General features: G+C 43.8%; 8 protein-coding genes across 13 annotated transcripts; 5 read left to right on the top strand and 3 right to left on the bottom strand.

Annotated features, from left to right (window-relative positions):
* Nucleotides 1-40,007: 40,007 nt before the first annotated feature.
* On the top strand, nucleotides 40,008-56,760 carry LOC141083529 (gastrotropin-like). Its single transcript, XM_073567850.1, has 5 exons — nucleotides 40,008-40,137; nucleotides 50,833-51,199; nucleotides 53,834-54,006; nucleotides 54,559-54,648; nucleotides 56,652-56,760. Exons 2-5 carry the CDS (start codon nucleotides 51,133-51,135, stop codon nucleotides 56,703-56,705), a joined length of 384 nt encoding a protein of 127 aa, XP_073423951.1. The 5' UTR covers nucleotides 40,008-40,137; nucleotides 50,833-51,132; the 3' UTR covers nucleotides 56,706-56,760.
* Nucleotides 56,761-81,715: 24,955 nt separating this feature from the next.
* LOC141083528 (gastrotropin-like) lies at nucleotides 81,716-86,729 on the top strand. The gene is made up of 4 exons (XM_073567849.1): nucleotides 81,716-81,873; nucleotides 82,725-82,897; nucleotides 84,841-84,930; nucleotides 86,614-86,729. The coding sequence occupies exons 1-4, from the start codon at nucleotides 81,807-81,809 to the stop codon at nucleotides 86,665-86,667; spliced, it is 384 nt and encodes a 127-aa protein (XP_073423950.1). The 5' UTR covers nucleotides 81,716-81,806; the 3' UTR covers nucleotides 86,668-86,729.
* A 3,566-nt stretch (nucleotides 86,730-90,295) lies between these two features.
* On the top strand, nucleotides 90,296-95,677 carry LOC141083527 (gastrotropin-like). Its single transcript, XM_073567848.1, has 4 exons — nucleotides 90,296-90,580; nucleotides 91,937-92,109; nucleotides 92,961-93,050; nucleotides 95,558-95,677. The coding sequence occupies exons 1-4, from the start codon at nucleotides 90,514-90,516 to the stop codon at nucleotides 95,609-95,611; spliced, it is 384 nt and encodes a 127-aa protein (XP_073423949.1). The 5' UTR covers nucleotides 90,296-90,513; the 3' UTR covers nucleotides 95,612-95,677.
* Nucleotides 95,678-109,437: 13,760 nt separating this feature from the next.
* Nucleotides 109,438-223,000, bottom strand: ANKS1B (ankyrin repeat and sterile alpha motif domain containing 1B). Of its 4 annotated transcripts, none has more exons than XM_073567845.1 (9): nucleotides 222,549-223,000; nucleotides 170,185-170,327; nucleotides 152,746-152,877; nucleotides 137,668-137,748; nucleotides 136,610-136,681; nucleotides 123,430-123,516; nucleotides 115,181-115,318; nucleotides 112,547-112,714; nucleotides 109,438-110,293 (listed from the first exon to the last, which is right to left on the bottom strand). In XM_073567845.1, exons 2-9 carry the CDS (start codon nucleotides 170,269-170,271, stop codon nucleotides 110,186-110,188), a joined length of 873 nt encoding a protein of 290 aa, XP_073423946.1. In that variant the 5' UTR covers nucleotides 170,272-170,327; nucleotides 222,549-223,000; the 3' UTR covers nucleotides 109,438-110,185. The 4 variants fall into 4 exon arrangements, with proteins under 4 accessions (XP_073423946.1, XP_073423945.1, XP_073423948.1 ...); XM_073567844.1 differs by having other exon boundaries at nucleotides 152,746-152,895; nucleotides 222,549-222,999; XM_073567847.1 differs by lacking the exon at nucleotides 137,668-137,748 and having other exon boundaries at nucleotides 222,549-222,998.
* Nucleotides 223,001-264,828: 41,828 nt separating this feature from the next.
* Nucleotides 264,829-351,189, bottom strand: BLTP3B (bridge-like lipid transfer protein family member 3B). Its single transcript, XM_073567843.1, has 21 exons — nucleotides 350,920-351,189; nucleotides 326,967-327,129; nucleotides 325,987-326,025; nucleotides 324,926-325,017; nucleotides 316,456-316,645; nucleotides 314,386-314,526; nucleotides 311,013-311,189; nucleotides 310,708-310,888; nucleotides 307,954-308,037; nucleotides 303,515-303,697; nucleotides 301,879-301,991; nucleotides 296,975-297,116; nucleotides 296,007-296,200; nucleotides 292,792-294,164; nucleotides 291,046-291,212; nucleotides 289,649-289,791; nucleotides 286,259-286,409; nucleotides 276,976-277,232; nucleotides 273,095-273,203; nucleotides 272,421-272,629; nucleotides 264,829-265,725 (listed from the first exon to the last, which is right to left on the bottom strand). Exons 1-21 carry the CDS (start codon nucleotides 350,961-350,963, stop codon nucleotides 265,603-265,605), a joined length of 4,275 nt encoding a protein of 1,424 aa, XP_073423944.1. The 5' UTR covers nucleotides 350,964-351,189; the 3' UTR covers nucleotides 264,829-265,602.
* A 14,270-nt stretch (nucleotides 351,190-365,459) lies between these two features.
* CKAP4 (cytoskeleton associated protein 4) lies at nucleotides 365,460-376,168 on the top strand. Its single transcript, XM_073567838.1, has 2 exons — nucleotides 365,460-366,049; nucleotides 373,586-376,168. Exons 1-2 carry the CDS (start codon nucleotides 365,693-365,695, stop codon nucleotides 374,906-374,908), a joined length of 1,680 nt encoding a protein of 559 aa, XP_073423939.1. The 5' UTR covers nucleotides 365,460-365,692; the 3' UTR covers nucleotides 374,909-376,168.
* Nucleotides 376,169-382,524: 6,356 nt separating this feature from the next.
* IKBIP (IKBKB interacting protein) lies at nucleotides 382,525-404,669 on the bottom strand. 3 transcript variants are annotated; one of them, XM_073567840.1, is made up of 4 exons: nucleotides 403,957-404,669; nucleotides 397,280-397,397; nucleotides 391,388-391,438; nucleotides 382,525-383,366 (listed from the first exon to the last, which is right to left on the bottom strand). In XM_073567840.1, the coding sequence occupies exons 1-4, from the start codon at nucleotides 404,154-404,156 to the stop codon at nucleotides 382,623-382,625; spliced, it is 1,113 nt and encodes a 370-aa protein (XP_073423941.1). In that variant the 5' UTR covers nucleotides 404,157-404,669; the 3' UTR covers nucleotides 382,525-382,622. The 3 variants fall into 3 exon arrangements, with proteins under 3 accessions (XP_073423941.1, XP_073423943.1, XP_073423940.1); XM_073567842.1 differs by lacking the exon at nucleotides 391,388-391,438; XM_073567839.1 differs by lacking the exon at nucleotides 382,525-383,366 and having other exon boundaries at nucleotides 387,026-391,438.
* A 143-nt stretch (nucleotides 404,670-404,812) lies between these two features.
* Nucleotides 404,813-570,322, top strand: POLR3B (RNA polymerase III subunit B). Its single transcript, XM_073567837.1, has 28 exons — nucleotides 404,813-405,026; nucleotides 409,476-409,508; nucleotides 410,114-410,170; nucleotides 412,613-412,677; nucleotides 414,015-414,090; nucleotides 414,295-414,395; nucleotides 414,742-414,833; nucleotides 415,465-415,582; nucleotides 418,574-418,682; nucleotides 435,490-435,612; nucleotides 437,263-437,382; nucleotides 444,483-444,617; nucleotides 449,706-449,867; nucleotides 451,023-451,223; nucleotides 451,351-451,513; nucleotides 453,402-453,555; nucleotides 480,810-480,884; nucleotides 482,586-482,684; nucleotides 484,592-484,719; nucleotides 506,225-506,434; nucleotides 510,964-511,122; nucleotides 517,240-517,357; nucleotides 518,484-518,626; nucleotides 552,956-553,059; nucleotides 562,761-562,927; nucleotides 563,300-563,413; nucleotides 567,325-567,498; nucleotides 569,882-570,322. The coding sequence occupies exons 1-28, from the start codon at nucleotides 404,955-404,957 to the stop codon at nucleotides 570,009-570,011; spliced, it is 3,402 nt and encodes a 1,133-aa protein (XP_073423938.1). The 5' UTR covers nucleotides 404,813-404,954; the 3' UTR covers nucleotides 570,012-570,322.
* The last annotated feature ends 6,394 nt before the right edge of the window (nucleotides 570,323-576,716 follow it).

Raw genomic sequence — 576,716 nt, 5'->3', positions numbered from 1 at the left:
GCGTCAGGCTACAAGTCTGCAGTCACTCTATGTGATCCTCACATCGCGCACTGCGAGGACTCTTCCGCTTCCCGACTACCTCTAGGTGATTTAGATATATGCAGTCACATGCCGACTAGACGTGTGCAAGTGTGTTGAGCAAGGCCGGCGGACACGTCTTGTCGTGATGTGGCCGGGAGTATGCAAATATGACCACCCACTTCGGCACTGGAAAATCTTAGCAGTGAGGATTCACATTGAGTGACAGCAGACTTGTACCCTAAGATGGGACAACTCCTTTAATGCCATGTGTAATACATTGGTTGTTATAAAAATATCCATGGTGGTCTGAAATATAAAAAAAAACATATATTCACCTATCGGACCTTGCACTATTGCCCTTATCCTCCATCGGTCTCTGATTCCTCTTTCCACAGTCACCGCTGCAGCCACTTATTAGTCACGTGGCTTACAACTCAAGAGAAGGGAGATCATATCTTCCTTCCAGGATTACACGTGGCACGTGATGTTTCCACTGCGACTACTGATTGGCTGCAGCGGTCACTTGGCGCCTCTTCCCCACTGGAAGAGAAAGTAGGTGGGAACACGTGCTGCAGTGTAGGGATGTGGACCGTCTTACCCTGTTTCTTCCCCTGTAGACAACAACTGCGCTGTGTGAATAGTGTCGTGCGGTTTTACATGTAACAGTGATGTGCGCCTTATAGAATGTGTTGCGGTATAGTGCGGCATATAAGTGATGGGTACTGTGAGTAGTGTATAGCGCAGAGTAAGCATAAGGTTAGCATAAGTACGGGTAGGAACTAGTGTTAGGAAAAGAAGGCACTTTCTGATAGTGTGTGGTTAGAGAAGTGCAGTGTCAAGGCCAAGTTCAGGAACAGGGGGCTGCTAGGGGCAACATGGGCTAGTTGTTCGAGGCAGTGGGACTCACAACCCGAGTGGTCATTCCTGTCAAGTCCGATGCCTAAAGTCTGGTGTAGGGGCTGCCGGACGCATTGTGTTCTCCGATGTACAGGAGAAGATGGACAGAGACCCGCATAGACAGAAGGTGATGGCCCTGGGTGCACAGCCAAGGTGGACGAGAAATCCCTGAGGCTGACAGAGTCAGTGGCTTTGGGGATAGTCCAAGACGAACGAGTGTCATGGCTGAAGAGATACTGTACTAAGGAAGGAAGAAAAGTGAAATGCTGTGCTCTATCCCACAGGTCATCACCTGATGAACTTGAACTGAATAGTGATGAGCGAGCGTGCTCAGATAAGCCGAGCATGCTCGTGTCTTAATCGTGCATTTTAGTTGTGCTTGAATAAAATGCTCGATTTGCCGCATGCTCGATTTGCCGCAGCTCCATATCTCGCGGTTGTTCGATAGTTGCAACACATGCTTGGATTTCCTGTTGGATAGGCAATCCCTGCATGGGTTGCAGCTATCGGACAGCCTCGATACATATAGCCGCGTCAACATGAGCATTTTTTTCGAGCACGCCAAAAATACTCGAGTAAGACACGAGCATGCACGGCTTATCTGAGCACGCTCGCTCATCACTACAACTGACCTGTAAATGTTTACCTGTTGGAAACAAAAATTGATCACTTCACTCTCACTTTCTTCAAACGAAACTGACATCCAGAGGAGGAGGGAGAGCGGCAGGTCGGACTTGCTCCGGATATCAGTTTCCTCCGAAGAAGGTGAGAGTGAAGCGGTCCATTAGCGTCATGTAACAATGTCACGGGAGACCCTGCTACAACATCGCTGGATCGGCCGCCGGTACCGTTCGTGAATTTAGGCTACTTTTATTTTACACAAAGGAATACAGTAATTGAAAAGTTGTTGCCCTACTAGTGGACAACCCCTTTAATTTTTTTTATATATTAGTAATTTAGGACATTATAAAATAAAAAATAAAAAAGTCATCCTTTTTTGAGACCCATGACTTTTATATTTCTCAATTGAGGACATTTTTTTTTTGCGTGCCGAGCTTACTTTTTTATTGATACCATTTTGGAATACATATGTTTTAATCCCTTATTATTGCATTTTTGGACGGAGATTTCGGCGATTAAAAAAATGCCAATTTTTGGCTTTCGATTTTTAACTTCTTCCATTTACCGTATGGGCTAATTATTTTTTTTTAGATCTGATTAGTGTTGGTAATACCAAGTATGTTAATTTTTTATTATTAGTTTTTTTTTACATTTTACTACTCTGTGAGCGCATTTATTAGGCTTGTTGTATTTTTGATGATTACTTTTTTATTATTGAACAGCCACAGTGCTGTTGGTCAGTCCAAAAGGTTAATAAACCTGAACCGTTAATATTTAGGAAATTCAAACTGAGTTTTGTGGTTCTTAAAATATCTGTGTGTGTGCAGAATTATTGGGCAAATATTAGGGTGCAGGATTATTATACAACCAAATGAAAAATGTAAATTTTTCTTTCTCAATTTTTTATTTTCATCTTTTAAAGTGAGTATAATAACCAAACATCTCAATGTACAAAATTACATTTTTGACATTTTCGCAAAAATATCTGTGACAATATAGCTGCCCTTCTTTTCAATACCAGTCATAAGCTCCATCCACGGAGTCTGTCAGTTTCTTAATCTGTTGACGATCAACTTTTTGGCCCGCACCAACCGCGGCCTCCCAGACACTGATCCGAGAGGGGACTGTTCTCCTTCACCGTAAATCTCCCATATAAGAAGGGCCCACAAGTTCTCAGTAGGGTTTAGGTCAGGTGAAGAAGATTCCTTCATCTTTATGGCCTTTCCTGGCTCTGATTAGTGGAGGCTTCAATACTGTGATGGAACATTGTCCTGCAGAGAAATTAAGGTTTTCTTCAAAGATGCAGATTTTTTCCTCTACCGTTGCTTGAAGAAAGTGTCTTCTAAAAATTGACAGTAGGTTTGGGAGTTGATTTTAAGTCCATCGTTAACCTGAAAATGTCCATCTATCCCATCTTTTGTAATACCAGCCCATAACCAGGGCTGGACTGGCCATGTGGCAATTCTGGCAAATGCCAGAAGGGCCGGTCTAGTCGTGCTCCGCTTGGCTGCTATGTTGTTAACAGAATCGGTGTTCTCAAGACACCCATACTGTTAAGAGTTGTGACGGAGCACAAAGTAGGTGACTCCATGACTTACCCCAGCAGGCCACAGGTATCATTAGCAATATTGGTCTTGTAGTAAATCTTGTTTTCCTCTATCCAGGGTAATATTAGTAAGGCTAGTTTCACATTAGCATTTACGGCCACAGAGTCGGGCTGCACACGGCCGCCGCTAAGCCCCGCCCCCTGCAGCACCTCCGCCGGTAGCTCCGCCTACGGGCGCATGACGCTGCATGCGTCCTGCATCCCCTATCTTTAGCACTGGGGATGCAGGCCGAGCACAGGTATGCATTTGGCGGCGCATGCGTCCTTTTGACGGTGTGCCGACCAGCGGCAAACGCCACCTGTAGCAATTTGGTACGCTCGGCGCACCGTCAAAAGGACGCATGCGCCGCCAAACGCATACCTGCGCTCGGCCTGCGTCTCCAGTGCTAAAGATAGGGGACGCAGGACGCATGCAGCGTTATGCGCCCGTAAGCGGAGCTACCGGTGGAGGCGCGACAGGGGGCGGGGCTTAGCGGCCGCCGTGCGCAGCGCGACGCTGCGGCCGTAAACGCTAATGTGAAACTAGCCTAATATATCCCATCTGGTGCTTGGGGACGGGGACAGCATGGGCCTGTGTGATTTCAAATGCCAGGGCTGAACTTCCGCCCCAGTCCGTACCTGCCCATAACAGTAACCTGCCTCCATCTTGCTGGTGTCTGAGTGGAAGTGGAGGTTGTGCCCGATACTGAAACAGCCATGGGCCCATCCGTCTGGTCTGTCAATAGTCACTCTTATCTGGCTGCATTCCCACATGACTGCAGGGGCTCAGTGGAATTACAAGGCAGAGGATGAGTAATAAGTCGACAACGTCGCTGGGTCACCATCACCACCTCGAAAGGGAGGGTTAACCTGGGTAAAATTTGGATAACCTTCCTCAGCACGCTACGACATCAGGCACCGTGATCTGATACGGTCTGTATTAGCAGGAGGCAGCATTTCAACAATATGGTGGACGACTACCTGTCTACATGTCTTCCCGTACTGAGTTATGGGTCTGCCCCATTTAGCTTCTGGGTCTCCAAATTGGAGACATGTCCTGAGCTTGCCCTTTATGCCTTGGAGGTGCTGGCCTGCTCGGAATATGTGCTTAGCACGGCACGGGGGTGTGATCACAGACAGGAGCATCCGCCTGTCCACAGCTAACGTGGACAAGCTCACGTCCCACAGGACTTGTCCGTACCTTTGGCTGAAGTATACCAGCCGCTCCCAGCCATTGTTATACTCCATCGCAGTTTGTTCATTCTATCTTCCATTTCTAATGTTTTGGGGCCTCCCCAAATTGAAATAATCATTTAAAAAAAACAGGCTGTTTTGCAGAATACCCGCACAAAGGCTGTTTTGATGAGCACACCTACGCAGAGGTTAATACTTTCCGCAAACAGAAGTAACGTTACGTCCAAATTATATATTCTTACCGCCAATGCATACAAATTAAAAAACTGACCGTCACATCCAAACATGAATTAGGTGTGAACAGGGGCTACCTAGAGTCGCCAACTCATATACAATCAAACAAATAAGGCAGCACTCTGTAGCGCTATAGCATACAAACATGAAATATGAAAAATGAATTGCATCACTGCACTAGAAATACCATCAATGGACAATGATGGGTTGTTGTCACAGGTATAACAATAGCAAAAAAAAAAAAGATTTTCTGGGTCTCGGGATGTTCTGATTTTTTTGGGTTATGTCCTATTATTCACAAAGAAAGTGTACCAACACATTCAATAAATACTTCTATCTCTCATATTACATAGTCTATGGAACAAATAGAAGCAAATTGTCAGCGAGAAAACGCCATAGCAAAAATTTGTGTTATTACATTTCTTCCACCAGATGGCGATCAATGGATGAGTAAATTGTGATCTCCTTAGACTTTGCATTTATCATTGTAATAGACATCTCCTGGGCTCTTCATGCTTTCGCTCTGCTTTAGTGCAGAAAGAAAGTGACTGTACCAGATACGTTTTTTTGCTTTCCCATTGCATTCATTATTCGCTAGAGTCTGACACAGTGGCCCCTTGGTAGCAAGAATACCCCAGTAACAGCGATAATGCTCCAGTAATGGCCGTGTAAGACGAGGGCAGGACTGTAGTCACAGTCGAGGACACCGAGGCTCTGGTGTCCTGACCTCCTCCAACAGGAATATCTTCAGCATCTACCGGTGTACCTGTTCTGGTTGCTGGTCCACGGACAGGGATTGCACTGCGGTGCGACCCAGCTCGTGCACACTTGATTCCAGTGCTCAGGGTGGAAATAATGGACACAGATACCGGTTCTGATGCACATTCAACGCTTTTACTTTCTTCTTGAACAGTCCCGGGCACATCAGTAACATTACAGTCCAAACAGCATTCCTCCTGCTCTTTCCCTTTCTTACTTTCTTCACCCTCACATACATTCCGGGGTAGTAGCGCCCTTGGCGGTACCGCAGCTTCACTACTGTAAGACCTCAGTACATAGGGGATCCTGCTCATCCGTTTCGCCCCGAACTTGCCAGCTTCAGCCCTATTGAGGATTTGCCACATCATGAACATTCTGTGCCCTGCACAACTTTTGGACCACATTTTCTTCTCCGTTCCTGCTGCTGACGTGAACTGTAGCTTCCCCGGGTGCTCCGGTCTTAACCAGCACCCATATTGCTTTGCCCGTGCTTCTTCACTTAAACAACTGCTTAGCTGCTATGTTGTCCTGGGCTTAGAGCCCTTGTGGACCGGTTGGGCGTGCTTGCCCTTCTGCCTAATTCCTACAACCTACACTAGCTTAACCCATAGCAGCTCCTCCTACAGTTAACCCTAAGCAAACTTCCTACAGCTATACCTAACAAGGCCCACTAGTATGCCCCCATCTTGTGGTCTGTTCCAGAACTATACTTACCCATTCTATGAACTCTATACTACAAGTGCCCTCCTCTAATGTTCCCAAAGGAAGCACTATCTTACCCTAATCTGTACAGAAATACAATACAATAGTCATAATAAAGCATAATATCTTACACTATGTACAATATGGTAACACATAACGTGGCAATACCAATCAGACATTCGGTAATACACAGCCGTGTAGCAGTACTGAAGCATAACAGTGTACTTACATTAAAGCTCTTAAAGGGGAGAAGGCAATAAAGGGATGTTCTATCCTGATCCCCTACAGCCGCAGGGCCTGAGTAACAGCCACAGTGCCTCAGTAACAGCCATAGTGCTCCAGTAATGGCTGCAGGGCCCCAGTAACAGCCACAGGGCTCCAGTAACAGCCATAGTGCCCTAGTAACAGCCATAGAGCCCCAGTAACAGCCATAGTGCCCCAGTAACAGCCATAGTGCCCCAGTAACAGCCATAGTGCCCCAGTAACAGCCATAGTGCTCCAGTAACGGCTGCAGGGCCCCAGTAACAGTCACAGTGCCCAGTAATGGCTGCAGGGTCCCAGTAACAGCCACAGGGCCCCAGTAACAGCCACAGTGCCCCAGTAACAACCACAATGCGCCAGTAACAGTCACAGTGCCCAGTAATGGCCGCAGGGTTCCAGTAACAGCCACAATACCCCAGTAACAGCCACAGTGCCCCAGTAACAGCCACAATACCCCAGTAACAGCCACAATACCCCAGTAACAGCCACAATACCCCAGTAACAGCCACAATACCCCAGTAACAGCCACAGTGCCCCAGTAACAGCCACAGTGCCCCAGTAACAGCCACAATACCCCAGTAACAGCCACAATACCCCAGTAACAGCCACAGTGCCCCAGTAACAGCCACAATACCCCAGTAACAGCCACAATACCCCAGTAACAGCCATAGTGCCCCAGTAACAGCCATAGTGCCCCAGTAACAGCCATAGTGCCCCAGTAACAGCCATAGTGCTCCAGTAACGGCTGCAGGGCCCCAGTAACAGTCACAGTGCCCAGTAATGGCCGCAGGGTCCCAGTAACAGCCACAGGGCCCCAGTAACAGCCACAGTGCCCCAGTAACAACCACAATGCGCCAGTAACAGTCACAGTGCCCAGTAATGGCCGCAGGGTTCCAGTAACAGCCACAGTGCCTCAGTAACAGCCACAATACCCCAGTAACAGCCACAGTGCCCCAGTAACAGCCACAATACCCCAGTAACAGCCACAATACCCCAGTAACAGCCACAATACCCCAGTAACAGCCACAGTGCCCCAGTATCAGCCACAATACCCCAGTAACAGCCACAATACCCCAGTAACAGCCACAATACCCCAGTAACAGCCACAGTGCCCCAGTAACAGCCACAATACCACCGTAACACCCACAGTGCTTTATTAACAGCCACAGTGCCTGAGTAGCAGCCACAGTTCCCCAGTAACAGCCACCATGCACCAGTAATAAACACAGTGCTCCAATAGCAGCAACAGTGACTCAGTAACAATGACAGTACGCCACTAGTGGGTCTCCCTCCCAGGGCCGTGGGGTACTCGGTACCGGGCCGGTATCAGTGGGATGTGTCACAGTGGCGGTGACCTGGACCGTGGCCCTGGGTTCCCAAGTAATAGGAAGATGTGAATGTTATTAAATGAATAGTTTGTGACGCCACCTGTGGTGTTCGGCAAGGGAGGTGTTAAGCCGACGCTGCAGACAGATCCTCCGGGACAGATGGTGTGGTGCAGCAAGGATGGTATAGCCCTCCACAGGCAGGGCTGTTGTCCCAGGGCAGTGTAGATGTGGATACACACTGAGATGGTGTAATGTTTGGCGCAAGGGATGTAATAGTGCCAGGCGGACGGACGCAGGAAGGAATGGAGGACACCAGGGCATGTAGTTCCAAAGCTTTACTCACAGTCTGTAGTGCCCACTTCTGTGCCGTGTCCTCCGGGTCAGGGACTCAGTCAATCTCCAGGCAAGATGGAATGCTCCCTTCCACACTCCGCCAATTTATGTGCCTTTTCTGAACGTCTCCTCTATAGCGCCTTAAGTGTGAAGATCTCCTAGTACTGAGTTACACTGGAGTTCCTCCTGACAGATGTTCCCAAGAACTCTACTTGTACGGCAGACAGCTGTAGCCTGCTTCGGGGACTCTCTACTCCTAAGTCCCGGCTCTCTATCCGTGTTGCTGTTGTGCCCTCAAGTCTTAGATGGGAGTAGTGCATTTACAGCCCACTACTCCACCGGTGTCTGCTGCAGAACCATTAGTGTCCATAAAACCTTGGGGACCGGGCCCCGGCCTTGCGCTTAGAACTTCTAGGCTGCGTTCTTCCTCTAACCCACGTCCTCTGTGTTCCCTTTTACTCCTACGTTCCACACTTGTCTTTTCCCTTCTATGGAAGCTCAGGCTTCAGTTCAATGTCCTTCTCCTTCTTTCCTTTCCTTTCCCGTGCCAGCTGGCTCAGGTCACTGAGGCAGCTGCAGCACTCCTTCCTCCATCCCTTCTTCCAGGGATCCCCACTCCTCCTGAGTGGCCTCCTCTCTCACTGACCTCCTGTCAGACTGACCTGTAATCCTAAACCATCCCTCTCAATATATATATTCTGAACTCCACCCACCTCCCAGCACGTCTAGTGTTCCAAGCAGGGAACGACCAAAGGTGCTCTGCTTCTCTCTAAGGCTACTTTCACACATCAGGTTTTCGGCGTCAGGCGCGATCCGGCGTCGTGCCGGAATGCCGGATCCGGCAAATGTTTTGTAAAACCTGATGTGCCGGATCCGGTTTTCTGCCGGATCCGTCTTGTTCTTGACAGACAAAACCGGATCCGTCTCATCCGGTTCATCCGTTTTTCTATCCGTTTTTCGACGGATTACGCCGGATCCGGTTTTTAAAATTGACCCTTGTGGCCTTCCGAACGGGATTGGCTACTGGAAAACTATATATAGCGTGTTCCTACAGCCCTTCTTTGACAGGTTGTAGAGAAGAAAGTGCAGGTTGGAGAGAAGAGCAAGTTACTGGCGAAGATGGATGTTGTCATTGGAAATATTACCACTAGAAGTTCTGTGACGGTTTCAGTAATGAGGGACAATTTTGCACTATACTTTATGTCACCTCAAGGCAGAGTACACTGGCAGGATGACAGAGTGTGAAAGATTTGTGCCCTAACCAAACTTGTGTACCTTCTGGACCAACAGTATATACCTTTGCCAACCAAAGTTGGCTATCTTGTCATGGTCTCACTATTTTTAGCTTTAGGCCACAGGTGTGTACCTGGTTGTGTTTTATGCAAAGTATTTCACCTTTTAACAAAAGTTGTGTACATTGTTAGGAAATCACCAACAATAAACACAACTTTTTAGGTGAAATACTTTGCTTCAAACACAACCAGGAACACAACTGTGGCAAAAAGCTAAAATTTACCCACAGTTCTATACCTGGTTTTGAATACCTTTTTACCTTTGAAATACCCTGTATTTAACCTTTTTTTTAAACATAGTTCGCCGCAGAAAGAAATGACAGACAACCAGTGTAAACAATAATTTAACTTTTATTTAAATTTTTTTTTTTTTTTTGTAAAATGTTTTTAAAGTGCAAAAAACTTTTTTAATAAAGGTTTTAAACCCAATGGGCATTTTTATTAAAAAACACACATTACAAATCTGTGTAGTGTGGGGTGGAAATACTGCTGGAGGGGCTGCGGGACACTTCGACACTGGGTGTGTGGAGAGAGGACTGGGATCGTGGTGGGGAAGGAACAGTTAGAGGTGAAGGTGTGGAAAAAGCTACAGAATGGGTGGACATGTGGGAGGCAGAAGAGGTGGTGGGCGGTGGAGTGGAGGGTTGGGCAGGGACTGTAGGAGCAGATGATGTTGATGGAAAGTTGTATGGGGAAGGAGTTTGGTACGGGGAAGGAGTTTGGTACGGGGAAGGAGTTTGGTACGGGGCAGGTTGCTGGAAGTGGGGAGATGTCTGGTACTGGGGAGGTTGCTGGTACTGGTGAGGTTGCTGGTATGTAATAGGAGGGGGAGGATGGAAAGTGGCTGGAGGGGGTGCAGATGTAATAGGAGGGGGAGGATGGAAAGTGGCTGGAGGGGGTGCAGATGTAATAGGAGGGGGAGGATGGAAAGTGGCTGGAGGGGGTGCAGGTGGAGGAACTACAGTGGTGGGAGGTGGAGGTTGGGAGGTAACCTGCTGTAGAGCACCGTGGCACGAATGCATTACATGCATCTGCTGGGTAGGAGATAGTGTTGCCATGCGCTCCACAACAGACCTGAAAAAGGTGTGGTTTGGCAAAGATCTTGCTTCTGAATGCATGGTTTGCAGAAGTGTCTTCACCTCCAGAATGCTGGAGTTGATCTGCTGAAAGCCTGCGGAGATTTGCTCTGACAAGACTTTGAGACAGTTCTGGAAAGATGCATTCAGATGCAAGAACTCTTGCGCATAACTCTTTTCCTGACCCCTCTGCCGCTGCCGCCCAGTACCCGCAGGTGTACTAGAGGTGGCAGGGGCAGAAGGGTGGGGTAAAGGGAAAGCGATCTCCTCACCAGCAGCTTCATGTAATGTAGGCGGCCACGATGCTCCTGTGCTGGTGGATGGGACAGATGGGTCGAATGTGTGGGAAGGCTGGGAAGGTGCAGATGTACCGGGGCGGTCGAAGTGTCCCTCGGTGCCGGTCTCCTCAGGGATCGCCTCAGAAGGGTCCAATCGTGCAGGCTCCCGAGTGCTGCTCACCGTGCTGTGGAATAAAGAGAAAAAAAAACAATTAAAATACTGACATGGTATGGCCCTGGCTGAAAAAAAAAAGTTACATCTAACATTTTTTTTCACATGTGGTGTGTAATATTTACCTTCTGGTGAGCATTGTTTCCCGGAGGAACGACAGGGCTCGTGCGTACTTGTACTTGCTCCTGCGTCCTCCAGATCCACTCGGGGCCCGCATCTCTTTATTGAACTCCTTCTTGAAATGATCCCTCACAGACCGCCACCGATTCACAATTCTGTTCCCTGAAACGAGAAAGGAGTGGTTAGTATACAACATCAGTGTTTCCCAAACTCCAGTCCTCATGGTCCCCAGGGGTCGTTTTCAGGATTTCCATAGTAAATAGAAATCCTGAACACATGATCCGTGGGGACCACGAGGACTGGAGTTCGGGAAACACTGGTTTACATCAAGCAACCGGTACTGTATATACTTACGCTCTGTAATCTGGGCCCGAGCTTCGAGGTCCTCCCAGCGGCCCACAAGGAGCGAACAGATTTCCTCCCAGAGTCGTCGGGTAACGATAAGGTCAGCGTGGCGGCGGTCAGCCATATTCCAGAGCGGCTCCCTTTCTCTGACGAGATCGATGAGGTGGTCCACATCGAGTCCTCCATCCTCACCGTCAGAGTCGGGAGCACGCTGTGAAGGCTGTTAAAGAAAAAGACAAAAATAACATAATTAGCCTCCACAAAAGAAATGAAATAAAAAGTGCAAAAAAACAAAGCAAAAATATTTATACTTACACGCTGGTGACCGCCGCGTTGCTGTCGCCGACGACCCTGGGAGGCACTGCGAGGACCTCTTGGCCGAGCACCAGATTGGGAAGACTAGAGAAGAAAACAAAAAATGTTATGTCTTTGGATGTAGGCATTTGTTTGCTGTGTGTGGTCTGCAGAACATTGTTTTCTATGTGTTGTGTGTAGTGTGATGTTGTGTTTCTGCGTTTGATGCAAAAACTTACCAATTGTGAGCCCACTCCAGGTGTCTGTCCACCCCTTCCTTCTTCTTCTGGGAGCTCCTCTTCATCTTGTGATTCCTGTTTTGAAATAAAAGGCAATGAATAGACATATATTACAGAGATGATGGATTTTGGAAATAAAAACTTACCGTCAAACGCTGACGATGCGAGGGAGGGCTCCCAGAAGAAGATGTGCTGTCCTGTTGATGGCCAGACTCCATGGCTGTGGGTATTGCTGCTGCTGTTGCTGCTGCCAGTGATGCCATTTCTGCTGCTGCTGCTGCTGCATCTCTTTGGCGGCTGTTGAATAAAGAGAAACAAAGGGCCAATGAATATCTTGATATTCCATGGCCCTAGTTTGGAGGAATGGGGGATTTGATAATTACCGTCTCTCATCTGCTGCTGGACTCCCCTCCTCAGCATGCTCCATTTGCTGCTCCATTTGGGGTGGTGGTGGTGCTGATGGTGCTGCAGTGGTCTCCTGCCTTCTCCTGCTGCGCTTGGTTGCTTTCTTGGGTGGCATGTTGGGTGTGGCTGTGGGTCCCACTGTCTTGCTTTTATATATGTCTTGTGGGCAGAGCTACTGAGCATGCTCAGACCAAAAAAACCGGATCCGGCCACCGGATCCGGCTTTCGCCGGATCAGGCGCATTGCGGCGCTCATAGGCTTTCATTGTGTGAAAAAGCCGGACCCGCCGGATCCGGCGGGTCCGGCTTTTTCGCCGGAGACAAAAAACGTTACAGTAGCCGTTTTTTCCAGACGCCGGATCGCGACACATTGCCGGATCCGGCGAAAACCGGATGAAACGCATGGCCATCCGGCGCGATCCGGCGCAAATGCAAGTCAATGGGGGGGAAACCGGATCCGGCATTGCATTTCGCCGGATCCGGTTTCTGTCAAAAGCGCCGGATCACGCCTGACGGCGAAAACCTGATGTGTGAAAGAGGCCTAAGCAAAGAGCCGCAATGTGGTTGTGCTGAACTACTCTATTGTGTGGGGTGCGAGTGTAGGAGCATGGTCAGGAGCCTCCAACTTACCTGGATGGTGGGGCACCACACCTTAGGAGATGGTGCAGTACCTCTGTGGCGACTGAGCCTCAGGGGCGCCACACTAGCAGTAACAGTGACTCAGTAACAATGACAGTACGCCACTAGCAGCTACACTGACTTAATAACAGTGCCTCAGTAACAGCCACAGTGCCCCAGTAGGCCTGTTTCACACATCAGTTTTTCACCATCATTCAAAATCCGCCGTTTTGAAAAAAAAAACGGATCCGCCATTTTTCTTTGCGGATCCGTTTTTTCCCCCATTGACTTTCATTATCAGCGGATTTTGACTGATGGCCGTCCGTAGCATCCGCATGTTTGCGGATCCGCCAATATTTTGGCGTCCGCTGACCTGACCGAACGGAGCATGTAACGTTTTTTCTCCCTCTGGATCCGCTATTCTGTGTTTTAACTCGCAATTCTGTCTGGCTGCTGGATGAAAATCTCTCTCTCTCCCCTTACCCTCCAGCGAAATCCCCCACATCACGGCTGCTGCTCCCGTATGTCCATCGCAGCTATTCATCTCACGGCCCCGAGGCTCCCGCGAGATCACGGCCCCGAGGCTCCCGCGAGATTACGGCCGCTCCCGGAGAACACTACATCACCGGTATTTTTTTTTTTCATTTTTTCCCAGGCGCGGTTCCTTTAAATTTTCACCATCGGCGGATCCGTACATCCGCCGATCCTCTGCCACACGTTTCTGTCAGTCCGCCTGCGGATCCGTTTTCCGCTATTTTGGCGGATTTGGACTGACAGAAAAAACTGAAGTGTGAAACAGGCTGTAACATCCCCTGGGCCCCAGTAACAGCCCCAGTAGCAATCGCAGTGAGATTATGGATTCTTTACTGCTATTTCTAGAGACGTTCTTTTGGGCTTCACAAGTACGAGATCTTATGGACGGCTTTATATGCATATGATCTCCACACAGCGTAGCGCTCTATGTACGCTGCTGGTCTACAGACTAATATAGATAAGCACAAATATTGATGATGGACCCCAATTACTGTACCCCCAGCATTAGGCAATAACTTTAGTTTTAAACACCAGAATTCCTGGTATGATAACGTTTAATGCATGTGAGTAAAATAAAATCTCTTTTCTTCCATTATTTCACTTCCTATTGACACAAGCTCAGCTGCGATATCGTAATAAAAAGAATCCAGAAACCTGGCTGTGTCCTTTATCCCAGGGATGAATGAGGGGCAGCTCGGGGGGCTTCAGAGTCATTTACTAGCTTTTAGCCTCCATTGCGATTTGCGTTTCAGAGGCTATGTGTTCAGTCTACTAATGAAACACGCTGATATGGTTTAAAGGGGTCCTTAGTTTTGGACCTCCATTTTCATATACAGTAATTTTGAGTTATTCGAGGGGGGGTCTCAGGGACAGGCTACAGAGAGCATCCGAGACCGCTAACGTTAGTGATTGTCGTCAACTCTGCAGCCCTATAATTAAAGACTGACGTGGAACTGTTGGGACCTCAATAGGTTGTCTGTGGATAAGGTATTGATGACCTAACCAATATCAGAAAGGTTGGAGTATGACGCCAGAATTTACCAGGTTCCATGGCCAAAGTGATTGTGATCGGGCTGCAATACCCAAGAACGGCCACTACACAGCGTAAGGCGCTGTGGTTTTCCAGATCTGTACACTGTGTAGTTGCAGCAGCCAAGGATTTAGCAACAGTTGATTGGCGGGGATCAGACCCCAATAATTTGACATTGCTAACCTGTAAGAATCTTTATTTAGATTCTTAGTCGTGGAGGAGCCGTTTAATTTTTATAAATTTTTTTGCAGTTATTCTGCCATTTTCTTTGCATTTCAGCATACACAAGTTGATATTAGTGTTAAAGGGTAATGAATGCCCTAATTAAAGTTGATGTCACCACCAAAACGCAAATAAAACCGCTTATACGTTCATATAAGGGATTTTACCCCCTATAATAATTACCGTATACATTATTCCTGTTGTACAGCTTTCATTAACTTTATTTTATATTTAAAAAAAATAATAATTTTCTTACATGTTTAAATTAGGAGTCCTCGGTGCACTGTTTCGCCTCCTTTGATTACCATCCTCCGCACCTCTCTTTATGTTCTTTTGAGCGCTGCCTGATTTAAATCCCTAGATTGCACACACTGACACTGCAGGAGCCGAGCGCACTCTGATCCCTCTCTCCTGTCTGCAGCAGCCGCTCACAGCACACAGGATCATACAGTAGCTGGCGGCTGATGCTGACCAGAGAAAAGTTTGAGAGTGTGCCCACACTGACACTGCAGGAGCTGAGCGCACACACAGCATGAGTACAGGCTTGCTCCGGTCCCTCTCTCCTGTCTGCTGCAGCCGCTCGCAGCAAACAGGATCAGATAGCAGCGGGCGACTGATGCTGAAAGGAGAAAAGGATGAGAGTGATCACACACTAATCCTAGTACCTACATACATACACGGTGTAATATGCCTATATCCTGCTGCAACACCTGGGATCAGAGATTACTCCTATCCGGGGCAATGCTAGTGATTCTTACAAACTTTAATTGGAACTCATGCCCAGAACTCAAACTAGGCCACTTTTCCATTCATACACTGGGGACGGAAAGTATTCAGACCCCTTTAAATTTTTCACTCTTTGTTTCATTGCAGCCATTTGGTAAATTCTAAAAAGTTCAGACCAAATGAGAATCATGAGGTCAAAGGAACTGGCCAAGGAGCTCAGAGACAGAATTGTGGCAAGGCACAGATCTGCCAAAGGTTAAAAAGAATTTCTGGCGTGCTCAATCCTGCAGTGTCAGTGTGTGCAGGGCTGGGGATTTTTATAGGGTTTATAGGGACTGTGGGAGCGGAAAGTATTCAGACCCCTTTACATTTTTCACTCTTTGTTTCATTGCAGCCATTTGGTAAATTCAAAAAAGTTCATTTTTTTCTCATTACTGTACACTCTGCACCCCATCTTGACTGAAAAAAAACAGAAATGTAGAAATTTTTGCAAATTTATTAAAAAAGAAAAACTGAAATATCACATGGTCATAAGTATTCAGACCCTTTGCTCAGACACTCATGTGTAAGTCACATGCTGTCCATTTCCGTGTGATCCTCCTTGAGATGATTCTACTCCTTCATTGGAGTCCAGCTGTGTTTAATTAAACTGATAGGACTTGATTTGTAATGACACACACCTGTCTATATAAGACCTCACAGTGCATGTCAGACCAAATGAGACATTCATAGAAGTCAATGAAAATTGATCATTTTTTTTATATATTCATGGCCCTCTCCATTAAAGTGGATGGGAGGAATGGAAAAGGAGGAATGTCTTATATTTCATCCACGGTCAGAACATGATGTGTGGCCACTACTGGCCCAACCTTAGGTGCAGAAGTTCTCAAAAGCCAATTGAAAAGAAGCTCCAAATGTCTAGATTAGTGCTGGTCCATTTATATATATTGTGATAGTCCAAGTCCAGGTATGTCTGCTCGCATGTCTTTAACCATTTCATATATGAGCAGAGTGATCATGATATCTCCTGGGTATTGTGTACTCTGCATAAATCAGCACCCCTATTTGCACCGATATATCATCATGATGGCACCTGTCCATGGGCATCTCATTGAAATTCAGTGTATTTCTTTACCATTTTTTCGTATGTGTCCTCGCTATGATTAATTGGCTTCTTTTGCAGCTATATTAGGTAATCTCGTGCCGTACATTTGCGCTCTTGCATCTGATTGCATTATTTTTAGTACAATTTGCAGTTGTTTTTTTTACATATGCTTTTTCTTAGAAGTGTAAATACAAGATCTACGGTCCAAAAGTGGTCTGTGACCAGTGGTAAGAGGTGGTTAGTACTAGACCCATGTGGACCCCCTTCCTTATACAACTGGTGTAGTAAGCATAGAGGTCGCAGGGATCTTGGTTATATATATCACATACCGTGTAGCTGGACATTAATAAGGGTTCTTTGGTGACAGATCAGGGCTGTTCTCTCCATTACATATTTTGCCAATTTTTTCCATGCAGACCCAACCTCAAAGCATGGTACAGACCAACAAACATACCACCTAATATTCATATTCCCATTTGATGGCCAAATTTAGGCCCGATTCCCTGTAAACATTCCATAAAAGCATCCTGGTAGTTCCTACTTTTTGCATAAGTCCCCACCTCCACACATTGTGATCCGCTACCCAGGCAATTCGGCACAGGCATACATAAAAAGTCATGGAGCCACATAGACCCCATGTCCATATTGTGCCCTCGATCCCACAAAAAAATGGTGCCCTTGCCGACTACGATGCCCGTTTCATAGTCCCCATAGAGTATGATGCCCCCAAAAAGTGAGTCCCCTCCAAATTTGCTCCCATCTTACCCCTCACTCACACATTATTACAACCCCACAGTAACAGTAAGCTCTATCAGTATCATGCACCCCCATTTCCTCCCACAGTATAATGCTTCCACAGTTCCCCCACATGATGGTCTCACAGCTCCTCCTACAGGATGATGGCCCCACACCCTCGCCCCCACAAACACAGTATGATGACCACACAGCTCCCCACACAGTATAATGGACCCCAGAATGCCCCACACACAGTATGATGTCCCCCACATCCCCTATACAGTATAATGCCACTCACAGTTCTGTTATGGCCCACAGACCGCCATATATTATGATGGCCTGCACAGCCCCCTGTACAGTACAGTGGCACCTTCAGATCCCTCACACAATATGATGGCCCCCTCAGTCCCACACACAGTGTGATGCCCCCCCCCTACACAGTATGATGGCCCTACTGCCTACCACACAGTATGATTGACCCCACAACCCCCAACACAGTATAATGGCTCTCACAGCCCCCCACATAGTATGATGCCCCACAGTATCCTTCATTTTGTTTAACAAAATATAAAAAATATACTCACCTAACCCATTCCCCCGCTGCGCCGGTCTGTGTTGTGTGGAGACCGAGGATTTGCAATACAGGTGTGATGTAGTGAGATCATTGTGCCCACTGTGCTGAGTATTAGAGTTCAGACAAACAGGTTGAATGATAGAATAGAAAGAGAGAAAATGGAGCGGCGATGCCACTCGGCAAAGGGTCCCACGTTGTCTGCCGTTATGGTAAGTACACCCCTGGTTGAAGCTTATGCATCCGAAGAATTACCACATTAACATTGCATGCAGAGTGCCCCCAAATAGTGCCAACAGGACTACCTTTATAAATTGTAGCGCCATCTCACTGCTCACCATAAAAAGTGGCAGCATAGAGCAATTTTGCCAGCAAAGAATCCTCATCCCCTCGTGTCGGCTGTCAACAGTTTTTGCAGTATAATTACCTGCCATATCTGCAGTTTTGGAGATCTGTACTTCAAAAGCAGACTGCACTCTCCCATAAAGTGTACCGACTCTAAAAACATAGTGGCGAATGGACTTATGCTCAGTGCACTTTTCTATGTTTTGTTATCCTTTCCTTTTAGTTACTGCATTCTGAGTGTGTTGTGTGTTTGTGGCAAATGCAGAGTCTTCCCAACTCTGAATCGGCCCAGGTAGAGAGGAATTACGTATGTCAATGACGATTGTGAACCCAGGGAAAGAGTGTGAGCCTTGGTTATTTAGGGTATATCTTCCTGCTACTCTGGGTCAGTTGCAGAGAACATGTATATTGAGAGGAGGAACTAGAAAGGAAGATCGCCTCTGCAACTGACTTGCTGATAAGGAGTGGGAAATAAGTTGACCCCTAAAGAGCTAGAGAGGGGCAGATGCTGACGAACAAAAGGCCAGGCTAGGCAAGCTGCAGCCCAGGAGGTTACCTGGTAATCCATTGCAGGAACAAGGTCCTCAGGTGCAAGAGTTTATGTGCAGGGGTCATAGTGAGAAGTCATCGCTACAGAAGACTACTTGTGTGCAACAGAGGCTGAGAGTGGAGTATGGCGTCCATGAGGTAGATGTTGGGAACCTCTAAAGCTAGAGATAGACGCAGAGAGATGAGCCGTGTAGCGGTCCATGTCACATACCCAGAGACAGACCTGATGAGAGGTCTCTTGTCGGTGTCCTCGTGCCTTTGCTGCAAGTTGAGAGAGAGCTGAATGGAAGCAAGACCACCAGAGCAGTTGACTGGTGGCCTAGTAGGGTCTGGATGCAAGCTCTTTGGAACTGCGCCAGAGAGTTTGAGGGTGGTCGCGTGAGTGTAGGTGTGCCATGTATGTATTTGTAAGGTGACTGGGAGTCCTTTAAACCAAAGACTGTAAATATTATGACATCCTAAACAGATTGCGTCCGGAAGGAAGACGTTCATCAGTGTTATGCGGCTCTTGTTGTGGTACCTAGTGGAATGCTCAGATCTACAGAGGGGGGTTGCAAAACCCGGTGAACCTCCACTCCACCTTTTACCCATATGTTAGGGAATACTTGTGATTTATATTTCCAATGTATAGATATGAATAGAGACCTTACTTTTAGCTCTTGGGCCACAGTGCGAAAACAATACCAGGGCCCCATCCTATCATGTACCATATGTTGCCTTCTCACTTGGCAAAGGGGCGCGTTGGAGGCACTTAAAGGGTCCAGCTGTGACGCATACCTCTATACCCCTTGTTATTACACCCCTGTTGATGAGTTCACTGATCAATACAGTTTACCAATAGGACAGAGGTGTCTCTAAATTAATCTCTACTCTTTATTTTCCAAATTCTCCGTAATCCACGGACTAATTTCGACATGGGACGTGATTCATAAATCTTGAGGCACCAGATCTTATCACGTGTGAAGATTTCCCAGCAGATTAAGAAGATCTCACCATTGGGTAATAATCATATTATCAGTGATTTCTATCGCGGCAGAATGATGAAATGGTTATTATCTTATCTCAGCCTCTTACACGGGGTAATCAAATCTTATCTGGATCTGCACAACACACAGGAGGATAACCTTTTGTTTCTGCTCCACCTTTCCTTATTATTTTGTAGTAAGTCCTTTGATAAGATATCCTGATTTTTGATGACTAAAGATTAAGATAAGTTGATGATTAGGAATTTCAAGGACGAACAGAAAAGGCATTGCCCTATATTGGAGACAATCAAGGTGGCCGCCTTTATGAGGGTCACCGTCTGCCTTTCTGTGAGTCCTGAGCAGAAAACCTACCTGTATTTCATTTATTATATCATTAAATCATTGTACTTAACCATATTATCATCCTCAGGTCAATCACTGAGTCTCAGCCATTTCTCCTGGTGTCTATTATTGTCTGCAGCACATATATGGAGGTACCTACTCTTAGTATGCACCTGTTCATTCCTGTTCTCTGTTTGGACGTGGCGGTCACTCTTTGATAGTGGTATTCACAGGCTTTCTGACCGAGCACTCCACCCATCAGCCTATGGATCCTACCTACCCATATAAATGTAGACTTCAGCCCAGGAGAGGAATCACATTAGGTTAGGTTCCGAGCAAAGGTCGCCTTGTCGTGGCTGCTGGGCATGCATGAATTTGCCCAATTATGTGCTATCTTTGTTTTTTCCTATTTTCTAGAGAAGTAATGCAATTCCAATTTTATATATCTCATGTTTGCATGTGGTAGGTATAATAATAATATTAGCAAATGCCTCCAATTAGAAATGTAGTATAGTTCTTATGATTAGCTATGTCACTTACCCCATGTGCAGGGCATTGTAATAGCTTACGAATCCATGGTTACAAGCACACATATAGTGACCGTTAGTTGTTAGTGGTCGTCGTAACCATAGATACCTAAGCTATTGCAATGCCCTCAACATGGGGTAAGTGTCAAAGCTTATTAGAAGAGCTATACTGCATTCTTTATATTATTTCTTTATAATATTGTATGCTATTGCACTTTCTTTTTTTTTCTATAGCATAGGCAATTTTATTGCAGAGGGCTCCGAACTGCCCATAGTGTTAGTGAGGTGGTCTCCCTCCACCGTCAGCTACATAGGAGTGAATAAAAAAAGAAGATTATGTCAGCTCACCCATTACAGAATCCGGAGCACAGAAAACCACCAGTGCCACAGCAAGAGCAATAAATAGTGGAAAAGAGTGAATCCAGCTTCAGAAATCCCATATAAAATGTTGAAAATATATTGAAATAATTTAAAAAAAATAGAACAACAGCATAATAGTCACAGCCCTCTATCGGGGAAGGTACTGGGCAGATGTATTTCAGACTGTCAGGTCTTTAATCATTGCAATCTTCACTACATAGGAGTGATCCACTGTCCTCATGTATCCTGCTGTAGTAGTGTAGTAGAACGGTTCCTAGGTGACAAAGTGTTGCAAAACCGTGCAGCTTCCAGGCCTGAACAAAGTCCTGCGGAACTGTTGAAAAGGAGAAGAGTTGCAGGAGGGACAGAATTAGTCAGTGCCTCGGGTCAGGTGACAGTGACGAAACCAGCCTTCGATATAAAAGGTCAGAGCGGCAAAACTAGAGCAGATTTGGAGCCAAGAGAAGTAACAGATGCTCCCGCTGCAGCTCCAGTAACCGAGACAATAGGCCACAGCCGCAGGTATCAGCAAGGCCCAGATTCAGACGACGATGGTCAAGCACCGAAGACCAGAGCTATGCTGTTGAAGATCCAGACTGCACCCGTCAACGGTCAAGCACCAAAGACCCAAACGACGCCGTTCAAGGCTCCCAACACAGACAACACCGGTCAACAGCCAAAGACCAGTCCCCTTCGTTAAGGACCAAGGGAACACTTGGTGGTGGTAAAAGTATCGATGAGGCCCTGAGGAGACCTGGCCAGAGACCAGATCCTGGGCCAGTGATTGGAGTAGACTGTGAGACGGGCGTGGGCAGTGGGAGGGCTTCACACTGTACGGTAGGGTGACCGGATCTCATATGGGGGGGAAAAAATGTCGGAATCTTGTTCGTCTGGACCCCACAAAACGATTCCCCTTTCCAGATATTGAGAGAGCCAAAATTTGAGCTCGATCAAACGATGTTAACCCGTGCCGCTCGTCGCTCAAAGTTTGAAAAAATCCAAATTGAGGTATTTTAAGATTTAGGTATTTTGCATAGTCTGTTAGACTATAAAGAATGTGACAACAACATTGCAGAAATAGCCCTGACCAAATTCTCGAACCATTTGTGGTATTTGAATGCAGAGTTGGTGGGATTATCGTTTTTTGATCCCACCATTACAGACAATGAAAAGTTGTTAATGGCTAATAAATTGCTCAGTAGCACAGATGAACCATCAGAGCACGCTAACCTACATGAGTTGATAATTTTACATAGTTATCTAATCTATTCTAGAGCTTTTGTTAAAGTAGTTTTTGAAACGTCAGAATATAATGCTCGGCATTTGCTTACAACTTGCAGGACATATTGCTTTTGTTCTTCATCTTTTGTCAGAAGGTCGTTAAAGTCGGTTACTTCCTACCTCTTTTAATTTTTCTTTCCTAACTTTTGGATTTACAACCCTAGCGTGCTCTGATGGTTCATCTGTGCTACTGAGCAATTTATTAGCCATTAACAACTTTTCATTGTCTGTAATGGTGGGATCAAAAAACGATAATCCCACCAACTCTGCATTCAAATACCACAAATGGTTAGAAACTTTGGTCAGGGCTATTTCTGCAATGTTGTTGTCACATTCTTTATAGTCTAACAGACTATGCAAAATATCTAAATATTAAAATACCTCAATTTGGATTTTTTCAAACTTTGAGCGACGAGCGGCACGGGTTAACGTCGTTTGATCGAGCTCAAATTTTGGCTATCTCAATATCTGGAAAGGGGAATCGTTTTGTGGGGTCCAGATGGACAAAATTCCAACATCGATTTTTTACGGTCACCCTACTGTACGGGGTTAGGCTGATGCTAGTGGCCGAGAAAGTTCTGATAGACTTTGCAAGAAAAACATGCAGCTAGTGAGCCGAAGCAGCGGCCCTTGTCCGGGCCCAGAAAGGCGCAGAAGTTCCTAGAGATTGTTCCTGCCAAATACTGTGTTTGCACGCCTAACTAGAAATAGGTTGGACTGCAGACTCTCAGTTTATCCCGAAAGTCTACATAATTGTTTGCCAAAAATTCTGTGATTATTGTTGTTGTGTGATGTGCCTTTTTCCCGCATAATATTGTTAATCAAATAAAGTAAATTGTTGTTCCCATCTGGTGCCTCCGCTGTTGCATTTAGACCACCTGCTTACTGTAGGACCCCATTAGTATGTGTGATCCTCCGGGGGTCCAATTGATCAAGGTGTCCTTGACTTTAGTCTCTGAAGTCGTGCAGCTTCCGAGTTGTCATCTGTAAAGAGCGTTGTGTACAATCAAGAAGAGACCACCTGCAAAAACCACCACGAGCTTTAAGGCTGATTGCTGCATTTACGCCTTCGAGCAGCGACATTAGGGAAAGATTTCATCCGGCTGTTTGTTTGTTTTTTTTTATATAAATTCAATCTCTTTCTCTAAAGTTTCGATAAATCGATTTCAGAGCTGCAGACTCAAGCACGTTCACGATGGGTCTAGTCATTGCCGATCAACGAGAACATAAAGTTTCGATTTCTGAAATGTCACCATAAACACAAATGTACTTTTTTTTAGGGTATGTGAAAATGGAGTCTCATAGAAAACACACTTTTGGGGGGACAGAGGGAGGTTTTCGGTGAGTTTTTTTCATTCCCAAAGGGTTTCCTGAAGTAATTTTCAAGACTTTTTGAAGCTTCCTCAGGAAAACACCGGTGGTTGTGGTGTCTTTGTTGCCATTCTTGCAGTGCTTCCACTGGTGGCATCTTTGCTTTAGACTTTCAGTTTAGAGAGCAGGTGGCTTCCGAGCAGAAATTGCCCGAATCTGTGTCACTTCTTTTAACCGTTCCACAGTTTCTGAGCCTTGAAATACTTATAAGAAGTGACATAAAACAGACCATGTGCACAGCAATTTTTTTTGACTTTGCTTTCTATTGTATTTTTATTTTATTGAGCACTTTTGAGGAACTTTTTCAGGAGGATTCCAGCCGGGTTCCACCTGAAAAAGACGTTGTGTGAACATAACCTTAGAAAATTTTGATAGGACAGTGCCTAGTTTGAAGCAGATTTCTTCAGGTGATGCTTCAAAGAAGTGACTTGCACTTTTTTTCCCACTTGGTAAAAAAGTGTAAAACCTGAAACAGAAATAAAACCCTCATAAGACTGAATGTATGAACAGCAAAGTGAATTTAAAATAGAAAATAAGCATTTTGGAGCAATTTTTCAGGCTTTTTTTTGGAGCGGACCCAATCCTTCAAAAATCTATTATACCTTAGGCCTATATTACATTTTTTTATGAGTTTTTGGAGCAGAAACTAAGCAGAAATTTTAAAATTCCTCTTCAAAAACTTGGCGTTTCTGCTCAGTTTATCAAGCCAATACATACTGTGCCTACATATGTATGCAGATGAATCAAATCATCCAATTTTCTATCTTTTTTTTTATATCAATTTTGCATTTTAATATAGAGATGACCAGGAGAGCAGACTGTCAGTCATACTCATTACATGTCTCACAATGCACAATGATAATGCCCCCTTTTAATTTAAAATAACCTCTGGAGGCAGATTCTCTGTGAGATCTATGTCCGGCCCATAGATCTTAACAGATCATTTACGTATTAAGATGAATGTAGATTTCTCTGGAATAAGACATTGGATTTCCAGATATCAAGATATGACTTTATCCATTTTTCTATCACCTACTTGCCCTATAAATTTTTGTTTTTCCATTGCTGGAGAAGTGTAAGGACTTTTTTTTACATACCGATCTGTGGTTTTTATTGATACCATTTTGGAGTACATAAAAATGTTTGATCATGTTTTATTGCATTTTTTAGATAGGTGCAGACACCAAAAAATGTTCATCCTGGCTTTTTTATTTTTTTCTCTTTATGGATTTTACTGCATTGGTTAATTAATTTTATTTTTAATAGATCAGACTATTACAGACATGGTAATAACAAATATGTTTATTTTTTTCTTCTTTTTTATTTCTAAAATGTAAAAAGGGAGATGATTCAAGCTTGTATGTGTTTTTGATTATTTTTAAAAACTTTTATTTTTTATCTTCATGTTTTAGTCTACCAACTCAACATACCTAAGACTGCTTCATATACTCAAACCCGACATACCTGAGCCTGCTTCATATACTTGAACCTGTCGTACCTGAGCCTGCTTCATATACTCCAACCTGTCGTACCTGAGCCTGCTTCATATACTCCAACCTGTCATACCTGAGCCTGCTTCATATACAGTACTTCAACCTGTCATACCTGAGCCTGCTTCATATACTCCAACCTGTCATACCTGAGCCTGCTTCATATACTTCAACCTGTCATACCTGAGCCTGCTTCATATACTTCAACCTGTCATACCTGAACCTGCTTCATATACTCCAACCTGTCGTACCTGAGCCTGCTTCATATACTCCAACCTGTTGTACCTGAGTCTGCTTCATATAATCCAACCTGTCATACCTGAGCCTGCTTCATATACTCCAACTTGTCGTACCTGAGTCTGCTTCATATAATCCAACCTGTCATACCTGAGCCTGCTTCATATACTCCAACTTGTCGTACCTGAGCCTGCTTCATATACTCCAACCTGTCGTACCTGAGCCCGCTTCATATACTCCAACCTGTCATACCTGAGCCTGCTTCATATACTCCAACCTGTCGTATCAGAGTCTGCTACATATAATCCAACCTGTCATACCTGAGCCTGCTTCATATACTCCAACTTGTCGTACCTGAGTCTGCTTCATATAATCCAACCTGTCATACCTGAGCCTGCTTCATATACTCCAACCTGTCATACCTGAGCCTGCTTCATATACTCCAACCTGTCGTACCTGAGCCTGCTTCATATGCTCCAACCTGTCGTACCTGAGCCTGCTTCATATACTCCAACCTGTCATACCTGAGCCTGCTTCATATACTCCAACCTGTCGTACCTGAGCCTGCTTCATATAATCCAACCTGTCATACCTGAGCCTGCTTCATATAATCCATCCTGTCATACCTGAGCCTGCTTCAAATACTCCAACCTGTCATATCTGAGCCTGCTTCATATACTCCAACCTGTCGTACCTGAGCCTGCTTCATATACTCCAACCTGTCATACCTGAGCCTGCTTCATATACTCCAACTTGTCGTACCTGAGTCTGCTTCATATAATCCAACCTGTCATACCTGAGCCTGCTTCATATATTCCAACCTGTCGTACCTGAGCCTGCTTCATATACTCCAACCTGTCGTACCTGAGCCTGCTTCATATACTCCAACCTGTCATACCTGAGCCTGCTTCCTATACTCCAACCTGTCGTATCTGAGCCTGCTTCATATATTCCAACCTGTCGTACCTGAGCCTGCTTCATATATTCCAACCTGTCATACTTGAGCCTGCTTCATATGCTCCAACCTGTCGTACCTGAGCCTGCTTCATATACTCCAACCTGTCATACCTGAGCCTGCTTCATATATTCCAACCTGTCGTACCTAAGCCTGCTTCATATACTCCAACCTGTTGTACCTGAGCCTGCTTCATATACTCCAACCTGTCGTATCTGAATCTGCTTCATATACTCCAACCTGTCATACCTGAGCCTGCTTCATATACTCCAACCTGTCGTACCTGAGCCTGCTTCATATACTCCAACCTGTCATACCTGAGCCTGCTTCATATACTCCAACCTGTCATACCTGAGCCTGCTTCATATACTCCAACCTGTCGTACCTGAACCTGCTTCATATACTCCAACCTGTCGTACCTGAGCCTGCTTCATATACTCCAACCTGTCGTACCTGAGTCTGCTTCATATACTCCAACCTGTCATACCTGAGTCTGCTTCATATACTCCAACCTGTCGTATCTGAGTCTGCTTCATATACTCCAACCTGTCGTACCTGAGTCTGCTTCATATACTCCAACCTGTCATACCTGAGCCTGCTTCATATACTCCAACCTGTCGTACCTGAGCCTGCTTCATATACTCCAACCTGTCGTATCTGAGTCTGCTTCATATACTCCAATCTGTCGTACCTGATCCTGCTTCATATACTCCAACCTGTCGTACCTGAACCTGCTTCATATACTCCAACCTGTCATACCTGAGTCTGCTTCATATACTCCAACCTGTCATACCTGAGCCTGCTTCATATACTCCAACCTGTCATACCTAAGCCTGCTTCATATACTCCAACCTGTCGTACCTGAGCCTGCTTCATATACCCCAATCAGACACATAGGACACGTGGTTAAACAGTCCCACACTTCTGGCATTTTGTTCATGGGCCAGAAAATCAGGATGAAAACAGCTATAGGTTCCTCCTAGTTAGGCAGGTTCTGGTCCCACCTCTGAGACCTGCGTCTTCCTAATGACACAGCCGCTGTGTCTCAATTTTCACTTCTAAGCAAAGAAGGTAAAAAGCTGTGCACACATCTATATTCTCTCTTTGTGGATTTTCCATTAATGCCTGAGATGGAAATACTTTTTTTAAACTTTAAATAGTATTTTCCTTCAGTACCAGAGAGAGCAGCTGATTCACACCTCTCCCCGGGCTAGAGGAGTCATCTTTGAACCTTGGATGTAAAGATCTCTTATGACACATCTGACTTTTAGGAGGATGAACTCTCATGTCTTACTTTGTCATCCAGTTTCTTCCTTTGAAAAGTAGATAATGAGCAATGCAGAATAAAATAGATTGTCAGTATCAGACTCTGCAGAAGATAGAGCACAAAACGAAGGCACACGTGTAATAGGGTAATAATTATAATAATAATAATAATTTTTATTTATATAGCGCCAACATATTCCGCAGCACTTTACAATTAAGCGGGGACATGTACAGACAATAAATTCAATACAAGTTAAGACAATTCAAACAATGACATTAGGAGTGAGGTCCCTGCTCGCAAGCTTACAATCTACAAGGAAATGGGGGGACACAGTAGGTGAGAAATGCTTGTTAATTCAGGTCTGGCAATTATAATAGGGATTTTCATATAAAGCTGCATGATCCGGTCATCAGCCCGTGTGTTTAAGTGCAATAGACAAGTATCAAGTGCAGTTATGTGCATGAAGGGTGTGGAGACAGATGAATAGTAGGATGCAGATTCAGAATAATATTTGGAAGGAGGGAACAGGGCAAAGTTAGCTTGCTGAGTAGTTGATGTGATAGGCTTCTTTGAAGAGATGGGTTTTCAAAGCGCGCTTGAATAGGTCAGGGCTAGGTATCAGTCTGATCGTCTGGGGAAGTGCATTCCAGAGAGCTGGAGCAGCACGAGAGAAGTCTTGGAGACGGAGGTGCGAGGTTCGGATTACGGGGGATGTTAGTCTTAGGTCATTTGTAGAACGGAGGGCACGTGTAGGGCGATAGACAGAGATGAGAGAGGAGATATAAGGCGGTGCAGAACAGTGGAGAGCTTTATGGGTGAGAGAGATGAGTTTATACTGGACCCTGTAGCGAATAGGTAGCCAGTGTAATGACTGGCATAAGATGGAGGCATCGGTGAAGCGGCTGGACAGAAATATGACCCTGGCTGCCGCATTCAAGATGGATTGGAGAGGAGAAAGTTTGGTAAGAGGGAGACCGATCAGAAGAGAGTTGCAGTAGTCCAGACGAGAATGAATAAGAGCGACAGTAAGAGTCTTAGCAGTTTCAAAGGTGAGAAAAGGTCGGATTCTGGAGATGTTTTTAAGATGCAGGTGACAAGAGCGACTGAGTGATCGGATGTACGGAGTAAAGGAAAGTTCAGTGTCGAATATGACCCCAAGACAGCGGGCATGCTGCTTGGGAGTTATGGTTGAACCCTCCAGGGTTATTTCGATGTTAGGTAGAGTGAGGTTAGTAGAGGGGAGAAACACAAGAAGTTCAGTTTTAGAGAGATTTAGTTTCAGATAGAGGGAGGACATGATGCTAGAGACAGCAGACAGACAATCCTTGGTATTTTGAATTAGGGTAGGGGTGATGTCAGGGGAAGAAGTGTATAATTGGGTGTCATCAGCATAGAGATGATACTGGAACCCAAATCTGCTGATTGTTTGTCCAATAGGGGCAGTGTATAAAGAGAAGAGGAGAGGGCCTAGGACTGAGCCCTGCGGGACCCCGATAGTAAGGGGACGAGAAGAGGAAGAGGAGCCGGAAAAAGATACAGTGAAGGAGCGGTCAGAGAGGTAGGAGGAGAACCAGGAGAGGGCTGTGTCCTTGAGGCCTATAGAGCGGAGCATAGTGAGGAGGAGCTGGTGATCCACAGTGTCAAATGCGGCAGAGAGATCCAGGAGAATCAGCAGGGAGCAATGACCTTTCGATTTAGCTGTTATTAAATCATTAGAGACTTTAGTGAGGGCAGTTTCAGTAGAGTGTAAAGAGCGGAAACCAGATTGTAAGGGGTCGAGAAGAGAGTTATCTGAGAGATAGCGGATTAGACGGGAGTGGACCAGGCGTTCCAGGAGTTTAGAGATGAAGGGAAGGTTAGAGACAGGTCTGTAGTTAGCAGTGCAGTTCTGGTCCAGGGATGGCTTTTTAAGTAAAGGGGTTATGATGGCATGTTTAAATGAGGAGGGAAATATACCTGAAGAAAGAGAGAGGTTAAATATTTTAGTCAGGTGAGTGGTGACCACTGGTGAGAGAGACTGCAGGAGCTGTGAAGGAATAGGGTCACTGTTGCAGGTTGTAGGCCGAGCAGAAGTGAGGAGCTTGGAAACTTCTTCTGAAACAGGCTCAAAGATGTCTAGTGAGCTTGAGGTGCAGCAGAGAAGGGGATCCAGGCACTGAGGAGATAGGGCTGAGATATCCTGATGGATGTGGTTGATTTTTTCTAGGAAATAAGTGGCCAGATCCTCACCGCTGAGGTTGGTGATGGGGGCCTGTACTTTAGGTTTCAGGAGGGAGTTTAAGGTTTCAAAAAGTCGTCTTGGGTTGTTGGATAGTGAGGTGATGAGGGTGGTGAAGTAGGATTGTTTGGCCAGATGAAGGGCAGAGTTATAGGTTTTGAGCATGAACTTATAGTGGATGAAGTCTTCTGCTAAGAGAGATTTTCTCCACTGCCGCTCTGCACACCTCGAGCAGCGCTGAAGAAAGCGTGTTTGCGTTGTGTGCCAGGGCTGCCGTTGTCTGTGTCGGGTCTTTCTGCGTATAGAAGGTGCTGCTTCATCTAGGGCATTCTTCAGTGTATTATTGAAGTGTGACAATGCTATGTCTGGACAGGAGAGGGTGGAGATGGGGGCTAAAGATGTGTGGAGATTGTCCCTAAGCTGTTGGGTATTAATGGTACGTGTATTCCGATAAGTGTGGTAAGTGGGGGTGTCCCGGGTGAGGAGACAATTCTTGACAGAGAAGGAAAGAAGGTTGTGGTCCGAGAGCGGGAGAGGTGAATTAGTAAAGTCGTGCAGCGAGCCGGGGCGGGAGAAAACCAGGTCCAAAGTATTCCCGTCCTCATGTGTAGGAGAATAAGTAAACTGTGAGAGGCCGAATGAAGAAGTTAGAGAAAGAAGATGAGAGGCAGACTGGGAGAGCGGATCATTGATGGGGATGTTAAAGTCTCCCATGATGAGGGTGGGGATGTCACAGGACAGAAAGTGAGTAAGCCAGGTGGTGAAGTGGTCTAGAAACTGGCGGGAGGAGCCTGGAGGGCGATAAACGACCGCCACTCGTAAGGAGAAGGGCTTAAAGAGTCTGATGGCGTGGACTTCAAAGGAAGGAAATGTAAGTGATGGAACCGGGGGGATGACCTGGAAAGCACATTGTGATGAAAGGAGCAAACCAACACCTCCACCCTGTCTGTTCTCAGGTCTGGGGGTATGTGAAAATTTCAGCCCACCAAACGAGAGAGAGGCAGCAGCGGTGGTGTCTGAATGCTGGATCCAGGTTTCTGTAATAGCCAGAAGGTTAAGGGAATTAGAGAGAAAAATCTAATTTTTTAGGGTATATCGATGACGTTATTTCGAGTTTTATGAATTAAAAGCAAATCTTTTTCTCAATTTAAAGGAAAACTGCATTGTGTTACCACTTGTCATAACTGAAGGGGGCGCCACTCGCCTTGATGGACTGTGCACTTTGCGCTTGCACATCTGATCCCACAATTGGCAGTAAACCATTGGAAAAGCAACTGCAGAGGATGCAGCTTAATTAAAAAGGGTTTTCACCAAATTGGAAGATATCCCCCATCACTGGGGATCCGACATCTTGGACCCCCACTAATGCTGAGAAGGCGAGAACGCTCATTCTTTGCTCCATTCATTGTCTATGGTATTGCGGGAGAACGCCAACTGCAATGTTCGAATGGGCAAGCCTCATCCAATTCACGGAAGACAACAGTGCACGATGCAAATTTTTCATTCTTAGATTCGGTCTTAAAAAAAAAATCGCTCATCTGCATTGCCCCATGGAATAACATTGGTCCAAGACTGAAAATAAAATCTAATTGTGTAATACTTCCAGTGTTGTAAATGCGAGATACATAACAAACAAAACAAAAAATGAAAGAGAGCATAGTAGTATGTAATTATCTCAAGGGTTGTTACCGGGGACCCACCACACCCGAGGCGCGTTTCGCATTGAAATGCTTCATCGACCTCCTGGTTGTCCCAATTGCCTGGGACTATACAGTATATAAATCATTACCTACATAAATGAGGACTATACCAATTTATGGTATTCAGACTACATATTAATGTTTACATTTTATCAGGGTATACCCACCTTTTGTTTTCATTTCTTTTTACCTTTGATTTTACAATATCTTTAATAAAATTTATATATTTTTTCTACGTTTACTTTGGCCTTATATAAAGTTTTTCTTTTGGAGTTTCCAAGCCCTTATTGAAATGAATAATTCAATTTGTGTTGCCCCGGGACTGATTCTTACTTGCTAAAAGCAAATAATTCAGGTTTCTCTACTGTGACGGCAAGAAAACCGTGATTAACCAATGCAGAAAGTACACAGGAAAATTGTATTAATTTTTTTTTTTTTTTTTTGCTGAGACTAATATCCTTTTAATTAGTAATCATAAATACTAGGCTCAATTTTGTCATAGAAGTAACACATTTATTTGTGTCCGTGTTTCTTTCCCCAATGCTCATCATCTTTCACAAGTGTCACTTTGATGTGTCAGCGTTGACAAATTTGCGCAATGTTTGCTGACACCTTCGTGGCATGACGTGCCGTGTCACTATGATCAGCTGCTCGTCGCTCTGTCACAGCCTGTTGTTCGGTGGCGGTGTAACGTGTTCACAGGCTGACGTTAGTTAATTTGTCATTTCTCTTTGTTAATTTAATTACTTGCTTATTGACTTAATTGCAAAATGGAATTGTTACTTGTCAGCTGTTATTCAGGAGGATTCCGTTTTTAATGATCTGGGGAATAATTAGGGAAGGGGTCAACATGGAGGATTGGTCAGAATTCAGCCTGGTCAATAGTCCTCCATGTGTATGTTCTCCCAATATTTACATAGGGGCACTTCTGGACATTTTATGGGGCTCTGGGGGCATAATGGCCAACATATCATTTTATGTCTCATCCAAACCACAACCCCCACCCCCACCCGTCCCTACCGAGACATCCCACCACTCCCACAAACTCCACTGGACCGTCTCAGATCACCCACTATTTTTGAATAACCCCTGCCCCTTTTCAGCCCAGATGTCCTATGAAATTTAGGACAGTTGGTGACTATGTGTGGGAGCACTTTGGAGCATTAGATGGCAGACAGGTGAAGAACAGTGGGAATTAAATATTTTATTATATAAACTTTTTGCTATTTCACACCAGATTAAAGGGGTTGTCCAGGACTTTAACATTGATGGTCTGTCCTTAGGATATGTCATCAAATTCTGATCGTTGGGGGTGCGACACCCAGCACATCCGCCGGTCAGCTGTTCCCGATGTTGATGGCGGCCAGAACTGCTTAGTTGCGGAGCTGCACAGCAGAGCTCCATCGACTGTATAGTTGCCGCTGCTAGGTACTACCCATCCGCCCCCTATTAAAATCTATAGGGTTGAATGGGCAGTACCCGGCATCGGCCCGGCTGTTCAGTGCAGCTCCACAACCGAGCAGTTCCGACTATTACTGACACCGGGAACAGCTGATCGGCCGGGGTGTTACCCCCATCGATTAGACATTGATGACCTATCGTAAGATTAGGCCGAAATGTTAATGTCTCGGTCAACCCTTTTAAGTAACTGAAACTTTTTTAAAAGTCACAATCCTTACTCCAATAACGGGCGGAGTAAAAACTGGAGAAACATCTTTACTCAGAAATGTCTTTTTTAAAGATGCATAAAATTTATCAACCATTGTCTAATAGTGGAACAACCAATAGTGAGATGTCCTTTCACTGGAGGGATATGAGATACACCAGGCACACTTATGACCAGATGCCCAACTACCCCTGGCTGTGAATGTCTACATAGTCTTCATATTACACTATTTGTTGAGGAACAGGTGTACAGAACCAAGTTAACATAGTCTCAGTCCAAATCCATGTTACACTCTCTTTAATCCTTTTTTGAAACAACCATTTCTTTTGCTTTAGCTTCCTAATTTCCAAAAGCTATACCTTTTTTGTTTGCAGCAGCAATGCCCCAGAAGAAGCCTAAAGTGTGAAACGTTAAAACATTAATTCACCAGATGTGTATCTGTTGTGTGGACCTCTGTTTTAATTTAATGTGTCTTTTTTGCTTAGTAAAATGGCGGTGCACCCTGAAAAAGAATCTAAGTTCTGTAATATTTTGCCGCTGGAGTCCCTCTTGTCTTATATGTAGGGATTGTGGATGACGGGAAACTTTTAAAGGTTGCAACCTGTTCCTTGTTAAAGAAGTTGTTCAAGATAAGGAAAACATGGCTGACTTCTTCCAGAAATGGCAACTGCATCTGTTATGGATGAGTCACCGAAGGAGGAAAAAACAAAAATAATAGCTAAGTCCAGAAAACCTGAGAAGTTGGCAGCTATCGGATTGCAGACCCCTGAACCTATCCACAACAACTAGCAGTAGCCGTGGGGGGTTCCTACGGTGCCCTAGACCCCTCGATCACAGCCGGAAAACTAAATTAGCCTAAAGACAGAAAGGGGAAATCTACACTGCCCCAGAGCAGACCGCAAAGCAATAGGCAGCCCCCAACATACCGTATAATGACTGTGAAGCAAGATGAAAAACACTAACACAGATAGAAAGATAGGTTGAGCAAATGATGGGGCCCAAGCTAACTAAATAGGACAGGATAGAAAAGCTGCTGTCTGCAATCCGCAAAAACCCTATCCAAAAATGTACCAACAGACTGATAGGAAAAACAGGCCCTGAAGTCGCTAGGCTTCAAAAAGACTATATCAGCACTCAGGTATATTCTGAAGACAGAGCCAGAGATCAACAGATCAGAGACAAAAATAGAATTCAGCTCACCCCCGGCTGGGGATGGCTGAACTCCAAAAAACAAGGCAAACAAAACCAGGACTAAAGTGTACAAAAAGCAGAGCAAAACTTAGCTTTGAGAAGCAGAAATCAGACTGGTCTCCAAGAATCAAGCAGGAAAATCACCAACAAGGCAGCAGGGCGTCGGCTGCCTTATATCCAGTCATCAGTTCCTGTGACCCAGTCATCATCTATCTGCTCAGCTGTTTGGTAATCAGCCTCACTACCGTCCTTCGCCAGAAGTGGGAGTTCATCAGACCTCACTGGTGAAGGGAAAAATGAACTCACAACATGCATCCTTTTTATAGTTCCTGTGTGATATTATAGGTCAGTCCCATTCACTTTAATGTAGCTGAACTGCAGTTCCACACACAACCTGTAGACTGGCGCAGTGTTTTCTAACAAAGCATCCATCTATTTCTAATCCTTGTCAACCCCCTAAAAATGTGCTTTTGCTATGGAATTAATGTAATTATGGTGTATATATTAATGACTTTGACAATGTCGTTTGGGTGTGCACATCTCGATCTTTAAAGGGAGTAATGCTACAACTCACACCAATACATTACTTTCAGGCTCTGCATGGGTGGGACTAATGTTTAGCACCTCCCTCTAATGCAATCTTTAAGGGGCTGTGAGTTTTCGATTGTTCTTATTTGCAGGTTCTAAGAATTTTCATTCCTTGTAGTTGTTACTGTACCTGTCTGAATTCTTACCCTTAAGAAGGAAAGTATACGAGTGATCCGCCTTTTTCTTTGATGTCTCTCATTATTTCTCGCTCTCTGCAAATCTGATTTTTTTTCCTTTGTGAAATGTTGTTTTTCTACTGTGCTCCGCTAAATGTGATTTATATACACAGGTGCCGATTATCATTTTTGGCTTCTAAAGGTTTTGTCACCAAAGTGTAATGTATGCGGCTGTGGCATTGCGCGAAAATGCATTGTGTTTGACATGGTGAAATGTGACAGCTGAGGAATGGTCAACAGGCAGGGAAAGTCCTGAGTATGTCTAGTAAGAGAGAAGAGTGTACCGCATGGGAAGGTACACAGGCAATAGAACTTAGTCGCCTTGGCTCCTCGGAGGAGGGAACAAACAAGTTGGTGAAGTGATTGGGTACTGTGCTGAGTGATCGGCAGTTCAGTGAGACTGACTGATCGGAATCACTTGGGTTGCAAGACCAGAAGCTTAGGGGCAGAAGCCAGGTTAGGACCACAGTTGACCATGCAAGGTGGGCAGTTGTTGACCTATTGGGATTCTAAGTTTGATGGGGCAAGTGGACCCGAGCTGTTTCTTCCATAAAACCGTGTGAGAAAGTGAAGGAAACCTCAATAGAGTATGGTGTATGGGAGCTGTGACCAAGAGAGTACAGCTGGTGTTGCAAGTCAGTCCACCGCATTTCACTTAGTAGGGGAAGAACCTCTAGTGAGAAAGTTCCATAGTTAGTCCTCTTCTACTGTAACCTTACAAAGTAAGCATCTCCATATTGGAAGACTGCAGATAAAGTTCAAGGGTTTTGTTTTTTTTTAATAACTCCGATGTCATGTCGAGTGTCTTGTCAGGGAGAATGTTAGCCCTCTGACCACCTGGAAATATTAGGCCAGTGACCCCATCCTCTCCAATTTTACAAACTTTCCATTTATTAACTACTTATTTGCTACTTAAAAAAAATGAATTAATGAAAATTAAAAGGGTTGTTCCATTACTGTTACATCGATGACCTATACTAAGGATATCAGATCGTTGGGGGTCTGACACCCATCACCCCAATGATCAGCTTGTTCTCACTGCCGGCAGTGGACAGATGTTAGCAATTGCGGAGCTAATAATCACCATTCCGATAGCGGAGTCGTGGCCGCTTATATGACACATATGCCCCTATTCGAATGAAGGATGGATCATCAAAGTAAAAGTAGTGGAACGACCCTCTAAACCAAAACATTGGAAAATATCATGTATACTTGGCTTATGGGATCAGTTGTGGCTCATCACATTTTTTTGACTGCATGCCATACAATTTTCTCCAAAACCGGGTGTCAGAATCAGATAAGAAGCCAGCGGCACTGACATGTTATCTGACTGGTGACCTTGCGATAATTGAGAATTCTGATAATTCTTATTGTATGCAGGTAAGTGTAATTGTCATTCATTACACTACTGCCGAAGTTACCGGAATAAGGGCTGTCGTTACTCCCTGTCATCTAGCGTTGGTTCGTGAACTCATAAAACAAAGTGAATGACCCTTTCATCATCAGCCTTGTGAAGCTATAATCTGACATTACCATCCATGCAGAAATTAATATCAGATAATCATCTTTTATTTTTCTTCTTCCACTGACTTAAAGGGGTTGTCCAGTAATGACCTATAGCTGGTATTTTCATCAATATGAGGTTATTGTTGGTCCGATGTCGGGTCCCTCCAACCCACAAAAAGAAAAAAACCCACATATTATATTATGGCACTCTTTTTCTCACCCTTACAAGGGGTAGGGTTAAGATTAGGGCTAGGCAGGGCCGGACTGGCCATCTGGCAATTCTGGCAAATGCCAGATGGGCTGGTCCAGTCGGGGGCCACATTGTCAGCTATGCTGTTAACAGTATCGGCGTCCTCACGGTGCAGTTGAGACGCAGCATCAGGGGAAAGGAACAACGTGGGCCTATGTGCTTTCAAATGCCAGGGCTGAATTTCACTCCCAGTCCATCCCTGGGGCTAGCACTTCTCTAGGCCTCTCTCAGCTCTCAACCTCTGAAACACACAAGGACGGTAACACCCTGGACCTGGTTTTCGCCCGGCTCTGCTCAATCTCCTACCTAGATAACTCACTGCTTCCCCTCTCTGACCACAACATTCTCTCCTTTACACTCACAAATCCTCGCTCACCCCAGCACCCTCCTACCTACCATTCAGTCAGAAATCTACAAGCCATTAACCCTCATACACTTTCAGACTCCCTACACTCATCATTGTCCCCAATCTCTTCTTTGTCCTGTCCTGATCTGGCTGTACATCACTTCAATGACACTCTTAGAAGCACCCTTGACCAAGTAGCTCCCCTCACCCTCAGAACCTCCAAACACAGAGTGAAACAGCCCTGGCTCACATCACAAACCCGATTTCTCCAGCGATGCTCTAGGTGTGCTGAACGCTTATGGAGGAAAACACGCACACCAGAAGACTTCATACACTTCAAATTTATGTTAAGGACATATAACTCTGCCCTTCACCTCACCAAACAGACCTACTTCACCACCCTGATCTCCTCACTATCCAACAACCCCAAGAAACTTTTTGACACCTTTCACTCCCTCCTCAGGCCAAAAGCACAAGCCCCTATCACAGACATTGGCGCTGATGACCTTGCCTCCCACTTTATAGAGAAAATAGACAATATCCGTCAGGAAATCCGCTCCCAATCACCAAATTCAGTGACTCCCATCCCTCCCTACATTTCCCCTGGCTCACTCTCCACATTCGATCCCATCACAGAAGAAGAAGTCTCCAGGCTCCTCTCCTCTTCTCGTCCGACTACATGCACAACCGACCCCATTCCCTCACATCTCCTCCAGTCTCTCTCTCCAGTCGTCACAACTCACCTAACTACAATCTTTAATCTCTCCCTCTCCTCTGGCATCTTCCCCTCCTCCTTCAAACACTCTATCATTACTCCATTACTAAAGAAACCCACCCTCGACCCATCCTGCACAAACAACTACAGACCAGTCTCCAATCTCCCCTTCATCTCTAAACTCTTGGAGCGCCTGATATACTCCCGCCTTACCCGTTACCTCTCCACTCACTCCCTCCTAGACCCTTCACAGTCCGGTTTCCGCCTCCTACATTCGACAGAAACTGCACTCATCAAAGTGACCAATGACCTTCTGACAGCAAAACGTAATGGTGACCACTCTCTGCTCATTCTTCTCGACCTTTCTGCAGCTTTCGACACTGTTGACCATCCTCTCCTACTCTCTAGGCTCCAGTCACTAGGCATTAAGGACACTGCTCTCTCCTGGTTCTCCTCCTATCTTTCCGACCGCTCCTTCAGTGTTCTGTTTTCTGGCTCCACTTCATCTCCTCTTCCTCTCGCTGTTGGGGTACCTCAGGGCTCAGTCCTTGGCCCCCTTCTCTTCTCTCTCTACATGGCCCCAATTGGACAGACCATCAGCAGATTTGGCTTTCAGTACCATCTTTATGCTGATGACACACAACTGTACACATCATCCCCTGACCTTACCTCCGCTGTACTACAGAACGCCACTGACTGTCTGTCTGCAGTCTCCAACATCATGTCTGCTCTCTATCTGAAACTTAACCTCTCCAAAACTGAACTTCTTCTGCTCCCACCATCTACCAACCTCCCTAAATCTGACATTTCCCTCTCTGTGGGTGGCACCATAATAACACCCCGACAGCAGGCGCGCTGTCTGGGTGTTATGTTTGACTCCGATCTCTCCTTCACCTCCCATATACAATCTCTTGCCCGCTCGTGCCGCTTACACCTAAATAACATCTCTAGAATCCGCCCTTTTCTCACCATGGAAACAACAAAAACTCTCACTGTCACCCTGATCCACTCCCGCCTGGACTACTGTAATGCTCTATTAATTGGCCTCACTCGACTCTCCCCTCTCCACTCTATCCTTAATGCAGCAGCCAGGGTTGTCCATCTGGCTAATCGTTACTCAGACGCATCCGCTCTTCGCCAGTCGTTACACTGGCTGCCAATTCATTACAGGGTACAATTCAAAGTACTTGTTCTCACCCACAAAGCTCTCCACAGTGTGGCACCCCCTTACATCTCCTCCCTCATTTCTGTCTATCGGCCTAACCGACCGCTGCGCTCTGCAAATGACTTTCGACTAACCTCTGCCCTAATCCGTACCTCCCACTCCCGACTCCAAGACTTCTCCCGTGCTGCGCCAATTCTCTGGAATGCTCTACCCCAAGATATTAGGACCATCCACAATTTGCATAGTTTTAGGCGCTCGCTCAAAACACATTTGTTCAGAGCGGCCTATCACATTCAGTAATCAAAGTCATGTTATGTTTGTGTGTAGCCCATTCACTATCTCCATCTAACCCCCACCCCCTGAAGATGGCTGGACCATCATTGTAAATACATCATTGTAAATACAAACCTGTGCTTTGTATCTCCCCCACCTCATTGTAGATTGTAAGCTCTCACGAGCAGGGGCGGCTTATTTCGCTTTAATTATTGTATTGTTAACGTTGTTACTTATGACTGTTGTGTTTGAAACTGTTCAACTGAAAAGCGCTGCGGAATATGTTGGCGCTATATAAATAAAGATTATTATTATTATTATTATTAGCGTTATGGTTAGGACTAGGGTTAAGGTAATACCATTTTTACATTAAAAAGCCCAAAGATGTCATATAAATGTATTATAACAATGTATAACTTTTTTATTTTTCAACATTTTTTATCAAGTAGAAACTTCAGGGTCAGAAGAAAAAGTATAATCTTATACTGTAGTAATGACAATAATGCTTCTTTAGAATGGTTTCTTCTGGATTTACGCTACGGTCTAAAAAAGTAATGTCACGTCATAACTAATTTTCAAAAATATAATTTTATGCTTAAAGGGAATCTATCAGCAGGTTTTTGCTATATAATCTGAGAACAGCATAAAATAGAGCAAAAGAGACTGATTCCAGGGATTTGTCACTTACTTGGCTTACTAAGTGTGTTATAGTTTCAATACAATCAGTGTTTTATCAGCAGGAGATTATCTTTTCCTGGACAAAGTGTCACATGCAAGGTAGTCCAGAAAATCTGTGTAACTGCACTCCCCACTACTGATTAACTGGTTGTTGAAAATGGACACAGGAAGCTGCCAATCAGGGGTGTGGGCGGGGTTATACACAGCTCCGCATTCTGACCACTGCTACATCTACCGCAGAGAAAATATGGATTTTATTAAAACTAAACCAAGCAGCCCAGTAAGTGATACATCCCTGGAAACAGGGTCTTTGCTCCTACATTATGCTGCTCTTTGATTACATTGTAAAACATGCTGACAGGTTCCTTTTAAACATAAAATAAATCATATACTTGTCTATAAGATAATGCACCATGTAGTCAGGATAAGTAGGCAGATAAATCTAGAGGCAGACAAATGTAAAAACTTTATATAATAACTAGCTGAATGGCCCGGCGTTGCCTGGGCCTGGTAACCAACTGTGGTTAGTTACAACAAATTATAATGATTATATTGCACATAAAAACCGTGCATCTAATCCTCTCCTGTGTGATACTGACTGCTGAGCCGTGTATCTAATACTATTCTGTGTGATACTGTGTGCTGAGCCACGTATCTAATCCTCTCCTGTGTGATACTGTCTGCTGAGCCGTGTGTCTAATCTTATCCTGTGTGATACTGTCTGCTGAGCCGTGTATCTAATACTATCCTGTGTGATAGACTGCAGAGCCATGTGTCTAATCCTATCCAGTGTGATACTGACTGCTGAGCTGTGTATCTAATCCTATCCTGTGTGATACTGTCTGCTGAGCCGTGTATCTAATCCTATCCTGTGTGATACTGACTGCTGAGCCGTGTATCTAATCCTCTCCTGTGTGATACTGACTGCTGAGCTGCGTATCTAATCCTCTCCTGTGTGATACTGACTGCTGAGCTGTGTATCTAATCCTATCCTGTGTGATACTGACTGCTGAGCTGTGTATCTAATACTATCCTGTGTGATACTATCTGCTGAGCTACGTATCTAATCCTCTCCTGTGTGATACTGCCTGCTGAGCCGTGTATCTAATCCTATCCAGTGTGATACTGACTGCTGAGCCGTGTATATAAGCCTATCCTGTGTGATACTGTCTGCTGAGCCGTGTATCTAATCCTATTCTGTGTGATACTGTCTGCTGAGCCATGTATCTAATCCTATCCTGTATGATACTGCCTGCTGAGCTGCGTATCTAATCCTATCCTGTGTGATACTGTTTGCTGAGCAGTGTATCTAATCCTGTCCTGTGTGATACTGACTGCTGAGCTGTGTATCTAATACTATCCTATGTGATACTGTCTGCTGAGCTGCGTATCTAATCCTCTCCTGTGTGATACTGACTGCTGAGCTGTGTATCTAATCCTATCCTGTGTGATACTGTCTGCTGAGCCATGTGTCTAATCCTATCCTGTGTGTTACTGACTGCTGAGCTGTGTATCTAATCCTCTCCTGTGTGATACTGACTGCTGAGCCATGTGTCTAATCCTATCCTGTGTGATACTGACTGCTGAGCTGTGTATCTAATCCTATCCTGTGTGATACTGACTGCTGAGCTGTGTATCTAATCCTATCCTGTGTGATACTGACTGCTGAGCCATGTATCTAATCCTCTCCTGTGTGATACTGACAGCTGAGCTGTGTATCTAATCCTATCCTGTGTGATACTGACTGCTGAGCCATGTATCTAATCCTCTCCTGTGTGATACTGACAGCTGAGCTGTGTATCTAATCCTATCTTGTGTGATACTGACTGCTGAGCCATGTATCTAATCCTGTGTGATACTGACAGCTGAGCTGCGTATCTAATCCTCTCCTATGTGATACTGACTGCTGAGCTGTGTATCTATTCCTATCCTGTGTGATACTGACTGCTGAGCTGTGTATCTAATCCTCTCCTGTGTGATACTGACTGCTGAGCCATGTGTCTAATCCTATCCTGTGTGATACTGACTGCTGAGCTGTGTATCTAATCCTATCCTGTGTGATACTGACTGCTGAGCCGTGTATCTAATTCTATCCTGTGTGATACTGACTGCTGAGCCATGTATCTAATCCTCTCCTGTGTGATACTGACAGCTGAGCTGTGTATCTAATCCTATCCTGTGTGATACTGACTGCTGAGCCGTGTATCTAATCCTATCCTGAGTGATACTGACTGCTGAGCCACGTGTCTAATCCTATCCTGTGTGATACTGTGTGCTGAGCTGTGTATCTAATCCTATCCTGTGTGATACTGACTGCTGAGCTGTGTATCTAATCCTATCCTGTGTGATACTGACTGCTGAGCCATGTATCTAATCCTCTCCTGTGTGATACTGACAGCTGAGCTGTGTGTCTAATCCTATCCTGTGTGATACTGACTGCTGAGCCATGTGTCTAATCCTATCCTGCGTGATACTGTGTGCTGAGCTGTGTATCTAATCCTATCCTGTGTGATACTGACTGCTGAGCTGTGTATCTAATCCTATCCTGTGTGATACTGACAGCTGAGCTGTGTATCTAATACTATCCTGTGTGATAGACTGCAGAGCTGTGTATCTAATCCTATCCTGTGTGATACTGACTGCTGAGCCGTGTACCTAATCCTATCCTGTGTGATACTGACTGCTGAGCCATGTATCTAATCCTCTCCTGTGTGATACTGACTGCTGAGCTGTGTATCTAATCCTATCCAGTGTGATACTGACTGCTGAGCCGTGTATCTAATACTATCCTGTGTGATACTTTCTGCTGAGCTGTGTATCTAATCCTATCCTGTGTGATACTGACTGCTGAGCTGCGTATCTATTCCTATCCTGTGTGATACTGTGTGCTGAGCTGTGTATCTAATCCTATCCTGTGTGATACTGTCTGCTGAGCCGTGTATCTAATACTGTCCTGTGTGATACTGACTGCTGAGCTGTGTGTCTAATCCTCTCCTGTGTGATAATGACTGCTAAGCCGTGTATCTAATCCTCTCCTGTGTGATACTGACTGCTGAGCTGTGTGTCTAATCCTCTCCTGTGTGATAATGACTGCTAAGCCGTGTATCTAATCCTCTCCTGTGTGATACTGACTGCTGAGCTGTGTGTCTAATCCTCTCCTGTGTGATAATGACTGCTAAGCCGTGTATCTAATCCTCTCCTGTGTGATACTGACTGCTGAGCTGTGTGTCTAATCCTCTCTTGTGTGATACTGACTGCTGAGCCGTGTATCTAGTCCTATCCTGTGTGATACTGACTGGTGAGCCGTGTGTCTAATCCTCTCCTGTGTGATACTGGGCTCCCCCTGCAGTCTGTGTCAGAGGGTGGTCTGTGTTGGCACGGTAATAAATTGTGTTATTTCCAGCTTTACAGAAGGACGATAACACCATAGAAATGATAAGAATAATAGGCCTCAGTTACCACAACTGTCTACAAAGAAAACTGTTGCTGATAGCAGCCAATCACAGCTCAGCTTTCATCTTTTAAACAGCTCTGGGACAGCGTGGCGAGTTTTGAGTGGCGACTTTTGTGTTTCGACTTTTACGTGGCGAAGTTGGTGTATGTGTGGTGAAATGTGTGCTGAGGGTGGTATATGTGTTGAAGCACGTGGTAGTGTGTGGCGCATTTTGTGTGTGTGTTCATATCCCCGTGTGTGGTCCCATGTCAGGGCCCCACCTTAGCAACTGTATGGTATATACTGTTTGGCGTCATCGCTCTCTTTCTTTAAGTCCCCCTTGTTCACATCTGGCAGCTGTCAATTTGCCTCCAACACTTTTCCTTTCACTTTTTCCCCATTATGTAGATAGGGGCAAAATTGTTTGGTGAATTGGAACGCGCGGGGTTAAAATTTCGCCTCACAACATAGCTTAGGACGCTCTCGGGGTCCAGACGTGTGACTGTGTCAAATTTTGTGGCTGTAACTGCGACGGAGCGGATGCCAATCCCGGACATACATACACATATACAGTACATACACACACACATTGAGCTTTATATATTAGATTATTACACTTGAAAATTAAAAATACTGGGTTTTTTTTCAATTTTTAGCAGGCCTGCAGGGTCTTCGGACGGACTAGTCTCCCATTGAGCACATTTGGGACGTTATTAGTCGGTAATTGCAAAGGGAGCTGCCAACAGCGGATCTTGATGATTTTCGTACCCAAGTGCATTCAGAATGGCAGAACATTCCTCAGACGACCATTAATAATCTCATTGATAGCAGTCAAGGCTGCAAGTGCTGAGATTTCTGGACATATGCCATAGTTAATAAATCAAGACATTTTTTGCATTTTTTAATTATTTGCAGATCAGTAACCTGTCTGTCCAGCCTGTGAGTTCCATAATTCCACATTTTTTCCTTCTTGGTTTTGCAGTTTCAATACTGAGGAATGCGTAATATATATTTCACTTTTTAAATATTTATTTAGATGAGTTATCTACAGAAAGGAAATCTATTTTTTAATCTTTTTTTTTTTCAACTTTACGGTGTTCGCTGTTTTGGCAAAATAATGAAAATAATGTGTTATTTTACAGACTTGTTCAGTTGCAGATGCTCTACTATAATTATAAAAACAAAATTTTTTTATGATATTCCATGATATTGGCCATCTATTACTTTAGCTATGTAAAAACGGTCTTTTACGTCAGATGGTCAATAGGTGGTTCTGTAGCTCCATTTACCAGTTCTTGTTGCATCGAACGTTATCACTAGAGATGAGCGACTTTGCCTTTTTTAGGGTCGAGTCGGGTTTCATGAAACCTGACTTTCTCAAACGTCGAGTCGAACGAAATCGGCCGACTATCTGTTATGGTAATGTACAGCATGTAAGTCATGAAAAGTGTAAGACAGGATAAGATAAAACAGGATAAGACAGTCCATATTCCTACATTCCTCCCCTATTTGAACATGGTCGTACTAGACCATTTTGGAAACTGGAGGACAACACACAGCCCATAAAATTCATATAAAACACAAAAAAATGGTAGTCTCTTGTTTACAGGGTATAGAATGTCTATTACCGGAGCATGCACTGACCCCGGAACAGAAGAACTCAACTTCGTGAGCCCGGAGGCCAACAAAACAACCGCCAAGCTGTCCTTGGGCGCTTACCAAGTTCTCCTTCTGCATAGCACTTTAATCAGGAGGTCCACTCGGTTAAAACTGCAGACTAATATCCATCTGAGTCCATGTTTCCTATAAAACATTGACCCTTAGGCCCACACAACAACAGTTGCCCGACAGTCCATAGGCACAGTCCAGTTTTTCAACCCGGTAGGGACATCAGATTGTCCATTTGTCTCCATGGGTCCTCATGACCGAGATCTCACCAGTTTGAAGACCCTGAGACAGAGTGTCCAAGTTCCTTGTAACCAAAGGCCGTTGGCCAACACGTCAATAGCTCTAGCAGTCCAGGAGCACAGTCCATACAGTCGTGACCCGGCTCGAACATCAGGTTGTCCTTTTCTTCCCCTCCCCCTTTTGTGAACAACAGTCCCATTAAATTGCACAATGCTGCCCTGGTGTAAGGCTTGCAGTCCCTGAGGCAAAGTTAATGGAAAACAAAAGGTAGAGTTCATGGGGAGATGGGGCAGAGTCTATGTGTATAGTCCATAAGGACAGAAATGGACTGTCGTCTTTAGATTTTTTTTTGCAAAATCTAATCTAGGCTTTCTATTGTCAATGCTGACTAAAGGTTTACAAATTGTGGTGAACCCTCGGTATTTGCTCTCATGAAGTCTTCTCTTTATGGTAGACACTGAAACACCAACTTCCTGGAGGGTGTTCTTCACTTGGGTGGATGTTGGTAAGGGTTTTTTCTTCACTATGGAAAGGATTCTGTGATCACCCAACACTTTTGTGGCCATCCAAGCCTTTTTGTGTTCCCATGCTCACCAGTGCGTTTTTTTTGCAGAACGTACCACACTTTTGATTTGACCATTCTAACATTTCTGCTTTCTCTCTGATGGATTTCTTCTTTTCTTTCATTCTAATGATAGTCTGTTTCCCTTCCATTAAGAGAACCTTTGAGCGCATGTGGTGGGTTCACAGCAACAACTTCCAAATGCAAATGTCACACCTGGAATCAGCTCCAGACCTTTTACCTTCCTAATTGATGATATAATGATTCATGAGGGAAAATTCCAAGCAGATCATTAAAGAACTTTTGAGATGATTGTACAATTACCTTTTGTCCCTTGAAAAAGATGCACCTACATATTAAAGAGCTGTAATTCCTAAACCCTTACTCCAATTAGAATGTGAAAACCCTCAAATTAAAGCTGAGAGTCTGCACTAGAAGCCCATATTGATTGTATAACTGTATCTTGAATATGTTTTGGTAAGCACCAAAACTTGTTATTGTTCAAATATTTCTGCTCCTAATTGTATATAAATAAAAGGTTTGAAAATGATTCCAATGGGTGTAATAGCTCATACATCCCGGTAATCCTCCCAATCCTCAGATCAGGATCATGTGTGGCCCTTGCGGTTTACAGTTTAAACATTATTCATTTCTTGCCATTGCCTTCCAAGACTAAGTTGAATGAATAACGTGATTCTTCTTACTTAATATTTCCAAGATGGCTTTGTTCTGAGTGTGTATTTTTCCTATCGATTACTTTTTCATTTATTCAGTCCCCCGCCAAGGTGCAAAAACAATACTTGTATCTCTTGAAATTGATTTATTGACTTTTTTTTATCTTTACCTCCAGTATAAATCTTATTTCTTTTTAGCACGCTATAGCCATCACACCAAGGTTTAATGGATGTCTATTATCAGTAGGATTTTGGCAAGACATAATAGAAAGGCTATTGACATGTAGGAGTGGGTCCGAGCACTTACAAGAGGCAGAGAGATCAAACTTTGCTTGACTTGCTATGGCTGAAAATTCTATGTCTGTATCAAGCGATCCGGCTACATGTTCTTCCCGAAAAGACAATAGACAAAATTATTTGCTTTTCCCACTGGGACCCATTGCCATTCTGGGCCGAGACTGTGTTAGGAGTTGTCTACTGTACATAACCCCTTGATAAAGTTATCTTAACTCCTAGAATTATCACCGGTCCATGTTCTTTACGACATCTTGATCTCTGAACCTCCATAATTGTCACCTGTCCTATGTACTTTCTGACAACTGTGTCTCCGAACCCCCATATTTGTCACCTATCCCATGCCCTTTCTGACAACTTAATCTCTGAATCTCCATAGCTATCACCTATCCCATGACATTCCCAACCAAATAGTCTGAAATCTGCAAATCACTTTATTTAAAAATTAAACTGCTCCAAAATGCCAATCGCTAAGTATTTCCATTCTGTCTTAATCCGTTGTCAAGTGTAATCCGTCTGTAGCAGCAAAGTCATAAGATAGATTTCAGGAGGTGGAGGCAGGTCTATATATCTCTACAGGAAGTAATAGTGGGTCTATATATCTCTACAGGAAGTAATGGTGGGTCTATATATCTCTACAGGAAGTAGGGTTGGGTCTCTATATTTCTACAGGAAGTAGGGGTGGGTCTCTATATTTCTACAGGAAGTAGGGTTGGGTCTCTATATTTCTACAGAAAGTAGGGGTGGGTCTCTATATTTCTACAGAAAGTAGGGGTGGGTCTCTATATCTCTTCAGGAAGTAGGGGTGGGTCTCTATATTTCTACAGGAAGTAGGGGTGGGTCTCTATATCTCTACAGGAAGTAGGGTTGGGTCTCTATATTTCTACAGGAAGTAGGGGTGGGTCTCTATATTTCTACAGGAAGTAGGGTTGGGTCTCTATATTTCTACAGGAAGTAGGGGTGGGTCTCTATATCTCTTCAGGAAGTAGGGGTGGGTCTCTATATTTCTACAGGAAGTAGGGGTGGGTCTCTATATCTCTACAGGAAGTAGGGATGGGTTTCTATATTTCTACAGGAAGTAGGGGTGGGTCTCTATATTTCTGTAGGAAGTAGGGTTGGGTCTCTATATCTCTTGGCTTAACCAAACAACCCACGTTATAATATCCATTACTCACCTGCCTCAAGGTAGTATGGAGCACCTTGCCTCATTTCCTACTCAAATGCCTGAAATTAGGTATAGACCCTACCGGCAGAGGTAGTAATGGGGGGAAATACCAACATGGACCCTCCGTTATGGTGCTAGGCTTGGCTCTTGGTTTTCCACTCCACATTCTTTTTAGGAACTCATTGCTTGCCAATGAAGTATCTCTGTAGAGTGGAGAGTCCTGCAGAAGATCTTCCACTATATGGCAAAAACCAGAGCTTGGTCCCTTCTCTCCAAACCCCCCATAGCATCTACCCGGCCGGTCTCTATGGCACGTGTGCCCTTCTTACATTACTTTTGTTCAGTCCCTGACTCCTTCTTATGTATGAGATTATTTCTTCCATCTGATTATATTTCCATTCCTAATTTCCATATATATTACATCTGTAACACGCGAGTGAAGAAGCGCTGCTAATTTAAGCTTTTCACATTTTTTGTTTTATTTTATAACTATTTTTAAGGAGCTGATCACTATAATTGGGATTTTAATTGTTTACCTACCGAAATGTTCTGTGGTCTAACGGAATTGAGATGCTTTTTTATTCTTTTGGTTAAAGGGAATCTGTCACCCCATTTTTTGAGTATCAGCTGCTGGCACCTCCATCAGGGGCTTATCTACAGCATTCTGTAATGCTGTAGATAAGCCCCCGATGTAATCTGAAAGATAAGAAAAATGAGTTATATTATACTCACCGGTGGGCAGTCCGGTCTTGGTCCGATCGGTGTTGCGGTCCGGCGCCTCCCATCTTCTAACGGTGACGTCCTCTTCTTTGCTGCCTGTCGTGACTCCTGCGCAGGCGCACTGCTCTGTCCTACAGAATGCTGTAGATAAGCCCCTGATGGCGGTTCCGGCACCTGATACTCCAAAAATGGGGTGACAGATTCCCTTTAAATAAGTTTATTTTTGCAATTATTTTTTTGACTACATCATTAACTTCTTAGAAAAGATGAATTTTTTTTGTCATCACTTTCTGGCTGGAATTCCAAAAGTATCCAACATCTCTTTGTATCATGCTTAATGTTACATAGCCACATAATTGGGTTAGATTGCTTTCAGGTTACTACAGTCCTAATTTTCATGGCAGATTTATCAATAATAATAATTTTTATTTCTATATCACCAACATATTCTGCAGCACTTTACAATTTAGAAGGAACTTGTACAAACGAGATAAGACAGTAGAAAGAAACATATATTTCAACAGATACCGAGAAGAGTGAGCTCCCTGCTCGAAAGCTTACAATCTATGAGGAAATAGGGGTAACACAAAAGGTAAAAAGTAAGTGGACTTGTATGGTCCAGCCATCAGTAGAATAAATAGCATTCAAATAACTCTGCAGGAACTGGTCAGCAGCCAGTATCTGTATAAGTACAAGTACAAAGTGCTACTGAGTGCGTTGAGGTGACAATAAGGGATAGTTTGTTAGACCAGCGAGGTAATTGACTAGTTTTAAGAAATGTGTTTTTACAGCACGCTTGAAACTGTGGATACTGGGAATCAACCTGATTGTATGGGGTAGCACATTTCAGAAAGCTGGTGCAGCACAAGAGAAGTCCTGGAAATGAGTGTGGGAGGTTCGGATTATAGAGGATTTTTAGTCTTAGGTCATTAGCGGAATGGAGGGCATGAGTAGGGTGGTAGACGGGAGATGAGGGAGGAGTTGTAGGGTGGTGCAGAACTGTGGAGCACTTTGTGGGTGAGAGTGATTAGTTTATGTTGGATTCTGTAGCGAATGGGTAACCAGTGCAAACACTGGAACATGGTGGCAGCATAATTATAGCGGCTGAACGGAAATATGGTCCGGGCTCCTGCATTCATGACAGATTGTAGAGTGTAGTAAGAGGGAGACTAATTAGTAGAGAGTTGGAATAGTCCAGACGAGAATGAATAAGGGCAACAGTAAGAGTATTTGTAGCGTCAAAGGTAAGAAAAGGTCAAATACTAGCAGTTTCGGACTGGGGTACCAAGGGCCGACCAGTAACATTGACTTTGAGGGGCCCACTTTTCACCTGCATACAAATACTACACTCCCCTCATTCACAAATGTACCTATATCTCTAAATAATAATAAGCTAGGTAGTTTGGTTAATGAATGATGAGATGTTGCTTTTTTCTGTACAGAGTAAATCAAGTGAATTATGCCAAGTACTATCCATATAGTGGGGTTGGGGCCCAGATCTGCACAGGGACCCACCGGGGGATTCCCCTGTTACCCTGTGGGCCAGTCCGAGCCTGAATACTAGAGATGTTTTTGAGGTGTAGGAGACATGAGCGAGTGAATGATGGGATGTGGGGGGTGAAGGAAAGATCTGACTCAAATATAACCCCACAATTTAGGGTTTGTAGGTATGGTTATGTGAACCCCATGGCGATATTCATTTTACATGCATAAACTGCGGGTGTCAGCAGCAGTATAGTCACTTAGGTCAGTCCTGGGCAAAGTGTGGACCTGAAAAACCAAAGTACTGGAAAAGTGGCATCTTGCACCAAGTGGCCGTCTCCTGTCCGGTATCTCAAGTTCACCAGTATCTGCATCCTCTTAATTTGGCCCATTTTTCCATTTACATGCTCCACCACAAGAAATGTAACACCAGTCAAGGGTTGGTTTACATTTCTATTGTAATTGATGCCATTTATGTGCGGTCAATTGCAATGAAATTGTAGGGTGTTCTTGGCTGTACCCCATCCCACCCAAAGTCCTACTCATAAAAATGACAAAAGTCACAACATTTCGAGGTGTCCAAAAATTCTGCAAATTTTTCATAGAGTTTTCCACCAGAACGCTTTGTCATGAATCAGGGCCGTTGAGCCCAGTCTGAACGTTTTTGTTGGCTTTCCACCATTTTTCTCGCTCTAATTCTGATTCATTATTTGCTCTCCTCGTTTCTGTCGCTGCAGAGAAATCACATTGAGGATCATTACAAGAAGAAGGAAATTACCATCGTCTCAGAACACCTGGAGGATTTCAGGGCAGTAAATTCTAGATTTTATCTACAGTTCAACAACACCGGGGCTGGTGAATCACCGCTTGGCATCGCTCAGATTGGGCAAACTTGACCCACCACACCAGTCATCGTAAAGTTAAAGGAGGGAGGAGTGAGGGGTCTTACAGTTTAAAAAGCCTCGATCTTCGCATCTCAGTACCTTCTCTTCTCATCTTCTGTCCTACTCCATTTACTCTCATCTCCCCAAAGAACCATGAGCTTCACAGGAAAGTACGAGGTGGAAAGCCAGGAGAACTATGAGACCTTCATGTCGATCATTGGTAAGGCAAGATGGATGCACCGATATCGTTATAAAAGTCACAGAGTTCTGTAGTGTTGCCTCCTTTATAGTATGGGGAATAATATTCCTTATAATAAACCTCACAGCTGCTGCAGAACCTCTTTTTCAAGAGTATTGTGGAAATCCATGTCTAATTCTGTTTAAAAATTATAGTCTGCAGCAGCTGGGGTGTGTATGATGATGTTCTGCAGCAGCTGAGGTGTGTATGATGATGTTCTGCAGCAGCTGAGGTTTGTATAATGATATTTTGCAGCAGCTGAGGTGTGTATGATGATGTTCTGCAGCAACTGAGATGTGTATGATGATGTTCTGCAGCAGCTGCGGTGTGTATGATGGTGATCTGCAGCAGCTGCGGTGTGTATTATGAGGTTCTGCAGCAGTTGAGGTGTGTATGATGATGTTCTACAGCAGCTGAGGTGTGTATGATGAGGTTCGGCAGCAGCTGAGGTGTGCATGATGATGTTTTGCAGCAGCTGAGGTGAGTATGATGATGTTCTGCAGCAGCTGAGGTATTTATGATGATGTTCTGCAGCAGCTGTGGTGTGTATGATGATGTTTTGCAGCAGCTGAGGTGTGTATGATAATGTTCTGCAGCAGCTGAGGTGTGTATGATGATTCTCTGCAGCAGCTGAGGTATGTATTATGAGGTTCTGCAGCAGCTGAGGTGTGTATAATGATATTCTGCAGCAGCTGAGGTGTGTATGATGATGTTCTGCAGAAACTAAGGTGTGTATGATGATGTTCTGCAGCAGCTGAGGTGTGTATGATTATGTTCTGCAGCAGCTGAGGTGTGTATGATGATGTTCTGCAGCAACTGAGGTGTGTATGATGATGTTGTGCAGCAACCAACTGAGGTGTGTATGATGATGTTCTGCAGCAGCTGAGGTTTGTATAATGATATTTTGCAGCAGCTGAGGTGTGTATGATGATGTTCTGCAGCAACTGAGGTTTGTATGATTATGTTCTGCAGCAGCTGAGGTGTGCATGATGATGTTCTGCAGCAGCTGAGGTGTGTATGATGATGTTCTGCAGCAGCTGAGGTGTGTATGATGATTCTCTGCAGCAGCTGAGGTATTTATGATGATGTTGTGCAGCAACCAACTGAGGTGTGTATGATGATGTTCTGCAGCAGCTGAGGTTTGTATAATGATATTTTGCAGCAGCTGAGGTGTGTATGATGATGTTCTGCAGCAGCTGAGGTGTGTATGATGAGGTTCGGCAGCAGCTGAGGTGTGTATGATGAGGTTCTGCAGCAGCTGAGGTGTGCATGATGATGTTTTGCAGCAGCTGAGGTGAGTATGATGATGTTCTGCAGCAGCTGAGGTATTTATGATGATGTTCTGCAGCAGCTGTGGTGTGTATGATGAGGTTCTGCAGAAACTAAGGTGTGTATTATGAGGTTCTGCAGCAGCTGAGGTGTGTATGATGATGTTCTGCAGCAGTTGAGGTGTGTATGATGATTCTCTGCAGCAGCTGAGGTGTGTATTATGAGGTTCTGCAGCAGCTGAGGTGTGTATTATGAGGTTCTGCAGCAGCTGAGGTGTGTATGATGATGTTCTACAGCAGCTCAGGTGTGCATGATGATGTTCTGCAGCAGCTGAGGTGTGTATGATGATGTTCTGCAGCAGCTGTGGTGTGTATGATGATGTTCTGCAGAAACTAAGGTGTGTATGATGATGTTCTGCAGCAGCTGAGGTGTGTATGATGATGTTCTGCAGCAGCTGAGGTGTGTATGATGATTCTCTGCAGCAGCTGAGGTGTGTATTATGAGGTCCTGCAGCAGCTGAGGTGTGTACTATGAGGTTCTGCAGCAGCTGAGGTGTGTATAATGATGTTCTACAGCATCTGCGGTGTGTATGATGATGTTCTGCAGAAACTAAGGTGTGTATGCTGATGTTCTGCAGCAGCTGAGGTGTGTATGATGATGTTCTGCAGCAGCTGAGGTGTGTATGATGATTCTCTGCAGCAGCTGAGGTGTGTATTATGAGGTTCTGCAGCAGTTGAGGTGTGTATGATGATGTTCTACAGCAGCTCAGGTGTGCATGATGATGTTCTGCAGCAGCTGAGGTGTGTATGATGGTGTTCTGCAGCAGCTAAGGTGTGTATTATGAGGTTTTGCAGCAGCTGAAGTATGCATGATGATGCTCTGCAGCAGCTGAAGTGTGCATGATGATGTTCTTCAGCAGATGAGTTATGTATGATGATGCTCTGCAGCAGCTGAGGTGTGTATGATGATGTTCTTCAACAGGTAAGATGTGTTATATGAGGTTCTGCAGCAGCTGAGATGTAAGCTATGATGTTCTGCAGCATCTGGGACCAAGAACTGTGTAATACACATTGTAGCTGCTGAAGAACCTCTTCTTCAATAGAGGCAGCACAGAGGGCTCCCTGTGAGGCTCACATTTCCACGTAACAGTCCTGGCGTTGAGGATATCCTTGGGCGTAAGAGAAGTCCTCAGAACTCTCTGAAAATGAACTATTTATAATTTTGCCATCTGTGTGTAATGTGAGGGGCTCAGGGGGCGTCTGCGACCAAAAATAAAGACCTCATGAAATGAAGAACATGGAGTCCGTTACTGACGTCATCCAACCTTTACGTTTTTTTCCTCCCCAGGTATCCCAGATGAAACTATCCAGAAAGGAAAAGACTTCAAATTCACCACCGAAGTAGTTCAAAATGGAGATGACTTCACATGGTCCCAAATCTACCCCGGCCACACCATGACCAATAAATTCACTGTAGGAAAAGAGTCTGACATGGAGACCATGAGTGGAAAGAAATTCAAGGTAAGCCTTACGAGGCGCTCTGCCCTACTAAAGCTGCTGATTAATGGCATAATTCTTATCATGCAGTACACGCGAACACCTACAGGTGGCGCCAACTTTGCGCACCCTTAACCCTCATTGCAAAAGTGATTTTTAGCACCAAGTGCATGCATTTAAGTAAAAAAAAATCCCAAAAGGTGGAGAACATCACAAACTCTTATATAGAAACTATGTAGTATTCCAATGATGCACATATATATCCATCCCATTGATTTAAGATGTACTACCACTCCTTGCCTATAGGTGTCAGATTTTATTTTTACAACTTTTAAATTTACTATCTTGCTATATATTAGACCTATAAAATAAAATTTAAAAAAAGCTTTTATTAAAATAGAAAATAACCAGCAGTTTTACATGAAAAAAAAGCAAACTTAAATTTTTTTTTGCATAAATTGCATGCAATTCCTTAAACATCCTAAAGGTGTTGTCATGTTTTATTGCTCACTGCCTATGCTTTGTAGGCTTCTGAGTCTTCATGTTATTCTAAATATATGGAATTATTTTACGCAGGCGACCGTCCAGCGTGAAGGAGGGAAGATAGTTGTGGACTTTGGGAAATATAAGCATTCATCCGAGATTGTCGGAGGAAAACTGGTGGAGGTGAGTGTGAGCGTTATATAGATGTCCCCATTGATATGGATGCAGAGGTGAAAGACAAGAAGTGCTTTCATGGGGACAGAATAACCTTGAGAATTAGTGGTCGATTATGCACAGATCAGCTCCATTCATTCTTAATGGTTCTGCCAGAGATAGCTTAGCTGGTCCCATAAGAATGAATGAAGCGGAGGTACACATCATCAACCACCGCTCAATTCGCATGGGGCTCCAAGCTCTCAGGATCAGTGCGGGTCCTAGCGATCAGACCCTCAACAATCAGGAGGTAACTTCCAAAATTGAGAATAGAATACCCCTTAAAAGTTATTCCCATCATTCAAAATTATCTTCTATCCTCCTAATGATCCCAAGAACTGGGCTCACAAATGCTACATTGGAATGGAGTGCCATCTCTCCCAGGAATAGATCAATTCTCGGGATTGGTGGTGCTCTCAGTGGTCTGACCTCTTGTAATCAGGGAGTAACTTCCCAACTTGAGAATACCCTTTAAAGGCTTATTCCTATCATTAAAACTATCATCTATCATCCCAACGATCCCAAGAACGGGGCTCTCAAATGCTCCAGGGAGAGATCAATTCTCGGAATTGGTGGTGCTCCCAGGGGTCTGTCCCCTAGAAATCAGGAAGTAACATCCAAACTTGAGAATACCCTTTAAAGGATTATTCCCGTCATTAAAATCTATCATCTAGCATTCCAACGATCTCAAGAGCGGGGTTCATAAATGACCCATTGAAAGGAGTGCCATCTCTACCAGGGAAAGACCAAGTCTCAGGATTGTGCTCCCAGTGGTCAGACCTCCAGTAATTGGGAAGTAATTTCCATACTTGAGAATACCCTTTAAAGCATTATTCCCATCATTAAAATCTATTTATCCTACCAACGATCCCAAGAACAGGGCTCCATTGAAATGAGGTGCCATCTCTCCCAGGAAAAGACCAAATCTTGGGATTGGTGGTGCTCCCAGCGGTCAGACCCCTAGTAATCGGGAAGTAACTTCAAAACTTGAGAATACCCTTTAATTGATTATTTCTATCATTAAAAGCTACCATCCCAACTATCCCAAGAGCAGGGCTCTCAAATGCTCCATTGAAATGGCGCACCACCTCTCCATTCATTCCCTGTGGGACTGCTGAAATAAGCCAGGTACTGAACCTGGCTATCTCATAGAGACTGAATGAAGCGGTGGCGTGCACAAGTTGCCACCGCTCCATCCTAGCTGGGTATTTCAGAGAACCAGTCTCAGGGATAAGTTGGGCTTCTTGTGGTTGGTCCTTTACTGGTCCTCAACTTATCACCTATACTTTAGCTAGGTCATAACTTTTAATAATAGGAATAACCCTTTATGTAACAGTTCTTGTTGCATCCAAGATGTATGACCGGATGCAACTCGCACATTTTCTGTGTATACACCAAGCTCATCCAGTTATCCCGCCAAGGTCGATGGTTGGGGTGGCATGCATCTGCAACCCCTTTTTCTACTGCGCTTTCCTATATAGAAAGCCACCCCAAAAAACATACAATGGGACGAAGAACAGCTACATACATTTAGTAGCGACAATGCCTGGCACTTCTGCTCTCTGCAGCACAGTCCTATTCAAATGCATGGGACTGAGCTGCAATACTTCACACAACCACTACAAAGTGTACGGAGCTCTGCAGGTGACCTCTTCAATCAGCAGATCAGTGGGCGTGCTGGACCCTCATCAATCCGAACTTTATGGTAAACCCTTAAGATAGAGGTCATCAATATCAAATTCCAAGAAAACTTAAAAAATAAATTATAAGGTGTAAAATAAGGGGGAAGAGCACCAGCATCTGCTGTGACCTTGTGTAGACCTCAGACTACCATGGACTCCATGGGACAGTGTAGCTAAGCTGGAGTCCTAATAACTTCGGAGTCATTTTCAGGATGTCCTTCGTTAAATTAATGTGTGCATATCTAATATCCATTAGTAATGTTTATCTCTTGCGCTCTTTTTCCATTTCAGATTTCAGAAGCTGGCGGTGTGACTTTCAAGAGGATCAGTAAAAGAATTGCCTAAAGACGAACCCATTTTCTATGTATTACAGAATATAATAAACCTGTTAATGTAGAAAGTGTGTTGCGTTTCCTTATATGTATTTTACAGCCATGTAATCCTGACACCCTGCTAGTAACATTGGTTCTGATGGGACCAATGATTAGCTTTGTGCAAATATTACTTTACCCTCTTTCACAAATTTACCTTTGCTTTTATGTAATAATAATCTGGGTAGTTTATTAAATGAATGATGAAGTGCTGCTTCTGTATGTATATAGTGAATCAAGTGTATGTATAGATGTCATATAAGGAGGTGGGGCCCACCAGGGGATTTTCCTGTTCTCCAGTGGGCCAATCCAAGGCCGTTCCATTCTTCAAGGGAAACTATCATTAGGAAATTAAATATTTTTTCAATTAGTTTTTTTGGTTAATTTATTTATTTTTTTTACTTTTGCTAATGTTTTTTTTCCTATATCATAAGCTGTATAAAAAAATAGAAATATTGCAATTTTCACTCGGGGCCAATGTGGCAATATATGTACCTTAGCAAAAATGAACATACTCTGACCCTATCTTTTGTATTAAATAAAAAAATGGGAGAAGCCAGCGCTGCTTATGATCAGAACGCAATACATAAAGTGCATATGCACATACTGATTTCTAACTGTATTTCAAAATGAGACATTTAGCAAAAAATTGATCAATTATTTGAGTCACCCCGCCATGCCAAAGCATTCTCATATGGGGAAGTCCAACTCTACGTGTTTTATATTCGCTGTGCCATTACGGCCTCCTAAATGTAATAAAAGCAAGACCACATTAAATGCAAACTGTACCTGAAGCGTTTCTGAATCACTCCCATGGCGCCAGAAAGGGCGAGTGCAGATAAAGGTTGACCAGGTCCGGACATAGACATTACAGGTCTAACCTCCACACTGCCTGACCAGCACCACAGATGAAGGGTGATACAGGCCCAGACACAGGTGCACAATCAAACAGAGCCTGGGGCAGGGCAGGGCTGCTGTGTGTGTGTACAGCAGCCTAGATCAATCACAATGAACACAGAAAGGACGGCGAACATAACCCAGCGTGCACGGCAGCAGTGGTGGTCAGCCACAAACCAATAGCAAATGAAAAAGGGGGAGAAGCTAGCGCTGCTTATGGTCAGAACGCAATAAATACATAAAGTGCCTATGCACATACTGATTTCTAACTGTATTTCAAAATGAGACATTTAGCAAAAAATTTATCAATTATTTGAGTCACCCCGCCACGCCAAGGCATTCTCATATGGGGCAGGCCTACTCTATGTTTTTTATATTCGCTGTGCCATTACGGCCTCCTAAATGTATTAAAAGCAAGACGACATTATCTTTTGTACTAAAGCAACAATTGTGACTATGCAAAGGGAGGGAGAGCTGTGACATAGCTTATTGTGATTGGTGGATCTTGCCCGGTATAGATGTGTTACCTGTCACTGTAATCCTGCCTCTGCTGATAAGGAACCTGCTGAAAACTCTTTCTGGAAGTATGAGTATAAAAAGACCAAAATGCAGTGTGAAAATTGCAAGAGTACTAATGTCTTTTTTTTTTTTTTTTTTAGTAAAGATTGTGATATAAAAAAAATTGACAAAAATGTTTAACCAATAGATAATGTTGTGATGTTTGCTTCTCTATAAGTTATTTCGGGGCACCTTCTTTGGATATTATTGTATCTCCCACCAGGGCTGGCCTATGGGTTAAATAATCTCTGGCCATATTATCTTCTGACATAACAGTTGTGGGCAAAACTTGTGATACCGACACAACTTTTGGTTTCCAAGTGTTTTTAGATAACTTTGCAGGAAGTACAGGGATTGGACTGCAGAGAATTGGGGTAAAGTTATTTCCTCTGATGAAGCCCCGTTCTGACTGTTTACGACATCTGGAAAAATAATTGTCCGGAGAAGAAAAGGTGAGCGCTCCCATGAGTCCTGTGTCTGCCATCATCAGTAAAGCCTCCTGAGACCACTCAGACTTTTCATCCATGGAAGGGGTCGCTCATGATTCTCCGTAAGAACGCTGCCATGAATAAAGGGATGTAAACACCTCCTAATGATCCAGGAGCAATTTGGTGATGAACAATGGAGACCGTGTCACAGGGTAAAAGTGATAACTAAGGGGCACGGGGAACAAAACAATGACATTTTGGGTCCATGGCCAAGAAATTCCAAAGATCTTAATCCTATTGAAAATTTGTGGTCTATCGCCAAAAATGTTGATGGGCAACAAAAACGCAGAAACTGTGATAAACTCCTAGTACTGATTAGATACGAATGAGCGGTCATCAATCAGGATTTGGGCCAGAAGCTGATATCCAGGGTGGAGGGTAGAAGTCTTGAAAATTTAGGGCCAACGCTGCAAATATTGAGTTTTTGCCTAAAGTTGATATATTTGTTAACAAAACTTTAAAAACTTATGAAATGTTGATAACTGGATTCCAGTAACCACAGAATAGTCTGGCAAAAAGATCTAAAAACACTGAAGAAGAAAACTTTGAGAAAAACAAAACTTTCGATCTCGAAACTTCTGTCCGCGAAGCTGAAAAATCTATCTGTGATGGCTTCGATCCTGGAACTTGAAGAGTCTCACTAGCCTTTGTGCACAAACCTATGAAAGGCAAGATGTAGCTGCATTCCTTAGTTTATTAATAGGCCAGTTCTATTTGGACAGTGTATGACTGTATTATTTGGTAACTTTATGGCTCACCATAAAGACGAGAGGGATCGCTGTCAGAAATCCTTTTAACCCCTTACTGCACACTATGCAAGTATGAGTTTCCAAACATACTTGACAGTGTAGCCAGTAAGAAGGTCTACGTAGTAATATACCGGGTGAGTCATAAAGGACGGACGTTTTTAAACTAATCATAAAATCGTTAAATATTTATTAAATATAAATGTATTCACAGATTTGGTTACGTATACTAATAGCATTTGACAAATTCAAGTGTAGAAAACAACATCTGCCATGTGGTGGCCATTATCAGTGATGCATTTCCAAAGGCGTTCTTGGAAGTTGGCATCAACACGTTCCAACACAACTCTGTCGATTTGGGCAACTTCCACTCGAATAGCTTCCTTCAGTTCTTGTAATGATCGAGGCTTAAGCTTGTATACACGTGATTTGAGGTGACCCCATAAGTAATAATCGCACATGGACAGGTCTGGGGACCTAGGAGGCCAATTAATATCGCCAAACCTGGAAATGATGCGACCAGGGAAGAGAGGGCGAAGAACGTTCATTGTTGCTCCGGCTGTGTGGGCCGTTGCCCCATCTTGTTGAAACCACACACTAGAGATGGGGATATGTTGCCGTCGTAACTCAGGAACAAAGAAGTTATTTATCATGGCGATATAACGTTGTGAGTTCACGGTAACAGTATTGCCATCATCGCCTTCGAAAAAGTACGGACCGATCACGCCATATTTGCCCATAGCGCACCACACCGTTACCTTAGGGCTGTGCAGCGGTCGTTCATGTAATTCTTTCGGATTTTCATAGGCCCAATAACGGCAGTTCTGCTGATTAACCATGCCATTGACATGGAAATGAGCTTCATCACTCATGAATAAAATAAGGTTGTCGTTTTGCTCAATAATTGCTTCCATATCATGTGCGAACTTCAGTCGCGCTGCGTAATCCCCACGCTCCAACTGTTGCACAATGGCCAATTTATAGGGGTGGAAATGCAGGTCTAAATGCAAAATACGCCTTACTGTACGATTACTGAGGGCAAGTTCTAAAGAATGTTTCCGAGCAGATCGACTCGGACTACGCAGCATGGCTTGCCTGACGCGTTCCACATTTTCAGGGGTACGTGCCGTTCGTGGAGCCCCCGGTGGTCGTTTGTTCATTAGTGTACCTCGTGTACGGAGTGCTTCAACCCAACGTAGGATAGTGTTACGAGCGGGAACAGCTTGATTTCTGTGAATATTGAAATGACGCCGAAACTCACGCTGAACGGCTGTGATACACTCATTATTCTTGACAAAACTGTCGTACGCAAAAACGCGATGTTCTATCGTCCACGGCACCATAGCTTAAACTGAAACTAACCCCACAAACATAACCCCGCCTCCCGCACATCTCTACCTCCACCTGGTGGTGAGTTATAGCCACTTCAAATACATCCGTCCTTTATATTTAACGATTTTATGATTAGTTTAAAAACGTCCGTCCTTTATGACTCACCCGGTATATGTCACTATACATTTACAATTTTTATTTTTATTTATTTTTCCCACATGGCAGCATATAAAAATCACAGTGTTGCTTACAGTTTGCACTGTGCATGAACTGTAGAACTGTAATGTTGCCTGAAGTTTGCAATTTCGGGTCAAAGAAAAAAAATGTCAAACTTTATAAACATCAAATTCCTCTCCTTGACCCACGATAAAATATATATTTTTTAATCCTGCTGCTGAAAGGAGTATTCCCGGATTTGAACTTTGACTTTTTGAATGTTGGGACCCCCGGGATCCTGAGAATGGGGCTTATTTAATTCCAACATTTCCATAAACAATTAATGACGCCAAGGTCGAGCATGCTCACCTCCATGACTGGGCACCCAGTAAATTCGGCCGAGGAGTAAAAAGCATCACGTGTCATAGGAACAAGCACTTCCCTTGTCATCTTTTAGTCCAGGAGAGGCATGTTTGATAATTATAAGGTTTAGGGCCTCATCAAAGAGATGTCGCCTTGTCGCAGCTGATGGGCTCTCATGAATTGGCTAATTTATCTTCATTTTTATAAATATATTCTATATAGCAGTAATGCATTCCAAATATCATATATGCAATGTTTGCATACATCTTAGCACTAGTGCTGCAGTATGCTTTTGTTTGTTTTGTTATACAGTCACAGCAGCTTGCATCTGTTCACACTTGTTTTATTGTGTTCAAAGGTGCTGGTCAGTTTTTTGTAGCCATAGAAATTATGTCTGGTTTAGACTAGCCATATCAAATACCACGTTGACGTATTGGAGGCATGTGCCCTGATCAATCCCCTTTCGCTCAGCTAGCTATGGAATCAATTAAAGTAGTTGAACATATTCTAAAAAAATGTGTACTTACAGTTACCCAATTGGTTTGCTAAAAAATGTCAACCCCCCCAAAAGGGAATTTGCTTTAATTTGTATTCCAGCTATGTGTCACATACAAGAGCAGGTCTTTAACAGATGTGACCTCGGTACGTAACTTTTTCATAGTCAGTGGTAAAGTTGACCGATTGTTATGGTTCCTTGTTAGCACTCCAATACCAGACACCGCCATATGGTATAGATAGGAGGAGGGTTGGACATATTGATGCAAACTGTGCCCAAAAGGTAATGGGACCCACGTCCACCTCCAAAACATGCGGAATGGATGAGATATTGAGCAGCAAAGGGCCCGACATGTTGTCCTTGAACAGGGGTCCTCATCTGTCTGTGGATAGGAGCTGTAGTGCCTCTGATGATAGGTTAGGGCATTGGGATCAAAACCTCATATATTCATATTCTATCCATAAATAAAACTTCTAAGGATACTATAGTAGGTTGTAGGTGTCCCAGTCAAAAAAAGAAATTACGACCCATTAAGCACATTGTTTCCTATAGCCAGGATGTTGGACATTGGAGCAAAAATCCAACAACTTTTGAAGTCACATATGCACATGGTACTCAAGTCATGAACTATGTAGTCTGTAGGCACCCATTGGACAGGACCACCCAGCAGTTGAGTATAATAAAATGTATTTTTCTTCTCTCACAGGTTGGATTGGGGGCAGATATACAGCATTATATAACAGTGGATATCAGGCCTGAAAGCCGGTGGCCGTATCTCATATCAGTCAAACCTGGTGACAGGTTCACTTTAAGTCCTACTTTCCAACTTTCACTGCTGGCCATCTGGGACGTTTGTCACACCTCCTTCAAACCCTGGATCTAATTTGTGTATGTGTGATTAGATACTGGGACTGCGTCTGATGATGGAATATTCTGCTGTCATGCACAAGGGACCTTACGGTACGTCTGCTTTCTGGCTGGTTTTGGGTGGCTTTGGCAGTGTTCTGGAGATTTGCCAACTTTTCCTGAAGTTCAGGAGGTCTCCCCTTTTTCTGGGAGCCTCACAGACTTTTTCAGGAGAAACTGCAAGTATGATTTAGGTATCACTTTGAGAGATGACACCACAACATGGGAATTCGCTTTTAAGAGAAATAATTGTGAGCCAGTGACCAGTGTGATATGCGAGGGTCGCTATGTGTCCCCCAGGTTGCGCACAGAAGCCGTATTAAGGCCGCGGAGTGCATTGCAGTCACAGGCATAGATGTGATTGCAATGGAAAATAAAAGTAAATGTTGGTCTTGGGCCAGGTATTTGCCCATGGCAGATTTAGGAAAACTTGCCATGGGCTTTTATTTTTGAAGTAAACTACAGGATGGTAGTGGGGCGGTCCGCTTCCTCCAGGCCAGGACTTCCAAGAGGCCTATAGCCACAGGTTCCTTGTTAAAACCCTGCAGCAAAGGGTTTGGGTGTGTCAGTCTTCGTTTTGCTACCTTGCATAGCAGGAGGCTCTGCAAAGCTTCAGCATGTGTGTGAAGTAACACTGAGCCAAGTGGAGCCAAAAGGCCTGCCACCCCTCAGCGTACACGGCGGTGCAGTCGCTCACGGCAATCGGTCTTGGTTGCAGACTGTCTTGCTTCCCTGCTGCAATCTTGAGGTTACCTTTGGAGTTCCAGTTGTGAATTTTTCTTTGGACATTAAAAGACATTTGCTTTGAACTTTCCTGAGGTCACTGCCTGTCTTTCACTCTTCACCAACCCCACTGCACTGCATAATATACCACCGTTACTGATCACACAGAAGACCACGTTTCTGCATTTTGGAAACCTGTTCAGGAATATATAAAGTACAGGGCAGGATTTATACAAATTGTGATAGGGTTCTTTTTATATCTCCTGGTGATTTAGGGCAGTGAAGAGATCAATGATAAATAATTAAAGTTACTTCTATAATTGTCCACTTTTCTCCTCTATAGCATAGTGAACCAGAAGCAAATATAAAGAGGCAGATATCTGAATCCAGCCCTGTCTGTGATTCCGTGTCAGTATCCGCTCTGTGTGAGGATCCAGAACCTGTGCAGTCGGAGCAGAGTCCTAATCCGGTCTTGCCTAGTACTCCAAACCAAGTTCGCTTCGATGTACCTCACCCTTGGGGTCAGCAGCTGCAGTACCGGGGACTGCCTAGGAGAAGAAATGATTACGCAGCATCAGTATACAAGTAGAAAGAGCTAACACATAGGACTATTAAAAGAGACAACAATACAGAGGAACATGGGAACCAGTAGGCTAACTGTCCTAGATTTGGGTGGAGTTTAGACAAGAACCACTCTTAAATGGGCCTTCCAGGGTGGACCGGGGGGTGTTACTGGGATGGGTAGGGTGTTCCAGAAGGGTTTTGGGAGGAGATTAAACGTCCCCAGAAATGTTGGCAACAATTCTGTAGGTGATTATTTTTTAAGACTACCATACACCCATTTTTTAAGTGATAATGGGCAATCCCCCTAAGGCTCCAATAGACATTCTGTAACATGCCCCCATTGACCAGGTGGCATTTATAATACCAGTGACTTTCTATATTACAAAGGGGCCTCTAGGGCTCTATAGTCAACAGAGCCGCTGGGTGTAACCCTCTATGTCTACTGCCCTATTGTCTGGGTATGAAGTAATAACGTTTCTCCATTTCTGTTTAGTTAGTTTATCTCAGATATATTACTGTCATGGTTATTATTTTATTTTAGTTGATGATTAACCATCTTTTTTTACATGACCGTCTGAATAATGAGTGATTCATTTTCACTACAGAAACGTTTAATGGCAGCGACTGTAATTATAGAGAACTCGCACAGTTCACCTTCGGCCCATCTACCCGCACTGGGTTGGTCTTGTTTGGATTAGTGTGGATACGTGCACCTGTCTGCTGGCGTATATATCAGCAATGGAAAAATAGAGAAGGAAATATTGATTGGTATATTTCATTAGGATGGTATGGAAGAACAAAGGTCTCTGCTTCCTGGGAGATTAGATATAACTATTGACAATGGGCTGAAAGCCAACGTAGCACAATCTATAGGGGTTTCCCAGTATTATCAGCGAGAGACAAGGTGACCTTGGGCTCACAGCTGTCTAGCTACGGGTCTTCGAAAGGATACTCTCTGCCATAGATCACCCAACCTCATGGCAACTTGTGGCATAGGATTCATTTTGCGTTTTTCGGGGATCCTCATGGCAGTTTCACCTCTTCCTTTCATGGATACCTTTGTCTGTACAACACTTGAATTGGAGATAAAGTGCAGCGGTCAGCAGCAGTCGCTAAACAATGTACAGAGCTGCGCTATTCTGCACCGTTCATTGCTTACATCCGGTCTATGCCAGAACAGATATCACCTGATCACAGGGGATGTCAAGTGTTTGCCGCCCACTTTTTCATATTGAAGTCCTATCCTATGGATAGGTGATAAATATTTAAGTCCTGGACAACCCCTTTAACACCACTCATTGACCTTGTCATACGCCCCTGTAGATAAAATACTTATGCCTGAATTTACATAACTGTGTTGAGTTCATTCCACCTTCTACCTATGGAGAAATCTGGGTCCTGACTCCTGACTGATAAGATCTCTGTTCACACAGCATTTAGTCTTATCGGATTTTGCAAGGTAGAGCTGTTATAAGATATGACTTCCCATGGGAGTAAGGCTCATACTTGCCAACTTTCAAAAATTGTCTTCCTGGAGATGAGGTCCTGCAACCGAAGCTGACCGTACCTCTTTCTATAGGCTACGCCTGTTTCCATGCCCCTTTGCACACCCCATGAATGTGCTTGTGGGTGCTGGGGCTGAGCTTCACAACAATGATTATGGTTAACTGATAACTGCTTTCCAAAATTTACGAGAGGCTTTGGTGGTGCTCGGGAGATACTTAAACTCTTTCTGTAGTTCAGTAGGGTTTCTTTTTGCCCCTTGGACATTCCTGTTAGAGCTGGCAACTGTGATGTAGCTATATGCGGTGCAGAGATGGGTGCGGTGCAGAGATCCAAATCTTTAAGGTGGATTCATCTGAGGATCCACCTCAAAGATTACAATGAGCAGAGGACTGCTTTCCAAAAGTTCCGGGATGTTTTTGTATGCAAATTGCCTCTTCAGAGAGAAAGAGGACTTGAACTCTATAGCGCCACCTGTTGGTTGTAGCGATCCTACATGTCACAATCAACCCTTTAACGAGTCTTGTAATAAGACTTAGGATAAAAGCCAAATCAGAATCTCAATTTGCAGACACGGTGTTTCGGGCTATTGGACCTCGTCAGTGCAAAGTATGAGAACTGATTTAGCTATGTGAGAGGCTCTGGACTGAGGTCTAAGGGGTAAGGTTTCTCCTTGTGGAGCGTGACATACCAGCTCTGGCTTGTCAAGGTATGGAGGCTTATTTGTTGTGTAATGCTCCTCTGGGAAGTGATGTTTTTGTAGCGCTCACAAGATTGTTCAACTCTTTCATTAATCCGGGACAGTTTACTTTTGCCCCTTGGACATTCCGGTAGAGTTGGCAAGTATGATAGGGCTATGGGTGGTGCAGAGATGGCATCCAGTGCCTAAAGTGGTGCAATGATCCCTTTGAGTTATATAAATACACTCATTTTTTTAAATAGTCCATGGAAGGTGTTCGAGATTACTATTAGCGGCAGGAGTTTCACCAAGTTATACCTCTGTTGCCTATATATTGTGAATTCTATGAGAAAAGTGCCTTAAATTTAAGCAAACACTAAACTTAATTATGGCAGCATACAAAAGAGTCCTATGCATCAATTACAGTAGCCAATTGTCTAGGGGATACCGTGACAGAGAGGGGCCAGAAGATTGCAGAGTCTGGTTACATAAACCCCTACTTATTAGATCTGCTTCTCCTTTCTTTTAGCACTGTGGGTCTTCTTTGATTTATTATTGCAAGGGTTAATCAGTTTTGTCTGTCTACTGGGGCTTTCCGTCCGGAATGATCTCAGCTGTTCTGTTGGCCATTCCTCTCAGGTATATATGCTCACCACTTCCTCTGGGGAATTGCTGGTGATAGCTTACAACTTCCTGGTTTAGAATTGAAAAAGTAGTCTGAATTAGTAGCAGTCGGTTGGTGTTGTTCTCAGGAGATATCTGTGTGGACTTGGTATTGTGTGTTTTATCCTAATCCTCTTCCCATTTGGTTTGTCCCTCCTTCCTTGATTTCCACTCAGTTCTTTTGTGAGTGTATTTATATAAGTATAATTTTTTTATACCTGTCTGTTTCCCCTGTCTGTCTGGTTTGTATTATCTTACACACTTCTGTCCCATACCTCCCTGGGTGTGGAAGGAAACAGTTCAGCTTGCATATAGTAGTATAGCAAGGTACAAGACCCCAGCATCTCCACTATCAGGGGTAATCCGGGGAACAGGGACAGCCTAGGGTCCCCCTAGCTTGAGGGACAGGGATGAAGCCCATTGCCTGGGAAATCCTGCTACAGTATCATGATACTAATATGTTCAACGTCAAAGGAGTTGCATTCTTTTAAAAAGGTTGGATAAAAATGTGCCATCCTATTTTCAAGGTTTGTCTTGCTAGATCTTTTCAAATAGGTTCATCTTTATAGGACAAAATCCTTTACCTTGACAAATATTATACGGCTGGCCAGCTAATCCCAATCTATCCACTTTTTATGAAGTTGCTATCTTTCTTTATATTTGAGCATCTTAATTTTGTGTGCAGCTCAGTTAACACAGCACTTAGGACAGGAGACAGGTAAGCTATGCAACATACACAAACAAAAGTGTGTATTTTCAATTGAGCTTCAAAATGTTGTTCTCCTATTTGCCTAATCCATGTTCGCTGCTGCTTTCCCTCAATTATACTGCTCTTCAACACATGCAATGGACTCTATCCACATCAGTCTCCCTGTCTTTCTCTTTCCCATGCACAGCTCAAAAGCTCCACTCACAATCCTAAAACACTCAAAACCTTCCTCTTCCAATATACAATTCAGAAGATGCTTTCACAAATCACTACGCCATCTGCCCACTCTCTTGATTCTCCTCTCAGTTGCAAGAGTCATCGTCCCTAATCCTGTCCCTCCTTGCACTATTGAAGTTAGCTTCTTTATTGCTGCACACAGAAACCCTGATAATATCATTAACATTCGCTGCATGTCTTTTTCCTGTGTCTTGTAATTGTGCCCTCTGGAACTCACAGTCAGCATGTAACAAACTTTTTCTACATCCAAAACTTCTTCATTTCAAACTCTCTTAACCTTTTCAGTCTCAATGAGATGTGGATTCGACAATTAGACACTGCCTAAACTGCAGCTTTGCCAAGGATGCACATCACTCCGTGTAAAAATTAGGTGCCCAGATAGGATACCAATCATTAATCAAACAAAAATAGGATCAGGCACTCTTTCAGATGCTTAGAATATATTTATTATTCAAGAAAAACAATCCCACAAGAAATGTGTAACGTTTCAGTCATAGAACATAGACCTTCATCAGACGAATTGCTGTGTAGTGGATACCTCAGTAAAAGAACTAGATATGGCAGTACTCTCTGCAGCTATGATGTTGTAGCCCTCCACAGGTAGGGCTGTTGTCCCAGGGCAGTATAGATAAAGGGTTAGGAAGAGGGTGCAGTGTTTGGCACAGAGATGTAGCAGTGCAGAGGATGTTGCAGGAAGGAGGCAAGGACACAACAGGGTGCAGTTTCTTTACCTTTACTTGGCAAACGCAGTCCAGGGTCCTGGTTACAGATGGGTTGTGTAGTCTCCTTCCTAGCGCTGGCTTGAGGTACATGCAGTACTATGTTACACTGAAGTTCCTCCTTCTTATCTTCTTTCAGAACTACCTCGTATGGCAGACAGCTGTAGCCTTCTATCTCTCTTGGCTCACCCGTCGCTGTTGTGCCTCCGAGTCTTAGCTGGGAATAGAGCATTTACAGCTTCCTATTCCTCTGATTTCTGTTGCAGGACCTTCAGTATCCGTACAACCGTGGAGGCCAGGCTCCAGATCATGCCCTCTCACTGGGAGGGAGCTCTCTATCCTCAGCTCAACCTCCAGCTTCTTCTCACACGTCTACACTCGTTGCCCTCCTCACACTAACTCTTAATTTCGCTTCCTGGCCCTCAGAGAGCACTCCTCCCCCAATTCCGGTTCAGAGCTCCCTCTGCTGGCCTGGAGTGGGAACTGTGTTGCATCAAAATGATTAACTGTCAGAGAGACCCTTCATTGCTTCCAAGCCTGACATCACCCTCCCTGGAGGAAGGCAATGACACTGTGGCGACCATACTCCTGGGGGCGCCTCATATCAAACGTCTGTAGAGAAAATCAAAGTCAATTTGACTGAAGACTTCATCCATTATAAGTTTATGCTTATACAAACATATAACTCTGCCCTCCATCTTGCCAAAGAAGCCTACTTCACCACCCTCATCACCTTACTGTCTCAAAAATCGAAAATAACCCTTTGACATCTCTACTCAGTCTTAAATTGCAGGCTCCGATCAAAACCTCAGCGCTGACAATCTGACCCATTGTTTCAAAGAAAGAAATTGACCATATTCAATGGGAAATTGTCTCCCAAATCCCCAATGTCATGGATCCTGCTCTCTCCCAAAATTCATCAAGTTCATTTTTCGTCTTTGAATCGGTCATAGCATAAGAAATTGCCCTGCTCCTTGTCTCTTCTCGGGCTACTACCCGCACCATTTACCCTCTTCTCTCACATCTCCTTCAGTCCTTCTCCACTTTTTTCACGGCCCATCTAACCTAAGATATTTACCCTCTCTTTTTCATCTAGAATCTTTCCCTCCACCTACAAACATGCCTTCGTAACCCTTTACTAAAAAAAATCAAGATCTACTAATTACAGATCTGCTAATAACCTCCCTTTCATCTTTAAACTCCTGGAACGCTTGGTCCACTCTCACCTGATCCGCTATCTCTTAGATAACGCTCTTCTTGAACCTTTACAATCCAGTTTCTGCTCATTCCACTCTACAGGAATTGCCCTTACTAAAGAATCTCACGATCCACTCACAAATAAGTATAATGTCCACCACTCTTTGCTAATTCTCCTGGATCTTTCAGCACATTTGATACTGCGGACCACCAGTTCCACCTCACTATGCTCTGCTCTATCGGCCTCAAGAATATTGCTCTATAGGAAGAGGGGGCTATATCTCAGAAACAGAGAGGTGCAAGAAGACAATAAAAACAATGCTGGATTCAGGAAAACTGCAGAATTTGCAAGACATGAAGTTAAAAAATTTGATACTTAAGGGGAATCTGTCACCCCATTTTAGCCCTATCAGCTGCCAGCACTGCCATCAGGGGCTTATCTACAGCAATCTGTAATGCTGTAGATAAGCCCCCGATGTAACCTGAAAGATAAGAAAAACAAGTTATATTATAGTCACCCTGGCGTCCGGTCCGGTCCGATGGGTGTCGCGGTCCGGTCCGGCACCTCCCATCTTCATACAATGCCGTCCTCCTTCTTACTTCTGCCGTGGCTTCGGCGCAGGCGTACTTTCTCTGCCCTGTTGAGGGCAGACTAAAGTACTGCAGTGCGCAAGCGCTGGACCTCTCTAACCTTTCCCGACCCTGCGCACTGCAGTACTTTACTCTTCCCTCAACAGGGCAGAGAACGTACGCCTGTGCCGAAGCCGTGGCAGAAGTAAGAAGGAGGACGGCATCGTATGAAGATGGGAGGCGCCGGATAGGACTGCGACAACCACCGCCCCCACCCCCGCCCCCCGGTGAGTATAATCTAACTTGTTTTTCTTACCTTTCAGGTTACATCGGGGGCTTATATACAGCATTACAGAATGCCGTAGATAAGCCCCTGATGGCGGTGCCGGCAGCTGATAGGGCTAAAATGGGGTGACAGATTCCCTTTAAGGTAAGAAGCAGGTTCCGACAGTCTCTTTCATCACACTGTGCCATCATTTGTAGACTGCACCCCCACTGATGCCATAATTGAAAGATCTGGCACTTCATGCCAAAAATGTTGGATGAAGAAAATGTTTGTAATACATAATAAAGAGAAAAAAAAAATTGCATATTGTTCTATTTGAATTGATGGTTCATATTTCCTGTAGACAGAGGACGCCAGCACTGAGAACAGTTTATCCATCGCTACACTCCTGCTTGATTGCAGGTCACAGACCTTATGAAATCCGGTAAAACTGAAATTTTCAGCAATTAAAAGTCCTATGTCCAGATGTATCTGACTGCAGCGAGTTCATTCCACTTTGGAATAATTAAAGCCCTGAGATATAAATGTTAGATCAGTGTTATCTCTGCTCCTTATCTTATCTGATTTTCTAGCACAAAAGTATAATGTGCACCAAGTTATCACCTATCCACTGGATAGTCTCCCTCCATAAATCACAGGAACGGAGGTGTTAACAGATAAGTGATCACACATAGAACTGACTCAATCTCTGTGGGACTGATAGAGATTACAGAACACAATGCTCAGCTTTTTCCAACAGTCCCCTAGAAACTAAACTGAACAGCAATGAACGTGTACAGTCACCTATATATTAACACTGGGGACCTAGACCACTGTTCTTGTCATAAATAGGGGTCTCACAGGCTGGACCCTCACTAAACATGTGAACGTCCACGGATCGGAAAATAAGGAGGCAGTGTGACGCTCAAAGACCACATGTAGGGAAAAGCCGGCACACTGCTAGTAGAAGAGGTTGTGCTTGAGGAAAGGACAGTTGTCATGTTATACTGTAGGGTCTCAATACCGAAATGACAAGACTAGAAATTCTTGTTGCAAAAGTAGTTTATTGTCATCTGGCACCAAAGAAAAGACAGATGTTTGTCCAACGATTTGAACGACAAGTGGTCTTTCAGCATATGACTGCCAACCAAACGGAGAGTACCCCTACAGATGTCCTCGAGAAAGACCAATTGTTGGTGGAAACGTTGGACAAACGTCTGTCTTTTCTTTGGTGATAGATGACAGTAAACTACTTTTGAGCAAGAATTCCTATACTTGGCATTTTTTGGTGCTGGAGTTTACTCACTTGACCACAGCAGGCCATACACAGCACACAGTACAGACACTGCAATATACAGCCGAGCTGTGTCTCATACTGCTGCCCAGCCAAAGGCCAGATACAGCCAAGAGTGCATGGACAGCGTTGTATCAGGTGCTACACTGAATGAGATAGAGTTTTTGTTGACCGATCCTAAGGATAGACCATCAATTTTAAATCCCCCTAAAAACACTTTGAAATGAAATATTTTCTAGAGGGGAAATAAAAAAGTTTAATTTCTTTCTTTCTTCCTCCCTCTTGCTGACTTCCAATCTTCTTCTGCCCTTCCTTACTTTCTTCCTATTTCCCTGTCATCTCTATCTCTGCATTCAGCGTCGGACTGGAACACCTTGGGCCCACCAGAGAAAATCATTCTTGGGGCCCACTATGTAGCTGCATAGAGTTAAATACCAGACCACCAATTATGCGGTAAAACACGCTAATATCCGGGTATAAGGTTGTACATGTCTTAATTATGTAGCAGGAGTTGGGGTAGCCCCCTCATAGAATATAAAGCAGCCCCCTCACATAGTATAATGCAGCCATCTCATAGAATATAATACTGCCCCCCTCATAGGGAATAATGCACCCCCTCATAGGGTATAATACTGCCCCCCTCATAGGGTATAATACTGCCCCCCTCATAGGGTATAATACTGCCCCCCTCATAGGGTATAATACTGCCCCCCTCATAGGGTATAATGCTGCCCCCTCATAGGGTATAATACTGCCCCCCTCATAGGGTATAATACTGCCCCCCTCATAGGGTATAATGCTGCCCCCCTCATAGGGAATAATGCATCCCCTCATAGGGTATAATGCACCCCCTCATAGGGTATAATACTGCCCCCCTCATAGGGTATAATACTGCCCCCCTCATAGGGTATAATACTGCCCCCCTCATAGGGTATAATACTGCCCCCCTCATAGGGTATAATGCTGCCCCCTCATAGGGTATAATACTGCCCCCCTCATAGGGTTTAATACTGCCCCCCTCATAGGGAATAATGCTGCCCTCCTCATAGGGTATAATGCTGCCTCCTCATAGGGTATAATGCTGCCTCCTCATAGGGTATAATGCTGCCCCCTCATAGGGTATAATACTGCCCCCTCATAGGGTATAATGCTGCCCCCTCATAGGGTATAATGCTGCCCCCCTCATAGGGTATAATGCTGCCCCCTCATAGGGTATAATACTGCCCCCCTCATAGGGTTTAATACTGCCCCCCTCATAGGGAATAATGCTGCCCCCTCATAGGGTATAATGCTGCCCCCCTCATAGGGTATAATGCTGCCCCCTCATAGGGTATAATACTGCCCCCCTCATAGGGTATAATACTGCCCCCTCATAGGGTATAATGCTGCCCCCTCATAGGGTATAATGCTGCCCCCCTCATAGGGTATAATGCTGCCCCCTCATAGGGTATAATACTGCCCCCCTCATAGGGTATAATACTGCCCCCCTCATAGGGTTTAATACTGCCCCCCTCATAGGGAATAATGCTGCCCTCCTCATAGGGTATAATGCTGCCTCCTCATAGGGTATAATGCTGCCTCCTCATAGGGTATAATGCTGCCCCCTCATAGGGTATAATACTGCCCCCTCATAGGGTATAATGCTGCCTCCTCATAGGGTATAATGCTGCCCCCTCATAGGGTATAATACTGCCCCCCTCATAGGGAATAATGCCCCCCTCATAGGGTATAATGCTATATAGATATATAGATATAGAGTTAGATAGATATAGATAGAAAGATAGATGTAGAAATAGATAGATATAGAGATAGATAGTAGATAATGGATAGAAAGTAGATAATGGATAGATATAGATAGAAAGATTCATAGAGATAGATAGAGATAGATAGAGATAGATATAAAGATAGATATAGAAAGAAATATAGATAGATCAATAGGTAGATAGATATAGAGATAGATAGAAAATAGATAATGGATAGATAGATATAGAGATAGATAGCTATAGATAGAAAGATATAGAGATAGATAGATATATAGATAGAGATAGATAATAGATAGAGATATACAGATATAATAATAATAATAATATAGACATATATAGATAGATATATAGATAAATATATATAGATAGATGGCTATAAATAAAAATAGATATAGAGATATATATAGAGATAGATAGATAGATATAGAGATAATAGATATAGAGATAGATAGATATAGAGACAGATAGATATAGAAAGATAGATATAGAGATAGATATAGAGATAATAGCTAGATATAGAGATATGTATAGAGATAGATTGATAGTTAGAAAGATAGAAAGATATAGAGAGAGATATAGAGATAGATAGATAGATAGATGGATAGATAGATATAGATAATAGATAGATATAATAGATAGATATAGAGATAGATGGATAGATCAATAGATAGATAGATAAAGAGAGAGAGATAGAGATAGATAGATAGATAGATAGATAGATAGATAGATAGATAGATAATGAGATATAGAGATAGATATAGAGATATAGTGTTAGATAGAAAGATAGATATAGAGATATATAGATAGAGATAGATAGATATAGAGATAGATATGGATATAGAGATAACAGATAGATATAGAGATAACAGATAGATATAGAGATAGATAGATATAGAGATAATATATAGATAGCTATAGAGAGAGATATAGAGATAGATATAGAGAGAAACAGATATAGAGATAAATATAGAGATAGGTAGATAGATATAGAGATAATAGATAGATATAGAGATAGATAGATATAGATATAAAGATAGAGAGAGAGAGCGGTAGATAAAGAGAGAGATAGATATGGAGAGAGATAGATACAGAGATCGATAAATAGATAGAGAGATAGATATAGATAATAGATAGAGATAGATAGATAAAGATAGATAATAAATATAGAGATAACAGATAGATATAGAGATAGAGTAAGATAGAAAGATATAGAGATAGGTAGATATAGATAATAGAGATAGCTAGATAGACATAATAGATAGATATAGATATAGAGATAGATAGAAAGATAGAGATAGAGATAGATGTAGAGATAGAAAGATAGATATAGAGATAGCGCGATAGATAGATAGAGATAGATATAGATAATAGATAGAGATAAATAGATAGATAGATATAGAGATAGATATAGAGATAGAAAGATAGATAGATATACAGAGAGATAGATATAGAGATAGAGATAGATAGATATAGAGAGATATAGAGAGAAATAGATATAGCGATAATAGATATATATATAGAGATAGATAGATAGATAGATATAGAGAGAGATAGATACAGAGAAAAGATATAGAGATAAATAGATAGAGAAAGATAGATATATAGATATAGAGATAGAAAGATAGATATACAGAGAGATAGATATAGAGATAGATAGAGATATATAGATAGATAGCTATAGAGAGAGATATAGAGATAGATATAGAGAGAAATAGATATAGAGATAGATAGAGATAGATATATAGATATAGATATAAAGATAGATATAGAGATAGATATAGATATAGAGATAGAGCGATAGATAGCGAGAGATATAGATATAGAGATAGATAGATACAGAGAAAAGATATAGAGATAGATAACGGATAGATAAATAGATAGATAGGTATAGAGATAGATAGATATAGATATTAGATAGAGATATATATAGATAAAGATAGATAGATATAGATGGTAGCTAGATAGATAATAAATATAGAGTAAATAGATATAGAGATAGATAGATAGACATAATAGATAGATATAGAGATATATATATAGATAGATATAGAGATAGATGTAGAGATAGAAAGATAGATATAAAGATAGAGCGATAGATAGAGATAGATATAGAAATAGATAGATATAGATAATAGATAGAGATAGATATAGAGATAGATAGATATAGATAATAGATAGAGATAGAAAGATAGATATAAGAGAGCTAGAGAGAGATATATATAGAGATATAGATAGATAGATAGATAGATAGATAGATAGATAGATAGATAGAGACAGAGAGAGTGAGAGAGATATAAAAAACAAAACAAAACACAATACTCACCTCTCCTCCTCGCTCCCACGCTGATCCCGGCTTCAGGGTCAGGAGCTGCCCCCTCTGCCAGACACACAGCGGGTGCGTGATGTAGTGACGTCATCGCGCACTGGCTGTGAGCCAGGAGCAGAGAGGACTGAGGGCGGCGCCGGCCCTGATTTACAGATGCAGAGCGGCTTACTGGGCTGGGGGCGGGGCCTCTGGGGGTGGAGACCTGAAATGATATGCTTCGCAGTGAATATTCATTTCTCTTTAGCAGCGGGGACAGGGACTCCTGCCTCCTGACACCCGCTGCTGCTCCGCTGGCAGGGGCCCCCATAGCAGCTGCATGGTGTGCGACACACCACTGGCTGGGGGCCCCTGGAGCAGCGGGGGCCCTAGGCAACTGCTGGCCCTGTATGCCAGCAGGTGCCAGGGCCCACCAGATGCCAGGGCCCACCGGAGAATCCACCGGTTCTCCGGTGGGCCAGTCCGACGCTGTCTGCATTCCTTCCTCCTTTCTTTTTTATTCCTTCTTTACGCCCTTGTTTCCTCCCTTCTTCTTTTTCCCACATTCCTTCCTTTTTGCTTTCTTCCTTCCTTCCTGCCCTTCTTTCCTCTTTCCTCCTTTAATTTTCCTTTATTCTTTCCTTCTTTTCCTCCTTCCTCCTCTTGTTGCTTTCTCATCTTCCTTCCTGTCTTCTTTCCTTTTTTCTTTCCATGTTTAATTCACTAGCTCTCCCACTCACCTTCCTTCTTCTGTTGTTTTTTCCTTTTCTCCGCCTTCCTTACTGCTTCCCTTTCACCTCCATCCTTCCTTCCTTTCACTTTTCCCTCCCTTCTCTCCTTCCTTCCTCCACCAACTCCTTTCCTTCCTTCCTTTCTTCCTCCTTTCCCTTCCTTCCTTTGCTACTTTCCTTCCTTCTGTCTTTTCTATTCTTTCATTTCCTCTCTCTTTCTTGTATTTCTCCAAATTCCTACTTTACTCTCTTGTTCCCCACCACATGTTCATATCACAGGCTTCAATGTTCCAATGGTTTATTTAAGAAATAAAGATTAATTTGAGAAAGTCATAAGAGACTTCTCGGCTGACTGGCTGAGATGGCTCAGCGACGGGAGCCCTTTACCCTAATCAGCATTTTAAAGGTCAATGGGTATTATATAAGTGCACCCCTTGGTTCACCATTGGTGGCAGTACTGTGAGGTGCGCCCCTTGGTTCACCATTGTTGGCAGTACTGTGAGGTGCGCCCCTTGGTTCACCATTGTTGGCAGTACTGTGAGGTGCGCCCCTCGGTTCACCATTGGTGGCAGTGTAGGAGGAGGAATCCCCGCTGTGTGCCCCAGCCGGAAACAAGGGGACTGTAACCAAGGTTACTAGGGGACTTGCTTACTGGGGACAGTATTAAGAGACGGAACCCAAAGAGTTCCAGAAAGGCTGGGGGAGGAGCTAGTATAAAAGGGGCAGAGGACGCCGACAGACGACGGAGCAGGGGAGAGGAAGCAAGGAAGCTAGAGGGCGCCAGAGAGCCAAAGCGAGAGCTAGAGACCAGAGAGGAAAGCTGCGACTGAAGAGACTGTAGGAGGACTCACCACGGTCAGAAGGGAGATGGCACCGTGCCGTCCAGCAGAGGAACACCGACCGCCGCTCCGTGCCACCCGCAGCTGCCGCCATCTCACTCCAGCCCGTGGCTGCGGCCTGTCCGCCGCCACCTGCGGCTGCCACCTCGCTCCAGCCCGCGGCTGCGGCATGCCCGCTGCCGCCCGCAGCCCCTGCAGCTCAGCTCCAGCCTGCGGCTGTGGCCAGTCCGCCACCTCCCTCGGCAGCCACTACTCGTTCCCGTCTTGATGCTGCGGCCTCCATTGTCCGATCCCCAGGCAACGCCTCCCCACCTCCGCCGGGAGGCCCAATGCAGGGGAACTCTCTGGGGGCCTACTGTGCCTCCACTTTGCCTGGGCGTAGGAACGCCTGAAGCCTCCACCAGATCCTCGTCGGCTGGGCCCAGCGGCTGAAATGCCAAAGCAACATCGAACAGCACCCTGCCAGACGTCAGAGAGGATAAGTGACACGTTTAAGTTAACTTTCAGGACCCGTAGACGGCCATACCGCGGCCCTATAGTGACCGGACTTTGCTGGGTTAGTCATGTTCATATTACCAGTGTACTCTTCTTTGGATCCCTGCGAGAATAACTTCTGTTAACTTGTTTGGTTGCTCGAGATAGCCCCTATAGGTATCTCTATATATATATAAAAGTTATACCTTAAAGTTCATCCCGTCTCCCGTCTCGACACTGCATCACACGTACCTGCGATTACTACATTAGTACTATGAGGCGCGCCCCTTAGTTCACCATTGGTGGCAGTACTATGAGGTGCGCCCCTTAGTCCACCATTAGTGGCAGTACTGTGAGGTGCAACCCTTAGTTCACCATCGGTGGCAGTACTGCGAGGTGAACCCCTTAGTTCACCATTGTTGGCAGTACTGTGAAGTAAACCCCTTCGTTTATCATTGGTGGCAGTACTATGAGGTGCGCCCCTTAGTTCAACATTGGTGGCAGTACTGTGAGGTGCAACCCTTAGTTTACCATTGGTGGCAGTACTGTGAGGTGCGCCCCTAAGTTCACCATTGGAGGAAGTACTGTGAGGTGCACCCCTTAGTTCACCATTGGTGGCAGTACTGTGAAGTGAACCCCTTCGTTTATCATTGGTGGCAGTACTGTGAGGTGCAACCCTTAGTTTACCATTGGTGGCAGTACTGTGAGGTGCACCCCTTAGTTCACCATTGGAGGAAGTACTGTGAGGTGCACCCCTTAGTTCACCATTGGTGGCAATACTGTGAGGTGCACCCTTTAGTTCACCATTGGTGTCAGTACTGTGAGGTGCACCCCTTAGTTCACCACTGGAGGCACTACTGTGAGGTGCACCCTTTAGTTCACCATTGGTGTCAGTACTGTGAGGTGCACCCCTTAGTTCACCATTGGAGGATGTACTGTGAGGTGCAACCCTTAGTTCACCATTGGAAGCAGTACTGTGAGATGCACCCCTTAGTTCACCATTGGTGGCAGTACTGTGAGGAACGCCCCTTAGTTTACCATTGGTGGCAGTAATGTGAGGTGCACCCCTTGGTTCACCATTGGAGGCATTACTGTGAGGTGCACCCCTTGGTTCACCATTGGTGTCAGTACTGTGAGATGCGCCCCTTAGTTCACCATTGGTGTCAGTACTGTGAGATGCGCCCCTTAGTTTACCATTGGTGGCAGTACTGTGAGGTGCACCCCATAGTTCACCATTGGTGGCAGTACTGTGTGGTGCGCCCCTTAGTTCACCAGCCCGGCATCCCACATTCAACTGTATTGGCACAGGATGCCGATACAGTTGAAAACAATAATGGAGGAGGGGAGCTGTCCGCTCCCTCCCCCATCATTCTACCTTGGCATCTGATGTCTCAGCCAGTGGACAGGATGATGTCACTTCATCACACCATGCTGTGTCGGGCAGTGGAGCTTCTGAGGAAAAGCGCTGTGGAGACTGTAGCAGCAGGGGAACGGGGAGAGATAAGTATGTATTTATTTTTTTAAATCAGTGAGTTCGTTGTGGTTGCCATAATACTGTACGGAGGGCCATAGGGAGTGTATTATACTGTATGTATTATACTGTATTAACTATATGGAGGACTATGGAGTGTGCATTACACTATATGGAAGACTATGTGGTGTGCATTATACTGTATGGAAGACTTTAGGGTGTGCATTATACTGTATGGTGGACTTTGGGCTATGCATTATAATGTATGGTGGACTATAGGGTATGCATTATACTGTATGGAGAACTATGGGGTGTGCATTATACTATATGGAGGACTATGGGCTGTGCATTATACTATATGGAGGACTATGAGCTGTGCATTATACTATATGGAGGACTACAGGGTGTGCATTAAATGGTGGGCTATGGGATGTGTATTATACTATATGGAGGACTATGGGTTGTGCATTGTACTATATGGAGGACTATGAGCTGTGCATTATACTATATGGAGGACTACAGGGTGTGCATTACACTATATGGAGGACTATGGGGTGCATTTTACTATATGGAAAACTATGTGGTATGCATAATACTGTATAGAGGACTACGGCGTGTGCATTATACTGTATGGAAGACTAAGGGGTGTGCATTATACTGTATGGTGGACTATGGTGTGTGCATTATACTATATGGATGACTATGGGGTGTGCATTATACTATATGAAGGACTATGGGCTGTGCATTATACTATACGGTGGACTGTGGGCTGTGCAATATACCATATGGAGGACTACAGGATGTGCAAAATACTATATGAAGGAATATGGGGTGCATTATACTATATTGAGGACTATGTGGTGTTGATTATACTGTATAGTGGACTATGGGGTGTGCATTATACTGTATGGAGTCCTATGGGGTGCATTTTACTATATGGAGAACTATGTGGTATGCATAATAATGTATAGAGGACTATGGTGTGTGCAGTATACTGTATGGAAGACTAAGGGGTGTGCATTATACTGTATGGTGGACTATTGGGTGGGCATTATACTATATGGAGGACTATGTGATGTCCATTATACTGTATAGAGGACTATGGGTTATGCATTATGCTGTATGGAAGACTATAAATGCATTTGCCAGTATAAAGAGGCCGAGAAACAAGCGTCGAAGAACTTCAATATTGTAAATCATGCTCATTTAACAGCCTGGACTTAGCGCATGTAAATGCAATGTAAATGTTTTTGTGTGATGGTACAATATGTTAGCATCTGGGACCCCACTTTAAACATTTGCCGAGAGCCCCTCTATGCCTAAAACTGGTCCTGCTGATGAAAGTACGGTACACCATCGCATCCAGTCCCAGCACAGACCATTATAGCAGCCTGTGCTGGGGGTAGTAGTGAGTAGACCTCATTTTATTTCTTTAACATCATCCATGATGATAATTCAAGTTCATACTCATTGTTGTTTTAGGAGTCCAGTGGGCGGTCTCTATCTTTGATTGATAAATCTCTCTATGAAAGCCTTCGTATAGAAATAGGTACATTATGAAATCAGGTGTGTAACTATAGTTGGTGCAGGGGTTGTAGTTCCATCGGAACTCAAAAGGTCCCATATGAGATGATCAATAATATTAAAGACCTGTGATAGTTGGAACCCTTTTGGAGATTTCCACTGGAGCCAACAAGTGTAGACTTACATCACTGTATGAGAGCAAATCTTCAAAGGTTCTATCTCATGCATGCAAACCCATTTTAAGTAAAAGTCCCTGTGATCAGTTGATCATTACAAGTCCCGTCCGGCATCGCTGATCCCCTATGATCTTCTGTTATGAGTGAAGTTGTTGGTAATGCATTTACCCAGCAGTAGTATGGACGAACACGCAGAAACTTGGAAGGGCCAAGTAATCCATCGTGAACTTAGCTTTGAACCTCAAGTGCACTCTTTATACCAATCTGGGTGATTAGGCACCAGCTAAATTTAAGGTGATCTGCTTGAAAACTTGAGTAGAAGTTGGAATTTTTATTATAAATGATGATGAGCTCATACATTTCACAGTACCTTTAGAATTTACAAGGTATATCGACTATATTAGTTATCATCCCAAATCACTTTATCAGTACCTAATCACTGACTACCAGGTCACCAGATAATGAAGCTCAGTTTAGATGTCCATGGTTATAGTTGAGTTGTTTGAACCTGGTTTTCCCCACAGGTCACTAACACTGATTTATCAGTGATTGATCTGCTTGATACACACTACATTACTCAGTTCTTAGATGAAGAAAGATAATTTTGATAGGAACAATGGCTCTATCAGTCTTCTCCAGGTATATAAAGAGGAACTAACAGACACACATTACTCACTGCTGTACTGCTTCCCAGTGTTCAGTGGACCTTTTCAATCTCTCCAAACTCACCATGGCCTTCTCTGGAAAATATGAAGTTGAATCCCAAGAGAACTATGAATCATTCATGAAACTTATCGGTGAGTCTTTTCATTCCATTTTCTGATACAGAAATATTTTTAGAAAAATATATCTGTAAGGCCTCTTTCACACTTCAGTTTTTTACAATCAGTCACAATCCGCCAGGTTTTGAAAAAAACGGATCCGCAATTCTCTTTTGAGGATCCGTTTTTTTCCCCATTGACTTCCATTATTGGCGGATTGTGAAGGATTGCCGTCCGTTGCATCTGTTTTTTTTGCGGATCCGCCAAAAGTTGCTGTCCGTCACCATCCTCAAAGATTTCAAAACGGAGCTTGAAACGTTTTTTTCTGTGGCGGATCCTCCAGACACTCATTTAACCCGAAATTCTTTCTGGGTGCCGGACAAAAAAAAAAGTCTCTCTCTCTCTCTCCTCTTTTCCAGGCCGCGATTCCTTTAAAATTCTTCATTTGTCGGATCCGTCAAAAAAACGGACGGGTGACATCCGTTGCCATCAGTACTAAAACGAATCCGCCATCCGTCCTTTTGGCGGATTTTGACTGATGCAAAAAACTGAAGTGTGAAAGAGGCCTAAGATGATTTAAGGGAAGGTGTTTGAAGAAGTTCAACACGGGGAAAGTGTTTGAACAAGTTCAACACAGGAGGTCTTCTTGGTGAGACAAGACAAAATGGTTGGGCAACCTGCTCTACACGTTTATTGACGCCTCTTTAAACCTTAACAAAAGTTTAGTTTTTCTATTAAGATCACTATTTTTAGGTAAATATTGACAATTTATATTTATTTTTACAACTTATCATCACCCAAAATTTACTTTTCTGGTCCCATTTAGCCAACTCAAATATTGGACAAATACGTTTGCTTTTGTCTAACCAAGTCTTCTTTCTTCCTAGGCATCCCCGAAGCCCAAATTGAAAAGGGAAAAAATTTTAAATATACCACTGAAGTGGTCCAGAATGGAAACGAGTTCACCTGGTCTCAGATCTATCCAGGACACACAACCACCAATAAGTTTGTTGTTGGCCAAGAGTCGGACATGCACACCATGGGCGGCAAGCAGTTTAAGGTAATGAATTGTTCACCAGCTAAACTCAGTTATGTTTTCTCATTGTAGAGTTCTTTTCAGATGATGTTTTGATAATTGTTTTTTTATATGTTTATTTTATGAGAACATAGACAAAACTCTTGGCCAAGCCAAAAAGTTATCGGCACCATACTGAGTATAATATTAGGGTAAGAGCAAGAAGTGTCCAGCAGCTCAACCCCAAGTAGATTCCATGTGTGAAACATGTTGAAACAGTACACCAGTCAATTACTCTTATTAGACCTATTGGGACTGTTAGGATATTTTATGTACATAGCCACTTTAAAGAGGTTGACCAAATAGGATGACCCCATCATAAAATACAGCCACCCAGGGTCTTGGCCGATTTCCATGAATCCATCTTTTTTAAGACTTAACAGGAATATTGCATTGCACTTATTCTAATGAATGGACAACCATGTAACGTATGATCATATGAAGTTTACCAGATCAGAAGTCTACTTATAGACTTGGGCAACTATGAAGCTAGCATAGGTACAGCATTTGTTATGAGGCCCACCAATAAAAGATTCCATTGATACTCAGACATAGGGTGCTGTAAAGGAATCCAAAGTTACAGGTTTTGGCAGGACTGGACAACCATCTGATGTGTACTCGTATAAGGGCTTCCAACTCTCCCCCGACATGTGATGTGACGCATTGAACTTCAATAACTGATCAATGTAATCTTCCAGAAGAGCTATAGCGTTTTCGTATTCCACTGTCCCCATTGAATACACATGCACACTTGGCCACATTGAGTGTACTTGGGTGTAGGAGGGTCACGATAGATTTAGCGGTAGACCATACAAGCATTATACCAACAGCTGTCTCATTAAGTGATGACTATGGAAAAACTTACTGTGCCTTTATTCTATCTTTTCCCATCAAACATCCTGACCACCACCCATGTTGAGTTTGCTAGATATCACTGTGTGCATTACCTTAATATTGTGATATCACTCTCGGCATTACCTTATATTGTGATAACACTGTGTGCATTACCTTATATTCTGATATCACTGTGTGGATTATCCTAGTATTATCCTAATATTGTGATAGCACTGTGTGCATTACCTTATATTGTGATATCACTGTGTGCATTACCTTATATTCTGATATCACTATGTGCATTACCTTATATTGTGTTATCACTTTTTGGATTATCCTAGTATTAACCTAATGTTGTGATATCACTGTATGCATTACCTTATATTGTGTTATCACTGTGTGGATTATCCTAGTATTACCCTAGTATTGTGACATCACTGTGTGCGCATTACCCTATTATTGTGACATCACTATGTGCATTACCTTATATTGTATCACTGTGTGGATTATCCTAGTATTAGCCTAGTATTGTGACATCACTGTGTGCATTACCTTACATTGTGACATTATTGCTTACACTTTTCAAGTTTTGAACTTGCTGTTGAAGATGGTCATGTTGACGGAAGCTACAGAGACCACTGATTTATTGTTACGCACTTTCAATAAAGAGGGTGCTCCATACTTGAAGCCATGGTGAATTTCACCTATATGACATATTTAATGGCTCTTCACTACCTTAACGGTGCCATAAACCTTAGATATCTCAGGAGTTGTTTCATCTTATCTCTCAATATACGTGCACGCTCATTTCCTTTGAGGCTAAATGTGCTTTCAAAGGGGAAAAAGTGATTAAGCTGCTGCCAGACTCCTTCTGCATTGGTTAATCTCCCATGTCAAGGAAAGGATCAGGTGTTACATTTCAACATGCTCAACCCTTCTCTCCTCCACCCTAGAGACAGGGGGTCCGCATACACCTTACATTGTCATCTGGCCTCATCAAAATTGATGGGTTTGTCTAATGTGTATGGGGGGTCTTTAGACCGCGGCACAACTTTGATTATTTCTTTTTTTTAATTTTTTTTTGCCCTTTACAGACAACTGTGAAATGGGAAGGTGATAAGATCGCTGTGGATTTCCCCAACTACCATCACACTTCAGAGATGGTGGGTGGGAAGCTCGTTGAGGTAAGCTTCTTCTAAGTGAAATTTTAATATAGTGAATAAGATATATGAAAAAACAAATCCATGTAATCTAATATCTAGTGCCAAAATCACAATTCATCTTTTCTCCTTACTGTGGTCTTCAAGATCACTGACATACCTCATTTCAATCTTTTACGTTCTTTAGTGTGTGGCCTAACTTTATGCCTCAATTGTGCGTAGATTGTATTGTATCACGATAGACAATTAGGAACTTTCAGAAGTAAGTTATATTGGTGTCAGTGTTGACCCTCAGAACGAGCTGGTCCAAGTCTTGACTTTTAAGGGTCAAATTCTCCATATTAGGTGAATGGAACTTGTGGGTGGGTTCGGATGTGAGCTCTGGGGTCTCATAGAGTGTCCATGTATGTTCTACAACTTCTTGAATTAACGATAGACTCCACGTCTTAGAGGTCACGCTCGTGTGACCAAACGTTCATAGTTTTCCCAACTTTATTAAAATGAAAGATTAAAGTCAAACATTTTTCCAGCTGTGAAATAATGAAATTATGGAAAACGGCAAAAAAAAAAAATTGTAAATTTGTAAAATTTGTAAATTTTTACTAATAAATTTAATTTGAAAAATTTTGATTGAAACTATCTATAATGTAATTCAATTGAAAATGTGTAACTTTAAAGGGGTTGTCCGCTACTAGGACAAACCCTTCTTGAACAAAATAAAATAATAAAATAATACCATAAAATAATAAAAGCTATACTTATCTCCTGTGCCGGCGACGTTCCAGCTGTTTAATTTTTCCGAAGGCGGAGACAAGTGACGACAGCACTGATTGGACGCCGGCGTCACGTGTCACAACATCAGCACCGGAGCCCCGGGAGAATTAGTGCTGATACCGCCGGAACGGCGCCGGCACGGGGGATGAGTATAGGCTTTATTATTTCATCAACGGCAAGTGAGGGGTATGACAAGAAGTTGTACAACTTCTTTAACGCTACTGAGCCCAATGTAAAATCTGTAACAGCCCTCCAACCCCCCTATTATCCGCCATTATAGATGGGATGCCCAAGGTGTCAGATGAGTAAGTCTTTGTTTTCCCATAACCATTAGGGCCGGTGTGAGACTTCTACGTCTGCCCCTCTTAAAGGACACCACTGTTGCAGGTCCATAATCAATACTTGCCAGTGAATAAACTTATTTTACCCATAAACCAAAGTGGAGAAAATATTTTATGTATAGGATACCGGTAATTCCAATAGTGGCTGCATAGGGTCAGAACAGGAGTCACATATAGATTAGTCCTCCAGTGACAGTAACAGAAAGCCTTGATTTATGTGTCTGGAATAGATAAATGATGCTTCGTAATAAACACATGGAACACCATATCCAATTAAATTTATTAGGATAGGGCAACAAATCATTTCAAAGACTGAAATAAAACTTTTGAAAGTTAAGAGTAAAAATCCGTTTCATTTTCTTGGAGAGTAATACCCTTCTATGACCACCGAGTGGCACTGTTGTCACTCTTGCCTAAAGACATGGATATCGTTACTTGCTCTACTATTCTTCTGCAAGTTTAGGGAAGTTAGAATAAAAAAATATATATTTTTTTTTAGAAAAGGTAAAGATCTGATTGTTTTCGCTGTGACTCTACTCTAATCCTCTTTTTCTTGTTCCTCTGATTTATTTTGCACTCTACTCCATTACAGACCTCAGTGAGCGGAGGAATCACCTTCAAGAGGATCAGTAAGAAAGTGGCATAAACGTCAGATTTCCACTTGCTCCTCCTATAGATTTCAAATAATAAAGTTGGTTTGTGTGATAATTTGTCTATTTCCCTCTTTTTTTTCCTGCACAACTAAAAAGAAAAACAGGAACGTAAATGAATTGGAGCATTTTGCTAATATAAACGATTTGCCACAAATCTGTCGAACTCAGCTTGTCTCTACGACAAAGGGACTATATACCTAGTACAAATTTTAAGCGTTCTTCCCATTTTTGAAGGTATCACCGATCCATGGCATAAGTGAACACTTGCTGATCAGGAAGGGGGGTCCAATAGCTGGGACCCCCATGGAACCGAAGTAGAGGGCTTTGCTGCACCCCATCTGAATGATGAGGTAGTAAGTTAAGCGCACAATTGCTCTTTCCATTTTCTATGGGACAATGAATGGCGTAGCGTGGTACGTGTCCGCCATTGCTGCATTCAGATGAGGCTCTGAAGGATCAGTGGAGGTCCTAGCAGTTGGCCACCACGATCAGCAAGTTATCACCCATACCACAGATAGATGATAACGTCTGAAGATGGGAAGAATCCTTTAAGTAAAACTTTTTAAGGCAGTAATGTTATGTTAAAAAGGCAGAAGAAAACTTTTGGTAATACTCTACAATAGGGGTCTATAACCTGTGGCTCTTCAGCTATTTGGAAACTTCAACTGACAATAATTTGTTTTACCCCCATGTATGAACAAAAAATAGAATTCAGTATGCATTGTATTTAAATTACCCAGGAAGAGCCATGTGGGTGGTCTGGGACTCCTGAAGAGTCATGTGGACGGTCTAGGACTCCTGAAGAGTCATGTGAGTGGTCTGGGACTCCTGAAGAGTCATGTGGGCGGTCTAGGACTCCTGAAGAGTCATGTGAGTGGTCTGGGACTCCTGAAGAGTCATGTGGGCGGTCTAGGACTCCTGAAGAGTCATGTGGGCAGTCTGGGACTCCTGAAGAGTCATGTGGGCGGACTGGGACTCCCGAAGAGTCATGTGGGCAGTCTAGGACTCCTGAAGAGTCATGCACTCCTGACCTGATTCATGACAAGCTCATATTACATAAGCGTAGTGAAGTGTGGGTCACAATCACCTGTTTCTTGGACATCATCCAATGGTCATGTTCAACCTTAACAAGTCTATTACTTATCAAATAAATAGAGACAGATAGATAGATAATCGATAGCTAGATAAAAGATAGATAGTAGATAGCTAGATAAAAGATAGATAGATAGATAGATAATGGATGATAGATAATAGATAAATAATAGATAGATAACAGATAGATAATAGATAGATAATCAATAGATAGGTAGATCATACATATATAGATAATCGATAGTTAGATAAAATATAGATAGATAGTAGATAGCTAGATAAAAGATAGATAGATAGATAGATAGATAGATAGATAGATAGATAATGGATGATAGATAATAGATAGATAATAGATAACAGATAGATAGATAGATAGATAGAAAGACAATCAATAGATATGTAGATCATAGATAGATAATAGATAACAGATAGATAGATAGATAGATAATAGATAGACAATCAATAGATAGGTAGATCATACATAGATAGATAGATAGATAGATAGATAATCGATAGGTAGATCATAGATAGATAGATAAAAGATAGATAGATAATCGATAGATAATAGATAGATAGATAGATAGATAGATAGATGATAGATAATCAATAGTTAATAGATAGATATATAGATAGATAGATAGATAGATAGATAGATAGATAATAGATAGATAGATAGATAACAGATGGACAATAGATATAGATGATAGATAATAGATAGATAGATAGATAGATAGATAATAGATAGATGATAGATAATAGATAGATAGATAGATAGATAGATAGATAGATAATAGATAGATAGATAGATAGATAGATGATAGATAGATAGATAGATAATAGATAGATAGATAGATAGATAGATAGATAGATAGATAGATAGATAGATAATAGATAGATAACAGACAGATGTTTTCTTCTTTCTCCACCTGCTTCTTCTTGTCTCGTCACGGCTGGGACAGTCCTAACCCTAATATTAATAACCTTACCGTTTCGCACGTGACATGCATTATGCGGCAGGATGGCTTTCGCATTTTTTGATTAAAAAAACATGTTAACTAAGTACGGTATATTATTTTCTTGCACTAAAATATTTCTTCCTTTACTGCAGGGCATTTATTCATTATGTTTCTGTCCTTGGTTATTTCTATTTAGAGTCTAGTGTGAACATGCGCTTACATTCCGCGTGCGCACCAGTTTAGATCACAGTTCATACCTTTGGGTTTTTTTCTGCTTCTTCTTGTGTCTGAGGTTAATGACAGGTAATAAAAGATCAGACGGCCTGGGCAGAGGTGAGTCTGCCTTTACATTGCAGCTGATCTGCAGATTGAAGAACAAGATTAGAGAATAAAACCTGTATCCTAGATAAGGACATGTATTACGACATGTGCTATAATGGTAATTTCAGAAATCAAATAACATGAGCTCCGGCTCAGGCAGAAGGTATATTTATTTTTTAGCTTTAAGTGTGAATTAATAAATGTCGACATCTGATATGCTCTGGTCATATCTTTATCCATTACTTTCCAGTAATGGTTGAGAGCATGGTGGACAATGGTGGATAATGGTGGACCACTTGGTACATTCCTGTAGGACCACATGTTGGTTGGATTAAGAACAGTGCAGTACTTAGTTCTCTCTGTGGTGGCGCTGTCACCGTTGGAGCAATGAACACTTACTGCTAGGTTCTTCTATGGATTCCACTTTATCCGTAGTTGGGACACCCTGTGAATGGCTGATTTTGAGGCACGTCCTTCTAAACCATGATTCTTTGACTTCAGTCTTTAACTTTTGATACCTTCATAATTGTGACCCACACCACCAGAAGTCAATAGGCACAAAGAACAGGCAAAAATTTATTGTGAACCCTTTGAAAGTGTTCTTCAATTCGATAAGCTGATAATTTTAACAATTACATGATCGAAAAGTTTGGAACCCCCCAGTGATCAGCTCTAGTTGGTGGGGAACACTGGCATCAAAGTCCTTCAAACACATCAGACTAAGGTCAGTGGAACGCTGGTTGTCGGGGTAGATAAAAATTTGCCATATTCGATCCTTTTGTTATGAGAGAGATAAGCCGCTGATGAATGGGGTCTAATAGCGTCTCACTCGTAGAGAGCATAAGAGTGCCTGGCAAAGTTTGGAAGAGTAAAGAGAGATAGCTGCTGGCCAAACGATTGGCCAAACCATCATCCGGTTGACAGCTATCTATTGCTTATTGAGTCATTAAGGGTAACATTTCCCTATGGTGGCTCCGCAGGGAAAGTTAAGTACGGTAATACACAAGATCATTCAAATTAATAGATTGCCTATGTAATTCAGGATAGGATGGGTCCTCCAGAGCAAGAGACGCTCTTTGTAGCCTCTCTCCACTCAGCCAAGATCCCAAGTTTGGGTCCTCAGAAAAATGTAATAAAGTAAATGGGTTTTCTAAAATGAATTTGCTTGCAGAAAATGTATGAAAACTAAAAATGATTTCGGTCTAGTTTGGAAAGATTATAGCCATAGTAATCAACTACACATAAGACAGTAAAATTCCACTACCTCCTTAGCTGATTGTTTTACAACTCTTCGAACTTCACTCTTACCTAGAGGTCAATAACACTCGTTTATCAGATTACACAAGTGGGTGATGTCAGAAGATCCTTGTGAAGGCAGGACCACAGAGTGTTATAAGGAGGAATCTCACACCCTTCAGGACTCACTGTTGGGTCCATTCTAAGGTCTGTACTTGGAGCAGTCACATCACCATGTCTTTCTCTGGAAAATATGAGGTGGAATCCCAGGAGAACTATGATGCCTTCATGAAACTCATTGGTGAGTTATCACAGCTACATTTATTACTTTTAGACTTTTTATTGGGCATTAGTACCTCTACTGGAAAAAGTCTCATAATGGCCTAATTCCAAAGTAGATGTGTAATGTAAGTGTTACGTGAAAACGTGAAACATCTTTTAGATGGCCACCCAAAATTTCATCAAATAGACATAGATAAGCTTCTGTGAAAACCAATATATGAGCTCCTTGTTCTTAAATAGGTTGGTCAATTTTGGTCAAAGCTACTGTCATAGTTTATGACCAATTCAACGGAAAGGTTGATGATGGAACCATCTATGGTGGCCAAATTATCAATCAATGAAACGGAGATCTTCTAACATGTCAAATCATTTCCTTTCAAACGTGTCCTCCATTTTTTTTTTTTTACATTTTTACAAGAAATATATCAAACCCCATACTATAAACAGGGGTTATGAGTATGAGGAATTTAGAATTGATGTCATTAACCCAGACATTTTCTTCTTCGACCTGGAGAGCATAACATTCTCTGCATCACCTCTAGAGACGTTAATCCATCTTATCGATATTTTATTGCGTTAAAGTGGTTTACTTAATGAGGTATCGCACCTTTGGGGACATTTTTTTTTTCACTTACGTTACTTTATTTTTGGCTAAAAAAAAATTTTTGCAATTGGGCTTCAATAGAAATTTTGTACTGTTTGTCTTTTAGAGCCTTTGTGTTGCGTTGTCTATTGCTGGCTGAAGAATGTGTTAACTGAGAATCCCATCAGTGAGCTAATTCTCATGGTCTGACAGCAGAGTTTGTAACGCTTCTATGTCTTTTTTTCTGCCCCCAAAAGTGAACAATCCTAATCAACGAGTACAAAAAATATAGATTCCACTAGATCCCAGTTGTCTAGGAAGTCTTCCTTAGTGGGAGATGTAGGTATTTCCTGACCTGGCTCATAGATAAAGATCTGACTAGACTAATCCACAAGGTCAAATCGAAGGCAGTGTTAGACTGGAGGTCCGAGGGCACACCAGTAGCCCAATTCCAGTGTCCCCCTTTTCAACTACATGCAAATGTGACATTATCCTCAGTCATAAATTTACATAACCATGAACTGGGTAGATTGTTAAATGAATAAGATGCCGCCTCTGTCTGAACATAGTGATTCTAGTATATTGTGCCAAGAACTGCTCATTTAAGAGGGTGGTTGCCTGCTCTTGCACAGCAGCCCACCGGAGGATTCTCCCGTTCTCCTGTGGGCCAGTCCAAGACTGATCAAAGGCTTATATGTGACAGTGATTTGGGGGGCAAATTAACCTTGATATTCACTATTTACAATCAGGATATCAAATGCTATACATATATTTTAATTCTATTTGTAACAGGAATTCCTGATGATCAAATTGAAAAAGGAAGAAATTACAAATACACTGCAGAAATTGTCCAAAATGGAAATGACTATACTTGGTCACAGATCTATCCAGGATTTACACTCACCAATAAATTCACCGTTGGCCAAGAGTCAGATCTAGAGACAATGGCTGGCAAGAAGTTTAAGGTAAGTCAACAATGGTTGGGTTAGAATTAGTTCTTGAAGGACTGATGGAGAATTTGTTTTCAACCTCATAAACCTAGTCATGGGTTGTGTATGGAAAGAGACACATAAAAAAGAAAGAGCAGTCAAATGTATATGGATAAATGGTCTCTAGCTTCTCAAAAATGCCCAAATGTCAAAGTTAACAATCAAAATGGCCTCTAGCTTCTCAAAAATGCCCAAATGTCAAAGTTAACAATCAAAATGTTGAGCTGGCTAAGAATAATTTACCTTTTCATGCATTCGAGGTTGGAGTATGGGCCATACCTACTGAGAAGGAATCACTTCCAGGATTGTCAGCAAAAAGTTGAGGTTCACTTTTCAACTTACTGATTTAACATAAGTATTATTTAATTTATGTTCACAGTATATTCATGCTATATAAAGTAAGGGCATTTTAAAGGTGTTGTCCCAACTAGACAGCCTTCTTGAAGAGTGGGTCTTGTTGAAATCTTCAGAAAGTGAAGCGTTCTTTGTACCCATTCTCGGCTTTGATTCGGGTTTCACGACCCACTCAGATCTTAATACCTTTATGGGGCATCAAAAAAGGTTGTCCAGATAGGCTTATTTATAAAGTTTACACAGGTAGTAAATTCACCCAGAGCATTGTGCCCCATGAGGTCAAAAGGCCCATCTGCCACATAAAGACACCATTATTTCATATGACACATGGTCAGAGGAGGCCCATCTATAAATTTTGCACTAGGACCTAAGAATTTCAAGGTGTATCTATAGTTAGTACCGTATATTTATTGGTCTATTCTTGATGTTGTTTATCAAGTCTGAGAAACTAAAAAGAAAAATTTTCAATTCAGGCAACTGTTCGACAGGAAGGTGGTAAACTGGTTGTGGACTTCCCCAAGTACAGTCACTCATCGGAGATTGTTGATGGGAAATTAGTGGAGGTAAGGCTACAGTAGATTACATTCGATATTGTATCTCTTATCTATCCTCAAACATGATGATGATATCTTATCATGTTTTTCCCGATATGTAATGACTACCAGATGGCTTTTATCACAGCCAATAAATGATATCTGGTTGGGTGCGCAATAAATGATATAACGTCATGACAATATGAATGGGAACATCCACCCTTAGGGATCTTTATGCATTAAGCCAGCAATATGCATGAGATGGCTGTTGGCTAAATGGTGCTTAGGCTGATGGTAGCCATCTCGGCCATTTCTCCCATATACAGGAGCACTCAATGGGCCTAGCGTTCCTGTGTTCTCCAGGAGACATCCATCTAGACCATTTTTCCCATACACAGGAGCACTCACTGAGCCTAGTGTTCCTGTGTTCTCCATGAGACATCCATCTCAACCATCTCTCCCATACACAGGAGCACTCACTGGACCTAGCATTCCTGTATTCTCCATGAAACATCCATCTCTCCCATCTCTCCCATACACAGGAGCACTCACTAGGCCTACCTATCCTGTGTTCTCCATGAGACATCCATCTCTACCATCTTTCGCATACACAGGAGCACTCACTAGGCTTAGCGTTCCTGTGTTCTCCAGGAGACATACATTTTGACCATCTCTCCCATACACAGGAGCACTCACTGGGACTAGCGTTCCTGTGTTCTCCATGAGACATTCATTTCGGCCATCTCTCCCATACACAGGAGTACTCACTGGGCTTAGCGTTCCTGTGTTCTCTATGAAACATCCATCTCGGCCATTTCTCACATACACAGACGCACTCACTGAGCCTAGCGTTCCTGTGTTCTCCATGAGATATCCATATTGACCATCTCTCCCAAACACAGGAGCATCCACTGGGCCTAGCGTTCCTGTGTTCTCCATGAGACATCCATCTCGACCATCTCTCCCATACACAGGACCACTCACTGGGCCTAGCGTTCCTGTGTTCTCCAGGAGACATCCATCTAGACCATTTTTCCCATACACAGGAGCACTCACTGAGCCTAGTGTTCCTGTGTTCTCCATGAGACATCCATCTCAACCATCTCTCCCATACACAGGAGCACTCACTGGACCTAGCATTCCTGTATTCTCCATGAAACATCCATCTCTCCCATCTCTCCCATACACAGGAGCACTCACTAGGCCTACCTATCCTGTGTTCTCCATGAGACATCCATCTCTACCATCTTTCGCATACACAGGAGCACTCACTAGGCTTAGCGTTCCTGTGTTCTCCAGGAGACATACATTTTGACCATCTCTCCCATACACAGGAGCACTCACTGGGACTAGCGTTCCTGTGTTCTCCATGAGACATTCATTTCGGCCATCTCTCCCATACACAGGAGTACTCACTGGGCTTAGCGTTCCTGTGTTCTCTATGAAACATCCATCTCGGCCATTTCTCACATACACAGACGCACTCACTGAGCCTAGCGTTCCTGTGTTCTCCATGAGATATCCATATTGACCATCTCTCCCAAACACAGGAGCATCCACTGGGCCTAGCGTTCCTGTGTTCTCCATGAGACATCCATCTCGACCATCTCTCCCATACACAGGACCACTCACTGGGCCTAGCGTTCCTGTGTTCTCCATGAGACATCCATCTCGGCCATCTCTCCCATACACAGGACCACTCACTGGGCCTAGCATTCCTGTGTTCTCAATGAGACATCCATCTCGGCCATCTCTCCCATACACAGGACTACTCACTGGGCCTAGCGTACCTGTGTTCTCCATGAGACATCCATCTCGGCCATCTGTCCCATACACAGGACCACTCACTGGGCCTAGCGTTCCTGTGTTCTCCGTGAGACATCCATCTCGACCATCTCTTCCACACACAGGAGCACTCACTGGGCCAAGCGTTCCTGTGTTCTCCATGAGACATCTCTGGTGACAGCTTATCTACTGTACAGGGGAGAACAAAAGGATCGCCTGTCCAAAATCGAACATGTTGGGTCCTTAAAGTGGTATTCCCATCTCCAAGATCCTATCCCAATATGCAGTAGTTGTAATAATATTAATAAAAAACTCCAATTAGAAATGTAGCATAGTTCTTCTAATTCGCTATGTCGCTTATCCTGTGTGCAGGGCATTGCAGTAGCTTCGGTATCCATAGTTATGACCACACATACTGTATAGTGACAGATGGTTAGTTAGCTGTTAGTGATTGTCACCATGGATACCTAAGATTCTACAATGCCCTGCACATGGGGTAAGCTACAAAGCAAATCAGAAGAACTATACTACATTTGCTAATATTAATATTATTACTACCCCTATTACATATTGGGATAGGATCTTGGATATGGGAATGCCCCTTTAAGTTACACCGCTAGGAAATTTTCAACTTGAATTCCTGTCCATTCACTCATAGCAAGCAGAGATCTTGAAACTTGTATATAGTATTATTGAAATGTAAAATAGCAGAGCCTTTTAACTTAATTTTTCCTTTTTTTTATCTCTCGTAGACATCAGTTGCTGGAGGTCTTACATTTAAGAGAATTAGCAAGAAGGTGGCATAAAGTGGTGGAGCCCAACATGTCTGCGGAGCCATTTTTTAAAAGCAAATAAACCATTTTGCTAATGAATGACTTCTGTGTTTATTTCACTGCCCATTTCCATGTTTAGGCCTCTTTACAGGGCAGTGGTATAGCTCTGTTAAGCTCTGTTTCCCATAGCAACCAATCACAGCACAGCTTTCACTTTTCCAGGGCTGTTTCAAAAATGAAAGCTGTGCTGTGATTGGTTGCCGTAGACAACAACCATTGTTTTTCTTTTAGTCAGTTTAGAGATAGATGAGGGCCATTGTTCCTAGGGGACGATTACTAGTTTATAAGATGAAGGTGCCATACTGGGATAAATGCAAATAGCTCATATTCAGCCTATATTACATGGAGAAACACACAGGACTCAGATCCAGCCTATATTACTGAGAGAGATACACAGAGCTCACATCCAGCCTATATTACTGGAAGAGACATACAGAGCTCACATCCAGCCTATATTACTAGAGAGACACACATAGCTCATATCTAATATGTATTACTGGGAGAGGCACATAGAATTCACATCCATCCTACATTAACGGAAGAGACACAGAGAATTCATATTCAGTCTATATTACTTGGAGAAACACACAGAGCTCACATTCGACCTATATTACTGTGAGGGATACACAGTGCTCATTTCAAGCCTATATTACTGGGGTAGACGCAAAGAGCTCACATCCAGCCTATTTTACTGGAAGAGACATACAGAGCTCACATCCAGCCTATATTACTGGGGTAGAAGCAAAGAGCTCACATCCAGCCTATATTACTGGGAGAGACATATAGACATCACATCCAGCCTATATTACTGGGATAAATACAAATAACTCATATTCAGCCTATAATACTGGGAGAGACACACAGAGCTCACATTCAAAAAACTATATTACAGGAAGAGACACACATAGCTCACATTCAGCCTATATTACTGGGAAAGACACTCAAAGCTCACATTCAGCCTGGAAGAAATTGTAGGCGCTTACATCCAGTCTATATTAATGGGAAAGACACACAAAATTCACTTTCAGCCTGTATTTCTTGTAGTGACACAGACTTCACATCCAACATGTAATACTGGGAGAGACACACAGCGTTAAAATTCAGCATGTATTTCTGGGAAAAGCACATAGAGCTGAAACCCAACATGTACCACTTAGAGAGACACACAGAGCTCACAATCAATCTATGGTGTATTACTGGGAGAGACACACTGAGCTCACAATCAATCTATGGTGTATTACTGGGAGAGACACGCTGAGCTCACATCCAACATGTATGACTAGAAGAGACACACAGAGCCCCCACTCCACATATATTACTCGGAGAGACATACATAGCTCACATTCAACCTATATTACTGGCAGAGACACAGAGAGTTCAAATCCAGCCTATATTACTGGGAGAGACACACATAGCTCACATCTAGCCTAAATTACAGGGAAAGACACACAAAGCTCACATTCAACCTGTATTACAAGGAGAGACACTCTCACAAAAGCAAAACTCGGAGACTTGCATTGGATAGCAAGATATTTATCAGGGTGTCTGAAAATGAATGGAGATACTTCTTTTCTAATCCTGAACATAGAGAAAGTCTATGGAAGGTACCCATCACCTTGTAACTTTCCATTCCTGACATATGGCCAAGTAGATAATTGCATTTATACAAGATAACATGTATATCAGTGGCAGTAATTGGGTGGGTTCATTACTAGATAAAGAGAAATTTACTAATGTACGTTAGCCAGGTTGCAACAATTCAGAACATCTGCTGCGATCAAAGTCCAAACTCAAGTAATCTTCAAGAACTGCAGGTTTACTACTTTAATAATGGGCTTCATAATATTCAATTTCAGGAATCAAGTTAGAAATTATGGGGGTGGGATTTTTGTTAGTACCTGGAGCACACCACCATTGAGAAGTTCACAAGAGATCATTGCATTGCAGCGAGTGGAAAGTGGGGGTTTCCTTGTATTTGAATTTGGCTTAGAAATGTTGGCCCCAACCAGTCACCCCCCTTTGTCACATTAGAAGAACTAGTGTTATAAATGAATGCCACATGGTAGTTATGGGGGGCTGTTACTGATTATTGATTGGGCCTTAGGATCTTAAACGGATTGTCCACTACTCCTAAAACACCTTCTGAATCCTCATGTTTTCCCCTCCATAAAATAATAACACTTATACTCACCTCTGGTGCCAGGGCCGTTTCAGAGCTTTCAGAATTGGGTCTCCCAGGGCTCACATGACATTGTTATGTCACGTGATCCCTGTGGCCAATCAGCAGTGGCTTCACTCTCCTCTCTTTCAGATGTAATGGACATCAGGAAAACGTGAGAGAGCAGCAGTAGCTCTCCCTTACTCTGGATGTCTTGATTTGTCCAAAGGAGGGGAGAGTAAAAACATCGCTGATGGCCATAGGGATCGCGTGACATAATAATGTCATGTGAGCCCGGGGAGATCCAGTGACGACACCACTAGAATGGCACTGGCACCGGAGGTGAGTGTAAGTGTTATTATTTTACAGGGTTTCAGAGGGGGTTGCCAGAGTAGTGGTCTACCTCTTTAAGTTTATGACTCTTAAAGGAATTGGCCAAAAAAATATTCGTAAAGACACTTAAATTAGTAAGTTATTTATCTTCAGTTACAAGCTTTTGTCTTAAGTCCCAGCAGGTCGTCTTCTAGTTTGTGTCTGACACGGGACCGCGCTTCCTGAGTTGGCCCACGACCAAGGCTATATGCTTAAAAAAACATGACTAACTGCTCATTTCAATAACTAAGTCAATCTTTGTCTCTATCACAGCCAATTTAAAGACAGAAAAGGGGACTGGCTAAACAATTGATATAAGCAGTCAGCCAGTCCCCCGCACATACATCACTAGTGATGTGAACACAAACTGGAAGAAAACCTGAGTGTACCCGAACTGGAGTTTGTCGCTGAAGATCAGGGCACCAATCAGATATGAACTATATTAGTAAGATGAATGATACATGGCTTAGAATAAAAAACAAACTACCACTTACTATAATTATGTAATTTTTACCTGGTGTAAATGCCGCTGTTCTCCTGAATCCGGCAATGTTTTTCTTTTGTTCCTGCACCTCTCTGTTCCTGAGATATGGCCCTCTATTTCCTGTATATAAGTTTACCCTTTTAAGTCAACTGGGTGTGGCTCTCAAAAAGAAGCACACAAAGAAGAGTTGCTGACCACACCCACCTTGTAAACACTGGAGTTATCTGCAAGGAACAGGGCCGGCCCGAGAGATTACGGCGCCCTAGGCGAAACTATTTTGTTGCGCCCCTACTATTCTTGGCAGTAGATGAAAACTTGGGATATAAATTTAGGAGCAAAATAAACCACAACAACAATGATTAATTAACTCTCTCCTAACTCTTTAATCTTCTGAGAAGTTGTATAGGACAAATATATACAAAGTAATCAATAACACAAAACAAAAATGACCAGAGGTAATTAAAATTTTTGTTTCCTTGCCTTTTTTTTTTAAAAGGATGACACTAAGTCACCGAGATTAATTTGTTTAGCAACTTCAGATTCTATCGAAATTGTTGCCAACCCAACCAACCTCTCTTGCGTCATATTTGCCCTTAAATATGTACACTTTTCTTTCCATCCCTAAAACTTTTTGCCTTTTGAAAAGATTTTTTATAATTTTTTCTATTTTTTCTCTGGCACCCCCTTTGGGTCGGCGCCCTAGGCGGCCGCCTAGTTCGCCTATACGTTCGGGCCGACCCTGGCAAGGAAGAGGGGGCCATATCTCAGGAACAGAGAGGCGCAGGCAAAAAAGAAAAACAACGTCGTATTCACGAGAACAGCGGCATTTATATCAGGTGGAAAAAAATGCAATTTTTTTGTGCAAGTGACACGTCCCCTTTAAATTCAATATATTTTAGCTAGAAAGCCCAATTTAATCCTTTGATAAGTCTTCAAAACAATCTAACCCCTTCATGACATGTATGACGTAAACTTACTAATTTTGATGCATGCTCACATGTCGAGAATCGCATCTTTGCCCGCACATGACAGCGATTATGTGTCTTTAATAGCCGTGGGTGGAGTGGAGCCCAAAGCTGTTAACCTGTTAAATCCCGCTGCCAATCTCTGCCAACATCATTTAACACGTGCTGGCACATGACGTGATCGCGGGACTCCTATGGATTGTCCTGACAGCCAGGGGTCTGCTAAAGACCCCTGTACCTGTTATTACGATCCTCTTGTGAAAGCCGGCTTGTGGCTGACATTCATAAGAGATTTTGATTTTATCTATACATAACAGTGTGTAGCTTCAAGTCACCTAAGGGGCAATTAAATCCAGTAAAAAGTGAGGGAAAAAAACACCTCTAAAAAAAATTAAAAAAAATTAAAAAAAACACAAAAGTTCAAATCACCCCCATTAAAAATAAAACAATTAAAAATATTTAAAAAATACACATATTTGGAATCTCTGCATTTTTAAAAGTCCGATCTATCAAAATACATAATTAATCCGATCAGTAAAGGATGTAACAAAAAAAACCCGCCAAATTAATGGGGGTTTTTTTGGCTGCGGCAACATTGGAATAAAATGCAATAAAAGGCGATCAAAACATTGTATCCACAAATGGTATCAATAAAAACATCAACTCAGGGGCAAAAAATACAAACTCACACGGCCCCATATCCTGAAAAAATAGAAACGCTACAGGGCTGGGAAAAGGGTGGCAAATACAACATTTTTTTTGTACAAATTTCTGAATTTTTTTTACAATTTAAATAAAAAAAAAAATATATAAATATATACATATATACATACATGTCTGGTATCTTCATCTTCGTCCTGATCTAGAGAATCATATTACCAGGTCTATATTACAATATAATGAACATGGTAAAAAAATAAAATTAGGAAATTGCACTTTATTTGCGATTTCAACACACTCAGAATATTTTTCCTGCTTTCAAGTGCACTATGTGGTAGAAAGAATAGGGTCATTCAGACGTACAACTCGAAAAAAACAAGGCCTCATACGGCTATGCGAAAAATTTTAAAAATTATGGCTTTTGAAAGAAGGCGAGGAAAAAACAAAAAAGCGGAAAATGGCCATGGCCAGAAGGGGTTAAACTATATTTTATTAACTAACAACCCATTAAACAATGTAAAAGTGGAGCAAACCTGATGAGGTTACAACTTCGCACTTAACAGAAGTCATTCATACTCTGATCCGAAAATGTGTTCCAAAAAATTTCAATTTTTGTGCCAATTTTTCCTTGTGTCTTTTATTTAAAGTTTCATATAAAAACTCAAGCGGTTACAAGTCAAGTTCATTATGTAAATGGAATACGACAGCAGATGTGAACCTCTGGCTCCTCTCAGACTGGCCTTTACTGGAAAGGATCTTTCACATTCCCGGACGGGAACATTACCATCTGTCCACAGCTTAATGAATGTCAGTAAGATGGGCCTTAGTGCGCCACAGCAAAAAGCTGTTATATTGATGACCCTATGATAAATTCGTTATATGTGCCGTCAGTTTTGGCAAAAGGCTACAGTTCTAAAAACAAAACTATTGGAGTGGAAAAAAAAAGGGAAAGTGATTTAGAGTTCTGCAAATCATCGGGCCGATTATGCAAATCACTCTCTGATCAAACTGTGGAGAAGATGGAGAAAAAAAATTCTCCTTCTTCTCCATTGTTTTCAGTCCATGGAAACTGAACTGCACTAAGGGTGGTTTCACATTAGCGTTTTAGGGCGCAGCGATGGCCTGCGCACGGCCGCCGCTAAGCCCCGCCCCTGCCGTGCCTTCTCCGGTAGCTCCGCCTACGGGCGCATGACGCCGCATGTGTCCTGCGTCCCCTATCTTTATGACTGGGGACATAGGCCGTGTGCAGTATGCGTTTGGTGGCGCATGCGTCCTTTTGACGGTGCGCCGAGCACAACCAAATTGCAGCAGGTTGCGTTTGGCGCTGGTCGGCGCACCTTCAAAAGGACGTATGTGCCGCCAAACGCATACCTGCGCACGGCCTGCGTCCCCAGTGATAAAGATAGGGGACGCAGGACACATGCAGCGTCATGCGTCCGTAGGCGGAGCTACCGGAGGCATGGCAGGGGCGGGGCTTAGCAGCAGCCGTGCGCAGGCCGTCGCTGCGCCCTGAAACGCTAATGTGAAACCACCCTAAGATGTCTTCCAATGTTTTCCACGCACTCATTGACTTGATTTTGGCTCTGTCCGAGGAAAAAAAATCAGAAATGTGCACGGCCCCTTAGAATAACATTGGTCCAATGTTTTGCTGGATCGGTAATACGGTTGTCCGAACTAGCCCTGATCATGACCAGTGTTGGGCCATTACAGCCCATAAATTTTTTGTTCATTTTTTTCCAACTATCTCATTTTTCTTTTTTCTGCCGACAATGTTGCATGAGGGTTTACGAGTTGTACTTTTTTTTTACATCATTTTGATATATCATATATTAATTAACTTTTTTTATTTTTGCTATGGGGGAAGGAGTGTGAATGTTTTTAGCATGAACTGCGCAGTATAAATTACAGTCAACTTTATGCTGCAATCACAGTAATACCGAATTGAAAGTTTTTGCTTCTATTTTTATGTACCGTACTTTTTTTCATTAAAAAAAAAAATTTCCAAGACTCCCAACATTTAACTTTTTCCATTGATGTAGCCAAATGAGGCAAGGCAAGGTTTGTATAATATTTGCAAAATACAATTTATTTTCTGATTTCTATTAAAAGCAAAAAATATTGGGGGGGTGGAGGTAATGTGTGAAAAAGTCATTTTGCCATTTTTTTCCTCTTTTTCACGCCATGTTCTATGTAGTTTAACAAAACATTACCCTATTTTTCAAAAAATATGTATTTAGTTTTGTTTTTTTGCTTAAAAAATATTCTATTTCTCTCTATTTATTTATATTCATTCATTGCTCTCCGTGATTAGCAGCGATCACATGCTCATCAGACACAATTCATCACTGCAAGTGAACAATAGGTGCAGTGTCAGACTGGGATGCCAAGGGCCCACCAGTAACCAACTCCAGTGTCCCACTTTTCAGCTTCATGAAAATGTAACCTTATCCTCAATCACAAATTTATATTACAAGGAACTGGGTAGAATGTTAAATTAATAACATGCCGCCTTTATTTGTATATAGTGATTCAAGTATATTGTACGGCTCATATAAGAGGGTGGTGGCTCACTATTTCACAGCGGCCCACCGGAGGATTTTCCTCTTCTCCTTTGGGCCAGTCCAAGCCTGATTTTTATTTTGCTTCTTTTTACGTTTTTTTTGTTAGACTTTTTGGAATTCCATTGCATGATGAAGGAGATGCTATTTTTTTTAAAGCAAGAAAAAAAAACAGCCTTCCCATTGACTCCTATTGTAAAGTATTGAGTATAATCTTAGAGGGAAACACCAAAATTCTACTTACTTAAAACACTTGGTGTCTTTTGAAAGCCAGAGCTCAAAAGCTTGAAAGGGGTTGTCCAGGACTTTATCATTGATGTGTATGTCATCAATGTCTGATCGGTGGGGATGCGTTTGTTTTTTTTAACTCTTTTGCAGAAGACAATGGGGTCGGTGGAATGGGTGAGGTCACAATTATGGCTTAACTAAGATTTATTAAAGGAGTCTGTGTCAACTTTTCAATTAAATTACTTTTTTCTGGGTGTCTGTGCTTTTATACAATTTGACTATGGTGTTAGTAATAGGGGGTCTTATTGATGCCTCTCCATTACTAAACTCAGGGCTTGTTGTCACCTGGTAATACAAAGGTGACATCAACCCCCCCAACTATCACCCCAGGGCAAGTGGGAAGAGCGAGGCTAAGTGCCAGAATTGGCACATCTCAGAGATGCGCCTTTTCTGGGGCGACTGAGAACTGATATTTTTAGCCTGGGGGGTGCAGTATCCATGGCCTCTTCCTAGGCTATTAATATTAGCCCGCAGCTGTCTGCATACCCTTTGCTGGTTATTAATTACAGTGGGACCCTACGTCATTTTTTGGGGAGAGTCCCCCATTTTAATAGACAGTAAATGTTAAGTATACAGCTGTGAGCTGCTATTAATAGCCTGGGAAGCTCCATGGGTATTACCCCCTTTCCAAGCTATAAACATCTGCCCCCCGCTGTCAGCTTTCCCTCTGCTGGTTACAAAAATTGTGCGGGAGCCCACGCCATTTTTTTTTTTCAGAAAAATAATCTTTTATTAATTGAATACATGAACAGTAAGCTGCGCACAAGCTGCACTAATTATATTTGTCACTGACATCTGTATATCTATCTATTCTATTCATATTTAATGTATGTAATCTATGTATTCTATCCTGTTGGCTCCTGCAGTGATTTTCCAGAACACGGCTGCTGAATTGCCGGCTTTCTTCTATCTATGCAAAATATATACATATATACATACAGTGTGTGTGTGTGTCAGTGACACCTATATATCTATGAATTGAATGTGTATATATCTATTCTATTCTGACCTGTCAGTGTGCTTTTACTGTATGTGGTTGCTGAATTGCCGGCTTTTCAAAGGACATTGGTGCATAAAAATCAGCCAGCACTCGTATGGTGCGAGTGCTGTGCGATTTTTTTTCTCGCACCCATAGGATTGCATTGGCGAGTCTTGGCCGAGTCTCGGCGACAATCACAGCATGCCGAATGCGCCCGAGAAAGTCAATGCTGATTTGAGCTGCTCCATAGATTAACACTGGGCTGAGTGCTATGTGATGTTTTCGCGCATATGCAAATAAAGTCTGTGGAGCCTCATTTAAGAGTCTCAAACACGGGACTAGCCAGATCTTCCTCCAGGGAAGGACCCAGCCAAGGGGTGGCTCCTTTCGGAAACCACCATTACCACCATATTAAGTGGCCCTTTAAGTCCTTCCCTGGAGGAAGATCTGGCTAGTCCCGTGTTTGAGACTCTTAAATGAGGCTCCACGGACTTTATTTGCATATTCGTATTTCCCAGGGAGCATTGCACCTAGGATTTCACTGACTGAGCGCCTTTGCCGGCTGCCGCAGCGTTTTCTTTGACTGGTCTCCCTGAGGTCAGTGATTGTTTTGTGATGTTTTCGTGCATAGCACTCAGCCGTATTCTACAGTAGTGTGACTCCGGCCTTATGAACAAAAATTAGTGGAATGTCTTTTTTTTTTTACAAGAAAATCTTAATAAAACCACATGAACAAAATCATAATAGGGGTTGGATAGGCTTAGGACATCCACGGCTTTTCTTTCTCGTCAAGGCAATGGGACAGAACTGCAGTACCACACACAACCTGTGAGTAAGCGTGGCACTGTTTTTGGAAAGAAAATAAAAATTCCCAAGTTTTTTAATCACCTCCTTCATGAAATCGAGTGATCATTGCTGCAATTAAAAATGAGCATCCCAGCAAGGTTTTGGAAAAAAAGTTTAATTTATTGACCAGTTGCAGAACTCTTAGCTCATTAATTGAAATGAAGACAGATATATTAACAACAACCTCCATAACAAAGTGTAGCATTCACCAGATAATAAAAAAAAATGCCCCCCACCTCCCTCCCCGCCCGCCATTATCCCAACCCCCCCCTACCCAAAGCAGAAAATGTCGCGTGTCCCTCTACAGTTGAGTATGTCATTGGCTGTGTAGCAGAAAATGCCTGGTTAGAATATACGTAGGACCCCTAATACAACACTCATACAGCTGATATAGGTACTTAGCACCATGGAAGGGGGGCTTACAAGGAGCCAGCATCAAAATATTGATCATCTCCATGTGGAAAATGATCACACACATTAGATCTAATCATTCTATCACTAATTCCCACAGCTGCATCTCAGCTCGAAAAGATCTCGGGGGTCTCTGATATAAATAGCGCCACCAACGCCAAACTCTTTCAGGGCAAAATTAGGTTGAAATTATGGTTCCCGCTCAGCCAACAGCTGATTAAGCTGATTTCCATCATTGAAACCTCCATAAACCTCCCTGGAGTGATCCTCAGGCATTAAAGCCCCCATAAACCTCCCTGAAGGGATCGGCAGGCATTGAAGCCTCCATAAACCTCCCTGAAGGGATCGGAGGGCATTGAAGCCCCCAAAAACCTCCCTGGAAGGATCGGCAGGCATTGAAGCCCCCATAAACCTCCCTGGAGGGATCGGCAGGCATTGAAGCCTCCATAAACCTCCCTGAAGGGATCGGAGGGCATTGAAGCCCCCATAAACCTCCCTGGAGGGATCGTCAGGCATTGAAGCCTCCATAAACCTCCCTGAAGGGATCGGAGGGCATTGAAGCCCCCATAAACTTCCCTGGAAGGATCGTCAGGCATTGAAGCCTCCATAAACCTCCCTGAAGGGATCGTCAGGCATTGAAGCCCCCATAAACCTCCCTGAAGGGATCGGCAGGCATTGAAGCCTCCATAAACCTCCCTGAAGGGATCGGCAGGCATTGAAGCCCCCAAAAACCTCCCTGGAAGGATCGGCAGGCATTGAAGCCCCCATAAACCTCCCTGAAGGGATCGGCAGGCATTGAAGCCCCCAAAAACCTCCCTGGAAGGATCGGCAGGCATTGAAGCCCCCATAAATCTCCCTGGAGGGATCGTCAGGCATTGAAGCCTCCATAAACCTCCCTGAAGGGATCGGCATGCATTGAAGCCCCCATAAACCTCCCTGAAGGGATCGGCAGGCATTGAAGCCCCCATAAACCTCCCTGAAGGGATCGGCAGGCATTGAAGCCCCCATAAACCTCCCTGGAAGGATCGGCAGGCATTGAAGCCCCATTAACCTCAACAAGGAGGATCATCAGGCACCTATAAGCCTTTCTGAGAGCATTAGTTATGAAATTGAACACTCTTTAAAAAGTAATTCAACTTTTTTTATTATTATTATTATTATAATATGTTTTTATTTTTTATCACATTATTATATGTTATTTTTATTATTATTTTATTATTATTTTTAGTATTTTATGTTATAAGTATTAATATTTTATGTTATTGTTATTATCATTACTATTATTTTATTTATTTTATGCTGTTATTATCACTATAATTACTATTTTATTATATTATTTTATTATTATTATTTAATGTTATTATTATTGTTATTATTTATGGTATTATTATTAATAATAATAAATAATTTTGCCCAGCATGGAGAGTTATGAAACTTTGCAAATCACTTTGCTAAAGAATTTATCTTCACGTATAAGTGGCATATAACCCCCCCCCAGCGTTTCCCCAGTTTCTTTCCCTGCCTTCAGCTGCATTGATATCAGAAAGTACTCATTTGGAGTACAGTTGATGGCAGTGATGGGTCAGTACCTGGGTGTTACCTAGGGCTCATTCACAAGTCTGATTTTGCCACATACGAGAAAAACTGACCAATTATTCTGCTCAGACATCGATCAGAGTTTGGTCCAAGTGTCATCCGTTTTTCTCGTACGTGGAGAAATGGGTCCGATATTTTGACCCATTGACTTGCATTACCAAGTGCGATCCGACCCTCAGATCACAATGGAACATGTCTCAATATTTTCCTTGGACTGCCTTGTCCGAGAATAAATGGAGAAGCGTACAGGCCCATAAAATATCCTAGGTTTGAGAGCCATCCATGAAAACTACGGATAATACTTGGATGCAAAAATCGGATGTGTGAATGAGCATTACCCCTGGGGACAAGCTGTTGCAGGAGACTGATAAGAACAAGGGAGGAAGACACAGGGGCTGACCCATCACTGCCATCATCTGTACTCCAAATGACCACAGACAGGCGCAGAGAGCGAAGAAAAGCAGGGATTTGGAAGCCAATTATGTCTATTTTTTTACAAGAATCAAGACAAATCCCAATAATAAAGAGATATGCAAAGTTTCAGAATTTTCTTTGCTGGCCAAAATTATCATTCAATATTGGATATCAAAGGACCAATACTGTACCTTTCTCACCCCCCAGACTATTTATATGCACTTGTAGCTCTTTCAAAGACAAGTCCAGCAATACCTTTACATGGCCAGTCCGTTCCTCCATTCCTGAGAAACGAGCGTTTGAATTGATATGTAAATGAGGCTGAAGAGCTATGGTAGATCTGAAGCCTCTGTCACCCCAGCTCTATTCCCCACCCAGCGCCGCCTCTTCCTGCTTGACTGACAACTCCTTGGCCTAAACTCACACAGCATAAAGGCTGTCAGTCAAGCAGAAGGAGATGATGCTGGTTGGGGAATAGAGCTGGAGTGACAGAGGCTTCAGATCTACCATAGCTCTTCAGCCTCATTTGCATATCAATTCAAATGCTGATTTCTCAGTAACGGAGCAAATGACATGGCATGTACAGGTATTACTGGAACTGTCTTTGTAAGTGCTACAGGCGGATATGGAGAGGCCTAAAGCAATGTCTTGAGGTGGGCAAGGTGACTATAGTGGGGATTTTTATCTTTAAACCCTTCCTGGACCTAAAAACAAAATGGTGTCCAGCAAATCGAATCACAAAAAAAATCATTTTCTGGTGAATTCAATTTTTATTTTTTTTTTTTTAGAAATTCTAAGTGTGGATTTGATTCAATCATCTGTAAGAAACGGGTTGCATAATGTTAAAAAAAAAAACAATTTAAAGGGGTTGTCCCCTTTAAGAAGATCCTAGCTCCTGGGTGTAGTTTGTTTTAGAAGAAAAACGCTCTTTGACCCTCTGAGATTCCGCTGCAGCTCCACGTTTCTGGTATTGGCTGTGGAGCTGACATTACATCGACAGTATGGCGGCATGTCTGTGAGCTCAGCGGCTCTGAGCGGAGAGTTCAATCCACACGGGCAGAGCCGCTGAGCTCAGTTTGGCTACAGAGAATACCAGGAACCAGAGCAGCGATAGAGACTCGGTGCTGGACCTGGGGAGGGTGAATAAAGTCCTTTTTTTTTTTTTTGCGCCCAGATTTTCTGAAAATGGATACCCCTTTAACTGTTTATTTCTAGCAGCTAGTCCTCCTCTAACAACATGTTGTTCACCATCTCACTCTGCTTTAGTAATCAGATTTTCAAAAAGAAAAATATTTAAAGGGAATCTGTCGGCAGGTTTTTGATATTTATTCTGAGAGCCTGATTTGAGGGATGTATCACTTACTGGGCTGCATGCTATAGCTTCAATACAATCAGTGTTTTATCAGCAGGAGTTTATCACTACAGGACTAGGACTCACATGCAGGCCAGTCAGGCTAATCTGTGTAATCCCGTCCTCAGCACTGATTGGCTGCTTGCTTACAGTGTACACAGGAAGCTGCCAATCAGGGGTGTGGGCGGGGTTCTACACAGCTCAGAAATCTGAGAACTGCTACATGTGCAGCAGAGAAAACAGGGATTCTATCAAAACTGCACCAAGCAGCCCAGTAAGTGACATATTGCTGGAATCAGGGTCACAGTCCCGACATCATGCTACTCTCAAATTACATAGCAAAAACAGACAGATTAACTTTAAGAAAAGACAATGTAATTAATGGGAAAAGGAACCTATTCAGTGTATTTATCATGAGGACACAGTGACATTACTATAGATATTCTTGATTATTTGTCACTTACTGACCTAGATCACCTTGAAGTATTAAAAATTTGGATATCAATTCAAGCCATTGAAAATGACATAATTATGACACCAATGCTGTATTAGTCTGGGAAAAAAAAGCAACCACTCGGTCCACGCGGTATAAACATACATTCACTCGATATTAGTAGCAAACGTGTACAAACACCCAGATATAATAGTAAAACAATGCTCCAACGCGTTTAGTATATATTGATATAATAGCTGTAACAAAAATCATGAAATCCAAGCTCTTTTCGTGTCATTTTACTGACAATTTTATATTCTTTATGGATACAGTAATAGAATTTATATTTTATTTTTTTGTACAATTTTAGTAACAAGGCTTCAACTTCAATAGCCTATAAAATATTATACAAAGCACTCTTTACATTGAAGCAAGCCCAGTTCCTTCAGAAATCTTGGAATACTATTTCTGTAATGAAATCACATAGAATAATCAGATAGAAAGATGCACTTGTGCATATAAAGTACTCAATTTCTTGGCAGCTCTTAAAGTCCCATATTTTCTTATTATTATTATTATTATTGATTTTTTTTTTTTTTTTTGCCATAGGTCAATATATTGTTGTTTTTTTTTTCTTTTCTTTGTTCAATTACGGCTTCGAGAGGTCGTTGATTATATCACTGCCGCGAATCGACTGCATAATGAAAGAATTAGAACTGAAAATTACATGAAAATTTTCTCTTTTTTTTTTCTGATAAGGATTTTATCCGGATTGGAGGTTAAACCAAAAAAAAAAAAGAAGAAAACAACGTAATAGAGATAACAAGAAAAAAAAAAAAACATCCAAAAAAAATAAAGGATTCCTTTTCTTGGCAGTATTGTGTTGTTATAATGAAAAGAACCATCCCTTGCCGTTGTACAGTCCATGTCGACAATTGTTTCTTCTGTGGTAAAGAGGTGACCGAGGCTTGAGTAATGGACTCGTGGAGGAGAGTGTACGAAGGCACACCAAGCAGATCGGATGAGTCGATATTAGAATATTGTGGTTTCGTACTTGGTGCTAATCCCCCTTTTTGTTTCTTGCCCTGGTTCAACGATCCAAGGCAGATTGGCGAGAGTCTTTTGATCAGGCTGATCTATCTGTAGACAGAAAAAGAAAAATGAGGATCGTTTTGATAGCCAACGCTCAAAGAATTCGCTTCCCATCATGGACAAAGAAGTGGACTTCAATCTACAAATTCAAGGAAACTGAGGTCCTTCCTTCCTTCTCTTCTACATGTCCGGTTGGGGCCAAATTGAAGTCAACATATTGGTAAACAATATATTCCAAGTGTATGCAATAGGAAGTCTAAACTTCTTGCTTATATTACCTGAGAACAAAGGATGGGGCATGTTTAAATCCAACATGACCAACATTTTTTTCAGAGAGGGAATGAAAACACCACCATACAAACTCGACACTAAGATGGTCTGGAGAGGAAATTGGTGGATGCCAATGATATAAATCTAATCTGTATTGTTAAGGGCTTTGATATATGTCTCCCAACCAGGGTTCCATGAAATGTTGAGGATCCCTGGAAACAGAGTAGGTCTATTTGGGAAGACAGCAGTTGTAAGAGCTGCTACTTTATGGTTGAGAGCTTTGATATGTGTCTCCCAACCAGAGTTCCTTGAAATGCTGAGGATCCCTGGAACCAGTGTTGGACTGGGGTGCCAAGGGTCCACCAGTAACTTGGACTTTGGGGGGCCCACTTTTCACCTGCATACAAATATTATGCTACCCTCAATCACAAATTTATCTATATCTCTACAGAAATAATAAACTGGGTAGTTTGATTAATGAATGATGAGATGCTGCTTTTTTCTGTACAGAGTGAATCAAGTGAATTATGCCAAACATTGCCCATACAATGGGGTGGGGGACCAGATCTGCACAGGGGCCCACCGGGGGATTCCCCTGTTCCCCTATGGGCCAGTCCGAGCCTACCTGGAACCCTTTTAGGTGTTTCTTGGAAGACATCAGTTGTAAGAGCTAATACTTTATGGGTTGAGGGCTGTGATATGTGTTTCCCAACCATGGTTCCTTGAAATGTTGAGGATTCCTGGAATCTGAGTAGATGTTCCTCAGAAGATAGCAGTAGTAAAAGCTGCTACTTTATGGTTGAGGGCTTTGATATACGTTTCCCAACCAGGTTTCCTTGAAATGTTTCGTATAACTGAAACCTTAGTAGGCGTTCCTCAGAAAGCAGCAGTAGTAAGGGCTGCCACCTTATACTGTATCTGAGGGCTGTGATATGTGTTTCCCAATCAGGGTTCTTTGAAATGTTGAGGATTCCTGGAACCCGGGTAGGTGTTCCTAGGAAGACAGCAGTAGTAAGAGCTGCCACTTTCACAATACGAGAGGCAAAATCATTTTAGGCAGCTGAAAGATGCTTGACATGAGGGCAAGAAATAAATCTTGGTTTCATAAGAGTAATAACTCTTGGTGGTGGTTCTACAATAGTAACATGGTTGGGAGTCAGTTTCTCAGATGAAGAAGTGGAATTTACTCTGTCTAATAAGCAATTGGGGAAAATGCTGATCTGAAAATTATTTTGCAAATTGATTCTGCAACTCAACCACCAAGCAATTTTATTTCCCTTAGTGACACAAGTTTACGGTTACAATCTACGATGCAGCGCACGGGCCTTTTGGGATACAACTGCCCTCATAAGTACAAATGTAAGCTTCTCACCAGCCAACGGCATCTAACTTGGGCTCTAAGTCCATTATGTGGGAGAATGATTATTGCTGATCCACTCTCGTGACTTTTTTCACCACAGCCCTGCTGAAAGTGATAGCAATTTGCTACCGATCAGATTTCGCTGGCCTCCCACAGCTAAACATCCAATTGTTCTCTCTCTGACCATAGGCATTTTTTACGTTACGGTGCAGTAGCCATTTGTCAGTGTGCTCCACTTACTAAAATAAAGACCCTGATATAGACTCATTTCTTAAAGGAAAAGGCACTAACCAAAGTGGACAACGCCCAAGTCAAAAGCCTTGTTCAAAGTGACCATAACACTTAAAGAAATATCTCCAGCCTATACCATAAATATTGTCTATCTTCAGGTCTGACTTCCTAATTTCATACAAAAGCCTTTTTTTTTTGCTATTGGATGAGATAAAAGAAGAGAAGTATGTATTTGTTTTTATTTTTTAACATATCTTATTTTTTTTTTTTAAGTAAACCTACGAGAAGAGGGGAAACCCATAACGTCTGCCATAACAATTATACAAATGAAATATCATCCATGGACAAACATGACCAAACCATAGCAGTACTCACCACAACTCATCTTGGCCTAAAATCATCCCTCATTTTTATGGTTCTTCAAGCACCCGGATACTTACCGTGGCCTTTCGAATGCTGACTCTTGGTTTTGGGATAGGTTTGGTGGGCTTGCTGTCAAAGCTCTCTGGAAGCGTTGAGGAGTGGCCACCTTTTCTGGCCTGTAGTGCGAGCTGATATGCAACTTCAAACGCCTGTCCTAATGTCAAGATGATCTCATATGCTAAATTCTGCAAAAAGGAAAAAGTTATTCATACTGTATTTATACAGTTCAGTGAAAAAGTTTTAGACAGGCATGGAAATAAGAATGGATTAAAAATAGAAGTGTTGGTGGATTATTTTTATCAATTAACAGAATGCAAAGTGAATGAACAAAAGAGAAATCTAAATAAATATTTGGTGTCACCACACTTTGTCTATATCAGTTCTTTTAAATACACTTGATGTATAGTTGAGAAGCTTGACATTGTTTATGGCAACAATTTTTCCATCAAAATGGGTGTATCTTGGGTCCCAGTTCTGAGTTGATGGCACTGCTGGACATCTGCTGCACTATCTGGGTCTTTCATCTGCTGCACCAAGTTTCCTTGGCAGAACACTGTGTCTAGAGTCCTAAAAGTTGGCCATTTCTTGATATTCTCAATGCAGAGAAATACAAGCTTATACTTATCCATAATGCAATATCATCAGGGAGGCGTCTGATTGGCTCTAAATTTATTCTACAGCAGGACAATGTTTCCAAACATCCAGCAAAAAACATTAAGAACTATCTTGAGTGTAAAGAAGCACAAGCAGTCATAGAAGTAATGATACGGCCCCCACAGAACCCTGATCTCAACATCATCCAGTCTGTCTGGGAGTACATGGAGAGACAGAGATTTGCATAGAAGAGATGAAGTTGGTTCTCCAAGATATTTGGAACAACTTCCCTGACGAGTTCCTTCAAAAACTGTGAGCAAGTGTACCTAGAAAAATTTATGAAGGCAAAAGGGAGATCACACCAAATATTGATGTAATTTAGATTTCTCTTTTGTTCATTCACTTTGCATTTTTTTATTTAGAAAATTAAAATAACATTTCTAATATTGAAAGCATTCTTACTTTGCAGGTTTTTTCCACCTAAAATCTTTGCACAGTATATTATATCTACAGCGTGTGAAGTAAATATTGAACACGTCACCAATTTTTCAAGCAAATATATTTTTAAAGGTGCTATTGACATGAAATTCTCACCAGATGTGAGTAACAACCCATCCAATCAACACAAAGAAATCAAAACCACAGATGGACATAAATTAAGTTACGTGTAATAATGAAAAATGACACAGGGAAAAAGTATTGACTACATGAAGAAAGAGGTGTAAAAAGCCATGGAAAGTCATGACACCAGCTGAAATCTATCAGTAATTAGAAAGCAATCCTGCCACATAGTCACAAATAATAATATTAGCTAGTTCCAGTGATGGCCTATAAAAAAAGGTGTCTCATTACCAAGGTGCCACACAAAAAAACATCTCATGATGGGTAAAACCAGTGAGCTTTTCAAGACCTTTACAACCTTATTGTTGCAAAACATCCTGATGCCACTGGTCACAGAAGAATTTCTAAACTACCGAAGATTCCAGTAAGCAGTGTTGGGACCATAATATGGAAGTGGAAAGAATATAATTTCTCCATAAATCGGCCACGAACAGCTGCTCAGTACAAGATTTCAGACAAAGGAGTAAAAAGAATTATCAGAAAAATTGTCTATGAGTCAAGGACCACCTGCAGAGAGCTACAGAAATACCTGGAAGTTCTTTCTGTAGCTAGAGTCAACAATATTTACAGAAGCCTGTGAAATACTGGGAGAATATAGTCTGGTCAGATGGGACCAAAACTGAACTCTTTGCAATCCATACTATACACCATATTTGGAGGCCAAAAGGCACTATATATCCCAACGAAAACACCATACCAACAGTGAAGTTTGGAGGTGGGAACATAATGGTGTGGGGCTGTTTTCAGCATAGAGCACTGGCAAACATCATGTGATTGACAGAAGGATGAATGGACAAATGTACCAAGACATTCTTGATTAAAATCTGCTGCCATCTACCGGGATGATGAAGATGAAACCAGGCTGGACATTTCAGCAAGACAATGATCCCAAACACACAGACAAGGAAACTTTCAGTTGGTTTCAGACAAAGAAAATAATGCTGCTAGAATGGCCGAGCCAATCACCGGACCTTAATCTAATAGAAAATTTATAGAACAAACTAAAGCTCAGAGGTCATAGAATGAGTCCATGGGACCTTCAGGATTTGAAGAGTGTTTGTGTGGAAGAATGGGTCAAAATCACGTCTGAGCAATGCCTGCGACTAGTTTCTTCATACAGGAGGCGTCTTGAATCTGGCATCACCAGCAAAGGCTTCTGTATGAAGTATTAAATAAATGTCAGTAACCGGTTTTGAATACTTTATCCCTGTGTCATTTCTCATTGTTACACATAATTTATGGATATCTATGGTTTGATTTCTTTGGCTGTGTGGATTGGATGGGTTGTTACTGACATCTGATGAAATTGCATGTCCTTTAGAAATAGATTTACGTAGAAAACTGGTGACGTGTTCAATACTTATTTCACCCGCTGTATTTGTATCCGTGCTTTTGAATTATCACATTATTATAAAAAAAAGTAGCTCAGTACTAACCACATCAAAAGCTGTGAAGACGTGACAATAGTGGAGGTTAGATTTCAAGTCTTTTGTGATATATGCGAAGGTAGAAAGGTCTTCCGGATCCTGGGCAGCACATGATATATTGCGAATTTCATGTTCAGCGATAATCCCCTGGGGAATATAAAACAAAATTAATTTCCATATTTCCATACACGCTCCTGAATCCTAATGTAAAACACAGAAAAACATGTGTATACAAGATAAAGATTAATTATGCCGATGTAGGGGGTGTCCCAGGGGTAAACTGAGCTTATTTTAATGCAAATGTCTCCTTTGGTAATGTATGCATGCATCTGCATTGTTGTAATGTTCGACTGGATTGCTTTTGGGCCGTTTGTGGTTCTCCTTTGGGGACAAAAAAATGGGCATTTACTTCATGCCGATCCTGTTGTGTACACCGGGTAAAATGATGGCGGGATGGCCCCTAGTTCATTCAGCAGGGGGCTGATCATGCGCAAAGTATTCTCCACGTTAACAAATTATGATGTCCCAGGTTTTTTGGCATCTTTAAATATCTACCAGACAACATCAGTTCCTCCTAACTGCCCTCATACACCTATACGCTAGCTTTGACGTACATGTGGTTTCAATAAGGAGGGGGGAATAAGCCAATGCCAGACTTACTTTCCTAAAATTAAAGGGATTGGGCATGTTGAATCTAGATATGCCCAACCTTACTTTTTCCCAACATCTGCAGTCAGTTGACAGCCTGGATACCATTATACACATCATTCCTACAGAAATCAGCCAGCTCGGACAACAGTAATCAAATTTTGCTTCCCTCCGTTGGCTCAGGGAGGTCTCAATTCTACTCTCAGGTGGTTCGCTCAACCACAACTTTATGCTCTTTCAAGGATAACATGGTTCTGAACTGGTTTGCGCATTTCTTTTACACCCCTTGTAGGACAGCCTAATCTTTCGGCCAAATCCATCCCTGCTCTCTCCTTAATCTTTCCTCTCTCCTGCTTTGAACTGGCTTCCTTATGAAGACACTATTATATGCTGTCTCTTTAATGGGGTCATTGTAGCTCACCCACCTTCACATCTATGCACCCATAAGGCGTTAAAATTAGTACATTCCTCAACCTTCTTATAAACATGTTTACTTCAATGGGAAGAGGAGCCTGACTCTGCATTTTGAACCCTAGGCTACCCCTATAAATAATAGATCATAGTCTGATTCTGCTGAAATTTGCCCTACTTTGATCTAATGCATGTATGACCAGTCTAAGCTGTGTGACCTAAGTAGGCATCAATCAAGGAAACGCCATAAGTAATAGTACAGAACTGAGAACATTTCATTATACTATAGTTGTTTGAGGTTTTACTGACCAGGGAGCAATCACCGTAAAAAAATCATGTGTTTTTTTTCCAGTATGGAAATATTGCTGATAGGTTGGGTTTAAAAGGGTTCGTCCACTGATCACTGATGAGGGGCAAACTCCCCGAAACACTTGTCTGCAGATCCAGTTTCAGGTTTGGCTTTTTTTCGTAAGTCATATCTATAGGGTTGGTATTGACTTTTACTTCCAATATAGAGGTTCAGTCTTCTTTCTCTCTCAAAAGACTATTTGCATTGGGGATTGTCCAGGAACAGAAAAAAGGATGTGTGTGACGTTGAATCACTTCTCACGACCAAGCCATGAGATGGGATAGTCAAGGAGTCCAAATTCAGAATCATCATAAACAGAAAGGAAAAGGTGTAGTCAGGTAACATTCCGAAGTCAGAATACCAGGAGGATAGCAAAACAGAGCAGAAGAGGTTAAACAGACAGATGGTCAGAACGAGGTCCAAGGTCAGGAAACGAAAGATCTACAAACAGAATGCAAGGCACAGAGAGACAAACCACACAGTAGCTGATTGTACGTCTGGCAGAGGTCTGGGAGAAACAGCTCAGTTACGTAGCATGGTAATCACCTGGGACAATGAACACCTGGAGACAGCCAGAACCTCCCAGTCTGAGACTGGACACCTGAGCTGTCAAAGTACTGACAGCTTCAGTACGCCCCTGTATCAGATTGGACGTCTGAGCTGTCAGTAACTGCATCCCAGACACACTCAGGGGTGGAACCCTGACAATCTGATTTTTCTTTTCATTCCAGAAACATCTCCCATCTTATCCTTTGGTTTTGTCTGGCACTGTATCTCAGCCTCAGTTATAGGGGTTATTAGGTGATGTACAGAGCTGCTCACTTGATAGGCGTGGAAGTGCATGAGTCACAGGTATCGGCAGGTTTTTGGGTCATACGAAGTGAGCGGCTCTAGTCATGGCCATAAAATTCCTTAAAAGGGTAACTAACATTTGCAATATTCTGTATTTAGCTTTTCTAGCCCCTGTTCAGCACTACCGATTGGTTTATGTGTGGGACTTAAAAGTAGCACTCCCATCAAATTTTTTATCCTCTTAATACATTGCACTCATCATATTATACAGCACTGTGCACTTACAATTGCTCACTTTGCCTTTCTACCTAGCTAATTGTTCTCTTTTCCATTAGGTTTATGACATCACATGATTAAAAACTGCCTACCTGAATCCTTCTAAGCTCTATGTAGAAACAGGAGGTCAATTTTCCCTGTATGTGTCATGAGTCACTGCAAAAGTCCCTGACAGGGAGAGGAGGGAGCAGCTGGGTCAGTAGGTGAAGAGGGAAATGATAAGTGCAGGAAAAAAAGAGACTTCCTGTTTCTACATAGAGCAGAGAAAAGAGAAGAATTATTTGGCTAGAAAGGCAAAATGAGCAATTGTAAGTACACAGTGCTGTATAATATGATGACTGCAATATATTAAGAAGAAGATAAAAAGTTCAATCGAAGTGATCTCAAATAGCAGAAGGGCTCTGCTTATAACTGAGCACGTGCAAAGCGGTCTACAGACTCATTGGTTATATTGAGCACTTCTGCCCCTTGGTTAGAGCAATGAGTGGGAATCTTAGAACCAAGATCGCCATGGATCAATAGTACTGAACATGGTCTACAACACAGCAAAAATTATTTAAAAATGTAGTTGTCGTTTAGAAGAAGAATTGCAGTTCCAGACACAACCCAAATACAAGAGTGGTGCTCAAAAATATCTGACGAGAAGTCATCTCAGTATGACCCATCCTACAATTACTGGAAAATGTTTATCGCCTTGGTGTTAGCCATCCATCATCACAATAAGTGCCATTTTGGAAGTCTGAATGTTCTTCTGTTTTCATGCAAAGATTCTATGTCCCATGAGGGAACGCTTCCATGACTCAGAACCTGATTTGGCAGTTTGTGTACAAGCATTTGTATGCCGCCTGCAATCGGCTCTGTATGACTCTCCCTCACCTTGAGGGGCTCAGTGAAGCATTTACGGAATGACAAATTATTTCCTATTCCCTGTATGCACCAGGCTCGTCTGCAGTGCTCTGATGCCTAATGAAGCATATTGGAGATCTGTAGGTATTGTGATAAGGTTTTACCCTCATTATGAATAATAATATTGTAGAGCAGGGTTGATTATCCATTATAAAGAATACCCAGGTGGGTGCCAAGGTACAGTTGTGGCCTTTTCAATATTATTAAAACGATTAATTTATCTCAACGATCCTTTTCCATATTCCCCTTTTAGGGCATATTGATGTAGGTTTCTGTGCCCTCCTCCCCCAGAGCTGGCATGCTATTCAGTTCAATGACCATATGTAATACCACATTTCTCCTATAGTGGTCACTGGAGGCAAAATAAGCAGACAACGGCCTCATATACTCTATTGGAGGCAAGATCTATGCCGATTGACTAACCAATGTGACAACTGATCTTAGATTAGCTCAGAGCCACCATATTGATTGGGACCGCCATTTCACCTTTAAGACTCAACACGCCACGTATAAGTGTAGTTCCCATGCATGAGCACAGCCTTCTCCATTAAAGGGTAACTAACGTTACCAAGTTTTGAGACATTTTTATCTAAGTTTTGGTTTTGAGACCTCCTCTGATCAGTCAAAGAAAGGGGTAGAAGTGCCCATTTATCCTTGAGCTTGACCAAAGTAGTGTATGAGCTCAATAGAAAGTCTTGGTAATGTAAGGAAGGATTCAGCTGGACAGGTCCTAAATGGGAGATATGTGCCACCTAGGTGGTTGGCTTCAGTAATATGGAGCCTGGAAAAGCAGACTCCAGCACCATTAATGCTGAGAAAAAAATTTTAATGGGCAAAGATTTTGGGTCCGGATTTTAGGAACAGCTAGAAGAGTTGGGTGGGACTGGCTACTCCCTTATCGCCCATCGAGGTTTTTCAGACCATTTAAAAGGCATCTGAGCTGTCTCAGATGTAGTCTGTGTGTGGAAGGATGGAAGGTCTTTAATGGTGGTTAACCTAAGTGGGTGAGCCATATTTGCTAGTGCATGATCTGTTCTGTAGAAGTTCACAATTGCACGGAACAGCTGTCGTCCTGATTTTGTATCCAGAAAAAAAACTCTCCTGCCTCTGCTATTTTAAGATGTCCGAATAAAGCATTGGAATTTTAAGACGGTGAGTGCCATCTACTCTCTTTTTTTCATATATGTATGCTGCAAAACTAGGGACTTTTTGTGGATGTGCACCCGGTCTATTTGAGATAGGTGTCTCTCAGTAGTCACGTTTGTGCGGTACTTGTTATCACGGAGTATACAGGGGCTGTGCCGCATTCTATTTTCTTTTGTGTGGACTTTTTTTATGTTATACCTTTGTGCCCGGAAGGGGCTGTTTTGATTTTGATTTTGCTGAAGTTTATGAACACAATAAGCTTTACCGGCTTGAACACGATCGCATTGACTTTGTATACCTGAATCACTGCCACGAAGCAAGTGAATCCTCACAATACATACGTGCTCATGCTGAAGGATGAGATGCATGCTTTTCCCCATTCTTCAAGTTACTAGTGGAGATCTTAAGGGTGTGTGCACACGCTGCGGATTCTGCTGCGGATCCGCAGCGGATTTGGACAGTGCGGATCCGCGGTGTACAGTACCATTATTCCCTATGGGAAATGGAAACCGCTGTGCAGACGCTGCGGAATTTTCCACGCGGATTATCTGCGGTTTCTAATTCTTTCTGCGGATTCCTATCTCCTCCATTGTGATTCCGCAGCGTGTGCACGTACCCTAAAACCTGGACTCTCAAATATCAAAGAGTAAACTGTAGTTACAGCATATCAAAACTACTGAACTTTACTTACAACATATCAAAACTTTTTTTGTAAAAAGTTTAATTATCCTTTAAAGTCTGTGGATGTTATGGAAAAAGTCAAGTCCAAGAGTTCGTGGCCACCTCTTCAGATGGATAGAATCACAGGACTGCCTTGTACCAACCCTAAAATCCAGTTCTGGAAGAGACGACCCTTAAGTTCAGTAAATACATTAAAAAAAAAATCAGTAAATCTATATTTTTTGCTTAGCTGTAACTCTGGGGAAGCTGGGCCCTGTGACACTGATATTGATGCCAATTCAGCATAGTAAGGAGACATAAGGGCACTTAATATTGGGCTGCGTTTCTGGGGGCTTAATAAAGAAAGTATGGCGGCTCTCTCCCAGAAAGAATGCCACTCTCATCAATGAGATGCACCTAGTCTGCAATTTAGTCTCATTAAAGTGATCAAAATCAAGCACATTCCAGTGGCACTCTTTTTTCTTATCTCAAACCACCCCTTTAAATTTGATGTACTTGTGGCGCCCCTGAGGCTCAGTCGCCACAGAGGCACTGCACCTCCTCCTGAGGTGTGGTACCCCACCATCCAGGTAAGGTGGAGACTCCCAACCACACTCCAACACCTGCACCCCCACACCACAAAGTAGTGTTTCAAAGCACCTTTGGCAGCCCCCTGCTAGGAGTATAGCAAAGCACCCATTGGTGGCTCCCTGCTTGGAACACAAAACGTGCTGGGAGGTGGGTGGAGTTAGTATATATTACAAAGAGCGGGAAGAGTTTAGGATTTTCATTCATTTCAGGCAGTCATTCAGTCACTGAGAGTGAGTGAGGATGCAGAAGGACAGAGAGTGAGACAGAGAAGATCCCCGGGAGAGGGATGGATGAAGGAAGTGCTGCAGCAGGCCACAGTGATCTGGGTCTGCTGGCACAGGAAAGAGACATAGAAAGGAAACCTGATTTTTCCATAGAAAGAAAGGATTAGTACGGAACGTGAGGAGTAAGAGAGAACAGAGGACGTGGGTTAGAGAAGAACCCTTCCTAGAAGTTCTAAGCGCAAGGTCGGGGTCCGGTCCCCGAGGTTGTATGGATACTAATGATCCTGCAGCAGACACCGGAGGAGTAGAAGTTAACAATACTTTATTCCCACATCAGACTTGGGAGCACAACAGCATTAGAGAAGTGAGCCGGGACTAGGAAGCAAGAAGTCCCCGAAGCTGGCTACTGCTGTCTGCCGTACAAGGAAAGTTCATAAGAACATTGGACAGGAGGAACTCCAGTGTAACTCAGTACTAGGAGTACTTAATGTAAAGGCGCTATAAGAGGAGACGTTCAGAAAGGCACATGTTGGCGGAGTGATGGAAAGGAGTATTCCATCTGGCCTGGAGGTTGACTGAGTCCCTGACCCAGAGGACACGGCACGGAGGCAGGCACCTGTTTGCACAACAGACTGTGATTAAAGCTTTGGAACTACATGCCCTGGTGTCCTCCACTTATTCCTGCACCAGCACACCCGGCACTGCTACATCTTGGTGCCCGACATTGCCGAACCTACGCCTTCCCTTGGCCTCTACATCTACACTGCCCTGGGACTACAGCTCCACCTGTGGGGAGCTATAACATCTCTGCTGCACCATACCATCAGTCCCAGAGGATCTGCATGCAGCGTCGGCTTAACATCTCCCTTGCCGAACACCACAGGTGGCGTCACAAACTATTCAATTAGTCAACTACATTCCACCATTCAATCCCACTTTTTACATTGGGCGCCCAGGGCCATGGACCGGGTCACCGCTGCTGTGACATTCCCATCTGAGAGACCGGCCCGGTACCGAGTACCCCACAGCCCTGGGTGGGCGACCCATACTTTTCTACAGTACATCAGACAATCTGGTTCATACCGCTTCATGTTAATGTATGTTTTAATTTCATTTGCAGGATTCACATACATTTATTTTAATATGGAGTAGCGTACAAGAAGAAATAAATTACAACAGCCCTTTACTTCCCCCCTGCTAATGTCAGCTATAGGTTCAGATAAATTGAAAGAGAAGGAGAGCAAGAGAATAACTTGAAATATTGATCCCTAATTGGGAATCATTTGTCTGTGAGTCTATGGAAAGAACATGCTTGCTAATCAAAACCTGTGATTACAGCAGCCTCTGCAATGACCTAACCCCTTTACATCACAGCTAATTTACATATCCATTTTTTCCTCCTCTTCTTCCCAGAGCCATAGCTCTTTTACTTTTCTGTCCATATAGACAATATGAGGGCTTGTTTTTTGCAGGACGAGTTGTACTTTTGAATGACGCCATTCATTTTACCACATAGTTTACTGGAAAATGAGAAAAAAAATTACAAGTGTGGTGAAATTGTGAAAAAAACCCAGAAATTCTGACATTGTTTTATTCGGAATTGTTTTTACATTTTGTGGTAAAAATGACCATGCAATATGATTCTCCTCATCAATACAATTTTGGCGATACCCAACATGTCCAGTTTTTTTTTAAATTATTTTAGTGATGGAAATAAAAATCAGAAGTTTGCAAAAAAAAAAAAAATTTGGGGAGAGGATGTGTCGCCATTTTCTGAGACCTTTAACAATTTTCTTTTTTTGGCCGATGGAGAAGTGTCATGGATAATGTTTTGCGGGGCAAGATGATGTTTTTATTAGTACCATTTTGGGATAGATGTGACTTTTTTTAATCATTTGTTACAGCCTTTTTTGTGGAATTGCAGCAGTCAAAAAAAGAGTAATTTTGACGTTCTTGAATTTTGTCCGTTTACGGTGGTTTACCGATTGGGTAAATTTTTTCAATTTGATAGATTGGACTCTTCTGAACACAGCAATATTATTAATATATTTTCAATGGGGAAAAATGGGTCGATTTGAACTTTTAGTTTTTTTTTTTATTTAATATTTTTTAAAAGTTTTTTTTTGTTACTTTTCACTGTTATCGTCGGATCGCTTGCGCACTATACAGCGATGCGACGGCAGAAATCACAGCACCCTTTGAAGACCGGCCACAGGCAGGTGAATTGGAAAGAAGGAAAGAAAAATGAATCTCACCTTATTAGCAGCATCCATAAACTTGACTCCTTTGTAAGAAACTGACAGAATTATAGTCGGGACCTTCTTCATTTGTTCTGTCGATTTCTGAGAATGCAGAAAATTACAGTCAAATTCTGAAGTCAAATAAAACACGACAATGGTATAAGAGTACAGAATGTGCACAGTAGCGTTTTTAACCCCAGCACCAATGTATAGGAGACCTATGGTCTATCAGAAAAGAGGAGAATAACCACCAAAGTGCAGAATAACTGGCCGGATGAATGTTGGAAAAGTCATTTATGCTAAGGGATTAATTGTCTACGCAGCAAGTCAGGTTTGATGTTCGAGTGGTTCAAACATACTAATTGTCTCTTCAGAGAGGAAGAGGACTTAAACTCTAGTCTGACCTATTGGAAGAAGCAATCCTAAAAGTCAATATCAACCCTCTAATGAGACTTGCTGTATAACTTGGAATAAAAGCCAAATCAGAAACTCAATTTGCAGATACGTGTTTTGGGGTGTTTGCCCCTCCTCAGTGAAAAGCATGAGATCTTGAGTAGGTAGTATGAGATGCCTCTGTCTGAGGTTCTAAGGGGTGACGACTCTATTTGTGGAGAGTGATATGGCATGGTTCAGATAATGATGTTTTATCCACCTTTACATATTGGAGATGGCAAGGAAGGGTTCAAATAATCACTTTTGGTATACACTACTGATATAACCCTATGACCGCAGCTGTTTCTGTGATCCAACAGCAAAAAGGCTCAAGAAACATGGAATAAAAAGGAATACTTGAGACCCTTCAGAAAACACATTACACATAGAGAGATCCCAAAATATTGGTTGGAAAGAGATGCAAACAATGCATAGTGCAGCAAATAGAGACAAATCAGGCCTCTCAAGTAGAAGATCACAACCAGACACTCATCCAATCTAATGGTCACTGTCGTTTCAACAAAGCATGTATAAATGCATAGAAGAAACAAATTTAATAACTATCATATCATAAAAATGTGCCTTTCTCCACTTATGAGCCACTTTTTTTCTCCTACCACCACTTATTCTTCAGTCTGAAAAACTGTCAAAAATCCATCTTGCTCAAGACAAGATGAACTGACAGCTTTCTGAGGGATCGGATGCATAATAAAGTCTATGTAGAGGCGAAGAGGGATGAGCTGGTTGAAAAACACAGGGCAGAGAGAGACAGACAGATCGTGCTGCTGTTTTTTTAGAAAGTAAGATACCAGATGAAAAGACATAGAGGCTACCTGGACTCCAAAGACAAAACAACAGTGACATCAAGTAGGAACAAAGGTTCAACAGAAATCTGCATACAAGAGAAAGGAAATACTGTTGCAATGTATTAGCATTATAGAGGCATGAGTCCAGGAGGCCACTAGCTTGCGCATTTCATGCATGAGCTGTGTCCATCTGGGCTTACTCCTGCTACATCCTCTCTTGATTTTTGATTGACAGTGGAGACCAGAAATTATGTCGGGCAGCAGAACCTTTTGTTTGCACTATAAATCAAAAAGTGGGAGCGGCACTGGCACAGAGACGCGGAGAAGAGCCAAATACCACCTGTGGAATGATATGCCCACCACTGCTCTTGCAAGCCTAATTTCCATGAGATTAAAACATGAAGTTTGGCGCAACGAACTCCTGGATAACAACTATATGGGTATCAGAGAAATCCAGGAACCAGGGCACCAGATGTCCTCCCTTTGGTAACTTGATCAGTACAGAAAAATCACAACGTTTTGGCAGCCCAGGACCTTTATTAAGCCATAAAAAAGAGAGATATCTATTGCAAGCGTAACTAAATAAGCACTTGTCACATTCGGACACGGGTAAGTCCGGCGGATAACACAGCAGACAACTACGACGGAATGGAAACGTGGAGAGGAAGACCCTAAATGTAGGGAACAAGGGACTAGACACCTCCTGACAACAACCTGTGCCTGTCCCTAAACTCTCCTAATGCCCTATGTGGGTCCTTCCCCCTACCGTCTTGTGCCCTGTCCCTGATTGTCTCCTCAATGTACACTGGCTAGTGCACTGGCCAGCAAGGACACTAGCATCACCACTGGAGATGGTAAAACATAGGGGAAGAGACAAATATAGGAGGGAAAAAGAAGAAGGGACAGAATACTCAGCTTCAGGCTCTGCTGCCAAGCACCACAGCAGCATAAAAGCAGCACCTGGAATCTGAACTTCAAAACCACCGATACAAGAGAGCTCCCCTCACTCCAGGCTGGTCTTCACAGAATAACGCTATTATCGACAATCAGCGGATGGGTCATATGACTATTTTAAGGAAGGTGGGAATGGTTACCAACCAACATCAGCTGACCATCCTAAAAGAAGCTGCCAGCAAGATACTGTCATTAATTCTTGCTGGACCAAAAGAAGAAAACAGCATTTAAATTATAGTAGAACCAGAGCTGCCTTGAATCCCATAAAGAATCGTGACAGTAGTGTTACAAATGTGATCCCTTCCCTATCCTATCCTACAGTTCCCAGCTACATCCTTACCTCTAGGTTCCCTTTAAATATACTACACAAACTGGGAATCACAAGTTATTTGTGAATTTTTAGAGAAAACACGCTTGCAGATAAAGTCCTGTGATTACAGCAGCATTGACACAAACAACCTTTAGGATTATACTAAGATAGGAGAGGGGATTAGTTATAATATGACCTGCAGAAACAAGAGCCGGGGCCCAGACTACAGCTCCAATATATCTGTAACAAGGCAGACACCGATAACAACATCCTGTTAATGAATCGGGAAGAAGGAGAGGTCGGCGGCACTGTCAGATGAGCTTTCAAAAGAAATGCTACACAAAGGTTTTTTAAATGAGGATGTAAAGGAGCAGAAAAGTTTTCATTTTTATAAGGAACAATGCTTGAAGTCAGCTTCTTATATCATTAGAAATCGCACAATCACATTCACAGGAGCTAAAAACTTCTTTGTGATTTATATAGTGTCTAATGTTCTTCAGAGGTTGTGGTTACAATATATTCCACCACAATGGTGGCCCTCCCCCGAGGGACACAATCTAATTTACCTGACTCAAATATACACACACATATTCTATTTTAATAAGAAACCAATTATCTGAGAATATTTTTGGAATTTGGTGGTAGGGATATGAGTAATATAGAATTTGCACTCTGGGATGTCTCAGCTTTGAGGTCATTATGTCATGTTTGAGGGTCATCAAGTCTTGAGTTCTGCAGGGGCTTTTCAGTACATAAATAATGTAATCAAATTTGCTTTATTTGAGGTTGCATTACTACAAAAAGAAGACACTATTCGGTTCCTGGCTCTTAAAGCACTATTCCTTGTACAAGGCACTTGCGAAAGTCTTATTGGCTCCCAAAACAAATCATGGTAGCTATTATTAATTGTATGTAATCAGAAGATGGTCCATAAATTTCTGGTTCCTCTTCAGCTCCAGAAGTCAGCACATTGGGTGCTGACACCATTCAGCATCCTGACCTAGCCTACTACTTACCAACATCTCCAGTCTCGCTCAGGAAAGTCCCCAACACTCCAAAAAAAACAAAACAATGCAACCTGCAACCTGGGCAGCCGCAAAGGGGTCCAAGAGGTAATGGGGCCACATATTGTACCTTCAAAGCAGGTGGAATTGTGCATTATGATGAGCTATTGTTCTGCAAAGGCGTCCATATATTGTTATCGCACAGGGACCTCTTCTGTATGTGTCCACTCCTGCACCTAACCCACCCAGGACTTCAGAATTGAGACATGTAGATAAGAAGAGCAGACTGTCAGTCGTTACATGTCTCACACTGGAAACTCTCCTTTCATTTACAATAATCTCTGGAGGCAGATTCTCTGTGAGATCTATGTCCAGCCCATAGATCTTAACAGCTCATTTACATATTAAGAAAAATGAGGATTTCTCCGGATTAAGACATCGGATTGCAGATATCAAGGTATCATTTTATTCAACTTTATGATCTACAGGCCTATATAGATGGCGTAGGAGGGTTGATTCTACTGACAGATGCCCTTTAAATGCTCCTCCAAAATAGTTATATCAGTTAGTACCCTTTACATCATAACCATAGTTTTGTTTTTTTTGGACTACCATAAGGGCTCGTTCACACGTTGCGTTGTTGCTCCGGAAAGAAAAGAAATTTGCATTTTACTGTACGAGCAAAGTGAGATTTCTGAAATTTCATGCACACGCTGTTTTATATTTCTTTGCAGCTTTTTTATTTTCAATTCTGCAGCATGTCAACTTTTGCAGCGTTTTTCATACATTCAAATGAACGGTAAAAAATATGCACGCAAAAACAAGTAAAAAATGAGTGGAAAACGTGTCTTTTGTGCTTTTTTTGTGCCAACACTCAGGTTTTTTGCAACAGATGTGCTGGAAATCCTCAGCGTGTGCACATAGCTGCTGGAAATCCTCAGCGTGTGCACATATCATACAGCATTTAGAATCGAACATGGCAATCACTTTAATATTTATTAAGTAACAGTTAAAATTATACTAATATTAATTATATTAATAAAGAATAAAAACTGAAAAAAAAATTCTCCTAGCGGTGCCAAAAGACAAATTGTATTCTGAGTGGAGCTCCATCTTTAATGCGCAAGGACTAATCAAGATCATTTGTCTGAATTAATCTTATGAAAAGAAAAACAGATCTCTCCGGGGTTCTGTATTATGGGATGTCACCTGCTAAAACCTCCGGCGAGCCTTGTTTCTATTCAATCTCAGGCTTTAATAAACCCACCGGATGCTTTTCCCTCAAAGGAGCGAAGCATGAAAGTAATAGTGTATGGCTCTATAATGAAAATCAATGCGTTTATAGCGCTTTGAAAAGAAAAAGGGCCTGTGCTTGAACCCCGTTTGGGAATTGTCATGAGATACATTGATTTTTTCTTAATTTTGCAACAGCGGCCAATTGTCTCCATTTCTCAAAGTCACCGGAGTACTGAGGCTGGTCTTCACTTCAATCTTTTCGTAAGAATGGCGGGTGGCTCTGTATATATTATGTAAGAGAAAGACGTCTGTATAATAGGACAGGAGCTGACTGACTGTTCTTTTGCTTCCCTTTATGTTCAAGAAAAGCAGTAGGTATCTTCGAACTGGATGTCTTGCAACCATTGCATGTCCAACAGGTTCTGACCTATCAAGATACTGCCATGGACCCTATAGAGAGACCAGTGGTGTGCAAACCATAGAAGCAGTGTCCGAAGGAGCCTATGGGGAAAGGGGACCCATTCCAGGTTGCCCATTGGTGAAAACCTTTAGGCTAAATTCACATTCAGGAAACTTAAATTTGCTAACCTAGAGATTAGTTAGTGTAAATGTCTCCATAGGGCACCAATAACTTAAATATCACTGAAAGAAAGAAAAGAAAAATGGGTGCCAAGTATAATAGACCAAATGATCAAAAAAATGCATATAAATATAAAATATAAATATATAAAATACCAATAATTCCAGAGAAACAAAGATTAAAATTGGTGGGTGAGTCTCAGTGGGAACCCCAAGGTAACTGGTACAGAACACAGAATACTTTGTCATATGTAAAATAAAATAGTGCCCATAAATCATAATCAATAGTATGTAGTCATGGACATATATAAAAAGTGTCTGTACAAAAAAAGTCAATAAAAAGTACAAAGTAATTGAAACAAGTGTGAGATAACAAAGGGGCTCACACATCGACACGCGTTTCTCTGTTTATTCATCAGGGGTCAAAATTCACATTCAACTTAAGGGCCAAATGCTCTGCAGGTCTACTGACCCAAACCAAAAGTTTCACATATGCTTATGAGACTACTAGTTCAAGTCAAGAGATCTCTGCTGCTTGTCATGATCCAGGCTGGATCTGACAAGTTAAATGGACAAAGTGAACTTTTTTTCCTTTGACTTGGTGCCAAAGTGGTGTGATTGCCCCCGGTGGCCATTAGAATTATTACACGTGGTGTCGTTCATTCTAAGTTGCCCCGGTGGTGGTGAGCGGTAGTGCACTTTAGTTTCTTTGGTTTAATGTGCACATAATTATAAATCAGGTGTGAGGCTCTATAAAAGAGAGCCAGGTGTGTTCAATCACTGTTGGTGATATTGTGAGTTAGTCATTCTCAAGGAAGCCTGGGTAAAAGGAGCTGAATGAGAGTCCTGGGCAGCCCAGCCAGAGGGGTTGAGTCAGCTATGGAGTCTACATGGAGGGCTGGCATGGCGTGGTGGAGTCGCAGTTTAAGGTGTCAGCAGGAGGTGCTTGCATGGCTTGGTGGAGTGGCGACGATGGTGAGAGTTGCACTCAGCATGCTGGACTTGGTTGCTGAAAACTGGACTCAAGCATGCTGGACTTTTTGGCAGAAGCTGGACTCATCTTTGGGACTCTGTTTACTGGGCAGCTGCAACTGGTGGTGGACTCTGCTCCAAGGCTGCACTATGGTGATGGATCCGGTTATGGTGATGGATCCGGGTGGAGGAGAAGATGCACGCAGGTGGTGGGCTCTGTTGCTAGGAGCGTACGCAACAGAGCAAAGCTAAGTGGTGTTCCCCCTGTATTGTCATTTTCCATTGTGTGTGTTTAGTGCAGTGGTGGGATTAGTTTCCGCACCGACCAATTCCCTAGTGAGGGTTTAGGGTCAGGGCGAGTCAGGGTTTTAAGGTTCCTATGCGTCGCTTGGTGCGGAACCGGCATAGGGAACGTTAGGAGTGCAGGGACTCTGGCTCAGGGGAGTGCAGGAGGTCTCCACGTCCCTATTCCCTATCGCAGGGCCCACCATTGTTAATGTTACCCAGGTTCCCCTTTATTTAAATTCGCCTTACTGGAGGCGGGGTTTCCAGACTATTGTATAAATATGTGTAATACCTAAATTCGCCAGTTGGAGGCGGTGTATCCAGCTGCACGTCTTATTATTTAAATTCGCCCAACCGGAGGTGGTGTATCCAGGGTCACGTGTGTCATATGGGTTCGCCTTGCGGTACTCGCTGCATCCAGACACGTGAATGTGACACTGGTATTTCAGGTCAACAGACCAAAAGTCGGGGCAGTAATTATAATACAGGTGTAAAAATGTGCCGGTATTCCATTTGTGCGAATGGGATCGAGCAAACAATCAGATGATAAATGTACTTTAGCCATGAAAAGATATCATTGTCAACTTTTCTGGAATGTCCGGAACGCTCCAGCGATAAGGTGGATATCTCCAGGACTCCCAGGGAAAGATCTCCAAAAATCTTTTTGAGAAACAGAGCTAACTGATTTCTTGCGTGCGTAAGGCTTTGATGCCTCGTGTTGGGATGGAGCCTCGATATCTACATGGACATCCAAGTAGTGGATACGATACATGTAGGAGGCATAACCTGAAAAGGGGGTTTCTTTGATGCCATCTTCAGCAATTTGGTAGATATGTGAAAAAAGAGTGATGCCCTCAGGTGTGTTAAAGGACTAAGGAGACAATTCAGTTCTGGCATAAAACTGCTTGAAATGTGGCAAAATCTTTATGCAACTCGTAGTTGGTGTTTTTACACCGCAAGTGGCCAGCTCCACCATCGTTTTGAAAAGCGTGCAACGTTCGGCCAGTGCACACACCAAATTCATCATAATTAACGTCTCAAAGTGACACATGGTGTATCTTACTCCAGCGTACACTTCATCAAGACTAGTGTACAAATCGCCAGTTTTGATGTTTCGGGGCTTAAAGGGGATGTCCAGTCTTGAGACTGAAGCCTGTAGTCACTCTATGTGACTGTGGAATTGTGAATTCTCAGCGAATGCTCAGTACGCGCTGTCAGGACTCTCTGGTACCGACATCGTGAACGGCAGTCATGTACCTACAATTTTGCACATTGCATACTTCCGGATACATTACGATTACACGTGTCCGGCATAGCAAAATTCAACGAGCGAGGCCGCGCATGATCATATTTATGCAAATGACTAAATGACTTAGGCTGGTTTCACATTAGCGCTTTTTAAGCGCACGCACGGCCGGGGGTAGCTCCGCCCCCGAGCCGGCTCTCTGCCCGGCGTGCCCGCCCCTTGCTTGTAGCGCCGCCTCCTAGCGGACAGCGGCGCCTGCGATCGGCGCACCCTATCTTTAGCATAGGGTGCGCAGATCGTGCGCAGGCCGTGCGCTAGTTGCGCTTTGACCTGCGCTGCGCACTTTTGACGGTGCGCCGTGCGCGCCAAAATCCGAAAAGTTCGATTTTGGCGCGCACGGCGCTACCCCCGGCCGTGCGTGCGCTTAAAAAGCGCTAATGTGAAACCAGCCTTAGCGCTGCGGAATATGCTAACGCTAGATATAGAAAATAAAAAATAAAGATTATTATTATTATTATTATTATTACTTACGGTTACTTGTCCGTCCACTCCTGACGTTGGAGAATCCTAACAGTAAGCAGTGTGCACGCTGCGAGGATACACAAGTCTGCAGTCACAGAGAGTAACTGAAGACTTGAACCCTAAGCCTGGACAACCCCAACTCCTAAAAGAGGACAGGAGGACAATTTGTATGTTGTTTCGGGGACCTCTGTTCTTTATATACACCCCTGAGAAAGATCAAGGGGAAACCAAGCATATTCTATACCAAATACTTAAGGAGAGATTTATCACAATGAGTTCACCTCTTTTCTAATATTTACTGGAAGGGACCCTTGGTGGCACCGCTTGTTGGGGCACTCTGATTGTAGCTGTCACTGACGGTGGGACCCTTCTGGCTGTTATTATAACAAATCTGGATATTCTGGAGATCGAGGGGTCCTTTGATTTTTTTTTCTATAAGTATAACTACGTGTGATTTTTAAAAACAGTTTAATATTTGTGGCTTTCATCTTCACAGATGACCTCTGATATTTTGTTCTCGCACCTAATCTTTTCGAAAAGAGCAAAAAAAGGTGCGAAACACAACACAGTTGTCAATCCATCAAAATAGAAATCAGGTCATCCGCTACCAAAAATCCTGAGTAATGGCATAGCAACCAAAGAGATTGGAAATTATAAAAATGTATTTATATTTGGAAGGGGAGTACTATGAGCCAAAAAAACATCAATCGCAGCTCCAAGGACCGATAATAAATACTATATCTACGTTACATGCATGAATGAAGAGGCTGTAGCAAGGGCAACTAGGGAATAAGTACAGTTTGCCTTCCTAGCCCCATATCTATAAAACTTAGCCCATGCAGTTGGGCCAGGTGGGCACTCACCTGGAACTGAGCACCTACAGAAAGTGCAACCTCCAAAGCTTCACCGTTGCTCAGTATTTCCCAAAATTTGTCTTAGCCATTTTAATGCGACATTTGTCATTGTGCCACCCCACTTATTTATGTTGTCAATTTATTATAGGGGGTCCGCATATCCTACGTTTTTTTTATGGGTTTTCTGGCCAAATCAAAATATACTGCTCAAAAAAATAAATGGAACACTATTCCATTTGCAACAGGCTGTTTGTGCTCCCTTTATTTCTTTGAGCAGTATACTGTATATTAACCTACATGTGATAAAAAATTACCGATCTAAATAGTTAGTAGATAGCGATCACCATTTAGGATATCCACTAAGTATTTCTTTCAGTAAATTCTTATATTTGTTATTTGATAACCTACAAAAGTTTAAATAACCACTCAAAAGTCAATAGAAAAATACATAATTTTATTGACTATATAAGATGTAAAAAAAAAAAAAAAAATATGTATTTAATTGTATTTTTCAATTAATTACCTGTATTACACATAGTGTAATACTGGCCATGAATGTCGCCCCCTTATCTGATGTTTTTTCATGAAATTTGGTTCTTTGTTGCCCCCTATATATTTTATTTAATTTTTTTTTATATATTTTATATTCAATAAAATGATGTATTTATTTTGGAGTGGTTATTCGACATTTTGTAGGTTATCAAATAAATATATAGTTAAATAGGCTCTAACTAGTAAGTAAGCTGCTGCATCTTGGGTCACAGTTTCCTTGCTTTTCTATCCCGTGCCCAACATGGGACAACTTTTCCTGTGTCAGCATATTATCTGAGTCATGCGTGAAGGGGGCTGGTTGATGACTTATTTGAATAGCTAAGTCAGGCCCCTGCTCTGTGTACACATCATCTATGACACAGAAGGGGGCTGGCTTACCACAAGACCTATGAGTGGCTATTGTGCCATGTTTCCACTGATGGACTTTATTTAACGTAGACTATCAAAATGAGTTAGTTGGGTGTCCAAGCATAAGACTATGAAGTCAAGGTGTTATGGGCTTGATGGAATGCTCCAGTTTTCATCAGAGTTCCCCTTCATTGATCATAATCATCTTCGAAAAATATTGTGAACAGAACTGAGTGTTACTGTCCCATCAATGTTCTCTTTGCCCAGTGCTTCCATCCAAGCAGCTTGGGGTATGCCAACTCTAATGGTGTTATTCTACACTTTTCCCATGCTACAGGACCTGGTGGGAGGCCATAGATGAGACAATTACTGAAGGCCCAAGTCATTGTAGCTAGGTTGTTCTTCACGTAGGACCAACTGACTAAAACTTGATGGCCTCTTGGCACCTTGCCAAAACACAGTTTCTGGGGTACATGAGACAAAAATGTTTCCTAAATGAGTTTCTTGCACACATAAATGTTGTACCTCGCCTAAAAGTCAAAGAACCTTAGGCCAGATCTAACCCAACTGTATTACCGTGGGTCAAAAGTGGATTCCGGAACATCAGACTAACCCATTTTAGAAGGAGAAACAATATGGCCAGTGGTGTAACGTGAAGCTTATGGGCTCCAATGCAAAACCTCCAACAGGGCCCCCAACTATAACTGGTCTTTGGCAGTATTTCTCCTCTCAACGAGCCAAAAGTCTTGTTTGGGGCTATCTAGACTTCAGGACCCACTACACCCATTATACAGGGTGGGCAATTTATATGGATACACCCGGGTGGGTCATTTATATGGATAAACCTAAATTAAATGGGAATGGTTGGTGATATCAACTTCCTGTTTGTGGCACAGTAGTATATGGGAGGGGGAAAACTTTTCAAGATGGGTGGTGACCATGGTGGCCATTTTGAAGTTGGCCATTTTGGATTGCATCTTTATAAATGGCCCACTCAGGTGCATCCATATAAATGGCCCACCCTGTAGTTACACTCCTGAACATAGCCATTAGTGTGCCATGTGATACAACTTCTTGTTGGTGGGGAATTCCTACATGTTCCCTTTATAGTCATCTCAGTGCAAAATAAATCAACTATTTCCCCGGCAACAAAATTCTACAAATGATGAGAAAAATATCAACTGATTTCAGCAGTCAAGGAAAATAAATGCCTCCCTGCAGGTTTATTTTCTATTTGCTTTGTAATGATAATTGTGTTAGTTCAGTTCCAGTAAAAAAAAAAAAAGCAGAAGTGAGAACACAATTCATACGTTTCTAACAAATCCAACAATACTCCAAAAGGTGCAACACGCCATGTATGCAATACAGGATATATTCAGATGGGATCATATTATGCAAAATAGCAAAACAATTTGAGCTGCAGAAAACGCATATGACAGAATTATAGACACCCGGACCATGGATTACGCAAATTTGCATTACATGGACTTTTTGTTATAAATTTTTTATCAATTTTGGCAGTTTTGCCAGGTGGATTGTTTACAAACCCAAGACAATCAAAAGAGAGCACTAAGGCCAAAATTAGGCATCCGTGAAAAAAAAGTACTAGTAGAGACAACAATGTCCTGAGTAGCTGCCGGTCTCCCAATCCAGACTCAAAAGCTTCATACTTACCTATGAGCCTGTTGAGTTTGGGTCTGGAGACATGCGGTCAGTCCGGACAATGCGGTTTATACTCGGCCTAAAGCTATCCCTATCTGGTTGGATGTTTTACCAATGCCGATAATCATCAAATACTCGTTCACGATCATTGACCTATATAAACAGGTCAGTTATCTGCCGCCAAATACCGTACTTGTTTTTCGGCTGATCTCATCTTTTATGCATCAGATGCATATCTTCTTGCATAAGCTTGAGAAGTGTTGTGTAAAATAGGACAACTGTATTAAATGGATTGTCCAGGATTAGAAAAAAAAATTGAACCAAAAATTGGGAATGTAATGTTTTGACCCCTTAGAAGCATCCACCATACATTTACGGCAGAGGTGAGCACTCGAGTGTAACCTATGCGATCAGAGCCAGCTCCTATCGCAGCCGTTGAACCAGTTAGCTGCCTCTGTCAATCGTGACAGCAGTATATAAGCTGTTGGGAAAAGAGATATATTCATGGGCTGTGGATTGTATTGTTATGGCAGCCATGGTTCTACTAAAAGATTCTGTGTGTATCATGTGTATACTCCAATTTATATATACATTTTACAATAGAACATGATATTAAAGTACTGCTGTGTATTGTATAAGCGATGAAGCTATCAGAGGCTAAATCACCCATGGAGAACAAATAAAGAAAGTAAAATATATACATATATATTGTAAGAAAAGAGGAGGTAAGGTCCTGGATGGCAGGTATGTGTTACTAAGATAGTTTTATTTTGACAGGATTTTGGGTCCAGGATTTAGGAATGACCAAATGAACTTGGGTGGGAAAGGTCGCTCTCATACTTCAGTACAGGTCTTAATGGCTTAATAAAATGCACTTGGTCTAGCTCAGGTGGGAGTAGTATGCTGAGGCTGGGGAAACACAGAGATGGTGAATAGTCTCTACTGCAGCCTGAGAGGTTCTTGTAATACCAAGTTGATGAGACCATTTCATTGACTTTCCCTTACCCAGAGAGAGGACTGTTATGTTATTCATTTGTGCTGAAGAGAGGCTGATTTCATTTTGGAGCTATAAAGTTTATGAAAGACAATAAACTTCATTCTGTTTTGACATAAAAACCCTGCGCCTGTGTGCATCCATGCAGTTACCACAGAGCTGAAATCTTCACAATATACATATATATGTTCAAAAACACAGCAACACTTTCCCCAAAAAAATAAACAGTAAAATGTAAATAAATGAACACCTTTGGAATCATTAAGTGTGTAATTGTTCAAAGTAATAAAATATTACAATAGTTATTCCTGAAGGTCAACACCGAAACTAACAACAAAACTTTAAATGGCCTAATTGCTGTTTTTTATGACTTCACCTCTCATAAATAAATGGAATAAAAAAGTTCAGAAAGTCTAGTGGACTCCAAATTGATACCTACCCTCATTTTTGAGCAGGCATCTTGTGTTGACTCTGTTCCTCTCAATTCCTTTATCAGCATTGATCCTAAATACTAAAAAGGAAACAAATTTAGATGGATGATGAAAACGCGCAAAACAACATATAATGGAGTTGTCCGTGTAAGACAGAGTGCGAAGCACTTCAATATATTTCGAAATAAATATGGTGAATGGAATGACGCAACCACTGGAGAAAATCCACTGATTAACAAGACTTAAAAAAAAATGTTTAAATACAACATCTCACATCACGCTGTAATTACAAAATATCGATCATCCCTGCCAGACAGCAAGTCAACTACAGCGCAAACCAAATTGAATTTCAATATTAGTTTCCTTGCTCCATTGAAATTATTTTGCAGGGGGAAAGATATATGGGGGGGGGGAGATTTATCAAATAAAAACGACAAAAAATCAAAACTAGTACAGTTTAAAACAGTGCTGCCATCCATGATGACCAATCAGATTGCAGATGTTATTTTTAATTTTTTTTTTACAGCTAATTATATCGGCGACCTGATTGGTTACTATGGAAAACGGTCCATTTTTCTTCTGCACTAGTTTTTATAAATCTCCCCAATTGTGCAGTCTACAGAACTGACATACCAGTATGTCATAAGTGAAGAGGAAAGACCAGTCACTAAAATTATGTTATCAGCTAACACTAGTGATTATGGCAAAAATGTTTCCATTTATATAAGGTAGATACAGTTTGTGTTACTGTATCATTCATTGCCACAATCCATTTCCTATATTTCAACCCCATTTGTGTCACATATAATATGAAAATAATTAAATTGCTAATTGTAAAATTATATGGTACAGCGATGGGGTCCGCATTTATCCCTTTTTTTGATCAATGTAATTTTTTAAGGAGGAAATTATGTTCAAATGATAACGGATAACATAAAATGATGCCCATCAGCTTTGACAAAACTGCTGTACCTGGGGTCAATCTTAATAAGACATCTTCTGATTTTTTTTTTTCCGTTTTACCTAACACGTAACAAAGTGAAGTAAATATAAGTGCACTATATACCTTTATCATCTCAGACCAGGAACACTGGGGGTGAGCAACGGGTTTTAATATGGGTCCATACTTTCCCCCAAATGGCATGCTCTAAACAAAGAAAAACATACTAGACATTTTCTGAAACTAGACAAACAAAGGAATCCTTTTTTTGATGGATCAAACAAAATTTGTGTAGAAAAATAACAATTACCCTAGAGAATAGGCCTTAAAGCATCTTGCCCCTGTCCATGATTAACATGCATTTCCAATGGTGTACAGTTACTGTTCCATGCTGTGTGACATGACCATTACACAGGCTGACAAATTAAAAATTATAGAATGGCCGCCATTCAGTTGGTTTTTTTTTTTTAATTTTAATCGTAATTAATTTTTTTGTTCTATGTGCATTATCTTTAACAATGAAACTTATAGAGGGGCAGTGCTTTAAAGAATACCATTTTTAAACAAAGGAGTTTTTTTTATTTCTCTGGATATGTATTTTACTTTTTAGTATAATTTTTATACCAATACTGTTGGAATTGACATGTATTTTTGATTTGGACTGAACACCCAATTTCAACAGATTTGACTCTTCCAGAGAAATAAGTTGGTGGTTAGGTTTACCCTTCACAGCAGAGAATCTAAGCAGTGAAAGGTGTTAAAGCAAGAACTTCCCCCCGTATTTTTTTTTTTTCGAAAAATATTCACGCTGTTTTTAAACCCACGTTTTTTTTTTGTATGTCTAGGTGAAAATGGTGATCTTCAGTGCATAATATAAATGTGACGTGGGTAAAATGGTTTTCACGTTGAAACCACATTCCTTTTATTATCATTGCCAGATAAAGCTTGCATAGAAATAAGATGCAAAAAAAAAAATCATGCAAAGTACTGGAATATTAATCAATATAAGAAAAATAAAATTACAGAATTTAAATAGTTTGTGGTTTATTGCGTTCTCTCATTGTGTTTTCTCATTGTGAACCTTCCCGGATCACAGACTAGTAAAATTACTGCAATGACTTAAAGAAATGTGGTCGTCAATCATCATGATGTAGCCCATTTGGGAGATTTTATGAAGGCTGGTGAAGGATAAATGAGATGTAACCCATAGCAGTCAATGGAATTATGGCTGAAACTCAGCTCAAATTGATAACTTCTATGGGTTACAGCATTGAACATCAGTATTCATAAAAGCCCATGCTGTGTTGATGAATACCCATTAGCTTGTGCTCCATTCCAAGAGTGTAAATAATGCAAAGGTTCTCAGTTCAAGCAGGGATGCATTGGCACTAGAGTTGCTGCAAATCCATCGTGGGACCAGGTCCATTGGCAAAGTCAGTAATTTGTGACCACTAGACAAGAACCCTTAGAACCTCCTCCTTATTCCCGATATCCGAGGCTCTTCTTTTGATTAGCCGGTCCTTGTGATGACACATTGGACTTTGCGCTAATCAAAAGAAGAGGTAGTAGGTGGTTCTTAGGGCTTCCATCCCGCGATCAGAGGCTACCGATATGGCTGATGGAGTGGGTCCTACAAATCGATTGATACCAAATCTAACTGACACTGCTTGTGCCTTCCCAGAATGAACCCAATGAGAATGACCCCTCAGGGTGAAGATCTGAAGGAGGTATTATGCATAACAGGGGTTGGGAACAAGGAATCTGTGGAAGCAAAGGAATTGAAGGATCACAAACGGAAGAGGAAAGTGAGGTTGGGTAACCAGAGTCCTGGGCAGGAGAAGTCTAAAGATAAAGTGCCTGAAATCGTATTTACTATGTAATATTTTTGGACAAAAGAGAAAAATTAAACATCATTGATACATAACGATAGGTGTATTTTAGAAAGCTTAACGCTAACATGGGTGTATCAAATAAACCATGCTTGAGCTCAATTTTTTTCTTTCGAAAAGTCAAAAATTCAGAGTTGGTTAATTAGTTAACATATGTATCGGAGCTTTGATTGTCTCATACAGAGCTCCAAAATCCTACGTAGATATAAAGATAAAGAGGACCTTTGAGCAATCCCACCAGTTCTTTTTTAATAATTGTGATTCTTCAAGAAATACAAATTAAAGTTGAGCAAAAAGATTCACTCTTCTCTGTTCCAGTGTCCTGTCTGACCTTCCATGGCTGCCCAACCCGGGTAGTCTTTACTTCCATGTCCGACATTCTCAGCCTGGCCACCTCTGGCGTTTATTAGGCCCTTCAACATCATGACGACATAGCACAAGGCATGTCATGATATTGCTTGAGGTCTAGTACCTAGGTGTCACATGACGTTATGACATTGCAGTGCCTAGTAAATGCCAGAGGCGGCCAAAATATTGTCTCGAGACGCAGATGTAAAGACTGCAAAGTCCGGTTGCTTCAGAGGATTGGACTAGATGCTGAATCATGGCAGCACAAATATTTGTTCTCAACTCCAAGACCTTTTTTTTTAGAAGTTTGAGATGAACTTCTGCTTTTCCTACTAGAATTATGAAGCCAAAATTTTGACCATTCAAAGGAATCTTTCTATACATGCGAGTCAAAAATCAATTTCTAAAAAAGGTCATGGAAACAACCACAGACAAAAGTCTTCAACTATTTCCATACAGTCAATGAATAGAGCTGCAAACATGGAAGACCACCTCACCTCTCCATTCATACCCTGCCTAGATGTGATGGTGGACCACCACCTCATGAGGTAGGAAGGAGATGCAAAGAGACGTTCTCTAGAGATGGTATCCAAAAAATGCATGGTATACTTATTGGATGCATTAAAAATGTCAAAGGTGGTGACAACACTTTCTCTCTTTACGCCTCCTTTATCAAAACTGACTAACATTAAAGAACCTCTAACCAATGACAGTACAGCTTTTATTTTTACAGAACAGTTTAACAAATGAAAAAAGAGCTCAGATTGGTTCCTCTTGATAAATGAGGCCTTAACAATATTTAAAAAAAACGTTCACCCAAATGCTGGGTTCAACCAAGTTGTAAACCGGACTAATAAACTAGTAATCATAACAATAATAATACATCCTAAGTATTTTATGGCTAATCAGTATTGATTCAAAATGGCCGCCTTTTCTGTCTGTAGACAACAATTGATCTCCTATCCATCTTGTAGAATAAATTGGGCCATTTCCGAGCGTCTTCATTCATACCAATTCTTGTGAACAGCCATGATATAATACATATGCATTATTCAGCGTACATAGACATAGATACACATAATTCATATACCAGGTCGATCACCTCTCCCCAAACCGCCTCTCGTTTTCTGTATGTCGACTTTCATTCGTCAGTTCCCTATAATTAGCCGCCTTTATGATAAGGAATAAAATCATCATGTTAAACATTTGCTGTTTTGATTCGTGACAGGGGTCATCAGATAGACCTTTAATCCCAGTGTTATCATTTAGGCGTCTTCTCGAGGTCCTTGATCTCGTACTTGTAGAAATAGTCTACCACATTATCGTAACACAATTATTATTACTTATCACATTTATGGCCCAAAGAAGCAAAGGTGGCATCATAATCAAAGCTGAACGTTCTCCCTACCCTCACACAAGGCAAAATCGCTAACAGGGCCCCAACCTACCATGTATGATACTGGTTTCTTCTTATGTGCCAGAAACATCAGTTGGCTGCACCCTCCCAAAAAATCTTTAAGGGCTTCTCAATCAACCAGTGAAACCCTGCTGTGTACTGCTGAGGGGCATGTAGACCTGAAACAGTTGTCTGTAAATCGATGTCTGGTCTACCTAATATTCCTAGACTCATAAAAACATCAGATATTGACTTACAGGGTAACTACCGCTACTACATGGTACTAGTGAGATAGCAAGGGCTATAGTTAGTGCAAAGAGTGAGATCTCCATATTTCACAGAGAGGAGGGAGGAGAAAAGTTGTGGGATTCTACTCTGCATTCCAGGATCCCACAACCCAGAAGTACAGACCTGAGACATTAAGAATAAAGTTTCTATTTTTCTAGTAGAGAGGTACTTTACATGTTCTTCCCATGGAACATTACTAATGAGACTCTATACTCACATGGATTCCATAAGAAGAACTAGTATTCCCCTTCAAAGCTGGGTCAAGGGCATCTCAATCTGCTCTCCACTGATGAGGGGCAAGTACTCCGAAACAGCTGTCTGTGGATGGGTGTTTGGCTTGGCTTAAACCATAAGGTGGCACACTCATTTCCTTTCCCTCCAGAAGAGCACTTATTTGTAAGTGGAAGAGTCGAATTTTTAGTTCCACTGATGTAAGACTCCAACCTCCTTTAGCAGACCTCTGACCCACCAGGAGATAATTTTCATCCCATAAAATTTGTACCTAAGCATAATCCTACTCAGTACTTTAGGTACATTCTACCCATGGAGGAACGCCAATGCGTGCTCTCATCACCAGTTTGGTACCAGTAAGAAATGGGGTAACCAGACTCATTAAGCCACCTACGCCACCTTTGCAGTTCCCCTACCCTTCAAGAGGTTCTTTGCTTCTTCCAGTAATGAGGTCAGCGATTACCCTCATGTGGGGGGCAACACAACTCACCAACCTCAATGCTGTGCATGGCCTGCAAGGCCAATCATTGTTCCCATGTGAAGGAACGAGGCGCTGCGACAGCGTCGGAGACAGCGTAAGAAGTCAGTTGAGGTACACTTTTTAACTTTAAATGGCTGGAAGCCATTTTGCTTTACCACAATCAATTTTTTTTGCCAAAATTTGTAGTGAATTTCATTCATAATGGATACATTCGCTCGTTCGGCAACCGCAGTGTAAAGAACTATCAAAACATGATTTATTAGTAACTATTAAAATATCAAAAGGGACAAAAAACACAGTAGTCCTACCCGTTTCAAGCACTAAGGCTCGTAATCATAGCACTATTCCCTTTATCATACTTCCCTGGGAAAGAGCCTTAGTGCTCGAACAGGGTAGGCCTAGTGTGTTTATTTTTAGTCTTTCCCTTTTTGATATTTTAAACCCTTTACGACCTATGACATTTAGGTATGTCATAGGTCGCCTCCCTCACTTTGATGCAGGCTCCGGCGCTGAGCTCGCATATTTTCAGGCACATGACAGCTGATCTGTTCAACTGTCAGGTGCCCCTAACAGCCACGGGTGGAATCACGATCCAACCGAGGCTGTTAAAGGGAACCAGTAACAGGGTTTTCTTGTCTTGCAGGTCGAGTTGAGGGCTTATATACAACATTATAGAATGCTGTATATCAAGCCTGAAAGGTGGTGGTCTTATCTCATAATCTCATATCGGCCAAACCTGGTGACAGGTTCCCTTTAACATGCTAGATGCCGCTGACAATCTCTGACAGCGGCATTTAACATGAGCGTGCCAGAAACATGTCAAAAACCACGCTCATCATCACCCCTGTCACATGATTGTGGGGCGCCAATGAGAAGGCATGACAACCAGGGCTCTCCAGAAGACTCCCATGCTTGTCATTGGAGATCTACCTTGAGCGCCATTCCTTGGCCAGTGTTCATAGCAGATGATGATTTTTTCCTACACATAGCAGGGATCCAGCTTTGCTATGTGTAGCACAAGCAATCAGAAGATCACAGCTTCAAGTCTCCAAAGGAGTCTATTGAAGCAAGTAAAAAAAAATGTTTTAAAAAATATAAAAAAAAAAATTAAAAAACATATAAAAGTTCAAATCACCCCATTTTGCCCCACTCATCACTGGGGGGTACGGCAGTTAGACCCTCATTCACAATGGCCTCTGGATCAGTGGGGGTCCCAGCAATTAGACCCTCATTCACACTGGCCTCTGGATAAGTGGGGGTCCAAGCAATTAGACCCTCATTCACACTGGCCTCTGAATCAGTGGGAGTCGCAGCAGTTAGACCCTCATTTACACTGGCCTCTGGATCAGTGGGGGTCCTGGTAGTTAGATCCTCATTCACACTGGCCTCTGGATCAGTGGGGGTCCCAACAGTTAGACCCTCATTCACACTGGCCTCTGGATCAGTGGGGGGCCCAGCCGATAGACCCTCATTCACACTGGCCTCTGGATCAGTGGGGTTCCCAACAGTTAGACCCTCATTCACACTGGCCTCTGGATCAGTGGGGTTCCCAACAGTTAGACCCTCATTCACACTGGCCTCTGGATCAGTGGGGTTCCCAACAGTTAGACCTTCATTCACACTGGCCTCTGGATCAGTGGGGGTCCTGGTAGTTAGATCCTCATTCACACTGGCCTTTGGATCAGTGGGGTTCCCAACAGTTAGTCCCTCATTCACACTGGCCTCTGGATCAGTGGGGGTCCTGGTAGTTAGTCCCTCATTCACACTGGCCTCTGGATCAGTGGGGGTCCTGGTAGTTAGACCCTCATTCACACTGGCCTCTGGATCAGTGGGGTTCCCAACAGTTAGACCCTCATTCACACTGGCCTCTGGATCAGTGGGGTTCCCAACAGTTCGACCCTCATTCACACTGGCCTCTGGATCAGTGGGATTCCCAACAGTTAGACCCTCATTCACACTGGCCTCTGGATCAGTGGGGGTCCTGGTAGTTAGACCCTCATTCACACTGGCCTCTGGATCAGTGGGGGTCCTGGTAGTTAGATCCTCATTCACACTGGCCTCTGGATCAGTGGGGGTCCTGGTAGTTAGATCCTCATTCACACTGGCCTCTGGATCAGTGGGGTTCCCAACAGTTAGACCCTCATTCACACTGGCCTCTGGATCAGTGGGGGTCCTGGTAGTTAGATCCTCATTCACACTGGCCTCTGGATCAGTGGGTGTCCTGGTAGTTAGATCCTCATTCACACTGGCCTCTGGATCAGTGGGGTTCCCAACAGTTAGACCCTCATTCACACTGGCCTCTGGATCGGTGGGAGTCCCAGCAGTTAGACCCTCATTCACACTGGCCTCTGGATCGGTGGGGGTCGCAGTAGTTAGACCCTCAGCAATCAAGAAGTTATCCCCTATCCCCCTTTAAAGGGACAATCATGAGAAAATTGAAAGTAGCTTTGGGAGTGAATGGAGACGAGTTACAAGTAATGTAAAATTGCAGTGGAAATGAAGGGGTTACTTAAGCTAAACCGTTCTGTAAATGTATCCAGAGTCTGATCCATTCATAACCATTAAATGACAGGAAACCAAAACTGAATAGAGCGGCATCACCGCAGCCGGCAGGGTCAGACGGAAACATGAAAGCGAAGAAGGGACCAGGACTCTCAATTTCCGCATGTTACAATCCCCTAATTATCCAAATGGATGGTCACATCGTCCGTCTCTTTCTTGAGAAAGTGCCTCAGAGACATTAAAAAATGAGCGCCATTCATTGGCTCTGAAAGCCGATTTATTTTCCGGAAATGCATGTGCAGCTGCGGAACAGGGCGATCTGTGAGATAATTAGGTCAGGGCTTTATGGAAGCACAAGACGGCGTGTGAACACTGTGCCGACTGAGGATCTTCACCGGTGCAGACAATATTGGGGTTTGTAGTAGATTTTCAGACAGTCTAAGAGACACGAGAACAGTCTCTTTCCTCTGCTGTAGGACCACAAGTTCCATCATGCCCCAGAAAACCTGAGAAATACTGGGGATTGTAGTCAGAAGTCAATTCCTTAGACCATAGACCACATGAAAGTTGAGCTAAACTTTGATGTGATCAGAAATCAGCTGAGAGGTGCTCAGTTAACTCATTCTGCAGCCATCGATCTATCTTACTCTGAAGTCCTATCCGCTGATTTATGACTACATCAACTTTGATGTGGTCTGTGGTCATAAATCAACACAGAGGCGCTCAGAAAAAGGATTTACGAATTTCCAATTGAAATGCAGCCTGTGGAATGAGTTAACTGAGAATCTGTCAGTGAACGCTTTCTCTCGGATTTAAAGCAAAATCAAAATTTATCTCAAACTTGATCTTGTCTATGGTCATAAATCACCACAGAGGAGCTCAGAAAAGACAGATAAATGGGTTACAACATTCCAAATGAATTCCTGGTTGCAGAATGAGTTGACTGAGAATCCATCAGTGAGCTGGCTCTGATAGGGAGTTCGCTAGTCCTTTATCTGTCTTCTTCATAGCTTCTCTGTGCTGATTTATAACCATAGACCACATCAAAGTTGAGCTAAATCTTGATGTGGTCAGAAATCAGCTGAGAGGCACTAAATAATGACAGATAAATGAGTTACAAGCTCCCTATCAGAAGGAGTTCACTGGCAGATTCTCAGTTCTGCAGCCAGGAATTGGAAGTTTGTAAAACATCTATCTGTCTTTTTCTGAGCTCCTCTCAGCTGATTTATGACCATTTAAAAAATTTATCTCAACTTTAATGTGGTTTATGGTCATAAATCAGCACAGAGAAGCTCAGAACAGGCAAACTTCCTATTGAATTCCTTGCAGCAGAATGAGTTAACTGAGAAACTGTCAGTGAACTCTTTCTGATAGGAAGTTTGTAACTCATTCACTTATCATTTTCTGAGCTCATCACAGCTGACTTATGACCACATCAAGGTTTAGCTCAACATTTACATAGGCTATCATCATAAATCAGCACAGAGGAGCTCAGAAAAAGACAGAAAAAGGAGTTACAAACAACCAATTAAATTGTTGGCTGCAGAATGAGTTAACTGAGAAACTGTCAGTGAACTTTTTCTGATAGGAAATTTGTAACTCATTCACCTGTCATTTTCAGAGTGCCTTTCAGCTTATTTATGACTACATCAATGTCTATCTAGTTCATAGAATGTTAGAGTTGGAAGGGACCTCCAGGGTCGTCATGTCCAACCCCCTGCTCAATGCAGGATTCAAGAAATCATCTCAGACACATGTCTGTCCAGCGTCTGTTTGAAGACTACTACCGTTGATGTAGCCTATGATCATAAACAAGCACAGAGAAGCTCAGAAAAAAAGAGAAATAAAGGAGTTACAAACTCCATCTGAATCAGCTCACTGGTGGGCGCTCAGTTAACTCATTCTGCAGCCAGCAATATGCAGGGAAACAATAGAGCCTGATAAAGCCAAAAGGTGCAAAAAAAATTTAATATTTTTTACCTTTAGATTTCTTCCCCTTTTAATATATCTGCTTGCTGTCAGTGAATGGAAACATTCATTTACATCCAGAGGCAAATAAGCATTTGGTGATGATTATTATTTCCTTTTTGTTAAAGTATTAACCCCTCAAAATCTCATCGCTCATTTAATTTAATTAAAAAAAAAATCTAAAATTCCAAAACGAAGCAAAATGTTTGTCTGCAGAAATGCTTGTTATATTCAGGACGGCAGAACTGCCTGGAGACTATATCCGCGCTGCTTGCGGGGAGATTAGAAATACCTGGTATTTTTGGCAATCTATTTTTAAAGTCGCACACGTCATCTTTACTCTGCGTGTCCAAGAGGGTGAAAAATATCTCTGCGGAGTAACCTGCATAGCAAAAAAAGCGAAAATCAGGCCCTTAAAGGGATTCTCCACTTGGCCATTTTTATTTTATAAATGTGTTGAGGACATGATTTCTTGGCACTCTCTAATATATAAGTATTACAGATTCTCCTCCTGAACTTCTTGGCGCAGCCTTCCCTCTAAGACCATTCCCAATATGGCTGCGCACAGAGGAACATGTGACCGGACCTGTGCATCAGCCTCCTCCAATGGAACAACAGCTTTCACCTGTGCAGTATTTCGATTGGAGAGGACAGATCACATGGTCACATGCTCCTCCTTCAGCAGCCGTCTGTGAGGAAGGAGGAGGATGAGAACATGTAATACTTATATATTAGTAAGTGACACTAAATCACGTCCCCCAACACATTTGTTAAAAAATAAACAATCCCTTTAAGAAAACCCTAACCACTTTAAGAGTTTAATAATACCAAGTTATTTTCCTTTATGTTCTGAAACCAATATGGCCACCAAATCACTAACCAGGCGCTACAAGGACACACATAAATCAGCAGAGAGGAGCTCAGAAATAAAGGAGATAAAAGCCACAAACTCCCCATTAGACCATCATAATGAGCTCACTGACAGATTCTCAGATGACTCATTCTTTAGCCAGTAATAGAACCTTTTCTTTTATGTTCTAAAACCAATATGGCCACTAAACCACTTCCAGTTCTCTACAATGACGCATAAATCAGCTGATAGGAGCTCAGAAAAAAGTCACAAACTCCCTATCAGCCCATTAAAGTGAGCTCACTGACAGATTGTCAGATAACTCATTCTTTAGCCAGCAATAGAACCTTTTCCTTTATGTTCTAAGCCCAATATGGCCACCATAATGCCTTGACCAAACCACTACCCGGGCTGTACAAGGGCACATAAATCAGCCGATAGGAGCTAAGAATAAAGTCACAAACTCCCTATTAGCCCATTACAATGAGCTCACTGACAGATCGTCAGATGACTCATTCTTCAGCCAGCAATAGAACCTCTTCCTTTATGTTCTAAACCCAATATGGTCGCATTAAGCCTTGACCAAACCACCAACCAGGCGCTACAATGACACAGCCAACCCAACTAATATTAGCTCTTTCATACAATGCTGTGATCTGGACCCCACAATTAAATCTACAGCCTTTATTACACCTGCAGCATGTTACTGATGAGTGAATCCCTTTAACTTGGGATTACGTAAAGGGGACTTTTTTTATTTTTTACTTAAATGTACGTATTTAAAGCATAAAATCATTTCATGCAATTGGGTTTCATTAAAATTTTTGCACAGTTTTGCTTTTACAAGCTCCTTGTTTCTCTGCACGTTCAACTTCAATGTGGTCTATGGTCAGTGGTCACAAATCAGCTGAGAAAAGCTCAGAAAAAGACAGAAAAAAGCTTCAAACTCCTAATCAGACCATCATGGTGAGCTCACTCACAGATTCTCAGTTAACTCATACTACAGCCAGCAATAGACAGAGCTACACTGAGACTATAGAAGGCAAACGGACGCGTCTCAGGGAACACTTGACGTTTGCCTTCACTAAATCAAAGGTTCTTAAAAATCTTCTCAAGTGTCCTAGATTTACCCAATGCGAGTCTGAGTTGATGAGCGCTCATGTTTTACATATGAATGGGACACCGGATCACTGCCTTTAAAAAAAAAATAGAAAGGAGATTGGTTTCTGGTATTACAGAGAATCTTGAGATTCATTATCTTACGCCATCTACGTGGGCATGTCGGTCACAGGAAGCTGAATAAAATGACACCTTGATGTCTGCGATCCGATGTCTTATTGTAAATGAGCTGTTAAGATCTATGGGCCGGAAATTCTTCTCATCAAGAATCTGCCTCCAGAGCTTACTGTACATGAGAGGGAACGTTACCAGTGTGAGACATGTAATGACTGACGGTCTGCTCTCCTGATCTACATGTCTAATACTGGTAGTGGCCACTTTAATCTAAAATAATCTCTGGAGGCAGATTCTCGAGGAAGATCCGTGTCTGGACCATAGATCTTAACAGCTCATTTACATATTGAGAAAAACGCGTATTTCTCTGGAAAAAGACATTGGATCACAGATATCAAGGTATCATTTTATTCACATACTTATGACCTATATGACCTTATAGATGGCATGGGGGGGGGGCTAACAGATTCCATTTAAATCAGTGCTATAAAACATTATCTATCTCATATCTATCAATTATCTATCTATCTATTTATCTATCTATCTATTATCTATCATCTATCTATTATCTATCTATCATCTATCTATTATCTATTATCTATCTATCTATTATCTATCTATTATCCATCTATTATCTATCTATCTATCATTTATCTATCTACACTGGGTACGGAAAGTATTCAGACCCCTTTAAATTTTTCACTCTTTGTTTCATTGCAGTCATTTGGTAAATTCAAAATAGCCCCAGGTCAGAGAAGAACAAATCTGCCTTCCTGTTTATTTTAGAATCTGTTCCACAAAACGCGTCAGCATATTAACCATGGTACTTAATTAAGGACCACCTTTGATCAACCCCAACCATCTCGTTGAGTGGCACCCACAATACTCACCATATGGTACCAAAAATAATAATCGGCACCCAAAGCTAACATTTATATTGAAAAAGGCAAGGTGTATCCACTTACAGGCTCACTAGTGGATATACTACCTTGGTCCACTCTATTCAATACTAATATGCACCATTAGCAACAAGTATGAATCCAGCCTTAAAAGGAATCTGTGAGAAATTTTTTGCTATGTAATGTGAAAGCAGCTTGATGTAGGGGCAGAGACCCAGATTCCAGCAATGTATCACTTACTGGGCAGTTTGGATAGAATCCTTGTTTTTCCTGCTGCAGATGTAGCAGTGGTCAGAATATAACACTGCCCACACCACTGATTGGCAGCTTTCTATGCACACTGCCAGCAAACTGCCAATCAGTGTGGGGGGGCGGAGTTACACAGATTAGCTGGACTGCTGAGCGCGTGACACCTAGTCAAGCAGTGATAAAACACTGATTGTATGGAAACTACAACACACTGCTTGGAAAGTGACACATCGTTGGAATCAGACTCTCTTGCTCTATATGATGCTGCTCTCAGATTAAATTGAAAAAAAAAAACCTGCAGACAGAGTCTCGCTAAAATATCCCAGAAGATACTGTGATACTCTCAGCACAAAAACTACCAGAAGTAAACATATGTAACCTTAAATTGTAGACCACCAATGGTCCGCAACATGACTTCTAAATATTTTTCTCCTGGGTTCTCACCAGCAGCGACTTGATGGTGTCTGCACCTCTTCATTGGTTGTAGTCCAAACCACTTTAAACCAATTTTATACAATTTTTTTTGGAATCCGTTAATTTATTTTTGCAAATTAGATCTCTCCCGGAAGGAAAGAAAACGACCCCAAATTTTGGAAGTCAATGTCCAACCCTTTGACGATCATGACTACTTTAACCAGGGAAATTAGGCAATCCATGTGCCCATCTATAGACAGCTGTTTCGGGTTATTTGCCCCTCATTAGCACCGAGCAAGGTGGCAGAATGAGATGTCCTCGATGCAGGTTTTGGGGTAAGGACAGGCTGGGCTACTGTATCTAATTCTTTTGCAAGGCTTCTGAGGGTACGTGCACACGCTGCGGATTCCGCTGCGGATTAATCCGCACGGATTTTGCAAAAACCGCAGATAATCCGCAGGTCCAAAGACCTGCGGATTATCTGCGGTTTTGCCTGCGGTTTGGTCCTGCGGATTCACTATCTCCACAATGGTGGAGATAGGAACCCGCAGCGGTTTCCGCAGAAAGAATTGACATGCAATTCTTTCTGCGGATTCAAAACCGCAGCAAATCCGCGCGGATTTTTCCGCAGCGTCGGCACAGCATTTTTTTTCCCATTCATTTGAATGGTACTGTACACCGCAGCTAAAACTGCTGCGGGTCCGCAGCGGCCAAAACCGCTGCGGAAACGCAGCGGAATCCGCAGCGTGTGCACACAGCCTTAAAGGTTCAGACATCGACCAATATGTGACACTGACAAGGTAGTTTTCTTTTTTTCCAGGACAGAGAAAAATTGCGTGTATTCTCACAGATCATTGCGATGATACTTTATACACAGCTGGTCTCTCTTATTAACACCCCATACGCAGTTGACCCCCTTAAAGGGATTTTCCCATTTTGGAAAACCTCCAGTTCTACGACCGTAGTCTGGTTAAAAAAAAAACCAAAAAAAAACACAACTACAACTTTCTTTATTCACCCTCCTTGGGTCCAGGGCTGAGTCTCCGCCACTGCTCTCAACGTCTTGGGTAGTGTGCTGCATTGACGTCATGCTTGTGCCGATCTCAGCGGTTCTCAGCGGCACAAGCCGTCAACACAAGCAGCGCTGTCCATGTGCCGTCAGGGCTGCAGACAATAACGCACACCTGGAGCAGAGACTCTGAGTTTGGCCGGGGGAGGGTGAGTAAAGCAAAGTTTCTTTGGTTTTGTGTAACACAAGTTGCATCTGGAAGAGTGAAAGTGATAAACCCCTTTAAGGTGAGTCAGCCCTACCCAGTATTGTGGGACCAATAGCACATAAAGTAAGCTCAAAAAGAGTCAGTCGTGTTGGTATTTGAGAGAATAGTATTTGCACCTCACAAACAATTAAGTGGCCACCAGTAAGACCCTCCTTACAGTTTGGGAATTACTGATAAACCCTAATGTTGCTCTTTTAAAGTGAATCTGTCAGTAGGTTTTTAGCTACGTTAATGATGTAGGGGATGAGATCCTGATTCCAGCGATGTATCACTTACTAGGCTGTGTCTTGCTGTTTCAGTAAAATCAGTGTTTTATCAACAGGAGATTATCACTACAGGACTAGTGGTCTTGTGCTTCCTAGTCCAACCCAGCCCCCAGCACTGATTAGCAGATTTCTGCCAATATATAGTGTACACAGCCAATCAGTGGTGTGGACGGGGTTAAGCAGGGCTCAGCACTCTGAGCACTGCTGGATCTGCAGCAGAGAAAACAGAGACTTGCTGGGGATGTATCCCAGCAAGTGATACGTCGCAGGAATCAGGGTCTCAGCCCCTACATCATGCTGCTCTCAGATTACATTGCAAAACCCTGGTGACAGATTCACTGCAAAGGATATTATAGTTACACACAATTCCACTTACGAATTAGTGGTTCCGGGAAGGATTCTTTCCTATTTCTAGTAAAATTACAACAAAGAAAGAAATAAACATCATTTATTGATTAAATCTAAATATTAACTAAATAAATGAAACGTTAATGAATTAATTAAAAAGCGTTCAGCGTAAGATCGTTGTTAGACACTCGAAAGAATGTAAAAAATGATGTACTTGTAAGGTTTTGGGCTAAAAAACAAAAACAAAAAGTAAAACTGGAATAAGAGAACCAATGAAAAACTTTACATTTTGATGGTTTTACCTAAAAATCTAAAACTATATATTTCCATTCATGATCGCGACAGATCGGGGGGGGAAAAAAACTCACCATAGGAAATGCACCAGGAATAAAGCATGAACCGAAAAGAATCTTCGAAGGTCAAAACTTACTTAGTGTACGTAGAGCTGCGAAATTAATTTACTATGGTCATTGTGAATTAAACAAAAGTAGATAGAACATTAATTTAGTGTTAAGGTTCCTGCTAAGGAGGAGAGAAATAAAGCAGAAGATGTGACAATACTTACATATGCTTTGTAATCACAGGCTTGGAAGATGAGCTTTTCGGGATGATGCTGCCAGTACTGAAAGGGTATAGAGCCCGTGGCTTCATTGGGGGCTCGCAGGCTGATAGATGGTTGATCTCCCCAATCTCCTGTCTGAAAATCATATTTACTCTAAAAGTAACAAGTTTCAGTTTAGTCCATTATACAATAATTCAATTTTTACACGGAACACCACAGACAGAGGACAGCTGCGGACCCAGACATTTTGAGTCCACGCACGGACCACAGCTCCACGACAAGTTGAGGACCAACAAGCTGTTGAAGACACGTACAGAAAGCTGCATGCAATACATGAAAAATTGTAAAGCTTTATATAAAAACAAAAAGACAGAATATTATTGAAAAATGTGAAAGATTATCATTGATATAGGAAAGGATTCTTTTTAGTAAAAGCAGTAAATCCATTGATGTCAATCATGGGAAGATTATTATCAATATAGGTAAATATGAGAAATGCCAACCCTTAGGGGAAAATTATAAATAGAATAGGAAAGGGTTCTTTATGGTTAAGGTAGTAAATGTTAGGATAATTACTTTTTTTCACCCCGAGTCAAAATTGGGAACAAGGGGAAGATTATTATTAATATAAGAAAGGTACGGTATATTCGTGGTAAAGGAAGTAAATTTGTGGAATGTCAATCATGGGAATATTATTATCGATATAGGAAAGGGTTTTTATGGTAAAAGAAAGCAGTAAATATGAGAAATGTCCACCTGTAGGGGAAAATTATAATAAAAACAGTAAAGGGTTATTTATGGTGAAGGCAGTAGATGTAATCACTTTTTTTTACCCAAAATTGGGAACAGGGGGAAGATTATTATCTATATAAAAAAGGGATATTTGAGGTAAAAGAGGTAAATTTGGGGAATGTCAATCTTGGGAAAAATATTATCGATACAGGAAAGGGTTTTTTATGGTAAAAGCAGTTAATATGAGAAATGTTAACTGTTAGGGGAAAAGTATAATTAAAATAGGAAAGGGTTCTTTATGGTGAAGGCAGTAGATGTAATCACTTTTTTTTACCCCGAGTCAAAATTGGGTACAGGGGAAAGATTATTATCAATATAACAAAGGGATATGTCATGATCCCAGTGCAGGTTTTTGAGCTGCACGTCAGGGGTTAATGTCTGGAGCTCAGTGCAGGTTTTGACCTGCACACCTGGGGTTAATGATTGTGGCCTCTCTATGGTTCTGGGAGAGCTTCTTAAACCCCTGGGAAGCTCCAATCCCTGTCAGTTATACTTTTGCCTTTGGTCGAGTGTGGTGACCTCTATGTGCCTGTTCCTATGCGTTGTTATAGCTTGTTTATATGGTTCTGACCCGGTTCCGTTTCCCGTTGTGAGTTTGCCTGTTGATTCTGTACTGCGCTACCCTCTCTGTGTATGACTCATTGCCTGTGATCTGACTACTCTCTGCTCGCCCCTCTTGTACCTTGCAGCTATCACTGTGTGTGACTCATTGGCTACGTCCTGACTATTCTCCCTGTCTATGACCCTTGGTAACCCTCGCAGTTACCCTGCTAGGAGTTCTCTTGCAGCTCCTAGCTCTCTGGAGTTTAGGCCACGCCCCCAGCAGTCACGTGCTTCAGGTCCTGCTGTTCTGAAGTACGCACCTACTCGGCTGTTGCCCGCTCCACAGGTATCTTTGAGCATGCGCACTGGCTCAGTGAGCAAGTTCAGTGCGGTGTTCCTGACAGGATATCTGTGGTAAAATAATTACATTTGTGGAATATCAATCATGGGAAAGTTATTATGGATATAGGGAAGGCTTTTTTATGGTAAAAGCAGTAAATATGAGAAATGTCAACTGTTAGGGGAAAAGTATAATTAAAATAGTAAAGGGTTACACAGTCACATAGGTTGAAAACAAAAAAAAAAATCTAGGTGCATCAAGTTTAACCTTTTTCCCCCATTGATACATTTTGTCACTAAATTAACTATTACCTACAATATTATTTGTACTGAGGGTTCTTTACGGTAAAGTCAGTAAGTGTTGGGGTAATAATTTTTTTTCACCCCGATGTCCATCACGTATCCATCGGAAGATTATTATCAATATAGGAATGTGATCTTTGCAGTAAAATTAGTAAATCCATGGAATGTCTGTCACGTGTTGATTTGAAGATTGTTATCGATATTGGAAAGGATTTTTTACGGTAAAAGCAGATTACAATTAATATAGGAAAGGGTTCTTTACTGTAAAATAAGTAAATTGCAGTGTAATTACTTTTTTACACCCTGAATCAAAATTGGGGACGGGGGTATAAAGTATTGCCTTCATCTTGAAAAAAAAAAAAAAAAAGGTTACTATTCTATAGTCTATCTCTGAACCAGTTCCTAACTATAAATGGGTATTTTCTCATCTTCTGCATCTCAGTTGTGCACGAAAAGGATTTTTTGCGGTAAAAGCAGTGAATCCGCAGAAGACCTACTCTAAGACTTTTGTTTTGTGTTATCTTCTGCTTTATCCATTTTGTACCTACTTGTCTCCATAGTCGGTACTGTGTCCTATGTACCATCCAGTTCATTGACTATATACTAGCATTTTTCAACCATACAACCCACATTTTGAAGGTTCTTTCCACTTCATACAAAATTTGACCAAACTGGTTTTCACTTATGGGAAGACCTTGTCTTTCTTTAAGAAAGATATCCAAGATTGCAAACAGGTGTTTAAAGGGATTATCCAGGCTGTATGTGACTGTGTTTAAAGGGGTTGTCCAGGCTGTATGTGACTGCAGACTTGTGAATCCTCACATCGTGCAGTGTGCTCGCTGTCAGGATTATCTGGCGCCGGGAGTGGGTCTTGATTTACATACATACAGTCACATGTCGACTAGACGTGTGCTGCCTCACTCAATGCAAGTTGTGATAAAACACTCCGGGATCGCCTTTGCTGGGGTCAAAGGTCACGTGCGTTCCGCATGAAACTCAGGCGCAGAGCTGGGATTCGGGTATAACTGACACTGGGTCAGGTTTATTAATGGTGAAAGCAATGCATAAAGAAATAAAACATAAAACAAATCCTTGCCTGTCCGGCACTAACTAAACAATGGACAACCTAACTACCAACTGGCGGGCTTCTCCCATCCAGCCAAACCACAGTTGCAGTGGGCACTGCTTCCACTCACGTGTGTCTCTCACACAGACAGGCTCTCTGTGTTCCCAGGCTGAGACACTCACACAACCACCTGGCATCCTTTTATATCCACCTCCCATTATTCATTAGTAAGCAGGTGCGATACTGACCAGACTAGGCCACATAGGAAAGGAATCTGGGCGAGATATACCTGCCCTCATCCACTATTCCCACATGATTCTCACATATCCCCCCCCTCTGCTCAGACCACTCCGGTCGAGCAATGACACCCGCCAAACAGTGCACTCAGGACAGGGCATCTGCATTCCCCATCTGTACTCCTGGGCGGTGCTCCACCGTAAAAGTGTAGGCCTGCAGGGCAAGGAACCACCGGGTCACCCGGCTATTCCGTTCCTCGTTCAAGTGCATCCACTTGAGAGGGGCATGGTCAGTGATCAGCCTGAACTTTCGGCCCACCAGGTAATATTTGAGGGCCTCTAGAGCCCACTTAATGGCGAGGCACTCTTTTTCTACGACTGCATACCTTTGCTCGTGTCTATTCAGCTTCCTGCTGAGATAGAGGACTGGGTGTTCCACTCCGTCCCTCACTTGTGAGAGTACGGCCCCGATACCGGTATCCGAGGCATCCGTTTGTACCACAAACTCGCTGCGGAAGTCCGGAGTCACCAGTACGGGCTGAGAGCAAAGTGCCCGTTTTAGGCTATGGAAGGCTTCTTCAGCCGCTAAACTCCATTTAATCATGACGGAGTCTTTCCCTTTGGTAAGATCCGTCAGGGGGGTAGCGATGGCTGCAAAATTGGGTACGAACCGGCGATAATAGCCGGCGATCCCCAGGAAGGCTTGCACCTGCTTCTTGTTGACAGGTTGTGGCCAGTCCTGAACCGCCTGAATCTTATCAACCTGGGGTTTAACAACACCCCTCCCAATTACATACCCCAAATACCGGGCTTCTTCTAGCCCGATATGACATTTCTTGGGGTTCGCGGTTAGACCTGCCTCCCAGAGGTCGTCAATCACAGCTTGTACTTTCTGGAGATGACTCTCCCAGTCCAAGCTGTAAATGACAATGTCATCCAAATAGGCCGAAGCGTACTGCCTATGTGGCCTCAGGACTCGATCCATCAGTCTCTGGAAGGTCGCCGGTGCTCCGTGCAGTCCAAACGGCATATACACATACTGAAATAGACCTTCCGGCGTAGCAAATGCTGTCTTTTCTCTGGCAGCCCCCGCCAAAGGGATCTGCCAATACCCCTTTGTTAGGTCTAGGGTCGTAATATAACGGGCTTTTCCTAACCGATCTAGGCATAGGATAGGCATCAAATTTTGAGACCGCATTCAGTTTCCTGAAGTCATTGCAGAACCGGATGGTGCCGTCCGGTTTAGGAATTAACACAATCGGGCTGGACCAAGCACTGTGCGATTCCTCAATGACACCTAACTCTAACATTGCCTTCACTTCTCCGGAAACGGCTTCACGGCGTGCTTCCGGAATTCTGTAGGGTTTCACGTGAACAGTGACACCAGGTTCCGTTACGATGTCATGTTTCATTAGCATAGTCTGCCCGGGTTTTTCTGAGAAAAACTTTTGGTTGTGAAGTAGAAACTGCCTGACCTCAGTCTTTTGCCGCTCCGAGAGAGTCTCTGCAACCCGTACCTCCGGTACGGTATGCGAGCAGACGGGCCGGGCCAGCTCCGCTGACAAGGCAGACCGATCCTTCCAGGGCTTTATCAGATTTACATGATAAATCTGTTCAGGTTTCCGTTTACCTGCCTGGTATACTTTGTAGTTTACTTCACCAACTCTTTCCTTAATCTCAAAGGGGCCCTGCCACTTTGCCAGGAATTTACTGTCCACCGTGGGGACCAGGATCAACACCCTATCTCCGGGTGCAAACGTACGGATCTTGGCGCCCCTATCATAGATTCTTTTTTGGGCTCCTTGAGCCTGTACCATGTGTTCTTTGACGATAGGCATAACAGCCGCAATACGGTCCTGCATTTGTGTGACGTGATCTATCACTGTTTTAAACGGAGTGACCTGACCCTCCCAGGTTTCTTTTGCAACATCTAACAGTCCGCGAGGACGTCGGGCGTACAATAACTTGAAAGGCGAGAACCCCGTGGAAGACTGGGGCACTTCCCTGATGGCAAAAAGCAAATACGGAAGTAAATAGTCCCAGTTCTTCCCATCCTTGTCTATCGCCTATCTCAGCATCTGCTTCAGAGTTTTATTGAACCGTTCGACCAACCCGTCTGTTTGAGGGTGATACACGGATGTGCGTAACGGTTCGATTTGTAACAATCGGCAGAGCTCCTTCATTACCCTGGACATAAAGGGGGTCCCCTGGTCGGTGAGTATCTGTTTTGGTATACCGACCCGACTAAACACATGCACCAGTTCCTTGGCAATCGTCTTGGTGGCCGTGTTACGCAAAGGGATGGCCTCCGGGTAACGAGTGGCGTAATCCAAGATGACCAGGATATGTTGGTGTCCGCGTGCAGACCATGGAAGGGGCCCAACTAAATCCATCCCAATCCTCTCAAACGGGACTTCAATAATAGGTAGGGGTACCAAAGGGCTACAGAACCGGGGCTTAGGTGCAGAGGCTTGGCAGTCAGGACAAGACTCACAATATACACGAACATCGTGATGCATGCCTGGCCAAACAAAATAGTGTAATATCCTTTCGGTGGTTTTCTGGACACCCAGGTGACCTCCCATCACATGTCCGTGGGCCAGGTCCAGCACCTGCCGCCAGTAGGGTTTTGGCAAGACTAATAGTTGCACCGTGTCTTCCCCCTTTTTCTCTATCTGATAGAGTAAATCATTCTCCAGAACCATGTAAGGATATGCCAGCCTAGAGCCAGGTTCTACGGGTACCCCATTTATCACTTTTACATTTGTCCTAGCCTGAGAAAGGGTAGGATCCTTTATTTGCTCGCTTTGGAAGTCATCTTTCTGAACTTCTAAATCCGGCAAACGGGGAGGTGGACGGCTGTCGGTCTCCTCCTCTTCCTCGGTCTCCTCCGTATCACCCGCCATGACTGAAAACGGGAACTGTAGGTCATTTCCAGCAGACTCTTCCCCCGAGTCTTCCGGGGAGACCTCTTCCAGGGGTTCGGGACCCACACGCGCCCGGGGAGAAGAATCATGTACATTGTTACCCTGGGGTATCAATTGATTCTCCCACAATTGCCAGAAGTGGGGAAAATCCCGGCCCAGGATAACATCATGCAATAACGCCGGGACGAGTCCCACTTTATGTTGCACAGACCCATAGGAAGTAGTAATGCATATGACCGTGGTGAGGTACGAACAGGTGTCTCCATGCACACACGTTACAGAAAATTTGTCTGATGGTCCAGTCGGGGCTGACACCAGACTGGCCTTCATCAGAGTCACCACACTTCCCGAGTCTAACAATGCCACCACATTTTTGCCATCAACAGTTAAATCACACAAGTGTTTTTCCACATCCTTTTGACCAGCATTCACACTCACTACCCGTGCAACCATAGCCATGCGGTTTTTAGAGTCTGTGACGTCGCACTGCATGGGTTCAGTAGTGAGCGGACAGTTCGCAACAATGTGTCCCATCTCTTGGCAGCGGAAACACCTAACGGGCCCCTTGCTTAGACCATAGTTCGTTACTCTCGGCCTCGCAGTGCGGGCAGTCCCGTTTTCCTCCCCCACTGTCTTAGGGATTTTTCCATCTCCCCTACTCCCTGGAACAGTCTTACCGGTTCCACGTGGAGACGATGAAGAATGAGGTGGGGTAGCGTTGTCTCGGAGTCCTTCCGCCACGGAGTAACGTTCAACCAGATCCACCAGTTGATCTGCCGTCGTAGGATTTCCATGGCTTACCCACTTCCTCAGGGCTGGCGGTAGAGCTCTCAGGTACTTGTCCATGACGACTCTCTGGATTATCTCTGGCGCTGTCAGCACCTCGGGTTGTAGCCACTTCTTCGTCACGTGGATCAGGTCAAACAACTGTGACCGCGGTGGTTTATCCGGCTGATAAGTCCATTGATGCACTCTCTGTGCACGGACAGCGGTCGTCACTCCCAGCCGGGCCAAGATCTCGGCTTTCAGTTTGTCAAAGTCCTGCGCAGCTTCAGGCTCTAAGTCATAATAAGCCTTTTGGGCCTCACCGGAAAGAAACGGGGCAATCAGGCCGGCCCATCGTGCCTTCGGCCATTTTTCTCACACCGCCGTCCGTTCAAACGTGGTCAGGTATGCCTCGACGTCATCTTCGGTCGTCATCTTCTGCCAGTACCGACTCACGTGAATCACTCTCGACTCGGCTTCCAGGTTAACCTCATGTAGGCTTGCCAGGCGCTGCGCCACCTGCTGGAGAAGCGAACGATCGGTAGCTGTCATGTCCACCAACTCCTTCAGCTGGGCCATCATCACCCGATTAGCTTCTTGCTGGACGGCGGTGGACTGTACCAGCGCTTTCACCACGTCCTCCATGCTCATGCTTGCAATGTGATGCCCGCGTTCTCCACCACAATGTGATAAAACACTCCGGGATCGCCTTTGCTGGGGTCAAAGGTCACGTGCGTTCAGCATGAAACTCAGGCGCACAGCCGGGGTCCGGGTATAACTGACACTGGGTCAGGTTTATTAATGGTGAAAGCAATGCATAAAGAAATAAAACATAAAACAAATCCTTGCCTGTCCGGCACTAACTAAACAAGGTACAACCTAACTACCAACTGGCGGGCTTCTCCCGTCCAGCCAAACCACAGTTGCAGTGGGCACTGCTTCCACTCACGTGTGTCTCTCACACAGACAGGCTCTCTGTGTTCCCAGGCTGAGACACTCACACAACCACCTGGCATCCTTTTATATCCACCTCCCATTATTCATTAGTAAGCAGGTGCGATACTGACCAGACTAGGCCACATAGGAAAGGAATCTGGGCGAGATATACCTGCCCTCATCCACTATTCCCACATGATTCTCACAAAGTGTATTGAGCGAGGCCGGACAAGTCTAGTAGGAATGTGGCTTGAAGTATGCAAATCGGATACGTGCGGTCACATGACCGCACACTCCTGGTAACAGAATCGAAGCTGGGGGCGCAGGAGGATTAAAAAATCTGCAGTCCCATAGAGTGACCCAAGCCTTATTTCCCAGAAACAGCGCCAGCTTTGGCCTTTCAGTAGTAACACAGCTCATCCCCATTAACGTGAATGAGGTAGAGTTGCAATACCAGACACAGCCTATGAGAGGCGCTGTTTCAGAAAAAAAAAACGTTTAAACTCAATTTACCTAATGCTTTAGAAGACACATGTTATAGTAGATAAACAATGTCCTAACTGGTAATCTACGGTAATTTGGAAGAGCGCTGTAATGGGTGCTCTCGCCTCCCCCTTTCCGTGGCCAGTTATCTCATGCCTCCATTCTATTCCCATTAGACCTTTTAGGCATCAATATTAAATGCGCTTACACGCATGTGTGCACACGGTTATTGCTGGGCTTTCTGAAACAACTGCAGTGAAGCAGCAAATGGGGGCATGCACCGTAAGCATTCTCTACAGTTATGCCATCCTAGGCATTAGCATTCAACAGGAAACGATCAGACAATGAGATGTGCGCAGCATTCCAGCGAGCGGAGAATAATTGCAGAGTAGCGTGATCAGGGGCAAGGAGGAGTTTATCTCATTTACACATAAAAGCAAAACAAAATGACAAGTGAAGCCATTAATTATACTGTACATCTGCAGCTCTCCTCAGTGCACCAAATAATTATCAGAAAAATATCTTAGAAAGCAGAATCTACCCAACATCCAGGTATGTTAGGTTTAGTGGCCTGAAGCCAGAGGGAAAATAGCCGTCAGGCTTGTCTTAGAAAATAACTATGGTATTCTGCTGAATATTATATTTGCAGCTAGGGTATATATTTGAGTAATATTTGTATCTAGAGAAAAAATAAAGGAGAACTGTACCTATACATTGCTCTAACTGTAGAGAACCCTTCCACCCAGGCTGCAAGTGTTCTCACTCATATATCAGAATATTGGAGTATACATATACTATATATATATATATATATATATATATATATATATATATATAGACCACAATATCATGTTCTCACTCATATATTAGAATATTGGGATTGCAACACTTGCAACCTGGGTGGAAGGGTTCTTTACAGTTAGAGCAATGTATAGGTACAGTTCTACTTTAATTTTTCCCTAGCTACAAATATATACCTTAATATCCTAATATATGAGTGAGAACACTTGCAGCCCAGGTGGAAGGGTTCTTTACAGTTAGAGCAATGTATGGGTAGAGTTCTACTTTCATTTTCCACTCGCTACAAATACAACAAATATATACCCCAATATCCTAATATATGAGTGAGAACACTTGCAACAGAATACCATAGTTACTGTATTTATAATACATAGTTATATGTTAGGATATTGGGGTATATCCTATACATTGCTCTAACGGTAAAGAACCCTTCCACCTGGACTGCAAGTGTTCTCACTTGCATACCCCAATATCCTAATATATGAGTGAGTCTCTTATGGAATAAAATTCTTGGACTTATGTGCGCTGCTAGACAGAATATCAAATCCAGATCACGCAGATAAATTAACCTTTTATTTCCCAATGCGTTTCGAAGTCCATAACACTTCTTCCTCAGGGGATGACATATAACCACACAGAGTCTATTTGACACCAGTGTACACGCTTTTAATATATGAGTGAGAACACTTGCAGCCTGGTTGGAAGGGTTCTTTACAGTTAGAGCAATGTATAGTCAGAGTTCCATTTTAATTTTTACTTGGAAACGCCCCTGAAATGTCTGGACGGACCTGAAAAAAAGGGGATTCTTTCCTCAAACCTAGGGAAAATTGGCAAATCTCCCCCATAGAAGCCTCCTGGGCACTGGTGTAGTTTGAAGCTCACGGACCTCAATGTAAAAGCTACAAGAGGGCTCCCAATTATTGCAAGTTTGTAATAGTAATGGTATTTTCATATGGGCCAAAAGGGACGTTTTGGGCCACTAAGATTCCAGGGCCCAGATGCAATTGCCACCCCTGTACCTATTATAGCTACGCCCCTGGGATAGGTAAGGGAGTATTTCCTGCAAACATCACTTTCAGGGGTGGGAAGGAGAGAAAAATAGGCATGATCTGCCAATAAATACATTTTCAGGGGTGGGGAAAAGGGAGTGGAAAGGGGCATGGCTTTCCAAAAAAAATGGTTTAACACTCCACACTCCCTATCCATCAAGAAGTTTGTCAAAAAGGATAAAAATGTAAGAAATATCATAACCTACGTTGCCATTTATTACCTTCAGTCGTGGATCAATCATGATTAAAAAAAAAAAGGGAGCTGATTTTTTCTAATAACAGCGCCACCCTTGTACATAGGCTTTGTTTGGTACTGCACCTCAGTCCTATTTACTTCAATGGGGTTAAGCTGCTCAAGAAAACATACGTTCAAACGCTGTTTTTAGAAGTAGACATATTTTTCTAATCCTAAAATTGAGCACAGTAGATGCTGAAAGGACAGGAATATACAGTTGTGGTCAACATTATTGGCAGCCCTGAATATTAAAGAAATCTCAGGTACAATAGGTGCTGAAATAAAATATTTGAAATTGCTTGGCTATTATATATAAAAAGTTGTGTCTTCGATATAAAACACAAAACTCACTGCCGGAGACGTTGCAGTGGTGTCGGCGCTGTCCCTTCAAGGGACTCTGTTGCCAAAGTCTTTCGAGATAGTTTTCTACCATTTAGACTGCTTGTGCATGGTGATATTAGCTCAGACAGTTCTTTTGTTTTTGCTATCCTGAACAAGGAGCAGGGAATAAAAATAGTCTTTCTAAATGGGTTGTCCACAACTTGGAAAACCCCTTCTGAATCCCTATGTCTCCCCCCCCCCGGTGAAACGATAACATCTATACTCACTTCCAGTGCCAACTCCGATCCAGCAGTGCCAGCACTGACACTCCGAGGGTCATGTGATATTGCTATGTCATGCGATCCCTGCAGTCAGCGTTGGCTTCACTCTCCCCTCTTTCGGATAAATCAAGACATCTGGAGGAAGTGAGAGCTGCTGCTGTCCTCTCTCTTGCTCCGGATGTCAATTACATCCCTAAGAGAGGAGAGTGAAGCCAGCGCTGATTGGCCTCAATGTCACATGAGCCACGGGAAACCCAGTAATGACATCGCTAGAACACAATTGGCACTGGAGGTAAGTATAGGTTTTATTAGAAACTGGGGGAAAACATAGATTTAGAAGGGTTGTCCAAGAAGTGGACAACCTCTTTAAAATGGATAGTTTTAATTCCTGCTCCTTTTGCAAAATAACAAAACAAAAGAACTGTCTTGGCTAACATCACCAAGCACAAGCAGTCTAAATTGTAAAAGAAAATCTATGAGATTTCTGAAATCTCGAATAACGAGCATACTCGCTCATCACTAACGGCTACAAAAACAGTTGAGAATTTGAATGTTGTCATTGTTGTCAAAGATTGTGCAACCAAGTATTGGAGAAGGAAGGACATCAGTAATCCTGTCGATATCATATACCATGTTTCTTATATTGTTTTAAGGACTATGGTCCCAATTGTTGAAAATCGACACACGTTGTTAGCACGCCTCAGGCGCATCTGGCGAGTGGTGTGCGCCTCGCCACATATCTTACTCCAGTCAAGGACTGGAGCTAAATTTCTGCCATAAAGGAATTCCACAACTTGTCATGAATTAGATGAGCCGCAGCGTCACGACCTCATTCTGCACCGGTTTCACTCATGTTGGCAAAGTTGCAAGAAACTGACATGAAAATGCCAAAAGTTTCAAATTTTTTTTGACTTTTCAAAACAATTTTGACCAGAATTGTGTCAAAATTAATTGAGGACCTAGACTTTTTTCTATAATAATGTTGACCACAGTTGTAGCACCCAGCGTCCATCTTTAGACAGATCCGCACATTTTGGTTTCCGTTTAGAGCAGTAGTCACAGTGCAGCCGAAATTCTCCCTGGCCCAATGCTGTAGCCGTTTGATTAGTTAAAGGGAATATGTCACCACGTTCTTGATATTCCATCTGAGCAGCATGATATAGAGACAGAGACCCTGATTCCAGCGATGTAACACTTAATGGGCTGCTTGCTACCGTTTTAATAAAAATCCCTGTTTTCTCTGCTGCAGATCTAGCAGTTCTCTAAAGGCTGATCTCTTAATAACCCCGCCCACACCAGTAATTGGCAGCTTTCCATGTAGACTGGCAGAAAGTGGCCAATCAGTGGCGGAGGCGGGGATAAACAGAGCACATGAATAGGGAAAACTACATAGCAGCAGGTTTACTAGTCTTCTAGTGATAATCGGATGCTGATAAAATTACAGCAAGCAGCCCAGTAAGTGACACATCACTGGAATCAAGGTCTCTGCCTCTACATTATGCTGCTCTCAAATTAGGTGGCAAAAATCTGGTGACCGATCCCCTTTAAGTCACTATATAGTGGAGCAATCTGAACCAATCATTACTGGCTATATGTATCTTATGCTAGTGTAATAGAGCCGGAGGCTGAGCTCTGGATAGATGATAATTTACATTCACTTCTCATTTAATTGCCATTTTCAAAGATCATCAAAAACATCCCCAGGAAAAAAAAATATCTGTGACCTATTTTAAAATATGTAATCATTTCTGTTAATAGCAGAATATGATACAAGATTTCCTTCGTCCATTATAAATGACACTCAGGAAATAAGTTACACGTAATTAGACATCATCTAAATGTTCTGAATTAACATTACAACTTCCATAGGCAACAAAGTGTCCCTAATTTACTGGTAACATCGCAGTGTTAATAGGAATTTGTCATCAGAAAATGACCTAAGGTTTAAATCAGGTTTTGATTTTATATTTTACATTTGGTATATTTTTTTTCAATTTTCCATATCACTAGCTATATGAAAAAAATAATCAGGAGTTTTTGAAACTTCACACTAAGCCATATACTAGACTCACAGTTCCTGATCTGTGCAGATGGCTCTTCAGCAGTCTCATTATTGTCACAGACAGTACTATAATGACTGACAATTCCTTTACATTTAAGTAGGCAACACAGGATCCAACATTCACAATAGGAGATGACACAGCTCACCTCTTCCTCCTCCTGTACAATGACTGATAGCACTTCTATGTACAGTAGATAACACAATCTCCACCATTCACAATAGGTGATGTCACAGCTCACCTCCTCCTCCTGTACAATGACTGATAACACCTCTGCATACAGTAGATAACACAGAATCCACCATTCACAATAGGTGATGTCACAGCTCACCTCCCCTTCCTGTACAATGACTGATAACACCTCTGTATACAGGAGATAACACAGGATCCACCATTCACAATAGGTGATGTCACAGCTCACCTCCTCCTCCTGTACAATGACTGATAACACCTCTGCATACAGTAGATAACACAGGATCCACCATTCACAATAGGTGATGTCACAGCTCACCTCCCCTTCCTGTACAATGACTGATAACACCTCTGTATACACTAGATAACACAGGCTCCACCATTCATAATAACTGATATGACAGCTCACCTCCTCCCCCTCCTGTACAATGACTCATAACACAGAACCCATTATTCACAAAAATTCAAAAAAACACATTTGAAAGGTTGACTCACCAAAACCCTGACTAATGCACTAGCAGGATGCAATACCATAGGGGATGTGGAGACCACAAATTACGACCAAAGATCCAATAGAAAAAACCATATATACTTTATTTGGGAAAATACTCAGAACGGGAAAATGGGGAACATGTGCTCAAGAAAGCAAAGTGCTGCAGTACAAGAGGACATGCGACCTAACCCTGACCAAATCTACATATATAGATATATACATAAATAAAGGTAAGTACCATCTTCACTGAAGGCCTATATAGCCTAAAAAACACTTGGATATATAAGGAGACTAAATCCTCCTTGGCTGCCAGTACACATTCATACCCATATACAGATATTTATAGTGTGAACAAAACACAAGTACCATTATTGATATAGATACTCAGGCAGTATAGTATTCAGTAAAACCAAGGCATAATATCCACCCCTACATCTGGCACATACTCCGCCCACCCACATAGAAGTGAACGGTGCCGGAGCGGAATTATTACCTCCAGGGAAGAAAAAGTAGATGGCCGGGCGGTCAGCGCGTCACCCCGACGCGCGTTTCGGAGAGGATCTCCCCTGACGAAGTATATACATCAATAATGGTACTTGTGTCTTTGGTTGTAATTTGTGGTCTCCACATCCCCTATGGTATGCGCTCTAAGCGACTGATCCTTTGTTTATCCAATATTTTCGGCATACAACATTTGTAGCACATATGATGCTGTTGTACACCTTTGCTTGCTTGTTATGCTAGCAGGATGCAGCAGACCTCCATTGATAAAGGCTGGGGCAGCACAGGTGCAAACCACTGATGAAAACAGCCAGTAACCCAAAAGGGTCTGGCTGCCTAGTGGAAAAAATGCACACAAATAGGACATCAGTCACACAGATAAGTGTGTGCATTTTTTCCACTAGGCAGCCAGACCCTTTTGGGTTACTTGGTTTTACTGAATACTATACTGCCTGAGTATCTACATCAATAATGGTACTTGTGCCCCAGCCTTTATCATTGGAGGTCTGCTGCATCCTGCTAGTGCATTAGTCAGGGTTTTGGTGAGTCAACCTTTCAAATGTGTTTTTTCTTTTAATTTTTGAGAATTTTTTCCTTATGTGCGCTGTTCAGAATCCATTATTCACATTAAGTGATATCACAGCTCACCTCCTCCCCCTCCTGTACCATGACTGAGAACACCTCTATACTGTATATACAGAATCCATCAATCACTATAGGTGAAATCACAGCTCACATCCTCTCCTGAACAATGACTGATAACACCTCTATATACAGTAGATAACACAGGATCCACCATTCACAATAGGTGATATCACAGCTCACCTACTCCTCCTGTACAATGACTGATAACACCTCTATATACAGTAGATAACACAGGATCCACCATTCACAATAGGTGATATCACAGCTCACCTCCTCCTCCTGTACAATGACTGATAACACCTCTATATACAGTACATAACAGGATCCACCATTCACAATAGGTGATGTCACAGCTCACCTACTCCTCCTGTACAATGACTGATAACACCTCTATATACAGTAGATAACACAGGATCCACCATTCACAATAGATGATGTCACAGCTCAGCTCCTCCTCCTCCTGTACAATGACTGATAACACCTCTATATACAGCAGATCACACAGGATCCACCATTCACAATAGGTGATATCACAGCTCACCTCCTCCTCCTGTACAATGACTGATAACGCCTCTATATACAGTAGATAGAACAGGATCCACCATTCACAATAGGTGATGGCACAGCTCACCTCCTCCTGTACAACGACTGATAACACCTCTATATACAGTAGGTAACACAGGATCCACCATTCACAATAGATGATGTCACAGCTCACCTCCTCCTGTACAATGACTGATAACACCTCTATATACAGTACATAACACAGGATCCACCATTCACAATAGGAGATGTCACAGCTCACTTCCTGCCTTCATAATGACCTTTGCCAAGATCGGAGCATGCCTAGAAAACTCTCTCATAGGACACAATTAGTCAGAATTGATCTATTGCTTCCTAAACAGCACCGTAAGTGTGAGTCTAGTATTGAGCTTACCGGCCATAGTGACAATTGTAACATTTCTGTTTGTTTGTTTTTAATAGATTAGTGATATGAAAAATAAAAGTAAAATAGTAAAACTGTTTAAAAACACAAGTAATATAAAAGGGAGAAAGTAGAATGACATCCAGTGAGCAAGAGCTTGTGTCCTCGTTGGGCCAAAAAAGTGGATGCCACCGTGTACATAGCTTCGCCTTGTCCGTCAGGTCTCGTTCTAACTTTACACACGTTATGGTTTTTGTGATTTTGTTCAATTTAGTGTCAAAGAAGCCAAAAGAAAGTTTCATTTATTTTTGTTTTAATATATTTACTTTTTGTTTCCTATAGTATGGATGCAGTATGGTGTATATAGCAGTCAGAGTATGTTTTCACTATAACGTTATCTCAAAATAGCTGCCATTTTTAAAAAAAATAAAGAAATTAATAATATAATAATAATATATTATAATACTGTAATAAATCTACAAAAAAAAGTATAGAAAAAAATCAATAGATAATAATGTAATAAATAATAAGGGCAAATAAAGGAAACCTAAAATAGTAGTGAAGATTAGAAAAAAAAAATCATATTCCTGATTTTCAAAGTTACTTTACAAGTTCAACATAGCTCAAAATGTAAAAAAAATATATAAAATAATAATAAAATTTAATACCATAATAAATTTACAAAGAAAAAGTATAAGAAAGCAATAGAAAATAATGTAATAATAAATAATAAGGGAAAATAAACAAAAAAAAAAAAAAAAGAGTGAAGCTTTAATGAAAGTAAAAAAAAATAAAAATCATATTTCCGGTTTGCAACGTTACTTCACAAGTTCAAAATAGCTGACTGTATTAAAATAATAATAATAATAATAATAATAATAATAATAATAATAATAATAATAATAAATAATACCATAATAAATGTACTAAAAAATATTAAAAAGCATAAGATAATAATGTAACAAATAATAAGGGCAAATAAAAAAATGTAAATAATTGTGAAGAATAAAAAAATATATATCATATTTCTGGTTTTCAAAGTTACTTTACAAGTTCAACATAGCTCAAAATGTAAAAAAAAAATATAAAGTAATAATAATTAATTTTAATACTATAATAAATGTACAAAAAAAGTATAAGAAAGCAGTATAATAATATATAATAATAAAATATATATATATATCATATTTCTGGTTTTCAAAGTTACTTTACAAGTTAAAAAAATGCTCAAAATAGCTGTCTGTTTTAAAAATAAATAAATAAAAAATAATAATATTAAATTATAATACCATAGTAAATGCAGAAAAATTATTAAAAAAAACAATATATAATAAGGGCGAATAAAGGAAAAAGAAAATAGTAGTGAGGCTTAAAAAAAAAAAAAAAAAAAAAATCCTAATTCTGGTTTTCAAAGTTACACGTAATGACAGAATCTGATGTACCGAAGGAACTTGTTATATTTATGAAAAACACATCTAAAAATACGACCGACAGATGTAGCTTCAGGTAGATTTTCTTCTGCAGAATTTTAATTCAGAAATGTTATTACCTGAGCCATCTGCCTTTCAAGCTTTGATCTTGGTATATCATCGAAGTAATTTTCATTTCTTCTCCGCCGTCCATCCCCTTGCATCATAATGTGGGAAAAGTCCAGAGATCCCCCAGTCGGATACAGCTTTGCGGATTTAGTGACTGAAAACAATGCAGATAAAATATATATTTTTTTAAAAATTGAATATGAATTTCCTGAAGCCACCACTAGAGGCCGCTTAAGAGCTTACTGCATACTCTTTCTGCATTGAACTCAATAATACCACTGTATACAGTAAGCTCTGGAGCTCCCTCTAGTGGAGGCTACGGGTAGTCAGAATGTTATGATTTAATCAATGTCTATGCAGGGGATTTGGAGCTCGGTATTAAAGAAATAGAGCTCTGATCACTGTCAAAATTTATATTTAAGGGCTGACATTTACTTTTTGATACTACAAGTAGTCTCCAAAGAGAGACACTCTCAAGCTATACTGACAACACTTTTTACTATACAAAAATGCTTAACAATTTGATTGTATGTATAAATATTTTATCATAGAAAGGTAAAAAAAATTGGATAAATTTAGCCGAATTATCTACTGTTATATAAAATTTGCTTTCAACAAATTTAGAAATGTTTTAATAAAATATCTACCTGTTCTTAAATCCAGTATATTTATATTTCTCCTTTCTAAATTTTTGCTCTCATTTTATTTCCCTGCTCCCAAGTATTCAGGTTTTTTAAGTCCGCCATACGATTCCAGAGATATTGGCCTTTTTATTTAGTGTTCATTGTTATAGTCTTTACAAGGGGGCGTGGCTCACAAGGTAATTATGCAGCGCAGTCTAAAGACACACCCCTGAGGATCTTATAAGCCAAAGGATAACTAAAAAAAGGCCCATATCTCGGGAACCGTATGACGGATTCAAAAAAGAAAACAAAAACTGAATACTCGGGAACAGCGGGAATAAAATAAGAGCAAAAAATGGTCATGTGACAGGTCCTCCTTATATACAGCGTCAGCAAGATGTTCACCTAGTAGGTGTAAACAGTTGAGTGGAGCCTATACAAAGCCTTTTTACGCCCACTTAGGGTCCTCACAATAATGCACATACAGCCCCCATACTCCTGCCATATAATGTCTAAATAACATACTGTATCACAATGCTTCCCTAGAGACATGACACCAACATTTATCATCCTATACATTGGGACCCCCACAATCCAAAGAATGGGCGTCCCATGGAGTAGGATGGGTGAGCATAGCTCCATTTACTTGTGAGAGTCTATGGGACCAATGACGCTCATGTGTGACCACCACTCCGATAAACAGTTTATGGTCACACATGCACAGTACCGCTCCATTCATGGGAAACCCTTTCTCATAATAATAATAATAATACATTTTATTTCTATAGCGCCGACATATTCCGCAGCACTTTACATTTCAGAGGAGACTTGTACAGACAATATACATTACAGCATAACAATAATCACATAGATCATAACAGATACCAAGAGGAATGAGGGCCCTGCTCGCAAGCTTACAGTCTATGAGGAAAGAGGTAGACACGAAAGGTGGGTGGTAACAGTTGCCCTGATTGTATGGACCAGCCATAATGTTAAGTGTGTAACAGTACAGATGCAGAGGGCTAATGGATGCATAAAGCATGTGGGAACATGATGCGGGGAACCTGGTTATGGTAAAAACTTATGGCTGTGCCACATAGGGATAGATTAGGTTAATGTGTTGAGGCGATAGGCCAGTCTGAATAAATGCGTTTTCAGGGCACGCTTAAAATTGTGAGGATTGGGGACTAATCGTATTGACCTGGGAAGTGCATTCCAGAGAATTGGCACAGCACGTGTAAAGTCTTGGAGACGGAGTCTTCTCATGACCGGTGGATAACCCAGTGGTCAGACTTCCACCGATCATACAGGTTCGGGTACTGGCCACGCAAGAACCAGGGACTACGGGTGTAGCACTGGCCACACAAGGACCAGGGACCTCAGGTTCAGGACACTGGCCACAAAAGGACCAGGGACTACGGGTGCAGGATTGGCCACACAAGGACCAGGGACTTCAGGTTCAAGACAATGACCACAGAAGGACCAGGGACTATGAGTGCAGCACTGGCCACACAAGGAACAGGGACTACAGATTCAGGAAACTGGCCACAAAAGGACCGGGGACTACGGGTTCAGAACTGGCTACACAATGACAAGGGACTACAGGCTCAGAACTGGCCACACAAGGACCAAGGACTTCAGGTTTAGGACTGGCCACACAAGGACCAGGGGCTTTAGGCTCAGGACACTAGCCACAAAAGGACCAAGGACAATGGGTTCAGGACTGGCCAAACAAGGACCAGGGACTACAGGTTCAGGACACTGGCCAAACAAGGAATAGGGACTATGAGTGCAGCACTGGCCACACAAGGACCAGGGACTTCAGGTTCAGGACACTGGCCACACAAGGACGGGGGACTACGGGTTCAGGACTGGCTACACAATGACAAGGGACTACAGGTTCAGAACTGGCAACACAACAACCAGGGACTTCAGGTTCAGGACACTGGCCACACAAGGAACAGACACTAAGGTTCAGGACTGGCTACACAAGGACCAGGGACTTTAGGTTCAGGACACTGGCCACACAATGACAAGGGACTATGGGTTCAGGACTGCCACAGAAGGACCAGGGACTACAGGTTCAGGACGCTGACCTCACAAGGACCAGGGACTTCAGGTTCAGGATTGGCCACACAAGGACCAGGGACTTCAGGTTCAGGACACTGGCCACACCAGGACCAGGGGACTACGGGTTCAGGACACTGGTCACACCAGGACCAGGGGCCCTAACAGCACACTAATTCCACTAACACACTAGTGATAGCATGTTGCGTCGGCTCCTCCATATTGGGGAGGGTATCTTTTATACAAGATGACTCAAAACTATTGGCTTGGGGCATCTTAGCAGGTGAGCACGCTGGCCTTTTAACAACAGAGCAATGTGCACTAGTTGCGCCTCCGGGAACTCAGAGACACAGGAAGCAGGGAGCACACCGAGGGACACACCATGCGTCCAAGGCAGTGAGTATGCCAGCGTCCCTGCAGGGAAGAGGAAGGGAAACCATGCTGGGGCGCCGACGTTTGCGTTACAGTCGGAAAACAGGACAACCAATATATCAGCCATTACAGCTAGAATACTACAAAACAAATCAACCCCGCACTACTACATAACTAGTTCCTATTAGGGAACTCTTAAAGTGTACCTCTAATTCTCATTTTTTTCTCCCATAAGTCAATAGTACATGTGAAAATAAGAAATTCTCTAGTATATCTCATCAGATAAATCTGCTTCTTTCTCCTCCTGGACTGACCTTTTATTCTAAAAAGTCTCAATTCGGGTAAAATCTGTATTCGATGAAGACAAATTTTACCATTACTGAGATAGGAGATGACAGTTGGTGCTCATAAAGTTCTATGGAGAGAGGAGGAGCTAGAGGAGACCCAGATATTATTCTGCAATTTCTTCTGAAACGAAAGTTACATGTTAAAAGTAGCGTGACAACCGCTGTGGGAGCTGTAGAGGTGACCAGACAAGATTCTGTGCCACCATATGGTGCTTCTATAGCAGAGTGCTCTATGGAGGCACTAGTTGGCGGAAAACAAAATGGGGGAGCGGCAGAGACTTCAGATATCGATGTACGAGCTCCTTGCACACAGCTCTGCTGTCGTTTGACTAAGAGACCTGTCCAGTACAATTAGAAGGATGAAACTTCTCACTGTAGATCGTCCTGACTTATATTTTTCCTTTATAATAATCCTTATTAAATTAATTAAAGAAGCGAGCAGTAATTATGTAAGTCACAAACACGGAGATCTAATTTTGCAGAGTGCCGATGATCTTGTATCATTCTTATTAGATTTACCACGACCACTCCATAAATCATGATGTTCATCCAAGAGCCAGGAAACTCATAAGATTTATTAGAACTGTCGCTGATCAAGCAGGGAAAAGAAATCCCATTATATATATATATATATATATATATATATATATATATATACTGCATGTAATGAAATATATATAAAATAAAAACAAAGTATAATAAAATAAAACAAAGTATAATACATATTACATAATAAATAAAATATAATATGCGCAATATCATGTAAAATATTATATAAATATCATGTGATGGAGGCGCGGATGGGCAGAGCTAGTGACGCGCTTCCAATGCGCTCATGTTAAATGCCGCTGTCAGAGATTGTCAGCGGCACCTAACATGTTAGCAGCCATGGGTGGATTGCGATTCCACCCGCGGCTGTTAGGGGCACATGACAGCTGATGAAATCAGCTGTCATGTGCCGGAAAAGATGTGGGCTCAGTGCCGGAGCCAGCATCAGAGGGGCAGACTTGACATATGACGTATATTTAGTCATATGTTGTGAAGGGTTAAGCCTTTTTTTTTTTAAATGTGCAATCCGAATGCCTGCCAGTGAAGATCTGAGTGCCATTTTTAGGCCGTGGCAACTCATCAACACCCACAATTGCTGTTGCACCACAGACATCACAGATCAGTGTTGAGTTTTCAAGGCTGTAAGAGGCACTCCTCTTCCTCCTCTTCCTCCTCCTCCTCTTCGCCCTCCTCCTCATCAAAATTTGTATCCTCCTAATATAGTGCAGTCATCATATTATACAACACTGTGTACTTACAATTGATTATTTTGCCTTTCTACCCAGTTAAGTCTTCTCTTTTCTATTAGGTCTATGGCATCACATGATTAAGAACTGACTAGCTGAATCCTTCTAAGATTTATGCAGAAACAGGAGGTCAATTTTCCCTGTATGAGTCACTGCAAAAGTTTCTGGCAGGTGGAGGTGGGAGTAGCTAGATCAGGAGTTGAAGGAGGGAATGATAAACGCAGGGACAAGAGACTTCCAGTTTCTTCATAGAGCAGAGAAAAGACAAGAGTTAGCTAGGTAGAAAGGCAAAAAGAGCAATTGTAACTACACAGTGCTATATAGTATGATGACTGCAATATACTAAGGGGATAAAAATGTTGATGGGAGGAGGAGGAATAGGAGGAGGAGGAGGAAGAGGAGGGCTTCTTTAAGGAGGTTTTCTTCCTTAGAAGAGTATTTCTACAATATTTTATACCCTATGGCACAGACTGTGCATTTATACAGATCAAAGGAGTTTCTTGTGAACAGTGGGGTTCCCAAAAGTCAGGACAAACGTGATCATACACTTATCACCTATCCTGTGGATAGGTGGAAAAAAATGTTTTTCATGTTCCAACCCCTTTTAAAGAGAATTTCCACCTTCATAATATTGTTTCTCCTAGGACCAATTCATTGAGGATTTAAAAAAAAAAAAAAAAAAAAGATTGAAAATGTTCTGTATTTTTTATTTCATGCAGATCTACGTGTGTCCATCATGACAAACAACCAATCTGATACTGCCGTCATCCTCCTATCTGTCCTTTCCATGCATTTGGTGGAAAATAGATGGATGACAGGAGCTGACTACACTGGGTTTGTTTGTTGTCTGTTACCGTGGAGATGCAGAGTTCCTTATGGGAGCTATGGAAACAGAACAGAGGGCGATGATTTTGAATCATGACCTCGTAGAAAGCTCCTTGATTTTTCATTTCATATACACTGTCAAAGGAAAACAAAAAAAATAAAAAACCTTAAAGGGGTTATCTGCTGCCCTTCCGTATCAGAAGAGAGCGTTACTGATGACGATGCCCCGCCACAACGCCTGCCAAGATGCGTGCGGGATCGTCAATTGTGGGGTTATAGCATCACCTGATGTGGAAGTGATTGGCATTGGATCACTCCTTTAAGGATGCAAATTTGGAGATAAATATCAGTAAAACTAGCCACTTTTAACCATTTATCGACCAATAATTGGCCATAGGGTTCAACTGTTGAACAATCAAATGTCATTATGGAACCTAAATGTCGTCTGTCACCCGTCAAGACATATGAAAATCCAAAAGGATGCCTATGACAAAGATGTTAGCGTGTGTCGTGAGGTTATTTCTCCAGGGACTAGGATCAGAAACAGCGCCACTCTTCATCACAGGTTGAGTCTGGTATTGCAGCTTAGCTCTATTCAAATACATTGGTAAGAGTGACGGTATTCCTAAAAATCAGGGAAATAAAAACTTCCACCGTCCTAACCGGAGTTCCTCACCACACGTCAGCATTTGCCACTTATACATTACCACACGCAGAAACAATATATTCTGCATCACCGGCCGTATATGAGTGATACCTGGAAACGCGGCCTGTAAAGGTCACTAAAGCTCATTATCACAAATGTAGGAGGAAAATAGAAACTATTCTGTTCACAGACCGTCAGACTCAGCGGCACGAGTAGCGAAACCAATTAATAATAGGAATAAAACAGTTACATTATTACAGTGCTACATGTATACATTGATGAGCTCAATGGGATATTAGCAGAAATATCCTTACTATTTCAAGATACTCACACTAGAGCAAAGGGGATGTGCAAACATATCTTTTTCAGGTGGATAATGCCTGGAATCCCCCTGAAAAAGCGCTACAAAAAAACATTAATATAATACAGCGCAATGTAAAAACGACATTGGGGTGCACATGGTCCGTCTTATGTCACTTCTTTTGGAACCCTGGAGCGGTTAACGGAAGTGACATGTTCATTCTCCAAGAGGGGTCAAATCAGATTTCGCGCGTCGTCAGTATTTTCATCTTGGAAAACTCGGCAGCGCCCTAAAAATGCCCTATTAGCTCTCATATGAAAGCCTGGCTTACCATGCTATAGTAGTCTCACGTCGCCTAAACCAAATGCTGCAGCATGGAGCCCTAGCCTAAGTCCGAGTGCGAAACCCAGATGAAGGAAGATAAATGTCATCCGAGTGCAATCCGATGTTCACGGACAAACAGAATGGAGAAGGTGGAGAAACTTTTTTTTTTTTTTCTCTCCACATTCGAGAAAAATTGATGCCACTCTGATTTCTCAGATGTGGAGAAAACGGTGGTGTGAAGCTACCCTTAGGCTGGGTACAAAGGGTAATTGAAAAATCATTCATTCATCCAGAAACAAAACTATTTTCATCCATATTGTCATTGATCTCCCATCCATGTGACATCCATATGCTCATTTTTTTTTACATCCATATGAGATCTATTTTTATACATCAGAAGTTAATAAAATTTACAAAACCAACACAGACAGTTTCCTATGTTAAAGAATGCAACATGATATCTGATTTTTTAGGGCATCCATAGACTTGAATGGCAAAGTTCCATCAAAATGTACAAGGGAATAGTGCGTGCCGTGATTTATATTTTTTAACGTGGTCACTCGGTCCATGCGAAAAAACTGACAACTGGACACACGTCTCATAGGAAACCTGACATTTCATCAGCCAAGTACAGTAAATTAACAGTGTAAACCGTCATATACAATAGATAGAGTAGCACTATTCAACACAATGTCCTAATTACTGCGATATTCCTATATCAATAGGTTCATAATCCCATACAATTTACCAAAAAACCTAGGAGTAAATTAAACCGAAAGGTGAAGGGGTAGCTGAAAAATAACAATAAATGTAAACATTAAAAAAATAAAGAAAAAGCTGGGCGAAATGTGCGCGTCGGGGTAGAGGGACGGGACTCACTCACAGCATGTGTAAGCTACCTGGATCCAAGTAGCGTACACTTGCTGGGCTGCTGTGACTAGTGGTGATGTCAGTAAGGTTATTGCAGTTCACAGCTGATGAACTGCGGTTACCTTACTGATGTCACCGCTCGCAGTGTGAGAAATTGCTGCTGGTTCTCACGCTGCAAATGGTGACATCAGTAAGGTGTCAGCAGTTCATTGGCTGTGTCTCTACGCTACTAACCCCTGGGTTTAATGTCACCGGACATTACACAGTAGACATCAACCCCAAAACTACAACCGATTGCCAGTGCACCAGGGCAATCGGGAAGAGCCGAGGCTAAAATCTGCAGGCAAAAAAAAGCATGTAATCCACACATAACAGTATAAATAAAGTATATATCAAAAGGAGAGAAATTGGCTTAGCCTGGGATAAATCGGTGGCTCTGCCAGTACCTAAAAGATGCTGTGTGAACATAGCCAGTTTCTACTCCACAAACTAGGTGTACACAGAGCGTTAGACAGGAGCACCTTGGGCCCACTGGAGAAAATCATTCTTGGGGCCCACTATGTAGCTGTTGCACTCTGATGGTTTTTTATGTCACCGCTCCTCCCAGTTAGAAAATCGGGGAGAGCAGTCGGTATCTTCATAGCCGGCACTTGTGTTTTATGTTCACTCTGCCAACAGACGTCAGTGCCTGGGTCCACCCGAGAATCCTCTAGTCCTCCGGCGGGCCAGTCCGATCCTGTGTGCACATAGCCTTAAAGTGAATCTGTCAGCAGGATTTTGCTAAGTAAACTACAGGCATTGTCAGGTTGGCACTTTTACACTGATTAAAATACCTTTGATGAATAAATCCATCTTGTGGTTCTTGTGTAATCAGTCTTAGAAGTTTTCAGTTAATGAGAAGCTCGTGCTCCAGAGCAGGACTGTAGGCAGAGTCTTATCTTCCTGCTCTAAGCCAAAGAAACCAAGGAAAGACCTGCCCACAAACCGCCCTGAAGCACAGTCTGTCTGTCTCTGTCCCTATGATAAGGAACATGTTTGTCGTTTGGGGCGACCTGTGGGCAGGTCTTTCCTTGGTTTCCCTGGCTTAGCGCAGGAAGATAAGACTCTGCCTACTGTCCCACCTCAAAGCACGAGCATCTGATTAAAGGGAATCTGTCACCCCTTTTTTGAGATATCATATAATGATATCATTCAATTGTGTGTCACATAAGGATTCTCTTAGTACTTTTGCTTCCCCCTGACCCGCACCTTTCATGCATAAATACCTTTTTTATATCGGTTCAGATGTATGTAAACTGCCGCTGTCCGGTCCGATGGGCGGGGCTTATTCAACTGCTCCCCCCCTCAACTGCTCTCAAAAAAAGGGGTGACAGATTCCCTTTAACTGAAAACTTCTAACACTGATTACACAGGAGCCACAAGACGGATTTATTTACCACAGGTATCATTTAATCAGTATAACAGCAGCAACCTGACAATGCCTGTAGTTTACTTAGCAAAATCCTGCTGTCAGGTTTGCTTTAAGGGGAATAAAATGAAATCATCTGCAAGAAGACCATTGTGGATCTGTAAATGCCACATATAATTTTAGGGTGGGATGAAGAATCCAAGCTGTTACATTGTAGCAAATTACCAGAAAAGGAGAAGGGTCTGTTCTACTGTTTAGCTCACAGAGGATTGTCTATACAGGATACAATTGCAGCAAACTCTCAGCTGCGAGAAGTTTTCGGTCTTCTGGACTATCACGTTAGGAGTTAAAGGATTTTTCCTCTATGTCTATTAATCTATATTGGGAATAATGTGCTCTTTGTTTCTGGATGAATAGGTATCATCCGTAAGAAATAGATTTCTTCACTTCACCCACAGATTTCATGACAGCAGCAGCTGCAGACATCCATCCTGGAGCGAGCGGCTGCCATGTGTCTGAGATGCCTATAGATGATATCGCTCATCCAAGCCTGCCAATCGCTCTCAGCTCTGGCTCACCTTAGGGAGCGCTACACCAGTTCGCTTTTTGGCGCACCTACGCCAGCCATTTTAACTTGACATCCAATTTGTGTAAGAGCCTTCTCCCTGTGTGTGGCACAAGTTAATAGATGGCACGCAGACATATGCGATGTTTGGACAGTGTCCCAGGGAGGGCCTGGCGGCATCTGTCACTCTATGGAGAGATGAAACTATGGTTTATGCCCTTGAAAACAGCTTCCGCTGCCTGGCAAGAGATGAAATTGAGGGTAGTAGGAATTAGCTGATTCAGGCACCAGGTGGGCATCGCACCAACCGGAACAGTGTTGGCCACAGAGTCTTCCACCATGCCTGCCCAAAGCTTAGAAATTACCAACCAATTGCTACAAAGGATTGACACTCAGTCCTGATGATGCAGGAATAACACTTAAATATAATAATATTTAAAGGGACACTCCGGAGAAAACTGATATATTATTACAAAGGGATACTGGAGACTCTGTTATGTCCAATTTACTCCTCTACTGCAAATCTGAGCAGGGGAACTATGCGATATTTTTTATGTTACATGTATTTAAAAAAATAATAATTTGTCATAACATAATATATAAAGAAAAATCCTATCATTTTCACAATGGCCATTGTCATTGTACAGGAGGGGGAGGTGAGCTGTGACATCACCTATTGTGAATGGTGGATCCTGTGTAATCTACTGTATATAGAGGTGTTATCAGTCATTGTACAGGAGGAGGAGGAGGTGAGCTGTGATGTAATCTATTGTGAATGGTGGACCCTGTGTTATCTACTGTATATAGAGGTGTTATATAGAGGTGTTATGAATCATTGTACAGGAGGGGAGGTGAGCTGTGAGATCACCTATTGTGAATGGTGGATCCTGTGTAATCTACTGTATATAGAGGTGTTATCAGTCATTGTACAGGAGGAGGAGGAGGTGAGCTGTGATGTAATCTATTGTGAATGGTGGACCCTGTGTTATCTACTGTATATAGAGGTGTTATATAGAGGTGTTATGAATCATTGTACAGGAGGGGAGGTGAGCTGTGAGATCACCTATTGTGAATGGTGGATCCTGTGTAATCTACTGTATATAGAGGTGTTATCAGTCATTGTACAGGAGGAGGAGGTGAGCTGTGACGTCATCTATTGTGAATGGTGGACCCTGTGTTATCTACTGTATATAGAGGTGTTATATAGAGGTGTTATCAGTCATTGTACAGGAGGGTAGGTGAGCTGTGACATCACCTATTGTGAATGGTGGACCCTGTGTTATCTACTGTATATAGAGGTGTTATCAGTCATTGTACAGGAGGGGAGGTGAGCTGTGACATCACCTATTGTGAATGGTGGATCCTGTGTAATCTACTGTATATAGAGGTGTTATCAGTCATTGTACAGGAGGAGATGAGCTGTGACATCATCTATTGTGAATGGTGGAGCCTGTGTTATCTACTGTATATAGAGGTGTTATCAGTCATTGTACAGGAGGAGGAGGAGGTGAGCTGTGACGTCATCTATTGTGAATGGTGGACCCTGTGTTATCTACTGTATATAGAGGTGTTATATAGAGGTGTTATCAGTCATTGTACAGGAGGGGAGGGGAGCTGTGACATCACCTATTGTGAATGGTGGATCTTGTGTAATCTACTGTATATAGAGGTGTTAGCAGTCATTGTACAGGAGGAGGTGAGCTGTGACATCATCTATTGTGAATGGTGGATCCTGTGTTATCTACTGTATATAGAGGTGTTATCAGTCATTGTACAGGAGGAGGAGGAGGTGAGCTGTGACGTCATCTATTGTGAATGGTGGACCCTGTGTTATCTACTGTATATAGAGGCGTTATATAGAGGTGTTATCAGTCATTGTACAGGAGGGGAGGTGAGCTGTGACATCACCTATTGTGAATGGTGGATCCTGTGTAATCTACTGTATATAGAGGTGTTATCAGTCATTGTACAGGAGAAGGAGGTGAGCTGTGACATCATCTATTGTGAATGGTGGATCCTGTGTTATCTACTGTATATAGAGGTGTTATCAGTCATTATACAGGAGGAGGAGGTAAGCTGTGATATCATGTACTGTGAATGGGGAATCCTGTATCTACTCTATGTAGAGGAGTTACCTCTCATTGTAATCTTGTCTGTGATGATATTGAGACTGCTGAAGAATCTTCTGTACAGAGCAGAAAGTCTATTGAATAGTGTTAAAGAAAACCTGAGCGTAGCATGATGTAGAGGATGAGACTCTGATTCCAGCGATGTGTCTCTTGCTGCACTGTATGCTGTCATTTTGATACAATCCCAGTTTCCTCTGCTGCAGATCTAGCAGAGCTCAAAATGCTGAGCTGAGTATAACTCCGCCCACACCAGTGATTGGCTGCTGTCTATGTACACTGCATCATGACAGAGAGCTGCTAATCTGTGCTGGGGGTGTGGTTGGACTAGTAGTCACAAGACATCTAGTCCTGTAGTGATAGAAAACACTGATTTTATTTAAACAGCAACACACAACCTAATAATTGACACATTGCTGGATTCAGCTTCTCTGCCCCTACATCATGCTGTGCTCAGATTTCCTAAAAAAAAACCAAAAAAAACCTGCTGACTGATTCCTAAGCTATAAGATTTTGATTTTAATTAACTTGGACAACCCCTTTATTGTAAAGATATACTAAGAATTTCATCAGCAGGGACCTGATCGTAAAAGTAAAACTAAAACTACCTATATCCCCATAGTGTCATTATTCCGGTCTCTGTCATCCCGTGTCCTTATATTCTCTTCTTCTACACCTTGTCTTGCATGCTGTTTCTGGAATCATCTCTATTTGGCAGGTTATTCAATCGTCACAGATTTGGAACAGATCTAAAACATCAGTCGACATGTGTATCATTTTTAAGAAATGGATGTATAACGTTCTATCTGAGCAACCTATCCGTAGGTCTGAAAGCTGTCACTCCGCTAGTGACTCATCGTTGCAGGCAGACACTTCTTCCTATTCCATGCTCCCACACACCTCCTCCTCCCTAGAAACCCTCACTGTCCACCTCATCTTTTCTTTCCTTACTCTGCAAATGTCTACTGTCTCCTTGAAATCCCACCATCTATCCTTTCAATCATGGGGGAAGCAATGAAAACGTTTTCATAAAGTTTCCTATAGGTGATTACAATACATATTAGTTCTCTCAATTCTAAATATTCTTCTATCTACAGGCTAACACGGTACAAAGATACAGTATATATCTCTCCTGTAGCTACAGATACACTGTCTCATTTGCTAAATCAACAATCTCTTTATTCAAAAATCATGTTTTCCCCTTAAAAATCACTTCAAAATGCCATCTATATTCGGTCTTTCTGCCCACTGCCTGTTGCACAGTGTAATCCTGTCTAAAGCAAGATGCAAGGCCGGATGATAGTAAGTGAGGGTGGGTCTTTGTCTCTCTACAGGAAGTGAGATGGGTCTTTGTTTCTCTACAAGAAGTGAGACTGGTTTTTGTCTTTCTACTGGAAGTGTGACGAATTTTTGCCTCTCTACAGCAAGTAATAGCAGGTATTTGTCTCTCTACAGGAAGTGAGATGGGTTTTTGTCTCTCTACAGGAAGTGTAGGGGTTGTTTGTCGCTCTATAGGAAGATGGATAGGTCTTTGTCTCTTTACATGAAGAGGAAAAGGGTCTTTGTCTCTCTACAGTAAGTAAGATGGGTCTTTGACCCTGTCTAGAAAGTGAGATGAGTCTTTGTCTCTCTACAGGAAGTGAGATGAGTCTTTGTCTCTCTACAGGAAGTGAGACGTGTCTTTGTCTCTCTACAGGAAGTGAGACGGGTCTTTGTCTCTCTACAGGAAGTGAGACGGGTCTTTGTCTCTCTACAGGAAGTGAGATGAGTCTTTGTCTCTCTACAGGAAGTGAGACGTGTCTTTGTCTCTCTACAGGAAGTGAGATGGGTCTTTGTTTCTCTACAAGAAGTGAGACTGGTTTTTGTCTTTCTACAGGAAGTGTGACGAATTTTTGCTTCTCTACAGCAAGTAATAGCGGGTATTTGTCTCTCTACAGGAAGTGAGATGGGTTTTTGTCTCTCTACAGGAAGTGTAGGGGTTGTTTGTCGCTCTATAGGAAGATGGATAGGTCTTTGTCTCTTTACATGAAGAGGAAAAGGGTCTTTGTGTCTCTACAGTAAGTAAGATGGGTCTTTGACCCTGTCTAGAAAGTGAGATGAGTCTTTGTCTCTCTACAGGAAGTGAGACGAGTCTTTGTCTCTCTACTGGAAGTGAGACGTGTCTTTGTCTCTCTACAGGAAGTGAGACGGGTCTTTGTCTCTCTACAGGAAGTGAGATGAGTCTTTGTCTCTCTACAGGAAGTGAGACGTGTCTTTGTCTCTCTACAGGAAGTGAGAAGGGTCTTTGTCTCTCTACAGGAAGTGAGACGGGTCTTTGTCTCTCTACAGGAAGTGAGACGGGTCTTTGTCTCTCTACAGGAAGTGAGACGGGTCTTTGTCTCTCTACAGGAAGTGAGAACGGTCTTTGTCTCTCTACAGGAAGTGAGACGGGTCTTTGTCTCTCTACAGGAAGTCAGATGGGTCTTTGTCTCTCTACAGGAAGTGAGACGGGTCTTTGTCTCTCTACAGGAAGTGAGACGGGTCTTTGTCCCTCTACAGGAAGTGAGACGGGTCTTTGTCTCTCTACAGGAAGTGAGACGGGTCTTTGTTGTCTCATTACAAGAAGGGGCGGTGGGTCTTTTCATTCTACAGCTAGTGAGTGGATCTTTGTTTCTCTTCTGGAAGTGAGAAGGGTCTTTGTCTCTCTATATGACGTGGTGGTTGCTCTATGTCTTTTAACAGGAAGTGGGACGTGTTTTTGGTTTTCTACAGCAATGAGATGAGGTTCTCATTCTCTCTACAGGAAGTGGGGTGGGTCTTTGTCTCTCTTCATAAAGATCTGGTGGGTTTTTGTCTCTCTACAGGAAAGTAGGGTCGGTCTTTGTCTCTCTACAGAAAAGTGGGGTGGGTCTTTGTTTCTCTACATGAAGTGTGGGCGTTGTTTGTCGCTCTATAGGAAGTTGGGTAGGTCTTTGTCTCTTTACATGAAGAGGAAAAGGGTCTTTGTCTCTCTACAGTAAGATGGGTCTTTGACCCTGTCTAGAAAGTGAGACGAGTCTTTATCTCTCTACAGGAAGTGAGACGGGTCTTTGTCTCTCTACAGGAAGTGAGACGGGTCTTTGTCTCTCTACAGGAAGTGAGACGGGTCTTTGTCTCTCTACAGGAAGTGAGACGGGTCTTTGTCTCTCTACAGGAAGTGAGACGGGTCTTTGTCTCTCTACAGGAAGTGAGACGGGTCTTTGTCTCTCTACAGGAAGTGAGACGGGTCTTTGTCTCTCTGCAGGAAGTGAGACGGGTCTTTGTCTCTCTGCAGGAAGTGAGACGGGTCTTTGTTCTCTACAGATAGTGAGTGGATCTTTGTTTCTCTACAGGAAGTGAGATGGGTCTTTGTTTCTCTACAGGAAGTGAGACTGGTTTTTGTCTTTCTACAGGAAGTGTGACGGATTTTTGCCTCTCTACAGCAAGTAATAGCGGGTCTTTGTCTCTCTACAGGAAGTGAGATGGGTTTTTGTCTCTCTAAAGAAAGTGGGGTGGTTCTTTGTCTCTCTACAGGAAGTGTAGGGGTTGTTTGTCACGCTATAGGAAGTTGGGTAGGTCTTTGTCTCTTTACATGAAGAGGAAAAGGGTCTTTGTCTCTCTACAGTAAGTAAGATGGGTCTTTGACCCTGTCTAGAAAGTGAGATGAGTCTTTGTCTCTCTACAGGAAGTGAGACGGGTCTTTGTCTTTCTACAGGAAGTGAGACGGCTCTTTGTCTCTCTACAGGAAGTGAGACGGCTCTTTGTCTCTCTACAGGAAGTGAGACGGGTCTTTGTCTCTCTACAGGAAGTGAGACGGGTCTTTGTCTCTCTACAGGAAGTGAGACGGGTCTTTGTCCCTCTACAGGAAGTGAGACGGGTCTTTGTCCCTCTACAGGAAGTGAGACGGGTCTTTGTCTCTCTACAGGAAGTGAGACGGGTCTTTGTCTCTCTACAGGAAGTGAGACGGGTCTTTGTTGTCTCATTACAAGAAGGGGCGGTGGGTCTTTGCTTTCTACAGATAGTGAGTGGATCTTTGTTTCTCTACAGGAAGTGAGACGGGTCTTTGTCTCTCTCTATACGAAATGGTGGTTGCTCTATGTCTTTTAACAGGAAGTGGGACGTGTTTTTGGTTTTCTACAGCAATGAGATGAGGTTCTCATTCTCTCTACAGGAAGTGGGGTGGGTCTTTGTCTCTCTTCATAAAGATCTGGTGGGTTTTTGTCTCTCTACAGGAAAGTAGGCTCGGTCTTTGTCTCTCTACAGAAAAGTGGGGTGGGTCTTTGTTTCTCTACATGAAGTGTGGGCGTTGTTTGTCGCTCTATAGAAAGCTGGGTAGGTCTTTGTCTCTTTACATGAAGAGGAAAAGGATCTTTGTCTCTCTACAGTAAGTAAGATGGGTCTTTGACCCTGTCTAGAAAGTGAGACGGGTCTTTGTCTCTCTACAGGAAGTGAGACGGGTCTTTGTCTCTCTACAGGAAGTGAGACGGGTCTTTGTCTCTCTACAGGAAGTGAGACGGGTCTTTGTCTCTCTACAGGAAGTGAGACGGGTCTTTGTCTCTCTACAGGAAGTGAGACGGGTCTTTGTCTCTCTACAGGAAGTGAGACGGGTCTTTGTCTCTCTACAGGAAGTGAGACGGGTCTTTGTCTCTCTACAGGAAGTGAGACGGGTCTTTGTCTCTCTACAGGAAGTGAGACGGGTCTTTGTCTCTCTACAGGAAGTGAGACGGGTCTTTGTCTCTCTACAGGAAGTGAGACGGGTCTTTGTCTCTCTACAGGAAGTGAGACGGGTCTTTGTCTCTCTACAGGAAGTGAGACGGGTCTTTGTCTCTCTACAGGAAGTGAGACGGGTCTTTGTCTCTCTACAGGAAGTGAGACGGGTCTTTGTCTCTCTACAGGAAGTGAGACGGGTCTTTGTCTCTCTACAGGATGTGAGACGGGTCTTTGTCTCTCTACAGGAAGTGAGACGGGTCTTTGTCTCTCTACAGGAAGTGAGACGGGTCTTTGTCTCTCTACAGGAAGTGAGACGGGTCTTTGTCTCTCTACAGGAAGTGAGACGGGTCTTTGTCTCTCTACAGGAAGTGAGACGGGTCTTTGTCTCTCTACAGGAAGTGAGACGGGTCTTTGTCTCTCTACAGGAAGTGAGACAGGTCTTTGTCTCATTACAAGAAGGGGCGGTTGGTCTTTCTTCTCTACAGATAGTGAGTGGATCTTTGTTTCTCTACAGGAAGTGAGATGGGTCTTTGTCTCTCTACAGGAAGTGAGACAGGTCTTTGTCTCATTACAAGAAGGGGCGGTGGGTCTTTGCTCTCTACAGATAGTGAGTGGATCTTTGTTTCTCTACAGGAAGTGAGATGGGTCTTTGTCTCTCTCTATACAAAGTGGTGGTTGCACTATGTCTTTTAACAGGAAGTGGGACGTGTTTTTGGTTTTCTACAGCAATGAGATGAGGTTCTCATTCTCTCTACAGGAAGTGGGGTGGGTCTTTGTCTCTCTTCATAAAGATCTGGTGGGTTTTTGTCTCTCTACAGGAAAGTAGGGTCAGTCTTTGTCTCTCTACAGAAAAGTGGGGTGGGTCTTTGTTTCTCTACAGGAAGTGTGGGCGTTGTTTGTCGCTCTATAGGAAGTTGGGTAGGTCTTTGTCTCTTTACATGAAGAGGAAAAGGGTCTTTGTCTCTCTACAGGAAGTCAGATGGGTCTTTGTCTCTCTACAGGAAGTCAAAATGGAACTTTATCTCTGTACAGTAAGTGAGACAGGTCTTTGTGTCATTACAAGAAGGGGCAGTGGGTCTTTGATCTCTACAGATAGTGGGTGGATCTTTGTTTCTCCACAGGTAGTGGAACGGCTCCTTGTCTCTCTGTAGGAAGTGGTGGTTGCTCTATATCTTTTAACAGGAAGTGGGGAAGTGTTTTTGTTTCTCTCCAGAAAGTAGATGCGGTTCTCTGTCTCTCTAAGGGATGTTGGGGTGGGTCTTTGTCTCTCTTCATAAAGATGGGGTGGGTTTTTGACTCTCTACAGGAAAGTGGAGTCATTCTTTGTTTCACTACAGGAAGTGTAGAGGTTGTCTATTTCTCTATAGAATGTTGGGTACGTCTTTGTCTCTTTACATGAAGAGGAAAAGGGTCTTTGTCTCTCTACAAGACATAGGGGTGAGTCTTTGTGTCTTTACAGGAAGTGAGTCGGGTTTTGTCTCTCTACAGGAAATGAGATGGGTCTTTGTCTCTCTACAGGAAAGCGGGGTGGGTCTTTGTCTTTCAACAGGAAGTGTAGGGTGTTGTGAATTCTCTCTCTGGCTTCCCTCTGGTGATTACTGAAGGTAGTGGAGCTGGTCAGATTGACAGAGGGGTTGCGAGTTCTCTTTCTGGGCTCCCTCTGGTGGTTACTGGAGGTAGTGGAGCTGATCTGATTGCCACCTGATAATGAGGAAGATGATTGGAGATCTGGGGTTTCAGATTGGGATTTAAGACATCCGACTCCCTCTATCCCTGCTGGTGATTTTCTTCCTGTGCCTCCTGAGGTCTGATGTCTCCTGCTCTGTCCCTGCATGTTCAGCTAAGTGGTTCATTTGCTACTCTGTTTGCATTTGATCTGGTTTTGTCTATCTCTGCTTTGTGCGGATCAGCCAGCTCCGGCTGGGGCTGTGCTGAATCACCACCCATATGTTACTGCTTGTGCCAGTTTGTTTTGTCCCCTGTTATATTGGTCTCTTTTTGCTTTGCTTTCAGAATACACCAGAGTGCTGATATAGTGGGGGCGAAGTCATGCGACTTCAGTGTTTTTGTGCATCAGACGTGTTGGACTTTTGCAGGTTTTTTCGCGTGATTGCAGACAGTGTTGTTCATTTCCTGTCCTGTCTAGTCAGTGTGGGCCCCATCGTTTGCTCAGTCTATTTTTCTGCCTGCGTTTGTGTTTTCATCTTGTCTCACCGACAATATATGTTTGGGAGCTATCTATTCCTTTGAGGTCAGTTTAGATTTCCCCTTTCTTGCTTTAGGCTTAGTTAGCTCTCCGGCTGTGCCGAGGCATCTAGGATCATTGTAGGTACGCTCCACGACTACTGCTAGTTGTATGGACAGGATCAGGGGTCTGCAATCCGCTTAGTTACCAACCTCTCTGGTTTTCTGTGGCTTAGTCTGGACCTGCTATCCTCCTCGGTGAGCCATTCAAAACAGTAGGGGTTGTCTCTCTATAGGAAGCTGAGCAGGTCTTTGTCTCTTTACATGAAGAGGAAAAGGATCTTTGTCTCTCGAGAGGGAGTTATATTTTGATTGCCACCAGCTCATTAATTTCTTCTTGCTCTATGAGCACACATATGCAGTGTTCACTACTGAACACTGAAGGTCATGCAATGAAAGACTACGTCCTGACACCAGTGCCAGAGTCAGGATGTACTTTGTGGGCGGAGTTTGTATGGCCCCCTAAGGATGGTATAAATATCCAAATGACCCTTGGCAGACAAAAGATTCCCCACCCCTGCTCTACAGTAAGTGAGATGGGTCTTTCTTTGACCCTGTACAGGAAGTGAGATGAGTCTCTCTCTCTCTACAGGAAGTCAGATGGGTCTTTGTCTCTCTACAGGAAGTGAGACGGGTCTTTGTCTCTCTACAGGAAGTGAGACGGGTCATCGACTCATTACAAAAAGGGGCGATGGGTCTTTGCTCTCTACAGATAGTGAGAGGATCTTTGTTTCTCTACAGGAAGTGAGACGGATCTTTATCTCTCTGTATGAAGTGGTGGTTGCTCTATGTCTTTTAACAGAAAGTTGGACGTGTTTTTTTCTACAGAAAGTACATGCGATTCTCTTTCTCTCTACAGGAAGTGGGAGTGGGTCTTTGTCTCTCTTCATAAAGATCTGGTTGGTTTTTGTTTCTCTACGGGAAAGTGGGGTCATCAGGCTGCTCTTTTCATACTGCATATAGATACCTTTCCCAGGTTCTTACTATCGAAAGTTGGCAAGTATTTATATGTATTACCTGAAAAAGTAAAACTGGCACAAAAGAAATTTGCTCTTTAAATGTTTCTTAAGAAAGCGATATTCTTTGTTCCTCCCGAACCACCATCAGTTCTATTTAGAGCATCAATTCAGAGCAATTTCTTTTAATTAAATTCAATTAATCCTTCCATTTGGAAGCATGTGAACTGAAAAGTCTTCTTATGTTCTCGTACACATTCAATCTGTGTATTAAAGTATCTTGTACCAAGTACAATCATCCAGGGAACTCTTGTTGATAGCTCTGCTCAGAAATTCTCTACATTTATCTATTTTTAGGCGCCACCATGACCTGTTTCAAGCCTTAAGTGATGTCTCTTTTATCCTACTCCTTGACAGGCTCTTGAGAACTAGTGACATTTCCTCAGCAAACAACACATTGATCTAAAGTTCTTCACTGAGGTTCCTATGGACTAATGATCACAGCAACTAGAAAAAAAGTAGATCTAGGATAGAAATATCCGGTGGAATGTCAGCCAACCCAACAATCGCCCACCATTAATGGTCAAAACCAAAATTTACAAAATATTCTATTGATTCACAATGATACTTGTTATGGAGAGTCTTATGACTGATAATTAGGATGATGGGCAGGTGGTCCTTCAGGTGAGACTGGAACAAGCTCCATGCCCATTGTTGATAAACCTTCCCCATCTTAGGAAACATGACAGGCAAACACAGGAAGGCTACAGAGTCATCTAGGCCATCTCCCGGCATCAGTAATGGCCTCTTGTGATGAGATAGAGGTTGTCCACCATCGGGGAAATATTTTTTTTACATATTTGGGGCTACAAATTATTTTTTACAATTTAGTTTAATCCATAAAGTTGAACCGTTTAACTTTTAGAGATTTAGCCTGCACATTCGACTTTGATGTGGTCTATGGTCATAACTCAATAACTCTACTGAGATGAGCTTAGAAAAAGAGAGGTAGAAAAATTATAAATTCTCCTTTCGGACTGTCAGAACAGCTCACTGACGTTTTGGATTCTGAGTTAACTCATTCTGCAGCCAGCAATAGACAATGCAACACAGAGGCTATAGAAGGCAAACAGTGCATTTTTTTAAATAAAACCCAATAGCAAAAATATTGCTGTAGGTAGAATATGGGATGTTTAAGTTCAGCCTAACCTAGGGATTCCCGTGACCTCACCTCAATAAGACCCCAAATGAAACAAGACTACGCACTCAAACACAAACTCTGCCCCTTTTTTGACCATGAATAGCCCCAAAAAATTTACTGAGTTTTTTTCTAAAAATAAATCAGGACCATCCCAGCAACTATGTGATATGCCATCAATGGAATTCAGCAAATCAATGGAAGTTCAGTAAGAAAACCTATGCCAATCGGTAGAATTATGAATTCCCGTAACTCCTAGCCATTTTTTTAAAGCCTCGTGGTCATCCAGCTCATTATATACTTACCGTCATTTAAATACCTCAAGTTGGGACTTTTAATCTCTGCCTGTTGTAACACAAATTTGCATAAAAGTTGCTCCTTCTAGCAATCTAATCTGAGGGATTGTTCTGCCATAATTGACACTAATTTGATGTATGCTATCATAGTTAAGAACCAACTATGCATCTTTTGAAGTGCAAAGAGAGCCAAAGTAGTATAGCACTTTACTACTGCCATTACCACGTCAATCTAACGACCAACATGGGTCCCCATGGTTGCATTAGACCTAGGTTGCTTCAACAGGGCCAAGGCCCAGGCTATGACAGAAAAATAGGTTGAACTGAATATGAAGCAGAATACAATGCAAAGTATTGTAGAGTTGACTCAGTGGTAGAGCTGAGTTTGTAACAGAGTCCAATGCAGAATAGCAGAAATGACTTGAGCAGAGCTAAGTTTGTCAGAGAATCCAACGCTAAAATAACCCAGCTCTGCCACCGATTAAACTGTGATATACCACAAAGTTTGTCTCAGAGTTCAAGCAGAACTTGCACTGTGGTATAGCAGTCAAGCGGAGCTGACTTAGCGGCAGAGCTGAGCTTGTCTAAAAGTCCAATGCAGAAATGGCACAGCAGTTCAGCAGAGTTGACTCAGGGGAAGCGCTACATTTGTCAGAGTCCAATGTGAAACTGGCACAGCGGTTTATCATAGTTGACTCAGCGGTAGAGCTGAGTTTGTCTCAGGGCCCCGTCACAGATAGCGACTCACCAGCGATCCCCCGACAACGATATATATATATATATAGTGTTGTCAACCCCATGGGTTAAAAACTGATAAAGTGCCAAGTAGGATAAAGTTGGGTTTTCTGTGCTACTGATGAAAATCCAAAGGAGAAATCCAGGAAACAGGATTGGTAGCAATGCAGATTATTTTCAACGTGTTTCAAAGTCATCAAACTGGTTTGCTATTTTTTCCGATGAAGAAGTAAGGCGTTAATAATAAACTGCATTGCTACCAATCCTGTCTCCTGGATTCCTCCTTTGGATTTTCATCAGCAGTGCAGAAAAGCCATTTTTATCGTACTTTTCTCAGAGTCCAGGCAGAGCTTGCACTTTTGTATAGCTTAGAGTAGAGTTGACTTTGTAAGAGAGTCCAATGCAGAACTAGCACAGCAGTATACCAGAGTTGACTTGGGCAGAGTTGAGTTTGCTACAGAGTCCAGACAGAATTGGCACAGCAATAAAGCACAGATAACTCCGCAGCAGCGCTAAGTTTGTCACAGAGTCCAAATCAAAACTGGCACAGGGATTCATCACAGTTGATTCAAGGGTACAGCCGAGTTTGTCTCAGAGTCCAGAAAGAACTTGCACCATTGTATGGCAGTATAGCAGAGTTTATTCAGGAGCAAAGCTCAGTAATTAAAGAGGTTAATGAAGAGCTGGCTTAGGGAAGCAGTCCACAGGAGCAGCATGGAAGCCTGTTGCCTGAATACTAAGGCAGTGTGCAATCACTTGAGCAAGTCTATAATTTGTAATAAAAGGGGACGTGCACATTTTCTGTATGGTTGGGATGTGACCCCCAGAATACCTTTTCTTTGCTGGGCCCAAGGAATTCAAATTGACACTTGACACTTACGGCAAATGTTTCCGATTAGCAGTTAGGCAACACTTTTGCTCTTTTATATTTTCAAGACGTTATGAAGAGAAAATCCAATTGCCCTCCAAGAACTCATCTAAGTTTTATAACACTATTATTCCGTTACACAGCACAGTTGGATGTAACATGTGCACACAGCTGTATCCCACAGCCGCAGCTGTTATATCTAGTCTGGAGACCCACTACACCAGGCGTACTATGCTTATAAAGCTAAACTAATCATTTTTATTATATTTATATAGGAAGACTTAATCACATATCATTAATCATAGGTTCTTGTTAGCTTTTTGATCGATTACGGTATATTCAGTTCTGTTTATTTAATAACGTCTATACATGATAATTGTGGGCTCTACATGACGACTTTGGTCGCGCCGAACAGATACCACTCGGAAGAATATGAGCAGCAACGTAAACTATGGGGTTGTACAAAGAAAAGGAAGAAGAACCAGAGATTCCTAATAAACCAGGGCAGTCCCATAATAATGCAGGCCAACCCAATATCATTGGATTCATTGGTAGAGCTGAGTTTGTCACAGAGTCCAGGCAGAACTGGCATGGTTGCAGTTCTCTAAACAGTTAGAGCCACTGTACAAGAAAACTCATCAGTCTTGCATCTTTTTTATTCTCAGGATCATGGGGCGCCATTAATCACACATTTATCACCTCTCCTGATTGATGCTGTTCATGAGTTAACCCTTTGATGAGGTTTCCCAGGATTTAAAATAGGTCGCCAATATCCAATCTTTGGGGGTCGGACACTTGCTACCCCCATCTGAATATTAGGTGATGGTATAGCCTAATATGCCATTACATTACCAGATGACAATACTTCTTTAAAACATAACTTTCTTTTTGCCTACAGCTGCCACTAGAGGGAGCAATGGAGCCTACTGCATACAGTATGTAGGAAGCTCCTTTATATCCTCTGCAGGTGGTGAATATAGAATAGAAGACATCATTTTCTATATATTTTTTGGTTAATTAATATTAATAAGTCCACAGTCTAGTCTATTTTGATAATAATCTGGGAACCAGAAAATACTAATTTTTAGACTTAAGAGTCAAAGGGTAAATTATTTTTTAGCCTGGAGCCCTGACTTAAGAATGGTTGGACCATGAGAAATATCTATGACCCATCTACAAGAATGGATGATCATTAGGTGGGACTCTACATAGGTTTGGGGGTTTTATGTCCACTGTTTGAATCTAGCAGTGATCAGACATGTTTACTATTATAACATTTAGGGCCCATATCATTTTCTTTTCTTTTCTTTTTGATCTTGTGGTTTCCAACACTATTTTGTGCGCCAAATTCATTAAAACGGCGCACGCGATTCATGAATTTTGCCCAAAGTTTGTCTTATTTCCTGACATTAACTGATTTTGCAATTATTTGGCGGGAAGTTGCATGTTTCTCAAAATGCCGCAAAACATTAGCCAAAATAACTGGGGAACCTAAAATCACTCTAAGGGGGGGACTGGAGAAGTGTTTTGCCTAATTTTGCGACTTTTTAAAAAGTCAAATTTTAGGAATCTGTCGAAATTATGTTAAAGCCACATTGACATAAAAATGAGAAAAGTAACAAAAACAGAAAAGACAACTTGAAAAAAAGATGCAAATCATTTGATGAATTTGTAAAAAATCATTGAGCGGTATTCACACCAAAAAAAAAAACTGCCAGAAAAACAATGATAAATAGGGCCCTTAATGTCTATGGTACTGATGGAGATAGCAGCCATGGGCTAATGTGTGATCGTCAGTCCATTCAAATCATAAACCACTGATAGGCACCCTAGGCATGTCCTGATATTTCCGGTACTGGAAAAAACAGTACTGGCTCTATCCGTCTCTGTGTGTAACATACGTGTGGCAAACGTGTGCCGTCCATGTGCCTCATCAGTGTGACACGTATCTGCGCCTGGGAAAAAGCAGTACAGTTAGCGCTGTTCCCAGGCACCGGGTGCTGAATGTAGCTCTCATCATTCACATTGATGCGACTTGTAGAACCGTCTGTCTGTGTATCACGCATATTAAATAAATAGATAAATAAAACCGGTGTGGGTTCCCTCCTAACCAGCTGAGGGAAAACCGACTGGGGGGCTGGTGTTAATATTCTGGGAAGGAACCAATAGCCATAAAGGTTCCTAGCGTATTAATAACAGCTCACAGCTGTTTACTTAGGCTTTACTGGTTATGAGAGGGGGACCATCCCAAAAATATTTTCTAACCAGCAAAGGCTAAACAGACTGCTGCAGGCTGATATTAATAGGCTGGGATGGGGCCATGGATACACGGAACACAATGAGCTGAGCGTCAACATGCGGCTACGTGTGACTGGCGATGACATCATTAAGGTTATTGCCGGTCACAGGCAGCCATTCTCAAGCTCAGCTCAGTATGCTCCGGCTGGCGTGCGGTCGCATCACAGATGTCACTGCTCACCACACCATCTAGATGTAGCTGAGTTTGGGATTGTTGTGCAGAATGAGTATTATGGATTATCAGCAGAAAGGTGAGGAGCCCTTTGATTTTTATTTTTTAGTTAATAAATGGTTACAAGAGGGTCAGACAGTGTTTATGTCAATTAATGGACTTAAAAATGTGACTATTTAGTTAGTAATGGGGGTTTATGATAGACACCTCTCCATTACTAACCACTGGGCTTGATGTCAGCAAACATAAAAAAGCTGACACAACCCCAAAACTATTACCCCACTTGCCACACCAGGGCAAGTGGGTAGAGACAGGCAAAGTGCCACAATTGGCGCATCTAATGGATGCGACGTTTCTGGGGCGGCTGAGGGCTGATGTTCTTAGTCTGGGAGGAGGCAATATCCATGGACCCATCCCAGCCTATTAATATCAGTCCGCAGCTTATTGTTTAGCCTTTGCTGGCTAGTAAATATAGGGAGGACCCAAGTAATTTTTCTTTTTCGGTCCCCCTATAGTAACCGGTAAAAGCTAAGCAAACAGCTGTTATTAGTACGCTTGGAACCTTTATGGCTATTGGCCCCTTCCCAGAATACTAACACCGGCCCCCAGCTGTCGGCTTTAACTAAGCTGGTCAAGAAAATTACACAGGACCCCAGTCTGTTTTTTTAAATTTAATTATTCATTTAACACACATAATACACAAACAGCCGATGCTGACTACAGGTCATATCAGCGTCTGGTCTTGCTGATCGCAGGGAGACTAGGCAACAATGATGAGAGCTGCTTTCAGCAACTGGCACATGGGAACAGCGCTAACTGCACTGCTTTTCCCAGGTGCCGATACATGTCACACTGATGACACACAGATGTCATCCATGTATCATCCTCCTATAAATAGAACACCACAACACAGACGGCGATAACCCTGGCACACCCTGCAAAGACGTTTCCTGCAGCGGTGTTCCAGGTGTGCCGAATGTCTGTGGAGAAAATCCAATCTACACGAAGATTTCATCCATTATAATTTTATGCTTAGAACATACAACACTGCCCTTCACCTATCAAAACAAGCCTATTTCAACACCCTCATCACCTCACTGTCCAATAACCCTAAACGTCTCTTTGACACTATTCATTCTCTACTCAACCCAAAAGTATAGGCCCCCGACCACAGAGCTTCGAGCTGACGATCTGGCCAATTACTTCAAAGAAAAAATTGACCAGATACGACAGGAAATTATCTCCCAATCACCTCATACCATGCACTGTCCTCCCTCCCCCACTGCATCTAGTTCACTCTCTGATTTTGAACCAGTCACAGAAGAAGTAAGCAGGCTCCTTGCATCTTCTCGCCCAACCACTTGCACCAGTGACCCATTTCCATCACATCTCCTCCAGTCCCTTTCCCCTGCTGTAACCCCTCACCTAACTAAAATATTTAACCTCTCTCTCTCTTTTGTTATCTTTCCCTACTCATTTAAGCATGCCATCATACATCCACTACTTAAAAAACCATCCCTCGACCAGAACTGTGCCGCTATCTATAGACCTGTCTCTAATCTTCCCTTCAGCTCTAAACTCCTGGAATGCCTGGTCCACTCCCATCTTATCTGCTATCTCTTTGATAACTCTCTTCTCGACCCTCTCCAATCATCCGGTTTCCGCTCTTTACACTCTACTGAAACTGCCCTCACTAAAGTGTCTAATGACCTACTAACAGCTAAATCAAATGGTCATTATTCCATGCTAATTCTCTTGGATCTCTCTGCAGCATTCGACACTGTGGATCATCTGCTCCTCCTCACTATGCTCCGTTCCATTGGCCTCAAGGACCCCATTCTCTCCTGGTTCTCCTCATATCTCTCTGACTGCTCCTCTACTGTATCTTTTGCTGGTTCCTCCTTGTTAGTAATCTGGTTTCTACCATGCCTAGGCAGGAATCCAGATTCTCACATTTATCTCCAGAGGCTAAGTCCTTTGTTCCATCATCTGAGCATGCTCACGGGACGAGCTCCCATTGGAGTTCGGGAGTCAGGTGCTCATGTCCCGCTTCGGATCCTATTGGCTCCTTTTGGAGACCTGGAGATTTCCGGCATGTCCCGTACGCTATAAAAAGTGCGCATGGCCGTTCCGCCATGCGCTAGTATTTTCATACTGCTGCTGTGTATGGTGATGGATGCTTGGACTGGTGACTGACTTATTAAGAAACCCCTTCCCTCTGATAATATGTCTGTGTGAGTGTGTGGGATTTAGTCAGTAGCAGCGCTAGCGACAGCGCGCTCTAGCTCCATCTGTTCCAGCAGCTAGCGTCCTGCATCGCGCTTGCTTGTTAGCGGTGCTTTCCTTGTGGCTTAGTTCACGCCGCGCTGAGGTAGCAGTCCTGCCGGGCGTTCGCAGTTGCGACGCCACGCAACTTACTTCACGGTAGGTCTAGACGGAGTAGTCCTGAGGTCTAAGGCTACTCCTGTGACTTTTAATACCGTGTCTGCTCCGCTGGAGTCTGTGACCTAGAACAGACTCAGCGGTTTTGTATGCTTTGTGCCTGCAGCTCTGTGACTTTAACAGAGCTTGCTTTAGTGCACTGGGTGCAGTTAAACCCTGTGCACATTACTGCCACAGTGCTCTGCCTCTTTAGCAGTGGTTTTTCCATCCACCGCACGGTGGACCCCGAGTGGCGAAGGCACTTTATTTATTTTTTATTTAGTGCCTTCCGCCACTCCTAACACTCCTCCTCTCATCTTCCCCTTACTGTTGGGTTCCTCAAGGACCAGTCCTAGTCCCCCTCCTCTTCTCTTTGTACACTGCCCCTATTGGTCAATCAATCAGTAGATTTGGTTTCCAGTACCATCTCTATGCTGACGACACCCAATTATACGCTTCTTCTCCTGACATCACGCCTGCCTTTCTAGAAAACACCGGCGATTGTCTAAACGCTGTGTCTAATATCATGTCTTCACTATATCTGAAACTGAACCTGTCAAAGACTGAACTCCTTGTGTTTCCTCCCTCTACTAATGTACCTATACCCGACATTGCCATTTCCGTGTGTGGTTTCACTATTACTCCCCAGCAACAGGCCCGCTGTCTTGGGGTCATACTTGGTTCCGAGCTTTCCTTTGCCCCCCACATCTGATCACTGGCTCGCTCGTTATCTGCACCTCAAAAACATTTCTAGAATTCGACCTTTTCTTACTTTTGACTCCGCAAAAACTCTTACTGTTTCTCTTATTCATTCTCGTCTCAACTATTGTAACTCTCTTCTAATCGGTCTCCCTCTTACCAAACTCTCCCCTCTCCAATCTCTCTTGAATGCTGCAGCCAGGATCATATTCCTCGCCAATCATTACACCGATGCCTCTACCTTGTGCCAGTCATTACACTGGCTACCCATCCACTCCAGAATCCAGTACAAACTTATTACCCTCACCCACAAAGCTCTTCATGACTCAGCACCACCCTACATCTCCTCCCTTGTTTCAGTATACCACCCTACCCGTGCCCTCCGTTCCGCTGATGACCTGAGGTTAGCATCCTCAATAATCAGAACCTCCCACTCCTGTCTTCAAGACTTTACACATGCTGCGCCAATTCTTTGGAATGCACTTCCCAGGTCAATACGATTAGTCCCCAATCCCCACAATTTTAAGCGTGCCCTGAAAACGCATTTATTCAGACTGGCCTACCGCCTCATCACATTATCCTAAACTATCACTGTGTGGCACAGCCAAAAGTTTTACCATAACCAGGTTCCCCGCATCATGTTCCCACATGCTTTATGCATCCATTAGCCCTCTGTGTCTGTACTGTTACACACTTAACATTATGACTGGTCCATACAATCAGGGCAACTGTTACCACCCACCTTTCGTGTCTACCTATTTTCTCATAGACTGTAAGCTTGCGAGCAGGGCCCTCATTCCTCTTGGTATTTATTATAATCTATGTGATTATTGTTATGCTGTAATGTCTATTGTCTGTACAAGTCCCCTCTGAAATGTAAAGTGCTGCGGAATATGTTGGCACTATAGAAACAAAATTTATTATTATTATTATTATCATCATCAGTGTGCACGTGTGTGGGACATATTAAGAACCATGCTGCCGGCAAAAAAGGACATGTCAACTTGTTTTGCATAAGGACACATGGTCCGTGGAAACAGACCGGCGTGTGTGCAGACCCATACATTTGAATGGGTCTACGTGTGTAAGTATCTCCAGGACATCACACGTACCGGACACACTAACGTGTAAAGGAGGCCTTATCATGGGTTCTAGTGATGGGACCTGCATCCATCATACATTTATCACCTATCCTTTATAGGAGTTGTATAGGACTTGTATACTATCCCTTGAATATGTCATCAATATCAGATCGGTGAGGACCTGACACCTCGTAGTCCCTCATGATGAGCTGTTATCAGATTCCCAGGTGCAGAAAAGGATTTAAGTTTTTCCTTGTGGAGAGTGACATGCCAGGTCTGACATGTCAGTAAGAGGAGACTTAAAGCACAGCTTACACAGCTGTGCTTTTCCAGTACTATACACTGTGTAGCGGATGCTGAAGACATCTGATCGGTCTGAGTGCTTGGTTTTGGACCCACTAATACTAATGACATAGCCACACAGACACATCATTGGTGCACCTACTGTGCAGCCACACAAGGGCCCAAGCGATAAGGCAGCCCATTTTTCCTTACCAAAGCCTGTGGAATTGTACTTTGTTGAACAAATGGCCCATATACTGTTCTTGTACCGGGGTCCTCTTCCGTCTATGTCCACCAGTGAACCTATCCTTGGATAAGTCATCAATATATTAGTCCTGGACATTGTAACAAGTAGTCATGGAACTTTTCTTCAATTCTGGGAAAATGCATGAAAAAAAAAACCAACACCATTTTTGTGGACGAATAAAAAAATAACAAAAATGCACCAGTAGTGTGGAAAACGCCATATTGTGTCTACGGAGTCCCATTTGGAAAAAAGTTGAGATGCGTGTGCTCGACTTCTGCTCCATTCATTGTCTACAGGACTGCGGGGGGAAAAACGAGCATGGTGCATTTAGGCACCCCGGAGAAAACCTCCAAGGGATCAAGTTTAATTTTATGCCGACCATTTGAGAAAAAGAATCCAGAATGTCATACAAGACACAAAACATTGATGATAAGGATCATTTTACTGTCTAAACCCTAAATTTTATCAGCAATTACAATGCAAAAATGAGTGCACCTTCCCACCCTGGATCTCTCCTTCTCCAGCCTAACACCTACCTACATTATATGTGACAGCCCACTCAAAGTTCTGTTCCAGTATGTAAAAAACACTCGTTAGTGGCACGGCCACAAACGTAGCATCCGAGGTGTGCTACTACATGGATGTATCCACTGCATCCATTATGCACAAAATTAATGCTCGATAATCAGCAGGGATTGGGGAAGAATAGACCTTTATGGCTTTTTTTCTGCCAAGAATCGTTCTTATAAAACACCATTATCATGGAATAAACGTTACTTGTACTTTGGAATAATAATGCTGCGGCGCGTTTCTCCTCTCAGGATGTATGATACATAATTGTATTCCTGGGGGAACCTATTTTTAATACATGTCATAGACCTAGAAGTTATTACTGGGGTAGGAGATCCCAAGAGGCGCAGGCATTTATTGTAGCATTTATTCTCTATCAGATGTCAGACTGGCCATATAGTAGAGCAATGTATTGAAAGCTGAAAGGGAAATTTGGGGGGGGAACAGTGGAGAAAATCCACTATGTAACATTTTTCAGGATCTTTTTTCTGCTCATTTGGGGGCACTTTAAGACACTGCCTAAGAGCAACATGCAACTTTTGTATGGTTCTATCCAGGCAGAGTTTTCACTATTTATCTGGATATGGTCACTCTTTTTAGGAACAGTATGCATTATTTATCTGGGAACTGTGTTGGTCTACCCAGACAAAGTATGGCTATTTCTCTGAATATTGTGTGGCTCTATCCAGACAGAGATTTCACTATTTATCTGTATATTGTAACTCTTTTTAGGCACAATAAGCACTATTTATCTGGATACTGTGTCGGTCTTTTTAGGCACAATAAGCACTATTTATCTGGATACGGTGTCAGTTTTTTCAGGCACTGTATGCACTATTTATCTGGATACTGTGTCAGACTTTTCAGGCACTGTATGCACTATTTATCTGGATACTGTGTCGGTCTTTTCAGGCACTGTATGCACTATTTATCAGGATACTGTGTCAGTCTTTTCAGGCACTGTATGCACTATTTATTTGGATACTGTGTCAGTCTTTTCAGGGACTGTATTCACTATTTATCTGGATACTGTGTCAGTCTTTTCAGGCACTGTATGCACTATTTATCTGGATACTGTGTCAGTCTTTTCAGGCACTCTATGCACTATTTATCTGAATACTGTGTCGGTCTTTTCAGGCACTGTATGCACTATTTATCAGGATACTGTGTCAATCTTTTCAGGCACTGTATGCACTATTTATCTGGATACTGTGTCAGTCTTTTCAGGCACTGTATGCACTATTTATCTGGGTACTGTGTCAGTCTTTTCAGGCATTCTATGCACTATTTATCTGGATACTGTGTCGGTCTTTTCAGGCACTGTATGCACTATTTATCAGGATACTGTGTCAGTCTTTTCAGGCACTGTATGCACTATTTATTTGGATACTGTGTCAGTCTTTTCAGGGACTGTATTCACTATTTATCTGGATACTGTGTCAGTCTTTTCAGGCACTGTATGCACTATTTATCTGGATACTGTGTCAGTCTTTTCAGGCACTCTATGCACTATTTATCTGAATACTGTGTCGGTCTTTTCAGGCACTGTATGCACTATTTATCAGGATACTGTGTCAATCTTTTCAGGCACTGTATGCACTATTTATCTGGATACTGTGTCAGTCTTTTCAGGCACTGTATGCACTATTTATCTGGATACTGTGTCAGTCTTTTCAGGCACTGTATGCGCTATTTATCTGAATACTGTGTCGGTCTTTTCAAGCACTGTATGCACTATTTATCTGGGTACTGTGTCAGTCTTTTCAGGCACTGTATGCCCTATTTATCTGGATACTGTGTCAGTCTTTTCAGGCATTCTATGCACTATTTATCTGGACACTGTCGGTCTTTTCAGGCACTGTATGCACTATTTATCTGGATACTGTGTCAGTCTCTTCAGGCACTGTATGCACTATTTATCTGAATACTGTGTCAGTCTTTTCAGGCACTCTATGCACTATTCATTTGCATACTGTGTCAGTCTTTTCAGGCACTTTATGCACTATTTATCTGGATACTGTGTCAGTCTTTTCAGGCACTGTATGCCCTATTTATCTGGATACTGTGTCAGTCTTTTAAGGCACTGTATGCACTACTTATCTGGATACTGTGTCAGTCTTTTCAGGCGCTGTATGCACTATTTATCTGAATACTGTGTCAGTCTTTTCAGGCACTCTATGCACTATTTATCTGAATACTGTGTCGGTCTTTTCAGGCACTCTGACGCAGTATTCAAATGAATAGTGCATAGTCTTTTCAGGCACTGTATGCACTACATATCTGGATACTGTGTCAGTCTCTTCGGGCACTGTATGCCCTATTTATCTGGATACTGTGTCAGTCTTTTCAGGCACTCTATGCACTATTTATCTGAATACTGTGTCAGTCTTTTCAGGCACTGTATGCACTATTCATTTGCATACTGTGTCAGTCTTTTCAGGCACTTTATGCACTATTTATCTGGATACTGTGTAAGTCTTTTCAGGCACTGTATGCACTATTTATCTGGACACTGTCGGTCTTTTCAGTCACAGTATGCACTATTTATCAGGATACTGTGTCAGTCTTTTCATGCACTATATGCACTATTTATCTGAATACTGTGTCAGTCTTATCAGGCACTGTATGCACTATTTATCTGGATACTGTGTCAGTCTTTTCAGGCACAATAAGTACTATTTATCTGGATACTGTGTCAGTCTTTTCAGGCACTGTATGCACTATTTATCTGGATACTGTGTCAGTCTTTTCAGGCACTCTATGCACTATTTATCTGAATACTGTGTCAGTCTTTTCAGGCACTGTATGCACTATTTATCTGGATACTGTGTCAGTCTTTTCAGGCACTGTATGCACTATTTATCTGGATACTGTGTCAGTCTTTTCAGGCACTATATGCACTATTTATCCGAATACTGTGTCAGTCTTTTCAGGCACTGTATGCACTATTTATCTGGATACTGTGTCAGTCTTTTCAGGCACTGTATGCACTATTTATCTGGATACTGTGTCAGTCTTTTCAGGCACTATATGCACTATTTATCCGAATACTGTGTCAGTCTTTTCAGGCACTGTATGCACTATTTATCTGGATACTGTGTCAGTCTTTTCAGGCACTATATGCACTATTTATCTGGATACTGTGTCAGTCTTTTCAGGCTCTGTATGCACTATTTATCTGGATACTGAGTCAGTCTTTTCAGGCACTATTTATCTGGATACTGTGTTAATCTTTTCAGTCACAGTATGTCCTATTTATCTGAACACTGTCAGTCTTTTCAGGCACTGTATGCGCTATTTATCTGAACACTGTGTCAGTCTTTTCAGGCACTGTATGCGCTATTTATCTGAACACTGTCAGTCTTTTCAGGCACTGTATGCACTAGTTATCTGGACAATGTTGGTCTTTCAGGCACAATATGCACTATTTATCTGAACACTGTCAGTCTTTTCAGTCACAGTATGCACTATTTATCTGGACACTGTCGGTCTTTTCAGTCACAGTATGCACTATTTATCTGGACATTGTCGGTCTTTTCAGTCACAGTATGCACTATTTACCTGAATACTGTGTCAGTCTTTTAAGGCACTGTATGCACTTTTTATCTGGGTACTGTGTCAGTCCATTTAGACACATTATGCAGTATTTGTTTGGGCACTTTTATACGCAGACTGAAAATACATATTTATCTGGATATAGGGTGGCTCTACCACTATTTATCTAGGTAATGAGTCACTCTTTGGAAACACAGTATGCACAATACTGTATATCTGGGTACTGTGTTGTCGTACCAAGACTGGGTATGCCTACTTATCTGGATACAGTGTGGCTCTATCTAGAATCAGTACACATTATTTATCAGGCTACTGTGTCACTCTTTTTAAGCATACTTAGCACTATTTATTTGTGTTGTGTCATGCTCTATCTGGACACAATTTGCACACTTATTTGTGTAATTTGTCCCTCTATCAAATCACATTAAGCACTAATTATCTGGTTATGGCGTATGCAGAAACAGTATGAACTATTTGTGTGGGTTCTCTGTGGTTCTATCCAGGCAAATTTTGCACTTATTATGTTGGCAATGTATTTTTCTATCCATGCATCTTTCATCTGGGTATTTTGTTGCACAGTTGCATAAAAGAAGTCTGAGTGCACCACAAAATAATACTAGGGATCACTAGCCCCACACTTGAAACATGACTATGTTAGTACTCAAGAAAAAGTGTGCACAAAAAATGGCCAGGATCACCATGAATAAATTTCAAATATTAGAAACAATACATTTTATTAAAGCATGATTACACAGGATCACACAAACAAGGTACAGACCACATGTTAAAAACAATTAAAAACCCATTGAAGGTATAAACCATAACACCTGCAGGACTAGTTAGGTACCTTGCAGCTATCTCCACTGTGTGCACCAGACATATAAAAAATAACACAACATTGAACAAATGACAATCAGTCAATAGTCTAAATGATGTAAATTACCCCCAAAACAGACAGAATATTCAAGTCCAGTGGCTAAAGCTGCACTGAGAGAACCCCAATAGAGCAAATGCAAAAGACGGTAAACAATGGGGTCAGTTGAGCTATAGGTTTAAATATGGGACTCCAGTGGAGAACCCAATCATGAGTAGTGTAGAATTTGGGCCATCTTAGTTCTTTGGCCCCATGATAGTTGCTTTATCAGATATCCTGATACTTGCTTCTAGTCCTAGCCTGATATATTTTCTACAGTGACAACGAAATACACAGTGGACAGTGTTATTATAGTCACATTTTATAACGAGAATTGTGGGGGTCACATAACACTCGATGTGTGATTTTCATTTTCAAACCTTCATTTTCAAAATCACAGCTGGAGTCTGAATGTGATGATACGGCGGCTGCCACTGTCGAATAATAGTACTATGCCCAGAAATCCGATAAGCTCATTTCACCAGAAACAAATACATATTTTTTTATAAATTAGTACCTTAATGCCCTACAATGATCATTCCGAAATACACAGTGAGTAATGAATGACCTTCAAATGATTTTCAAAAAAAATTTGTACTTCTAGTTATCATCAATTTGGATATGTGACCTTCTAAAAGAAAGAAAATATTTTGGCTTGCTTACCTTTGTTCTAAGAATGTGGCTTTTGAAGATGAACACATCTATGGGCACTTAGGAGAATATCTAAGTATATACACATAAAAGATAGGAAGAAAGAAGAAGTCTAGCACCAAAAGAGCTGTCAACAGGACCATGAGGAAAGAGGCTCTCAATGTAGTAGCCTGGATTTTTTTTAGAGTTAATTTCGATTACAATTTCTGTTCACCTTTGGAAAACTTACAACCCAGGGTTTTAAAGTTGCCTTTTTAAGTTCTACTTTAAAAGCTCTCAGGGGTAATCTCACCTTAGACATTTTTGTAATGTTGTAAATGTCGCATACACTCATTCTAAAGCTCGAGATGAGATGAGACGTGTTCTCTCTCCCAAGTGCTCCAAAAAGGTGACTAAATGGTGCTGTAAAAAAGTGCAATGGGATGCAGTCAGGAGTAACCCTCTCCAACAGGAGAGAGGGCCCCAAAGACCAAACCCCATCCCTCCGAGACAGAAGGCCACAGAAAGGGTCAGGGATAAGTAGCTTCCTCTAACTGAAGCCAAGGGAAACCCAGTCTCGCTCTCAGCATCTGCCTGGGCTTCCATCCAAGTGAGAACTAGGAACCATCAATGGTTGGCTCCTCTTACGAAAGAGGAGAGCCAGGGTTCAGGGGGGAGCATAACCTGATGGCCACACACTTCCACCACTAGATCTATCAGAAGGGAACCGTATCCTCACAAATCCAAGTGCAAGACACATAGTGAAAAGGTGACACACAGTGAAAGTAATTAAAATAAATAGTGAAGGTGTTTGTAGTTTAATACCTTTGACCGTAAATTTTAAAAGTTCCTCATCCTAGCCAAAAAGCCAGGAAAAGGTTATGTGCTCAAATAAGTTAGAAAAAGTGAAGCACTGTGCAAATGTGCCAAAATCCAAGTGGGTTTACCATCACCAGGAAGTTAGAGCACCCCAGGGTCACCACTCCTGAAGCGATTTGCACCTCAGGCTTTCAAACTTACCCAGCCTAAAGACATTGATCCTGGATCCTTAGGGTCCAGGATTTCCATCAGAAGACTATATAAGCCACCCCTCGTTCTGCCAAGCACATCATAGCCAGTGTGCATAATGTGTTAATCTGCTAGGGCGGACAACTTTCTACACCACCTTATCGAAAGATACTACATTTGATCTTAACTAAAAGGCCGAGAAATTATACACATAAACGCATGTCCCATCTCTGGGACACCCAACCTTCCCCTGTCTTGCACCAGAAGGAGTAAGTAGGTGGCTCCATATGGATTTCCCTCCATTCACCACTGTGAAAATTCCAAAAATAGCGAAGGACAATTGCTTGCCAATTTTCAGAATTCCCACGGAAGTAATCCTTGGAGTTTTGGGTGTGAGGCTAAAATGTCCCAAGACTCCCAACGATGGGTACTGAAATATGTGAAAGCATGATTTTAGATAATAGACTGATAATTAATCAAGTGTTCTTAATTTTACATACTTCTAATTTATCAGACCTAAAAGAACCTTCAAATATTGGATGGCTATAGACATTACATGGTTGTTGGCCAAACAATGCTTCGGCCAATCGTTTGGCTGACAACCATCTCAGCTTACTTTCCCATACATGGGAGCACTAACTTGGCCGAGTGCTCCTGTGTTCTCTGTGAGAAACCCACCAACTGGAGGACAATGCAATTGGCAGTCCGAAATCGAAAATCCACAATCAACATCTTTTTCGACCATTAGTCGGCCAGCGCCAACATACACATTAGACCGTCTGCTGAAGTCACCGATATCGGCAAGTTTGTCCAATATAAATCTAATGTGTATAGGAGTCTTAAGTTACCAGGTACAGAAAAAAAGAAAAGGAAAAGAATCTTTTCAGATGGTCCTCACATCTTTGTTTTTTATGCTCTCAGAAAACCCAGTGCCAGGACAATAGTTCACCTGCTGTCACATTCACTGATTGCTTGCTGCCTTCCCGCACATGAATTCCTACATTACAATCCGGCTGCCTATAAAAGATTTAGCATTCATGGAAATGTAATTTTGAATCCTCTGCTGCACATATTTTTTCCACTTAGGTAACAATCCTGAGTCATCAGCATAGTCAATACCAGTGAAGGAACGCGTTCTTACGTAAAAGGAACAATGAATTCAGGAGGATTAGGAGATGTGATCTGCCAAACAGTTTATAATGAAAACTTTCTACATGAAAGCAGGAAAAGTAATGGGAACAAAAAGAAAACACTACAGGCGAAATCCTACTAAACTATGGTAAGAAATGGATCTAGGGCGAGGTAATGGCTGACATCGGGGTAATATTTGTAGATACTATGGCCTTTGGAGAGGCTATAGAAAATAAAGAACTAGTCTTCATGGTGTCTAAGGTGGCCCAAAAGCTTCTCTGCCTCATAAGGAGACACCAGAATTATATATGGTCTTTGGAGCTTTAACTCATCCCTTTGATGACAGATAAAACTAGTCAGAAATGTCATATACAATGGCTTGTGACAGTATTCACCCCCCCCCCCTTAGCTTTTTACTTATTTTGTTACATTACAACCTGTGTTTAAATATTTTTGTAATCAGATTTGTGTGTGATGCATCAGCACTAAATAGTCATGGTGAAGTGGTGAGACAAATATAGGCATAAATTAAACTTATGGGATCCAATAACTAAAAATTGGCGGGTGCTTATGTATTCACCCCTTCTGCGATGAAGCCCCTAAAAATTTCTGGTGCAGGCAATTCCCTTCATAAGTCACGTCACATGCTTAGTGACAGGACGTCCCCCTGCGTGCATGTGTTACATGGTCTGTCAGTATATACCCTTTACCTTTTCCGAAAGGCCACAGAGGCTGCAACACCACTAACCAAACAACACCATGAAGATCAAGGAGATCTCCAAACAACATCATGAAGACCAAGGAGATCTTCAAAGAACTCCATGATGACAAATGAGATCTCCAAACAACACCATGAAGACCAAGGAGATCTCCAAACAACACCATGAAGACTAAGGAGATCTCCAAACAACACCATGAAGACCAAGGAGATCTTCAAACAAATCCAAACAAGTTACAGACAAAGTTGTTGAGAAGAATAAGTCAGGATTGGGTTCTAAAAAAATATCTCAATCTCTGATTATCCCCCGGAGTACCATGAAATCCATTATCATCAAATGGAAAGAACATGGTACCACAACAAACCTGCCAAGAGAGGGCTGCCAACCAAAACTCTCAGCACGGGCAAGGAGTGCATTAATCAGAGAGGCAGCAGAGAGACCAAAAGTAACCCTGATGGAGCTGAAGAGTTCCCAAACAGAGACTGGAGTATCTGTCCATATGACCCCAATAAACCGAACGCTCCATAGAGGTACCCTTTATGGAGAATGGGCAGATAAAAACCTTTACTTACACACAAAAAATGTAAGACTTGTTTTGAGCTTGCCAAAATACACGTGGGAGATTCCCCAAATGTATAGAGAAAGGAGTTGTGGTAAGATTAGACCAAAATTGAATTTTTTGCCAACCAAGGTAAATTTTATGTCTGGCGCCAAACCAACACATTTCATCACTCTAAGAACACCATCCTAACAGTGAAACATGGTGGTGGCAGTATCATGCTGGGGGGATGTTATTTGGCAGCAGGGACAAGGAAAGTGGTACGAGTTGAAGGAAAGATGGGTGGTGCGAAATACAGGGATATTCTTGAGAAAAACCTGATTCTGTCTGTCAGTAATTTGAGACTGGGACAGAGGGACATTATAGAATGCTATAGGTAAGCCCTGAAAGGCAGTGGCCACATCTTATAGCAGCAAAAAGAGGTGACAGGTTCCCTTTAAATAAAAATTTGAGACCAACTGGACTCCTGGAAGAGATGGCAACTCGGCCAAGTGGTGCACAAACCTCCCACAAAACAGCGTTCTCCTGACATTTTGTAGACTACAACAAAGTTTGTGGCCTAACTGTCAAAGGGAAGCATATTAGGAAGTCATACTTTGCTTTTTCCAGTTGACTTAACTTTTTTATGTTCTACTTTTTTTTTATATCCTACTACCATTAGTTTTTATGGGTTTTTTTTACAGTGTTCACAGCACGGTACAGATGACCCGTGAACTTTATTCTACGGGACAGCACGATGGCATCGGTACTACATTTACAGAATACAAATTGACACATTCATGAAATACAAATCTAACATATAAATATTTGGTACTTTTCCAAAATAAAAACACTTACAAAATTTATTTTGGGGTCTTTGTGTCACCACATTCTAAAAGATATAACTTTTTTTTTTTACATTCTTTATCTTCATTACTTATTTTTATCAGCGCTGCCTTTCCTGCGGAACGAGCTGTAGTTTTTCTCGCTGTCATTTTGACGTTTTTACAACCCTTTGATCACTTTTTGAGACCTGGAATGAATAAAAAAAAAATAGCAATTCTGCCATTGCCTATTCACAACATTATTCAATTTAATTTTCAGGATACAAATTGTGAGAATTTTACAATAAATCATTACGGACACAGCAATGCCAAATGAATATGCGTAGTTTTCTGTTTGTTTTATTTTATTTTATTTTTACTCATAAAATGTTTACTATTATTTTTATTGGTCATAAGCAATTTTTTTTTACTTTTTTATTTTTTTAATACTTTACTTTTTTTTATTTTATTAGCAGTATTGGACATGCATTGCTTGCTTGTATGATATTTTTTAATACTTTATTGATTTTTTATTTTTTTATTTTTTAGTAACACTATTTTATTGTATAACACAGCAAAAGATTTCAAATTCTGGCCTTGATTTGCCCGCATTGATTATTTGCCCAGACCTTTTTTTTTAAGAATTGGCGTAAACCGATTCATTTGAGCCTTTGCAGGGGATTTGGAGATCTGTATCAGATTAAAAAAAAAACCACAGAAAATCAATGCAGAACCTAAAAATAACCTAGCGTTAAAAAAAAAAAGTACATTTGACTGAAACATCTTCATAGCTACATGATCTCCGGGGACAGTGTTTCTCCTTGCGGAGACCTCCAGCTGGCGTAGGGAGCCTTACAATCCAGGGCAATGCACCATGGGACAAAAAAAATAAAATGTAGCGCTAATTTACATAGTTAGTTATATGAATGTCATTGGGTAAAATATTTGTGTGTTTCTATGAACGTAATACCAATTCAGAAACTGAGTTTGACGCGACGCCTCCTTTTAAAATGTGTATACATGAAAGTGTAAAAAAATCTACATATACAAAATATTTCGAAATAAATATTTAATATATATTAATATTTGAGTTTATTATATATTTTATATTATTTATAATTTATGCATATATATATATATATTATATTTGCATATTTTATGATTATATTTATATATTATTTATATATATATAAATATATGCATAAAATATACAAATATAAAATATATAATAAACTAAAATATTTATATATATATGCATAAAATATACAAATATAAAATATATAATAAATTAAAATATTTATATATATATATGCATAAAATATGCAAATATAAAATATATAAATTAAAATATTTATATATATGCATAAAATATACAAATATAAAAGATATAATAAATTAAAATATTTATATATATGCATAAAATATACAAATATAAAATATATAAATTAAAATATTAATATTAAATAAATATAAATATATGCATAAAATATATAATAAACTACAACAATGGAACAAGTGCAGATAAAACCCACAATAAAAAATATAAGTCTTATATACAGTAGAATACTGAATACGATGCAGCCAGGGATAAATTATATAGAAATTGATGTACAATTCGAGTGCGGAGCGTAGAAATGGCGCTAGGGTGCTTAAACAAAAGAGGTCATTTAGAGGTGATAGAGACGGTTAACTCCATTCTCATGTCACATATTAAGGGCTGCAGAGACAGACACGTACACAGAGAGGCGCTGACATCGGACGGACGCATATAGGTTAATCAACACGCCGAAAACAATGAACACTGTAAAAGTAAATGAACCTCTCGGAAGCGTAAAACTGGGACCCCAAAGAGAGCAACGGTGATTAGCGCCGCTCGTTTAGAATCGCAGTGAAACAAACTAATCACCGCGCGCGCTCGTTAGCGGGTGACAATGAGTGATTGGTTACTACGTATAGAGGGAGATGATTAACGTCGACCGTGACATAATCCCTACAAAATAAGAGCAAAAAAATCGCCGTTGCAGCAGCTCACACTCTACTATCGGCTTTGCTATTGTTAAGCCGCTCTTCTTACTGTGTGACAATAGGGAAAACGCTCATTTCAAGGTCATTTTTTTTCAAAGATGTCATGATAGGATCAGTGGATCAGGAATAAGCTTCCTATTTGCTGCTGATGGGGGGGATTTCATGCGATGCACCGAGAATCTATGACCTGTTTCCAAGTGCACTTTTCACACTAAGTCGTCCCAATATCCATGAGAATCCAAAAAAAAAAATAGTGATAGCAACTAAATTATGATTCATTTTCCCGCTTTGTGCCTTATTAAAATGTAAGCTCTTAGGAGTCCAGAAGGAACAGGAGAGGAACAAAAAGTTGCACCTTTAAGATTGCGCCTCATTTGCAGAGATTTTTGTTTATTTCGGACCTTCTGTGGCCAATTTATCACACCGTTTGCAGCAGAAATTTGGGTAAAACTGAAATGTTTCAAAATTTTGGGCGCCATGAAAATAGCCTAAAGGATAGCATAGGGCCCAATTCATTATCGCATTTGCTCCTTTTTAATCTAGTCTAGTGTTCTAGTGTTTGGGACCTGATTCATTAGTGCAATTACTCCAGAACACTGGCATACAGTTGTGGCCAAAAGTATTGACACCCCTGCAATTCTGTCAGATAATACTCAGTTTCTTCCTGAAAATGATTGCAATCACAAATTCTTTGGTATTATTATCTTCATCTAATTTGTCTTAAATGAAAAAAACACAAAAGAGAATGAAGCAAAAAGCAAAACATTGATCATTTCACACAAAACTCCAAAAATGGGCCAGACAAAAGTATTGGCACCCTCAGCCTAATACTTGGTTGCACAACCTTTAGCCAAAATAACTGCGACCAACCGCTTCCGGTAACCATCAATGAGTTTCTTACAATGCTCTGCTGGAATTTTAGACCATTCTTCTTTGGCAAACTGCTCCAGGTCCCTGATATTTGAAGGGTGCCTTCTCCAAACTGCCATTTTTAGATCTCTCCACAGGTGTTCTATGGGATTCAGGTCTGGACTCATTGCTGGCCACCTTTGAAGTCTCCAGTGCTTTCTCTCAAACCATTTTCTAGTGCTTTTTAAAGTGTGTTTTGGGTCATTTTCCTGCTGGAAGACCCAAGACCTCTGAGGGAGACCCAGCTTTCTCACACTGGGCCCTACATAATGCTGCAAAATTTGTTGGTAGTCTTCAGACTTCAAAATGCCATGCACACGGTCAAGCAGTCCAGTGCCAGAGGCAGCAAAGCAACCCCAAAACATCAGAGAACCTCCGCCATGTATGACTGTAGGGACCGTGTTCTTTTCTTTGAATGCCTCTTTTTTTCTCCTGTAAACTCTATGTTGATGCCTTTGCCCAAAAATCTCTACTTTTGTCTCATCTGACCAGAGAACATTCTTCCAAAACGTTTTAGACTTTTTCAGGTAAGTTTTGGCAAACTCCAGCCTGGCTTTTTTATGTCTCGGGGTAAGAAGTGGGGTCTTCCTGGGTCTCCTACCATACAGTCCCTTTTCATTCAGACGCCGATGGATAGTACGGATTGACACTGTTGTACCCTCGGACTGCAGGGCAGCTTGAACTTGTTTGGATGTTAGTCGAGGTTCTTTATCCAACATCCGCACAATCTTGCGTTGAAATCTCTTGTCAATTTTTCTTTTCCGTCCACATCTAGGGAGGTTAGCCACAGTGCCATGGGCTTTAAACTTCTTGATGACACTGCGCACGGTAGACACAGGAACATTCAGGTCTTTGGAGATGGACTTGTAGCCTTGAGATTGCTCATGCTTCCTCACAATTTGGTTTCTCAGGTCCTCAGACAGTTCTTTGGTCTTCTTTCTTTTCTCCATGCTCAATGTGGTACACACAAGGACACAGGACAGAGGTTGAGTCAACTTTAATCCATGTCAACTGGCTGCAAGTGTGATTTAGTTATTGCCAACACCTGTTAGGTGCCACAGGTAAGTTACAGGTGCTGTTACTTACACAAATTAGAGAAGCATCACATGATTTTTTGAACAGTGCCAATACTTTTGTCCACCCTCTTTTTTATGTTTGGTGTGGAATTATATCCAATTTGGCTTTAGGACAATTCTTTTTGTGTTTTTTCATTTAAGACAAATTAAATGAAGATAATAATAACAAAGAATTTGTGTTTGCAATCATTTTCAGGAAGAAACTGAATATTATCTGTCAGAAATGCAGGGGTGTCAATACGTTTGGCCACAACTGTAAATCGCTTTGAAAAGTCACAAAGTTTTTGAGACTTTTGGTGTTTTCACATCAGATTCCACCAAAATTCATGGAGCTGGGGTGGGACGAGGGCGTAACAGGAGCGTGATGCCAAATCTCATCTAATTCATGACGAGCTGTGGCGTACCTTACGCCAGAAATCTTACTTCAGTCCCCGACTGGAGTAAGATTTGTGGAGATGCATATGGAGGTGCACGCCATTTTTCAGATGCGCCTCACTTAGTAAGGGTATGCGCAAAATTCTGATGTGTTGGTAGGAAAAATGTTGCATAATATACGGGCATTTTTAGGCTGTGTGCACACGTTGCAGATTCTGCTGTGGATCCACAGCGTTTTGGGCCCTGCGGATCCGCAGCAGATTTTGCTGCATTGTACAGTACCATTGTATTCAATGGAAATAAAAAAACGCTGTGCACATGCTGCAGATTTTTCCGCGCGGATTTGCTGCGGTTTCAAATCCGCAGCATGTCAATTCTTTGTGCTGAATCCGCAGCAGTTTTACACCTGCTCCATTGTCCAGGTGTCAAACTGCAGGTAAAATGCAGGTCTTTTGACCTGCAGATTTTTCCAAATCCACGCGGAAAAATCAGCAGCACCTTCCACTACGTGTGCACATAGCCTTACAGTGTTTTTCTTGCGTTATTTACACTGTATTTTTGTTGCGCATTTTCCTCAGGGATCTCATACACTTTGCTGGTATTAGGAAATCCTTAAAGATTTGTGACAAAACTGCTCAAAAAATATACAAAAATGCAACGTGTACACATGCCTTTTGGGTAATTTGTCTCTCATGCGAAGTGCTCAGTGACGAGCGGCTCCCCGCGATTGTGCAGTGACGAGTGAGTGGCTCCCCACAACTGTGCAGTGACGAGCGGCTCCCCGCAATTGTGCAGTGACGAGTGGCAATGGCGGATCTTAATAGGGGCGGATGGGGCGGTCGCCCTGGGCCCAAGGTTTTTTGGGGGCCCAGGGCAGTGGCGTATCCAGGGGGGCGCAGTCGAGCCGCCCGGCCGCCTAATGCAGCGGTCCGCAGTATGCCAGTATCTCCCTCCCTCCCCCCCCCCCCTCCTGTGATATTGACTAATTCTCATGTTTTTATTTGTTAGGAACATTAAAGGGCTTGTCCAGGTCTGTGCTGAGTCTGCAGACATTCTATGTGACTGCAGACTTCTGAATTCTCACAGTGCTCACTGAATGCTGTCAGGATTCTCTCGTGCTGGTAATTTACATACATGCGGTCACATGCTGACTAGACATGTGTGGCCTCACTCAATGAAAGTGAACGGAGCGAGGCCGGGCACGTCTAGTTGGAATGTGGCCAGAAGTATACAAATCACATACTTGTGTTGACATGACTGTATATCGGCAAGGGAGAATCCTAAATGTGTGCAGTGCATTCGTTGTGAGAATTCAGAAGCTGCAATGTCAGGATTCAGCTCTGCAGGTTCCAGTACTCATCACATGGACACCTCACTCATATGCGATTTTCATAGTTATGGTCCTGTGACAACGAGCTTCTCATCCTGCTTCTCTCAGTTTTTTACTGAACATTGAGAGCATTAGGGAGAGCAGCTCGTGGGTACATGACTAACTGTGCAAGTCGCATATGTACTTGGGGGGGGGGGGTACACGTGGTGGAATGGTGGCGGTCCACCAAGTGCTGCGGTCCGTACGGCTGTCAATTCCCGCACGGGGACCGCAGCGCTCAGGTGGGAAGGGGGGTACAGGGGCCCAGGTTTTATGAACAGCCCCGGGCCCATAGTCCACTTAATCCGCCACTGACGAGTGGCTACTCGTGTTGTGCAGTGACGAGTGGCTCCCCACGACTGCGCAGTGACAAGTGTCTCCCACGCATGCGCAGTGACGAGTGTCTCCTCACGCATGCGCAGTGACGAGTGTCTCCCCACCCATGCGCAGTGATGAGTGTCTCCCCACCCATGCGCAGTGATGAGTGTCTCCCCACGCATGCGCAGTGGCGAGCGGCTCCCCACGATTGTGCAGTGACGAGTGTCTCCCCACGACTGCGCAGTGACGAGTGGCTCCCCACGACTGCGCAGTGACGAGTGGCTCCCCACGCATGCGCAGTGACGAGTGTCTCCCACGCATGCGCAGTGACGAGTGTCTCCTCACGCATGCGCAGTGACAAGTGGCTCCCCACCCATGCGCAGTGATGAGTGTCTCCCCACGCATGCGCAGTGACGAGTGGCTCTCTGCGCATGCACACTGCATCTGGCTGTATGTACCCAGCTTCATTGACTGTGTGTGCTTGAGTCACCGGCTCTGTGACCACACTCCTCACAGCACATGCTGGGGGAATTGTTCAACACTGCAATTTTAGGGCAGATTACCGTGACATTGACGCACCCTGGAACATCAATCAGAGGGCGTGACAATGTGACAAGCCCGTGACATGTTTCTATTATACTCTTCCTCTCATTGTTTCACTCCTGGTTTTGGCTTACAAATACTGATGTAAAATACTGAACGTGGCCAAAAAAAAATGCAAATGATGATTATGGCCTCTAATTCCATTCCATGACTGGAGTACCTTTCTTGAGTTGGCACAGGGCAATTATAAAAAGTGCCAAACCATTAAGAGGCGCATGCCTCTTGGTGAATTTGGCACATATTATCCTCACACACCCTGAATTATTGACTGTCTTGAAAAATGGGGGGGGGGTACATTAAAAAAAAGTGGTCCAGAGGCATTTTACTCTTGCACACTTTAGATTTAGACTGACATATTCTTAATAATGTGTTATGACAAGCGCAGGGTGTAAGAGAGCGGTGTATGGCAGAAAGAACAAGAAAGAAGTCACACACCATCGCTTCAGGTTGTGTACTAGATATAACACAATGGGGCATATTGATTAAAGCTGTATCACACTGAGGCCATCTTTGTTGCCCATAGCGACCAATCACATCACAGCTTTCATTTCAGAAACTGCTATCAAAAAATGAAAGGTGCTCTGTGATTGGTTGCTGTGGGACAGATTTATCAAAACGATCATTTTTTTACCCATAGCAACCATTCAAAGCTCAGCTTTCATTTCTTAAACTGCTCTGGAAAAAATGAAAGCTGTGCTTTGATTGGTTGCTATGGGCAGTTTTAATGTCTTAGGGAATGTTTACATGGGACACATTATAAAAGCTGGTCCCCCTTAGGTCGAATTCAGACGTCTGTGTAACACAGTTCAAGTACGGGCCGCGATATACAGACAGGCCTTGCACTGGCGGACACAGACAGATAAGGGCCCCTGGGCCCTTTGCTGCCCAAGAGCTCCTAAAAATGCAAAAATGCACCTGCTTTGGAGGTAGAAATGGGCCCCATTTAATTCTTGAGCCCCTGTGGTTGCACCAATGATATGTCTGCCCCTGAGACCTTGGGTCTCCCGGCATGAACTCAACAGCCTCAGAGGCATATATGAGGCTGACATGTTTTGGTCAAGAGAACGGCGGCCATGACCAGTATGTACATCGCGGTCCATACTCAGATATTGATATACAGATGTCTGATTGAGTCCTTATTCTGGGGCTGATTAGCGACTTTGACCCCGACATAGGTCGCACATCCTGGTGTAAAATACCGACCAAATACTGATCGTGTGAACGTGGCCCAATATTAGCATCTTTATATTTCGTTCCACCGAGTTCCCAGCAGCCTGACCCTTTGAGGTCAGTTTGACAGATAACCCACATCCGGTGGGGGACTCGGATTTGTCCATGCCCAAACACCCTATAATCAATGCCACACAAAACATACAAAAAAAAAATCATCCAATAGTAACTAAGAAGGCTGTAAAATATCATGAGGTTTTCTGTCGGCACTGTGTTGTTAGCACTTGTATAGTTTGGCTAGTTTCAAAAGAGAACGCTGCAAACTGGAGTTTTTCATTGTAGTTACTCGCCATGGAGTTATTCAGACCACTATGGCAGGAGGTGAATGTTTGGATAGCTTGCTAGCAACACCAACCAGCAGGGGGCGCCACTAGACCTCCATGCTATTGTGTATTGTCAGTATTAATTCTCACCACTAACTATACTTTAAAGTGGAAGAAAGGGGACAGCAAGCCCATAGGGTGTGGACTTTTCCCAGTATATATACACTTTTAAGCATAAGGGTCTTAAAGAGAACTTGTCAGCACGTTTTCACATATGGAAGTAGTGATATAGCGGTATAGGCCCTTGTACGCCAATAGAAATTATACTTTTTTATTTTAGAGATCCAACTTGCCAGTCACGAGAAATGTACAATAGAATCCATATGTAAATCAGGCTGGGGTCGTATCTATGCACTTAAGCCCCCGTTACACGTAGCGATATCGCTGTAATGTCACTGATTTTGTGATGTAGCAGCGATATTGCTAGCGATATCGCTACATGTGACACTTACCTCCGACCGGCTCCCCCGCGATGATCGCTGATCGCGCGAGAACGGCCTGGGCCATTTCTCGTCGGATGATTCCTGCTGGGCTTCCTGTGGCGCCAACGAGCGACGCGTGGATGCGGGTGAGAGGACGTCAAGATCGCCTCGAGGGTCTGACAGGTAAGTAGCGACCCCCGACCCCTGCGATGTCGCTGGTGAGATCTGCCAGTGTGGCAGCTCACTAGCGACCACTTAGCGATGCACCAGCGATCCATATCATTGTCGGGATTGCTGGTGCATCGCTACGTGTAATGGTACCCTTAGGCTGCTTGCAATGACTTCCACTGCACTTCCAGCTTCATTTGCATATGGCTTCTACTCTGGATATTTCATGACTGTTTTATCAGATTTCTAAATAAAAAAAAGACATAATTTTTATTGGGGACAAGTGCCCAAAGTGTTCCCTTTAATGGGGTAGTGCTACAGTTTACTGCACAAATACAGTGAAGCTAAACTAGTGCTGCAGCCTCTTCAGTCTCCCAATTTTTTTTTTAAAATCTCTTAGTTAAATTCATGTAATTAGGGTATAAAATAATTTTTGCACTTGGGTTTCATTAAAAAATGTTCACCGTTTGCCTTCTATAGCCTCTGTGTTGCGCTGTTTGTTGCTGGCCGCGGAATGAGTTAACTGAGTATCTGTCAGTCAGCCCGCTGTGATGGTCTGAAAGGTTTTTTTATTCTGAGCTCCTCTCAGCTGATTTATGACCACAGACCACATCAAAGTTGAATGCGCATAGTAACAAAGAATTTGGAAAAGGCAAAATGGTGCAAAATTTTTTATTCAACCCAATTGCAAAAAAAATGACTTTCAAGCATTTTAGTAAAAAAAAAAAAAAAAAAGTTCTCGGAGGTGGACGTTCTCCTCTAAATGATTTTTTGGGTGCTGCGACAATAAGGTGTCTCATAGACTTAGATTGAAGAGGCAGAGAGCATGGCCCAGCCACCCCATACAACTTCTTCTGGCTGATGTTCGGTGGGGGTCCTAGTGGTGGCACCCACACCAAGCTAGCAATTATCAGCTATTGTGCATACAAATATCAATTTAAGAAATGAAAGTTTGACTTTAAGTGAAATTGATGGCATGGTGGATACCAATATTCCCTACGATGAGTTTTTGACGTTGCGAATTTTTGGAAAAAAAAATGTAAGAAACCTATTTTACTTAATGGGTTCAGAAATGGTGCAACATCAAAAGCTCATTGTGGGAACGGAGCCTTATAGTACCCAAAACCCAACATGGGATAACGTCTCCAAGAAGTTTGTATGTTCCTCCGTGTTCCCCAGTTTCCTCCTACATCCTAAAGCCATACCTTGGACACCTGCTTTTCTTACATTGTCCCCATTGAGAGCTTACTGGGATATGGATACTATTGTGTGAACAGACGCTGACGTGTAGAATTATAATCTGTGTGTACCATGCAATGGACTATGTTGGTGCTATATAAATAACATGACGTGAATACGGTTGTAGTGCCATCCTCGTGATTTGTTTCCAGCGCTTTGGATCAAAGTTCGGCGTCAAAGATCTTTATTGCTCAGTCAATAACCCCAACAGAACTACGGGAACTTTCCAAAAGTCCTAAATGTGGCGAATATTAATCCAGATGGTGCAAACAGCAGCCAAAAAAACCCATTTCTGTGACACCCTATCATCAAGCTCTGCTCATATTTACCTAACGTCTATCTAGGTGGATGGATAACTTAATGGGATTTGCAAATAATTGAATATTCTCCATGTGCACATTCATCCCATCTGCACATTAATTTACTCCCCGCTCTATCGGGCCTGAGTCCTAATGTATTTGTGATATTCTTCATCATCAACCCCCCCAAAAAAAGTGAAAGCCATAGGAATGCATTAGTGAAAATGAATTGTTCATCTAACCCCCCCAAAAAAGTGAAAGCCACTGCAATGCATTACTGAAAATGAAGTGTTCATTTCACCCCCTCCCAAAAAAAGTGAAAAGCCATTACAATGCAATACTGAAAATGAAGTGTTCATCTCAACCCCCCCACAAAAAAAGTGAAAGTCATAGGAATGCATTACTGAAAATGAAGTATTCATCTCAATCCCCCCCACCCCCCAAAAAAGTGAAAGCCATTGGAAAACATTACTGAAAATGATGTGTTCATCTCCAGCCCCCCCAAAAAAGTGAAAGCCATTGGAATGCAATACTCAAAATGAAGTGTTCATCTCACCTCCCCCCCCAAAAAAAGTGAAAGCCATTGGCATACATTACTGAAAATGAAGTGTTCATCTCAACCCCCCCACAAAAAAAGTGAAAGTCATAGGAATGCATTACTGAAAATGAAGTATTCATCTCAATCCCCCCCACCCCCCAAAAAAGTGAAAGCCATTGGAAAACATTACTGAAAATGATGTGTTCATCTCCAGCCCCCCCAAAAAAGTGAAAGCCATTGGAATGCAATACTCAAAATGAAGTGTTCATCTCACCTCCCCCCCAAAAAAAAGTGAAAGCCATTGGAATACATTACTGAAAATGAAGTGTTCATCTCACCCCCCCAAAAAAAGTGAAAGCCATAGGAATGCATTACTGAAAATAAGGTGTTCATCTCACCCCCCCAAAAAAAAGTGAAAGCCATTGGAATACATTACTGAAAATGAAGGGTTCATCTCAACCCACCCCCCAAAAAAAGTGAAAGCCATTGGAATACAATACTCAAAATGAAGTGTTCATCTCACCTCCCCCCCAAAAAAAAGTGAAAGCCATTGGAATACATTACTGAAAATGAAGTGTTCATTTCACCACCCACCCCCCCCAAAAAAAAGGGAAAGCCATTGGAATACATTACTGAAAATGAAGTGTTCATCTCACCCCCCCCCCAAAAGTGAAAGCCATAGGAATGCATTACTGAAAATAAGGTGTTCATCTCACCCCGCCCCCCAAAAAAAGGGAAAGCCATTGGAATGCATTACTGAAAGTGAAGTGTTCATCTCACCCCCCCAAAAAAAGTGAAAGCCATAGGAATGCATTTCTGAAAATGAAGTGTTCATCTCACCCCCTCCCCCCAAAAAAAAGTGAAAGCCATTGGAATACAATACTCAAAATGAAGTGTTCATCTCACCTCCCCCCCCAAAAAAAAGTGAAAGCCATTGGAATAGATTACTGAAAATGAAGTGTTCATCTCACCCCCCCCAAAAAAAAAGTGAAAGCCATTGGAATACATTACTGAAAGTGAAGTGTTCATCTCACCCCCCAAAAAAAAGTGAAAGCCATAGGAATGCATTACTGAAAATAAGGTGTTCATCTCACCCCCCCCCCCCCCCCTAAATCAAAAAGGGAAAGCCATTGGAATACATTACTGAAAATAAAGTGTTCATCTCACCCGCCCAAAAAAAAGTGAAAGCCATTGGAATGCATTAGTCAAAATGAAGTGCTCATCATATTTTATATTAATAGATTGAGGGGGACATATCCCTTTAAGGGCAGAATATTCAGCATGCAGATGAGGCCTTCATATCCTACAGATCCCTTTTGGTATTCACTCTCACCCCCCCTCAGTAACATACACAAGCAAAGTGGATGTGATGTTGTACCAGACATCAGCAGCTGCTCTGCATCCCACCCCCGTGTATACATCTGTACATATTCCATGCTTAGGCTGAGCCTTCCCTGCAATCAGAAGCCCCCCATCATATTGTGCCTGCAGCCCCTGCCTGCTGAGCAGGTCCAGATGGATCAGGGCAATGCATCCTCAATAACAGCCCCTACATCAGCCCCCCAAAGTTGCACAAGTCTACAGCCCCCCCAGACCCAGAATGTTGCAATGTTACTTACCACCCCCCAAAGAGAATGAAAAATAATCCAACAGATCGCAGAGGATCTTCAGCAGCCAGGCACAGTCGATCACACAGGATTCCAAATATTTACACTATAGAAAGAATGTATCAAAATACAGAAAATACAAAAAATAGAAGAAGGAAAAAGAAAAGGGCTACAAAACTGCCCGATCAGTCAGGGCTGTGCTGTAGATCGGATGCATAGGAGAGAGATGCTCAGAGCCCACTGCAACACGTGAGCTGGGGTGACAGTCTCTCCCTCCAGATCCTCATTACCCTTCTGATAGAATAAGGTTACTGAGTGATCTCACATGCATGGAAGAAGGAGGAAAAAAAAGAAGAAGCATCTATTGCATTATTCCCAGAGCCGTATATGGCAGAGGCTCGTCACACAGCCCAGGCTTCTTCTCTGGAGTGTCTCTGCCTGCTCTGTTTCTATGGATATAGGCTGTCAATCAAGGAACGCGCTTATACTCCACACAATACGGTAATGGCTGACTTGGTGTATAGCCTGGGATGCAGGGCTGAGCAGGGAAGGATGCACAGAGCAGGGGTTATGGGGGATGTAAGCCAGAAAGGGCTGGGGTAGGGGGGAGCAGACTGTGAAGGTGAGTGGGAGGTGTGCAGGGGGGGGAGCACAAGGGTGCAGTGTGGCATTGGGGGGATGTGGGCAGATGAGGGTGCAAGGTGCTATGTTCCAGCATCAGAGAACTGGTGAGATGATGTATATGCTGCACTGGGGTCCTACAGGTGAGATGTATATGGTGCTGTACTGAGTATATACAGGTGAGATGATGTATATGGTGCTGTACTGAGTATATACAGGAGAGATGATGTATATGGGGCTGTACTGAGTATATACAGGGGAGATGATGTATATGGGGCTGTACTGAGTATATACAGGAGAGATGATGTATATGGTGCTGTACTGAGTATATACAGGGGAGATGATGTATATGGTGCTGTACTGAGTATATACAGGGGAGATGATGTATATGGTGCTGTACTGAGTATATACAGGTGAGATGATGTATATTGGGCTGTACTGAGTATATACAGGTGAGATGATGTATATGGTGCTGTACTGAGTATATACAGGGGAGATGATGTATATGGTGCTGTACTGAGTATATACAGGGGAGATGATGTATATGGTGCTGTACTGAGTATATACAGGAGAGATGATGTATATGGTGCTGTACTGAGTATATACAGGGGAGATGTATATGGTGCTGTACTGAGTATATACAGGGGAGATGATGTATATGGTGCTGTACTGAGTATATACAGGTGAGATGATGTATATGGTGCTGTACTGAGTATATACAGGAGAGATGATGTATATGGGGCTGTACTGAGTATATACAGGAGAGATGATGTATATGGTGCTGTACTGAGTATATACAGGAGAGATGATGTATATGGGGCTGTACTGAGTATATACAGGAGAGATGATGTATATGGTGCTGTACTGAGTATATACAGGTGAGATGATGTATATGGTGCTGTACTGAGTATATACAGGTGAGATGATGTATATTGGGCTGTACTGAGTATATACAGGTGAGATGATGTATATGGTGCTGTACTGAGTATATACAGGGGAGATGATGTATATGGTGCTGTACTGAGTATATACAGGAGAGATGATGTATATGGTGCTGTACTGAGTATATACAGGGGAGATGTATATGGTGCTGTACTGAGTATATACAGGGGAGATGATGTATATGGTGCTGTACTGAGTATATACAGGAGAGATGATGTATATGGTGCTGTACTGAGTATATACAGGGGAGATGATATATATATGGGGCTGTACTGAGTATATACAGGTGAGATGATGTATATGGGGCTGTACTGAGTATATACAGGAGAGATGATGTATATAGTGCTGTACTGAGTATATACAGGGGAGATGATGTATATGGGGCTGTACTGAGTATATACAGGTGAGATGATGTATATGGTGCTGTACTGAGTATATACAGGAGAGATGATGTATATAGTGCTGTACTGAGTATATACAGGAGAGATGATGTATATAGTGCTGTACTGAGTATATACAGGGGAGATGATGTATATGGGGCTGTACTGAGTATATACAGGTGAGATGATGTATATGGTGCTGTACTGAGTATATACAGGAGAGATGATGTATATAGTGCTGTACTGAGTATATACAGGAGAGATGATGTATATGGTGCTGCACTGGGGTCCTACAGGTGAGATGTATATGGTGCTGTACTGAGTATATACAGGAGAGATGATGTATATGGTGCTGTACTGAGTATATACAGGGGAGATGATGTATATGGGGCTGTACTGAGTATATACAGGTGAGATGATGTATATGGGGCTGTACTGAGTATATACAGGAGAGATGATGTATATAGTGCTGTACTGAGTATATACAGGAGAGATGATGTATATGGTGCTGTATATACAGGGGAGATGATGTATATGGGGCTGTACTGAGTATATACAGGTGAGATGATGTATATGGTGCTGTACTGAGTATATACAGGAGAGATGATGTATATGGTGCTGTACTGAGTATATACAGGGGAGATGATGTATATGGGGCTGTACTGAGTATATTCAGGAGAGATGTATATGGTGCTGTACTGAGTATATATAGGGGAGATGATGTATATGGGGCTGTACTGAGTATATACAGGAGAGATGGTGTATATGGGGCTGTACTGAGTATATACAGGAGAGATCATGTATATGGTGCTGTACTGAGTATATACAGGTGAGATGATGTATATGGGGCTGTACTGAGTATATACAGAGGAGATGATGTATATGGTGCTGTACTGAGTATATACAGGAGAGATGATGTATATGGTGCTGTACTGAGTATATACAGGAGAGATGATGTATATGGGGCTGTACTGAGTATATACAGGAGAGATGATGTATATGGTGCTGTACTGAGTATATACAGGGGAGATGATGTATATGGGGCTGTACTGAGTATATACAGGTGAGATGATGTATATGGGGCTGTACTGAGTATATACAGGAGAGATGATGTATATAGTGCTGTACTGAGTATATACAGGAGAGATGATGTATATGGTGCTGTACTGAGTGTATACAGGAGAGATGATGTATATGGTGCTGTACTGAGTATATACAGGAGAGATGATGTATATGGGGCTGTACTGAGTATATACAGGAGAGATGATGTATATAGTGCTGTACTGAGTATATACAGGAGAGATGATGTATATGGTGCTGTACTGAGTATATACAGGTGAGATGTATATGGGGCTGTACTGAGTATATACAGGAGAGATGATGTATATGGTGCTGTACTGAGTATATACAGGAGAGATGATGTATATGGTGCTGTACTGAGTATATACAGGAGAGATGATGTATATGGTGCTGTACTGAGTATATACAGGTGAGATGTATATGGGGCTGTACTGAGTATATACAGGAGAGATGATGTATATGGTGCTGTACTGAGTGTATACAGGAGAGATGATGTATATGGTGCTGTACTGAGTATATACAGGAGAGATGATGTATATGGGGCTGTACTGAGTATATACAGGAGAGATGATGTATATAGTGCTGTACTGAGTATATACAGGGGAGATGATGTATATGGTGCTGTACTGAGTATATACAGGGGAGATGTATATGGTGCTGTACTGAGTATATACAGGGGAGATGATGTATATGGTGCTGAACTGAGTATATACAGGGGAGATGCTGTATATGGTGCTGTACTGAGTATATACAGGGGAGATGATGTATATGGTGCTGTACTGAGTATATACAGGAGAGATGATGTATATGGTGCTGTAATGAGTATATACAGGGGAGATGATGTATATGGTGCTGTACTGAGTATATACAGGAGAGATGATGTATATGGTGCTGTACTGAGTATATACAGGAGAGATGTATATGGTGCTGTACTGAGTATATACAGGGGAGATGATGTATATGGTGCTGTACTGAGTATATACAGGGGAGATGATGTATATGGTGCTGTACTGAGTATATACAGGGGAGATGATGTATATGGTGCTGTACTGAGTATATACAGGGGAGATGATGTATATGGTGCTGTACTGAGTATATAAAGGAGAGATGATGTATATGGTGCTGTACTGAGTATATACAGGGGAGATGATGTATATGGTGCTGTACTGAGTATATACAGGAGAGATGATGTATATGGTGCTGTACTGAGTATATACAGGGGAGATGATGTATATGGTGCTGTACTGAGTATATACAGGGGAGATGATGTATATGGTGCTGTACTGAGTATATACAGGAGAGATGATGTATATGGGGCTGTACTGAGTATATACAGGAGAGATGATGTATATGGGGCTGTACTGAGTATATACAGGGGAGATGATGTATATGGTGCTGTACTGAGTATATACAGGAGAGATGATGTATATGGTGCTGTACTGAGTATATACATGGGAGATGATGTATATGGTGCTGTACTGAGTATATACAGGGGAGATGATGTATATGGTGCTGTACTGAGTATATACAGGGGAGATGATGTATATGGTGCTGTACTGAGTATATACAGGAGAGATGATGTATATGGGGCTGTACTGAGTATATACAGGAGAGATGATGTATATGGGGCTGTACTGAGTATATACAGGGGAGATGATGTATATGGTGCTGTACTGAGTATATACAGGAGAGATGATGTATATGGTGCTGTACTGAGTATATACAGGAGAGATGATGTATATGGTGCTGTACTGAGTATATACAGGGGAGATGATGTATATGGTGCTGTACTGAGTATATACAGGGGAGATGATGTATATGGTGCTGTACTGAGTATATACAGGAGAGATGATGTATATGGGGCTGTCCTGAGTATATACAGGAGAGATGATGTATATGGTGCTGTACTGAGTATATACAGGAGAGATGATGTATATGGGGCTGTACTGAGTATATACAGGGGAGATGATGTATATGGTGCTGTACTGAGTATATACAGGGGAGATGATGTATATGGTGCTTTACTGAGTATATACAGGGGAGATGATGTATATGGTACTTTCCTGCACGCAACCTCCGATCCTCACAAGATCTCCTTCTCTACTCCCCTCTTATCTCCTCTTCCCACAATCGCATACAAGATTTCTCTCGCGCATCACCCCTACTCTGGAACTCTCTACCACAACATATCAGACTCTCACCTACCATCGAAACCTTCAAAAAGAGCCTGAAGACCCACCTCTTCCGACAAGCCTATAACCTGCAGTAACCACCGATCGACCAAACCGCTGCACGACCAGCTCTACCCTCGCCTACTGTATCCTCACCCATCCCTTGAAGATTGTGAGCCCTCGCGGGCAGGGTCCTCTCTCCTCCTGTACCAGTTATGACTTGTATTGTTTAAGATTATTGTACTTGTTTTTATGTATACCCCCCTCACATGTAAAGCGCCATGGAATAAATGGCGCTATAACAATAAATAATGATAATAATAATAATGATGTATATGGTGCTGTACTGAGTATATACCAGGAGAGATTATGTACATGGGGCTGTACTGAGTATATACAGGTGAGATGATGTATATGGGGCTGTACTGAGTGTATACAGGAGAGATGATGTATATGGTGCTGTACTGAGTATATATAGGGGAGATGATGTATATGGTGCTGTACTGAGTATATACAGGGGAGATGATGTATATGAGGCTGTACTTAGTATATACAGGAGAGATGATGTATATGGGGCTGCACTGAGTATATACAGGAGAGATTATGTACATGGGGCTGTACTGAGTATATACAGGTGAGATGATGTATATGGGGCTGTACTGACTGTATACAGGAGAGATGATGTATATGGGGCTGTACTGAGTATATGTAGGGGAGATGATGTATATGGTGCTGTACTGAGTATATACAGGAGAGATGATGTATATGGTGCTGTACTGAGTATATACAGGAGAGATGATGTATATGGTGCTGTACTGAGTATATACAGGAGAGATGATGTATATGGTGCTGTACTGAGTATATACAGGGGAGATGATGTATATGGTGCTGTACTGAGTATATACAGGAGAGATGATGTATATGGGGCTGTCCTGAGTATATACAGGAGAGATGATGTATATGGTGCTGTACTGAGTATATACAGGAGAGATGATGTATATGGGGCTGTACTGAGTATATACAGGGGAGATGATGTATATGGTGCTGCACTGAGTATATACAGGGGAGATGATGTATATGGTGCTGTACTGAGTATATACAGGAGAGATGATGTATATGGGGCTGTACTGAGTGTATACAGGAGAGATGATGTATATGGTGCTGTACTGAGTATATACAGGAGAGATGATGTATATGGGGCTGTACTGAGTGTATACAGGAGAGATGATGTATATGGGAATGTACTGAGTATATACAGGGGAGATTATGTATATGGTGCTGTACTGAGTATATACAGGGGAGATGATGTATATGGTGCTGTACTGAGTATATACAGGGGAGATGATGTATATGGTGCTGTACTGAGTATATACAGGGGAGATGATGTATATGAGGCTGTACTGAGTATATACAGGAGAGATGATGTATATGGTGCTGCACTGAGTATATACAGGGGAGATGATGTATATGGTGCTGTACTGATTATATACAGGAGAGATGATGTATATGGTGCTGTACTGAGTATATACAGGGGAGATGATGTATATGGTGCTGTACTGAGTATATACAGGGGAGATTATGTATATGGGGCTGTACTGAGTGTATACAGGAGAGATGATGTATATGGGGCTGTACTGAGTATATATAGGGGAGATGATGTATATGGTGCTGTACTGAGTATATACAGGAGAGATGATGTATATGGTGCTGTACTGAGTATATACAGGGGAGATGATGTATATGAGGCTGTACTGAGTATATACAGGAGAGATGATGTATATGGTGCTGCACTGAGTATATACAGGAGAGATGATGTATATGGTGCTGTACTGAGTATATACAGGGGAGATGATGTATATGGTGCTGTACTGAGTATATACAGGGGAGATGTATATGGGGCTGTACTGAGTATATATAGGGGAGATGATGTATATGGTGCTGTACTGAGTATATACAGGGGAGATGTATATGGGGCTGTACTGAGTATATACAGGAGAGATGATGTATATGAGGCTGTACTGAGTATATACAGGAGAGATGATGTATATGGTGCTGTACTGAGTATATACGGGAGAGATGATGTATATGGTGCTGTACTGAGTATATACAGGGGAGATGATGTATATGGGGCTGTACTGAGTATATATAGGGGAGATGATGTATATGGTGCTGTACTGAGTATATACAGGGGAGATGATGTATATGAGGCTGTACTGAGTATATACAGGAGAGATGATGTATATGGTGCTGCACTGAGTATATACGGGAGAGATGATGTATATGGTGCTGTACTGAGTATATACAGGGGAGATGATGTATATGGTGCTGTACTGAGTATATACAGGGGAGATGATAAATATGGGGCTGTACTGAGTATATACAGGAGAGATTATGTATATGGTGCTGTACTGAGTATATACAGGGGACATGATGTATATGGTGCTGTACTGAGTATATACAGGGGAGATGATGTATATGGTGCTGTACTGAGTATATACAGGGGAGATGATGTATATGAGGCTGTACTGAGTATATACAGGAGAGATGATGTATATGGTGCTGCACTGAGTATATACGGGAGAGATGATGTATATGGTGCTGTACTGAGTATATACAGGGGAGATGATGTATATGGTGCTGTACTGAGTATATACAGGGGAGATGATGTATATGAGGCTGTACTGAGTATATACAGGAGAGATGATGTATATGGTGCTGCACTGAGTATATACGGGAGAGATGATGTATATGGTGCTGTACTGAGTATATACAGGGGAGATGATTTATATGGTGCTGTACTGAGTATATACAGGAGAGATGATGTATATGGTGCTGCACTGAGTATATACGGGAGAGATGATGTATATGGTGCTGTACTGAGTATATACAGGGGAGATGATTTATATGGTGCTGTACTGAGTATATACAGGGGAGATGATAAATATGGGGCTGTACTGAGTATATACAGGAGAGATTATGTATATGGTGCTGTACTGAGTATATACAGGGGACATGATGTATATGGTGCTGTACTGAGTATATACAGGGGAGATGATAAATATGGGGCTGTACTGAGTATATACAGGAGAGATTATGTATATGGTGCTGTACTGAGTATATACAGGGGAGATGATGTATATGGTGCTGTACTGAGTATATACAGGGGAGATGATAAATATGGGGCTGTACTTAGTATATACAGGAGAGATTATGTATATGGTGCTGTACTGAGTATATACAGGGGAGATGATAAATATGGGGCTGTACTGAGTATATATAGGAGAGATTATGTATATGGTGCTGTACTGAGTATATACAGGGGAGATGATAAATATGGGGCTGTACTGAGTATATATAGGAGAGATTATGTATATGGTGCTGTACTGAGTATATACAGGGGAGATGATGTATATGGTGCTGTACTGAGTATATACAAAGGAGATGATGTATATACAGGAGAGATTATGTATATGGTGCTGTACTGAGTATATACAGGGGAGATGATATATATGGGGCTGTACTGAGTATATACAGTAGAGATTATATGGTGCTGTACTGAGTATATACAGAGGAAATGATGTATATGGTGATGTATATGGTGCTGTACTGAGTATATACAGGTGAGATGATGTATATGGTGCTGTACTGAGTATATACAGGAGAGATTATGTATATGGTGCTGTACTGAGTATATACAGGGGAGATGATGTATATGAGGCTGTACTGAGTATATACAGGAGAGATGATGTATATGGTGCTGTACTGAGTATACACAGGTGAGATGATGTATATGGTGCTGTACTGAGAAAATGCAGGGGAGATGATGTATATGGTGCTGTACTGAGTATATACAGGGGAGATGATATATATGGGGCTGTACTGAGTATATACAGGAGAGATAATGTATATGGTGCCGTATTGTGTATATACAGAGGAGATGATGTATATGGTGCTGTACTGAGTATATACAGGGGAGATGATGTATATGGTGCTGTACTGAGTATATACAGGGGAGATGATGTATATGGTGCTGTACTGAGTATATACAGGGGAGATGATATATATGAGGCTGTACCGAGTATATACAGGAGAGATGATGTATATGGTGCTGCACTGAGTATATACAGGTGAGATGATGTATATGGTGTTGTACTGAGAATATTCAGGTGAGATGATGTATATGGTGCTGTACTGAGTATATACAGGTGAGATGATGTATATGGTGCTGTACTGAGTATATACAGGTGAGATGATGTATATGGTGCTGCACTGAGTATATACAGGGGAGATGATGTATATGGTGCTGTACTGAGTATATACAAAGGAGATGATGTATATACAGGAGAGATTATGTATATGGTGCTGTACTGAGTATATACAGGTGAGATGATGTATATGGTGCTGTAATGAGTATATACAGGTGAGATGATGTATATGATGCTGTACTGAGTATATACAGGGGAGATTATGTATATGGTGCTGTACTGAGAATATACAGGGGAGATTATGTATATGGTGCTGTACTGAGTATATACAAAGGAGATGATGTATATACAGGAGAGATTATGTATATGGTGCTGTACTGAGTATATACAGGTGAGATGATGTATATGGTGCTGTACTGAGTATATACAGTGGAGATGATATATATGGGGCTGTACTGAGTATATACAGGAGAGATGATGTATATGGGGCTGCACTGAGTATATACAGGAGAGATTATGTACATGGGGCTGTACTGAGTATATACAGGTGAGATGATGTATATGGGGCTGTACTGAGCGTATACAGGAGAGATGATGTATATGGGGCTGTACTGAGTATATATAGGGGAGATGATGTATATGGTGCTGTACTGAGTATATACAGGAGAGATGATGTATATGGGGCTGTACTGAGTATATACAGGAGAGATTATGTATATGGTGCTGTACTGAGTATATACAGGAGAGATGATGTATATGGTGCTGTACTGAGTATATACAGGAGAGATTATGTATATGGTGCTGTACTGAGTATATACAGGGGAGATGATGTATATGGTGCTGCACTGAGTATATACAGGAGAGATGATGTATATGGTGCTGCACTGAGTATATACAGGGGAGATGATGTATATGGTGCTGTACTGAGTATATACAGGAGAGATGATGTATATGGTGCTGTACTGAGTATATACAGGAGAGATGATGTATATGGGGCTGTACTGAGTGTATACAGGAGAGATGATGTATATGGGGCTGTACTGAGTATATACAGGAGAGATGATGTATATGGTGCTGTACTGAGTATATACAGGAGAGATGATGTATATGGGGCTGTACTGAGTGTATACAGGAGAGATGATGTATATGGGGCTGTACAGAGTATATACAGGGGAGATGATGTATATGGTGCTGTACTGAGTATATACAGGGGAGATGATGTATATGGTGCTGTACTGAGTATATTCAGGAGAGATGATGTATATGGTGCTGTACTGAGTATATACAGGGGAGACGATGTATATGGTGCTGTACTGAGTTTATTCAGGAGAGATGATGTATATGGTGCTGTACTGAGTATATACAGGAGAGATTATGTATATGGTGCTGTACTGAGTATATACAGGAGAGATGTATATTGGGCTGTACTGAGTATTTACAGGAGAGATGTATATGGGGCTGTACTGAGTATATACAGGAGAGATGATGTATATGGGGCTGTACTGAGTATATACAGGTGAGATGATGTATATGGGGCTGTACTGAGTATATACAGGAGAGATGATGTATATGGTGCTGTACTGAGTATATACAGGGGAGATGATGTATATTGGGCTGTACTGAGTTTTTACAGGAGAGATGATGTATATGGGGCTGTACGGAGTATATTCAGGAGAGATGATGTATATAGTGATGTACTGAGTATATACAGGTGAGGTGATGTATATGGTGCTGTACTGAGTATATTATTATTATTATTATTATTATTATTTATTGTTATAGCGCCATTTATTCCATGGCGCTTTACATGTGAGGGGGGTATACATAAAAACAAGTACAATAATCTTAAACAGTACAAGTCATAACTGGTACAGGAGGAGAGAGGACCCTGCCCGCGAGGGCTCACAATCTTCAAGGGATGGGTGATAATACAGTAGGCGAGGGTAGAGCTGGTCGTGCAGCGGTTTGGTCGATCGGTGGTTACTGCAGGTTATAGGCTTGTCGGAAGAGGTGGGTCTTCAGGCTCTTTTTGAAGGTTTCGATGGTAGGTGAGAGTCTGATATGTTGTGGTAGAGAGTTCCAGAGTAGGGGTGATGCGCGAGAGAAATCTTGTATGCGATTGTGGGAAGAGGAGATAAAAGGGGAGTAGAGAAGGAGATCTTGTGAGGATCGGAGGTTGCGTGCAGGAAAGTACCGGGAGACGAGGTCACAGATGTATGGAGGAGACAAGTTGTGGATGGCTTTGTATGTCATGGTTAGGGTTTTGTAATGGAGTCTCTGGGCAATTGGGAGCCAGTGAAGGGATTGACAGAGGGGAGAAGCTGGGGAATAGCGGGGGGACAGGTGGATTAGTCGGGCAGCAGAGTTTAGAATAGATTGGAGGGGTGCGAGAGTGTTTGAGGGGAGGCCGCAGAGCATGAGGTTGCAGTAGTCAAGGCGAGAGATGATGAGGGCATGGACTAGGGTTTTTGCAGATTCTTGGGTAAGGAATGAACGGATGCGTGAAATATTTCAGGAGAGATGGATATATACAGGAGAGATGATGTATATGGTGCGGTACTGAGAATATACAGGGGAGATTATGTATATGGTGCTGTACTGAGTATATACAAAGGAGATGATGTAATAATAATAATAATAATAATAATCTTTATTTATATAGCGCCAACATATTCCGCAGCGCTTTACAGTTGAACAGTTTCAAACACAACAGTCATAAGTAACAACGTTAACAATACAATAATTAAAGCGAAATAAGACGACCCTGCTTGTGGAGCTTACAACCTACAATGAGGTGGGGGAGATACAAAGCATAGGTTTGTATTTACAATGATGTATTTACAATGACGGTCCAGCCATCTTCAGGGGGTGGGGGTTAGATGGAGATAGTGAATGGGCTACACACACACAAACATAACATGACTTTGATTACTGAATGTGATAGGCCGCTCTGAACAAATGCGTTTTGAGCGAGCGCCTAAAACTATGCAAATTGTGGATGATCCTAATATCTTGGGGTAGAGCATTCCAGAGGATTGGCGCAGCACGGGAGAAGTCTTGGAGTCGGGAGTGGGAGGTACGGATTAGGGCAGAGGTTAGTCGAAAGTCATTTGCAGAGCGCAGCGGTCGGTTAGGCCGATAGACAGAAATGAGGGAGGAGATGTAAGGGGGTGCCGCACTGTGGAGAGCTTTGTGGGTGAGAACAAGTACTTTGAATTGTACCCTGTAATGAATTGGCAGCCAGTGTAATGACTGACGAAGAGCGGACGCGTCTGAGTAACGATTAGCCAGATGGACAACCCTGGCTGCTGCATTAAGGATAGACTGGAGAGGGGAGAGTCGAGTGAGAGGGAGGCCAATTAATAGAGCATTACAGTAGTCCAGGCGGGAGTGGATCAGGGCGACAGTGAGAGTTTTTGTTGTTTCCATGGTGAGAAAAGGGCGGATTCTAGAGATGTTCTTTAGGTGTAAGCGGCATGAGCGGGCAAGAGATTGTATATGGGAGGTGAAGGAGAGATCGGAGTCGAACATAACACCCAGACAGCGTGCCTGCTGTCGGGGTGTTATTATGGTGCCACCCACAGAGAGGGAAATGTCAGATTTAGGGAGGTTAGTAGATGGTGGGAGCAGAAGAAGTTCAGTTTTGGAGAGGTTGAGTTTCAGATAGAGAGCAGACATGATGTTGGAGACTGCAGACAGACAGTCAGTGGCGTTCTGTAGTACAGCGGAGGTAAGGTCAGGGGATGATGTGTACAGTTGTGTGTCATCAGCATAAAGATGGTACTGAAAGCCAAATCTGCTGATGGTCTGTCCAATTGGGGCCGTATAGAGAGAGAAGAGAAGGGGGCCAAGGACTGAGCCCTGAGGTACCCCGACAGCAAGAGGAAGAGGAGATGAAGTGGAGCCAGAAAACAGAACACTGAAGGAGCGGTCGGAAAGATAGGAGGAGAACCAGGAAAGAGCAGTGTCCTTAATGCCTAGTGACTGGAGCCTAGAGAGTAGGAGAGGATGGTCAACAGTATCGAAAGCTGCAGAAAGGTCGAGAAGAATGAGCAGAGAGTGGTCACCATTACGTTTTGCTGTCAGAAGGTCATTGGTCACTTTGATGAGTGTAGTTTCTGTCGAATGTAGGGGGCGGAAACCGGACTATGAAGGGTCTAGGAGGGAGTGAGTGGAGAGGTAACGGGTAAGGCGTGAGTATATCAGGCGCTCCAAGAGTTTAGAGATGAAGGGGAGATTGGAGACTGGTCTGTAGTTATTTGTGCAGGATGGGTCGAGGGTGGGTTTCTTTAGTAATGGAGTAATGATAGAGTGTTTGAAGGAGGAGGGGAAAATGCCAGAGGAGAGGGAGAGATTAAAGATTGTAGTTAGGTGAGTTGTGACGACTGGGGAGAGAGACTGGAGGAGATGTGAGGGAATGGGGTCGGTTGTGCATGTAGTCGGACGATGTATATACAGGAGAGATTATGTATATGGTGCTGTACTGAGTATACAGGTGAGATGATGTATATGGTGCTGTACTGAGTATATACAGTGGAGATGATATATATGGGGCTGTACTGAGTATATACAGGGGAGATTATGTATATGGTGCTGTACTGAGTATATACAGGAGAGATGATGTATATGGTGCGGTACTGAGAATATACAGGAGAGATGATGTATATGGTGCGGTACTGAGAATATACAGGAGAGATGATGTATATGGTGCTGTACTGAGTATGTACAGGAGAGATGATGTATATGGTGCGGTACTGAGAATATACAGGAGAGATGATGTATATGGTGCGGTACTGAGTATATACAGGGGAGATGATGTATATGGTGCTGTACTGAGTATATACAGGAGAGATGATGTATATGGTGCGGTACTGAGAATATACAGGAGAGATGATGTATATGGTGCTGTACTGAGTATATACAGGGGAGATGATGTATATGGTGCTGTACTGAGTATATACAGGAGAGATGATGTATATGGTGCTGTACTGAGTATATACAGGAGAAATTATGTATATGGTGCGGTACTGAGTATATACAGGAGAGATGTATATGGTGCTGTACTGAATATATACAGGAGAGATGTATATGGTGCTGTACTGAGTATATACAGGAGAGATGATGTATATGGTGCTGTACTGAGTATATACAGGAGAGATGATGTATATGGTGCGGTACTGAGAATATACAGGAGAGATGATGTATATGGGGCTGTACTGAGTATATACAGGAGAGATGATGTATATGGTGCTGTACTGAGTATATACACAGGAGATGATGTATATGGTGCTGTACTAAGTATATACAGGAGAGATTATGTATATGGTGCTGTACTGAGTATGTACAGGAGAGATGATGTATATGGTGCTGTACTGAATATATACAGGAGAGATGATGTATATGGTGCTGTACTGAGTCTATACAGGTGAGATGATGTATATGGTGCGGTAATGAGTATATACAGGGGAGATGATGTATATGGTGCTGTACTGAGAATATACAGGAGAGATGATGTATATGGTGCTGTACTGAGTATATACAGGAGAGATGATGTATATGGTGCTGTACTGAGTATATACAGGAGAGATGATGTATATGGTGCTGTACTGAGTATATACAGGAGAGATGATGTATATGGTGCTGTACTGAGTATATACAGGAGAGATGATGTATATGGGGCTGTACTGAGTATATACAGGAGAGATGATGTATATGGTACTGTACTGAGTATATACAGGGGAGATGATGTATATGGTGCTGTACTGAGTATATACAGGTGAGATGATGTATATGGTGCTGTACTGAGTATATACAGGATAGATGATATATATGGTGCTGTACTGAGTATATACAGGGGAGATGATGTATATGGTGCTGTACTGATTATATACAGGGGAGATGATGTATATGGTGCTGTACTGAGTATATACAGGAGAGATGATGTATATGGGGCTGTACTGAGTATATACAGGATAGATGATGTATATGGTGCTGCACTGAGTATATACAGGGGAGATGATGTATATGGTGCTGTACTGAGTATATACAGGTGAGATGATGTATATGGTGCTGTACTGAGTATATACAGGATAGATGATATATATGGTGCTGTACTGAGTATATACAGGGGAGATTATGTATATGGTGCTGTACTGATTATATACAGGGGAGATGATGTATATGGTGCTGTACTGAGTGTATACAGGAGAGATGATGTATATGGTGCTGTACTGAGTGTATACAGGAGATATGATGTATATGGTGCTGTACTGAGTGTATACAGGAGAGATGATGTACATGGTGCTGTACTGAGTATATTCAGGAGAGATGATGTATATGGTGCTGTACTGAGTATATACAGGTGAGATGATGTATATGGTGCTGTACTGAGTATATTCAGGAGAGATGTTGTATATGGTGCTGTACTGAGTATATATAGGGGAGATGATGTATATGGGGCTGTACTGAGTATATACAGGAGAGATGGTGTATATGGGGCTGTACTGAGTATATACAGGAGAGATCATGTATATGGTGCTGTACTGAGTATATACAGGAGAGATGATGTATATGGTGCTGTACTGAGTATATACAGGAGAGATGATGTATATGGTGCTGTACTGAGTATATACAGGAGAGATGATGTATATGGGGCTGTACTGAGTATATACAGGAGAGATGATGTATATGGTGCTGTACTGAGTATATACAGGGGAGATGATGTATATGGTGCTGTACTGAGTATATACAGGTGAGATGATGTATATGGTGCTGTACTGAGTATATACAGGATAGATGATATATATGGTGCTGTACTGAGTATATACAGGGGAGATGATGTATATGGTGCTGTACTGATTATATACAGGGGAGATGATGTATATGGTGCTGTACTGAGTATATACAGGAGAGATGATGTATATGGGGCTGTACTGATTATATACAGGGGAGATGATGTATATGGTGCTGTACTGAGTATATACAGGAGAGATGATGTATATGGGGCTGCACTGAGTATATACAGGAGAGATGATGTATATGGTGCTGTACTGAGTATATACAGGTGAGATGATGTATATGGTGCTGTACTGAGTATATACAGGTGAGATGATGTATATGGTGCTGTACTGAGTATATACAGGAGAGATGATGTATATGGTGCTGTACTGAGTATATACAGGATAGATGATATATATGGTGCTGTACTGAGTATATACAGGGGAGATTATGTATATGGTGCTGTACTGATTATATACAGGGGAGATGATGTATATGGTGCTGTACTGAGTGTATACAGGAGAGATGATGTATATGGTGCTGTACTGAGTGTATACAGGAGATATGATGTATATGGTGCTGTACTGAGTGTATACAGGAGAGATGATGTACATGGTGCTGTACTGAGTATATTCAGGAGAGATGATGTATATGGTGCTGTACTGAGTATATACAGGTGAGATGATGTATATGGTGCTGTACTGAGTATATTCAGGAGAGATGTTGTATATGGTGCTGTACTGAGTATATATAGGGGAGATGATGTATATGGGGCTGTACTGAGTATATACAGGAGAGATGGTGTATATGGGGCTGTACTGAGTATATACAGGAGAGATCATGTATATGGTGCTGTACTGAGTATATACAGGTGAGATGATGTATATGGGGCTGTACTGAGTATATACAGAGGAGATAATGTATATGGTGCTGTACTGAGTATATACAGGAGAGATGATGTATATGGGGCTGTACTGAGTATATACAGGAGAGATCATGTATATGGTGCTGTACTGAGTATATACAGGTGAGATGATGTATATGGTGCTGTACTGAGTATATACAGGGGAGATGATGTATATGGTGCTGTACTGAGTATATACAGGGGAGATGATGTATATGGTGCTGTACTGAGTATATACAGGTGAGATTATGTATATGGTGCAGTACTGAGTATATTCAGGAGAGATGATGTATATGGTGCTGTACTGAGCATATACAGGAGAGATTATGTATATGGTGCTGTACGGAGTATATACAGGAGTGATGGTGTATATAGTGATGTACTGAGTATATACAGGAGAGATGATGTATATGGGGCTGTACTGAGTATATACAGGAGAGATGATGTATATGGGGCTGTACTGAGTATATTCAGGAGAGATGATGTATATGTTGCTGTACTGAGTATATACAGGAGAGATGATGTATATGGTGCTGTACTGAGTATATACAGGTGAGATGTTGTATATGGTGCTGTACTGATTATATACAGGGGAGACGATGTATATGGTGCTGTACTGAGTATATTCAGGAGAGATGATGTATATGGTGCTGTACTGAGTATATACAGGGGAGACGATGTATATGGTGCTGTACTGAGTATATTCAGGAGAGATGATGTATATGGTGCTGTACTGAGTATATACAGGGGAGATGATGTATATGGTGCTGTACTGAGTATATACAGGAGAGATGATGTATATGGTGCTGTACTGAGTATATACAGGGGAGATGATGTATATTGGGCTGTACTGAGTATTTACAGGAGAGATGATGTATATGGGGCTGTAATGAGTATATACAGGAGAGATGATGTATATGGGGCTGTACTGAGTATATACAGGTGAGATGATGTATATGGGGCTGTACTGAGTATATACAGGAGAGATTATGTATATGGTGCTGTACTGAGTATATACAGGGGAGATGATGTATATGGGGCTGTACGGAGTATATTCAGGAGAGATGATGTATATAGTGATGTACTGAGTATATACAGGTGAGGTGATGTATATGGTGCTGTACTGAGTATATACAGGAGAGATGATGTATATGGTGCTGTACGGAGTATATACAGGGGAGATGATGTATATGGGGCTGTACTGAGTATATACAGGAGAGATGATGTATATGGGGCTGTACTGAGTATATACAGGAGAGATTATGTATATGGTGCTGTACTGAGTATATACAGGTGAGATGATGTATATGGTGCTGTACTGAGTATATACAGGAGAGATGATGTATATGGTGCTGTACTGAGTATATACAGGAGAGATTATGTATATGGTGCTGTACGGAGTATATACAGGGGAGATGATATACAGTATATGATGCTGTACGGAGTATATACAGGAGAGATGATGTATATGGGGCTGTACTGAGTATATACAGGAGAGATGATGTATATGGGGCTGTACTGAGTATATACAGGAGAGATGATGTATATGGTGCTGTACTGAGTATATACAGGAGAGATTATGTATATGGTGCTGTACGGAGTATATACAGGGGAGATGATGTATATGGGGCTGTACTGAGTATATACAGGAGAGATGATGTATATGGTGCTGTACTGAGTATATACAGGAGAGATTATGTATATGGTGCTGTACGGAGTATATACAGGGGAGATGATATACAGTATATGATGCTGTACGGAGTATATACAGGAGAGATGATGTATATGGGGCTGTACTGAGTATATACAGGAGAGATTATGTATATGGTGCTGTACGGAGTATATACAGGGGAGATGATATACAGTATATGATGCTGTACGGAGTATATACAGGAGAGATGATGTATATGGGGCCGTGCTGAGTATATACAGGTGAGGTGATGTATATGGTGCTGTACTGAGTATACACAGGAGAGATGATGTATATGGAGCTGTGTTATGTAGGTACAGGTGATCTGATCCCTTAGGCTATGGTCACACATTCCATCAGTATTTGCAAGTCAAAACCAGGAGCCGGTGATAAATCCAGAAGTGGTGATGTGTTTCTATTATACTTTTCCTCTGATTGTTCCTCTTCTGGTTTTGGCTGCAAATACTGATATAAAATACTGACCAAATATTGAACGTGTGACCGTATAATGAGTATATATTAGTGATATTATGTATATGAGACTGTAGATAGCTAATATGTCTGCATATGATGTTGTACTTTGTGCATACAGATATAATGGTTGTTTGTCACCTTTGTGGTTATGTGTACTGTATGTTATGTAGGTGTATGTGATGATGAGCTTGTTAAATACAGGTGATATAGGTGTGTATGACGCCATACTGGGTATATACAGGTACAGTCATATGTAAAAGTTTGGGCACCCCTATTAATATTAACCTTTTTTCTTTATAACAATTTTGGTTTTTGCAACAGGTATTTCAGTTTCATATATCTAATAACTGATGGACTCAGTTATATTTCTGGATTCAAATGAGGTTTATTGTGCTAACAGAAAATGTGCAATCTGCATTTAAACAAAATTTGACCGGTGCAAAAGTATGGGCACCCTTATCATTTTCTTGATTTGAACACTCCTAACTACTTTTTACTGACTTCCTGAAGCACTAAATTGGTTTTGTAACCTCATTGAGCTTTGAACTTCATAGCCAGGTGTATCAAATCATGAGAAAAGGTATTTAAGGTGGCCACTTGCAAGTAGTTCTCCTATTTGATTCTCCTATGAAGAGTGGCATCATTGGCTCCTCAAAACAACTCTCAAATGATCTGAAAACAAAGATTATTCAACATAGCTTTTCAGGGGAAGGATACAAAAAGTTGTCTCAGAGATTTAACCTGTCAGTTTCCACTGTGAGGAACATAGTAAGGAAATGGAAGAACACAGGTACAGTTCTTGTTAAGCCCAGAAGTGGCAGGCCAAGAAAAATATCAGAAAGGCAGAGAAGAAGAATGGTGAGAACAGTCAAGGACAATCCACAGACCACCTCCAAAGACCTGCAGCATCATCTTGCTGCAGATGGTGTCACTGTGCATCGGTCAACAATACAGCGCATGCATAACGCCTTTTTGTATGACCAAACAACTCAATCTTTGTTTCATCAGTTCACAGGACCTTCTTCCAAAATGTAACTGGCTTGTCCAAATGTGCTTTTGCAGACCTCAGGCGACTCTGTTTGTGGCGTGCTTGCAGAAACGGCTTCTTTCGCATCACTCTCCCATACAGCTTCTCCTTGTGCAAAGTGCGCTGTATTGTTGACCGATGCACAGTGACACCATCTGCAGCAAGATGATGCTGCAGGTCTTTGGAGGTGGTCTGTGGATTGTCCTTGACTGTTCTCACCATTCTTCTTCTCTGCCTTTCTGATATTTTTCTTGGCCTGCCACTTCTGGGCTTAACAAGAACTGAACCTGTGTTCTTCCATTTCCTTACTATGTTCCTCACAGTGGAAACTGACAGGTTAAATCTCAGAGACAACTTTTTGTATCCTTCCCCTGAAAAGCTATGTTGAATAATCTTTGTTTTCAGATCATTTGAGAGTTGTTTTGAGGAGCCCATGATGCCACTCTTCATAGGAGAATCTAATAGGAGAACTACTTGCAAGTGGCCACCTTAAATACCTTTTCTCATGATTTCATACACCTGGCTATGAAGTTCAAAGCTCAATGAGGTTACAAAACCAATTTAGTGCTTCAGAAAGTCAGTAAAAAGTAGTTAGGAGTGTTCAAATCAAGAAAATGATAAGGGTGCCCATACTTTTGCACCGGTCAAATTTTGTTTAAATGCAGATTGCACATTTTCTGTTAGTACAATAAACCTCATTTGAATCCAGAAATATAACTGAGTCCATCAGTTATTAGATATATGAAACTGAAATACCTGTTGCAAAAACCAAAATTGTTATAAAGAAAAAAGGTTAATATTAATAGGGGTGCCCAAACTTTTACATATGACTGTATTATTAGTGTATGTGATAATGTTTTTGGAAAACTGCTGGACTCGTTATGCATTTGAACATGTATTGGGCATATACAGATAATATAGGTAAATATTATGGAAATTGTTCCAGAAAATGAAGTATTTCTCCCAGGAATTACTTAGTATTTGGTTGCACACCCTTTGGAATAAAAACTGCAGTCAATCGCTTCCCATAACCGTCAACAACCGTCTCAGTAGGAATTTTGAAGCACTCTTCGTTTGAAAACTGCTCCAGGTCTCTGATATGTGAAGCTGCCTTCTCCTAACAGGAATTTTAAGATTTTTCTACAGATGTTCAATGGGATTTACACCTGGAATCATTGCTGACACTTCAGAACTTTCCAGTGTTTTGGTTCCATCTATTTCTGGGTGCTTCTTGAAGTATGTTTGGGGTCATTGTCCTTCTAGAAGACCCGTGACCTAGGACGCAAGCTCAACTTTCTGATACTGGACACATTGCAACATAAAATCCTCTAGTAATCTTCAGATTTCATGATGCCTTGCACACAGTCAAGGCATCCAGTGCCAGTGGCCGCAAACCTGAACCTCCACCATATTTGACTGTAGGTACTGTGTTCTTTTCTTTGTGGGCCTCATTCTGTAAACAGTAGAATGATGCGCTTTAACAAACAGCTCTATCTTGGTTTCATCTGTCTACAAGACACTTTCCCAGAAGGATTTTGGCTTACTCATGTACATTTTGGCAAACTGTAGTGTAGTTTTTTAATATCTCTGTGTCAGCAGTGGGGTCCTCCTGGGTCTCCTGCTATTGCGTTTCATTTCATTCAAATGTCGGTGGATAGTTTGCGCTGACACTGATGCACCCTGAGCCTGCAGGACAGCTCGAATTTCTTTGGAACTTAATTGGGTCTTCTTATCCACCATCCAGAGTATCTCGCGTTGCAACCATTCATCAATTTTTCTCTGTCGTCCGCGTGAAGGGAGATTAGCTACAGTGATTTGTAAATGTCTTGACTATGTTGCTCATTGTGGCAAAGGAACATCAAAATCTCTGTAGATTGACTTGTAACCTTGAGTTTGGTTATATTTTTCAACAATTTTGGTTCTCGAGTCCTTAGACAGTTCTCTTCTCCTCTTTCTGTTCTCCATGCTTAGTGTGGCACAAACAGACACACAATGCACTTTTTATCTTGTTTCAGGTGTGATTTTCATATTGCCTATACCTGTTACTTGCCACAGGTGAGTTTGAACGAGCTTCACATGCTTGAAACCAAGTAGTTTACCCACAATTTTGGAAAAGTGCCATCAGTTATGTCTGGCCCATTTTGCAGGTTTTATGTGAAATTATGTACAATTATTGCCTTCTTTTCTTTTTTTTTTTCCTATACACAAAAAGGAATAAAACTTGTGTATAACAAAACATGTGTAATTGCAATAATTGCCTGGGAAAAATTTTTCATTTTCTCCAAAAATGTCAAGGGTGCCAACACTTTCAGCCATGACTGTATGAATATTGAACTACATTAGTTATATATGGACTATCCCTATAAAACTGAGGTGCTTAGCACACAAATTGGCCAATTTGTGTGTGCCCACCAGCCATGGCAAGGTGTTCCGTAGATGGAAACCTATGCAAGGAAATTTTTTTTTTACAAGGAATTTAACTCATTGTTTTTAGCTCGTCCTTAATTTAACAGCCTTAGGCCTCATTCACACTTCAGTGTACATTTACGGGATTATACATGTCAAATGTTGACGTTAACACCTTTTTAGTACAAAGTAATGGATGCCATAAGACACACAATGGCACGTGGGTAGTCAGCTAACAGAGAAACACATGAAATGTTTTGTGTAGCCTGCAGTGATTCACATGATGGCACCAAGTTGCTCCCCCACACTCCGTGATTGGCATCTTCAGAGATAGAGATTTAATGAACAGATTTTTTTTCTCATTTTCCCATATGTGTCTTATATCTGCTTGTCCTTGACCTCTGTGGACGATTGTATTCTCCTTATGACGTATTTTGGTATTGATCTGTCTGACATGAGGTGTAACCTAAGCCTCCATACTGATTCTCATGTTAGGAGGAGAAGGTTTCTCAGTTCCTCTGGGGGGAATGAAAAATGTCAACAAAAAGCCAACTTTTTGGGTAATGGTGGCCCCTTTTTTTTTGCTCAGTAAAGATAGTATTTCATGTATTTATTTACTATGAATTATATGCTTTTGTGAAAGTTTTTAATAAAGACTGATGAATTTATATGTTTTATTTTTTATTTAATGACCTTCAGCGCGATTTCGAGTCATGGCGACTTGATGGATGAACGTAGGAAGATCGATCTTGTGCAAGCCTAGATAGACCTACCAAAGTCTTTTGCGCCATTATGTTGATAGTATCAAGCCATCGAGTGGCTGGTTTTAGAGGCCAATTTGTCATTAAACCATTTACAGTCATCATGACATCACAGTTAGAGCTTGTTCTAACAAGCATATAATCGGTCCGTGTTGTGTCCAGATGTAAAGCGGACATCACATGGACCAATGCAACAAATTGTGGTGTCAAACTCTGGGCCACGTACCAAATCTGACCTTCAGGGTGATTATATTTGGCCCGCGATGCCGGGACTACAGTAGGTGGGGCTCATTCTACTGTATGGGGGACTGTGTTGAGCCCATTTTACTGTATGGAGGACTATGTGGGGCCTATTCTATTGTATGGAGGATTATGTGGGGTCATTATACAGAATTCAAGACTATGTGGGGCCCATTCTATTGTATGGAGGACTATGTGGGGCCATTCTACTGTATGGAGGACTATGTGGGGCCATTATACTGTATGCAAGACTATGTGGGGCCCATTCTACTGTATTGAGGACTATGTGGGGCTCATTATACTGTATCGAAGACTATGTGGGGCCCATTATACTGTATCGAAGACTATGTGGGGCCCATTATACTGTATGGAGGACTATGTGGGGCCATTATACTGTATGGAAAACTATGTGGGGCACATTATACTGTATGGAGGACTATGTGGGACCCATTATACTGTATGGAAGACTATATGGGGCCCATTATTGTTAGGGCTGGCGGAACGCACCAAATTATAAAATAATAGTAGGTGCGTTCGCAGCCCGGGGTCCACCGTGCAGAGGTGGTACACTGCTGCTAGGTAATAGCGGAAGAATAGAGCGGCGTGAAAACAGTCACACGTTGGTTACGTCACCCAGTGTGAACAGGGGCGAACTCTGTTGACTCACAGAGCCGCACAGCCGCTGAACGTAAATACCGGAGCCTGTTTATCTCACAGAGCCCGGCCAAAAAGCGCACAGAAAGTGGCCACAGAACTCTACCCCAAGGACACGGGGTTAGAGTTCCTCTAGGCCCTCTGAGCGCACGGCGTCGCTGCCGCGAACGCCGCTATAGACGCTGGCTACGGAGTGTGGAGCACGTGCACTGTGGCGTGCCGAGTCACTGATGGGGTCTAATGCCTGACTCTGACTCTGCCCTACCTACACCTAAGACTGGGCGCTAGCAGGCTAGGCTGCACAACAAATGCGTACCAAGGGTAGGGGCTTCTTAATGAGTCAGTCACCAGAGACATTCATACGTGCATACATCACTCACTCCTCATAGTCTGAAAATACAGAGTATCCTAGCGCATGGCCGAGCGGCCATGTGGACCTTTTATAGCCGCAAGCGTCCGGGACCTTCCTGACTTCTCGGATGGCCCAATCCGAACAGGAGCAGTACCTGAAGACGTGACCTTCGATCTCCAATGGTAGATCACGCCACGTGCATGCTCAGTGGCCCGATATGAGGACTTAGTCCCTGGAGAATCTCGCTGCTGAGCAGCATGCATTTTCATAGCTGTGCCAGAGGTAGCAGCAGCAAGCAAACCCACGGAGTTGGCCTGGACAGAGCGCTGGGATCAACAAAACTGCTGAGCAACCTCCACTGCAGCTGAAGAAGAATGGGAGACCTCTGGGTGCAAGGCTCTGGATTCCTGCTGTGCAGTAGCAGCAACCCAACGCCTAACAACTATACTGTATGGAGAACTATGTGGGACCCATTAGACTGCGTGAGGATCATAGTTGGGGCATCATACTGTGATGAGTCACCATTCTTTGCTGGGGGGGGTACAGTAGGGTCATGTGCAAAAAATAAAGGTAACCAGCTCACCAGCTTTCTTGGCTAGTAGTGCACCGAAGCTCAGATATTTTGTGGAGTAAATCAATAATGAAAAAGTTTCCAGCTTCCAAATATACAAAAATTTATTCAAGGCGTAAGAACAAGGATAAACGGACATGCCCCATCATAGCGGAAAGACCGCTATGATGGGGCATGTCCGTTTATCCTTGTTCTTACGCCTTGAATAAATTTTTGTATATTTGGAAGCTGGAAACTTTTTCATTATTGATTTACAGTAGGGTCATCATACCATGCGTGTGGAGGTTATTGTGGAGGAATTCACAGTGAGGTATCATACTGTATTGGGGTGTACTTTTGTTGGCATCAAACTTTATTATGTGAATTATTATTTCAAGGTTTTTATCCTTTGTTATTACATAGTTTAACTAGGCCATTGGGCCATATGCTTTTTACTGCTCTTGCATAACATATTATATAATCCCAGTATGCCCCATTTGTGATTTTAAGCTAATTTAATTCTAAGATCTATTAATTAAAATGTACTTTGCTTGTGGGACAAACCCTTTAACCACTTCACCCCAGATCCCGTTTTCACCTTCATGACCAGGCCAAACTTTCCAATTCTGACCACTGTCATTTTATGTGGTAATAATTGTGGAATGCTGAAATGGATCCCACTGATTCGGAAACTGTTTTTTATTGACATATTGTACTTTATGATAGTGGTCACATTTCTTCGATATGACTTGCGTTTATTAGTGAAAAAATCAGAAATTTTGAAGAAAATTAGATAATATAGGAATTTTCAAACGTTTGATTTTTATGCCCTTAAATCAGAGTTATTTCATGCAGAATATTTAGTAAATAACATTTCCCACATGTCTAGTTTACGTCAGCAAAATTTTTGAAACATAAGTTTTTTTTTTCTTTGGAAGTTAGAAGGGTTAAAAGATGACCTGCGATTTTTCGCTTTTACAACAACATTTACAAAACCATTTTTTTAGTGACCACATCACATTTGAAGTGACTTTGAGGGGTCTATATAAAATACCCAAAAGTGACACCATTCCAAAAACTGAATCGTTCAAGGAGCTCAAAACAACATTCAAGAAGTTTATTAACCTTTTAAGTGCTTCACAGGAACTGAAAATGTGGAAGGAAAAAAATTAACATTTAACTTTTTTCACAAAAATTTTAATTTAGACCCAATTTTTTTATTTTCACAAAGGTAACAGGAGAAAATGGACCTCAAAATTTGATGTGCAATTTCCCCTAAGCACGCCGATACCCCATAAGTAGGGGAAAACTACTGTTTGGGCGCACAGCAGAGCTCAGAATGGAGGGATCATCATTTGACTTTTTGAATGCAAAATTTGCTGGAATCATTAGCAGATGCCATGTAGTGTTTAGAGTGCCTTTGATGTGCCTAAACAATGGAAGCCCCTCCCAGTGACCCCATTTTGGAAACTAGACCCCTCAAGGAAAATATCTAGTTGTGTGGTGAGCACCTTGAACCACTGTTACACTGCTCCGTCATACTCACCCGGCCTCTGCTCCCACGCCGCAGCCGGCCTCCGCTCCCACGCCACAGCCTCTCTCCACCCGACGGCCACGGCGGTCACCTCTGACGAGCTCGCGGCCGACGCCATCCCTGCATGCAATGCGCATGCCCCATAGGCCGCGGCCGCGCCTCCCTTCTGCTTCTTGTGCGCCGGCTGTGCCCTCACCCGGAAGCACCTTCGGACCAATGGCAGACCAAACGGGGCTATATCAGACCGCTTCCCCCTGAGGGAGGCGCCTGATCGTTGTGTTACCTTGCACACTGGGCCCTGCTTTCTCCTGTGCTCTCTGCAGCCTCTCGATGCCGTCCTCAGTGTTTCCTGCAGCAACCTCGCAGCCTGTCTTCCGTGTTCGCTAACAGTTATTCTCAGTCCTGCTCCAGTGTTCCTGTTTCCTCCGTCTCCTGCCTCCAGTGTTCCTGTTCCATCCCACTTCAGTCCCACTGTCCTACTCCAGTCCCTCCTGAGCCGCCCCTCTTGGTATCGGCTACAGTGGTATTCGAACCCCTGGGCCTGCTCCTAACGATCCCTGTATAGGGGTCGGTTCCACCTGGCAGCTCGCTCAGGGCCCCTCGGTGCCACGGCCTAGAGGGTCCACTCCTGGAGATTCCGGCTCCTGACCACCCACGCTAACAACCGCAAGGTGCTTCACAGAAGTTTATAACCTAGAGCCGTGAAAATAAATCACATTTTTTTCCACAAAAATTTTTTTTAGCCCCAATTTTTTATTTTCACAAGGGTAACAGGAGAAAATTGACCCCAAAATGTTGTTGCACAATTTCTCCTTAGTACACAGATCCCCATTTGTGGGGGAACTACTGTTTAGGCTCACAGCAGGGCTCAGAAAGGGAGGAGTGGCGTATTGGAACGCAGACTTTGATGGGATGGTGTTGCCGGTGTCATGTCGCATTTGGAGAACATCTGATGTGCCTAAACAGTGGAAACCCCACACAAGTGACCACGTTTTGGAAACTAGACCCCCCCAAGGAATTTAGTGATAAATTTACACGGAAACACTGGTGTAAGCGCTCAGCATAGAGTGCAGGATAAATGTGTGCCGAGCCTTAAGGCCCCTTTACATTTAGCGATGCACCAGCAATCCCGACCACGATACGACCCGGTCAGGATCGCTGGTGCATCGCTAAATGGTTGCTAGTGAGTTGCCAAACAGGCAGATCTCACTAGGGATGCAGCAGCGGTCGGCGGTCGCACTTACCTTTCAGACATGGCGAGGGTGTCCGTCTTCCGCCCGCGTCATGGCTCGCTCGTTGGCGCCAGCAGGAAGCCGATGACGAGAAATGGACCAGGCCGATCTCGCGCGATCAGCGATAACCAGCGGGGGAGCCGGTCGGAGGTAAGTATCACATGTAGCAATTTCTGTAGCAATATCGCTGCAGCGTCACAAAATCGGTGACGCTTTAGTGATATTGCTAGCGATATCGCTATGTGTAAAGCCCCTGGGATGAATGAATGAATAAATCAACATCAAGTGAAGAATTGGTTTTATTTATTTATTTTTTACGCCGTTCCTTGTGCAGTGTAAATGATTAAGCGAATGTATTCATCGGATTGGTGCGATTAAAACGATACCAGATTTATATATTTTTTTATGTTTGGCTGTTGTAACACACTAAAAGACACTTTTTATTGCAAAAACAATTTTTGCATTGCCATATTTAGACGGCTATAACTTTGCCATATTTCGGCCGACAGAGTCATGTGAGGGCTTGTTTTTTGCAGGACAAATTGACATTTTTATTGGAACCATTTTCAGGCAAATTACATTTATTGATTGCTTTCTATTCCAATTTTTAGGAGACAGAGTGAACAAAAAAAAACAGCGATTCAGGATTTTTCTTTAATGCCATAAAAATTGACAAAGCACAGTAGCATAGCTACTGGGGGGGCAGAGGGGGTGGTGGCCCCAAGCCCAGCACTCTGAGGGGGCCCACCCGGAGCTACGCTACTGCAACTGTTTCCGCTTGCACATCGCACCGATACAGTTACATTCTGCGGCACAGCATGGAGAGTCAACCTCTCTGCTATGGGGCCCCTGAACATGCAGTGGGTGGGGTGAAGCCAGCACTGGGCCCCTCGCCCATCATCGCAAGTTCAACTGTATCGGCTGTAAGCCGATACAGCTGACTGCCCATCATCCCCTTCTCAGCATCTGACGTCACCGACGCTGACACTGACAGCAGATTTGATGACTTTACCACTACTCGGCGCCTGTGGTCCGGAGATGTGCGGGCGCTCAGAACAGCCAGCGAAGGAACTGGGGGGAAGAGAGGTCAGTATTTATCATTTTTTATTGGGGTGCATTATGCTATAGAGGCTCCCTATGTGGGTGCATTATGCTATAGAGGCTGCCTATGGGGGTGCATTATATTAAGGGCTGCATTATGCTATAGAGTCTGCCTATGGGGGTGCATTATATTAAGGGCTGCATTATGCTATAGAGTCTGCCTATGGGGTGCATTATATTAGGGGCTACATTATACTATAGAGGCTGCCTCTGGGGGTTCATTATATTAGGGGATGCATTATACTATAGAGTCTGCCTGTGGTGGTGCATTATATTAGGAGCTGCATTACAATATAGAGCCTGCCTGTGGGGGCGCATTATATTCAGGGCTGCATTATACTATAGAGTCCGCCCTGCCTGTAGTGGTACATTATATTAGGGGCTGCAATATACTATAAAGACTGCCTATGGGGGTGCATTATATTAGGGGCTGCATTATACTATAGAAGCTGCATATGGGGGTGCATTATATTTGGTGCTGTATTATACTATAGAGACTGCCTATGGGGGGGTGTATTATATTAGGGTCTGCATTCCACTATAGAGTCTGCCTATGGGAAGTGCATTATACTATAGAGTTTTCCTATGAGGAGGGCATTAAACTATAGAGTCTGCCTATGGAGAGTGCAGTATACTATATAGAGGCCTATGGGGAGTGAAGTATACAATATGGAGACCTATGGGGAGTGCATTATACTATATTGAGGACTATCTGGTGTATTATACTATTTGGAGGCCATCTAGGGGACATCATACAGTGTGGAGATTACAGTGACGGGGCCATCATACAGTGATGGAGCCATTAAATAGTTTGGGGGATATTAAGAGGTCAGTATATATACAGCTAGGGGCATTATACTGGGTATAAGAGAGCATCATACTGTGTATGGGGAGCTGTACAGGGGGAGACTCGGGACATTATTAAATTTAAAGTGGGCAATTATTGTTATAGGGGAACTCGGGTAACTGTGACTGTCAAAGGGGCACACACAGTGCAATATTACTTTCTAGTGGGCAAAAGGTGGGCACTGTTTTCTAGGGCACTTGCGCCTGTCATTACTATATTCTAGAGAGTTGCTTTAGAATTTAGAGAGCACAGAGAACCACACAATAGGTGCAGTATTAGGGACACATATGGCAGCAGCAGCTCAGCATTGGGGTATCAGCGGATGAGGAGTTTGTGCAGGTTGGGAATAGTCCCATTGGGGACAGTGCTGAAAATGTGAGAAGTGAAATGTGTCTTTGTTTTAATCTCTGCAGATGAGTCCTGGCAGGAGGAGTTGCCATGTCGGTCTGGGCCAGATGGAAAAGACGTGAAAAGTGAACGATTTCATCAGAAAGAATATCAGCGGTAAGTCATCTGTAACTGTACTGTGATCTCTCATACGTTTTGTAGGACTGGTATTTACCACTGACCATATGGCGGTAATATCAATATCGCTCTTTATATAGAGATTATTTTCAGCGACAGCGTGGCCATCTGCTGAGGTTCTCATCCACTATTAGGGTGCCTCACCCAGTTATAATCAAGGCTACCTGATTAGGGGCCCACTGAGAAGTTTCGCCCCCGCCTGAACCAAAACCCTAGCTACGCCTCTGATAAAGCAGCTTTGCTCTTCAGGTCAGTACGATTACAGCAAAATAATTATTTTTGCATCTATAACTTTTTATTTTTCCGCTAACGGAGTTGTATGGCTGCTTGTTTTATTGCGGGACAAGATGCCGTTTTCATCTATACCATTTTTATTCACATTCGTCTTTTTGATCGCATTTTATTCCACTTTTTGTTCGGCGGTATGATGATAAAGCATAGCTTTTTTTCCTTGTTTTTTTTTATGTGTTCACTGGGGTCATCATTGAGACCATTAGTACAATGCGATCGCAATCGCGTTGTGTCGATTAGAGCAGAGAGGGAGCTCCCTCCTTCTGCGATGCCCCTCGATGACGCTGTCACTATTGACAGCGGCATCAGAGGGGATAAAAGCCCGCGATCAGTGCTAGCACTGATCGTGGGTGTTGCTGTAGGGTTTCAGCTCTCATATAGACCTGATCTATTTCACGTGTATATTTCTGTTGATGATTATGGCTTACAGCCAATGAAAACCAAAAGTCAATATCTCAGTAAATTAGAATAATTAACAAAAAACACCTGCAAAGGCTTCCTAAGTGTTTATAAAGGTCCCTTAGTCTGTTTCAGTAGCTCCACAATCATGGGGAAGACTGCTGACCTGACAGATGTCCAGAAGGCAGTCATTGCTAAAGAAGCTGGCTGTTCAGAGTGCTGTATCCAACCATATTAATGGAAAGTTGAGTGGAAGGAAAAAGCGTGGTAGAAAAAGGTGCACAAGCAACCGGGATAACCGCAGCCTTATTGACGGAATAACTGAAGAAAGGGCTTAATGATGGGGTTAAAAAAAAAATCATATGACATGAATAAAACATTGCATGTCACAATGGGACCCTAGAAAGGAAGAGGAATATATTTAGAAAAAGGCGAATGCAAGGTAATGAACTAAAGTCGTCTTGAGGTGTAAAACACAAATTAAAGATTGGATGGGAAAGAAAAGCTTTGGTTAATTAAAATGACAAGCACAGTTAATGAGGATCGTAATAAGCTCTGAGCTAAAAAAAACAGCGAACGTGATTCCAGAACAGACCTAATGACACTATAATGGCGGCGATTATTAAGAGAAGGGATGGAGACGTTGTATAAGCTGGAGGCAGGCAGTTAAGTCGGAGGGAGATCAGTCAGCAGTTTACAGACATCTACAGGGAAAGCAGAAAAACGCCGAAGACAAGACAATTTACCGAAGTGACACTGAAACCATATATCAGGGAGGCAGCGGGGTAACGGGAGGGGGCTGGAGGGGATTTCAAATCTTGATCCCGGAATCTGGAGGACCCATATGTTCCCTATGCAATAAACAAGAGTTAGTACTGTCCTATCTATGTATCTATCTATATGATATCCACTAATTCTATTATCTATCTGTTATCTATGTATTATCTATCTATCTTAAAAGTATCTATCTGCCGAACTTAAAGGGATTATCACCTTTCACAAAACTTTTTCCTATAAGTTTCCTTAGTAGTGAAACATCTGATGTAAATGCCGCTGTTCTCCTGAATCCAGCATAGTTTTTATTTTGTTTCTGCGCCTCTCCGTTCCTGAGATACGGCCCTCTATAGAAATCTGGCCTCATTGGCCAACTAGGCATGGACTTCAAGAACACGCCCACAGAGTAAAGCGGAGAACCACACCCAGTTGGCAGATTTATCTATAGGGAAGAGAAGACTATATCTCAGGAATGGAGAGGCGCAGGAACCAAAGAAAAACATCGCCGGATTCAGGGGAACGACGGCATTTATATCATGATAAAAAATACTTATTTATCACAAATGACAGATAAATGAAAGCTGAGCTGCAGTACACGAGAACGGAGCTGTGGTGTTCTGACTTCAATCTATCTCAGATCCACTACCTCATTCTATCTATTATCTTTCTTTCGATCTATCATCTATCAATCTATCATCTATCTATTATCTATCATCCCTCTATCTTCTATCTATCTATCTATTATCTATCTATCATCTATCTATCTATCAATCTATTATCTATCTATCTGTTATCTATCTATCTATTATCTATCTATCATCTATCTATTAACCCTCTATCTTCTATCTATCTATCTATCGATCTATTATTTATCTATCTATCATCTATCTATCATCTATCTATCAATCTATTATCTATCTATTATCCCTCTATCTCTAATAGCCAGAAATTGACAAAGACATTTCAAGGTTTTTTTTTATTAATATGTATTATATATACAGTATATATATATATATTTTTTTTTTATTTCATTTTCCATGCCGCTTACCTAGCTAAATAGCGACACAGAAAATTTAAATAATAATAAAAAAATCCTACATTTTTAAAATTAATTCTTTATCCAGATGGTTATTTTCTGATGACCCATTTGCCTCCTCTCAAGTGTACCTACCTAAACCATTTATTATGATAACACTAAAAAAAAAAAAATATCGAGTTTCTTGATCAGTTTACCTAATGCATCTCTTTCTTCACATAGATGTTATTTCCCGTGAGATCAAAAAAAAAAAAAAAAAAAAAAAGAAGAAGAAGCCTCAATTTGCCATTTGGAACAATAAAGGAAAATATACGGCGGAGAAGATAAAATGCTGTTTAATGCACCTTGCCCAGAGAGGCATAGTATAATTTACTGTGACCTTCACGGTTTGCAGGAATCTGATACATCAGCAGCGCTGGAAATCCGGTGTCTTGTTAAAATGTAGATTTAAAAATAAATCTATAATGTGCAAAAAAAAAAATAAAAATAAAAAAAATAAAAGCAGCAGCCGGTTCCTGCGGACACATAATGGCCGTCTCGCCATTTCACATCTACATTTGAACACTGCATTAGGGAGGATAGTCAATGAAAGCGCTGGAGGAGCCGATTTAGCTACAGGAAGGACAAAGAAAGTGAATTTGCCAAGAAGATTGATCACCGGCACTAATATAGATGCAGATGAAGGCCATAAAAGCCCACCGATATAACGGCCTGTAATGTCTGCCTGTCAGAAGAAGCCGTCACTTACAGCAATTTGTCCGGTGTCTAATTTTGCTGTAAGCTGCCGAACTATGCCAGGAAAATAGGGAATGTGGATGACTGCATACAACCATTGCTTGTTCACTACTAGTGATGAGCGAGCATGCTCGGGTGCTACCCGAGTGACTTCGGCGCGCTCGAAAAATATGTTCGAGTCCCCGCGGCTGCATGTCTCGCGGTTGTTCGACCACCTAAAAAACAGCCAATCCCTACATGTGTTGCGCCTGTCGAACAGCCACGAGACATGCAGCAACAGGGTCTCGAACATATTTTTCAAGCACGCCGAAGACACTCGGTTAGCATCCGAGCATGGGCGGATAATACCTTATCCCAGCACGTTTGCTCATTCGCTACCACAATCCAGAATGATTTTCAAAAATTTGCTAGGCTTTGTATTTACGCTCATGACGGCTAATTTTTGGACCGGTCACATTGACTTATATTGGAGTCCATCAGTGTCACGGGGTCCTTCTCTGGTATCACACAATCAACAGAGCAAGAGGAGAGTGAACAATTCCAAGAAATTTATTTAGGCAAAAATATGAAAGGTCCATATTCAGTCCACCCCACAAAGGATAGAACAGTTTAACATGTCCAGGGAGATGAGAGTCCAAAATCCAGCTGACAGTGATAACATGTTCCATATATTCTTCTTTCTCTCTGAAGTCCTGTCTTCACACCATGCTCTGCACACAGCAACTGACTTGCACAGCCCCTATCCTCCCCAGCCCCCTCATTATGTCCAGGGAGAGTCAAACAGGTCGGGGCCGGTTTTCAGGCCTCCCAGACTTGACAAAAGGTGCCTGGGGGATTATGACACTACAGGGGGTCATCAAGAGTCATAGATAAAAGTCAGGCTACAGACATACAAGGCATCAAGATTAACACGATGCAAATCAGTGAAATAGCAATATACACAAAATGATATCCATATAGCATAACACACCATCACAACCAGGGTGCTGTATTTTTTAATGTCAAGAACAGCTGTGCCGACTTTGGTATTTTTTGCTGTCTAAAATACCGTAACCCTTAATAGAAAGAAGAAAAGAGAGCGCTAATGTAAAAAGAGCCGGAATGTCTTCAAAGGGCTGTCCATCTAAATATATTGATCATCAGTGATAAATGCATGATCAAAGTAAGTATGAGCCCTAACAATCCCAATAAAGACCTGTGTGTTAACGAAACTGGGATCTAAGGGGTAACGTTTCTTCTTGTAGAGAGTGAGATGACTGTGTAAGGAGACTTATAGGCCATGCAATGCTCCTCTGGGAATCTCCTTGGCTTATAAACCTCCTTACATTGGCATGTCACTGTCCACAAGGAGAAACATTACATCTTAGATCCCAGTCAGAGACCTCTTATTCTGTGCAGCCAAATCAGATCTCATGCTTTGCACTGCCGAGGGGCAACACCCTGAAACACTGCGTCTGCAAATTGAGATTCTGGTTAAGGGGACTCTTGTCAGGGCAGAATGACTGTTCAAACCAAGTACAGGAGCTCGGTGGTCAATCACACCTTCCCAATCACACCTTCCCACCTGTTTGGTTTTCATCTATCTCCACCCTTCTCTATTAATCCCTACACACCGTGGCCATTTTTAGTTTTTTTTTTTTTCGTTCTCGTTTTTTCCTCCCCTTATTCCAAGAGCCATAACTTTATTTTTCCTTTTCTATCCACATACCGGTATGAGGGCTTGTTTTTGGCAAGACGAGTTGTACTTTTCAATGACATCATTCATTTTATCATGTGATGTACTGAAAAGCGTGGAAAAATTCAGATTGCAGCAAAATAGTGGTTAAAAAAAAGGTAATTCAGCAATTGTTCTTGGTTTTCTTTTAACAATCGCATTAATTTATTTTATATTTTGATAGATTAGACATTTCTAAACGCAGTAATACCAAATATGTGTATTTAAATAAAATGTATTTCTTAATATTTAATGAAGGAAAAGGGCAGTAATTTGAACTTTTATATAGATTTTTTTCAAAAAATTTTTGTTTACCTTTTAATGTATTTAGTAGGTTCCCTTGGGAGACTTGAAGATGCGATCATCTGATCACTTGTGCTTTGTACAGCAGTGCTACAACATTACTGTATATAGCAAAATTTATGGTCTCCTATGAACGCCAGCCACAGGCTGGCTTTCACAGGAGCACCATCATGACAGGTACAGGTGTCACCAGCAGACCTCTGGCTGTCATGGCAACCCATCCACGCTCCGCAATCATGTCACAGGCGCGCCGATGCAATGCGGTCCCCCCCATGCCGGTGGGCATTAAATGCCTCTTTTTCAGAGATTGACAACGGTATTTAACATGTTAACAGCCGCCGATGCAGCTCTGTTCCACCTGCAGCTGTTAGAGGCAGATGATGGCTGAATAACAGCCATCATCCACCAGACAAGGCGCAAGCCCATATCCCAGTAAGGGAGCCGACGTAGGCAGGGGCGGGACTACCACGGTCGCAGGGGTCGCAGCTGTGACGGGGCCCGGAGTGTTTAGGGGCCCGATCGCGGAGTGCAGCCGCTCATTGGCTGTGCAGCTCCTTGCTTTGAGTGGCTGCCAGGCTGCAATTGGCCTGCACACAGGACCTGTGATGAGATCACAGGAGGGGAGGAGTCAGGGGTCACATGATCAGGAGCCTCGTGTATGCAGGATTCTTCCGACCTGGTTGTCATGGTGCACTGCTGGATGAGGTAAGTTTATGTGTGGGGTCAGGAAGGGTTTACAGGGTGGATGTAGCAGAGCCGTGTGTGTATGAGTTGTGTGGAGCGCAGCCGTGTGTGTATAAGGTGTACTGAGCGGAGCCGTGTGTACGAGGTGTACGGAGCGGAGCCGCGTGTGTACGAGGTGTACGGAGCGGAACCGAAGTGTGTACGAGTAGAGCGGAGCCATGTGTGTGCAAGGTGTACGGGGCAGAGCTGTGTGTGTACAAGGTGTATGGAGCGGAGCGTATGTGTACAAGGTGTACAGAGCGGAGCGTGTGTGTACAAGGTGTATGGAGCGGAGCCGCGTGTGTACGGGGTGAACAGAGCAGAGCCATGTGTGTACGAAGTGTACGGAGCGGAGCCATGTGTGTACAAGGTGTACGGAGCAGAGCCATGAGTGCAAAGTGTACGGAGCGGAGCCGTGTGTGTACGAGGTGTACGGAGCGGAGCCACTTGTGTATGAGGTGAATGGAGCCGTGTGTGTACGAGGTGTACGAGGTGAGCGGAGCCTTGTGTGTACAAGGTGAGCAGAGACGTATGTGTACAAGGAGTACGGAGCGGAGCCATGTGTGTACAAGGTGTGCGGAGCAGAGCCGCGTGTGTACGAGGTGTACGGAGCAGAGCCGCGTGTGTACGAGGTGTACGGAGCGGAGTCGCGTGTGTACGAAGTGTACGGAGCGGAGCCGCATGTGTACGAAGTGTACATAGCAGAGCCGCGTGTGTACGAAGGGTGCGTAGCGGAGCCGCGTGTGTACAAAGTGTACGGAGCGGAGCCGCATGTGTACGAAGTGTACGTAGCGGAGCCGCGTGTGTACGAAGTGTACGTAGCAGAGCCGCGTGTGTACGAAGTGTGCGTAGCGGAGCCGCGTGTGTGCGAAGTGTACGTAGCGGAGCCGCGTGTGTACGAAGTGTACGTAGCAGAGCCGCGTGTGTACGAAGTGTGCGTAGCGGAGCCGCGTGTGTGCGAAGTGTACGTAGCGGAGCCGCGTGTGTGCGAAGTGTACGTAGCGGAGCCGCGTGTGTACGAAGTGTACGTAGCGGAGCCGGGTGTGTACGAAGTGTACGGAGCGGAGCCGCTCGTGTGTACGGAGCCGCGTGTGTTCGAGGTATACGGAGCGGAGATGTGCGTGTATTTTGGCATGGGGGGCCCCATTTGAAAGTTTGCACCGGGGCCCCATAACATTGTAGTTACGCCACTGGACGTAGGACATACCAGTAAGTCCTATGTCGGTAAGAGGATTAGTACATGTTTTCCATCTACCTCCACCCTTATTAGGCTTTATAAAGCCAGAGCTCTCAAACAAGGAAGCGGGTGGGTGGAGATAGAGAGAAAACAAGGAGGTGGAAAGGGGCATTGAACTGTTTGGCCACGTCATGGTGCACCAAGCATGTGTATTTGGTTTAAACCATCACTCTCTGCTGACAATTTCCCTTTAAAATTGCCCTAAATACGTAATTTTATTAATTGGTGTAAATGCCGCTGTTCTCCTGAATCCAGTGATGTTTTTCTTTTGTTCCTATGCCTCTGGTCAAGTGTACAATATTTCAAAGTGTCTCTATAGGTGCGAGTACCTTACAAACATTTCTCCCACTCTGTATGACCTGTGACCAAACAACGTTCCAACTTCACATTCTCTCTGGAGTGTACACACAGGTGATAATTTCCTTGAAGTCCACTCGGTCTAATATCCGGACTCTACGTATTTCTATTTTTCTTAACCAGAGAAAAAGAGAACTGATCCTTTGAGATTGATAACCTGCTGAATTTTCCTAAGCATACTACTTTCATGCACAGGATTTTTACTATCATTTCAAGGTTGAAAATCAAATTCCATGTAAATCAAAGCAAAAAGGTCATTCACCCAACTTGAAGTTTCGCCTACAGGCTTCTTCTCCGGACATAACCCTTCCCAGTTTGAAAACCTTCTTGATTTGCATATCTCCAATTAAATCTCGAAGACAGATTATATATTAAAATATAAAGTAAAATTCCTAGTATCAGGAACAAAATAAAATCGTCAACATTTTATTAGAACAGGAGGTTAGAAATCATGATGGTACGTAAGGTAGAGCAACACATTGTGATAGTCATGAAGATGCAGAATTTCCTTCTTTCGCAGACCAGAGACTGCAGCTTCACCATATATTTATTCTGCGCAAGAATTTTCCAAGTCCAAGAGCCAGGAACAAAACAAACTACAAGTAAAGAAAAGGCGGAGAGTCTATTATCAGAAGCCATAGGTGGTCCTGGGTCAGACTATTAATAGTCCCTTCATTGGTCCCCACTAATTTTGTGTAGATACTTATGTGCGGAGGTGCAGGCTGCCATGCTGTTACATACAAAACATGGGATTACTATTTATTTTTTGCACCTAAACAACTAAGAGCTCGGGAATATTCTGAGATTAATAATTGGTGATAGTAACTCTAAGCTGGTTATGTAGGTTTCTTCTAATGCAAATGTCCTATACCAATGCCGACTACATGCTAATTGACATCCGGCTCCCCGCGGTTAAGCAGCTGAGAGCCGGCTGTCAATCAGCATGACGGCTGTCAATCAGCATGACGTCAGCAGTCACGCACATCAACAGAGAAGAGCGGAAGAAGAAGAGCTGCTCTGTTGACATGGAGCAGCTGAATGATGGGCAGAAGAGGTTGGTGATCTTCTAAGTTGACAGACTTTTAGCATTTGCAACTTTTAGCATTCAATTGTGCCAAAATGGGAGCATGGATTAGACGCGAATCGGCAGTGTCAGACTGAAGAACATTGGGCCCACCAAAGGATTTGATTCTGAAGGCCCACCTTTCTCCCCCACTCAAGAGCTTCATAGCAGCTGCAAGGTTTGCACTATGAACTATCTTGAAGAAGAAGCCAGGGCCCACCGGAGGATTCTCCGGTTCTCTGGTGGGCCAGTCCAACCCTGAGCATCGGCATTTCTTACACCAGAAATCTTATTGTTGGTAAGATTTGCATCAAAGAGGTCTGAAGTGACTCCAGGGCAATTCCGGATACATTGCTCACCACTCAACTAGTCAACGTCTGCAGAACACCCCTGTACCATGGTATTACAGAACAGTCCCTACTGGATTTTATCCAGTTACACATGTATAAAAAAAACAAATTTGTGAAGTTTTAGATATTTTTTTTTCAATATTTATTGTGTAGGTCACCAGGTTTCAGCATTCTAGACTGGATTGGTTATGACACATATTGAACAACCCATGTTCTCTACCCTCACGTTATACACTTTCCCTGCAGAACAATAGGGGGTCTCTAAAACTCAAGCAAAAATGCATCTATCTTCTGTTACTATAGGATTACACTACATCAATGACCTCCTGCAGATGGAGGACCTCACCTTTTTTTGTTGAGGGACCTCAGGTCTTCACCCTTTCGGTTGGACTGGACAGAATTCAGCACCCAGCAGATGATTGCTCACAGCATTCAGGGTCCTAATGGTTTTTCCTCCTTCCCTTCCCTATTCAGGAAACTGTTCATCATTAAGGCTTACCATTGACTATACCGCATGGTCAGAACTGAGGTTTCACCATTGCTCACACATTAGGTCCGGTGTTGCATTTGTAACGGTGTTACATTAGGACTGGCGTTTTGGGCGTCATTCTTGATGAACTGTCTGCTTCACTAACATGCGTCAAAATCATTGCCCAAAAAGGGTTTTCCGGCACTTTTACATTGATGGTCTATCCTTTACAGCCGGCATCCCCACCGATCAGCTGTTCCTGGTGGCGGGGCAGATGTGCAGTAGAAAGCCGCGGCCGCTATTCAGTGCTGTGCAGCTCCTGCCAACGACAACACCAGAAACAGATAATTTAATGGGTTCTGAGAAATCTGATATCTATATATCTCAATTTTGGGTGTATTTTTCCTGTAGAAAGAATAAAGAAAAAAAATACAAATATATATATATATATATATATATATATATATATATATATATATATATATATATATACACACACACACACACACACACACACACACACACACACACACACACACACAGCATGCAGAATTATTAGGCAAGTTGTATTTGAGAGGATTCTTCTTATTATAGAACAGCAGCTATGTTCTCAATCAACCCAAAAGACTCAAATATCAAAGCTTAATATTTTTGGAAGTTGGAGTGGGTTTATTTTAGATTTGGCTATCATAGGAGGATATCTGTGCAGGTAACTATTACTGAGCAGAATTATTAGGCAACTCAATAAAAACCAAATATATACCCATCTCACTTGTTTATTTTCACCAGGTAAACCAATATAACACAAAATTTAGAAATAAACATTTCTGACATTCAAAAAACAAAACAAAAAAAAAAAATCAGTGACCAATATAGCCACCTTTCTTTACGATGACACTCACTTTCCTTCCATTCATAGATTCTGTCAGTTGCTTGATCTGTTTACGATCAACATTGCGTGCCGCAGCCACCACAGCCTCCCAGACACTGTTTGGAGAGGTGTACTGTTTTCACTCCCTGTAGATCTCACATTTTATGAGGGACCACAGGTTCTCTATGGGGTTCAGATCAGGTGAACAAGGGGGCCATGTCATTATTTTTTCTTCTTTTAGACCTTTACTGGCCAGCCACGCTGTGGAGTATTTGGATGCATGTGATGGAGCATTGTTCTGCATGAAAATCATGTTTTTCTTGAACGATACCAACTTCGTCCTGTACCACTGCTTGAAGGTGGTGTCTTCCAGAAACTGGCAGTAGGTCTGGGAGTTGAGCTTCACTCCATCCTCAACCCAAAAAGGTCCCACAAGTTCTTCTTTGATGATACCAGCCCTTACCAGTACCCCACCTGCACCTTGCTGGCGTCTGAGTCGGAGAGGAGCTCTCTGCCCTTTACTGATCCAGCCTCAGGCCCATCCATCTGGCCCATCAAGAGTCGCTCTCATTTCATCAGTCCATAAAATCTTAGAAAAATCAGTCTTAAGATATTTCCTGACTCAGTCTTGACATTTTATCTTATGTTTCTTGTTCAATGGTGGTCATTTTTCAGCCTTCCTTACCTTGGCCATGTCCCCGAGTATGGCACACCTTGTGTTTTTTGATACTCCAGTAACGTTGCAGCTCTGAAATATGGCAAAACTGGTGGCAAATGGCATCTTGGCAGCTTCACGCTTGATTTTCCTCAATTCATGGGCCGTTATTTTGCGCCTTTTTTTTATCAACACGCTTCTTGCGACCCTGTTGGCTATTTGCCATCAAACGCTTGATTGTTCGGTGATCACGTATCAAAAGTTTGACAATTTCAAGACTGCTGCATCCCTCTGCAAGACATCTCACAATTTTTTACTTTTCAGAGTCCGTAAAATCTTTCTTCGGACCCATTTTGCCAAAGGAAAGGAAGTTGCCTAATAATTAAGCACACCTTATATAGGGTGTTGATGTCATTAGACCACACCCCTCCTCATTACAGAGATGCAAATCACCTGATTTACATAATTGGCAGTTGGCTTTCAAGCCTATACAGCTTGGAGTAGGACAAGCATGTATAAAAAGGATGATGTGATCAAAATACTCATTTACCTAATAATTCTGCACACAGTATATATATATAAAAAATTTTTTTTTTTTTTTTTTATTCTTTTTACAGGAAAAATACACCCAAAATTTAGATATAGAATATATAGTGATAATCCCCTTCTGAAAACTGTGATTTTATCAAAACTAAACCAAGCTGCCCAGTGAGCGACACATCATTGGAACTAGGGTCTCTGCCTCCACATTTTGCCCGCTCTCATATTAGTTGGCAAAAACCTGGTGACAGATTCCCTTTATGTATGCTATGCAGTAAAATAAAACACCCACCACAAACAACTGCATGCAGCTGCATCAAATTATTTATTGATAGTGCAAATAAAAATTAAAAAATAATTCTTAAACAATATTAAAACCAATCCGGCCTAAAGATAATTAACGTTACTCGATGTTACACTTTTCATAAATAATTACATTTTTCAAAACTTTTTCTTTTTTTTAATACTTTGAAAAATATCAGGGCTTCAACTTTTAAACTTTAATAGAATCGGTTATTGGGGTCTCGTCCGGGATTAACAAAAAAATTGTACTTAATATTGATATCAACCAATCGGAGAACAGCTTTTTCCTTTTTGGAACCCACTCTGGTGAAATAAAAGCTGCACTGTGTGGAACCCATGGGAAACCGGTACCGTCGTTCTTTTAGACAATTTTGAGAACGTTGGCCCATTCTTTTTCGCAGGAAACAGCGCCACTATTGTACACTGGTTGTGCCCTAGAACTGCAGAAGTGAACGAGACTAAGCAAACACAGCCCGTGGACAAGAGCAGCAGTTTTTGATAGAAAACAGACCCTACTTTTTTTCTTTTTTTTTTTAATCCCGGACAACCCCCTTTAAGACAATGGAGCTGTATGATTGCATCGTATAGATGATTATGTAGAACACTGAGTCTTTATACTTTGATTTCATCTCCTCCCAGGAAAAATAATGGTCCTGGTGATTTTTTTTTTTTTTTATTATTTGTAGTGAATTTTCCAACGGGAGATAATCGAGCCGCATTCTGAAATTCTACCAAACGGGTCATAGTCCAACTACAAAATCCCAAAGCCGACGCTATTTGATCAACGTAAGCCTCTTTATTTGATGGAGCAAGCTGTCCCTTTCCATGTGGGCCTCTGCGAGAGCCATCTTGGTTTTGGCCAATTCTCTCTTTAGACATTCATTTTCGTCAAGAAGCTGCAGAAACAAGAAAATAAAATAAATGACTGACTCTATACTTGTAAGATACCAAAACAAAAGAGTACCAAAAAAATATAAATAAGAATTTTATTCAATATTTAGACAAAAAAAAAACCCACAAGACATTAAAAATTAATTGAAAAATAAAGGAAGGAAACTAAACAGGCACACCCCGACGCGCGTTTTGCGTGATTGCTTTCTCACTCCCCTTTGAGAAAGCGATCACGCGAAACACACCGTCAGGGGTCGTGGGAAGGTCATCTTTAAGTCCTCTGACTCACTATGGGTAAGCATTTACTTTGTTGTATTAACACGTGCTGGGCTGATATCTAAAGGCCATTTGGTGACATTATGTGAATGATACTCCATACCTGCGCATGTGTGTGCACATAAAATTACCTCTCTTTGCTTTCATACAATAAACTTATGACCTTCCTGTTGTGTACCTGTTTAGTTTCCTTCCTTTGTTTTTCAATGAATTTTTAATGATGTCTTGTGGTTTTTTTTGTCTAATGATTGAATAAAATTATTCTTATTTATATTTTTTTGGTACCATATATGTTATAATTGGAGTATTTCCCCCTTTTATGATACTTTATTGATGTGTTGGGGGAGCTAAACTGAACTATGCTCTCGGCCTTTGATGTTAGATTGTGCTGTTTGATTACTGTGTGTTTGACTTGGTTAAAAAAAAAAAAAAAAAAAGGACACCCCAGCTTTAAGCCTTCGCAAGAAAAAAAAAAACCAAAACACTTAAAACTGCACCAATAGAAACAAAAATTACATTGAAAAATTATATGAAAATCAGTTCTGCCTAAAAGAAAGGAATTATGTAGGTCACCTGTTGGAGGTACGCAGGTCGCTCATTTTTTTTTTTTCCCTAGAGAATGGTTCCAAAACACATTGGTGTGAATAAAACACCTTGCTTATATTCTCCGGATCTCGTCCTTTTCGCGAGACCTTCCCAGACGCTCCCCTCCACCCCCAAACCCCGAAAAAAAAAAAAAAAAAAAAAAAAAAAAAAAAAAAAAACAGAAAAACAAACTTTATTCAATAATTGTACCCAAAACACACAAATTGTACAACTCTCCTACAAAACTATACCTAAATACTGCCCTCAGATAAAGATTTCACCCCAAAATATTAATCTAGGCGGAGTTTGTGTATGGGGTGAAGGGTTTATGTGCACACGTCTGGTTTTTGGTGCAGAAAAATCTGCTGCAAATGAGTGTTGGCAGAAAAATAATGCAATGTATTTTTTTTTTTTTACCCTTGAAAAACGTGTGTCAAAAAATGCCGCAAAAATGTAGTGTGTGAACAAAGCCCTTACAGTATTTATTTGTTTCTAGGGGGTAAAATCTTTGGGTACTAACCTAAAAACACAAATGGCGCCCAAAAACCTTAACCCAAATGCTTCATTTTCGTAATCCATCGTTAGCCAAATCATACCCCTATATGTGAGAGTGTTTTAGAGAACCAAAGAGGGCAGCAGCGGGAAAAACAGAAATCACCATGTTAGCTCTGCCTGGCAAATCCAACTGAATTCAAGTGCCATTTACTGAGCTGATATTTTTAATGGAGAGAGTAGAAGACATTCATGGACCGGAATGAGGTGTTGTAATGTTCACGCGGGGGAATGACTCCTAGCGTGACACATCTTTGATAACTGCAATGTGCTGGTTACAGAAGAGGATGCCGCGCTGTGCGGGAGCGGAGGAAGGTGAGTAGAATTGGATGTTTCTTTTAAAATGTGCTGGAGTAGAAGCAAGGGGCCTAGGATGGGGATATTATACCAGGATGGGGGAAAATATACCAGGACAGAGGACAATATACCGGGATGGCGGGACATCATGCCAGGATGGCGGGACATCATGCCAGGATGGCGGGACATCATGCCAGGATGGCGGGACATCATGCCAGGATGGCGGGACATTATTACATGGGGGCTGAAAATGTATGTCTATCAGATTCTCTACACTACAATGACCCACACTTCTGCCCAACATGCAGGTTGGGGCCCAGGTCCAAATTTTGCACCGAGGCCCACTGGACTCAAACTACACCACTGCGAACCAGGCCCTCGTGTGACCATCACCTAACCTGGACTGATTGTTTTTAAATCAAGAGAATGACAAGGAACGTCTCCAATTAATTACTGCAAGCAGAGATTTTGGAAAAATCTGAGGAAATGATGCAGAAAACATTTTAAAACTTTTCATTATGGAAGGATAACATGTTATGTGCCAAAACAGACACCCCTTTAAAGGGTATGTGCCAAGGTGAGAATTAAGTCTCTATCCATTGGATAATGTCCTGATTTCTGGGGGGTCAGGATTGTGGGACCCTCACTCCTTCTCTCCATTCATTCTTAAAGGGTCTGTACCAATCAATATTGGCTAAGTCAATGACCAGGACAAAAAACGGACAATGCCGATTGCATCTGAAAAGATATAAAATGTGAAAAATAACTAAAAATTTGACATTTCCAGCTCTGATCATTCCTAAACGCTTTTACTTTAAGGCAACAGTCGCCTTTCACAAAAGCCCAATAAATATTTCAGCACCAAACTGCTTATTAATCTAAAAATTCGCCAAAGTGCTCGTCAATCTCATCCGAGACATAAGAAGTGGACAGGGCCCCAAATCAGATCTTCTGATTACTCTGCGCACTTCAAAGACATAAGTGATTAAATGATAATTAATTTGGACGCAGAATTCGCGGAGCTGACAAGCGATATTTTTTCTCTTTTATGGAAATCATAATTTTCTTTTGCCTTAAACTTTTGTATGATCTACGATTATTTGGAATTTTATTAGTCTCTTTTATCACACATTTCCCTAAAGCAAAGACAATTTATTAGAACCAAGGGGAAAAAAAAAAAATATCGAACTGAGATACGATGGAAATATCTATAAAATGAAATGTAAAGGATAAATATGGATGTAATAGGAATGACGCAACCTAATAAAAACATTAAATATTAAAGAAAAATGCACAAAAATGTTAAAAAAACAACAAAACACAAATTTTCAGCTCTTAATCCCTTTAAGGGACGATCTGGGACCAAATGTTGCCGTTCACTTTGGTATCAGAAGTATTGGGTGTGGATGCTTTACGATCCCATACAGTTGCCCATATACAGGCAGATATGCAAGTATATCACCATCACTTAGTTTACTGGGTACAGTAGGTGTGATAGAATCACAGTTTTCTCTGCTGCAGATCTCAGAATGCTGAGTCCTGTATAACCCGGCCCACAGCACTGATTGGCCGCTTTCTGTGTACACTGCACATTGACAGCTAATCAGTGTAGGGGGCGGGGTTGGACTAGGAGACACGAGACACCTAGTCCTGTGTTGATAATCTCCTGCCAAAAAAAACACTGATTTTACTGAAACAGAAGCACAGCCTAATAAGTGACACATCAATGGAATCAGGCTCTCTGCCCCTACATCATGCTGCTCTCCGAAAAAAAACTGCTGACAAATCTCCTTAAGTGGCTGCTGAAAATCGAGAAACAGATTAAATCTAGGATCAGAGGACTCTAATCCTGGTCATGTAGCCCACTGAACGCCACAGTCAAACTGTTGTCACGTAACACTAAACTTATATACGCCATCATCAGATTTACAGTGGGGGGAAATAAGTATTTGATCCCTTGCTGATTTTGTAAGTTTGCCCACTGACAAAGACATGGACAGTCTATAATTTTAAAGGTAGGTTAATTTTAACATTGAGCGGTAGAATATCAAAAATAAAATCCAGAAAATCATTGTATAAATTATATAAATTTATTTGCATTTTGATCCCCTACCAAACATTAAGAGTTCTGGCTCCTGCAGACCAGTTATACGCTAATAATAACCTTGTTACTTGCATTAAAGACAGCTGTCTTACATAGTCACCTTTATGAAAGACTCCTGTCCACAGACTCAATTAATCAGTGGGATTATAACCTCAACAACATGGGCAAGACCAAATAGCTTCATAAAGATATCAGGGACAAGATCATAGACCTGCACAAAGCTGTAATGGGCTACAAAACCATAAGTAAGACGCTGGGTGAGAAGGAGACAACTGTTGGTGCACTAGTAAGAAAATGAAATACAAAATGACTGTCAATCAACATCGATCTGGGGCACCATCCAAAATCTCACCTCGTGGAGTATCCTTCACCATGAAGAGGGTGAGAGATCAACCTAAAATTACACGGGGGGGGGACTTGTTAATGATCTCAAGGCAGCTGGGACCACAGTCACCAAGAAAACCATTGCTAACACATTAAGCTGTAAGGCCGTGTGCCCACGTAGCTTTTTTTTAATCGTTTCTGCAGCGTTTGAGCCGGATCAGACGCTGCAGAAACGCTTAAAAGAAGCTTCCCATTAAATTTAATGCATTTTTGGCTTTTTGTGCCAATGCATGCGTTTTTAAACGCTCAGGAAACGCTTAGCGGCTAAAAACGCAGCATGCTCATTAATTTCCGCATTGCCCCGCGTTTTTTGCCATGTCCAATGTTCCCAGAAACCGCGCGGAAAAAAACGCATCAAAAACGCGCGGTTTTCCGCGTGTTTTCTGGGAAGGAGTCTGGTTTTCTGAGCGAAAACGCTAACGTGGGTACATAGCCGAAAATTGCGGCAAAAACGCTTAAAAATCGCATCGTGGGCACACAGCCTTAAGGTTTAAAACCCTGCAGTGCCCGCTAGGTTCCCATCTGAAGCTGCCAATGAACACTGGATGATTCTGTGCGTGATTGGGAGAAGGTGCTGTGGTCTGATGAGACAAAAATTGAGGTCTTTAGCATTATCTCAACTAGCTGTGTTTGGAGGAAGAAAAATGCTGCCTATGACCCAAAGAATACCATCCCCACTGTCAAGCATGGAGGTGGAAACATTATGTTTTGGGGATGTTTCTTTAAAAGGCACAGGACTACTTCACTGCATCAATGGGAGAATGGATGTACCGTAAAATCCTGAGTGACAACCTCCTTCCCTCTGCCAGGACATTAAAAATGGGTCGTGGCTGGGTCTTCCAGCAAGACAATGACCCAAAACATACAGCCAAGGCAACAAAGGAGTGGCTTAAAAAGAAGCACATTAAGGTCAAGGAGTGGCCTAGCCAGTGTCCAGACCTTAATTCCATAGAAAATTTATGGAGGGAGGTGAAGCTCTGAGTTGCCAAGCGACATCCTCAAAATCTTAATGATTTAGAGATGATCTGCCAAGAGGAGTGGACCAAAATTCCTCCTGACATGTGCGCAAACCTCAACATCAACTACAAAACACGGCTGACTGCTGTGCTTGCCAACAAGGGTTTTGCTGATTGACATAGATTTTGCAGCTCCATTTAGATAAATGGAAGACACAATAATCTTTGTCATAATGATAAAATATTAAAAAAAACAAAAACACAAATTTGCATTGACACTTATTAATTTAAATAAAAAAACACTGATAGCAGCTTAAAAATAAAAACATAACTAAATCGGTAAGTGGCTCTCCCATTATCTAAAAAGAAAAAAATTGTGCCGTTTTCACTCTTACAAGCAGGAGGCGGTCCATTTTTTTCATCCATGCTGCACAATGTGGGTCTTCTATTCCTTTCTAAGCAGCGCGCTGACGATATCAGCACATACACAGCTCAGCACATACACAGCTCATCACATACTTCTATGGGTTTTATTCAAGTCAATGGATCCCATAGAAGTGCGTGAGAAGCTGTGCACAAGCAGAAGCCATTAAAGTAAGCTTCTATACCCTCAGTGTAACATTTTTCATTTGAATAAATTTTTAAGTAGACTTATTTTTAAAAAAAAGGCAATATTTAGAGTCTTTATGGGAATGATTCTTTAAATAATCCCTTTATCGCATGTAGAAAAAAAAAGATAAAATTATAATAACGTAAGAAAGAAAAAATACAATATACACAGTCTTGTCGAAAATAGATTTTTTGCTCATTATGAATTTTGGGATCCTCGCAACTGTGGAAATCAATCGTAATAATTAACAGGTTATTTAATGTGAACTGTGAATAGTATATTAAATTGGCAAAATAATAAATAGAAAACAAAAAAAAATATTTTTCTGCTTTATGAACTATCCTGGCAAAAACCACACAGACACAAACACTCAACTTCTGAATTCCAAACCAAAACCAACCAAAATGATGCAATCTGCAATAATCCAGGTACACAGAAGGAATAAAAGCAATGAGGACAAACAGCACTTCAACTTCCGGCCGTTTCGCCTCTCAGACGCTTTTTCAAGGGTCAATTGAGCCTTGAGAAAGCGTCCGAGGGGCGAAACATCCGGAAGCTGAAGTGCTGTTTGCTTTTATCCCTGGACTTAATAAATAAAAAAAAAGAAACTATCATTTGGTGAGTGCCATAACTTCTTCCCTGTACCTGGACTTCAATGAAAGCTTTATAAATCTGTATTCAACTAGCGCCCCCTAGAGGGAACTTCAGGCAGTCAAAATACAATTCTAAAAATGTGTTTAAAGAAAAGCAAATACTCCATGCAGCCAGTAATCTCTTCATTAAGACAGACTGATCCCCATCCAACTGAGAATTCTATATTGCAGAGAAGCTGGATAATCGGCGCCTCGTTCAGAGGTGATTCCAAGGTCAAAGCCTAAGACTATGATTAACACATCAGAGCTCAATGCTCGCAGCAATGTACAGGGGGTAACATACCTGCTCCATACTAATTGCTGGCATCTTCTGATTGTGGCTTCTTTTTACATCTAGCTGTTCGGGGGGCGCAGGGCTGTCACAAAGTGTCTGTGTGCTTTTAGTAGCATTACTTCTGTGCTGCAGACTGTTAGTACTGTCAGTGTTCACTGAAGGGAGCTCAGTTAACTCTTTGTGATGGGTGCTGATGTCAGTCAGGGAATCAGGATTACCTTAAAAAGGGGAAAAAACGTGTATGTTATACATGTCTTAATAAACAAAATGATAGCCACACCTTCACAGAGATCATTTGTAAAGAAAGTGAACCCGTTTGCCTGATGTAGGAGGCTCCTTTCCTGACAAGCAGGCCAAAAAGCTATTTATATTGGCTGCTTTGTAGTGAACAGAGCATCACTGGTTACAGGGAGAGTGACTGAGCATGTGTGACCACGCGCATTCAGTTCATTAACTGGACGTGCACTGTACTATATATTTTCAACACCATATGTAAGTATGTGTTATGGAGAGGGATAGACATAGGCATCAATTATTGCATGTGCGCCTGTTGAATTCAGTAGAAAAAAAAAAAAAAAAAAAAAAAGGGCAACGAATAAAAGAAGACAGAAAAACAAAAAAGAGACAAAAAAAAAAAAAAAAAAGCAAAAAAACACAAATAATGAGTCACGGACTTAGCTTACCTTTAATACAGAAGGATCCGTCATCGTACCTCTCAACTAAGAGATTCTCAATATTCAGGACAATTGGCTCCGGCTCTGGGTCACTGTTGTTGTTCCTCGGACTATCATCCTAACAGTTTAAAAAATATATATATAAAAGAAATTATTAAAAAAGTAAGTCACATGTTAAAAAAAAGGTTGATACTTGTATAAATCTGTTCTAGAAATGACATTGAGGGTTATAATACTAGTTTACTGCTGCAAATATGCTAAGGATCCAAAGGGAACCAGTCCCCCGTCTATGAACAGCACCGGCAAATGCATGGGAAATGATCCAAAGGACACCAGTCCCTGTCTGAACAGCGCCGGAAAATACATGAAAAAGGATCCAAATGGCACCAGTCCCCCGTCTATGAACAGCACCGGCAAATGCATGAGAAAGGATCCAAAGGGAACCAGTCCCTGTCTATGAACAACTCCGGCAAATGCACGAGAAAGGATCCAAAGGGAACCAGTCACCTGTCTATGAACAGCACCGGCAAATGCATGAGAAAGGATCCAAAAGGACACCAGTCCCTGTCTGAACAGCGCCGGAAAATACATGAAAAAGGATCCAAATGGCACCAGTCCCCCGTCTATGAACAGCACCGGCAAATGCATGAGAAAGGATCCAAAAGGCACCAGTCCTCGTCTATGAACAGCATCGGTAAATGCATGAGAAAGGATCCAAAAGGAACCAGTCACCTGTCTATGAACAGCACCGGCAAATGCATGAGAAAGGATCCAAAGGGAACCAGTCACCTGTCTATGAACAGCACCGGCAAATGCATGAGAAATGATCCAAAGGACACCAGTCCCTGTCTGAACAGCGCCGGAAAATACATGAAAAAGGATCCAAATGGCATCAGTCCCCTGTCTATGAACAGCACCGGCAAATGCATGAGAAAGGATCCAAAAGGCACCAGTCCTCGTCTATGAACAGCATCGGTAAATGCATGAGAAAGGATCCAAAAGGGAACCAGTCCCCGTCTATGAACAGCACCGGCAAATGCATGAGAAAGGATCCAAATGGCACCAGTTCCCGTCTATGAACAGCGCCGGCAAATGCATGGGAAATGATCCAAAGGGAACCAGTCCCCATCTATGACAGTGTCGGCAAATGCATGGGAAATGATCCAAAGGGAACCAGTCCCCATCTATGACAGTGTCGGCAAATGCATGACAAAGGATCCAAAGGGAACCAGCCCCCATCTAGGAACAGTGCCGGCAAATGCATGAGAAAGGATCCAAAAGGCACCAGTCCCTGTCTATGAACAGCACCGGCAAATGCACGAGAAAGGATCCAAATGGCACCAGTCCCCGTCTATGAACAGCACCGGAAAATGCATGGGAAATGATCCATAGGGAACCAGTCCTGTTATGATTGAGTCACCGTAGGAGGCACAAATAGAAATGCTAGCTAAGTGCAGAAAACCAGAGAAGTTGGCAACTATCAGATTGCAGACCCCTGAACCTATCAACACAACTAGCAGTAGCCGTGGGGGGTTCCTACGATGACCTAGACCCCTCGATCACAGCCGGAGAGATACATAGGCCTAAAGAAGGAAAGGGGAAATCTAACTGCCCCAGAGCAGACCCCAAAGCAATAGGCAGCCCCCCACATATAATGACGGTGAAGCAAGATGAAAACACTTACACAGACAGAAAGACAGGCTGAGCAAAGACGGGGCCCAAAAACTACCTAGATAGGAACGGATAGGAAGGCTGCTGTCTGCAATCTGCCAAAACCCTATCAGAGACAAAAGCCAACAAGCTGATATAAAAATGGCCCTGAAGCAACTAAGCTTCAAAAACTAAATCAGCACTCAGGTACTTTCAGAAGACAGAGCTCATGGAACACTGTGCACACTCCAGCAGGGAGTGGCAGAATCCAAAAAGTAAGAAAAACAAAAACAAATCTTAAATGCAAAAAGGCAAAACAGAAAACTTAGCTTTAGGAGAGCAGGAATCAGACTGGTGTCCAAGAGTCCACAGAGAAATCACCCGCAGGGCAGAAAGGGCGTAGGCTGCCTTAAATCCAGTCAGTGACTCCACTCAGCCAATCGTCTTCATTAGTCCCAGGTGCCTGATAATCAGGCTCACTACCTTCCTTCACTAGAATAGGGAGTTCACCAGGCCTCAGTGACGGAGGGGAGAATGAACTCACAACACAGTCCCCATCTATGAACAGTGTCGGCAAATGCATGAGAAAGGATCCAAAGGGAACCAGTCCCTGTCTATGAACAGCACCGGCAAACACATGAGAAAGGATCCAAATAGCACCAGTCCCCGTCTATGAACAGCGCCGGCAAATGCATGGGAAATGATCCAAAGGGAACCAGTCCCCATCTATGACAGTGTCGGCAAATGCATGAGAAAGGATCCAAAGGGAACCAGCCCCCATCTAGGAACAGCGCCGGCAAATGCATGAGAAAGGATCCAAATGGCACCAGTCCCCGTCTATGAACAGCGCCGGCAAATGCATGGGAAATGATCCAAAGGGAACCAGTCCCCATCTATGACAGTGTCGGCAAATGCATGACAAAGGATCCAAAAGGGAACTAGTCCCCGTCTATGAACAGCACCGGCAAACACATGAGAAAGGATCCAAAAGGGAACTAGTCCCCATCTATGAACAGCACCGGCAAACACATGAGAAAGGATCCAAAAGGGAACTAGTCCCCGTCTATGAACAGCACCGGCAAACACATGAGAAAGGATCCAAAAGGGAACCAGTCCCCGTCTATGAACAGCACCGGCAAAAACATGTGAAAGGATCCAGTTTTGCATTGTCTTCTTATTGTCTTCCTTTATTTTAGCTATTTATCTCCATTTCATGTTTAATAGAGAAACTCGCCAGGAAGGGCTGGTGGTAGCAGAGCCGGGAATTATTCCACTCTTAATATATAATTTATAACGTAATAAACATTTAGAGTGGAATAGAAGAAGCCATTATTGGCGCTGATTCATGTTCAGACCCTGTGAATGTTTTCTGCAGGCGCCAGCACTGGGAACACTGGGAATCCCGGGGGTTTCAGAGATATTGGGTAATGTAACATAATGGGGTTTCTGCATGGGGTGAGGTTGTAAAGGCATTTCTCATCCTTCATCCTCGCAAGAGGAGAAAATAAAGCCAAGATGTTCCCAATCTGCTTATATAAGACGTAGACTTCTCTATTAACCAGAGAAGAAAGCCACAAGGAGAAGCTCTTCTTGGCATTACAAAGATTCCTGATGACGTCAATGGATGCTGCATGATATTTCTTCAAATGTTCAGCAGATCTGATTAGAAAGTGGTCCAATTCCCTGGTGGTTCCCAAAAGTCCAACATCAGGATTTTCAATGGTCCAGCTAAACGTTGGGGTGAATGGCTTTGAGATTAGTCAATGTTAAAAGTGGGCAACTCAGCCAGGTCCAAGTTGGATAACTGAAACCCTACACTTAATTAGTACATGATTCCTCATCTCCCTCCTAGACTACTGCAACATCCTCCCACCGCCAATCCACCCTCTATTCTTCTGGCCACCTTACTCTTTTGCCTGTCCTCTGTTCTAATCCCATTACTGACTTACAAGGATTTGTTGCCTCCATACATCTCAATCCCGATCTCTCAATATACCTCCCCATTCGTAATCTCCACTACTCAATTGGCTCCCCACAACACTAGCTCGGGGCTCTCTCCTGTGTTTCCCTTTGTAAAGTAGACTACACCAAGAGGTCAGACTCTCACATATCATCCCAAAAACCCATCTTTTCAGGAAAACCTAACCCTGCTGCTAACACACGTGCCGTATAGAGAACACGGAGGCTACCAGTATCTCCACAGATGGGTCTGCAGGATAGAAAACTTACCGAATACTAACCTGCAAGTGTAATTTTGCCTTTTGAACTCTTATCTTCATCGGCATCACTTCTGCAACAGAGTCATCATCTATGAAGTGGTGGATATTCGCAAGAGTGGAGGTGAGGAACTCGGAGCTAAAATCTGAAACTTGGCACTGGAGGAACCCGTTTTCAGCAGCAAGAAGAGAGTAGCGTTTAGCACCAGGACCGGTCTCCAGTCTCAGGCTGATCTCCGGAGAGGACTTTCTCTGCTCCATCGATGACTTGTGGTCAGAGTCTGAGGACAAAAACATCAACCATAATTTGCTTTCCCAGACCGAAACATTCCCGATTGGTCAACATAGTACGAACATGGCCCAAGAGACGACAAATCTGCTGAGTTTTTCCAAGCAGAAATGGATCCTGGAAATACTTTTTTTGGAGGTGTTTTTGGGGAGTATTTTTTTTCGAGTTTTGGAAGGGTGTTTTGATTGTACAGTGGGTAGTTTGCAGCTGATAGCATCAGGATCTCCTTCAAAAGTGTCACATTTAATTTTTCTTATTCCCACTTTTTCAAAAACTCTCAAAAAAAACTCAAAAACAGCAAAGTGGACTTCCCATAGAAATGAATAGGGAGATTTTTATGCAAATTGCCTCTTCAGAGAAAAAGAGGACTTGAACTCTATAGCGCCACCTGTTGGTAGTAGCGATCCTACAAGTCACAATCAACCCTTTAACGAATCTTGTAATATGACTTAGGATTTTTGTAAGCCAATTTGAAGTGAATTCCAAATTTTTCATATTTCTCATGGGTCCTTCAAAAACAGTCAAACCCATTCAGGTCAATGTAAGGGTATGTACACACAGTTGGGGTTTCCCTGCGAAAATGCAGCATTTTACTATAATAGCAAAGTGGATGGGATTTCTGAAATGTCATGTTAACGCCGCTTATTTTTTTACTCCTTAAGGATTTAACTCATCAGAATGTCAATTCTTTCCGCTTTTTTCACCCATTCTAATCACTGAGGAAAAATAAATGCATAAAAAAAAGCAAAAAATGCGTACAAAAAAATGTTTTTTTATGCAGCTTTTTTTTCCTTCCAAGAGATTTTTTTGATGGGGAAATATACACAGCAAATACCTAACGTGTGCCCATACTCTAAGGGTCTAATCCACACGTTCTGGATAGTATGAGGGGTTCGGTGAAGATTTTCACGCCAATTTTTCCATAAATTGTTTCACACTTGTCCATACAAATCAATGGTCAGTCCCAAAAAAATAATAAATCAGACCGCACTCTGATGACAGCCTTAAAAGGATACTCCCATCTCCAAGATCCTATCCCTACATGTAGTAGGTGTAATAATAATAACATTAGCAAATACCTACAATTAGAAATGTAGTATAGTTCTTCTGATTCGCTATGTCCCTTTCCTCATGTGCAGGTATTGCAGGTATCCATGGTTACAACCACTAGCAACTAGCTAACTAACTGTCACTATATCAGTGGTTGTAACCATGGATCCTTAAGATCCTGCAAAGCCCTACTCATGAGGAAAGGAACATAGCTAATCAGAAGAACTATACTACATTTCTAAATGAAGATATTTGCTAATATTATTATTAGTATTATTAAACTTACTACATATTGGAACAGGATCTTGGCTACCCCCAATATCCAAATATCTTCTTGGTTTGCCCCACTAAAAATTGACATTAAAGGCCCTCCAAAAAAAGAGGCACACACTCACTTATTTTCTCTTTGCCACCAAATGGGAAATTGCAATTAGCTGGGAATCTCCAGCTATTCCCTTCGCCATCACTTTCATCAAAATCTGTGAAATTTTCCACTTTGAGATGATCATTAGTTAAACAGAGGAAGGATATTGACTATTTTGTGGGGGCTGGGATATATATTTTTCATTTTAATCATTTTTTTCGCATTTGGGTTTCACTATTTTGCAAAATTAGCCTCTGTGTTGCCCTGTCTAATGCAGGCTTCAGAATGAGCTAACTGAGAATCAGTCAGTGACTTTGTTCTAGTCTAAGAGTTTATAACTTTTGAGCATCTCTCTGCTGATTTACGATTTCTAGTGGTCATAAATCAGCCGAGTTCAGCTTGCAGACAGGAAGTCAAGAATTATAAACTCTCCTGCCAGATAGAGTGGATTGTTCCTTAACTCACTGTGCAGCCAGCACCAGACAGCGCAATATATTGTGTATAGTAAGCAAACAGTGCAACATTTTAATGATACTTAATTACCAACATTATTTTTAGCCAAAAATATGATTATTTTAATAAAAATAAATGCTAAGGTGTCCAATATGTTTATATTCCCACAGATTCAATATAAAATCAGATATGCAAGGGCTGGAGATTTTTTTTTTCAGTGTTTTGAGCTTTCCTAGAACAATCCTATATCTATAAGAAAAGGAGAAGCGGCTATCCACAATGCGGGGAGTGAAGGACAGATAGATGGCTCGCGCCGACCACGGAGACATATGGCAATCTCTACCCCTAGATTTATTCTGTCCTACTTTTTGGAATCATCTCGGCGTCATATGACTCCTGGTAGAAGAACTTTTGGACACATGTTCCGTACATCCACAGATGGATGTTTAATAGTCACGGCAGCCAAATGCTGCAATCATTTACAATCTCATATTTTCAAATTTTAATATAATATTTTTAGAGCGTCTTTATCATAGACCGATACGAGACGCCGTCGTCACTACCACCGCGCGCTTTGCCTACTGTAATCTTATCAAACGGCGCCACCAAGTGGTCAGTGCCCAGATTGTCACCTATGCTGCACGATAAGCACGAGACTTTTTTTTTATGTTGTCACTCTTTCAGTTATGATCATTTCCATTTACCCAGTTCATGATGGGGTTTTTTTTTTTTTTTATACATGCATCTTAAGATTTCCCCCCCCTTCCACTCATTTTTTTTAGTGATACATGGGGCTTCATTTTTGTGTTATTTTCTTGCTCACTTTTTTTTATTTTTGTTAATATAAGTGGGAAAATAATGGAAATAGGTCTGCTTTTCACATTTAAAGAGAAAAAATTATGATCACAAACATTTTAAAATGTGCTCCTTTTTTTGTATATTATACAGTATATACACATACATACATACATATGTATGTATATGGAAAAAAAAAAAAAAGGGACTGAAGTCAGCTCACCACTGTGTAGACTCCTCGTTAGACAGCTGGCACTCAGCATGGTTCCATTGAACAGAATTTTGGACCCATGAAGTGAAAAGAGGCTCCAAAGAATTGATGGTACTAATAAAAAATTCATTTTATTTAAACAATATTAAAAACATATAATCCAAGAGATGTGCATATCAAGATATGAGGGATACAAATCACCAATAGGGTATCTCACATCAGTTCCAACCCCAAACCAATAAACGTCACCAAACAAAGTGAACATATGAATTACATCCAAAGTAGCTGCAATGTAATAAAAATCCGCCCCTACTCTTATAATGCAAAACAATGCATAAAATTCATGATATGGCTCAATTTTTATCCACTATAAAAATTGACAATAAAGTGTAAAGCAATAGTAAAATGTGAACCTAAAGTTCATAATATAGCTAACTAGTTGTTAACAAAAACAAAAATCCCGGTGATTATGCGTGTCCGATTCATCAGTCCCGGTGCTTCTACGGGAGGCGCGAAGTAGAAGCGCCTCCCGTGGAAGCGACAGCGAAACGCGCGTCGGGGCGGAGGGACGCCTAGAGGATTCCACGCCAACCTCATGGTATGAATTACTTTATGATTGCCTGTTACATTTATTGTGCCTTTAACCTCACTGAGGATTTATGTGTGACGGTTCACGTGCGAGGGCAAGTACTTTGTTTGCAGGGATTGCTTAGGCAGCCACCTGATAGCATGCCGGGACTGATGAATCGGACACACATAATCACCGGGATTTTTGTTTTTGTTAACACTTTATTGGCAATTTTTCTAGTGGATAAAAATTGAGCCATAACATGAATTTTATGCATTGTTTTGCATTATAAGAGTAGTGGCGGGTTTTTATTACATTGCAGCTACTTATTGGACGGAATTTATATGTTCACTTTGTTTGGTGACGTTTATTGGTTTGGGGTTGGAACTGATTGGAGATACCCTATTGGTGATTCGTATCTCTCATATCTTGATATGCACATCTCTTGGATTATATGTTTTTAATACTGTTTAAATAAAATGAATTTTTTATTAGTGCCATCAATTCTTTGGAGCCTCTTTTTCACTTCATGGGTCCAAAATTGTGACTAATTGTATAACCTTGTTGGTACACACCCAGATTGTTTATGGTGATATTTGAAATTGGGCATTAAATTATGACTAAACGGTTCCATTGAAGCAAACATATGTAACACAATCTCCTGACGAAGACCGCAAAGTCGAAACGCGTTGATCTGACAACAATGTGTTTTTTTGCCTGACAACTTTGTGCCGTCCATGTTTTTAAATAATGGATTAAAAGTTATTTTTTAGACTGCTATTTTCTCGCTGGATCCTTCCCTCCTGTTGTTACATATGTATGTATATATATCAGGCTCACTTTTTGGTTCATTTTCCAAAGGGGTTGGGGTAGAAAATATTTTTATTTTTTTATTTTATCTTTCATTTAGTTCACATATTGTTCCCTCATAATGTAACAAAAGACTCATGGGGGAATTACAACAAATATTCCTATTATTCCAATACATCTAAAAAATAAAAAGAACCTTAAAAAAAATCTAAAAAATTTTTCACAATTAGTGTAAGTAGATCCAATGGATCGCCATGGTTACAGACTACGAGCGAACCCTGTGTAGTCAGACACAGGAATCATGTAGCTGCTTCCTTTTATTTCACTTTTTTTTTCCTCTACCTAAAAAAAAAAATAGGTTAAAAAGGAAGAAATTAACTGAGCCTAGTCAAGGCGTCTTCAGCCTGTAACCGTGGAAACACATAGCCCTGCATTAGAACTGTGTACACAGAACGGTAAGAAATATTATTCAGGCTATTTACTGAAGCTCACCGCTTCTCTCGACAGATGGCTGTAAATACGTTCCTTCCTCCATAATCCCTTTCTGTGTGACAACATTTTTCTTTTACGGATTAATTTAAGGCAATTGTTTTTTTATGAAGCCATAATTCTCCAGAATCGCACAATTTACAACACTCTGTCCCTGCTTGGAAACATTCACAAGTATCTAATGTGATTTATCCGCCACTTTCAGGCCCCAGCCCGCCCCATCTCAGGCCCCAGCCCGCCCCATCTCAGGCCCCAGCCCGCCCCATCTCAGGCCCCAGCCCGCCCCATCTCAGGCCCCAGCCCGCCCCATCTCAGGCCCCAGCCCGCCCCATCTCAGGCCCCAGCCCGCCCCATCTCAAAAGCTCCAGTCCTCTGAGATAACAATAGAGAAATGGCAGGATGACCCCTTTCCACACAGATCATTGCCATCCCCATCAATTTATTTATAAGGTCCCATTAAAATTAGTAAGGACCTTAAAGGGTCATCAGGCGCTACATCGGAAGTCAGCAGGGCCCATGACATAAGGACCCCGCTCACATGCCGCTACAGTGACTAATGATCAGGACACATACACGTTATCTGCATTTAGGCAGGGTCCTTACATCATCTATGTGAAAGTGAGTAGCACCAAAAAGGTGGTAGATGACCACTTTAAAAAAAGTGTTTTGTAGTTTTATGTGAATAACTAAAAAGTTCCACAACTTTGTAAAACTTTAAAGTCCAGGCAATGCTCTGTGAGCTGGTAAAAGTCCAGGCAATGCTCTGTGAGCTGGTAAAAGTCCAGGCAATGCTCTGTGAGCTGGTAAAAGTCCAGGCAATGCTCTGTGAGCTGGTAAAAGTCCAGGCAATGCTCTGTGAGCTGGTAAAAGTCCAGGCAATGCTCTGTGAGCTGGTAAAAGTCCAGGCAATGCTCTGTGAGCTGGTAAAAGTCCAGGCAATGCTCTGTGAGCTGGTAAAAGTCCAGGCAATGCTCTGTGAGCTGGTAAAAGTCCAGGCAATGCTCTGTGAGCTGGTAAAAGTCCAGGCAATGCTCTGTGAGCTGGTAAAAGTCCAGGCAATGCTCTGTGAGCTGGTAAAAGTCCAGGCAATGCTCTGTGAGCTGGTAAAAGTCCAGGCAATGCTCTGTGAGCTGGTAAAAGTCCAGGCAATGCTCTGTGAGCTGGTAAAAGTCCAGGCAATGCTCTGTGAGCTGGTAAAAGTCCAGGCAATGCTCTGTGAGCTGGTAAAAGTCCAGGCAATGCTCTGTGAGCTGGTAAAAGTCCAGGCAATGCTCTGTGAGCTGGTAAAAGTCCAGGCAATGCTCTGTGAGCTGGTAAAAGTCCAGGCAATGCTCTGTGAGCTGGTAAAAGTCCAGGCAATGCTCTGTGAGCTGGTAAAAGTCCAGGCAATGCTCTGTGAGCTGGTAAAAGTCCAGGCAATGCTCTGTGAGCTGGTAAAAGTCCAGGCAATGCTCTGTGAGCTGGTAAAAGTCCAGGCAATGCTCTGTGAGCTGGTAAAAGTCCAGGCAATGCTCTGTGAGCTGGTAAAAGTCCAGGCAATGCTCTGTGAGCTGGTAAAAGTCCAGGCAATGCTCTGTGAGCTGGTAAAAGTCCAGGCAATGCTCTGTGAGCTGGTAAAAGTCCAGGCAATGCTCTGTGAGCTGGTAAAAGTCCAGGCAATGCTCTGTGAGCTGGTAAAAGTCCAGGCAATGCTCTGTGAGCTGGTAAAAGTCCAGGCAATGCTCTGTGAGCTGGTAAAAGTCCAGGCAATGCTCTGTGAGCTGGTAAAAGTCCAGGCAATGCTCTGTGAGCTGGTAAAAGTCCAGGCAATGCTCTGTGAGCTGGTAAAAGTCCAGGCAATGCTCTGTGAGCTGGTAAAAGTCCAGGCAATGCTCTGTGAGCTGGTAAAAGTCCAGGCAATGCTCTGTGAGCTGGTAAAAGTCCAGGCAATGCTCTGTGAGCTGGTAAAAGTCCAGGCAATGCTCTGTGAGCTGGTAAAAGTCCAGGCAATGCTCTGTGAGCTGGTAAAAGTCCAGGCAATGCTCTGTGAGCTGGTAAAAGTCCAGGCAATGCTCTGTGAGCTGGTAAAAGTCCAGGCAATGCTCTGTGAGCTGGTAAAAGTCCAGGCAATGCTCTGTGAGCTGGTAAAAGTCCAGGCAATGCTCTGTGAGCTGGTAAAAGTCCAGGCAATGCTCTGTGAGCTGGTAAAAGTCCAGGCAATGCTCTGTGAGCTGGTAAAAGTCCAGGCAATGCTCTGTGAGCTGGTAAAAGTCCAGGCAATGCTCTGTGAGCTGGTAAAAGTCCAGGCAATGCTCTGTGAGCTGGTAAAAGTCCAGGCAATGCTCTGTGAGCTGGTAAAAGTCCAGGCAATGCTCTGTGAGCTGGTAAAAGTCCAGGCAATGCTCTGTGAGCTGGTAAAAGTCCAGGCAATGCTCTGTGAGCTGGTAAAAGTCCAGGCAATGCTCTGTGAGCTGGTAAAAGTCCAGGCAATGCTCTGTGAGCTGGTAAAAGTCCAGGCAATGCTCTGTGAGCTGGTAAAAGTCCAGGCAATGCTCTGTGAGCTGGTAAAAGTCCAGGCAATGCTCTGTGAGCTGGTAAAAGTCCAGGCAATGCTCTGTGAGCTGGTAAAAGTCCAGGCAATGCTCTGTGAGCTGGTGAAAGTCCAGGCAATGCTCCATAAGCTAGTGAAAGTCCAGGCAATGCTCCATAAGCTAGTGAAAGTCCAGGCAATGCTCCGTGAGCAAGTGAAAGTCCAGGCAATGCTCTGTGAGCAAGTGAAAGTCCAGGCAATGCTCTGTGAGCAAGTGAAAGTCCAGGCAATGCTCTGTGAGCAAGTGAAAGTCCAGGCAATGCTCTGTGAGCAAGTGAAAGTCCAGGCAATGCTCTGTGAGCAAGTGAAAGTCCAGGCAATGCTCTGTGAGCAAGTGAAAGTCCAGGCAATGCTCTGTGAGCAAGTGAAAGTCTAGGCAACGCTCTGTGAGCAAGTGAAAGTCTAGGCAACGCTCTGTGAGCTGGTGAAAGTCCAGGCAATGCTCTATGAGCTAGTGAAAGTCCTGGCAATGCTCCATAAGCTAGTGGAAGTCCAGGCAATGCTCTGTGAGCAAGTGAAAGTCCAGGCAATGCTCTGTGAGCAAGTGAAAGTCCAGGCAATGCTCTGTGAGCAAGTGAAAGTCTAGGCAACGCTCTGTGAGCTGGTGAAAGTCCAGGCAATGCTCTATGAGCTAGTGAAAGTCCTGGCAATGCTCCATAAGCTAGTGAAAGTCCAGGCAATGCTATTTGAGCAAGTGAAAGTCCAGGCAATGCTCTGTGAGCAAGTGAAAGTCCAGGCAATGCTCTGTGAGCAAGTGAAAGTCCAGGCAACGCTCTGTGAGCAAATGAAAGTCCAGGCAACGCTCTGTGAGCTGGTGAAAGTCTAGGCAATGCTCTGTGAGCTGGTGAAAGTCTAGGCAATGCTCTGTGAGCTGGTGAAAGTCCAGGCAATGCTCTGTGAGCTAGTGAAAGGCTAGGCAATGCTCTGTGAGCTAGTGAAAGGCTAGGCAATGCTCTGTGAGCTAGTGAAAGTCCTGGCAACGCTCCATAAGCTAGTGAAAGTCCAGGCAATGCTATTTGAGCAAGTGAAAGTCCAGGCAATGCTCTGTGAGCAAGTGAAAGTCCAGGCAATGCTCTGTGAGCAAGTGAAAGTCCAGGCAACGCTCTGTGAGCAAGAGAAAGTCCAGGCAATGCTCTGTGAGCTGGTGAAAGTCTAGGCAATGCTCTGTGAGCTGGTGAAAGTCTAGGCAATGCTCTGTGAGCTGGTGAAAGTCCAGGCAATGCTCTGTGAGCTAGTGAAAGGCTAGGCAATGCTCTGTGAGCTAGTGAAAGTCTAGGAAATGCTCTGTGAGCTAAAATTGTTCCAATGGGAAACATGCAATTTTTTTTTCCTTTATATAATGATAGAAATATGAAAAGAAAAAATGATTTAGTTAAAAAAAAAAACTATGCAGGGAGGAAGAAGTTACAGTACTGCACTAGTGTCCAGAAAAGTGTCCTTCCTGATGTCTAGTGCATCCACATGCAAGAGCAAGCACATCTCCCCCCGCTCTCTGCCGCTCCTCTACAGTATGTGGTCCACCGCTGCCATCAACCGTCATCATGTTAGTCTAATACAGGTCAGTCACATGGTGGTCTAGGATCTGGCATTTATTTAGAGGGGTCTAATCTGGGCGTCTGTCCTTTCTACCTTGTCTGGATATACATGGGGGGCTGGGTTGGGGTCTGTAGATACATCGGTAGGCTTGTCCAGAAATGCTTATTACTTACTCATGTTCCGGCTGTTGAGGTATTGCCAGACACTAACATTCCCGAGCTGTTTTGGTATCACTTGGTTAACCTGAAGGCCGACAGCGACATCTTCTCCCCTGATGTCGATCCCACAATTAACACCAATTATTTTGAATACTACGACAGACATCTGTGATGGAAAAACAAACAAACAAAAAAAAACCAAGAGGATAACATCGTAAGTCTTCACCAGATAACCCTGCCTCCTCATTCTGTGACATCACAGCTCTCAATAAATATATCTATGCCACCACTTTGCCTTTCCAGTGACCATGCTGCAATCTTTATTTTCTGTCCTGTCTGCAAAATGCAAAAGACCAGATATTAAACCCTTTAGGGATCGCATTTCCTTTTACAGCATGCTGTAAAATTATATTTTGTAAAAAAAAAAAATTTTTTTTTTTTTCCAGTCTGCTGTCTTGCCTGTTTGGTCACACGTGAACATCATAATATGGTATCACTTATAGTGACATTTCTCCAGGATTATGAGGGGCCTTATTGGTACTTCAGGAGATATTATGGGCATCAGTAGTTTGTTAAAAATTGTGTATTTATAAAAAATAAATTACAATTTTTTTTCTATAGTACAATATATTGTATATCTATATCTATCTATCTATCTATATATAGCTGAGTGTATGCATGTGCACGTGTGTGTGTATATTTCAAGCCATGATCATTCTACATGGCCCCGCCCACTGGTGGCTGGAGAGCGGGGCTGCAGAGGGAAAGTGCGGGACAAGGGTGGAGAGCGGAGCTGCGAGGTGGAGAGCGGAGCTGCAAGGGAGAGAGCAGGACGGTGGATGGAGAGCAGGGCTGCAGAGGGAGAATGCAGGATGGCGGGTGGAGAGCTGGGCTACGGAGGGAGAGAGCGGGACTGTGAGAGGAGAGCGGGGCTGCGGAGGAATAGAGTGGGACAGCAGTTAGTTACTATGCCCGGACAACACCGGACTCTTCAGCTAGTTGAAAATAAAATAATAATAATAATAATAATAATAATAATAATAATATCCGCTATCTCTCAGAAAACTCTCTTCTCGACCCTCTCCAATCCGGTTTCCGCTCTTTACACTCCACTGAAACTGCCCTCACTAAAGTCTCTAATGATCTGCTAACAGCTAAATCAAATGGTCACTACTCCATGCTAATTCTCTTGGATCTCTCTGCAGCATTCGACACTGTGGATCATCAGCTCCTCCTCACTATGCTCCGTTCCATTGGCCTCAAGGACACCTTTCTCTCCTGGTTCTCCTCCTATCTCTCCGACCGCTCCTTTACTGTATCTTTTGCCAGTTCCTCCTCCTCTCATCTTCCCCTTACTGTTGGGGTCCCCCAAGGATCGGTTCTAGGCCCCCTCCTCTTCTCCTTGTACACTGCCCCTATTGGTCAAACAATCAGTAGATTTGGTTTCCAGTACCATCTCTATGCTGATGACACCCAATTATATGCTTCTTCTCCTGACATCACGCCAGCCTTTCTAGAAAACACCGGCGATTGTCTAAACGCTGTGTCTAATATCATGTCCTCACTATATCTGAAACTGAACCTGTCAAAGACTGAACTCCTTGTGTTTCCTCCCGCTACTAATGTACCTATACCCGACATTGCCATTTCTGTGTGTGGTTCCACTATTACTCCCCAGCAACAGGCCCGCTGTCTTGGGGTCATACTTGATTCCGAGCTTTCCTTTGCCCCCCACATTCGATCACTGGCTCGCTCTTGTCATCTGCACCTCAAAAACATTTCTAGAATTCGACCTTTTCTTACCTTTGACTCTGCAAAAACTCTTACTGTTTCTCTTATTCATTCTCGTCTGGACTATTGTAACTCTCTTCTAATCGGTCTCCCTCTTACCAAACTCTCCCCTCTCCAATCTGTCTTGAATGCTGCAGCCAGGATCATATTCCTCACCAATCGTTACACCGATGCCTCTACCTTGTGCCAGTCATTACACTGGCTACCCATCCACTCCAGAATTCAGTATAAACTTATTACCCTCACCCACAAAGCCCTCCATGGCTCAGCACCACCCTACATCTCCTCCCTTGTTTCAGTATACCACCCTACCCGCGCCCTCCGTTCTGCTGATGACCTGAGGTTAGCATCCTCAATAGTCAGAACCTCCCACTCCCGTCTCCAAGACTTTACACGTGCCGCGCCAATTCTTTGGAATGTACTTCCCACGTCAATACAATTAGTCCCCAATCCCCACAATTTTAAGCGTGTCCTGAAAACGCATTTATTCAGACTGGCCTATCGCCTCAACACATTAACCTAATCTATCCCTGTGTGGCAGAGCCAAAAGTTTTACCATAACCAGGTTCCCCGCATCATTCTCCCACATGCTTTATGCATCCATTAGCCCTCTGTGTCCGTACTGTTACACACTTAACATTATGGCTGGTCCATACAATCAGGGCAACTGTTACCACCCACCTTTCGTGTCTCCCTCTTTCCTCATAGACTGTAAGCTTGCGAGCAGGGCCCTCACTCCTCTTGGTATCTGTTATAATCTACTGTATGTGATTATTGTTATGCTGTAATGTCTATTGTCTGTACAAATCCCCTCTGAAATGTAAAGTGCTGCGGAATATGTCGGCGCTATAAAAATAAAATTTAATAATGATAATAATAATAATTATTATTATTATTATTATTATTATTATTATTATTATTATTATTATTATTATTAACAATAATTCTTGGATTTTTTCCACTGGTCACTGGGGAATTTTAGAGTCTAAAAGACTCTAGTTTCCTGAAACAACACATGCACATTGCCACAATGAAAAGACTCAAATTATCTTTTGTATTGAAGCATCTAAAAAGTGTGTGCAAAATTCATTGCGAAGACTGGAGGAGCTGTGACATCACCTAACTGTAAATGGTGTAGTCTGCATAATCAGCTGTCCTGCCTATCATTATATTCGTGCCTCTGATAAGGAGTCTGCTGAAAACTGTTCCTGAAAGTACAGGAAGTCTAAAAAAAAAATTCCCAGTGGCCAGTTTGAAATTTGCAAGATTACTATTAGTGTGTGTGTATATATATATATATATATATATATATATATATATATATATATATATACACACACACACATACATACATACATACATATATCCATACACACACACACACGGTATATTTTAATGGAGGTATAAATACAAGTATTTCACTTTTCCTTTTAAATAAATGCAACTCAAAAAACTTTTTTAAACAATAGGTCATTTTCTTATGATAGCTTCCCTTTAAATCATATACTGGTTGCATTTATTTTTACACCAAGCTGTAAAACGAGATGCTTTATTGCCTCTTCGGCCACTAGATGTCATCGTATGTGAAAATTGTAATATGGTGTATATACTAACCACATCTTGTCTGGACTCATGTGTACTTTCATCGACTGCACTAACAGCATCAGGCGACGACGCACAGTAATCCTCGTTCCTCAACTCCACGCTGGCCGTGTCTAGTGTGGACTGATAGTTCAAAGAGGAGAAATCTTCCAGGCCTAGGTATTAAAAAAAAATAAAAAAATAAAATAAAAAATACAATAAGCGCCCCCTAGTGGTGCTCACCGCTGATTTTTCAGCTGCAGATAATATAGGTTAGAGCAGGAGGAGCTGAGAAGATTGATATATAGGTTTGTGGCAAAATATTTAGTATAACTAATAATGCATTTGATTATTCTATGCATAGGAGTCCAGTGGGCGGTCCTATTAATGATTGACAGTCTTCCTTGTGCCAGTCAGAGAGTAGAACCGCCTACTGGACTACTAAAACAAGAATGGCGTTTTTTCCTTACACTAGGAACACGATCATGCATTTTTAAATGGAAGCTGGAAAAGGTAAAACAGAAGCCAACTAGGCACTTCCCTATGGCGGCAAAGCTGTAGGGGAAACGTAGTGTTACATGTGAGCAATCAGACGAATAATAATCCCTAACCAATGTAACAAAAAAGCATGACTGCAACCATACAATAATGCTGACGTCAATAACATAACTGAAAAATTAATAAAAACATGTTAAAATACAGAACAAAATAATAAAAATGGCAAGGCAACTAGAAACCTCAATGGATGGTATAATGCAGGTGAGCATGTATGAACATGTGATTAGAAAATGAATTATAACATAGGTAAAAAGAAAAAAAGGTACGGTAGTCATCAGGGAATAGCACCAATGTATCTAATAAAAAGTGAAAGTCAGGAAAAAGAAGTAAATACAAAAAAGGACAATCAATATGCTGTCAGTCAAAATGCTCAGAGTAATGACTGGTCTCATTCATGGCAACAAAATGTAATATAAAAAGTACAGCATATTCAAATGCATGGTATCAACCAAAGTAGAGGGGAATCAACGTGCCCAACCGGTCTGACGCACGTTTCGCCTAACATGCTTTATCAGGGAGAATGATCATCTATGTAATACAAGGACAACTCAAGTTCACCAGAACGAGAGTTGTTCTTATAGGACCTGGCTCCTAAAAGGGGGTATCAATTGGAAAATCTCACTATAAAGAAAAGATGAGAAACCCCCCTTGGTGGGAACAGCATTAGGAAGTAGTGCGCTTCCTCTAGTGGTGTTTGCAGACAGGTTTTTATTATGACTCGATTTGGCAGTGTGACGGGAAGCAGGAACTTTGAAGCTCTGTATCCAGCGTTAGAGGGCTATTAGTGCCTATTAACAATGGACCCCCCCATCCAACAGACCCTTTTTTAGAGCATAAAAGAACCCCAAGAAATCTGATTTCTACCACCTTACCTGCTTCTAATGGGTCGCTCCCATCGCTCTCCACCAAATGTTCATCCAGCAAGTTGCTGTCGATGGAGATATTGTCCAAGGAGAACTGCGAAGGAGTCCTCTTCATGTTCTTGTAAGAAACAGAGAAGGTAGGCAGGTTGGACGAGCAGCGTTCCTTAGGGGTTCCACTTAACAGAAATACATGGAAACGAAGTTTCAAAAATCAAAATAATAAATTTCCAAAAAATACATAATAAAGGAATAAAAGTATGCAAATAAAACAAAAAAAAAAAGTTAAAGCAGAAGTCTTCAAATTCTCTGTTAAGTTCTAAATCATACGTTTAACCTAAAAAAAAAAAAAAAAAAGAAAAGAGCCTTGGTTCTGTGGTGGTACTCAACACGTCCACGGATGTTGCTGAAGATCTGCTTGTTCAGCCTGTCTGCCATGGGAAAGTGCAAGCTCCCCAAAATGTCAAATATGTGATATTGTGAGCTATGAGCCTCTGCAGGGCAAAGCCAAAAGATATGGGTATTCTTGTCTTGCACATGTTTGGCATGGATTTTCTATCAATGCCTGAGAATTGAAGGTCCTGGAGGTAAGTCCCTTTCCCATCAGGAAAATAGGGGTCTATAGAGGACATTTCATATTTCCCATAGACATCCATAAGAGAGGAACGCACACGATCATGTGGGAAAAAAAAAAACAATGTCCAGGGATCAACAGATAGACAGGTTCTAATAGAGAAATCCAGAAACAGAGATCACTGGGTTGTCTCGTGACCACAGTCATTGGTGGCCTTACCGTCTTAATTGATGGGAGACCCCCTACGTCTTTAAAAACTCTGTTGATTTTGCACCCACAACTACAACCTTAGTAAACAGATGATCTTGAACATTAATGCTAGGGGAACCTCATCTTAAAAGAGGTTCATCGCTTTGCCCAATACCTAGTTCTTTAAAGGATCCCTTCTAAACATGCTGATCACAAAGCACCCCCCTGCTGGGATCTCTAGAGATCAGCAAGAATTTATGGGGAAACCTGGCAGTGAGTGTCCAATTTCCTGGAACACCACCATTGGGCAAACATATTATTACACTGACCTAGAGAAAAATTTGCATTCTCCAGAATATGGATTTTTTGCAATTGGCTCGGCAGAAATTCAGCCACATTTTGCTAAAGCTCCGGACCTATTATTTTCGACTTCCCGATGCAGGCATCCAATTTGGCCTGCTTTATTCTTCTCCAGAGTTTCTGGCTTCCAACTTGTCTCACAGGTACCAGAGTGCCATGCCATCACACGCCGTGTCTTTATGACATGTTGGCCGAGGCCTAGCCAGCGCCGAAAGCCCCGGTATAGAAAGAATAAAGCCAAAGAGAACGTGTGTGTCAAGGAAGGCGGGAAAAAAAAAAAAAAAAAAAAGAGGTGCGAAATACCAGATGGCGAGCTACGGCGAAACAGGCAAGTGGTGAGATATCACCATTTTTGTTAATTATTTTTTATTTTTCCATACTACGTTAATTATGCAGACCCCAGAAAATAATAACAAAGAACATTTAACTTGCATCGAATATGATCAATGCAAATTGGACTTCACTGTTTAGATGCTCTTTGGCTGTCCAAATTAGAGGATCGGGAGAGGGATCTATTAACTCATTATTCCCTAAAAAGGTTTTATGAAAATGTTTGTAAATGGTACAACTCCTAAATATCCAGAGTAGTGACCAATAAAGGATTCATATAGAACATCTTAAAAAACGATCCTTACCTGGTATCAGTCTGCTTCTTCGGCATCTCTAAAAACTGGGCATTAAGGAGAGGATTATCGATTATAGACTCACTATCCGAGCCTTGAAAGCTACCGAAGGTTTCTTCTAGATCTTTAACAGGGTTGGAGATGCTGTCATCACTACTGAAGTGGCCGCCATCGTTAAGACCATTAACGTTAAAAACCTGACACAAAGACCCATCTTCTGCTTTCAGCGACGTCCTATCGGAAACGCCTTCCAAACTGGGTGTCCTTTTCAAAATGTTCGTGTCGCTCGGGGACTTTGTCATCAAAGTCTCCGACGTAATCTTTTTGGGTTCTAGTATTGCTCCAGAATCACCGCTGACAGAGTCCATGAGTAAATCCATAGGGGGATTAGCCAGGTCAACATCTTGAGTACCATCTTCTGGAAGAGATTGCTTATTGTCTACAAGGGGGCTACCGCCATGGGAAAGAGGGCAATGGGGCATATTTTCTTCCGGTAATGGGTGAAGTAATAAAGAAACCTCGGCACTTTTCAGTAGGACGCCAATGGACAGCTTGGTCTCCTCAGCCGGTTTCCCGGTAACAGCCTCTACATCCTTGAGTAGATTGTCCATGACTTGCTTTAAGCATTCCTGGAGGAGCAGTAAGAAAATATACTGGTAGTGATTGATTTGTAAGCTGACATGTTTTCGCACGTACGCAAGAATCTGGATGTCCGCCTGGGGTGACTCAAGAGCAGGGGTGGACGACAAGCTGCTGTCAAGGGACTGGGATTTCTGTAATGGCGTGCTCCGGCCGTCCATTTCAGTGCTGTAATATTGTTTTAAAAGTTTCTTGCGTTGAAAACGGCCGGCAAAGTCCGTAGACTCGCTTTTGGAAAGATTTACTAAATGGTCACAGTTAGAGGAAATCTGTTTCTGAGACTGGGCGAAACGCTTGGGCTGGCACACCCAGATTGAGAATGGAAAAGCGTCGACAAAACTTACCGGTCGACCTTTCCCGCTCTTTATCCCTTCATAATCAACCCAAAATTGTGTGAAATGTATGGCCCATATGTCCTTAGCAGCAGAAGTTTTTAGTGCATTGGTGTCCAGCTTTGGTGTAATGAATCCCTTGTATACATCGTGCATTTTAGTGTCCTGTTCGAAAGCGTGCCTCTGGAATATGGGGTGCAGGAGGTCAAAACTGTCCTCGGATCTGGGGAAGGAGGTGAACGATTTAGAGTAGAATGGGTATTCTTTAAAGTCCTGAAATATGGCTTCGAGGTCTGAACGCCTACAGTTAGGAGACTGCCTGGTGTTGCTTGCTATCATTTCGGATGTCTGGACACTGATGGCTGTTGGCTGGTCGTGGTGACAATCGGATTTTGATTGAGAAGGTATAATTACCTGTGGAGAAAAGCAAAAGAGGTGGTCAGCCAAGAATGTCAAACAATCTCATCTTAATAAAGAGTGTTTGTAAAAATAAGCAACTTTGCAAAATTACGGCTTCTTAAAAATCCTCTCCGTTCTCAAGGAGCGAAGCGCTTGCTAACAGTTTGCGGTCTGATGACTGCACTTTAAAAGGTAATCGGTCATATGATTCAGGGGCAGACACGGACAAGAAGAGGGCATCTGTGCAAGAACTATCTATGGGCTTGTTGCGATCCACTTATTCCTCATAATGCAAAATTCCACCGGTTTTGGAGGTGGACCAAAACCGAAGAAGAGATTTTTCAGGCTCCACGTTGGCCGGCGAAGCTCTAAAGGAGTGAAGTGCTATAAAGTTTACAGACGCCACTCTGAAGCTGGAGGGATCTGGCCAACCTCAATCTCCCTGAGCTCCTGCGATGCTGCAGATGCAAAGCTACCTCTGTGAGCTTCATTGGAGAACGCATAGTTCCGGTCCGCGACTCAGTCATGCCACTGACCTGAACTGTCAATCTTCAGGAGCGCACCGCCCCTTGGCTAGCAAGAACCTGAGAGGCAAGGGAGCGGTGTGCTCCTGAAGAATATAAAAAAAAGGCTTTCAAAACATAAATCTAAGCTAATGTGGCCCTCAAAACTATCCAGAGACGCAACTCATTTCCATATTATATGTATTCTCCACCCTGCACATTTCCATCCGCGATAGTATCCTTTAGGCATGTCCTCAATGTTAGCAAAATCTTGTCAAACCAAAGTCCTTCTACTATCGTGAACCACAGTCGTGATCTCAGGCAAGATAATGGTTGTGGACCACCACTGGTTAATTCAGCCTTCTTCCCCTTACATTAATATTTATTTCATTTCAAGGTCACTATCTGAATAGATTATTAACCTTTGAAATGCGGTGCCCTAAGCACTTTCTAATAGGGGCCTCATGGTGACACAGCATTCAACTGCACTTCTTTGGATGGATTCTGAGGACCTAGAACATGCCCAACATCATCAGCAGTAGGACATTGCCTCCATAAGATCTACTGAGATAGTTGAGGATCAAGTGGATCGACACGAGGTCAGGAGGGAACGATTAGCTTTAGATCATACATTATGGTTACACAGGTGCCCTTTGATATCCCTTGGTTGAACTTTAAGGACTTTTGTCTTTTTTCATCCTCAACTACGTAATCCCCTGAAAAGAGACCCTAGTGGCAAGTGATTGGCTCCAAAGTCACTTTCAAGTGAGGTTACTTCTGCTTAAACCTTTTGGACCAATTATTTTGTCCGAAACAAAGGCCTACGGAAGGATGCACGGGTGGAGAAAAGCATTGGTCCCAAGGGTCCGGCAGAAGTGGGTCAAACATTGGGCATCGTTAATGGTTGTTGCCAATGTTCTTAGTCTGATGAACCCAGTAGAACATTAAACAAACAAAACACAAGTCAATTAGATGGTCAAACCAGTGATTGCTGGAATCAGGTTATTGGTGGCACCAGTTTGAGAAGTACTGGTTTAGGGAGGGGCTTTGTCTGAATATGAAACCCAGCCCATAAGGAACCCACCGATCCTCAGTGTTAATATCACGGGGCAAGTCGATCCAATGTCTTTTCTATCACCAGTCTTGCTTCTTCATCAAAAAAATGTCCCGGTAGCCCGAATAAGGCGGCCATGTTTTGCAAAGGCATCACAAATGGTTGGACGGCAGGCCCGGTGTAGTCCCATAGTATAAAATATACATGCTTTTATCTATCCTTTATGTCTAGACTAGCTGATGTACGTGGAATATGAAGCTGAATTATTCAGCTTGTGCTGTGCACGCAGTCTTGATTTACCTTCAGCATGAGGCCATCCAGCCGGATATCGATGTGCTCGTCTGACTTCGAGTTGTCGCTCAGCTTGTACATTGCCATGAACTGGTCGACACTTTGCCTCAAGTCCAGGATGAATTGGTTCAGCCACAGAATGCTGCGCTCGTCCACAGTTATCTGCAGCGCATTCAGCTGTACATAGAGGTTGGGACTTGGAACTATGGGAAATACAATTATAAATTACCTTCAAATCATATTATGGTGGATGCACTTTAAAAGGGAACCTGTCATCTGATTCAGGGGCAGACGCAGACAGAAGAGGGCAGTCTAATAACGGGAAACAAGACTAGTCTGGCTCCACTTTGGCCGGCTCTTCCCAGCGTTGATGCAGGTGATCGACAGGTCTCTTCCTTGTGTGTAAATAGGAAGAGACCTGTCATGTGATCCAGGAGAGTCCCTAGTGAGTAGAGGGCCTCCAACTCCTCCTCTCTCCATAGAATTTTAAAAGCACCAACTGTTCTATCAGTAATGGAAAATGTCTTCACTGAATACGGATTTTCCCCATGAGTTGAAGTGAATGATTAGTCCAGGAGGAGAAAGAAGCAGATTTATCAGATAAGATACCGTATATTACTCTTTGACTGTGTGAGTCTGAATAGCTCCCAATGCATGTGGCCAATATGTCTACGGTCATTCTGCCATTCGTCAAGCAGGTATACATTAATTTATTTTATTTTATCTAAAATGCCCTATTTTAATAAAATTTGGGGAATCTTGTGCCAGGTTATACCATCTTCTACAGGCAATGTAAACCCCTCCATTGTATTTTTCCATCTCATTATGGGTCACACACATTTTTTTTCCCCTGCAGCTTCAAACCATCTTCCTCCTATCTGCAGAATAAAGCAAATAAACCCGACACTGTTGTATCTCTAGGGCTGGAAAATAATATAGCAAAAAAAAAAGAAGAGAAAAGAAAATACTGTTCTTACTGGGGAAATTCTTTCCATCTGGGAAATAATATTCTGTAAATTCAATATGAATCGCAGACATTTCCTGGGGAAGATACAAGCTCTTCTTATTGCAGGAAATCATAGTTTTAGGGGAAGATCGACATTGATCTGCTGTGGATACCTGGAAAACAAAAAGTGAGTAACATTTAAGTAATTTATTTAGAGCCCGGACCCGCTCTCCTCACCAGTTTTTTGAGGCGAGTCGATGGGGTTACGGTCCATCTATATGAAGGTACCTGGTCGCTTGTCACTGGTGGACGATGGCTTATGCATGAAAAATTGTCAAACAAGTACCTCGCGCAATTTTTTTTTGCGTTCTTCTAGTGGTCACAGGCTATTAAAGGGTTTTATCTTCAATCTTCAGGAGCGCGCCGTTCCTCTGCCTGTTGCCATCCCGATTGCTGGAGAGCGGTGCACTCTAGAAGATGGACCGTTCTGACCAGCGGCATGGTTGAATCCGCAGGTCCAAACTGTACGCCCGCTCTCCCATGCTGCTATCAGAGGCATCTTTGCTTCTGTAGAATCAGAGAATCACAAGGACATTGAAGCTGCCTGGTTCCAGGGATCCAGAGGGCTTCAGAGCAGCGTTTGCAAGCTCCATAGCAAATGTCGCTGTGCTCTTTGCCTAGGAAATCAGCCACTTCTGTATAATGACAGAATGGGGACATTATACCAGGGTGGATGGACATTACGCCACGACGGGGGGGGGGGGACATTATGCTAGGATGAGGGGCCATTATACCAGAAAAGGAGGCATTATACTAGGGTGGATGTACATCATACCAAAACAGGGGGACATTATGCAAGGAGAGGGCCCAGGATGGGGGAAAATGTTATAGCATGGGGCTGAGGATGAGGGACAATATTACTGGAAGGGGCCCAGGATGGAGGAGATTATTACAAGAAGGAGCCAGGACGGGGGACATTATTACAAGAAGGAGCCAGGACGGGGGACATTATTACAAGAAGGAGCCAGGACGGGGGACATTATTACAAGAAGGCGCCAGGACGGGGGACATTATTACAAGAAGGAGCCAGGACGGGGGACATTATTACAAGAAGGAGCCAGGACGGGGGACATTATTACAAGAAGGAGCCAGGACGGGGGACATTATTACAAGAAAGAGCCAGGACGGGGGACATTATTACAAGAAGGAGCCAGGACGGGGGACATTATTACAAGAAGGAGCCAGGACGGGGGACATTATTACAAGAAGGAGCCAGGACGGGGGACATTATTATATGAGAGGTGAACAAATACATCTTTATAGGATCTAGAATGCTACAAGGGCCCAATACGTCTGACCAACATGCAGGTGGGGGCCCGGGTTCAAATTCTGCACGGAGGCATATTGGACCCTACTCTGCCACTGTGCACAAACAAAGCCGCCTCTGATAGTAGCATTGGAAAAGTAATTGCAAAGTTGATTATTTTTACAAGCACTTTGCAATTTTACCCATTTTGAATGAGAAAACGCCTCTCATGTGGCTTCTTACATTCTAATTTTTGTGATTAGCGAGGTGGTCTACATCCCTACTGACGACAGAAAATCAAGTTAGAAAATACTTTTGACCTGTTCCTCAAAAGAAACAGACATAGCGCAATCCTACATTCTAGATACAGAGGAATGGAGGCCTTAAAAAAAAAAAAAAAAAAAAAAAAAAAGCCTCTCATTCGTCTATGCTGCACACGGGTTTCGCTCGCTTTCCTCTGGGGTCTCTATTCTCACAGTTCAGCCATCCATAAATCCCATCTGCAATAAATGACATTCTTGGTGGAGAACGGCTGCTGGGAGGCAGATATTACATGAAACAGAAAATTGCAGATATAGATTTTACATTAGACCTAAACGCTTATGTTTTGGGGCTTGTATACTCATGAAAAATTATTTCTATCTTAACCTCTTAAAATCCAGGCCTGAAAGGGCCTAAATGGGGTTGACCACGTTCAGAAAGTTTTTTCCTAGAAGGTCTGTTAGGGCAAAAAAAAAAAAAGACATGTCTTACTCACCCTCCCCGGGTTCAGGGCCAAGTCTCCACCTCTGCCCCCAATGTCTGTTGCTGTCTGCAGTGCTGACATCAACACCTAAGAAGACATGATATCCCTGAGGAAGGTGCCAGGAAGGGCACCGAAACGCGTAGGAAGGAATAAAGAAGTACTTTGTTACAACATCTTGCATCCCAGGTGATTTTGTGGATTCAGCAGCGCGGACTGTGGCACACCTTGCTTCCCATATTCTCTGGCAGTTTTTCCACGTTGGAGTGGTCGGTGGAAGTCCTGCAGCAGCTGATACTGTTTTATGTCTTCAAGCCAGTTGTGGGTCACACAACTGGAATAGGTGAGTGGAACTGCATTACACCACTCACATCGTAGTGTCACTAGTGATAGGGCACTATTGCGCCTCTTGTTCCCCCACCCTTTTTGTATTGACATCAACACCTAAGAAGACAACAGAGCTCAGCAGCTCTTCCGATATAGCATGAGCCACTCGGCACACAGACTGGCAGCTGCATTGGTAAAGTGACACGCTGCAGGGAAAAAAAACCTGGCAGCAGCAATGGAAAAATCAGCTCTGGACCAGAGGAATGTGAGTAAAAACCAGTTAGTGATTTTTTATCTTTTTTTTTTTTACTAGCAACCGAGCTTAGAGGAAAAACTATAACATTTTTTTTCTGAACGGAGACAACCCCTTTAATGACCTATTTTTTTCCAGTTATACCTAGGGGGCTTTATGTGATATACGAACACCAAGTAGCAAGTATTTCTGACATGCAATGGAAAGGATATATGGTTTTCTAATTATTTTACAAATATAAATCTGAAAATTGAGATGTGCATATTTATTCACCCCCCCCCCCCCATAGTCTGATACCAATAAATAAAATCCTGAGTGACCATTTGCCTCCAGAAATCACAATTAGTAAATTGAGTCTGTGTGTAAGTTATCCTCAGCATAACTACAGCTGTTCTGTGAAGACCTCAGAGGTTTGTTTGAGAACATTAGGAATCAAACAGCATCATGAAAACCAAGGAGCACACTGGACAGGTCAGGGATAAAGTTGTGGAGAAAAGTAAAGTAAAGCAGAGTAACGTTATTAAAAATAAATAAATAAATAAATAAATAAATATAGCCCAAGCGCTCAACATCTCTCGGATCACTGTTCAGCCCATCATCCAAAAATGGAAGGAGTATGGCCCAACTGCAAACCTTCCAATACATGTCCCTCCACCTAAACTGACATCCCAAGCAAAGAGAGCACTAATTAGAGAAGCAGCCAAGAGGCCCATGGTTACTCTGGAGGAGCTGCAGAGATCTATAGCTCAGGGGAAAGAATCTGGCAACAGAGCAACTATTAATCGTGTACTCCACAAATCTAGCCTTAATGGTAGAGTGGCAAGAATAAATAGATTGCTTTCAAAAATATCTGAGTCCCGTTTGAAAAAAGCAAAATAGGGAACACAGCGAACATATGGAAGAAGGTGCTCTGCTCAGATGAGACCAAAGTAGAACTTTTTGGTCTAAATGGAAAACGCTATGTGTGGCAGAAAACTAGCACCGCACATCACCCTGAAAACACCATCCCCACCGTCACATATGGTGGTGGCAGCATCATCCTATGAAGAAAGCTTTTCTTCATCAGAGACAGGGAAGTTGGTCAGAGTTGATGGAAAGATGGATGGAGCTAAATACAGGGCAATCCTGGGGGAAAACTGGATAGAAGCTGCAAAAGACTTGACACTGGGGCGTAGGCTCACCTTCAAGCAGGATAATGACAATAAACCTACTGCCAGAGCTACAATGGATGGTTTACATCAAAGAATTATTCATATGTGTGAATGATCCACTGTGGCAAGACTTGAAAACAGACGCTTCCATCCAATCTCACTGAGCAAGACCACAAAGAAAAAGGGGCAAAAATGTAGAGACAAACCCGAAAAGGCTTGCAGCAGTAATTACAGTGAAAGGTGATTCTACAAAGTATTAACTCATGGGAGCTGAAGTCAAATGCACGTCACAATTTTCAGATTTATATTTTTTAAATATTTAGAAAGCCATGCATCACTTCCTTTACACTTCACAAATACTTGCTACTTTTTGTTGGTATATCACAAAAATCACAATAAAATTTATATTTGTGGGTGTAACATGAAAAACTGGAAAAGTTTAAGGGGTATGAATACTTTTTCAACTTGCTGTACATATAAGGTTAAGAAAAAGTCTCTAAAGTTGAACAGCTCTGTAGGAATTGGTGCCCACTGGTACTTCTAGTCCTGCAGGCGAACAAAAACCCCAGAAGAAGCTGTGGATGCGAAACTCTGGATTGGGAAGCAGATTGACATTCCACTAGGACTCCAAATCTTTATTTAACAAGCATTTTTTATCATTATTTGTGAGTATTCAAGTGTGAGGTCTGATGCTCTTAACACTTAATAGATCGCTAGAACTGTAAAAAAAAAAAAATTAATAAAGAAGACCTCCAAGACACAAGAAGGAAATTGCAAATCTCCAGGGGCTTTAAAAAACTCCCAGAAAGTGCACAAAGCTGGGAGGATCAGTGACTGGTTTAGCCCAAGCATCTGAACCCATATCGGGGGGGGGGGGGTAAACAGGGGTGTAGGCAGGATCTATAAAAATGGCGCATGGCTGAGACAGAAAATAAAAAATCACAATAAGGCACCTTTCATAACCCCAAGTGGCAAATAGTCCTCATTGGGTCCGATTTTAACTATTTCTTATAAATCTGCCCAATTTGGGAACCGTGCAAACATTTCCAGAAGGCGCAACAGAGGTGCGCCACAAAAGTTCTATATAAAAAAAAAAAAAACAACAAGTATAATACAGAAGAGGGATTTTTACAATATACGGTAATACTTCACTTACTTGGAAAATGTTGAAATCAGCAAGTCTGACCACAAAAGAGCTGGACATTAGTTTGGATTTTAGCTGCTCCAACGATGCTGTGGGAAAAGATCCTTTACTGCTGGAATCAGAGCCTTAAGTTTAAAAAAAAAAAAAAAAAAAAAACTGCTGTAAAAATCAATACATGCACACATATATTCACAGAAAGTATTTGAAGTCATGGTTTAAGCAATAGCTGAACCCACGTCATACAAAAAAAAGAAAATAAATAACACTGTGTTTTAGCATAAAAGTCTCGCAATATGACTCATAGGTGGCGCTAGAGTTCCAGTCCTCTTCCTCTCAGAAGAGACAATTTGCATATTTTAGTTTCATGGCCTATAAGTCTCCTCACTCTGACATGCCAGGCTTGGATTGTCACTCTCCACAGGAAGAAACGTTACCCCTTAGACCCCAGATCAGAGCCTTTGATCTCATATCTTACACTGATGAGGGGCAACACAACCGAAACACTGTCTGAAAATTGAGATTCTGGTATGGTTTTTATCCTAAGTCATATTGCAAGGCTTGTTAAAGAATCAATATTTTAGAATTGCTGCTTTCAATAGGTGGCACTAGAGTTCTAGTCCTCTGCCTCTCTGAAGAGACAATTTGTATATTTAATTTCCCAGAGGAGCATTGCATGGCCTATAAGTCTCCTCACTCTGACATGCCAAGCTTGGTTTGTCACTCGCCACAAGGAGAAACATTACCACTTGGACCATAAAAGTCTGAAATGCGAAAATATAATATGATTTGTCTCACACAAGCAATTCTTGGCGGAACTGACTTTTTTTTTGGTCATTTCGCCTCCATCTCAAAAAAAAAAGCATAAAAAGCAATCAAAAAAGTTGTCAACGATAAAAACTTCAATTCGCCCCGCAAGACATAAGTCATCGCACATGCACAACAATGGACAAATTAAAAAGTTATGGCTCTCACAATACTGAGAAACAAACTGAATGTATTAGTTCTTTTTTTAGTTTTGCTTGTAAAAAAAAAAAAAAAAAAAAAAAAAAACAACCACTACAAAAATTTGGGCACAGCTGAAATCATGCTGACCTGCAGAATCAAGTCACCAACCAGGTCATTAACGCAAGCAGCAATGGTGGAAATGTTTTTTTCCACCTCTATTCCAGTATTAGGAGAACCTGACTACTTGACTTCAAAAACAGTGCCACCCTGGTCCGCAGGTTGTGTTAGGTACTGCAGTTTGTCCCCATTTACATTAACAGAGCTGATCTGCAATACCAAGCTCAGCCCACGGCCAGGTGTAGCTCTGTTTGTGGAGAAAAGCAGCCATGTGTCTCTAAATCCTAAGGGTTCCCATAAGTGGCATGGATATTTAGGGAGCAATAATAATTTTTTTTTCCTTACATGCGAATATTTTTAGCTAAAATTAATTTTGGGGTTTGACTAAAATGTTGCCCCATTTAGCTTTGTGTTGCTCTATTGCTGGTTGCAGAACGAGTCAACTGAGAACCCGTCAGTGAGCGTCAATAATTTCAGGTATTTGCTATTATTATTACACCTACTACATATCGGGATATGATACTCGAGATGGGAATACCCCTTTAAGTAAAGAAAGAAAAATATATACATTTCCTGTAAATTTCACCTGGGTGCCCATACTGTTGGGATGTGTTGGGCATGGATTTTGTGGGAGACTCAGATCCGTGGTCTTTTACCGCTTGCTTTAACATATCTGCATTACACTTAAACTCCTGAAGAAGCTCCTGTGCCCAGGAACATCTCGTCTTGGTGGCGTCTCCATAATGCATCCAGTGGCTGCAGCTGTCACCTGCGAACACGAGAGACACATCTGACTACGTAGAGAACTTACAGAAAGGAATGGGGGAGGGGGGAGTAAAGAATTTCTACGCAGGTGCAGCATCCCGCTTGAGATTTACAATTCTAAGCATAACCTCCTCACTTTGGAGAGCTGCTGAATTAAATGCCCCAGGCCCGGTACACACCGACACTACCGGAGCGGAACGCATGCACAGCATCAAAATGAGCGTGCCCAAATCTGTCATCTGTAGCGGCCACCCGCAGCATCCAGGGTCACGCGGTGACAGGAGAGTAATGAGAGCGAATTCTGACAATGCAGAGACAGTGTGTGCGCACTCTCATCCCCCTCATCCCCTTCTGCTGTCAGCAACAGCAACTGTGTGATGCTGTGTTCTGCTAGCGGCCGCCGAAGACTGGAGAGGGATGTAAAATGTGAATGCACCAGCACACGCTGCGTGCGCGCTACACTTCCGCAGTGTCAGCGTGTGCAGGACTGAGGATTCAATACAGGCAGCGCTCCAAAGTGACAGCTGTCAGTCAACATAATGAGAGGTACAGAGGATTGTAACTGAGGAAGCGAGCCAGAAAATTGTAATGGAGGGGACAGTACAGAGGATTGTAATGGAGGGGACAGTACAGAGGATTGTAATGGAGGGGACAGTACGGAGGATTGTAATGAGGGGACAGTACGGAGGATTGTAATGAGGGGACAGTACGGAGGATTGTAATGAGGGGACAGTACGGAGGATTGTAATGAGGGGACAGTACGGAGGATTGTAATGAGGGGACAGTACGGAGGATTGTAATGGAGGGGACAGTACGGAGGATTGTAATGGAGGGGACAGTACGGAGGATTGTAATGGAGGGGACAGTACGGAGGATTGTAATGGAGGGGACAGTACGGAGGATTGTAATGGAGGGGACAGTACGGAGGATTGTAATGGAGGGGGCATTACGGAGGACTGTAATGGAGGGGACAGTACGGAGGATTGTAATGGAGGGGTCAGTACGGAGGATTGTAATGGAGGGGACAGTACGGAGGATTGTAGTGGAGGGGACAGTACGGAGGATTGTAATGGAGGGGACAGTACGGAGGATTGTAATGAGGGGACAGTACGGAGGATTGTAATGAGGGGACAGTACGGAGGATTGTAATGGAGGGGACGGTAAAAAGTATTGTAATGGAGGGGTCAGTACGGAGGATTGTAATGGAGGGGACAGTACGGAGGATTGTAGTGGAGGGGACAGTACGGAGGATTGTAATGGAGGGGACAGTACGGAGGATTGTAATGGAGGGGACAGTACGGAGGATTGTAATGGAGGGGACAGTACGGAGGATTGTAATGGAGGGGACAGTACGGAGGATTGTAATGGAGGGGACAGTACGGAGGATTGTAATGAGGGGACAGTACGGAGGATTGTAATGAGGGGACAGTACGGAGGATTGTAATGGAGGGGACAGTACGGAGGATTGTAATGGAGGGGACAGTACGGAGGATTGTAATGGAGGGGACAGTACGGAGGATTGTAATGGAGGGGACAGTACGGAGGATTGTAATGGAGGGGACAGTACGGAGGATTGTAATGGTGCAGGGAGTATGGAGGACAGTAATGGGGGGGGAAGTACAGAGGATTGCAATGGAGGGGACAGTACGGAGGACAGTAATGGAGGGGACAGTACGGAGGACAGTAATGGAGGGGACAGTACGGAGGACTGTAATGGAGGGGACAGTACGGAGGACTGTAATGGAGGGGACAGTACGGAGGACTGTAATGGAGGGGACAGTACGGAGGACTGTAATGGAGGGGACAGTACGGAGGACTGTAATGGAGGGGACAGTACGGAGGACTGTAATGGAGGGGACAGTACGGAGGACTGTAATGGAGGGGACAGTACGGAGGACTGTAATGGAGGGGACAGTACGGAGGACTGTAATGGAGGGGACAGTACGGAGGACTGTAATGGAGGGGACAGTACGGAGGACTGTAATGGAGGGGACAGTACGGAGGACTGTAATGGAGGGGACAGTACGGAGGACTGTAATGGAGGGGACAGTACGGAGGACTGTAATGGAGGGGACAGTACGGATTGCAATGGAGGGGACAGTATGGAGGATTGCAATAGAGGTGGGGGCGGCATGGAAGATTGTAATCGAGGGGGTGATACAAAGGATTGTATTTGAGGGTCGCGCAACAAAGGATTGTAACTGAGATGGCGGTACAGAGGATTATAATTGAGGGAGCAGTATGAAAAATTTCAATGAGCTTTTGGTCATGCAAAGGGTGCACCGAAAGCCCCTCCTTTACATTACTAATAAAAAAAATTATATATATATTAAAAAAAAAAAAAATTATATATATATATATATATATACACACACATATATACAGTGCCTACAAGTAGTATTCAACCCCCTGCAGATTTAGCAGGTTTACACATTCGGAATTAACTTGGCATTGTGACATTTGGACTGTAGATCAGCCTGGAAGTGTGAAATGCACTGCAGCAAAAAAGAATGTTATTTCTTTGTTTAATTTTTTTTTAAATTGTGAAAAGTTTATTCAGAGGGTCATTTATTATTCAACCCCTCAAACCACCAGAATTCTGTTTGGTTCCCCTAAAGTATTAAGAAGTATTTCAGGCACAAAGAACAATGAGCTTCACATGTTTGGATTAATTATCTCTTTTTCCAGCCTTTTCTGACTATTTAAGACCTTCCCCAAACTTGTGAACAGCACTCATACATGGTCAACATGGGAAAGACAAAGGAGCATTCCAAGGCCATCAGAGACAAGATCGTGGAGGGTCACAAGGCTGGCAAAGGGTACAAAACCCTTTCCAAGGAGTTGGGCCTACCTGTCTCCACTGTTGGGAGCATCATCCGGAAGTGGAAGGCTTATGGAACTACTGTTAGCCTTCCACGGCCTGGACAGCCTTTGAAAGTTTCCTCCCGTGCCGAGGCCAGGCTTGTCCGAAGAGTCAAGGCTAACCCAAGGACAACAAGGAAGGAGCTCCGGGAAGATCTCATGGCAGTGGGGACATTGGTTTCAGTCAATACCATAAGTAACGTACTCCACCGCAATGGTCTCCGTTCCAGACGAGCCCGTAAGGTACCTTTACTTTCAAAGCGTCATGTCAAGGCTCGCCTACAGTTTGCTCATGATCACTTGGAAGACTCTGAGACAGACTGGTTCAAGGTTCTCTGGTCTGATGAGGCCAAGATCGAGATCTTTGATGCCAACCACACACGTGACGTTTGAAGACTGGATGGCACTGCATACGACCCCAAGAATACCATCCCTACAGTCAAGCATGGTGGTGGCGGCAGCATCATGCTGTGGGGCTGTTTCTCAGCCAAGGGGCCTGGCCATCTGGTCCACATCCATGGGAAGATGGATAGCACGGCCTACCTGGAGATTTTGGCCAAGAACCTCCGCTCCTCCATCAAGGATCTTAAGATGGGTCGTCATTTCATCTTCCAACAAGACAACGACCCAAAGCACACAGCCAAGAAAACCAAGGCCTGGTTCAAGAGGGAAAAAATCAAGGTGTTGGAGTGGCCTAGTCAGTCTCCTGACCTTAACCCAATTGAAAACTTGTGGAAGGAGCTCAAGATTAAAGTCCACATGAGACACCCAAAGAACCTAGATAACTTGGAGAAGATCTGCATGGAGGAGTGGGCCAAGATAACTCCAGAGACCTGTGCCGGCCTGATCAGGTCTTATAAAAGACGATTATTAGCTGTAATTGCAAACAAGGGTTATTCCACAAAATATTAAACCTAGGGGTTGAATAATAATTGACCCACACTTTTATGTTTAAAATTGATTAAAATTTAACTGAGCAACATAACTTTTTGGTTTGTAAGATGTATGCATCTGTTAATAAATCCTGCTCTTGTGTGAAGTTTGAAGGCTCTAACTTTTTTGCATCTTATCAAACCTGCTAAATCTGCAGGGGGTTGAATACTACTTGTAGGCACTGTATATATATATATATATATATATATATATATATATATATATATATATATATATATATATATATATATATATATATGTGTGTATATATATATATATATACACACACACACACACACACACACACACACATATGTAAATGTGCACTGCAAGTGTTTTCTGGGGGGGGCCCGAGTCCTCTATATGACTATATAAGTGGCTTAATTTGAATTTTGTGGGGTGACAGAATCTCTTTCAATGTACAATATAAAACATATAAATAAAATGTATTAAGAGGAAACAAACCTTCTCTGTGATACGGGTAATAGTCCACCGTCAGCTGACTGAATGACAACTGCATGGCTCCTCCCGTAATTCTTCTGTCCAAGACTGTAAAATTAGAGTGTTAATTTCTAATATATGGAGTGAAAATATGATACACGGGACACAAAAAACCCTCCCACATTACACCATATTGTCCCTCTGTAGGGGTGCACCCGGACAAAAAAAAGGCCCCTACAAGGACATACACAAGCCTATAAAATACGCAAGTTACGGTAATTCCCGGGTCATGAACTAGAAGTTCTGTAGGGTTGTTTGGAAGCCAAATTCAGTACATGGCCAGCAATCACTTTCGGGATTTCTGACTTATAAAAGAACGCAAATATGGAAAGGACACAGGTGAGAACAAAGCCTTATGGGCGTGAAGAGCCATCACCAATTCTGAGCTTCACTTTGTCTGGGGGCACAATTATGTAAAAGAAGCCTACTGCAGACCTCTTCTGCGTGTGAACAAGTTCTTCTCTTCAAGTTGAGACTCTGCGGACAGGTCCATGACCCTTTTCTTTGGTTTTTCCCTATGGTAGGGACTCGCCTGTTACAGGGGCAACAACTGCTACCCTTTGGCTGTGTGCCCACGTAACGATTTTTTAAGCGTTTTTGCCGCGATTTTCGGCGCGAAAACGCTGCAAAAACGTTTAAAAATCGTGTACAGAACACCCCCATGCATTCCTATGGCATTCCGCACATGCTGTGCTAATGCTGCGCTTTTTTCCGCGGCGGAATCGCATCGCGGAAAAAATCGCAGCATGATCATTCTTTTGTGTGGAATCGCAAGCAATTGCCGCGATTCCGCACCCATAGGAATGCGTGAGAATCGCTTACTTCCCGCATGTGGCTATGCCCACCATGCGGGAAGTTAAGCGTCTCATGTGTGGTTGGTACCCACGGTGTGGAGGAGAGGAGGCTGTCCTCCAGGCCCTGGGTACCATACCCCTGTAAAAAAAAAAGAATAAAAAATAAAAAAAATCGGGGTATATTTACCTTCCGGCGTCCCGCGCTGCCATCCCGGCCTCAGCGTTCCCAGTAATGCCTTGCGGCAAGGTCCTGTAATGACGTGGTCTCGCGAGATCGCTATAGCAACGCGAGACTACGTCATCACAGGTCTCGCAACGCATTACTGGGAACGCTGAGGCCCGGGAATGCAGCGCGGGACACCGGAAGGTAAATATACCCCGATTTTTTATTTTTTTTAGCATTTTAACATTCTATCTTTTACTATTGATGCCGCATAGGCGGCCTGAATAGTAAAAACCTGGTCACACTTGTCAAACACTAATGTTTGACGAGTGTGACCAACATGTCAATCACTTTCCAAGCGATGCTTCAAATCGCTTGGAAAGTGCTTGAATATCGCACGCGAAAATCGCGGCAAAATCGTGCGGGAAAAAACGCGCGATTTCTGGGAAGGAGTCCGGTTTTTAGTGAGCGTTTTAAAACGCTACGTGGGCACATAGCCTTAACCGTTGGGACGACTCTCTGGTTCTATGAGGAAGTTATCATCTTTGGGAGGAAATTTAAGCTTGACCCAAAAGCTCAACAGAGCCAAGAACTTGATGGAGTCTACTCCAAGGTTCCCAATTATCATGGTAGGATATTTATGGACTAAATCGTTTTCTGGCAGGTTGACCAACGGGCACTGGAAATTTTTCTAGGCTTTATAGGTGTAAAAATATGACAATGACTTGGGCCTTCAATAGGCAACACCACTGCCCTTTCTCCACTCACAAATCATGTCATGGGTGGGCCGATGGTTGTCTGAATGGACACCTTCCATAACACGTAGTATGCACATCCTCTGTACAGGTATGGCACAAATTGAAACCTAAGCAGAATGAGTCCTCAGGTGGAACTTTCTTGGGTTTGCCGGGTGCCGTCAACAACCCTCAGTAAATCGTTTGCTTCTATTTAATGATTAAAAAGTGAATAAACTATTTTTCAATCAAAAATTTGGATATTAATATAAAGATAACGGATGTGGACTTGTATGTACATTTTTGACTTATGCAAATTGTCTCTTCAGAGAGGAAGAGGACTAGAACTCTAGTGCCACCTATTGGAAGTAGCAATCCTAGAAGTCAATGTTGACCCTTTAACGAGCCTTGTTACATGACTTTGGATAAAAGCCAAGCCAGAATCTCAATTTGCAGACACTGTGTTTCGGGGTACTGCCCCTCATCAGAGACAATTTGCAAAATTAGCATATTTCCCAGAGGAGCATTGCAGCTTTAAGTCTCCTCACCTTGACATGCTAGCATGTCATTCTCCGCAAGGAGAAATGATACTTCTTGGATATCGGTCAGACGCCTCTGACACAGCCAAACCAGATCTCACACTTTACACTGACGAGGGGCAGTACCCCGAAACACAGTGTCTGCAGATTGAGATTCTGGCTTGGCTTTTATCCTAAGTCATGTGACAAGGCTCGTTAAAGGGTCAACAATGACTTTTAGGATTGCTACTTCCAATAGGTGGAACTAGAGTTCTAGTCCTCTTCCTCTCTGAAGAGACAATTTGCATAATTAGCATATTTCCCAGAGGAGCATTGCGGCTTTAAGTCTCCTCACCTCGACATGCTTAGCATGTCATTCTCCGCAAGGAGAAATTATACTTCTTGGACATTTTTGACTTAGAAACTTTCGATTTACTTCTTTTTCCTATATGACCTGTCTAATGGGAAAATAAAAAAATTAATAAAAAAAAAAAAGTTTTGGATGTCACCTTTTTCGGCAGAGTGAATGTCATCACAGATATGCAGATCCAGATGGGAGATCACTAGATGATATGAGGTTTCTTTCACATCGAAGTCTCGGAACAGTTTCAGTATAGCTTGGTTCTGTTCAGCAGTCGCTGAGGTTTGCTGGGTCTTTACTTGCTGAGAGCTGGTGGGGGGTGTCCAACTCTGTGCAGGAGGGGAATAAAACCATTAACAACAAAACACTGGCATTATTCTATAAAAACCTGAATGTTATAAAAGGGAATAAAACTTACGGCCAATGAAAACAGAAAAAGCCATAAATTGTTACCTGTGCTGGCTCTGCGGAGGCGGCATTACTCTTTCTCTGGGCTGTGGACTTCTCTATTGCTTCACTTAGGGACTTGGCATACTGGACCATGGCTTTCAGCTGTGAGTCAGTCAGCACCCACAACAAGTCATCCAGGATAAGCACCAGTTTTGATGCCAACACATTACAATCTTTGAGCTGTCGAAAAATATAAGAACATATGCTTAGTTTATCAAGATGACAGTAGTCTATAAAGGCAAATCGGAGGTCATAAAGCCAAATCGGAAGTCATAAAGCCATAATCAGAAGTCATAAAGCCAAAATCGGAGGTCATAAAGCCAAATCAGAAGTCATAAAGCCAAATCAGAGGTCATAAAGCCAAATCGGAAGTCATAAAGCCAAATCAGAGGTCATAAAGCCAAAATCGGAAGTCATAAAGCCATAATCAGAAGTCATAAAGCCAAATCAGAGGTCATAAAGCCAAATCGGAAGTCATAAAGCCAAATCAGAGGTCATAAAGCCAAATCAGAGGTCATAAAGCCAAATCAGAGGTCATAAAGCCAAAATCGGAGGTCATAAAGCCAAATCAGAAGTCATAAAGCCAAAATCGGAGGTCATAAAGCCAAATCAGAAGTCATAAAGCCAAATCAGAAGTCATAAAGCCAAATCAGAGGTCATAAAGCCAAATCAGAGGTCATAAAGCCAAATCAGAAGTCATAAAGCCAAATCAGAGGTCATAAAGCCAAATCGGAAGTCATAAAGCCAAATCAGAGGTCATAAAGCCAAAGTCGGAAGTCATAAAGCCATAATCAGAAGTCATAAAGCCAAAATCGGAAGTCATAAAGCCAAATCAGAAGTCATAAAGCCAAATCAGAGGTCATAAAGCCAAATCGGAAGTCATAAAGCCAAATCAGAGGTCATAAAGCCAAAATCGGAGGTCATAAAGCCAAATCAGAGGTCATAAAGCCAAAATCGGAGGTCATAAAGCCAAATCAGAAGTCATAAAGCCAAAATCGGAGGTCATAAAGCCAAATCAGAAGTCATAAAGCCAAATCAGAAGTCATAAAGCCAAATCAGAAGTCATAAAGCCAAATCAGAGGTCATAAAGCCAAATCAGAGGTCATAAAGCCAAATCAGTGGTCATAAAGCCAAATCAGAGGTCATAAAGCCAAAATCAGAAGTCAAAGCCAAATCAGAAGTCATAAAGCCAAATTCGGAAGTCATAAAGCCAAAATCAGAAGTCAAAGCCAAAATCAGAAGTCAAAGCCAAAATCGGAGGTCATAAAAGCCAAATCAGAGGTCCCTCCCCATTACACCAAATCCATTCTAAGGAGCCATCAGCTTCATAATACAACCTCTCTAAAAGGGAAAACTATTGTCATGTGTTGACATTTTTAAGATCATGTTGTTTAGGTAAAACAGATCCGCAAAATAATTTTAGTGTTTGGAGATTTGTAAAAAAAAAAAAAAAAAAAAAAAAATGGAATTTGTTGTGAATTTCCCCAAAATATTCAAACTCACCAGAATACCAATTTTTTGGGGAATCAAATCAAGCCGATTACTAATTAGCTTGATTTTTATGGGGCTGAAAAAGAATTTAAAAAATTATTTATAAATTATCCTCACTAGTCTCAGACCCCCCAAATACCAGTACTGCAATCTCAGCTCCTTGCCCGTTTTCCGCTTTCTTCTGGTCATTGGTCTTGTGTCCCATATCTTTGGCCACTGATTAGGTCTCACAACATCGTCACTTGGGACACGACACAGGAGTCCAAGTCAATGTCGGAAGATCCTGGATAAAAGACCAAAGCATCGAAGTTGAAAAGACCGAAGACCTGAAGTGAGTCAAGGTCCGGGCAGGGAGCTACAGTGACAAAACAGGTGAACGACGGGTCTGGTACAGGTGAATATAATAGTTTCCTCTAATTTTTAACCCCATTCCCAGCCCTCCATTTATTATACTTTGGGGTCTGCAGTGATCTCTGCGCATAATAAATGGCAATCAGGTCACTTTTGCTTAAGACTAAGTTTATGTTGTCTGAATCAAATCTACCAGCCAAGACAAGAGATTCTGCCCCAAACGAATTTCGGAGATTTGCTCATACCTAGCAGTGAGTCCATTTTTTTTAGAGAATTTTATGGAGGATGGACATGATTATATAAGTACATAATTTGTCTACATTTTGCATTATGTTAGAAGCTTAGATAGTGACAGTTTAACTGTTTAGATGAAGAAGATAATAGCAACCACAGCATCTAAATTTTTGAAAATGGGAGGTGGGGGGGACTATGAATCACTTCAACCGGCATTTGTAAAAAAAAAAAAAAAAATTTGATTGGCATTTCAACATCCATAAAGATCCAAACCATTAAAATATTAAATTGTTTATAGCTTGAAGACTTCCTGATCTCTGTTATACTCTTCATGGACTTTAAAGGAGAACTCTAGCAGTTTTTTTTGTTCATTGCCCACTCTGTTAGCACACAGCAAATATTTGCTCATCGCTGGCCTCTGCCGTTTCTAGCGCTGCACCGGTGCCCTCCTGCAAAATGTGACCACAATTGTGACAGGCCAGCTCGCACAGCATTTTCTTCAAAAGTGATAAGGCTCTGTTAGTTTTCTCCTTAATGAAGCCAGCAAGAAAAAGAACTGAAATCTCATTATGCAGGAGAGGACTGGAGCAGCGCAGGAAACGGCACATTTTAATGCACACTCTTTTCTGATTGCAAAAAGAGGGGGCAAAAAAAAAAAAGAGAAAAATGAACCAACGGTCCACTTTGTAAGCCGGCCAATCAGAGCTGCCGCCACATGATAAAGGAGGAACGGAGCAGCGCTGGAAACGGGAGACAACACAAACAGAAATACTTGGGATAAAGGTGTCTTTCAGTTTAGGCTCATCTATAATTTGTGTACAACTACTCAATGATGGACAATAATTGATTCGTTGCCACCAACCCATCTTCCTAGAAGGCTTCTAGACTGAAGAACTCGGGGGGATTAAATTACCTAACCCTGATGACCAGTAACTACACTAACTCAAAGCCTGTCCAGTACGGTCTTTCTAGGAGGTCCCCTTTAAAGTACAAATATATCCCAATTGAAAGCTACAGGGAGAGATTCTACATTTTGGATACTGAAGGTGGTTACAAAAATGGTTATCGAAAAAACAGGAGACACCATGAAACATACAGCTTTTCCGTCTCGGTCTTAATCCTAATTTACAGACTGATTTTTACCCCCCCCCCCCCCCCCCCGCCTCCAAGTAATTATGCAGATGAAAAAAAAAAAGTAAGCAGTTTCGAAGTGAACAAGATGACAGATGGCGGAAGAGAGAGAGAAGAAGAAGATGGAGATTCCACGTCTCGTAGAAAGGGAGAAAACGTTCAGACTCACTCTTCTCTTCAACGTGACTCTAATTTTGGACTGATTGGTGATCAAACGGACGGGTGCGCTCATTATTTCATGCTCAGAACTCTGAATGGCATCTGCTTCTATCCGGATCATCTGCCAGTTTATCTCTTTAAATGTCAGTATCTTTATAAGAAGAAAGAAGAAAAGAGATCCTTCAGATATCTGTCTATCCCATGTAAAACACAGTGTTAGGGAGCAGTCAGACGGCCATATAACACGGATGAGTGTTAGGGAGCAGTCAGACGGCCATATAACATGGATGACAATACCCGGACTGCTGTTTTTTTTTTTTTACATTCACCACAATAGATGAAAAACACTGCAAGAATCGACAAATCGCTTCAAAACTCCAAGGCCAAAAAACAACAATAATATATATATATATATATATATATATATATATATATATATATATATACACACACATATACATACATATATACATATATACACATATACATACATATATACACATATATATACATACAGCAAAATCCAATTTCTTTGGGTGCACAGGCCTCCTCAGCAAATATCCATAAGCTAAAACCCACACATGAAAAAAAGATTGCAGGCAGCACTCTTTTTTTAAGAAAGTAGAAAAAATGTGTTTTTTTTTTATTTTAGACCCACATGGTTACAAGGCTTGATAAAGGCTCTGCATGAGCGGAAACGTCGTCAACCATGTGGATCTGAAATAAAAATAAAAAAAAAAACAAAAAAAAAAAAAAAAACACATTTTTTCTACTTTCTTAAAAATGGAGTGCTGCCTGCAATTTTTTCGTGTGTGTATATATACATACATAATATAAATATATATATATTTTACACACACATATACATCAGTATTTCTAATAACTATTGCTCATTTCTAGGGTGACGGTTTCTGTAAAGAAAAGAGTTGTTGGAACAGTTTGTGTGGCATACACATTTTTGCATTTTGCATTTATTGTAAATTCCTATTTATTATCTGCATTCATTTGGCTCAATGGGAGAGAAACTTATAAAAAGCAAAAAAAAAAAAAAAAAATTAATAAAAAAAAGGGGCCAAGAGGAATGCTGTAGTTTACAAATGCAGCAAGGCATAAAAATGTGCCGTTATTAACCTCTTTGTGTCTGTGGGAATTTCGTATACATTCACTAGTCTGTATGATCTATGCAAAAAATTATTTATATCACGTAATGGTTAAATGTCACTTGGCAAATAAAGATCTCTTATGTAGTAAAATTCACTTAAAAGTGCATAGCCCTTTTTTTTTTGGTGATTTTTCAAGCTAAAGCTATGTGTATACATGAAGAGTAGCATTAATTTCTGCCCGTTATGTGACTTCTACCCTACGTTTTCACCTTTGCAGGCTCTCTCTGATTTTCAGTTGTCTCAGAGCTGGTGGGTGGAGACTGGCTGCTATGATGTCTCTCGTACAGAAAAGGAGATCCTACTCCCCTATTTCTTTGGACAACAGAAGCCGCAGTATAGATGATGTTAGGCCTTAGTGCTGAACAGTGTAGCTGTTTTTATGGGCTTTAAAGGGGTTGTCGAGGACTTTAACATGTCTAATTGGTGGGGGAGCGACACCCAACACCTCCGCTGATCAGCTGTTCCCGGTGTCAGCGGCAGTCAGAACTGCTCAGGTATGGAGCTGCACAACTCCGTCGACGGAGTAGTGGCTACGGCCGGGTACTACACATCCACCGCCTATTGATTTGAAGGGGTGGCAGATATGCAGTACCCAGCCGTGGCCACTATATGGGTGATTTGTGCAGCAAATCGAAAACCCACATTTTTGGCAGACAGTCTGCTGTTGGCCATCGAATGTTATTTCTAACCGTTGGTAGCCCAAAATGATCAAAAATTTGCACAGTAATTTTAGGAGCATAGGTAAACAAAGGAAAATTTCATAGAAAGCCAAGTGGCCAACTCCATCTGTGCCACATGGAAACCCAACAAAGACAAGGAAGTAGACCATGTCATGAGATTCGGACCCAGGTCCTCAGTGTTTATAAGCAATAATGCCAATCATTAGCCCCCAATTGCCCTTTTGGTTGACCCCTCACCTCTCCTCGCTGGGGATCTTGTATCCGGGTGAAGCGCAGGTCGCTGAGCTGCCAGTTGGCGTTCACGCTGTATATTCTTAGCTGGGATAATTCAAAGGAAGCATTAAAAGCTTTCGCCCGAATACGGATAATGATGGAGTTCACCGAGAGGGAGATTCCTTCTACTACTTTTTCAGCAAAGCCATATTCACTAAAAATGAAAAAAAAATAAAAATGTGAGTTACATGATAGTAACATAGTAACATAGTAATTAAGGTTGAAGGGAGACTTTAAGTCCATCTAGTTCAACCCATATCCTATCCTAAACTTGCCCTAACATGTTGATCCAGAGGAAGGCAAAAAAAACCCATGTGGCAACAGTAAGCTTCACATTGGGGAAAAAAATTCCTTCCCGACTCCACATACGGCAATCAGACTAGCTCCCTGGATCAACGCAATATTAAGGAGACTAGTGTATATACCCTGTAATATTATACTTTTCAAGAAAGGCATCCAGTCCCTTCTTAAATTTTAGTAGTGAATCACTCATTACAACATCATATGGCAGAGAGTTCCATAGTCTCACTGCTCTTACAGTAAAGAATCCGCGTCTGTGAGTATGCTTAAACCTTCTTTCCTCCAGACGTAGAGGATGTCCCCTTGTCCCCGTCACAGGTCTAAGAGTAAAAAGATCATTAGAAAGGTCTTTTTACTGTCCCCGTATATATTTATACATTGTAATAAGATCACCCCTAAGCCTTCGATTCTCCAAACTAAATAACCCCAAGTGTAATAACCTGTCTTGGTATTGCAGACCCCCTAGTTCCCTAATAACCTTGGTCGCTCTTCTCTGCACCCGCTCCAGTTCAGCTATGTCTTTCTTATACACCGGAGACCAGAACTGTACACAGTATTCTAAGTGTGGTCGCACTAGTGACTTATATAGAGGTAAAATTATGTTCTCCTCATGAGCATCTATGCCTCTTTTAATGCATCCCATTATTTTATTTGCATTTGCAGCAGCTGCCTGACACTGGCCACTAAATGTGAGTTTGTCGTCCACCCATACACCCAGGTCTTTTTCAGTGACTGTTTTGCCCAGTGTTTTACAATTAAGCACATAATTATACAACTTGTTCGTTCTACCCAAGTGCATCACCTTACATTTATCCCCATTAAAGCTCATTTGCCATTTATCAGCCCAAGCTTCTAGTTTACATAAATCCTCCTGTAATATAAAATTGTCCTCCTCTGTATTAATTACCCTGCAGAGTTTAGTGTCATCTGCAAATATTGAAATTCTACTCTCTATGCCCCCTACAAGGTCATTAATAAATATGTTAAAAAGAAGCGGGCCCAAAACTGACCCCTGTGGTACCCCACTGCTAACCGTGACCCAGTCCGAGTGTGCTCCATTAATAACCACCCTTTGCTTCCTATCCCTGAGCCAGCTCTTAACCCACCTACACATATTTTCCCCTATCCCCATTGTTCTCATTTTATGTATCAACCTTTTGTGTGGCACCGTATCAAAAGCTTTTGAAAAGTCCATGTACACCACGTCCACTGCATTCCCTTGGTCCAGTCCGGAACTTACCTCTTCATAAAAGCTTATCAGATTAGTCTGACAGGAACGGTCTCTTGTAAACCCATGTTGATATTGGGTCATAAGGTTATTCTTCTCCAGATACTCCAGTATAGTATCTCTTAGAAAACCCTCCAGGATTCTACCCACAGTTGAGGTTAAACTTACTGGCCTATAATTTCCGAGTTCAGTTTTTGTCCCCTTTTTGAATATTGGCACCACATTTGCTATACGCCAGTCCTGTGGTACAGACCCTGTTATTATGGAATCTTTAAAGATTAAAAATAGTGGTCTATCTATGACTGTGCTTAATTCCTGCAGTACTCTGGGGTGTATCCCATTCGGGCCCGGGGATTTGTCAATTTTAGTGATTTGTAGACGCCGCCGTACTTCCTGCTGGGTTAAGCAGGTGACATTTAATGGAGAATTTTTATCGCTGATCATGTTATCCGTCATGGGATTTTCTTGTGTAAATACTGTTGAAAAAGCCAATATGCTAAATGACTTTTTTTCCTCATCCTCATCCACCATTTCACCCAGACTATTTTTAAGGGGACCAACACTATCATTTTTTAGCTTCTTACTATTTATGTAGTTAAAGAATATTTTGGGATTATTTTTACTTTCTCTGGCAATGAGTCTCTCTGTCTCAATCTTTGCTGTCTTGATTTGCTTTTTACAGAATTTATTTAATCTTCTGTATTTATTTAATGCCTCATCACTACCTACTTGCTTTAATTCTCTAAATGCTTTATTTTTGTCCCTTATTGCTCCCCTTACAGCTCTATTTAGCCATAGTGGTTTCCTGCTATTTCTCGCATGTTTATTCCCATACGGTATATAATGTGCACAGGTCCTATTCAGGATGCTAATAAATGTCTCCCATTTTCTTTGTGTATTTTTATGTCTCAGGATATCGTCCCAGTTAATTGCACCAAGATCATCTCTCATCCGGTGGAAATTTGCCTTCCTGAAGTTTAGTGTCCTTGTAACCCCTCTACTACACATCTTATTAAAGGATACATGAAAACTTATTAATTTGTGATCACTATTACCCATGTGACCCCCAACCCTTACATTTGATATGCGGTCTGGCCTGTTGGTTAATATTAGGTCTAGCAGTGCCCCCCTCTTGTTGGGTCCTGAACCAGTTGTGAAAGGTAATTGTCTCTCATCGTTGTCAGACACCCATCACCTTTGCTGGAACTGCAGGTTTCGGTTCCCCAATGTATTTCAGGGTAGTTAAAGTCCCCCATAATAATGACTTCTCCTTGAGTCGCTGCTTCATCTATTTGCTTTATGAGGATATTCTCTGTAGCTTCCATTATTTTTGGAGATTTATAACAAACCCCTATCAGTAATTTATTATTTTTCCCCCCTCCCCTTATCTCTACCCACAGGGACTCTACATTTTCATTAGATTCATATATATTATCACGAAGGATGGGTTTTAAGGATGATTTTACATATAAACACACACCTCCCCCTCGCTTATTTGTTCGGTCATTTCTGAACAGACTATAGCCCTGTAAATTAACCGCCCAGTCACGGCTCTCATCCAGCCATGTCTCAGATATCCCCACCATGTCATAATTATGTTCCAACAACATTAACTCCAATTCCTCCATTTTGTTGGCGAGACTTCTGGCATTAGTATACATGCACTTTATGTATCTCTCTGTACCTCTATTCTTTCTTAAATTATTAACTGTTCTAACCCCACCCCCCATGCCACCCCAACCCCCAATGTCATTATTTGTGCCCAGGTCTCTATCTGCACTGTCTTCCCCTCCTATAAAAGGAATACCCTCCCCCCCGTCCCTAGTTTAAACACTCCTCCAACCTTCTAGCCATTTTCTCCCCCAGCACAGAGGCACCCTCCCCATTGAGGTGCAGCCCGTCCCTAGCATAGAACCTGTAGCCAACTGAGAAGTCGGCCCAGTTCTGCAGGAACCCAAACCCCTCCTTCCTACACCAATTCCTGAGCCACTTATTAACCTCCCTAATCTCCCGTTGCCTCTCTGGCGTGGCACAGGAAGATTTCCGAAAATACCACCTTGGAGGTCCTTGCTTTAAGCTTACAGCCTAATTCCCTGAAATCATCTTTAAGGACCTTCCACCTACCTCTAACTTTGTCATTTGTGCCAATGTGCACCATGACCGCTGGATCCTCACCAGCCCCTCCCAGTAATCTGTCAACCCGATCAGCGATGTGTCGGACTCGAGCGCCAGGTAGGCAGCACACCGTTCGACGATCCCTGTCTTTGTGATAAAACCACAGCTTAATATATGGGAAAGAATACAATGCCAAAAAGGAAAAAAAAAATAAAAAATAATAATAATTTGAAAATATATAGTCACAAGACAGATACATATACCAAATACAGAATATGATTACGGTTCAGATTAATAGTCCCCATGTCCGTGCAGACTTGCACAATGACAGATGATGCCATAAGCGCTTTCATCTGCCCCGGAATCCATTAATTTAGGATAGACGCTTGGCACGCTGCTGCTAAACCACAACACTTCATATAGAGCCATTTCTCAAACCTCATTCCTATCATAGTTCAATGTACTGTAAATGGTTTCCTCTTCTGAATCAATTGCGTAAACTCTCTTAAGGGAAAACACCAAAAGAATGTGGTGTCAGTCTTATAACTGGATTTTTTTTAACTAAGTACCTCCCCCAATTGGCGCTGTTCCACTGATTCAGGAACAACTTCTCTTTTTCTTCTGTGCCCCTCCATTCCAAAGTTATGCCCCCCAGTAATAATGGTGAAAATGTTCCCTTCAACCAACTGGGCGTATAGCACAGAAGTTCCTCGTGGGCGTAGCCATGTTTTCATTGGCCAGCATCAGAGTAAAGATAGCAAGTTTTGTGGTATACACCCTGTGAGTTGAATGTAAAATTGCACCATTATTACCAGGGGGAAGGCAGGGGTACCCTCTGTGATTGTAGCTGGGGCTATGGAGTCAGGGGGCCCACTGATGCCAGCGCCATTTTCAGTTGAATGTGGGTCCTTGAATGTACATTCAGCTGAAATGTATTGCGGTGTTCCAAACTACCAGCTCTCTACACTACAATTGCTATGAAGGCTGCTGGGCCGATCAAGAGGCCAGCAGGTGATGTTGACGTGCCCGTTGAGGACAATGCGTAACGTCACTGCCATGTGCCGCCTGCCAACTTGTACCAGCTATGGTTGATGATGAGGACATTGCTCGCCATGGGAGCGTAGACAGGTAAGAAAAAATGTCTTTTAGGGGTTGTGTTAAATGTGTTTGAGAAGAGCGCCAGAGTGGGGGACATAATAAACTAAAGGGACCAGGATGGGGGACATTATTACAGGAAGGGTTCAGAACAAAAGACATTAGTAAATATAGGGCCTAGGACAGAGGATATTATTACAGTAAGGGGCACAGAATGCAGAACATTATCACAGGAAAGAGTCAGGATGAGAGATGCCACTGCAACACGGAGGACATTATAACAGGAAGGAGCCAGGATAGGGGACATCATTACAAGATGGAGGACATTATTACAGGAAAATGCCAGGAGAGGGGACTTCATTATAGGAAGGAGCCAGAATGGGGGACATCATTACAGGAAGGAGCCAGGAGAGGGGACATCATTACAGCATGGGGAAAATTATTACAGGAAGGAGCCAGGTCAGGGGACATCATTACAGTAAGGAGCCAGGATGGGAGACAATATTAAAGGAAGATGCCAGGATAGGGGACATCATTACAGGAAGGAGACAGGATTGGAGACATCATTACAGTATGTAAGACATTATTACAGGAAGTAGCCAGGTTGGGGGACATTATTTCATAATAGGTGTCAAGATGGGGAACAATATTACAAAGTCCGCACATCTGACCAATAAGCTGGTGGAGGCCGCAGTCCAAATTGTGCACCATGGCCCATAAGACTAGTTACGCCATTGCCGGGGGGGCACAACTTTGAAATGGAGGGTCACATAAGAAAAAGAAAACAACTGCCCCAGAATCAATGGAGCAGTGCCAACTAAGAGGTGAGAAGTTTAAATTAAAAAGTAAATCCAGTGAAATTCTCTTTAAAGGTTATGTCCACCATTAATTATTATTTTACTAGCCATACACTGATCCGTCATAACATTAAAACTACTGATGGGTGAAGCTGAATATCTGATTAAAAAAGGGTCGTGCCAAGGTATAAGGCAGCACGTTAACAGTGCATTCTTAAAGTTAACGTATTGGAAGCAGAAAAAATGGGCAAGTGAAAGGATTGGAGCGACTTTATCAAAGGCCAAATTGTGAGGCTATGCAAGTAGTCCATGGTGGCCAAGACAGTGTCAAGCGAACTCCCTACTACCTGCGGGAAACCTGGCACCACTTCTCATCAGTAGGGACCAGCACGTAATGACATAGTGGATCCTACCACTTGGTAGATGTGCCGGAGATGCTGCGGGTACTAGGAGGAAGCAAAAGAACTCAGATGCTCTAAAAGTTTAGACAGAAAGCCCAACTACAAGCCGATGAGCTTATCGATTGGCTGTCATGCAGTCGATGTGATTTCAGTGCCCCAACCAATACCAAACCCCGAGAGCGGCAATGGAGACTCTCTGTGGATATTGAACTGTACTCAGGGACAAACATTAGCTAAAGAGTCCCCTAAGGGGACTTGCACTAACAATCGTTTGACCGTTTGTTCTATACACCGTGATATTACAGTATATAAACTGGAAATGTTTTGTATTTCTTACAGTCACGGCCTGTATTGTAGGCCAGAGCTGCACTCACAATTCTGCTCATCACAACGTCGACTTCTAACTTGGACAATTTTTCCTACGTCAGATTCATGGTTCCTTCCTGGCGTAATGACGGCACGATCTGTACGGCCTAAGTGATTTTCACTGTGGGCACTGAGGCAACAAGGAATTCTGGGTGATTTGAGCTCTGAAGCTTGAGGAATTGTGAAATGCAGCTCCGGACAGCTGAATTCTTAGATTATATAAGGCAGTTTGGACGGTGAAAGTATGCGTGTCCGTAAATATACGCAGTCACGTTTGTTTTACCTTGTTAAACACAAGCCGATTAGACGAAGGAAGAGACGATCCGACTAAACATTTACATTGAGATTGTCAAACAGTGCAGATCAGCAAGTCGGCATTAAACAGAGTAAACACTTCGCATTCCGTAGCGTACAAGGAGCGGCTCCAATTCCTGCCGCTTACACCATCGTCTCTGGATCACCCATAGAGTAAGATGGCTACATGTGGACTGGCACTGCCCAAGTGTCCTCCACAAACACCAAACCCAAGACTCCCATTCTCAGGGTCAGAAGAAATCCGAACACCAAATCCCCTATTCCCCAAAAATCTAAATCCAAGGAATATCCAATTGATGTGCTACGTTCGTGGTTGATCACAAATAGTTTTTCCACGTAAAAAAAAAAAAATTAATTATCTTTACTGTGAAACACCGACATCGCCAGATCTGCATTTTTTGACCTGATGGCCCAAATCCCTGTCCAACCTCTACATTCAACTACATCGGAGTGGTCTGGATGCCACACAGTCCCGAAGTATGGGTAAGCAATGGCCCATCATCCACTACCTAAAGACCAGGGCTGTGTACAGGTCAATGCCGGCAGCATAACGCAGTGAGGACCGGCCACCATACTTCCTATACCGAGCCCAAGTTTTTACCATTTTTGGGAAAAAAAAAATGCTCTATTATGTGGAAGACAAAAGTGGGGGGCACAAATGGAGACTTACCCTCGTGTGGGAGCCACAAAGTGGACACTATTACCTTGTTTGGGTACTATTACATGGTGGGGAGGCAAAAGAGACACCAATACATTGTAGAAGGTCTAAAGGGTGCACTGTTAATTTTTGATTGGAGATAGGGGGAACCTATTTTGGGGGAAACCGAGGGAGCACTATTAATTTGTGGGAGTACAGAAAGGATAATATTACTTTATGGGAGGTCCAAAAGTTAGAGAAGGGGGAATATTTATTTGGGGTTGGGAGCGGGGTCAAAATTACCTTGTAAAAGGCCTTAAGCGAGCACTAATACTTTGTGCGAGCACAAAGAGAAATTACTATGGGGCGTACGGAGGGTATTTTAACTATGTGGGACACAAAAAAGGCAGAATTAGAGAGTGGGGTCCCTATGTGGGAATCAAAAAAGGGCAGAATTATAGAGTAAGGGAGTAAAGCAGGACCCCATGTGGCAATCAAAAAGGGGAACAATTACCAAATGGGAGCATAAAGTAGGATCATATGAGCGAATCAACAAGGGAGAGAATTATTGAGTAAGGGCATAAAAGCAAGACCCTATGTGGGAAACAAAAAGGGGCAGAATTACCGAGTAAGGGCACAAGGCAGGATTCTATGTGAAAATCAAAAATGGGGCAAAATTACCAAGAGGGGGAACAAAGAAAGGCACTATAGCTGTGGGGTACAAAGTGTGATTTACTACTATGTGGGGGCACTATTACTTTGTTGCATACATTTTGTTATGGAAGGAGGTGTCAAAACATAGGTCTCGGAGCTTGTGCCCCTTGATCTTTAAAAGCTCTAGTAGTACATACTGTCTATACATTGAGTTCAACGATACTGCTGTATGCAGCCAGCTCCCTCTAGTGGTGGTTTCTGGCAGTCAGAATTGTATCACTCAATCTATGTCTATACAGGAAAATTCCTAAAACAATCTATTGGGAAACTGATTAGTACAGAATTTTGAGCCTTAAACCCATATTGTGTTAAAAGGTGAACATTCTCTTTATTTAACATAAATATATATTTTTTATTATAGGAGTGACATATTTTCACTTTTTTTAGTATTTTCTGACAAATATTTAAATCCTTGCACAAAATATAATTGTAGATTTCTCTTGTGTCTGGGATTGTTGCGCCTCACCTCTGTCCGGAAGCCGTCACCAAAGGGGAGGGTCCGTTGCACGCCCGCGGCTCCTCACATGTGCTCATCTCCATTATTACTTTATCTAGGGACTAAAGAAATGACAAAAAAAAAAAAAGTCTTGATGTTTAATTTGCTCATAAATATGTACAGAATTCACAGTGACAGCAACAGATAAGAATCAGGGAGTGGTAACTTATTCTGAACTCTTAACCTGATTACTGTGCCAAGATTATAACTAAAGTTCACATACCATTGCCTGATAATAAATGGCAAGCACTCACTTTAGCCATCATCAATATGTCAACCTAGTTCCATTAAAAAAGAAAAAAAAAATAAGACCATTCACCAGTTTTAGCATATTAAACTAGCCACTTCATAGAATAGTGGCTGTAAAGTTGAGTAAAAATTTGCTGCTATTAACTTCTCCTTTCTATTGTGGAGATTTCAGATTGTAGAGTTTAGGGTATAATTTATGTCAAGTCTAAGAGGGTGTTAGAGGAGATTTTTCACTGGGTGGGCGTGTACTTCTTCCTCTGCATGAGGTTGACCAATCATTAGGAATCCGCAACATTCAGGAGACAAAGAACACACCCCACAATAGCTTTGAATGGGTTTTCTCTAGGTGCTATTCATTTTTAAAGGTGACACTTCAGGTATTATTACTTTATAATAGTGCACTTGGGGACTAAGTACCTTAAAAAGGGGTTATAATGGGACACTTTGAATACTATAAAGGGGATGTTTGGGGACTTGTAACCTTTATAAGGGGCGCATTGAAGGCTTCTAAGTTTTCTTCTAATAGAATGTGGCTTGTGACCATCTCCGAGAGCAGAACATGGCTTCTAAACCAAGAAAGGTTGTACAGGTTACTGCTCATCTCTGGGGTTCCCAGCAGCAAAATAGCCTTCAGCGGACCCTTATAACAAAGGTTGTCCACATTGGAAAGTCCCCTTAATGGTGCAGTTATCAAAATAAAAGCTAAACATAAGCATTAGGACTTTTTTTTTTTTTTTTTTTTTTTAACATATCACAAGAGTCTTCTATCTGAGGAGACCAACCAGAGTAATCGGGTGAGTCTTCAGCTTTGTCCATGGTATCTGGAAACACAAGAAAATGCAAGGTATTAGTAATCTCCTATTAGCAATTCGGCTAAAAAAGGAAAGTGTGGATAATGTAAAGTCGGCCATACACATTAGAGGTCTTTCGTCCGAACCACGCTTTGGCCTATCATTTGGCTGCAGCCAACTTGGCCGTCTCGTCCGTACACAGGAGCACTTGTTCGTCCAAATATTCCTGTGTTTTCTATGAGAAAACCACTGACTGACATTTTTGCCGGCACCAGGATAACAATTCAATCGGCAGTAATTAGACAAAACCGATTGACATCTCCTACAAAGATCAGTTGGCTGGCGCCCCCAAACACAGAGTGCCGGCCGAAACCGTCGATATCGGCAGATGCGGCAACATTAGTCATTCATTTATGAGCTAGTGGACATCAAAGCTAAAGAACGGTGGTGGGAGAAGGTGGCGTTTTACTGTTAGGTACCCTTGCAAGAAGATAACCACTTACTTTAGCAGCACTAGAGAGGGAAAATTGGACATTTTATGGCACCAGCTAAATCGATGGGCATCTTTGTAATACTGCACATTGAAAGGGGGAAAGATGTTGTTTGGCTACTAGACTGAAGAAGAGTGCTACAAAAGCTTGGCCAGGCCATTGAGATAATGGACAAATGTAGAAAATAAAAAGGTTTGCCCCGGGTAAAGGAAAACCTTCCTGCAGCCCTGGGAAGGCAGTTATTTTATGGGTTATATATACCCATTTATTTTATGGGTTATATATACACACCGTATATCCAAAACCATCATACAAAATTCTCCATATTGCTTCTCAACGATATTCTTCTCACCAGAACCCAAAACCTAACAATATGCCATTTAATAAAAGAAAAAGATTTAGTAGAGGCCAATCAAATGGGGTTGTCGGGAAACGTAAACAAACGTAAACGTGAAACGTAAAAAACGACCTCAGACTCACCCGAATAGCAGCTTTGTTGCAGAACACTTTGTTGATGGAGAGCCAGGTAGGTAAATCCAACATGTTCTGCAGCACATCTTCATCAAGTTCCAGATTAGTCAACTGACCTTCTCCTTTAAGGGTGCTAAGGTTGATTTTATCAGGAGATAGATTCTTTGTGAACCTAGAGATCAAAAAACAATACATTCAATAATTCTATAATTTCAAAATTATAACTTCTTTTTTTGGACAACAAGAATAACACTAAGGGATATTCCATTTTTAACATAAATGCAAATAAAGTCCGTGGAGCCTCATTTAAGAGTCTCAAACACGGGACTAGCCAGATCTTCCTCCAGGGAAGGACACAGCCAAGGGGTGGCTCCTTTCGGAAACCACCATTACCACCATATTAAGTGGCCCTTAAGTTAATATCCAGCGGTTTACGAGTTTATAGATATGACAAGGGAAAGACCAAGGCCAGGTATCCATCCACAGACAGCTGTTTCGGGGTGTTGCCCCTCATCAGTGTTTAGTAGGATTCTGGCTAGGTGGGAGCTGTCTGTGGATGGATTCCTGGCCTTGGTCTTTCCCTTGTCATATCTGTAAACTCGTAAAGAGCTGGATATTGACTTAAAGGGTCACTTAATATGGTGGTAATGGTGGTTTCCGAAAGGAGCCACCCCTTGGCTGGGTCCTTCCCTGGAGAAAGATCTGGCTAGTCCAGTGTTTGAGACTCTTAAATGAGGCTCCACAGACTTTATTTGCATATTCGTATTTCCCAGGGAGCAATGCACCTAGGATTTCACTGATTGAGCGCCTTTGCCGGCTGCCGCAGTGTTTTCTTTGACTGGTCTCCCTGAGGTCAGTGATTGTTTTGTGATTTTTAACATAAAGAGATAGGCCAAACTAAGATCAGACTTTACAATGGAGGGGGTACAACGGTGTTAAAAATTTTTTCAGTGGGAACACCCTTTAAATCACTAGTGTTAAGCAAAAAGACTCGTTAAGACTGTGGTTCAACGGCCTTTTCAGTAGTCTGTGGCCACCAGCCAGAGCGCTGCAAACTGTGGCATACCTGGTGTTTCTTTTCCTTAGTAAGTCCTCACAATGTAAAGATTTTGTGGGACCTAATGATCAGAAAAGGCGCCGGGTATGCAGCCGGTAGTAGGATATTCAATGTGCTCTGGGTCCAGAGGTCACGGACTCTGAACGAAGCTGTTGGACCAGGATTCAGCAAAATTTTTTTGCTCAACTATTTTTAAATCAACAATCCCAAATAAATATAGCGTGATAAACAATCAATGGTGGCCCGCCAGCTGGAACCGCCACCAAACATGAGAAAAATGGGTTCAAAGTCTCTTAGATAGAGAGATAGCAAGGAAGCATGTCCATTGCTCCATTCACTGTTTACAGGGATAAACCCCTTTAATCTCTCCCTTTTCTTTTATTCCATTTTTCTCATACTACAATTAAATCTATTTAAAAAAATACCGTATATCTTTAGTGTGAGTTGAAAAATCATTGTTTTGTCTGCCTGCAGCAGGAACCTCTCCCCTAGAGCAGAGGGGAGAGGTTCCTGCTGAAGGCAGACAAAGCCATTTTAAAATCAGAATACCTGTGTCGAAACTTAAAATTAATTCTACATTGAAAGAATGAGGTGGCTGGGTATGCAGTCAGACCGGAGTGTGCTTGTCTGGAAAGAAGTTTCCGTCACTTTACCGCAAGTTTGGCAGAAGCGATCACTTTTATATAAGTCATTTCGTAATAAAGAAAGTCATTATAAAGACATTATAGGTAGCAAATTTCCAAAAATAAGTGTGAATGCCTCTATAATAAGCCACAGGAACTGGTTCATCAAGTAGACACTTTAATTAGAGTATTCATATCTATTCATTTAGACAAAAGACGTTCTGAAATCAAAACTGAAAATAGATGATGTCCTCTGAGTCACTGGTTTACTACGGGGCAGAAAGAAGAAGTCTACTGTAATTATTGCCATAAACCGATTCCTTCCTCATAACCTTGAACAAGCCAACGTGGGCCAAGAAGTCAAGATTGCATGCAATTTGGGTTTCGCATGAATACACCAACCCTCTCCTTCTCAAAGAAGGATGCACAAATCGATTTGGCCCTCAAGGGCGTATTCACACATAGGGGGCAGACATACCGATTCAGCTGCCCTGGGGCCCATTGAGGTCTCGGGAAGGAGGTCAAACCAGAAGGCCAATTTTGTTGATGAGCTCAATAGATGCCTTGAGTGAGGAGCGGCTGATCCGTGCCCCTCTTAACCACCCAAATAAGGAAATTATATGGGAAGGGTGAGGTTAAGTCCAATCTACCACCCAATCAATAATGACAAACTCTGTGACTTGGATGAAATTGCCTCAGCAGCCTTTATTAAATAACATTATCAAAAATTGACCTGAATATGAGAAAAGGGTCTTTGGAAGTCAACACTTAAAACCTGGCACCGGCAGCTGCTCCTCTTTTGCCCCCAACCGCAACGCGCCAATTCTGGGGCCTTCCTGCTGAATGGTGCCACATTTTCCCTCTGAGACCTTAACCCATTGGTGACCTCGAGTATTCCTAACCATTTGCCAAAGGAGGGAGATGACCCTCCCAAAACAGCACCCCCCCCCCCCCCCCCCGTCCTTATCATACCAGGATTTGGCTTTCCAAAGACCCGATCCTGCAAGCTGCCATGACATGAAGCCTAACTACTAGCAGTCGTACCAAACCCAATTCTGGGCCCAACACCTGAATACCCATAGAACTTGCTAAATGTAGAGGAAGCAAAGGTGGGACACTGGTCTGCCATCAGACTGACCCAAGACCAACCAAGAAGCCATATATATGCGAGGCACTGCAACCAATCTCCTAGTAATAAAACATTCATTGTATGGAAACAACATAACACAGCATAATAAGAGATTTTAGGGTTGTGTCAATCTCATCCCTTACTTCATGCTTTCCTCAGATTACATAGAAAAACCTACTGACAGACTCCCTTTTGCGAGCCTTGACACATGATTCATGATAAAAGCCAAACCAGAAACAGGTTTCAGGGCATTTGCCCCTCATCAGTGCAAAGCAAGAGATCTGATTTGGCTGTTCGAGAGGCTTCTGACAGATTATCCGTAAAACTTATTGATGGCATATCTGTAATCTAGGTAATCAATATACCCTTTTAATAGAAGGAGCCTAGACGTATAGTACTGTATGTCCTGCACAGGGCCCTTACTACTTCCATATGGCTCCAATGTGGCACATGACTGAGTATTTAGCCAAGAATTTTCCCATTCATTGAAAGCAAAAAGATTTTCAAAACAGTGAAGACTTGAAACTCGAAGTATATTAAACAGTTGCAGACCTGTCCATATTACAAATTATTACCTCAGTACGACTTCACAAGTTTTTCCCCCTCTAACCAAGTCCGACACAACAAGATGGCCACAACGCAGGATGCCATTCCCTGAAGCTTGCACTGTACACCGAGACTAGGACAGCCTATATGAAGCTCATTCAGCTTTTGCCCAATGGCTGTATAGTATTTATACCACCATTGCCAAAAACTACAACACTGCCCCCTATCGTCAAAAATACAGGAATAAACACAAACCCAAACAGAATGGAGAACGGTCAGGACCAGAAGTGATTTTCAGTTACACAACATTGCCATCTTTCTCCTCTCGATATTACCTATGGGTTGCATGGATTCTGATGGAGTACAGTCCTAGGTAGCCCACATTAGGACGCTGGCACATTTTACCTTCCCAAGTGCCGTTGTAATACCCAATACCCGTTACGATGTTCTGCGGAATTTAACCAAGACCACCAAACATCTAAAAAAAACAAACAAACAAACAAACAAACAACTAAGAGCTTTGGGTATTGCAGCCGAGATATAGAACTTAAAGCGTGCCAACGTTTCAGCTGTCTGAACGAGGTCTTACACAATGATGCACTTTCCACATCTTCTCATTCATCCCTTTAGATCTGCCGACACGGAACACTTAACGGTAAGTCTTTGATTTTCTGGGTCACTTCAACCTGTCACTTTCCAGTCTGCAGGTCAAACATACACAAGGCAGCCAAAGAGACATTTTTTTGGAGACACGTTGAAAAAGAAAAAAGATAAACTTTGTACTTTTAGCTTTCTCTTCCTCATTTAAAAATGAAATGACATGACAATTTTGCAGGTCATGAATAGTCCGACTGCTGCAAACAATATGCCACAAAGGAAAGTAATACTGAAAAAAGTTTGTTAAAGTTGTTTGGCAAGATTTTTTGAATTTTTTTTTCATAAAAGTAGGCAATGATCTAAAATAAACGCATTATTTGACATTTATCTCGCTCCATATCGTAAGTGCAGCCTCTCTGGGGCTCGCTAAAATTGATGACCTCGAGATGTGAGGATATCAGTTAGCTGCAGCGGTCAACTGACCAATGTAACCAATCACTTACCCCTGAGAAGTCACATGCCTTTCATTTACTCTAGCAGTTAAGTGACTGTCAAAGCTTCCAAAACCAGCAGAGACCACTAGAGCAAAATCAGAGGAGTGATGGGGAATTCATGGGATAAATAACGCTTATTCCTTTATTTTAATCTATCCCTACTCATGGACAAATTAAAAAAAAAAAAAAAAAAAAAAAAAAAAAAAAAAAAAAGCTTAGAAAACCCCTTTAAATAGCCATGAAGGAAGTGTTTCTTAGCTCCAGCCTTTAATGGAGGTTAGAGATTGTAACAAATTCCAAAAGAAAAGCTTGCCTTGTTTAAAGAAGGCCTGTCACTTGCCATAAATTTTTATTAGGTGTAAATGCCGCCGTTCTCCCGAATCTGACGACACTTTCCTTTAGTTCCTGCTCCTCTCCTTTCCTGAGATATGGCCCCTTCTTCCTAAATCTAGTCTGGTGATCCTTGTGGGCGTGGTTTCAGCTCCTCTCTATGAAACACCTTTAGAGGTCCATGCCCAGTTGGCTAAAAAAAATTGATTTATAAGGGGCCGTACCTCAGGAACGGAGAGGCGCAGGATCAAAAGAAAAACAAAACACATTCATAGTGGAGGCCTGATTTAGATGCCGCTTCACTAAAGTAATTGATATATTAAAGGGGATGTGCATGCTGGGGGGTCCAAGTGTGGGGAGGAGGACTCCCAGACAGTGAAAGGACAGGTACCCAGGGGACCGCCATCAGGGTTCCTGAGGGAACGATACTGGGAGGACAGTAAAAGGAAAGACTTGACTGAAGTTGTTAGGGAAACAGGGGGCAGGGCAAGGGTAAAAAGAGCAGGAGGCGCGCTGGAGTGGCAGTTGACAGAGAGCAGGACAACAGACAGGAAGCCGTGTGAGACAGAGAGGACCGAGGGAGCAGACGGTGTGTTGTGGAGAGACCGACAGGGGCCTGTGAAAGGAAAGCTGCAGACTCACTGACTAGTGACACGTGAGAGACTTGCACCGGCGGCCGCTTCCCGCATATGGTCCCATACAGCCACTCCCGCTGCTTTCCACCCTGTTGTGACAAGGCGGCTACCTCAGGTGACCGCTGCGACGATAGACCATTCCTCTACAGCGGTCAGGACACTGCCCCCCTGCCTTCTCCCACAGCTGCGGCCCTGTCATCACCGGCTCCAGGGGGCACCACCTCGCTACGGGCGGTAGTAGAGGCCCTCGTCCAGTTTGCTAAGGGACCCTGAGCAGAGGTTGGTGAACGGTTATATTGAGAGACTGCGTCATTACCGTGCCCCATCAGCACCGTTTCTTCAGGGCCTGTTGCGCCCCACCGGCACCGTTTCTTCAGGGCCTGTTGCGCCCCACCGGCACAGTTTCTTCAGGGCCTGTTGCGCCCCACCGGCACCGTTTCTTCAGGGCCTGTTGCGCCCCACCGGCACCGTTTCTTCAGGGCCTGTTGCGCCCCACCGGCACCGCTTCTTCAGGGCCTGTTGCGCCCCACCGGCACCGCTTCTTCAGGGCCTGTTGCGCCCCACCGGCACCGCTTCTTCAGGGCCTGTTTCGCCCCACCGGCACCGCTTCTTCAGGGCCTGTTGCGCCCCACCGGCACCGTTTCTTCAGGGCCCGACGAGCCCAAACCTTCCCGGAAGATCGAGGCGTCAAGGTAGCCGCATCAACGACCTCTAAGCGGCCGCATCTGCAATCCTGAGTGACGCATGGAAGCATAAGTGGACTCTAGAAAATAAGTGTTATAGTTTGGCCATAGTCTGGCTTCCGTCACCCGGACTTGCCGGGTTACTCGCAGTTACACAAAAAGTACCGTTTAGTTCATTGAGTCCCTGCGAGGACAGATTGCTTGTTCCCCCGTTTTGGCTGTTCACTATAGCCCTAGTGGCTTCAATTTATAAAAGTTCATTATACAAGACATACCCTGTCCCGTGTCTCGTCACTGCATCCTGAGAACCTGCTAGAACCCTACACAAGCTTGCAGTCACTATGTAATTGCAGACTTGTGAATCCTTACAGTGTGCAGTGTGCATGCTGTCAGGATTCTCTGGTATTGGCAGGTGCATGACAGCAAGTATCCACACAGAGCCAAGCCTGGACAATCCCTTTAATGCTTATACATTTGTGGCCATGTCCAGTTCTGAAGCTCAGCCCATTCAAATTCACGAGTCACGGTACCAGCGCACACCATCCTTTAAAGACATTCACACCCTACATCTTTGATTAATACACAGAAGATACCTTGCACAAAGAGGAACAATTTCACCATGAACCCATCAAAATGGCTGATCGAAGCTGCACGGCCACTCATTTTTTTGTTTTGTTTTTTTGCCAAGCTTTACACAATGAAAACTGCTCACACACAGAAAGGCTGAGTCCAAAGCACAAGTCATCATCCACATTATCTATGCAGAGACTTAAGTTAAGAAAGCACAGCTAATTAAAAAAAAAAACAATGCAAGGCTGAAGAAGTTCAGATGGGATTTATAAAACTTTTTGCAACTCAGGCTCTAAAACATAAAAAAAGCTGAGATACAAAGAAAATAAACGAAAATCACCGCATCAGCCACTTCCTGAGAACAACAATATTGTAGGATTAAACAAGGTAGAAAGCGTCGTTACATCAACATTAGTCCTTTAGGACGGCTTCCTTCAGACGACCAAGACGGCAAAACGCAGTGATGTTCTTGTGGCGCTTGAGATTGGTCACTGATGTCCTCTACATCAGAGAAGGAAGAGGTTGGCTCTCTGCCCTTCTGTAGCCTTCAGCTGGATTTGCATCCTAGTAATGTTGCTGTGCACCTTGTGACCAACACACCCTTGACCATAGAAGATAATGGGTAGGGTATGTACTCTATGAAAAACATGGGATTGAGGAAGCCCATGAAAAATGGATGTACAAAAGAGGCCATAATTTTTGCCATGCATTGGGTTGTCCGACTCGGAATGTGATCTGGTGGCCCACGAAGTTGCACCATAGTGATGATAGTGACAACCTTAAGAACTATCTACCTGGATTCGAGTAAACCATTTACAAGGAGTTTATATGTTCTCCACGTGGTTTTATGGGTTTCCTCCAGGCACCTCGGATTCTTCCCCCAAACTCAACCTGATGAGGGGGCTTGTTGTAAATTATGGAGGGTTATAGACATGGCGATTAGATTGTAAGCTCCACTTGAGAATGGTGAGAAAAAAGAAATTTAAAAAAGGGAAGGAGATTTGGCCCTCAACCTCATGTGTTGTGAGTTCATTATCTCCTTCGTCACTGAGGTCTGGTGAACTCCCTATTCTGGTAAAGGAAGGTAATGAGCCTGATTATCAGGCACCTGAGCCTGATGAGGATGACTGGCTGAGTGGAGTCACGGACTGGATATAAGGCTACCGACGCCCTTCTGCCCTGCGGGTGATTTCTCTGTGGACTTCTAGGACACCAGTCTGATTCCTGCTCCTCTAAAGCAAAGTTTTCTGCTTTGCCTGTTAGCAATTGTGTTTTGTTTTTGTTTTCCTTGCTTTTCTGGATTCTGCCTTTCCCTGCTGGGGTGAGCTGAATCTTCTTTTTCCGGTTGCTCTGTCTTCAGAATATTCCTGAGTACTGACATAGCTTTTTTGAAGCCTAGCGTCTTCAGGGCCTTTTTCACTGTCAGTCTGTTGGCTCTTATTTTCATAGGGTTTTTCACGGATTGCAGGCAGCAGCCTTCCTGTCCTTTCCTATCTAGTTAGCTTGGGCCCCGTCTTTGCTCAGTCTGTCTGTGTTAGTGTTTTCATCTTGCTTCACCGTCATTATATGTTGGGGCTGCCTATTGCTTTGGGGTCTGCTCTGGGGCAGTTTAGATTTCCCCTTTCTTTCTTTAGGCCTATTTAATTCTCCGGCTGTGATCGAGGGGTCTAGGGCATCGTAGGAACCCCCCACGGCTACTGTTAGTTGTGGATAGGATCAGGGGTCTGCAATCCGATAGCTGCCAACCTCTCTGGTTTTCTGGACTTAGCTAGCATTTCTGTTTTTGCCTCCTACGGTGACTCAATCATAACACTCATGTGTGTTTTCTGGAACAAAGGACAAAAATATGACCATAGAGCTTTGGACTAGAGGGTAACACCTTCCTGATGGACTTATGCAGCATAATTAGGATATTCCATCAGTAGACTATTGATCAGGATCCATTTGTTGGGACCTTAGAAGTTCTTCCTCCTCACCAGTTCTCCGTTTAGAGTTTTGTTGATGATCATGACCAGGGGACTAAGGACCAATGAATCTCAGATCTAGTGATCACCACATATCTACCAACACGTAGAAGGCTAATTTCAAGAATCATTTGAGTCTTGCTCCCAGTAATCTTCAACAAGGACCCCAAACAGTTATACTAAACCCCGTACCTTCTGCAGTCCAGTTCCCGGAAATGTCCTAGGAAAATTGGGACGGTTTGTAAACATGGGTCGTGGTGGAAGGGTCCCAGTGATTAAGCCTTAATTGCCGATCCTGTGTATAGGTTATAAATATGATTCCTGGTATGGGCAAGACCTAATTTAATATAATAATTCACATCATGAAAGTGGCACCATCAAACTTGTCGCTGTCCTGGGTTTTCCCAGGACAGAATGGGGTTGAAATTATGTCAACCCGGCCCAACAGCGCGTGTTCCAGGATGGACTGTGGGTTGAGCATGTTCACACGCTGAGTTTTTTTGCAGCATTTTTTTTCTGTTGCTAAAACCATATTGGTGGCTAGAAAAATACTATACACAATATGCACTTTTTTTGCTATTTTTTCCATTTAAATGCGCAAAACAGCGTTGAAAGAATTGACATACTAAGGAAATTGTGAAAACATAGCTTGTGGCCTTGAGGAGTGGAGTTCATAGAATGTTAGAGTTGGAAGGGACCTCGAGGGTCATCATGGCCAACCCCCTCCTCAAAGCAGGATTCACTAAATCATCCCAGACAGATGTCTGTCCAGCCTCTCTTAGAAGACTTCCATTGAAGGAGAACTCACCACCTCTCGTGGCAGCCTGTTCCACTCATTGATCACCCTCACTGTCATAATGTTTTTTTATCATATCTAATCTGTATCTTCTCCCCTTCAGTTTAGAAACAACGGTCTACCAAAGCAGGCCACAAAAGTGACAGGGCTTACAAAAAACCCCAATAAAACAGATTTTCATGTTTTCCAATCTCATTGGATAAGAACAAAGAGGTTTTGCAATAAAACTAGAACACACAGTAGTCAGGAGTCTAAAAATCTATTTCACCTCACATAGATACCAATGGCATCTAAAGTTCACACCCCAAAATTCTCGAACTGAAAATGTACTGAAACAGAATAGACGCATTGACCTGTAAGGTACCGTATATCCGGAAATCTATTCAGGGAGGAGACCATTGCTAATCATAAAGTTCAGAATATTAAAAGGGAATGTACGGGAATAAAAACAGCGCCGCCTCTTGTCACAGGTTGTGTGCGGTACTGCAGTTTAGCTCATTCTAATTGATGGAACTGATCTACAATACCAGACACAACCCACTGACAAAGGCGTCATTTTATTAAAGAAAGCAGCCAGGTTTTATTTGATCCTAGATGCAAATGGCCTTTTTAGAGAAGACGACGACATGAACCCTTGAGTCACCTATGGGATGTAGCAATCCTAAAAGTCAGTGTCGACCATGTAACAAGTCTTCCACATGACATGGGATAAGAAGCCAAACCAGACACTCCACTTGCAGACACATGTTTTGGGGTGTTTATCCCTAACCAGTGCAAAGCAAGAGGTAAGATTTGGCTTTGTGAAAAGCCTCTGACTGGGGTTTAAGGGGCATAGTTTCTCATTTTGGATAGTAGAAAGCCTGAGTACGAAGACATAGGCCATGCAATGCTCCTTAAATTCACTTCCCGTGCCATTTCAGCGTTATTGCCACTCGCGTTCCTGGAGCTCTTGTGTGGCTGTTGTAACCCGTGACCCCGGCACCTAATCAGTGCTAGTGTCACTGTACCCGCCTTCGTATGAATTGAACATGAAGAGGAACTACGGGCTGCAGCTGATCTCTAACTTCCACTTCATGTTCAATTGCACTGATGAGTGGCAAACACCCCAAAACAAGTGTTTGCACATTGAGTGCTTGCTTTGGCTTTTTATCCTAAGTCATATGGAAAGGCTTGATAAAGGGTCGATATTGAGTTTTAGGATTGCTAGTTCAAATCCTCTTAGGTTATTTGCATATTTACATTTCCCCAGGAGCATTGCATGGCCTATAAGTCTCTTTACGCCGGCTTGGTGCTGTCCAAAAAGATAAATATTTACTCTTTTTGATCTTAGACACCCTTCTAAAATTGAATGAACTCCCCCAAATTGCATATATGGGCATGCCGTTGCTTGGAATGCTAAATACAGTAACGTCTTTATATCTACTATCTGTTGCTGCATTGTCAATAAATCAAGATTTTAATCTATATGAAAATGAGGCATTAAGTGATCTGGGGGTGAAGGAGCACTTCCCAAAGCTCTGGCTCTTGAAGTTGTCTCCTCGCCCAACACCAGGAGGATCTTTAGCTTGACAGCTCACGGTGTGATTTCCTTGCCTGCCACCTGATGTCACATAGACAGTGAGGTATCAATCAAGCTAAAAAGAGTCTAGTGCTGGACTAAGAAATAACCTCAGGAGGCAGAGGCTCAGGAAGTGCTCGTTCACACCCAGAGCACTTAATGCCTCATTTACATGTAAATTAAAATACTGATTTCTCAGGAATGCAGCAACAAATAGAAGATAAAAAAGGTGTTGATGAATTTAGCTTTAAAAAATATGCAGTTTGAGGAAGGAGAGGGTTGACAAATCCCCTTTAATAAAATATTTCAGCTGTGTTTGTCCATTTGTACTTAATACAGATGGCCAATTTGAAAAAAAAAAAAAAAACGTTTGGGCGGTACGTCATCTTTATTCATGAATGAGTGGCTGCTTCTGTTTTCATTTTCTAGAAAAAAAAAAAAATCTTCCTGTTTTTGAGGCTTCAGCGACGTAACCACAATTTACTCTATATGCAATCAGTGGTGTCCTTTGAAATTTCATCAGAATGAAAAAAATAATCCATAACGGTCTGACTTATTACTGCATTTGTACCTTTGTCTTGTTTTTGGTGTTTTTACCCTTTTGCACGTAAGTCTTCTTTTAATTTGTTCCTTTTTTTTAGTTCTGTTTTATATGAAATCACCGGGGGGGTTTATGCTCATCACTGTGGACAAGGTTTGGTGTTTTTGGCTGATTTATCAGATGCATCTGTCTAAAACAAACAAACAAAAAAAAAAAAGTAGCTAAATTTCTGTGCAATTGTACTCCAGCTGCCCCCGTATGTGTGAACTTTTTTGTGCAAATGTTACATGTGAAACTTTAAAGAATAAGTTGCAAAAAAAGTCAAAAAGACTCAAAAAAAGGGCGTTTTTTTTTTTTTGTTTTTTTTTTTATATTTTGCTCAAAAAAATTGTCAGCCATGTGCGACTTTTTGAAAAATTTGGTATAGAGAATTCAATGAATGCCACAAGTCTGTTAAGGAAAAGAAACAAGCAATAATTAAGGTAGTATTCAGCAATATGGCCATTGCTGCCCCTTCTGCCTATGTCCATGTAGTCCCCAACAGAGCTGTGGCATTTTGTGTCCCCCATTTGAAGCCTTCATCCACCCGTACCCTTCTCCAAAACCCCCGCCCACCTTCAGATTCTTTGCTAAGTGGTCGTCACATCTCCAAGATCCTATCCCAATATGTAGCAGGTGTAGTAATCAGAATATTAGCAAATACCTTCAATTAGAAAAGTAGTATAGTTCTTCTGATTCGCTATGTTTTTTTCCCCCCATGTGCAGGTACTGCAGGACCTTAGATATCTATGGTTACGACCAGTAGCAACTAGCTGTCACTATATCAGGGGTCATAACCATAGATATCTAAGGTCCTGCAATACACGCACATGTGGAAATATTTGCTATTATTATTACACCTACTGCTACATATTGGGATAGGATCATGGAGATGGGGAATACCCCATTAACATCTAGCTCATGGGTCCCAATACAAAATATCCACAAGGGCCCCCAATTACCACTTTTAATAGCAATGGTCTTCTTACACAGGCAAAAAAGGAACTTTCGATCTCCCCCCTAGGCTTTAGGGCCTGAGTGCGCCTGGAACCCTTGCTCCCACCAACTTAACCGCATTACAATGCCCTACCTAAAGAGCGGCTACCGGGAGGAAATTAACTTTATGCCTTTGCGGAGCCGCCAGCTTTCAGTCATAGAGGCGTGCCCAGAGTGGCTACAGTCACCGCTCAGTACACAGCAAGCGGTGGTTGTAAGCACACCCTGGCACGTTGATTGACAACCTGTTCTGCATAGGTGTGCTCACTTCGGATCCGTCAATGTACTAAGGGAGTGCTTACAGCCACCACTCACTGTGTACTGAGCAGTGACTGCAGCCGCTCTGGCCACGCCTCTGACTGAAAGCTGGCGGCTCTCGGGAACAATAAAGTTCATTTTCTCCCAGCTGCCACGCTAATAAGCTGCAGATTAACCCTATATTTGCAAGTAAATAGTGTTTGAGGACATGACAGGTTCAATTTAAGCCCTGCTGCTGCCTTGCATGGGGACACAGCAAAACCGAATATGCACGTAAATGAGGGTCGGGAGGAATAGCTTTCGGCAACAGCTGTATGGCCATCTTAATAGCATAAATATATATTTTTATTTTTTATTTTTTTTAAAGCATGTAACCAGCCTTGTGGGCTTTTTTTTTAATGTAAAGCTACAGATTAGTTAGATATAGTGGTTCACACCGAGAAATGTAGTAAAATTTACATAACTCCAAAGGTCAATTTAACACTGGAAAATACAGATTTATACCAGTCGAATAAACAGCGCAGTGATTCCAGTACTGCTCCTGCCCTGAATATGACACCAAGCAACCCGACCAAAGGTCACTAGAGAAACCCACACAGTTTATAGAATGATTATATTATGCTCCAACTCATAATTATACATAATGAACCATCTTCAACAAATTGCAAATTCTTCCGCCCTTGTAATTCTGGTGCAGGACAACTTTATGCCTTAAATTTAACCCCTTGATGCAGAAATTTTTCATTTTTTATCATTCTCATTTTTCCCCCTCAAACCATGGCTATCATATTTTTCCCAGGCGTACGAGGGCTCGTTTCTTTGCGGGACGAGTTGTAGGCTTGAATGACATCCTTCATTTATCATATAATGTGCTAAAAAACAGGGAAAAATACCAAGTTCGGTAAAATGGTAAAATAAAAAAAAAAAAAAAAAAAAAAAAACAGCAATTTTGTCAGGTTTTTTTTTTTTTTTACATTTACAAAACATACTTTTTATTATTATTATTTTAGAGGCATAAAATAATTCTGAAGTTTGTATAACAAGGACATTTGGTTCCAGTTGCTAATTTCGAATTTCGTTTTTATTTTTGTGTTGATCGAGCGGTGTGTGGGCTTGTTGTTTTTTTTGTTTTTTTTTTGTTTGCGTGGCAAGCTGTAGTTTTTAAATGGTACCATTTTGGAATACATAAGATATTTTGATTGGTCATTATTGTAATTAAAGTGGGATATGCCGTGCCCAAAAAAAAAAAAAAAAAAAGGCAATTTTAAGATTTTGCTTTTTTAATTTATTTATGAGCTATTTAATTTAACTTATGGGTTAAATAATGTTATATTTTGACAAATTGGACTGACCATGTTTTTTTTTTTTATTCCCTTATTTTAAATGGAGAAATGATGGATAATTGTAATTTTGGGTCCAACATTTTTTTTCTTTTAATCATTGAAAGCAATGGAAAAAAACCATCAAAACAACTTCATTATCAGAAGATCTACAAATATGACACGTAAACTCCAGCTCCTTCATTCCAAATTGGTGGAGGCAGGGCTGTGGAGTCAGTAAGCCAGACCTCCGACTTCAACTCTGACGCCTCAATTTCCATGACACCAACTCCAACTCCATGACTCAGACTCCCTCATACCAGGGCTGTGGAGTCGGTAGGCCAAACCTCCGACTCCAACTCCTCAATTTCCATGACATCGACTACGACTCCAACTCCCCCAAAATGGGTTCCGACTCCACGACTCCAAAGCCCTGGGTGGAAGTCCTAGATCTTTGGTTTTTTCAAGATGTCAACAATGGAGGTCACTTATCAACGCATAGAATACGTTAAAAAAATGATAATTGGGCCTTCACTGTAAAGGAACTGTCCCAACTGCATCCTTTAGAGAAAAGACTACCTAATTGGGGCAACCTCTCCAAAGGACATTCATCACAAAATAGTCCATCATGCCGAATAGTGTTCACCAGGATCTTTTCGATAAAGGAGATACCAATATTTTTCAGTTCGACCCTTCTCTGGTCTCAAGATTTTTTTTTCCCCTGGGATTTTACAAAATTGGCCCGAATTTAGGGAATGTTCGAGAATAAAGAAATAACAGTTACCGTACTTAGACCTTGAATCACCTGCCGCACTATTAAGGTACTGTCACACTTAGCGATGTACCAGCGATCCTGACCAGCGATATGATGCGGTCAGGATCGTTGGTGCATCGCTAAGTGGTCGCTAGTGAGCTGCCACACAGGCAGATCTCACTAGCGACATCGCTGGGGACGGGGGTCGCTACTTACCTGTCAGACGAGGTGATCCTGCGTCCTCCCGCCCGGCTCCACGCGTCGCTCGTCGTCACAGCAGGAAGCGCCGCAGGAAGCTGACGACGACAAACGGTCCAGCCTGTTCTCGCGTGATCAGCGATAACCAGCGGGGGAGCGGGTTGTAGGTAAGTATCACACACAGTGATATTGCTAGCAATATCGCTATAACGTCACAAGTTATAGCGATATCGCTTAGTGTGACAGGCCCTTTAGTCCCTGCTGATCTTGCAGTGATGATGTCCCATCCATCAATCTCCCGACTGCTGCAGTTGTGGTAGGGGCCAGATTGGGGGGTGGTCCACTGCTTACCACACCCAGACACCAGGCGATGCAAAGACAAGACGGAGGCAGATTTCAGTTGTAACAGATCCGGGTTTATTGGCCGTCCTCCTGACGACCATAGCCATGCACCGCAGTTCCTTTACAGTTCTCCGTTTCCAGGCCCGGGTACCTACACCTTCCTTCTGTCGAAGTGACGTCCCTCGCGGATCTTTCGCTGGGGCTGTCCTAGACCAGTCTACCGCCAGCGCTTCACCTGCCCGAGGTCGTCGTCCAATCGGTACCCCCGGGGCCTCGCTTGTCCTGCGGTCCGTCGTGTCAGGGCCACCCCCCTGACTGTCTTTTCCTGTCAGTCCCCTGGTCGAACTCTTCCTCCGGTCTCAGTCTTCTGTCCTGAGTCTTCTCCTCCTGAGCTCCTCCCCGGACTAGCCTCGCCTGGAGCCCTAACCTGTCCTATTTATCCCCTCTCTCACTGGGAATTTCCCTCTGGGGTTCCTATCTTCCCGCCCCCCATGACTAAGCGATTTCTTAAGCCCTAAGCTGATGTCAAGTCCTGAACTACACTCCCCCTGCCATCTTGTGGTCAATTCTAGGTACTGCATTCCCTTTTCTATCTTTCCCAGCTGTTACCCTTCTGTCATTGCCAATCTCCGTCTATAGTGCAAAAACCGTCCCCTCCTACTTCCAGTCAAGTCTGTCCGTCAAGTCACCTTCCCCACACAGTCAATCACTGGCATCAGCAGTCATGTGATATACATGCGGGAGGAGATAGGCTTAATTGGGTCAGGTGACTGATGAACAAGACATCACTTCTGGTGTCACCGAGAACCACAAGAAATTACAGCAGTAAATCATCTTTATTTCTTCATTACATAAAACACTTCCTACCTTATGGCCAATTTTGTAAAACCTCGAGAAACCCCCTTAAAGTGGACTAGTAGTTTTGGGGTCCAGTGTTCGGCATTTACAACTTTTACAATCGTTAACATTTTTCAGATCTTTCCCAGTCTCTAAATTATGATTAGATGGTGCCTAAGTTAAAGAATTTTGTGAGGTCAGACAGGTGCCTGAGTCCTGGAGGTGAGACATCCGCCTCGCTACCAGAAGGTTTAAAGGCCAGGGTGAAAGCCATTTCACAAATAAAACTGTAAAGGATTTGGCATGTTATGGATTTTAATTTATACATGATCTTCAACTATCGTTGTTAGGCATATAGAGAGGCTCATCAGGGCTCAGTGACCCTAGAGGTTGGGGTAGGGGAAAGGGCTGTGTCAAGTCAGGCCAAGTCAGGCCAAGTCAGATGCCGAGGTAGGGGCTCAGTCAGGTCAGGCGCCGTGGCCCTAGAGGCTGGGGTAGGGGCTCAGTCAGGTCAGGCGCCGTGGCCCTAGAGGCCGGGGTAGGGGCTCAGTCAGGTCAGGCGCCGTGGCCCTAGAGGCCGGGGTAGGGGCTCAGTCAGGTCAGGCGCCGTGGCCCTAGAGGCCGGGGTAGGGGCTCAGTCAGGTCAGGCGCCGTGGCCCTAGAGGCCGGGGTAGGGGCTCAGTCAGGTCAGGCGCCGTGGCCCTAGAGGCCGGGGTAGGGGCTCAGTCAGGTCAGGCGCCGTGGCCCTAGAGGCCGGGGTAGGGGCTCAGTCAGGTCAGGCGCCGTGGCCCTAGAGGCCGGGGTAGGGGCTCAGTCAGGTCAGGCGCCGTGGCCCTAGAGGCCGGGGTAGGGGCTCAGTCAGGTCAGGCGCCGTGGCCCTAGAGGCCGGGGTAGGGGCTCAGTCAGGTCAGGCGCCGTGGCCCTAGAGGCCGGGGTAGGGGCTCAGTCAGGTCAGGCGCCGTGGCCCTAGAGGCCGGGGTAGGGGCTCAGTCAGGTCAGGCGCCGTGGCCCTAGAGGCCGGGGTAGTGGCTCAGTCAGGTCAGGCGCCGTGGCCCTAGAGGCCGGGGTAGGGGCTCAGTCAGGTCAGGCGCCGTGGCCCTAGAGGCCGGGGTAGGGGCTCAGTCAGGTCAGGCGCCGTGGCCCTAGAGGCCGGGGTAGGGGCTCAGTCAGGTCAGGCGCCGCGGCCCTAGAGGCCGGGGTAGGGGCTCAGTCAGGTCAGGCGCCGTGGCCCTAGAGGCCGGGGTAGGGGTTCAGTCAGGTCAGGCGCCGTGGCCCTAGAGGCCGGGGTAGGGGCTCAGTCAGGTCAGGCGCCGTGGCCCTAGAGGCCGGGGTAGGGGCTCAGTCAGGTCAGATGCCGCGGCCCTAGAGGCCGGGGTAGGGGCTCACTCAGGTCAGGCGCTGTGGCCCTAGAGGCCAGAGTAGGGGCTCAGTCCGTGTCCGGTAATATGGCCCTAAAGGCCCGGGTAGAGGCTCAGTCAGGTCAGGTGCCGTGGCCCTAGAGGCTGGGGAAGGGGCTCAGTCGGGTCAGGTGCTGTGGACCAAGATGCCGAGGTTGGGGCTCAGTCGAGTCAGATGCCGTGGCCCTAGAGGCCGGGGTAGGGGCTCAGTCAGGTCAGGCGCTGTGGCCCTAGAGGCCAGAGTAGGGGCTCAGTCCGTGTCCGGTAATATGGCCCTAAAGGCCCGGGTAGAGGCTCAGTCAGGTCAGGTGCCGTGGCCCTAGAGGCTGGGGTAGGGGCTCAGTCGGGTCAGGTGCTGTGGACCAAGATGCCGAGGTTGGGGCTCAGTCGAGTCAGATGCCGTGGCCCTAGAGGCCGGGGTAGGGGCTCAGTCAGGTCAGGCGCTGTGGCCCTAGAGGCCAGAGTAGGGGCTCAGTCTGTGTCCGGTAATATGGCCCTAAAGGCACGGGTAGAGGCTCAGTCAGGTCAGGTGCCGTGGCCCTAGAGGCCAGGGTAGGGGCTCAGTTGGTTCAAGCGTTGTTGCCCTAGAGGCTGGTGGAGAGCTCAGACAGGTGCTCGGCTTCTAGGGGATGCGGGTGCTCAGATAGACGCCCTTAACTCAGAGGCCGGGATGTGGTCTCAGACAGACAACTGGGTTGTATGAACATGGGGGACAAAAAAGAAGCACAGACGGATAACCCGGTCCTGGAGATCCAGGAACTGTAAGAGTCGCCCCCTTTCCTAACTAAGGATTTCTCTGTTACCATTACATTGTTTCTATTCTATTAGGTAAAGAAATAAGAGAAAATAAATAATTTACAATAAAATAAAATAAAAAAATAAATAACCCACGAGGGTGCAGAGACTATACAGTGCTGTGTATACACCTCACTATAGGAAGAGATGACAATGCCGCTGCTATGGGAGCACTGAGCCGTTTCAGATGACTCTTACAGGAAATACAAGAGAAATGTGACCCTATAGCTGTGACGTAACGGTGATCTGTCCTATTCGTCCCTCTCTTTAGAGACAACACAATAGTAAATGAATGGGACTGTATCAGGCTGTTCATCGGTGTCCACTTACATTGCGATCAATACAAACATGACACTATATATACCCACACCACTATATACAGTGACTGCACCAGACATTACCAAGTCCACTACTGCTCTCTACACATATTTATAAGCATATCTGTAATATTTGGCTGGAAGTCTCCCATATTTCTGTGGCCAGGCTTGGACTGGCCCACAGGAGAATCCTCTGGTGAGCCGCTGTGCAATAGTGGGGCGCCACCCTTGGCGTCACAGTCCGTTGTGGTAATTGCGACAAATGTAGCATAGTTCTTCTGATTCTCTACATCATTTACCCCATGCGCAGGGCATTGCAGTTGCTTAGGTATCCATGGTTACAGCCACTAATAACTAACCTTCACTCTATGAGTGGTCATAACCATGAATACCTAAACTACTCTAATGCCCTGCACATGGGGTAAGTGACATAGCAAATCAGAAGAACTATACTACATTTCTAATTGGAGGTGTTTGCTAATATTCTGATATCTTCTACATATTGGGATAGGAATGCGGCTCCATTAAATACAGTGACATTCCCACACACTGACTGTCCTATTTGTGCCCTTACATCACCGAGAATCCTGGCGTATCCCAATTAAATATAATTGTTTTATAATAGGCTATAATGAATAATATAATAATCCCGGCAACGCAATGGAAATACAAGGCTGTAATGACACCTGTGATATCACCCTGCTCCTCGTTCACTGTACATTGCTCATCGATCTTATTAAAGCTGCCGGATAATAAGGGCAGACTTCGTCTTTTATGGGAAATTATGGTGACTGGTGACATTCCTATGTTTCTTTACTCCCAACAGGAGGAATTTACGAATTGAAATAATCAGATGAGATCATTTATTATTAATGCCCTGTTTAATTATTCATCTTTGCAGCGTGCTGGAAAGCAAGTCACTTCATCTATTTAACGTTAATGGGATGTAACAACACAAGCCATCACAGCGTGCAAGTAAAAATGGTGGCTGTGGGTCACCTACATACTGTATGTGGGCCAAAATAGGTGTAAAATGTATGACTGATGGGGGGGCGCCTATTGATTACAAACATAGGGGTCCCCCCCCCCGCTGTGAATGGAGCAGTGGTGCAACCAACTCTATGGAAGTGGTGGTCGCCCATGCTCACACAGAGACCATTGGGCTCCCATCCTTGGGATCGGCGGGGGTCTCTGCGGCAGGATCTCCTATGACCACACATACATCATGAATCCTGTGGATAGGCGACTAATGTGGTTTATGGAACAACCCTAAGTTAGTTTAGGATGTAGGTGCCATATAGACACTGCCATAATATGGCGGTGTAATATGACTCCCATTCAAGACAATGGGCTTCTACTGTACCTCGCTATGCTTTCCATTTGTTAGGGTACCAGTCAGTAGCTTGTGGGCCTCAATGCAAAATTCCCGGCAGAACCCCTCAACTATCACTGGTTATTGTATTTTCCTAGGGCAAAAGGGACCTTTGGGGTCCCTTTAGTCTCCAGGGCCAAGGTGTAATTGCAACCCCTGAACCTATTATAGCTACGCCCTCTGGACCAGTCAAATGTTTGGACACAAAATGTTCATACAATGGTTTTCCTTGTTTTTATTGGAATGTGAACATTGTAGATTCAGACTGACGGCAGCAAAATCATGAAGGAACAAGAAGAAAAACGTGTCAAACAAACCAGAATGCGTGTTGAACCTTAGATTGACCAAAATACCCCTCGTTTTTCTCTGTTGACAGCTTTATACCCATTTGCCATTCTCCAAAGCAGCTTCATCGGGTAGTCATCTAAATAGGCTTCAAATGAATAGTCAAGCCACAATGAGTCCACTTGTAGAGCGAGTGGCCTTCAGAAAGTGTTTAGCAGTCATTGTTGGTTCATAGTTCCATACAGTGCCAAGCCCTATTGTTTTAAGCCAAAATATGACAAGAACCAATCATCTAAGTAAAGAAATTTTGCAGACCATCATTACCTTAAGATATGAAGGTCAGTCAAACTGGAAAATTGCTAGAACCTTGAAGGCATCCACAACTGCATCAATTGCTGTGATGAAATTGACTCTGATAAGGACTGCACAAGAAAGGAACCACAAGAATTACCTCTGCTGCAGAGGATAAGTTCATGAGAGTTACCAGCCTCAGACAATGCAATCTGTCAGCACCTCAGACAACAACCTTCATAAATGGTGCACAAACGTCCAAAGGCAAACATCTCAGCATCAATAGTCCAGAGAAGAATGCGAGAATCAGGTCTTCATGGTCAAATTGCTGCAAAGAAGCTGTTACTGAGGTCTACAAACAAGAAGAAGAGACTTGTTTGAGTCAAGTAACACAAAAAGGACTGGACATTAGATTAGTCTAAATTTGAGATTTTTGGTACCAATCCCCATGTTTTTGCGAGAGGCCGAAAAAGTGACTACAGCATTGGTGGTGTCCACCATGAAAAATGGAGGGGAGGTGTGATGGTGCTTTGCGGGAGACACCATGGATGATTCAATTCAATTTCAAGGCACACTTACCCAGCATGGCTACCAAAGCCATCTAGAAGGAATCATCAAGGAAAACCATTGCATGAACAGGTGTCTCCAAGAAGCAGACTATCCTTGAAGAATAAAGACAACATACATACAGTGGCTGTTTGGCTCCATACTTGGGCTACGAGACAATCACTATTTCTCTACAACATTTTTGGGAAATATATTTTTCTTCAACTAAGGGTTCATCCATGGATGAAATAACTTCAATTTTTGCACAGCCCCATGCCGGTGGTATGTTGTGTCAACAAAAGGGGTACGATACCCCACTCCACTAATTTAACATGGCTGCTTGAGTACAAGGCAGACTATGACAATGAAAGATCTCTAAATTAAAGTCCCCTGTTCAGCTTACCTCCTTCATAAGCCTAGCTAGAAGTTAACCACAATTAGGATGGCGCAAAGGACCCATAGGATTGCTACAACACAGTCGGTCATGTAGACACCTAGTGTCAAAAGGTCCAGAGTTGTCTTATTTTTGGCATGGAACTAATGGGAGCTTTGCAACTACAGAAGACCATCCTTCAGTGGTTCCACCAACACAAGGTTCACAACAATATAAGCTTGCCCAGAATGAGGCCAGATAAGAACGTCTATTACTAGTCTTAGACATAAATGCTCCCCATGCACACTCTTCCCCAACTGAGAGTTGTCTTCTTTTTGGCGTGGAACTAATGGGAGCTTTGCATTACAGAAGACAATCCTTCAGTGGTTCCACCAACACAAGGTTCAGGACAATATAACCTTGCCCAGAATGAGGCCAGATAAGAAGGCCTATTACTAGGCTTAAACATAAACACCCCTCATGCACGCCCTTTCCCAATTCTTGTTCTATTTTGGATAGTTTGTCAATTACACATCATTAGTGACTCTATAGCTAAGGCAGTGGATTCATTTGATGGTTCTGAAAAACCTGAGGACAAATCAGTTCTTAGAGTCACTGATGACAATACCCGTCCCAGATATCAGGCTTCCAGTGGCATGTAGGTGCCAAGTCTAATATTTTCACTTTTTCTATCCTTGCTTGTTCTTCAAATTTTCCAAATATATTAAGCTCAGTTTCTCCTTGGAAAAAAAAAAATGGTTATTTGGAAGAAATCCACGGAAAAGACTACACTGGTCAGTGACATAATATGTACAACATGTCGACGCCCATAGGGGGAAACATGTCCAAATCACTATTCTAAAAGTTTAAAAAAAAAAAAACTTTCCAGCATGTGATTGTTAGACTGGCGAACACCAAGTCATGCAAAACTCAAGATTCCTAGACAGTGAGCAATAAACCAACTATAGAGCATCACGGCGTGCCAACACTAGTAGTTCGTTGGCAGAATGTGTTGGACGGTGATAACAAAATGACAAACCCCGTCAGAACCACAGGGGCATTTTCTATGACGTACCGAATTGTGGGATGAAACATAAAAGGTGTGTTAAAGAATAAGGTATACCCAAAAGGGGCGACAGTGCCAGGAAACCAATTTTAAAGGGATTGTTCTGTGAGTGTCCGACTACCGGCACCCACACCGATCGGCATAACGGGGAACTTAGATCACCGTTAGGACGGAGCGGTAGGTGCGCATACTCGACCGACTTGTCACATTTTGTAACAGTGATAAAAGTTTAAAAACTTCCACATTTCTGTCGATCATTACGGATCCCAGAGGTTGGACTCTTGTTCTCATTGGATGGCCTATTTAAGGAGCTATAGCTTAGAGTTGAGCAAAAAGAGGTCAGGTCCTCCACTGCAACCAGACAATGGGAAATCTTCACTTTTACGGGATCCTTGACACCGTTGGTCAAAACGTACGTCGCAGGCCATAATAAAAGCCAAAAGGAGTCCATGATGCCAGGCCATGGAAGATGACTCTAATCTGATTACCAGATCAGGGCACAGAGAATCTTGTTGCTCAATTCTAGTGAGATGGATATTTCAAGCCATTGGGCTCAGGGGCATTACACTTGACTGTAGTCCCTTTTTTTTTTTTTATGGGCGTTACATGGGTCCAACCACCCTGAGCAATTTTTTTTTTTTTTTTTTTTAACTGAAAGTCCCCTTTAAAAAAAAAAATCCACAAGGGTCTAACATTAGGATCCCCGTCACTTCTCCACCTCTATGTGTTAAACGTGCTCGGCGTACAGTAGTAATATCTACCCCCCCCCAAAAAAAAGGTGGAGAAAAGAAACGAAAAACTGCAGGGATCTACCGCTGCAGCCTACACTAAAAAGGTGGCAGGAGACCTGTAAAGAGTCCCAGGCTGAGCAATCAGTACCAGTCACAGATGTCACCCTTGTACCCTCAATCCCACAGCATGACATCATGCTTATCCAGACCTTTCATTAATACACCGCCTCCTCCTCTCCCCCCCCCTATGGCAAAGTACAGCAGAGCAAAAAAATGCAATATTTCCATGCATTCACTCAAGTCAACGTGGATTAACCCTTTACGGGATCCAATTGCACAACAATCACCCCCCTCCCTATTGCCCAAATTAATTATTTATAGCATCCCTATTAATATGCTGCTTCAGGCACACAGGGGGGAAGCCCGGCCAGGAAGAGTTGTTTACTATAAGCAGTGATACATTGTTGCAGAGTTTGCTCCATTGTATACAATGCTAGGAACACAGAAAAATAAAACAACTGACCTGGATAAATGTTTCAAGATCTGCTTCTTGATAATCCCAGCCATGGTGTAGAGGAGATCCTAAAGGAGCAAGGAGGGGGGTTCCTGTAAGGGCTTCTCATCTATACACTGGGGGTCCCTCCATGGTCATACACAAGGACCAGGCTGCTGAAGGAAAAGGAGAGTGGGGGGAGATCAGTGGACACAAGGTCCAGGAGTGGAGAGCAGAGACAGCACCATCACACAGCCTCCATGTTAGCTGCAGCATTACCTAGAGACAGGCAGCAGGGGGCGGTGCAGTGTGACTCATGCTGGGGAGTGGCAGAGGGCTGCACAATAGGAGGGGGGAGGGATAACCCTTTCATGCCCTGGATGTGCTGCAAAAAGAGGAGGATGGGTAGTTTTCGATCAAGGGGGCACACAAGAGAGGGCAGGTTTTGTGCAGGGACAGAACTGGTGTTGGATATATATATAATATATATATATATATATATGTGTATATATATATCTCCATTTATAGGATAACCTCACTTTGCTGTAATAATATCCTGCTTCCTAATCAAATGTGTTCGCAAAGTGTCTACTTGTGACTTTACGGTCACTTATGATTTGCAGAACTGTGGCTTTGGGGGGATTAATGCGCCAAGTCCATAGCGTACGGACCAATGCAAATCCAATGGGATCGATCAAACGATCGTCTGCATGAATCGGCATCCAAAAATTGCAGCGTGCTCTCCTCGGATCCATTTTTAACGGATTCGTTAAGGTGCAGTCAGACGTCCATATAGAACGCAGTGCACAGACTGGCTGGCGGCTTGGAGTCCCGAACCTGTGTTTCTATGCAGCTGTCGCGCTCGGGTGGGGAGAGCCGCCGGCCAGTCCGAGCACAGCGTGCCGATCCAGCTCCGATTTATACTGCCGTCTGACGGCCCCGTTAGAAAAATGTACTGCGAATGATTTTTGTAAAGAATGGTAGTGTTATCATCAGTGTTTTGGATCAGTGTACGATCCGTGTGTCTGTGTTTGCCATCAGTGGTTTTTTTTTCATGATTAGATAAATTACAAAGCTTCCCCTATGCTTTTCAATGTTAAACACGGATCGCACACGGATGGTGCGCTCTACGTGTATTGGCCCTTGTAATCCGTGATCCGCCTCTGTCATTTGGCCGCGGTGGTGACGTCACGTCGACAGCTCACGTCGCCGCTAAAGCCAATCACTGAGACATGAACCGCTGAGCTCAGTGATTGGTTGCAGCGGTGATGTGAGCTGTCGACGTGACATCACCAAGTGTTTAAAAGCGCAAAAACATTAAAAAAAAGACATAAATGAGGTATCGCTGTAATCGTACTGACCCGAAGAACATAGCTGCCTGATCAGTTTTACCACATGCGAAACAGCATAAAAATAAAATTCCTGAATTGCTGGTGTTTATTAATTCTGCGTCCCAAAAATCGAAATAGAAAGCGATCAAAAAAAGTCTTGTGGCCAAAAATGGTAACAACAAAAGCGTCAACTTGTCCTGAAAAAAAAACAAGCCCTCACATGACTCTGTCAGCCGAAATATGGAAAAAATATAGCTCTCAAAATATGCGGATGCGCAATAAAAAGTGTTTTTTTAGTGTGTTTCACCATATAAACATCAAAACCCGATAAAGCTCTGGTATCGCTGTAATCGCACTGACCCGAAGAATAAAGCCGTCTCTCATATACCGCACGAGGAACGGCGTAAAAAAATAAATAAAAGCAATTCTTCATCAGCTGTTGATTTTTTCATTCTGTTTTCCAAAGATCGCAGTAAGGCTCGGCGCACATTTATCCTGCGCTCTACACTGAGCGTTACACCGGGGTTTCCGCATAAGTCTCTGAAATACGTGATTCAGACGGAACCTCCAGCGGAAGATTCCCTATAATGAGGCAGATGGAGGCACTGTGGACTCCATAGGACCTGTGATCCGGCGGTGTTCTTCTTTTAAGGATTGCATAAAAGGTCTACCACAGTTTTGTGCATTTCTGAAAAGAAGGACACCACTGAACAGAGACCTCCAAAAGAAATCCAACAAATTATGCACTCCCAAATCCAAGTGCCCCCTCCTTTCTGAGCCCCATAGTGTGCCTAAACCATGTTTGGCAGGGGTATAATTTAGAAAATGGGGTCACTTGAGGGTGGTATACCGGTTTTATTTTGCTGTTCTGGCACCTCAGGTGTTCTACCAATGTGACATGGCACCCTCAAACCATTCCAGCAAAATCTGAACTCCAATATGACTTTCCTTCCCCTTTGAGCTTTGCCTCAAAAGTAGTTTTCGACCATATATTGGGTATTGGCGCACACAAAGGAGAAATTGCACAATAAATTTTGGGTCCATTTTCTCCTGTTACCCTTGTGAAAACAAAAAAATTGGGGCTAAAAGAATTTTTTTGTGGGAAAAATGTGTTTTTTGTTTTTCACGGCTCAATGTTACAAACAGCTTTGAAGTACCTGTGGGGTCAAAATGCTCACCACACATCTAGGTACATTCTTTTAGGGGATAAGTTTGCAAAATAGGGTCATTTATGGGGGGGGGGTTCCACTGTTTAGGTACATAAGATGCTCTCCAAACGCAACATGAGATTTGCTCTCTATTCCAGCCATTTTTGCGTTCAAAATGTCAAACGGCGCTCCTTCCCTTCTGAGCCCTGCCATGCGCCCAAACAGTAGTTCTCACCCACATATGGAGTATCTGTGTCATGCCGCGCTCACCTGGGGGCGGGACCTCGGTCCCGACGTCATGTTTTCCGGAGCCGCGGTCACTCCGAGGGTCCCGCCGGGTGCGCACACGCACCTCTCGTACCTAGTTCCCTGGCTCCTCCATGTTATGCCTGCGCTTGCGCGCTTTTCTCAGTTTGGTCTCCAGGTCAGTCCTCTCTATGGTACTGGAGGACTTGACCCGGAAGCTCTCGTGATCATGTGCTATATCAGGCTACCTCTTCCTAGGGGATGTGCCTGATTATTGTTGTGCTTCCTGGCTTGGTCTGCCGTGTCCCTGCCTGGCTGTGCGCTGTATTCGGGTCCCCTGCCTTGCACTCTGTTGTGCCTCTTGGCACACGCTCTGAACCTGCACTCTGCCTTGTACTCGGTTGTGCCTCCTGGCACATGCTCTGATCCTGTACTCTGTCTCATACTCAGTTGTGCCTCCTGGCACATGCTCTGATCCTGTACTCTGTCTCATACTCAGTTGTGCCTCCTGGCAAACACTCTGATCCTGTGCTCTGTCTTACACTCAGTTGTGCCTCCTGGCTCACACTCGGACCCTGTGCCTTGTCTCATACTCAGTTGTGTCTCCTGGCACATGCTCTGATCCTGTACTCTGTCTCTTACTTAGTTGTGCCTCCTGGCACACGTTCCAATCCTGCACTCTGTCTTATGCTCAGTTGTGCCCTCTGGCACACACCCTGCTCCTGTACTCTGTTACACCTCCTGGCACACCTGCTGCCTGACTCAGTGCTCTGACGTGCTCCTTGCACGCATCCTGCTTCACTCACACCCGGACGTACGAAGTCTCTGTATACCACATGTTCCCGTGTCCACGCTTTACACGTTCCTGCAGACACACTCACCCACTCGTGTCTCCTGTGAGTCGGCCGCCTGGTGCCAGCAGTCGTGGTACCTCACCCCCTGGGGCTTGCCCCTGACACTCCCTGTATAGGGGGTGGTCTTCACTAGGTCAGCTCGCCCTGGGAGGGTTGGTGCCACGACCCAGAGGGTCCACTCCAGGAGTCGTCACAATCTGCATACTCATGAGAAATTGCACAACAAATGTTGAGGTTCATTTTCTACTGTTACCCTTGTGAAAATAAAAAATTTGGGGCTAAAGTAACATTTTTGTGAAAAAAAAATTAGATGTTAATTTTTTGTTTTCACATTCCATTAATTCCTGTGAAGCACCTGAAGGGTTAATAAACTTCTTGAACTTGGATTTGAGGAGTTTGGGGGGGTGCAGCTTTTAGAATGATGTCACTTTTGGGTATTTTTTGTCATATAGGCCCCCCAAAGTCACTTCAAAAGTGATGTGGTCCCTAAAAAAATGGCTTTGTAAATTTTGTTGCAAAAATTAGAAATCGCTGGGAAAAGTTTAACCTTTCTAACAAAAAAATATATATGTTTCAAAAATTATGCTGCTGTAAAGTAGACATGTGGTTACTATTTTGTGTGACATAACTCTCTGATTGAAGGGCATAAAGAAATAGAACTTATAAAATGGTGACGTTTTCCACGTTTTTGCAAAATTGACAATATTTTCACAAATAAATGCAAGTTATATCAAAGAAATTTTACCGCTAACATGACGTACAAAATGTCACGAGAAAACATTCTCATAATCAGTGGGATCCACTGAAGTTTTCCAGAGTTATTACCTTATTATGTGACAGTGGTCAGATTTAAAAAATGAGGCCCGGTCATTAACCTACAAAGAGGCTCGGTCGGGCTTGTGATTAAGGCCGATGCATTGTCTCATTGTTTTCTGGGGAGGGGTAGTAATCGCGAGCTGGTGTAACAGGCCATAGTATACCAGGAGTCCAGACTGTACCTGGGGTTAAAGCGTCCTAGGCTTGATTATACCCTGGGTATATTATGGACTCAGGGCCGGACTGGCCATCTGGCAATTCTGGCAAATGCCAGAAGGGACTGTCTGGTTGTGGGCCGCCTTGTCTGCTACATTGCAAACAGAATCGGTGTTCTCAAGACACCCACACTGTTAAGAGTTGTGACGGAGCACCAAGTCGCTGACTCCGTCACCAGCCCCAGCAGGCCACAGGTATCATTAGAAATATTGGTCTTGTAGTAAATTTTGCTTTCAACCATCCAGGGTAATATTAGGAATATATCCCATCTGGTTCTTGAGGACAAGGACAACATGGGCCTGTGTGATTTCAAATGTCACGGCTGAATTTCAGTCCCAGTTCTTACCTGATTATGGCATAGGCCAATTTATACTCCGGGGTATAAAATGGTCTAGCCAATTCATACCCTTTCATGCCCGATTATACCTCTTTCATATCAGCAGCGTTGCGTGATATACACAAGAATTACTTAATTTTTAAACATTTTAATGGGGGTTCACTTTGGCGCAAGTCATCTTTTATCTTTATGGAACTCTAACATCTGAGTCATTACAACAAACATGACACATCTCAGATGTTAGACTTCCCAGTCACATTGTATTGTAAGATCAATCTTCATCATGTGATTAACAGCACAAATAATAATAATAATAATAAATTTTATTTTTATAGCGCCGACATATTCCGCAGCACTTTACATTTCAGAGGGGATTTGTACAGACAATAGACATTACAGCATAACAATAATCACATACAGTAGATTATAACAAATACCAAGAGGAGTGAGGGCCCTGCTCGCAAGCTTACAGTCTATGAGGAAAGAGGTAGACAAGAAAGGTGGGTGGTAACAGTTACCCTGATTGTATGGACCAGTCATAATGTTAAGTGTGTAACAGTACAGACACAGAGGGCTAATGGAGGCATAAAGCATGTGGGAACATGATGCGGGGAACCTGGTTATGGTAAAACTTTTGGCTCTGCCACACAGGGATAGATTAGGTTAATGTGTTGGGGTGGTAGGCCAGTCTGAATAAATGCGTTTTCAGGACACGCTTAAAATTGTGGGGATTGGGGACTAATCGTATTGACCTGGGAAGTGCATTCCAAAGAATTGGCGCGGCACGTGTAAAGTTTTGGAGACGGGAGTGGGAGGTTCTGACTATTGAGGATGCTAACCTCAGGTCATCAGCAGAACGGAGGGCGCGGGTAGGGTGGTATACTGAAACAAGGGAGGAGATGTAGGGTGGTGCTGAGCCATGGAGGGCTTTGTGAGTGAGGGTAATAAGTTTATACTGAATTCTGGAGTGGATGGGTAGCCAGTGTAATGACTGGCACAAGGTAGAGGCATCGGTGTAACGATTGGTGAGGTATATGATCCTGGCTGCAGCATTCAAGACAGATTGGAGGGGGGAGAGTTTGGTAAGAGGGAGACCGATTAGAAGTGAGTTACAATAGTCGAGACGAGAATGAATAAGAGAAACAGTAAGAGTTTTTGCAGAGTCAAAGGTAAGAAAAGGTCGAATTCTAGAAATGTTTTTGAGGTGCAGATGACAAGAGCGAGCCAGTGATCGAATGTGGGGGGCAAAGGAAAGCTCGGAATCAAGTATGACCCCAAGACAGCGGGCCTGTTGCTGGGGAGTAATAGTGGAGCCACACACAGAAAGAGCAATGTCGGGTATAGGTACATTAGTAGAGGGACGAAACACCAGGAGTTCAGTCTTTGACAGGTTCAGTTTAAGATATAGTGAGGACATGATATTAGACACAGCGTTTAGACAATCGCCGGTGTTTTCTAGAAAGGCTGGCGTGATGTCAGGAGAAGAAGCGTATAATTGGGTGTCATCAGCATAGAGATGGTACTGGAAATCAAATCTACTGATTGTTTGACCAATAGGGGCAGTGTACAAGGAGAAGAGGAGGGGACCTTCCCAATACGTGTGAGTGTGTTTTGGGTTATTAAAAATGGCATCTAAAATCTACCTCATTTACAAGGTCTCATAAAATAAAGTATATTGTAGCCTAGGGGGGAATAGTTTGGCCTAGGACATTTTATCCCCCCGGGGGGAGTATATGTGGTAGGGGCCAGGATTGGGGGGTGGTCCACTGCTTACCACGTCCGGATGACACAGACATCAGGCGATGCAAGGACGAGGCGGAGGCAGAGGTCAGTTGTAACAGTTCCGGATTTTATTCGTCGTCCTCCTGACGACCACAACCACGCACCGCAGCCTCTTTACAATTCTCTGTCTCCAGGCCCGGGTACCTGCACCTGCCTTCCAGTCGAAGTAACGTCCCTCGCGGATCTTTCGCTGGGGCTGTCCTAGACCAATCTACCGCCAGCGCTTCACCTGCCCGAGGTTGTCGTCCAGTCGGTACCCCCAGGGCCTCGTCTGTCCTGCGGTCTGTCTGGTCAGGGCCACCCCCCTGACTGTCTCTTTGCTGTCAGTCCCCTAGTCGAGCTCTTCTCTGTTCACCGTCTTCTACCGATCTCCTCCCGGGACTAGCCTGCCTGGAACCCTACCCTGTCCTATTTATCCCCTCTCTCACCGGGAATTCCCCTCCTGGGTTCCTATCTCCCCGCCCCCCCATGACTAAGCGCTTCTCAAGCCGTAAGCTGATGTTAAGTCCTAAGCTACTCCCCCCTGCCATCTTGTGGTCATTTCTAGGTACTGCACTCTCCTATCCACCTTTCCCAGCTGTCACCCTTCTATCCTGTCAATCTCCGTCTCTGGTGCACAAACCGTCCCCTCCTACTACCAGTCACGTCTGTCCGTCAAGTCACCTTCCCCACACTTATTGTAGCCTAGAGGGGTATAGTTTGGCCTAGGACAGTTTATCCCCCGAGGTACTGTATTCTCTGGCTTGGGACAAACTATACCCGTGTTTTATCTGGACATGGGTTAATATGGCTTGTTAAACAGGTTCCCATATTACAGAAAGGAGTAGTTACTGCTACAACATGTACTGAGCTGGAGGAAGAGGTTGTAGAGGCTTAGGGGAACATCCATGCTGCCTGTCCTGTTTGTCCCTGTGAACCTCCGTCTTAAAATGTTGAGTGCTCATCATGATTCGTTCTTGGCCAGACATCCTGGTAGTAAAGCCACCACAGATCTTCTTACTTGTCGTTTTTGGTGGTCTAGGATTCACCAGGACGTTCAGGATTATGTAACTGCCTGCAGGGCCTGTCCAGGGCTCTTCAACCTTTGGCGATTCCCTGTAGACCATGGTCTCCTTTTTCTGTAGATTTCATCACTGATCTGCCCGTGTCGGCAAGGAATATTGTAATATTGGTGGTGGTGGATAGATTCAGCAAGATGGTTCATTTCATTGCGCTACCTGCATTACTGAATGCCAGGACTTTGGCACAAATTTTTATTAAGGAGATTGTGAAATTGCATGGGATTCCCTCTGATATTGTTTCTCGTTTAGGGTTTCATCTTTCATCTTCATCCGCTTTTCATCCAAAATCTATTGGTCAAACTGAGCGAGTGAACCAAAATCTGGAGACATATTTTAGGCACTTTGGGTCGGAGAATCAGGAGGAGTGGGTTTCGCAGTTACCCCTTGGGGAGCTGGCAGTAATAATCGTCATGAATGAACTTGCAGGTCCCCGTTGTTCTTCTGGGGTACCTGAGGAGGAACGGTTTTCCTCATCTATTACATCGGTATGGCGAGGTGTTCTTAATAACTGAATGATGGGGTCCAGATACAAGAGTATGGCTGATCATAAACGTTTGCTGGCTTCGGACTTGTGTGTGGGTGATTTGGTGTGGTTATCCTAGAAGAATATTAAATTAAAGGTTCATTCTTGGAAACTAGGACCCAGGTTAATTGGTCCCTATAAGATTGTTGCCTTTATCATTGTAGTGGCGTTTCGCCTTGCTCTAACATCTATTTTAAGATCCGTAATGTATTTCACAGTTTTCTTCTAAAAAATATATGTGGCCTTCTCGGTTCCATCCCTATCACCACCTTCCACTGTCATGGTTAATGGAAGTCTAGAATTTCAGATAGCTAAAATTGTTGATTCTGACTTGGATCGCCAGTCTCTTCAATATTTAGTGCATTGGAAGAGTTACGGTCCAGAGGAAAGAATTTGGGTACCAAGGTCCGATGTTCATGCGACCAGGTTGGTTCAGGCCTTTCACACCTCTCATCCTGAAAAACCGGGTTCTGAGGGTCCAGAGTCCCCTTTTAGGAGGGGGGTTTTGTCTCGGCACAGGGATGCTGCGACAAAATGGGGTCAGACGATCGCTCTGGTGCTGCAAGGGTTAAACTCCTTAGTTGGACTTCTGGAGTTCTCTGTATTGAGGTGGATCAGCTGTTCTGAGTTTGTTACTCCCAGCAGGTATAAGAACCCTCCTCCTTGCTTCTGACCTTGCCGGTGATAGTTATTATTACCTGGTTTGGAGTTGAAGGGTAGAGTTCAGTGTTTGGAGTAGGTGGTTGGAGAGTTTTTCAGGAGATTACTTCATGAGTTGGTTTGCATGTTTATCCTTATCCTCACCTATTTGGTTTGTTCCTTCCTATTCCCCCATGTGTCCTACTCTGTTGTTTTGTGAAATTATTTGCATGATTGTAGTTTTCTTTTAACGCTGCCTGTTTACCTGTCTGTCTGGTTAGTGTTTGCCTATACACTTTGGTCTCACACCTCCATGTGTGGGGGTGGGAACAGATAAGGGTAAGATAGGAGCAAACAAAGGTACAAGACCTCCACCATCTGGGGTAATCTGGGACATAGGGATAGCCTAGGGTGCCCCTACTTCGAGGGATTGGGTTGGTACCCACAGTGCCTTGTCATTATGTAGCAAACAGTTCCTGTCCTGTGTTGTCATGGGGTCTCTAGGGTGGTCAATAGTGCAAATGTTTAACTTAATGCCTTGTATGTTCTGCCTGAAAACAGTCTACACATTTAGGAACTATGAACATACCCGCAGGGAGCTTTTGTGCTGCTATCCTAGGGTTATTACAAGGAATTTAACCCCTTCACCCCTGGGCAATTTTCCCTATTTGTTCTTTCCTCCCTAGTTGTACTTTTTGAATTACACCATTCATTCTACCACATACTGGTCCATTTTCCGAGACCCGTAATGTTTTAATTTTCTGGAAATGGGGCTGTGTGAGAGCTTATTTTTTACGCCCTGAGCTGACGTTTCTACTGTTTGAGGCAGATACAATATTTTGATCTCCTCTTATTGCATTTTATTGCAATGTTGCGGCTGCCCAAAAAAAGGTAATTCTGTTGTTTTTATTTTTTTCTCGTTACGCCGTATACCGATCGGATTATTTTACTTTATATTTTGATAGCTCAGACTTTTACGAATGCAGCGATACCAGATATGTGTATTTTTTTTTTTTAATTATTTTAATGTTATTATCAGTGTACCTCGTGCTGTAGAAGCTGGGGGCACTGGGCCATTGCCCATTTTGTCGGCCCTCGCTATGCAATAAATGTTCTGGTTAGGAATACCCCTTTTTATTATGTGCCAGGTATTATAATATGATGAACCCCTGAGGAAACACACAACAAAACTTACATCTGATGTCGTGGGAGATAGCGTTAGTCACCAGCTCCATGTTAAACATTCTTTCCATTTTTATATGACGCATAGGTTCGTTCATGATGACTGGTATTCACAACCCGACATGAGTAAGTGAATGTTTATGACCTGATTCTACATTTTATGCCCAAAATTTAAAGATGAAGAAGTGATAGTCGTATAATGTTTTGTAGAGTAATTCCTGTTCCTGGATTGTTTCCATCAATAGGCTTGTGCCCACAAGTGCAAATATAAGTGGTAGAACTACAGGGGGGCATCATAAAGGCTGCACCTGAACCTGAGGTGGTCCAAAGGGCTTCTCTGTCCCATATGAGAAGAGCAGTACTTAGGGGTGTAATTAAAACTGGGCAACTGTGCCGTAGATCTCAGGTGAGCGCCAGTTTCAGCTTTAATGCCGGGTCACACTTGCGAGTGTGATGCGAGAAACTCGCGCATCAATACCCGGCGTGTGCGGCTGCATGTATTTCTCCGGGTGCCGGCGACAGTACCGGGTATTGATGTGATAGACTTGCGCAAATTTATCGCATCACACTCGCAAGTGTGATCCCGGCCTTATATGCATCGTCAGGGGGCACTAGGCTTGGCAGGGTAATTTTGATGGATACTGTTGGCACAATGACCGATCGTGCATACGTCAGATTTATCACTTTTTTTCACCATCGTGGGCAGCAGATCTTGTCTGTAGACACCAATTTGGACTGCAAGATCTAAAGCTAGTACTTGATGTCTGACCCGAAGTATGCAGATGGAACGGTGGAAAGATTAAGGGAACATTCACACACTATTGAAATACTGGAGAGATTTCTGCAGAAAACAAGATCTTTGCCGACGTCCATTTTTTCACGTATGAGAACAACGGTCTTAGTTTCATCAGTGATTTTGTTCAGAATCTCAGCCGAGTATTTTTCTCAGATTTCTTTTTCGGATGAGAAAAATAAAGTTTCTCCAGTTTCTTCTGTCTAGGAGTCCATGAAAAATGGACATTAAAGGGATGGCATAAAAGGAGTCTTCATATGGCTATGTTAACGTAAAAAATAAAAAATGATGACTCCTGGAAGAAAGAAAGGAAGAAACATAAGCGCAAAAATCTAAATTTGACCATGGCCCGAAGGGGTTAGAGAACCCTAAGAGATCACAAGGACAAAGCCATCCATAGTTACTAACACGTACGTTGGAAAATTAGAGATGAATCAGTCTCGGCCCAAAAACCAATTGAAAAAGCCCATTTGTGGGTCAGGCTTTGTGTAAACCAGCCCCCTTTTTCATATCGAGACACCACAATTTTTTAAGACCGTTTCCGAAAAATTGGAACAATTGTCATTATTTGAAGCATAACATGTTTCTACTTATATAACTAATCGGTCAATGAAAAAAAGATCTAATTGACGTTTCTATGGAACTCATTGTTCCTCTGAACATTAAAACTTCAAGGACGTGACAACACTTGGCTACAGAGGTGACAAGGCCTCGCGATCAGTAGCATGTGACCGCAGCGTTATTGCTCTGTGTGATATGACACACAGTGATCTCCGCACCTGTAGATTAGACTGCTAAATTGAAAATCTGGAAAATCCTCTTTGCTTCCAATTATGTGAGGATACCCTAAGGCCACGTGCACATGTTAAGCATTTCGTGATTTTTTTTCTATCACGTTCAGTGCTTTACACAAGTATTTGAAAGCTAAAACCAGGAGGGGAAAAGTATAATAGAAACACGTCACCACTCCTGCATTTTTCACCCACTCCCACATACTGAGAGTGTGATCGTGGCCTTAGGGTATGTGCACATTTTGTCATTTGCTGAATTTTCAGAGCCGAAACTGGCGATGTGCACCCGACGTCTCTTAAACTCAGTCGAACCCAACAGGTTTTTCAAGCAGAAAACGCTTCAGGATACTCTGGAGTTTTTTTTTTTTTTGCCTGCAGCACCTTTTATGTTGTTTTTATGTTTTTTTCCTGAACTTTTGTTCTGACTGTTTTTTTCCACCTGCGTTTTTCTTTTAGGGTTTTTCCATAGTTTTTCTGCTCTTTTTCATTGACATTTTCCTATTTTTTTTTATTTTTTTTTCCAGCCTATTGAATAATGAAGAAATTCCAAAAACTATAACAAAATGTTTAAAAAACATCCGGTCATCTTTTTATCTTGTATTATGGAGTAAAGAGCGTCTTCCAAATGGAAAAATACAGAAGAATGGACATCACTTCTTTTATCTGCTTGGCGTTTTTAGAACCATGACCTGGCTAAAAGATATTTAAAAAGTCTGTACATGCGCACAGCAAGATGCTTTTACATAGAAATTCTTAAGTTCTTTTTTTTTAGTGGTTTTTGATATTTTTATTTTTTCAAGTATTTTCCGTGGCATAATACGCCTTGAAAAAGACAAAAGAACGTCGTGTTCACATAGTCACTCTCCAAAACAAGAGGAGTTGAAAAACCACGAGATTTGATTGAAGAATTGGGGGGTGTTCACACTGAGTCTTCTTGCTGATTTTTTTTTTTTTAAGCGGAAAACTAACGGAAATTCTACGTTTTTACGTTTCTGGCGAAAATTTGAAAAGTTTCCTCTGCAAAAACTCAGCAAAAAAAAAAGTGGACATATTTCAAGTCCTCTAATCAAAGGTCATGGTTTTTGATCTCCTAGCGGTTTTTGGACAGTTTCTGCTCCAAAAAAAAACGCAACAAAAAATTATGTAAGAAAAAATCCCTAGGCAGCCGTGGCTGTTGAGGCATGCTGGAAGTTGTAGTTCCGCAACACGCCGATTACCGTACTCGAAGACACGTATTCAGGATTATTACTTTGTTCTGAAAGTACAGGAGCGCTCTAGGATTTCTATGGTGCTCTATAGCGCCACCTACTGAAATACATGCAACGCTGCACAACATTCCAGAATGAGACTCTGCAGTCGTCACGTCTCCGCTGCCAGTTATTAACACGTGTTAGCGCATTTTTTTAATGCTGAGCAAATCCATTCACCTACAATGCCCTTCACAGGAGATTGGGAGAAAAGTGTATAAAGCATGGTGGTGGCGTGGGAATGTTTTTTTTTCTGGCAACAATTTTGGTCATGAAAATCGAAAGGTCTCATTGTGGCATCGCATCATGATTGTCAATGCACAACTAAACGTGAACGAATGGGAAAAACACACCTTTTTGTGTTTTTTTTTTTTTTAAATCGTGAATCGCAGCTAAAAGTGCATTTTTATTGTGTTTTAATGAATTTTTTCATTTCGGAAATGCAGCAAAAAAAAAGACAAAATAGCAAAATCGCTATGCAATAGCTAAAAACACACAAAAAAAAAAAAAAAAAAAAGAGCACATTAGAAAAACAGCATAAAAAAATTGTGTCCTTATAAAACCTCACCAAAAAAACTGTTTTTCAGAAAGTTTTTTTTGTGGATTTTTCACAACCCAGTGTGTGGACAGACCATAAGGAACCTCTTCAAAATCCACATCAAAAACCTCTTTGAAGTGGATTTTGGAAGTGGATTAGCTTCAAAAACCATGCAAAAAAAAGCTCACTGTGAACATCTCCTTACAAAGATTATAAGAAAAATTTAGGCTTAGTTGATTCTAACAGCTTTTTTTTCACGTGGATTTTTCAGATTTCAAAATCCAAAACCAAAGATTATTCAGAGTGGTTTTTAATGTGGATTTTGAAGCGAAATGCATGTATTTTCTTTGCTTTCCTGTAGTTTCCATGACGTGATCCCAGCCTCGCATTCTGGTATCTGTAGTCCCCACGTTTGTGCAATATAACAAGTGAGACGTCTAAGGCTACGTTCCCATGTTGAGTTTTTGATGTTGCAGATTTTTTGCACCCATTAAAGAGGTTTTTCCCATCTCCAATATCCTATCCCAATATGTATAATAATTTTAGCTCCAATTAGAAATGTAGTATAGCTCTTCTGATTAGTATAATGATGTATAGTTCTTCTGATTAGCTATGTCTCTTTCCCCATGTGCAGTCATCGCAGGACCTTAGGTATGCATGGTTACGATGACCATGGGTACTTAAGGTCCTGCAATGTCTGCACGTGGGGAATGAGACATAGCTAATCAGAAGAACTATACTATATTATACTAATCAGAAGAACTATTATACATTTCTAATTGGAGGTATTTGCTACCTATTATATTGGGATAGGATACATAAAAACTCATTGTGGGAACGTAGCCAGTAGCCTAAGGCATTGTGGAACTTGTAGTTCCACATAAATACAGAGTCATAAACTTTTATGCAAACTTTCCAGTTTTAGAACCAGAATCTGAAAAACTCTTCCATAGTGTTAGGGCAGCGGGTTTTAGGATCCTTGATGACACCTCATCAGTCCACACCTCCAATGTCTCAGGAAGCATCCAGTTTCATTGTAGCCAGGCAGCTTCCCAAGGGTGAGCTGTATGTGTGCGTGGCAGTCTCCCCAGCCTCCTGCAGGAGGGGCCAGGATGGGTGTGAGCAGAAGGAGGGGGATGATAACTTTTTTTTTTTTTTTTTGCACTACCCCTAAAGTTAGAAAGTTAGAACTTGAGTCCAGCCCCATTGACTCCTGCACTGCAGATCATTGGTCTAGAGCCCCACTAGGAAGCCACATTACTAACCAAGCGATTGCACACACCAGGATCAGTTGCCACCATGGCTAGTGCCAGGCATAGGAATAAAAGCAACTCTCAAGAGAATAACTCCCAGGCTGCAGCTGCAGCAGGCAATGACGTGGCAAAGAAGACCCCGAAACAGACCCCTAAAGCCAACAAAGGGTCATCAACCTCATCATCACCATCACCGCCATCATCACCATCATCAAGGAAACCTGGGATCTTCAGCAAGCTACTGACTGCCCTCTTCTATGTAGTTGTGCTTGCGATGGCTGCTGGCACGGGCTGGCTGGTATATCACCTCTTGGAAGAAGTGGCACTGATAAGCGGCAAACTTAGCCACTTATCCCACCAGAAGGGAGAACTGGCCGAAACTGTGAACACCCTCCAGAAACAGGTAAATGATTTAGAAGGGCGTAGGGTCACCCCTTGCCGAAATTATTGTAGGGTTTCATTCATTCATTGCTGATCCGTCTTGTACGTTTCTTGAATTTTGTGTAAAGTTTAGTTTGGCTTTAACTGTATAGTATTTGTAAAAAAAAAAAAAAATCCTCATCCAGCTTTTCCATGGTTCTGAATGGCCAATCCGCCTTGTTGCAGTATGTATCCGCGCACATTAGTCATTCAGAAGTATGGATGAGATGTAATGGCAGACACGCTGGTTTATACCCAGCTTTCCGAGAAAAAGATATAATGTGCAAGCTGCAGTAGTTGCAATAGTGGGTTTTTTTTTTTTCCTTCATATGGTATATCTCCAACATATTCTGCAGCGATGTCCCAAAAAACTGTGACCGGTAGATCAGTGGAGCAGTTCCCCATAGCAACCAGTCAGACCCGTTGCCATAGTCAGACCTCGTTTTCACAGGCCGTCGTACCCGTCACCGTTGGCCAGATTTAGTTTTCACAAGTCGGTGGACCCATGGCCGTGGCCAGATTTAGGTTTTACAGGCCGGCAAAACTGTCACTGTGGCTTGATCGCGCTTTCATAGGCAGATGAACCGGTCGCCATGGTCAGATTTATGTCCTCACAGGCCGGTGGACCTGTCGCCATGGCCAGATTTATGTCCTCACAGGCCAGTGGACCTGTCGCCATGGCCAGATTTAGTTTTCACAGGCCGGTGGACCCGTTGTCGTGGCCAGATTTAGTTTTCACAGGCCGGTGGACCCGTTGTCGTGGCCAGATTTAGTTTTCACAGGCCGGTGGACCCGTTGTCGTGGCCAGATTTATGTTCTCACAGGCCAGTGGACCTGTCGCCATGGCCAGATTTATGTCATCACAGGCCGGTGGACCTGTCGCCATGGCCAGATTTATGTCCTCACAGGCCGGTGGACCTGTCGCCATGGCCAGATTTATGTCATCACAGGCCGGTGGACCTGTCGCCATGGCCAGATTTATGTCATCACAGGCCGGTGGACCTGTCGCCATGGCCAGATTTATGTCCTCACAGGCCGGTGGACCTATCGTCATGGCCAGATTTAGTTTTCACAGGCCGGATGACCTGTTGCTGTGGCCAGATTTAAGTTTCACAGGCCGTCAGATCCGTCGCCGTGGCTTGATCTCACTCTCATAGGCCGGTAAACCCGTTGCCGTGGCTTGATCTTGCTTTCACAGGCCGGTGGACCCATCGCCATGGCCAGATTTAGTTTTCACAGGCCGGTGGACCCATCTCCATGGCCAGATTTAGGTTTCACAGGCTGGCGGACCCGTCGCTGTGTCCAGATTTAGGTTTCACAGACCGGCAGCAACGTGGCCGTGGCTTGATCTCACTTTCACAGGACGGCGGACCCGTTGCCTTGGCCAGACTTAGTTTTCACAGGATGGCAGAACCGTTACTGTGGCTTGATTTCACTTTCATAGGCCGCCGAACCCGTCGCCCATGGTCAGATTTACTTTTCACAGGTCAGCGAACCTGTTGCTATGGCCAGATTTAGTTTTCACAGGCCGGCAGACCAGTCGCCGTGGTTTGATCTCGCTTTCACAGGCCGGTGGGCCTGTTGCTATGGGCAATTGCTCAAAGATTTCTTTGCGGCAGATTTAGTGAATCTTTCACGTCACTGTAGTTAAGCTTGAGTTTCGATTTGGGGCTTAGAGCCCCATAAAGTTACAAGACTCTAAGTCAGAAGTCCTGATGTAATGCCAGGGCTAGGCCCTTTTTAAAGCGGATTCCCGTAATCAAAACGTATCCCTATCTACAGTATAGGTGGCAAGTGTCTAATTGGTGGGGTCCCTTTTTATTTGGATTTGTAGGAAAATACACGATTACATTGCGACTTTGGCCACGACATGGGTCAAATTAGCCAAAGTCTGCTGTATACTGCAACCAACAAGACACAAAATCCACCTGGTCACGATTTTTTCGACTTGCAGGTCACAATGCGACCTCATTCACCTGCATCATGCTGCGATGCAGCATACAGGGATCGTTGGTTGTGCGACCAGTTATACAACTGGTTGACCACCACAACTAGGGTCTCCTGTACTTACAACTCCATCACTGATGGACAAAGTGTCACAGCTGATGGACAACTGCTTGTCTGGGCCTACGCATCGGCCTCCACATCATAACAACCCAACGTATGGGGTTAGGATCCACCATCAATCATTTCTGGTTCGTAGGCCAGAAATCTTAGGTTGTATAGGAATTGATGCAGGGGAGGACATCACTACTCTACCTGTGGTCCCATTTTGGTGTGTAATTTAGATATCCTTTTGGTCCACAATCCCCCAACTTTTCTAGTAATTTGGAAAAATGGGATCCAGCATATGTAGGAAGTGTTAGACCGTGTGCACCTAAATATTCAGATACACATAAGAAAATAAGGATAATTGTAGCTGTAAAATATGAACGACCCCCATACACATTGGACAAACATGGACCGACGAATGGTCGCTTGCCGGTGGAAAATCACGGACTGAATTGGCCGCGTTGGATTTTTGGTCTATGCTGCATGCTTACATTGGCCAGGAAAAAAAATTCAACATGGCCAACTGGTGTTTTCAATGGTAAAGAACGGTCATCGGTCAAAACATACTATCGTTCTTTTCACCGAGACAGCAGACACTGGTTCTTTATGGTTGAGGGCAACCATGACTGTAGGAATCTAATAGAACCTGGCCATACTGTATTTGCTTATAACCTTTTTTGATTTTTTTTTTTTTTTCCAGATTTATTTTTGGGTCCTACGTAAATAAGTGAAGTGGACAGTAGGATGTGTACATATTTCTGTACATGCACATATGCCTGGAATGAATGAATGACTGAACTCCCCTGATGTTTATAGCAGATGGCCTTGTCCTTTACTAGAGGACGCGGCACTAGTTCATAGGTAGATTCATGTGCCATCGCTCTATTATCTTTCACTTGCTCGGGTGTTGTCTCCTACCTTATGTAAATAGACTCTTTATAATCCAGATCACACCCTGCACCATTGGCTTTCAGTCTTGTAGGCCATCTGTGCTGTTTATGGACAGGGTATGCGGGGTTAATATTTAAGTGTTTCTACAGAGCTAGAAAAATATGGCCACTCACTTTCAGAAATGGCGCCTCCCCTGTCAATGGGTTGTATCTGGTATTACAGCTCAACTTTTAGGCCTAATGCACACAGCCGATGATAAACTTTTTTGTATGGAGACATAAGAAGAAACCTATGGAAATAGAAGGTAACTCCACCAGATTCCAGATATGTAGAGATATACAGCTATCAGCCTTCAGATTAAAATTGTCTAGGTCCTCCTTGAACTGCTGAAAAAGCCCTGAACCGTCGAGTCACAGAATTCACATGATCTGGACGTGTCCTTTGGTATCTGGTACCAAGACATTGGCAGCAGATCCTTTACTATAAATGGTGAGGTGTAGTCTCCATGGATCGGACTTATTTTTCAAGGACATCCTGCAGATGTTCAATTAGATTGAGATCTCTTGACATGTTCTTCAAACCATTCCTGAACCATTTTTTTGCAGTGTGCAGGGGCATTATCCTGTTAAAAGAGATCACACCCGTTGGGGAGTACCGCTGCCCTGTTGGAGAGTACTTGGTCTGTACAAATGTATAACTAGGTAATACAAATGTGGCTGCATCCACATCCACATGTTACTTCCACATGATGCCAGAATCCGTGGCAGCAGAACATTGCCCAGACCATCACAATGCTTTTACAGTCTTGTCTTCTTCACATAGTGTATCTTGGTATGTCTATCGCTTCCGCAGTTAAGTGACACATATGCACCCCCGGCCACCACATGTAGTAAAAGAAAACATTAATTTTTAGACCACGCCACCTTCTTCTAATACTCCTTCGTCCAGGTTTGATGCTCACATCCCCTTTGTAGGCACTCGGTAGGGGTCAGCATGAACTGGTCGTCTACGTGTCCTGGGACCCTTTTATCATGCTCAGAAGAAATGGTAGGAATTTATTTGCAGAACCAGGTATTTTGGTTAGGTCAGTAATCTGTGTCCGATGGACTGGAACATGAGAACCTCCCCTTACCTGTCTGTCTCTTCATTTGATTAGCCTACCTGGTGCAATATAATCTTTGTGGTGTGATGCACGTGTGACATTGCTCCAGGCTGGATAATCAAAAGAAGAGCCTTGGATGCCGTCAGGTAGTACTTCGGACCCCTGTCCAATGTCCTTTGGCAATGTCAGTAACCTGTGGCCAAAATCCTGTTACAGCGGGGCCGGCACCCCTGCATGGGTCCCCTTCCTATCCCCCTGCAGGGACGCCAGCATGTTAACTTGCCTATCTGCGCTTCCCTGGTGTCTGCTTAAGGCGTGCTCCCTGCCTCATAAAAGGCCACTAAAAAATGTCCCCATACAATAGCTGTGAGACATTTGGTATATAAGGTATCCTACCCTATCCTGCTAGCTAGTTGTTAGGTCCTCGTACCCGTGCTATCTGATCCTGTCCGCCCTGTCTGCACCTATTACAGTCAGTCCTGCTGAACCCGTTCCTGACCGTGCCTAAACCTGGACCTGTGATCACATACCTGTATCCGTCCTGTGTTCCTGTACCAGTCCTGTTTGTGCCTCATCTCACACCTTTTCTACCAGCCATACCCTCCTTCTAACCAATTCCTGACCGGTCCTGCTTTGGGGTCAGCTGCCACGGCTCCATGGGTCCGTCTTGAAGTAGCAGCGGGCGTCCATCTGGAGCCATGTCTAAGCCCACCACCAGGGGTTCAAACAAAGAATCAGATAGTCACCTAGTTACACCCCTCTAGGCTCTCACCGGACCGTGGCACAGTAGTTCCACAACCATGTGTGCAACACATGTGAACTGAGTTACACCAGCTCTAATGGCCAGCAGTTGCTTTTTCAACAATTTGTGTGGTTCTTCGGTGAGATTGGACCAGATGGTCCAACCCATTACCTTTTTGGTTGGTTATAGCATTATTTCTTTGACCATATTTGGTAGGTACTAATCATTCTATCCCACCCCCACAAGACCCGACTTGTTGGACATGCTCTCGCCCAATTTTGTAGGTTGACAATTTGACTCTTGTCAAAGTCGGCAGATCCTTGTGCTTTCCTGTTTTTCCTGCTCCCAACACATCAACTTTGAAAAATGACCATCCACTTAATAAGTGCCCTCCTCATGAGATAATCGATGCTATTCACTTCTTTGATCTGAAGCTGGCTATACACATTAGATAGCTGTCGGCTTAATGGTCTCTTGGCTTTCCCAACTCCACCATACACAAGGACATTTGGATCGGCCTAGTCCTCCTACATCCTCCTTAACGGAGCAACTCTCAGATCCTCTAGCAGTGGTTTATCTCCCCGACGAACAAAAGGATCAACTGTTGAAATGTCAACATGTCGATCCTTCTCTTCTAGGATGTCAACGATCAGGAGGCCCCCATACACACTCGATGATTAGCAAAATCGGCAAGTTCGAATGACTTCTATCTAGTGTGTATGGAGGTCTTTAGTCTTATGGCTGATCAGCTTATGCATGTATATAACATGGTTACAGGTTCAGATGGTGCTGCTAATCCCAGGTTGTTATCATCGATCGTGGGAGCATCCGAATTGGAGTTGAGCAAATCGAAAAACCTGTGACGCCATTCAGTATCCGGCCAATAACAATGCCCGGTTGTCATTACATACTAAGAATGCTGTTTTTCCAGCATCTACTGCTCCGGGCGTTCCAGATCTGCTACTTGTTTTCTGAGCTAGCACATTTGTAACTCCTAAAGTGCACTGAGGCGTCTTCTCATTAGTCTGCCTAGCAGAAAGAAAACTTTAATTTTCTAGGTCTTTTTTTCAGTTGTTTCTGACAAGTTTGACTTTTCATGGTCGGAATCAATGTTAAAATCGAAACTTGGGTTCAGTCTACACAGTAGTTGGGTTTACTTGCTAATGTGCACATTATAATGTGACTGTGTAGCTGGAAAAGACATTTTACTTTGATAGATAATTCTGTTTGTTAGGCAATCCTTGCATGTGTTGTGGCTATCGAACAGCCGTGGGAACTCGAGCATATTTTTCGAGCATGCCGAAGTCACTCGGTTAGCACCCAAGCATGCGCTCATAACACCTTACCCGAGCACATTCGCGCATCACTACAGACTGTTGAATATATTAATCCTTTTGTTGTCTCCCAGAAAAAAAATACAATTCTTACTAGTGCCACCTATTAGTAGTATCTACTCCATAAATCGTTGTCAGATCCTTTTATCAAGGTTTGCTAGGGCCACTAACCAAACTATACAACAGGGCTAGGTGACCTCAGCGAGCGTTCCTTTCCTTCTGGGAGGAAATTAATGTGCATATTTATTCCTATTGGGTATTGCCAATAAGACTTCAGGAGCGCAACTCTTTTCGGCTTCCTGGCTTCCCGTTTGCTAGGGGTCATTGGACTCCTGATGATTAACAGTTGGCTGAGCTGCCGGCCCGGACTGTGCGGTCGCCGACTCTTCAAACGAGCAGTTATGCCCATGTAGCATCAGGGGAGAGTGATCTGGTTTCGGCGCAATCTCTAAAGCACAGGGGAGAGTGCGCCGAAACTGACCGGATCAATCTCTAAAGCACAGAGCTTGCAAGCGCTACGGTCCTTGACGAAGACAGTTCAGCTCTGCTAGACAGCAGAGGTGGCCGATAATGTAGGTCAGCATTGTGTAGTAAACCGAGAGGCATTAATAATAAAAAAGAAATTTAAAAAATACCTAAATCACTTATTGACCATCTCCCAACCTTGCAAACATTTTTCTGATTCTTTTAAGTGTACTATAGTAAATTAGCCTTGATAAAGGAAAACTGGAAACTTTTCTTGTGCTCTGTTAGCTAATATTTGAAGACGTTATCCAGAACTGTCTACTGTAGTTGTTTTTTTTTTTTTTTGTTTTTTTTTACTTTGAGAACGTACAGGTCGGTAATTGCTAACTGTTTGTTGTGTCTGGTGCCGATTTGTGCCGGCACCGAGAGATCACAAACCTCTCCTGCCGGCGATTCAGCCGTCTCCGCTGATGTCATGTCAACAGAGCAGGACTTCTTGCTCTGTATATGGGCATGACTGCCGACGTCATGATGATTGACAGCCAACTCCCCACTGTCTGACTGCGGGGAGCCTGATGTCAATCAGCATGATGTAGGCAGTCATGCCCAGTAAAGAGAGCTGCTCTGTTGACATGGAGCAGCTGAATCACCGGCAGGAGCCGTAGGTGAACTCTCTGAACCAGCGTCGGGTAGAACAGGCAGGTAGTTGGCTGCTATTTGCATGTGAGTTTTTAGACCCATTGTAAAAAAAAAAAAAAGAAATAAAAGATAAATAAATAAAAAAAGTTCTAGGCACAGGTCGGTGGAGTTAAATGTATTGGTGACCAGAGGAAGGCTGGATCAGGGTGTTAAGATACAAGGCCAGGGCAGGCTAAATCTTTCTCTTTTATAAAAAAAAAAAAAAAATTGACAGTCTCACATTTTTCGTTTCAGGTCGATTTACTTGAAAAAACTGTTGGAAGAGTTGAATTTATCTCAAAAGATATTCAAGAAAAGCAGCAAAGACACGACACGTCTATCAAGAATTTCGAAAAGGAACTGGACGTGGTTGGTGTCGTCCTTAAGAAACTGCAGAAAGATCTGTCAAATGTCGTCCTAGATGTAAAAGACCAAGGAGAACGAGATCTTGACCTCTTTGACAAAACCTTGCGAGAAAAATTTACAGAATTAAATAATTCAATAAACGAAGATCTATCTGATCTAACTGAGGTACAGAAGTCAAGCCAGGAGGAAATTAACAATGTGAAGGCCAAAATAGCTTCTTTAGGAGACTTAAATGCAATCAACGAAGATGTGAAGGCCTTGAAGGATCTCGCCTCTCAATTAACATCCTCATTTAAATCTAAAGAAGAGTCGATTGACTGGTTAATGAAAAATTCCTTAAATGTGGACTCTGTTACCTCCAACAGTCATGAAATTGAGATTCTCAAGAACGAACAGGAGAACTTAAGGAGAAATGTAGAGGAACAAATGGTGGTGGTAAAGAACATGATGGAGAAGACTATGAGCAGTGAAGATTCGAGTCTGAAAGAAGAACTTGCCAAAGCCCTCAAGGAATTTGAGCAAATTTCGTCTTCTGTCAAAGAGATAGAGAGTAACTACATCTCCGCTAACAATGACCTGCTTAAAGAAATTGAGACAAACAGAGATGGCGTTGAGCTGAGATTAAAGCCTCTTGAAGGTGCAATGAAGGAGCTGAATAGTGAATCGTCTTCTCGAGAAACTTTGCAGACCAATTTCAAAGAATTGTCCAGAAGATTGAATGCCGTAGAAGAAGGCATCACTGGGTTGAAGCCCATTTCTGATGAACAAGGAAGCCCTGAAGGATCTGAAACCCTATCGACGCTGAAAAAAGCTCAACAAGCGTTATTCCAAGATGTAGATAAGCTGAAATCTTCCATTGCAATCCTTCCAAACGTGGCTTCTGATTTCGAAAAATTACAAGAGGATATGAAAAATGCCTTCGAAGAACACAAACAGCAGATTGATGGGTTGAAAACCGAATATGAGCAGCGAAAGGGTAATTTAGGGTCTCCAGAGGCAGAACCCGGTATTGAAAATTTAAGTTCCTCGATTAAAAAACTGGAATCTGACTTGAAGATGATGAGGGAGGCCGTGGATAGTTTGGTAGCCTATTCTGTAAAAATAGAAACCAACGAGGAGGACTTGAGATCCGTTAAGGAGTCCGTTGAAGACCTTAAGCAAAATGCCGATAAACTGTTAGTTAAAATAGAAGAGATCCAAGAGCATGTGTAACTGAGCCACGGCAGTGACCAATATAGGGATTTTGAAGTAGTTCTAAACATGTTCTCTTTAAAGTGTTTTTTTTTTTCTGTACCTTTTTTTTTTTTATTTATTTCAAAAGAAAATCCTCCATTTATAGTTGTTTGTTTTTTATCCTTGATGCTTTATTGAGAATCTTCTGCCTTGACACTTCTGACCTTGCCGATGGGTCCGTGAAAAAATCGGACTGCACTCAGATGACATCTGAGTGCTGTCCAATTTTTCACGGACTGTCAGAATGGAGAAGGTGGAGAATTTGTTTTATTTTTGTTTCTACGTCTTTACGGATGAGGAAAAAAGGATGACCCTAGGACTACGTTCTGATCAGAGAAATCTGTCTGTTTTCTGTTACGTAGAATAATCGGACATGTGAATGAGCCTTTAATGAAAGGGCTGTGAGCGTCGGAAAGTAAAAAAGTTTGGAAAGATTGCGAAATGAATCCGTTATTGACTTTTTCATGCGGAAAAAGTGGTGTAGGGGAGAACATGATAAATGGCTATAAGAGGTCACTTTTTAGCTGTGAATGTATATAGTCACGTACCATGTAGACCCTTAAAAACCCACAAAACCCGAGCTCGCAGAGGCAGCTATGGACGAGAGATGGAATAGCCAGTTCTTTTATTATGGGTCTTTAGTTACATCCCGAGGCATATGATACGGCTGTCGTTGAGGTTGCACTGTATCTCGCTCACAGTGAAGTGGTGTCAAGGTAGAGACGTCCTTGTTGGCACGAAGCTAACAAGGAGGGGTGTTCATGATATAGACCGGTTAGCGGAGTCCTGCTCACAAAGGAGGGATAAGGGCAGCTGCTCTTCTATTTATAACGGGGGATTCTTGAGGACAGAGCAAATCGCAGCACAACAAGAGGTCGTCGCATCTCCAAGAGGTCAAGAAACCAACTATCCACTGTTCAATGATGAAACTTTAGAAAAGTGTCTCCCTAAATGGGGTGGGTTTAATACGGGGAAACATTGCTAGCACCCATCATTACTCAATCACACCAGGGACATAACAATTCACATTTGTAGAGATGCGGATCCCCCTCCACTGAGCAGATCTTCTCTCCAGAACTGGTATACGTTATTTTGATTATATTTTTCTTTAAGAGTTTTGGTGTTTTTTTTTTTCATTACATTTTCCATGACACTGTCTGTATTTTCAGAAATATTGTTATATCTTGCAATTTTCACTCTGAGCCTTATGATAATAAAAATAATAATAATAGACTGACACTTCGTGGTCTGTAGACATCACTTCTCAGAAGTTATCTCATTATTATCACAGGCAGGATTGCAATGTTTGATAACACCTCTATATACAGTAAGTAACGGGATCCACTATTCACAATAGGTGATGTCACAGCTCACCTCCTCCTGTACAATGACTGATAACACCTCTATATACAGTAGCTAACACAGGATCTACCAACAATAGGTGATGTCACAGCTCACCTCCTCCTCCTGTACAATGACTGATAACACCTCTATATACAGTAGATAACACAGGATCTACCATTCACAATAGGTGATGTCACAGCTCACCTCCTGTACAATGACTGATAACACTTCTATGTACAGTAGATAACATGGGATCCACCATTCACAATAGGTGATGTCACAGCTCACCTCCTCCTCCTGAACAATGACTGATAACACCTCTATTTACAGTAGATAACACAGGATCTACCATTCACAATAGGTGGTCACAGCTCACCTCCTCCTCCTGTACAATGACTGGTAACACCTCTATATACAGTACATAATACAGGATCCACCATTCACAATAGGTGATGTCACAGCTCTCCTATTCCTGTATAATAAGAGATAACACAAAATCCACCATTCAAAATAGGTCAAGCCACAGCTCACCTCCTCCTCCCTGCACCACGGCCCCTGTATAGGTCACAGAACATGGCAACAACACTCAATCAGCCATCCAATAAGTCAAGGAGACCTCTCCAGACTACAGGTTCCTATGACTGCTATAAAGCATTTCTCTGAACACTGTTAATAGCAGCTCAAACAAGATGGCTGCCCCCATAGTCGTGTACAAAATTACAATAGAAAGGAATCTACAATAATAACGTAATAAACAGAAGAAAAAAATATAGGTGATTTCATATATATGCTAGATAACAAATTAGTTTAATTTGCCTTTTGGGGGTAGCAGACTCCCTTTAAAAGGTCTCAACTCCCTTATTTTCAGGTCTGTCCCTATATGTTGGACCTGCAACCGTCACACTATGCGCAAAATAGCTTGGCCAACCCCTGATCTTCACATCAAATCTTATTGGCACCTGTTTAGCAAATCAAATATTTCCAACGCAAATTAAGCAAGAAACTGTGGTTTGGCTCCCCCTCCTCAGCTCCAGATTCTTATAGGGCACCTTCAATACTTCATCCAAAGATTAGTCCTATTTTGGGACTAAAAAAAGGGACTAAACCAGTTCAAGAAAAAATGCTTGTGTGATCATAGTTCTTCGGGGCTGGGTCATTTGCATGTATATGAGTTGGATAATGAGCACCAGTTAATATGGAGACGGCTCCTTCTATATGTACAGTAAGTCCTTGACATAAATTAGATTAACCGGTTCCACCACATTTTCCTTCTTTCTAACCACCATGACTGCAAAATAAGAAAAGAACAAAAACAACCAAAGGGTAAAATTTTCTTTCCCTGGGGTTGGAGAAAACTGGTGTTGCCTCTTGAATAGGTGCGAAATGTAGAGTGTGTTCAACGATGTTGGGGATCCCAGTGCGCGGAACCCCCTGCAGTCAATAGTTTTATCACCTTAGTTATAGGGAATAAATTATTTTTGGAATAACCCTTTAAAAGGACTCTCCGCACACAATGACTGTTCATACCAAGTAGAGGCGCTCGGTGCACTCTTGGTGTGGCCAAACAGTTAAGTGCACCTTCCCACCTACCACCTTCTTGCTTTCCACCTATCTCTGCCCTTCCTTGGCTCTATAAATCCAGAGCTGTCAATTAAAAAAATAGGGAAAGGTGGAGATACAGGGGAAAACAAGTAGTCGGGAAAGCTAATGTTTCGCCACGCCATGATGCACCAAGTGCCTGTACTTGGATTGAATGGTTATTCTGTGCCGACAGTCCCTTCAACTTCTTTGATTCCATACTTTCTCTCAAATGTGTGGATATAAGGACAGTTTTACAAAACCTTGTTTCACAGCCCACACTGGGACTCTGATGCATGAACTGGCTGCGGGTGATGGCACCCGACAGCTTCATGTACTGTATGCCTATGAGGATGTTGAGTTCAGGGCAGTAGACCCATGGCCAGGTTGTACCAGTACAGTAGACCCACGGCCAGTTTGTACCAGTACAGTAGACCCACGGCCAGTTTGTACCAGTACAGTAGACCCACGGCCAGTTTGTACCAGTACAGTAGACCCACGGCCAGTTTGTACCAGTACAGTAGACCCACAGCCAGTTTGTGCCAGTACAGTAGACCCACGGCCAGTTTGTGCCAGTACAGTAGACTCATGGCCAGTTTGTGCCAGTACAGTAGACCCACGGCCAGTTTGTGCCAGTACAGTAGACCCACAGCCAGTTTGTGCCAGTACAGTAGACCCACGGCCAGTTTGTACCAGTACAGTAGATCCACGGCCAGTTTGTGCCAGTACAGTAGACTCATGGCCAGTTTGTGCCAGTACAGTAGACCCACGGCCAGTTTGTACCAGTACAGTAGACCCACGGCCAGTTTGTACCAGTACAGTAGACCCACGGCCAGTTTGTGCCAGTACAGTAGACTCATGGCCAGTTTGTGCCAGTACAGTAGACCCACAGCCAGTTTGTGCCAGTACAGTAGACCCACGGCCAGTTTGTCCCGTCCCAGTATGGACTGCAAATAACAGGTGTATGAAACCGGACTAATGCAACTAGTTGCAGCAGGAGCCATCCTCCAATGATCTAAAACCGGGAAAGGCTTGTGTTGCAGCCAGTTATCTTACAGCCAGAGACAGGCTTGTGTGTGAGGTTACCTGACCATGCAGTATATACTCCTGGAGTGACAGAGGCTTCAGATCTACCATAGATCTTTAGTGTCATTTGTTTAAGGCCACGTTCACATGTTCAGTATTTGGTCAGTATTTTACATCAGTATTTGTAAGACAAAATCAGGAGTGGAACAATCAGAGGAAAAGTATAATAGAAACACGTCACCACTTCTACATTTTCCACCCCCTTCCTGGTTTTGGCTTACAAATACTGATGTCAAATACTGAACGTGTGAACGTGGCCTGACACTGATTTCTCTGTGACGGAGGAACGGACTGGCCATGTAAAGGATTTTCTGGGCTTGTCTGTACATATATAAAGTTTGGGAGTGGGAGGGAAGTGAAATCCTGCTGACAGATTCCCTCAAATGAAATTTTTGCCCCCCCCCCCAATAAAATCACATACCTGCAAAATTATTCCTGCAAGTACCACAACATGTCCAAGACACTTCAATATACCCTTAAAGGGGTTATCATGGTATATGATTTTGATGACCTATTTTTATTATGGGTCATCAATATTAGCTCATGGAGGTCGACACTCAACACCCCCAACTGATAACATGAATTCAGAAAGAACACACTGTTTGTAATATTTTTTCAATTGATTTAAAACCAAAAACTGGGCACAGAAGTTTTTGTCACAAAAGAGCTAAGAAAAAAAAAAATAGAAAATGTGTGCTTTTTGGTCGCAATTTTTTGTTTTTTTTGCTTGTACCTTTGGACCACTTACCACTAAGTCTTCAGCTGCATTTCAGCTAAGTAGACTATACTTATAGAATTGAGATACTTAGCTCTTAAGTTGGCGTGTGCTCTACACTAGTTCTGTGTGCCCATCTGCCAACAATAAGCAGCACCGCTGGTTTCCATTCACAGATATCAGACTTCCCACTACTAGGTCTTGGCCTCCAAATGATAAGGGTGCCCTGATCTAGAGAAGACTACCTCAGCCTGCTATCTTCAGGAGACATGTACCTAGAATGAGGGATCTTTACACATCCTTCAGTTGTGTCAAGTGATTTTAATACCTTCAGAGCCATTTCAAAAGGAGAATATTTCCCAAAACATAAATTGTCCCTAAGTGGACCCCCCAAAAATTGTCAGTTTCAAGCATTCTAAATTCACGGTCCGAGACCAGGACTCCTGACCCAAGCTCAGCAGCATAATAGACATACTGTATGAAGTGGTTGAGTTAAGTTGAGGAGACCCGTGGCAGGTCCTGATTTAACATTGTGGTTCATGGACAGATCATAATTGTCCAACACAATGTTCCCCAACTCCAGTCCTCAAAAGCTACCAACGCACCATGTTTTCAGGATTTCCTTAGTATTTCACAGAAGATAATTCTATCACCGATGCAATACTAAGGAAATCCTGAAAACATGATCTGTTGGTGGCTCTGGAGGACTGGAGTTGGGAAAACTAGTCTAACGAGTGCAACAAGCCTTAAGCTGGCCATACACATTAGATGGCTGTTGGCCAACAGATGTCTTGACCATGTCTTCCATACACAGTAGAGCTTGCTTAGGCGAAAACTCCCCTGTACTCATTGATACAGCTCTGCTGGTGGCTTATTACCAGGAGAACAATGCGATTGGCAGTCTGAAAGGGAACATGTTTCCTCACAATCGGTTTGCCAGCGCCCCCATACACATTGTGTTGAGTGAACCTGTCGATGTCGGTGGACATTCATTTAAGGTGTATGGGGGGACTTTACACACACGTCTCCAACAGTAGAGTCAGAAGCTCTTAGTTAAGGGTAACAATTACTGTAGACGTGATGTTGAGTCATATTTTTCCATAGTTGGAGAGTAACAGGTTGCAGACTGATGAATTGGAGCCTTACATCTCCCCAATGTGACTATATAGAGTAGGGAAAAGAAGTATTTGATACACTACGGATTTTGCAAGTTTTCCCACCTACAAAGAATGGAGAGGTCTGTATTTTTTATCGTAGGTACACTTCAACTGTAAGAGACCAAATCTTAAAAAAAAAAAAATCACTTTGCGATACTTGACCCCATCCATCCTCCCTTCAATACGGTACAGTCATCCTGTCCCCTTTACAGAAAAGCACCCCCAAAGTATGATGTTTCCCCCACTATGCTTCACGGTTGGGACAGTGTTTTTGGGGTTCTACTCATCCTTCTTCCTCCAAACATTGCAAGTGGAGTTATCCCCATTTTTCATGGGCTTTGTGTAGTATTCCAGTTCAGAGTCATTCAAGTAAAAAGTGCTTAGCTGCAATTCCAGTCACGGCCAATGTACATTAGTGGCGCTGTTAGTGGGAAAGAAAAGCAGATCAATTTTTCTAGTCTTAGTCAATCTTCAACAAGTTTTCGGGACAGATAGAAGGGATAACTCCTGCAGTTCTCCCTGATTTGAACTGTCGAGGTAATTTTTTTTTAATGGGTTGTATGGGCATACACAGATCTTTAAAGTGATGCATAAGCAAATGTGGTATACGAGTACCGTTCCGTCTTTAGCGAAAACAATAAAGCAAGGAGCGTGTGAGACAAGTGATCTATTGTGCAATTATTGTTGCTATGCCAATTGTAGAAGCGCCTTGCAATTATAACATTGCCATAAACTACCCTCCAGGTGCAGAACAGTTCAGCATCGTTCAGTCAGCATCATTTCCCAAAGTCACCGACAACAGATGCATAACAAAGGGCTGTGATAGGACCTGCAGGAATCAGGCCATGTCTACCTTTCTGAAGGAAAACACTTTGCTAAATATATATATATACTGTGTGTGTATATATATATATATATATATATATATATATATATATACATACACACACACACAGTATATACCTCGAAATGTCTGGAATTTCATAATACTGATTTGCCAATTGCAGGGGTAGTCCGATACTATGCTATAATTGGTTGTAGGCCTTGAAATCATAATGAATGTGGACCATTTAGTCAACATCTACTGCTTAACAAAATTACCGAACTTGAAACCAAGCACAGGTGCTCGCTGCAGCCTTGGCATGCCCAAAATAGTTCAGTATACCATCCCACTTACCGTACTTGTTTTCTATCCATCTTGACCCGTCTCTGGCTCCTGTAAAGTCTGAGCTGTCAATCAAGGAATAGTGGAACAAAATTAAAAGAAAACAAGTGGGAGGGTACACTGAACTGTGTCGCCATGCCAAGGCTGCAGCGAGCACCTGTCTTTGGTTTCGTTTTTTTGCCGAGAGTTGACATGGCCCTCATGCCTATACATGTAAATTGCTCTGAAGCAATACTGTACCTCTGGCGAAGGGGTGATCTATTGCATGCTGTATTACAGAGGAGAAGATAGTGCCTCACAGAGAAAGGACCTGAAGTGTGCCTAGTCCAGTGGGCAAAGAGTTGACTCTTTGCTGATCTATTGGATTAAATGTGCGTAGGAGGCCCAGACCAGAAACTTTCTGCATTATCAAGAAGCACACCAATACATACATTACATTTTACATAATTAAAGCCTCTCTAAGAAGAAACGGATTTTGGCAGTGAGTGGGAGGTGAAAATACGACTGTTGCCGAAAATAAAATTCATACAAAATCAATACAATTCTAAAGTATAGAACATAAAAAAAGAGAAAACCGCTTTAATTGGAATGTGTCGTGCACACAATACCCGTACATAGCCCCCCTCTCGATGGAGCTGGTTTAACCTCCTACACGTTACTAATTTTATTACTCAGATCTAGGACTTCGGATTTCATCACCGTTAGGTTGTACATTTTATCACTTAGCAGGTTAATATCTCTTTCTCTGTTCAGTAGATCGGATGCCAAGCGGCCGATCCTCAGAGACAGATCGTTTATCATGGTTTCTAAATAGGCAAAGTCCTTCTTGATTGTGAAGACTTTGGGCTTGAGCTCGTTGGCAAAATTTACTGCCTGTAAGACCTTCAACCTGTCGCTCTCCAGACTGGAGAGTTTATCGGAATTGTCGGTGAAATTGCCCTTGAGCTCCATCAAACGTATCTTTAGAAGATCTATTCTGTCCGAATTTCTAGACACCGAGCTCTTCAGTGAGGTGATACGGTCAATGCTGCCGAATAAAGCATCTCCCATCCTCTCTGCCGTGTTCTTCTCGACTTTCTCTAATTTTTTCTCCAACTCATTCACCGAGTCAGTCATGGATATAATGTCCGTCTCCATCCCCGATATCCTTCTCACATCTGTCTTCACGCTGGCCATCTTGTTGGAAACTTCTTTCGAGATATCTGTGGTGGTCTGCTCAACCTGAGAAATGGCTTGTTCAAGAGCGGTAAGGTTGACTTCCAGTTGGTCTCTTTTCGCCGAAATAAGACTTGTCCATTGCTCGATATTGCCGATGTCTTTTTGCAACTGTTCCATGCGTTGTGTGATCTGAAGATCCTTTAGCTTGGTCATGGTCTGTGTGGTTTCTTCCATCTGAAAATTAAGGAAAGTTTTCTTTAATTATGCATAATTGGTTAGGATGGGCAATCACAGTTTAGGTCAAACGTCCATCGGTCAGCGGAATTATGGAGTCATTGTGATTCAGTGAATGCTATGGGTTCCTTCATTCTTTGGCCGTGCCTCGTATTGAATTGGACTAAACTGCAATATCAGGTGCTGCCACAACAAAAAGTACAGAGCTGTTCCTGGTTAACAAGGATGTCTGCTCATCTGCAGGTTCCAGGAGTTGGAACCCTACCAATCTAATATTAAAATCCATCTATTGTGTAGTCTAGTTTTAATTAAAGAAAGAAAAAAAGGACAATGTAATTAAACATTAGATAGGTATCTAACCCCTTCTTAGAATGCTTTCCTAGCATGTGTCATTTCTAGCTCTTGGGTTCGAGGTATTTCTTTTAGTTTTACTACTTTAAGGGTAAAGAACCCTTTCCGAAATTGATGTCTAAATTATTACTTTCCAATTACCGTGATAACTGTGTCTTGGTCCTTCTCGGAAAAAAAGGACACACACTATATATAATATATATTTATATATACATACATACAAACACACTCATATTAATAAGATCACATCTAAAAATTTATTTACAAGCTGCAGAAAAAAAGTAACAAAAACGCAACGTGTGAACATAGCCTTATAGTCTCTCATTACTTTTAGCAGGGTAGTTGCAAAGCAATGGTTTCTGAGCTCTGTTCATCAAACAGCACTCAGTACCTTTAATGTTTTTATTGGACTTCATGTATTCATTGGTCGCAGTGTGCTGACACATCTGGCCACATAGCGTATTTGTGCACCAATTTAATACTACAGGTATGCAGGTACTATTTCTTCTTTTTTTGTGTAACAGATGATATCACATCTCCCCCTACTCTCCATCCACTCACAATGACTTTTGCACATGATCATTAGATGCTTCATTACAAAAGATAGGGTCGGAATCAGTTTATTGCTACTAATGTACAAGTGCATTTCCTGAAAACACAAAACAGGAAATATTAGTCCAGAATTGACCCATGTGCTGTGAAAACGGCAACATTTCTATTTTTTTCCTTCGTACAGACTGTGATATGAAAAGTAAATTAAAAAAGGAACAAACATTTAAAAAAAAAAAAAAAATTAAAGAAGTTATTCGTGACTATTTGTCTGTTCTGCCCGGCGCCTGCTCAGTGTGGTCACGGACCACTTTTGCCAGCAATTCTGCTGCTTGATTTGACCTCACAAACAAAACAGCTCCACCTCTTTCATTCTGCTCTGACGACAATAAGTGACTGCCGACGTTATGCTAACTGACCGCTTGCTCCCCGCAGTTAGGCAGCGGGGAGCCAGATGTCAATCAGCATGATGTCGGCAGTAATGCTCTGTCAACAGAGCAGAGTGGAAGAGTATCAGCTGATCTGTCGACATGACGTCACTGTAAGCCGCGGATTCATCGGTAGGAGCGGTCTGTGACTGCTCTGAGCCACAGAGACTGACGACAGGCAGAAAAGGCAGGCAGTTGGCAACTACCTGACTGTAAGATCTCATGCCCATAATTTTTTTAAGTTTTTCGATGGGTACTATTATACTGGGTTTGCAGGTTTTTATCATTTTTTTATATTCTCTAAAATCTTATTTGCCTTTTCAGCTGCTGCTTGGCATTGAGTACTGCTGCTTGGCTTTCGAACACCCAAGTTCTTGTTCTTTTATCCCCAGTTTAATCTAATCTATTATACATGCAGTACTATTATAATAGCCTAAAAAAAACCATCTGCCATGTTCTTGGCCATCTTTTCTAGGTCCTATTGTAATATTTTACAATCAAGCTGATTTAGAACAACTTATTGGACATGGTCCCATCTTAGTTTTTAGATCTGCTGCTTGGAGTCTTAGACGATGAGCTTTAATGCAGAGAGAGCGCACTGCAAATCAATGGACGGCCACAGTTCTTGGCTTATTCTAACAAATGGATGGCGTACGGGGGGGTTGAATCGATTTTTAACCGCAGTCTAACTGGGTAAATGAAACATGGTAGGTTTATCAAATGTAGACAATCAATATATCGTAAATGATGAGCAGGGTTCTTAGAACATTATTTCAGTTTCCATGGAAACAACTCTTCGAAGAAGAGAACAAATGATCCATACATTTTACACCGAGCTTGACATAAAAAAATTCACACGGCGCAGCAAGTTATGAAAATATTCCCATCTTTTTGAGAAGTTAATGGTCAATACAATTGGATCTTCTGCTCAAGTTCCAAGTTGGATCCCCAACAATTGGAAAGTTATCCCCTATCCTGTGGAAAGGAGAACTTTTAAACGTAAGAGAACAACCCTTTAAGGTCGCCATCTCTTAGGCAGCATGAAGAATGTGCCAATATGGTCTCTCACACTGGAGGGATAAGTCCTATTACACAGTTATCCTACTGATTTAAATGGGCAGAGTGCAATGCTATGCTACGTTTCCCCTGTGGTGGCACTGCAGGAAAAATGAACACTTAAAGGGAAGCGATCACTGGAAAATAATCTATTGTTTAAATGAAGTTGTGTTAAATATATAAATTTTTAAAAACTTTTTGGCATTTTTTTTTAACCATATCACAATGTGTATTAAAAATAATACATTTGAATTTTTCACTATAACCACCGGGGCTTTTTTTAGACTCTCAGGAAACAACACATGTACAGTAGTCATAATGGTCAGCTCCTGACCCTATATTTTGAAATGAAGTGTCTAATGAGTCCATGCACATTTAACTTTTGGCAATGTTTTATTTTTTAACACATAATGTGTATTACAAATAATCCATAGAAATCTTGCAATTTTCACACTGGCATTTGGGGTATTTTTAGACTAAAATGTCCTATTGTTTCAGGAAACAACACGTGTACATAGCCACAATGGTCAAGATCCCTACCCTATCTTTTGCATCAAAGCGTCTAAAGGAGCCCATTAAATTAAAGTCAGCCAAAACTGGTGATATCAGCGGGCTCGGACGACAGTCTAATGTGGAAGGGTGCCTCCTAACAGTTGATGTTAGGGGAGAGAAGAATCCACCATGTACAATTTCTAGATATCGATCTCTTTGTTCACTGTGAGATAAGCCGCCATTGGAAGAGTCTGGCAGTGGCTCTCTCAGAGAACACAAGAGCACTCAGCATCGGACCCCTACTGATCTGGAGTTTCTCACCTACTTGGCTATGATCTCAACTGGGCAAGGAGCCAGACCTGCGATGATCAGTTGATCAGCAGGGTGGGCTTACCTACATTAGACCTCTGTATCCAAATAATTTTAGATCCTCAACTTTTATTTTTCTCCGATAGGTGTAAAAATCAGCAGAAATTACCAGTTTGTTCCCAGTGCTCACAGCTCAAATTCTTCACTGCTTTTCTTAGGGAAGAATGGGATGTTTTCATTACTAGTTCATATCGTCTGTCGTTCTGCCCCCGAGCTATTTTTAAGAACTACTTTTTTTTTTTAGGAATCGGAACAGTGCCAGAAAAACTGAAATAAACATTCCACCCTAAATAATGGACCTATTAGTAGAAAACTTGATACCACAAGACCTTTGGTGATGTTGCACCTGCTGTTTTTCCTAGAGATATACAGCTCACAAGTACTGTACTTACATATAAAGAATACAGAACACACTTTTAAGTTTTTCCTCATTTTATTGCATTAAAAATAGAAGGCATAAAAATATGTGCTCTGTGCAATGTAAAAAAATGTAGGGGGTGTCAACTTTTGTAACTTTACTGAATTAAAAGGCTTGTCTCAAGCTCTTAAGTGCTTAAAATGACAAAGTGATTGTAAAAAAAAAGCTACTTTGCAAAGTTTTTTTTTTTTTTTATTAAAAATCCTCTAGAAAGGAGGCATTATTAATTCTGAAGTTCACAGATTGTTGAATATAGTTATCGGCCACCCTCCATTGTCAGATCATTTAGGAAAGGAGTGCAGTCCACTTACAGACTCTATGCTTTAGAGAAGGGGTTGGGAACCTTTGGCTCGGCCCCAAGACCGATTCTCGGGGACCACAGTACTCGGGCCAGTGAAAGCAATTAAGGATTACGTCCTGATGGTGGTCAGGGCCAGAATGTTCTTTTTGGGCGGATTTAGTGCAAGATGCACTCCTGTCCCACAGATGAATACAGCAGCGGAAGCCCCCATGTCTCCTATTATGTATATGCTCCAGCGTCTCCTGTGTGATGTACATGCTCCAGCGTCTCCTGTGTGATGTATATCCTCCAGCCCCAGTGTCTCCTGTGAGATGTATATGCTACAGCCCTAGTGTCTCATGTGCTGTTTAGATTATAAACTTGGGAGCAGGGCCCTGACTCCTATGTGTTGAACTATGTATTACTTTCTATTGTTATTGTCTGTACATGTCCCCGCATCATTTTAAAGTGCTATGGAACAGATTGGCGCTGTGTAAATAAAATTACTATTCATGTATATGCTCCTGCACCAGCATCTCCTGTGATGTATATACTCATGTCCCAGTATCTCCAGTGATATGCTCCTGTGTCTTTTCTGATGTATATGCTACAGCATCTGATTTATATGCTCCTGCCACACAGTCTCCAGTAATGTACTATATATGCTCCAGCTCCACTGCCTCCTATGTGATGTAGATGCTCCCGCTCCACTGTTTCCTATGTGATGTATATGCTCCTGCCCCACGATCTCAAATGTGATGTATATGCTTCTGCCACAGTGTGATGTATATTCTGCAGCCTCAGTGTCTCCTAAAAGATGTATATGCTAGAGCCCCAGTATCTCCTATGTGATGTATGCTGCTGAAGTTACTGCTTGTGAAAACTGTCAATCTTCAGAAGCACAGCACCCCCTGCAACCAGGAAGTCGGGAGGCAGAGGAGCGGTCTGCTCCTGAAGACAGAAGATTAGAACACTACTTTAAGTCTATTTGTAAAGCTTCCTCAGTTCAGTTTGGATGCATTACAGCGAAAAAATTGATGGCAAAGATGGACATAAATGAAGAAAACATTCAAACTGGGACTAGAAAAATAAACTAAAATCACCCATCAAATAAGACTGTTGGAACCAGGTGGCCGGCTCACAGAAGACACGACTGAGTGTGTCTAGCAAGGTGCTACAGGGAACGTGCAGAATACAAGAGAGTGCAAAGCGTGGACACAGGGGCATGCTGGGTACAGAATCATACAGGGCGTGTATACGGTAATAGGCAGGGTTCTGTACTATACATGACGTGTACACAGGGGTGCGCTGGGTACTGGATAGTGCCAGGCGAGTACACGGGAACACGTATGGCGTGCACTGACAAGCACGCCCGGGTGCGGGCAAAGCAGGGCGCGTGCAAGGAAGCGTGCAAAAGTCCAAGGTTAGGAAAAGCGCGTGCTGGGAAGCATGCCAGAGTACAGGGTTTGATAGAGCGTGCGCAGGGAAGCATGCCAGAGTGCAAGGCAAAGCGGAGGATGAGCTAGGAAACACGACAGAGGACAAGGCAGGAACAGAGTGTGTGCTAAGGAGCACAGCAGAGCACAGTGCAGGAGCAGAGCGGGTGCTAAGGAGCACGACAGAGCACAGTACAGGGGACCTGAGTACAGGGAGTGACCGAGCAGGGACCAAGCAGGCCTAGCGGGGAAGCACAACAATAATCAGGCACCTCCCATAGGAAGAGGTAGCCTGATATAGAGCAAGAGCGCTAGGACTTCCGGGTCAGGTCCTCCAGGACCATAGAGATGGCGTGGCTGCAGTCAGAGCAGAGAAGGTCGGGCATGCGCACTAGGCATAGCCGTGCAGCCACAGGGTCAAGTATGAGAGGTGCAAGGGCGCACCTGATGGGATCGCCGGAGTGGCCGCGGCACTGGAAGTGGTGACATTGGGCACGGAGTCCCAGCCCCGGGTGAGAGTGGCGTAACAACTGTATCCAATTCAACACATTTAGAATTTTTGAAATTGTTGCAACGTTTCTGGCAACTCCCCATCCACAGGAAATAACCGAAGAATTGCTACCACAATATGACCCCAGCTTGAGCCACTGTCTTGCTATCTTTTTCACAGGGGATGTGTTGGTAGTTGCAGTATTAGCTGTAAACTACATGACTCACATTGCCCCACCACACATCATAGCTTTGGAAGCTCATGCGCATCTGAACCACTTCAGGTGCAAAATGATAAATTTTTGGTGTCAATAATCAGGGAAAAAGCTTAAAGGGCTTGTCCCAGCTTCATTCTTCAGGAGCACATCTCTCCTCTGCCTCCTGTCTTTCTACTTGACAAGGGTCGGTGTGCTCCTGATCATTAACAATTCAGACCAGCAGCATGGTTGCACTGCCGTCCCAAACGGCGCATTAGCCAATGCTGCAAATTGAGGCAACATCAGAGGAGAGCATGGACACAAAATACTTGCAAGCTCTACCACAAAAGAGCATAAAAATGCTTTGCTCCTTGCCCAAGACACCACCAGCTGATAGCCAGCAGAAGAGGTCGATAACTTTGGCAAAACAGAGTAAACAATAGAATTAAAAATCCCTCTGTTCCTGAGAACAGAAAATATATTGTATCAAGAGGCAAATTGCAAAGTTGCTTGTTTTTTTTTTACACGTTTGAGAAGATGAGACAATCCCTTTAAAAAATAAAATAATATACTTTATATATATATTTATTATCTCAACTACCAACAATTTTTTTTCCTGAAGGTCCAAATTCCTCTAATTAGCTTCATAAAGTTAGATAACAAAAGTATATAGTATTTCAAAAGCTCCCCCTACTGGTGGCTGCAAGTATTTGAAATCATATTACGGTAGTTACTGGTGCTTCTATATATATATATTTTTTTTTTTTTGCAGAGAAGCTCTGCCCCAGAAAAATGGTGCTCCAATCTCTTTATTGATCTATTAAGAAACTCATCAGTGCAAAATGTCTGATATTAAAAAGGTAATTATTCTCTTTAAACCTGAGATAATGGAGATATTGTTCCCAGGACAATATACATATAACACTGACTAATTGTGTGCAACACCCCATTGGGGAGCACATCTCATAGTCACATGTCGTTCCTTCCGTAATCAGAGACTTGTCGGAAGAAGCTCATCTGGTATTAAAATTGGTTAAATGGGAAGAATACTGTTGAAATAGTCAGATTTTGGAGAAAGGGACACACTGACGTCACCCACTTGGGTCCATGGATTGGCAGATGTATGCATGTTTGTAGTGCCCTAAAAAAAGGTTAAAAAAAAAAATAATATATATATTTTGGCCTTTAAGTTTCATCGTAACTGCCATCTGATTCCTTCTCTCCTGAAAGAGATTTGTCATCAAGTTTGGACAAAAGATTTGTTTTTTCCTTCAATACTGAGACTTCATTTTGAAGTTTTAGGATACTGTTATCGTATTGCATCCTTTCCAGGGCATGCTGGATCTCCAAAGTCTCGGTAATGATTTTCAGCAAGTTGTCCTCCGTATTAAAAACTTGCTCGGTCAATGTATTCATCTTTTTCTCCAGGTCCTGCATCTCTTTAGACACCTTCAGAAGGCTACGTACAGCCGAGTCAATCGTTGGCAGATTCTTGATGCATTCCGTCAGTCTAGGCTGGAATTCTTCCATGTTCTTTTGGACTTGATTGTTCAGATTGGCTAAGTCATTCTGCTCTTTTTCCAGCTCCTTGATAGCGTTATCGTCCCATTCCAGAACATCAGAAATCCGCTGAAGGTCATCACCTTCCTGGGTTTTTACCGTTCTAAAATTGCGGAGAGTCCCCGATTCAAACTCTTTAAGTTTCTCGGAGAGCTGCTTGAGCGTTTGGTCAGCAGAGTTGATCTTCAAGGTCATCTGGTTACGGAAAGACTTGGTTTCCGAGATGACAGAGTCAGATTCGAGCTTCATCTCATCAAGGCTCTTCTTCCATGAATCGGTGACGTTCTGAAACCTCAGGTTGATAGTCTGCATCTTTTCAGAAAGGGATAGCTCATGGATTTGGATGTGATCGATATCAGTATAGAGGTTAGTCAACTGTTGCTGAAAGTTGCTCACTAGAGAAGATGAAGATGTTGCTTCTGCTAGGACCTCATCGGTAGACTTGAGCTGTAAGAGAAGGTCCATGTGCTTAATGTAAAACAATGTAATGTATGAAAGAAAAAAAATCCTTAAACACAGTGTCATCATAAGGAACGAAAATATGAGATTTGGCTTCCACCATTCAAGAGACACATTTTAAACTTTTTTTAGGCTTTCGAACTCATAGACCTTCTCCAACGATAGGTAGACATGGAAGAGCAGAAAATGAAGACTTAATAATGTTGACCAAAGGAGACTGAAGAAAGTTCACAAATATGGAGTCAGGGTCATATGAGGGAGCTTTGTAGAACTGCATGGAAAGTTTGGTCACATGCAGTAGAGAAGGAGGAAGCACCATTCATGAGAACTTGCAACCACCAGGCAAGAGGAGAGATCTTTGGCCTTGTGATTACCAAGGCTATGTTCACACTGTTTTTTGAGGATTTAAAAACCATGGAGTGGTTGTTAAATTTTTCAGCGTTTCTTACGACAGAATTGTTATTCCTGTCCCTTACTGGAGTAACCTTCTGGTGAGGTGCACAGAGGCATATACCACTAATAAGATGCGCCAAATTCATTAAGTCCCATGCACTTCTTCAGGAATAAAATGCACTCAATTCATTAATACTGGCCAGTGTTAATGAATCGGGGCCTTATTTCACAAAAAAACAGACATGGGTATACACCCCCATAAGCTATAATGGGTATGTTGTTCTATCTGCGAAAAATGGATGTCTGAATAAGGCCTTAGCCAGACCGGAGCGCTGTTAACAAGGGGAACACTCGAGCAGACATGGATCTGCCATGTATCACATAGTTCCATATTTAGTTGAAAAAAGTGATGTGTAATACCACATTTCTCCTGCAGAGGCCACTGCAGGGAAAACATTTGGATGCAGCTTCAGAAACATGATCAGTCGATCAACGGAACCACTTGATTTAAAAAAAATGGATTTCAAGCTGTCACAATTCTTTTAAGGTAGTTTAACCCTCAGTCTGGGTCCCACTCTATTCTCACTGATAATATGAATGGAATGTCAGTAAACACATAAACCATAGGGGAAGTGTGGCAATACTGCCGCCATTAAGTGTAATTCTATGGTAATTGTGATGCCATCCAGACAGGGAGCTTAAGGATTAACTTCTATATCTGATTCGTGTTAGTTCCCTGCTGCTAAACCCTGGGTGGGGCTGTTGGCTATTTAAATGCCTGAATCCCTGTTCTACACTGCCAGTTATAAAGTTCAGCTTGACCTGGTTCACATCCTTGCTCTCTTTTTATTGGTTATTCTACTTTCTGACTTTGGCTTCTATTCTGACCACCCGATTCTATGCTTGATTTGGACCTCCTGGTAACGACCATGCTTTACGACCCTTTTTTGCCACCAGACTGCTCCACCGGCCAGCAGCAACTCCGAGGATCTAACCGAGAGACTCCTGTAAAAGTTTTAGAGGCTGAAGGACCCTGGCTTTTGGTAGAAGGAGTGGCTAGCAATAAGCCTGTCTATGAATGCCCTACTAAAAGCTGCCAGGCTTCCATGCACAGAGCCCAGTGTGACCAATCTGTGTTCAAGGATATTTTTCTGCCGAGAACCAGACAGCAAATATCATTTAACCACCAACTGCAGCAGTTTGCAGGAAAACCATGAACGTTTTTTGCCCGGAAGGGTATAGCCTAATCCTCTATGTTGATAATAGTTGTTGAAAATGATTAGGACAGGTTTAAAGCCACTGAATGTAAACCACAACTCTATTCACTGACAAGGGACCACGGCTTTGAAAATGGCAAGGAATGGATACACAATTTTTTTGCATCATGCAAGAAATAAACCAGAGACCTCCTTTCAAGCCTCTTCTTCCTATACTTATGCCCCGAAAACAGTAATTACACCATATGGTGAAAAACCAAATTATACATTTTTCAGGAGCCTCCTTCAATATATCACGACTCTAGAAATCTAATCTAGGCCTCATGTAAGATTCATGCAGTAAGGAGTCTGGGTAATGTGTCTCAGGGTGAAGAAATAGGAGACGGAGTAAAGTGGAGAGCAGGAAATGCCCTGGAAGGAGCGGACACTAATTAACCAGAATTAAAATCAATGAATCATTATTCCTTCTCATTACATAAAATTACCAAGAAGAACATGATGACCGGCCGGTTGGGTAACATTCCTATTTGTGCGGCATAGGACTGCTACTGAGCTAGGATAACACCGGGGGGGTCTTATTTTGACATGAACACCATTAAAAGGGAATCAGTCAGCAGGTTTCTGCTATGTAATCTGAAAGCAGCAAGAAATCCTGATTTTGGCGATGTGTCACTTGCTCAGCAGCTTGCTGTAATTTCAATACAATCAGTGCTTTATCAACAGCAGATTATCACAGCAGGACTTAGTGTCATGTGCAAGGTAGTCCAGCTAATCTGTAACCCCGCCCCCACCACTGATTGGCCACTTGCTGACATTGTACACAGGAAGCTGCCAATCAGGGGTGTGGGTGGGGTTATACACAGCTCAGCATTCATAGCACTGCTAGATCTACAGGACAGAAAACAGGGACTTTACCAAAACTGGACCAAGCAGCCCAGCAAGTGACACATCGTATGAATCAAGGTCTCTGCCCCTACATCATGATGCTCTCAGATTCCATAGCAAAAGTCTGCTGACAGATTACCTTTAATTTACCTACATGTGCTTTAACTTTATGTGACCTAGAATTGACGGCCTGTCTTAGCAGCAATTACAGGAAACTTGTGAACGTGATGTGTGCACCTTTATATCCATAATTTTTTTTTAGCTACACAGCTCCAAAGCCCATGCACACACAGAGTGTAAAAAGATCTTTCAGTCTTTAATAAGTTGTACTAGGGGCAGCTTACCGCATATTATTTCATTACTGATTGTTTATAGGATATAAGTTGAACTTGATACTGTGTTTTTAACAAACTTTGCATAAATCAACACCTATCTCACTGAGGAATTAGATGACAGCTACCTATTGAAGTCTATGGAAAAAGGAAGGAGTTGTAGGGGTGATGTTACTGCTTTCTAGTAAGTGTTTTATCTCATCCCAGTGTTGGATTCACAGCTACACTGCCCAGTAACGCAGTATAATATCTTCCAAGCTGTTGCTACACGGAGACAGCAGAGCAGCAATCCCTCACATCTGTGAGTATTGTGTATAGAAGACATCAAGGTAGCTAATAGTCCCTTCTCTAGGTCAGAGAGAACTGAAAATTAGAGATAGAAAATGGGAGTAAAGTACAGGATACAAGTGATATATTAATGGTCAAAAAGAACATTGTTCTGATTCTGAATTTATCTGGAACAACTGATGGTTCATATAGAAAAATCCTATGTGGATTTGCAAAAAAAAATCTGCGGAAGGAAATCAGACACTGAACCTTGGATTTCGCTGCTGATTTGCAGTTTGACATGCGGTAGATCCAAAAGAAGCTAATGAACATGTTACTAACCCACTGTGGACTCCACTTACATAAGTGATTGGTCTCTCATGTTTTCTTTTGTTTTCCTACCAGGCAGATTTCAAATTTGTGAGCAAATATATATGCTGTGAAATAAGAGGTGGATTTCATGCAGATTTTAGGGTGGAATATGGCCCGAAAATCCATATGAAGATTCCACTGCGTGAAGATATATAGACCAACAGGACGTTTTAAAAGAAGATTTAACCATGGCGACATTTCTTAAAAAAAATATATACAGTATCGCCCCCTTTTAGAAATTAGGTACAACTCAATTATCAAGAATATCTCAGCGGATAAGTTGCGTAAAACGGTGCACAGAAATTTTGTCGAGGATTTGAATGAGTGAACCATCTTCGGGCCGGCGACGAGCGCTGTGTTTACTGACCTACATCAGTAAAGGATGACGGTGACAGAAAACAATTCCATCGCACAGATGGTTTCAGCTGTCACAAGGTATAATCTATAGAGAGTAAGTAAGGGGAAAAATAAAGGATGATCCAGGTAAGCTCCTTAAACGCTGACCTCTGATTTCCTATATCGGACTGTCTGACGAGTTCAATGGCTAAAAAAAAAAACTTTATAAGACATATACGGCAACTTAAAGGGTGTTTTAGTGCCTAAAAGTCCTGTCCCCATATGTAGCTTAATGTAAAAAAAAAAAAATCAAACTTTGCTTTGTTCACCCTCCCCAGGTCCAACACTGAGACTCCGCTGCTGCTTTGGTCCATGTTGTTTGTTTGCAATGCTAACGTCACGATCCAGTGAGCTCAGTGATTGGTTACAGCATTGTCAACACTACGTTAAAGCTGCAAAAAAACAGAAACCGGGCCAAGGTTGTTGACGTAGTACTGGACCTGGGGAGGCAGTCATTTTGTTCCTATTAAAGCCCCTTATATGATCTCTCCCACTACAATACCTCTTGTATAGCCCCCACATTGTATTATGTCCCCAAAATACCCCGCATACAAAGTATGATAGTTTCAAAGTGAATTTCCCAAACAGCACGATGCCCCCATAGTCCCTCTGCACAGTATGGTGCCCAGACAGGCCCCCGCACAGTATGATGTCCCTTACATAGTATGATGCTCTCAACACACAATATGATGTCCCCCAGAGTACCCAGCACAGTATGATGTTCCCCACAGTCCCCCACGCAGTATGGAGTCCCCTACAGCTACCTCTACATGGTAGCCACTCAAACACAGTATGTTCCCCACAGCGCCAGCTCCCCACACAGTATAATGTTCCCAACAGCGCCCCACACAGTATGATATCTCGAAAAGCCCCACACACAGTATGATGTTCCCCACAGCCCCCTACACAGAATGATGACCCCACCAGCCACCCACACACAGTATGATGCCCACACATCACCACCCACACACAGTATGATGTCCCCTACAGCTACCTACACGATATGATGTCCCCAGCAGCCAATCACACACAGTATGATGTCCCCTACAGCCCCCTACACGATATGTCCCCAGCAGCCACTCACACACAGTATGATGTCCTGCACAGCGCCACCTCCCCACACAGTATAATGTTCCCCACAGCCCCCCACGCAGTATGATATCTCGAAAAGCCCCCCACAGCCCCCTACACATGACCCCACCAGCCACCCGCACACAGTATGATGTCCCCCACAGCGCCATACACAGTATAATGGCCCCCACAGTGCCACCCACACACAGTACGATGTCCCCCACAGCCTTCCACGCAGTATGATGGCAAACAAAGTCCCCAACACACTGTAGGATGCTCCCATAAGCCATTACAAGAACTGACTGATAAAACGACTCACTACTAGTCCAGTTCCCCCAATGCATGGCTCTGCCATGTACAGACTGAGGCTCCACACAGCAGGCACGATCCAGTCACATCATCACACTTACTGCACCGAGTATAAGATGCACAAGTTACATGGTGGAAGAGGGAGCAGATGGTTCCCTGTTCCACTATTGTCTCTATAACCAAAGGATGCAGATACCGTTGAGATGGAAATGTTCGGCATGGTGGTTCGCCACTGCCTGCTGGGCAAAACATGGGTATTCCTGGCTTGGATGATCTCCTTAATCATAGTTTAAGGCTCTTAAGTGGGTCTAACATTGACTTACAGGATCGCTACCTATAGGTGGCGCTTATTGCCGTTATGGTAAGAATCTTGTCAGCCTAACTTTACCGTTACTCTGAATTCAGCAGAATCCGAGTTTCTCGTCATCCATAAAGATGAAGGAGTGAATTTTTGATTGGTCTATGGAGCAGCCTTTCGATGGTGAGGAGGAGTAGTGGTCTCCTAATTTTTGGGGGGTCAATCATTTAGCCAGAAGATTTTGACAAAACCTTATGCCAAACTGTGGGGAAAAAAAAAAAAAAATTACCTTTCCAAATATCTGTCCGACTTTTTCTTCCAGCTCTTGTAGCGCTGACGACTCAGACCGCAGAGACTGAAGCTTCTGCTCAAAGATGGTGAAGTTCTGTGACTGCTGAAACACAATCCTGAAACGTGCAGAGAAATATTAACGACGAGCGATGACGCTAAAACATACATATTACTAAACCATGAACCCAACGCAAACTCTTCAACATGGCCCCTAATTATCAGGGGTCTCATTAAAGGATTGGTCTTCTCACATGGACCAAAGGGTTGTTTTGAGCTCCTCTGGCCTCCAGGTGTGAGTAAAAGCTTAGACGCTATGGCTGCCACTGACTGAGGCATCTAAGGGATTCAATTGTTATTGGGCTTCAACATGGAGACGATGGCATCACAATAACCTGATAATACACCAAGATGCCACAACCGTCTCCGCACCTTGAAGTGCTATTCTAGATAGTGGCTGGCGGGAAGGGTTAGTTTAAAAAAAATCCATTTAGGGAATTTTCAGAGGAGCACTCTGTTCAGGACTCATCTCTTGGTCAGGATGGAGAGTAGTTCGAAAGAGCGTCTAGAACTTTGGAGGACTGTCTGTTTGTAATGCTTCAACATCCCCATTGACACCCCCAGCCAGCAGCCTCCAAACTCCTGTCACTTACCTCATCCTTTGGACTTACTCAGTGGTCCTCCACAGCCACCCACACAGATGGACATACATTAGACCTCATCTTCACCCACCTCTGTTCCCTTTCTAATCTCACAACCTCTCCCTTCCCCCTATCTGACCACCATCTACTCACCTTCTCATCCTTGTCCTCCTCACCTGCCCCCCACGTCCAGCCACTAGCACATCCTCGCAGAAACCTCGCACACCTAGACATTCACAGACTCTCAGACTCTCTTCTACCTCTGTCCTCCATATCTTCACTCCACTACACGGACAGTGCCACCGCTTTCTACAACGCCACCCTCACATCAGCCATAGACTCAGTCGTCACTCTCATGCATGGCAAAGTGCGACAATCTAATAGGCAACCCTGGCACAACAACCTCACCAAAAAACTTCGACAAGCATCCAGGGTCGCGGAGCGTCGTTGGAAGAAAACACACCTGCCAGACGGCTTCACTGCTCTCAAACAAGCTACACTTGCCTTTAAATCAGCCCTCAACTCTGCTAAACAGACCTATTTCACAAACCTTGTATCTTCACTATCCCACAACCTAAAACAACTGTTCAGCACATTCAACTCTCTCCTCCGCCCACCACTGCCACCTCCAACTCCCCTCATCTCTGCTGAGGACTTTGCCACCTACTTCAAAAACAAGATTGACCAAACAAGGCAAATGTTTACAGCTCCACCACCCCAACCGCTCCACATACCAGACCTCTGCCGTTCCCTAATAACCTCCCTCTCCCACATCACTGAAGGAGAGCTTACTCATCTCCTTTCCAAATCACACCTCACCACCTGTGCACTTGATCCCATCCCTTCCCACCTGCTCCCCAACCTCACTAACATGATCATTCCAGCCCTAACCCATCTCTTCAACCTATCCCTAACTTCTGGTACCTTCCCTTCTGCCTTCAAACATGCCACCATAACACCCATCCTCAAAAAATCTAACCTTGACCCAACTGCTCTGCCCAGCTATCGCCCCATATCACTGCTCCCGTTTGCTTCCAAACTCCTTGAACAGCATGTCCATGCTCAACTTTCCTCCCACCTCTCATCTAACTCCCTCCTTGACATCCTGCAATCTGGCTTCCGCCCCCACCACTCCACTGAAACTGCCCTGACCAAAATTACTAATGACTTACTCACAGCCAAAGCTAACAGACAGTTCTCCATCCTCCTCCTTCTTGACCTGTCCTCTGCCTTTGATACAGTTGACCACTGCCTACTGCTACAGATTCTTTCTTCCCTTGGCATACAAGACCTTGCCCTGTCCTGGATTGCCTCATAGCTTTCTGACCGCACTTTCAGCGTTTCCCACTCCCACACTACCTCCTCATCCCGCCCCCTCTCTGTTGGAGTCCTGCAAGGCTCTGTCCTGGGGCCCCTACTTTTTTCCATCTATACTCTTGGCCTAGGACAACTCAAAGTCCCATGGCTTCCAGTATCACCTGTATGCAGATGACACTCAGATCTACCTCTCTGGCCCAGATGTCACCTCTCTGCTGTCCAGAATCCCGGAGTGTCTATCAGCCATATCCTCCTTGTTCACCTCTCGCTTCCTAAAACTCAACGTAGACAAAACTGAACTCATTATCTTTCCTCCATCTCACACATCTTCCCTACCCGATCTATCTATTATGGTAAATGGCATCATGCTCTCTCCCGAACCTGAAATCCGCTGCCTTGGAGTAAAGCCCCCGTTACACACTGCGATATCGCTAGCAATATCGCTGTAAAGTCACCGATTTTGTGACGTTGCAGCGATATTGCTAGCGATATCGCTGCATGTGATACTTACCTCCGACCCGCTCCCCCGCTGATTATCGCTGGTCGCGCGAGAAGCTCCTGGTCCATTTCTCGTCGGCCGCTTCCTGTGGCGCCGACGAGCGACCCGTGGATGCGGGCGGGAGGATGCCAGGATCGCCTCGTCTGACAGGTAAGTAGCGATCCCCAACCCCTGCGATGTTGCTGGTGAGGTCTGCCTGTGTGGCAGCTCACTAGCGACAACCTAGCGATGCACCAGTGATCCTGACCGCGTCACATCGTTGTCGGGATCGCTGGTGCATCGATAGGTGTAACGGTACCCTAACTCTCGACTCTGCCCTGTCCTTCAAACCGCACGTCCAATCTCTTGCCACCTCCTGTCGCCTCCAACTCAAAAATATTTCCACAATCCGTCCCTTCCTCAGTCTTCAATCTACTAAAACTCTTGTACATGCCCTCATCATCTCCTGCCTTGACTACTGCAACACTCTCCTCTGTGGCCTCCCTGCTAACTCTCTTGCACCACTCCAGTCTGTCCTCAATTCTGCTGCCCAACTAATCCACCTCTCTCCTCGCTACTCCCCTGCCTCTTCCCTCTGCAAATCCCTCCATTGGCTCCCAATTCCCCAACGAATCCAGTTCAAGCTACTAACACTGACCTACAAAGCCATCCACAACCTTTCCCCTCCCTATATCTCTGACCTAATCTCCCAATATCTTCCCTCACGTAATCTTCGATCTTCCCAAGACCTCCTACTCTTCTCCACACTTATTCGTTCCTCACACAACCGCCTCCAAGATTTCTCCAGAATATCCCCTATCCTCTGGAATGCCATGCCTCAACATGTCCGATTATCCACCACCCTCGGATCCTTCAAACGGAACCTGAAAACTCATCTTTTCAGGAAAGCTTACAGCCTGCAATAACCATTCTGCCGCCTCACCACCGCCTGAGCTGCCGCCTCATCACCACCAGAGCTGCTGCACCCCCGACCTTCTGTCTCTTCCCCACTATCCGGTAGAATGTAAGTCCGCAAGGACAGGGTCCTCTCCCCTCTGTACCAGTCTGTCATTGTAAATTTGTTGTGGAAACTTGTTTACTGTTAACGATATCTATATCTTTGTATGTAACCCCCTTCTCATGTACAGCACCATGGAATTAATGGCGCTATATAAATAAATAATAATGCTTCATTTCCCCTGCGAGGGAGCTGTAGAGAAACTGAACGCTTATTGCCAGGTTACACAAGTTTGATATAAGGGGACACTTTGCTTATATCGACTATGACTAGTAGGGATTGTCTAAAAGCGGAGTTCCCATTTAAATGTAGTGTCTCATTAAGACATCCTCTTGTCCATGTACCTTACTAGGTCAAAGGATTGTCAATCGGGATACCTCTGAGCCAGAAGCAGCACCACTTTCACCTACAAGCTGTATATGGTATTGTCCCTCAATTGAGTTGCAATACCAGGCACGGCCATAGACAGAAGTGGCGCTGTTTCTTTAAAAGGACCATTTTTCCATTGAAATAGGCATGCCGCCCTTCACTCCCACACTCCTAATGTGGATGTCAAACATATAGATAGATTGTACGCCATCAAGTGTAAAAACAATCAAGTACCCCAAGCTTTAAAGGGGTTCTCCGGTTAAAACAAGTTATCGCCTAACTCCTATAGGCGATAACTTATAGATCAGTGGTGATCCAAACGCTGGGACCCGCAATGATAGGCAGAATGGGGAACTTTTAACCGTTTCAATATGGAGTAGTGGTCTGTCGCTCCATCTTAACAGGGATAAAAGGGCCCCGTTCCGCAGATCGGTGCAGGTGCTAGTGGGATAGGCAATAATTTGTATTTACCGGAGAACCCCTTTAAACTGGTCATCAGTGTAAACCAGCATTCTGATATTTAAAGGGGTTGGCCACTACTTTTTCACTGATGGCCTATCCTTTGGAAAGGCCATCAATATCTGATTGGTGGGGGTCCGACAGCTGGCACCCCCTCCAGTTAACTGTTACGGGAGCTGAAAGTCTCTGTACGCTGCCAGAACACAGCAGCGCCGTCATTTCTATAGTGGCCGCGACCAGGTACTGCAGATCCAACCTCTATTCATTTGTATAGGAGCATATGAAAACTTCTGGCTGATCGGTGAAGGTGGCGGTTCTCGATTCCCCACTGATCAGATATTGATGGCGTTTCCTAAGGGTCGGCCATCAGTAAAAAAAAAAAAAAAAAAATAGTGGCTGACCCCTTTAACTATGGGGTAACTGGTTGTTAAAAGGGGGTTTCTTACAATTAGCAATAATCACCTGCCCAAAGGATAAATGATAAATGTCTGATCACTGAGACCACCGTCAATCACTAGAATGGGGGTCCGGAGCCCCCGCTCCTTCCTCATTACATAATTACGAAGTGAGTGGGAGTTTGCATGGGGCTGCAGTCGAACATACGAGGTGCGGCTCCGTTCATAGTGTGTGGGACTGACAAGTACAGGTCCTCTGCCTGACCCACAGAGGAACCTTCTGGTCCCTCGCTCCATACTAACTCCACCTTACTGCAGTCAGGGACACGAGGTTTCGGGATTGGTGGGGCCACCAGCGATCATATTTACCTATAAATTTTAATTTTGGGGGGGAAAAACCTTTAAAAATTCATGCAAAAGAGCACTGCTTTACAACCACAAACCTAGAGATTATCATTAATAAGTATCATTATGCACAAGGCTTAATATATATGGACACCTTCAGGAGCAATTTTGATTTCTTAAATGAATGTATTTTTTGCAATATTAGACAGTTCAGCCTCTGTCTTGCACTGTCGGCTGCAGAATGAATCAACTAAGAACCCAACAGTGAGTTCATCACTCTCGTATTTCTTCTTCTGAGCTGCTCTCATCTGAGTTACGACCACAGGAAAGTGAAGATGAACCTTGTGGTCATAAATCAGCCGAAAGAACTCGGAAAAGAAGCAAGATGAGAGTCATACACTCTCTCCTCTTAAAATGGGCTCACTGATGGATTCTCAGTTGACCTATTCTGCAGCCAAAAAAAAAATACATAGCAGAAAAAAATGCATCCAACACAGGTAAGGGGGTTCATAGAAGGGGTGGTTGCTTAGTATTAGAAATGCACACGGATAAGGCATGTATAGGGCGTCAATTAGATTGAACTGCACATTTTTTCATTTCTATGCAGGATGCCTCAAGGTTGGCGTTGTAGGGGTGTACTTATATAGTATGGGCGTCACTAATAGGCTGTAAGCCAGACCCTGTGCACTTCATGTATCTGTGTGACTGGCGCCCTATACAAACCTCATCCATGCGCATTTATACTGGGCGACCACCCCCTCCATGAATGTGGGTGAGTGTCTGTTCATCAGTATTTTGCATCTGTGCTGCCCCCCAGCCTATATCATGAATCACGGGGGCTGTTGCATCCTGCAGTGCATTAGTATCGGGACCTGGAGTTAGTAAATATGGCTGTCTTTTTTTTTTTTCTTTTTTTTGCTATTTTTTGCGCCCTTTTGCTGTTTTTTTCTGCTATGTTTTGCATGCTTTTGCTGTTTTTTTTTTCATTTTTTCTGCTTTGTGTCCTTTAGCTACGTTTTTCCATTTTTCTGCTATTTATTGCATCATTTCGCTGTTTTTTCCACTATTTTTTTTGCATCCTTTCGCTGTGTTTTTTTTCTCCATTTTTTTTTCTGCTATTTTTTGCATCCTTTCTCTGTGTTTTTTTTCAATTTTTTTTCTGCTAGTTTTTTGCATCCTTTCTCTGTTTATTTTCCTTTTTTTTGTGTCCTCCTGCTGTGTTTTTTTTTTTTCTTCCAGTAATAGACATTGCAACAAAGAGGCTGTAGGTGGCAAACTGTGCAACGTTTTTAATAAAATGCCAAAAATACATGCATTTAAGCAAAAATCTAAAATTAAAAATTGCCCCTAAAGGGTCATTCAGACGTCGGTGGCAGGCGGTCTGCTAATGCACGGACCGGCCGGCGGCTCTCCCGACCCGAGCGTCACAGCGTCTTATATTTCTATGCGGTTGTCACACTTGGGTCGGGAGAGCCGCCGGCCGGTCCGTACATTAGCGGTCCATGTTCGGAGCGTTTGCACAGACGTCTGCAGGAGCCTTGAGGTGAAGACACTTGGTTAGCACCCGAGCATGCTCAGATAACACCTACGCCGGCGCATATATGCAGCCTTAGAGCTAATAGACTATGGCAGGATTACGGCACGTGCCACACTTACCATGTTAATGCCACACACACCGCCAGACACAAGGAGCACAGCGTCGTCCGGAGATCCAGACATGAGGATCCGCTGCCCGAAACTGGAGAGCGCTCCCCGATCTTTTTCGCCTTCTCATCCGCAGATCGCTGCCCCGATCCCGCTCCGTCCTTGGTGCCCGGAGAAGCCCCTTTCTTCCTTTGTTTCGCTTCACTGGACATTATGGAATGTTCTTTAGAAATAACTAAAATCTATATGTATCTCCTGTCCCTATAGGAATGCCCAGCAGACCTACAACATCATTGCGGACACATGACGGGGACCTTAAAAAAAAAGTTTGTAAAAAGTTTCTAAAGTTTGCAAAGTGAGTGAAACTTGTAAAAACAATTTTTTTTCTAGAAAACTATGTTGCTATGATACAGAAAACCCCCCTCCCAGGGTCTGCTGTAGAAAATCCCTTCCTGTGTATGTGGCAGCCAGGCACAAGCCGCAGAGCAGCAGCAGCCAGCTGGATGCTGAAGGAGGGGACGGAGGCACATTTGGACCAAACTTCCTTCAGTCGCGTTTGCAGTGCTTTCATGACATATTACATGTATACATTGTTACATATTAATTTTCAGAACATCGTTTAGCTTCCTCATAACGCAATTCACGTCTCTCCACAAAATATGCAACAAAGAGTGAAGTCAACATTGCGATTAACAGGCGTACAACGTTATACAGCCATTATTGTGGTTGATGAACCGGTATAACACACGACTTCAGTGTATAATACTTGTACACTATGTTCGCCTCATACTACAGACGATAGCTATGCTTATTTTTTAACAGATATGTGTCCTTTCTGATTCTTGCCCTTAACAAAGATGGCCGCCACGGAACCTCTGAGGGGATGAGGCCGCGACTGTGGTGGCGGAACGTTTGCTGACAGCTGCCTGAGGTGGTGGGAAGATTTTTTCTGGTGCACACTTCATCTCTTCTCTTCGTTCCCATGTGTTTGGGCTGTAGAGGAGGCAGGCATGGATGTGCTGGCTGAGGAGTTTGGGAGTCTCACTCAGGAGCAGCTCATAGCCCCTGTGGCTACTGTGGAGGTGAGAAGCCGCGGGCAGTGCAGGTGGAGGAGACTGTGCTCTCACTATGGCAGTGCTCTGTGTAATATCTATATATATGTACACACATGTAGGTATATACATTATGCGCTCATGCTGTGTGTATATATATATAATTTGTATGTATATGTAAAACGTGCACGTGTATATTGATACATAGATACGCCTCATTATGATTGTGTGTATATACACATACACTATGCTCACATGTTTTATATACACACTGCTCAAAGAAATAAAGGGAACACAAACAACAGAATATAACTCCAAGTAAATGAAACTTCTGTGAAATCAAACTGTCCACTTAGGAAGAAACTCTGATTGACAATCAGTTTCACATGCTGTTGTGCAAATGGAATAGACAACAGATGGAAATTATTGGCAATTATCAAGACATACTCAATAAAGGAGTGGTTCTGCAGGTGAGGACCACAGACCACATCTCAGTACCAATGCTTTCTGGCTGATGTTTTGGTCACTTTTGAATGATGGTTGTGCTTTTACACTCGTGGTAGCATGAGACGGACTCTACAACCCACACAAGTGGCTCAGATAGTGCAGCTCATTCAGGAGCGAGCTATGGCAAGAAGGTTTGCTGTGTCTTTCAACGTAGTGGCGCCGGAGGTGCTACCAGGAGACGTGGAGGGGGCCATAGGAGGGCAACAACCCAGCAGCAGGACCGCTACCTCAGCCTTTGTGCAAGGAGGAACGGGAGGAGCACTGCCAGAGCCCTGCAAAATGACCTCCAGCAAGCCACAAATGTGCATGTGTCTGCACAAACTGATAGAAACCAACTCCATAAGAATGGTCTGCGTGCCCAACGTCCACAGATGGGGGTTGTGCTCACAGCCCAACACCGAGCGGCCCTCCAAAGAAATGCCACCCCACACCATTACTGACTCACTGCCAAAACCGATCATGCTGAAGGATGTTGCAGGCAGCAGATCGCTCTCCATGGCGTCTCTAGACGTTGTCACATGTGCTCAGTGTAAACCTGCGTTCATCTATGAAGAGCACAGGGCACCAATGGTGAGTTTACCAATCCTGGTGTTCTGTGGCAAATGCCAAGCGTCCTGCACGGTGTTGGGCTGTGAGCACAACCCCTATCTGCGGATGTCAGTTCCTCAGACCATCCTCATGGAGTCGGTTTCTAACCATTTGTGCAGACAGATGCACTTATGTGGCCTGCTGGGGGTCATTTTGCAGGGCTCTGGCAGTGTTCCTCCTGTTCCTCCTTACACAAAGGCGGAGGTAGTGGTCCTGCAGCTGGGTTGTTGCCCTGCTACGGCCCCCTCCATGTCTCCTGGTGTACTGGCCTGTCTCCTGGTAGCGATTCTAGCCTCTGGACACTACACTGACAGACACAGCAAAACTTCTTGCCACAGCTTGCATTGATGTGCCATCCTGGGTGAGCTGCACTACCTGAGCCACTTGTGTGGGTGGTAGAGTCCGTCTCGTGCTACTACGAGTGTGAAAGCACAATTAACATTCAAAAGTGACCAAAACATCAGCCAGAAAGCATTGGTACTGAGATGTGGTCTGTGGTCCCCACCTGCAGAACCACTCCTTTATTGAGTGTGTCTTGATAATTGCCAGTAATTTCCATCTGTTGTCTGTTCCATTTGCACAGCAGCATGTGAATTTGATTGTCAATCAGTGTTGCTTCCTAAGTGGACAGTTTGATTTCACAGAAGTTTCATTTACTTGGAGTTATATTCTGTTGTTTCAGGCTGTGTGCCCAAGTTGCGTTTTTGATGCGTTTTTCGGGGTCAAACCGCATCAAAAACGCTTAAAAGAAGCATCCCATTCATTTTAATGCATTTTGGCCTTTTTGTGCCAATGGATGCGTTTTTTTTACCGCTAAGGAAACGCTTAGCGGTAAAAAACGTAGCATGTTCATTAATTTCTGCTTAGGTCCGTGTTTTTGGCTATGTCCTATAGTCCAAAAGATGTGCGGAAAAAAGACGCATCAAAAACGCGCAAAAATCGCAGCAAAAAATGAGCGTTTTCTGGGAAGGAGACCCGTTTCCTGAGCGTTTAAAAACGCTACTGTGGGTACATAGCCTAAATGTTCCCTTTATTTTTTGAGCAGTGTATATATGTATGTACAGATATATATACACATGCACACATTAAATGTACGTGCATAACGTGTGTGTGTATACACACACAAACAGCCTAACATGCACACATAATCATATACACTCTCTATCATAATGTGTGTGTGTGTGTGTGTGTATGTGTGTATATATATATATATATATATATATATATATACATATATCACCCTAGTGTGATTTGTGTGGTGCTCTATAATGTCCAACTTGAAAAAAGTATTTTGATGCAGAATTGCTACATAATAAATATATATATATTTGTGTAAATATTCTGCATTTCACACTTGTTTTCTCGTTTTCTCTTCCTATCGCTCTTTCATGCATTTTAGCATCAAAACATAACCTACGATAAAATGAAATCTAACCTGCCAAACACTTCCTTTAAAGAAATAAATTAAATAATTCCAGTAATTGCTTTTTTAGTTTAAGTGGTAAAGGCCAAAGGTGGGATGTAAATATTCTTTCTCCTTAACCCAGCTTACCACCCTCCAAGAAAAAAAAAATTCCTGCATGTAGTATGGAGCAGGTCTTGTCTCATGGAAGGAGGGGGATAACGCTGGGGCTGACTATACGGCAACGTAGTCCATTGCACAAAGATCTACGTCACAGATGAATGGGGTCGCTGTGCGACGTCTGCAGTAAGGCCGGTTTCACATTTGCGCTTCAGGGCGCAGCGACGGCCTGCGCACGGCCGCCGCTAAGCCCCACACCCTGCTGCGCCTCTGCCGGTAGCTCCGCCTCCGGGCGCATGACGCTGCATGCGTCATGCGTCCCCTATGTTTATCACTGAGGACGCAGGCAGTGCGCAGTATGCGTTTGGCGGCACCTGCGTCCTTTTGATGGTGCGCCGAGCGCAGCCAAATTGCAACAGGTTGAGTTTGGCGCTGGTCGGCGCACCGTCAAAAGGACGCAGGCGCCGCAAAAATGCATACTCCGCACGGCCTGCGTCCTCAGTGATAAACATAGGGGACGCATGACACATGCAGCGTCATGCGCCCGGAGGCGGAGCTACTGGCGGAGGCGCTGCAGGGGGCGGGGCTTAGCGGCGGCCGTGTGCAGGCCGTTGCTGTGCCCTGAAGCGCAAATGTGAAACCGGCCTAAGCAAGCTGCAAAAAGTCAGATTTGCTTTAATTTATGGTACTTGTTTTGCAACTTGCTTGTTGTAGTCACGATGCGAGCATATTCACATTATTTTCAGCCAAAGTCACCCCTGCTCTTTATAAACAAAATTTCATGATAAAAAATGACTGTTTTACGTCTGCCTTGGAGCTGCATACATATGTGTCTCTTTACTCCCGCACATACCCAACTTGTAAGCGTGCACGCCTTGCTTAGGAACCAGCCACCTCTAGTAGATTACAAAGGTGGCCGGTAACCTAAGATACGAGCAGCAAACTGAAGAATTAAAAATCCTTCTATTCTTGAGAGGCTTTTTAATAAGCTATAAATTGCAAAGTTTATTGTTTTTACAAGTTCTTCGCAATTTTACCCTTTTGTTTTAATGAGACTGTTTAGTCCGGTTTCACATTTGCGGTTGAGTCCGCAGCGTTTGATGCGCATACGTCCGCATGCGTCCTGCGTACCTGTCTTTAACATGGAGTACGCAGGGACATGCGTTGGGGTCCGTTTGCATACGGTTTCGCGGTGTGCGGAGGGACGCGGCGAATGCATCGTGTTGTAATTTTTGCGGCGTCAAATATCCGCAGTCATCCGCATGCGGATGCAGACGATATGCTGCGGGCTCAACCGCAAATGTGAACCTAGCCTTAGTGACACCATGATTTGGTCTAAAAGACGTTATACACATGACCATGGTAACCTGAAGAATTAAATCAACAGGTTATTTAGGTCAAAGCATAGGCAAATATAAGAAAAATCATATATATATTATTCTACATCTCATTTTTTTAGCCAATTGAATATGTGAATATATATGTGTGTGTATGTGTGTGTGTGTGTGTGTGTGTGTATATATATATATATATATATATATATTAAAAAATATATAAATTTATTTGATATATATATATATATATATATATATATATATATATATGTGTGTACATGTATATTATAACACACACAAAAAAAATCTGTGTTAAAAAGAAACTAAATAAAGTAATTGTGACTGCTAAAATGAGAAAAGGCATAAATGAAGGGAAAAAAACACACAAAAAAACAAATTTGTTGGTCATTATGAGGTTAATTTTAGTCTGTTAAGCTTCCATAATTTTCGACACCATCACCAGTAAGACGTCTTCCCGTAATTTGTACCTTTTTCTTATTTTAATATTGAATATTTATTCTTTGATAGGAAAAATGGAAATTACTGCCGGCTTTTTTAAAGGTAAGTTTCTTATATTGTGAAACTGTTTAGAAAAAATATCGTCATGACTAAGGATTAAATAGTTTCCAATTTCAACCCATTAATAAGTAGGCTACTAACGACAATTTTTTTTCTCTTTTCGTCTAGCCAGTTTTTTCTCTCCTGTCGGCCTTCTTTCCTAAGGTCATGTTCACACGCAGCGTTTCTTTTTGCCGCGTTATGTCATGCAGATAAGAAGCTGCGGTTTTCAGTCCCAGCCCAAGCTCCGAGATGAAAGAAATCTCACGCACACAATAGTTTTTCTTTTTTTCCCTCCTCATTGAATTTGAGAACTGCAGCGTGTCAATTTTTCCGGCATTTTTTTTTTTCTCACCCATAAAAGCCACTGAGAACATGCAGGTTTTGTTGAGTTTTTTTTTTTTGCTGTGTTTTTGGAGAATAAAACTGACATTATTAAACATGTAATCCGCAGATTAAAAAAAATCTTTTATAAAAAGGGAAAAAAAAAAAAATCCACCAAAAAAAGCAGCGTTTTTATTGCCAAGAGAGCATGCGTGCACTTTGTAGCGCTGCAGGTCTACGCAAGGATGAGCCGCACGTAACTCGTTTCTTTTTGGGTTTTTCAGGTGAAGGGTCTGGTGAAGCAGCACATAGATTCATTCAACTATTTCATCAATGTGGAGGTAAGTTGCCGCCAGGGAAGAAAGTAGTAATGGAGCTCAGCTTGTCAGTGAGATCTGGTGGTGCTGAAACTGGACTTGAGGTAGAGACTGGAGTAATGTCAACATGGCTGGAGTGTGGTAATCATGCAGGACCTGACATATTCGCTCTTAAATCGTGAATGTTTCCATTGAATGATAGCAAGCAGAGGTCTTTTATATGGCGAGGGTTGAGTGCGGCCACTCTCACCCTCAAAGAGATCTCACTTTCTTCGTGAGCGGCCGTGGAGGGTTGTGGGATCCCACTAAAATCTTTGGAACTGACCACTTTTCTTAATAAAAAAAAAAGTCACCCCATATGTAAGGCTGAGTTCACATGTGGCGTTTTTTTCGCGTTTCCGCGGCGGTTTTAACCGCACGATTTTGCCGCGAAAACGCGAAAAATAAGCATCCCATGCATTCCTATGGGATTCCGCAATGCTGTGCTAATGCGGCGGTTTTTACCGCGGCGGAATCGCTTCGCGGTAAAAACCGCAGCATGCTCATTAATTTTGCAGAATCGCGGTGATCCCACACCCATAGGAATGCATTGTTCCGCTTACTTCCCGCATGTGGCTGTGCACACCATGCGGAAAGTAAGCAGAACAATTGCGGATGGTACCCACGGTCCGGAGGAGAGGAGACTGTCCTCCGGGCTTTGGGTACCATATCCCTGTAAAAAAAAGAATTTAAAATAAAAAATATTGTTATTCTCACCCTCCGACGTCCCGCGCAGCCTTCCCACCTCTCTCCACGCTCTCGTTCCCAGTAATCCTTTGCGAAAATGCCCGCGATGGCGTCCGTTCTCGCGGGATCGCGAAGTCTCGCAGTCATTCGCGCAACGTCATTGCGAATTACCGCGAGACGTCGCGATCCCGCGAGAACGTACGTCATCGCGGGCATTTTCGCAAAGGATTACTGGAAACGGCTGCGCGGGATGTCGGAACGTAAGAATAACACCATTTTTTTTTTGCATTCTATCTTTTACTACTGATGCTGCATAGGCGGCCTGAGTAGTAAAAAGTTGGTCACGCTCGTCAAACACCATGTTTGACGAGTGTGACCAACCTGTCAATCAGTTCTCCAAGCGATGCTTCAGATCGCTTGGAAAACGCTAGCATTTTGAAAGCTAATTACGCTTGCAAAATGCTAGTTTTTCCGCGGGAAAATCGCGGGAATTTAAAATGCGATTTTCCCGCGGAATGGAATTCTCGCGGTAATTTCCGCTAGAGTTCTGCTACGTGTGAACTTAGCCTAAATGTATGCAGGTGGGGAGAGTTATTAAACTGATCTGTTGTCCAGGACAGCAAAGATGGTTTTCTTAAATTGCCTCAAAGTTTTTAGGCATCTTTTTTTTTTTCCTGGTGTATTTCCCTTATGCTTTCCTATAGTATTAGAAGAGTCAGGAAAACCCATTCAATATTTGTTGTTGTTGTTGTTGTTATTATTGTTATTATTATTATTAGCATTTTATTGTTAGTATTGTCTTATTAATTAATAAAACAATAATACTAATAATATTTTTCTTGTTAATGTAGTATTATAAAGTATATTAATGTTATTACTAAATAATTATGAAATCATATTAAGTAACATGTTATTATTTTATAATATATTTAATAATATTTTTTTATTTTAGTAAATGTATATTTTTCATTTATTCACTTCTTCATTTTAATTATTTTTTTTGTTTTTGTACATGCTTTTTGGGTATTTTCAAGTCCTTGAGAGAGAGAGAAAAAATAAAAAAAAAAATAACCTGTCCAGTATGCTCAATAATTGGCTTCAAAATGGACTTTCTCGGTTTCTTCATTGGAGGACCCAGGAACCATGACCGCATGCTTCCCGTGTACCCCAATAAAGGCAGAGAAAGCTCTTTTTACAGCGAGTCCCAAACATCATGCTTATTTCAAAGTGTGTGGAAGTTAAAATACTCTACAAAGTGTTTTGGTTTTTAATATAAAGTCATGAAGCGCTGCTGGGTGGTCTGAGGATCTCAGGTGGTGAGGAGACCTGTACTACTGGTCATTGGCTAGAAACTAACCCATCAGATGATGAGTAGTTGCTTAAAAGTCATGTGATTGGCTTAAAAGCTGAAGACTGTGTGACTCCTCGCTACCTGGGACTTTTTTTTATTTTTTTATCACAATATAGAAACCTTTTAAGGCTTTAATGAGGAAATGTGAACCCAAATATAGAGGAGACGAACATCCCTTAAGGAATATTACGTTGATGTCCCCTTTAAAGAAATTCGCCAGGAACTGAAGGCCCTCACCTTCCTTAAAGGGGTTGTTCAGATTTTGGACAAAAGTCTACACTGACCTTGACTGCTAATCCCCCGGTGTGGCCGTGTGTCCGCAGGAGTGCGGGTTGCATGCTGTTTTTGTTTTTTGTTTTTTTCCTAACGATTTCCTTTTTCTTTACCAGATTAAAAAAATAATGAAGGCAAACGAAAAGGTGACAAGCGATGCAGATCCGATGTGGTATTTAAAGTAAGTGAACCCCATGACTGTGTCCTGGCAGTGATGCAGATGATGGCCGCTAGCACCTGGATATGTTTGACGCTGGGGCGAGGCTCATAGAGAATTGTTTGTTGTAGGAGAGATTTAAAGGGCTATTCCAGTTATCACCTGTCTGTGGGATCTGCCTGCATAGACCCCCACCTATTGCCAGAACAGGACACTTTTGCACCCTATGAGATGGATCAGTAGTGCACATGCTCAACCACCTCTACGTTAATTCGCTGGAGAAACTCGGACCCCAACCATTCTGAAAGTCATCACTGATCCTGTGACTTCTTGTACCTGGAATACCCCTTTAACCTAGCCATACACTTTATAGACTGTCTGAATAGACTGCTTCTCCCCCGACTCTGTCATCAATGGATCCTGACCACAAAAAGTCTCCTAAAGGTCATGAACAACACTGGCACTGTAAAGCGCAGCAGATTTACACCCCCCTGGGAACCTAGCCTTAAAGGGAGATTTACTTTTAACAAGCTTTGCATAAATTGATAGTGCAGGCGAAGATAAGAAACTTTCTAATATATATAATAAGAAAATTCTGCTTTTTTCCCCACTTACGAACCACTTCTTTCCCTCCTGGCTTGCATCCTGAACTCATCACTCTGGGAAAAAGAAAACAGCTAAAGACGGGCTGTCAGCACATTGGTTACACCTCCTATTGTGCTCTAAGAAGAGGGGAGGAGGAGTAAGGAGTAGAGTGTCAAAACAAGACTAGTGAGACACAGAAATATCGTGCTGAGCTTTCTGACAAGTCTTTTACCTCGCTCTGGAGCTGTGATCACATCTACACTGCTCAGTACTGATGTATAATGTTCGCTATACCTCTTCTTTTTCTACCTGTGTGCTAACTAAGGAATAATGAACAGGAATATCTCTCTCTGTGCTTTGTATGGTAGACAACTTATCAGTTAGTCTGTTCCAAGCAGCTCAGTCGATTGCGAATTAGGAGCTGGAAGGGAAAACTGATGAAAATGCAGAATACAAGTCATATAATGGCTAGAAAGTGTTATTCTTCATATAGACACATCAGCTCATCCTCAAAAGTTATATAAAAGTATAGTTCTGCTTTAAGATTTATTCTACAGGTCAATTGGCTGCTGCCGCTTTGTTTGTTTTTTTTTCCCCATATTGACATCTGGATGGTAAAACTGAGGATAATCTGTTCGTAAATCCAGGTGGAAAATCCACAGCTTATTTATGTGAATGTGTGTTATGCTGTTTTGTTTTTTACTTTATTGTGAATTTTTTTAATTTTTTTTTTTTTCTGCTAATAGGACTTTTGACCTTTTATTACTGTTTTTCAGGTACCTCAATATATATGTAGGTGTCCCAGATGTTGAAGAGAGTTTCAATGTGACCAGACCAGTATCTCCACACGAGGTATATACAGGTTTTGGTTTAGGTAACCACTTCTAGGATATCCAGCGGTCCCAAGTGTAGACTTTTAAAGGGGTTGTCCTGGTTTTCGGCAAAAGTCAAAGACAACATGACAGCGGACTTAGTCCTCCAGCTTGGACAATCCCTTTAAGGTTTCATACTGAACATGGGAACCTCAGTAGATAATTAAATTTTTTTCTTTCCCAGTGTCGCCTTCGGGATATGACCTACTCTGCACCAATCACGGTTGATATTGAATACACGAGAGGGAGCCAGCGTATCATCCGCAACGCCTTACCTATTGGCAGGTACTGAAGTGCTGTGGGGACCTTCAGTAAAAGGTGGAGACGCAGTGTTAGAAGGCTCGCATTGGTGCTGACCGTGATCTGGAGACATCACTCTGTAGTGCGACCGGTTCCCTTTAAGAGAAAAGGATAAAAATCTGCCAAACCCCCCCAAACATTTCTCTTCCGTTTAATCCTGTGCCATTGTGGTGGTCTGTACCCATCTTTGTGTTTATTCGTGCATTGGTGATGTGTTGTACGTCCATGCGCCGATCACTTGCCTCCGCCATGATGGTAGCATTTTGCAACACGTGGCCACTGCATGGAAAAAAATTAGCTTTTCCAATATTTTGCTCTTTTCTATTTGCAGGATGCCGATCATGCTGCGTAGTTCCAACTGTGTCCTTATGGGCAAAACGCCGGCTGAATTTGCAAAGTTAAATGAGTGTCCGCTGGATCCAGGTATGTAGAAAAAAATACAGCTTATGAATATCACGGTATATATGACGTGCTCTATTCTACACAATTGTATCCCCTATATCATTTGGGGGGGGGGGTCTCGGCCACCAATACCTGGTATCAAAGACCCCAGTAAAGCATACAGACCCAGTGTCCTTATTGACTCCTCCGTGCAGACTCTAGGCTTTTTGAAGGGGTTTAAACTTCAGTAAATGGCACAGACACCCCCCCCCCCCCCCCCCATGAACAAGGTGAGCTGCCTAAATCAGCAATGAATGGCTGGATGGATGTCTTTTTATACTGCTTTACTTAAAGGGGTTGTCCATTGCTTAGACAACCCCATGTAGAATAACGGCCTGCACTCCCATCTGGTCCCCGTGCCATTCCAGCGACTCATTGGCGGGCTGTACTGGATGTTTTTATTCATCATCGGTGGCTATTAAAGTTGGTGCAAATTGATTCCCAGGACATCGGACACATCATTAATCAGGGCTCCCTGTTTGGCAGCCATAGATTACTGTCGTAATCGATATGCAAAAAATTCTATTGGTCACCATTATACTTTACGTGGCATAGGACTGTGGCGTACGTTAGGACAGAGTTTTTTTTTCTTATCTTCCTTTGGTTTTTGCAGGTGGCTATTTCATTGTTAAAGGAGTGGAAAAGGTCATCTTGATTCAGGAACAGCTTTCGAAAAACAGAATTATTGTGGAGGCCGACAGGAAGGGGGCTGTAGGGGCCTCGGTTACAAGGTGAGTTTCAGGAAATCACATGAGGAAATGATGGCTGCTTCCAGATGATGGGAGACACAGCTATGCACTGGCAGCATATGTACCCTATGAGTATCATGCATGTGTCCTAATGTCTTTCTCAGGATCTGTGCATGTTTCTTGTTCGGCCTCAGCAACATACACTTCAGCCTGATATTGGGTTGGAGATCTAGGTGCAGCCCGAGCCGGAGTGCGCTTCCCCCGCAGGAAGAACCGGGGTGTGCGTTAAACCAGAAACGCGTTGGTCTGTAATGTGAACCATACCTATTGTAAGGGTAATTATCGATTTTTGTAATGCCATTTACATCTTGGATTTGCCTCTCTTACTCTATATTTTCGGGAAGAGGACAGTCTGCTGGAACCTTGGCGAACCCTTTATGTAACTTTTTTGGTTTCAAACTTTGAGGTTGTTTCTCCTTTGAACCGTCAAGTGAACACTGGCTGGGTGTTTCCTGAACCTAGGCGTACATGAGGTTGTTGGGTTTAGGGCTGGAGACCCCACAGCTGTTCCTGACCCTATAGTCCATATTTGGTTGGAGAGCAGAAGTGTCGACCCGGCCAGCACTGTCTCCCGCATTACATTTCTGCCTTTGGCACAAAAGGGACAGAGTATGGATTAATGTGAGTCACAATTTTTTTTTTTTCTTGCAATTTCTAAACTTTGAAGATTAATCTCAATGACTCTGTGTCATAGGAAATCTATATCTGGCCAAAATGTCCTCTGTAAGCAGAAAAATGATCCGGACCTGGGAATATTCACAACCTGAAAGGTTGTTAGTCTTTGTATTGATCTCAGTGCAAGGACACATTATTTGTTTTTGTTTTTTTTATTATTGCACAAAGTACATATAATCCATTTCCTCTAAATCATTAATCTTTAACATGTGGATTTCCAGCTGCTGTGAAACTATAACTCCTAGTATGCTCTGATCTCTGGGGAGTTGGTAGTATCGTGGCAGTTGGAGATGTCACAGCACTAAATACAGGATTATGCATCTCTCCAAAATGTGCAGACGTCACGCTCTGAGTAGGGTAGGGTGATATACGGACCAGCCGAGGGTCTCCTGATCATAAATCAACAGCCTCCTATATGTCTAAGAGACTGTTGAGTTCAGGTCTTAAGACCCCGGTCGGTCTGTACTTGGAGCGTGTTTCTTGGACGTCTGAATTCAACCTTAGACAGAGTGGTCCGATAACCATGGTGGGATGACCATGAACGTCCAGCTGCTGAGCGCTCTATTGTGACGGCTCTTCTGTTTGTTTGTTTTTTTTTTAATTGAATATTTACCCCATAAAATAACAACTCTGGCGCATATTTTATAACAGCCCTGTATTGTGCCATTCCATTTTTATCCATCCTGGAAGTGTGTGAATAAATTAGCAACTGATTACCGTTCTTGTCAATGGTTGGACATTGACAAGAACGGTAATCATGATTGTACGTTGCTGACTCCAATGGTAGCACCTAGTAATAAAGTTTTTAAAAAAATAATTTCCAGGAGTAGTAGTAAAGGAACAGAGCAATTACAGAAATCTTTGTTAGGCTCACTAGGTAAGGTGAATCCTCCAATCCCAAGGTCCAGGTGGGCAAACTGGCCACGGGCGTAATGCGGCAGGTGGGTGTTGCACGCGGAAACAGGTAGCAGAGTTATTGGAAGCTGCAGGCAGACAGGAGATGATGAGGAGATAAAGAACTGGCATCTGGGATGCTGGAAACCGCAGGTAGGTTGGAGACATCCTGAAAACCATGGACAAGCAGCTGGGATGCTACTAGAAATCGCAGGCATGAGACACCCAGAAGACCACGGATAGGAAGCTGGGATGCTGGAAACGCTAGGCAGGCAGGAGATGTTCAGGAAACAAAGAACTTGCAGCTGAGATGCTGGAAACAGCAGGTAGGCAGGAGACATTCTGAAGACCATGGACAGGCAGCTGGGATGCTACTAGAAACCGAAGACTGGAGACATCCTGAAAACCATGGACAAGCATCTAGAATGCTACTAGAAACCGCAGGCATGAGACATCCAGAAGACCACCGATAAGAAGCTGGGATGCTGGAAACCCAAGGCAGGAGATTTTCAGGCAACAAAGAACTGTCAGCTGAGATGCTGGAAACTGCAGGTAGGCAGGAGATGTCCTGAAGACCATGGAGAGGCAGCTGGGATGCTAGAAACCACAGGCAGGAGACATCCGGAAAACCAGTTAAGATGCTGGAAACCCTAGGCAAGTAGGAGATGTTAAGGAGGCAAAGAACTGGCAGCTGGGATGCTAGAAACAGCAGGTAGCAGATATCAAGAAGACCACGGATAGGCAGCTGGGATGCTGGAAACCCTAGGCAAGCAGGAGATACTCAGGAGATAAAGTACTGGCAGTGGGGATGCCGGAAACCACAGGTAGGAGACATCCAGAAGACCACTGATAGGCAGCTGGAAAGCTTTAAACCGCAGGTAGGCAGGAGAAGTTTAGAAGACCACATACAGCCAGCAGAGCACGTTAGGGTGTACCGACAAACTGAGTCCTAGTAGTGCTGAAGTCTAAGACACCGGTGTGTTTCTTGGTAGGCCTTAGAGACCCAAGCCGATGATCACGCTGGACCATCTGCAAAGCTAGACATGGAGCACCACAGAGTTTAGCGAACCACGGTGAGAGCAGCAGAGCACGGATCCTGGACAGGTGCATAACAAGCTTGTTGCTTTATGGGAACTAATTGACAGGAGCCATATAAAAAAAAACCACTCCTGACACTTCATTCACAGCCTTCTTCGTTAACCCTAGTATATGTGTGATCTGAGGGTGCAACTTCACACCAGCCGTGGTGGAGAAAGAGGCCACGTTGCATTCCTCTCCACTGCTGGTAAATTTGCTGCTTTTAAGGTGCTTGCCTATTGAGGAAATCTCGAGATTTCAGAATTTACTCTGCATTTTTTTTCCTTTTCGATAGTCTTTATTGTATTTGTTCTCTGTCTTGTGCAGCTCTACCCACGAGAAGAAAAGCAGAACCAACCTGGTGATGAAACAGGGCCGATTCTACCTGAAGCACAATACGTTGTCCGAAGATATCCCCATCGCCATAATATTCAAGGTAGGTCCGGCAGTCGCTGCAGCTAGTCAAAGTACAATAGCTTTACCTTTATGTATGGCACCGTCCTCTTCGGTGGCGCTGTAAAATGTGGTACAAAACGCTGATCAGGATGTCGCTTTCATTCTGTAGTTCCTCCTTGCTTTACATTGCAGCTCTGCTTGTTGAATTCAGAGTTATCTTTAAATTTAATGACATGTGACATGCGTATAATATAAACGTCATACAGTAGGTCAGTGCAGGTGTATTGAGCTGGCATCGGCTGTTTTATGCAGCCAGCAGCAACCAGAGTTCGCTCCGATCACTGCTGTTTAATCGTTTTAGATGCCGCCGTCAATTACTGACAGCAGAATTTACACGGTTCGTTCAGAAGACTCCCCACAGCTGCTTGTGGGTGGGCTTCATAGATTAATTCTAATGTTTAAGTTGCACCCCACTTTAACTACCCCTATTTAACAAAAAAAAAAGAATAAATAAGCATACGTATCGCCTTTAATTTAGGTGGTAAACCTCTTTTTATTTGGAAATTGTGAATTGTTTTTTTTCAGGTTCCAATATTGGCCACAGGAGGGCGCCATTGACTACTTTTCGTCTTTTTTCGGCCTCTGTCATGCACGGACTTGTCTTAAAGAGTTTCCATCATTACAATGATCTCAGCAGGGTCTTCTGTCTATTTTTCATGATATTACACTCCATATAATGCTTTTCCTCCTAAAGACCCTACACTATCTTAACATACATCCACTGCTGGAGATGGTTAAGGCCAAATTTGCGATCTGGGGTAAACTTCCGCTGTCTGTAGCCGGACGTATTAATTTAATTAAAATATTACTCCCCAAGCTTAGCGATTTTCTCCAACATAGTGCTGTAGTGGTTCCCAGATCCTTTTTCGCTAATCTGAATTCCCTGATCACATCTTTCATATGGGGGAAAACCAGGCCCAAACTTAAATTATCCACTCTACAGAGACCCAAGAGGGGAGGGGGGCAGCGTTACCCGATTTTCTTTCTGTATTATTTGGCTGGGCAGGCCAAAGCCATAAATACATGGATGCCTGGATGTCCGGCGGTCACCTTCCTAATTCTGAAGATCATTTGCTTCATGCCGCACAAGTTAGTTGCCCGCTTGGATTTTTGGAAATGAGAAAAATTAAATGTCCCACGGTTGTTGCCCCTGCTTCGTCTGGCATGGTCGGTGTGGAAGCAGATTAAAAGGGTGGTTGGATCTGAGGATATTATGGCTGAGATGCCTCTATGGAATAATGGTTACCTTCCAGCGTTACTTGAACACCCATCCGCCGAGTTCTGGGCTCAGTATAGTGTCTTCACGATAGGTGATCTGTATGATCATGGAACTCTGATTTTCCCTTCCCCATGACAGCACCGCACATAAGAGATGGTATCCGCCCCCAGGAACAGGAAACCTGTAGCGGAGATAAAAGAAGGGGGCGCCCCTCTCCTCAGTTTGGTTTCCTGTCCCTGTAGGTGCCTGTGGCAGGTCTCATACCTCCAGGGGGATCCCCCTCTGATGAAGTCTGGTCTGGAGGCCAAGGTCCGTATGGGGGGGGAAAGGCAGCTGGGCGCGGTGGCTCACGCCTGTAATCCCAGCCAAGGGGGGGGGCTGTCAGTGCCGCGCGCATTCCCCCTGCTGGACTCCCCGGTGGCCGCTCCTGGCTGGAGGCTGGGCCGGGAGAAGGCGTGCCCATCACAACGCTGGCGCCGACTGAATAGGGGACGGCTTCCGGTGGCACTGGAAGTGACGTCACACGCCGGGGGTAGCCGGTGTACTGGACACTTCCGGGAGGGAGTTGATCCAGGAGCGCGCACACCGCTCCCCCGTTATAATGAAACAAGGCGCAGGCGGCGGCAACTGGTAAAGCATGGCGGGCCCCGCAACTGAAGTGCGAACAACAGAGGAAGACCCGGAGGCTACCGTAGTACCCAGGGGGTATGGGTGAGTGCCTTTGTAAGGCAAAAATGTGAGTAATGATGCTCTCTGTCATGTGTTCCCTAGCATGAATGCTCTCATCAGGTGTCAGCTGCTAAGCAGCTTGAAGCTGGGCGGCTGCTAAGCAGCTTGAGACGGGGCCCGGACCAGAATGGGAGACTAGCTGGAAATTGACAGGTCACGGGCCATGTTTAAAAAAAAAAAACAAAAAAAAAAAAAAAAACAAAGCAGCACACTGCGCTCTGCTCTGCCAAACCTACCTCAACCCCACCCCCTACAGAGATTCAAATGGGAGGACTCAGAGGAACAGCTGGGAGAGTAGCCCTCTGATGACTCAGACCTGGACTCCTCAGACGAGGAAGAAGGTCACCTTTATTTATGTCCAAAGATATCGGCAAGCTGTCAGGTTTACCATGGGGATTGAAACGCCTAGGGAGCCGCAGACAGTACAGGATTTCATGTTTAGTAATTTAGAAAGGAAGGAACGCAAGGTTCCCTTCCCACGGTCAGGATGGCCGAGCGTTGTAAGGCGCTGCATTCAGGTCGCAGTCTCCCCTGGAGGCATGGGTTCAGATCCCACTTCTGCCACAAACACTTAAAAGTAAATACCCGTTTGATAAAGAAGTATGTGAAAATGTGGGGAAAAAAAAAAAAAAGATTCCCACCACCCACCTTCTCTAGGCTCCAAATTTCGGTGGGGGGAAAGGCTTCGACACCAGGGGCGGCATTACCTGCCTCAAATTGAATAACCAAGCCATTATCGGGAGGTCTGCATAGCCCCCCGCCGTAGTGAATAAAAAATGACACACCTGTTCCTCACGCCAAAGCCAGACAGTCCATTGAGAACAATATTCAACATGAGAGCATTGATCCGTTAACTTTAAAATCGGCGCGCACCCTAAAAGTGGTAAGGTTACTCGGCCAGGGCTGCTACAGGACAGTAGTGCATCTAACCAATCCTAACTACAATGTGCCAATATGGGCCACCGGCCATTCTAGGCTGAGCGTGAGTGCATTTGTCAGGTGGCAGCCGCTAAGCAGCTTGAGCCTGGGCTGGTACCCGAATTGGAGACCAGCCAGCGCTCACAGGTCCGGGGTCATGCATTTAAAGGAGAACATCTACAATACCTAAGGGGGAGTGGAGATTGCTCAGGTCCCCACTCACCTTCAGTATCAATGCCTTCCCTTCGGGGTGTCATGGGCCCCTCGCATAGTCACAAAGATCTTCTCAGAGATGACGTTCCGTGTGAGAAAAGAAAACATACTGCTACTACCCTATTTGGACGATGTCCTCGTCGTGGGAACAACAAGAGAATTGTGGAGAGGCAGTCACAAAAGTATTGGAGAAATTAACCAGGTTAGGCTGGATGGTAAACCTAAGAGAAAAAAAAAATCCAGGTTGGTCCGGACCAGACAAGAATTCCTCTGAATTCAGTTAGATTCAATCAAACAACAATGTGTCCTCCCAGAGAGGAAGAGTCGGACCGTTCATCAAAAGTACAACAAATACAACCTGGTCAGGCCATATCGGTAAGAGGGGCGATGTCACTTCTAGGTCCCTTAAACAGCGATAATCCCGACGGTCCGGTGATCGCTAAGCCACACACACAAAAAAAAAAAAAATTAAATTACAGTGGCAGATCTTGACCCTTGCAATGCAATTTGAATCGGGAGATAGTTTTGTCGCCACAAGTTCACAACTCGTTAAAATGGGGCCTGAGCGCCAAAAACTTAAGTAGGGCAGTACCCTGGTCTGTTCAGAATCCGGTGGTGCTAACCACAGACACAAGTCCGATAGGTTGGGGAGCACACCTAGCGGACCGGATTCTACAGGGCCAATGGGAACCCTCAATAAGAACAGCATCCTCCAGTTTAAAAGAACTGGCAGCTGTAAAGTGGGCATTTCTTCGGGTAAGAGAAGAAATCCAAGGCAAACATGTTGCAATTTTATCGGACAATAGTATAGCCATAGCCTACATAATAATAATCTTTATATATAGATTATTACATAATAGATTACATAAACCGACAAGGGGGTACATGGCCAACATTACTTATGGCAGAAGCAAAAAAAAAAAAAAATTTTCATGTTGGCAGAAAACAATCTTCTGTCCCTGACGGGGACACATTTGAAAGGGACAGTCAATCATCTGGCCGACTTCTTAGGCCGGCATGTGTTACACCAGGGGGAGTGGGCCCTAAATCTGGAGACATTTGGAAGAGTCCATGCCGTATGTGGCACACCAGAAGTGAGTCTATTTTCCACAAGAAAGAATCGGAAAATAAACAGGTTCTACTCTCTAAACCCAAGAGAACACCCAGAAGGGGTGGATGCACTGCTACACTGCTGGGAATTTCGCCTAGCTTGTGCATTTCCTCCTATTCCGTTAATTCCAATATTCCGGGAAAAGATTCGAGAAGACAAGGCACGAGTAATCCTTATCGTGCCTTCTGGCCAAAAAGAGCATAGTTCACATGACTCAGACGCATGTCTATCTCGAACCCATGGATCCTCCTGGATATCCCAAATCTAGTCACCAGGGCCCAGTACTACATCCTCAATTGCACAGACTCCATCTCACCGCATGGAACTTGAGAGGGGACTCCTTTTAACAAAGAGATTCTCAGGCCCTTGGTGACCACCCTGCTTGTTAGCGGGAAAAACGTAACCTCAGTCAAGTACCAAAAAATTTGGGAAAGGTTCCTGGAGTTCTCAGGCTGACAGTTATCCAAACGAGCCAGGAAGTTCCAATAAAAGAGATTCTGGAATTCCTCCAAAAAGGGCTAGAAAGAGGGCTGTCCACGAGCACCCTAAAAGTGCAAGTATCTGCCCTGGGTGCGTTATTGAACAAAAAACTTGCCAATCACCCTTGGGTCTATAGGTTCATTCGAACCTCCTTCACAACCAGACCCTCAAAATTACTCACTAAGGTAGCTCCCTGGGATCTAAACTTAGTATTAAATGCCCCATCATCTCCTTTCAAGCCTATTACTTCCACTTCGGTAAAGGCATTAATGTTGAAAACGGTACTCCTGGTGCCCTGACTTCAGCTCGACGTATCTGCAAGCTATCTCTGTAAATCCCCCATATGCTACCTTTCGGGATGACAGAGTAATCATAAAAACTGACCCAGCCTTCCTCCCGAAGGTCAATTCCAAAATTCACAGGGACCAGGAAATAATTTTGCCCTCGTTTTATGCCTACCCAAAACCCCAGGGAGAGCAAACCTTTCATTTCTTGGATGTCAGGCATTGCCTACTCCAATATATAGAGGTTGCAAAATTATGGCGACAGTCTTTGGCCCTTTTTGTCTCCTTCCAGGGGACAAACTGGGAAAGAAGGAGAAGGGGAGAAGAAAAAAAAACCAAAAACTCAAAATCAACCATTGCACGATGGATACGTATGGCTATTTCACGGTCTTACTCTTCCTCAGGTCGGACTCCCCCACTGGATGTAACAGCTCACTCCACAAGAGCCATAGCCACGTCCTGGGCTGAAAGGGCAAATGCATCTGTAGAACGGATTTCTAAGGCAGCAGTATGGTCGTCACCATCCACTTTCTTCCAACACTGTAGGCTAGACCTAGGGCTCTCAAATCTGGCCTTTGGGGAGAAGTGTTATCTGCTGTTGTCCCACCCTAGGAGTCTCTGCTATCTTTCCTCTCATGTGCGGTGCTGTCATGGGGAAGGGAAAAAATGATAATTACTTACCGGTAATTTGATTTTCCAGAGCCATGACAGCACCGCATTGTTCCCGCCGTATCTTGGTGATGGTTGTGTGGTGCACAAATATATGTATATATTGGGAAAACATATATAGAAATATATAATAGATAATACATCAAAAGAAGGTGGTAAGAGTGACGTAAACAATACATGTCAACTAATAAGGCGGTTACCTTGCATACTCTGAAACAAACTGAGGAGAGAGGTGCCGCCCCCTTCCTTTATCTCTGCTACAGGTTTCCTGTTCCTGGGGGCGGATACCATCTCTCATGTGCGGTGCTGTCATGGCTCTGGAAAATCAAATTACCGGTAAGTAATTATCATTTATCTTTTGAACAACTGTAAGTTAATCGCAGTGTCCCGAGATCCCAGTTCTTTTGTTATTTACAACTAAGGTCAGCTTTTCAATCACATATAAGATGTGTAGGTATAGATACCCATATTTCGTCTGTACCCTTGATAGGGATACTTAAGTCACAGGGCCGCCAGGGTCTCCTCTCTATATACATATATGTTGTCAGTGGGGACAGGATCCATCATAGACTCCGTTACAAAAAAAAAATGGGAGTGGCTCATCCCGGATACACAGGGAGAGGAGTGGGAGGAAATCCTGGAGTCACCAATCTGGGTATCTCCATCTGTCAACAACAGGATGATACAATTGTATATTATTAATCAATCATATTTGACTCCAACTTGACTCTTTAAGATGGGCCGTTACCCGTCATTGGAATGTTTGAGATGCCACTCAATAGATGCAGACTTTATTCATATGATCTGGTGCTGTCCTGTTGTTGCGCAATATTGGAAAGAGGTGACATCATTATTAACATCCTTGGTACAAATTCTTGTTCCCCTTGAACCACTGGTCTGAATGTTTGGGGTTTGGGATGAGGAGACATGGGAGGGTCAATATGTTGGGATTTTTGTACGGGAGACGCTGTTGATGGCACGAAAGGTCCTGGCATTGGGGTGGATGGGAGGTTCATCTAACTGTCTCGGGTCCTGGATTAATTTAGTGAATTCGATCATCCCATATGAACGCACACTATATCAAAACCGAGGGTGCCCGGGTAAATTTGTAAAGATTTGGGAGAGGTGGAACTCCTCTCACCTCACTTTGTAGAGTGGAGATGTCACATAATAAATGATTGATTGTGTGGAAGTAGGCTGCGGAATAGTTTAGGCTTATGTTTTTGTAGGAGCAGGTACGGTTTAGAAGCTAGGTAGATTTCATCACTCAAGTAATAACACAAGACCATTGTGATTTAATCGAGATTATACTTTGATTTAATCTGTATACAACTGGTACGCACACTTTGCCTTATATTTCAATGTCGTATGAACATATGTATATTTTATATTATGTTTAGCATTATATACCAGTATGTATATTGTACGCCTGTTTATGGCTTAATAAACGAATTAAAAAAAAAAAAAAAAAAAGACCCTACACTATGGATCTAGGGTTAGTAGGGTCCAATTACTGGGGGGGGGGGGGGGGTGCCACAATCGATTCCTTGAACGGAGATGCATGATCCCAGCAGGAAGGTGGGATCTGTGGAGCTTGCTACCATCAGACCCTCGATAGTCATTGTCGACTTGTCCCACTGATCTTTCCCATTACTGCCTCTTTAAATATGAGTGGAGTCATTAATTAAGATTGTAGGGTAGAAGGATCACCCCGATTTCTGAATAAGGGGGCTGTTGGCTCCGGGTTCACAAAAGGAATTTGCATGGAGTGCAGAAATAAACTTTATAGTCTGGGTACAAACACTACAAAGCTCAAGGCTGAGGGATGACGCCATAATGGCTCTGTGTCTGTAGGGAGTGTCCAAAATTATTTATTTATTTTTTCGTATTTTATTCATGTTCAATTTTTTTTTTTTTTTTTTTTTTTTTTAATTTTTGTAACTGGGTTCATTTAAACATTTGCATTGTTTGCTTTCTGTAGTCTTCATGTTGCACAGTGTACTGCTGTCTGCAGAGTGAGTTAACTGAGTATCTATCAGTGAGCTCCATAAGGGAATGGGGGCCAAGCAAATCTTTGTGTTATTCTACAGCGGGACAAAGTGGGTGGGGGGGATCTGGAGTTTCAGGAGCTGATCCATGTGCTGGCTGTGTTATACCAGCCTGTAACTGTAGTGATCAGAGCCAGCTCTCATCCCTGCCATTTAACCCCTTAGATGCTGCTGTTTACTGCCACAGTTTCTGTTTTATGGTCATAAAAAAAATCCTTGTACAGTTATAAAATAATGACTCTTCATTTTTGGGAGAAAAAATAGAAAATTTTTCTTTGTATACACAATTCAATATATCTCAATTTTCCGAAATCTGTAACGTTGATGCCGCTGTGTGAGGGCTCATTTTTTGCGAGGTGAGCTGACTTTTTTTTTTTATTGCTTCCAAATTGGGGTACATACAAAGTTTTGATTACTTTTTTTAAGCATTTTATTTATTTTTATTTTTTAGGGAGGTGTGGTGACAAAAAAAACCCCTCAGCTCTGTAGTTTTTTTTTTTTTTTTTCCCCCTATTATTTTTTTTGTTTTAAAGGGGGCAAAGCAGAGTTTTTTTTAGTGTGTGTATGTAAATGTGTAAAAAAAAAAATATATATATATATATATATATATATATATATATATATATATATATATATATATACATATATATATACATATACACAGTGCCTACAAGTAGTATTCAACCCCCTGTAGATTTAGCAGGTTTACACATTTGGAATTAACTTGGCATTGTGACATTTGGACTGTAGATCAGCCTGGAAGTGTGAAATGCACTGCAGCAAAAAAGAATGTTATTTCTTTGTTTAATTTTTTTTTAAATTGTGAAAAGTTTATTCAGAGGGTCATTTATTATTCAACCCCTCAAACCACCAGAATTCTGTTTGGTTCCCCTAAAGAATTAAGAAGTATTTCAGGCACAAAGAACAATGAGCTTCACATGTTTGGATTAATTATCTTTTTCATGCCTTTTCTGACTATTTAAGACCCTCCCCAAACTTGTGAACAGCACTCATACATGGTCAACATGGGAAAGAAAAGGAGCATTCCAAGGCCATCAGAGACAAGATCGTGGAGGGTCACAAGGCTGGCAAGGGGTACAAAACCCTTTCCAAGGAGTTGGGCCTACCTGTCTCCACTGTTGGGAGCATCATCCGGAAGTGGAAGGCTTATGGAACTACTGTTAGCCTTCCACGGCCTGGACAGCCTTTGAAAGTTTCCTCCCGTGCCGAGGCCAGGCTTGTCCGAAGAGTCAAGGCTAACCCAAGGACAACAAGGAAGGAGCTCCGGGAAGATCTCATGGCAGCGGGGACATTGGTTTCAGTCAATACCATAAGTAACGTACTCCACCGCAATGGTCTCTGTTCCAGACGAGCCCGTAAGGTACCTTTACTTTCAAAGCGTCATGTCAAGGCTCGTCTACAGTTTGCTCATGATCACTTGGAGGACTCTGAGACAGACTGGTTCAAGGTTCTCTGGTCTGATGAGACCAAGATCGAGATCTTTGGTGCCAACCACACACGTGACTTTTGGAGACTGGATGGCACTGCATACTACCCCAAGAATACCATCCCTACAGTCAAGCATGGTGGTGGCAGCATCATGCTGTGGGGCTGTTTCTCAGCCAAGGGGCCTGGCTATCTGGTCCGCATCCATGGGAAGATGGATAGCACGGCCTACCTGGAGATTTTGGCCAAGAACCTCCGCTCCTCCATCAAGGATCTTAAGATGGGTCGTCATTTCATCTTCCAACAAGACAACGACCCAAAGCACACAGCCAAGGAAACCAAGGCCTGGTTCAAGAGGCAAAAAATCAAGGTGTTGGAGTGGCCTAGTCAGTCTCCTGACCTTAACCCAATTGAAAACTTGTGGAAGGAGCTCAAGATTAAAGTCCACATGAGACACCCAAAGAACCTAGATAACTTGGAGAAGATCTGCAAGGAGGAGTGGGCCAAGATAACTCCAGAGACCTGTGCCGGCCTGATCAGGTCTTATAAAAGACGATTATTAGCTGTAATTGCAAACAAGGGTTATTCCACAAAATATTAAACCTAGGGGTTGAATAATAATTGACCCACACTTGTATGTTTAAAATTTATTAAAATTTAACTGAGCAACATAACTTTTTGGTTTGTAAGATTTATGCATCTGTTAATAAATCCTGCTCTTGTGTGAAGTTTGAAGGCTCTAACTTATTTGCATCTTATCAAACCTGCTAAATCTGCAGGGGGTTGAATACTACTTGTAGGCACTGTATATATATATATATATATATATATATATATATATATATATATATATATATATTCACACTATCATTCCAAAGTTTAGGGTCACTTGGACATTTCCTTATTTTTGAAAGAAAAGCACGTTTTTTTCCAATGAAGCTAGCATTAAATGATTCAGAAATACACTCTATACATTGTTAATGACTATTCTATTTGCAAACATCTGGTTTATAATGCAATATCTTCATAGGTGTGTAGAGGCCCATTTCCAACAACCATCACTCCAGTGTTCTTATGGTACTTTGTGTTTGCTAACTGTGTAAGAAGGCTAATGGATGGTGGAAATACTCTTGGAAACGCTTGTGCAAGTATGTTAGCACAGCTGAAAACAGTTTGGCTGATTAGAGAAACTATAAACCTGACCTTCCTTTGAGCTAGTTGAGAATCTGGAGAATTACATTTGTTGGTTCCATTAAACTCTCAAAATAGCCAGAAGAAAGAACATTCATGTGAAACTCGACAGTCTATTCTTGTTCTTAGAAATGAAGGCTATTCCATGCGAGAAATTGCCAAGAAACTGTAGATTTCCTACAACGATGTATACTACTCCCTTCAGAGGAGAACACAAACAGGCTCTAACCAGAGTAGAAAGAGAAGTGGGAGGCCCGGCTGCACAGCTGAGCAACAAGACAAGTACATTAGAGTCTGTAGTTTGAGAAATCGACGCCTCACAGGTCCTCAACTGGCAGCTTCATTAAATAGTACACGCAAAACGCCAGTGTCAACGTCTACAGTCAAGAGGTGTATCCGGGATGCTGGCCCTCAGGGCACAGTGGCAAAGAAAAAGCCCTATTTGATACTGGCTAACAAAAGGAAAAGATTAATATGGGCAAAAGATCACAGACATTGGACAGAGGAAGATTGGAAAAAAGTGTTATGGACAGACAAATCCAAGTTTGTGGTGTTTGGATCACACAGAAGAACATTTCTGAGACACAGAACAACTGAAGAGATGCTGGAAAGAGTGCCTGACACCATCAGTCAAGCATGGTGGAGGTAATGTGATGGTCTGGGGTTGCTTTGGTGCCGGTAAAGTGGGAGATTTGTACAGGGTAAAAGGGATTTTGAATAAGGAAGGCTATCACTCCATTTTGCAACGCCATGCCATACCCTGTGGACAGCGCTTGATTGGAGCCAACTTCATCCTACAACAGGACAATGACCCAAAGCACACCTCCAAATTATGCAAGAACTATTTAGGGAAGAAGCATGGAGCTGGTATTCTATCTGTACTGGAGTGGCCAGCGCAGTCACCAGATCGCAACCCCATTGAGCTGTTGAGGGATCAGCTTGACCGTATGGTACTAAAAAGTGCCCATCAAGCCAAACCAACTTGTGGGAGGGGCTTCTGGAAGCATGGGGTGAAATTTCTCCAGATTACGCCGCAAATTAACTGCTAGAATGCCAAAGGTCTGCAATGCTGTAATTGCTGCAAAGGGAGCATTCTGTGATGAAAGCAAAGTTTGATGGAGAAAATTATTATTTCAAAGGAAAATCTTTTTTTCGAACCTCGTCAATGTCCGGACTAGATTTTAAATTCACTTGGCAACTCATTTGATTAATAAAATTATGAGTTTTCGTGGAAAACACTAAATTGTCTGGGTGAACCTAAAATTTTGAACGGTAGTATGTATGATATGTATTTAATGTGTGCATATGTATTTGCATGTGTGTTTCTCTCTATTTATCTATGCAAATGTTGCTGTCATAAATAGACTTGCAGCATGTAAATCGTTAACAGCCAGCTAAATAATACATCTCCTGCGTGTAGAGGGGGCTCCGCTTCTGAGCCCCCTTCACACTTGTGGCCCTAACGCGTGAATGGGTTAATGGGGTGCGAGCTTACCATACCGCATTTCCAGATGATATTTCATACCAATGTGTTCTGATATCCTAGAATACTGGACACCATGCAGGTCATTAATCATCCAGACAATTACTTTTTTACTAAACCAATTTGTACTTTAATCCGGATCTTTAGGCTCATCATTATTGGCCCTGATTTCCACAGAATACTTCAGATACCTCCTTTATCATCTTGTAATTTAGTCGCTTTGCACTACAGAATCATCCTGTGCTAGTAATGTCGAGGATCTAATAAATAGGAGCTAGAATGAACAAGTGGAGCTGCAGTGAAAAGCATGGTGGAATTACTAAACGAAAATATTTGCACTTTAATAAAATTAATCAACGAGTTACACCTGTTATGTGTTTCGGCACAGAAATGTCGATCAAAAAAACTGATGGGTGACTGAGGCCTTAGGATGCAGCTTTTTATTTGGAACATATCCACTAGGGGGCGCTGCAAACAATCATTTCTACACGGGGCTGATCTATTGGGATACAAGTAGATTGGAGAGATTATGGGTGAGGGTTGTTTAGCTTTCTGTAGTAGAAAAATTGCAAAGTTCGGCACAGATCGTTTGTGATTAGACTTTTAAGGCGGTGTTCAAACGTGTTTTTTTTTTTTTTTCTGCAGGCAAAACTTGCTGTCTTGGAAGCAGGTTTTGGTGTGTTTTTTTTTGGTGCAGATTACATGTCTTTTGTCAGCAGGACGTGTTTAATAAAGTTAGTTTTATTCACCAAAAAAATGCTGAAAGTATTGACACACCCTGCAGATTTAGATCTGCACCGCATCTGCAAGTCAAAAATAAGCTAACGTGTGCATGAGACCTGAGGGCTCTCATTCACTTTGCTGGAGACAAGAAATATCTGCACAGAAGGGGGAAAAAAAGTGACAAATCTGCAATGTGTGCACTGGCCCTAAGGAAACCTCTTTCCATTAATACTGTCAGAACAGAACTTCCCAGCTGGACCCAGTACAAAGTAACATTATGTATAAGGCTATGTGCACACGCTGCGGATTCTGCTGCGGTTCCGCAGCGTTTTTGGCCCTACGGAACTGCAGCAGTTCCGCAGATATGGTACAGTACCATGTAACCCTATGGGTTTTAAAACCCGCTGTGCTCACGCTGCGGTTTTTTTCCGCGCGGTTTTGCTGCGGTTTATAAACCGCAGCATGTCAATTGTTTCTGCGGATTCCGCTGCGGTTTCACACCTTTAACATAGCAGAGGTGTGAAACCGCAGGGGAAAACCGCAGGTCACTTTACCTGCGATTCCGTGCGTGTGAATCCGCAGCGTGTGCACATAGCCTGAGGGAGTGCACAAAAAACACAGAAAACCCCAAATCATAAGAGTTTACTTGTCCATTAATGGATACGTTGGGGTTAGCATACAGTATGGCCCACGTGTTTTCTCTGTGATGAGGGTTCAGACAAAAGATCTTGTATTCTCTCTTGAGAATACTGGGGAATAGAAATACGCTGTTGTAAATAGAGAAACATTGTAGATGAGTATAATCTGCCTGGGTGGCAGGCCTGTGGCTCAATTGCTTTAGCTCCTGCCTGCAATTCTAGAGGTTGTGGGTTCTTGTCCTGGTGAGACTCACAAAAAAGAGAATTATATTTTTGCAGTATTGTTGTTTTTTTTTTTTAAGTAATTTTATAAAGAAAAATCTGGCTTTCTTTACCTCTAGAATACTACTATGCACGTTGGAGTGTGGTATTAGAAGTCAGGACAAATAATTCACGAGGCGGGACTGAGTCCTCGTATTGGGATAGTCCCAGTGACTCTGGAATGGGAGCTATGGACCAAGCGATATATTCAGTGAGCCGGCTTCTGAGCTCTCTGCTGTCTGGAGCCCGTCCTTATTAGTGTCGCTGTTCTGGGTCTGCTGCTTCATGGGAACCCAACTTCCTGGATCGCTCCGGCCGATCAGCTGATCAGCGCCGCAGCTGCATGTGTCCCGGCTGTGTCACAGCACATGCATGGAGAGCCCACCAAACCTACTGATACAAAGACTGATGTAAAATACTGTCCAAATGCTGAATGTGGCCCCAGGCGTGAAATGACCAAAGCTGGTGTCTTTTGAGAGTAGAAGTGTATTATGGGCTACTTCAGTCTAAAATGTGACCAGATGCAATAAATGGGTTCTATGGGCAAAGGAAAGACCATCAATATCAGATGTGGTGGGGCTCTCAAACACTTCACCACACTTATCATTTTCTTCCAGCTCCGGTGAGGGGGTGCCTGATGTCGGACCCTCACAGATTTTATATCGATGACCTATCCTAAGGATGGCTCATCAATATCATATGCTCAGACAACCACTGGATAAGGCCTGGATAGAAATGACAGGCCTACTACAGGAGGCTGTCAGTGACATGATGGATAGTGGACACCACAATTTACATGGGGAGTGTGTGGGGCCTCTGGCTTGGGGTTACGAAGTCTCTTCAACGGCCGTATTGAATCTGTGATGTGTGATCCTGATGTTACCATGAGTCAGGCTAAAAAGTGATAAAGGAAATGAGTTCAAGTGTATTTAATCTTCTCTCAGCCTGCACTATTCACAGCTGCAGCTTGTACTGAGCAGTGTGAGATCTCAACAGCAGGATGGTGGGACACTGAGGAGCTGTCAGGCTGTATAGGTTGAGATTCAGCAGCTGCGTGTGAGAGAGAGACACACTGAGGAACTGTCAATCAAGTTAGGTGTGTGGAGATTCAGCAGCAGGGAGGAAGGACACTGAGGAGCTGTCTGTCAGTCTTTGTAGGTGGAGATTCAGCAGCTGCATGTGGGAGGGACACTGAGGAGCTGTCAGTTACGCTAGGTGGGTGGAGATCCAACAGCAGGGAGGAGGTACCCAGACCAGCTGTCAGTCAGGATTGCTGGGCTGAGATTTATTTTAAACTTTCAAATAGGACTGTTCAGCCATTTTGACATGGATTATCAAAGTAATTACACCAGCCTCATCAGATCTAAGAGATCTGTGGTATAATGTATGCAACTTTTATTGTGAAATCTGTTACAAATGTGGTTTCTAGTTCTTATAACTGAGTATAATGATTTCCTTAGCATGTCACAGTACACGTGTGGCTGCGTCTCCATTTGGGGATGTGATTGGCACTTTCCGGATCTGTAGAGATTCTTCTGACCAGCTCATCTCATGTATAAATTATTTTTTGGCACATCCTTGAAACATCTGATTATAAAATGGTCTTTAAGAACCATTTTCTTTGTGTTTGCAATTACATCTCTGGGAACAGTATCGGCATGAGATGCTCCTGAGGCTGCCGGGTATTAGGTCCTGAGAGTGTTTGCCAGCTGTACGTGCGCTCAGAGAGGCTTTACATCATGTGCTGTGGTCCTATCCTCTGATGATCAGTCCCTGCTACACACTGCAGAGGCCGCGGGCGCCGCTCTTGATCCTTTATAAATGTTTTTTTGATCACGGCTGCTCCCGATTATGTTTGCTACACATGGGGAGAAGGCAGCTTATTTCTTTTCTTGTTTTTTTTTTTTTTTCGTTTATTACTATAGACATTCCCTTTTAAACCTTTTTGTGCGTTGTATACTGTCATTTTAAAAGGGACATTCCACCTTTTTATAAGTAGGAAAAACACTTCTTGGTTAATGGTGTCCCAAAGGTGACATGAATGTGTTCTTATTGGGGAAGGAACTGATATTGATTGCTTATCCTAAAAATAGTCCGATTATAATGGCCGCCGTCTGGGTCCCGCCCCGGCCGCCGTCTGGGTCCCGCCCCGGCCGCCGTCTGGGTCCCGCCCCGGCCGCCGTCTGGGTCCCGCCCCGGCCGCCGTCTGGGTCCCGCCCCGGCCGCCGTCTGGGTCCCGCCCCGGCCGCAGTCTGGGTCCCGCCCCGGCCGCCGTCTGGGTCCCGGCCCGGCCGCCGTCTGACTCTGGAACCCACCCTGACTAGAGTGAGATCTATTTTCCCAGAGGTGGAAAATTCTCCATTTTGTCATCTGTGTGCGGTCCAACTTTCTTCACAGACCCGTAGACTTGTATGGGGCTATTTATTTCTTAGGACCACTCGGTCCGAGGAAAAGAATTGAACATTTGCTCGGCCACATTGAATAACATTGATCAGAGTGTGATGGAAACTGCGGTCGTCTGCACGAGCCCTAAGGATAGATCATCAATATTTTATGCCTGGGTAACCCCTTTGAGGATAGACCATTAATTTCACAGGCTTCATGACCTGCTAGGCCTCATTTATCAAAGCTGTTTCACTGTGCGTTGCTCCTAGCAACCAATCAGAGCTTGTGTGTCATTTCCCAAACTGCTTTGAAAAAATGAAAGCTGAGTTCTGATTGGTTGCCGGGAGAAGCAAACAGTTTGGCTAAATTAGGCCCACTGAATTTTAGACCCAAGCAACCAGACTGTGGGTAACAGAGTTTGCCAGGGACACCAGTAAATTTGCCACCTGTTAATACTACACTTGCTCGTAATGCGGAGTTTGAATGGAAGGAGGGGAGGCATGGTTTTGACATTGTGTTGTGTAGGTTTGTTGAGGATGAAGGTGGGAGGGAGCACCCAAAATGGCCCCTCCAATAGAATCACGTCATCGGCCACATCATTCGCTTCTGTATCCCACCATTGTAGCCTAATATTCGGTGCAATCTCCTCCCCCAACAACAGGCAAAATCCCAAAGATGTGCGCCAGGTTCTCGTGAATAACAAAAAAAAAATTTTTTTTTTGTTGTTGTTTGTTTTTACTATCACACTTATGTTCACATGCCGTAATATTTAACCTCCCGCTCTAAAACTGATAGTAAATCGCTTTTAATGGCTTCCACTATTGTGCAGCCAACTCTGCCAGATGGCCGGGGTCTTACAAGAGTCAAACAAGTGCCGGAAAGTAATTCCATCAAGCGGCGAGGCATTAACATAAGTAAATGTCACTAAATGATCACCCCCCCCCCCCCCCAAAAAAAAAAACGTAAATTTTCTTTTCCTAATCCGATAGGCGATGGGTGTCGAAAGTGACCAAGAAATTGTCCAAATGATCGGAACGGAGGAGCACGTGATGGCGGCTTTTGGGCCAAGCTTGGAGGAGTGCCAAAAAGCTCAAATCTTCACCCAGCTGCAGGTGGGATTTTTTTTTTTTTTTTTTTATGCATGTTATGTTTGTTTTTTTCTTTCTTTCTTTTTATTTTTTATTTTCTTAATTTTTACTTCTTTATTTTACTTTATGCTGTTGATATGCAGCCCGCAATACAAAGCCTAACAAGGTAGAGAAGCTCAATTACAAGGCTTTTACGTTGGGCTTAACACTAAATAAAGTTTTATTGTTTTTATTTTTTTACGCTTTTGATGTGACCCAGTTGAATAGACTTAAAATACTACATGGGTTTCCAATTGCAGCATTTTTTTTTAATCATTTTAGATGCAGACATTTGTGTTTTGAGACTTTTTGACTTTGACATTGTAATCATTCAATCTATCTGCAATTCGTCTTTTGACCAAGTTTTCAATTTTTATAATTTTGTCCCCCCTCCCACCCCAGTTTTCTGGACTATTGAAATGTCCTATATGATGATTTATTTTGGTCTGTAAAAAAAGAATAAAAAGGATCGCTAGTAGGCTGGCAAACAGGCAGATCTACGCAAAGATGCGGCGATCCGTATAACGACCTCGGCGGTCGTTGGGACCTTGTCACACAGCAGCTATTCTGAAGACTCACGCCTGCATCCATAAGTTCTGTGTCGCCAACGAGGCCTCTCGTTGGCGTCAAGCACAGCGATGCATGCTGGCCAGCGGGACACCAGCGATGAAAAAATGGCCCAGGACATTCGAGCACAATCAGCGATATCCAGCGGGGGGGCCCGATCGCCGCTGCGTGTCACACATAGCGAGATCGCTGTTGCGTCACAAAATCGGTGACTTTCCAGCTCGATCTCGCTGTGTGAGGCAGGGCCTTTAGGGGTGTCCCATTAGGACACAGTGTTCTTATGCCATATGATGGCTTGGAAATTGATGTTTGATTCCTAATTAGCCAGGGAAGAAGAGCGCTTCTCTTAAAGGGTTTGGCAACTACTCGGTCGACCCCTTCTGAAACCCTTTGTTTTACCCTTGAAAAAGATTAGCTCCTATGCTCTCATCTGGTGCTGCTGCCATTCCAGCAGTGTCGTAAGTGGCTCCCCTGGGAATTGTGACATTGGCCGCAGGGATGGCGTGACATAACAATGTCATGCAATCCCTGGGAGAGTCCGTGTCAACACTGCTGGAACGGCGTCGGCACCGTAGTTAGTATGGGTGTTATTGTATAAGGGGGAGACGTATGGATTGAAATGGGGTTGTCAGAGTAGTTGACAACCCATTTAATATGGGTTTTCCATCTTGTTAGTACAGCCTCGCACAAATCAGTGCTCCTATTCTCAACCTGCCTTCCGAAGGAGGTATATGTTGCCAGCCCTGTCCCAACAGCATCCTCCAATTGAAAACCACAAAATCATGTCCCCCGGCCCCAATATATTTGCTAAAATAAATATAATGTGGGCAACCCCTTTAAGGACTTGATGCTGCAGATAGATGTATATACCGACAGTCGTTGGTTCGAGGAAAGTTTGTCTAAGTGGAACTACCCCTTTAAATCTAGAGCAACATGGCTTCTATTTTTTTTTCCTTTAAGGATGCAAAGTAACAATTACAGAAGCAACTAATGCAAACACAGCTGGAGGAGGCAATATTTTACACCTGCAATGACAATGTCTTTTTTTTTCCCCCCCTTTTATTACAGGCTTTAAAGTATATTGGTAATAAAGTCAGAAGGCAGAGGATGTGGGGAGGAGGACCCAAAAAGTCCAGAGTGGATGAAGCTCGAGAGCTTCTGGCGTCGACCATACTGGCTCATGTGCCGGTACGTAACACAATACTGACTGATGGTTAGAGTACTATCTTATGGGTCTGTCAATTTTACCTTTTTGGTTAATTTCTGGTTTAACATCCTCAAGAGAGTTTTCTCAAGATGGTAAGTTATCTATTCAATGGATCACTGGGTCGGACCCCCAGCAATCTGGAGATAAGGGCTCTGTGGAGATCGGGCACGCTCACCTCTGCACAATTCATGGTCTATGGGACTGCCGGAGATGGTAGAGTAATGCTCGTTATCCCCTATATTATGGTTAAGAATAACTTATTATCTTGGGGAAAACCCCTTTAACCCCTTGACGCCACATAAGAGTCATGAAAAGTCGTGCCAGAACGACCCATGACGCCTATGAGGCGTCATGAAAAGATCTCCCTCCTGCGGGTCAGGTGAGCGGGTTCAATGAAAGTTCACCCAACCCGCCGGTACAGGGGGACCTAGACTTGACCCCAGGGGGGTGGCTTCGCCCCCCCGGGGATACGATCACTCCCAGTGACCTTTTTGTCACCCCCCTCGCATCTGATTGGAGCTAGCGTCCATGTGACGCTAGCCCTCCAATCAGATGTGGAGGGGCGGAGTAAAATCATGGCTGCCTCGTTCCTCAACTTCATCCCGTCCGTGGAAGCTGAGGAACGAGGTGCCAGACTGCCGCCCTGACCTGCGATCACAGCCGCTGCCACCACTGCCCTCCGGTAGTATATCTCCGCCGCCTAATTCCAGCCCCTCCCACCTCCGCTCACTCACCCCTGCCCCCTGATCATATCCTGCTCCCCTGATCCTCCCCAGATCATCCACCTGCTGTTTCCACGTCTGCCAGCTCCTCAGCCGCCTACTGCCTCCTGTGCCTGAGAGCCCCCTCCTGTGCCCCAGTGATCACCCTCATTAACCCCTGCCCCCCCGATTAACCCCTGCCCCCCTGATTAACCACTGCTGCTGCAGGTTTTTATTTCATCTCCTCAGCCACCTCCTGCCCCCCCTGTGCCTGACAGCCCCCCTCTGCCCCTGGTGATCCCCCAGCACCCCCTATCATCCACCTGCTGTTTCCAGCTCTGCCAGCTCCTCAGCCGCCTACTGCTTCCTGTGCCTGAGAGCCCCCTCCTGTGCCCCAGTGATCACCCTCATTAACCCCTGCTGCTGCAGGTTTTTATTTCCTTATCTCCTCAGCCACCTCCTGCCCCCCCATGCCTGACAGCCCCCCTCTGCCCCTGGTGATCCCCCAGCACCCCTGATCATCCCCCAGCACCTTTGATCATCCCCCAGCACCGCTGATCATTTCCCCTGCTGCTGCAGGCTCCTCAGCCGCCTCCTGTACCTAACAGCCCCCTCCTGCCCCCGTGATCACCCCTCAGCCCTAGTGATCACCCCCATCAACCCCTGCCCTGCTTATTAACCCCTGCTGCTGCTGTTTTTTATATCCACCTCCATCTCCTCAGCCACCTCCTGCCCACCCCGCACCTGACAGCCTCCTTCTGCCCCTGGTGATCATCCCCCTGCACCCCTGATCATCCTCCTGCATCCCTGATCACATCCACTGTTGCTGCCGCCGCTGGTTCCATCTCCACCTAATTCTCCTCAGTGCCCTCCTGCGCCTGACAGCCCCTTTCTGCCCCCGGTGACCATCCCCCAGCCCCAGTGATCACCCCTGATCACCCCTCCTGCTGCTGCCGCTGGTTCCTTCTCCATTTCCATCTCCTCAGTCCCCTCCTGCCCCCCTGCGCGCCTGACAGTCCCCTCCTGCCCCCCTGCGCGCCTGACAGTCCCCTCCTGCCCCCCTGCGCGCCTGACAGTCCCCTCCTGCCCCCCTGCGCGCCTGACAGTCCCCTCCTGCCCCCCTGCGCGCCTGACAGTCCCCTCCTGCCCCCCTGCGCGCCTGACAGTCCCCTCCTGCCCCCCTGCGCGCCTGACAGTCCCCTCCTGCCCCCCTGCGCGCCTGACAGTCCCCTCCTGCCCCCCTGCGCGCCTGACAGTCCCCTCCTGCCCCCCTGCGTGCCTGACAGTCCCCTCCTGCCCCCCTGCGCGCCTGACAGTCCCCTCCTGCCCCCCTGCGCGCCTGACAGTCCCCTCCTGCCCCCCTGCGCGCCTGACAGTCCCCTCCTGCCCCCCTGCGCGCCTGACAGTCCCCTCCTGCCCCCCTGCGCGCCTAACAGTCCCCTCCTGCCCCCCTGCGCGCCTGACAGTCCCCTCCTGCCCCCCTGCGCGCCTGACAGTCCCCTCCTGCCCCCCCCGCGCGCCTGACAGTCCCCTCCTGCCCCCCCCGCGCGCCTGACAGTCCCCTCCTGCCTCCCCGCACGCCTGACAGTCCCCTCCTGCCCCCCGCACGCCTGACAGTCCCCTCCTGACAGCCCATTCCTCCAGTAAAAAGTTTCACCAAACACTCGCACATACACACGCACACTATAATAAAGGTTTTTTTACACATGCACACACCTCACACGCACAATGTCCCGCTCATCCCAGTCATCCCAGTCCCAAAGGGTCTACTCAGTTGAGGAGGCATATGAAATTATTGCCTCTGATACTGAAAGTGAGAGAGAGGACCCCACCTTTCTCTATTCCTCCCACTCTTCCTCTTCCAGCGACACAGACTTGCCACCACCGAGATGTCGCAGGACGAGAAATCGTCCGGAGCCCAGGGTGGAAGAGTCGGAGACCTTGGAAGAAGTCTCACAGTCAAGTGTGAGTTTCCCCCAACCTAGAGCTAGTCACGCCCAACTTAGCACTAGGTCTCCCTCCTGGACCCCCGTCCCTGAAAATTTTGCTCCACGGATTCCTGATTTCGTTCCCCAATCAGGAATTCAGTTGGAGACTGCCAACTTCAGGGAAATAGACTTTTTCAAAGTCTTTTTCTCGGAGTCAATCGTCAGTCTCATGGTGGAGCAAACTAACTTGTACGCCCAGCAATTTTTGGCCGAACACCCAATTTCTTCATTCTCTACTTGGAGTCCCGTTAACTCTGTAGAAATGATTAAATATTGGGGACTGGTCCTTCACATGGGGATTGTGAAGAAACCAGAAATTCGCCAATACTGGAGTACTGATATTTTATATCAAACTCCAGTATTTAGCATGGTGATGACTCGGAAATGTTTTGAGGCTATTCATATTTTTCTTCATTTCAGGGACAACACCGAAAGCCTTCCCCGCGATGACCCGAATTTTGATAGACTGTTCAAAATTCGGCCAGTCGTCGAACACTTCAACAACAAGTTTGCTGAAGTGTACATTCCCGAAAGGGAAATTTGTGTGGATGAATCCCTCGTCCACTTCAAAGGGAGGTTTCAGTTCCGTCAGTACCTGCCCAGCAAAAGGGCAAGGTACGGGATGAAACTCTAAAAGCTGTGTGAGAGTACCTCAGGGTACACTCTCAGCTTTAGAGTTTACCAAGGAAAGGACAGTAGGATCCAGCCCCCAGAATGTCCACCTGCTCTGGGGGTGAGTGGGAAAATAGTGTGGGATTTGGTCCACCCTCTGCTTGATAAAAGTTACCATCTGTGTGTTGATAACTTTTATACAAGCATCGCACTATTTCAATCCCTCTCTGCCAGAGCTACCTTCGCTTGCGGTACCGTGCGCAGAAACCAGAGGGGTCTCCCTTTGCCGCTAATTGAGCAGCCTCTCCGAAAGGGTGAGACCCGAGCCCAATGTAGCGGCAACATGCTTGTGGTCAAGTTCAAAGACAAAAGAGACGTCTTTGTCTTGACCACAATCCATGGTCCCGGCACCACGGCCACCACCGTTCGAGGTACCCCAGCACCGGTCCACAAATCGGACTGTGTCCTGGCGTACAACCATCACATGGGGGGAGTTGATCTTTCTGATCAAGTCCTCCAGCCCTATAGTGCCATGCGGAAGGCAAAGGTGTGGTACAAAAAACTGTCTGTGTACCTCGTACAAATGGCACTGTATAACGCATGCGTGCTATCACGATGTGCCGGCCAGAATCACTCCTTCTTTGAGTTCCAGGAGGCGGTGATAAAGGCCATGATTTTTGGAGAGGAGGACGGAGCGCGCCCCAGCACCCCTGGAACTCAAGTTTCCCGTATGGTACCAGGGCAACATTTTCCCCGTGAGGAGAGAAAAAAAATAGGTGCCAGGTACGCTATAAAAGGGAGACAAGAAGGGAAACTTGTTTCCAATGTGAAACGTGTCCCGACAAACCTGGACTGTGTTTGAATGAATGCTTCAGAATTCATCACAAGTCCATGGACTAAACACATCCTGACGCTCCACTACAGAACTCACCCACACCAGCCTGACATACACAACACCACACACACCAACCTGACGTACACTACACCACACACCAACCTGACGTACACTACACTACACTACACCACACACCAACCTGATGTACACTATGCCACACACACCAACCTGATGTAGTATCAAGTTGATGTGTGGCGTAGTGTACGTCAGGTTGGTGTGTGTGTGTGTGGCGTAGTGTGCGTCAGGTTGGTGTGTGTGTGGTGTATACAATACCACACACACCAACCTGACGTACACCACACCACACACCAACCTGACGTACACTACACCACACACACCAACCTGATGTAGTGTCAGGTTGGTATGTGTGGCGTAGTGTACGTCAGGTTGGTGTGTGTGTGTGGCGTAGTGTACGTCAGCTTGGTGTGTGTGTGGTGTATACTACACCACACACACCAACCTGACGTACACCACAGCACACACCAAACTGACATACACTACGCCACACACACCCCTACCTGATGTAGTGTCAGGTTGACATGTGTGGCCTAGTGTACGTCAGGTTGGTGTGTGTGTAGTGTATACTACACCACTTACACCAACCTGATGTAGTGTCAGGTTGGTATGTGTGGCGTAGTGTACGTCAGGTTGGTGTGTGTGTGTGGCATAGTGTATGTCAGGTTGGTGTGTGCTGTAGTGTACGTCAGGTTGGTGTGTGTGTTTGTGTGTGGTGTATGCTACACCACACACCAACCTGACGTACACTACAGCACACACCAACCTGACATACACTACGCCACACACACTAACCTAATGTAGTGTGGCAGGTTGGTGTGTGTGGCGTAGTGTACGTCAGGTTGTTGTGTGTGTGGTGCATACCCTACCACACACACCAACCTGACGTACACTACACACTTTCCATAAGCGACCTGGTGTCCGCTAATGATTGAAGCTAACTTTCCATTCAAAAGTCTAACGGTGCTTCTTCCCTTCAGGGCCCTGCCGTGCGCCCAAACAGTGGTTTATGACCACATATGAGGTATCAGTGTACTCAGGAGAAATTGCCCAACAAATTTTAGGATTCATTTTATCCTGTTGCCCATGTGAAAATGAAAAAATTGAGGGAAAAAAAAAAAAAAATTTTGTGAAAAAAAAGTACTTTTTCATTTTTACAGATCAATTTGTGAAGTACCTGGGGGTTCAAAGTGCTCACTATGCATCTAGATAAGTTCCTTGGGGTGTCTAGTTTCCAAAATGGGGTCACTTGTGGGGGTACTCCAATGTTTAGGCACACAGGGGCTCTCCAAAACCGACATGGTGTCCGCTAATGATTGGAGATAATTTTCCATTCAAAAGTCAAATGGCGCTCCTTCCCTTCTGGGCCCTGCCGTGCGCCCAAACAGTGGTTTATGGCCACATATGAGGTATTGGTGTACTCAGGAGAAATTGCCCAACAAATTTTATTATCCATTTTATCCTGTTGCCCAGGTGAAAATGAAAAAATTGATGCTAAAAAAAAATTTTGTTGGAAAAATTAAAATGTCCATTTTTTCTTTCCACGTTGCTTTAGTTCCTGTGAAACATCTGAAGGGTTAATAATCTTCAATGTAGTTTTGAGTAGCTTGAGGGGTGCAGTTTTTAGAATGGTGTCACTTTTGGGTATTTTCTGCCATATAGACCCCTGAAAGTGACTTCAAATGTGAGGTGGTCCCTAAAAAAAATGGTTTTGTAAATTTTGTTGCAAAAATGAGAAATCGCTGGTCAACTTTTAACCCTTATAACTTCCTAACAAAAAAAAAAAATTTTGTTTCCAAAATTGTGCTGATGTAAAGTAGACATGTGGGAAATGTTATTTATTAACTAGTTTGTGTCACGTAACTCTCTGGTTTAACAGAATAAAAATTCTAAATTTGAAAATTGCGAAATTTTTAAAATTTTCGCCAAATTTCCATTTTTTTTCACAAATAAACGCAAAAATTTCCGACCTAAATTTACCACTAGTTAGTTCATGTTAACATGAAGCCCAATATGTCACGAAAAAACAATCTCCGAATCGCTAGGATGCGTTGAAGCGTTCCTGAGTTATTACCTTATAAAGGGACACTGGTCAGAAATGCAAAAAATGGCCCGGTCATTAAGGTCAAAATAGGCTGGGTCGTGAAGGGGTTAATGCTATTAATCTGAGGACAATGCTGTTTGGCCACCTTACTGAAAGCATGGCTACCAGGAGAAAATAATCTATTTTTCCCAGGAGCCACCGGTTTTCAGTCATAGTAGTGGGCATGGGGAGGCTACTGTCACCCCTCGCAGCATTGTGAGCTGGAGGTTAAAGCACGGCCCGAACTTTTGATGGACAGCTAGCTTTAAATAGATGCGCTGCAGAACGAGCTGTCAATCAACATACCGGGCGTTGCTTACAGCCATGCAGTGATGTAGCCGCTCCAGGCACGCCTCTATGACTGAAAGCTGGCGGCTCTATGACTGAAAGCTGACGGCTCCTGAATAAACACTGAAGTGTCGGCGCCATAAGATGTTTTAGGTCTCTGCTGCACCTCTGCATGAGGTTTTTAGGGGTCATATTATTTTTTGATCAGGCACAAAAAAAAGGTGCCTCGTTCCATATTACTCAGATGTTCTCTTTTCATAACCATTTCTTCGACAGGAGAATATGTAGGTAATTTAAAGCCATATTTATCGGCTCACAGTGTACCAATAGCTATGTAATCAGGAGCCGCGGGAGCTAGGTAGTGCCTCTGCGCACTGCTCCAGAGATATATTAAAGGAAACCTATTTGGGTTGTACTTTTGGATGCTGTGGGTTTAATGTACGGATTGTGAACTTTGGTGATGGATTTGTAACTTTAATCTTCTTCCTTTATTCCATAGGTGAAGGAATTCAACTTTAGGGCCAAGTGCATCTACACGGCGGTGATGGTCCGGAGAGTCATCTTGGCTCAAGGCGAAAATAAGGTCGACGATCGAGATTATTATGGGAACAAGAGGTTGGAGCTTGCAGGACAGGTAGTCCGTTCTGTAGTTCAGGACATAAAAATAAATGGTGGAAAACACATAACATAAAACAAATGGCTAGTAAAGTTAACCTAGTTTTCCCAAACTCTTTAGCCATGAGCACCTTTACCTAATAAAAATATATCTAATATTTTTTTTTTTTTCACAAATGACCTAAAAACATACTTTGACTGGACCAGCATACCTCCTAATGGAAGAGGTTGGGCATGTTGACAGGACAAGCAGACCTCCTAATGGAAGGGTTGGCATGTTGACAGGACCAGCAGCTCTCCTAATGGATGGGGTTGGGCATGTTGGATTTCAACATACCTGGTTGTTTGTGGCTTTAATGAGGTGTATCAATTGTATGCAATGTGTCCTGTAGTGTGGTGCAATAATATATGTAGTCCCTGCCACCCAGACTCATCTATCAGATGCCAGATAGAGAAGTGTGATCTGTCACTGCACAGAACACATTTCCTCTGCTTCAGAGTCCAGTGGTGGGTGCTTTACACCACTCCATCCGATTCTCGGCATTGTGCTTGGTGATGTAAGGCTGCATGCAGCTGCTTGGCCATGAAGCTTCCGGCGGAGGCGAAGTGTTTGTGATCATGTTAATACCAGAGGATGTCTGTACTCTGCAGTTATGGAGTCAGCAGAGCTTTGGTGACTTTTCTGTCCTCTGCTCCTCAGCACTCGGTGACACCGCTCTGTAACGGTACGGGGTCTCCACTTCGTGGCTGAGTTGTTGCGGTTCCTTCGGCTTTTCGATAATATCACTCAGGTGACAGGGGAGGATTTAGGAGAGAAGAAAAATCATGAACTGACTTGTTACCCAGTGACTTTAATTACAGGACCACGTTGGTATTGGTGAGCTCTGCACCACCAGCCACTCTGTCACATATTAGTAAAAGTAGATGACATGACGAGGGGCCTGATGCTATACAATGGGGGCAAAGGGCTGGATGTTCTACACTGGGTAGGGGCGTGAGGGGCCGATGTTATATACCGAGGATGACAGATGATATACACCAGCAGTCGTGATGGGCCGAATGTTATACAACGAGGTAGGTTGAGGGGACAGATGTTATACACTGGGGTAGGACGAGGGATCAACTGTTATACACTGGGGGGTAGGGCGAGGGATCAACTGTTATACACTGGGGGATAGGGCGAGGGATCATCTTTAATACACTGGGGGGTAGGGCGAGGGATCAACTGTTATACGCTGGGGGGGTACAGCGAGGGATCAACTGTTACACACGGGGGGGTAGGGCGAGGGATCAACTGTTACACACGGGGCGGTAGGGCGAGGGATCAACTTTTATACACTGGGGGTAGGGCGAGGGATCAACTGTTATACGCTGGGGGGCTACAGCGAGGGATCAACTGTTATACGCTGGGGGGCTACAGCGAGGGATCAACTGTTATACACTGGGGGGTAGGGCGAGGGATCAACTGTTATACACTGGGGGGTAGGGCGAGGGATCAACTGTTATACACTGGGGGGTAGGGCGAGGGATCAACTGTTATACACTGGGGGGTGGGGCGAGGGATCAACTGTTATACACTGGGGGGTGGGGCGAGGGATCAACTGTTATACACTGGGGGGTGGGGCGAGGGATCAACTGTTATACACTGGGGGGTAGGGCGAGGGATCAACTGTTATACACTGTTTTATACCAGAGAGGGGCCCAATGTTATACACCGGGGTGTGGTGGGGGTCCAATTGTTATATACCGAGGTGCCGGATGCTATACACTGAGTTAGGGGGAGGGGAGGGATTGGATTGGATACAAAAGGAGCAGAGCGAGGGGCCAGATGTTATACACTGGGGGGGCAAGAGGACTGAATGAATAACTTGAATTCAATGAGTAAAATGTCTGCTCAATTCTTTAGCCCATGTAGTTTATGCTTGGAGCAGGAGCCCCGGTATCGGGGGGTCACTCCAAACTAAGTAGGAATATACAAAATATATTCATTGGACTCATAGGAATCCGTCCATATTTGTAAATCTCACCTTTTTTAATCACTGCCTCTTGGTTGACGGTGATATTTCCGGATTAATGGGTTGACGTCAAGCTTCTTTGCCAATCATTCTCACATCCGGTTTGCTCTTCTCAACTGCGTATGCCCGGGCCCTGACCAGTATCTCTTTATGGCAGCTGCGTGCTGGCGTAGTATCCACCTATTGTGCATATGCATTATGTGCCACGTTGTGCGGAGACATGGCTCAACAAGCAGAAAGGGGCACACAGTAAAATGTACATGTCTGGCCACCAGTGCAGTAAATGTTGGTGGACACACTTAGGGTAAGTGCACATGTAGTTTTTTGGTGGTGCGGATTTTTTAGTTAAATCAGGTAGGGCGAGGGATCAACTGTTATACACTGGGGGGTGGGGCGAGGGATCAACTGTTATACACTGTTTTTGCAGCTTAATGATGGCTTGTATCACCTGCATGGAGAGCTCCTTTGACCGCATGTTTCCTTCACAGCAAAACCTTCCAAATGCAAGCACCACACCTCAAATCAACTCCAGGCCTTTAATCTGCTTGAGAATGACATAACGAAGGGATTGCCCACACCTGTCCATGAAATAGCCTTGGAGTCAATTGTCCAATTACTTTTGGTCCCTTTAAAAACAGGGTGGCACATGTTAAGGAGCTGAAACTCCTAAACCCTTCATCCAATATTAATGTGGATACCCTCAAATGAAAGCTGAAAGTCTGAACTTCAACTGCATCTGAATTGTTTTGTTTAAAATTCATTGTGGTAATAATGTCTAGCACCAAAATTAGAAAAATGTTGTGTCTGTCCAGATATATGTGGACCTAACTGTATCTTCTCAATTGTTTGGAAATTAAGTCCAATCTCTGTTGTGAGACCAGCCACCCTTTAAATTTGGAACTGAAATCAAACATGATGGCAATTGCTACCGTTTCCTTTCCTAAAGCAAGAAGTAAGCAAAGCTGTTTCTAGTTGAGCCAATCATAATTCCAGTTCTCCACTTTTTAGGCTTCCATCAAAAGAGAAATTAAAGAAGTAATCGGAATGGTCGCTCAGAGTATCTACTCCTCTTTTTCTTTGCACCACTTTTGATAAATCTCGACAACTGTCTATACAAATGTCTAAGAAGTAATTTATTTTATTTTTTTTGCAAAATTTAAATAATACCTTTGCATTTTATTTTATTTTTTTTGTATCGACTTGATCTTTGCCTATTTTTCGTGTTTGTTTTCTAATGTTTTCCTGCACAAATTCCTCATTCTTTCTATATAATCTGAACCTGGCAGTGATTTCAGAAACATAATTTATTTTTTATTTTTTATTTTTATTTTGCGCTTCTCCAGTGAAATGTTGAGTTCATACTGTTGCAAAGAAAAGGAGGGAAAACAAACAGTCCTCAATGTGTTCAGATCACCGGAAGAGACTGTCTCTTTCAACAATGGCGGCGCGTAAGACTGTATTGTGTCTCCAAAGAAAGGAAAGAATACAGAATGATGTGATTTTTTTTTTCTGCTAATTTCACACCCCATGGGAAATAGAAGTATGAGACGGGCTCCAGCCTTAGATAACAGATGTGGACCCATAAGCCGAACCGGTTGTGTTTTTTTAATGTCACCAGAGGATTGGGGTAGGCCCTTCGCCAGCGGAGGTGTTAGCAAGACCTACCGATTGGAGACTTAATCTTTTCACCTTGCGTCTCCCTCTTTTTAACGCGTTCATTATCTGTGAAGCATTTCCCCCCGGTCTCTTTTGTCTCGCCGTATTTTTCTCCGTCTAATGCAGCTTGCTTTGCGGGGACGAGATATGGAGCAGGCCTCGAAATCCACCACCTTGCACGGCAAGGGATTTCTTCCTCGTGACAAAAGACCAAGCACATTGACTTCAGAGATTGCCTAATCCCAGCTGTTCTGATAATGTAATTAAGGCCGCCTAATGTCTTTAATTTCTCCAGCCGGTTTGTGTGAAAAGGAGAATTTGGCACTCTAAAAGCTTGAGCGCTAAATAGCAATCTCAAGGCGCCTAATTAGAATTCTCTGACATTAAGCTAATTGGCGAAACTGTTGCTGCGGCTTAAATTCTTTCATATTTTCTTCCCTCTCTCCTTTTTTTTTTATTATTGGCGTCTTGTAAACTGTAAAGTCTCTTTTGATGAATGCAAATTGAATTATTTTTTTTTTACCACTGTTAACCTTTGAAGTGCCAGAAAGGTCACTGTGTTGCTTCTTAAAGCTGCGCCAGGATGCTTAAAGGGGGAGCCAGTCGGTAGGATCAACCCTCCTACGCCGGTGGCAGGAAGTTGAATAAAATGATACCTTGATATCTGCGATCCGATGTCTTATTCCAAAGAAATCCACATTTTTTTTTTTAATATGTAAATGAGCTATTAGGATCTATGGGCCGGACATAGATCTCACAGAGAATCTGCCTCCAGAGATTATTTTATTGTCCAGTGTGAGACAAGTAATGACTGACCATCTGGTCCCCCAATCTACATGTCTCACACTGATAACGCCCCCTTTTCTTTAAAATAAACCCTGGAGGTAGATTTTCAGGGAGATCTATGTCCGGCCCATAGATCTTAACAGCTCATTTACATATTAAGAAAAATGTGGATTTTCTTTGGAATTAGACATCGGATCACGGATATCAAGGTGTCATTTTATTCAGCTTTCTATGACCTCCATGCCCATGTAGACTGATTAGAAGGGTTGATCCCAATGACGATGCCATTTAAGGCAATGATTAGATACTATGCTTCCTGTAATTTACTCATATGCTACACGAACAAATCTTAATTCTTTGTGGTGTTTTTCTTTTTTTTTTTTTTTTTTTTTGTTAGCAAAGGAACCTGACTTTAAAGGATACCTACTTTTTTTGTCAAACTTTTGACATGGTGATGTGTCAGATACGTCATCAACGGGGAGGGTCCCCCCACTGATTAGTAAAACAAATTGGTGTAGTTGATCAGCTGAGGGTCACTTCTGCCCATCTTCTCTGCTTTACTCTCTAGGGGATAACTCCCTTTTTTAATCAGATTTTTGGGCTTCCCGGTACTGAGGTCTTACTTTTTATTTTACCTTTTTAAATTGCAGCTGCTCTCTCTCTTATTTGAAGACTTGTTTAAAAAGTTTAACTCCGAGATGAAGAAGATCGCCGACCAGGTCATCCCGAAGCAAAGAGCCGCTCAGTTTGACGTGGTGAAGCATATGCGCCAAGACCAGATCACCAATGGCATGGTTAATGCCATCTCTACGGTAAGTGGAGAGGACGGCAAAGAGACCTAGCGTTTAAAGGGAACCTGTCAGCAGGATTGTGCTCAGTAACCTACAGACAGTGACAGGTCAGCGCTGTTATACTGATTAATATGATACCTGGGTGATGAAATTGTTTTGTGGTTCTTGTTTAACCTTTATTTTTTTTCCTTTTCTAGCAAGATGACAGCGCTATCAGGGTAACCTCAAGCACATTTATTGACACAGTATACATGCGATTATGCGGTAGCGCAGGTGCCGCGGCTGGCGCCCGCCTGCAGAAGGTTTTTTTTGTTTTTTTTTTCTCATTATGAAAACTAGGGTGGCAGGTCAGTGAGGGATCAGCACATTAAGGCCCCCCTCCAGGTCATCCCGGAGCACGAGCATATCATTAATTCAAGCCTGTAAATAAAAATTAAACAACAACCACAAGATGGATTTTCTCAACCAAGGTATCATTTTAATCAGCGCCGACCTGACACACTCTGTAGGTTACCGTGCATAATCCTGCTGTCAGGCTCCCTTTAACTTTCCTTGACCATCATTTCAGGATCTTTACAGACCGGGTAAACGTTATGCTCAGTCTTTTACATGACACTTTTAGACCAGTAATGGTAGCCACCCAGTATATTGACATTCAAATACTTCTCCTACAGTCAGATCCTCACTTAGCGTTCTATTCCCTATACATCAAAGTTTTACGTTTATGAGCTCCTTGACTTTTAGGAAGCGATGACATTATCGTGAGGTTATGCCAGCTGCCTGAACCCCCCACAATTATGCTCCCCACCAACAGATATGCACTAAGCTGTGACAGCAGTTTTTTCCCTAGGCCCAGCGACCATGTCTGTAGTCTGTGACCATCAGATCAGAATCTTTCAGTCCTTCTCCTACTTATCAGCATCCTAAGCGGTAGGTTTGGCCTGACATGAGCATTGTTGAGCCTAGCTGATTAACTAAGGAGGAGCCAGGGATGCCGACAGGTGAGAGGTGATTCTCGGGGCTCTGATGTGGTGACCTCAGACTCCCGATGTGGACATTTGACCAGAGACCTCTGAGGGGGTTTCAAGTTTCTTGGCACAAAACATAAGTCACCCTTGGCCTTATTGGCCACATTGGATTGTCACAGGTTTGTTAACCTTTTTTCTATCTATGTAGGGAAATTGGTCTCTGAAGAGATTTAAAATGGACCGTCAGGGCGTGACGCAGGTACTCTCGAGATTGTCCTTCATATCCGCCTTGGGAATGATGACGAGAATATCGTCTCAGTTTGAAAAGACGAGAAAAGTCAGCGGTCCTCGATCTCTACAACCTTCGCAGTGGGGTATGCTGTGCCCGTCTGATACTCCTGAAGGAGAGGTAAACATATGCTGAGGATTGAAAATAACCATTAGCCATTCTGGAGGTTCTAGTCCTATGACAGCTACAATGGGCTGTTCAACATCGACTCACTTCAGACGTGTACTCCTTTTATCTTCTGTTTTAGGCTTGCGGTCTTGTGAAAAACCTTGCCCTAATGACGCACATCACAACGGACATGGAGGACGGGCCTATCATTAAATTGGCCGGTAATCTTGGAGTTGAAGATGTCAATCTGCTGTGTGGTGAAGAACTGGCGTACTCAAATATCTTTATCGTGTTCCTCAATGGTAATTTATATCTTAATTTGACCCATATAGAGTAGAGCAAAAAGATTCCCAGGACCTTGGTCCAACATGAGTAGTCCCATGGCCACCAGACCAGAGTCCGAACCTACTACTGCCTTCTAGCTTTCCTGCCGCCTCCACTAACTAAAAGGCCCGGCTCTGTGCCTGCATGATGTCAAGGAGGAGGTTTGCAGGATTCTGCCTGGGGGCCACTGGACCCGGGTCCTGCAAAGTTTTACCCAATTCTAATTGTATACTTGCTTGTAACAAATATGAAACTTTTGCTTTCCCTCTGTGAAAATATGAAATAGGGTCAGAGTGTTCAGGACATTAAGGATTAAAGATGGCCAGGAGTTCGACAACATAATTAAGTAAATTATTTTTCAAATTATTATGTGAGATCCTCCCTGATATAAAAATGTATGTCAAGTCTTTAGAAATATCTTTGTTAGTGAAGGGATTCTCCAGGACCTTTTACATTGGGGTTCTGGTTCTCTAGGACCTTTTACTGGGGTGTTCTCCAGGACCTTTTGCAGGGGGGATTCTCCTGGGTGTTTTACCGGGAGGTATTCTCTGGGATCTTTTTCCAAGAGGGTTCTCCAGGATCTTTTTCCAAGAGGGTTCTCCAGGATCTTTTTCCAAGAGGGTTCTCCAGGATCTTTTTCCAAGAGGGTTCTCCAGGATCTTTTTCCAAGAGGGTTCTCCAGGATCTTTTTCCAAGAGGGTTCTCCAGGATCTTTTTCCAAGAGGGTTCTCCAGGATCTTTTTCCAAGAGGGTTCTCCAGGATCTTTTTCCAAGAGGGTTCTCCAGGATCTTTTTCCAAGAGGGTTCTCCAGGATCTTTTTCCAAGAGGGTTCTCCAGGATCTTTTTCCAAGAGGGTTCTCCAGGATCTTTTTCCAAGAGGGTTCTCCAGGATCTTTTTCCAAGAGGGTTCTCCAGGATCTTTTTCCAAGAGGGTTCTCCAGGATCTTTTTCCAAGAGGGTTCTCCAGGATCTTTTTCCAAGAGGGTTCTCCAGGATCTTTTTCCAAGAGGGTTCTCCAGGATCTTTTTCCAAGAGGGTTCTCCAGGATCTTTTTCCAAGAGGGTTCTCCAGGATCTTTTTCCAAGAGGGTTCTCCAGGATCTTTTTCCAAGAGGGTTCTCCAGGATCTTTTTCCAAGAGGGTTCTCCAGGATCTTTTTCCAAGAGGGTTCTCCAGGATCTTTTTCCAAGAGGGTTCTCCAGGATTTTTCCAAGAGGGTTCTCCAGGATCTTTTTCCAAGAGGGTTCTCCAGGATCTTTTTCCAAGAGCGTTCTCCAGGACCTTTTTCTAAGGGGGTTCTCCAGGATCTTTTCCAAGGGGGGCTCTCCAGCAACTTTTACAAGGGGGTGCTCTCCAGGAACTTTTACAGAGGGGGTACTCGAGGGTCTTTTACAGTGGGAGATAGGGGGGTTCTCCAGGGCCTTTTACAGGGGGAGATGGGGGGTTCTCCAGGGCCTTTTACAGGGGGAGATGGGGGGGGGGGGGGGTCCTCCAGGGCCTTTAACAGGCATCTTTCCTATTACAGTACCTATCCAGGAGAAAGGCTGTGCTATTTTGAACCGAAGCATTGCATAAACCGAGATTGGCTGCCAAGTGTCACGGGCAATTACCAAACCTTCGAAAATATAATCATAAATGGAGGCAGCACTTTAAAAACTGAAAAATAGTTAGGTTTTAATAGTCCATTGTGGCAACGTTTCAGTTCATGGTGAGAAAGTTTTACACCATGAACAGTAATGTAGCTGCAATAGGCTATTAGAGCCTAACAATTTATTTATGACTTTTTTGGAGTGCTGCCTGAGTTTACTGTCTATATCTTATTTATCTATGTACTATAGAAAATTCTAAATTATTTTCCATCTTAAGGAAACATTCTTGGCGTTATTCGTGAGCACCAGAAGTTGGTGAACACCTTTCGATTAATGAGAAGAGCGGGCTATATCAACGAATTTGTCTCCATCTCCACCAACCTGTCGGACAGATGCGTGTACATCTCCTCTGATGGAGGCCGGCTCTGCAGGTAATTTTTAGACATAAAGTATGACCACTGTGCCACCTTCTGTATGAGGTATACATGTTACTACAGACGTGTACCTTCGGCCGCGTGCAAACATTTTGGCCTCCGACTGGTGTTTTCTACTCCAGTCTTGATGAATATTGCGTTGGAGTAAAAATCTCCAAATTCATAAATGATTAAATGCGTCTCACAGCTGCCGTGCGCCATCATAAGATATGTTACCGTAGTCGGGCTGGATTACATTTGTGTCCTAATTTATGCTACTTTTGTGATGTAAATTACGATGAGTCCCTTTCTCTGGTAAGCTGTACCCGCTTTTCAAAAAGTTGGCTGAACGGATATAAAAACACCAAAAGTTACAACATGTTTTGCACAATTCATGCTCAGCCAATCACTGATTCAGGAGGGTCCCTGCTGTGGCTGTGATTGGCTGAGCCTGCACTTGCTCTCATTTTCATTGCGTTTAGCCTGGATCAGGAAGTAGAGAAAAGTAGGGATCTGATGAGAGTCACAATGAGACCTATGGGGAGACTGGTTGAGGGGTGAGTGGTGCTACTTTAGGTTTTTTTTGTATTTCATATTTTATTTAGACAGTCTGAGCCTATATATATATATATATATATATATATATATATATATATATATATATATATATATATATATATATATATATATATACACACTTTGCTCTGCTACATATTCACATATAGACTCACACCGCTCTGCTACATATTCCCATATAGACTCACATCGCTCTGCAACATATGCCCATATAGACTCACACCGCTCTGCAACATATGCCGATATAGACTCACACCGCTCTGCTACATATTCACATATAGACATACACCGCTCTGCTACATATGCATATATAGACTCACACCGCTCTGCAACATATGCCCATATAGACACACACCGCTCTGCTACATATTCCCATATAGACTCACACCGCTCTGCTACATATGCACATATAGACACACACCGCTCTGCAACATATGCACATATAGACACACACCGCTCTGCTACATATTCCCATATAGACTCACACCGCTCTGCAACATATGCCCATATAGACTCACACTGCTCTGCAACATATGCACATATAGACTCACACCGCTGTGCAACATATGCACATATAGACACACACCGCTCTGCTACATATGCACATATAGACACACACTGCTCTGCAACATATGCACATATAGACTCACACCGCTGTGCAACATATGCACATATAGACACACACCGCTCTGCTACATATGCACATATAGACACACACCGCTGTGCAACATATGCACATATAGACACACATAGTATTTCTTGCTAAAAATGCATCTTATAGACCGAAAAATAGGGATTTATCTTCCATGTACCCGCTCCTTTAATTCATTTATTTACTTCACAGATTCTCAGCCACTCATGACAGGCATTGTAGTGTACATAGGGTGGTAACAAAGACACCAAGTGGCATATACATTTTCCCCAAATCTATTAGTCTTCACTGTAGCTCTAGCATTGTTTATAAGAACCAGGTAGCTCAGGGTGAACATTTCAACTAACCGTGAAACAGTCGGAAGGCTCAGTATAACTGCATTTGATGGGAACGGCCATTAATTTCCGATACAGTTCTCATATGTAATTTTTAAAAAGATTCCTACAAACGCTAATGAATATTTCTTTGGAGCAGCTCATTATGAGAGGGATAATGTAACGCTCCTGTACTGGGGAAATGAGGGGTCCTATAGGAGCAGGGTGCACCTGGCAGAGGCCTATCTATCCCGGACCATGACGGGCGCCTCATTGACAGCAGATACAAGTTTATTACACTAAATAGGCCATTTTCTATCAATAGAAGCCGTCGTCGGCCAGTAGCCAAACTACACGCACAATGCTTATCTGCCAGCCCTATATGGCCGACCCTGTATTGCCGGGTGTCCTGCACATCCCAATACTGTCTGACAGCTGAGGTCCCCCGAGTCTTCTAGAGAACGGATCTGGTGCCGGTGGGCCGTAGACACCTGGGAATAGGAGCTGCCAATCTGTATTTGGCCGCTGACATCCCTGGAGGCCTCTTATTCCTTTTTGCCAGAGCCAAAAGCAGAAATGTTATTCTGTGCATAGATTGCTGGGGAATAAGGTTTGTTTTGTTTTTTTCTAGATATAAAATCCACTCAAAACTGTAGTATGAAGAAAGCGCAAGTAATACACATGATGCCCTAATAACAAGACTCCAGATATAAGGGCCTGTTCACACTGAATTTTGCATTACATTCATGTCCCCATTTGGGGCTTCTGTCTAAATCACCAAAAAATGGAGTTCACGTGTTCCCTTAACAGAGACATTGAATTGAGCAAAGGGAAACGGAGCACAATGTACAAATCTTTGCTTTCCTTTTACCTTCCCTTTTGAAGGTGTCTATCATTTCAGATGGCACAATTAAGTATTTCAGGGATTCAGATGGAAGCCTCGTGTAAAGACATGAGTGCACCGCTGAGTGTAGTGTGAATGGGTCCGGGCATCCTACACCACCTTAGGGGACTGTCGTTGTGGAGGATTGCCCCATGGCTCCTACAGTTATGACCACCAACAGGGGCTCTCGGTCATCCACACCAGTTTTGGTATTCTGGGGCGCTGGTGTACTGACTATCTGAGAAGAACCCTAGTGATGCAAAAACATTGGGCAACCAAGAGGTGGTGGCCTCAAGTCAGGTGTAGTGTTCAAAAGGACGAGGCTTCCCCACTTTTATTAGTGTGTGGGTATCATGGTTGTGAGAACTTCATGTGTCCAGTAAAAATGGTGGATGGCAATTTGTAAACTAATCAGGGCTTCCTTTGGCCATATTGGGTGTAAGACACTAGAACCAGCAGTCCCACTCCTGCCCCAAACTATCCCCACAAATTAATAACTAATGGTGGTGCAGGTAATGCACACAGACCACGGGGCTTCTTACTTGTTTCTGGTTGACTAACAATTGCAGGAGGTTTATGGACTGGTTGGTGTTCGGCCCCACAACATGCAAGTCTATAGTAGATACCAGCCCATCAGCTTTTTGCAACCTTTGTATGTGAGGACCCTGCACACGACTGGTCCCATCTCCATACTTTCCCATTACTGGCCAGTCGTAATAGTGGAAACTAGGGATGTGGGTCATCCATTTCAGGTGTTCTCCATCTTCCGAAATCCGTTTAAAGAGATCCTGTCCGTTTCCATAAATATATAATTTTTTTTCCCTGGTGTAAATGCCGCTGTTCTGAATCTGGCCTAATGGAGGCCGGCTCTGCAGGTAATTATTAAACATAAAGGGGCAGTCCAGTACCGCTCACATCTGCAAAGGTGGTGAGCGACACTGAGGATCTTGCTCTGGGAGATACCAGGCAGGACATGTACAGAATTAAAGGGAATTTATCAGGTTTTTGCTATTTAATCTGAGTGCAGCATGATGTAGAGCAAGAGATCCTGATTCCAGGGATGTGTCACTTATTAGGCTGTGTGATGTAGTTGTATTACAAGCAGTGTTTTATCATTAGCGGATTATCACTGTCTGATTAGGTCCCCGGTCGCAGGCCAGTCAGTCTAATCTGTCTAACTCCGCCCTCTCTATTGATTTGCAGCTTGTACACAGGAAACTGCCAATCAGGAGTGGGGGCGGAGTTACAAATGTCTTAACATTCTGTGAGCACTGCTACTTTTACAACAGAGAAAGCAGGGATTCTATCAAAACTTGACCAAGCAGTCCAGTAAGTGATACGTCCCTGGAATCAGGCTCTCTTTCCCTACATCTTGCTGCATTCAGATTCCGTAACAAAAAAAAAAAATCTGCTGACAGATTCCGTTTAAGAACAATCATGTATCTATCTTAATCTAATAAGTGCAAAATTTAGCACAAATCCATCCCGAATATCTTCTTTATTTCCTAAATCCGGCCTTGGTGAATGACCCAGTGTGTTCATTTCTGAGTGAGGCCCTGTGGTGTCCCGGGCCCCATGGCTACGTATTGCACCCTGTGACGCCTCTTTGGGCATGTTCTCCTGTATTCTGAGTCGCTGTGATCCGGACTTCAGTCTCTCAGGTAGTGTGTTATATCGGACCCCATTACAGAGCTCAGCCCCCATCACATTAGTGATGTCACTTGGTTTCTGTGTATACAGCGCCTCCTGTAGTCCGTGGTCCTGCAGCAGCTGCCGCCATCTATATAGCAGTTGAGACACTTCATTATATGCCGGATCAGCAGCCAAGTCTGTAATATTGAGTGTCGGCGATCACTCTCATCATGGTCACTGTGTAGGGTGAAGTGCACACACATAAAACACACGACACAATATATTATTTCTAATTTTTTTTTTTTATTATTGGAATAGCAATAAGCAACATTGTAATGAAAATATTACCGTCCCTTTACTAAATAAAAGATCACAGTGACTCTCGGGTCAGGCCCGATGGAGACCACAGAACTTGCTGCGGACATTGCGGACCTGATGAGAGCCACTAGACCCAAAGATCCAGAGGAAGGCGAAGAAACCCCCCCTCAGGGGGGGAAAAAAATTCCTTCCTGACCCCAATTCTGGCGATCGGATATCTCCCTGGATCTCGTCTGTCCTGCTGCATATTGCTGTATGTAATTATAAGCTCAGGAGAGCCGACCCTCGAAAGAAAGACATGCAACCTGCTCATAGGAGCTCACAATCTAGTACACTGGATACCCTGCTCTTACAGACTAATATACAATACACCCTCTGAAGCTAAAGACCCCCATACAGATTAGAAAAGTGGGTGAACTCGCTGATCATGGAAGGAACATCCGACCACCTCATGCATGGGGGGGGCCTCCCAGCATTCTCCGGACAGAAGATGTCAGAGGTAAGAAGGATCGGCATGTAGAATTTCAACACTTGTAGCTCAGAGATAAGTTACCGTTGACTCTTATCGGGGTCTAGTGGGGTAATGCCAAGATGTCCATTGTATTCCATACAGCATCATTTTTATTTCTGGTAAATAAAATAGAGGCTCCAAATGGCCTCCGAGGAAGTGACTTGTGTCTGAGGACATGATAGGAGTTATCTGGTCACTTGATAATGATGAGCTCTCCTTTTGAATGGAGGCTGATCTCCAGTACCCAGCATCGGCCACTGCCCTGTGAATGAAGCTGTGCAGTTACGTTCAGTATTTCCCTCCGACCACCACTGTCGATAAACGGCTGATTTGTAGGCATGCCGAGTGTCGGACCCCCACTGATCTTACATTGATGACCAATGACAATAATAGGTCACCAATATCTTGTGACCGGACAACATCTTTAAGACTGATCAGTGGTAAAGGACAGGATGATTAGTAGGTAAAAAAAAAACATCCTTCCAGTGTCTGGCAAATTCCTATAAGAGACACTTCCTTTTGTCCATATCACCTACTGCTCTATATACTAAAGGAACACACAGGACTCAATGCTGGAATTCCTGACCGCATCAAAACTGCTGACAACAGAGAACACTAGCACTTAGCAAAGTTTTGTTACAAAATGCTATGGTTTGTGAACATGAATGGCAAGAATACCCATCAAAGGAGATTCATGGACTCCCAATTGTACCATTCCTGTCTTTATTAAACCATATGGATTTAATAGAGGGTGAGATCCAACTATGCTCTCCCTCTATTAGCCACAGTGACGAGCCAATACAAAGAATAGATCAAGTTCTGGAAGACTGAAAACATCCATGTATTACATAGACACCCATCCCATCACCGGGATCCATGTAGTACTGAATGAGTCCTGGAGAGGCGGCAGAAACAGCTGATTGCTAAGGCTATGTTCACACGATGGTCCAGGTGTATCAGAACTAGTGTTTTGCACTTCAATCTTGAAGATGGAGCTAGAGTAAGGTGCACCAAATTCTTAACTCAGCTGCCATGAATCCCGCTCAAAATGATATGGCTTGAGCATATTTATCACGTAACTTATGCTCCTTTTGTGGCATAAGTTATGATGAATTTCTTTGTTGCAACGACTTCCTCTCAGCTAAACTCTGCCCGTTTTTCTAAAAGGTGGCAGACCAGATGTAAAAAAAAGTCACAAGTTGTGTGCAACAGAGTTGTGAAACTCAATTTTTGCTAGAATTTTTTTTATAGGCACAGTTTTGACAGAGTTTGTTGCTCATCTTCTCAGTATGCAGCTTAAAGTGTGTGTCGTGGATGTCCGCTAACCTGTCTTGTTCTTTGGGTTTGCCGTCTTATTCCCGGCCTCGTGTTTTGAGCTGCCTGCCTTGGGTCTGGCATTGTGTATTGGACCGCCCGCCTCAGTTCCGGCCTCGTGTCTGGTGGGCAGCCCGCCTCGGGTCCGGACTCGTGTCTGGTGGGCAGCCCGCCTCGGGTCCGGACTCGTGTCTGGTGGGCAGCCCGCCTCGGGTCCGGACTCGTGTCTGGTGTGGTGGGCCGCCCGCCTCGGGTCTGGTGTGGTGTGCTGCCCGCCTCAGGTCCGGACTCGTGTCTGGTGTGGAGCGCCGTCCGCCTCGGATCCGGACTCGTGTCCGGTGTGGTGGGCTGCCCGCCTCGGGTCTGGCCTCGTGTCTGGCGTGGTGGGCCGCCTGCCTCTGGTCCGGCCTCGTGTCTGGTGTTTGTGGGCCGCCCGCCTTGGTTCCGGCCTCGGGTCTGGTGTGGTGGGCCGCCCGCCTCGGTTCCGGCCTCGAGTCTGGTGGGGTGGGCCTCCCGCCTCGGGTCCAGCCTTGGGTCTGGTGTGGTGGACCGCCCGCCTTGGGTCTGGTGTGGTGGGCCGCCCTCCTAGGGTCCGGCCTCGGGTCTGGTGTGTTGGGCCGCCCGCCTTGGGTCCAGCTTCGGGTCTGGTGTGGTGGGCCGCCCGCCACGGGTCTGGCGTGGTGGGCCGCCCGCCTCGGGTCTGGTGTGTTGGGCCGCCCGCCTTGGGTCCAGCTTCGGGTCTGGTGTGGTGGGCCGCACGCCTCGGGTCTGGCGTGGAGGGCCACCCGCCTGGGTGTGGTGGGTAGCCAGCCTCGGGTCTGGGGTGGTGTGCTGCCCGCCTCAGGTCCGGACTCGTGTCTGGTGTGGAGCGCCATCTGCCTCGGATCCGGACACGTGTCCGGTGTGGTGGGCTGCCCACCTTGGGTCCGGCCTCGTGTCTGGTGTTGTGGGCTGCCTGCCTCTGGTCCGGCCTCGTGTCTGGTGTGGTGGGCCGCCCGCCTCGGTTCCGGCCTCGGGTCTGGTGTGGTGGGCCGCCCGCCTCGGTTCCGGCCTCGGGTCTGGTGTGTTGGGCCGCCCGCCTTGGGTACAGCTTCGGGTCTGGTGTGGTGGGCCGCCCGCCACGGGTCTGGCGTGGTGGGCCACCCGCCTCGGGTCTGGTGTGTTGGGCCGCCCACCTTGGGTCCAGCTTCAGGTCTGGTGTGGTGGGCCGCCCGCCTCGGGTCTGGCGTCAGGTCTGGTGTTGGGCCGGCCGCCTCCGGTCTGGTGTGGTGGGCTGCCCGCCTCGGGTCCGACCCCGTGTCTGGTGTGGTGGGCCGCCCGATTCGGGTCCGGGCTCGTGTCTGGTGTGGAGCACCGCCCGCCTCGGGTCCGGACTCGTGTCTGGTGTGGTGGGCCGCCCGCCTCGGGTCTGGTGTTTTGGGGATGCCCGCCTCGGGTCCTGACTCGTGTTTGGTGTGGTGGTCCGCCCGCCTTGGGTCCGGCCTCATGTCTGGTGTGGTTGGCCGCCCGCCTCGTGTCTGGTTTTGTGGCCCGCCCGCTTCGAGTCCAGCCTTGGGTCTGGTGTGGTGGGTCTCCCGCCTCGGGTCCAGCCTTGGGTCTGGTGTGGTGGGCCGCCCGCCTAGGTTCCGGCCTCGGGTCTGGTGTGTTGGGCCGCCCGCCTTGGGTCCAGCTTCGGATCTGGTGTGGCGGACCGCCCGCCACTGGTCTGGCGTGGTGGGCCCCCCGCCTCGGGTCTGGTGTGTTGGGCCGCCCGCCTTGGGTCCAGCTTCGAGTCTGGTGTGGTGGGCCGCCTGCCTCGGGTCTGGCGTGGAGGGCCACCCGCCTCTGGTCCGGCCTCGGGTCTGGTGTGGTGGGCCGCCCGCCTCGGGACCGGCTTCGGGTATGGTGTGGTGGGCCGCCCGCCTCGGGTCTGGCCTCGTGTCTGGTGTGGTGGGCCGCCCGCTTTGGATCCGGACTTGTTGTGAGTTCATTTCCCCCTTCATCGTTGATGTCTGATGAACTCCCTCTGCTGGTGAAGAGAGGTAGTGAAATTGATTGGGTTGAGAAGAACCTGTCATCTGAACAGGTGGAGCCTGATTGGACACCCGGAATCACTGAGTGGATATAAGGCAGCCGACGCCCTACTGGGGTGCTGGTGATCCTTTCTGCTCTGAGCTCTTGCAACCAGTTAGTCCTGTCTACTGAAAGCTAAGTTTTTGCTCTCTTATCTTTCCATGAGATTTTGTCTGTTTGCTTCGTGTTTTGTGTTCAGCCTGCCTTTGTTGGGACGGGCTGAGCTCCATTTTTGTCTCTGATCAGTTTATCTCTTTTCTCTGTTTTCAGAATATACCTGAGTGCTGATATAGTGATTTTTCCCTATCAGACGGTTGGGACATTTTTGGTAGGGTTTTTTGCGGATTGCAGCCAGCATCTTTTCTGTCCTTACCTAATTAGTTAGTTGGGCCCCATCGTTTGCTCAACCTGTCTTTTTGTCTGTGTTTGTGTTTTCATCTGCTTTTCACTGACAATACATGTTGGGGGCTGTCTATTGCTTTGGGGTCTGTTCTGGGGCAGTTTAGATTTCCCCTTTCTTTCTTTAGGCTTATTTACTTCTCCGGCTGTGAACGAGGGGTCTAGGGCACCATAGGAAACCCCACGGCTACTGTTAGTTGTGGTGAATAGGATCAGGGGTCTGCAATCCGATAGCTACCAACCTCTCCGGTTTTCTGGACTTAGCTTGTATTTTTGTTTTTTCCTCCTTCGGTGACTCATTCATAACAGAATCACCAGCCATACCGCAGATTCTAGGGTACTCAATAGCAGGAAAGAATTGTAAAAAAAAAAAAAAAAAGGGAAAGAAAAAAAAAAAGTGTCAGAATTTTTTTTTGTGTGTATGTATATTTTTTCCCCTATGTCTTTGAGGCCGTTGGGGGAATTTTTTCTTCTCAATGGAGATGAAGCAATTGTCTGATCGTGTGGAGCAGCTCACTGCTGAAGTGCGGGGAATTTCCGCCTATCTTGATCATTCACATATTGCTGAGCCAAAGATCCCTACTCCTGATGTGTTTTTTGGGGATCGGTCTAAATTTTTGAACTTTAAGAATAATTGTAAATTATTTTTTGCCTTGAAGCCTAACTCATCAGGGAGCTCCGAACAGCAGGTTAAAATTGTCATCTCCTTGATGCGCGGCGATCCTCAGGATTGGGCGTTTTCCTTGAAACCTGATGATCCTATTCTAACTAATGTGAACGCATTTTTTCAAGCCTTGGGGCCGTTGTACGATGAACCTAATGCTATTGATCAGGCTGAAAAGGCCCTGTTGGCATTGAGCCAGGGTCAGGATTCTGAAGAGTTGTACTGTCAAAAATTCCGAATGTGGGCGGTCCTTACTACCTGGAATGATGGTGCCTTGGCAGCTCTCTTTCGGAAGGGTTTGTCAGAAACCGTAAAAGATACTATGGTGGGATTTCCTGTTCCCTCTGGTCTTGACGATTCTATGTCATTAGCCATTCAGGTTGATCGGCGTTTGCGTGAACGCAAAACTGCACGAGAGGTGTTGCCACCTGTTGAACAAGTGTCTGTACCTATGCAGTGTGATAGAGTTTTGTCTAGGGCGCAACGTCAGGAGTTCAGAAGGCGTAATAAGCTCTGTTTTTTCTGTGCAGATGCCTCGCATATATTTTCTGTCTGCCCTAAACGAGAGAAACGTTTTGCACACACATTTGCTGTGGGTGGTGTTCAACCTAAGTTTCTTCTGGCAATTACTCTGATCTGCTCCCTGTCCACATTTTCTGCTAAGGCTTTTGTGGATTCGTGAGCAGCTCTGAACCTGATGGACTTGGATTTTGCTAAACGTTGTGGATTTCCTGTGACACCTCTGCGGACGCCTATCCCTTTGAGGGGTATTGATGCTACTCCTTTGGCGAAGAATAAACCTCAGTTTTGGACCCAGGTGGTAATGCGGGTCGCCCCAGACCATCAAGAAAATTGCAGATTTTTGGTGTTGCATAATCTGCATGATATCATTGTTCTGGGGTTTCCCTGGTTCAAATCCATAATCCAGTTTTGGATTGACAATCTGTGTCTGTGGTGAGTTGGGGTTGTCGGTGTGCCCTTGGTGACGCTCCTGTTTTCTCCACCTCTCCCCAGTCGCATGATGTTCCTGACTATTTGGCTGATTTTTATGATGTATTTAGTGAAAATGAGTCTGCGTCTTTGCCTCCTCATAGGAGTTATGACTGTGCAATTGAGCTGAGCCCTGGGTGTAAATTTCCCAAGGGTCGACTTTTCAATTTATCTGTACCCGAGCACGAGGCTATGCGATCCTATATTAAGGAGTCGTTGGAGAAGGGTCATATTAGACCATCCTCTTCACCCTTAGGTGCTGAGTTTTTTTTTCGTGGCCAAGAGGGATGGTTCATTGAGGCCTTGTATTGACTATCGCTCCCACAACAAAATTACTGTTAAATATCAGTATCCGTTACCCCTGATTTCTGATCTATTCTCCAGAGTTAAAGGTGCTTGCTGGTTGACCAAGCTTGACCTCAGGGGGCGTATAATCTTATCCGCATTAAGCATGGGGATGAATGGAAGACGGCGTTTAATACTCCAGAGGGACATTTTGAGTACCTGGTGATGCCTTTTGGGCTCACTAATGCCCCTTCTGTCTTCCAGTGCTTCATGAATGATATTTTCCGAGACTTTGTGGATAAATTTTTGATCATCTATCTGGATGATATTTTGATCTTTTCCAAGGATTGGGACTCTCATGTGGAACAAACTCGGACTGTGTTCCGGATTTTGAGGGAGAATTCCCTGTATGTCAAGAGATCGAAATGCCTTTTTGGGGTACAGAGGATTTCATTTTTGGGATTTATTTTGTCTCCGTCAACTATTGAAATGCACCCGGCCAAGGTACAGGCCATTTATGATTGGGTTCAGCCCACTTCTTTGAAGGCCCTCCAGAAGTTTTTGGGTTTTGCTAATTTTTATCGTAAATTTATAGCTAATTTTTCTGGTATTGCCAAACCATTGACTGATTTGACTAAGAAAGGTGCTGATGTGGTCTCCGGAGGCTGTTTCTTCCTTTCTGGAGCTGAAGCGAAGGTTCACTTCTCCGGTTTTGCGGCAACCTGATGTCTCACTCCCGTTTCAGGTAGAGGTGGACGCTTCTGAGATTGGTGCAGGAGCTGTTTTGTCCCAAAAAGATCCGGTAACATCTAAAATGAATCCCTGTGCTTTCTTTTCCCGAAAGTTCTCCCCATCTGAATGTAACTATGATGTGGGGAATCGGGAACTGTTAGCCATGAAATGGGCATTTGAGGAGTGGAGACATTGGTTGGAGGGAGCTAGACATCAAGTCGTGGTCCTTACTGACCACAAGAATTTGATTTACCTAGAGTCGGCCAAACGCTTGAATCCTAGACAGGCTAGGTGGGCCTTGTTTTTCACACATTTTGATTTTGTGGTCTCTTTTCTTCCAGGCACTAAGATTGTCAAGGCAGATGCCCTCTCTAGGAGTTTCTTTGCTGATTCTCCTGTTGTGACCAAGCCTGCTACCATCTTATGTGAGGGGGTAGTTCTTTCTGCCATCTCGCCCGATTTGAGACGTGCTCTGGAAGAGTTTCAGGAGGACAAACCTGAGCGTTGTCCCATTGGAAAATTGTATGTTCCTGACCAGTGGAGGAAGAGAGTGATGTCTGAAGTTCATTGCTCTGCATTGGCTGGTCATCCAGGTATTTTTGGTACTAGAGATTTGGTGAGTCGGTCTTTTTGGTGGCCTGCCTTGTCTCGTGATGTCAGGAGTTTTGTGCAGTCCTGTGGGACTTGCTCCCAGTCTAAACCTTGTTCTCGCTCTAGTGGGCTGCTGATGCCTTTGCCGGTGCCCAGGAGGCCATGGACCCATATTTCAATGGATTTTATCTCTGATATGCCTGTCTCTCAGAGAATGACTGTTATTTGGGTGATTTGTGATAGATTCTCTAAGATGGTCCATCTTGTACCACTCCCTTAATTGCCATCTTCCTCAGAGTTGGTGCCCTTGTTTTTGCAACAGGTGGTTCGCTTGCACGGGATTCCTGAGAACATTGTATCTGACAGAGGAGTTCAGTTTATTTCTAGATTTTGGAGGACTTTCTGTTCCAAGCTGGGAATTCAGTTGTCCTTCTCCTCTGCGTTTCACCCTCAGACCAATGGGCAGACGGAGAGAACAAACCAGACTTTGGAGTCGTATTTGAGATGTTTTATTACTGCTGATCAGGATGATTGGGTTTCATTTTTGCCCTTGGCCGAATTTGCTTTAAATAATAGAGCTAGTTCTGCCACTTTGATGTCACCTTTTTTTTGTAACTTTGTGTTTCATCCTCGATTCTCTTCAGGGCAGGTGGAGTCTTCTGCATGCCCATGTGTTGACACTGTGGTGGAGAGAATGCAACAGATCTGGGACCAAGTGGTGGATAGGTTGTCTCTCTCCCAGGAAAAGGCCCAGTGGTTTTCCAACCGTCATAGGACCATTGGTCCCCAGTTTAAGGTGGATGATATGGTTTGGTTGTCATCAAAGAATATCTCTATGAAGGTGGCTTCTCCAAAGTTTAAACCTAGATTTATTGGACCTTACAAGATTTTGGAGATTCTTAATCCTGTCTCTTTTCGATTGGCTCTTCCTGTTACATTTAAGATCCATAACGTGTTTCATAAGTCTCTGTTAAAGAGGTTTGTTGAGCCAGTAGTTCCTGTGGTGGCACCTCCTGACCCTGTATTGGTGGAAGGTAATGTGGAATATGAGGTTGAGAAGATACTGGATTCTCGCCCGGCTAGACGGAGACTCCAGTATTTGGTTAAATGGGAGGGTTATGGCGTGGTGGGCCACCGGCCTCGTGTCTGGTGTTGTGGTCCGCCCACCTCGGTTCCGGCCTCGGGTCTGGTGTGGTGGGCCGCCCGCCTCGGTTCCGGCCTCGGGTCTGGTGTGGTGGACCGCCCACCTAGGGTCCGGACTCGGGTCTGGTGTGTTGTGCCGCCCGCCTTGGGTCCAGCTTCGGGTCTGGTGTGGTGGGCCACCCGCCTCGCGTCTGGTGTGTTGGGTCGCCCGCCTTGGGTCCAGCTTTGGGTCTGGTGTGGTAGGCCGCCTGCCTCGGGTCTGGCGTGGAGGGCCACCTGCCTCGAATCCGGCCTCGGGTCTGGTGTGGTGGGCAGTCCGCCTCCGGTCTGGTGTGGTGGGCCGCCCGCCTCGGGACCGGCTTCGGGTTTGGTGTGGTGGGCCGCCCGCCTCGGGTCTGGCCTCGTGTCTGGTGTGGTGGGCCGCCTGCTTCGGATCCGGACTCGTGTCTGGTGTGAAGCGCCGCCCGCCTTGGGTCCGGACACGTGTCTGGTGTGGTGGGCTGCCCGCCTCGGGTCTGGTGTGGTGGGCCGCCCGCCTCGGGTCCGGACTCGTGTCTGGTGTGGAGCGCCGCCCGCCTAGGATCCGGACTCGTGTCCGGTGTGGTGGGCTGCCCGCCTCGAGTCCGGCCTCGTGTCTGGTGTGGTGGGCCGCCCGCCTTGGTTCCTGCCTAGTTTCCGGCCTCAGGTTTGGTGTAGTGGGCCGCCCGCCTCGGTTCCGGCCTTGGGTCTGGTGTGGTGGGCCGCCCGCCTCGGGTCTGGTGTGTTGGGCCGTCCGCCAAAGGTCCTGCCTGGGGTCTGGTGTGTTGGGCCGCCCACCTTGGGTCCAGCTTCAGGTCTGGTGTGGTGGGCTGCCCGCCACGGGTCTGGTGTGTTGGGTCGCCCACCTTGGGTCCAGCTTCGGGTCGGATGTGGTGGGCCGCCCGCCTCGGGCCTGGCGTTGTGGGCCACCCGCCTCGGGTCCGGCCTCAGGTCCGTTGTTGGGCCGCCCGCCTCGGGTCCGGCCTCAGGTCTGGTGTGGTGGGCAGCCCGCCTCTGGTCTGGTGTGGTGGACCACCCGCCTCGGGACCGGCTTCGGGTTTGGTGTGGTGGGCCGCCTGCCTTGGGTCCAGCTTTGGGTCTGATGTGGTGGGCCGCCCGCCTCGGGACCGGCTTCGTGTCTGGTGTGGTGGGCTGCCCGCCTCGGGTCTGGCCTCGTGTCTGGTGTGGTGGACTGCCCGCCTTGGGTCCGACCCCATGTCTGGTGTGGTGGGCCGCCCGCTTCGGGTCCGGACTCATGTCTGGTGTGGAGCGCCGCCCGCTTCGGATCCGGACTCGTGTCTGGTGTGGAGCGCCGCCCGCTTCGGATCCGGACTCGTGTCTGGTGTGGTGAGCCGCCCGCCTCGGATCCGGACTCATGTCTGGTGTGGTGGGCTACCCGCCTCGGGTCCAGTGTGGTGGGCCGCCTGCCTTGAGTCCGGCCTCGTGTCTGGTGTGGTGGGCTGCCCGCCTCGGGTCCGGCCTCATGTCTGGTGTGGTGGGCCACCCGCCTCTGACTGGTGTTGGGCCGCCCGCCTTGTGTCCGGCCTCGGGTCTGGTATGGTGGGCAGCCCGCCTCCGGTCTGGTGTGGTGGGCCGCCCGCCTCGGGTCCGGCCTCGTGTCTGGCGTGGTGGGCCGCCCGCCTTGGGTACAGCCTCGTGTCTGGTGTGGTGGGCCGCACACCTCGGGTCCGGTCTCGTGTCTGGTGTGGTGGGCCGCCCGCCTCGGGTCCGGCCTCGTGTCTGGTGTGGTGGGCCGCCCGCCTCGGGTCCGGCCTCGTGTCTGGTGTGGTGGGCCGCCCGCCTCGGGTCCGGCCTCGTCTCTGGATGGCTGCTAACTTGTCTTGTTCTTTGGGTTTGCCACCTTATGTCCGGCCTCGTGTTTTGAGCCGCCTGCCTTTGGTCTAGCTTTGTGTATTGGACTGCCTGCCTCAGGTCCGACCTCGTGTCTGGTGGGCGGCCCGCCTCAAGTCCGCCCTCGTGTGTGGTGTGGTGGGCCACCCGCCTTGGGTCCGACCTCGTGTCTGGTGTGGTGGGCCGCCCTACTCGTGTCCGGCCTCGGGTCTGCTGTGGTGGGCCGCCCACCTCGGGTCTGGCCTCAGGTCTGGTGTGTTGGGCCGCCAACCTCGGGTCTGGTGTGGTGGGAAGCCCGCCTCGGGTCCCGCCTCGTGTCTGGTGTGGTGGGCAGCCTACCTCCGGTCTGGTGTGGTGGGCCGTCCGCCTCGGGTCTGGCCTCAGGTCTGGTGTGTTGGGCCGCCAACCTCGGGTCTGGTGTGGTGGGAAGCCCGCCTCGGGTCCCGCCTCGTGTCTGGTGTGGTGGGCAGCCTACCTCCGGTCTGGTGTGGTGGGCCGTCCGCCTCGGGGTCGGCTTCAGGTTTGGTGTGGTGGGCCACCCACCTCGGGTCTGGTGTGTTGGGCCGTCCGCCTTGGGTCCAGTTCGGGTCTGGTGTGGTGGGCTGCCCGCCTCGGGTCTGGCGTGGTGGGCCGCCTGCCTCGGTTCCGGCCTCGTGTCTGGTGTTGGGCCGCCCACCTCGGGTCCGGCCGCCTCGGGTTCGGCCTCAGGTTTGTTATGGTGGGCCACAGGCCTCGGGTCTGGTGTGGTGAACCACTCGCCTCGGGTCTGTTGTGGTGGGCCACCCGCCTCGGGTCTGGCGTGGTGGGCCACCCACCTCGGGTCTGGTGTGTTGGGCCGCCCGCCTTGGGTCCAGTTCGGGTCTGGTGTGGTGGGCTGCCCGCCTCGGGTCTGACGTGGTGGGCCGCCCGCCTCGGGTCCGGCCTCGTGTCTGGTGTTGGGCCGCCCGCCTCGGGTCCGGCCTCAGGTTTGGTATGGTGGGCCACAGGCCTCGGGTCTGGTGTGGTGAACCACTCGCCTCGGGTCTGTTGTGGTGGGCCGCCCGCCTCGGGTCCGGCCTCGTGTCTGGTGTGGTGGGCCGCCCGCCTCGGGTCCGGCCTCGTGTCTGGTGTGGTGGGCCGCCCGCCTCGGGTCCGGCCTCGTGTCTGGTGTGGTGAGCAGCCCGCCTCGGGTCCGTCCTCTGGTCTGGTGTGGTGGGCCAACCGCCTCAGGTCCGGCCTCGGGTCTGGTGTATTGGGCCGCCCGCCTCGGGTCCGGCTTCGGGTCTGGCGTGGTGGGCCACCCTTCTCGGATCTGGTGTGTTGGGCCGCCCGCCTTGGGTTACAGCTTCGGGTCTGGTGTGGTGGGCTGCCCGCCTCGGTTCCGGCCTCGCGTCTGGTGTGGTGGGCCGCCCGTCTTGGGTCCGGCCTTGGGTCTGGTGTGGTGGGCCGCCCTCCTAGGGTCCGGCCTCGGGTCTGGTGTGTTGGGCCGCCCGCCTTGGGTACAGCTTCGGGTCTGGTGTGGTGGGCCGCCCGCCACGGGTCTGGCGTGGTGGGCCACCCGCCTTGGGTCTGGTGTGTTGGGCCGCCCACCTTGGGTCCAGCTTCAGGTCTGGTGTGGTGGGCCGCCCGCCTCGGGTCTGGCGTCAGGTCTGGTGTTGGGCCGGCCGCCTCGGGTCCGGCCTCGTGTCTGGTGTGGTGGGCCGCCTGCCTCGGGTACAGCCTCGTGTCTGGTGTGGTGGGCCGCCCGCCTCGGGTCTGGCCTCGTGTCTGGTGTGGTGCGCTGCCCGCCTCGGGTCCGGACTCGTGTCTGGTGTGGTGAGCCGCCCGCCTCGGATCCGGCCTCGTGTCTGGTGTGGTGGGCTGCCCGCCTCGGGTCCGGCCTCATGTCTGGTGTGGTGGGCCACCCGCCTCTGACTGGTGTTGGGCCGCCCGCCTTGTGTCCGGCCTCGGGTCTGGTATGGTGGGCAGCCCGCCTCCGGTCTGGTGTGGTGGGCCGCCCGCCTCGGGTCCGGCCTCGTGTCTGGCGTGGTGGGCCGCCCGCCTTGGGTACAGCCTCGTGTCTGGTGTGGTGGGCCGCACACCTCGGGTCCGGTCTCATGTCTGGTGTGGTGGGCCGCCCGCCTCGGGTCCGGCCTCGTGTCTGGTGTGGTGGGCCGCCCGCCTCGGGTCCGGCCTCGTGTCTGGTGTGGTGGGCCGCCCGCCTCGGGTCCGGCCTCGTCTCTGGATGGCTGCTAACTTGTCTTGTTCTTTGGGTTTGCCACCTTATGTCCGGCCTCGTGTTTTGAGCCGCCTGCCTTTGGTCTAGCTTTGTGTATTGGACTGCCTGCCTCAGGTCCGACCTCGTGTCTGGTGGGCGGCCCGCCTCAAGTCCGCCCTCGTGTGTGGTGTGGTGGGCCACCCGCCTTGGGTCCGACCTCGTGTCTGGTGTGGTGGGCCGCCCGCCTCGGGTCCGGCCTCGTGTCTGGTGTGGTGGGCCGCCCGCCTCGGGTCCGGCCTCGTGTCTGGTGTGGTGAGCAGCCCGCCTCGGGTCCGTCCTCTGGTCTGGTGTGGTGGGCCAACCGCCTCAGGTCCGGCCTCGGGTCTGGTGTATTGGGCCGCCCGCCTCGGGTCCGGCTTCGGGTCTGGCGTGGTGGGCCACCCTTCTCGGATCTGGTGTGTTGGGCCGCCCGCCTTGGGTTACAGCTTCGGGTCTGGTGTGGTGGGCTGCCCGCCTCGGTTCCGGCCTCGCGTCTGGTGTGGTGGGCCGCCCGTCTTGGGTCCGGCCTTGGGTCTGGTGTGGTGGGCCGCCCTCCTAGGGTCCGGCCTCGGGTCTGGTGTGTTGGGCCGCCCGCCTTGGGTACAGCTTCGGGTCTGGTGTGGTGGGCCGCCCGCCACGGGTCTGGCGTGGTGGGCCACCCGCCTTGGGTCTGGTGTGTTGGGCCGCCCACCTTGGGTCCAGCTTCAGGTCTGGTGTGGTGGGCCGCCCGCCTCGGGTCTGGCGTCAGGTCTGGTGTTGGGCCGGCCGCCTCGGGTCCGGCCTCGTGTCTGGTGTGGTGGGCCGCCTGCCTCGGGTACAGCCTCGTGTCTGGTGTGGTGGGCCGCCCGCCTCGGGTCTGGCCTCGTGTCTGGTGTGGTGCGCTGCCCGCCTCGGGTCCGGACTCGTGTCTGGTGTGGTGAGCCGCCCGCCTCGGATCCGGCCTCGTGTCTGGTGTGGTGGGCTGCCCGCCTCGGGTCCGGCCTCATGTCTGGTGTGGTGGGCCACCCGCCTCTGACTGGTGTTGGGCCGCCCGCCTTGTGTCCGGCCTCGGGTCTGGTATGGTGGGCAGCCCGCCTCCGGTCTGGTGTGGTGGGCCGCCCGCCTCGGGTCCGGCCTCGTGTCTGGCGTGGTGGGCCGCCCGCCTTGGGTACAGCCTCGTGTCTGGTGTGGTGGGCCGCACACCTCGGGTCCGGTCTCGTGTCTGGTGTGGTGGGCCGCCCGCCTCGGGTCCGGCCTCGTGTCTGGTGTGGTGGGCCGCCCGCCTCGGGTCCGGCCTCGTGTCTGGTGTGGTGGGCCGCCCGCCTCGGGTCCGGCCTCGTCTCTGGATGGCTGCTAACTTGTCTTGTTCTTTGGGTTTGCCACCTTATGTCCGGCCTCGTGTTTTGAGCCGCCTGCCTTTGGTCTAGCTTTGTGTATTGGACTGCCTGCCTCAGGTCCGACCTCGTGTCTGGTGGGCGGCCCGCCTCAAGTCCGCCCTCGTGTGTGGTGTGGTGGGCCACCCGCCTTGGGTCCGACCTCGTGTCTGGTGTGGTGGGCCGCCCTACTCGTGTCCGGCCTCGGGTCTGCTGTGGTGGGCCGCCCACCTCGGGTCTGGCCTCAGGTCTGGTGTGTTGGGCCGCCAACCTCGGGTCTGGTGTGGTGGGAAGCCCGCCTCGGGTCCCGCCTCGTGTCTGGTGTGGTGGGCAGCCTACCTCCGGTCTGGTGTGGTGGGCCGTCCGCCTCGGGTCTGGCCTCAGGTCTGGTGTGTTGGGCCGCCAACCTCGGGTCTGGTGTGGTGGGAAGCCCGCCTCGGGTCCCGCCTCGTGTCTGGTGTGGTGGGCAGCCTACCTCCGGTCTGGTGTGGTGGGCCGTCCGCCTCGGGGTCGGCTTCAGGTTTGGTGTGGTGGGCCACCCACCTCGGGTCTGGTGTGTTGGGCCGTCCGCCTTGGGTCCAGTTCGGGTCTGGTGTGGTGGGCTGCCCGCCTCGGGTCTGGCGTGGTGGGCCGCCTGCCTCGGTTCCGGCCTCGTGTCTGGTGTTGGGCCGCCCACCTCGGGTCCGGCCGCCTCGGGTTCGGCCTCAGGTTTGTTATGGTGGGCCACAGGCCTCGGGTCTGGTGTGGTGAACCACTCGCCTCGGGTCTGTTGTGGTGGGCCACCCGCCTCGGGTCTGGCGTGGTGGGCCACCCACCTCGGGTCTGGTGTGTTGGGCCGCCCGCCTTGGGTCCAGTTCGGGTCTGGTGTGGTGGGCTGCCCGCCTCGGGTCTGACGTGGTGGGCCGCCCGCCTCGGGTCCGGCCTCGTGTCTGGTGTTGGGCCGCCCGCCTCGGGTCCGGCCTCAGGTTTGGTATGGTGGGCCACAGGCCTCGGGTCTGGTGTGGTGAACCACTCGCCTCGGGTCTGTTGTGGTGGGCCGCCCGCCTCGGGTCCGGCCTCGTGTCTGGTGTGGTGGGCCGCCCGCCTCGGGTCCGGCCTCGTGTCTGGTGTGGTGGGCCGCCCGCCTCGGGTCCGGCCTCGTGTCTGGTGTGGTGAGCAGCCCGCCTCGGGTCCGTCCTCTGGTCTGGTGTGGTGGGCCAACCGCCTCAGGTCCGGCCTCGGGTCTGGTGTATTGGGCCGCCCGCCTCGGGTCCGGCTTCGGGTCTGGCGTGGTGGGCCACCCTTCTCGGATCTGGTGTGTTGGGCCGCCCGCCTTGGGTTACAGCTTCGGGTCTGGTGTGGTGGGCTGCCCGCCTCGGTTCCGGCCTCGCGTCTGGTGTGGTGGGCCGCCCGTCTTGGGTCCGGCCTTGGGTCTGGTGTGGTGGGCCGCCCTCCTAGGGTCCAGCCTCGGGTCTGGTGTGTTGGGCCGCCCGCCTTGGGTACAGCTTCGGGTCTGGTGTGGTGGGCCGCCCGCCACGGGTCTGGCGTGGTGGGCCACCCGCCTTGGGTCTGGTGTGTTGGGCCGCCCACCTTGGGTCCAGCTTCAGGTCTGGTGTGGTGGGCCGCCCGCCTCGGGTCTGGCGTCAGGTCTGGTGTTGGGCCGGCCGCCTCGGGTCCGGCCTCGTGTCTGGTGTGGTGGGCCGCCTGCCTCGGGTACAGCCTCGTGTCTGGTGTGGTGGGCCGCCCGCCTCGGGTCTGGCCTCGTGTCTGGTGTGGTGCGCTGCCCGCCTCGGGTCCGGACTCGTGTCTGGTGTGGTGAGCCGCCCGCCTCGGATCCGGACTCATGTCTGGTGTGGTGGGCTACCCGCCTCAGGTCCAGTGTGGTGGGCCGCCTGCCTTGAGTCCGGCCTCGTGTCCGGTGTGGTGGGCTGCCCGCCTCGGGTCCGGCCTCATGTCTGGTGTGGTGGGCCACCCGCCTCTGACTGGTGTTGGGCCGCCCGCCTCGTGTCCGGCCTCGGGTCTGGTATGGTGGGCAGCCCGCCTCCGGTCTGGCGTGGTGGGCCGCCCGCCTCGGGTCCGGCCTCGTGTCTGGCGTGGTGGGCCGCCCGCCTTGGGTACAGCCTCGTGTCTGGTGTGGTGGGCCGCACACCTCGGGTCCGGTCTCGTGTCTGGTGTGGTGGGCCGCCCGCCTCGGGTCCGGCCTCGTGTCTGGTGTGGTGGGCCGCCCGCCTCGGGTCCGGCCTCTTGTCTGGTGTGGTGGGCCGCCCGCCTCGGGTCCGGCCTCGTGTCTGGTGTGGTGGGCCGCCCGCCTCGGGTCCGGCCTCGTCTCTGGATGGCTGCTAACTTGTCTTGTTCTTTGGGTTTGCCACCTTATGTCTGGCCTCGTGTTTTGAGCCGCCTGCCTTTGGTCTAGCTTTGTGTATTGGACCGCCTGCCTCAGGTCCGACCTCGTGTCTGGTGGGCGGCCCGCCTCGAGTCCGCCCTCGTGTCTGGTGTGGTGGGCCACCCGCCTTGGGTCCGACCTCGTGTCTGGTGTGGTGGGCCGCCCTACTCGTGTCCGGCCTCGGGTCAGCTGTGGTGGGCCGCCCACCTCGGGTCTGGCCTCAGGTCTGGTGTGTTTGGCCGCCAACCTCGGGTCTGGTGTGGTGGGAAGCCCGCCTCGGGTCCCGCCTCGTGTCTGGTGTGGTGGGCAGCCCGCCTCCGGTCTGGTGTGGTGGGCCGCCCGCCTCGGGGCCGGCTTCAGGTTTGGTGTGGTGGGCCACCCGCCTCGGGTCTGGCGTGGTGGGCCACCCACCTCGGGTCTGGTGTGTTGGGCCGCCCGCCTTTGGTCCAGTTCGGGTCTGGTGTGGTGGGCCGCCCGCCTCGGTTCCGGCCTCGTGTCTGGTGTTGGGCCGCCCGCCTCGGGTCCGGCCTCAGGTTTGGTATGGTGGGCCACAGGCCTCTCGGGTCTGGTGTGGTGAACCACTCGCCTCGGGTCTGTTGTGGTGGGCCGCCCGCCTCGGGTCCGGCCTCGTGTCTGGTGTGGTGGGCCGCCCGCCTCGGGTCCGGCCTCGTGTCTGGTGTGGTGGGCCGCCCGCCTCGGGTCCGGCCTCGTGTCTGGTGTGGTGAGCAGCCCGCCTCGGGTCCGTCCTCTGGTCTGGTGTGGTGGGCCAACCGACTCAGGTCCGGCCTCGGGTCTGGTGTATTGGGCCGCCCGCCTCGGGTCCGGCTTCGGGTCTGGCGTGGTGGGCCACCCTTCTCGGATCTGGTGTGTTGGGCCGCCCGCCTTGGGTTACAGCTTCGGGTCTGGTGTGGTGGGCCGCCCGTCTTGGGTCCGGCCTCGGGTCTGGTGTGGTGTGCCTCCTGCCTCGGGTCCGGCCTTGGGTCTGGTGTGGTGGACCGCCCTCCTAGGGTCCGGCCTTGGGTCTGGTGTGTTGGGCCGCCCGCCTTGGGTACAGCTTCGGGTCTGGTGTGGTGGGCCGTCTGGCATGGTGGGCCACCCGCCTCGGGTCTGGTGTGTTGGGCCGCCCACCTTGGGTCCAGCTTCAGGTCTGGTGTGGTGGGCCGCCCACCTCGGGTCTGGCGTCAGGTCTGGTGTTGGGCCGGCCGCCTCGGGTCCGGCCTCGTGTCTGGTGTGGTGGGCCGCCCGCCTCGGGTACGGCCTCGTGTCTGGTGTGGTGGGCCGCCCGCCTCGGGTCTGGCCTCGTGTCTGGTGTGGTGCGCTGCCCGCCTCGGGTCCGGCCTCGTGTCTGGTGTGGTGGGCTGCCCGCCTCTGGTCCGGCCTTGTGTCTGGTGTGGTGGGCCGCCCGCCTCGGGTCCGGCCTCATCTCTGGATTGCCGCTGACCTGTCTTGTTCTTTTGGTTTGCCGCCTTATTTCCGGCCTCGTGTTTTGAGCCGCCAATGGGTCCGGCCTCGTATCTCGTGTGGTGGGCCGCCCGCCTCGGGTCCGGCCTCCTGTCGGGTGTGGTGGGCCGCCCGCCTCTGGTCCGGCCTCGGGTCTGGCGTGTTGGGCCGCCCTCCTCCGGTCCGGCCTCTGGTCTGGTTTGGTGGGCCATCCGGCCTTGGGTCTGTTGTGGTGGGCCGCTCACCTAGGTAAATCACAGTAAATCTCCCCTAGCCCATTACACTAAATACCCCATCACAGTATATCTCCCCTGGCCCATTACACTAAATTCCCCCATCACGGTTAATCTCTCCCAGGCCCATTACACTAAATTCCCCCATCACAATAAATCTCCCCCAGGCCTTTTACACTAAAAACCCCCCGTCACAGTAAATCTCCTCCAGTCCTGTTACACTAAATACCCCCATCACAGTAAATCTCCAGGCCCATTGCACTAAATACCCCCATCACAGTAAATCTCCCCCAGGCCCATTACACTAAATTCCCCCATCACGGTTAATCTCTCCCAGGCCCATTACACTAAATTCCCCCATCACAGTAAATCTCCTCCAGGCCCATTACACTAAATACCCCCATCACAGTAAATCTCCCCTGGCTTGTTACACTAATTACCCCCATCACAGTAAATCTCCCCCAGTCCTGTTACCCTAAATACCCCATCACGGTAAATCTTCCCCAGCGACCTACCTGGACTTGTCCCCTTCCAGCTGTCAGGTCCTAGTGATACAAGATGGCTCCAGTGCAGAGCTTTGTACATTCTACACCAATTGTGATGTCATGTGAGGTCTGTGATGTCATGAGCCTTGTGATGTCATCATCGTTGTCACTGTTATTTCAAATTTTCAAACGCAAGAAAAAGTTGATTTAATAGTTTAAAATAAAAAATATCCCTTGTTGGATAATTGCAGCTTGTGAATCATTTACATACTGTTATGAATATTTGGGGGGTATTAGTTGTGCCCTGCTTCACCTGCCTCCTGCACTGGACTGTATATGTATGGACAATGCACGAGCGCGGCATATAGTTTCTAGCCTCTGTCACATGACTGGAGCCTCTGCAGGTCACGTTGGGGTGGTAAGATAGACTTCAGTGACTATTTCTGCAATCACTATTACATCATTTACCTGTAGCAGATGAGATGATATACATGTACTATAAAAAAAAGTTTTCCTCATTGTGGTGCTTTATGAGGGTGCATTTGATTATTGGTACAAATTCCTTTATAGGGGTAATTTGGGAAAAAATAAGTTACCTATCCAAAGGACGTCTGACCACTGGGACCTGCTCTGAAGTGGATTTTTTTTGTTATTCTCTTTACAGTGGATCACCAGTGCGCCTGCTTGACTTCCAGTCCATTCATTCCCTGTGTGGGTGTCTGGTTGTCGAGTGCAGCGCTCGGATTTATTCTGGCAGCCCCATAGAAAATGAATGAAGCAGCGGATGATCATCCAATATTTGGCTTCATTTTGTAACTGGGTTAAATGTCCCCACCTCCTGGGATAAAATTTCCCCGATCAGTGGGGACCACCCATCCATCAGTAATTTTTCACCTCTCCTGTTAGAAGACTTGCATTCACAGGACAGTTCCTTTATTATGGCATCATACAAACTCTAGACTATCGGATGATCACAAGTAAGTTTTATATAGTTGTCCCCACGCGGTTGGCATTTATGGCAAATCAGTGCAAAGTGGCCACGGCAACTAGGAGAAGAATGGAGAGGAAGCCAATAGTGTGTCTCTTAATCCATCCACTTCTATGGAAGGATCAGTGTTGCCACCCCTCTAGGGACCCTCGTTCTTCCAATACACGGGGGGGTACCTGAGCTGGAACCCTGACAAATCAAACATTACTCTCCCCCAGCAACCTCCTGTCGCTCTTGTTCCTTATCCAGTCCTTACTGATCTCTACTTCTCGGTCCTGTCCTTAACGGGAAGCAGAGAAAAGTAGGGATCTAATAAGCGTCAGAACGGGACCTGGGAGGGAGGATCAATGAGAGGTAAATATTGTTCCTTTTACTTTTTTTTTTAAGCCAGTCTGAACTTAAAGAAATAATTTTCAGTGGAAACCCGCTTTTTAATTTGTTCATCCTCTTTTGAATGACCTCACACATGTTCTCAACCACTCATGGTGGACATTGTAGTGCCCACGGGTTGGAACACAGACCCCAAGTCGCAATTAAATACCCCTCAAAATCTATTTTATTTTTTCACTGTAGTTCTGGAATTCTATCTTAACAACCAGGTGGCTGTGGATGAACAGTCCAATTACCAACGACCTGGTGGGAAAGCCCAGAAGTCATATAAGATAGACCTGCACTTGGTAACTATACCAGCTATCTAATAGTCGATCCTGCCAAATGTGATTTCTAACTACAGAAGAGAATCCTCCGAATCCTACGAACGCCAATGAATGTTTCTTTGGAGCAGCTCATTCTGAGAGGGATAATGTAACGCTCCTGTACTGGGGAAATGAGGGGTCCTAGAGCAGCAGGGTGCAGCTGGCAGAGGCCTATCGGTCCCGCACCATGACGGGCGCCTCATTGATAGCAGATACAAGTTTATTACCCTAAATAGAGCCACTTTCTATCAATAGAAGCCGTCAGCGGCCAGTAGCCAAACTGCACTCACAATGCCAGCCCTCCACAATATGGCCGACCCTGTATTGCCGGGTGTCCTGCACGTCCCAATACTGTCTGACAGCCGAGGTCCCCTGAGTCTTCTACAGAATGGATCTGGTGCCGGTGGCCCGTAGACACCTGGGAATAGGAGCCGCCAATCTATAGTTGGCCGCTGACATCCCTGGAGGTCTCCTATTCCTTTTTGCCTGAGCCAGATCCTTAATTTTTTTTTTTCAGAATGTAGATTGTTGCTGGGGAGTAATTTTATTTATTAATTTTTTTTTTGCCCTTTTCTGGTACAAAAACTATATAAACCAACTCAAAACTGTAGTATGGGAAAAAGGCAGCACAGATTACAGCTTCGAGTTGGGGACTAATTGTACACTTTTAAGGACAGGAAGTTTTTTTTATTCTCTTTATTGAGGGAACTTATTATTGGTGTCCTTTACTGAAGTACAACCTCTTTCCAGGTATTCTGCCCCCTCCTGTCGAAGTTGTAGCCAACATCCCCGTCATCGCCTCTATAAAAAAAAAACCATAGATAAGAGACTAACTAAGCACCGCACTTGGCTATCCCATTCAGTCCCATAGTTAAATAAAGCAGCAATGCTCAGGCGCAACCTCCACTCCATTAAAATGTGATCATCGGGACCCCCGTTCTTATGATTAGTAGGAGTCCCAGGGATGGGACATTTATCACCAGCTCTCAGGACAGGTGATTAGTTGTCACTTTGTGTTGACACTCATGATGAGCGGACGTGTTCGGCTAAGGTGTTATCCGCCCATGCTCTCGTGCTAACAGTGTCTTCGGCGTGTTCGAAGAATACGGTCACGTCCCCACAGCTGCTGCATGTCTCGCGGCTCTTTCACAGCCACAATACATGCAGGGATTTCCTGTCTGTTAGGCACTACCTGCATGTGTTGCGACTGTCTAACAGCCACAAGCCATGCACCCTCGGGGACTCAAACATTTTTTGAACACGCTGAAGACACTCAGCCCACGAGCATGGGCTGATAACACCATATCTCAGCATGATCGCTCATCACTAGTCGACACCTTTCTGAGATTTTGGTAGAATAGAAAGAACACCAAAGAAGAAAAGCCGATCAGGATATATGTGCTCCTTGGATAGAGGTAAAAAACGCTTATTTGGAAGCATCAGCCATGTTGTGCCCAGAGTGTCAGAGGCAATTAGGTAGGTAGGGCTCATGTCTAAAAAATAAAAAGAACCCAATTCCTATCAGATAAGGAATGTAATAGAGCAGGGGTAAGTTGGATGAATAACCTAAGTGGATTGTGGTTCAGGTGCGACGCACACCCCGACGCGCGTTTCAGACAGTGTCGTTCATTAGGGGTTGTCATCCATAGTGAACCAGAAGCTTCCATAGTGAACCAGAAGCTTTAAAAAGCAGAGGACCGAGGCACCGACAGGAGGAGACCGAAGTTGGAGTCAACGAGTTTTAAATTAGAACAGAAAGAATAAAAACCTATGTCCATCTTCCTCCAGTAATAGAACCACTCTTCAATTTTGGAACACTGAGAATTAAAAAAATCTTATGTAGGGAACCCCTACAAATCCTTCCCTCCTCTTCACCCCCAGTCTGAGTAAACTGATAACACTCGGACCACTTTCAAACCACCCTCTTATCAGAATAATTGGTTGGTTTTTCTCGTACGTGGAAACTACTGACGGATAAATGAGCCCTTAACGAGATCCTGAGTGCTGGTGGGTCTCCCAATTATATATTTTTTGTAATTAAATACTTGCATTTCCCATGATATAACAATCAGGGGCATCTTTTCTTATTCCTCCTAATAATTTACAGATTGATAACTGGGTGTTACCAGAGAGGGGGAGTGTACTTACACCCTCTAACTATCCAGTCAGTGGTTTTGAGATCAGACTGTTGGGAAACACCTTCCTCATAAGGAGAATGGTACCACCCAGTTGTCAATTTACGCATAGATAACCAAGGATCAACACAATATAGAGATCGAAGAAGAATAATGCTCCAGAATCAGTGTGACGCGGAAATACAAGAAATTCACTACTCTAGACCACACTGGGGTTGAGCGATCCCCATTTATTTCCATTCTTATGTTGAAGGTTGAGGTATGATGTTTGCCCACTGCATACGATTGGTCATGGACTATAGGTACCAGTATCGCTCTGTATTAAATATTTTGTGGTGTTGACCTGTTTTGCGCGCCACCCGATGTCTTGTTTTTGGATGTGTGGATGTTAAATGTAAAATAAAATTTTGCTAACTCGTTCTTTAATATCTGTTCTTTGCAGACCTTACATTATTGTCAAAAATCAGAGACCGATGGTGACCAACAAGCACATCCTGGAGCTGTCTCAGGGCTACAGGTTAGTAGGATATCACCAGATCACTACCCCGCACCAATGTCATCCATGCCTTTTACCTTAGAAGAATGGAGGCCATGATGCGCTGCGGTCCGTTCATAGATCTGTGCCCTTCTGTGTCTGCTTCTTCAGGACAAGACTTGACCCAAATACTCGTTTATCAGATCCTTAAAACCCTGATCGGGAGACCCCCCCCCCCCCTTAAAACCCTGATCGGGAGACCCCCCCCACCCCGCACCGCCGCCGGTTAGCCCAGGTCAACAGGCGCAACCATTCAGCCTCGTATTCTGATGCAAGCATAGTCCATGTCTCCTCAAACATTACTCCTGTCTTGGCCCTTTTTACACAGGCTGAGCTATCAGTGGCCCTTGTAAATATGGCAACGATCATTTATCAGCTGATCGCATCCTTTACGCAGCCTGAAAAATGATCACCGTCTGCAGAGCTCCTTCCTGCAATGTGCTGCCGGCAATATGCAAACTGTACGGGGAATGAGCAATCGCGAAAATGATCGCTCAGTCCAATATGGTTTGTGTTGGTAAAAGGGCCTTTAAATAAGCGCCAGTTGAAACGATAAATCGCCGTCAGTGTCGACGTACACATAACGGGTTGGTCTTAAACTGGCCATACCTTCTATCAATGGAGGCCTAATGCTGATTAGTTGCTCTTGCGTGATAGAAGTGGCAATCATTTCTTCACTTCCATCATAGTTGTCCACTACTTGCCTCTTCTCCCATGCCAGCTCCGTTCCCGCGATGTCTGCACTTAGGCTCTCGGTGCCGCTTTTGTGACACGTGACGCCGGCGCCCAAATCAGCGCTGTCATCACTGTCCCCGCCTCCTGTCGAATTGAGCATGAAGACCGAATCAGAGAGCTTGGAATGCTGAGCCGTGTATAACCCCGCCCACACCACTGATTGGTCGCTTTCTGTGTGGTGGTGGGGGGCGTGGTTGGACCAGGAAGCACAAGACACCTTAGTCCTGCAGTGATCATCTCCTGCTGATTAAACCACTGATTTTATGTAAAACGGCAGCACACATTCTAGTAAGTGATACAATGCTGAAATCAGGGTCTCTGCCTCTACATCATGTTGCTGACGTATTTCTTTTAATGAGAGTAATCTGGCATGTTCACACTGCATTTTGACAATGTCTTCAGAAGGGTTTCTCAACGTATTCTTCCAGCTGAAACGTAGCCTATAGATTTACATTGCAAAGAGGGGAAAAAAAAATTGGGCATCAGTTACCTAGGCTCTGTTGGGTTAATAGAGGGCTAATTTTGATGTCTTAAGTGGGAACTTTAATTAGTAGTCCATTTGTATTAGTCCTTGTATCCTATTTGTAATATTTGTATTGATTTATTTTTTCTACTCTGCTTTCAGCGCTTTTATTCTTTTACTTTTCTATTACATTATTGCTATATGATCCGGCAATGCTAATTACTTGTTAAATAGAAGAGCACCAAGGGATAATATTCATATTTGTAGAGAGAAGAGTAATCTGAGCAGGAGTATAGGGAGTCTCAGGACAAAGCTCTTAAAATAAAATAAGAAGGGACAACGATTCTCCCGAGGAACACGTCGGACTCCTCGTGACGACTCGGAACGAGCGACCGCTCCTGGGATTGAGGATTTCCATACACAGATATGCCATCATTATGTGAGCGCCGCCACTCCCTCCTCATTATCTCGCTGACCTTTTACAGGAGCTTTGAGGATTTCCTCCATGAAAGTCTGGTGGAATATTTGGATGTGAATGAAGAGAACGACTGTTACATCTCTCTGTACGAACACTCCATATCCAAGTAAGTGACACCGCTTTATCTAAAGCTTATACACTGGGGTTTTTTTTTTTTTTCTTCCAAATGTTTCACCAATAACTAAATTAAACAAACTTTATATAAATCTATAGTACAATATAGTGAGTATAAGAAACTTTAAAATATGTCCTATCAGAGACATCTGCTTCTTTCTCCACTTATGAGCCACTTCTTCTCCTCTACCCTTGTTTTCTGAATAGAAATGAGAGAACGTGCTTTGATAAGACGTTATCCGAGCATGCTCGGGTGCTAACCGAGTATCTTGGGAGTTCTCAAATAATATGTTTGAGTTCCCGCGGCTGCATGTCTCCCGGCTATTACAGCTGCAACACATTCAGAGATTACCTGTTTGTTAGGCAATCCCTGTAAGTGTTGTGGCTGTCGAACAGCCGCGAGACATGCAGCTGTGAGGACTCGAACATAATATTCGAGAACGCCCAAGATACTCTGTTAGCACCGAGCATGAGCAGATAACACCTTATCCGAGCTCGTTTGCTCATCACTATTCATGAACTTTTGTGTCACACTGAACAGCCGCTAAAATTTGTCTTGGTCTAAACAAGGACTTCCAGCTCACTGAGGGAGCAGATTACAGATGCTTGTTGAAGGTTATGTAGAGTGGGAGGGAGAGGAGCAGAGTGAAATAGAGAACAGATACTTAAAAGCGAGGTACAGGAGTCTAATGAATTTTTTTTTATTTTTTCAATCCTGGATTCACAGACACCCTGCTCAGTACTGCTGTATAATATCCTCCTACATGTGCTGGTGTATGCATGTACTACGTATTAAGACATCATAGCAGCTAGTCTCCATCTACAAGCTTCAATATAGATTCTACAGATGGGGAACTGGTGACTAGTGCCGGATACACGTCATATAATGACTAGTGATGAGAGAACGTGCTCGGATAAGATGCTGACTGTCTTCTGCAGCTGGAAAAATATGTTCGAATCCCCACTGCAGCATGTCTTACCGCTGTTCGACAACCGCAACACAGGGAGGGATTTCCTGTTTATTTGAACACGCTGAAGACACTGGGTTAGCACCCGAGCATGCTCAGATAACGCCTTATCCCTGCACATTCGCTCATCACTAATAATGATCAGAAGTGTTATTCTTCATGTACAGAAGTGTTGTTTCCTCAACACCCCGAAAAACGCTTTGTTGTCTCCTGGATGGTATGGTAAAGGTGAAATTTTACAAACTTTTGAACATTTTTAAAGGGGTATTCCCATCTCAAAAATAGGTGTAATAGTAATAACTCTAACAAATACTTCCAGTTAGAAATGTAGTATAGTTCTTCAGATTCTTTATGTAGCTTACCTCATGTGCAGGGCATTGCAGTAGCTTAGGTATCCTTAGGGAACCACCTAACATCACTATGAGTGGTCATAACCATGGATGCCTAAGCTACTAAAATTCCCTACGCTGGAGGTAAGCGACATAGCTAATCAGAAGAACTATACTATATTTCTAATTGGAGGGATAAAATACACCAACTATATATGAAGATAGGATCTTGGAGATGGAAATGATCCTTTAAACCAATAAAATAACCAAAAGTAAAAAAACTGGAAAAGTTTGATATCGCCATAAAATAACTGACTTGGAGAGTTTTGGAGAAAACAAAAAAAAAAACAAAACTGTTGGCTGAATTTCATTTTTTTCCCCTCCCTATTTATGTTTGTTTCACTGCACGTGACTACTTTTTCCTGCTTTTCAGTGCATTATATGGTAATACGGTGTCTTTCGAAAATTCTCGCTGCACATAGTTTGCTTTTTCCCGACGATCTTCTAGAACGTCCCATGTTGTATTATCTGTAAGACTTGCCTTCCTTCTCATGACCTGTACTTTGTGGTGACGTCTGTTGTTTTTTTTATTATTTTTTTAGGCACACCACCCATTTGGAAATTGAACCCTTTACATTGCTCGGGGTTTGTGCTGGACTTATCCCGTACCCACATCACAACCAGTCCCCAAGAAACACTTACCAGTGTGCTATGGGAAAACAAGCCATGGGTAAGGAAACCAATTTTTTGCACATCTTGGCTATGGGCCCATTTATAACTCATCATCTTTTATTTACGTTGTGGTGTAATGACCACTGTGTCCACGAGGGGGCGCTGTGTGGATGTCCCAAGAGTGTGAGTGGTTGAAGAGCCATTATGTATCTCAAGGTGGGTGACCTTGAGATAGAGACATATGTATGTTTATGAATGCTATTGTAAAGTATATATGTCTGTGTGAAGGACCTGTGGTGAGGTCATAGTCATGTGACCCGGTGGGCGTGGCTATGGACCATATAATGTGGCCAGGTTAGGTCACATGGAATGAATGCTGGGACCTGATTGGTCCAGTTTGGAAGGTCCCGTGAGGAGAAGGATCTCCTCACTAACAGCAGCCTGTGGAGCGGCTGTGTGTGTAATGGCGGCCAGTATCTGAGAGTCCCTGAGGAGTGAGTGGACTTCTGCGGCCTGGAGAAACAGCCATATGGGAACCCTGACGTGGGTGAGATAACCCTGGGGCTAAATAGCCTGTATAATGGACGCTCTCCTGTAATGCTGTGTATATTGCTGCTGGAGGTTTATGAAGGATGAATAAACCTCATAGACTATGATTTGTTGGAAAATCCTGTGCCGGATGTGTTTTTTATCGCTGCAAGCGAGTGTCCCCCAACCCTGAATGACAGCGCTACCTCACAACGTATTAACACATTGTGTGATTTTAGGCATAATGTAAAATCCCAACACTTTTGTAGGTCCCTATCAATAATATGAACGTATATCACATAGAGTGCTTAAACTGACCCAGGACAGTATTTCGGAGCGCTGTCCTATTAATATATTTGTTACCTAACCAACAGTGTGTGAATAAAACTGAAACTAGAAATATCCCACCCCCCAACATGTTTCGCCATGATGGCAGCTTCATCAGGAGTTGGGACAGTCATATTCTGTTCCATCCCTTGATGAAGTCGCTGTCGCAGTGAAACATGTTTGAGGGGATATTTCAACAGTGTGAGCTTACAGATGAGCCACACATTAAAGGGTCGTCCCCCCTCCATACACTGATTTATCATGATAGCAGCTTCATCAGATCAGGGGATGGGATAGTCTCATTTTGCTCTGCAGCAGCTTAGGTGTGTTATGATGCTCTGCAGCAGCTGAGGTGTATTATGATGTTCTGCAGCAGCTGAGTTGTATTATGATGTTCTGCAGCAGCTGAGGTGTGTTATGATGCTCTGCAGCAGCTGAGGTGTATTATGATGTTCTGCAGCAGCTGAGTTGTATTATGATGTTCTGCAGCAGCTGAGGTGTATTATGAGGTTCTGCAGTATCAGGAGTGTATTTATGGTGCTCTGCAGCAGCTGAGGTGTATTATGATGTTCTGCAGCAGCTGAGGTGTATTATGATGTTCTGCAGCAGTTGAGTTGTATTATGATGTTCTGCAGCAGCTGAGGTGTATTATGGTGCTCTGCAGCAGCTGATGTGTATTATGATGTTCTGCAGCAGTTGAGTTGTATTATGATGTTCTGCAGCAGCTGAGGTGTATTATGGTGCTCTGCAGCAGCTGATGTGTATTATGATGTTCTGCAGCAGCTGAGGTGTATTATGGTGCTCTGCAGCAGCTTAGGTGTGTTATGATGCTCTGCAGCAGCTGATGTGTATTATGAGGTTCTGCAGCAGCTGAGGTGTATTATGGTGCTCTGCAGAAGCTGAGGTGTATTATGAGGTTCTGCAGCAGCTGAGGTGTATTATGAGGTTCTGCAGCAGCTGAGGTGTATTATGATGTTCTGCAGCAGCTGAGGTGTATTATGGTGTTCTTCAGCAGCTGAGGTGTATTATGAGGTTCTGCAGCAGCTGAGGTGTATTATGGTGCTCTTCAGCAGCTGAGGTGTATTATGAGTTTCTGCAGCAGTTGAGTTGTATTATGATGTTCTGCAGCAGCTGAGGTGTATTATGATATTCTGCAGCAGCTGAGGTGTATTATGGTGCTCTTCAGCAGCTGAGGTGTATTATGAGGTTCTGCAGCAGCTGAGGTGTATTATGAGGTTCTGCAGCAGCTGAGGTGTATTATGAGGTTCTGCAGCAGCTGAGGTGTATTATGAGGTTCTGCAGCAGCTGAGGTGTATTATGAGGTTCTGCAGCAGCTGAGGTGTATTATGAGGTTCTGCAGCAGCTGAGGTGTATTATGAGGTTCTGCAGCAGCTGAGGTGTATTATGAGGTTCTGCAGCAGCTGAGGTGTATTATGAGGTTCTGCAGCAGCTGAGGTGTATTATGATGTTCTGCAGCAGCTGAGGTGTATTATGAGGTTCTGCAGCAGCTGAGGTGTATTATGATGTTCTGCAGCAGCTGAGGTGTATTATGGTGCTCTTCAGCAGCTGAGGTGTATTATGAGGTTCTGCAGCAGCTGAGGTGTATTATGAGGTTCTGCAGCAGCTGAGGTGTATTATGATGTTCTGCAGCAGCTGAGGTGTATTATGAGGTTCTGCAGCAGCTGAGGTGTATTATGAGGTTCTGCAGCAGCTGAGGTGTATTATGATGTTCTGCAGCAGCTGAGGTGTATTATGAGGTTCTGCAGCAGCTGAGGTGTATTATGAGGTTCTGCAGCAGCTGAGGTGTATTATGATGTTCTGCAGCAGCTGAGGTGTATTATGGTGCTCTTCAGCAGCTGAGGTGTATTATGATGTTCTGCAGCAGCTGAGGTGTATTATGATGTTCTGCAGCAGTTGAGTTGTATTATGATGTTCTGCAGCAGCTGAGGTGTATTATGGTGCTCTGCAGCAGCTGATGTGTATTATGATGTTCTGCAGCAGCTGAGGTGTATTATGATGCTCTGCAGCAGCTGAGGTGTATTATTATGATCTGCAGCAGCTGAGGTGTATTATGGTGCTCTTCAGCAGCTGATGTGTATTATGAGGTTCTGCAGCAGCTGAGGTGTATTATGGTGCTCTTCAGCAGCTGATGTGTATTATGAGGTTCTGCAGCAGCTGAGGTGTATTATGGTGCTCTGCAGAAGCTGTGGTGTGTATTATGGTGCTCTGCAGCAGTTGAGTTGTATTATGATGTTCTGCAGCAGCTGAGGTGTATTATGATATTCTGCAGCAGCTGAGGTGTATTATGGTGCTCTTCAGCAGCTGAGGTGTATTATGGTGCTCTTCAGCAGCTGAGGTGTATTATGAGGTTCTGCAGCAGCTGAGGTGTATTATGAGGTTCTGCAGCAGCTGAGGTGTATTATGATGTTCTGCAGCAGCTGAGGTGTATTATGGTGCTCTTCAGCAGCTGAGGTGTATTATGAGGTTCTGCAGCAGCTGAGGTGTATTATGGTGCTCTTCAGCAGCTGAGGTGTATTATGAGGTTCTGCAGCAGCTGAGGTGTATTATGGTGCTCTGCAGAAGCTGAGGTGTGTATTATGGTGCTCTGCAGCAGTTGAGTTGTATTATGATGTTCTGCAGCAGCTGAGGTGTATTATGATATTCTGCAGCAGCTGAGGTGTATTATGGTGCTCTTCAGCAGCTGAGGTGTATTATGAGGTTCTGCAGCAGCTGAGGTGTATTATGAGGTTCTGCAGCAGCTGAGGTGTATTATGATGTTCTGCAGCAGCTGAGGTGTATTATGGTGCTCTTCAGCAGCTGAGGTGTATTATGAGGTTCTGCAGCAGCTGAGGTGTATTATGAGGTTCTGCAGCAGCTGAGGTGTATTATGATGTTCTGCAGCAGCTGAGGTGTATTATGGTGCTCTTCAGCAGCTGAGGTGTATTATGAGGTTCTGCAGCAGCTGAGGTGTATTATGAGGTTCTGCAGCAGCTGAGGTGTATTATGATGTTCTGCAGCAGCTGAGGTGTATTATGAGGTTCTGCAGCAGCTGAGGTGTATTATGATGTTCTGCAGCAGCTGAGGTGTATTATGATATTCTGCAGCAGCTGAGGTGTATTATGAGGTTCTGCAGCAGCTGAGGTGTATTATGGTGTTCTGCAGCAGCTGAGGTGTGTTATGATGCTCTGCAGCAGCTGATGTGTATTATGAGGTTCTGCAGCAGCTGAGGTGTATTATGGTGCTCTGCAGCAGTTGAGTTGTATTATGATGTTCTGCAGCAGCTGAGGTGTATTATGATATTCTGCAGCAGCTGAGGTGTATTATGGTGCTCTTCAGCAGCTGAGGTGTATTATGAGGTTCTGCAGCAGTTGAGTTGTATTATGATGTTCTGCAGCAGCTGAGGTGTATTATGATATTCTGCAGCAGCTGAGGTGTATTATGGTGCTCTTCAGCAGCTGAGGTGTATTATGAGGTTCTGCAGCAGCTGAGGTGTATTATGATGTTCTGCAGCAGCTGAGGTGTATTATGATATTCTGCAGCAGCTGAGGTGTATTATGGTGCTCTTCAGCAGCTGAGGTGTATTATGAGGTTCTGCAGCAGCTGAGGTGTATTATGGTGCTCTGCAGAAGCTGAGGTGTGTATTATGGTGCTCTGCAGCAGTTGAGTTGTATTATGATGTTCTGCAGCAGCTGAGGTGTATTATGATATTCTGCAGCAGCTGAGGTGTATTATGGTGCTCTTCAGCAGCTGAGGTGTATTATGAGGTTCTGCAGCAGCTGAGGTGTATTATGAGGTTCTGCAGCAGCTGAGGTGTATTATGATGTTCTGCAGCAGCTGAGGTGTATTATGGTGCTCTTCAGCAGCTGAGGTGTATTATGAGGTTCTGCAGCAGCTGAGGTGTATTGTGATGTTCTGCAGCAGCTGAGGTGTGTTATGATGCTCTGCAGCAGCTGAGGTGTATTATGAGGTTCTGCAGCAGCGGAGGTGTCTTATGGTGCTCTGCAGCAGCTGAGGTGTATTATGATGTTCTGCAGCAGCTGAGGTGTATTATGGTGCTCTTCAGCAGCTGAGGTATATTATGAGGTTCTGCAGCAGCTGAGGTGTATTATGAGGTTCTGCAGTATCAGGAGTGTATTTATGGTGCTCTGCAGCAGCTGAGGTGTCTTATGGTGCTCTGCAGCAGCTGAGGTGTGTTATGATGCTCTGCAGCAGCTGAGGTGTATTATGATGTTCTGCAGCAGCTGAGGTGTATTATGGTGCTCTTCAGCAGCTGAGGTATATTATGAGGTTCTGCAGCAGCTGAGGTGTATTATGAGGTTCTGCAGTATCAGGAGTGTATTTATGGTGTTCTGCAGCAGCTGAGGTGTATTATGAGGTTCTGCAGCAGCTGAGGTGTATTATGTTGCTCTGCAGCAGCTGAGGTGTATTATGGTGCTCTGCAGCAGCTGAGGTGTATTGTGATGTTCTGCAGCAGCTGAGGTGTATTATGGTGCTCTGCAGCAGCTGAGGTGTATTATGATGTTCTGCAGCAGCTGAGGTGTATTATGATGTTCTGCAGCAGCTGAGGTGTATTATGAGGTTCTGCAGCAGCTGAGGTGTATTGTGATGTTCTGCAGCAGCTGAGGTGTATTATGGTGCTCTGCAGCAGCTGAGGTGTATTATGGTGCTCTGCAGCAGCTGAGGTGTATTATGATGTTCTGCAGCAGCTGAGGTGTATTATGATGTTCTGCAGCAGCTGAGGTGTATTATGAGGTTCTGCAGCAGCTGAGGTGTCTTATGGTGCTCTGCAGCAGCTGAGGTGTCTTATGATGTTCTGCAGCAGCTGAGGTGTATTATGATGTTCTGCAGCAGCTGAGGTGTATTATGGTGCTCTGCAGCAGCTGAGGTGTATTATGAGGTTCTGCAGCAGCTGAGGTGTATTATGAGGTTCTGCAGTATCAGGTGTGTATTTATGGTGCTCTGCAGAAGCTGAGGTGTCTTATGGTGCTCTGCAGCAGCTGAGGTGTATTATGATGTTCTGCAGCAGCTGAGGTGTATTATGATGTTCTGCAGCAGCTGAGGTGTATTATGGTGCTCTGCAGCAGCTGAGGTGTATTATGAGGTTCTGCAGCAGCTGAGGTGTATTATGAGGTTCTGCAGTATCAGGAGTGTATTTATGGTGCTCTGCAGCAGCTGAGGTGTATTATGAGGTTCTGCAGCAGCTGCGATGTATTATGCGCTTCTATTGCAGCTAGTCTGCAGCTAGTGAAGAACCTCTTTTTAAGCAGAGACGAAAAAGTTGAATTAATGGTTGCACAGGACCACAAATTTTCCCCACAAAGTGATCTGCCACAGCTGAGTTCTGCCGGAAGAGACGAGCAGCACCTGCGCAGCACCCGCTTATCTTCAGTCTAGTCCATTTCTGATATGATAATATGATATTATTTTTGCCATTATTGTGTACGGACCGGTCATCGGGAGGTTTCCATTGGTTAATTTTTACTAATAAAGGGAATTGTGATTGACGTGACAATGGCCGGGGGCGGCTTGTACAGCCGGAGACCAAGAGTGAGGCCTCGTAGACAGATTTCCTGGAGTAAAAAAAACGTGAGGATTTTACTGGGTTTGGCTTTCTTTGCTGGAACACATTTGGTTTTCTTGCCACACACAGTCAGGCTGGATCAGTGAGTACAGAAAACCTATTCAGCCTCGCACAGGCCTTTTGTCATCTTCTCCCTGAATGAGGTTTTTTTTTTCCCTTTTTTTTCGCCTTTTTTTTTTTTTTGTTCGGAGTGTCATTTGCAATTCATTGTCTGTTTTCTGAGGTTGGTGTATTCAGCTGCCGTGACCCCGGGTCTTGCACATTTAGCTCCTTGGATACAATGCACTGACGTTACTATCGATGGTCCGGATACAAAGGCTGCAAGATATCCTAAGCCATAAAAAAAGGCCTTTGTTTCTGTTATTACCAAACACCTGAATAAAGAAGTCAGATAAAAACCCTCACTGGGGAAAATTGGCAGCAGAAGTCCAACGGGTACAGATATGTCATAAACGAATGAATATGGAGCTGCTAAGAGGCATCTAGGAAGAAAAGTTGTAGAATTGTTTATTAAAGGGGTTATCCAGGTAAAAAAAGAAAAGATCATTATACTTTTTTTCTTTTTTTTTTTTCCAAATACTTTTAATTAGCAAATCACATGTAATTTGTTTAGGGAGGTAGTCACTATAGGGTTAAAATGGACGCCACCTTGTTAAACTGATCGAAACATGTCCTGGAATGTTAATAGGATAGGGAGTCTGTGAGCATGTGTAGCAGGAAGAAGCTTTGCATCTCCTTTTATGTATAGGATACTGTGCTCCTAGTAGAAAAATTGATCTAATACTAGAGATACCAGGAGTGCTGAGGTAAGAAGAGGCTGCTCACACTGCTGTCCACCCTCTCTGATCTAATATTGGAGATACCAGGAGTGCTGAGGTAAGAAGAGTCTGCTCACACTGCTGTCCACCTTGTCTATCTGATCTAATACTGGAGATACCAGGAGTGCTGAGATAAGAGGCTGCTCACACTGCTGTCCACCCTGTCTATCTGATCTAATATTGGAGATAACAGTGGTGCGGTGTAAGAAGAGACTCACACTGCTGTCCACCTTGTCTATCTGATCTAATACTGGAGATTCCAGGGGTGCAGAGCCAACAAGATGCTGCTCACACTGGAGTCCACCCTGTCTATCTGATCTATTACTGGAGATATCAAGTGTGCTGAGGAAGAAAAGGCTGTTGACACTGCTGTCCACCTTGTCTATCTGATCTAATACTGGAGATACCAGGAGTGCTGAGATAAGAAGCTGCTCACACTGCTGTGCACCCTGTCTATCTTATCTAATATTGGAGATAACAGTGGTGTGGTGTAAGAAGAGGCTGCTCACACTGCTGTCCACCCTGTCTGATCTAATATTGGAGATGCCAGGAGTGCTGAGGTAAGAAGAGGCTGCTCACACTGCTGTCCACCCATCTATCTGATCTAAAACTGAAGCTATCAGGGGTGTTGAAGTAAAGGTACTGTCACACTTAGCGATGTACCAGCGATCCCGACCAGCGATATGACGCGGTCAGAATCGCTGGTACATCGCTAAGTGGTCGCTAGTGAGCTGCCACACAGGCAGATCTCACCAGAGACATCGCTGGTGACCGGGGTCGCTACTTACCTGTCACACTAGGCGATCCTGCGTCCTCTCGCCCGGCTCCACGCTCGTCTCTCCACAGGAAGCGCCGCAGGAAGCTGACAACGAGAAACAGTCCAGGACGTTCTCGCGCGATCAGCGATTACCAGCTGGCGAGCGGGTCGTTGGTAAGTATCAGACACAGCGATATCGCTAGCAATATCGCTATAACATCACAAGTTATAGCGATATTGCTAGCAATATCGCTTAGTGTGACAGTACAGTCATGGCCAAAAGTTTAGAGAATGACACAAATATTATATTTTCACATGATCTGCAGCCCTCTGGTTTTTATGTGTGTTTGTCAGATGTTTTTATCACATACAGAAATATAATTGCAATCATATTATGAGTGACGAAAGGTTATATTGACAGTTAGAATGAGTTAATGCAGCAAGTCAATATTTGCAGTGTTGACCCTTCTTCTTCAGGACCTCAGCAATTCTCCCTGGCATGCTCTCAATCAACTTCTGGATCAAATCCTGACTGATAGCAGTCCATACTTGCAAAATCAATGCTTTTATTTTGTCTGAATTTGAAGGTTTTTGTTTGTCCACCCGTCTCTTGATGATTGACCACAAGTTCTCAATGGGATTAAGATCTGGGGAGTTTCCAGGCCATGGTCCCAAAATCTCTATGTTTTGTTCCCTGAGCCATTTAGTTATCACCTTTGCTTTATAGCAAGGTGCTCCATCATGTTGAAAAAGGCATTGTTGATCGCCAAACTGCTCTTGGACGGTTGTGAGAAGTTGCTCTTGGAGGACATTCTGGTACCATTCTTTATTCATGGCTGTGTTTTTAGGCAAGACTGAGAGAGAGTCCATTCCCTTGGCTGAGAAGCAACCCCACACATGAATGGTTTCAGGATGATTGACAGTTGGCATGAGACAAGACTGGTGGTAGCGCTCACCTCGTCTTCTCCGAATAAGCCGTTTTCCAGATGTCCCAAACAATCGAAAAGGGGATTCATCAGAGAAAATGACTTTACCCCAGTCCTCAGCAGTCCACTCCCTGTACCTCTTGCAGAATATCAGTCTGTCCATGATGTTTTTTCTGGAGAGAAGTGGCTTCTTTGCTGCCCTCCTTGAGACCAGGCCTTGCTCCAAGAGTTTCCGCCTCACAGTGCGTGCAGATTAGGGTGATGACAATTTTAAAAAATTTTGCAAAACGAAAATGAAACCCCTTACATTGGAGGAACAATTGCATTCAAATGACATTAGTATCATCAAATTTGTAAAATATTCAAAAAAGTTCCCCCTCTTTTTCAAAAGATTTTTCGTCTTTTAATTTTAATCTTTAAAGAAAATATCTTTCTAAGTTGTAACAAAAAGTGGTATTTTATTCACATCTAGAACATTCTGGAATATTTTAAAATATTTTGGAACTTAGTATTATCTTTTCATTTTCAGTGCAAAGCTTCAAGTTTTACGATCAAGAAGTGCATTCAGAAAATGTCTTCTAGAAATTCCAGCAACAGTGTAAAAGCAAACAGGTCTATCTGGACGAGGAATCTGCCCTCCTATTGTCAACATAAAAGATAATAATGCAAAATTGCATGTCCTTTTTTGGCGGAAAAATACCATTTTTGCCTTATTTCTTTTGAATGAAAGGGGGAACTTTTTTTAAACAACAAAAAAAAGCAATACTTATTCTTAAATAACCCATAAAAGTTCTTCCATTGCACATGGTTTCATAAAAAATTTTTTTTTGTCATTACACTAGTGCAGATGCACTCACACCTGCCTGCTGCCATTCCTGAGCAAGCTCTGCACTGTTGGTAGCCCGATCCCGCAGCTGAAACACTTTTAAGAGACGGTCCTGGCGCTTGCTGGTCTTTCTTGGGCGCCCTGGAGCCTTTTTGGCAACAAGGGAACCTCTCTCCTTGAAGTTCTTGATGATGCGATAGATTGTTGACTGAGGTGCAATCTTTCTAGCTGCGATACTCTTCCCTGTTAGGCCATTTTTGTGCAGTGCAATGATGACTGCACGTGTTTCTTTAGAGATAACCATGGTTAACAGAAGAGAAACAATGATGCCAAGCACCAGCCTCCTTTTAAAGTGTCCAGTGGTGTCATTCTTAATTATGACAGATTGATCTCCCGCCTTGTCCTCATCAACACCCACACCTGTGTTAATGGAGCAATCACTGAAACGATGTTAGCTGGTCCTTTTAAGGCAGGGCTGCAATGATGTTGAAATGTGTTTTTGGGGATAAAGTTAATTTTCTAGTAATTGCTGTTAAGCTGATCACTCTTTATAACATTCTGGAGTATATGCAAATTGCCATTAGAAAAAATGAAGCAGTAGACTTTGTAAAAATTAATATTTGTGTCATTCTCTAAACTTTTGGCCATGACTGTACCTTAAGAAGAGGCTGCTCACACTGCTGTCCACCCTGTCTATCTGATCTAATATTGGAGATAACAGTGGTGCGGTGTAAGAAGAGGCTGCTCACACTGCTGTCCACCTTGTCTATCTGATCTAATACTGGAGATACCAGGGGTGCTGAGCTAACAAGATGCTGCTCACTCTGGAGTCCACCCTGTCTATCTGATCTATTACTGGAGATATCAAGTGTGCTGAGGAAGAAAAGGCTGTTCACACTGCTGTCCACTCTGTCTGATCGAATACTGGAGATACAAGGGGTGCTGAGGTCAGAGGAGGCTGCTCACACTGTTGTCCATCCTGTCTATCTGATCCAATACTGGAGTTACCAAAGATGCAGAGGTAAAAAGAGGCTGCTCACACTGCTGTCAGCCTTGATTAGCTTATCTAATACTGGAGATTCCAATGTTGCTGAGGTAAGAAGAGGTTTCTTCCACTGCTGCCCACCTTTTGTTACATCAACAGTATCCATTAGTCATTGAGTTTATGAACTGAGCTCAGTTCGCGTGCCATCATCCTCGATCTTGAGCACTGAGCTCAGTGACTGGCGGTGATGCAGTCAAAACACCGGGGACAAGGCAGAAGTATGGAGCCGGTGCTGGACCATGGAAGGTTGATTATCGGCACACTTCCCTAAAAGTGGACAACACCTTTAAGTTCATATGAATTTGTACTATCAACCCAAATATATCCACATTTTTTCACCACTGAAATCTAGAAAAAAGAAAATAAATACACGAGTTGCAGAAGTCTGAGATCAAGAGCACTTGGAAGTGTATTGCGAGTGACCCTTGCTTTAGGTGGGCTTACAGGTGGGTCTCTTGTCCAGTACTATGGATCTTTTGGGTTTCCTGCTTGTGGTAGTTGGAGTTTTATAATATGCTAAGCAGCTATCTATTTATTCAATGTTTGTCAGTCTCCTGTTGATCAGTTCTATGAAAAATTTATGATGGGCCGAATTATAGCTGGGATGTCGCTGAGTAGACGTTCCTTGTGCCGTTGATTAGTTGACATAATTTACCTCTCTATATCTATCGAATGTACCATATCTATTACCCTTCGTGAATAATGATTCACAGGACCCAGTCCAATGGCCCCATAGGTGATCTGACGACATTGGACTGGAGACTTGAGAACCAGCTCCTTCCAACCAGCATCCGCGGCTCTTTTTGTTAGCCGTCCTGGCATGACTTCACATTTACATCACGATGACGTCATGTCAAGCCGACTAATCGAGAGAAGAGCCGAATAGATAAATATTAATCTCATTTATCTGTACATCAATCCTATCTCTATATTGATCTATTGATTTTATATTTATCGTCTATATATTCATTCATCTTCTGTCTATCAGTTCATCCACCCATTCTACATTTGTCTCATATCTATTCCAGTATTTCCTACCAGCATCTGATCTCCTACCCCTTACCATCAGTCTTTTCTCTCTATTAAATAGACGTATCCCATATATGTTTGTTTGTACAGTGACTTTTGAAAGTATTCACCCTCCCCTTAGCATTTTTCGCCTTTGGCGACCTCACAACCTGGAATTTCACTTTTTTTTTGAGTCTGCATCAGTCCATGTAAAGAACATGCCTACAACTGTGAACATTTGATTTTCTTTTTATTTTGAAGCAAACCACAAATAGGACAAAGTAACTGAAAACCTCAGTGTGCATAAATATTCACCCACCTAAAGTCAGTACTTTGTAGAGCCTCCTTTTGCTGTAATTACAGCTGCAAGTCACTTTGGATAAGTCTTTATGAGCTTTCCACATCTTTCCTCTCCGGGACTTTTTTTTTCCTCATTTCTCAAGCCAGAACTGCTCCAGCTCCTTCAAGTTCGATGTGTTTCTCTAGTGAACAGCAATCTTCCAGTCTGACCACAGATTCTCAACTGGATTAAGGTCTGGGCTTTGGTTAGGCAACTCCAAACATTTACACATTTCCCCTTAAACCATTTGAGTTTTGCTTTATTTCGGTCATTGTCTTGTTGGAAGGCTTATCTCTGTCCCAGTCTCAAATTACTGACAAACTGAAACAGGTTTTTCTTTAGAATGTCCATGTATTTTGCAGCATCTATCTTTACCTCAACTCGGACCATTTTCCTGTCCCTGCTGCCAAAAAACATCCCCACAGCATGATGCTGTCACCACCATGTTTTACTGTGGGGGTGGTGTTCTAGGGGTGATGAGCTGTGTTGGTTTTGCGCCAAACATAGTGTCTCATTGTTCACAGCACCTTTCTCCATATATATAGGGAGTCTCCCACATGTCTTTTGGCAAATGGAAAAGGAGCCTTATAATTTTTGTGTGTAAGCAAAGGCTTTTTTCTGCCCTCCGTTCCATAAAGGACACCTATGGAGTGTACGGCTTATTATGGTCACATGGACACATACTCCAGTCTCAGCTTGTGAACTCTGCAGCTCATTCAGTGTTATATTTGGTCTTTGTGCTGCCTCTCTGATTAATACCCTCCTTGCCCGTGTTGAGAGTTTTGGTGGGTGGCCCTGTCTTGGCAGGTTTGTTGTGGTACCATGTTTTCCATGTGATGGTGCTCTGGGGGATCATCACGGTGGCTCAGTGGATGGCACTGCAGCCTTGCAGCGCAGGAATCCTGGGTTCGAATCCCACCAAGGGCAACATGTTTGTATGTTCTCACCGTGTTTGCGTGGTTTCCTCCGGGTACTCCGGTTTTCTCCCACAGTCCAAAGACATACTGATAGGGAATTTAGATTGCTGTAAAGCGCTGCGGAATATGTTAGCGCTATATAAAAATAAAGATTATTATTATTATAGATCGGGATTTTTTTTTTATAACCCAACCCTGACTTGTTCTTCTGAACAACTTTGTCCCTGGCTTGTTTGGAGATCTCTTTGGTCTTCATGGTATTGTTTGGTTAGTGGCACCTCTTGCTTAAAGCAAACAGGTCAGCAGTATTTTGTGAAGTAAACTGCAGGAATTGTCAGGTTGGCAATGTTAAACTGATTAAAATGGTATCTGGGGTGAAGAAATCCGTCCTGTGATTAATCAGTGTTACAGTGCCTTGTGAAAGTATTCGGCCCCCTGGAACTTTTCAACCTTTTCCCACATATCATGCTTCAAACATAAAGATACCAAATGCAAATTTTTGGTGAAGAATCAACAAGTGGGACACAATTGGGAAGTTGAACAAAATTTATTGCTTATTTTAAATTTTGTGGAAATTCAAAAACTGAAAAGTGGGGCGTGCAATATTATTCGGCCCCTTTAACTTAATACTTTGTTGCGCCACCTTTTGCTGCGATTACAGCTGCAAGTCGCTTGGGGTATGTCTCTATCAGTTTTGTACATCGAGAGACTGAAATTCTTGCCCATTCTTCCTTGGCAAACAGCTCGAGCTCAGTGAGGTTGGATGGAGATCGTTTGTGAACAGCAGTTTTCAGCTCTTTACACAGATTCTCGATTGGATTCAGGTCTGGACTTTGACTTGGCCATTCTAACACCTGGATACGTTGATTTGTGAACCATTCCATTGTAGATTTTGCTTTATGTTTGGGATCATTGTCTTGTTGGAAGACAAAGCTCCATCCCAGTCTCAGGTTTTCTTCAAGAATGGTCCTGTATTTGTCTCCATCCATCTTCCCATCAATTTTAACCATCTTTCTTGGCCCTGCTGAAGAAAAACAGGCCCAAACCATGATGCTGCCACCACTATGTTTGACAGTGGGGATGGTGTGTTCAGGGTGATGAGCTGTGTTGCCTTTACGCCAAACGTATTGTTTGGCATGGTTGCCAAAAGGTTCGATTTTGGTTTCATCTGACAAGAGCACCTTCTTCCACATGTTTGGTGTGTCTCCCAGGTGGCTTGTTGCAAACTTTAAACAACACTTTTTATGGATATCTTTGAGAAATGGCTTTCTTCTTGCCACGCTTCCATAAATAATAATAATCTTTATATAGCGCCTACATATTCTGCAGCACTTTACAATGTAACAGTTTCAAACATAAGTCAAAAGTAGCAACTTTAGCAATAATACAATGATTACAGCAATAAAAACTGCCCTGCTCGTGAGAGCTTGCAATCTACAATAAGGTGGGGGAGATACAAAGTGCAGTTGTGTATTTACAGTGATGTATTTACAATGATGGTCCAGCTATCTTGAGGGAGTGGGGGATAGATGGGGATAGTGAATGGGCTACACATGCCGCTTACACATAAAATGACTGATTAGGGAATGTGATAGGCTGCGCTGAACAAATGTGTTTTGAGGGAGCGCCTAAAACTGTTCAAGTTGTGGCTGGTCCTAATTTCTTTGGGTAGAGCATTCCAGAGGATTGGCGCAGCACGGGAGAAGTCTTGGAGTCGGGAGTGGGAGGTACGGATTAGTGCAGAGGTTAGACAAAAGTCGTTTGTAGAGTGCAGCTGTCGGTTAGGCTGATAGACAGAAATGAGGGAGGAGATGTAATGGGGTGCCGCACCTTGGAGAGCTTTGTGGGTGAGAACAAGTACTTTGAACTGGATCCTATAATGAATGGGCAGCAAATGTAACGACTGGCGTAGAGCGGACACGTACAAGTACCGATTAGCCAGATGGATGACCCTGGCTGCAGCATTAAGGATGGACTGGAGAGGAGAAAGTCGAGTTTTGGGGAGGCCAATTAGTAGAGCATTACAGTAGTCCAAGCAGGAGTGGATCAGGGCAACAGTGAGGGTTTTTGTTGTTTCCACAGTGAGAAAAGGGTGGATTCTAGAGATGTTCTTTAGGTGTAAGCGGCAAGAGCAGGCAAGAGATTGTATATGGGAGGTGAAGGAGAGATTGGTGTCAAACATAACACCCAGACAGCGTGCCTGCTGCCAGGGTGCTATTATGGTGCCACTCACGGAGAGGGAAACGTCAGATGTAGGGAGGTTGGTAGACGGTGGGAGTAGAAGAAGTTCAGTTTTAGAGAGGTTGAGTTTCAGTTAGAAAGCAGACATGATATTGGAGACTGCGGACACACAGTCACTGGCGTTCTGTAGTACAGCAGGGGTAAGGTCGGGGATGACGTTTATAGTTGTGTGTCATCAGCATAAAGATGGTACTGAAAGCCAAATCTGCTGATGGTCTGTCTAATTGGGGCCGTGTAGAGAGAGAAGAGAAGGGGGCCAAGGACTGAGCCCTGAGGTACCCAACAGTGAGAGATAGAGGAGATGAAGTGGAGCCAGCTTAAAGGCCAGATTTGTGCAGTGGACGACTGATATTTGTCCTATGGATAGACTGTCCCACCTCAGCTGTAGATCTCTGCAGTTCATCCAGAGTGATCATGGGCCTCTTGGCTGCATCTCTGATCAGTCTTCTCCTTGTTTGAGATGTAAGTTTAGAGGGACGGCCGGGTCTTGGTAGTTTTGCAGTGGTATGATACTTCTTCCATTTCTATATGATCGCTTGCACAGTGCTCCTTGGGATGTTTAAAGTTTTGGAAATCATTTTGTATCCAAATCCGGCTTTAACCTTCTCCACAACAGTATCACGGACCTGCCTGTTGTGTTCCTTGGTCTTCATGATGGTCTCTGTGCTTCAAACAGAACCCTGAGACTATCACAGAGCAGGTGCATTTATATGGAGACTGGTAACCAATAAATTTTGTTCAACTTCACAGTTGTGTTCCACTTGTTGATTCTTCACCCAAAATTTACATTTGGTATCTTTTTGTTTGAAGCATGATATGTGGGAAAAGGTTGACAAGTTCCAGGGGGCCGAATACTTTCGCAAGGCACTGTAGAAGTTTTCAGTTAATGAGATTCTAGTGCTCCGGTTTGGCCTCTGAGGAGAGTCTTATCTTGATGCTCTAATTCGGAGAAACCAAGAAGAGATCTGTCTGCAGGCCGCCCCAAAGCAGAGACGCTGTAGGTCGTGGTAGAGCGTGGTTAGTTCTCAAAGATGTTTGGAACGACCTCTCTGCCGAGTTCCTTCAAAAAATGTGTGTAGTACATTGTATCTAGAAGAACTGAAGAAGGCAAAGGGAGGTCACCAAATATTAGTTTGATGTAGACTTATGTTTTGTTCACTCAGTTTGTTAATTAACAAAAATGCACTATTAACAGTAACTATTAATAGCTTCTATTTTTTATCACTTTTGTTTTAATCTTGCCTAAAACTTTTGCCTTACTTTGTATATTTTTATTCATTTAGATGGTATTATTGGTGTAAGATTGTGAACGCAGAACTGATTGCTCTGTGGCTGTCGGTGCACGTTGCGAGTAGTAGTTTCATCACATCTGGAGTGCCCCAGCTTTGCCCGACCTCTGTATAATGTAATATGTCTTTTACGTTTGTCTCCGTTTTGGTTTCATTTCACTCGACCTTTATCACTCTTTAGTGTTTCTTTATGTGTTATTAAACCAGCAGAGCGCGTTGCATTCACTGCTCGGGATAAAGCGCTTTGTGCCGGGGACCTTTTGTTGTTTGGAAATCACCTGCATAATAATCTCTGTAATTTTAAATGGCAATAAAATGTTTTGGAGGAATTTTTAGGCAAACAATACAAAACATCTGACATATTATGACCTGAAATCGGCTAGAAACCATGGTTTTGTTCTGCGGTGGGCTAATCACATCAATATGCCCAGGCTTGGCATTTTACAGCCACAGGCAAACTCTGGGTATTCACCCCTGAACTATGTCAAGTGTGGAATACATTGAATGAAATATATATATATATATATATATATATATATATATATATATATATATATATATATATATATATATATATATATATATATATTATAGAGAGAGAGTTGTATTTTGACACTTTTTTTTTTTGGGTTACACCCAACTTAAAATGTATTTTCTTGGGATTATATGTAATTTACCAACACAAAGTATTATTATTATTTAATTTTAGCGCACCATTGATTCCATGGTTCTGTACATGAGAAGGGGTTAGATACGAGATACAAATATAAAACACACTGAAAAAGCTAAAAATGACAGGATGTACAGAAATGAGAGTACTCTGCCCTTGAGGGCTTACAGTCTTCAAGAAAATGGAGAAAGAGACAGGTTGGGGGTTACGGGACCTCTGGTGGTGGTGAGGTGGCACCTCTGGTGGTGGTAGTGAGGTGATAGCGGGGTCATTGTGACCTGAAAGTTACGAGTGTGGCGGATAATTGGATGTGTTTTCCAGAAGGTGGGGAACATTCCGGACAAGTCTTAGAAGTGATTGGGTGAGGAATGTATGAGTGTGGAGTAGAGAAAGAAGGTCTTGGGAGGACCGGAGGTTGCGTGAGTAACAAGTATTTGTGAAGTGTAAAGGAACTGATACATGGTGTTCTTATTATTTTGAAAATCTTTATATAGCGCCAACATATTCCGCAGCGCTTTACAGTTTAACAGTTTCAAAACACAAGTCATAAGTAACAACGTTAACAATACAATAAATTAAAGCAAAATAAGACGACCCTGCTCATGAGAGCTTACAATCTACAATGAGTTGGGGGAGATAGAGTACAGGTGTGTATTTACAATGATGTATTTACAATGATGGTCCAGCCATCTTGAGGGAGTGAGGGATGGATGGAGTAGTGAATGGGCTACACACGCACACTTACACATAGAATGACTTTGATTAGTGAATGTTATATGCTGCTCTGAACAGATGCGTTTTGAGGGAGCGCCTAAAACTGTGCAAATTGTCGATAGTCCTAATTTCTTGGGGTAGAGCCATCCAGAGGATTGGCGCAGTGCGGGAGAAGTCTTAAGCCCCTGTTACACACTGCGATATCGCTAGCAATATCGCTGTAAAGTCACCGATTTTGTGACGCAGCAGCGATATTGCTAGCGATATCGCTATGCCTGATACTTACCTCCAACCGCTCCCCCGCTGGTTATCGCTGATCGCGCGAGAAGGTCCTGGATCATTTCTCGTTGGGCGCTTCCTGCTGGGCTTCCTGTGGCGCCGACGAGCGACGCGTGCGGGAGGACGTCAGGATCACCGCGTCTGACAGGTAAGTAGCGACCCCCGACCCCTGCCATGTCGCTGGTGAGATCTGCCTGTGTGGCAGCTCACTAGCGACCACTTAGCGATGCACCAGCGATCCATATCGTTGTCGGGATCGCTGGTGCATAGCTAAATGTAACGGTACCCTTAGAGTCGGGAGTGGGAGGTGCTGATTAGTGCGGAGGTTATTCGAAAGTCGTTTGCAGAGCGCAGCAGTCGGCTAGGCCAATAGACAGAAATGAGGGAGGAGATGTAGGGGGTGCTGCACTGTGGAGAGCTTTGTGGGTGATAACAAGTACTTTGAATTGGATCCTATAATGAATCGGCAGCCAGTTTAACGATTGGCGAAGACGGGACGCGTCCGAATACCAATTAGCCAGATGGATGACCCTGGCTGCTGCATTAAAGATGGACTGGAGAGGGGATAGTCGAGTAACTGGGAGGCCAATTAATAGAGCATTGCAGTAGTCCAGGTGGGAGTGGATCAAATGCGACAGTGAGGGTTTTTGTTGTATCCATGGTGAAAAAAGGGCGGATTCTGGAGATGTTCTTTAGGTGTAAGCGGCAAGAGATTGTATATGGGATGTGAAGGATAGATTGGTGTCAAACATAACACCCAGACAGCGCGCCTGCTTCCCCGAGGTGTTATGGTGCCACCCACGGAGAGGGAAATGTCATATTTAGGGAGGTTAGTAGACGACTGGAGCAGAAGTAGTTCAGTTTTTGAGACGTTAAGTTTCAGATAGAGAGTGGACATGATGTTGGAGACTGCGGACAGACAGTCACTGGCATTCTGTAGTCTAGTGGGGGTAAGGTCAGGGGATGACGTGTATAGTTGTGTGTTATCAGCATAAAGGTGGTACTGAAAGCCAAATCTGCTGATGGTCTGTCCAATTGGGGCCGTGTAGAGAGATTGGGCCAAGGACTGAGCCCTGAGGTACCCCGACAGCGAGAGGAAGAGGGGATGACGTGGAGCCAGCAAACAAAACACTGAAGGAGCGGTCAGAAAGATAGGAAGAGAACCAGGAGAGAGCAGCGTCCTTAATGCCCAGTGACTGGAGCCTAGAGAGTAGGAGACAGTGGTCAACAGTGCCAAAAGCTGCAGAAAGGTCGAGAAGAATGAGCAGGGATTGTTCACTGTTACATTTTGCTGTCAGAAGGTCATTGGTCACTTTGATGAGTGCAGTTTCAGTCGAATGTAGGGATCGGAAGCCAGACTGTGAAGGGTCTAGAAGGGAGTGAGTGGAGAGGTAACGGGTAAGGCGGGAGTAGACTAGGTGCTCCAAAAGTTTGAAGAGATGAAGGGGAGATTGGAGACTGGTCAGTAGTTGTTTGTGCAGGATGGGTCGAGAGCGGGTTTCTTTAGTAATGGAGTAACGATGGCGTGTTTTGATGGTGGATGGGAAAATGCCCGAGGAGAGGGAGAGATTAAAGATTGTAGTTAGGTGAGTTGTGACGACTTGAGAGAGAGACTGGAGGAGATGTGAGGGAATGGGGTCAGTAGTGCATGTAGTTGGACAAGAAGAAGAGAGGAGTCTGGAGACTTTTTCTTCTGTGGTGGGATCAAATGTGGAAAGTGAGCCAGGGCTGTTTTACTCTGTGTTTGGAGGTTCTGAGGATGAGGGGCGCTACCTGATCAAGGGTGCTTCTAATAGTGTCGTTGTAGTGATGAACAGCCAAATCAGGACAGGAAAAAGAGGAGATTGGGGACAGGGAAGATTGTAGGGCGTCTGAAAGTGTCAGAGGGTTAATGGCTTGTAGATTTCTGAATGTGTGATAGGAGTGTGCTGGGGTGGGTGAGGATTTGTGAGCGTGAAGAAGAGAATGTTGTGGTCAGAGAGTGGAAGCAGTGAGTTATTTAGGTAGGAGATTGAACAGAGCCGGACAAAGACCAGGTCAAGGGTGTTACCGTCCTTGTGTGTCTCAGAGGTTGAGAGCTGTGAGAGGCCAAGAGAAGTGGTTAGTGATAGAAGCTGGGATGCAGATGTGGAAGTGGGGCTATTAATGGGGATGTAGAAGTCTCCCAGGAAGAGTGTTGGGAGTTCTGAGGACATGAAGTGCGGCAGCCAGGCTGAGAAGTGGTCAAGGAATTGGGTGGGTGTGATGGTGTGGACCGCAAAAGAAGGGAATGAGAGTGATGGAACTGGGGGGATGACCTGGAAAGTGCATTGAGAGGACAGGTGTATGCCAACTCCACCACCAAGTCTGTTTGTGGGTCTTGGGGAATGGGTGAATTGTAAGCCACTATGGGAAATGGCGGCAGGGGAGACAGTGTCAGAATCCTGAATCCAGGTTTCAGTGAGGACCAACAGATTCATAGAGTTGTTCAGAAAGTAATTGTGCAGGAAAGGAAGTTTGTTACATACAGACCGAGGTTGAAGAACTTCAACCGTGGTCTTCTTACCAGATTTCATGGCTATGAAGGATCGATTTTGTGAAAATGACCCTTTTAACAAGATACTATATCTTTCGAACCCTCACAATTCTTTTTCCCCAAAATAAGATGACCAGGTTGTGTTCAAAGTCAATAAGACATGAGTTAACATTGAAACTGATCCATGGAATATGGATCACTTATGCTGCACTCCGCGGTCACACATTTGGAGTACGGATGATGGCAGTGATTGGATCAGCTCCTGTGTCACTATCTCTGGGTGTAAGCTGCTGCTGGAGATTGTTGTGAAAGTAGAAAACAGAGGCGAAGACAGGGACTGACCCATCACTGCCATAATCTGTACTCCAAATGAGTTCTGATAGCAACACAGTTAAAGTAAGGCAAATACACTGGGAAACACAGGGGTTTGTAAAAAAAAAAACTTGCATTCAATTTTTTTAAAAGCCCTTCAAACCCCCTGCATTTCACCAGTGTATTTGCTGCCTTCAGCTGAATTAATATCAGAATGTACTCATTTGGAGTACAGATGATGGCAGTGACGGGTCAGCTCCTGTTTCGTCCTCTGAGTGTTCTGCTTATCAGAACAATCTCCTGCAGCAGCATAACTTTCCACGCTGGACAGAATTCTATTAAATAAAAGTTTAGGTACTCTTTACGCCTGTGTAGGTTAGGATTATTAGCCTGTGCCTTCTTTGAGTTTTGAATATTTACCCAAAGAAATCTTGAATATGATTTTAATGATTTATTTTCTTTGTCTTCAGGGACTATTGGTTACAACCAGAGGAACAGGATCGATACATTGATGTACTTGCTGGCATACCCACAGAGGCCGATGGTCAAGACAAAGACTATTGAACTTATAGATTTCGAAAAACTTCCAGCCGGACAGAACGCCACCGTGGCCGTGATGAGTTACAGTGGTTATGACATTGAAGACGCCCTTGTGTTAAATAAAGCCTCATTGGATAGAGGTAAGTGAGGTTCAGACGGATACCAATACTTGTGTGTATAGTGAGGGCTAACTCGTCCGAAATTAAAGGGTTAGTTTGTTAAATATTTTAAAGGGCTTTCCCTTTTAAAATGTGTCCTGCTTTTCCCACCAGTCTTCTGTTTTATTGGCTGTAGCAATGATGTCCAAATATCACCGCTACAGCCGATGACTTGGCCTTAGTGATATATGGCACTAATAGTGAACCAGGGACAAGGCTGTAGATTAAATGGATAAGTGTACATTTTTCACTTTATTTCTTCAGTATTATTGTCTGTGGGCAAAATTTTGAATAACAAAAACCCCTGTGCGATAGAAGAATATTAAAATCTATAGCGACCTCTCCACAGAGGAGACATAGCACGCACCCTCACTTGGAACATGTGGGATTAATAATAACTGGGGAAGTGAGGGAGAGCTGACACTTATATCTCCATTGAAGAAGGAACCTCATGCTGTGACCAGGTAATTACAGCAGAGATCTGCTCTAGGAACATGCCATAAAGACTGTGAAAAGATTTTTTTCTCTCAATGCCTAAGGCCAGGGCGGCTCCATGCCTGGAACCTGCTTCCTTGAAGAGGCTGAAAATGGTGAGCTGACTCTCCCATTCCCTTTGCCACAAAGACTTTATTCCTTTACATAGAGGTTGAGAAATACACTTCTGAAGTAAGAGCTTCCCCTATTCAAAAGTCTGGTCTGAGACATTTTGAAGCCAGTGGTCAGTGATGAATAGTGAAAGGATGAACATAATGCATTCACCCTCATCACCGTAGGGCCTTTCTAACCCCTGCAGCTTAATATCAACCTATGGATGATGCTATCCATGCCATGTTTCATCTCTTTAAAAAGGTAAAATCACAATAGAAAACATGACAACAATATCTACTGTCTGAGACTTCCAGGGCCAAAGATATCGTGAAAATTAGGGATCTCCTAAAATTCCAACACACCTAGCTTATCCCACAACCAGCCCCATATGAACTCACTAAGGTGAGGTATGTGAGCGCAGTTTTGATCTACTAAAAATCAGACTTTTGGTTTCTGTCATTTTTGGAGGACATAGTTTGCACTGAGTGTGTCCATTTTCCTAACCAGAGTGCTTTCCTCCATAAAGAACCATTCCTGCAACATCAGATGTAGTACTTTTCATTCGTTATTCCTCGTTATTTTATGTAATTGTATATACCATATTCTTTTGTTCCCATTTTGCATCATCTTTGTATATTTTTATAAATGCTGCCTACCTTTCCAGATTAAATATTTAAAATTTAATAGCTCTGTTCCTTTTGCTGTGTAAACCGCACCGCTTAAGCCGCACTCAATACACCATACGCGCACTGTGAGTTCCCCATTAACTAGCCTAGTAGTGGAAGCAGCCGCGACCTCGTACAGTCAATTGCTGAATTGTCCTGACGATTGGAGGCTGCAGAGTTGCGTATCTTGACAAACTGGTTGCTGCTGTGGGAGCTGCGTGATCTCCCTAGTGTTATCCATGACACCTTTAAATTATTGAATGATTTGGTAGCTTTGGCATACTATTTATACATTGACAGTCTGCAGTAAGCTACTAAGCTAGATGTCCATGCTAATTGGTCTAATCTCAGACTGCAGTGTCTGGACTGGCTGACGTTCTCCTAATCAGAGTGTGACCCCCTCATAGAAAGGTCCTGCTTCGGTCAGGAGACCCATAACCTCATAGAAAGGTCCTGCTTCGGTCAGGAGACCCATAACCTCATAGAAAGGTCCTGCTTCGGTCGGGAGAACTGCAACCTAGTAGAAAGGTCCTGCTTCGGTCAGGAGAACCGCAACCTAGTAGAAAGGTCCTGCTTCGGTCTGGAGAACCTCAACCTAGTAGAAAGGTACTTCTCCGGTGGGTAGATCAGCAACCTCGTAGAAAGGTCCTCCTCCAGTCGGGAGACCCGCAACCTCGTAGAAAGGTCCTGCTCCAGTCGGGAGACTCGTAACCTTGTAGAAAGGCCGTGCTTCGGTCAGGAGACCCGCAACCTCTTAGAAGTGTCCTGCTTTGATCGAGAGACCCGCGGCCCTTCCGTGATCAGAACGTTGTGCATCTGAATGAGTCCTTGCTGGTCAGTTTTTGTTTCCTTGTTGCAGACATGTGCTCCCCTTTCTTCTTTTGGGTTGCTAAATTTGGCTTCCCCCGCTCTTCCTACTCTTCAGCACATGTATGATGAGTAGTTGTGTTATCCCCGCTGCCGGCATCTATTCATTTCTACTTTCTGTTTGCAAACTGAATTCCGTCCTTTTCTTTATTTTCTATCGGGCTAATTGGACTGAGATTGAGGGGTGGATGGTCATTAGCGAGAAATAATTGAGTCTCTCTTGTCAGTAGGACTTGGATCACCTTTCCTTCCATGCACGCCGCACACGCCAGTCTTTTCGTCCCTCTAATAGACATGATGGGCAGCAGCGGTTGCTAGGCTCCTATGAAATGATTCCCAGACATTTATCTCTGACATTTATGTCTGCTTTTGCTTCTTTTGCGCCCATGTCAATACAAGTGGAACTAAATAAGAATTGAATTTTTCCCCCTTTTTCTGTAAAATGGAAACTTTAAGAAAAGAAACACCTTTGTGCCGCTTTCACGGTCGTCATTCAGTAGCGTGCTCCCTAAGCTGCGTTCTGTAGAAGTGGCCGGCAGTAGTATTAAGCCTGGATTGCAAACCCGGGGTGCCCTGATGCCCATTACTGAGCACACCATTAAGCAGAGGAGTGCGGGGAGGGGAAAAAAAGTCCTTTTATTCTGGTTCTGGGACCCAGAGCTTTGCCTTATGGAACAATGGCACAGAGGCGTCCGTCCAGTGAGTGATGTTAATTGGAGGTGCCATTCTTTTGTCGGGGGCTGTTGAAGCTTGGTGTTGTGTGTGTGTCATCTCTGAGGGTTTCTAACCGGCACATGCAGGCTATTAACGGGAATTTAATTTGAGACCCTCCAATGGTGACCGGTGCAGGAGTTACATGCAACATCACTGCCAAATATATGGATTTACTAGTTATGCTTTTTGGGTGTCTTTTCGGCTCCACACCAACAGTCATGGTTAAATCGCACGTTATCATAACCAGGCTCGCCCCCCCATCACTCCTAAAGGGAGAGATTTGAGGTTGCAAACCAAAGGTGGCTTATAAACTGTTTCTTAAAGAAGATTTCCTGTTTTAGAAAATCCTTGTTTCCCATATGCAATTTGCTAAAAAAATAAAGAAAATCTTTAGTCACCCTCCCCGGGTCCATAAACAAGTCTCCGCTGGTTCTCCCAGTATCTAGATTAAAAACACATGAGACATGCACAAAAGCGAACAAGTCAGTAGGACGGTGTTCACACCACCCAAAGACTGAAACACAGAAAAAACACAGTATAACAAACCTGCAAAAATACTCTGTTGTAAAAAATATATATAACAGTAAACAGCAAGTGCTAGTAAAAAGATGATGACAAAAACAGGGTATTTAGTTGATACGTTTTTTTGCAAAAAATGTATACTAAGCCACTCCACCAACGTCACGGTATACCCATGTCGGAGCAGTCCTATCTAATGTATGTAAAACCTGATCATGGTTTTAAATATATTAGAGAGAACTGCTTTGAGATGGGTATACCGTGACGTTGGTGGCGTGGCTTAGTATACATTTTTTGCAAAAAACGATCAACTAAATACCGTACCTATATGAGCAGGATTCAGAAAGGCGCTGCCTGATGTGGACACATTGTGCAAGACGGCTTTTTATGTGCATGTCTCACAAGAGAGGGCGGGAATCTCCCAAACCTTGTATAAGCAAGAAACTAATACATTAAAAACACATGAGACATGCACAAAAGTGAAAAAGTCGGTAGCACAGTGTGCACACCACCCAAAGACTGAAACACAGGAAAAACACCATATAACAAACGTGCAAAAATACTCTGTTGTAAAAAATATATATAACAGTAAACAGCAAGTGCTAGTAAAAAGATAACAAAAACAGGGTATTTAGTTGATCCTCCATTCACAATAGGTGATGTCACAGCTCACCTCCTCTTGTACAATGACTGATAACACCTCTATATACAGTAGATAACACAGGATCCTCCATTCACAATAGGTGATGTCACAGCTCACCTCCTCTTGTGCAAAGACATTTGCACCGGGTCATTAGATGCTTCAATGCAAAAGAGTGCCAGAGTTGGTCTGTTGCTTCTAATGTACTTGTTCTTAACATGGAGTATTGGCCAAATTGAAAATTGCAAGATTTTAAACCTCATGTTATTTTAAAAAAAAAATTAAATAAATTACATTTCACAAAAAACCCTCCTGTAAATAGGTCATATTCTAATAACACATTTCCAGTAATTATGGCCTTGTTGAGTGGAGCGGGGTATGAAGTGAGATTTAGCCAAGAGGGCTAGTGCGTGCTGGTGTATTTTGGGGACGGTCGATTGCCCAGCCTCCACACATACCATTAGGACTCTCTTAATTTTGTGAGCCCTTGGGTTAACCTGTTGCTTCTTTCTTCTCAGGCTTTGGACGTTGCCTCGTTTACAAAAACGCCAAGTGCACTCTGAAACGCTACAGCAACCAGACGTTCGACAAAGTGATGGGACCCATGCTTGACGCCACCACGCGCAAGCCAATCTGGAGGCATGAAATCTTAGACGCCGATGGCATCTGTTCACCCGGTAAGTACGGTACGGTTCGCCCGGTGATACGTGATAGGCATCACCTTGATGCTGTCCGTTTTTAATCTCTTCAATTGATTTTCCATTTTAACGACAATGAATAATAATAATAATCTTTATTTATATAGCGCCAACATATTCCGCAGCGCTTTACAGTTTAACAGTTTCAAAACACAAGTCATAAGTAACAACGTTAACAATACAATAATTGAAGCAAAATAAGACGAAATGAGATGCAATGAAGCCCGATCATCCTACAATGAAAAGTTCCACACTTATCTAAGCATGCGTTGCTTTTTCCATTCCCCCCTTCAAAAATTAAAAAAGGCAATTGACTGGCTCCTTAAAGGGAAAAGAGGGGTCAAGTCTTACCTTATTTTGGCAGACTTATGATTCAATCCTGGAATAAGAGACATTTCCCGAAATTCAACTGGGAAGTTGCAGAATGTTTCTTTATGCATTGATGATTGATTACTGTGATTATTACTAATGTACGGGGTCGTAGTGATCATGGTCGCAGTGTTCCCGACCAGGCCCAATGACGCCAGCGCAAACTTCAACTGGATGTGCATCCTCGGATGTACATTCAGCTGAAGTGTATTGCGACGCACAGACTCGCTGGGTTCTAGAACTCTGAAAATCTGAGAAAACAAAAAGCAAAAAAAACACAAATATCCTGAACTAAAAAGTAAAAAATAAACTGCAAATAATGCATAAAGGTAATAATAATAATAAGGGTATTTAGTAAACATAATTTTGATCAAAATAATGTACAAGCCTTCCCGCCACGTCACGGCAACCCTTGTGGGACAGTCCCTACTCTAGTATTTAAAACCTTTTCACTTGCCAAGTGACGTGAATGTGAACAAGGATTGAGCAGCTGAACCACTAGTAAAAGCTTAGGCCAGACAGGATGGTTTTCCCAGCTCAGAAAGAGGGCGGTCACACCCCTATATGCACTGAATGCACAAAGAAATGAATAAAAAAAAGAATCATTTCTTTGTGCATTCAGTGCATATATGGGTGTGACCGCCCTCTTTCTGAGCTGGGAAAACCATCCTGTCTGGCCTAAGCTTTTACTAGTGGTTCAGCCGCTCGATCCTTGTTCACATTCACGTCACTTGGCAAGTGAAAAGGTTTTAAATACTAGAGTAGGGACTGTCCCACAAGGGTTGCCGTGACGTGGCGGGATGGCTTGTACATTATTTTGATCAAAATTATGTTTACTAAATACCCTTATTATTATTATTGTTGAATCTATTTTATTGAAAGAACAAATAAACAGAGGAAACATACAGAATAATGAAAATATGCAAGTTATACACCTTTCTGTACATCGTTACAGCATAAACAGTTACTTACACATCTATCACATCTATTCAAGATGAAATCTTGTAGTTTCTCAGTAAAATGTGTATTAGTGGTTTGCATACCCCTGTTCCTAACCCACTCTGACTGATTGACCTACACTAGGTAATGGTTCACCCATCTGCATAGGACATACCAAATATTTGTTCCTTATTTCTTATTATCACGCGTGGGTAGGTTCATTAAACGATGTTCGTACTTATTCAGAATATGTTTTACATAGTTCAGTAGGGGTGTAATATGTAAGAAAAGAGAATGTAGAGAGAGAAGAAAGAAGACATAAGAAATTTCAGAATAGAACTTTTAGGAGTAGTAAGGAGGGGAAGGGAGAGAAAAAAAGAGGGGGGGGGGGGGAAAGGGATCAGCGGTCCCCAAATCCCGAACCAAACCTTAAGAAGCCACCTCAACCAACTATTCTAGTCTATTCTGCTGTACGAGTTATGCGGTGTGGAGAAGAACGTATAATCTAATAATATACTAATAGATCACAGACTGAATATGAGTCAACAGTGTGATGCAGCAGCAAAAAAGGCAAATGCAATTCTAGGATGTATTAACAGAAGCATACAGTCTAGATCACGTGAAGTCATTATTTCCCTCTACTCCTCTTTGGTCAGACCTCATCTGAAATATTGTGTCCAGTTTTGGGCACCACATTTTAAAAAAGACATCAACAAACTGGAGCAAGTTCAGAAAAGAGCGACCAGAATGGTGACCGGTCTGCAAACCCTGTCTTATGAGGAAAGGTTGCAGGATTTGGGAATGTTTAGTTTGCAAAAGAGAAGACTGAGAGGAGACTTAATAGCTGTCTACAAATATCTAAAGGGCTGTCACATTGTAGAAGGATCAACTTTATTCTCATTTGCACAAGGAAAGACTAGAAGCAATGGGATGAAACTGAATGGGAGGAGACACAGATTAGATATTAGAAAAAACTTTTTGACAGTTAGAGTGATCAATGAGTGGAACAGGCTGCCACGAGAAGTGGTGAGTTCTCCTTCAATGGAAGTCTTCAAACAGAGGCTGGACAGACATCTGACTGGGATGATTTAGCGAATCCTGCTTTGAGCAGGGGGTTGGACCAGATGGCCCAGGAGGTCCCTTCCAACTCTACGATTCTATGATTCTATCTTTCACATTGGGGTTAAGAAGCCGCCAGACATCGGTGAGGTGCAGGTCATGAAGGTCTCTCTTCAGAGAGGCCATTTGTCTAAGAGAAAGGTAAGACCTATCCGCTGATGAGTCCAATGTCGGGTTAAGAGTCATGTTAAAATCTCCCCCTAAAATAACAACCCCTTCAGCGAAGTCAGCCACAGTCTTCAAAAAGGACCTGACAGCTCGAATTTGATCCCGGCCGGGAGCATACCAACCCGCTATAGTGTAGGTTGTTGAAAAAATCTGGATCTTCAAGATCACATATCTTCCCTCTGTGTCAGTGTGTCTAGTATAGTATGTTGGAGGGACTTGTGGAGTGAAATGGAAACACCTCGGGATCGTGAGTCCGGGTTGGCGCTGTGGAACCAAGACGTGTAGTATCGATTGGGTATATTAGGAATATGTCCGATCTTAAAGTGTGTCTCTTGTACTATCAATACATTTACTTTTTTCTTATGCATACCATACAGAATATTTGACCGCTTCTGTGGTGTATTAAAGCCCCTGACATTTAAGGAGCCCAATACAATCTTTTGTGTGACAGTCTTACCCGGCATCGCGTTTGCAATCTAGGTTCGAGATAGTAGGCCTCTTCCAACCGGATGAGTCCGCTCCGGGATTCAACGACCGCTGTAGGAGGGGGGGGGGGAAAGGCTGGTTGGGAAGGCTAGGGTGAACACAGAAAGTAACAAAGACAGAAGTTAGAAAGAACAAAGGTAACAATACGGGTGTGTATACACTCACACCCAAAACAACGTAGGACCGGTTGGAGGTATACACTAGTTACTGTATGCCTCACTGGCAAGCAGCGCCTCTGAGGGGGGTAAGTGTACGGCGGGAAAAGAAAAGGAGAGCCGTCCCCCCTGGTCACCAACCCCATAATGAAATAACATTCTCTGGCCCTTGAACAAGGATATCAACCCCTTAAGGTTATAGATATCATTGTCAACGAACCCTTGAAACTGGGACACATCATGTTTCGTATTCAGGACCAACAACATTAAGGGCCATGTAACCAACACTTCTAGAGAGCCCTAAACTACTGTAAATCTTTTTTCCCACTGAGTAGGCCCAGTGCTCGGCAAGATCTTCACATATCAATAAGTGCTCAACATGCAAATACATCCATCCAAGAGTAAATCGGAGGAGCATGGGGTGGGAGGGAGAAGAAAGGAGGGAAAAGGCAGAAGAGCAAACACCGTTCAATCACGTAATCTGAGTTAACCCTCTCCTCTGCGTGTCCGATGAGGTCAATCCCCAACTTCACCTCCCGCCCACCCCTCCAAAGATCCTCCCCCTAGTCTTCAGGCTTCGCCATCAGTTATTATCTCCTTCCTCCTCCGGATGCACCTGTCCACGTCCGTGGGGCTGCCTTCCGGGTCTGCGCTGTCGTTGAGGAAATTGCCCCCCTCGAACCTCATCCCTTCTGTAGAAGAATGGTAGAGGTGGCCAATCATGGATGTCCACCTCATGTAGGTCCAGGGCGGCCGAAAAAGCTGGAATTCCGCTGGGGTGACTCAGACGATGTACTCTGCCTCTCCTCTGCACCCGGAGGCAGAACGGGAATCCCCAAGTATAAGATAGATCTTGTTGCCACAGCTCCTCTAAAAGAGGGCGAAGGGCCCTTCGTCTCTGCAATGTCCATCTGGAGAGGTCTGGTAAGAGCTGTATGCGGGTATCCAGGTGTTTGATGGGTCGTGCTCTCCTGGCCGCTCCCATGACTGCGTCCTTAAGTTGGTATTTATGGACCCGGCATATCACATCTCTTGGTGGGTCTTGTTCGCCAGGATGTGGGCCCAGAGCCCTGTGAGCGCGATCTAACTCCAGTGGGGTATCTTGGGGTCTATTCAAGACCGAGTTGAAGATGTTTCTTAAAGTGGCATTCAGCTCCTGAGGAGGGATAGATTCAGGTAGACCCCGTATTCAATAAATAATAATAATAGTATTCGTATATTATTCCTGCGACCCCTGTTTTCAGAGTCATCCAGCATCTCCGCCAAGGTCTGTAGCTGCCTAGCCTGGGTAGCCGTGACGGCCTCTTGAGCCTCTACTCTTGCATTCAGGGAGGTCAGAAGCTGGTCGTGGGATTCAACCTTCTCTCCACATTGTTGGATGTCATCCTTAAGTATGGACAGTTCCGCTTTATAAGAAGATTCCAAGCGAGCAATATATTGTTCCATATCTTGTTTCGTCGGAATGTCCTTTATCTTACTGTACAATAATGCTAAATCAACTCCTGCGTGTGCCTCAGGTAGTCCCACTGGGGTAGGGGTCACAGGTCCACCTTGTGGTGCTGTAGACGTGGTTGATTGAGTGGTAGGTGGGGGAGTTGTGCCATGCAATAGGTTTTCCTGAGGGGTACTTCTTATGGGGTAGTCAAGCTGCCCTCTCATCTTGGGGTCTGTTTCTCCCTGAGATGTATCGTCCCTCTTAGTGGCACTGTCACTGTCTGGGGGATTAGTGCTATTTCTTTGGGGCTGTGGCGCTGGGTGTTTCAGGGTGGCACTTCTCAGGACCGCGCTGGTTGTTGCGCTGCTGTGTTTCTTCTGCCCGGCTGCGGGGTCTCCCTGCAAGACGCATGGTGCCAGGGGCCTAGCGGTGCTTCCGCCTCCGTGGGGGGCCCGCTCCGTTCCCTCCACAGCCGCCACCCTCTCCCCGCTGGATCCTGGGGAGATCTCTCCATCCACCTCTCTCCCTCCACATCGCTCCCCCACCTCCGGTACCTTGTTACCCGCCGACGGTGGTGTTGATTGTCTCCTTTGCGCCGCTTCCATCATGGCGCCTGCACCTGCCGCCGCCTTCTTCCCCGCTCCTGTGAAGTAGCGGGAAATAGTAATATGGGGGACCTTTTCTGATGCCGCGGAGCCTGCAGGCGCACTCCCTCGGCTTCTCCTCGTGGACATTGGGGTTCTGGACATCGGGGTAAGTCGCTTGTTGGGCTGGTTCCCAGTATAGGAGCGGAAGCTCTCCAGGCTGCGTCCTCACTCCTCGCCCGCCATGCCACGCCCCCCATTATTATTATTATTATTATTATTATTATTACCTTTATGCATTATTTGCAGTTTATTTTTTACTTTTTAGTTCAGGATATTTGTGTTTTTTGCTTTTTGTTTTCTCTGATTAATGGTCATGTGTTAATATGCACTTACATTGTGCATACACATTAACTTACTTTCTCAGTTCAGATTCGTTTTTTATTTAACTCTGAAAATCTGCAAATTTTAGCTAAAGAGATAAAATACATAAAGATTCGTAATTTACCGTGAGAAGAAAAAACTGTGTTCATTACGTACACATAAGACGCCTCGCGCAGGTCATCCAAGTCTTTGCTTATCCTCTAAATTGGGACTACTGAGAATTATTTATTTAGATTTACTTTTTTTTTTCTCCCCATTTGTAAAATTGGGTAAATATTTTCATTTCGACAAAACTTGCACAGTGTGATATGGTGTAATTATAGTCGGTGCCGGCAGTATTATTTTGGAGATTGCGCCCTAGTATGTAGCATTCTGCTGCTTTGTATTGTAACTGCTGCGTCTGAATTGAATGGTATTTTTTTTTTTTTTTCTTTTTCTTATGAAAATTTGTTTCTAGGGGAAAAAGTGGAAAACAAACAAGTCCTTGTCAACAAGTCCATGCCGACCATCACCCAAACCTCTCTAGAGGGCAGTAGTGTGCCTCAGCAACCGCAGTTTAAAGACGTGCCTGTAACGTAAGTGACCATGGGGCTGAGCTGAAGTTACAACATTATTGGGTTTTATATGGTATGACTTTATCTTAGAATGCCCTCTGGTTGATTATTCCCGAAATAACCTGCTTGTTAGTCTACAGTGGGCCCATTTGTAAAATAAAATGAATACTCACCTCCTCCCATGTTCTTCGCTGCTCTCCTCTGTATTTATCCATTTCCTCGAATCCCACGAGACCACTGCAGCCAATCAGTGGCAGTGGTGATCCAAGAGAGAGCTTTGGAGACTGCTTCTTCCAGCTCAGTCGGAAATCACTGCTGCAGCCTTTTAGTGTCTTCTGATCGACTGCGGCGGTCAGGTGGCAAATGAATAAGACCGGCAGGAGATTGGACAGTGGTCCCGCGTAGAGATGAGAGCTTTTTCCAACTCCAAAGTTCAGTTCACCCTTCATTTCTATGGGGTTAAGTTCGGGTACAGTTCTGGTACCTGAACCAAACTTTGGATTAAAGTAGAGTCGAACACAACGAGCCCGAACTTCGACTGGTCCACTTTTCATTAGTCCTGAAGGAATGGCACGGTCCGAGATTGGACCGATTTTCAAGGATATCTCAATGAGCTTAAAGTTCTATGCATGGCTCGTTAAAGGGCCAAGTCATCGACTTATAAGTCAGTTTCGCACATCCATATATCACAGTCAGACTCCGTATCAGACTGACCGCGGAGCTCCAACTCAACAGCTTCATAGGCATATATGAAGCTGTCAAGTTGGGGTCAGGAGATCCCTACACTGACTATGAATGTCGGATGTATGAGGTTGGTCTTAGGGTTGTTAGGTCCAATAGGTGCAACTAGAGAGTTCTTGCCACCTTCTGGCAGAAATCTGATTTGCATAACTTTGTCCAAAGGTGCTTTGCATATCTGTAAGTCTCTCCTGAAGACCACAAGGAGAAGCCCTACTTCCCCCAAGATCCACTGAACCTTTTTCACGATATTCTCCTTTTATATATCTCTGGCACCTCCATTTCGGCAGCCCTCTATATTCACGGGTAATTATAGGCGCTCACTTGTCTCTTCTGGTGGTAAGATCATGAACTGAAAAGCTAAAAGAAATATAAAACCTGCTGAACTTTTATATTTTTTTCTTTGTAGCTACAAAGGCTCCACCGAGTCTTATATCGAAAAAGTCATGATTTCCTCCAATGCAGAAGAAGCATTTCTTATTAAAATCCTACTGAGACAAACGCGGAGGCCCGAAATTGGTGATAAATTCAGCAGCCGTCACGGACAGAAAGGTGCAGTACTTTATATTCGCTTCTTGATCCTTATCTGCCACTATGGGGGGCTCGCTGGGTGAGGGCAACTACAGCGGGTGATATAAGTATTGAACAAGTCACCAATTTTCTAAGTAAACAAGAATTGAAAGACTCTTGCCTGGATACAAAAAGCGTTTACAAGTTACTTGCGAAATGGGGTGCAACTAGGTAATAACCATGCAGGATGCCAAAAATTTTGCATCTATCTTTTTTTCTTATTTTTAAAATGTAAAAAATGACTATATATTGTTTTTAGCCTAAAATACAAAGGTAATGTGTCATCTTCAACTTTAGGTATTCTGGAGGCCATTTACGGTAATCTTCAACTTGCTTAACTGTTCACTGTAACAGAAATTTTGACCAGGGGTGCCTACATTTTTACATGCCACTGTATGGTGTAATGAGGTTCTTTCCACTTCTGGATTATGGCTCCAACAGTGCTTACTGGAACCTTCCGTAGTTTAGAAATTCTTTTGTAACCAATGTCATCAGTATGTTTTGCAATAATAAGGTTGCAAAGGTCTTGAGACAGCTCACTGGTTTTACCCATCATGTGATGTTTCTTGTGTGGCACCTTGGTAATTAACTTTTTATAGGCCACCAGTTGAATATTTTCGCAAAAATGGCATGTAATCTAATTACTGATAGATTTCAGCTGGTGTCATGACTTTCCATGGCTTTTCACACCTCTTTTCCTTCATGTGTTCAATACTTTTCCCCTGTGTCATTACTCATTATTACTTAATTTATGGACATCTATGGTTTGAGTTCTTTGCCTGTGTGGATTGGATGAGTTATTATCAACATGTGGTGAGAATTTCATGTCAGTAGCACCTTTAAAAATAGATTTCTCCTTCGTCTCATTGGGGGACACAGATACTGTGGGTGTATGCTTCTGCCGCTAGGAGGCTGACACTAAGTGAAAAAAAGAGGTTAGCTCCTCCTCCGCAGTATACACCCTCGCCCCTATTGCGGGCGGAAATCAGTTTTTTGCTTAGTGTCCTATGGAGGCACACACAGTCTGGATCTCTCCAGACTATTTTTTTCTAGTTTACTATGAAGATGAGACAGGGGCGACGGATCCTATTGAAAGGGTACGATCTCCCCAAACCATCAACGGGCGAGCAAGTGCGAGTATCCCTCCACGTATCCTTTCCCGCGACGTGGGAGATTATGCCAGACTTAGCCCTGTCCACCCCTAGGTATTGAAACCATGGGCTTGCACAGAGGCAAAAGACTTGTCTGTGCGGCCCCCACTGCTCCACCAACGCTAGACGGCGGTGCTGAAAGGTGGCGGACGGTCCCTCTCCTCACACCCTGAAGGGGTTAGATGGAGCTAGGGTGCCTGCACCGTCCTATTTTTTTTTTTTTTTTATCAAAGACCCCCTCACATACCTGCGCTCAGGCTGAAGAGGATTATCGGTGAGGAGTGGGTCAGGGAGGGCTCCTGCGAAGATTTCGGGCTGGAGCCCACAGCTCGGCGTCCACTAGCCATGCAAGAGAAGGGCTGGATCCGTCAGACGGCAGGAACGCCGCACCGGTCAGTAGCGCCATTTTTTTTTTTTTTTTGGTACCGCGCCCCCCCCCCCCTCGGTCGGGTAGGGGAAAAATTGAGGCCGCGGCTTCGGCCAGAGCTAGGCCGCGGCCGGAAGTTCCGCCCTCGGGGCCGCGCGTCACTTCGGGCAGCCCGCCCCGCTCTGGGCGGCGGTAAAAAACGAGGCCCCGGATTCGGAGCACGGGCTAGGTCGCAAAGTGGGAGTACCGCCCCTAGGGCGGTTTTACAGGCTGGTGCGCGCCACAGATGTCGGCGCGCAATTAAAGGAAGCATCCAGGTCGGGGGGGCGCAGGACTGGGGTAAGTGCTGCCCGAGAGGCCATGCTATAGGGAAAAACGAGGGGCTACCTCTTCCCCATACCCCAGCAGCGGACAGATACAGCATGTCCGAAAAAGCAAAGACGCACACGTTCTTTTACGCTGCATGCATCTCTTGTCGGGCTGCGTTTGCGAGCAAGGTTTATGCGAAGCCTGCGAATCCAAACGCGCCCAGGAGCCCTCCCCTGCGACCGCGACCAATGTGTCAAATCCCCCGGAGTGGGCCCGATCACTGTCACAGTACATGGCGTCGCTTACGAGAGCAATAGAATCCCTTCAAGCCCCAGATGGGGGCAGGGACAGTGTCTCGCCGCCTTTAGAGGGAACCTCCACCTCACAGGAGCCTCCGGCCTGCAGGGGCCGCTTTCACTCCAGGCAGACCCGGGGGAAACGAATCCACACGGTGTCGCCCAGTCCATCCGGTGCCTTCGGCATCCGTAAGATCTGCTTCTCGCTCCCCGTCACCAGTGGTTGATAGCGAGCAGACCTCAGTTGGCGACTCAGACGAGCCCCTTGACCTGGACACTCCAGAGTCACGTGAAACAGTGGACAGTCTCATAGAAGCCGTCAATCAGACCCTGGGGATTGAGGATGATCCCGCAGCCGCTACGGGGCATAAAGTGGCATTTAAACGAGGAAGCGGCCGCACAGAATTTTTTCCTCTCACCCTGAGTTTGAGGACATAGTGCAGCGGCACAGAGAACGTCCAGACCGGCGTTTTCTCGGGTTAAAAGGCACTCGAAGCGATGTATCCGTTTGCTCCGGACCTCCGTAAACAATGGATGGAATCCCCGATGGTGGATCCTCCGGTTTCACGCCTGGCCACTAAGACCCTGTTATCTGTCCCTAGGGTTTCCTCGATTAAAAATCCCATGGACTGCCTTATTGAGAGCCTAGCTCGTTCAGTATATGAGGCGTCAGGGTCTGCACTCGCTCCCTCCTTCGCAGCAACTTGGGTAGCCAAGGCTATGGTATCATAGTCAGAAACATTAAACAAGGTCGCGCAGGAGCAGGATCTACCTGCAGAGGTCTCGGAGGTCGCAGTTCAGATGGCGATGGCCGTAGACTTTGTAAAGGATGCGGCCAATTGTTCAGCACTTGCTGCCGCTAATGCAATCTCTATCTGAAGAGCCCTATGGTTGAGGACATGACTTCCCTGCCTTATCAGTGCGGCCTCCTATTTGGAGAAAAGTTGGATCAACTTATCTCCGACTCCACAGGCGGAAAGAGCGGGTTTCTACCTCAACCGAAGGTTAAACTGCTTTTTCGTCACCCGGTTCAGGCACGTTTTCGGGCCTTTCGCAGTGTCACCGGCCATTCTAGGCCGACCGTGACTGCATTCGTCAGGTGGCGGCCGCTAAGCAGCCTGAGCCTGGTCCGGGACCCGAATAGGAGACCGGTCTGGGGTCATGCGTTAAAAGACTCCGGGTGGACTACGGGGCCCAATTCTGCCACCTCAGGCCGCCCCAACCAGGATAGGGAGCGGCAGGTCTCATATAGAGCCAACCCATTGGGGAGAATGCGTGCTCAACAGGCCAGATCGAGGGGACCCAGATCCTAAAGATCATCGGCCAAATGACTCAAGGTCTTTACCAAATGACACCAGCAAAGTGGGCGGCCGCCTACTCTGTTTTCACCACGTCTGGGCCAACATCCCTCACGACGCATGGGTAAAAGAATTGGTGTCCTCAGGTTGCAAAATAGAATGTCAGATACCCTCCAAGATGGTTTTTTCTTTCCCGGCTTCCAGGGTGGATACCCAGGTAAGGGCTCTATTGGGAGCCATCAAGTCGCTGCACAACGGAGTCATTGTTCCAGTGCCGGAAGAACTCAGGGGTTATATTCCAACCGTTTTGCGGTTCCCAAAAAGGACGGGTCTGTCAGGCCTGTTTTGGACCTAAAGCTTCTGAACAAATTCATCAGGATCAGACATTTCCGGATGGAGTCTCTCCGTTCAGTCATAGCGGCCATGGAGCAGTGAGAATACTTGGCCTCAATAGACAGTCAGGACGCATGTCTGCATATTCCCATTTTTTCCTCCTCATCAGAGGCTTCTACGCTTCACCATCAGCGTTCAACATTTTCAGTTCGTAGCGCTACCCTTCGGGCTAGCCACGGCTCCCAGAGTGTTCACAAAGCTTATGGCAATTGTCAGGGCCAAACTGCATTCTCGAGGCATAGTCGTCTTGCCTTATCTGGACGACCTCTTGGTCAAGGGCAGGTCAATACGGGCATGTGAGGAAGGTGTCAACATCACGCTATATACTCTTGCCGCTTAGTTGGTTGGTCAATGCAAGAAATTATCCCTTGTGCCAGCTCAGAGGATCTCCTTCCTAGGAATGATCTTCGACGCTTGCCGAGGGTTGGTAATTCTTCCACAGGAAAAGGCGCTAGTCTCCGGCAGGGAGTCCGGACACTACGCCAACCAGTCCCTCATACCATCCGATTCGCGATGAGGATCCTAGGGAAAATGGTGGCAGCAATGGAAGCGATACCTTTCGTCCAGTTCCATCCTTCACCCCCTGCAGCACGCCTTGTGTCTGTCTGGGACAAGAATCCTTTCACGCTCGATCGGCGGTGCCAACGGTCCTCTCAAGTCAGGCAGTTGCTCGGATGGTGGATAACCAGTTCCCTCTCTGGCCTAGGGGAAACCTTTCCCTGCAGGTCATGGGCTGACAATCGAAGCCAGTCTCCTCGGTTGGGGAGCTGTGTTTCGCCACCACACAACCCAGGAACGGTGGTCGCCACAGGAGGCACGCCTCCCGATCAACTTATTGGGGATACAAGCAATTCGGCTGGCTCTGCAGAAGCTTCATCACTTTCTAGCAGGCCGCCCCGTCCGGATTCAATTGGACAACGCCACGGCGGTAGTTTACATAATTCGTCAGGGGGGCACCCGCAGCAGAACAGCCATGCGCGAGGTGGGGCACGTTCTTCAGGGGGCCGAAGCAAACCACTCGGTGATTTCGGCTGTCCACATCCCTGATGTGGAAAATTGGGCGGCAGACTTCCTCAGCCGGCAGGGTCTTGCATCCGGAGAGTGGTCTCTACATCCCGAAGTTCTTCAGCAGATTTGTCAACTGTGGGGAGCTCCGGATGTGGACCTGATGGCTTCCAGAGTGAGTGCCAAGGTCCCCACATATGTCGTTCGGGCCAGGGACCCGCAGGCATTCGCGGTGGATGCGCTGGTTCTGCCATGGAACCAGTTTCGCCTCCCATATCTATTTCCCCCACTACCACTACTCCCGAGAGTCAGTAAAACACACCACTATGTATGGACAATTCAATAAAAACAATAGGACATAATATATCTAAAATTCTATATAATCTTTATTAAATCGGATTTAGGCAATTATAAACTTGTGCAAACAAGTGCCAAGGACATACAAAATATTAATCTAAAATCATAACATATATTTATGAAAAAATAATAAAAGAGGTCTGTCAAAAGATTGTAGTAGATTAGTAATCTATCACAGCATCACACACATATTGGTATAACAAGTGTGCATAATTACAAACAGTGATGTATTAAAACAAAAAATACATATATGACACAAAAGTGATTATACCCGCAATTGGGTTGTAAAACTAATATACTTATACATCAATAATATGCCTTTGTGATAAACTCACATCCCAAAGTGTAACATAATACTCAGTAATGTGTGAGCCGATTAAGGTGTTACATACCCGTGATATAATGACAGCCTCTAAAGTAATGCCCTGCACTCCCCGACGCGCGTTTCGGAACTGGCGTCCTTCGTCCCCCTGACGAAGGACGCCAGTTCCGAAACGCGCGTCGGGGAGTGCCGGGCATTACTTTAGAGGCTGTCATTATATCACGGGTATGTAACACCTTAATCGGCTCACACATTACTGAGTATTATGTTACACTTTGGGATGTGAGTTTATCACAAAGGCATATTATTGATGTATAAGTATATTAGTTTTACAACCCAATTGCGGGTATAATCACTTTTGTGTCATATATGTATTTTTTGTTTTAATACATCACTGTTTGTAATTATGCACACTTGTTATACCAATATGTGTGTGATGCTGTGATAGATTACTAATCTACTACAATCTTTTGACAGACCTCTTTTATTATTTTTTCATAAATATATGTTATGATTTTAGATTAATATTTTGTATGTCCTTGGCACTTGTTTGCACAAGTTTATAATTGCCTAAATCCGATTTAATAAAGATTATATAGAATTTTAGATATATTATGTCCTATTGTTTTTATTGAATTGTCCATACATAGTGGTGTGTTTTACTATAGAATTGAATGGTCTCCATTCTAATTTTGTGACATATCAGGAAGGCTGGCTGATTGGAACTGTATGAATATTTGCACGAGTTAATTTAATTTATTCATTATATGTGGATTACATGTAGATTGGTGCAATTTTATACAATTTTAATTTTAAATTCTATTATTTCTTTCTGCTGTGTTCATTTGTTTGCTAATCCCGAGAGTCAGGAAAGGGATCAAGACAGAAGGGGGGCCGGCGATTCTGCTGGCCCCAGACTGGCCCCCTCGAGCGTGGTACGCAGATCTAATGCAGCTGCTCGCCGACGTTCCTAGGCGCCTGCTAGAGCGCCCAGATCTACCGTCTCGTCCTGTTCCAGCGCAGAATTGTTACCAATTTGCAGGTGAAGACTTTTCATTCAGGGAGTCTCCCACTTGGTACCTCCCTATAAGGCGCCTATGGACGCCTGGGACCTTAACATGGTCCTAAGTGTTTTGCAGGAAGCTCCACTGGAACCGCTTCAGGATATCTCTTTGAGGTACCTTTCCTGGAAAGTTGTTCCCCTAGTGGCCATCACTTCCATCAGGCGGGTTTCAGAGCTGGCGGCTCTATCCTGCCGAGCTCTGTTCCTCACTTTCCATAAGTATAAGGTGGTCCTGTGACCAGCCCCTCCTTTTCTGCCAAAAGCAGTGTCCTCTTTTTCACATTAATGAAGATGTTGTTTTGCCTTCATTTTGTCCAGCACCGGTGCACCGTGTGGAAAAAGGCTCTTCACACGTTAGACCTGGTAAGAACCCTCCGGAGGTACGTGTCGCGGACGGCACCCTTTCGTCAGACGGACACGCTGTTCGTGCTCCCTGAAGAGCGCAGGAAGGGACTCGCTGCCTCAAATTTGACCATAGCCAGATGGATTCGTTTGACTATTCAGGAGTCCTACCGCATTAGAGGCACGCCGATTCCAGCAGGGATCAGAGCGCACTCTACCCGGGCAGTGGGCGCTTTGGCACCAGGCTTCACCGGAACAGGTTTGCAAGGCAGCAACCTGGTCCAGCCTACACACATTTGCCAAACATAATATCCATGCTCAGGCCTCGGCGGATGCGAGCCTGTGTAGAAGGATTTTCCAAGCAATGGTGGCGCACCTTTAAACAAGAGGTGCATGTAGCTTGGATTGGTGAGTCAATCTCCCACCCAGGAACTGCTTTAGGACGTCCCACAGTATCTGTGTCACCCAATGAGACGAAGGAGAAACATGGATTTTTGTGAGTACTCACCGTAAAATCCTTTTCTCCGAGACACTCATTGGGGGACACAGCACCCACCCTATTAGCCAGTTTGCTCTTGCTTAAATGAATGTGTTTACTTATTTGATATAAGGGTGGTGTTTTCCTTTGGACATGTTGTACCTGTATTAAGGCTGATTTTGTTGTCCTCCTACTGCTTTGGCACCAAACTGATTTCAGCCCGCAATAGGGGCGAGGGTGTATACTGCGGAGAAGGAGCTAGCCTCTTTTTTTCACTTAGTGTCAGCCTCCTAGCGGCAGAAGCATACACCCACAGTATCTGTGTCCCCCAATTAGCGTCTCGGAGAAAAGGATTTTACGGTGAGTACTCACAAAAATCCATGTTTTCTTTTGAGTCAAGCTAAATCTGTATCATAATAAATATAGAAATCTCTGCACCCGAACCTTCTACTCCTTATAGGCAATGATCATTCTGTGTTAATGGGTTTGTCCAAGATTTTAGTTTTAAGGCTCATAGTGAAAAAAAACAAAACAGGCAGGTAGTTGCCTGTTCCACCAACCCTTCAGATAGTAGTCACCGACTGCTCCTGCCAGCAGTTCAGCAGCTCCACGTCAACAGAGCAGCTTTTCCTCTTCCTCGCTGCTCTGTCGGGGCGGGACTGCCGATGTCTGGCTGATTGACTGCCGGCTCCCCGCAGTTAGGCGGTAGGGAGCCGGCTGTCAATTAGCATGACATCTGCAGTCACGGCCTTTGAACAGAGCAGAGAGAAAGAAAAGCTGCTGCTCTGTCGACGTGACATCAGCAGAAACCGCATTGTGCCGGCATAGATCACAACAGGCAGGTAGATGGCAATCGGCCAATAGTATAAAAACAAAAAGACAAACAATAAATAGAATCATAGAAATAGTCTCGGAAAACCCCTTTAAATGATGGATAGATAATAAATAGATGACTGCATGTGTCAAAATTGGTAAAGGGGATGTTGGACAATCACTATCTTAAAACATTTTTTGGAAAACTTTTCTTACCGCGGTCCCTGCGCTCTCACCTCGCCCTCCCCACCCATCTAATACTCCCCGGCATCACTGCTTTAGCCCTCTGATCTGCAAACCCTTTTTGTTGGAGGTGCTAATCCGTTTTCACATGACAGACTGAGAAATGCTCTTAAAGACCGGTCATATATTGATTTCTTTACATCAAAGAACCAGCCCTTTCTCATCCCCCCCCCCCCTCTTTCCGAGCTTCTACAAGTTAAAGAAAATTTTGAGGAAAGAAATCTTCAGCGTTGAAGAAACAGATTCCAAGTATGATAATTTTTCCTTTTTTGTAAGACCGTCGAGGTGTCGATTTGAAGGCATCAGCGCCCCCCTTTATCCCTTTTCTTTTTGCAGTAATACTTTGTTGTAAGCCTCGCCTGCTTATCGCCCATACTTTGTGCTCCATTGTGTTTTAATTCTCCTTCTATTTCTCCCGCTTTGTTATAAAATGTATTCACGATACAGATTGGATTTGTAACGATCAGTTGTACAAACCCAACATAGAACGGCAAAGCAAATATAGTATTGCTGGTGTTGTGTTCAAGGGATTTTGATGCACTTCCCCTTTAAAAAAAAGTTTGGTAAACTTTTTTGAGCGCTTTTTTTTTTTTTTTATGTAATCCAGTTGTATTTAAAACTTTTCACTGCTTGCCTTCTGTGACCTCTGTGTTGCACTTTCCTTTATGGCTTAAGAATGAGTTAACTGAGAATCTATCAGTGAGCTCCTTCTAATGGTCGGACAGAAGAGTTTGGCACTCTTTCCTATCTTTTTCTGAGCTCATCTCAGCTGATTTTCTACTACAGCAAAGTTGAATGTGCGGTAAAACAAAAGCCAAACTGTGTAGAACTTTTTGGTGGTTTGTCCCCCCCCCCTCAAACATATGGACCTACGTAAGAAGAAAAAAAATAGTCTCTAAAGGTGGACAACACCCATAAGCCTTATTTATCAAGTGTCAAATTGTCTCCATTTTTTCTTTTTCAGGATGTAGATCATCCATTTCCATCTTTTTTATGTATGTTTTTTGTTCTTTTTAAATTAATGCGTTAAAAAATTGGAGGCAATATTCAGTGGCATGTAAAAGTTTGGGCACCCATGATCCAAATTACTGTTATTGTGAACAGTTAAGCAAGTTGAAGATGAAATGAAATCTAAAAGGCCTAAAGTTAAAGATGACACATTTCCCTTGTATTGTAGGAAAAAAATAAAAATAAATATACTGTATATGTACATGTAATTTTTTACAGTTTACAAAAAGGAAAATGGGTCTATGAAAAAGATTGGGCACCCCTGAAGATTTGTGATTTCAGATAACTTTGACCAAGGTTTCAGACATTACCATATTTTTCAGACTATAAGACACACCGTTTTCCTCCAAAAATGTGCGTCTTCTAGTCTAGATGTAGCAGCTCTGGCTGTGGTGGGTAGGAGGGGGAGCAACATCGACAGAGTAGCAGGTCACAGAGGCAGCAGCTTGCGGCTAACTCCTGTGCCCGCCGCTAAAGAGAAACGAATATTCACTGCACTCCACATCCATGGGCGTGGAGGGCAATGAATATTCATTTCTCTTTAATAGCGTCTTGGTATGATTGGCCCCTAACCCTGGACCTGGTTTGTATGGCCCCATCCTTATGATTGACCCCCACCCCCATCCTGGTATGCATGGTCCCATCAGAAAACATTAAAAAAGACACTTTCCTCCGTTCCCTAACAGCATCTGGTTCCCATGCCAGCAGCTGCTTTATGCTTGTAAGCAGCGCATGGCAGGGACGTCATGCGCTGCTCACAAGCAGAGCACATCTGCCGGAATACTCGCTGCTTTGCACGCTGGGTCTGTATTCATTGCTCTTCAGTAGTGCGCACAGTGTCAGCTGCCGGATTCCTGCTGATGCCGGCGGTCACGTGTGCCACTACTTAAGAGAAGTGAATATTCACCTCTCTCCACACACAGCTGTGCTCAAATTGTGAGCAGCGCATGACGTCCCTGCCATTCGATGCTTACAAGCATAAAGCAGCTGCTGGCTTGAGAACAAGATGCGAGGGAGCGCCGGGAAGGTAAGTGTAATGGTTTTTATTGTTTGTTTTCTGATGGGGCCATGCATACCAGGACCAAGATGGGGGTCAATCATACTAGAATAAGGATGGGACCATGCATACTAGGACGAGATGGGGTCCTGCATACCAGGATAGGGATGGGGCTATGCATACTAGAACGAGATGGGGGCCCTGCATACTAGGATAGGGATGGGAACATGCATATTTGGACGAGATGGGGGCCCTGCATACCAGGATATGGATGGGGCCATGCATACTAGGACCAAGATAGGGGTCAATCATACTAGAATAAGGATGGGTCCATGCCTACTAGGATGAGATGGGGGCCCTGCATACCAGGATAGGGATGGGGCTATGCATACTAGGACGAAATGGGGGCCTTGCATACCAGGATAAGGGATGAGAGGGCACATTCCTACCAGGATAGGAATGAGGGGGGCCATGCATACCAGGATAGGGATGAGAGATCCATGCATACCAAGATAGGGATGAGGGGACCATGTGTGTCCGGATGGGGATCCGGAGACCATATGTACCAGGATAGGGAATATTAAGTATAAAATTGACCACATTTTTTACTTCAATTTTTTTTCCCTAATTTCCTGCTCTAAAACCTAGGTGCGTCTTATAGTCCGCTGTGGCTTTATAGTCTGAAAAATCCGGTAATTAGCCTGTTAGAGTTATGGTTTGATCACGATCATCATTAGGAAAGGTAAGGTGATGAAAATTTCCCAGCTTTATAAAACCCAGCCTCCTCTATAATTGCCTATCAAAATGAAAATGGTGGAGGCCCACAAAGCAGGAGAAGGCTATAAGAAGATAGCAAAGCGTTTTCAAATTGCAGTTTCCACAGATCGAAATGTAATTAAATGGCAGTCACAAGGAACAGTGGAGATCAAGATAAGGTAGGGAAGATCAAGCAAAATTTCAGTGAGCTGCTCATGGGATTGCTAGAGAGGCAAGTCAGAGCCCCTGCTTGTTGGCAAAAGACTTTCAGAAAGATTTAGCAGACTCTGGAGTAGTGGTACATTGTTCTACTGTTTAGAGACACCTGCACAAATATGACTTTTGTGGAAGAGTCATCAGAAGAAAACCTCTCCCACATCTTTACTATAAAATTCTGCAGCAGAAGTATGCAAAAGAACATCTTAATACACCTGATACCTTTTGGAAACAAGTCCTGTGAACCAATGAAGTTAACACCTTCCCGACCTTTGACGCCACGTAGGCGTCATGAAAGTCGGTGCTAATCCGACCCAGAACGCCTATGTGGCGTCATGAATTGATAGCCCCCCTGCGGGTTGGGTGACGGAGGTCACTGAAAGGTCACCTGACCCGCTCACACAGGACCCTTTCTACTTCACCCCAGGGTGGTGGCTTAGCCCCCCCGTGGCTACGATCGCTCTGATTGACTGCTAAAAGTGAAACAGCCAATCAGAGCGATAGTAATATTTCATCAATGAAATTTGATGAAATATTACAATCCAGCCATGGCCGATGCTGCAATAGCATCGGACATGGCAGGAGGCCGAGATCCAACCCCTCCCCCCACCGGTTGGCGGGGGCAATTGGCCCCCGCCACCGATTTACAGCGACGATCGGCTGCCGCCATCATCTGCTCCCCCCCCTTCCCGCCGCCGTCCCGAATCATGGGCGCTGCCACCTTGGAAAATGGCGGGCGCATACGCAGTGCGCCCGCCGGAATCTGCCGGCTGCAGTTTCATTCATTCATTTTGATCACTGTGATAAACTCTCACAGTGATCAAAATAAAAAAACCTAAATTACCCCCATAAGTAGGCACAAATAATAAAATAAAGACAATATTTTTATTTTTCCATTAGGGTTAGAATTAGGGTTAGGGTTGGAATTAGGGTTAGGGTTCGAATTAGGGTTAAGATTACGGTTAGGCTTGTGGTTAGGGATAGAGTTGGGATTAGGGTTAGGGGTGTATTGGGGTTAGGGTTGTGGTTAGGGTTGGGATTACGGTTAGGGGTGTGTTGGGGTTAGGGTTGGAGTTAGAATTGAGGGGTTTCCACTGTTTAGTCACATCGGGGGGTCTACAAACGCGACATGGCGCCACCATTTATTCCAGCCAATTTTACTTTCAAAAAGTCAAACAGTGCTCCCTCCATTCCAAGCCCTGACGTGTGCCAGTGGTACAGTGGTTTACCCCAACATATGGGGTATCAGCGTACTCAGGAAAAATTGCACAACAACTTTGGTGGTCTAATTTCTCCTGTTAACCTTGGGAAAATAAAAATTTGGGGGCTAAAAATTATTTTTGTGCAAAAAAAAATGATTTTTTATTTTCACGGCTCTGCGTTATAAACTTTTGTGAAGTACTTGGGGGTTCAAAGTGCTCACCACACATCTAGATAAGTTCCTTGGGTGGTCTAGTTTCCAAAATGGTGGTTACTTGTGGGGGGTTTCCACTGTTTAGGCATATCGGGGGCTCTGCAAACTTAACATGTCGCCCGCAGACCATTCCATCAAGTCGGCATTTCAAAACGTCACTACTTCCCTCCAAGCCCCGACGTGTGCCCAAACAGTGGTCCCCCCCACATATGGAGTACCAACGTACTCAGGACAAACTGGACAACAACTTTTGGGGTCCAATTTATCCTGTTACCCTTGTGAAAATAAAAAATTGTGGGCTAAAATTCATTTTTTGAAGAAAAAAATTTTTTTTTTATTTTCACAGCTCTGCGTTTTAAACTTCTGTGAAGCACTTGGGGATTCAAAGTGCTCACCACACATCTAGATAAGTTCCTTAGGTGGTCTAGTTTCCAAAATGGGGTCGCTTGTGAGGGAGCTCCAATGTTTAGGCACACAGGGGCTCTCCAAACGTGACATGGTGTACGCTAACAATTGGAGCTAATTTTCCATTCAAAAAGTCAAATGGCGCTCCTTCCCTTTTGAGCCCTGCCGAGCGCCCAAACAGTGGTTTATGACCACATATGAGGTATCGGTGTACTCAGGAGAAATTGCCCAACAAATTTTAGGATCAATTTTATCCTGGTGACCATTTGAAAATGATTAATGCTAAAAGAAAATTTTTGTTGGAAAAATTAAAATGTCCATTTTTTCCTTCCACGTTGCTTTAGTTCTTGTGAAGCACCTGGAGTGTTAATAATCTTCTTGAATGTAGTTTTGAGTAGCTTGAGGGGTGCAGTTTTTAGAATGATGTCACTTTTGGGTATTTTTTCCCATCTAGACCCCTCAAAGTGACTTCAAATGTGAGGTGTTCCCTTAAAAAAATGGTTTTGTAAATTTTGTTGTAAAAATGAGAAATCGCTGGTCAACTTTTAATACATATAACTTCCTAACAAAAAAAGTTGTTTCCAAAATTGTGCTGATGTAAAGTAGACATGTGGGAAATGTTATTTATTAACTATTTTGTGTCACACAACTCTCTGGTTTAACAGAATAAAAATAAAAAATTAGAAAATTGCAAAATTTTCAAAATTGTCGCCAAATTTCCATTTTTTTTTCGCAAGCGCAATAATTATCGACCTAAATTTACCACTAACATGAAGCCCAATATGTCACGAAAAAACATTCTCAGAATCGCTAGGATGCGTTGAAGCGTTCTAGAGTTATTACCTCATAAAGGGACACTGGTCAAAATTGCAAAAAATGGCCAGGTCATTAAGGTCAAAATAGGCTGGGTCATGAAGGGGTTAAAATAGAACTCTTTGGCCACAATGATCAAAGGTATGTGTGGAGAAAAAGGGTACATAATTTCAGGAAAAGAACATTTCGCCAACCATTAAGCATTGAGGTGGCTCAGTCATGCTTTGAGGTTGTGTTGCAGCCAATGGCACAGGGAACATTTTTCACGTGTAGCGGGAAGAATGGATACAATGAAATTTCAACAAATTCTTGATGCAAACATAACACCATCTGTAAAAATGCTGAAGTTGAAAAGAGGATGGCTGCTACACATGGATAATGATCCTAAACACACGTCACAATCCACAATAGACGATCTCGGAAGGAGCAAGATGAGGTTTTACAATGGCCCTCACAGTCCCCTGATCCGGAACAACATTGAAAATCAGTAACGACCTCAAAATACCAGAGGATGCAAGACGGCCCAGGAATCTCACAGACCTGGAAGAATGGATGAAAATCCCTCAAACAAGAACTGAAAGACTCTTGTATGGCTACAAAAAGCTGTGATGCTTACGAAAGGGTGCCCAAACTTTTACATTGGCCCATTTACGGTTTTGTCATTTTTAACATGTAAAAGATAAAATATATACATGTATTTTTTGCCTATATTTCAAAGGAAATGTGTCATAGAAAACTTGAGGCCTTTTAGAGATCATTTAATCTTCAACTTGTTTACTGTTCACAACAATAGTAATTTTGACCAGGGGTGCCCAAACTTTTACATGCCACTGTCTGTTAAAAACAAAACAAAACAAAAAAAAAACAATACGGTATATGCTTGTTCAACAGTTTTTTTTTTTTGTTTTTTTTTGTTTTTTAACCAATAAAAAATGTGTAGCTGTAAAAATGTGGAGAACTTACCTTGTTATGTTTTGAACAGTTTTAATAAATGAGTCCTGTGGAGCTGGTATACAATAATAGGGGTGTCCACTACTTTGGTTTACATGGCCTATGCTTTGGGTGCAGTTAGACGGCTATATAAATTTGATAAATTGAGCTGGAGCGTGTGACTACATCATATATTTTTCTGCAGCTGTCCAGCTCTGGTCAGGAGAGCCACGGCCAGTCCATTCATTTTTGTCCGATCTTGGTCCAAATTTATACAGCCTTTTGACTGTAACCTTAGGATAAGTCATCAATTTTTATATGTGAGGGGCTTCGACACAAGGCACACCCATTGGTCACCTGGTGCATTAGTTAAATAGGAGTTGAGCTGCAGTAACTGTGAGTGGCCACTAAACCATGCAGAGCTGTGCTGTTCCAACTTGCAAGTGTCTGATTGGTGGGGGTGCCAGGTGTCCAACCCCCAAGGATCTGACATTGGTAACTTATCCTACAGATAGGCCATCAGTATTTAACTAGTGGATAACCTGTTTAAGCTGCAATTCTGTACCACAATTGGAAAAGTGTTATTACTTACATACTGCCTGTGCCTTTTTTTTTTCCCCCCTGGACATTGTATGTGTAACTGGTTCACCCAATGATAACGACTTAAAAAAAGAGTGATTTCATGCAGATTTATTATCTAATATCCTTAGGTCTAGCGTGCTAAATATGTAAATCCCAACTTTCCTGGTGGTCATGAAGAGTGATGGTGGCCTATGACAGGAAAGTGGTTATTGCCCCAGTGACTACTTTACTGAGGGGTTAATTTTAAATTCCCCGGTGGCCTAGTGTGGTGAAGGAGTTACAGACTACGGGCAAATTTTGCCATTTAAAAAATAGATTTTTACTTATTTTAATAGCGGTCTTTAGTTAACCTATTCACGACCGGAGCTTTTTTCAGTTTTGCATCTTCGTTTTTCGCTCCCCTTCTTTCCCAAGCCTTAACTTTTTTTTTTTATTTTTGCGTAAATATGGCCAGGTGAGGGCTTATTTTTTGCGGGACGAGTTGTACTTTTGAACGACATCATTGGTTTTAGCATGTCATGTACTTGGAAAAGGGAAAAGAATTCCAAGTGCAGTGAAATTTAAATAAAAAAAAAGTCCGAACCCACACTTGTTTTTTGTTTGGCTTTTTTGTTAGGTTCACAAAATGCTAAAACTGACCTGCCATTATGATTCTCCAGGTCATTATGAGTTCATAGACACCAAACATGTCTAGGTTCTTTTTTTTATCTAAGTGGTGAAAAGAAATTCCAAAATTTGCTAAAAAAAAAAAAAATTGCACAATTTTCTGAGACCCATAGCGTCTCTATTTTTCATGATCCCGGGTCGGGTGAGGGCTTATTTTTTGTGCGTTGAGCTGATGTTTTTAATGATACCACTTTTGTGCAGATACGTTCTTTTGATCGCCCGTTATTTTTAAATTGTTTTAATCTTTTTTTATTTTTTTAAAACTTTTTTTTTTTTTGGCATGCTTCAATAGCCTCCATGGGAGACTAGAAGCTGCCATAGCTTGATCGGCTCTGCTACATACAGGCTCTCTCCCTCCCCCCCTCTCTCTCTACCCCCCCCTCTCTGCCTCTCTCTCTCTCTCCCTCTCTCTCTCTCTCTCTCCCTCTCTCTCCCCCTCCCTCCCCCCTCCCTCCCCCTCTCTCTCCCCCTCTCTCTCCCTCCCCCTCTCTCTGCCTCTCTCTTTCTCTCCCTCTCTCTCCCTCTCTCTCCCTCTCTCTCCCTCTCTCTCCCTCTCTCTCCCTCTCTCTCCCTCTCTCCCTTTCTCTCCCTTTCTCTCCCTCTCTCTCCCTCTCTCTCCCTCTCTCTCCCTCTCTCTCCCTCTCTCTCCCTCTCTCTCCCTCTCTCTCCCTCTCTCTGCCTCTCTCTCCCTCTCTGACTCTCTCTCTCTGCCTCTCTCTCTCTGCCTCTCTCTCTCTGCCTCTCTCTCTCTGCCTCTCTCTCTCTGCCTCTCTCTCTCTGCCTCTCTCTCTCTGCCTCTCTCTCTCTGCCTCTCTCTCTCTGCCTCTCTCTGCCTCTCTCTCTCTCTCTCCCTCTCTCTCTCTCTCCCCCTCTCTCTCTCTCTCCCTCTCTCTCTCTCTCTCTCTCCCTCTCTCTCTCTCTCTCTCTCTCCCTCTCTCTCTCTCTCTCTCTCTCTCTCTCTCTCTCTCTCTCCGCCTCTCTCTGCCTCTCTCCCTCACTCTCCCTCTCTCCCTTTAAAATTCAGCCTTCGCCGGATCAACAACGGTCCGGTGGCACACGTTGCTGGGAAAACTGAGACGGATCCGTTTTCTGCCATTTTCGCTTATTACAACTGATCTGAGAAACGAAAGTGTGAAACAGGACTCACACTGAGAAAAGGGAGAGAGCAGTCAGAACCAGGAACAGGATCTCTTGACTGATTTGTAACATTTTTGCAGATCTTCCAGGTAGATAAAGAACTTGGGGACGCTTGGTAGATTTTTTTTTTTTTTTTTTTTAATGAATACTATTTAGTAATTTGGTTAATTTTTCATTTAGTAAGCAATGAACAATGGAAGCTAAAATTGTGCAAGGATGTGTATACACTGCAATCATACAGTCTGAAAGTGAAGTGAAACATGCCCCTTCGAACATCTATCTTCTCCATATTTCCTCCAAATCGGGACACCTTAATATTTGGTGGTCAAATAGCCTTCTTCAGATGTCCTTCATCTAATCTATTTGGGCATCTTAACAAATAGAACCTGTTTGAAGTGCGGAAATTCTCATCCAATAAAGTTATACAATTCTTTTTGGTTTTCAAGATCTCTGCTTGCCTCCAGTGGATCAAATCCTGTTCTGGTGATCTGATTTGGCTCATCACGTCATAAAACCCAGCTCTGTATTTTTATTGGTCAGTTTAACGTTAATCTCTGAAAACTGGAATACTTTAAATATGTAAATCACACTTGAGCAATATACAAATGCCTTATCCGTCCTTGGACTAAAAGTCCCAGCAGTGCTACTTTGTACAAAACGCAGCACTGGTCACTATAATGCAGGGGTGAGCCACCTGCAGCTGTCAGGGACCTGCTGGGTGTTCACTCTGCAACAGCTGTAGTACCGCAGGTTGCTCAGCCCCATGTTATAGGGATCAGCAGATAGTTGGATACAATCTTGCAGGAGTGAGCAACCTTCGGCACTGCAGTTGTTGTGATCCTACAACTCCGCATGCTATGCTTATAGTCATAAGTTGCTCTCATCGCCATTACATTGATCAGCAGCTGGTTAGCTATAATATAGGAATGGAATTTAAAGAGGACCTGTCAAAAGAGCAAAAAATTAGTTAAACATCTTTTAAAAATCCCTGAGCTTCTCTCATTTGGTAGCTTTTTTCTGTTTGGGTCTGTGTCACTGCATTGCAGAGATATTTACATTTGTTTGTTCTGGAGCGCACTATGTGAAATCTCAGTTTTCAGTCCAACTGGGTGGTTCTTCAGAGTCTTCTCTGGGGGGGCATACACTTTCGCTTTTCCCTCTCAGATTCTCCTAATCACAGGTCAGCAGCGTATAAGACTACTAGACTGCTAGATCAGCTGCCAAGCTGTGACTGGCAGCATCTGAGGTGGGGGGAGGTGAAAGCGCATATTCTCAGAGAAGACTTTGATGAAACGCTCAGTTGGACTGAAAGCTGAGATTTCACATAGTGTGCTGTAGAAAAAATCTGAATATCTATGCAATGGAGCGCAAAATGGAAAAAGAAGCAGAATCGGGAGAGATCAGGGATTTTTACAAGGTATGTGACTCAATTTGTTTTTCTTGGAAAGTGACAGGTCCTCTTTAAGCTCATGAGAAACTGTGGTATTTTCACAACAGCTGTAGTGCCGCAGGTTGCTCATCCCTACTTTGTTGAGTCTATGCTGGTTATTATAATGCAGGGGTTAGTAACAGATGTAGTGGGGCAGGTTGCTCACCCTTACTTTGAGTCCATGCTGGTTGTTATAATGTAGAGGTTAGTAATAGCTGTAGTGCTGCAGGTTGCTCACCCCTACTTTTTTTTTGAGTCCATGTTGGTTATAATGCAGGGGTTAGTAACAGATGATGTGGCGCAGGTTGCTCACCCCTTCTTTTTTTCTGAGTCCATGCTGGTTATTATAATGCAGGGGTTAGTAACAGATGTAGTGGGGCAGGTTGCTCACACCTACTTTTTTTTTTTTTTTAGTCCTTGCTGGTTATTATACTGCAGGGGTTAGTAACAGCTGTAGTGCCGCAGTTTGCTCACCCCTACTTTGTTGAGTCCATGCTGGTTGTTATAATGTAGTGGTTAGTAATAGCTGTAGTGCTGCAGGTTGCTCACCCCTACTTTTTTTTGAGTCCATGCTGGTTATTATAATGCAGGGGATAGTAACCGATGTAGTGGCGCAGGTTGCTCACTATTATTGTATCTAACCAGCTGATGATGATTATAATGCCGGGGTGAGCAACCTGCGGCTTTCAGGGCATGCTGGGATTTGCAGTTTCGCCCCAACTTAAGTACTTCAGGTTGCCAGCTCATTTTGTGATCTCAATAAAAGGATGATATAAAAGTAGTTTGTGAGGAAATACATGGGGGGTAAACAATGGTGCTTGTGTTCTTTCCCTGGACAAGTGTCTGCCTCTTGAACAATAGTGATGAAAGCGCACAGTGTCGGGCGAGTTCTCTTATAAAGAAGTCGTCCCTCCTGTAAGTACATACCCATTTAAAATGACCAACTAATTGGCAAGTAGCCGCAAACGAGGCTCCTTTTCATCCTCTAGGGTCTTAGTCCGTGTCCCAAGCTCCATCTATGAATTCCTTATTAAATGCTCATTTGGAGGTAAGCAAATATTTAGATCCCCCCTCTCCTTCCTCCTCACACGCAATGAGTGACCCCCCCGACCTCCCAGCGCATTGTTCAGCGAGCGCTGCTGACTTTCTCTCCCTCCCCGTTTATGGCACAGAATAAAATTACAGTTCTCCACTAAGCATACCATTTTTTTTTTTTTATTTGTGCGGTATGTGTGTTTTGTCAAGTTCCTGCGGTTGCTTTACACCAGGGCAGGAGCATTGTGAGGTTTTCAATTAATCAGCTCTTTTGTGCGCTTACCACTATGCAAATGTAGGACTCCGAACCTTTCAGGGGCTTCTGGGAGCGCCGCGCTAAAAATGTATTGTCTCCTTCTTCACAAGTTTTAAGTAGATCATTTCACTTTCCTGTTTAACTAGGAAGCAAAAAATGTGTTTGTGGGTTTTTTATTTATTTATTTTTTTTATTTTATTATATTAGTTTTTTGTTTTTTTTTTTTCTTTTTTTATATCTCCGCTTATTCCACGCTACAAGACGTCTTTAACTTTTTTTTTTTGTGGCAGGTTAACGAAATGTCTTGGTGAATAGCGATATATCCGATTCTGTTAATGCCCTATAAATAGAAAGAAATATACATTATAATTATTATTTTACAATTTAAGGCCAGTTATAAATCAATATTGATAACAAATAATTAAAAAAAATAAAATAAAATAAATTAACCATGGTTAATTTTTGGCGCCTTTCATAAACACAATTTTGCGTTATTTTATTGCATTCAAACTAATTTTAAATAGAAGTAAAATAATATATTGGACAATTCACAGATTGAATTATATAACGCTAGAAATTAGCAATATTGCCAATGTGAGTGGCGTAAATCCTGAAAGCGGTAGACCGCATGCACATTTTTCGGACTTGATGTGGATTTTTCCACCCGGATTTCCAGGTGGAAGAAACGCAAAGTAAAACAGTAACAGCTAAGTTCATTAGATTCTTTTTTCTTTTTTTTCTTTTTTTTTAAAACAAATCGCATCTACGCGTTACAGAAACTTTCCGCGGATAAACTGACCCGCTGTGCGGATTTTTTTTTTTTTTTTTTTTTTTTTTTTTTTTTTTTTTTTTTTTTTAGCAGTCTTCATTCTTGCAATGTATAGGGTGAAATCCACAACAGAATCTGTATTTAACACAAGTGGGTTTTCACGGAGAAACGCTGTCGATGCAAAGTGGAAAATCTGTATCAAATCCGCAACGTTTGTATCCGGCCCTACGGACGGAGATCCCTATCCAGTATCCACAAAAATGCATTTGGAAATGCTATATTTGTGGGTGTGTGTATGTATGTGTGTGTGTGTGTGTGTGTGTGTGTGTGTGTGTATGTATTTGTGTGTATGTATGTGTGTGTGTATATATATATATATATATATATATATATATACATATATTCTGTATATATACACATGTACTGTATATATACATATACGTGTGTGTGTGTGTGTGTATATATATATACAGTATATGTGTGTATGTACTGTGTGTGTACATATATATATATATATATATTATTATTATTATACAATATATTTAATTTTAAAGGTGTGTATGTAAGGTACAGTATATATATTTACACACACTAGTTTTAATAAAATTAATATATTGTATTATGATAAATGATACACGTATGCTTTATTTAATTTAAAACAAGTGCGTTTGTGTTTCGATATATATATATATATATATATATATATATATATATATATATATATATATTACTTGCGTGTGTACAATATATTAGTACTATTACATATGCTGTAATAGATTTCTAATTCTATATAAAAATGTATTTTTTTTTTATAAAATTATGAACCGTATATTTTACAATACATTGTATGTGTGTGTGTGTGTATATATATATATATATATATATATATATATATATATATATATATATATATATATAATCTTATTTTTATAGACATTGTGTGTATATAATATACCGTATACAGTTTTTAACTAAAATTAATATTATAATTTATGTACGCACACCCTTAAAATTATAATATACAGTGCATGTGTGTATGTGTTTATGTATGTATGTATATGTGTGTGTGTATGTGTGTGTGTGTATATATATATATATATATATATATATATTTGTATTATTATTATTATATACACACACTTTTCTTTTTACTGTATTTTTTTATGTGTTGGAAACCATTCACTGCAGTGTATATTATACACATGTATGGTTGTGTATATACATTATTTTTTATGGACAAATGTCTACTGTTAATAATTTTACAATTTAAAAAAAAAAATTAAAAAAAACTCACATTTTGGCGCTTCATTCACACAGATTTTCTGCTCATACCGGGCATTAACTGCTCTTAATTTTAATATTAGCCCTGTAAGTATTCATTACTTTCAGACTATAACTTATTCTAAGCTCATTACGGCCCTTTTGTGTTCTCCCGTATTAAAATCTGTCAGCTATGACTGGTGTTGCCGGCACAGTCAGCGGAGCAGAATAAGTTAATTATTTACTTGTGTCACTCGGCCTCTTGATCTAATGAAATGCACAGCTGTGTTAGATCTGCGGATGGATGTGGAGATCCCATTGTTACGCGAGTCAGCAGAGGGTAGGAGCCGCTATGATGGAGAGTCCCTACTTCTTTCTGCTGTTTTGCTTTTCTGTGTCGATTTCATGGTTCTTTTATCACTCACTTTCACACAAAACAAACAACACAGCGACTGTCTGCTATGGGAACCGCTCCGGCACATAAAAGGGGCTCTCAGGGGTTGGCATATTCCATGTTACCTTGAGCTTAGGTCTTGGTTAGCATTGTGAAGTTGGGCTTAATAGAAACTTCAGTTTTCAGCCTTTATTTGCGGATATGTCTCGTATTTCTTAGATATCGTGCCATTTTGATACCATTTTTTTTTTTTCGTTGTTACGTCTTGAGGGTTAAGTTCGGGTATTTAGGATGCAACCATGATCATGAGGGTAGTTTTAGTGTGAGTTCCAACAAGACTTCTATGTCAGTAACATGGATATCTATTAGTGATCAGTGAGCATGCTGAGATAAGGTGTTGTCCGACCATGCTCGTGCGCTAACCGCTTGTCTTCGGAGTGCTTAAAACGTATGTTCAAGTCCCCGCGACTGCGTGTTTCGCTGCTGTTAGACAATCCCTGCATGTGTTGCCGCTGTCGAGCAACCGCGGAGACTGGACCTTATTTTTCAAGCACATCGAAGACACACTGTTAGCAGATGAGCATGCTCACTCATCACTAATATCTATCTTTTGGAGTTTTCTTCCCCCATATTTGGCGTTCTTCAATGTTCCTAAACACTGAAGGATTTTTTTTGTCATAAATTATTTAAAAAAAAAAAAAAGAAAATAAAACAATGTTGAAAATCAGGTGTTTTCTATAAATAAAGGCTAGGATGGTCGTTCACTTGAAGTGTAAGAGGGTCCTAAAATGTTACAGGTGTTTGCCATGTTTATTAAATTCTTGCACCATATTATTAAGACGTCGTTTTACGCAGGAGAGGTTTTGGTGCAACTTGGAAATATTCTCAAAAATATCTAAATAGAGAGTTTTGTCTGTGCACTTAAATATGTCAAATGGCCCATATCATGGCTGCATCCATCTGTCCACTTTAAATGGTTGTCCGAGTAGTAGCATGTAAAATTATAGCGATACTCACCTCTAGTTCAGACGCTGCTCCAGCGGTCTTGGCACAGGATCTCCCAAGGCTCCCATGACATTGTCATGCAATCCCTGCAGCCAATAATCGTCCGTTTCATTCCTTCTGATATAACTGACATCCAGAGGAAGTCTGTGCCAACACCGCTGGAACAACGCCGGCATCGGAGGGGAGTATAGTTGCTATTATTTTACTTGGAGTAAACCTACTGATTGAGAAGGCGTTGTCCAAGTAGTGGGCAGCACATTGTAAGGTTCTGCAGTAAAACTTCCATAGTTGAAACAAGACACAAGTCTATCAAGTTCACCCTATACCCCATTGGTCCATAGGAAGGCAAACACTTCATGAGGCAAGTGCTAATAGCCCTATATTAGGGGGAAAATTCCTTCCCGACTCCAGATATGACAGTCACACTAGTTCCCTTGATCAACGTCCCATCACAGAATTTAGTTCCCATAACCTGTAATATATCACCCGGCCCTCCCTCAACTTACCATTATTTACTGCTTTTTATAAAGTTCATAAAAAAAAGTAAATCATACTTACCCAATTATTCAGCCCTTATACCTTGATCAACAGGTCTCCCCACACAGTCTGATGGCCCCACAACACACGCATAGTTTGATGCCCCCCACAGACTCACCTACACACAAAATGATGGACCCCATAGCTTCCCATCCAAATAGCATGATGACCCCTATTGCTCGCCAAACAGTATGATGGCCCCACAGCTTCTCATACAGTATGATGTCCCCACCTATTCCCCCCCCCCCCACACAAATCAGACCATAAAAAAACCCCAAATACTACTTCTCTCCCCAGGTTCCCCGCCTCTGCTCTGGTTTGTCCTGTGTGCAAATTGAGGCTCTGCGCAGCAGGCTTGATCTGGTGACGCCATTGCGCATGTTGAGTTGAGTCTCCATTGCACAGGCTGAATGGTGGAATAGGGGAGTAGGTTGCTCCCTCTTTTGAAACCTTACCCAATAGTATCTGAATCCTGAGGATGCGACACCAGGTGGGGGTACTGTGGCTCCCTCAACACTTGGGCGGTACGCCAGTGTTTCTAGCCTTTTGACTCTTGGTCTACAGGCTGGATATGAACACTCAAAGGGCTGGATGTGGCATAAGGACTACATGTTGCCCAGGTCTACCCAGGAACATTCCTTAGGGGCTACGTCATAATGTAAACCTAGAAATTTTAATTAAAAAAAAAATAATTTTTTTTTTTGTGTAGCTTTCCAGTTTTTAAAATATCAGATCTGGTGATTTTTTTATTTGGCTAATAGTCGTGGTTTGTAAAATAACTGTTTCAAAATATTTTAAAAGGGTTATTCACCAAATTATTAAAGAAATGAAATAAAAATCTGAGTTGTGCATTTCATTACTTTAACCATATGCAATTTTGCTCAAATCTTTACATACCCCAGCAGAATTTTTTCTTTATTCGGACTCCCATGACAGCACCACGAGAGAGGGGATCCGCCCTTTAGGAACAGGAAACCTACAGATACAAAAAGGGCGGCACCTCTCCCACGCATCAGTTGGTTTCCTGTTCCTGAAGGGACGGGATCCTACAGAAGACCAGGATCCCAGGCCGGCCGGCCGATACAGGTAGCGGGGGGGTCTCCTACCTCGGCCTGGTGCGGATCCCTGGAAGACGCCACGGTGGCCCAGGATGGGTAGCACGGCGGTGGCGTAGTCAGCAGGGAGCGGCGTCCGGAGGATGTCCGACTCCAGAATAAAGGCCGCCGCCGGTGAGTATATTCCCCCCCGGGGGCCCCCGGATCCGGCGGCGCTAGTGCGGTGGCCGGCGCGCTGCGGGGGAGGCTGCGACCGGGGAGCGCAGTATTCCGAAGCTCCCGGGCGTCCCGCGTGACTTCCGGTCAGGCGGGGTCGCGGTGACGTCAGGGGGCGGCCGGAGGAGGTGCTTCCGGGTCGGCGGCGCCACTGCGCATGCGCGAGAAAAACAAGATGGCGGCGCCCATCGCAAACGCCGATGAGCGTCGGCTCTCCGACCGGGTGCGGCGCCAGCTGGGGAAGGGGGCCCGGTTAGGGGGGGAGGGGCGCGGCACGCATACTGCTGTCCGGAGGAGGGGTATAAAGGCAGGACCCTGGCAGGGTGCCTTGCCTTGGCCACATTATTGCGAGCAGTAATGGAGAGTGAGCAGCAGCAGCAGCGGCGGCAACAGCAGCAACGACGGCAGCAGCGACAAACATCCCTGCCGCCCCTGGATGACCTTCGGCAGGTCAAGCAGAAAAAGAAAGAGTCACGTGGCAGCGAACGTGCGGGACGAAGTGATCAGTCCAGCCATAAAAGCTCCTCTAAGCAGACAGGAGCATCGTCTGAGAAGAACCCCCCTCATCCTCCGGTACTTGATTGTGGCACTGGTAAGTGATCTTCGTGAAAGTTCACTCAGTGACGAGGCCCCCCCCTTCTGTGCTTTATTCTAGGGGAAGAAGGCTTCAAGTAAGGCTAAACACAGGGAATGCGCACTCTGTGCATGCCCATTACCGGACTCATGCCCTAAAAGATTGTGCCCCCCCCTGTATTCAGCAGACAGTGGCGGAAGAGTCGCCCGCAGTAGCAGCGAGTTTGAGAGACATTGTTAGGGCGGAAATGAATGAAACCCTAAAGTCACTGTCCCAGCGGGAAACTATAAAGGGCGGGGTCCCGGTGGAGTCCGATTCCTCAACAGAATGGAGGAGAAGTAGAGACTCCCAGGCTTCATCTCCCTCGTCCTCCTCAGGAGAAGAGGACTCTGGGCGGTTTTGTCTGCCTCTTGACCGGGTAGACAAGCTGGTCAAAGCAGTCAGAGGGACAATGGAAGTAGAGGAGCCTAAGCCCCAATTATCCATGCAGGATGTCATGTTCAGGGGGCTGGAGCAGAGGAAGCATAGAGTCTTCCCGTTAAATCAGAAGATCCAAGATCTAATCCACAGAGAGTGGAAAAGACCGGATAAAAGAGGGTCGTTACCACCAGCCCTCAAACGCAGATATCCCTTCGATGATCCGGCAGTAAATACTTGGGACAAGGCCCCCAAATTAGATGCGGCCATTGCAAAGGCATCGAAAAGATCCTCGCTGCCCTTTGAGGATATGGGATCCCTTAAAGATCCCCTAGACAGGAAGGCAGACACCTTCCTTAAGAATACTTGGGAGATGGCAGCCGGTTCCTTAAGACCAGCAGTGGCGTCAACATGCACAGCCAGGTCCATGATGGTCTGGTTGGACCAGTTGGAGTCACAATTAAAACAGGGTACGTCAAGACAAACAATTCTTGGGGCCCTACCAACAATCCAAGAGGGAGCAGCCTTCCTTGCAGATGCCTCGGCGGATGCAGTAAGAATGGCAGCCAGAGCAGCAGGTCTCTCTAATGCGGCTCGTAGAGCCCTGTGGCTAAAGTGCTGGCAGGGAGACATTCAAACCAGGGCGAAGCTTTGTACTATTCCGTGTGAGGGGGATATTTGTTCGGCGCAGTCCTGGACGAACTGCTTGAGAAGGCTGGGGACGACAAGAAAAAATTTCCAAATCTCTGGCCTACATCCTACCGACGCCCATTTGGTAGAAGGAGATTCCGTCTGGGGAGAAGGCGCAATTCTTCGCCTACTAGAGACCGTCCCAGATGGGAAGGTAGAAGGAGAAGAGGTACGGGCTACATGTTTGGACGCTCGTCTAGAGATCAAAAGAGACAAGATCAATGACTAGCAATTCCCGTGGGAGGTAGACTATCACCCTTTCTTCCGGCATGATCACAAATTACAAATAGTGACTGGGTGCGCAATGTAATATCCACCGGGCTTAGATTGGAGTTTACCCAGGTCCCGCGGGATACCTTTAAATCTACTCCGTTAAGATCTTCACCCCTCGAACAAACAGCTTTAGAAGCGGAGGTCTTGAGCCTATGCCAGAAAAACGTCCTGATAGAGGTTCCAGAAGCTGAGAGAGGAAGAGGGTTCTACTCTCCCTTATTCCTGATCCAAAAACCTGATAAGACATTTAGAACGATCATTAACTTACGTTTCCTTAATAAGTTTTTGGTAAACCGTACTTTTAAGATGGAATCCATCAATACGACAATAAAAATATTGTTTAAAGGGTGTTTTATGGCAGTCATAGATTTGAAAGATGCGTACTATCTTGTACCTATCCATGCAGACTTCCAGCAGTTCCTGAGGGTGGCGGTTTCAATAGACGGCACAGTCCGTCATTATCAATATAGAGCCCTTCCCTTTGGTCTCTCAGCAGCGCCCCGGGTATTTACAAAAATAGTGGCCGAAGTGATGGCGCATTTACGGGAAGTGGACATCCTGATTGTTCCATATTTGGATGATTTTTTAATTGTGGGAAAATCAGTGGGCCATTGTACATCCCAGATAGAAAGAGCTAAGTCCAGGTTAGGAAACCTCGGATGGATATTAAACTACGAGAAATCCCGACTCCAGCCCTCAAAAATACAAAAGTTTCTAGGCTTACTATTAAATTCAGAAACTCAGCAGTGTCTGTTGCCATTGGATAAAATGCAAAAGATACAGCAGCAGGTTCTTCGGGCGGTTGATAATCCTTCTATGACCCTCAGACAGGCCATGTCCCTGTTGGGATCTCTAACCTCATGCATCCCAGCAGTTAGGTGGGCACAATTCCATACTAGAGCCCTTCAGAAGGATGTCCTATTTAATAGCAGGGCCTTAAGACACTCCTTACAAGGTCAACTGTTGCTAAGCCCCTCGACTGTCACATCGCTTAGATGGTGGCTCGATGATAAGAACCTAGCCTCAGGGGTGCCCTGGATAACGCAGATAACCCGTGTTATAACCACAGACGCTAGTCCCTTCGGTTGGGGGGCCCATATGGGGGACATAGTGGTACAGGGACAGTGGGATTCGGATACGGAGATCTCATCCAACCAAAGAGAGCTACTGGCGATAGAGCAGGCAGTCAAAAAACTCATTATGTACCTACAGGGCCATCACGTGAGGATACTCTCGGACAACCAGGTAGCGGTAGCATATATCAACCACCAAGGTGGAACCCGCTCCGACGCCCTGATGCGGACAACAGAACGTCTCCTTCAAATAGCAGAGGGAAGTTTTCTATCTTTGACGGCGCTCCACATCAGAGGAAAGGACAACGTAAAGGCAGACTTTCTAAGCCGCAAGACTCTAAAGCAAGGAGAATGGGCTTTGAACAGGGATATTTACCACCAGATTGTCCGCAGATGGGGTCGGCCAGAGGTAGACCTCTTTGCCACCAGAGAAAACAGAAAAGAAAAATCGTTCTGTTCTCTGAATCCCAGGGAAAATCCACTGGCAGTGGACTCCCTCCTGATAAGATGGAACTTTTCTCTGGCATACGCCTTCCCGCCATTAAATCTTCTACCTCTGGTAGTAAGGAAGATCAGGGAAGATCGGGCAAGAGTTATATTAATTGCCCCCTTTTGGCCCAGGAGGACCTGGTTCGCGTGGTTGAGGACCATGTCTGTATGCGATCCCTGGGTGCTGCCGAACCTTCCAGATCTCCTCTACCAGGGGCCAGTCAGCCACCCACAAGTAGCGAGACTCCATTTGACGGCGTGGTCTTTGAAAGGTCACTGTTAGAGGATAGAGGGTTCTCCAACAAGTTAATTGATACCCTCCTAAAAAGCAGGAAATTGACTACCACTAACATTTATGCTAGGACCTGGAAGCGATTCCTGTCCACCTTTCAGTTTGACGCCAGAGACGGAATTCCCACGAAACATATTCTGGAATTTCTCCAGAAGGGTCTCGAATTGGGTCTCTCCACAAGTACATTAAAAGTACAAGTTTCAGCCTTAGGGGCCTTGTTTGCATGTGATATTGCCAATAACTATTGGGTAGCAAGGTTCATCAAAGCAGCGGCTAGATCGAGACCCATACACAAAGACAGATGTGTACCTTGGGACTTAAATTTAGTCCTTACGGCCTTGACAGAAAGACCATTTGAACCTCTGGATTCGGCCTCATTAAAGATTATATCTCTTAAGGCAGCTTTTCTGGTGGCGATAACATCCGCACGTAGAGTGAGCGACATACAGGCACTTTCCAGATTGCCCCCTTACACAGAGTTCTTACAGGATAGAGTAATCCTAAGGCCAGGTCCAGCATACCTTCCCAAGGTAGCATCACAATTTCACAGGACACAAGAGATAGTTCTGCCTTCCTTCCTCCCTAATCCGACCAACCCTAAGGAGCAAAAACTTCAGGCATTAGATGTTAGGAGATGCTTACTTAAATATTTAGCAGCCACGGATCCTTGGAAGAAGGAGAATGCATTATTCCTATCCTTCCAAGGTCCCAGGAAAGGTTGTAGAGTATCAAAACGCACATTAGCGAGGTGGATTAGGGAGGCTATCTCTCTTGCCTACACAGCAGGTGGAGGTCCGGCTCCGCAGAACCTGAGGGCGCATTCCACTCGTGCCATGGCATCGTCTTGGGCAGAAAGATCTGGAGTGTCAATTGATCAGATATATAAGGCGGCCACCTGGTCATCTCCTTCCACCTTTTTTAACCACTATCGATTAGATATGGGTGCCTCTTCAGATCTCACCTTCGGGCTAAGGGTGCTGCAGGCTGTAGTCCCGCCCTAAGTTAGTTTACATCTCTGTAATTCTCTCGTGGTGCTGTCATGGGAGTCCGAATAAAGTATTAAGTTACGTACCGGTAACGGTATTTTTCGGAAGCCCATGACAGCACCCTTAGTTCCCTCCCTTGTTCACATATAGGGGTGCACTCCTTTAGAAGATTGTCCACAATTTACGGTATGTGGGAGATGGTGTAAAAGAAAAAAAAAAAAAGAAGAAAATGTTTCTGCTATATAGGGTAGATAGGTTGTATATATTATATGTTGTGTACTAACCATGGTAGCCTCTCAAGCTCTGTAAACCAACTGATGCGTGGGAGAGGTGCCGCCCTTTTTGTATCTGTAGGTTTCCTGTTCCTAAAGGGCGGATCCCCTCTCTCGTGGTGCTGTCATGGGCTTCCGAAAAATACCGTTACCGGTACGTAACTTAATACTTTCTTGGCCTTTTTCAGAGAATATGAATGATAACACCAAACCTTTTTCTCCACTCATGGTTAGTGGTTGGGTGAAGCCATTTATTGTCAAACTACTGTGTTTTCTCTTTTTAAATCATAATGACAACCCAAAACATCCAAATGACCCTGATCAAAAGTTCGCATACCCTGGTGATTTTGGCCTGATAACATGCACAGAGGTTGATACAAATGGGTTTGAATGTCTACTAAAGATAACATCCTCACCTGTGACAAATGCCAGGAAAATTGTTCAGGATGCAAAGAAAAACCCACAAATAACAGCTGAAATACTGGACCCTGAAAACTAGCGGTGTGGCTGTTTCCAGATGCCCAATAAGGAGGCACTTGAAGAAGAATGGGCTGCATGGTCGAATCGCCAGAAGAAAGCCAAATGACCCTGATCAAAAATTCACACACCCCATTTCTTAATACCGTGTATTTGCCCCTTCTAACGTCAATGACAGCTTGAAGTCTTTTGTGGTAGTTGTGGATGAGGTTCTTTATTTTCTCAGATGGTAAAGCTGCCCACTCTTCTTGGCAAAAAGCCTCCAGTTCCTGTAAATTCCTGGGCTCTTTTGCATGAACTGTGCGCTTGAGATCTCCCCAGAGTGGCTCAATAATACTGAGGTCAGGAGACTGAGATGGCCACTCCAGAACCTTCACTTTGTTCTGCTGTAGCCAATGACAGATCGACTTAGCCTTGTGTTTTGGATTGTTGACATGTTGGAACATGCAAGTAAGTCCTATGCGCAGCTTCCGGACTGATGAGTGCAAATTTGCTGATAACATGCTGTATTCATCTTTCCTTCAACTCTGACCAAGTTTCCTGTGCCTTTGTAGCTCACACATCCACAAAACATCAGCGATCCACCTCCGTGCTGTACAGTAGGAATGGTTTTCCTTTTATCATGGGCCTTGTTGACCTCTCTCCAAATATAATGTTTACGGTTGTGGCCAAAAAGTTCAATTTTGGTCTCATCAATCCAAAATCCCTTGTTCCAGAAGTTTTGAGGCCTTTCTCTGTGCTGTTTTGCATATTGTAGGTGAGATACTTTGTGGCATTTGCACAGTAATGGCTTTCTTCTACCGACTGAACCATGCAGCCGATTTATCTTCAAGTGCCTCCTTATTGTGCATTTTGAAACAGCCACACCGCTAGTTTTCAGAGAGTCCAGTATTTCAGCTGATGTTATTTGTGGGTTTTTCTTTGCATCCCAAACAATTTTCCGGGCATTTGTCACAGGTGAGGATGTTCCCTATAGTAGCTAGTGAAACCCATTTGTGTCAACTTCTGTGCATGTTATCAGGCCAAAATCACCAGGGTATGTGAACTTTTGATCAGGGTTGTTTGGATGTTTTGGATGGTCATTACACTGTGTTCCAAATTATTATGCAAAAAATATTTCCTCCTATTTTCTGTAAATTACCTATATGAATTGCAGTCATTGTTATTTTCCAGTCATCTAATATTCTAGTATAATTGCAATGTTTTTGAACAAACTGCCTATGAAAACAGTATATTTTTTAAAATAATAAACACTCAAAATGCATGTTCCAAATTATTATGCACAGCAGAGTTTTCAACCTTTTTATTTTTATTTTGAACAAAAAAATGGTCAATTGTGAAATTATAAGCATTATCAGCTTATTACAAAATGAAATCAAACAGTTTTCAAGTCAAAACTTTATTCTAGGTGATGTTACATTTGCACATAGGACCCCTTGTTCGAAAGAAGCTTCTGAACTCTCTCGTCCATTGAATTTGTCAGTTTTTGGACGGTTTGTGCTTCATTTGTTTTGCATGTGGACAGAATACCCTCCCAGAGCTGTTGCTTAGATGTGAACTGCCTCCCGCCATCATAGACACTCCTTTTGATGATGCTCCAGAGGTTCTCAATGGGTTTGAGGTCAGGGGAAGATGGCGGCCACACCATAAGTTTGTCCTCTTTTATGCCCATAGCAGCCAGAGATGCAGATGTGTTATTTGCAGCATGAGACGGTGCATTATCATGCATGAAAATGATCTTGCTGCGGAAAGCACGGTTCTTCCTCTTGAACCATGGCAGGAAGTGCTGTTTTAGAAACTCCACATAGATTATGGAGTTCATCTTTACCCCTTCAGGGATCCTAAAGGCGCCGACAATCTCTCTCCCCATGATTCCAGCCCAAAACATTACTCCACCTCCTCTTTGTTGGCGCCTTAGCCGTGTTTTCATGGGGTGTCCATCAACCAGCCATCCTCCACTCCATCCATCTGGACCATCGAGCGTTGCACGGCACTCATCGGTGAACAGAACAGTTTGGAAGTCAGTCTTCATGTATCGTTTGGCCCACTGGAGCCGTTTCTGCTTGTGTGCAGTGGATAGAGGTGGTCAACAGGATGGCTTACGCACAGCTGCAAACCTCTGAAGGACCCTGCATCTTGTTGTTCGGGGGACGTTGGAGGCACCAGCAGCTTCAAAAACTTGTCTGCTGCTATGACAAGGCATTTTTGCAGCTGCTCTTTTAACCTGACGCAATTGCCTGTTGGAAAGAGTCCTCAATTTTTCCTTATCAGTACGCACATGTGTGTGCTGGGAATCGGCTACATACTTCTTGATTGTGCGATGATCACGATGAAGTGTCTTGGCAATGTTGATTGTAGTCATGCCTTGACCTAAATACTCCACAATTTGTTGCTTCTCAGCAGCCGACACATCCTTTTTCTTTCCCATTTTGGCAAAAAATGTCGGCTGCTTAATAATGTGGAACAGCCTTCTTCAGTAGTCTTGCCTTTATTTGGACACACCTGCCAAACTAATGTGCACAGGTATCTGCAATTGCTTTCAGTGATATAAAGAGCCCTGACACACATCACTATCAATGAGTTTAAATGACTAACAAAAAAATTCTAACCTTATCACTCCGAAACTCTTTTTGCATAATAATTTGGAACACAGTTTATGATTTAAAAAGAGAAAACACAGTAGTTTGGCAATAAATGGCTTCACCCAACCACTAACCTTGAGTGGAGAAAAAGTTTTGGTGTAATCATTCATATTCTCTGTAAAAAAGGCCAAGAAAGCAAAAATTCTGCTGGGGTATGTAAACTTTTGAACACACCTGTAAGTGCAGAAAATGCCACTCTCCGGTGTAATTTTCACCCCATTTAGTCTCTTTACTCTTCTGCAATTTGGTCTATTCTCTGGGTGGGGAAGCAGCTTTGTCCCTTGCCACCAAGACGCAACAGAATTTCGTAAGAGTGCTTGAGCAAATTTCGACTGAACCTTAAAATCCTATTGTTCTCCCCAAATTGCAGAGATAATTATCCTTCACGCATAACCACCACTGAGGGTAGACCTACATTCCAGCCACCTGAGAAACAGCAGGGGACGCTATTACAGATGTGAATGCATTTTCAAAACAGTACACCATTTTTTAATTGATGTATTGTGCAGGTACACTTTTTTCACACACTTTTTTGAGTTTTGAACAGCATTTTTGGGTGAGACAACCACTTATGGCAGCAATGGGATTTTATGCTGATGTGGCCGGTAGACAAGGACAGGTAAACTATAAATTTGATATCCTTCTCCGCTCTTGAGAACGATTATGAATTTTAATAAGTGGTAAAAGTTGTTTATTTTCAGACATGCTTTGCAATTTTACGCATTGAACAACATGAGGTAACCCTTTAAAAAGTTGAAAATATTAAGCACATTCCAAATATTCACTTTTCATATTTTTTTTTTCTACAGGTGTATGTGGTTTAATAGTTCAGCAGGAGGATATGCCATTTTGCGAAACGGGGATCTGCCCCGATATTATCATGAATCCTCATGGCTTCCCATCTCGTATGACGGTAAGTGTTACCATATTGATATTTCTTATGGATTTTTCTCCCGTGGAGTTTTATATAATGGTACAGAAAATTTGTTGAAATTATTGTACTTCTGTATGATGTCCTGTTTCTTCAGGTAAGTATGATTTTTTTTTTTTTTTTATGAACTACTTGTGGACTGCCCATATACTAGAAATGTCCTGATGGCCCATACTTTACTCTGCACTGACATTCTAAAAGTTTTTGCTTAGTGTCGCAAGGAGTCACACCTTTTTTTTTTTTTCCTTTTTTCATCCGGAAATACAGATGAAGAAAAGTGGGTCTCCAGCGAGACTCCCGGCATGGCTCCCTCCTCGGTCCCCCATTAGGCGTACCCGGTTGAGGTCGAGGTGGCTATTCCCCATGTCGCTCCCTCCCCAGTCCCTCGGGTCCTGGTTTGAGGTCGAGACCCCCCTCCTTCCCCAACCCCTTTGGGGACTGGGTTGAGGTTGAGGCAAGGATGAAGACCCCCTGACGGTGACAGACGCACCCTCCCTAATCCCCCGCAGGGGGCATTAGGTTGAGACGCCTCAGGTAGGGTCGGAGAACAGGCAGCATTCCGCAGCTTCCAGGGACCCCAGGCCGGCTGAGGGATCCTGTTGGGGCCGGGGGAGGGTGCTGACTGGATAGCACAGCAGAGACAGGGCTTTTCTGCGTCCCTGTCTCTGCAACAGCAGCGGCTCCATAGCGCTTCAGGGGCCCCCCATACAGGAACCGCTACCCCTGCTACCCCCACCGCTATCCAGTCGACCATTCTGGGGGGGTCTGGTACAAATCCGCCCCCCCGGACTACCGTGCCGCTCTGGAGCCCTCCTGGGCATCAGGCCTCTAATTTAGACCGCGGCTTCGGCCTAGCCGAAGCCGCCGCCTTTTCTCCGCCCCCCGGATGACCAAAATGACACGCTGGAGTGTCATAGAAGGGGCGGATTGAGGCAGAAAGGGCGCGTTTTTACACAGCCCAGCGCACCCTTTTCAGCTCTCCGCCCCCTCCTCCCTCTCCTCAGAGTCCCGGTGGCCATTTTTTCTGGATGAGATCCAGGAGAGGAGCATCACAGCGGTCTCCGGGGGGCACAGAACTGGGATCTGTCGGCGCTGGACCTAGGGGCACACCGGTGGGGTAAGCTCACAGCTGGGTTCTCATTACTCAGCTGTGAATCTATACTTCCTATAAGGCTCTCTGTGGGTTCCCTCTGCGTAGCCACCCCTGTACGATCCCTTATAGCCAGCCTCTGTGCACTATGCCGGGCTCAAGGAAGAGAACCAGGCAGGAATGTTTCTATGCATTCTGCACAGCCTGCAAAGCCACGCTCCCTAGTGGCAGCACGTATCCGCACTGCCGGGACTGCATCCAGAACTCTGGGTCAGAACCCCAGGGAGTCCCTACTGACACTTCAGTGTCACAGGCCACGCCGGAATGGGCAACTCAGATGTCTCAGTCTATGACACAGTCCATAGACAACCTAACTGCCACATTGCTGCAAGCTCTGCAGAGTCGGGCCCCGGCTATGGACGGTACACAGCAAACGGACAGCTTGTCTCAGGAACATGCTGCTTCCGACTCTCACAGACGTAAGCGGACCCACAGGTCTCGATCACCTGAGTCGCACTATAGCACAAGGTCGTCCCCCTCCAGGGAGAGACAGCGTCATTCCAGGTCTCCTGGGCAGTCCCCTGCCACAGACAGACAGTGCAATTTACCACAGGGATCCCCCACCACAGAAGGCCCCCGCCCCAGGTCGCCCTCCAGGGATCACAGGTCCGTGGTACCTTCTCCCCCTAGCAATACAGCGCTAGTTGAGGACATAATTTCTGCCATTCATCGGGTGCTAAAAATTCCAGAGTCGGCCCCGGAAGTCCCAGAACATAGGATTTGCTTCGAAAGTGTTCAGAAACCACCTAAGGTCTTCCCTAATCACCATGAGTTTGAGAAAATACTTACCAAACAGTTTGCGCAGCCTGAGAAAAAATTCGCTAATCGCAAATATTTGGAAGCGAAGTACCCCTTCCCACAGAAAGACACCAAACAATGGACAGATCCACCTGAAGTGGACCCTCCGGTTTCTAGGCTAGCAGCTCAGACTTTACTCTCTCTGCCAGATAGCTCAACCCTCAGGGACGCAGCAGACCGGCAAGTAGAACGCATGGCTCGTTCTATTTTCGAAGCGGCAGGTGCCTCTCTGGGCCCTGCGTTTACTTCAGTTTGGGCAGCCAAGGCCATCCTGGCTTGGGCCAAAAAACTACAGGAGGGTCTTCAATCTTCAAATCCTGAGCTCTCGGACCAAGCGGTCCAGATAGCAGTGTTAGCAGACTACATGATTCATGCAGCCCTGGATTCCGCAAGAGGTGTAGCGGGAATAGCATCAAACGCCATCACGATCCGACGCATCCTCTGGCTGCGAGAATGGAAAGCGGATGCGGCCTCAACGAAGTCCCTCACGCGACTTCCGTATTTTACTGGAAGACTTTTCGGCGAAAACTTGGACACCATGATAGCCGATGCCACTGGGGGTAAGAGTACCTCTCTCCCTCAACTAAAACCGAAACGCACGTTTAAACGAAGAAACCAGACGCGATTCCGATCCTTTCGGAATTCCTCGGGCTGGTCCGTTTCGCGCCCAGTGCAAAACCGTAACCGTTCTCCACGCAGGGACAACCCACGGACGCAGCAGCGACCGGACAGGTCTTGGCAGTCGAAAGCAGGCCAAGCGAAACCCAAGGGAGGAAAACCTCAGAACTTCGCTTCATCATGACTCGCGAACTCCGGAAGACACCCCACCAGTAGGCGGCCGACTTTTACTCTTTCAGCAAGTCTGGCTGCCTATTACAGAAGACAGGAGGGTCAGGGAAATAGTGTCTTCCGGATACAAGATAGAGTTCACTTCCGTTCCACCGAACCGGTTCTTCCTTTCTATTCCTCCAACACCACCAGACAAGGCTCGTGCTTTCCACCAAGCGGTTTCCTCTCTCCTTCAATCAGGAGTTGTGGTGCCGGTTCCCGCGAACGAGAGATTCCGAGGGTTCTACCCAAATTTGTTCGTAGTCCCCAAGAAAGGAGGCAGCGTCCGACCCATACTGGACCTAAAACAGCTCAACAATTACGTACGGGTCCGTCATTTCCGCATGGAGTCCCTCCGGTCCATCATTGCATCCATGGAGCAGGGAGAATATCTCGCCTCCATAGACATACAGGATGCGTATCTCCACATACCAATTGCTCCCGCCCACCAAAGGTTTTTCAGGTTCGCGGTCAACCAAAACCACTACCAGTTTGTCGCCCTTCCGTTCGGACTCGCCACGGCTCCAAGAACGTTCACCAAAGTCATGGCGGCCACCATGGACGTTCTGCACTCAAGAGGCATTCTAGTCGTCCCGTACCTGGACGACCTCCTCATCAAGTCTCCCACTTTCAAAGACTGCGAGGTCAGTGTCTCAATCACACTAGACACTCTGAGTCGCCTGGGATGGCTAGTCAACCTACAGAAATCGTCGACTATCCCAACTCGGACTCTAACATTCCTGGGAATGGTATTTGACACCTCCAGGGGCCTGGTGCTCCTTCCCAAGGACAAGACACTGGCCATCCGTCTGGGAGTTCGCACACTCCTTCGCAGTCCTCCTCGATCTCTCCGGTTTGCCACGAGAGTCCTCGGCCGGATGGCAGCAGCAATAGAGGCAGTGCCATTTGCCCAGTTTCACCTCAGGGTCCTTCAACTAGCCATACTCAGATCTTGGGACAGGAACCCCTTCTCCCTCGACAGGGAGTTCAGGTTGACGTCATCAACCAGGAGGTCCCTGCATTGGTGGCTCAAACCAACCTCGCTTACACGAGGGAAGCCCTTCCTCTCAGGACAATGGAAGATCCTGACTACCGATGCAAGCCTGACAGGCTGGGGGGCGGTGCACCTATATCACAGGGCAAGTGGTCACCGAGGGAAGTGACGTTGCCCATCAATGTTCTGCAAATCAGGGCCATCCTCTTGGCACTGAGAGCCTTTCATCACTTGCTTGCAGCTTCGCACATACGGATACAGTCGGACAATGCCACGGCTGTGGCATACGTGAACCACCAAGGTGGGACCCGCAGCGCCCAGGCGATGAGAGAAGTGGCTCATATCCTCCGCTGGGCAGAAGATACGAGGTCGGTACTTTCTGCGGTCCACATTCCGGGTGTAGAAAACTGGGAAGCCGACTTCCTCAGCAGGCAAGGAATGGACTCTGGGGAATGGTCTCTCCATCCCAAGATTTTTTACCAGATCTGTCAACGCTGGGGAACCCCGGAGGTGGGCCTAATGGCATCCCATCTCAATACCAAGGTCCCCAATTTCATGGCCAGGACACACGACCCGCGGTCGCTCGGAGCGGATGCCCTGGTCCAGGACTGGTCCCAGTTCCGACTCCTGTACATTTTTCCACCCCTCCCCCTAATCTCCAGGGTCGTGAGGAAGATCAAGCAAGAGGGAGTTCCGACCATCCTCATAGCGCCAGACTGGCCCAGACGTACATGGTACGCCGACATCGTCCAACTTACAGCAGACGCCCCCTGGCGTCTACCCGACCGTCACGACCTTCTGTCTCAAGGTCCGTTCTTCCACCAGAAATCAGGGGCTCTCAATTTGACGGCATGGCCCTTGAAACCTGGATTCTAACCCAGGCAGGTTAAGTCCCACTCCCTTATTCCCTCCCGAAGGTACTAGGTTTTCTTCAATCGGGCCTAGACGCCAAGCTATCCTTAAGTTCGCTTAAGAGTCAGGTGTCGGCGCTTTAAGTCCTTTTTCAAAAGCGCATTGCTATTAAACCGCAAGTAAGGACTTTCATCCAGGGAGTTTCCCCATTGGTTCCTCCCTACAAACGTCCGCTGGATACGTGGGACCTCAATCTGGTTCTGACAGCATTGCAAGCTCCACCCTTCGAACCTCTTAGAGGAGTTCCACTCTCCATTCTGTCTCAGAAAGTGGTTTTTCTAGTGGCGATCACCTCGTTACGCAGAGTGTCGGAATTGTCAGCACTTTCCTGCAGACGGCCTTTCCTAGCCTTTCACCAGGACAAGGTGGTTCTCCGCACGGTACCTTCCTTCCTTCCGAAGGTTGTGTCCAACTTTCACCTCAATGAGGAGATTTCACTGCCATCCCTTTGCCCGGTTCCGGTTCATAGAGTGGAGAAGGCTCTGCATACGCTTGACCTCGTCAGAGCATTGCGGATTTACGTGTCCAGGACTGCACCTTTCCGGAAGTCTGATTCCCTCTTCATTCTTCCGGAAGGTAGTCGCAAGGGGCTGCTGGCTTCCAAGGCTACCCTTGCCAGGTGGATCAAGTCCACCATACATGAGGCCTACCGACGTAACAGTTCCCCTCTTCCGGCCGGTATCACGGCACACTCTACACGGGCAGTAGGGGCCTCCTGGGCCATTCTGCATCAGGCTTCGGCACAACAAGTGTGTAAGGCGGCCACTTGGACTAGCCTACACACATTTACGAAACACTACAGTGTTCATACCCAGTCCTCAGCGGATGCGAGCCTGGGTAGACTGGTTCTGCAGGCGGCAATGCCCCTAACTTAGGGACCTGCTAGCACAATATTCGTCCATTGCTTCCCACCCAGGGACTGCTTTGGGACGTCCCATGGTTCTGTGTCCCCCAATTTTTGTGTACTCACCGTAAAATCTCTTTCTCTTAGCCTCTAATTGGGGGACACAGCTCCCACCCTGTTGCCCTTATGGGCCGTTGTTTACGGTTGAGTTCTCATATTGTTCTTTGAGCTCGTACATAGTAGCCTTCTTACAGGCATGGTTATGTTATTTGGTTACGTTCCTCCTTATGCTTTGGCACAAAACTGGAGAAGGCTGACGCCGTCCAGGGGTGTATACTGCAGAGGAGGAGCCAAAGTTAATCTTTTTCAGATTATGCATAGTGTCGCCTCCTAGTGGACAGCAGCATAACACCCATGGTTCTGTGTCCCCCAATTAGAGGCTAAGAGAAAGAGATTTTACGGTGAGTACCCAAAAATCTCCTTTTTGTTTATTCTGCTTCCGAAAAATAGAATAGACAGTGATGAACAAAAAGTTATGTGCCCGAAAATGGCTTCAATAAAATCATCAACTTGTCCCTCAAAAAACAAGCCCTCACATGACCGTCAGCAGAAATATGAAAAAACGATAGTTCTCAAAATATAGCGATGCAAACACTTTTTTGCAAAAAAAAGCATCTTTTAGTGTGTGACAGCAGCCAAACCGAAAAATCGATATAAATCTGGTATCGCTGTAATCTCACTGACCTGAAAATTAATCGTCTAATCACTTATATTGTATGAGGAACGGCGTAAAAAATAAATGAAGCCTATTCTTCACCTGTTGATTTTTTTCATTCTGCCTCCCAAAGATCGCAGTATGGCTTGGCGCACATTTATCTTGCGCTCTAGGTGGAGCGCTTACATTGAAGTTTCCGTGTAAAACTCTGAAATACGTTCTTGAGACAGAGTACCCGGTGGAAGATTCCCTATAATGAGGCAGATGGAGGCGCTGTGGTTGACCGATGATCCTGCGATAGCTGTTTATTTAGGCATGCATAAAAGTGCAGTCGGCATCAGTATTGTGCACCTCTGTAAAGAAGGACACCGCTGAACAGAGGCCAGACGTAGTCCAGAGTAACTCTACTGCCTCATTATAGTGAATGGATTCCTTGGGGGTTTCATCGGAATCACGTCACTCAGAGATTTAGATGGAAACCCCAATGTAAGTGCTCAGCGTAGAGCGCAGGATAAATGTGATCCGAAACGTTATATAAAATGTTCCCAATAAAAGCTTCAATTCAGTCCACGACAAAAAAAGCAAGTCCCCACTCAGGACCATCATGTGTTAATGGAAATATGAGGCTTTTCGCATTGCTGGTAGTACAAAGGCTCTGGAAAAGCACTATGGCTCCTTGTGCCCCAAAGGAAATCCAGCGAATTCTCCACTCCCAAATCCAAATGCCCCCCCTCCTGAACTACTTTGTGCCTAAACCACATTTAACGTCCAAATGTTTGGCATTTCTGTAGCGATGAGAGTCCACCTGATTTACAGGTGCATGTTTCCAGAAGCATGAGCTAGCCATAATGTACTGGGCATTACAATGTACTGGTCACTACAATGGCAGATTTGTAATTTTCACTCAGCAACATCCACTGCTGCTTGTTTCTGGAAAACACCCATGGAATCAAAATCCTCACTACACTTGTAGATAAATTCCCAATGGGTTATAATTTCCAAAATGGGGTCACATGAGGAGGGTGTTCAGCTCTTCTAGCACCTAGGGGCTTTGTATATGGAGACTGCAAACTATTCTAGGAAAATCTGCACAATAGTTTTCTCCCACATATGGGTGCTCAGGAGAAATTGCAACAAATTTTGGAGTCCATTTTCCAGAACTATTTGTCTATAAAGTGATGCTGGTCAGAATTGTAAAATTAGGCCTGGTCATGGAGGTGAAAACAGGCTTGGTGGGTGAAGAGGTTAAAGTGTGCTCCACACAATTTAGACAAGCAAGACTTTAAAATACTGGGATAATATAGTCTGGTCGGATGAGACCAAAATGTAACTCTTTTGGATGCCATAATATACATCATGTTTGAAGGCCAAAAGACAACAGTGATGTCTGAAGGTGGGAGCATCATGGTGTGGGACACTTTTTCAGCATACGGCACTGGCAAATTTCATATCATTGCTGCTGCCATCTGCCGGGATGATGAAGATGAAACGTGTGGATATTTCAGCAAGATAATGAACTACAGTTCAGAGGTCTTAGAAGGAGCCCACGGATGCTTCAGGATTTGAAGAGTGTTTTTGTGGAAGAATGGGTCAAAATCACACCTGAGCAATGCCTGTGACTAGTTTCTCCATACAGGAGGTATGTTAAACCGGTCATCACCAGCAAAGGCTTTTGTACGAAGTATTAATTATATTTCAGTAAGCTCGTTGAATACTTTTTCCCCAGTGTGATTTCCCATTGTTACACATAATATAGGAGCATCTTTGGTTTTATTTCCTTGCCTGTGTGGATTGGATGGGTTGTTACCGACATCTGGTGAGAATTTTACCAATTAAAATTTTTTATTGTTTTTGTAGGCTTTTTTGTGGGCTTTTTAAAAAAAAAAAAATAGTTTCCTATTTTTCTTTGGATTTTCCCTTTATCATGAAAAAAATATATAAAAACAAAAAAAATTAAGCCCTATACTGTAGGGAAAAAAAATTGAACATCCGAAATATATATATATATATTTTTTTAAAGCACATTTGATAAAATTTAAAAAAAAAAATGGGCTAGGTCAGGAATGGGGGCAAATGGCCTGGTCCTGAACTAGTTAATATGAAAAACTAGGGTGGCATGCCAATTTTTATCTTGGGGTAGAGTATTGTGTGCCAACTACACTAATAGGCAGATTCCTCTTAATAAACTTGGTGCTTTTTTCAGCTGCTCATGCACCAGCATCAGAAAATACATTAGTCATGGCTGGCTGACTACTTAGTACAATAGCTTAGCCAGCCCCCTTCTTTGTCTATGCATCATCTGTGAGAGAGGGGGGGCTGGCTTAGCTTTTGAAATGAGTCAGTACACCGGACTCCCTTCACACACAGCACAGATGACATTTTTTTTCTTTATATATTTCCACCACACAGGGGAGCTAATGAGTCAAACGAAAACCGATTTACTATGGAGTTTCGTGGTTGTGTCTTCAGTAAGCTCCCCCGATTGGTGACTGCATTTTATCGTTATTTTTTTAAAACTTTTTTGACTGTGCAAACAGATCAGATTGGGCCAAGCAGCCATCGGATATTTATGACATGTCCGTACCATAAATGGAACAGATGGGACAACCCCTTTTACGGTCCCAAATTTTAGGGACACACTACACTTTTGGTCTACGGAGTCTTGACAGGCGGTGGGTAGTCTCGAAGCCCATGAGGCTGCTTATTGGGGGCAGCCTGTGTAAAAGTGCAGAATCCTGTTAACGTGAAATTAATAACCCCCCGGCTGATAGTGCCGTTGACTTTGGAGACCTTGTGATCAGGGAGCGACATCAAGTCCCTGTAAGAAGTATGAGCGGTAATCCCGAGCAATGTTATTTGTCACGGCGTATCAGATTGCGGTGGTCTCTGGATCGCACTTATTTGGAGATAACCATCAAACTGAATAAATGTCATTTAGTGCGATTATTACACACCTGTGATCTTAACCCTTAAAATTTTAAGACGTCTATAAAATTATTTAAAAAAAAAAATAAAATAAAAAAAAATAATTGGTGCACAACTGCATCTGTCAACTGTCCCTGACTTTATACATCTTTTTTTTTTTTAAGGGATACGTAGAGGTTATATCTGTTTTTTATAATAAATGAAGACAATTCGTAATTGGTCTTGGTTAGCTATCTTCTATTGTTTTGTCTATAGTTCTGATATAGAATTCTATGTGTATCCATGGCAACAGACTACAAACAAACCCTGCCTGTAGCCTGACACTGCAAGTCTGTGTTGTTTTTTTTCATTTGTCATCCTATTCTACTTTGTAGGGTACGGAGCGTGGTGTAAGCATGGATACACATAGCTCAGCCTAGGAGCTGTAGACCTGAAACCGAAAGATGTTTTTAATTCCGATTTGCCATTTTTATTACCTATAATTCCCTAAAACATGTCTCTGCATGTCTCTACCCAGGTCGGAAAATTGATTGAACTCTTAGCTGGAAAGGCCGGGGTCCTCGATGGAAGATTTCACTATGGAACAGCCTTTGGGGGCAGCAAAGTAAAGGATGTGTGTGAAGACCTCATTCGATACGGTTATAATTACTTGGGAAAGGATTATGTAACATCTGGGATAACTGGGTAAGAACTTGGCTTTCTTAAAGATCCCAGTCACTTGATGAAGTTTTGCTTAGCTATGCAAGATTCTGATATACCAATCTTCTCTTCTTCATAGATTCTGGTTGCATTAAATAATTTGTGTTGTTCCTCCTGTAAATTTATGATTAATTTGACTGCTAGACACAAATATTCCTTACACACTCGGAACCGATCAGCCCTGATTGTCAATAGGGTTGTTCGTCTACGCAGTCTGACATTGGTGAATAGTAACACCCAGTTGCCATACAATTCCAGGAGGAATAGCAGAGGAATTTAGCAATATTTTTAAGAGGCTTCAAAATGTTGTTTGTTGTAATGAAGACTCTGCTGTATTCATTTTTACTCCATTTCTAGAGAACCTTTGGAGGCTTATATTTATTTTGGCCCTGTGTACTACCAGAAGCTGAAGCACATGGTGTTGGATAAGATGCATGCCCGAGCAAGAGGACCCAGAGCTGTTCTCACAAGGTAAGGTAGCGGAACGATTCACAGGACCCTAGTCCAGCGGCCACGTCTGTAACCTCATACTGACCAAGTGCTTGGCCCTGGGCTGAAACCCATGATATATTAGATTTCGGTCACAGGGTTAAAACTCCTGCAATCTAGCAGGAACAGGTTGGTTTGTACCTACTCAACTCGCGGTGTAGAGAAAGAAGGATGGTTACAACCCAAAAAACACCATTACAACTGGGAAGCATGGTGGGGGAAACATCATACTTTGGGTGTGCTTTACTGCAATGGGGAGAGGACGACTGTGCCATATTGGGTTGGGTTAGACATAGCTGGGGACCCCGGCAGCGGCGAGAAGACTGAAGCGGTTTACTACCACTTCTGTCTTCTATTAGGCTACGTAGCACTCAGTGAACGCTTCTTACTTTATGGCTTGGTGATCACATGATCGATAGGTGTACACACACGTAAAAGAGCTGCTTGGGTCCTTACAGATCCAGATCAGCTCTATCAGTGACATTTGGAACTTCAGGTGGGGGGTGTTTCCCTGTAACTGGGTCTCCCATAGATGCTCCAGTTACCAGAGCTGTGCAGTCGGTAAGCCAAACCTGCGACTCCGACTCCACAATTTCCCTTACACTGACTCCGACTCCACGACTCCGACTCCCACATATATTGCTTATATTTAAGTGAAAAATGTATTGTAGTACAATGTGAACATCAGACATTTAATCATTTCTATGATCCAATAATCAAGATATTTCGATAGAACATATCTATTTATTGGAATACAACTTTAGAACACAAAAGACTGTAATAAATTGTAAATATGTAATACACTATGTAATATCGATTACAGACATACGGTACAGACCAAGGTTTGGACACACCTTCTCATTCAGTTTTCTTTATTTTCATGACTATGAAAATTGTAGATTCACTCTGAAGGCATCAAAACTATGAATTAACACATGTGGAATTATATAATTCACAAAAAAGTGTGAAACAACTGAAAATATGTCTTATATTCTAGGTTCTTCAAAGTAGCCACCTTTTGCTTTGATTACTGGTTTGCACACTCTTGGCATTCTCTTGATGAGCTTCAAGAGGTAGTCACTGGAAATGGTCTTCCAACAGTCTTGAAGGAGTTCCCAGAGATGCTTAGCACTTGTTGGCTCTTTTGCCGTCACTCTGCGGTCCAGCTCACCCCAAACCATCTCGATTGGGTTCAGGTCTGGTGACTGTGGAGGCCAGGTCATCTGGCGTAGCACCCCATCTCTCTCCTTCTTGGTCAAATAGCCCTTACACAGCCTGGAGGTGTGTTTGGGGTCATTGTCCTGTAGAAAAATAAATGAGATGGTCCAACTAAACACAAACCGGATGGAATAGCATGCCGCTGCAAGATGCTGTGGTAGCCATGCTGGTTCAGTATGCCTTAAATTTTGAATAAATCCCCAACAGTGTCACCAGCAAAGCACCCCCACACCATCACACCTCCTCCTCCATGCTTCACGGTGGGAACCAGGCATGTAGAGTCCATCTGTTCACCTTTTCTGTGTCACACAAAGACATGGTGGTTGGAACCAAAGATCTCAAATTTGGACTCATCAGACCAAAGCACAGATTTCCACTGGTCTAATGTCCATTCCTTGTGTTCTTTAGCCCAAACAAGTCTCTTCTACTTGTTGCCTGTCCTTTACCATGAAGGCCTGCTGCACAAAGTCTCCTCTTAATAGTTGTTGTAGAGATGTGTCTGCTGCTAGAACTCTGTGTGGCATTGACCTGGTCTCTAATCTGAGCTGCTGTTAACCTGCGATTTCTGAGGCTGGTGACTCGGATGAACTTATCCTCCGCAGCAGAGGTGACTCTTGGTCTTCCTTTCCTGGGGCGGTCCTCATGTAAGCCAGTTTCTTTGTAGCGCTTGATGTTTTTTACCACTGCACTTGGGGACACTTTCAAAGTTTTCCCTATTTTTTGGACTGACTGACCTTCATTTCTTAAAGTAATGATGGCCACTCATTTTTCTTTACTCAGCTGCTATTTTCTTGCCATAATACAAATTCTAACAGTCTATTCAGTAGGACTATCAGCTGTGTATCCACCAGACTTCTGCACAACACAACTGATGGTCCCAACCTCATTTATAAGGCAACAAATCCCACTTATTAAACCTGACAGGGCACACCTGTGAAGTGAAAACCATTTCCGGTGACTACCTCTTGAAGCTTATCAAGAGAATGCCAAGAGTGTGCAAAGCAGAAATCAAAGCAAAAGGTGGCTACTTTGAAGAACCTAGAATATAAGACATACAGTATTTTCAGTTGTTTCACACTTTTTTGTGAATTATATAATTCCACATGTGTTAATTCATAGTTTTGATGCCTTCAGAGTGAATCTACAATGTTCATAGTCATGAAAATAAAGAAAACGCTTTGATTGAGGTGTGTCCAAACTTTTGCTCTGTACTGTGTGTATGTGTGTATATGTATGTATGTATATATATATATATATATATATATATATATATATATATATAATATATATAGTATTTATATACTGTATGTGCAAGCGGAGATCTTGGAAAGTCTGAAAAATACTACACAGAGTATATTAAAGAAAAAAAAGGCATGATTATTAATTGTACAATGATTAGGCTACATATCTTGTAAGTGGATTACTACTATAGCTGATCTTGGGATCCTGTCCAGATTCGACTAGACAGGGGTGTTAATTGAAATCCAATCCCTCAGCCTTGATTTGAGTGCACGGTCCTCTGTGTCGGGAGAGGTGACCTGACAGCATCTGTTCCAGACATGGGCAGAAAAGGCTCCTCCGGACAGAGCCGCTGTCAGTGAAAGCTGTGACCATGTCTCCTGTGTGCGGTGTTCTGCTGTCAACTATGGCAGTGGAGGTTTTCCAAAGCAAAATACCATCACAGGTTTTTGTTTTTCTTGCCAAGCAATGCCTGAAAATTGTTTTTTTTTTTTTACATTTTTACACAAACCTCTCTTTATTTTATCTACATACGAAATGAGAAAAAAATATGTGCGTAATAATGTGTTCCTATGTAAAATCAATATGAAGGTAATGTAAAAAGTACCTAGTGTTTTTTTGTTCTGTTTTTTACACTTTGGAGTGGAATACTAAACCTTTGTGTGAACGTGGCCTTAGTTTTATATTCTCCTCGATCATAGGATGCACACTTTTTAGCAAGATTTTTTTTTCCTTGCTAAAAAGTGCGCCTTAAAATCCTAAAAATACAGTGTGTGTGTGTATATGTATGTATGTATATGTATGTATGTGTATATATATATATATGTATATATATATATTGCTTCATGGTTTTCGAAGACTAAAGCGGTTAAAAAAAGCATATATATACAGCAAGTTATGTTGACATGGCTGTGCATATGTTCGTAATTTTTTTTATTATTTTTAACGAGCACTTATTGAGATGCTGTGTGCACATAGCATCCATTAAGAACTATACTCAGTCATGTTTGGTGCGAGAAGTATGTTTTGTCACAGTGTGAATTATGTTAGTAAATGATATTGTTGCAAAATTCTGTGCATCTGTAGTTCTTTTTTTGCGTCTATGGGGTCCTAAGTGCAAATAGCTATTCCAATATATTGGCATGAGCCTGACATCAGTGTCAGCAGGAGTTACACGAGTGGGTGCGAGTTATGTGATGTTTGTCAGACTACGTCTCATCATTGTGAGTGATGGCAGTGATGTGATAAGTTATGTCGAGTGTGATATCAGACAGTATATGCTACATCAATGTGAGTGTTGGTAGTTAGTCCGAGTGTGAGTGATATAGCGTAAATTGGCCAGCACATTAATTGCATAGATATAGAATTGGCATACGAATGTCTCTGTTAAGTGAACCGCTGATTCCAGTCTTTCTCTTGTCTGCCGTCTTCCCCAGGCAGCCTACTGAAGGGCGATCCCGCGATGGTGGATTGCGTCTCGGAGAAATGGAGCGTGACTGCTTAATCGGTTATGGGGCCAGCATGCTGCTACTGGAGAGGCTGATGATTTCCAGCGATGCCTTTGAGGTCGATGTTTGCGGACAGTGTGGATTACTTGGTTATTCCGGCTGGTAAGTCTCTGTGTTTTAAAAGATTGTCCTGCAAGAAAGTATTTACCACGTTGGACTATATATTGTATTGTGGAATTACATTGGGTCACATTAATGCATGCTGCCTTCATTTCTATGAAAGCTGCCTTATTCTCTACCCCACCCATCCCCTTCCTTCTAGTCAGAAGTTTGAGGGTTGTGGAGGATTCAAGCCTAGCGATCCTTACTGATGATAAAGAAGGTACAGAGTGTTTCCTGTACAGTTCACATATAAAAAGTGTTTCCTTCTAATTTTTTACAAACATAAAGGGGTTTTCCTCACTTACTAAGTTGATTTTAATCAATAGATCTTGGAATAATAATAATTTTCACAATTGGATATGCTTAAAAAATGTTCCTGTGCTTAGATAATCTTATAAACGTGCCCCTGCTGTGTACTGTGTAATGGCTGTGTCTGACCATACAGGAACATGGTCTGATTATACCACAGCTCCTGGGCAGGGGAGGAAGAAAGAGAGTATACAGACAGGACAGCTCAGGATCACAGCTTATTCTTTTTGTGAGATACAGCATTTCCCTGCCTGTTTTTAAAAAATGTTTAACTTCAAAAAAAGAACTATTTGTGATATGTGCTGTAATGTCTGTATACTCTCTTTTGTGTAATCCCCTGCCCATTAGATGTGGTGTGATCAGACCATGTTCCTGCACGGTCAGACGCAGCCATTACACAGTACACAGCAGGGGCACATTTATAAGATTATCTCAGCACAGGAACATTTTTTTTAAACACATCCAAATGTGGAACTTATTATTATTCTGAGAATTATTGATTAAAATGTGCTTTGTTCATTGGCCAACCCCTTTAAGGAAAGTGGTCTCTAGCTAAGTTGGAACTTGTGAATATGGAGTATATATATGTTTCTGCTTTCTTTATTACCAAAGCCATAACTACTATCATAATTCTATGGCCGCAGCCGCCAGGGTCGCTATGGCCATTGTAATAATCAGAACAGCAGTGATCACTAAAGTGCTCTATACACATGGGTGATGTTGGGGGACAGAAGGATCTGGCCTGTCCAGTTCCTTACTGCCACTCCTTTTTTTTAATCGAAGAGAGAAGTGCCCACCTGAGATGTCTGGCAGCGACTCTTGCATGGAGAGCACAGGAGCGCTTGGCCAGCTTAGCATTCCTGTGTATGGGGAGAGAGCTGTCGGCCAAATGTGTATAAATCACCCATGTCATCTAAAATCCTCACTATTACCACCAAACTAATAATTATGGTGACGTCCGTGAGAGAGAGTCTGGTGTCGGCAGTCTGTGAGGCCATTCTGGGTGATGATATAGAGGTTAGTTAGAGAGAATAATAATAATAAATTTTATTTTTATAGCGCCGACATATTCCGCAGCACTTTACATTTCAGAGGGGATTTGTACAGACAATAGACATTACAGCATAACAATAATCACATACAGTAGATTATAACAAATACCAAGAGGAATGAGGGCCCTGCTCGCAAGCTTACAGTCTATGAGGAAAGAGGTAGACACGAAAGGTGGGTGGTAACAGTTGCCCTGATTGTATGGACCAGCCATAATGTTAAGTGTGTAACAGTACAGACACAGAGGGCTAATGGATGCATAAAGCATGTGGGAACATGATGCGGGGAACCTGGTTATGGTAAAACTTTTGGCTGTGCCACACAGGGATAGATTAGGTTAATGTGTTGAGGCGATAGGCCAGTCTGAATAAATGCGTTTTCAGGGCACGCTTAAAATTGTGGGGATTGGGGACTAATCGTATTGACCTGGGAAGTGCATTCCAAAGAATTGGCGCAGCACGTGTAAAGTCTTGGAGATGGGAGTGGGAGGTTCTGATTATTGAGGATGCTAACCTCAGGTCATCAACAGAACTGAGGGCGCGGGTAGGGTGGTATACTGAAACAAGGGAGGAGATGTAGGGTGGTGCTGAGCTATGGAGGGCTTTGTGGGTGAGGGTAATAAGTTTATACTGAATTCTGGAGTGGATGGGTAGCCAGTGTAATGACTGGCACAAGGTAGAGGCATCGGTGTAACGATTGGTGAGGAATATGGTCCTGGCTGCAGCATTCAAGACAGATTGGAGAGGGGAGAGTTTGGTAAGAGGGAGACCGATTAGAAGAGAGTTACAATAGTCAAGACGAGAATGAATAAGAGAAACAGTAAGAGTTTTTGCAGAGTCAAAAGTAAGAAAAAAAAAGTGAGGAGGCCATGCATGTGTGCTGTCAACACAAGCGAGACATGCCAATTACTGCTACCCGACGCCGCCATCATTCTCACCATCACACTCTCTCCTCAGTCACACAATCCTCACCATCACTAATTTTTGTGACGTATTTCCTGACCACTGTGTATATATCTCATCAGGTGCCATTACTGTAAGTCCTCCTGCCACGTATCTTCTCTAAGGATCCCCTACGCCTGCAAACTCCTGTTCCAAGAACTACAGTCGATGAATATCATACCCAGGCTTAAGCTGGCGAGATACAACGAGTGACCGCTATCCTGCAGACCGCAGGCTTTCTTGTTAAAAATGTATAAAACTGTGAGAAGTGAGGGTTAGGGCTGAGCCGGTGTGCGGCAGACACTGGTTTATTTATGTAGGGCCTGGCTTTGTGCCACAGGTACAGGCGGACGGATATTTGGATTTCAGTATCTATGAGGAGTCTATCTCATAAAGCTGTGTATTATATGTGACATTATAAATGTTCAGAGAACATTGATGCGAGAAACTTATTTTGATTATTTCTGATCATAGATTATTTATGATCGTAGTCGCTGCCAAACTTCAATAAAAAATAAAAATATCTCGCGTCTTGGCTCGTTATTAATTTTTCCTAGTAATAATCTAGCTAGGCTTCATTTCTCAAAACCAGAGCACAGGCCTTGTTGTCCATAGCAACCAATCACAGCACAGCTTTAATTTTTCCAGAGCTATTGGTGAAATGAAAGCTGATCTGTGATTGGTTGTTTTGGGCAACCAGGCCTGTTTTGAGGCCTATGTGTTTTTGCTATGATACAGTGCGGTGTATGCATGGATGACATGGTGGAAACCTGATTTGTACATTATTCAGGGTCATTATTCAGCTCCAAGATCCAATCCCAATATGTAGTAGGTATAATAATATTAGCCAATACCCCCCAGTTAGAAATGTAATCTAGTTCTTCTGATTCGCTATGTTGTTTACACCACGTGCAGGGCATTGCAGTAACTTTCAGATACCTAAGCTACCGCAATGCTCTGGACATGGGGTAAGCGACCTAACCATGATATATATCATGATATATCATGATATATATAGCAGAAAATTGATAACATCAGGGACAGTTTTGGTCAACAACCCCCAGAGCCCTTCCTCCCGACTTCCCAGCCCTCCACCTTCAAAACCAACTTCTCCACCATTACAGAAGATCGACTCTCCACTCTACTCTCAAGATCACATCTCACCACCTGTGCACTCGACCCGATCCCATCCCACTTCATCCCAAACCTCACCACAGTCTTCATCCCAACCCTAACCCATCTCTTCAACCTATCACTAACAACTGGTGTTTTCCCCTCAAGCTTTAAACATGCCTCCATCACACCTATCCTCAAAAAGCCCTCTCTTGACCCATCCTCTGTATCTAGCTATCGCCCTATATCACTTCTCCCATACGCCTCCAAGCTACTGGAACAACACGTCTACCTTGAACTGTCCTCCCATCTCTCTTCTTGCTCCCTCTTCGACCGCTTACAATCTGGCTTCCGGTCACACCACTCCACTGAAACTGCCCTTACTAAGGTCACCAATGACCTCTTAACTGCCAAGAGCAAGCGACACTACTCTGTCCTCCTCCTCCTGGACCTGTCGGCTGCCTTTGACACAGTGGACCATTCCCTATTATTACAGACCCTCTCATCCCTCGGCATCACAGACTTGGCCCTCTGCTGGATCTCATCATACCTAACAGACCGGACATTCAGCGTCTCCCACTCACACACCACCTCCTCACCTCGCCCCCTATCTGTCGGAGTCCCACAAGGTTCAGTCCTAGGGCCCCTGCTGTTCTCTATTTACACCTTTGGCCTGGGACAGCTCATAGAATCTCATGGCTTTCAGTATCATCTTTATGCTGATGACACACAGATCTACATCTCTGGACCAGATATCACCTCCCTACTAACCAGAATCCCTCAATGTCTGTCCACTATTTCATCCTTCTTCTCCACTAGATATCTGAAACTCAACATGGACAAAACAGAATTCATCATCTTTCCCCCATCTCACGTGACCCCCCCTACGAACCTATCAATTACAGTAAATGACTGCCCACTCTCCCCAGTCCCACAAGCTCGCTGCCTCGGAGTAATCCTTGATGCTGATCTCTCCTTCAAACCACATATCCAAACCCTTTCCACTTCCTGCCGACTTCAACTCAAAAATATTTCACGCATCCGTTCATTCCTCACCCAAGAATCTGCAAAAACCCTAGTCCATGCCCTCATCATCTCTCGCCTTGACTACTGCAACCTCATGCTCTGCGGCCTCCCCTCAAACACTCTCGCACCCCTCCAATCTATTCTAAACTCTGCTGCCCGACTAATCCACCTGTCCCCCCGCTATTCCCCAGCTTCTCCCCTCTGTCAATCCCTTCACTGGCTCCCAATTGCCCAGAGACTCCATTACAAAACCCTAACCATGACATACAAAGCCATCCACAACTTGTCTCCTCCATACATCTGTGACCTCGTCTCCCGGTACTTTCCTGCACGCAACCTCCGATCCTCACAAGATCTCCTTCTCTACTCCCCTCTTATCTCCTCTTCCCACAATCGCATACAAGATTTCTCTCGCGCATCACCCCTACTCTGGAACTCTCTACCACAACATATCAGACTCTCACCTACCATCGAAACCTTCAAAAAGAGCCTGAAGACCCACCTCTTCCGACAAGCCTACAACCTGCAGTAACCACCGATCGACCAAACCGCTGCACGACCAGCTCTACCCTCGCCTACTGTATTATCACCCATCCCTTGAAGATTGTGAGCCCTCGCGGGCAGGGTCCTCTCTCCTCCTGTACCAGTTATGACTTGTATTGTTTAAGATTATTGTACTTGTTTTTATGTATACCCCCCTCACATGTAAAGCGCCATGGAATAAATGGCGCTATAACAATAAATAATAATAATAATAATAATATATATTTTCTTAGTACTCTACACAGGGCCGTTTTATTTATTCCTCCTGGCAACGTATGAGTAAGGTCAGTGCTACATGGCGACTTTGGCGGCCATAATTCTTACGCAATCAGAGTTCGCTCGGTGCCACTGCTACATCGCAGTGCTTTACGAGTGAATGGGGTGCAATTATTAAACCTTTACAACCACGACTGCAACAAGAAAGCTGCCAAAAAATCACTCCCATCTGATTTTTTGTGACTTGCTTGTCTCCGTAGTATAGGTTTTGCATGGTGACCCCATCACTTGTAGAGCGCTGTCATGCTCGAAGTCGCCGTGCGGCCCCAGCCTATATTGAATAAACAGTGTTACAAATTTCCTTGTCAAGCCAGATTCAGACTAACAATATATTGCCACATACTCGCAGTCATGGGTCATAGTGATTCATGAAGCCATCATATGACATTTAACCTGCGGCCGGAACCCGAAAAATTGCGTGCATCTGAATTGCGCTCTTATCAAAATGGCCTTCCACCGTCTGCATTGATCGGAAATTGTCAGAACGAGTAGGAAACACTAGAAAGGGAAATGGGAACACAAGTTTTTAGCTGCTTTTACCCTGAAAATGCCATTTTGTTTCCACAAGGAGGCAGTGTTGGGCACTCGTATGTGATACGGTCCACGGCAGCGAGAATCTGGACTCGCAGGAACCAAGAATGAGCTTGTTCCAAAAATATCTTCCTATTTTAAGACTTGGACTTACAGGGGAAATTCTATTGCATGTTGCACTTCAACGTTGCTCGCATTAAAACCTGATAACAATCCCTCTGCCAAAAGGAGATCGGAAAAAAATCTCCATGGGCTGAATCTGGAATTGCAGCTCCGAATTTGCAATAGCGTAGCATCCAGTGCAAGTAAGTGGGTTTTTTTCTGCACTTGCTTCATATCATTTTCACATGTACTGTACATTAAAACTGATGTAAGTAATTTAGAGTGGGCTTTTCACACTTCATGTCAAGGACTTCCACTGAAGTGTAACATATATATATATGTGGAAGTCCTTGACATGAAGAGTGAAAGCCCACGACTGCATCTAATTGACTTCCAAAAAAATGCTTCTAATTGGCTTCCAAACCTCTTATTTTTCCCCAGTCTATTTTACTTCAGCTGCACTGATATCAGAACATACTCCTTCGGAGTACACATGATGGCAGTGATGGGTTCAAGCTCAGCCCTCGTCTCGCTAACTCTGGGGATAATCTGTGGCAGATTGTTCTGAGGAGCAAAATATTCAGAAGAGGACACAAGCGATGACACTTTAACTGCCATCATCTGTACTCCACATGAGAACGTTCTGATATTAATGCAGCTGAATGAATGCAGGCAAAGAGCCGGGGTAAAGCAGGTGTTTGGAAGACACTTTAATGCGCTTTTTTTTCGGCAGGAATGAAGATAAATCTATTAAAGTGATTTACAAAGTTTCAAAACTTTCCATGTTTGACAAAATTATATAACATTTTAAATACTAAAACGGTAGCTTATATCTATATATAAATAAAAAGAATGGAAAAAAAATTATATACATATATAAATATATCATTTTTTAATAATACTGTAGTGTGTGTATGTATATATATATATATATACACACTAAAGTATTATTAAAAAATGATATTTATATATGTATATAATTTTTTTCCATTCTTTTTATTTATATATAGATATAAGCTACCGTTTTAGTATTTAAAATGTTATATAACTTTGTCAAACATGGAAAGTTTTGAAACTTTGTAAAATCACTTTAATAGATTTATCTTCATTCCCGCCGAAAAAAAAAAGCGCATTAAAGTGTCTTCCAAACACCTGCTTTACCCCGGCTCTTTACCTGCATTCATTCAGCTGCATTAATATCAGAACGTTCTCATGTGGAGTACAGATGATGGCAGTGAAAGTGTCATCGCTTGTGTCGTCTTCTGCGTATTTTGCTCCTCAGAACAATCTGCCACAGATTATCCCCAGAGTTAGCGAGACGAGGGCTGAGCTTGAACCCATCACTGCCATCATCTGTACTCCGAAGGAGTACGTTCTGATATCCGTGCAGCTGAAGTAAAATAGACTGGGGAAAAATCAGAGGTTTGGAAGCCAATTAGATGCATTTTTTTTTTCTTTTTATTTTACAAGAATGAAGACAATTTCCCTAACATGGCTTCAAAGTTTACCATGCTGGAAAAAAAAAAGAAAAAAAAGTTTATTTGCTCTTTTAAGGCATACTATATACACATACGTCCTACTCTTTAAAGATATATTTTTGGACTACGTGGGGGATGAGGGCATGCCCAGGATATATTGCATATACTAATAACTTGAATTGCGCCAATTAAAAAAAAAAAAAAGGAAATTACTTTAAAAGCGGTTTTCCACTTTTAAGGTTGGTTTCACATTTTTTTTTTGTTTCACATTAGCATTTTTTTGCGCAGCGCATCGTGCGCGTCCATGCGTACCTATGTTTAACATGGCGTGCGCATGGTCTTGCGTTTTCATGCGCATGCATTTTTTCATGGTGTGCACCTAGGCGCACCAGACGCAACCTGTTGCATTTTTGGGTCCGCCGAAATGCGTCAAAAAAAGCATGTGCACGGAATGCGACAAAATAACGTATTATAGTCTATGGGAACACAGGCGTGCGCATGGACATGCCTTCGTCTACGTTTTCGTGCGCATGCGTTTTTGGCGTAAAAATGTGTTGACACTGGTTTTAACCCCCAGAAAACGAATGCGCATAAAAAGCAAACGCATGCAAAAAACGCATGATGCGTTTTTTGCATGCGTTTCTACTGCGCACGATGCGCTGCGCAAAAAAAACACTAATGTGAAATTAGCCTATGAAAGTGTTCGCCCATTGATGGGATACTACTGTAGTAAAATAACAAAGCCAGGTATTATCCCTTTCCGGGGTCAGTGCTGTCTCTCATCAACACTACAGCACACGTCGTTGCTGCCGCCAGTCACTGACCTCAGCGGCTCATGTCATCTACATCAGAAGAGCCACCAAGCTCAGCGATTGGCTGCAGCGGTGATGTGCGCTGTTTGTGATGTCACAGAGCCAAACGCAGGTGATGTGCTGGCGTTGGACCCTGAGAGGGCGAGTACCTGCCCTGTTTATCTTGCGTTGAGGACCCCTTTTTTTCCAAAGTGAGGCACTCCTTTAGAGGGACCCTGTTGGGAGGAGTTTACTACTGAAACTAGTAATATGGCCGTATAGGTGCTAGTACAGCAATAAAAATTATTTTTGTTTGGTAGGGTGACGATGTGCCAGCGCTGACAGGTTTTAAAACCACATGCAAATTAGCCTGGAAGTGCATTGGGGGTGTGTCCCAATGCACTCGGCATGTATTGACACACCCCAATGCACTACTTAGCTAATTAGCATGTGGCTTTAAAGCTTGATTTCTCTGTACTGGCATGTTTAGGCACCGTCCTGGGTATATACAAGGCTCTGGGTAATTTTTAGAATTTATCGAGCGGTGTACAAATATGCTTTTCCTAGGCAGGAAATGTTTCCCCGACGCGCTCTGATTTGGACCAAGTGCAGCCTGTATTCTGGAGTAAGGACCCTAGAGAATGTCGCCTGCTGTATTAGAGGATAGCTCCCAGTCATTTAGATCAGGGAATTGCTAGTTAGGCAACTGCCCATTTTTGCGGCACACGTGGGACCCTTTGGGTTAACAGCTCACGGTAATCCAGAATAATAATGGTTCCCTTTAGACCGAGAAAGTGAAGCAACGTCTGCCGGTGTCGGACGGGGTGGGAGAATGTGTCTATAATGGGTGGGATTTATTAAAGGCCCTGGATCTGGGTTTCAGCCGCATCCATGTGTTTGTTGTAAATGTAGAAGGTTCTTTATAGCCGTGATTGCCCCCTTATCCCCCCCCCGCACAGCGGACTTATCAGGTCGTACCACATGTGGCTCGCAGTTTACTTTACAAGGCTCCGAAAAACCCTTAAATCAGTCGCCCAATTTAAAGCTACAGCTTCTCC

This window comes from Dendrobates tinctorius, unplaced genomic scaffold (genome assembly GCF_039654945.1).
Source record: "Dendrobates tinctorius isolate UK_male_01 unplaced genomic scaffold, ASM3965494v1 ptg000020l, whole genome shotgun sequence".
Classification (NCBI taxonomy): Eukaryota; Metazoa; Chordata; class Amphibia; order Anura; family Dendrobatidae; genus Dendrobates; species Dendrobates tinctorius.
The sequence above is the reverse complement of the archived record's forward strand: the minus strand, read 5'-3'. Positions and strand labels throughout refer to the sequence as shown.

Coding starts and splice junctions, on each gene's coding strand:
- LOC141083529 (XM_073567850.1), top strand. CDS start 51,133: ATGAGCTTCACAGGAAAGTACGAGGTGGAAAGCCAGGAGAACTATGAG. Junction 54,007..54,558: donor TGAGTGGAAAGAAATTCAAG/GTAAGCCTTACG, acceptor TATTTTACGCAG/GCGACCGTCCAGCGTGAAGG. Junction 54,649..56,651: donor TCGGAGGAAAACTGGTGGAG/GTGAGTGTGAGC, acceptor TTTCCATTTCAG/ATTTCAGAAGCTGGCGGTGT.
- LOC141083528 (XM_073567849.1), top strand. CDS start 81,807: ATGGCCTTCTCTGGAAAATATGAAGTTGAATCCCAAGAGAACTATGAA. Junction 81,874..82,724: donor ATCATTCATGAAACTTATCG/GTGAGTCTTTTC, acceptor CTTTCTTCCTAG/GCATCCCCGAAGCCCAAATT. Junction 84,931..86,613: donor TGGGTGGGAAGCTCGTTGAG/GTAAGCTTCTTC, acceptor ACTCCATTACAG/ACCTCAGTGAGCGGAGGAAT.
- LOC141083527 (XM_073567848.1), top strand. CDS start 90,514: ATGTCTTTCTCTGGAAAATATGAGGTGGAATCCCAGGAGAACTATGAT. Junction 90,581..91,936: donor TGCCTTCATGAAACTCATTG/GTGAGTTATCAC, acceptor TATTTGTAACAG/GAATTCCTGATGATCAAATT. Junction 92,110..92,960: donor TGGCTGGCAAGAAGTTTAAG/GTAAGTCAACAA, acceptor TTTTCAATTCAG/GCAACTGTTCGACAGGAAGG.
- ANKS1B (XM_073567844.1), bottom strand. CDS start 170,271: ATGATGCAAGGGGATGGACGGCGGAGAAGAAATGAAAATTACTTCGAT. Junction 136,682..137,667: donor CCTGGTCTGAGATGATAAAG/GTATATAGTGCA, acceptor TTTCCTTTTTAG/TATTTAGGATCAATGCTGAT. Junction 112,715..115,180: donor TCTTCACAGCTTTTGATGTG/GTTAGTACTGAG, acceptor TCCTTTTTGCAG/AATTTAGCATATGAGATCAT.
- BLTP3B (XM_073567843.1), bottom strand. CDS start 350,963: ATGGCTGGGATTATCAAGAAGCAGATCTTGAAACATTTATCCAG. Junction 316,646..324,925: donor GTGACGGCTTCCGGACAGAG/GTGAGGCGCAAC, acceptor TTTCATTTTTAG/TGAATATGGCTTTGCTGAAA. Junction 311,190..314,385: donor GAGTCACGTTGAAGAGAAGA/GTGAGTCTGAAC, acceptor ATTTTTCGACAG/CTCAAAGATTGTAATGTGTT.
- CKAP4 (XM_073567838.1), top strand. CDS start 365,693: ATGGCTAGTGCCAGGCATAGGAATAAAAGCAACTCTCAAGAGAATAAC. Junction 366,050..373,585: donor TGAACACCCTCCAGAAACAG/GTAAATGATTTA, acceptor TTTTCGTTTCAG/GTCGATTTACTTGAAAAAAC.
- IKBIP (XM_073567839.1), bottom strand. CDS start 404,156: ATGTCCAGTGAAGCGAAACAAAGGAAGAAAGGGGCTTCTCCGGGCACC. Junction 397,398..403,956: donor GTGTGTGTGGCATTAACATG/GTAAGTGTGGCA, acceptor TGCACGTTTCAG/GATTGTGTTTCAGCAGTCAC. Junction 391,439..397,279: donor TCGGACAGATATTTGGAAAG/GTAATTTTTTTT, acceptor CTTCTCTTACAG/CTCAAGTCTACCGATGAGGT.
- POLR3B (XM_073567837.1), top strand. CDS start 404,955: ATGGATGTGCTGGCTGAGGAGTTTGGGAGTCTCACTCAGGAGCAGCTC. Junction 437,383..444,482: donor CCATACTGGCTCATGTGCCG/GTACGTAACACA, acceptor TTTATTCCATAG/GTGAAGGAATTCAACTTTAG. Junction 567,499..569,881: donor TTACTTGGTTATTCCGGCTG/GTAAGTCTCTGT, acceptor ATATCTCATCAG/GTGCCATTACTGTAAGTCCT.